This window comes from Homo sapiens, chromosome 2 (genome assembly GCF_000001405.40).
Source record: "Homo sapiens chromosome 2, GRCh38.p14 Primary Assembly".
NCBI classification, from domain to species: domain Eukaryota; kingdom Metazoa; phylum Chordata; class Mammalia; order Primates; family Hominidae; genus Homo; species Homo sapiens.
In genome coordinates this window covers 189,031,387-189,608,102 of record NC_000002.12, presented here as the reverse complement: position 1 = coordinate 189,608,102, position 576,716 = coordinate 189,031,387, and the positions used below count along the sequence as shown (strand labels likewise).

The 576,716-nt window shown below is 36.3% G+C and overlaps 3 protein-coding genes, 1 non-coding gene and 2 pseudogenes across 9 annotated transcripts, besides 11 other annotated features; 5 read left to right on the top strand and 1 right to left on the bottom strand.

Annotated features, from left to right (window-relative positions):
• Nucleotides 27,064-27,233: a silencer, noted in NCBI's record as "silent region_12171". NCBI's record gives its function as "represses an Ori minimal core promoter by ATAC-STARR-seq in GM12878 lymphoblastoid cells {active_cell/tissue: GM12878}" and the evidence as "EXISTENCE:reporter gene assay evidence [ECO:0000049][PMID:35858748]".
• Nucleotides 27,304-27,363: a silencer, noted in NCBI's record as "silent region_12170". NCBI's record gives its function as "represses an Ori minimal core promoter by ATAC-STARR-seq in GM12878 lymphoblastoid cells {active_cell/tissue: GM12878}" and the evidence as "EXISTENCE:reporter gene assay evidence [ECO:0000049][PMID:35858748]".
• SLC40A1 (solute carrier family 40 member 1) lies at nt 27,317-47,513 on the top strand. Of its 2 annotated transcripts, none has more exons than NM_014585.6 (8): nt 27,317-27,685; nt 28,223-28,290; nt 32,783-32,942; nt 35,142-35,257; nt 36,262-36,388; nt 42,504-42,749; nt 43,878-44,519; nt 45,912-47,513. In NM_014585.6, exons 1-8 carry the CDS (start codon nt 27,643-27,645, stop codon nt 46,223-46,225), a joined length of 1,716 nt encoding a protein of 571 aa, NP_055400.1. In that variant the 5' UTR covers nt 27,317-27,642; the 3' UTR covers nt 46,226-47,513. The 2 variants fall into 2 exon arrangements, with proteins under 2 accessions (NP_055400.1, XP_047300022.1); XM_047444066.1 differs by lacking the exon at nt 27,317-27,685 and adding an exon at nt 29,750-29,884 and having other exon boundaries at nt 28,242-28,290.
• Nucleotides 120,112-120,886, top strand: KDM3AP1 (KDM3A pseudogene 1; annotated as a pseudogene).
• Nucleotides 132,551-166,629, bottom strand: WDR75 (WD repeat domain 75). 2 transcript variants are annotated; one of them, NM_001303096.2, is made up of 22 exons: nt 166,525-166,629; nt 159,595-159,724; nt 159,269-159,302; nt 157,135-157,200; nt 156,208-156,298; nt 152,659-152,783; nt 150,722-150,792; nt 149,231-149,350; nt 148,679-148,767; nt 145,461-145,619; nt 144,350-144,409; nt 144,142-144,257; nt 142,849-143,024; nt 141,521-141,678; nt 140,455-140,635; nt 139,534-139,628; nt 138,664-138,759; nt 137,858-138,027; nt 137,225-137,284; nt 133,771-133,917; nt 133,295-133,386; nt 132,551-132,890 (listed from the first exon to the last, which is right to left on the bottom strand). In NM_001303096.2, exons 3-22 carry the CDS (start codon nt 159,290-159,292, stop codon nt 132,686-132,688), a joined length of 2,301 nt encoding a protein of 766 aa, NP_001290025.1. In that variant the 5' UTR covers nt 159,293-159,302; nt 159,595-159,724; nt 166,525-166,629; the 3' UTR covers nt 132,551-132,685. The 2 variants fall into 2 exon arrangements, with proteins under 2 accessions (NP_001290025.1, NP_115544.1); NM_032168.3 differs by lacking the exon at nt 159,269-159,302.
• Nucleotides 166,184-166,233: an enhancer, noted in NCBI's record as "active region_16850". NCBI's record gives its function as "activates an Ori minimal core promoter by ATAC-STARR-seq in GM12878 lymphoblastoid cells {active_cell/tissue: GM12878}" and the evidence as "EXISTENCE:reporter gene assay evidence [ECO:0000049][PMID:35858748]".
• Nucleotides 166,254-166,483: an enhancer, noted in NCBI's record as "active region_16849". NCBI's record gives its function as "activates an Ori minimal core promoter by ATAC-STARR-seq in GM12878 lymphoblastoid cells {active_cell/tissue: GM12878}" and the evidence as "EXISTENCE:reporter gene assay evidence [ECO:0000049][PMID:35858748]".
• Nucleotides 166,504-166,633: an enhancer, noted in NCBI's record as "active region_16848". NCBI's record gives its function as "activates an Ori minimal core promoter by ATAC-STARR-seq in GM12878 lymphoblastoid cells {active_cell/tissue: GM12878}" and the evidence as "EXISTENCE:reporter gene assay evidence [ECO:0000049][PMID:35858748]".
• Nucleotides 166,894-167,113: an enhancer, noted in NCBI's record as "active region_16847". NCBI's record gives its function as "activates an Ori minimal core promoter by ATAC-STARR-seq in GM12878 lymphoblastoid cells {active_cell/tissue: GM12878}" and the evidence as "EXISTENCE:reporter gene assay evidence [ECO:0000049][PMID:35858748]".
• On the top strand, nt 166,992-576,205 carry COL5A2 (collagen type V alpha 2 chain). 4 transcript variants are annotated; one of them, XM_047443251.1, is made up of 59 exons: nt 166,992-167,080; nt 178,641-178,811; nt 218,462-218,612; nt 259,907-259,961; nt 261,809-261,878; nt 382,771-382,955; nt 497,654-497,878; nt 503,826-503,839; nt 507,964-507,996; nt 509,344-509,376; nt 510,773-510,826; nt 515,683-515,793; nt 519,331-519,408; nt 521,333-521,377; nt 522,331-522,384; nt 522,890-522,943; nt 524,066-524,119; nt 527,060-527,113; nt 528,072-528,125; nt 528,996-529,040; nt 529,534-529,587; nt 532,666-532,710; nt 536,010-536,063; nt 539,219-539,317; nt 539,833-539,877; nt 539,990-540,088; nt 541,321-541,374; nt 541,606-541,713; nt 543,046-543,099; nt 543,448-543,546; nt 544,070-544,123; nt 544,833-544,931; nt 545,040-545,093; nt 545,185-545,238; nt 546,488-546,541; nt 547,320-547,373; nt 549,210-549,254; nt 549,576-549,674; nt 550,676-550,783; nt 551,077-551,130; nt 553,891-553,944; nt 554,155-554,208; nt 554,626-554,679; nt 555,085-555,192; nt 555,301-555,354; nt 555,878-555,931; nt 556,622-556,783; nt 557,427-557,534; nt 558,649-558,756; nt 559,841-559,894; nt 562,196-562,303; nt 562,871-562,924; nt 564,845-564,952; nt 565,330-565,383; nt 566,410-566,517; nt 568,540-568,831; nt 571,300-571,487; nt 572,948-573,187; nt 573,887-576,205. In XM_047443251.1, exons 7-59 carry the CDS (start codon nt 497,695-497,697, stop codon nt 574,031-574,033), a joined length of 4,362 nt encoding a protein of 1,453 aa, XP_047299207.1. In that variant the 5' UTR covers nt 166,992-167,080; nt 178,641-178,811; nt 218,462-218,612; nt 259,907-259,961; nt 261,809-261,878; nt 382,771-382,955; nt 497,654-497,694; the 3' UTR covers nt 574,034-576,205. The 4 variants fall into 4 exon arrangements, with proteins under 4 accessions (XP_047299207.1, XP_047299208.1, XP_011508875.1 ...); XM_047443252.1 differs by lacking the exons at nt 178,641-178,811; nt 218,462-218,612 and adding an exon at nt 270,125-270,228; XM_011510573.4 differs by lacking the exons at nt 218,462-218,612; nt 259,907-259,961; nt 261,809-261,878 and adding an exon at nt 270,125-270,228.
• Nucleotides 167,065-167,763: an enhancer, noted in NCBI's record as "H3K27ac hESC enhancer chr2:190305066-190305764 (GRCh37/hg19 assembly coordinates)". NCBI's record gives its function as "activates a minimal SCP1, AML or CMV promoter by ChIP-STARR-seq in primed H9 embryonic stem cells {active_cell/tissue: H9 hESC(primed)}" and the evidence as "EXISTENCE:reporter gene assay evidence [ECO:0000049][PMID:30033119]".
• Nucleotides 167,134-167,293: an enhancer, noted in NCBI's record as "active region_16846". NCBI's record gives its function as "activates an Ori minimal core promoter by ATAC-STARR-seq in GM12878 lymphoblastoid cells {active_cell/tissue: GM12878}" and the evidence as "EXISTENCE:reporter gene assay evidence [ECO:0000049][PMID:35858748]".
• Nucleotides 180,805-181,407: an enhancer, noted in NCBI's record as "OCT4-NANOG hESC enhancer chr2:190291422-190292024 (GRCh37/hg19 assembly coordinates)". NCBI's record gives its function as "activates a minimal SCP1, AML or CMV promoter by ChIP-STARR-seq in naive and primed H9 embryonic stem cells {active_cell/tissue: H9 hESC(naive and primed)}" and the evidence as "EXISTENCE:reporter gene assay evidence [ECO:0000049][PMID:30033119]".
• Nucleotides 228,404-228,963: an enhancer, noted in NCBI's record as "OCT4-NANOG hESC enhancer chr2:190243866-190244425 (GRCh37/hg19 assembly coordinates)". NCBI's record gives its function as "activates a minimal SCP1, AML or CMV promoter by ChIP-STARR-seq in naive H9 embryonic stem cells {active_cell/tissue: H9 hESC(naive)}" and the evidence as "EXISTENCE:reporter gene assay evidence [ECO:0000049][PMID:30033119]".
• On the top strand, nt 295,518-296,898 carry KRT18P19 (keratin 18 pseudogene 19; annotated as a pseudogene).
• Nucleotides 390,285-391,157: an enhancer, noted in NCBI's record as "OCT4-NANOG-H3K27ac hESC enhancer chr2:190081672-190082544 (GRCh37/hg19 assembly coordinates)". NCBI's record gives its function as "activates a minimal SCP1, AML or CMV promoter by ChIP-STARR-seq in primed H9 embryonic stem cells {active_cell/tissue: H9 hESC(primed)}" and the evidence as "EXISTENCE:reporter gene assay evidence [ECO:0000049][PMID:30033119]".
• MIR3129 (microRNA 3129) lies at nt 474,992-475,067 on the top strand. Its single transcript, NR_036076.1, has one exon. It is a non-coding gene; the product is annotated as a microRNA 3129 (primary transcript).

The following is a 576,716-nucleotide window of genomic DNA, read 5'->3' as shown; positions in this document are numbered from 1 at the left end:
GATGATCATCTATTTTTATAGATGAATAAAATGAGGCCCAGGGCAAATAAATGTTGATTTAAATTACTTTATTTGCAGCAGGTCTAGAATTCAGATCTCCTGATTCCTGGACCAATGTTCTTTTCAGCATATCATGCTGCTTCCCTTGCATGTCAACTGCTCACTAAAGATTCGATCTGTCTGAGTTCTCCACCTGAGACCTGCAGTAGCTTCCATTGTGAAAATGAACTGGTATGAGGTTAGGAAGAACACTTCAGAATCCCCAATCATAGCTCATTTAAAAATTTCCTGCCTGGGCTGGGTGCGATGGCTCACACCTGTAATCCCAGCACTTTGAGAGGCTGAGGTGGGTGGATTGCGCTAGCTCAGTAGTTTGAGACCAGCCTGGGCAACACAGCGAGACCCAGTCTCTATAAAAAATCCAAAAATAGCCAGGCATGGTGGAGTGTGCCTGTAGTCTCAGCTACTCAGGGACCTGAAGTGGGAGGATCGCTTCAGTCTGGGAGGTTGATACTACAGTGAGCTGTGATGGAGCCACTGCACTGCAGTCTGGGTGACAGAGTGAGACTCCATCTCAAAACAAAACAAAACAAAAACAACAACAACAAAAAAACATCCTGCCTAGTCAAAGCAATTCTCCCGTTTCCCTTTACATTCTGAGAAAAGACTTTGGAAACCCTTGTACCTGTTTTTGTTGGATCTCCTGGGAAATACAACCACAGTAGGGATCACTGAAAGGCCACTGGATGGAGGTGATAAGAAGCAAAGAAAATAGAAAAAGAAAGAAAAAGAGGGAGAGAGAAAGTCATATTACAAGAGTGCAGCCTAAAACGCCAACAACCCTCAGTGCTCATGTTAAAAACATGGAGCTTGAGCAGCCCTGGGGTATGAACATCTCTCATTAGCTACACAAACTGCTGCAGAACTGGGCAGACACATCTCGCACTGCGATGTCCATTGTCAGAGACAAGAGAGACAGGGATTGGGATATCGGCTAATGCTGCTTTGGATGTTACTCTTTATGTGGCTCATGAAATATTAGAAAGATTTAACATACAGCCTCAACATATTGGGAAACTTTAATACTTAATTGCCTGGCAATCATCCTCCTAATTCTAACATGTTTTCCTGCCCTTTGTCTCACATGATGTTTCTTGCTTAACCTAGTACAAAGTTACTATTTTCATTATCTTAATACTAAAATAAGAAAATTGGACTGTTCTCTTTTGTCTATGAGCCAAATTATAATGTGTTAAAATAGGCAACAGGAACAGAGTGAAAAATGACAGATCAATATCTCTGGGCAGTGGACAACCAAATATTTTTCTACAGATTACAGTAATTTGGAGACAACTCAGGGTAAAATGACTCTTGAAAATAATTATGGTTTAATTTATCAAGCTACAAGTTACCAATTACTTGGCATAAGCAAATACCAGCATTCACATTTTCCATGGAAATATTTCACCTGATCTAAGTTTAGATGAGTATCTATAGCAAATTCTGAAAATAATTTGAGCTTACTATACTTCCCCTAGCCCTTTCGCTGGGAAGAGTGTCACCTCCTACTACAAAAGTACTGTCTTCACTTACCAGGATCGTGAAATTAGAAAATTAAATATTTTATTCTTTGTTTATTTGTTGTGTAACTAAAATTTAAATAATTCAGGGGTGATATCAGATGAAGCTTCATTAGCTATTTACGCATGAAAGGAAATGTATTCCATCATTTTCTGGAGCATGTTTTGCTGAGGGGTAGAAGACTGGTTTGGTAGTGGAGGAAGTGTATGGGGGCGTACTTGGAGGGCAAATGAGGGAGACACAACCAAGGAAGGCCCAGCAAAGGGAAGGGAGGCTCTGAAGACAAACTCAGACCACTTGACAATCTACCCACCCAGGCTGCAGCCTGCCATGCTCTCAGCCTAGCTTCTCTCCTGGTACTTATAAGTGATGGTTGAACAAGCTCAAAAGTCTAAATAATAATTATGATGTGGCACTCAAGAGCCACACCTTGTTACACACTGTTTAGTAGCATAAATATTGTTCTGTACAGTTCCATGTATTCAAAGCTCTTCAAAGTACACTGTATTTTCAGGTTACCTAAACATGCCCAATGGTAGTACCTTCTTGTCTGATGAGAGTACATTACCATGATATGTATATATATTTATATATATGAATATATATATATGAGAGTACATTACCATGATTTGCATATATATATAGTGTGTGTGTGTGTATATATATATATATATAAATGTAGTTACATATTCTGAATTTCTATATTTCTGAACGAATTTAAATTTCAGTCTTGGTATTTTGCACTGTATTTGATTACACTCATGACTGAATTGGTCAGTTAGTTCAATCAAATGATGGATTTTGTAATACATTATTTCAATTTGGTTATTTTTATTGAATTGCTTAAAAATAAATATAAACACAGATAATCAAAACAAAAACAAACTCCCAACCAAATCCTGAGAGTGCCAGTTAATTCTGTCAAAAAAGTTGAGGCATTGAAAAACAAGTTATTGGTAACACCAATATGAGCTCTGGTGAAGCTAGCAAGAGTTGAAAGAGTTTGATCGTGATTCAACTTGATTTTAAGAATGAGTTTTAAATATATATATTTATAAAAAATTTTCCTCTGTAATAGAAAATAACTTTAGGGGTTAAAAAGTGATGGTGCATGAAAGATCAGCCTCTGAATGAGTTGAAAGAAGTTAAACGGAAACCTAATGATTGCATGACTAGGAAAATCTTAGAAAGGTTTGGTTAAACTCTTTAGGTATCAAAGTTGAATTCAGTAACTTAGTAGGGTCTCCATATACCAAAATCAGTTTTACTTCATGGAGCTAATTACTAAGGCCAGATGGCCAGCTGGAAATGTGTAAGAGAGACAGAGAGAGAAAAAGAGAGAGATATGTATGTGTATGCACAGATATGCAGATATGCACACGCATTTGGGACCCCATTCTTGAGTGGTTCTGCCTGGCTTCCCCAATACCTGTCAGCCAGGAGTGGACAGAAGATTCACTGCTTCTATTTTGGGAGCAGAAAGTTCTCTTTGCTACCGACTGCCTTTGTTGAGAAATTGGCCACTTTCACTCCAAAACACGAGCCATTAGTTTTTGTTTGCAAAGAAATTTTAAAAGAAACAAGCTATGACTCCTTGGTTTTGTTAAAAAATGGTGTGTGTATGGTGGTAGTTAGTTTGGGAGTGGAGGAGGCTGAGAATGATGTGTATGTAAGAAGGGACAGTCCCTTGCTCTCAGGTTGTACAATATTTGCTAAATAGAAATCCATCTGTGACAGACACAAGCAAAGACAGACAATCTTTAGAAGCTTAAATATATTTTAAGAGTAAAATAAATTAGCTTTTGATTTTAGGATACTTGAGAGTCACGAATACTTGCATATTCCAAGACTAATGTATTTTAGCCATAAATAGATCAGCTTTCTGAAGCTATGAAGGGATAACAGAACCAATACACGCAGACACACACACACACACACACACACACACACACACAAGTTCTATGGGTGAAGTATTTAAATACTAATTAAATAAAATCAAATACAAATTAGTAAATGCAAATAAAGTATATACAAATTAAGCAAGAAGAAAAAATTTATTTTCTTAATTTGTTTAGATTCCCATTAACTAACATAGTAAAGTTAGACATTTTTTCAGCACGTACCCTTTTAGAGGCATAATTTATTTATTAAAAATAATTTCATGTATTTTGTAGCTCTACTAAACACAGGGAATGTATGTTAACAGATTTAATCTGTCATCTCTGTTTTGCGCTATTCTGAATATTAAAAATACATAGCAATATTAGAGGCTATAATACATCAGTTTATTTTCTTATGTAACTTAGTATTTAACTCTATACTAAAATCACTTCTCAAGACTAATTTGCTTGGGAAAACTGAGACACAAAACAGAATTTTTAGTCTTGATACCTTGGCACAAAATATCCTTAATTATTACTGTTTCAGAATTAAGCATACTTACAGAAATCTGACAATGTACAGATCTGGAAAATTCCAAAATTATCTATGTAGAGATTGTTTCAGAGAATAGAAATCAGTCCTTCCCACTAATGCCAATTATTCAGTTGATGTGTTCTTACACTCTAAACGCTCTAAATAAATAACTAAATTGATCATCCTCACCATTGGATTAAATTTGGAGAATTCTCATTTTTTAAAAGAAAATTTGGCTTTTCATTCGCCTCTTTAATGGACTCGCCCATGAGGAGCAAAGATATTTGAATCTAATGAACAAGTAGTCACAGTGCGTTTCCCTGCACTGGGATAGGATTTTTGTTGTTGTTATTTAAAATAAGTTTTGTTTTTTATCAACAGCTTTGCCTGGGGCTGGTTAGGATCAGAGTTCTGACTTACTGCTCTGATCTTAAGCCTGCACATCCTATAATTTTGATGTCGTATCTATGCAGAAGCAAGGAGCTCATTATTGTATTTATTTTTAGAATATATACATATAATAATCATGTGAAGGGCACAATGAATCATTGGCTACTGATAGTTTAATTTTTTTAATAAATAGTAATTTGTCATGATTAAATGGGATTAAGATGTTTTTGTTTTCATGGTTAAGAAACACTGGAAAGAAAGATAAATAAAATAAACATAAAATGGACTTTAATAAATATAAGCTACTCAAACTCAAACAGCTTTTTTTTTGAGACAGGGTCTCACTCCATCACCCAGGCTGGGGTACAGTGGTGCCTACTTCATGTAATTTTCTTCTTTGAACTTGGTTATGTGTGTACCTAAAAAATACTTTTATTACTCTTTATCAGTTACAAATGCTTTTCCGTTTTAAGCAACAAAGATTGACATTGGCTTAAAAAGATAGGGCTTTATTTTTTCTCACATGACAGAAAAGCTGGGAAGAGGTGGCAGATGACATTGCTTCAGCAGCTCAGTGTTGTCAGGACCAGCATCATGGTGACGCTCCTGTTTTTTCCCATTTGACTGCAAGATGCCTGCCACAGCCTCAGGCAGCAAGTCAGCATTCAGGGCCATAACACAAAAGAAAAAAATCTCTGAACATCTCCAGCAGACTTCTTACTGGCCAAAACTGTCACACAGCAGTTGAGGGACTCACACCTCTAACAATTAAGAGACTTTGGGAAAGTGAGTCTTTTGCTTTCCCTGCCTCTATTTGAAAGGAGAAGGAGGTTGGGAGTCCCAATCCGCTTCTTACCTTTAAAGAAGGATTGGATTCCCAACTCCTTCTTCTTTAAAGGTAAGAATAACTGTCATGGACTAGAATCTACATTTTAGTCACCCTTGTAATCTCTGTAGTGCTGATATATATCCTACCTATAAAAGTCACTTCATTATTATTTATTGAAATAAATTACATTTCCATAAGAACTGTGTACTTTTCAAAAAAAGATTTTAAACAAACATAACCATTTTTTGAATCTGTTATTGGCTCATGGCTTCTTTCGTTTTCTCTTAGCATTTTCCCTCTTTTCAGCAGTGAAGACAGGGAGCTCTGCACCAGTTATAAATTGGGCCTTTGAGTGTTGCAATAACAAGTGACTCTCAGAGCATTGCCTAGAAATGGCTAAGTACCGGTACTCAAGACTGGCCTGGATTTAAGCAGCAGAAGTACAGGGAGCCCTTGAATGTGTCCTGTTGGAACCTCTCAACCCTCAAACACACCTGACTTCTCAAGTGCTAGGAGAACAAGAGTTTACAGGATTCCTGAGGACTTGGCTTTATGTTGTTGATTATGGCTGTTCCCTGGTGGTTACAGGCCACCTAAGCCCTAGATCTGACCCATCCGTTCAGGGCTAGTGATAGTTCAGACATAACAAGTCGCTAGATAGTGGCAAATATTTCTTTTTTTTTTTTTTATACTTTAAGTTTTAGGGTACATGTGCACAACGTGCAGGTTTGTTACATATGTATACATGTGCCATGTCGGTGTGCTGCACCCATTAATTCGTCATTTAACATTAGGAGTATCTCCTAATGCTATCCCTCCCTCCTCCCCCCACCCCACAACAGGCCCCGGTGTGTGATGTTCCCCTTCCTGTGTCCAGGTGTTCTCATTGTTCAATTCCCACCTATGAGTGAGAACATGCAGTGTTTGGTTTTTTGTCCTTGCAATAGTTTGCTGAGAATGATGGTTTCCAGCTTCATCCATGTCCCTACAAAGGACATGAACTCATCCTTTTTTATGGCTGCATAGTATTCCATGGTGTATATATGCCACATTTTCTTGATCCAGTCTATCATTGTTGGACATTTGGGTTGGTTCCAAGTCTTTGCTACTGTGAATAGGATAGCGGCAAATATTTCTTCAGATTTATCTGAGTCTAGGTATGGGCAGAGTTAAAGTCATACTCCCCTTGAACTTAGTGATTCTAAGGGCCTACTATATTATTTCTTTGTACCTAATAACCTTTTCAATGTAAGTATTTCATTAATACTAAAAAAAGGTAAAAGACCAAGCAAAGGCTTTAAAAGTTGTAATTACAGTGAAGCCATCTAGGACTGGGTAAAGATAATAATTAAAAATGAGAGCTATAAACACATTTTTAATCCTTAAAATGTGTTAAGGTTTTAGAAAAGTGATAGGAATAATTTGCTATGACTTGAAGTGCTTTCAAGTATGTAGATGAAAGACACCTTTGTGAATATAAAGAACCAGTTCTTTAGTTAATAATAGTAATTTGGCACTTTTAAATGAGGACTTCAATGTACATCGGATACGTTACACATCCCAACAGACAGCCTCTTTCCTAGGTGACCAAACGGGCAGGAAGTGACTCATAGAAGTTCACAGAAGCTACTGACATAATTTGAATTTCAGTCTGTGATTTGCTCCCAGCTCAGATAGTGACCTATGGCTATACACCACTTATTCAGTAGTGACTATGAACCAAGCACTCTAATAGGTGCTGGGTTTCCAAAGATGAATAAAAAAAAGTTTCTGCCTTTCAAAAGCTCATTGACAGTCTATGTTCACTTAATCATCCTGCAGCTTCCCACATGGTTAATTCTAAAATGGGCAGCAGCCTCTTGAGTTTTTATCCGGGCTCCAGCGTGGGAATTTGCTATGAAATATTCCTGATAAATATGTTTTAGAACTAGAACTGCTTAGGCTATTTGTGTATCACGCACTGAAAATACAAATATGTGTGGATATTTGGGTAGGACTATGGCTATTTTGATATGAATAAGTAGAAATGCTCTTCGGAAGTTTTCCCAATTAAATTCTTAACGAATAATATGTGCTATCACCTCTCTTTTAAAATTTCTTTTCTTCTTTTAATTAAAATAATGTTTCTCTGCTCTTGAGCCAGCTGGTTCTAAGCCAGCTAGGTCTTGGCACCTGGTATGCCCCCCAGGTTAACTTCCTCTCCTACATTTACTTTACATTTATTTCTGACTTTGAAGATCAAAAGTTCTTATAAAACTCCTGTTCCTTTTTCTGTGAGATAGGTAATCCAGTGATAGCCTGTTAACTTCCTTGTCTCTCAGACACAGATTTCTAAATTTTAGATTGGAAGAGACCTCAGAAATGGATACCTCTCAATTTTCATATTCCATTAGACCTTAACTTATTCCTAGGGTTGCATTCTGCCTCGTCAGTTTCCAACAACACTGGACACAAACTTCTTGAAAGAATGAGTGTGACAGCTACCAAAAATACTGAGGTAGTACCTCTGATTGCTCATCAACTTTTTAATGTCATATGTTGATATGAGACTGTATCCATAGCCCAATTAAAATGATTTTTAAAAAGACATTTTGGGTTGTCTGTACCACTGTTCCCTATTAGCAGGGATTATTAGAGGTGATTGTATAGTTACACATGTCTCTGGAATGTATTTTGGATTGATATTTTCATGTGGTTGTGTCATGCTGAAATTTAAAATAATTCAGATAGGATAATGAAGCTTTCCTATGAAGCTCAGACTCATAACATACAGAAGCTTCCCATTTTCCAGGCTGTGGGCTGTTGCTGATCCCGTCCTTGTTCTCTTCCTCATGTTGGGAATGACCAGCATCTTCACTTGGTCTAAAGAATCATTGGCCTAAGTACAGAGGATTTTCTCTGCCCCCACCTAGTTGATGTGCTGTTAGTTTTATCCTTTCATGTTTGTTTGGAAGGTAATTAACATTTTTACTTTACATAGTAGTCATTAAAACCTTTTCTTTCAGTTTTCACAGGCTGTAAGAGACTATTAAGGAGGCAATTGAGCAGGAAGATAATATGAGGATGTGGCAAGAAAAAATGTGCACTGCTACCAATAACAGAACAGTTAACATTTATGCAAAGTCTTCTTTAACTAATAAAAAATTTACACCATACTTGAATATTCTTCATGTTTGACAATTAGAGGATTATGCAACTACATTTCTTTTCTTAAATATTGAATGTCTTCCAATGAAATGATCTAACCAACCAACAACAAACCTTTCTCTACATTGTGCCTATCTAGACATGGCTCATTTATTTCATTAGAAGGTAAATCCAGTGGACAATTTGTTTTGACAAGGCAAACTAAATTCTTCCCCTTTACTTTTCTCTTTACAGCATGTCTCCTTTGAATATTTATCTTGAGTTCTCAACATCGTTCATTTTGAAGATAAGGGTAAGCCAGCCAGCCCTGGAATCTGTGCTATGATAATCTGATGCAGATCAGGTGAAGGGCATCTTGTGATTTTTGTTTGTTTTTGTAAAGAATTCTCATGGATGTAAGAAACTGGAGAGCTTGCCTGAAATAGCTTGCATTCTATCTTAAATTCTTTAAGCCATTTTTTCATACAGGCAATATCCAGATGTTGTTCCTCTATTTAAGAGGGAAAATAAGACAAAAGCTTTTGTATAGTGTCAAATAACTTTGTGTCATACAACAAATATTAAATAATAGAGGTTGTTTTTTGAGAGCTTTAAAATTTATTGTTAATCATTCACTCATTCATTTAAAAATATTTAGTGAATATTTTCTATGTCAAAACTGTCCCATTTGAAGATTCTAAGTATTTTCCTATGACTTTTCACTTTACCTTGCTTCATTGTTCTCCATTCTGATTAATTTATCTCTATTTGTTTAACACTGATAATATGACAGAATGCTTGATTCTATAGTCTCAGCACTTTAAAAAATATTTTTCTGGCCAGAGTAATAATTTGTGTGTGTGTGTGTGTAGCCCGGGCTGGAGTGCAGTGGCGCAATCTCAGCTCACTGCAATCTCTGCCTCCTGGGTTCAAGTGATTCTCCTGCCTCAGCCTCCTGAGTAGCTGGGATTTCAGGTGCATGCCACCACACCCAGCTAATTTTTGTATTTTTAGTTGAGATGAGGTTTCACTATGTTGGCCAGGTTGGTCTCGAACTCCTGACCTCAAGTGATCTGCCCACCTCAGCCTCCGAAAGTGCTGGGATTACAGGCATGAGCCACTGCGCTGGGCCCAGAGTAATAAAATTTAAATGTCTTTTTTATCAAAGATAAAAGTTGCATATAGGGAACTGTTCTGTGCTTATATTTTGTTGGTGTTTATTTTCACTTCATCTATTAAAGATGTGGAGATTTATACATGAAAGGTGGGCACTTCAAATTTAACTTTTGCTGTACATTTTGAAGTGCTACAGTGGTTCCAAGGAATATGTGAAGGCCCTTTCTTATACTGTGGATAAGGTTTGATTACAGTCATGTACCACATAATGACCCTTCGGTCAAAGACAGACCACATATATGATGGTGGCTCTATAAGATTACTATGGAGCTGAGAAATTCCTATCATCTAGTGATGTCATTAGCTGTTGTAAAATCATAGTGCAATGCATTATCTTTTCTATGTTTAGATATGTTTAAATTCACAAATACTTACTGCTGTGTAAGTACTGCCTACAGTATCCAGTACAGTAACATGCTGTACAGGTTTGTAGCCTAGGAGCAACAGGCTATACTCTATAGCCTAGGTGTGTAGTAGGCTATACAATCCAGGTTTGTCTAAGTACACTCTATGATGTTTGCACAATGACAAAATTGCCTAATGATGAATTTCTCAGAATGTATCCCTGCTGTTAAGTGATGTATGACTATACTTGGATTCTGAATATCTAGTGCTTACTTGCAAAAGAACTTCACACTGATGAAACTGACATCTTAGGAACACTGCTTCTGAAACAGTAATGCAATAGTGTGGACACAAAATTGTACATAATCTATATGCCCTAAATTTTCAAGTTGCTTTGCTCTATCTGTAGTTTTTTTGGATGCTAGGGAGATGACATCTTGGAGACTTACCCATTCATAGTTGCTCTGAGAAGATATATTTTTAAAAGTTTTTTTAGAGACCAGGTCTCAGTACACTGCTTAGGCTAGCCTCGAACTTTTGGCTTCAAGCAATCCTCCTGTCTTAGTCTCCTGGGTAGCTGGGACTATAGGTTCATGCACTACACTTGGCTGAGAAGATGTAATTTTGTTTATTATAATAATAATAAATTTGTTTGCAAAAAATTCTATCCTAATTCTCAAGAGGGAATTGAGAATTGCTGAGATAGCACAGGTAGCATCTTCTATGGTAATGACTGCTGAGGATATTTCAAGCCAGATATAAGAAGGTAGAGCACATTACAGGATTATTTCTGGTCAACAGTTTAGTTTCTTAGCTTTTAGGTCTAAAAATTTAGTAAAAAAAATTTCCCCAGGGTTCTAAACTTCAATTTCCTTGCCTATAAAAGGGGCATAATAATTATGGCTACTTCACGGGGCTTACTGTGAGACTAAATGAATTAGTATATGTAAAATAAATACTTTTGCACCAACCAAATAGTTCTCTTTTCCTTGGTGGTGCTGGTGCTGAGAGTCAATCTCTCTCTATCTCTCTCTCTCTCTCTGTCTCTCTCTCTCCCCTTTCCTTTTCCCCTTTCTCTTCAGTGGGGACCACCCTTTTTCAAGGGAGAGTTTAACCTCCCTCAATAACTTCACCATGCCCTAACAAAGTCTTGTTTATTTCTTGGCTTTGGCCTTAGATTTTAGAATATTGAAGTGGGGCCTCTAGTCATCTGACAAGTGACCATACATTGTTCTATATTATATCTAAATCTTTAACCCATAGAACAGAAAGAAAATATTGTGAATTTTGCCCTTATTGACTTTATGAAGAAGGAAAGACATTCCTTAAATCATTAGTCTTCAACCACCCTAATTTTCTTATTATTGAAATAGTCTCCTGGAATATAGAGGCTTTAATGTTTTTTCATGTAAAAAATGTAGCACTTTAGTTGTAATGCTAGAATTTCTTGTAATTATTGAATGCTAATTTTTCCTTGATTACTTATGTATACTCAATATCAGTGTCACATTATGGTATTTCTGCAATATGAAACATTAATATTAAGCATATATAACTGATAACCAAAATTAACTAGTTTTCAAAGAATTATAATGTATTGATGGTAAGGAGAGTGGTAGAAATGAGATGAGTGGTTTGTTTCAGAAAGCACAATCACATTTACTTTGTGTTTGATGCTGAAAAACAATGCTTGGGAGAAGTCAAACGTTATTTCTTTCTGATGCAAGAAGCTTAATTATGATTAATTACTGTACTGGTTTTCTAGAGCTGCTATAACAAAGTACTACAAACCAGGTGGCTTAGAACAACAGAATTCATTGTCTTCCATTTCTCGAGACCAGAGGTCCAAGATCAAGCTGTTGACAGGGTTGACTCCTTCCTTCTGATGGATATAAGGGAGAATCTGTTCCATGCCTTTCTCTTAGCTTCTGATGATTTTTTGGCAATCTTTGGAGTTCCTTGGCTTGTAGATTTCTGCCTTCATCTTCATATGGCTTTCTTCGTGTGTGTATGTGTGTGTGTGTATCCAAATTTTCCCTTTTTATAAGATAGCGGTGACATTGGATTAGGGGCCCAGTCTATTCCAATATGGCCTGTTCTTAACTAATGACATCTGCATTAATCCTATTTCCAAATGGGGTCACATTCTGATGTACTGAAGGTTAAGACTTCAGCATATGAATTTGGTGGGGGACATGATTCAACCCATAACACTTATAATCCTCAGATCCTACTTTTAAATGCTCAATGATCAATGGTAACTGTTCTTGGAGTTTGTGTCTTAATTTTATAAATATAAAGAAAAAAATCACCAATCAAAAATAAACAAATGAACCTACTAACCAATTAAACAACCAGCCCACTGCCAGCCAGGGATTCTAATGCTCAGTGACAACTTGATGGAGATAGGTTTCATTTCATAAGCACAGATTTATAAATGATATTCTCCTACATAGATTCTAAACATGTAAAACTTAATCAATTGTAGTGTGGAATATAAGTTCTAAAAAAAAAGTCGGAGAACAGATAAAAGAGAAAAAAAACCCCAAATTTGAAACTATTCCGATTTTATATAATCTACTTACTAGGAAACTGTAAGGGCGACACCCATCCTGCATTCTGTGGAAGTGTCCCAATCTTACCAGGAAAATCTTACATCCTGTAAACTTCACTTTCATATCTAAATAAATGCTTAATATTTACTAGAGTGGTCAAGCAAGTTATTTGATGATGATGACTTGTTACATTAACTGGCAAAAGCTCTTAAAAATATGAAAGACCCACTCATAAATAAGATATTTTCAGTGGTTGTCCTTTACAACACATAACATTTAAAAATAAATAACCTTTAATTTTAATGTATTGACTTTTTTTAAAAAAGGAGAAATGAGTGTTTTGGTTTGGTAGCTATACTTTGATAGATATCTGTCTTTAATAAAATATAAATGTAGATACATTTGGAGACAGAGTTTGATAGGGAATGGAAAATTATGTTTTAAAAACTCTTTTATCTAAATTATAATCTTAAACACTCATACAAAAATTACTGGAAATAAATGCTTTCTTTTGGAGGAATTTTCACCTGACACCCCTTACATGATGCAGGCAATTTTTAGGGCTTTTGTTGTTGTTGTTGTTGTTGTTGTTAGGTTTTTTATTTGTTGGTTTGTTTGTTTTTTGAGACAGGGTCTGGCTCTGTCATCTAGGCTGGAGTGCAGTGACATGAACATAGTTCACTGCATCCTCGACTTCTTGGGCTCAAGTGATCCTCCTCCCTCAGCCTCCTGAATAGCTGAGACTACAGGCACATGCCACCACACTCGACTCATTTTGTTTATTTTTTTGTGGAGACGAGGTGTCACTATGTTGGACTCAAGTGATCCTCCCACCTTAGCCTCCCAAAATGCTGAGGTTACAGGCATGAGCCACTGCACCTGGCCCAATTTTTAGTATTTTGATATTTGATGCCCATCACTTAAATAACAACAATTTGGAGTACCTCACAAAGCAGCAAAACCTGTCATAGCTACCCTATGAATTACTATTTTCTAAAACCTTGTACTTTGCTGAAACTGAAAACAGCAACTTGAGACCAAGTTCGTGTTTTCACAAACAAGTAGTTTAACTAAATTAAATTTTAAAAGGCTGGATCCCATTTATTTTGAGGGCTTTTATGATACTAGATACTAGGTGAGGTATCTAGGGCTTCTATCATACTATGATACTAGAAAGCTGTTTGAATTTTTCACATCTTGTTTCGTTATTTTCTTGTGGACACTGATTAGTAGGGCAAACAGAAACTCTAGATATTCTTAGGCTCACAATAAAAGAAACACATTTTCAAAATAAATCCAGATGTTAATTTAATTCTATTTGTTGAAATAAATTTTTATTCTCTTAATAAGGCAAATAGCCATTTAAATAATAAGTAATACCAAAAAATGCTGGCAAAATCACAGATACTGATGAAAATTCAGAAGCGTTATTAGTCTTTTTCCTTGAATTATACATGGCATTTAATTAAACAGCACTTCTTTAGTTCAGCATTCCACTTTAGCAGTGATAACTAAAAGCATCAATTCTATGTCTAGTTATAGCCAAGGAATATCAACAGAACACTGGGGTTTGTTTGTTTGTTTGATACAGGGTCTCGCTCTGTCACCCAGGTTGGAGTGCAGTGGAGTGATCACCACTCTCTGCAGCCTCAACATCCTGGGCTCAAGCCATCCTCCTGCCTCAACCTCCTGAGTAGCTGGGACTACAGGCATGCACCACCATACCTGGGTAATTTTTAAAATTTATTTGTAGAGGCAGGGTCTTGCCATGTTGCCAAAAGCCATCCCCACTAATTCCTCCTTGCTAGCAGAACCTCTATTAGATGTTACTTGAAGAGCCTATAATCTCAAGGAAAGTGATCCTAGTTTCTGGCCTAAGAGCAGGTATATGACTAGTTCTGTTCAGTGAAGTGAAGGGAAAATCCCCTGTGGGTCTCCTCAGGAATATTTTCCTCTTTGATAAAAGAAGGGGCTACTAAGGGAGGCTCCCTGCCCTGTACTCATAGCTACTTCTGCCTTTGAATATGGTTAGAGAAGGACATGATGCATGGAAATCCTGCAACAATCTTGCAACTCTGTAAAGTCCAACAGACTCTAAACCTGACATCATAGAACCACTGGGTCAACACACCTACAACTGCCTTCTTGCAAACTGTGTGGGGAAATAAATCTCATTTGTTTACGCCACTATTAGGTGACTTGCAACTGAAAACATTCCTAACTGATATAACAAGGCACCTGTATCCTACAGCATATTATCAATAATTACACATGGGCTGATTTTCTGTGGCATCTATTTGCTCATTAATTCATTTAGTCAGTCATCAAACATTTCTTAAGCAACAACTATGTGACAGGCACCGTGCTATGCACCAGAAACATAATGCGAAGCAAGATAGACACATCTCCTGCAGTCTGAGTGAATAGGCCTCAGTTATTCAGTTTGTGGCTAACTTGTAACCCCTCTCCCCCTTATCCCCAAAGCTTTTAAGGCAGGTGATCTACATGCATTTGCCACCTCAATTTGTGAAATTAGCCAGGAGATTTGGCCAGTCAGTACTAGCCACCTCATTAACAAATCAAAAGGAAGATTGATCCTTAGTTTTTTAAAGATTGCTGACCCCTAATTAGTAAACATGAAGACTCTAAAAACGAATGATTGAAGTCAATGAAATTATAAAGAACGGAGATTCAGTAAGTATGAACTTAACTTCTAGGTACTCAAAATAAGATTGCTTTCTGAAAGTTTGAAAAACAAATTTTTGAGGCAAATAAAATAATGTAGACAAATAGAATTATTTTTTCAGATAGGAAGTGAAAACCACGTTATAAAAAGCAAAACACAGATTCAGGAAATACAGAGATCAGTGAAAAGATAGCTCTCCAGCAGTTTCCTAAGTTGTCTGTGAGAAGTAAATTAACATTTGAGAACTCCCCAAGTCCCAGGCACTCTCTTTGTGGCATCTCACATGAGCCTACATTAACTATGCAAGGAAACATTACTATTTCCATTTTACAGAAAAGGAAGCTGAGGTTCAGAAACTTAGGTAATCTTATCACATAATTAATAAGAAATAGAGTCTTGATTAAACTCAGGTTTGTCTAGAGTCAAACAGCACATCCCTCTACTATGCCATACCACTTCCTTAAAGACAGGAGGCAAACCACTATGATCTCTTAAAAATTACCCTTTTGCCCCAAAGTCAGAGTCTGAATCTTGGGTCAATGGAATGTAGGTTAATTCCTTCTGGCATTTATAGTCCTGTTCCTGGGAATGGTTTACAAAATAGTGTCTAATTTCTTAATAGCTGAGCCAGGAGATAAAATTTATGTTCAAAGAAAAAAAAAATAAAGGACATTCAAATTGGAAAGGAAGAAGTAAGAATTATCCCTATTTGCAGACAACATACTCTTACATTGAGAAAAACCTAAAGACTCCACCAAAAACCTGTTACAACCAATACATGAATTAAGTAAAGTTGCAGGATACAAAAATCAATGTTCAAAAATCAACAGTATTTCTACTGGCCGACAGTTAATAATTTGAAAAAGAAATAAAGAACGCAATCCCACTTACAATAGCTACCCAAACAAATAAAATACCCAGGAATAAATTGAGACAAAGAAGTGAAAGATCTATACAAGGAAAACTATAAAACATTGATGAGAAAAGTTGAAAAGGACACACACAAAATGAAAAGATGTCTCATGCTCATGGAAGATCACCCAAAGTGATCTACAGATTCAATGCAATGCCTGTTAAAATACCAATGACATTCTTCACAGAACTAGAAAAAGCAATCTCAAAATTCATATGGAACCACACAAGACTCCAGAAAGCCAAAGCAACCCTGAGCAAAAACAACAAAGCTAGAGATATCATACTACCTGACTTCAAAATATATTAAAAATCTGTAGTCACCCAAAAGGCATAGTACTGGCATAAAAACAGACACATGGACAGATGCAACAGAATAGAGACCCCAGAAACAAGTCCACACACCTACAGTGAACTCATTTTCGACAAAGGTTTCAAGAACATACACTGGGAAAAGACGTTTTCTTCAATAAATGGTTCTGGGAAAGCCGGATATCCATATGCAGAAAAATGAAACTAGATCCCTATCTCTTACCATATACAAAATCAAATCAAAATGGATTAAATGCTTAAGTGTAAGTCCTGAAACTATGAAACTACTAAAAGAAAACACTGGGGAAATGTTTCAGGATATTGGTCTGAGTAAAGATTTTTTTGGGGTAATACCTTAAAATCACAGGCAACAAAAGCAAAAATAGACAAATGGGATTACATCAAGCTAAAGAACTTCTGCTCAGCAAAGAAAACAACATACAGGATGGGACAAAATAGCTGTAAACTATTCATCCAACAAGGGATTAATAACTAGAATATACAAATAACTCAAAACAACTCAACAGCAAATAAGTAAATAAATAAATCCAATTTAAAAATAATCAGATGATCTGAACAGACATTTTTCTTCTTCTTCTTCTTTTTTTTTTAGATGGAGTTTCACTGTTGTTGCCCAGGCTGGAGTGCAATGGCGTGATCTCGGCTCACTGCAACCTCCGCCTCCCGGGTTCAGGCAATTCCCCTGCCTCAGCCTCTTGAGTAGCTGGGATTACAGGCACATGCCACCACACCTGGCTAATTTTGTAATTTTAGTAGAGATGGGTTTTGCCATTTTCGTCAGGCTGGCTTTGAACTCCTGACCTCAGGTGATCCACCCGCCTTGGCCTCCCAAAGTGCTGGGATTACAGGCGTGAGCCACCATGCCCGGCCATGAATAGACATTTTTCAAAAGAAGAGATACAAATGGCCAAAAGTACATGAAAAAATGCTCAACATTACTAATCATAAAGGAAATACAAATCAAAACCACAATGAGATATCATCTCATCCCAATTAGAATGGTTATTATCTTCCTGATCAAAAAGACAAACAATAACAAATGCTAGTGAGGATGTAGAGCAAAGGGAATCCTTATACACTGTTGGTGAGAATGTAAATTAGTACAGTCATTGATATGGTTTGACTCTGTGTTCCCACCCAAATCTCACGTGGAATTGTATCCCCAGTGTTGGAGGAGGGGCTGGCGGGAGATGATTCAATCATTGGGGTGGACTTCCCTTTGCTGTTCTTGTGATAATGAGTGAGTTCTCATGAGATCTGGTTGTTTAAAAGTGTGTAGCACTTCCCCCTTAGCTCTCTATCTCCTGCTCTACCATGTGACGATTGTGCCTGCTTCCTCTTCACCTTCCGCCATGATTTTAAGTTTCCTGAGGCCTCCTCAGACATACCTCCTGTACAGCTTGCAGAACTGAGAGTCAATTAAACCTCTTTTCTCCATAAATGACCCAGTCTCAGGTACGTCTTTATAGCAGTGGGAAAATTGACTAATACAGTCATGGAAAACCTTATGGAGGTTCTTCAAAAAACTGAAATTAGAACTGCCATATGATCAAGCAATCCCACTGCTAGGTAATCAGTACATTGATGAGATATCTGCATGTCCATGTTTATTGTAGCAATAGTCATAATAGCCAAGAAATGGAATCACACTAAGTGTCCATCAACAGATGAATAGATAAAGAAAATGTATATGTATATATAAAACCACATATTATTCAGCCATAAAGAAGAATGAAATCCTGTCATTTGAGCAATATGGATGGAACTGGAGGACATTATGTTAAGTGAAATAAGCCAGGCATAGAAAATTATTGCATGTTTTCACTGATGTGGGAGTTAAAAAATGTTGATCACATGGAGGTAGAGAGTAGAATGGTGATTACTAGCGGCTGGGAAGAGTAGTGGGGAGTAAGGATGAAGAGAAGTTGGTTAAAGGGAATGAAAATACAGTTTAATAGAAAAAAATAAGTTCTAGTGTTTCATAGCACAGTAGGGTGGCTATAGTTAATAGTAATTTATTGTATACTTCAAAAGAGCTAGAAGAGAAGATTTATAATTTTCCCAACCTAGAGAATTGATCAATATTTAGGTGATAGATATCCCAATTATCCTGATTTGATCATTACACAATGTGTGCATGTATCAAAATATCACATGTAGCCCAGAAATATGTACATTCATTATGTATCAATCAAAAAAGGTCTAGATTAAATACCTGAAGGTTCTTCTTCCCTCTTTTAATTTCTAAACCAATTGATTACAGTAGAGAAGTTTTCTTTCTCTTGAGAGTGTGACAGAGTTATATAGGGACAATGTGAACAATATTTACACTCAGGGCTAACCTGGACATACATATATAGCTAAATTAATTAGAGAAAGATTTTGACCAGTAATCTTTGTAAGTATTCCTCAGAAATGCTTACCCACGCTTTTGTGTGTTGAACCATCAGTTTATATCTGTGGTGGAACTTTTAGGTTTAGTTGTGTAGCCAAACTGCCTTTGTTTGAATGTGTTTGGCAGAGAACTGGAAGTGTTAGTTATTTTGATCTTCTATATGAAGGCAATAGCTAGTTAATTTGACCAAAAGGCACAGTTAGGGCACTTCTGGGACATTTTTACAGTGGTGATTTTATATACTGCTATGGTTTGCAAAGCAATTTGAGACAAATGGCACTGATGAGAAGTCTCTGAAATATGTGAACACAAGAAGTCAGAAGAGTTGTCATATACTTGTGCTTTGAAAAATGTGAACAGCTTGAAAAGAGAAAAAGAACCAGATTTTCCCTAGGGCCAGATAGCACAATCAAGTAAAGGAAGATACCAATTTAATGCAGTTTGTGAGACTTTGGTGAGGAATTATTTCCTAAATATCCAATCATCAGCTCATTATCACCTCACAATAGGCAGATTAATACATTTAATTTGCTAGGATTACAGTCTTGTTTGAGTTGGTCAACTGCTTGTAAAGTGAGACATTTTTTAAAAAGTAGTACATGGCTCACACCTATAATCCCAGCACTTTGGGAGGCCGAGGTGGCGGATCACTTGAGGTCAGGAGTTTGAGACCAGCCTAGCCAACATAGTTAAACCCCATCTCTACTAAAAATACAAAAATTAGCTGAGCATGGTGGTGGGCACCTGTAATCCCAGCTACACAGGAGGCTGAGGCAGGAGAATCGGTTGAAACTGGGGGCGGAGGTTGCAATGAGCTGAGATTGTGCCACTACACTCCAGCCTGGGCGACAGAGTGAGACTCCATTTGAAAAAAAAAAAAGTAGTACAGAGGTACTTCTGTGACACAAATACAAACCTTTAACCATTTTACCATTGGTGTTCAACTTTACCTCAGATGGTCCACCTTATGAAAGACTGAACCACAACCATCATTCTATATCAGTACACATTAACCTTAAAGGCAGTAGGCTCCACATCATAAGGACAAACAAATTAGAAATCTCTAGAGTAATTGGTACTAAGAAGAAACTAAACTCATTTAATGATACACTACCTCCTTATAAACTGAAAATTATAGTCTAGGTGTTTTTTGTTTGCATTTTTAAATTAGTCAAAACATTAATGCTTTCTAATGTGATTTCCTAAGGTTGCTTTACTGTTTTTAATCAAAGGCTGGATCCATCTTAATGCTGAGGCAAATACAAAGTAGATTATACAAAAAACATATACCTCATGACCACAAGAAATTACATGTTGATCTTGCCACAGAATAATAAGAAGCCATGCCTGTGTATCAGAAAAAAAGGGCGGGGACAGACAAGGGGAAGCTCGCAGCCAGTGCTGGTGGAGACTCAGGTAAGCCTAAGAAAACAATCCGTGAAGAAGTTAAAACGAGCCTCAGCTGGACTTCCACAGTCAAATGAAACCTACATGTTCACAGACACATTCTTTGGGATTTATAACCTCAAAGATATTTTTGCCAATCAATTCTAGCAACCTATTTTGTATGTTTTTGGCAACTCTATAGGTGTATATTGAAAATCAGTCTTCATACGTAAATGTGATGTTCTTCAGGAAGCAAAACTTCAAATATGCATTGCTACATTTCAGGTAACAGATGAACTAAACAACTCAAAAAGCAGTTAATTTAAATGCAGAAACACCAAAGCAGTTATCAAACCAAGGTCCTTGCTTGGTGATATTACTTTCCAGGTTATGACTATTTGGATCCAGGAGACAGATAAAGTAACCTGAAAATAAACAAGGATCATATGTTGCCTTAATGAGTACCTCAAAATTCCCCAGAGGTATAATAATGATATCAAGTGCAAAATCAAGAATAGAAAATCATCGGGCACGGTGGCTCACGCCTGTAATCCCAGCACTTTGGGAGGCCGAGGAGGGCAGATTACGAGGTCAGGAGATGGAGACCATCCTGGCTAATACAGTGAAACCTCGTCTCTACTAAAAATCCAAAAAAAAAAAAAAAAAATTGGCCGTGTTTGGTGGCGGGTGCCTGTAGGCCCAGCTACTTGGGAGGCTGAGGCAGGAGAATGGCGTGAACCCCGGAGGCGGAGCTTGCAGTGAGCCGAGATCGTGCCACTGCACTCCAGCCTGGGCAACAGAGCGAGACTCCATCTCAAAAAAAAAAAAAAAAAAAGAATAGAAAATCATCACCCATTTTCATCTTAAATAAAATAATACCTATATATGTTAGGAAGATATTGAAATTTCTTTAAAAACTATTATTGCAATTCACATTTTTAAAACTTTAATTAGCATTTTATAAATCAGCATCCTTGAAGAAAATTTACAGTTAGCCCTGTTCAAAGGTTGAGGCGGCATAAAGCCTTCTTGTGTTTGAAGAATTAAAGCCTCAGAAAGGTTAAATTAATCTTTTTGTTTCTGTATATATAATATATGCTCATTATACAAGTAATACATGCTCATTATATAGAAAAACATTAAGAGGAAAATAATAACCATAGATACTGTTATTGAATCACAAATTTGATTAATCTGATCTTAGGGACCAACTATTGCCTTAATTTACAAATGAGGAAATAGAGCTTAGCTAGAGGTCAAATAAGTTGCCCAAAGACACAAAGCTGCTTATTAGCAAAGATGGAACTCTTTCTCCTGATTTCTAATCCGAAGCTTGTTTCTGATGTACCATGCTGCCCATTTTCTTTCCAAACCCTGATCTTTTGTGTTCAGCCCCTTAAGTTCTCCTTAACTCAATTCCTTTTCCAAACCCATAGTACACCAAATCACCAACCCCTATCACTAAAAACCTTCCCTACCTCCAGAGGGACACACACATACAGGCAATGGACCTTTGGGGTTGACGTGATGTACAATGTCCTTGATCAAAGACCTTGTACAATCACTAGAGGATTAAGTGAGAAAATATGAAAGCACATTGAAAACTGAAAAGACCTGTGCAAATATTCTTCTTCTTTATGGTAGAACATTTACTAAATATAAAAAAATGATTCTCAAAAATACATTTCTTCTGGTACCATAGAAAAACTCATCTTCTATACTGAATAATAAATCTGTATCTAATGCTGCTTTATAAATAGCTTAAAAATAACCTCCTTCATATTGTAAAATCTATACTTCTCATGTCCCCTTTAAAATTTTATCACTTATTTCCCTGTACAGTGCCAAGAAATTCCTTTTGACTATTTTTGAGATAATAAAATATTTTTATAAAATCCCAACTCCCGCATCTTTTAATACTGATTACAAAATTCAGTAGTAAGCAGTCTGAAAATAAACATGGACAAACTCCAAAATATTTCATTTTTACTTAGTTTCCCCTTGTCATATCTCAAAGTATAAAACTGAGCTTTGGGCAACATTAAATAGGTTGTTTGTTCATCTTATGAACATACAGTGCTCTGGAAGCGGAGCTAGACTATCACCTGGATTCGGGCAGCAGGCTTTACACTGACACCCTCCGACAGCCCCTGGTATTAAGTGGTTCCCACACAACCAAGGGGGTAGTGGTACCTCCCACCACTACGGCCCTGGTTTTATGCTGGCCTCCACCATCAGCGCTAAGTTACTTCTAACGTCTTTTTGGTACCTGAGTACCTGTCATCTTTAAGGGAGCCGGTAGGGAGGAAAAGCCATATTTATGCTTATTGGCATCACCTGTGTTGTTCCAAGCTTATTAGACAGGTAAGAGACAGAATAACAAAGCAAAAAGAACAAAGGCCTTGCAATCAGACAAGTCTAGGCTTGAATCCCAGCTCTGCTCCTCTCTAGCTGAGTGACCTCTAGTGAGTTATTTAACCTCTCTGAGTCTCAGTTCCTTATATGTACACTGGGGATAATATCAGTATTATTTCATAGGGCCGTTGTGAAAATAAAATAATATCTGATAAGCACCTTGTGTCATATCTTCCACTTGTATAGTGCTCCAAATATATGGTGTCTATTGTTATATATGTTGATTCAGTGTAGATAACACTGCAATGAAATATTTCTGACAGACATCCTTGGGAGGGGCCTTCATACTGTATTTTTAACTTTTCTTAAATGCTGATATAATTACTGTAGCCAGTATTTCCTAATTGCATCAGAGAAGAGGGCTTTGTCCAGGTCACATGATAAAAGTCTTTATAGTTCTAGGATTTTCCTTATTACACTATTGTGTGAGCACAAATTAAGGACCCAAGACTAAGGATATTGTCTAGGGATTTTATGACTGAGAGACATCATTATCTTTTACTATGTTGCACTCATAATTGACATGCTGTAATAATTGGGTATTTTGTGAGACTTGATAAGGGAAAAATCAGCAGTATGGAAGTAGTATTTACTGGAAAAAAAAAACAAAACAGAAGAACAAACACAAAGATCATACCACTAAGAGGTTGGGGTGGGGAGGGAGCTGGAAACAGGGACTCTTGCACTGGAAACATGAACTATGTCCTAAACAAAACATTAAGGAACTCTGAACTTTTTGACAGCAGTGCAAAATGCAATCTTCATGAATATGTTTATGGCCAGCTTAGTAGGGATCAGCTTCAAGGTGCTGCTTAGAAACAGTGTAGAGTGTCTGAAAAGGAAGATTGAAGATATGAGAATGTGTTAACAGGAACTCTGCTTAGATGGATGAGGTGTTCTGTGCTGTCTTCTGTGAGGGGCTTGCAATCAAATTGCTGTTGAAAAGGGCATCGAGAATACCAGCTAAAATAACTGAACACTTGGGAAATCCATCCCTGTTTATACAACCTGAGGAAGGCAAGGCTGAGCAGCATCTGGAGAACGTGAAGGGGATACTGTTGTGGTGATACCAAGCATTTGTTTTGCGCTTTAATGAATTCAGACAGAATACAGGAGAACAGACTTGACATTGTAACATGAGAGAGTTAGATTAGACAGCAAAAGTGACGATCCACGGCAAAAGTTAAGAGACTGAAATATTTATTAAATAGAATTTTATGTATTTTCTGGCTGTATATGGAGAAAACTAAACAGTTAACTTAGTTCCATGTTTTAGTTTCCAGTCAGCGTAATGGACAAGACTTCTCTTTTTTTCTTTCTACAGTCTCTTTCTATTTGATTAAGATCTCCTGAGACTACATTTGGCCTACATTTATCTCAATCAATACCATTATTGAAAAATGGCAAACTTTCCTTTTAAGAATATATATATATTTAATCAAGCTAAAATTTGCATAACATAAAATTCACCACTTGAGCCATTTTGGTGACTTTTATTATTTCACATTGTGGCAAAACCATTGCCACTATCTAGATTCAGACCATTTTCATCACCCCAAAGGGAAACTACACACCCATAAAGCAGTCACTACCTATTCTTCCCTCCTCCCAGGCTCTGAAAACAACCAATATGCTCTCTGTCTCTATGGATTTGCCTTAGGAGTATATTTCTTTTGGAATCTTCTGAATTCTGTATTTAATTTTTCCAACTAGAAACTGTAGACTACTGTGTATATGTGTGTGTGTGTGTGTGTGTGTGTGTGTGTGTGTATGAGAGAGAGGAAGCAAGAGAGCACCCCCAATGAGAGCCAGCATTCATAAGAAACTTCGCAAGGTCAAATCTATTTGAAATGTTCAAACAAAATGAAGACCTGGGAGGATATTTATCTTTCAATAGGATGTCTGTAATTTAAAGTAGATGTTGAACTTAAACTTCTCAAGAGCCATTCATTCATATTATAGAAATATAAAACCGTTCTTGAAATTTGCCTGTAACACTGAGAAAGATTTTTGAATGGAAACGTGGCTTTATAGCTCCTAAGTTAATGTAAAAAGGTTCACATCCAACAGAAGCACAGTCCTGGATTGGAGCCCTTCCTGTAATAGTTGGTGATAACCCTATTACTTTTTTTCTTCAGAGCAGTGGAATAGTGACCATTCTTTATTCTGCCTTTGTCCTGGTGAGCACATCTGATATGGCAGAGGAAACTGAGGATGCCTGGCCGGTAAGTGAAAAGACAACTTAAAAATGAAATGATAAAACCGTTTTTATTTCCCAACTATAAACACTTTAAATGAATTTTAAATAGCCATATACATTTTATTCTGGCTGGGATTTTTAAAAAGGTGGTTAACCTAGTTACAAACTTTAAAACATGTTGAAAATGAATTGGCACATGGTCTTTAGGGTATCTACTATTTTTTGTAAACTGACTTAAAACTTGCATGACTTTCTTAGTTAGATTAAATTGATGGGAATGTTGTATGTTCTGTGTTCTCAAAAACATATATATGACTTTTGGAAGAAATCTTAATTTTCAACTGGTCAAATGTTTTCTCAGAAGGAGGAAGAGCCCGAAGGGTCTTGTGATTAAAGCGGTGCTTTGTAACCTAGCATGTCAAAGCCAAAAGAATTCTGTCATTTTGCACTTTCTGAATAGTTTGAGGATTTTTATTCTATTTTCATTTTCAATTTCTTTCCATTTCATAAGCCCCAACTAACATATCTCAACTATTCTCATTAATTAGGATTTAAGATTCCCCTTCCACAGCTCACTCACTGGTTTTAATGTCATGAACCTTGCTTGTTTTCTTTCCAAAGTATCTTTCCTACTTGCTTCACTGCAGTATCCCATTTGTTCTTTATAACATTCTCTCGGTTTTGGCTTCTGGGGACTCCTTGGTGACAATGGAGAACAGAGACTCCATATCACATTTTGAGGTATATGCTGACTTAGCCACTCTTTCCACAAATACTTCTTAAACAGTGTCTACGGGAAGTAATTTTTTTTTTAACCAACCGAACTTTTAAAAAGCCACCTGGAAGTTGGGGACAGCATGACACCCCTTCTTATAATATGTAATAATTAATGTAAAGCACTTGGAGGTCCTTGTTGCTGAGACACACTCTGACAAATGTGCAAACTATCACTATCCTTTGTGCCTTGTTGAGGACCTGTCAAAAAATTCATCTCTAATAAGGGATCGCCATAAAGTGGAGGGGTTTATTTACCAGTTCACTCCTTCACTTTAGTTCACTCATCTGAGTATACTTTGGTTTATTCTCAAGGATGCATGTATAAATGACCCTATTCTCCACGGTTAGCAAACCAAAACCTCTCTAAATTGGGAGAAAGAACTTGAATGTCGTGTGAAAGAAAGGAAAAAAGAGGGCTTGAAAAGGCAAAAAGCAGTGAAAAGCAGTAGTTAAACTGTAACCCCTATCTCTACTCACCAGACCACATCCCAACCGAATCCAGCTGCACCCACCCCGTAGACCTTTGGGGCTCCTGATTGAGAGTGCAGATACAGGGCACATACTCATGCGTGGCTCCCTTCACTACTGGGTGTCAGTCTGGCCTGTGCTCAAGGTGTGGCATCTGGTTGGAGTTTCAATATGTAGGATCCACTACCAGGGTTTTCGTGAGATTAAGAAGGGTAAGGTAACCTACTGGCAAAAGGGGCTGGTATGCCCCAGGGGTTGGTTTGGCACAGCAGGATTAAAACGAAGTCAACCAAGGCTAGAGTCTGGTGTTCTTTAGTCATTCACCTCACCCTCCAGGAGGCCACCGAATGGCTTTATCTGGACAGGGACAGATCCAGGGACACAACTGGGATAACCGGTATTCCTGGTAAGCCTGTCACTGGGGCATTTGGAGGTTAGGTGGGGAAGGGACGCGCGCGTGGGGGCGGGGTGAGAGGGTACAGAGGGAGAAGGAATGATGGTGAAGGGTTTGCTGGGGCTGCAGCATCCTCATTCTGTCTCCAGGACGGATTTGGAGGCCCCAGTTTGGGGATACGGGTAGGTCTGTAACTCGCTGCGGGACTTCACCTTTGCAAGCCTCCGTTTGCTCCTCTCAAGAGGGATGGACTCTGATCTTTGCGCCCCCTTCCTGCCCTTTGATTCTGGTTCTTTGAGGGAAGCCCTGCTATGCAGTCCGGGGAAGGAAAGGCATTCTCTGCTGCAGGCGGGCCGGAATGGGACGGCCAGGAAAGCGGCCTCTGTGGCATGAATTATATTTATTTAGATACCTGTATTAAAAATTATTTTCGTTAAAAAAGGAATCCCCACCCACCAAGCTCGCGCTGGAGCTTTGCACTGCGACCGTCCGGCGGCCGCCCTTTCCCTGAACTGCGGGGTAGCCGGTGCGCAGCGCTTTCTTCCAGCACCTGACGCTTAGTTTCGCGCAGAATCTCCCTACGCCGCCCCGCCGGCTCCACGCGCCTTCCTCCTTTTCCCAGCCCCACGGCCGCCCCCCGAGGTTGCCCTCGCGGCTTCCCGGAGAGCAGGAAAACCCGGGGAGTGGAACGCGTCGAGGCGAAGGTCCCCGCAAGCCGCGCAGGGTGTCTGCGGCCGGTTGGACGCTTGCGCCCGGGGTGGGCGACTCCTCCGGGCAAGGGCGCGGGGACGGCCCGGCGCGCAAGGTTGACGGGAGCTCGTCTCGCGCCGCGGGGACGCCCGGGCGGCCCTGAAGGGGACGGGGCGGCCCCAGTCGGAGGTCGCAGGGAGCTCCGCCCCCGACTCGGTATAAGAGCTGGGCCCGGCCCACGGCGGCGGCGGCGGCGGCGGAGAGAGCTGGCTCAGGGCGTCCGCTAGGCTCGGACGACCTGCTGAGCCTCCCAAACCGCTTCCATAAGGCTTTGCCTTTCCAACTTCAGCTACAGTGTTAGCTAAGTTTGGAAAGAAGGAAAAAAGAAAATCCCTGGGCCCCTTTTCTTTTGTTCTTTGCCAAAGTCGTCGTTGTAGTCTTTTTGCCCAAGGCTGTTGTGTTTTTAGAGGTGCTATCTCCAGTTCCTTGCACTCCTGTTAACAAGCACCTCAGCGAGAGCAGCAGCAGCGATAGCAGCCGCAGAAGAGCCAGCGGGGTCGCCTAGTGTCATGACCAGGGCGGGAGATCACAACCGCCAGAGAGGATGCTGTGGTGAGTGTCGTTGACCGAAAGCATATGGTGGAAACCCAGGTGGGGCTTTGGAGACAAGCAACTCTACACGAGTTCTGGAGGAATGTGGCTCTGCTGTGAACCATAGCTTTGTAAAAAGATCCTTTGACTCATATTTGGTGGACGTTAAGGAAGAAAGGAAATTCAGGGTGTGGGAAAAGGGGTTTGCACACAGGCACGGATGGAGTAGATTGGGCAGTTTGGATTGCCTTGTGTAAAAAAGAAACAAAACAAACAAACCAACCAACCCAAAAAAGAATGCTGAAACAAGAGTTTCTTCACTGTATGTGAAATGTGAAGTTGGGCAGTTATTGACTAGGTCAATAACTGAATTTAGTGAATGGTATTAAGTGAACGAAATACATCGGTTCATAGGTAACTTGATAAAATGTACGTGGTTTGTCCTGCAAAGTAGTTTTTAATAATCATGTTCTAATGAGATCAAATGGATAAGCATTCTGCCCTCAGCTCATTAAGTGACTACCATCGCTTTTTGTCACCCCGCCTGTGTCTTTGCAGGATCCTTGGCCGACTACCTGACCTCTGCAAAATTCCTTCTCTACCTTGGTCATTCTCTCTCTACTTGGGTAAGTGAGAATGCATAGTCTTACAACACAGTTGCGCAATTTTTTATTTCCTTTCGTTCTAGCCAGTTGTATTAAGCCAACTTCCAGTTTTGTCAAGCAGTTAAAGAAATAAATCATCCAAGTACACATGCTTTAATGAAAACGTTATTTACATCGAAGATCTTTCCCCATGAGTGTTAGTTAATGCAACTTAATTATCAGATCATCGTAGTTTATGTAGATAGACAACTATCCAGACAAGATTATCAAGGAAAGGAATATTTGCCTTGTTTTTAAATTTTATGTTGCATTAGTAGCTTTGGTAAATAGACATATCTGCTACAAAAGATGGATGGATGTCTCATATACCTTCTCTTCTTCACATTTTAAAATATTTTGTTTTCTTTTTTTGTTAAAATTTAGTTCCAGCGTGCAGCACCATGAGAATACAATAGAATGGTAGAGTGACTGACTTAAGCTAATAATAACATTCTAAGATTAATTGAAACATAAATGACCCCCAGAACAAATATCTGAGTGACAAAAATTCTGGTCTTTAAAAATGTTATCTATAGTTAGATAAAGTTTGGGGCAGTGGAGGCTATCTTAAAATTAATCATCCAATGAATATCAGCAATGGATTTACAGTTTTCCCTCTGACTTTCTAGGTTGTCCTGGAAAAGACCTAGTGTTTCTGTAGATCTGGGCTCCTAAAACTCTCTCCGAAAAATAATAAACTAGAAGGGTGCTAGATATATGTTCAGTGATGATTAGAATCTTTAACATTAAACAATTATTGTTTAAAAGCAATAAATCTGGCTATATTCTGTCCATGGCTCATATGTATTTAAAAAGAATGGAAAGAATTTTGAGAGTAAATTTTTTGAATGTTATTTTCCTTTTAAATTGGAAACTTATATTGGATCATCCTTAAGACATGGATGGAAACCACTGGAAGAGGAAATCTATACCCAATACCTTTGAGAAATTGTTAAGCTACATTATTGGTTCTCTAAGAAATAGCAGTTTATAGATGACATTTTAGAAAAGCAAGCTCCTATCTTACCAGAGGCTTACACAGGGGTGACTCTGCAAATACATGTAAACAAAGTGGAATTGGTGTGAGTTTGTTTTAATTCCAACAGCTGATGATGCTAAGTAGAAACCTAGTGAAACAACCCTTAATAAATAAAAAGCAATAGTTTGTTCCCCCAGTTTAATTCAGTAAATATTAAGTATTAATAACATGTGATGGGAATAGTATCTGAAATTCTCAGCCTGTGGTCTGGCCTTGCTCTTAGAGGAAGAAGATGCCTCTCTTCCAAGTTCTGATTATGGTTTATGTGACCTTTGGTTAATAGGTTAGGAGGTCAGATTTGCCAGAAAACCAGTGGCACCGTGGTTGTTCCAGGAGGATATTTTGTCATGTTCATTAAAAGTCCCACAAGAAAGGTGACACATGCTTATCCCAACTTTACAGTAAGTCAAGCAAAGGAAGTTCTCATGAGAAAGTTGGATTAAACAAACAGCAGCAACTACAATCATATAAGGTTTAGTGGATTTTTACTCCTTTCCGCTGCAAAGGAGTGCAAAAGAGGAATGTCTCTAACACTAGGTAATTATGCTTTTTATGTTTTTTCTCTTGTGTGGCACTCTGCCTGATTTTGTTACAACAAAACATTTATGTTTCTGTATTATGTGTGTGTGTATATGTATTATATATATATGCATTTTCCGTCCCACCCTGCCAAGTCATGATTTCTTATGCACTGAACGTAGGGGCATTAGAGTAGAAGGTTGCCTCAGGTTAGTTTTGTGTGGGGTTGAATGCCTTTTATTTCTGACTTCATTTCTATCTGCCAATGGATCAATGCATTTTACTCTATATTATCAAAATACAATATAGTGTAAGAAGTGGATCCTGGCTAGGTGCAGTGGCTCATGCCTGTAATCCTAGCACTTTGGGAGGCAGGAGGATTCCTTGAGCCCAGGAGTCTGAGACCAGCCTGGGCAACATAGGGAGACTCTGTCTCTGCAAAAAAAAATTTAAAAATTAGCCAGGTGTCATGAGACACACCTGTAGTCCCAGCTACTGAGAGGCTGAGGTGGAAGAATTGCTTGAACCCAGGAGTTTGAAGCTGCAGTGAGCTGTGATCACACCACTACACTCCAGCCTGGACAACAGAATAAGACCCTGTCTCAAAAAAAAAAAAAAAAAGTGGATACTATTGTCAAGGAGCTTATAATACAATTTAGTATGGGCTTTAAAAAAGATATCTAATAACAAAAAGATGACAGTGTAAGACAGTGAAAAAGAGGGGCCAGTTGCTTATATCTGATAACATGATCTTACAAACTCTCTCCATTTAAACCCCAATATGTCTGCATTTCTCCAGCCCTCGTTTCCCAGAGGCTCACTTTGCTCATGGAGGCCTTTGTTGCCACCAGCTCCATCCTACTTTATATTTCCTCATAGCAGCACGTGCCCTGTGCTAGATTTGCTTTTGGTCTGTGCTCACTGGAATGTGAGCTGCATGAAAACCTTTTGTGCGCTGCTGAAGCTCTAGTGCTTGCAAATGTCGGGTACATAGTAGCCACTTAGTAAGTATTAAGTGGATTGAGGACCATGATCATTCATTGACAGTTATTAGGTTTGCCTTCAGCTCTCAGTCCCGTGGGGGTACATGGACACATAAATAGGTCATCCAAGTTTAGTGAGAATTGGTGGGAAGGCAAGAAATGGAAATAAGGAAGGATGGGCACTTGGTCAATATTTACATAGACTTTACCCAAATATTGGGCTTTTTGTAAACATAGAATCTGTTGCTTCTTAAAGCCTAAGCCCGTTGGAAATTGGGGTAATGTGAGCAATTTCTTTCTTTCCATCAAAGAGGTGGTATGGCATGCAAGAAAAAGCAAGATTCAAAACTTTAATAGCATTTGTCTTGATGTCTTGCTTTAGAGGACTCTAAGACAATTAAAAAATACAATAAGAGTAAGAAAAAAAGAAAGAAACAACAGTATTAGAAAAGTGTTTCTTAACCTGTATGTTAAGAAAGAGAAAACTCTCTGACAGAGGCAACCTATCATTTGGGACATGTGTGTGTTTTTGTCTTTTCCTTGGGAGCTATTCAGAGGAATGGAGATTAGAATAAAGTATCTCCCCTCTCCCTATCCCATTTTATCCTAATCAAATCTAAATTTGCTTTTCAGGTTAAAGATTAAGTAACAGCTCCACCCCCTTGCTGTTGTGACAACTCAAAATTACTCCAGGCATTGCCAAATGATCCCCGGGGAGGTGGGGTGGGGGTAGGAGAAGCAAAGTCATCTCTAGTTGAGAACTACTGGTCTACAGGAAGTTTTTTTGTAAATGATTGCTAACATGCATCAATTTAAGTTTTGAATGTATAAAATTATTATCTTGGCTTCATTAAATTTTTAAAATTATTTGACATACCAGGATAGTATTTGCTTCTAATACATGGATTTTTTCATGAAGATGTTAACAGACTTTGGGAAGAACTAGGAGTAGAAGTATTTCTGTAGGGTCAAATCTATGAGGCCTGGAATTTGGTTTCCTATAGGGATTCCCAGAGATAAGTTATGATGGAACATGGTTGTCCTCCTTAATGTTAATTTCAGAAGTCAGGGATGGAGCCTAAAATCTCATAATAAGGTCCACTGTAGATTTTTTAAGACATTAATTTGCCTAATTCACTTAAAAGTTTCTGTTAAATCACATTTCACGGTAATGAACTCCAAAATTCCCTATATTCTCCGGAGTTTGTGTGAAGAAATAAGTAGCTTTTTCCCCCTTTCAAAACTCATCTGTATTAAAATGTTAACGTAACTACTTACTTAGGCATTTAAGTTTATTTCTGACATCACTGTTTATGCAGTGCCAGAATTTGCTGTTACTACTCCTCTTTCCAATCGCTCTGCTGTTTTATGACTTTCGAATTATGACTTTATGAAATCTCATAGGTTTTAGGATATTAGACATGAAAGAAAACTTGGAGATCATATGGTCCATTCCCATCATTTTACAAATTGGAAAACTGGCTTTTTCTTGATGCTCAAGGTATACTAATGTTTGTGAACTGTACTGTAATTGATTTCTGGTTCAATAGCAAACTACTTTATGCCTCTGCAATCAAGATAGGCAAATTCCAGGCCCCAGGAGAAACCTGACACACAGGAGAACACGTTTTTGTCTCAAAAAGCCATCTTGGGTCTGGAAACTGCATTTTGTTTCTAGAATGAAAAAGAGAATGTGCGGTTCATTAATATCATGCCTTTTCAAGTTTACTTAATAATTGGGCAAGAATATTTTCCATTGTGCTGGGATGAACGTTTTAACATCTGAGCAGTATTCAATCTAAGAGTAATTACTGACTTTGAAAGTCTCATAATGTAGCCAGGAAGTGCCCTTTTGATAAGGAAGCAACTTCCTGAGTACAATAGACTAGAAACGAAAAATATTCCATCAAAACATTTTCTCTTTTCATTTAAGGGAGATCGGATGTGGCACTTTGCGGTGTCTGTGTTTCTGGTAGAGCTCTATGGAAACAGCCTCCTTTTGACAGCAGTCTACGGGCTGGTGGTGGCAGGGTCTGTTCTGGTCCTGGGAGCCATCATCGGTGACTGGGTGGACAAGAATGCTAGACTTAAAGGTGAGTGTTGTTATATAATTAAGCCCTTTTATTCATGGGACCAATGCCTGAGCTACCTCTGTAGCAAAGGAAACAACAAACTAGGAGAGAAACAACCAGGGAATGTCTGCATGCCACACTTGAGGGAGGAGGGCTTAGATGGCACCACCTCTGGATGGAGGGTCCCATGGCTCCCACACAAAGTTGGGATGCCTGGACATTGACCTAATAGATTTTTTTGTATCTTTGGCTGTTCATAAATTTCATATGTTAATGATTAACCTTGTAGCACTTCTCTGAGAACCATGTTAAACATTAAAAGTTTGCTTAACTCAGGCTTCCTAACTGTATCTTGTACTGGAGTCCCTTTAGTGTGATGTTCCTGAGACAGCTTTAACATCTGTTCTTTGGTTACTATGTTTCATGTAAGAGTATGTATAAGGGAATTGAAAACTAAGAATAGCTTCAAGGCAGAATAGTTGAGCCTGGATCACAAAGAGCTGAATTATAAATTTTGTAGGGAAAAAGAAGAAATAATAATATCTTGATATTTATTCTAAGCATTAGTACTGAAATCATGTCATTTTATACAGGAAAGAAAGTAATTGATCAATTAAATTTTCCAGTATATAAGGGAAATATGGATGATCATTCAGGGTAAATTTTCTTGAATTGCTCAGTTGATAATGCCAAGACCTGACCATGCCTGACTTAGATGTTGGCAAAAGACTGAGGTTTCATTCTTTCAGTGCGAGATGACTGCTTCTGGACACAGAGCAACAGGCTTATCAAATTCTAGGACTTGATGCTACTAGGAAAATGGTCAAGGTGAACATATTTCTGTTTTTAGAATGAGTAGACCAGAACACATATAGAGAAAAGTTCTGTAATCTAGAAAAAAATTTACTTCTTTGCATCATTATACATAGGAACATAGGAATATTATACATAGAAACTTTTAATCTAATGATTGTTGAGCACTGCAATCATAGATTAGGAAAGAATATTGAATTGGATGAAGAAAAGTGTGGTAGGATAACAATTTCCCACTTATCCTATATAATCAACTCATACATTACTCTTTATGAAAAATGTTTCCTGATACCTCTGGGCTGAATTTACCATTTCTTCCTCTGTGTTCCCATGAGGCTTTGTTACCACCTCTGCTCTTACACAGATATAATGATCTGTTCACATATCTTTTCTTCTTCTGGTCTGTAGGGTCCCAAAAGCTAAGAACCTTATTTAGTTGACATCTGATCCTTATCCAGTGAATGAATGCATGAGTGAATGAATGAATATGTTGGGATTTTATATCAGACTGCTTTCAGTAAGCAGCTTATTTTTTCTTGCAAGACCTTCCAAGCAAGGATGAACTATATTATCCTTGAAGACAAGAGCTGTAATTATCCCTTACATATAGAACTTCATGTTTTCCAAACTGCTTTCGTAAGTGTTTTATTTGAGCATCATTATGACCCTATAAAGTAAGGAAGACAGGTATTACCATTCTCACCTTCTAGACGCAGGCGTAAGAGATGTTAGGTATCCTGCCCTAGATCATCTGCCTACTGAGTGGCAGAGAAAAGGCTACCAGGTGTCTTTATCTGTCCTTACTCCAGTGCTTTATCTATATGGGCGCCTCATAAGAGAATTGCCATCTGTGATGGAAGGGGTAGCTTAGAATTTCGTAGCAATGGCAAATAGCATTAGTATGCAAAGAAATACACTGCTGCTTTATTCTTGGCAAATTTTTGTGTGTCTTTTCTATTTAGGTAAACCATATTATCAGATTCAGCCTGCCATGTAGGAGGTTGTAGATTTCATAACTTCCTCTTTAACCTCATACATGTTATTGTTTTACCTTAAGCAACAAAGAGCTGAAATGTGGATCATGTCTATATCATACTACAGCTCCATTTATGTTAAACTTTCAAGAAGATAAACTAAATGAAAATGTAGTCATTATGATAGACTTCAGTGAACAGAGAAACTTGTGGTACTTCATCATTTTGTTTGCATATTTACTGGTCTGGTGTGATCCTCTGGGTTGTATTGAGAGTAGTTGAGGCAGGACTGACTTCAGAAAGGTTTTCTTTTTATCTGGTAATAATTAGGTCTGTGTATTAATGTATTATAGTAGAACAATTATGTGTGGATAAGAACAGTCTCACTGAGACATTTTGATGTAATGTACACTTTCTCTCTTCCTCTGCACAGTGGCCCAGACCTCGCTGGTGGTACAGAATGTTTCAGTCATCCTGTGTGGAATCATCCTGATGATGGTTTTCTTACATAAACATGAGCTTCTGACCATGTACCATGGATGGGTTCTCGTAAGTTCTCAATGAGATTCTTGATGGCAGAAAATTGAATATCTGGTAGTGGTAAAGGATGAAAATGCTTTGAAGCTATTTTTTTTTTTGGCCAGTGTGACCTTTTAATATTGATTTCTGTGTCTACTGTAATATCCCCTATAGTTTGTTTTGTTGTTGTTTTGCCCACAACAGGCACTCATTAAGTATTGTTTGAATTTAAATTTTGTCCTATTGGTTTCTAATGGCATTTCTAAGAGTTTACTATAGAATTCAGTTGTTTGTTTTCAGCTTTTTAGTGACCTATACTTTGTTTGTGCTATTTAATAAATGTTATCCATATCTATATTAGTCAGTCATAATTGCGTTCCTCCAATAATAATTGTTACTTCTGTTTGGGAATGTCAACCAGATAACTTTTCATGTTGTGATTTCATAAGAGCTTGATGGAAAAGAGGAGAGGGATGGGGTGTGGTATAAACCATGCATCTGGTGTCATATTGAATCTTCTTGTGTATATGTGGATTGATATTATAGAGTTGCAAAGCCAGGTAGGACTTTAGAAATCTTTGAGCCTATTCCCTTCATTTTATTGAAAAAATTAAGACAAAGTGAACGTTAGTTGATTGCCCATTGTCATGCAACTAGAAGGTGTCAGAACTCTGACTTAAATACAGGTGTTTTCAATTCCCCTTCAACATTCTTTTCAAAGGCAATATTTGTGGGAGAAATGTTCAAAACCACCACTGTGTTAACATTTTATAACTGTATTCACCTGACTATTATAATTTTTGTATTATGTGTACTACAGATGATCTAGATGATACAGGTTAGGACATTATGCCCATTGACTACTGGTATTCATTCAGTTTCATATCTATAACGTAAAATGATTTCTTATAAATGAAATTAAAATACTTTTTTTATCATTCCACCAAAGACTATTTTAAACTGCCTTGTTTAGTGACATATGTACAGTGTGGTAAACTGACATTATAACTCATTTTTTTCTTGTCATTCTTTAGACTTCCTGCTATATCCTGATCATCACTATTGCAAATATTGCAAATTTGGCCAGTACTGCTACTGCAATCACAATCCAAAGGGATTGGATTGTTGTTGTTGCAGGAGAAGACAGAAGCAAACTAGCAAGTAATTTGGCTTTCTCTTTTAATGAAATGAGCATGTTAGGATTCACTTTAAATCGGTGGTGATAAATGAGGCTGTAAGCCTTGTATTTTTGTTCTGGGTATTTTTTAAGAATGATAAATTGAAAGCATACTTTTTTTCTTACCTTATTGTCAGTTTTAGTGCTGATTTATCTCACTGTTACGAAGTTAACTTATAGGATAGCTAACTTCTCTTTTATCCTACACAAACTTGGCAAATGGAATAACTTTTCTTTCCTCTTTTTTTTTTTTAAAAAAAAATTCAATCAACTTTCTAAATGTTTATACTTAGAACAGTGCAAATCTGACATGAGATTTTACTGGTCATACCTATGAATGTTATTACTGGTGCTTATCAATCATATGGATGTTATTTTTCTCTAAATCAAATGGAAACAATTGTAGGAGAGACTCTAGAAGTTAATTTCTTCCATCTTAAAGTTATAATCTATAATTTTATTACATTATGTACAATGTAATATAATTGCTGTTACAAATACCAAAGAAATAGAGGACAGAATATAGTTTTTAAGAAGCTTACCATCTTAGTTGTTCATTGGGAATATAAACAAGTGGTCAAAGAACATCTGAAGAATGCTTACAAGGCAACATGTCCTATTCTGTCAATATTACTTAGGCTCAGAATAACCTCCCTCACTCATTATTGCCTGCCGTCCCCTCATATGACACACAGACACAATTTGGATTGACACAAATTGGAATTACAATTCCCCTGTGTAAGGAGGAAGGGTACACCTCCCTACCTGTCAGATCAGCTGAGTCAACTCTGCTGATCACTGAGATAATGGGTATAACAAACACATTGCCCAACTGTCCTGACAGACAAGTAAACCATTCTTGATGACTTAAATGGCATATCCCAGGATACAGAAGGCAAGATTATGTGCTGGGGTTAGCAAGCAGCTTTGTTTGGACCATTTGGTTAAAAAAAAAGTTAGAAAGGAGGGGTGAGTGAAGGAGAACAAAGTCTGTGGAAGGTCTAGAAGAAGAATTTGCCTGAATCATCACTTTGTGGTTGCAGTATTATTATTGAGTTAGAAATTCCACAGTGATTGATTTAAAGGATGGTGTGTATGTAAGATGAATTTAGCATGTGTGAATCTGTATCACAGGAAATTCTCTCTGGAGCTAAAATCATGATTCTCATTTACTTTTCTTCCTGTGATCATTTATAATGAGGAATAATTTCATGTCTTTTTTGTCACATTGAACTAGATGATAAGGCTTTGTCTTTTTTTGTTTACTTTCTCTTTTTAACAAACTACTTAAAGCATGTAAAATATATCCATGTTTTAAAATTCAAAGGGTACAAAAGGATATATTTTGACAATAGATCACACATATATTTGTTGGAATATACTTAGAGAAGAAAGTTGACTTTTACAATGATTATTCTGTGATTTGTGCAGCAGCTATAGATAAAATGAAAATAAAATTATTTTCTTTCACTTAACTGATTTTAACTAACTCATTTGACTCTGCAAAGTCTGAAATATGAAAAAGAAAGTTAGCCAGAATCTTTAACTTGTCCTAAGATATATATATACACACACACATATATATACACATATATATATACACACATACATATATATAGATGTGTATATATATACATACATATATAGGTGTGTGTATATATATATACATACATATATAGGTGTGTATATATATATACATACATATATAGGTGTGTATATATATACATACATATATATACACACATCATATAAATATAACTGCAAACATGCCACATAACTCTGGGATTTTTCTATGAAGTGATGTCCAAGAATAACAACAAAAATATGACTGGTCGTTTCTCAGCTGTCTGTCTTTATATTATGAATTATTGCAGAGTGGAAGAATCTAGGCTATTCAGTCTTTTTCTAACTTTCTGATGTTTTTCAAGTAGGAAAGGAAGTGAGATGTTTGTTGAACTCTTGTCCACTCTACATTAGCTTTTAGTAAGTGGTGCTCTTTCACATCCAGCCAGCAGTGTGGGCTGGTGGACTAGTGAAGGAAAACTTTCTGCATGTTTCAAAACAGGAAACAGAAACTTCTTTAGTTCTGAAGGTCAGAAAGTATCTAATTGTGGATTTTTTGTGCCATTTCTGCTATTGCAGAGTTAAAGGAGAACAGAGAAAAAGGAGGAGGATAAAGGAAAAATGGGACAAAGAAGGGGGAAAGTACATCTAGAAGGGACTCCACCTGCTGCCTTGGGTTCCTATGAGGTTGTGTCTCTTATACACAGACCCACCTACTCCAGGCAGGAAGGATTTGTGTTTATGCAGGCTGATTTTTGAGGTTGTGGCAAAGAAACCCAGGTAGGGGCCTAGGCCAGGAAGGCTTCACCTGTTTGTGATATGTTTAGAGGGTGAAAGGGGAGGGGTATGCCCATGAAAAGTAAAAGTTTTGAGCTGGATGCTGATTGCTCCCATTTCCTCATCACAGTGTTTCTTAATTTTAGAGATTGTTTTAAAACTAGAAGCTGTATCACTGAGGGTAAAAGAAAAGGAGGAATTTTCCCTGCCAAGGTTAAAAAGTTTTAGAATTTCAGTGGCATCAGGCCAAAATACAGCAGTCATTATCCAGTTTGGAAAGTTCCAGAAAAGGTGTTTTATTTTTCTCATGAATACTGCTAACCAGTTAACTAATTTAGGTACTTTCTAGGTGCTTGATTTAGTACAGTGTTTTATGATAACATTCTCTTGTGCCACGTTTGAATCTTACTTCCTTTTCCCAGGCTTTTTAACTCCATCTATTGCTTTTTTTCCTCCTCCATTTCTTTTGAGGATCACTCTTTATTAGTATCTTCTGAGATTTTTCTTGCCCATCATGCTAAAAAATAATCTGCCAGTTAGCTTGATCAAGTATGGCAGATAAATTTTGTGTTCGTGTGGTATTGATTAAAAATCGATTTCATATATGAAGTAGACAAAACTGCTAGGAAATTTAAAAGAATTTTTCTTCTATGGATGTAATATACCCATTATAATAGAAGTAGTTATTTAATGTCATGTTCTGTGCCACAGCTGTAGCTGAGAACAGTTAAATTGGAATCAAATCAACACATATTTGTGTGCTTATGTAAGACTAAATATAAATTGGTAAAGAGCGTATATTTGCATATTCATAAGACTGATTCTTTTCTAGCCTGCTACCAGTAAGATGATTAAGTCTTTTTTTTTTTTGAGACGGAGTCTCGCTTTGTCACCCAGGCTGGAGTGCAGTGGCACAGTCTCAACTCACTGCAAGCTCCGCCTCCTGGGTTCACGCCATTCTCCTGCCTCAGCCTCCTGAGTAGCTGTGACTACAGGCGCCCGCCACCATGCCCGGCTAATTTTTTTGTATTTTTAGTAGAGACAGGGTTTCACTGTGTTAGCCAGGATTGTCTTGATCTCCTGACCTCGTGATCCACCCGCCTCGGCCTCCCAAAGTGCTGGGATTACAGGCGTGGGCCACTGCACCCGGCCTAAGTCTTTTTTTTTTTTTTTTAATTATCCATTCTGCATCAGAAAAATAAAAGCTGTTTTTTAATACAACATTTCTACTGACACCTACATATTATTAACTTTCTAAGTATAATATAAAAGATGGAAATTGGTGACATTGGGAAGCTCCGTGAGCTCTTAAAAACTGAAGTAGTGAAAGGGTAAGAAATAATTTTAACTAAAATAATTTGTTGTTGTCATTCTGGGACTTTAAGATTCAAATATATGTTTTCTTTAGTTACTTGCTTTTTGGATTCCAATTATTGAGTTATTTGGATAAATTCCACACTTCTCTGTTGGCATATGAGTTGGAAACTTATTAGTTAGTGGGAGGCAGATGGTAGTGAAACCTCTGCGGTGGCAGTCAAGTGTAAGATCAATGAAGGCTGCCTTTGCCTCTCAAGTGAAAGGTGAAATATGTCAAAGTTCTCCTGTTATCATATATGCAATATATACTCATAGGGCTAATTGGAAAGCAATTGAGGACCAGGAAGAATTACAGAAGGAATAAAGGCAATCTTCTGTTAATGTACTTCTTCGTCACGTATTGTTTTTCTGTTAAGGTGACCCAAATGATTGCTTAAGACTTGTCTCACTAATTTTCACTCTGTTCTGTGAGACAGGAAGTGAAAAAGTAGATCACTTTCTTCACTTTCTTTTTGTCCTAAAACTTTTGGTTTTATTTTATTTTAATTAATTTTTTATACTGACACATAATTGTGCTTATTATGGAGTACATAGTCATGTTGTGATGAGATGAGATGGAGATACATCTCCATCATCTCAAACATGTATCATTTCTTTGTGTTGGACATTTTTTTAACTTCCTCTTTATTGATTTTGTCCTGCACTCTGACTCAGGAATACATTCCCGTAGTCAAACTCTAGACTTTGTTATCACCACTAAATTCTCTCCTCCCATAATCTCAGTCTTAGGCATCCATATTTTGAGAAATCACCTTCTGTCTTTCCACCAACTTCTTCACTACCACAGCCTCAACAATCCATGTGGTTGGCACCTACAAACCATTCATTCCACGGCCTTTTCACTGTCCATGATCTCTCTCTTGTCTCTTTCTTACCCAGCTTAAAATTCAAGGCCAGTCATGATTATATGATCATCTCTTGGCATATACCCTCAGCTCAGTTGGCCCCCTCTCGTTTTGTCACTTTTGTTTGGTAAGACTTTGGTTAAATCCAACTTTCCACAGTAGAGCATGGCTGGAAAAAAATGCACGAACTTGCTCAGCATTCTCACTTGAGGTTCAGGGCCACAGAGTTGGTCCTTTCATGCTTCCAGATAATCACACTATTTTCTCTGATTCTTTCCTTCTCCACTTTCCTAGAGGACCATTCACAGTTGTTTCTCCTCTCTCATCACATGTTCAAGTCCTCCTCCCCCATCCTCACTTTCGTCAATGACCTGGCTTTGTATTTTGCTGAGAAAATGGAATAAATGAGAAGAAAGCTTCCATGTGATTCCACCATCATGTCTCTCTTCCTACCTGTACCTGAAGCCATATATGTGGTCTCTACTCTTGTTACTATTGATGAATTGTGTTCCTGTCTAAGAGCAACTCCTTCAGTTATGCGGTAGATTCAGATTACATCCCTTATCTACTGTATCATTCCAGGCAGCACATAATCCTGCTCTAATTTTGCTCCTCTTAAAAATCCCTATCTTTAGCACACTTCCTTCTCTGCTACTCTATTTCTTTGTTCTTCTTTTTGTCAAAACATATCCAAAAGACTTGTCTATTTCCAATTCCATTTTTTGGGCAGTACCTTGCTTTCCATAAGGCCATGGGAAGCATTCACATTGTGCTCCAGGGTATGACTCACTGAAAATACAAATGGTGTCCCCTGGGGTTGGCACCAGTCTCTTAAATCAGCTTTATTCAGGCATTGCCCTTATCGTTCTCCTTTTTTTGAGGTCTCCAGAATCTCTCTTGTGACCAAGCTAGTGTTTCTTTTCAGTGCTTCTCGTTGCTGTGATGCTCTTTTTTTCAGTGAGTCCTCTGACCTCGCCTTATTTAGAACATTCCCCTGGGCACTCTCTGCCCTTTTGCTTCATTACTTTTCACCATAGTATTTAATAAACATCTGACATATGCAGTGTTTGTGTGTGTATACACACACACACACACGCACACACACACACACATATGCTTGTTGATTTATTGTCTTTTCTTTCCTGTGAGAATATAAACTCTGTGAAGACAGGGAAGAATGTTACTTTTCTTCTTTATAGTGTTAAGAATTGTTGAGAATAATGACTAGCTTATAATAGGCATTTAAGATATATTTGTTGAAAAAAATGAATGTAGAGTCACTGCTGTATTCATTTTAAAAAGCTATTAGACTGATTTATGCAATTCCAAGGGGATTATCATTGTTGAGGCAAATTTAGTGGGACTTGACCCAAACAACAAATATTTTTCCAACAAAATGTCTTTCTTACAAATGTACTTTTAGAAAACCACATTTTAGGAATCTATACTCTTGGTTTACAGCTTTGTATTGTGTAAATGGGCAGTCTCTCTTTGATGGGTTTGCACACTTACCTGCCTCTTTCACCTGCCTCTCTAGATATGAATGCCACAATACGAAGGATTGACCAGTTAACCAACATCTTAGCCCCCATGGCTGTTGGCCAGATTATGACATTTGGCTCCCCAGTCATCGGCTGTGGCTTTATTTCGGGATGGAACTTGGTATCCATGTGCGTGGAGTACGTTCTGCTCTGGAAGGTTTACCAGAAAACCCCAGCTCTAGCTGTGAAAGCTGGTCTTAAAGAAGAGGAAACTGAATTGAAACAGCTGAATTTACACAAAGGTAAACTGAACACAATGATCTCTCCTTTTGTTCTCATGTTCAGACCTTAAATGTTGGTGAAGATCAAAACTATTTTGAATTTGTATCAGGTTTTATTACCAGTGGGGGCCAGATGAGGTTAAATATATCGCTTTGGTAGACGAGGCAAGAGCAGGCTTTTGAGGATCTAGGGAAAAACTCCGGGTTGAATCTGGTGGGGTTAGAATGGGTCCCCTAGCCCTCTTCCTTGATGTGAGCAGTAGTTATAGAGGTTCAATTTTACTTGAGAGATAGCTGGGCAAAGCTAAGTCATAGGACTGGGAAAAAATGTGGGGAAAAAAAGAGAATGAGAGAATCCCTTGGACTCTGTGAGGAGGGAGTTATGTAGTCATTTGTAGGACAGTGGAAGGGAGTGAGGACACAAAGATGGGTATTTCACTGGAGAAGAGGACGCTGGGCTTCTGGGTAAACAGAATCTTTTATCCAGCTCTGCAGGGACCCAGAAAATAATATGCTGGTTGTTTTTTGTTTTTTTGAGACAGAGTCTCGCTCTGTCGCCCAGGCTGGAGTGCAGTGGCGCGATCTTGGCTCACTGCAAGCTCTGCCTCCTGGGTTCACGCCATTCTCCTGCCTCAGCCTCCCAAGTAGCTGGGATTGCAGGCATCCACCACCACACCCGGCTAATTTTTTGTATTTTTAGTAGAGACGGGGTTTCACCATGTTAGCCAGGATGGTCTTGATCTCCTGACCTCGTGATCTGCCCGCCTCGGCCTCCCAAAGTGCTGGGATTACAGGTGTGAGCCACCGTGCCTGGCCAATACGCTGTGTTTTTTTAGACAATTTTAATATTTTATCTGGTGAGTTTTCCTGCTGTTTACTTTGGTGGGAGTATAATTTCTAAGAGCAAGAGAGAGAGAGAAAAAAAAGAGGGATAGATCAATAGTATTTTGTTTATTTAATAAAAATGACACTTGATGATTATTCCTTGGCTGGAATTCTTAGATTATTAGTAAAAGAAAATACATATTACAATGTCTAACCAAGGGTACCCATTGGGAAGGGGAATAGAAGGAAAAAAAGTACTACTAATAATTGGCTTTTATTTCTACATGTCCTCCCCAACAAAATAATGGTATCTTTTCTTAACAGATACTGAGCCAAAACCCCTGGAGGGAACTCATCTAATGGGTGTGAAAGACTCTAACATCCATGAGCTTGAACATGAGCAAGAGCCTACTTGTGCCTCCCAGATGGCTGAGCCCTTCCGTACCTTCCGAGATGGATGGGTCTCCTACTACAACCAGCCTGTGTTTCTGGCTGGCATGGGTCTTGCTTTCCTTTATATGACTGTCCTGGGCTTTGACTGCATCACCACAGGGTACGCCTACACTCAGGGACTGAGTGGTTCCATCCTCAGTATTTTGATGGGAGCATCAGCTATAACTGGAATAATGGGAACTGTAGCTTTTACTTGGCTACGTCGAAAATGTGGTTTGGTTCGGACAGGTCTGATCTCAGGATTGGCACAGCTTTCCTGTTTGATCTTGTGTGTGATCTCTGTATTCATGCCTGGAAGCCCCCTGGACTTGTCCGTTTCTCCTTTTGAAGATATCCGATCAAGGTTCATTCAAGGAGAGTCAATTACACCTACCAAGATACCTGAAATTACAACTGAAATATACATGTCTAATGGGTCTAATTCTGCTAATATTGTCCCGGAGACAAGTCCTGAATCTGTGCCCATAATCTCTGTCAGTCTGCTGTTTGCAGGCGTCATTGCTGCTAGAATCGGTAAGAAATCTCTTTTTATATATTAATGAACTAAAGTGTCTTTTTGTAATGTAGGTTCAGAGAATCCATTAATAAATGATCTGAAATGTTCCCTAAATGTTAATTTAAGCAAAATCCACTCTTACGAAATTTTTATTTTACATATTTATACTTTATATTTATTGTGTTTTTTATTTTATAGTTTGAAAACCTGTATTTGTTTACTTTATTATATACATATACTTAAAACATGGTTCAGGCTTGAAAATAATTTTTTCTAAATGAATATCTTAAATATTACTTGTTTTTTTTTTTGTTTTTTTTTTTTTGAGATCAGGGTCTTGCTCTGTTACCCAGGCTGGAGTGCAGTGGTGCAGTCACAGCTCACTGCAGCCTCGACCTCCTGGGATCAAGCAGTCCTCCTGCCTCAGTCCCCCAAGTAGCTGGGACTACAGCCATGTGCCACCATACCTTGCTAATTTTTGTATGTTTTGTAGAGATGGGGTTTTGCCATGTTGCCGAAGGTGGTCTTGAATTACTGAGCTCAAGTGATTACTTTTTAAATGTAATTTAATTTATAAAAGATATTAGCTATATTAATTATACTGCCATCTAGTAGAGTCTTGATATTGCAATAACCTTAACAAAAAAACTGTAGTTTAGAAAATATTCCCATAGGACAACACTAAAAAGGTAATGTTTTTGGCTTTAAAAGAAGATGTGAAAGTGATAAAAAAAATCCTTCAAAGGTCTTCTCTAGCAAATATGTATTTATTATATAGTTTGCCACACAAATGGATTTTATAGCCCTGGAAGGAAACATAAAGACTTCTTACAAAGCAAAATTTAAGTAATAATTAATAGAGTACTGATGAATTATCTCTGAATTCAGTCTTGAAATGAAACTGTTTTTATCTTGTGATACAAAACAGTTCATTAGTTTATTGAAGATATTAATTTCCAGGCAAGACAGCTTTATTGTTTGGGCTTTAGAACTCTAGCAGTAATATAACAATGGTTTAAAGTTTCCTTACACTTTAACCATAACCATTTATTAGGTCATTTGAAACTTAAAAAATACTAGTACTTATACTATAATAGGATTTATTATGTCTCTGATTTCAAAGTTTTGTTTTTGTAGTATGAATAATCACAGAAAAACAGAACTAAGAAGTTTGTAGATTAGACTTCTTTTTGTCTGATGACTGTAAAAATCATTTATTGAGGCCACTAATAACCCAATATTTATTTATGAAAAATAATTCTTAAGGCAAGGCTATGGTATATTTAAGGTGACTTAAAGACAGTCAGGCTAAAATGTATATTTTGCATATGTCAACAGATTTTTATCTGTGATTTGAAATGTATGCCTGTAAACTAAAATCTAATCTTTAAAAAAATATTTTATTATAGGTCTTTGGTCCTTTGATTTAACTGTGACACAGTTGCTGCAAGAAAATGTAATTGAATCTGAAAGAGGCATTATAAATGGTGTACAGAACTCCATGAACTATCTTCTTGATCTTCTGCATTTCATCATGGTCATCCTGGCTCCAAATCCTGAAGCTTTTGGCTTGCTCGTATTGATTTCAGTCTCCTTTGTGGCAATGGGCCACATTATGTATTTCCGATTTGCCCAAAATACTCTGGGAAACAAGCTCTTTGCTTGCGGTCCTGATGCAAAAGAAGTTAGGAAGGAAAATCAAGCAAATACATCTGTTGTTTGAGACAGTTTAACTGTTGCTATCCTGTTACTAGATTATATAGAGCACATGTGCTTATTTTGTACTGCAGAATTCCAATAAATGGCTGGGTGTTTTGCTCTGTTTTTACCACAGCTGTGCCTTGAGAACTAAAAGCTGTTTAGGAAACCTAAGTCAGCAGAAATTAACTGATTAATTTCCCTTATGTTGAGGCATGGAAAAAAAATTGGAAAAGAAAAACTCAGTTTAAATACGGAGACTATAATGATAACACTGAATTCCCCTATTTCTCATGAGTAGATACAATCTTACGTAAAAGAGTGGTTAGTCACGTGAATTCAGTTATCATTTGACAGATTCTTATCTGTACTAGAATTCAGATATGTCAGTTTTCTGCAAAACTCACTCTTGTTCAAGACTAGCTAATTTATTTTTTTGCATCTTAGTTATTTTTAAAAACAAATTCTTCAAGTATGAAGACTAAATTTTGATAACTAATATTATCCTTATTGATCCTATTGATCTTAAGGTATTTACATGTATGTGGAAAAACAAAACACTTAACTAGAATTCTCTAATAAGGTTTATGGTTTAGCTTAAAGAGCACCTTTGTATTTTTATTATCAGATGGGGCAACATATTGTATGAAGCATATGTAGCACTTCACAGCATGGTTATCATGTAAGCTGCAGGTAGAAGCAAAGCTGTAAAGTAGATTTATCACACAATGACTGCATACAGACTTCAAATATGTCAATAGTTTGGTCATAGAACCTAGAAGCCAAAAGCCACACAGAAGGGCAAGAATCCCAATTTAACTCATGTTATCATCATTAGTGATCTGTGTTGTAGAACATGAGGGTGTAAGCCTTCAGCCTGGCAAGTTACATGTAGAAAGCCCACACTTGTGAAGGTTTTGTTTTACAAATCACTTGATTTAACACACTCAGGTAGAATATTTTTATTTTTACTGTTTTATACCCAGAAGTTATTTCTACATTGTTCTACAGCAAGAATATTCATAAAAGTATCCCTTTCAAATGCCTTTGAGAAGAATAGAAGAAAAAAAGTTTGTATATATTTTAAAAAATTGTTTTAAAAGTCAGTTTGCAACATGTCTGTACCAAGATGGTACTTTGCCTTAACCGTTTATATGCACTTTCATGGAGACTGCAATACGTTGCTATGAGCACTTTCTTTATCCTTGGAGTTTAATCCTTTGCTTCATCTTTCTACAGTATGACATAATGATTTGCTATGTTGTAAAATCTTTGTAAAAAATTTCTATATAAAAATATTTTGAAAATCTTAATTTTTCCTGAATTCTGTTCCCCAATTATTTAACAAGGCTTTTGTTACAGAACATCTGTTTTGGGTAACTTGTTTTTCTCTATAAAGGGCTACAGTGTCATGATTTTTAGTGTTATCTCCCTGTTCATATTTCTAGTTTATGGTGGACTGGATAAAAGTGTAGTAGACATGAGGCCCAGCACTCTTTCTTTGACTTTGAATATGTCACACTAAGCACTTTTAAGTTCTCACTTCTATTTTCCCTTCTGTAAATTGGAAATGATAGTAAAAACAACCCTACCTACCTTTCAACTTTCCTGGTTGAATGAAATAAGAGAAGCCATGTGGAATTACTTAGTGAACTACAAGACAAGGCAGCATTTTTACTAGAGGTTGGACCTTAGTAATGACGGGGAGCTGAGGAGAGATGTCTGCTGCCTCTAGAGAGAGTAGAGCCACATTCTGCATAAAGGAAACATTTATTGGGGACTTGATCTAAACTGTTATCAGTCCTAGGGATTCAGACTGGACTCAGACATAGTTGATCAGAGCCTCCTTTCCTTTCTCCTAAAATTGAGAACTTGAGAGCATTTGGCATCGCCCTGCAGCTACTGATCTGTTCATGATGTTTGTGCAAACTAGATGCCTCTGTTAGGTTTGGCTGCTGTCTTGAACTGGCTCTCTGCTCCCTCCCACAGGGGTCAAGGCTGGGATTGAAGATCTGTCCTGAATGTTTGCAGCTGTAACTGAAGGCCTATGACCTTGAAAAATGAACAGAACCACATTAGCAAGGGGAGGCCTCAGCTCTTAATATGGGCATTTTGCCATTCTGTGCATCTAGTGAGAGAGGCCCTGTGTAGGAAGAAGAAGCATGGAGTTGAAGAGTTAATAGGAATTTTTACAGCTGTTGCTCTTACCTTTGCAGACTACTGCTCAGAGCAGGAAGAGGAAGGAAGTGGAAAAGAATCACTGCTGGTCTGGACAGCCTTTGTTGTTTACTTCCTCAGACCACAGAAGTAGGGCAGGGGTAGGTGACCTGTGTGGCTGTGTTATGGGGGTGCTTCTAAATATGGGGTCAAACTCAAATAACTGCAGAGCCAATTAGGTCATTAAAATGAATGAAGTAGATTTGAAATAGGAAAATACTCGTTTTATATGTAATTGCATTTTACCGAAGTATTTAATTTTGTTCCCACTTAAAAACAAATTCATTACATTTTTTTTCCTGCTTTTCTCTGTTGCAGGCTTCTTACAGTTATTAAGTTGGTTCTTTCAGCATACACACCCTTTGTTTGCATATTAAACATAGGTAAATCATCTTCATTTCTATAAAGAAATATCCCCCTTTTTTGGAAAATCTGGCTTGATTTTTTTTTTTTCCTTTTTCCCTACCCTTTAAGAAAATAAAAGTGTAAATAAGAAATTACTTTACTGTTTCCCATAAGACAAAAGACAGTACAAGAGGCATGCTAAATGACACATGGCCTTGGCAGTCCTACTGGAGTGGTAATAGGGTACACCCAGGTTAACGGGTCAGCTGTAAGCACTCCCCATTGCCATGCTGGAATGTGGGTCCTGTGTTGTCAGATCTTTTGATCTTCAAAGAGGAGCTGGGGATTCTGGAATCTCCAGATTCTTTTTTGTTTGTTTGTTTGTTTGTTTGTTGTTTTTGAGACAGAGTCTCACTCTGTCACCCAGGGTGGAGTGCAGTGGCATGATCTGGGCTCACTGCAACCTCCGCCTCCTGGGTTCAAGCAATTCTTGTGCCTCAGCCTCCCGAGTAGCTGGGGCTATAGGCCCCCACCACCACACCCAGCTAATTTTTGTATTTTTAGTAGAGAAGGGGTTTCACCATGTTGGCCTGGCTTGTCTCGAACTCCTGACGTCAGTTGATCTGACTGCCTTGGCCTCCCAAAGTGCTGGATTACTAGCGTGAGCCACTGCCTCTGGCCTGGGATCTCCAAATTCTTAAATATTGACAACTTATTTGAAAGTGCTAAAAATACTTTGCTAGCCAAACAAAATACATGCCATTTTAAAAGCTTTTCTCTCAGGGGATTGTTTGTGAGCAAGGAGATAGAATTTAATTAAAGCTACTAAGTGTAGGAAGAGAGCAGAATGAATGGACAAGAACTGCAAAGTAAGGAGAACAAGAAAGAACTGGGCAGACATTTGTGGTAAAGAGTATTAAGCTATTAGGCATCCTTTATTGGAGGTTCCTTTAGGTCAAATGATCTATGTATTTATTACTTGCCATACTGATGTAAGTACGAATTCTACCACATAGTTCCTTTAGTCCATGTGTTTGCACTATTGGGCTATAGGATAATGACGTTTAAAAAAAATTAAAAAGCTTTCAAGTTGCCAGAATCATAAAGATGGTGCACTCCTGTTTTGAAAAAGAAAAAAGCACCAAATTTTAAAGAATGAACGTCCACTTCTCCCATCCCACTCCCTGAATCCTCAGAAGTACCCACTGTGAACAGCTTAGGGTTTGTTCTTATAATTTGTTTTTACTGAAGTTTTGAAAACAAATCTTTTTATATCATCATTCGGTTTCCTTATCTCTGTCTGCTGACTATTATTATGTATTTTTTCCCCACATTCTAAGGAAGGTTAAAATAAAAGTCACGTTTGCATTAAGACTGTTGATATAGAAATTTAAAACTTTAATAGAACAGAGGAAAATAGATACACAACTTATCTAGTCTAATATTAATATTTATTGTGATTAAAAATAAATTTAGTCCACAATTCCTTTCAGCCAAGACAAAAGATCACTGAGTTTTACTTTTCTCTCTCAAATGATACTTCAAACTCTATGATGTCAGTTAAGTATTGCTCCTTCTTTTTATAATGTTGTCTTCCTCTTGATCCACCTTCCAGAAAAATCTTTGCTATCGGGAAATTTTTCTTTTATAGGACAGCAATTCAAGAATAGAGTTGAAAAGTTAGAAGAACCTTGTGACAACACATACAGAATTAGCACAAGTCTGAACTGGCTACACTTAGTCACACTTTAAAAGTTAAATGACTTTTTTTCCTTATAAGGAGGCTTGTTTTCAAGTCCAAAAGGGAGTAAGTATTTTATCTAAAGAATGGACAAATGGAAGATCAAAGTACAACACAAGTAAGTGCTTTATTTTTTTTTTCATGTTCTTTACCCTGGCCTCTATGTAGGTTAGTATATATTTTTCTATTTGAACATTTTCCTTATTGCATTTTGCTGGGAGAAAAGTGCACTGCAAAGTTTTTGAAGTAAATATGTTCAAAATCAACTTGGTGGTTGTCCTAAACTAATGTATACAATTGTAATGATGATAATACAGAAGTTAATCTAATTAAATAGATTGAAGATGTAAGAGAATAGATATATTTTATGGTAACTAAAACACTTCAAAAGAAATCCATGTTTTGAAGAACTATGTTATAAAGACCTTATAATAAGTGATCTCAAGCAGGACATGGGCACATATTAAGTCCTATCTAAAGTAATATTTGAGCTTAATGTGAAGATAATTAAAAGAATGCCAATGATAGATTTAATATTTTATTTAATACTATGTATTAACTAAATAGATACATATCTTCTTACCTATTAAATCCCAGGTATTTAAGTAAAGACACTCCAGTGGAAAGGAATTAACATTTGAACATCCATTATTTGTCAACACTTTATTCATTTAGTCCTCACCATAACTCAGTGAAAAAGATATTGTCTGTGCTTTATAGTTGTGGAAACAGTTTTAGAATAAATATCATGTACTTGTGCAGCTAGTAAGTAGCAGAACAGAATCTAAAATGATTTCTGTCTGTGTCCAAAGGCTTTCTCTCCTCCATATCCCATAACCCTGGCATGAGCTTTGTCTAATGAGAAGTGCCAGAAAATCCTTAATATCCTAAGGGGCCTATTTGTTTATGGCAAATGAGGATTTCTAGGGTGGAATCATCACCAGATCAAAGACACATTTCTGGCATAAAAAAGTATTAATAGGGCCGCGGTGGCTCACGCCAGTAGTCCCAGCACTTTGGGAGGCCGAGGGGGGCGGATCACGAGGTCAGGAGTTCGAGACAAGCCTGGTCAATATGGTGAAACCCCGTCTCTACTAAAAAATACAAAAATTAGCTGGGCGTGGTGGCATGTGCCTGTAGTCCCAGCTGCTCAGGAGGCTGAGGTAGGAGAATCTCTTGAACCTGGGAGTCGGAGGTTGCAGTGAGCCGAGATCATGCCACTGCACTCCAGCCTGGGTGACAGAGTGAGACTCTGTCTCAAAAAAAAAAAAAAAGTATTAATAGATGAGTGAGTACTGATACATAAGCCCTAGTACAAAAGGCTGTAACACAGGTACAAGCCATTCTTTCCGGAGTAGCTTAGATTGACAGATAAGGAGAACCAGTGAGGAAAGTTGGCAGAAGGATCTATAAAAAACAGCTGCTCCTGTCACCCATGCAGAATACATTTGCAGTGAAACTGACATGGTGACATTTGCAAGTGAATGGCTGAAGCAAGTTAACAGTTAGGATGGGGGTAGTACTCTTGGTGAAGGTATGCCCCACCACAACCCCTGCCCAGAGCACACCCTCCTGTTCTGATATTGGGAGTGGAACCCTGATTTACTTTTGCGCTCTCTGCCCATGTATCTTAAAGAAGTCTACCCAATGACATGACTTGCCCACTAGCACAGAAATCCTTCCAGTCGGTGTGATATCTGTTAAGAAAAACCCCACTTAACAACAGAGGAAATCCACACGAGCTACTTGAATTCATCAATCTAGTCTTTCTCTCATGAGTTTGTGCAGATAACCACTGATGGCCAGATATCTGGGGAAAACCAGCAGCATCAGATAGGGCTAAGATGAAAAAAGAAAGTCATAGACCAACAAAAACAGGTTATTTAGGGAAGAAAAATTTTAAAAAATTCTAGTTAATGTCCTCAGAGATTGATGAAAGAATGGTATCTATAAAGAAAGTACACGGTTTTATGCAAAAAGAGAACAAGAGGAAATTAAAAATATGATTGCCCCTCCCTCCCTCCATTCAATAAAAGGCTAGGTTTAAAAGTAGAGCAAACAGACAAAGTAACTATGAGAGAAAAAAAGTGAGAGATCATAAAGATTAATCTAGGATGTCAAATACCTTTCTATTGAGAAATCAAGTAAGAGAGAGCAGATAAACAGAGGAGCTGAACGGGGGGTGGGGAGCATAGGAGGAGAAGCTGGACTACCTTAATGCAATGATGAAGCGTTTATATGTTTCTTGTGTAATCTGGAAAAAAAGCAACAAGAAACTTTAGGAAAAACACAAAAACTTGTACAAGAAAGTCATGTTCCAGACATGAAACAAAGTAAACTGTTTCATATGGCATGATGCTGAGGAATTACTGGAGTAAAAGAAAAGAAAATTAAGTTTACTTTGATTTTTTTTTTTTTTTTTTTTTTTTTTTTAAGAAAAGGTCTCACTCTGGCTCAGGCTGGAGTGCAGTGGCACGATCTCGGCTCACTGCAGCCTCCAGATTCTCAGTTCAAGAGATTCTCCTCCCTCAGTCTCCCGAGTGGCTGGGATTACAGGCATGCACCACCATGTCTGGCTAGTTTTTTTGTATTTTTAATAGAGACAGGGTTTCACCATGCAGGCCAGGCTGGTCTTGAACTCCTGGCCTCAAGTGATCCACCCACCTCAGCCTCCCAAAGTGCTGGGATTACAGGCATGAGCTACTGTGCCTGGATACTTTGATTCTTAAATCATTTCCTTTGAGTGGCAAAGTTTTCCTTACATAGGATTACATTTCTTTCTCCTGAGGTTTAATCATAATACTTGATTTTGCAGTGAATAATATCAACATAATAATAATGTTCTATATGCTATTCCTTTCTAACTTTTAGAATCAACCAGTAAACAAAGCTTAGAAGACTTAACAAAATAAGGACAAGACTTTATAAAACAAAACTTTATTAAAAAAACAAGACTTTATTTTAAAAACCAAGACTTTATTTAAAAACAAGGCTTTATTTTAAAAGCCTTTATATAAACAAGACTTTGCCAGGTATGGTGGCTTATGCCTACTGTAATCCCAACTACATGGAAGGCTGAGGTGGGAGGATTGCTTGAGGCCAGGGGTTCATGACCAGTCTGGGAAACATAGGAGACTCAGTCTCTGAAGAAATAAAAAATTAAAAAAAAAATATGCTGTGCATGGTGATACGCACCTGTAGTCCCAACTACTCAGAAAGATCACTTGAGCCCGGAATTTGAGGCTATAGTGAGCTACGATGCACCACTTGCACCCTATCCTGGGCAACAGAGGGAGATATTGTCTCTAAAACAAACGAACAAACAACCCACAAGATTTTATATTAAAAAACCAAAAAAACCCAAGACTTCATAAAACAAAGATAGGGTATACTGTAAATGTTATAAATACCAGTAATTTAAAAGTCAGGTATAGTTAACAAAACCTGGGAGTTACAGGTGAGAAGAAGTGAAGGATAGTGGAGCATTCATACGTTCTCACTTTGTGGAGAGGAAATTGAGATACTTCCTAAAATTAATGAAAAAATAAAGAGAATTTAAGCCTATTATTTGAAATCATGAAAGATAACTAATAAAAAGTTATACAGTAACCAATAAAACCTGAGAGAATGGTCAGGGAGTAAGCAACAAGTGAGATGAATCACTTATCTTTCACAGTGGGTCATTGTTTTAGGTTGCTTAGAGCTACATTAGTAGTATTGAGAATTAGATGTAGCTGGTTTAACAGCAGTCACTTTAGTAGGTCCTAATCCTTACCTAAATCTTTTATCTATACGTTTACTAACAAGCTCATTCTTCTCAAATACATATCTTAATGAGCCCAGTGGTTGACTTAATGGGAGAACAACTTATACCATTCATTTGGAAACACAGGTTTAGGAAGATATAAGCAGACTTTTTCAAAAGTCTATTATTGTGATGTGTTAATAGTCATTAAATTGACTGTAAGACTGCCCTCTTTTAAAAGTGAAATATGTATTTGTGTAAAGAAGAAGGAAAAGACTGTATGATCTTAGAACTAAGTTAATTGAAGTATAATATAAATATATGTCAAAATGTGTTATAAATTATGTTATACTGTTTTCTTCATGTGCAAATGTGTTGACTGTGGCTTGTAGGTTATTTGCATCTGATACTTTTTTTTCACTCTTCTCAGTTCTAATCGTCCTTTGTTTTTCTCTCTTTCCTGGCAGCATATCATTCATATTCTCAGATGTTTTGCAGTTCTTAAAACTCTTAGATCTTTGATTTTAAGCAAACAAATGCTTAGCAATGCATACAGGTCTTATAAACAGTTTTATGCAATATGTTATGTTCAAAATGGTGACACATGTTTAACATAACACATTGTAGAAATTCCAAGTTTAACTTCCAAAGATCAAACAAATACTCAGACATGAATCAACCTGTCAGTGTCAACGTTTATAAAATAAGAGTCACAGTTTTCACGTGCTTATTAAAAACTGGTGTTTTCATTGGCTGGAGGAGTGTGTGAAAATCACACCCTTCTAAACACAGGGAAACAAACTAATGATGAGATAACTACTTGAAGACCTAAGGATGGAAATAATGCCAAGTGCTTATCTCTGGTTAGTCTAACAATGGGTAAAGCTGTAACTTCATTTAATACCAGTATGTCTTTGAATTGTTAAAAGCAGTAATAGAATCATCAACACCACAAAACCAACACCATCCCTTAAAATATGGTTATGAATATATTAACAGTTTGGATAGGGAGTTTAGGTCTTTCAGCTTTTAAATAATTTCAGTTAGGGGGTTCCTTTTAACCCTTTGGGTAGGTAACATACTGGGTACCCCAATATGTTACCTACTCCCCTCTTCCATGTATTTTGTATTTTACGTTACTAAATAATAATAGTTACAAGTTAGAGACCGTTTCTATCCACAGTTCATATCTGTAACTATGGTCCAAAAGTGCTAACCCCAGAATAAAATGAGTGATCTGGCTAAAGGAAAACATCACATGGTGAACTGATAAGAGGAGCTTATTGTGAAAGTCTCTGAATATAGCGTAGTGCCAAAACATTGTTTTTCAATGTCAAAATAGAGTTCACTGGAAAATTTGGAGCTGAATTGAGGCATACTTAAAATAGAGCCCTCGAGCAAACGCTCTTAGCTATTCCTCATCGCCAGTCATTCCTGTTGCTGGGTGAATTATTCTCATTTCTAATTTGCAGATACAGGAAGTGAGAGTTTCAGAAAAGTAGACATATTCCCAGTATCAAGTTAGTGTCAGTAGCAAGCAAGACTTAAACAGCAGTACTTCCAATAAGAATTCTGAAGGATGTTAATTTAGTGGGACCTTGAACCTTGCTTAAAGGTAGATCCATATAAATAGGTCATTACTTTGTATTTCCCCACAATTTATCTAGCTTATGAAAACTACTGGGGAAAAATACACATCTTAATCTCATAAAACTCACACCTACTCCCTCCTACAATATATAATTTTAGGGGAGGCTAGTTTGAATTCCCAAATAGGTTGAGTCATTGGTGCCTGCTATGTGTCAGTCACTGAGCTCAGCACAGGAAAAACAAAATAATAGGATATCAGATGTATTTACTGATGTTTTGTAAGGAAAGGCAAAGCATACAAATAAATATCTTTATATTGTGATGTGGAAGGGCTGTGGTGATGTGTATAGGCTGCTATGGGAGGTTAGAGGGCAATGTCCAGACCAACCTGGAGTAAGAGAAGGCTTCCTGAGAAGACATGCTTCAGTTGTGTCTGTTCTGTTTGGGTAGTGGTTTTTTTTGTTTTTTTTTTTTTTTTGCTCATTCAAGAATTCCAAATAATCATGAAAATATAAACAAGAGAGTAAAACTCACCCAAAATCTCTTCACGAAGATCATTGCCGTTGACATTTTAGTGAATAACCTTTCCAGGCATGCATGTACATGTGTTTGCATACCCATAATTTTATAAAAATGTTGCCATACTTCACATGTTATTCAGTATCTTGATAATTTTTCATTCAACAATATAACCTGGATATCATTGCAGAGCAATACGTTTAAAATCATGTTACAATTTTTCGTGGCCATATAGTATTTTATCATACTTTATGCCTTTGTTTAGCCAGAGGACAATTAGGTTGTTTTCTGTTTTTCTGCTGTTTTAGATAATGCTATAATTAACATCACTGTGTTTACAGCTTTGGGTACTTGAGCAATGATTTCCACAGACAGGTCCCTGGAAAACTTGCTAGATCATAAGTTATACACATTTGAAATTTTGATTCATAAATGCCAAAATTCTCTCCAGAAAAGTTGTGCCAATTCGAATCACCATTTTCCTACACCTTTGTCAACATCAGATTTTGTCAATCTATTATATGTTTGCCAATCTGATAAAGAATTTTTATTTGAATGTGCATTTCTTTAATCAACAGTAAGGTTAAACTTTTCAATTTCTTGCCTATTTTTCTGATTTTTATGAATTATACATGTTTTTCATAGGCATGTTTATCATCATCTGATTGGTAAAAGATCTTTGTATGCTGGGGATGTTAATGTTAGTCTGTCGTATGCACTATGGCTATTTCACCTCTTTGCTTATTTGACTTTAATTTTGGTTTAAAAATATTTATGAATTGGGTCTATCAGTCTTCTCTATTTTGATTTCGAGTTTTGGGTGGGCTGTAAAAAGGTCTTTCCACATAGAGTTTTTTTTTTAAAAAACTCATATTTTTCCCTGGTACTTTTACAGTTTTATTTAAATAAAATTAAGCCATCTAGAATTAGCTGTGATATAAGAAATAAAGTGGGGTTCATATTAGTTACCTATGTCGAATAATCTTTTCCCTTGCTGATATAAAATGCTGTATAGTAATTAATAGGTGCTGGAGTTAGGCTGCCTGGATCAAATACTGGCTCCATTACTTACTAACTGGATGAATCTGTTTTCTCATTTATAAAACAGGAATAAAAATTCTATGTATCTCTTGGAGTTGTTTCCAGGATTCATACATTAGTGTATGTAAAGGGCTTAGAAATAATATATGACATATAATAAGAGCCCACTAAATAGCTGTTATGGGATACCAAATTCACATGTATATGTGGTACTATTTCTAGACCTTATTGTTGCACTCACTGGAGTCTAGAAATTCATGGGTCAGTACCAGTTCTACCTTTATAACATGCATGGACAAGTTCTCATTCTTTTTCAAAATTTTCCTCATTCTTTTAGCATATTTATTTGTTTATTTATTTAGAGATGGAGTCCCACTCTGTAGCCCAGGCTGGAGGGCAGTGGTGCAATCTCGGCTCACCGCAAACTCTGCCTCCTGGGTTCAAGCGATTCTCCTGTCTCAGCCTCCCGAGTAGCTGGGATTACAGTCACCCATCACAAAACCTGGCTAATTTTTGTATTTTTAGTAGAGACGGGGTTTCACCATGTTGGCCAGTCTGGTCTCGAACTCCTGACCTCAGGTGATCCGCCTGCCTCGGCCTCCTAAAGTGCTGGGATTACAGGCTGGAGCCACCACGCCCGGCCAGCATTTTTATTTTTCTATATGAACATTAGAATCATTTTGTCAATTCTTAACGAGCTCATTGAGATTTTGATTGGCAATACAGAGAATGTTATTTGGAAAAGTTGACTTCAAACCTTTTAATTTTTCTTTCCATTAAATAGCGTGTCTTCCATTTATTCAAATCTTTGTGTTACTTTATGGTTTTATTTATATGGGTCTTCATTTCTTAATACTGAATATTCTGAGCTAAGTCTTGAAGGATGAACTGGAATCAGCAAAATAGAGGGAAAAAATCGTTTAGTGGCCTCTCTTTAGTTGCCAGAAGTCATAGTTATACTTGGAACACTCCTACTTTTAGAAATAACATTCTTTAGTCAGTCCACATGAGATACAACCAGTGAACTAAACTGGAAAAAAAAAAAAGATGTGGTCTTTCCTGCAAAAAAGGCGAGTGGGGCAGACAGCCAGTGTGAGAAATATTTATGCAGCTGTTGCCTGAACTAGTCCAAAGAAACTTCTGGTGACTGTTAACAATAAACATGTTTAGCTTGCTAAAAACCTATTGATTTATTTAAGAAAAATCCAAAGTCTAATATGTTTTCAATCAGTGTGTATGAACCAAGGAATGTGAATGTTGGTGAATGTGTGTTTGTGGGTGTTTTGAACAGAACTCAACCTAGGCAAGTTTGTGAAGTAGTTCCAGTTTTCCTTCATTTGCCATTTGATCTCATTTTTAGCCCATCTCACCTCAACCTCAGAACCACGGCCTTGGAATACCACTGCTAGGGTTTAAATTTCCTGCCCAGGTACTAACTTTCTGTGTCCTGTCCAAGCTAACACTAAATAGAACCCTCTCCCTCAAATGCTGAGTCATGGATAGCTGATCTTAGTCAATCTTTGCTTAGCTAGGGATGAAATAAACATCAATAGACTCCCCTGTCCTTAAAGTGAAGTAATGTACCTTAAGGTACTTTTTATCCAGAGTTCTTTTTCAGACCTCAGAATTTTAAAGACATTCACGATCTCCCACCCTGTGACTTTTTATTACTACTCTGTACACCACCTAGGAGTATAGGGTTGCCCTTGCTACTCCCCCAAGCCTTTAAAAAATATTATATATATTTGGATCAGGAGACTCATTCTATTCTCAGGGCAGACTATCCAACCTACAAGCCAGCTGTTGAAAAATAATACTTTTGTGGCTTTTTCTCTGCTCTACAAGCTGGATTGGTCTTAGACTTCCTGTGACACAGCCAGGAAGAAAAAACTCATCCAGAATTGTCCTCATGCTAATTACATTTTATTCATTTCTCCAACTTCAAAAATACTGGCAGTTCCAGTAATAAAGTGGTTTCTTCTTTCATTCAACATATACTTACAGAGAACCTAGCAATAATTGTAAGAGGCAGGAATAATATGACAAATTTTTTTAAAAGATTAATTAATTAAGCAAAAAATATTTTTAAATGATCTAAAATTAGATGTGATGATGGCTACTCAACTCTGAACATGCTAAAAGCCTTTCAGTTGTATACTTTAAATGGGTGAAATGTATAGTATGTGAATTATATCTCAATAAAGCTGTTTTTAAAAAGCCATAGAAATCCAAATACCTCAGTGCCAAAAAAAAAAAAAAAAAAAGAAAAGAAGCATAGTTATCAGCTTAATTTGATAGAGTAACCGACTGCTATGAATTAAAAATAGCTAAAGTAGCTTGAGTGGCTGCTTTGGAGTAGGCCGTTTATGTACAGTCTCTTTTAATGTTCATAGTAAGCTTTTGAGGAAGGCAACGCTTATCCTTATTTCATAGATGAGAACTTGATGCGTAATGAGGTTAGATACCTTTGTCAAAGCTAATGTAGTTACTAGGGGATACAGTTGGGATCTAAGCCTAGACACCTGCCTCCAGCGCTTAACCTCTGAAACACTGAGCTAATCTGAATACTCAGAACTGGTTTGGTTTTTGACTGCCCTTCACAGTAAACAACAATTATCCTGAATATTGGATCATTTCTGAAGACCCAGACAAGTTCTTTCACGTAGTTGTGGCTTGATTTTGAAATAGGATCTACAAAACAGTGACTTATATACAATTGATTTTCAATCTATAATTTGGTAGATATTTTCTGGAAATAATAATGTCTATCACATTTTACAACTTGAATTACATTTTAAAGTATCCTAGGCTAGAGCAACTTGCTGTGGGAAGTGATCCCTATGCCTCCTACATAGATACAAATGGTGAATATTTTTCATACTCATTTACCTACATTTTTAGATTTCATTTGTTTCAAGCAAGGTACTCGACAACTGTTACAGTATCAAGTTCTTCTACATTTTTAGAAATCCCAGCATCATTGTAATTGAATATGTATCCCACCAGCTGAGGGGAAACCAAAGATGTCCTTTTGAAGAAAGTAGTCTCCCATCCCTCTGTAGGTGAGTTCAGACTCCAAGATAAATTAGAAATATAGACCAGGATGATTCATTGTCAGCTTGTGGGGAAGCCCAAGAAGACCAACATTTATTACTGACTGTTCAATTTAAATAATTAGGCAAAGCTAAGCCTTGTCTCTTGCAAGAAATCTTGTACTAAAGAGCAATAGAAATAACTATGTTTGCAAATTTTGTCTATGGGGACGTTCTTAAGACTAAGATTTAAGATTACTTTTTCCACTTTCAATAGAGTTTATAAGCATATGAAGCTTCCTTCTTCTGTTTCCCACCCCTCTTTTCCAAGTCCCCAGCCATTAGCAGCCTATGGAACATTTGTAAGAGAGGTGTTATGACGTTTCAAAGATAAAGTTACATAATCTAGTGGTTAATGCAAATTTAACAAGATATTTAAGATCAAATAATAATTTCAACCTTCTGCTCATATATTGGCTGGGAACACAATTTCTTGGTGTGTTAAGTTGATTTTCCAATACAGTTTTTAGTTTAAATTAACAGTCTTTCTTGGTTGTCTATTCGAGGCCCAGAACAAACCATTGTGAGGGCTTATAGAGATGAATAAAATAGAATCCTCACTTTCTAGGAGCTTACAATCTAGCAGACAGAATAGATAAGCATGCTAATAACTCTAAAGCAAGGCCTATTGGTAAAGGCTGTCAGCTACTACATTTGTTGAGTGTATGCCATGAGCCCATCTCTTTATTAGGGCTCATGTTAAGTGGAATAAAAAAGGATCAAATAAAATGCTAGCCATCACAGATCCTGTTAGTCTGTCAGAAAACGACTTTATGTAGAATATGGAATAAGTAAGTCTTTGGCCATAAAGGATGCATAGTTGGGAATAATCCATTTCTATCAAATCCTTTAATTAAAAAAAAGAAAAGAAAGGAAAAGAAAAGAAAAGAAACAAAGAAAGTTGTCTAGTTTGGCCAAAGAAGAGTGATGTGGTTTGGCTGTATCCCCACCCAAATCTCATCGTGAATTGTATTTCTCATAATCCCCACATGTCATGAGTAGGACCCAGTGGGAGGTAATTGAATCATGGGGGCCGTTACCTCCATGCTGTTCTCATGATAGTGAGATCTGATGTTTTATAAGGGGCTTTCCCTCTCCTTTGCTCTGCTCTTGTTGCCGCCAAGTGAAGAAGGATGTGTTTCTTCTCCTTCTGCCATGATTGTAAGTTTCCTGAGGCCCCCCCAGCCATGCTGAAGTGTGAATCAATGAAACCTCTTTCTTTTATACATTACCCAGTCTCAAGTATGTCTTTATTAGCAGTGTGAGAATGGACTAATACAAAGTGGGTACCTGTGCAGCACTGGCAGGTGATGAGGAAAACGAGAAGAGTATATCCACAGTATAGCAGTTACAAATACTGGTTTAGAATTTATGTCTCAGTTTGAAATTTATAGAGAATGGGGGAACAAATGTTTTTCAGCTGAACTTTTGGAAGGTTAAAGCGGATGAACAGGGAATAGTTTAGAATGCAGCAAAGAGAGGCTGAGATAACAGGGAGCAATTTAAGCCACCCAGGTGAAAAGTAATGAGGATCTGGACTAGGACGACTCAGAGGCAGAAAATTTACATATCAGAAACAGAGACAACACGGTTCTAGAAAAACGGGATATAAGAGAACAAGAGAAAAAAAAAAGTATGATGACCACAAGGTACATTCTGGCTGAATGCAAGAGTAATAAATTAACAGAAACAATGTAGTAGGAAAAGACGGCTGAATACAAGAATAATAAATTAACAGAAACAATGTAGTAGGAGAAGATGGCTCAAGGAGAATGAGATGATGTTTTCAGTTTTAGTTTTACTGCCGTTCAGATACAAACAACTGGAAACATGAGTTTGTAGCTAGGTAGAGAAGTCAAGGCTAGAAATAGCAACTTATACAGAATCAGCTGCCTAAAGGTGATCTTGGAGCCAAGGAATAAATGCAGTCCCAAGGGATAGAGCAGGGAAAGAGGACAAGATCAGAGTATAATATGGAGGAAAGTTGACTCTCCTCACCCTGGAAAGAGACCAGGGTGATGCAGCCAAATTATTCCCATGGTTGCCAGTAAACCACTAGAATCTGGAACAGATTCTCTTTCAGAACCCTCAGAAGGGACCAACCCTGCCAACATCTTGATCTTGGATTTCTAGCCTCCAGAACTGAGAGACAGTACATTTATTTTGTAAGCCACCTAGTTTGTGAGACTTTGTTAAAACAGCCCTAGCACACTAATACAGGTCCCAAAACAAATAGGTTAACAATGTGTATCCCCACGTGGTGCACTTTGACATCACATGTACCACAGAGAAAAGAGTGACTTAGTTCCTGAAACAATGTATTCATGGCCAGTCGCGGTAGCTCACGGCTGTAATCCCAGCACTTTGGGAGGCCGAGGCGGGTGGATCACCTGAGGTCAGGAGTTCGAGACCAGCCTGGCCAACATGGTGAAACCCCATCTCTACTGAAAATACAAAAATTAGCTGGGCGTGGTGGTGGGCACCTGTAATCCCAGCTACTAGGGAGGCTGAGGCAAGAGAATTGCTTGAACCCAGGAGGCGGAGGTTGCAGTGAGCCGAAATCGCGCCATTGCTCTCCAACCTGGGCGACGAGAGCAAGACTCCATCTAAAACAAAAATAAAACAACAAAAAAAGAAAAAGAAAGAAAAGAAAAAATGTATTCACACAAGCAGTTTAAAACTACCTCATTTTCCAAATCCATTTCCCAGAGAGAATAGTTCTTTGACTAGAGTTTACACTGAGAGGGAACAGCCAATTTTGGAGAATAAATCTCTGCCACTATTCTGGACTGCTTACACTTCAAAACCAATCTAATAATAGAACTGGCCTGTCCACAATGATTGGCCAGTTGCAGAGCTGAGCCTTCAGAGGTGTTATAAAAATAAAGCCAGGTAAAGTTGCCTGTTAACAGGTGAAGGCTCTGAATAGGTGTTTTTTACTGAGGAAATGATTATGATTTCTGGAAATGTACTGTCGGTGCTACCTTTTGATATTCAGTGTTACTGGAAAAGAAAAATACCAACGCCATTTTATAAAGTGGCCTTTTGTATAACTGCAAGCATTTACAGCTCATCATTGGTGTTCCTGGCTTGGCCATAGATTCTCTCTATAGAGTGGAAACATTCTTTAGTGGTCAAGTTGCTGAGCGGGTGGTTTCCATGGCAGAAATACTTTACTTTGGGCACACTTTAAGTACATTCAGCATTATGCATTTCTATTTTCAAGACCATTAGAAGATTGTTTTGTGGCCAAAGCTTTTCTTTTCAGACAAAACAACCCAAATTCTGGCTAACATTCACTGGATTTAAAAGATAATTTTATAAAATGTAGTATACATTAATCACTGACCAGATATTGCTAAAATCTAATTTAGGCTCCCTCTTCCCTCAAATTGAAAAAAATAAAAAGCTAGGACTTCAAGTGATCATAATCTGCAGAATCCTCATTTGTGTAGGTGATAACTACAAATGACCTATGAAATAATACTGTCAAAGTAAACTGTCTGAACCCAGGATCATATGGAGCCACATTGGTGATACTTACCTGGGTGATTCTGTCCCTCCTTCTTGCTTGCCTGTGGACACACTTACCTCTCATCCCTGGTTCATTCCAATTTTCTGTCTAATGTCTTTCAGAGGCAAAGATAAAAGCAGAAGGCTTCCATTGGCAAGTTTTTAAACTTCAAATGACTGGCCATTTAGGCTGTTGTTCAAGTCAGTTAAAGGACAGAGGAAGAATGGTGTGACCGCTTGTGATGAAAGGGTACTGAGTGAAGAGGGCAGCCATGAATTGCAAGCTCCAAGTCCATAGTAATCCGTAGCTGGCTCTTCACCCTCAGCATTTGAGAACACAGCGAAAGTAGGAGTGGTACAGAACTGCAGACCCCATTCTACTTCTAACAGAGGCAGAGGCTACTATGCCAATTCTGTCCTGGAAAGTAGACCTTCTGTGGACAGATTTTTTTTTCTATTTTCTAAGAGAGGTCTGAAAGATTTTTTTTTAACCTCAAAACTTCTGCTTTTAAATGGTGGAAACTGTATCAGCCTCCTATTGATGTTGTAACAAGTTACCACAGACAGTGGCTTAAACAATACAAATTTACCATCTTATAGTTCTGGAGGTCAGATGTTTGTCATGGGTGGAAATCAGGGTGTTGGTGGGCTATGCTCCCTTCTGAAGCTCTGCAGATGAATCCATTTCCTTGCCTTCTCTGGTTTTTAGATGCCACCTGCATTTCTTGGCTTGTGGCCTCCACCACTACCTTCAAAGCCAGCAGCATAGCATCTTCGCATCTCTCTGTCTCTGACCCTCTGCTTCCTTGATCACCTCTATTTCTCTCACTCTGATTCTCCTTCATCCTTCTTTCCCTTATATGGACCCTTGCGATTCCATCGGGCCCACCTGATTAATCCAGCATAACCTCCTCACCTCAAGATCCTTAACTTATTCTCATCTGCAAAGTCCCTTCTGCCTTGGAAATAAGCATATTCCCAGGTTCTGGGTTAGGACATGGACTTCTGGAGGGGACTATTATTCTGTCTGCCTCAGAAACTGATTCCCTCTCTCTCTTTCTCTCTTCTTTTTAAATGCAGCCCCAAATAAAACATGTTTGTGGCTACCACTTTGTGATTTCTAGTTACACTCTGGCTATCCCATCCCTAAGAGTGAATGTCTGTCCTTTAGAGATATGTGTATATTGGCTGACAGTCATTCACAGGATAATAGCTGAAGAAAGAGGAATGTCTACAGCTTTCATTAATGGGAAATTCTCAGAGAGGACCCAGACATGACGTTTACCTGGGATGGCACCACTTTGGACTGCCCAGCTGGAGCACCTCTGGAATTTATTCTAGATGGAATGACTCAGGGTTACTAACCCATGAGGGAAGGATGACCACTGAGGTTAGGGGTGAGGGTTTACAAAGGTGGAGGTTTGCATCTAGAGATTACATAAGGAGCAGAGATTACACCAGAAAGGTGCAGACAGGGCAACAGGTTATGAGTTGGGGAGAGTTCACGCAGGAACCACTGCAAGGCCTTCAACTTGCTGGGTGCTTTGCCCCTAGACTATCTCTCTTAGACTAAACTACTGCTTTTTCTGCCCAGTTCCTTTGGTTATCTTGCCAATCAGTAACAACTGATATACCTGTACTGCTTTGTAGGATGACAATGTGGGAAACAAATAGGTTGGGCAGAAAAAAGAAAAAAAAAAAAACCAGCCTTTCCTGTTGCTGGCCCCATGTGAAGGAAAGGCGGCCTCCATCAATGAAGACAATGTTTGCACGTTCTAGATGGTTCCCGGCTGCAGAGTGAGTCATGACGATGCCAGAGTAACTCCCTGGGTTCAGGAAAGATATGAGGGACAAAGCTCATTCCTCAATATACAAGAGGGAGGTGTCTCAGTGCAGAGAGAGGCAGGTGGAAGGACAAGGCTAACCCAGGTTAAAGTCATTTGTGACATTTTACATGCTTGCTGGGATAACTCCACTAATCAGACCACTAACATTTGCTTTTGGCTAACAGTTTGAAAGATTCACATATTGGTTTTTGACAAGATTTCAGTAAAATTCATGGAATTTACTAGAATAAACACTAGTTCCTGTCATATTTTCCACTTCATAAATCAGCAGAATAATTTTTCATTCACACCTAGCTGACCCGTGGTCATAGGTGACCTCTTTTAGGTCATAGTTTCCTCTTAGTTCTCGGAACTTCAACTCTTGCTGCTTTTTCCTAGGGAGGATCTTGGGTACAGATACTACCTGGCACGATGAATGTGGCATTAGCCGTCCTCATAACAACAATCTGATAAATCAGTCCCTTGGCAACTTGTGTGGATCTGGCAAAGAGGTAATGGGAACAAGGACTGGGCAATGTTTTCATCATGATTTATGATCTTCCCAGGACAAAGCTGAAGCGGGTCAGGTCAAGCTGAACCAGAATCATGTCTGACTGGAGTTTTCTTGTCTGTTGGCAAAAAAACACTGCTTTCTATCTGATTCCAACAAGTATTAGACATTTTACTGACAATGCGTGTATGCACACTGCAAACACAATGTGAAGAAAGACATTGTCTTATTCATGGTTGTAACCCCAGCACCTCACTTAGCAGAGGTCAGGTTTGCTCTCAGTAAAGAAATTACATATAAGTGGAGTTGGCTGCGGTCATGCAGCACCTGTGTCACCTCAGGCAAGATACTCAACCTGTTAAAAAGAAAATAACATCTATCTCCCAACAATCTTCTAAGGATTCAGGGAAATCGTGGATGTGAAGGTATTCTGTAGCTCTGAAGTGTCATATAAATGTCTTCAGCAATTATTATATGCAATTTGAGTTAGATTTTACCTTTTCTGTGTACTATTTTCTTTAAGAGAAGACACTGATAATTTCATTGATTAACTAGCCTACGTGCCTTCTAAATGGTTACAATTCTTATCTAAGGGCATCTCAGCTAACTAAGCAGCACAGGGCCCACGTCATTTTTTTTAAAAGTTGTTTTGAAATTTTTTCTTGGAAAAAAGAACAGAACTGAAGTCCACATCCATATCAAACAGCATATGTGACACCCAGCAGGAAAAACTCATAAATATCTGCTGGAGTCAATCGAGGATGGAGATTTGGGGTTGTTTTATACATTAGTGATTTTATGGAAGGACTGATATTATTAATCTCATTAAAGAAGGTATGAGCAAACCTCCTCTTACTAAAACAGAGTTAATTGGTTTGAAGAAACCAAGCTGAGATATTTTGGAGGCAGGAACAGATTCAGTCATTGACCAAGTATCACCCATGCCCAAAGGCACTGATTTACTTGTTGCTGAAAACAACTGGAACACTTCACGCTCCACCTTATTATGAACTAGAACAATGAAGTTTTATGAAACTCCTCCAACTTACCAAGAAGCTGGTGAACCAGTCTGTCTGAGTCATAGACTATCTCTGAGTTTGGCAGAACTTAGGCCATTGCTTCTTAATTTTGGTTTCTTTGTCAATTTTTCATAATTAATTCATGTTCTCCTCAGGCCACAAATCTCTACCTGTTATTAAACTGGTTGTTTGACTGATTTAATTGAGTGATTTGCATTTGCTCTTCTTATCCTTTTGGTCGTTAGGAGGGAGTTAATTTTGTAACAAAGCTTCATTGTTGCCTGGTTGACTCTGGAGTTATCTTCGGCCTGCCTGAAGCACAGTGTGCTGCTGTGAGAGGTACCCCCTTCCTTATGGGACTGTAGATTTATGGGAAACAGTGATTATTGCTGCAGTTTTATCCCCAGCATTAAGGGAAGCTTAGTGGTTAGCAAAGGAAGAACGTGAATTTTGGAGGCCAGAAAAAAATGATCTTAAATACTAGTTTGACATTTTTCTTGAGTGAACATTGTCACATTATTTTACGTATGGATTATAATAGACCCTTGAAATATTTAAGGAACAATCTTGAGGCATGGGAATACTCAAATGCAAGAATACTACCCGAATATTTCTGGAGAGCTACAATAGAGAGGTGAGAATACAAACTCAAGCTGAAATAGGGGTGCTCAGAATAATTCCATCTTACTCCCTGATTAATGACTTGCTCAACTACTTCAGCTTTCAACTTGGCATCAGCAAGCATCAAATGAATGCTTTTTTTTTTTTTTTTGAGACGGAGTTTTGCACTGTTGTCCAGACTGGAGTGCAGTGGCACGATCTTGGCTCACTGCAAGCTCTGCCTCCCGGGTTCACACCATTCTCCTGCCTCAGCCTCCCAAGTAGCTTGAACTACAGGGGCCCACCACCACGCCCGGCTAATTTTTTGTACTTTTAGTAGAGACAGGGTTTCACCATGTTAGTCAGGATGGTCTTGATCTCCTGACCTCGTGATCTGCCCGCCTTGGCCTCCCAAAGTGCTGAGATTACAGGCGTGAGCCACCACTCCTGGCCAAATGAATGCTTTTGAAAAATTACACGTTATACACTTTTGGGGTTACTGAAAAATAGCTAAAATCCCCAAGGTTAAGTCTTCAAATGACAAGTCTACTATAATACCTACTTCTTAATTTTGTTGTAACAATCAGAAAATGTAACATAGGTAGAAGAGTTAGAACATAGTATAATCAATAAATATGACACTCCTTCCTTCCAAAATAATGTTTGTTGGATAAATCAAGGAATATTGGTAAGAGAATTGCTTCTGTTCATGTAGAAGTATGATAAGTGTAGGCGGTCGTTGGACATTTTTTCTAGAATTCTCTAGACTCATCACCTTGGAAACATTGGTTGTGCCCATACATTGGGTCTGTGGCCATATAAGGAAGAAGCCAGGTCACAATTGCCTGTTCACCCCTCCTCACTCCTCCCTCTTCTTGATTCTCTATGAGGGAGGATTTGAGCTTATCTGCAGTATGTATATAGAGAGGAGGGAGGTTTTATTTTTTAAATTCATTTTCTTATTAACTAGATTTTTGTCAAATTTAAAAAGTGTCTTAAAAGATGGATCACGTAATTAACATAAATCTCTGAAATAAATTAAAAATAAAAAAGGAACATTAAGAGAATCAACACTAACGTATTAAATACAGTTGACCCTTGAACAACATGGGGATTAGGGGCACCAAGACCCCCATGCAGTCAAAAATCTGCATATAACTTTTGACGCCCCCAAAACTTAACTACTAATTGCCTACTGTTGACTCAAAGCTTTATTGATAACAAATAGTCGATTAACACATATTTTGTACATGTATTATATACAGTATTCTTACAATATAGTAAGCCAGAGAAAAGAAACTGCTATTAAGAAAATTATAAGGAAGAAAAATGTATTTACCATTTATTAAGTGGATCATTATAAAGGTTTTCATCCTTGTCATTTTCACATTGACTAGGCTGAGGAGAAGGAGGAATAGAAGAGGTCGATCTTGCTGTCTTAGGGTGGCAGAGGCAGAAGAGGAGAAGAGGTGGAAGGGGAAGCAAGAGAGTAAGGCATACTTGGTGTAACTTTTACTGAAAAAATCCATGTGTAAGTGGACCTACACAGTTCAAAGCTTTGTTGTTCAAAGATCAACTGTATATTATAGTTCATGTGAGAAGTCAGGGTCAGAGCAAGAAAGGCAAGAAGTTGTCTGTAACAAATCATCTGTATCCCATAATTCTTTCACATACACACAAATTAAATAGAACACTTTAAAAATTACTTCTAATGCTTCTAGTTTAAGATGTCAGACAAGGTACAAGTCTTCATTTTAACATCTACTAAGAAAAAAGTAGAGATGCACAAAGAGAAGTAAACTAATTACATTGTAGACAATGAAATTGTGGATAAACCAACAGACAAATTATTTTAATAAAGTTTGGGAGATTGAAAATGAATGGGAATATTTTGGTGAATGAAATAGGCTGAGAAATTCATCGTTTTATAGATGATAAGCTACAAGGAGATATAAGTCAATCTCTTCTGCAAAATCCCAGAAAGTCTCTGGCCTGAGTCCATAGCAAGGGAATAAGAACTGAAGTTGAAATCAGGGGATTTGTTTGAAGTCTGTAATGAAGCTGCTGCAACCAGTAGGTACCTCAGTCCTTCTTCCCCAAACCAACATGCAGGCAAAACATCAGGTGGCTCTTCTCTAAAACTGAACAATATTTGGGAAAAGCAAAGACTTCTAGTCCTAGTCACCTATGGATAAAGCATAGAAGGCTTTTCTGTGCTTGCAGGACTGAATGCAAATTTTAATAAATTTACATGGTAAAAAAAACCCCAAAGGTATAATGGATAGGAGGAAAAATAGAACATGTAGAAGGAAGGGTAAGGATGCCAATACACTGATACCATTAATGCAGTCATTCATTCATTCACTTGACAAATATTTGCTGAGAATCTACTGGGTGCAGATGTTGTTTTAGGTACTTGAGATACAGAGAAAGGGGGAAAAGACAGACAAAACTTCTTACCCTTTTGAAGCTTACATTAAATTATGCCTTTAATAAGTGAGTTGCAAGAGATACTGCAAGAGCTGATGGGATAAGAAATAGAGGTTTAAATATATTATTTAAAGATATAAAGATAACTGATAGAATTATTAATACTAATAATATATATTGAAAAGAATAGAGATGAGTAAGTGACCTGAATTTCAAGCTCTCATGTATGGGATTAATTAGATACTATCTAAAGTGGATAAATCAAAACAGAGATAAAATCATAGTATCTGGAATTAGGGAGGTAACCACTAAAACTACAAGCAGAAACAATTGGAAGAGTTTGCTTCTAGGATGTGGTATTGGGGGTAAGAAGAGAAAGATGTGGGTGCTATTTTTGCTTTTTATCATATGTGCTATTTGCTTTGTTACCATGTGTATATGTTATATTGATTAATATATATTTTTAAATTAAGTGACTTCTAAGAACAGTTACAGTTGAAGAAGGAGACCAATTTTTCATCTACCAAGTATCACAGATTAGGCATAAAATCATTAGAAATGGATTTTCCTTTCTGCATCCTTTAGTAAGTGTTTAAAATTAGATACCATTTTGGTGTCTCGTCTTGGCTGTAGTGAATGGTAGAGTCAAAATAATAGGTTTGTGAAGACAAGAGCTGGAAGTGAAAGATAACGAGAAGTTTGTACAGTGTGTTATCAGAATAGCTTAAGTGCAGTTCATTTGAACAAAGTAATGTTTTCATTTCTCCATTGTTTACCTGTGCTTAACCCGCAGTGTTGAGGAAATTTGGAGCTAACATTTATTGAATGCTTTTTTTGTATAAAGTACTTTGCATATGGTAAGTCATTTAACCTACTCAACAACTTTATGAAATTGGCATTAATTTTCACATTGGATAGATGAGGAAATTGAAAATTAGACACATAACAAAGCTCGCTAAAGGCAACCTAATTTTTAAGTGGAGAGCTAGGTTTCCAGAATATATACAGTGTATATACAGTATATATATACACACTATTATATATATATTCTAGAGTATATACAGTATATGTAGTGTAATATGTTTATCTTTATAAGCTATTGGGAAACATCCCCCTGTGTGAACAAGAAATGGAAGAGTTGCTAAAGCAAAGCCCTTGAGTAGACACTTAAGTAACTTTAAGAGTACAAATAATTCATCAGTAGTGACAAAAATGGAGAGTACATGACTCAGATATAATTAGGCAGGTAGATGTGAAGAACTTATTTAAGTTCTCTTCGGATTTCTCCTGTTTTATCATTGAAAAGGGGAGTTGGGTCATTAGTTAGGAGTAGCAGGAGAGGGGTGGGGTAAAGGTGTTGGGAGAAGTTTAAGGAGGAGGAAAGGGCAGATGAGTAAATGACTCCTATAGGGAAGATAATGGATAGTGTTGTCTGATGACGTGAGATTCGAAGCTGTGTGTGTGTGTGTGTGTGTGTGTGTGTGTGTGTGTGTGTGTGTGTGTTTAGGGGTTAGGAGGAGAGATGGAAAACGATTTAGAGGAGGAGCAAGGAGGACACATTTCCCACCTCCAGGCCTAGAGACCTGTAACAGTCACAACCTGAGAGGGCTGGAGAGGAAGCAGGGAACTCAGGGAAGAGGCGGCTTTTAGTTGGAGCCCTAAGAGACAGGAACATTCATGGACATTTTGAGGATGTTGGGTAGTGATGATGCACTGAGCACTCTCCAGGGTACAGCAGAAGGGTTGGAGGAGTTGGAGATGGGGTGGGAGCTGAAGTCACAGCCTTACGGATATTGGGGTTTGGGTTTGTGGGATCTCCTGAGAGGCCTGAGTTTTTTGTGCTGACTGAAGTAAGTGAAGATAAAGCAGAGATAGTGGTAGAGACAGTGAGTCTCCCCTGGGAGGGAGCTCTAAAGCTCCTCTGTTTTCCTGCCAGTGGAGGGGTGGAGGACAATGGCAGACAGTCTCATGGTGAGCATGAGTGGTTCTGGGGCCATCTCCTCACTTGTGTGTAATGAATCAGCTTCCATGAGTGTGATACTTGTTCAATGTCTGTCTCCACCAGTAGATGCTAAACTCCATGAGGGCAGGGACAGTGTAGCTTACTTTTGCATCTTCAGTGCCTTGAACAGTGCCTAGCACATACAAGGAGCCCAATAAATATATGTTGAATGAATACATAAGTAATGAAAGAATTGAGGATTCTTGGCACAGAGGTCAGTATAAGCAGCAAACTGATGAGGCTGCCAATAAAAAGATAAAGGGGATAATGTCCACAGTGGAGAAGGTAATAATCTCTTTTTACTCCTCACTGGGTAGCATAAATCTGTAGGATTTTATCCATTTTTGGCTACTACACTGTAAGAAGGATGAAGTTCACTTCTTAGCATGTTAGGCAATTTTGGCTGCCAGAAAAAGGGACAACTTATGTCAGACTCTGTTAAGTACTGAGGGATTTAGTGTAAAGATATTTGTAGAAGAAAGGCAATAGAAATCTCGTGGAAGCACAGGAGTAGTTCTATATGTGGGCCTCATGGGGAATGAAACACACTTGGGGAACTGAGTTATTTAATGGCTCTCTCAGTGTCCAAAGCTTGAGAGTCAATTCTCTCTCTTAATAGTGACTCAGCTCTTTTCTGTCTCTTGGTACTGCTCTAGGAATTCCTGATCAATCATGTCACACTTTATTCTAAATATATTTTTTCCACTTCATATTTGCCTAGAGTCTCTGCTTATTCATTGTTTGTGCTTAGTTACCCAATATGCTCTAAGGCTTTGAGGCTGCTCTTCCTCATCTTCCCCCACCATATCAGTCCAGATACTCTGTAATCACTTTGTAGACTTCTCTCAATATTTAAGCTTACCCAATCAATTTTTCATTTCTATTTGTGGCTTTAAAAATGCTTCTCAATAGTTTTCTGTTCTCTCAGCTGTCTTCTCCTTTGTTACAAGAGGTCACAATTTCTTACTTGGTAGCAACTGACCCATCTTCCCCTTTTCTAAGCCCCTGAAGAGGGCAGGTGAAGGTGGGGGTGTCCTTTCCCTGTCATATCAATCTCTTCTGGTCTTCAAGATGGCATTTTAATCTTTCTACCTGTCTGTGAAGATCTCAATCTTTTGGCTTAGAAAATCTCTCTTATCCCCCAGGTTAATCAGTCTATCTTCTTCAAATTTTGTGGTCGGTCATCTTCTGTTCCTCCTTTGGTAAGATAGAAACATGCTTTCCAAACCACTACAGTTCCTACTTGAATTCCTAAGCAAATCTGACTTCTAGAGACAGAGAAGTTTACACACAATTTTTTGGTGCCTTCCTAGCATTGTATTGTAGGTTTGTATTGATCTTGTTCAGTTACTTCTCTATTTCGGCTGATGATCCATATGTATATCTAAGTACTTATGGACAGCACAAACTCAGTGTCCTATGGGGCATTCAAATGAATCTTCCCCGTTATGTCCTTCCATATTTCTACTTCTGCTAATTTCACCACCACCTACCCAGGAGCTAAAGCTCCCAATTGGTATTTATATTCCGCTACTTCTCTCTTGCCCTCACTCTAGACACTTAATTAGTTGTCTAATCTTAGGCAAAGAGAGGTATCAGGTGGTATGAATTTGATAAATCAAAACATTTGTAAGGCTAAAGATTAAAAGGATGTGGCGAGCTTGTCTGCCTTTGTTTTTTGCTTTGCTGTTCCAACAAGAGATGTGTTAGCAAATGCCCATGACAGAGAAGTTAGCGGACTTCAGCAAAGGAAAGAAGCAGCAATGAAACACGGTTCAAATCTTCATGTACACTCTGCTGAAAGTTTGTTCTGTCAAGATCCCTGCTTTCTTCGTCGGGGAGTTGGACTGTACCAAGTCATGTGAAGGTTAAGGAGATAGTTCCTATGGCTGCTTCAAGCAAATCGCTATGCTTTCTGGTTTCTTCCTTAAAGGTCATGCAGTTAAAGAAAAGTGCTTACTCGTCCTGTCTTACTTTTTATATTGGAGTAAGCTCAAAATAATTCTCAGGCAACAGCTGCTAATAATTACAGAGAAAGCATTTTATGTCTGCCCAGCCAAAGCACTTATTGTGTTTGACATGATGAGCATTGGTGGACTGCTTCCTTCTCTACTTTACCCAGTTTCAACTTTTCTTACCTTTGGTTGTATTTACTTCTATGATAGGTGCCACACCTGCCTCACTAACCCATCACATGTCCCTTTCTTGTTAGCTAAAGGTACCACCAAGGGCAGTACAGACTCTGATCTTTGGTCTCTGAGCATATGACTAGCATGACATCAGCTGTCCAGGAATTGCCATGTCAGTCTAGAATCTGGAAGATAGAAAATGGTCTATAAAATAGCCTACTGCCCACTTCCAGATTCTCTGTGGTGTCTTAAGAATAAATTGTCTGGGTATATATATTATTAAGTATACTCAATTTGTGTCTGTGGTGGTCTGCCTAGTATTCTTGTTAGAAAGAATTTTAAAAAATGTTTAGGTGTCTCCTGTGTATTGGGTAATGGTTAAGCATGTTCATACATGCTAACTTATTTGGGCTTCTTTAGAAATCAGTAAGGCATCAGTTTCAGATTTTACAGATACAGAAAATAGTTGATTCAAGTCACATAACTAGTAAATGGATGAACAGAAATATTATGAGCTTGGCCTGGCTTCTGTCAAAACCACGCTTCTTGCTATATATATATATAAAATATATATATATAAAATATATATATCTAATATATATATATAAAATATATATATATAAAATATATATATAATATATATATATAAAATATATATATATAAAATATATATATATAATATATATATATAAAATATATATATATAATATATATATATAAAATATATATATATATAAAATATATATATATAATATATATATATAAAATATATATATATATAATATATATATATATAAAATATCTGGATACCTGGATATAGATGTCCAGATATATTTTCCTTCCTAGTGTAATATATACATACACACACACACACAAACACACACACACACACATATATATGTAAGTTACACTAGGGTAGCTAGCTACCATGTCTCACCTCTTGTCCCTGTTTTTTTGTTTGTTTGTTTTTTGAGACAAGATCTCACTCTGTCACCCAGGCTGGGGTGCAATGGTGCGATCACAGCTCATTGCAGCCTTGACTTCCCAGGATCAAGCAATCCTGCCACCTCTGTCTCCCAAGTAGCTGGGACTACAGATGCAGACCACCACTCCTGGCTAATTTTTTTCTGTAGAGACAGGGTCTCACTATGTTGCCCAGGCTGGTCTTGAACTCCTGGGGTCAAGCAATTCTCCTGCCTCAGCCTCCCAGAGTGTTGGGATTAGAGATGTGAGCCTTTGCACCCGGCCTCTTGTCCCTGTCTTAATTTTCCCTTTCAGTTTGTGGCTCAACATCAGAAAATTGCATTTCTACTGGCTCTTTGACATTGGACAACCTGTCCTCTGCCTGCATTTTCACCTGTTGGTTGCTTTAGCTTTTAACTTCTGGAAGAAAGAAATATACAGTAGTGTCATAGCAACAGATAACAGAACTTAGATTTGCTCTAGATTCTACTGCTTCTTCAAGGCATTAACTTGGATAAGTTATCAATCTCCCTAGCACTCAATTTCCTTATATGCAGAATAAATAGATTGGATGAAATTGTCTAAGGCTACGTCCTTCTCTAATAACAATTTTTAACCTTAATTGAGAGTTAATGACATTTTTGCTAGGATGTAGGTATTATTTAAGTTTTCATTTAAAGAAATTGAAAATAAACACTCTCACTGAGGAAATTGAAGCTCAGGAAGTTTAAGTAACTCACCCAAAATGACAGCACTAACAGGTTGTTGATCTTGGATTTGAACCCAGTTACTTGAGTATAAAGTCAAATCCTCCTAACATGGCACACAAATGATCCATGAGCTTGCCTCTCCAGACTTAACTCTCATACTGCAACTATATATTCTAGTGACTGATGTGTTTGTAGATTCCCTGTACATGGGCAGGGTGTACGAAGAATTTTAATTGTGTTTTATGTCTCTGGGCCTTTACTTGTGTTCGTAATTTCCCTCCGGGGTGTATCTTTGCTTCCTCTCACCACCTGAGTAATTCCTATTTTTTTCTTTCATAACTTAGTTCATGTGTCTTTTTCTCTAGAAAGCTTCTCAAATTCCCTGGTTGAGAAATGTTCTCTTCCTTGTTCTCATAATACATTGTGTGTACTTTCATCTTCAAATGTACTTTCATCTTCACATTTTCTTAAATGCACATATTTTATTCTGTCTCCCTCATTAAATCATAAGCTCTTGGCAAGAATGTACCTCATCTTGGTTATCTTTTTATCCTGGAATCTAGCACATGCACAGTAAATCTTATTTGAACTTAATTGATCAGAATGATGCCAAGCACAGGGATTTACCCTTGTTTTTCTCAAGTTATTTTCTGAGTATGGTTATATTCACATCCTCATTTTACAAATGGAGAAATGCAGGCTACATAACCCAGGATAGAACCTCAAGATCTTACCCATGATCGGACTTCTAGAAAGAGTTGTCTGTGCACATTTCCCCAATGCCTTCACTTCCCTTTCATAGCTAAGTCTCCCCCAGTTCACCACACTACTCAAATTGTTCTGGCTAAGATCTCAATGGTATCCGTATTACAAAATCCAATATGTATTACCAATCTTCCCCATACTTGATTTTCCCTGAGTGATCATTCTCCCCATTTAATAGTCTTTCTTTCCATGGCATCTGTAACACACAACTTACTCTAACACAAAAATCGAGTGTTCCTGCTACCCCATCTGGCCAACCCTTCTCATTCTACTTTGGGAGTGCCACCTTCTCTATTTAGAAATTGGAGTTCTTCAAAGACCAGTCTTGGACCCTTGTTTCTTTCTAATCCTACATTCTTTTCCTATGATGTCTCCTCCACTCCCACAGCTTATAAAAAATGTTATGTATACACCAATGACTTGGAGATTGATATATACATAATATACACCAATATTAAACACAGACATTTCTGAGCTCCAAAGACATACCTACAATATTTGCTTAGTAAGTGTTACTAAGTAAATGTTACTTACTCTTGGACACCTTTCATACATCTCAATTTTAACATGTCTGGATTTGAACTCATTTTTTAATCCCTGAAATCTACTCTTCATTTGTATAGTCTCAGTTTCCCCATCCCCCATTCTCCCAATTGCTCATAACAGAAATGCTAATGTTGCCCTTGACTCTTGTCTCTTTTAAAATACCTGTCAAGGCATTACCTTGTAGATGAACCTTGCAACAGTCTACTTCTTCATATATTCATTGCTATGCTTCTGGCTCAGCTGCCACCATCTCCTTCATGAACTATAGCAATAGCCTCCCAACTGGACCTTTACTTTCACCCACACTCGTGCCTTCATCTTGCTTTGCTCATCCTCTCAATTTTTTTCTACGTGTAGACCACTAGTCTTTAAAAATGAAAAATTAGCCGGGCATGGTGGTGGGCGCCTGTAATCCCAGCTATTCTGGAGGCTGAGGCAGGAGAATCACTTGAACCTGGGAGGCAGAGGTTGCAGTGAGCTGAGATTGTGCCACTGCACTCCAGGTTGGGAGACAGAGCAAGGCTCCGTCTCAAAAAAAAAAAAAAAAATTATATACCTGATTTAAATCCTAAAATATTTTCCATTTCTCTTAGGATACAAAAGAAATTCTTGATATGGCTTACAAGGTCCTGCATGATTGAGTACTCACCTTTTTATTTCTCCAATGTTGTTTTCCATCTTAGCACTGATCACAGTTACAATTATGTCATTATTTATGTGCTCTTTTTTTAAAAAAAAAAACTATTTTCCCCACTAGAATGTAAATTCGGTGAGATCAGTGTCCACATTTGTCCTTGACTTAAACTGTTTTCTGCCACTATAACAGAATATCTGAGACTGGGTAACTTATAACAGAAATTTATTTATTTATTATTTATGCAGGCTGGGAAGACCAAGAGCATGGTGCTAGCATCTGGCCAGGGCCTTCGTATTATATCATCCCATGGTGGAAGGTAGAAGAGCAAGCAGGCTTGTGAGACAGAGAGGATGGGAGCCAAACTTCATTATTTTATAGGAACCCAATCCCACAATAAGTAACCCACTCTCATGATAATGGCATTAATCCATCCATTCATGAGGGCAGAGCACTCCTGATCTAATCACCTCTTAAAGGTCCTATCTTTTAATACCATCACAATGGCAATTAAATTTCAAAATGAATTTCGGAAGAGACATTCAAACCATAGCAGTCCCCTTGATCACTGAGTCATAGGAGCATAGCATAATGCCTTGTATACAAAAGATAGCCAATAAATATTTGTTGAATGAATTAATGAATCAATTAATTAATGATACCTTTTTGAATTGCACTAAAAATAGGTCATCTTTTAGAGTTCCCCTCTGGATAATTCTCCCAATTCAAATATCCTTAAAAATTCTAATTTTTAAGAATTAAACCTAGCTACATTGTATCCCAAATTATTCACTTTTCTTCCTAGCATGCTTACCATACATAAAACCCAACTATGTGCCAAGCACAGAAGTAAGAGAAGTAAAAGGGCAGCAAGGTACAGTGGGCAAAAAGGAGACACGAGAATATATCAAACTGTTTTCAACCCTTTGTAACAAATATTTACTAACCTGGTGAGTACTGGTGTACGGGTATATTTCTCTGAGATTCGAAAGATGATTGCTGTGGCTATTGCTATAAAGGAGGTGGGTCTGCCCAACTTTTTGTGCTGTGTGTTCCATGATGTTTGGGCCACAATGCCCTTTCAGTGTGTATATGCCTTAAGTGGCATTGATGGCTGATAAATGTGAGTTCATTTCCATTGTTATAAACTCTAAGGAACTAGTCCAATCCTTTTAGGAAAGTGTCGTCATGTTGGTTATTGTTTTCAGCTTGTATATCTTGGCTGTCTTTTACAGACATGCATATGCTATGCTGTAAGCCTTAGTATAATATAATTGGAAATATGACCTGTATTTTTGTGTGGCCAATTGTTTTCTCATGTTACAGGCAAGGTAGCCTTGTAGAACTCAGGTAAAGAATAGAGTGAAAATAGCCAATGTTAGTAATAGACTAAATTCTGAATTAGTCATTGAGCTTTCTTTGTTAGGTAATTCCAAGCAAGAGATTGCATGACTATCTCATATCATTGTGTTTCAGCATTTTCAGTGAATGTGCACCTTATTAATATTGAAAGTTAAGTGGCCAGGGTGATAATGATGAGTGAGCAAAAATCAAGATACATGCACTTAACAAAAATGATTCTATGTTAAGAATGTAAAAATTGTCAGGAATTTTCAGGCTTTGGTTACTATTTGTATGCTCTTTCTAAATCCCCCGCACAGCAGTACTCAAATTAGTACTGGAGAACTATCAAATGGCATGTGAAAAAATATCTAGGGTTATGCATTTTCTTGTAATTTAATTTATTTTAATTACTAAATCTCTTGCACCCAGGAAATCAGCAGTTTTTTCTTGAATAAGTGAAAACATATAACTTTAGCACAGCATTAATATTTTATTGTACTAAATATTTAGCAACAAAAACTTCACTCTCTTGGACTGTTATAAACATTGTGGATTTTTTTAGGTTGAACAAAATAAGCCATATTAAAGTACTGCAAATTCATAGACTGAAATCTAGGGCAAAGTTCAAACCCCTTCAACTGTTTTTTTTTCTCTTGGCAGACTGTGTGTTTCTGTTCCACCACAATGCTAATCCCACCCTGAACTCTTATTTAAATGTCTTTTTATTAAAATCTTTATTTAATCTGATTTAAACAGAAGTTTTTGCTGGGAAGAAAATTAAGAGATTATAGCATTATAACATATTTTAAACATTTTGCAGAACCACTAGTTAGTATTAAGTGTCAGTTAATGCAGAATAAACCATGATAACGAAAATATTCTGAGATAATCTACATAATACATCTTCTAGACAAACTTCTAAGTACTACAGCTCTTTGTGCTTAAGCCTGTGTTATGAAATCTTTGCTAAATAAAAATTACCCCTTTTCTGTGTTGGGTGGGTAGTGTGGTGTGAACACAGTCAAATCTTCATGGCTGAACTTTGGAATCAGTGCTAAGCAGTGATTCTGACCCGGTTCTATGGCACGCAGGGGTGTGTAAAGAAACCCTCCTCGGGGACGCGCATCCCCAGACTGCCCTTTCTATCTAACTCAGGCTGACTTTAGAACCAGGTGTGCCTAAACCACATTTTGTGCGGGGCGGGGGGGAGGACACAAAACTATCATGTTGTTGTTGTTCTCCTTTTTATGTTTCTCACTGTATATTTTGGCAACATCTACAGCGAGGGAAAGCACTAGATGCTCCCAGGCTTGGTCCAGGATCAGCTGCTACAAATCTTCTTCCCTCCCTTCCTTCTGGGACGTTTGTGCCAAAACAGCTCAGGATGAAAGGCATTTTCAGTTTTTGCTGTACTTTTCCTTTTGGTTAAAGACGTGGAAAATCAGAAGAGAGAAACTGCTCAATGAGACCATAAGAGCTGAAAACGCTGAGTGTACCCAAAGACAGCAGGAAAGCCCCCACTCCCTCCGTCATAGCAAGAGAAGGGAGGGTGACTGGACTGAGAGGGGAGAGCTGGTCCTTCAAGGAGGAGGTTGGAGTTCCGATGTGGAAGTCCAGTTCTTCAACTTCTGTAAGATGGAGGAAAAGGACGAGAAATGGTACAGGGAAAGACCACTTAGAGAGTAAAAGAATAATTGGAAAGCTTTACTTAATGCTTTGTGTCTTCTCTGGAAAGACATTCTCTGTGAGGAGGCCGTCATCAGAAATGAGGAAGATGGCTGATGAGAGAGCAAGGAATGGCTAAAATGCAAAGGCTGAGTGTTGATGGAGAAGGAGGAGGGGATATTAATGGTCTTTCAGTGGTTAGCAGGACACTATGATGTAGTAATAATGGATCATAAGCAGAAGTGAGTACATATTCCATCTTTAAGAAAAATAATACAAAATTACCAATACAGAGTATGTACAAAAGTAAATATTTAAGATAAAAAATTACAACAAATAACAATAATTTATGTTTGCCACTTCACAAAAACATATGACTATGGGAACCATTGCCAGGCTCTTGAGGGCTTTGGAAAGAACCTCTTGCAAAAAAGGAGGTTAAACCTTAAAGCTTCATTAGCTTCGTGGTAAATTCACCTCTGGTCACAAGAATAGAAATACCACCAGAGTAAAGGTCTGGCTGGCACAGTATGACTTTCAGACAGCATCTTAAAGGCACTTTTGTGGGAGCGGATGATGGATGCCTTCACAATACTGGCCTCAAATTATTCAGAACACCACTAACTTCTGATTTTTCTATAAGACTTGAAGAAGAACATGCATATGAAGATGCTTTAAAAACTCCTAAAGGTCTCCCTGGGGGAGGAGCCAAGATGGCCGAATAGGAACAGCTCGGGTCTACAGCTCCCAGTGTGAGCAACGCAGAAGACGGGTGATTTCTGCATTTCCAACTGAGGTACCGGGTTCATCTCACTGGGGTGTGCCAGACAGTGGGTGCAGGACAGTGGGTGCATGTTAGTATGTTTTTTCTTACATTCTGCAAACTCCGCTATGCCTCAATCAATAATCAAATTTGGCTGGGTGCAATGGCTCACGCCTGTAATCCCAGCACTTTGGGAGGCCAAGGCAGACGGATCACAAGATCAGGAGATCAAGGCCATCCTGGCCAACATGGTGAAATCCCGTCTCTACTAAAAATACAAAAATTAGCTGGGCGTGGTGGTGCGCAGCTGTGGTCCCAAGCTACTTGGGAGGCTGAGGCAGGAGAATAGCTTGAACCCAGGAGGTGGAGGCTGCAGTGAGCCAGGATCGTGCCACTGAACTCCAGCCTGGGCGACAGAGTGAGACTCCATCTCAAAAAAAAAAAAAAAAAAAATCAAAGTTACCTAAGCATTCAGCAAACCTATTTATTTTTTACCTTATACAAGCACTTTAGGGTTTTAAAAATAATTACTATGTGATATTACCTTTCATTTTTCCTAGAACATTCTTTTTTCACCTTTGTATTCCATAGTTGAAACAATATAATTTTAGTCCCCATTTACAAGTGATTCACCCTCAGCCTGCATTTTTCTATAATAAAGTTCTAACTTTTGCTTTCATCTTCTTTTGGTAACTTCTTAATTCCCTTGATAATATGCAGTTCTCATCTCTGTTCTTTTTCTGGGTTGATCCTTATATTTCTTAAAGCACATGGCCAAAACTACAACCAAGTTTCCATGGAAGAAAGTGTCATAGTTTTATAAATCATTCTAATGCATGTGTGTGAGTTTTTAATTCTCTTGCTATATTATGCCCAGCATTTGCTGGTTTGTTGGCCATAATGAGATTTTTTTCAGTTTGATGTGTCTTTTAGATTCTCTTTAATAGTAGTTGCTTGGAATCATAGGAGAAATTTGGTCAGGATAATCCGGAAGTTTGAAGTAATGGGCAAAAGCACTCAAACTACTGGAGAGAGTGATGAATGAAGCAGACAGGAGGTGATAGAAAGGAGCGGGGTTGCAATCTGAAAAGAAGCTTTTGAGAGATCAAAAAACAGGTCAAGTCACAGGATAGGGAGCGTTGGTTAATTGACAAGATGAAAGGCTTATGATTCTAGAGAAAAAGCAGGAAGTTGGCACGAGGTTGATATAATGAAGGTAGAGTTGTACCTTTTAATAAGGTCCAAGGTTCTTTCATTCAATGAGTGGCCACTGTGGGATGGAGTAGGAGGTCAGGATGATCAACTAGATAGAACTTGTGTGGTAGGGAATAGAAGAATGGTTCTCAACGCTGACTGCACATCAGAACCACCTGGAGAGTTTTAAAGCCTATCAAGGCCCAGGTCCCACAGGCCAATTCAATCAGAATCTGGAGGTGGGGCTAGGCATTGGCAGGTGTGAAAAATCACCGAGTGATTCTTGTATGCAGCCAGAATTGAGGACTCTGGATTTGAACAACTGTTTGCACCTGCAGAAGTTTTTATACTCTTGCTGCTCTATCAGGCCTTATTACCCTTTACCAATTAAATCAGACGATTTGGGGGTAAGATTTTGGCTCTCTGTCCCCATCCAAATCTCATCTCGAATTGTAATCTCCCTGTGTCAAGGGAGGAACCTGGTGGGAGGTGATTGGATCATGGGGGCGGTTTCCCTCATGCTGTTCTTGTGCAAGTTCTCATTAGATCTGAGGGTTTAAAGGTTGAGGCTTCCCCTACTTGCTTGGCGTTCTTTCTCCTGATGCCTAGAAGGTGTCTGCTTCCCTTTCATCTTCTGCCATGATTGTGAGTTTCCTGAGGCCTCCCCAGCCATGCAGATCTGTGAGTGAATTAAACCTCTTTTGTTTATAAATTACCCAATCTGAGGTAGTATCTTTATGGTAGTGTGAACATGGGCTAATATAGTAAGATCTAGGCAAAAGCCATTTAAAAAATTCCCCAGGTGTTTCCAACCTGCAACCAAGTTTAGGAACCACTGGGTTAGAGGGATTGTATCCTGTGATCTACTATGTACCATGAATAAAATGAAATTATATTGTATGATAGCCCTTGTATATTAAAATAATACTTTGTTTTGAAGTTTAATGCACAGAAAGGAATCCAGATGCTACTCTTTGTCTTAGTTTTGTTTTTTGTTTTTTTTTTTTGAGATGGAGTCTCACTCTGTCTCCCAGGATGGAGTGCAGGGGCACGATCTCGGCTCACTGCAACCTCGGCCTCCAGGGTTCAAGTGATTCTCCTGAGTAGGTGGGGTTACAGGCGCCCACCACCATGCTCGGTTAATTTTTGTATTTTTAGTAGAGACGGGGTTTCTCCATGTTGGCCAGGCTGGTCTCCAACTCCTGACCTCAAGTGATCCACCCACGTCGGCCTCCCAAAGTGCTAGGATTACAGGCGTGAGCCACTACACCTGGCCTGTTTGTCTTACTTCTGATGGTTTAGTGCACCCTTCTAATTTAAGAAAATGAGAATGACAGAATTTTGAAAAATGGAGGAGGCCTTAGAGAAGAAGTCACGACCTCTTTTTTTACATATGAGAAATAAGGGGCCCAGAAAGGATAATTTAATTGTCCACAATTTCTTGGGTGGTTAATAACAGAATAGGGTCCCCTGACAGATCATTTTCAATTTTCTTTCTACTCCTCAATGCTGGCTTCATTACAACTCTTAGTTTTGAAGTGATAAACTTTAAAAGGGATATGACTTCATTTATAAAATCTATGGAGTACATGGACAGGGTGAATGTGAACTTGTCCATAAAACTCTAGAACACTAGAAGTAAAAGTTGCCCTCAAAGCCATGAAAAAGTTTATTTTAAAACAAGTAAATTAAACTACTAAAGTATCCCTTAATACCAAACATGGCATTTAAATTAGTGACCATGAGAATCTTTCAAGCCAAAAGAATGGCCACTGGGTAGCCATTCTATGTACGTAGGAAGGCTAAAAGTTTTGGGGTCTTCAGACCTGGGAAAATATGTGAGTTTCATAAGGTCACATGCTAGACTATAAAAGGAAATTTTGCAATCAGTACTTAAGCTCTTAATCATGTGGCTCACATGTTTTCATACTCCCTGAGTTGGTTAGTCCAATTCCTGACCTAGCCAACCTAGAAGAAAACAGAACAAAAGCAGGTCTCTATTGGGAATAAAGTTAACTGCGTATGATTATATTCTGCTTGTTAAATATGCACACTTCCTTGTGTATTCATGGACTTTGGTCGCAGTAAATGATCTTTGCAAAAAATGTCCTGGACACATCCTACTTACACTGAATGACATTCTTTGAGAGGCAGGTTGCTAGTTGCCAACTACAGTGCTTTGTTTCCAGCTGTTTCCCAGCCCATATCTTTCCATTGGCTGTGTTGAAAAGACTAGAGCATGCTGATGAAGCCTAAAAGCAACTCCAAGGAGGGGAAGTGAATAGATTAGATCATAGAACTTGATTTAGAAAGGTTTCCGTGGGCTGAAATGGGCAGCAAAATCTAAGCAGATGCAATTCCGTGGAGAGAGAAGAGAGGTATAAGTACTTGAACACAGTACATCAGTAAAGGGGGGGAACACACTTGCCTTATGGTATTTGAAGGGCTGTTATTAAAAGAGAGTTTCTAAGTCCAAAGTCCATAGACCATTCATAGGCCTTCAGAACACTGCAATTCCGCAAAGATTGTACAAGTTTTTATTCATGTCTAAATTTTTTTTTCCTGGAGATAAGGTCTGTCATTTTTATTAAATGCTCAAAATAAGAAAAATCAGATTAAACCTAAAAGTTATTAACTAGGGAAAATAAAAGGCAGCTACAGATAGATTTAGTTTCAATGAGAGGAAGAAATTTCTGACATTTAAAGTTGTCCAAACATGGAATGAGCTACCATGGGAGGTTTCAAATTTCCAGGCCATTTGGCAAGAATATCATAGAAGGTATTTAAGCAACAGTGAGTGGTGAAATGTGTTTACATTTCTATAAAACAAACAACTGTGTACATGGAGAGAATGCCTCAGTAAAATTAATGTGAATGCTGGTAGAGTTAGGAATTCTCAGAGCACTGAGGCCCTGAACCAAAAGACCACAAGTGATGACAAGAATTGTGGCTAGTTGGGGGATTGGGGGTACATTTGCCTCCTTTGGGCTGATCCTGGTTATTGATAATTAGACAAAAAGACACCCTAGTGGTTTCATTTTGTCTTTGCACTGTTGGAGGACTTGCTCTACACCTGGGTCATTTATGGTTATCTAATAGATACAGCACCCACAAACAGTTACAATGGGGAAGTTGGTAGAAAAATCAAGGGTGAGAGTATAGTGGTTAAGACCATGGACTGGGGAGATAGGCTGGCTGAATTTCACTCCTGCCTCTTTTTACTAGCTGCGTGTGACCTCGAAGAGGCTGTATAGCCACTCTGTGCTTCATTTCCCCAGATGTGAAATGAGAATGACAGTAGTACCTACATTATAGATTGGAAAATAAATACAAAAAATCATGTAAAGAATTAAAAACCATGCTCAAGAATGGTTAGCTATATGACTGTTGTGGTTTCTAGTTATTGAATGGAGATATTTGAATTATATTACAAACTGTCATTTATTTGCTGTATGATGTAGGGAAAATGCCTTATCTCTCTGGCTTCATGCTTCCCATCTATAAAATGGTGAACACATTTACGCTGGATGGAGATAATATCCAATTTAGTACTGGCTTTAACAACTAAAAGAGTCAAAGTACCCCTAAAGGTCTTACTTAGAAAGCAGAGTTTAACAATGATTTTTATAAGTTTAGGCTTATAGCAGCACATTAATTCTTAGTTTGGGAGCAGTGCTTTAGCTTAGATTTTGAAATCATCAGCAAAGTGTACTATCTGCACTATCATCAAGTTTTGTCAGAGCCTCACCCATGTTTTAAATCTGCTGTCTCTAGAACTCTACCCAAAACTTTTTATTAGAACGTCTTGAGGTATATTTTGTATCTGAAGATTTCAAGGGCTTCACAGTAATTCCTGAGTTGGCCCCTATCTAGAGCTGCGATTCCCAGATCTAGAGAGTTCTGCCTCCCAAGCAGTGGGAGCCTTGGACACCTCCTATCTGATGACTGATCCTCCTCTGCTTGAATCTTTTGGAAAAGAGAGCACTTGCCAGTTGACTAGGGAGTTCATCACACTTTATAGTCTATTTAAAGTTTTCTTTTCTTTTCTTTTTCTTTTTTTTCTTTTTTTTTTTTTTTTTGAGACAATCTCGCTCTTGTCCCCCAGGCTGGAGTGCAATGGTGTGATCTCGGCTCACTGCAACCTCCGCCTCCTGGGTTCAAGCGTTCTCCTGCCTTGGCCTCCCGAGTAGCTGGGATTACAGGGGTCTGCTACCACACCCAGCTAATTTTTGTATTTTTAGTAGAGATGGGGTTTCACCATGTTGGCCAGGCTGGTCTTGAACTCCTGACCTCAGGTGATCTGCCCACCTCGGCCTCCCAAAGTGTTGGGATTAGGCCTGAGCCACTGCGCCCGGCCTATTTAAAGTTTTCTTTTCATCTTAAAATGCATTGTATATATGTACTTAATGTGTAAGAATGTATAAGTCATTAGTTAATAACTGATGCAGCTTCACATTAAGCGCTTTGCTTTTAAATTTAACTTCAAATGCTAAATTAGTAGCATGGGCAAACACACATCAATAAAGTCTATTGGTTTGGACTCTGCTATTTTGAAGTTCGTCATAATTGGCTAGACTGCTGTGTACATTTGCTAAATAAGTTGTCATCTTTATAACACAGATTAATAGCATGCCTAAACATTTAAGAGGCTTAGAAAGAACTGCTTTTAAGGACCTTGAAGTACTGTATAAACAACTACTGAAATGCTAATTATAATTTAGTCTTATCTATTTATCACATTTTTTTCTTGAGAGGAGCCAGAGACTGAAGAGGTTGACATGGTCAACCTTCAAATCTGGGTTCCTGGCATTCCTTGAAAAGAATGATTTTATCAGGTACTTATCTCCTGGCCAGGCTTTTGGGTTTTCGTTTTTTTGTTTTTCTCATCTGCCTGTCCTGCTTGAGCTGCCATTTTAATTTATTATTCATGCAAAGTATTTGAGAGCTAGTCCATGCTGATATGCAGATGTCAGATTTTCTTCAGGCCATTCAACTTCCTTGGTGTGTTTGGGAAATCTGCCTTCTATTTGTTGTGTTGGGTTAAAAGTAAAATAATCAGGAAGGAGACAGCCCTTCATGAGGCTTTCCTTCATTACTAGGAAACATCTCTGGGACAGCCCTGTCAAGCCACTGCAGCCTGATGCTCTTAAAGAACTCACTCACAGTCCTGAAGCTCCCCTGCTTCTTGCTCGGCCCGCATCGCGGACCCTCTGCTCCCTCTGCTGTATGTGACTTTCCTCCTCAGAAGGGCGCCACAGTTTAAAATTTTGTTCTTTGAACATTTCCTTTCCCTAAGTTAAAAAATGATTAAAAGACAAATTTTCATCTTGTTTTCAAAAACAGAGGAGCTGTGACTTCAAACTCTTAGATATAAATTTTCTTTTCAATGTGGAAGCAACTTGAATTTTAGGATTAAAATTCAGTCTTCAATTAACTCTCTCTATAAAGTCAGGGAGAATAAGCCCCTCCCCTTCTCCTTTGCACCCAAAAATCCAGCCATATTGACCTTTTCATGGATCCCCAGTTGCTGTCCAGAAATGCACTCTGCCTTGGAGGAGCTTGCATTTGGGTGAAGGATCCAATCAGAAAAGTAGATTATTATGCAGCAAGATGACTTTATAAGAGTAATTCAAAGTACATGCTGGTGAGGGGAGCACCTGTCACAGCTCAATGGGGGCAGTGCACGAGTCTCCTTTCTGGGAAGGGGATGTTTGAGCCGAGTTCTGAAGGAGAAGGCGTTGAGGATCCCTCACACAGAGGGTTAGGGTCTGTGAGAGGGGAAGAGAGGCTTTCCAGGGCAAAGGTAGGGTGCATTTCTGGATTATCATGTCTATCACAGTGTCCGGCTAGTCCTCAAATTACGTTTGTAGCATGAATAAGTTTGTAGCATTATCGAGAATTATAATCGGGCCATTCTAAAAGTATTAACAGAATTAGTGTAGATTCCAGAAATGGCAAATTTAGAGAGCTCATCATTAGGCAAGTACTCTGAAATAGAAGAGAAAGTTAAGGTTATTTAACTTACAGTAAAATTCCATTAAAATTATATCACAAGAAATAAAAAAATTAATAAAAATAATTTAACAGAATTAATGTAAAATGTAAATACTAAAATTATTATTGTCTTTTAATAACAGATGTGATTTATTTAAGTAGATAGACTATCTCATACATGGCTTGAAAAGTGCTGTCTGGTAAAGGTTTTTCTTTATTTTAACTTGGCTATGAGGCAGGAACTTTCATGGCTTTTGAAAATTACTTCTTTTAAAATGAAACCTCTGATCTAAAACAAAACAAAGCATTATAGATTGATACTTTTGAAATAAGTTTTTATTTTCAGGAATTTCTTAGGAATAAAGTGAATTTATACTTCAAAAGATAAAACTAAAATAAAGTTATAATAAAACACTAAGCGAGAAGTTGATAATTTTTAAAGGTGAATGTGTGTGTGTTGGGGTTGGGGGATACTTAAATATAATTTTTTACTACATAGATGCAAGTTAATTTAAAATGATTTTAAACTCATATTGTAGACATGGGAGTGCTATTAATACATGTGGAATTACAAGTCCAAAGAAAATCTTCAAAGTTGCAATGTTATGATTAGCAACCCAGTTAAACCACGAAGTGCTCCCACATCATCAACATTTCTGCAACAGGATTCTTTGCTTGGCAGGTCTTAGGAATGATTGCTCAGTCTTGTGACTGGCTTTCTATCCTCCACATTGACTTGAGACAACATAAAATAAAAATATTCACCAACCATGTGATAGATTTGTAAACAACACACATGCATTTCTCTGCTGTAATTTTTATGACTGGCACAACTTGGGTAGAGTTTGGGGAAAAATAGGTAAGAAGAAAGAAAGGAAAGTTAAGGATAACCATACTCTGGGAATGACTAAGAGACGGAGGTAGAGAAGGCAAAGATAAAGTTAGGCGTTTACTTTGTCGTACCACTTGAGCACTGCATCTGGCTTTTAAACCCTTACTGTGTCTTGAATGCGGCTGATTTCACAGAGTGGAACCTCCCGACCTGGCCAATCTGGCTTCCATCTTCAAATCCTCTTACTAGAAAGAATGATTTTAAGACAGGGAACTTGCCAACCTTGGGTTCTGTAGGGAAAATTGAGATATTTATGGTGATTCCCATTCTCCATCAGGGCTCTTGATTCTTCCAGGAAGTCCTTTATTTATTTTTGGTTTCTTTTCTTTTTCTATGCTAAGATAGTCCCAAATGTTTTCAATTTTCCTGTAACTCTTTATCCTATTCATTTTCTCATTTTAACTGTATGATGTTACCTCTGAAGTCATGGATAAAATAAAGCCCATTATTTCCCTTCTCTATCCTTCCAGTATTTATAATGTCACCCACCACTACCTCCTCCCACCTCATGTCCCCAAGCTAATCCTTCCCCTCCCGCTTTAGGCCTTTGTTCAGTCAATTATCTGTGGCTTCATATTCATATTTTATATGTTGTCTCCTCCCCCTTAAAAACAAGCCAAAAAAGACTAAAAGAATCTTCCCTTGATTCTGCCTTTACCTCAAATTACTGCTTTGTCTCTTCTTCCCTTTGAAACCAAAATTTGTATAACGTTTGTCTATATTTGCTCTCTTATCTTCATGATCTTTTTATTCAAATTGACTTCTATCTCCACAACTTCTTAGAAAATGACCTTGTTAGAATTACCAGTAACTTTATAATTGACAAATCCAGAATCTCTTTTTCAATCCTCACTTTTGCTGACCTCTTTGTAAAATCAGTGCTATTGCTCAATTTTTTTTCTTTGCAGTTGTGGATTGTGCTGCTGTAAACATTGGCATCCTTTATTCTTATTCAGTGCTGTCTCCCTAAATTAGTTATTTCATGCATTTCCATAGCTTCAACAATTACCAATGTGTTGTCACCTGCCAATGCCAAACTTACTACTCCCACATTAACCCCTCTTTTGAGTTCCATTTATATTTTAAGGACAGCAGCTCTGACATCCATGTGATCATAGACAATTTATGTAAGTTTTCTAAACTCTTAGCTTTATTATCTGTAAAATATTGTTTTAAGATTAGTTAATCTAATATGTCTGTCATGTTCCAGAGATAATAAAGCCAATGAATATTGTTCTTTTTGCTAATAAATGTTTTGTTGAACAGTGATGGTGAAAGGTGGCTTTAATGAGCATGATGGGGGTAGTTGTGGAGGAAGCTCGAACAGAAGATTGCCAAAGAGAGGAAGCACTACATTTTGCTTAACGGTGAACTAATGCTGTAGAATAAAAACAGGGTGTGACTGTGCTGGTGACAAGGATGAAGATAAGCAAACATGAGACAGCAGAAATAGCTCCAAACTGTGCGTTTTAAAATGCTGAGTATTGTTCCATTTAAATACCAGCATACTCCAAATAAGAAGACATGGTCTCACATTTTTCTGTTGGTGACTTACTGTTTTCCTTAAATTTGTGAATTCAAAGGCATTAATTAAGAAACAAATTGTATATTGTATATAATCTAAATATACAGTTTGAATGATGCCAAACGTATACTTTTCAGTGATTTGTTCCATTGAAGCTCAAGTATTGTAACTTGAGTGTTATAGACATTCATTTATTCATCCATTTAAAAAAATTTTGCATATTATTCTGTGCCAGGCATTGTTACATGGTAGTATAGATTATTATAAGGCACAGATGTTGGCCTCAAGATGCATAAAAAGACAGCTTTGTCACTAGATAGCACACATGATGGATGTGCAACAGGTAAAAAGAAGACCATTTTGCTCAGAGCAATAAGCAGAACGTTTCCTGCCTGTGGCTGGCCCTTTTTGGTCAAGTTGCTCTCAACTCAAGAATGCTAATGAGTTATCTGCCTCAGACATCTCTCCTTGGGTTAGTGTCCTAAGATAGTCTATGGCTCAACTCAAGTCTAGAATTGGCCATATTTTCTTCTTTCTCATCATTAACAGTTGTTTCTATATCTGATTCCCAGTGGGCTGGTCTCACTGTTCACTGAACCATCCCTTTGCTCCATTTCACTATACTGGCTCTTGAGTTAGACATGCTCCAGGACCTTAGAACGAATCTGAGAATTGTAGGATCTGTGGTTTGAATGTTCTGATCTCAGGTCTCAGGACAATATTTGGGGATTTGAAGATGTTGAATAAGATTAATGTATTTGCTTGGGCAGTTGCCTGCATTAATAATAAAACTATTTGAAAGTTCTAGATTTTTGAAGTTAGAGGTTAAAATGATTATTTTTTTCATTGCTAAAAGATTTAGGGGTAAAATAGTACATCTTCAAAAATTTGATTAACTGAACCTATTAATTAGATGTGATGAACTCAAGACTTAAATGTTTTTCTTCTCAACAGGTATTAAACCTTCTGAAGTAGCTGAATCCTGTTCTGATACAAATATCTGATTTTTTAAAAAAACCTCAGTGCTCCCTGTATTTTGGTCAGGACTCACTGCTGGTACTTGTTCCCATGGACCAACATCCTCTTTCTGAAGGAAGAGCCAATGTTTTCTTCATTTCCAAGGGAACTGACTACAGGGATTGTTTCTATTTTGGTTAGCTACATAAACACATTTCTGTGGGGGGGAAAATAGCAGAGCATACCACAGTTGGTGATTTTGCAAAAATGGGTTTGGCGTTGGCCAGAGGAAAACAAATTCAAATCTTTATTGTCATTTCCACTGACTCTCAAAAACATTGTTTTAAAGTTAAGAGGAAAAATTGGACTGTTTATTAAAATCCTCTCAATTTCAAATGTGTGGTAGAATCATAACAAAAGTGACTGATAGGATATTTTGTGGGAATGAGATGATAATTCATTCCTATCTAGAAGACATTGCCTTCTAGATAATATTCTCTGCCAACTTTGAGGTTTCTGTGTTTTGAACTACAAACTGTCAAAATCAATGTTTTCATACTTAAAGGATACAGAACCGAATGGCTTTTCAAGTATCTTTCAATCGAAGCCTACAGGCTCAGTCTGTGATCATGGTGGTGTAGCTGCTGTCTGAGCTTTTTTTCTTATTTCGGGATATTATTTTACTTCAAAACCAAGGCCACCCCATTTTACTTCTCACTGTCAAAACAAAGCCTAGCTATAACACTGATGTAGGGAGGTGAGGTCAAACAAGGTCAGCAGGGTAAGATTTTCATGTTCACAAAAGAACATAAATATTCCCATAGTGTAGCCAATCTAAGTAGAAGTAAGACACTTCATTAGAGGGATTTATTGGAAAATTATAGTTTGATTATTCATTCATTTAAAAGTACGTATTGACCATTTTCTATGTTGACACAGCCTGTGACCTCACAAAACTTGCAGTCTAATGACAGAGACTATCAAGTAACCAGGTGTAACAGATAACATTTTGAAAATGCTAAACAAATGTTATTTTAATTCTTGTTAAATAATGATACTCTACAGCCCCACACCATGTATACATACAGTTGGACTATACATTTCAAACTTGGGCTAAGGAGGTGTTGTTAAGGGAGGTAAGACCTAAGGATGAATAAGAACTGGGGCTATAAAAGGTCAGTTGAAAGCAAATGCAGCTATGAATTCCTAGATGCCAGTGAGAACATTTGAAAAACTAAAAGAACATCACTGTGGCTGGGGTGAGAAGGGAAATGGCAAAGGATGAGTATGGAGAAGTGAATAGAAGCCAGATTGTGTAATTCCTAGTAAGCGATTGTATCTGGCGTATATGAGGAATTGAATCTGGTGTATATGAGGAATTGAATCTGGTGTACATGGGGAATTGAAAGCAGGCCACTGTGGTAGGAACACCTAAGTAAAATATTTAAAATCAATCTTATAAGCGGTATCCTATTTGACCATTAGAGTTCAGTTAATTTATCCAGCTGGGGGAACCAAAAAATAGCTAAGGGTGCTCCTGTGATCCAATTCGGATGAGTGCCCTGTGTGAGCAAGAAAAATGAAAGAGAATTTGAGTGTTTGGTCAGGTTTCCTTTATATCTGAATTGGATTTCTGCTTTGTGTCTAAGCAGACGTCTGTGCGGCAGCTCTGAGTATCTCCTCTCTACCTTTACTAGGGCTAGCCTCCTTAAAGGACTGGACATTAGCATTCATAAGAGGCTTTGAATATGATCCTTGAAAGAACTGTAGCGCCTCATAATGGGGTTAAAGGGAGAGTGGGACAGGCTTATGGGGTACTACACAAGATCGTTACTATTTAGCTATAGGAATTGGAAGTACCCAGAGAGCTTAGTCTATAGTATATATCTAAGGAAATGTGCTGAGGTCAAAATCAGAAAAAACAAACAAAAAACACATCAGTTATGCATCCAAAAATCAAGCAGGAATCCGGGAATAAGATGAAGGGGATCAAAAAGCTTATGGGCAAAAAGGTAGAGGTCTGGAGTTTTTGCAATGAGCGGAGTAATAATGTTTGGGTTTTCCTGTATTGGTCTGTACTTGCACAAACAGACCTCAGTTAAGATGTAAGGTCATGGTAGATTTGTACAAAAGTGAGGAACACTGTTGAAAGATTGGTCATTATTAGAACTATCACCTGCAAGAGTCCTCATCAAAGAAAGCCATGGTAAACCAGAGAAGTTACCAAAATCTACCACCCAGAACTGTTGACATTGGGAACTTCTGTCAAGAGAAACCAGTGAAAATCACAGCTAAGAAGTTCAAGATGGAAGTGGCCTCTGAAAGGGGAGATAGAGGATCAGGTTGGAAGATCACATAGCCCAGTGGTCTATATCCAGTGTTTTCTAAAATTCTAATAAAAGTCATTCTTGATATAAGACCAGAAATAAAGATGGAGAGGAATTGGGAAACGATTCTTGGCAGGAGCTTAGACCAACTGTTACAGAATTAAAACCTGTCCTTGAACTCTTGGAAGAGGGTCAGAACAAAGATTGCTCCATAAAGCCAAGAAATATGTGATGTCCTTTATCACTGCTTTTTGGTTTGCAAACTGGTAGATTAGAAATGAGATGCATTCCAGGCAGATCAGCTGAGGTCAGGAGTTCAAGACTAGCCTGGCTAACATGGTGAAACCCCGTCTCTGCTAAAAATACAAAAATTAGCCAGGCGTGGTGGTGTGCATCTGTAATCCCAGCTACTTGGGAGTGTGAGGCAGGAGAATCACTTGAACCCAGAAGACGGAGGTTGCAGTGAGCTGAGATTATACCACTGCACTCTAGCCTGGGTAACAAAGCTAGACTCTGTCTCAAAAAAAAAAAAAAAGATGCTTTCAATGGTGACTTTTGCATCCTAGTCATTTTAAAAATTAATACACACCTTTTTAGTGATCATAAGTTTTCTTCCTATGTGATTTTGCTTATACCCAAGCAGAATATATATATATGCACGAGTCATTTATTTTATTTATCGTCAGAAACAAAACCATCTGGAGAATCTCTGACAGGGTGTTTTCTTCTTATTTTTTTTAAGGTCCACTACATGAATTAGGCTTAGTTATTTAGATTCACATCTGAGCAATCAATTTGTTTTAAATCAAGAAAAATACATGAAATTGTTAAAATGGGGAACTAAACATCGCTGAGTCTTAAGTTTTCGAGTGGAAACACAAGCACAAGAAGTAACCCTCACATATTCTTTTAATAGGCTTATTTCCTTCAAGTATATTGTTTATCTTTTTGTAAAAAAGAATTAAAGTTGTATTACAAAAATGATTTTATTTAATTGTCAGGATTCAAATAAAGTCAAGTTGGCTAAAATCTAAACAACATTTTAAAAAATTCAACTTTTAAGACAAATTATAATGATGTACTTAGAATAAGAGGAGAGAGCAGCTTTGGCTAGGCTAAAAGTTGTAAATGAGAACAAAACATCTGAGTTTCTTGGCAGTCAGGGCAAAAATAAATCATGTTGGATTATATGTTTCTCATTATCTAATCTAAGGAATTATACTTTTCTATCCAAATGGGTGTTTTGTTTTCCCCAACACTAAAGAAAAAGAAATTCCTGATTTAAAAAACTCATTATATATGAGACACTTAATAATATAGAAGATAACACATTGTATTCATACTTTAAAAAATGCAGAAAAAGTCTTCATATGGCTATTTCTTATGAACAACCCTTTCTAAAATAGAAGATAAAATGTTAAATTACATTTGTGAAAGTGTCTGTGTTAGAGTTAGTAATGGGATTTTAAAAATGTGATCTGATTGCTATGGTGGCAAACTGTTGAGAAGCTGGAGGAATGAGTGCCCTTCTCATGATTTGGATATCTTAGATGAGTTTATGAGCAGAGGAGCAGAGAAGGGAATTCATAACCAAACCTGCTCCTAAAATCATAGGATTATGGATTGTAGGTTAATAGGAGCCCCTCACATAACTACTCTTTGTGTAGAAAGCAAAGTCAGCATTCTGTTGGGCAAATTAAAGAGCCTTTTGCAAACTCCTGCCCAGATGGCAATTCCTACTACATTTTCATAGAAGTGGATTGCCAAAAAAAAAAAAAAAAAGCAGATTTGGAAAAAATTAATGATTGTGGTTTTCATATAGTGAATTGGCTACTGGCATGTTATTTGAAAAGAATATAAAGTATTCATTGACTATCTGAATAAAAAGACTGTTTAAACTATCACTTTCCAGTTCATGTGGTGGGGTAGCCTATTGACACAGCTGTCTTAACCTTTGCATGGCAAAATATTTGCTTAAAAATGAACATTCCTCATCACCATTTTGCTTAGAGGCATATCTAAGCAAAAAATGGTACAGACTGCGGTAAGAATTTGCTTTGTATTCGATTTTATTTGAAACTTTTTATTGAGATAGTCATAGATTCACATGCAATTTAAGAGATAATACAGAGAGACTCCTTTTATACTTTCCCCAGTTTCCCAAATGGTAGCATTTTGCAGAACTGTAGTATAATATCACAACCAGGACATTGACATTAATACAATCCCCTGAACTTATCTGAATGTTCTCAGTTTTAGTTTTACTCGTGTGTGTGTGCGTGTGCATGTAGTTCTATGCAATTTTATCACATGTAGGTACCCTGTATCTACTATTACTGTGTCAGTCTGTTTTCATGCTGCCGATAAAGATATACCTGAGACTGGGCAATTTACAAAAGAAAGACTCACAGTTCCACGTTGTTGGGGAGGCCTCACAATAATGGTGGAAGGCAAGGAGGACCAAGTTACATCTTACGTGGATGGTGGCAGGCAAACTCCCATTTTTTAAAGCCATCAGATGTCATGAGACTTATTCACTCTCATGAGAACAGCACAGGAAAGACCCACCCCATGATTCAGTGATCTCCCACTGGGTCCCTCCTGCAACATGTGGTAATTATGGGAGCTACAAGGTGAGATTTGGGTGGGGACACAAAGCCAAACTGTATTATTCTGCCTCTGGCCCCTCCCAAATCTCATGTCTTCACATTTCAAAACCAATCATGCCTTCCCGACAGTCCCCCAAAGTCTCAACTGATTTCAGCATTAACTCAAAAGTCCACAGTCCAAAGTCTCATCCAAGACACGGCAAGTCCCTTCTGCCTATGAGCCTGTAAAATCAAAAGCAAGTTAGTTACTTCCTAGATACAATGGAGGTACAGTCATTGGGTAAATACAGCCATTCCAAATGGGAGAAATTGGCCAAACAAAGAGACCACAGGCCCCATGCAAGTCCAAAATCCAGCAGGGCAGTCAAATCTTAAAGCTCCAAAATGATCTCCTTTGACTCCATGTCTCATACCCAGGTCACGCTGATGCAAGAGGTGGGTTCCCAGGGTCTTGGTCAGCTGCGCTCCTGTGGCTTTACAAGGTACAGCCTTTCTCCCAGCTGCTTTCACTGGCTGGCTTTGAGGGTCTGCAGCTTTTCCAGATGCATGGTGCAAGCTGTTGGTGGATCTACTATTCTGGGGTCTAGAGGACAGTGGCCCTCTTCTCACAGCTCAACTAGGTGGTGCCATGGTAGGGACTCTGTCTGGGGGCTCTGACCCCACATTTCCCTTCTGCACTGCCCTAGCAGAGGTTCTCCATGAGTGCCCCACCCCTGCAGCAAACTTCTGCCTGGGCATCCAGGCATTTCCATACATCTTCTGAAATCCAGGCGGAGGTTCCCAAACCCCACTTCTTGACTTCTGTGCACTCTCAGGCTCAACACCACGTGGAAGCTGCCAAGGCTTTGGGCTTGTACCCTCTGAAGGCATGGCCTGAGCTCTATGTTGCCCCTTTCAGCCATGGCTGGAGCAGCTGGGACACAGGACACCAAGTCCCTAGGCTGCAGACAGCATGGGGACCCCAGGCCCAGCCCATGAAACCATTTTCTCCTAGGCCTCTAGGACTGCAGTGGGAGGGGCTGCTGTGAAGACCTCTGACATGCCCTGGAGACATTTTCCTCATTGTCTTGGGGGTTAACATTCGACTCCTCTTATGCAAATTTATGCAGCCAGCTTGAATTTCTCCTCAGAAAATGAGTTTTTCTTTTCTATCATATTGTCAGGTGGCAAACTGTCCAAATTTATATGCTCTGCTTCCCTTATAAAACTGAATGCCTTTAACAGCACCCCACTCACCTCTTGAATGCTTTGCTGCTTAGAAATTTCTTCTGCCAGATACCCTAAATCATCTCTCTCAAGTTCAAAGTTCTACACATCTCTAAGGCAGGAGCAAAACGCTGCCAGTCTCCTTGCTAAAACATAACAAGAGTCACCTTTGCTCCAGTTCCCAACAAGTTCCTCATCTCCATCTGAGGCCACCTCAGCCTGGACCTTATCACTTATCAGCTTGATTGTCCATATCACTATCAGGCTTTTGGTCAAAGCCATTCAACAAGTCTCTTGGAAATTCCAAACTTTCCCACATTTTCCTATCTTCTTCCAAGCCCTCCAAACTGTTCCAACCTCTCCCTGTTACCCAGTTACAAAGTTGCTTCCACATTTTCAGGTATCTTTTCAGTAACATCCCCCATCTGGTACCGATCTACTGTATTAGTCCGTTTTCATGCTGCTGATAAAGACATACTCAAGACTGTGCAATTTACAAAAGAAAGAGGTTTAATTGGACTCACAGTTCCATGTGGCTGAGGAGGCCTCACAATCATGGTAGAAGGCAAAGAGGAGCAAGTCATGTCTTATGTGGTTGGTGGCAAGCAAAGGGAGAGCTTGTGTAGGCAAAGTCCCATTTTTTTAAAGCCATCAGATGTCATGAGACTTATTCACTATCATGAGAACAGCACAGGAAAGACCAACCCCATGATTCAATTATCTCCCACTGGATCCCTCCCCATAACATGTGGGAATTATGGAAGCTACAAGATGAGATTTGGGTGGGGACTCAGAGCCAAACCATATCAACTACTGTCAAGATACTGAACAATTCTGTCATCACAAGGATCCCCCTTGTTGCCTTTTTGTAACCACACTCACTTCGCTCTATATATAGACCTTTCATCTGTCCATTTATAAAATCGTCATTTCAAAAAATCACAGTAATTGAATCATATAGTATATAATCTTTCAGATTGGCTTTTTTCATTCAGCACAATTATCTGAATATCCAAGTTGTATCAATAGTTTGTTTCTTTTTATTGCTGGGTAGTATTCCATGGTATGGATGTACCACCATTTGTTTAATCAGTCATCCGTTGAAAGACATCTGGTCTGTTTCAGGTTTTTGGCTATTACAAATAAGGATTGCTATGAACATTCATGTACAGGTTTTGGTATGAACATATGTTTTAATTTCTCTAGGATAAATGCCCAAGAGTGCAATTGCAGGGTTGAATATTAATTGCACGTTAAAATGTATAAGAAACTGCCAAGCTGTTTTCTAGTAAAGTGACCTTCCCACCAGCAAAGTATATGTGATCTAGTTTTTGAACATCCTCATTAACACTTGGTGTTGTCATTATTTTAATTTTAGCCATTCTGTTAGGTATGTAGTGTTATTTCATTTTTAAAAATTTTTTTTGGAGACAGGGGTCTCACTGTCACTTAGGCTGGAATGCAGTGTCACAATCTCAGCTCACTGAAACCTCCGCCTCCAAGGCTCAAGCGATCCTCCTGCTTCAGCCTCCTAAGTAGCTGGATGACAGGCGTGCACTACCACACCTGGCTAATTTTTGTATTTTTTGTAGAGACAGAGTTTTGCCATGTTGCCCAGACTGGTCTCACATGCCTGGACTCAAGTGATCTGCCTGCCTCAGCCTCCCAAAGTTGGGATTACGGGCATGAGCCACTGCATATGATCTCCATTGTGGTTTTAATTTGCATTTCTCTAATGGTTGATGATGTTCAGTATCTTTTCTTCTGCTTACTTGCCATCCATTTATCCTCTTCAGAAAAATATCTGTTCACGTCTTTTGTCCTGGTTTGTATTGTATTTTATTGATTTATTTATACTAGACAGGGGTCTCACTCTGTTCCCAGGCTGGAGTGCAATGGTGCAATCATAGCTCACTGCAGCCTCGACCTCCTGGGCTCAAAGGATCCTCCTTCAGCCTCCCAAGTAGCTGGAATTACAGGGGCTGGATTATAGGCACACATTACCATGCCTGTTTTTGTTGTTGTTGTTGTTTGTTTTTTGTTTTTTGTTTTTTTTTTGGTAGAGACAGGGTTTTGCCATGTTGCCCAGGCTGGTCTCCAACTCCTGTGCTCAAGTGATCCTCCCACCTTGGCCTCCTAGAATGCTGGTATTATAGGCATGAGCCACCGTGCCCAGCCTTTATTTTACAATGTACAATTTTCTGACTTAAGTTATGGATTTTTTCCAAATTGGAAAATATATTAATACCATGTACAAGTTATTTGTCTTGTTTCCTTTCAAAGACAGAAGCCAACACATTCCCCACAGATATAGCCTTCATGTTTGTACTCTAGATTCACTTGAGAGCTCAGCAGCCCAGGAGTAGGGAAATGGCTTCCAGAATACTCTTTAATTTTTTTTTAATTTCATAAAGTATTTGGGATCCTTAGGGATTCTCATTATTTTCATTAACTAGCTAATAAATTAGGTCAGTAATGGAAAATAAATTTACGTTTAGAAAATACATCAGAGTTGCAGAATATACTATACTCCCTACAACAGGTCTGTTCAGCTAGAAGAAACCTCGCAGAAAAGGCCGCAGAGTCTAAGAAGGTGTTGAACCTATGTTTGTAAGCTGGGATCAGCAGGACCTGCAAGACAAGCTCCAATTGTTAACTTCTGACATGCGATTTCTTATCAGTGAGTCATAGTGGAAAGCTGTCAGAGTGACAAGAAGGTCTGCAATCTCATTTTGGTTAACACAGCACAGACTAGCATAACACCAAGGGCTAGAGGCTTGAGGAAGTCTCCCCTCAGTAAGAGAAAGACTGAATCATGGTGACTGAGACAGAGCAAGTAGTGGGGCCCCAAGGGCCCTTACCTGACTAGGTAAGGGGAAAGTTTCCAAGTCATTGAAGACAGAGATGGGTGAGATGGACCCACAAGAGGTGTTAGGAAGCAACAGGACATGGCTGTGCATAGTTGTGAGGAAAGAAGTCTTTGAATGAGAGGGAAGCTCCAGACTTATGTGAAGAAATGTTGCGTCTTTTTTTGTTCTTCCACAACCATACCATTGAAAGCAGCTTTTAGAAACCATAAGCCCTGGTGTGGGGCTTGTTGGTAGTGAGTGAATGAATAACTCACTCATCTTTTAAATTTAATAGTCTATATATATATTCATCTAATCTCCATCCTCCTCCTCAAATACTCTCTAAGGCTATAGTCTAAATAGGACCAACTTTACCCCAAGTAGAAGGGAGAAAGACATTCTAGACCAATAAACTAAGTGACCTGGCTCTTATAATTTGAGGGGTGAATAAAATGTCCCAAATAGTTCCCCACTAGTTTTCTTCTCAGCTGTTATGATCTTTTACTTCTAATTTTCACAACCAATTTTTAAAAACAAGTTGATCCCATTTCCTTAATCCCTGTCAGTCTTTATCTGGCTCTTGTCCCCATCTGTCCCCTGACATAGTTCTTGCTAATGACCTCCACTCACTAAATGCAATGAGCATTTTTCTTCAGTCATGGTCTTATTTGACCACTCAGTAGCATTTTTTTTTCCTGACTCCAAACAAACCCTCTAAAGGTCCCTCTTGCTTTCTTACCACTTCCTTTCAGTCTTATCTTTCTCTACTGAGACCTTAAATTTGAAGGCCCTGAAGACTTATCCCTAAACTCTTGTAATCTATGTCCATAGATACGGGATATCACTCCTACTTCTTTTGACACTATCACATTCTTCATCAAATTAAACTTATCATACTAATCAAACTTCCTGTTATTCACTCCTGCTCCCCATCCCCCAATCCATTGTCCACAGTGTTACTTAAATCAAGTAATCTTATCTTTTTTCTCCCTTAAATCCTATAATGAAGACCCATTTCTCTTAGATAAAGACGGCCCCTGCTGGCCTCTGCTGCAGCCACCAGGCTTGGGCTCCAACAACACATTCACCTTCCAGGTCCTTTTGTCTCAAGGCCTTTTAGAAGGCATTTCCCCCTGCCTGGAATATTTCTGCTCCTCTCCCCAAATCTAGTTGTTGTCTAATCATTCTTTATATTTTAGTTCAAATGTGACTTCCTCTGGAAACCACAGTGACAACATCAAAAAATAGATTAAGTCCAACTCTCACACTATTCAGAACTTCTGAACTCTGTCTTTAAAGGCTTTTTCCTGTTTTTAGGTATCTGAGTGGTTATTTGATAAATGTGTGTCTCCTGTACTAGACGCTAAGCTCCAGAAGGGCAGGTGCCTTGGCTTTTTGTGCTCACTATATCTCCAGAACCCAGCACAGAGAGTGAGTGAGGAAGCCAACTAATAACAAGAAGCCTGAACTTTGTCTCCTCAGCCTGCAGGTGTCCATGGAGTGCGTCTTCCACAGCCAGAGGGCACGGGGTCCTGGAGTGGGTCCACCAGCCTTGGGAGCAAGCATGGCTTGTGAGGGCTTCATACTTAATTGTGCCAAGTTCAGTTTCTGGTGCTCTTCTTTTCTGATTATTATTATTATTATATTATTATTTTTTGACACCAAGTCTCACTCTGTTGCTCAGGCTGGAGTGCAGTGGCACGATCTCGGCTCGCTTCAACGTCTGCCCCCCGGGTTCAAGAGATTCTCGTGCCTCAACCTCCCGATTAGCTGGGACTACAGGCGTCAGCCACCACGCCCAGCTAATTTTTGTATTTTTAGTAGAGACGGGGTCTTGCCATGTTGGCCAGGCTGGTCTTGAACTCCTGACCTGAGGCAATCCAACTGCCTCGGCCTCCCAAAGTGCTGGGATTACAGGCGTGAGCCAACACGCCCAGCCTTCTTTTCCGATTATTTAAATAATCCCTAAAACCTGTACAGCCAGATTTTAGTATTAAAATGTCGTTAAGTAACATTCATAGATAATTTTATAATTTACAAAGCATATACATTTCCATTATGTAATTTGAATCCCCAAACACTCTCTGAAGTAATCTATTTTTCTTTAATTGACAGCTGTGGAAAATGAGGCTTAGAAGGATTAAGTGACTAACCCGACGTCTCCTAGCTAATAAGGGACTGAGCAGGGCCTTCATCCCAGGTGTTGCAACACCAAGTTTTGTCTTTCCACGGCCAATAATTGCTCTTCACTTGGTTAAAAATACCCCTAGAAAAATACAGCTTCTCATCAAAGCTACTTATGCAGCGTGTGTCATGGCATTATATATAGGTCTTCTAATTTTAGGGGTGCCTCCATCTGCATTAGCTTTTTTTTTATATATATAATGGAGGTGAGATGGTTGATTTATACAGTTATCTTTGTGAAATGACCATATATCTTTTTTGTTTTAATTAAAGTTCAGGGGAATTGTTAACCAGGTTTAAAAAACAATAGGGAAATCCTCAAATTGATGGAAAGATGGCTAATACCTATTATTTCAATCATTACTTTTTAAGTATACCAAGTCATATATTATTTCAGGTAATAATCCAAAATATAAACCAATTATTTAGTTGAGAAGTCTTTATAACAGCTGATTAGGCATTCTGAACTGGGTAAAACTTTGTTTTCCAGTATAAAGAAAAGAAGAACATATGTCAATCATTCAGGTTTACAGTTGCAGCTTGGTCTTTTATGGCTGGTCATTTAGTTGCACAAAAACCATCTTGTTTGGTTGTCTATTTCAGAATTCAAGGTTTGAATTCAACTAATCTGAATAGCAGATTAGTTGCCTCAGAGGAACTAAGAAAAATAATTGCAGCACAGAAAATGAGTCTCTTTGATTTGTGCCTACTTTGATTTTTTTCAAGAATGTCTTCTCCTTAAGGCAAGCTTTATGGTGGCAGTAAAAGTCTAGTTCTAGGCTACAGAAATATTTATTTGAAGGTCACCTGTAAACTTAAGTCATGGTTTAGTGCCAATAATGTTAATGTAATTAACACATTCTCTGCAAGGTCTCAAGAAAGCAAGAGGTTAAAAGGAGTTTGTTTAATATACTTGGTAAGCGCAGCCAATTAGGCAAACATCATTGATTGTAAGATTTACCTCTAATATGAAAACAGTTTCTTTACTTTTTTTGGGCCATGGCACATTTAGAAAGCAGTAAGCAGGACCGGCGTGGTGGCTCACGCCTGTAATCCCGGCGCTTTGGGAGGCAGAGGCGGGCGGATTACGAGGTCAGGAGATGGAGACCATCCTGGCTAACACCGTGAAACCCCGTCTCTACTAAAAATACAAAAAAATTAGCCGAGTGTAGTGGCGCGTGCCTGCAATCCCAACTACTCGGGAGGCTGAGGCAGAATCTCTTGCACCCGGGAGGCGGAGGTTGCAGTGAGCCGAGACCACTGCACTCCAGCCTGGAAGACAGAGCGAGACTCCGTCTCAAAAAAAGAAAGCCGTAAGCAGATGATGGGCCTGAGGAGTCTGGTAGTGCCAGGCCCCACCAGGTCTCCCTGAAGGAAGAGGGAATTAATAAAAACAAATGAACAGACAAACAAAAACATGCCCCCGCCACCCCCTGCCAGCTTAAGGGGAAAGTGCATTTTAGGATAGAGGAAGTCTGGTAGCTAATTCTGTGTTACCAATTATTTTCTTGTTTACATTATTCAGACTGAATCACTGGAGGAAGGCACTTCAAAGAGACTTTGTTTACCAAATATGTCAATTCAGAGAGTTTCAGGCCTCTGAGCTTCAAAACTGCTTGCCAAACACCTCATGACAGTGCGCAGCTAAACATTTTAAAATGTAAAGTTTTAGATAATGGGTAATTACTAGCAACTAGACATTTTCTTTTAAAAAGTTTCCCAAACATTTTAGATTCTTTCTTAAATATGAATAGAGGAAGAATTAAGCAAAAACTTTTGTATCTGGCATATTTTTTAAAACAATAATATACTTCTTAAATATTCCTATTAAATACTGTAATTTCAGATGGTTGGCTTGAAAATAGACTCATAAAATGGAAAATATAAGTTAATTCATTTGTGCTATAATGGGATCATGAAATCTATAACATTTATAATCAGACTAAAATTTACTGTTAACAAATTATATGGGTTTAATTTGCTATGCTGAAAAAAAATTCATCTCGTGTTTTGTCACCTGACCAAATTGGAGTGCGTTATTAAAAAGCTAACCTGTTAAACTCATGCTGAAGGACTGACTCTCCCAGATGTTGGTGGAGAATAATGAAGACTGTATGACTGGCATTGGCTCATTCAAAAGTTTAAATGTTTTGAAACTGTTATGATGAAAGTTTTTTTCTAGTCTCAATGTGGGATAAAATGTTGTATTACTAAAAGTCAATTAGCTAAAACTTAGAAAGTTTTTGTGAATAGCTACAGTTGGGAAAATCATAAGAAAATAAATGTGATTTTAATTCATGTTTATCCTAGAAAAATCATTAGTCTGTTTTCTGTAAATTCCTTCTAAATTATCTCTTGCCTAAAATCATCTTATACTATAGCCAGTGGTTGAGAGAAATCATGCCCTTGAATGAAATTTCTAAACTATCTTTCATTGTTTGGATGGAAGAAAGTGTTAATAGAATTTATATTAAAACGAGTCACTATTTTAAAAAACCACAATGCACTTGGTGTATACCAACTGGTCAAAACATCAAGTTAGATCTCTTTTGATTATTGTTGAATTACTATAAAGTCAAACTTTTTCAAACAAATATTATTTTTGTCATTTTCCTCCTAATTGAAAAATGATCAAACATTAGACAAATATATATTAAAGTGAGTTAAGCAGAGCTGAACGAGGTTTTTTTCTTACTCTATAATTGATACAGCTTGTCATTGTTAGATCCATTTTTAGATCCCTAGAAATAGATTCTTACTATGATGGAAATCACATGGTTGGGGTGCAAGTTTCCTGTTACATCTTCAAGGATATGAAGATAGTGTGTGGTTTTACATAGGATACAAGGTAGGAAGAATACGACTGATTCTGTTTGATGGTAATACAAGGTCTTCCCTGGCAGAAAGATATACTGAAGTGTGCAGTAATTTTAAGAAGTGTATAGTACCTTTTGTCTCAGAATAAGCTTGTGGGATCTAAGCTTGGGCATTCTTAAATGCTTCCATGGTGGGGACAAAAAAAAACCATCCTCAAAGATCTTAGCCTCTTTTGCACCTGTTTTTCTAGCAAAGAACTTATACTTATTACTTCTGCTACTGCATATTTATTAGCTGTATTTCATTACACAATGTGTCCTGAATTCAGCTAAGAAAACTTCCTCTAATTGTATAATGTGAAAACTCTTTCCCTTTCTATAGCACGTACCTTCTATTTTCACCCCTCAGCCTAAACAGGTTTGACTTTTCTAGGGACATATTTTTTTCTCAGGTGACTATATTTGATGTGTGCTAAAGTTTTATGGGAATCGTGGGTAACTATTATGGCCGGTAAGTATTCAGAAAGACCCTTTGGCTTCCCTGAAATCCCAGGTGTAGACCTTGCCTCTTGGACTGAGAAACTTTGTAGTGAGTCAGAGGAACAGGTAATTGCATTTAATCTTATGTAAAGCAGCCACCAGGAAACATTTGCTATTTATTCCATAATCTATCCTCCCTATTTCCCCATCACTCCGTATTTTATTCATATGGCAAGGGTCATCTGAGAGTGAAAACACTGGCAGCAATATTTAACTTCTCAGCATGAGAATATTTGTCTTTGTGCATGAATACTCCCGCTTATTAGCAGTCGCGGTAATGCTTTGGGAAAAAAAATTGTTATTGAACCATTATTCACACAATAAATCTCTCAGTCTTGTCCTTAAAATAAGATGTGATTGATTCACTGACCAGACATTAGCATATGTTTTCCCATTCATAATGATGGATTTTCACAGATCCAGTCACACTTGTTTGCTTCATTGCTTTGATCTTACAAGCAATTTGAGAGAAAGGTGGTATGGGTTAGGAATGTAAGTTGCACCTGGAGTCTTTAATTTTGTCCAGGTATGTTCTTGTTTATGGGGTAATGAAACTGGTAAAACAGCAGATACATCCTTGTTGCTTTTATATATAATATAATCATTTGCAAATGAACTAGAACCAACCACACCTGACTGAGCTCGGGGAACTGACCACACTCCTCACCAAGGGCACCCAGATTACCTTTATTATCTTGTTCCTTCTTAAATTTCTCCTCATACTGTTTTACTTCCACCTTGAGAATACTGTGCAAGACTTACGGAAGTCTTCAAAGTTTCTTCTTTCTGTTGCCTGAATTCTTGCTACATATCTGCGGCTACCTTCCAGTAAAAGGAAACCGTTGGGATGGCTGTGCTTTGTAGGATGACTTACTTTGGCTCAGCTCATTTAATTACTAAAGTAAATATCTTCTGAACTGACTGATCCACTTTGATTTTGTCACATTTTCATTATTTAATTAGCTTGAAATGCACTACACACCATTTATCAAAATAATAGATAAACAAGGTAAAACAAGTTTTACCTTGTTTTGTGTGCAAGAGTTCACCTGAGGACCAGGAGTACTTCAGATATGGTGAGTGGACATTGAGATGGATGCCCAGCCATCATTTTTTACTCTACAGTCAACTGTCATGCGTTCTACTGAAGTAAGATAAATTTTTTTGCTGGTGTCTCACATCAGGAGCACATCAGAATATTCCAATGCATTTCTACTCAATGCCTATCCAAGATGTGGAGGTATAATTGGAAAGGGTCATCAGCATGATGGCTCAGGTAAATTACAGATTAAGTAGTTTTAGTTTTCACTGAAGCCCAACCACCATTTTCTAATCTGACACAGGAACACATTTTTCTCATTGAAACAATCAGCTTAACACTCAACCTAATACTTTTAAGTCAGGAAATAAACATAAGTGTATAACAGAGAGGCAAGGGAAGATCAAAACAAACCCAAGGCTGGGCCTAGTAGTGCATGCCTGGAATCCCAGCATTTGGGAGGCCAAGGCAGGAGGATTGCTTGAGGCCAGGAGTTTGAGACCAGCCTGGGCAACAGAACAAGACCTTATCTCTATAATAAACAAATGAAATAAACCAAATACATGAATATAATTTTTATTTTGTATACAAATAAAGTTATTTGGGAGATTGGGGTGAGGAAATGTGTTTATGGATTTGCAGAGTTGACCATGGTGAAGTGATTTCAGGTAAGCTTTGACGGGAAAACAATAAGGAGAATCTTTTGAGGGAAGGTGACTCAGCAGTAACTTGACAAGACTGGAAGACTAATAAATGAAGGATCACTTTCTAATTCTGCAGTGTCCAAGGCCTGGGTTCAAACTTGAAAAAAGAAAAATTATTTTCCTGCCCTTGGACTCATTTTCCTCATCTGTTAACTGATAGGATTCCATTAATCAGTGGTTTGGACAATTAAACAAAATGCCACAGGCAATGCTGATATGATTACCTACTGATACCCATGTACCTGGATGATCTCTAAGGTCTCTTCCAGTTCCATAATCTGAATTTTCTTTTAAAAGACATTATTCTACTTATTACTTTTGTGTAAGTAGTGTAAGAAACTAGGGAGAGGCAAACCAGGGAACTATGAAGATTTAGTCATTTACTCTGGTTTTTATATCAGAAAAGCTGCTTCAGGAAGTTGGGTAGCAATAGACAAACTATTCACTCACAGTCCTCTATTGGCACAAAAACCATTCTAGCCATTTTTTTGTTTGGTTGGTTTTTTGGTTTTTGTTTTTGTTTTTGTTTTAGACAACCTATTCACTCACAGTCCTCTGTTGGTGCAAAAACTATTCTAGCCGTTTGTTTGTTTTTGAGACGGAGTTTCGCTCTTGTTGCCCAGGCTGGAGTGCAGTGGCACCATCTGCGCTCACTGCAACCTCCGCTCCCAGGTTCAAGCCATTCTCCTGCCTCAGCCTCCTGAGTAGCTGGGATTACAGGCATGCACCACCACCCCCGGCTAATTTTGTATTTTTGGTAGAGATGGGGTTTCACCATGTTGGTCAGGCTGGTCTCAAACTCCCGACCTCAGGCGATCCGCCTGCCTCAGCCTCCCAAAGTGCTGGGATTATAGGCATGAGCCACTGCGCCCAGCCTCTAGCCCATTTTATTCTCAAATCTTGGCTACTGGAACAAATATATTAGGATTGAACCACAGCACCCTCTAGCCTGCATGTCTGCACAGCCAGAGGCTGGGCTCTAGGATTCTGTAACCGCTGGACTTTGTTAGTTGGAAATTTTTTTCATACAATATGTTTTCTTATCATTTGTTTATGTAATTTATAGACTTCAAAAGTGTTACTCCCTCTTCAAGTTAAAGGAAACTGTTACTTGTTTTAGGGAAATGAATAACACCACACCCCTCCTCTACTCCACTTATCTAACATTCCTTGACAGTTTTAATTTTTAAAAACTGCCTTTCAGATACTTTATCCCTACTAAGAAAAGAGATTTATGGCAAAATACCCTGGTATACATGGCAGAATCATGAGTATATTATGATCATATGTTTTAAAAAGTATATGCATCTAATATTGAATAGAACCACATTATATTTTCTTAAACTGTGTTTGATCTGTAAAATGGCTTTTCTGCATGGTTCACCCTAATAACTAAAAGGATAAATGAGAAACTAGGGAGAGGTGAACTGGGGAACTAGAAGACATATGACAGGCAGACAATTACTTCCACATATTCTTCAAAATCCAAGAACATTTTAACCATATGCATCTATTACCTATTCAAAAGTTAATATAAAACATTTTAAGAGGAGATAAAATAAAAATATATGGTCATAAATTTTACTAGATTGACTTTCTCCTCTTTCCACATTTTTCTCCATTCTTTTCTTCACTTTTCAGCGGAGTTATTCAGTAAACATACTGATAATCTATTATTTCCAACCTTCTGGTAAATGGTTTTTAGAAATGTAACCCAAAGAAACATATCATCCAAGTACAGAAATCTCTGTAAGAGTTTTTATTGTACCATTATTTTAGAGTAGTGAAGAATTTAAAACATAGATGGGAGATAGTATAAATAAAATATAATGCATTAGTTTATTAGAATACTATGTAGGCATTAAAATTATGATGTAATCGATTTTATTGGCATGGAAATATGTTTATAATCTCTTATATATCTAATTTTTTTTTTTTTGAGATGGAGTTTTGTTCTTGCTGCCCAGGCTGGAGTGCAATGGTGCAATCTCAGCTCACTGCAACCTCTGCCTTTTGGGTTCAAGTGATCCTCCTGCCTCAGCCTCCCAAGTAGCTGGGATTACAGGTGCCTGCCACACACCTGGCTAATTTTTGTATTTTGGTAGAGATGGGGTTTCACCATGTTGGTCAGGCTGGTCTCAAATTCCTAACCTCAGGTGATCCACCCACCTCAGCCTCCCAAAGTGCTGGGATTACAGGCGTGAGCCACCATGGCTGGCTGATATATCCAATTTTTATAATATATTAAATACTATTTTATAAATATACTTAAAAATAAATTCTCAGCTTACTTTGATTTTTTACTTTTGCTTTGAAAATTTTTTTCTTTTTTCAATGGAAGGACTCCTTTGGAGGAAGAGAGATCTCTGCAAGTGATTTGAGTTGAGTTTTTAATGAGACACTGAGGTTCTTGCTAATGAACATTAAAGGATATTACAAGAGAAACTGGAGAAGTGTATAGGGCAAAAAAGAGCAGACAAAGGAAGCCAGGGGCTAGGAAAGGAAGGCAAAATTTGCAGCCTGGACACCAGGAGTTTCCATATAGAAAATGTCACCCAGAAGAGGGCCCCTCTCCAGAAGGTGGAAGGCCAGTAGGTCTAAGAAAGGACTGCTGTGAGTACTCAGAGCCACATTGGACCAGAGACCTTGCCAGTCAGGCAACTATCCACACTTCCTAAGACAGAGTATTTCACATGGCTCACCTCCAGGGACTGTGCCTTCAATCTGCTCTCTAGAGGAACTGTCTTCTATCTGAACCACAGACTTGCCAGCTGATCATCCATCATGACAATGCCCAGCCCAATGCCACAAGCATTTTCTTTCTGCCACCACAGGGTTTCTCACCTTAGACATCTTCTTACGATGTCCTTAGAACATCTATTAGCCTTAAGGAACCTATTGGTGTGGCAGTGGCAAGAAAGAGATGGGACTGACAAACTACAAATGCTTGGGAATCCTAAACTGAAGAAATGGGGACCGGACTCCACTGTTCTGTCTGAAAACATAGGAAAAGGTCTGGGAAGAAATGCATCACATTAGTATAGGATATTTTGGCCTTTCTGTGGGACAATTTTTTCACAATATTTTTGTACAAGATTGTTTTGATTTTGTTTCTAAATATCGGCACTTTCATGTTTGTTTATAGCTTTGATGGATATTTGCAGTTAAAATATTACTTTCCATTTTTGTTTTTATTTTACTGAAAATATTTTCTCTGAGAGACAGCTTTTCTGTGTAAATTTTACAATTAAGATTTTTGTTGATGATGGCACCTCATATTTGACCTTTATTTGGGTGCATTATGTTAGTTCATTCTCACATTGCTATAAAGAACTGCTTGAGATTGGGTAATTTATAAAGGAAGGTGTTTTAATCAACTCACAGTTCCTCAGGGCTGCAGAGGCCTTAGAAAACTTACAACCATGGTGGAAGGGGAAGGAAAGGAAAAGTGCAGAGTGAAGCGGGGAAAAGCCCCTTATAAAACCATCAGATCTCTTGAGAACTCACTATCATAAGAACAGCATAGATGGACCACCCCCATAATCTAGTCACCTCCCATGGGGTCCCTCCTCCAACCTGTGGGCATTACAATTCGAATTATAATTAATGATGAGATTTGGGTGGGGACACAGAGCAAGACCCTATCATTCTGCCCTTGGCCCCTCTCAAATCTTATCTTGCTCGTATTTCAAAACACAATTATGCCTTCCCAACAGTTCCCCAAAGTCTTATTTCAGCATTAAACCAAAAGTCCAAGTCCAGTTCCCAACAAGTTTCCCATCTCCATCTGAGACCACCTCAGCCTGGACTTTGTTGTCCATATCACTATCAGCATTTTGGTCAAAGCCATTCAACAAATCTCTCGAAGTTTCATACTTTCCCACATCTTTCTGTCTTCTTCTGAGCCCTCCAAACCCTTCCAACCTCTGCCTGTTACTCAAGTCCAAAGTCGCTTACACATTTCCAGGTATCTTTATAGCAGTGTCCCACTCCCAGTACCAATTTACTGTATTAGTTTGTTCTCATGCTGCTATAAAGAACTGCCTGAGACTGGGTAATTTATAAAGGAAAGAGGTTTAACTGATTCACAATTCCACAGGGCTGAGGGGGCCTCAGGAAACTTACAATTATGGTGGAAAGGAAAGCAAATATGTCCTTCTTCACATGGCAGCAGGAAGGAGAAGTGCAGAGCGAAGCAGGGAAAAACCCCTTATAAAACCATCAGACAGCATGAGAACTCACTCACTCTCATGAGAACAGCATGGGGGCACCAACCCTATGATCTAGTCACCTCCCATGACTTCCCTCCCCCAACACATGGAGATTACAATTCGAATTACAATTAAAGATAAGATTTGGGTGGGGTCACAGAGCCAGACCATATAATGTTATTACTACCAAATTTAATTTTCTTATGTCAAATTTTGCAAATCTAATCTTTTCAAGGAGATTGAATTCATTCATTAATTTTATTCAAATTTTTATTGTATATGGGCTTAGTGATTTTCAGTTTTATTTTGTGTTTATTATTTCTTCTAAGCCTAACTTGTTCTGAGTTAATGTGTGCAGTTATCCTTCAGCCAGTTTCCTGTTATAAAGAAGTGGAGTCTGGAGCACTTGGAGAGACAAGAAAAAAGGCAGATACAGAAAGCAGGTGGATTTGGTGGGGGGACGATGAGACAATGTTTAATAGCTTCTATTTTCTCTGTGATGTATGAGACATAGTGAACAACTAAAAGTGAAGGAGGAGAAGGACATGAATAAGTTTTCAGAGACAGGAGAAACCATCGTAAGGAAATATGGTAGGATTGTTGGTTGGTGTTAAATGCCCATTTGAGATATGTGGTCACAGATTTTAAGTGAGATCAGCTGTGTATTTTTCTTCCTCTGTGTTCAGCCTAGCTGAGTTCAGGAGAGTGGCAGACAGTTGAGTTTCACCTGAGTTGGAAATTGGCAAGGTGTTTATGGCTGAAGGAGAAGGAGTGCTCCCAAAATTATCTCTCGTCTCTCCAGCACCATTTAACTTTTACTTACTGATTATTTCCTTTGGTATCAAATATGCTGCAGTATCTGTCATTCTTAAATAACAACAACAAATACAAACACAATCTTTCTTTTATCCCATTCCTTTTAAGAGTCAAGCTACCAACCCATTTACTGTTCTTCTTTAGGGTTTCACTTCAGTGAATTTTCTGTCATCTCAGCTCCATTTTCTCACTTTATATTTCTTTCAACCCATTCCTATTAGGCTTCTGTCTCATCACTCCACTGAGTTTATGCTTATCATAGAACCAGTGACCACCATAGTACAGAAGCAATAGGAATTATCAGTCCTCATCTTATTTGACGTCTGAGCATGTGGGCACTTGGTGTACTTTCTTCTCTCGGCTATCTTGAGACCACACATCCCTCTTTCCCAGCCCTGCCCATATTTCACTGGCTGCTCCTTTGAGGTCTCCTCTGCAAGATGTTTAAGTAAAGAGAAAACTAGAAAAATCACTTTAAGTTTTCTAGACTAGAAAACTAGAAAAATCACTTTTTGTAGTCTATTTTTTATTTCCTTGGGAATCTCTTTTATTACCAAGAATTTTAAGATTACTTATATGCCCAAGACCTCCATAAACAGGCAATGCTGGAAAATCCTTGAATTCCTAGATCCACAAATAATATAGTGCTATTTTTGTACATTAAATGAGTGCAAATTACTAATGGTTTATTTAGGAGTTTTGCATCTGTATTTATCAATGATATTACCTATGATTTTCTTTTCTTATACAATCCTTGTCCAGGTTTTGGTGTCAAAATTATCTCAGCTTTGTGAAATAAGTCAAGTCGCTTTGTATATGCTCATATTTGCTCTTCTTTTAAAAACTGTGTTTTAGGATAGGGGTTAACTTTTTTTGTAAGTCTGATAAAGCATGGTTATAAAACTGTCAACATATTAGCAACTTTTGAGGAAGAATTTGGATTATTTTGGCTTCTTTAATAGTTATGATTTATTCCAATTTTATACTTCTTCCTGAGCCAATTTTGGTAATAAGTGTCTTGGTTTTAAATTTTATCTTTTTTAAATCTAAGATTTTCAAAATGTTTGAAAAAATTAGCTCACAATAGCCCACTATAGTAGATATAGTGAAGCATCACTCAATATCCATTTAATTTCCTTCCACTGCGCATTTCCATAGAACACAGCCTGGAAAGCTAAAGCTTGTACCTCCAAGGCTTTCTTGCAGTTACTGATTTAGATGCAAATTAGGTTTTGCCAAATAGTTGTGTAAGATGTGAGATTTGGAAGAGAAAGTGAGGCCTAGGTCACAATCTTTTGCTTCAACTGTTGCTGCGTGCCAGTGTGGTCATTGACTAGGTATTGGCTTTTTATTACATGAGCCCTTCAGTGTTCAGACACTAGTTTTATGAATGTTGGGCAGCAGATTTGACAGTGGTAGTTTCCTTATCTGTGAGTGCCAAGTAAGTCTTTGTGTTCTTGAGTTAACATTTCCAATGGGGTCTTGGTGATTGCATATTTTTGTGATGGTATTAGTTGTCTATTGCTGTGTAATAAATTATGCCAACTGCTTAGCAGCTTCAAACAAACATATCTTAGGCATTTTCTGTGAGTCAGGAATCCAGAGTTGCTTAGTCTGGTGGTTTTCTCTTAGGGTTTCTCACAGAGTTGCCGGCAAGCTATCGACTAAGTCTGTAGTCATCTGAAGGCTTGACTGAGCTGGAGGATATGCTTCCAAGATGCCTTATCAGGTGGCCATTAGTGAGAGGACTCAATTCCTCACCATGTTGGACCTTCCACAGACCTGCCTACAACATGGCAATGGGTTTCCCTCAAAGCGAGTCATCTGAGAGAGAAATCGAGGGGAGAGAGTAAGAGAGTGCTCAAGACAGAAGCAGCAGTGCCTTTTATAACCTAATCTCAGAGGTGACCTACTGTTGTTTCTGCTGTATACTACTGTTCACGCAGACCAAGTCTGGCACAATGTGGAAGGAGACTATGCAAGGATCTGAATACTAGGAAGAGAGGATCATTGGGGACCATGTTGGAGGCTGGCTCCCACTATAACCAGCGCTGCTTCAGCACATTTAAAATATCTGCAAACTCTGGAAACTCTGGAGGGATTTGCATTTTTAACTTTTGATTTCTTTGTTTCTCTCTTAGGTGGATAAACTCCAAGGGTGCTGACTCAAAACAAATTACTTTTTTTTTTTTTTTTTTTTGAGACAGAGTCTCACTGTGTCACCCAGGTTGGAGTGCATTGGGGCCAGTGTCAGCTCACTGCAACCTCTACCTCCCAGGTTCAGGCAATTCTCCTGCCTCAGCCTCCCAAGTAGCTGGGATTACAGGCACACGCCACAACACCCAGCTAGTTTTTATAATTTTAGTAGAGAAGGGGTTTCACCATGTTGGCCAGCCTGGTCTAGAACTCTTGGCCTCAAGCCATCCACCCACCTCGACCTCCCAAATTGCTAGGATTACAGGCATAAGCAGCTGCACCCAACCAAATTACTTGAAAAAAAAAAGTGAGATGGGAGAATTAGAAAGTATGTGAAAGCCTGACTTTAAAAAAATCGTATGGCTGGGCGCGGTGGCTTACGCCTGTAATCCCAGCACTTTGGGAGGCCGAGGCAGGTGGATCACCAGGTCAAGAGATCAAGACCATCCTGGCTAACACGGTGAAACCTCGTCTCTACTAAAAATACAAAAAAAAAAAAAAAAAATCGTAGGAAATGTTATGTTTGAGGCTCATGTTCTTCATGCTCAAAAAATACTTTTAATTCAACATGAAGAGCATGCAGTTGAAGGTAGAAGGCTCTCAGAACTCACTCTCTGGGGTAGATGCACCCAGCTCTGCACTCCTGAAGTCAGCATTAATGTTATAGCTGAAAACCTCTGCCCGGGAAAGCAATTTGTCACTCAACCATTTCCTTACTTTCTCCTTTTTCTCCTGCCAATTAAGTTCGTAAGGGCTTTTACAACTACTCTAATGTGAAGATACAATTGCATGGCTAGCCAATAATCATTCCTTTCTTGCTTGCTGTCAGGGTACCAGTTTTGTTTGGAATGAGGTGATAGATTAGATCTGTGTTCCCAATCCATTCCCATTCTACAATTGAATTATGCATATACACCTCTTGACATGCGACTTTGTAGCACTTTCCAATGGAGTGTACAGAGTATGTCTCCTCACCCCATTTATGTTGGACTTAGCCAGGTGATTTGTCTGGCAAATGGAATGTTACTGGATATCACACGAACAGAGATTGTAAATGTATTTGTGTGCTTTTATCTGATTTCTTGCACTTCTCTCATTTTCCATGAGAAGAACATACTATGGGTGGCCAGTAGTGCCATAATGAACATATATGTGGAGTTGGCTGGGCATGGTGGCTCATGCCTGTAATCCCAGCACTTTGAGAAGCCAAGATGGGAGGATTTCTTGAGCCCAGGAGTTTGAGACCAGCCTGGGGAATGGAGTGAAACCCTGTCTTTACAAAAAGTACAAAAATTAGCCAGATATGATGGCTTGCACCTAAAGTCAAGTCCTAGCTACTTTGGAGGCTGAGATGAGAGGATTGCTTGAGCACAGGAGGTTGGGGCTGCAGTGAGCTGTGATCATGCCACTGCTCTCCAGCCTGGATGACAGAGCAAGACCATGTCTCAAAAAAGAAAAAGTTATATGCAGGGAAGACATAAAAACATACACGTACCATACATGTCCTGGATCCAAGCCCAGTCAGTCCTGACCAAAACTAGCAGAGTCATTAATGACCTACATGTCCATAAGCGGGGAACAAATGCTTGTTCTTATAAACCACAAAGGTTTGGGGAATTGCTTGTTATGAAGCACAGTATTACAGGCAGCAATCTGCCCAGCTCCAGAGGATGCACTATAACCAGTCTATAATCCTGTTGTTCTTTTTCTTTTCCAGACACTTGATTTCTAGATTATCTTGGCCAAATGACTCAATCTTAGCCAATGAATATATAAAGATTCTGCTGTGGAAGTGCTTTTGCTTCCCTGATAAAAATCTATCAGCACTATTTTCCAACAGAATGTGGCCACTGCATGTCTCTATGTCACATTTTGGTAATTCCCATAATATTTCAAATTTTTCATTATTATATGTATTATGATGATCTGTGATCAATGATCTTTGATGTTACTGTTGTAATTGTTTTTGGGTGCCATGTTTTGTAATTGTTTTTGGGTGCCATGAACCACACTTACAGAAAAAGGTGAACTTAATCGGTAAATGTGTTCTGACTAATCCACTGACCAGACATTCCCCTGTCTGTACACGTATGTACATTTTTATTAGGTGTAATATTATTGTACACTTAATAGGTGACAGTAGAGTTTAAACATAACTTTTATATGTACTGAGAAACCAAAAAATATGTGTGACACACTTTATTGCAATAATTGATTTTATTGTAGTTGTCTGGAACTAAACCCTCAGTATCTCTGAGGTATGCCTGTATAAGGTATAACCTATTGCTCCTAGGATACAAACCTGTACAGCATGTTGCTGTACTTAATACTATAAACAATTGTAACCCTATGCAAGGGTCTGTGATCTAAACATAGAAGAGGTACAGTTAAAATATGGTGTACAAGATTAAAAGTATACTTTTATTTATTTATTTATTTATTGTGATGGAGTTTTGCTCTTGTTGCCCAGGCAGGAGTGCAATGGCTTGATCTTGGCTCACGGCAACCTCCACCTCCCGGGTTCAAGTGATTCTCCTGCCTCAGCCTCCTGAGTAGCTGGGATTACAGGCATGTGCCACCTTGCCCGGGTAATTTTGTATTTTTAGTAGAATTGGAGTTTCTCCATGTTGGTCAGGCTGGTCTTGAACTCCTGACCTCAGGTGATGCACCTGCCTCGGCCTTCCAAAGCACTGGGATTACAGGTGTGAGCCACCGCACCTGGCTAAAAGTACATTTTGTGAGACCAAGGTGGGAGGCTCACTTGAGCCCAGGAGTTTGAGGCCAGCCTGGACAACTTTAGTGAGACCCTGTCTCTACAAACAATTTTTACAAAATTAACCAGGCATGGTGGTGCATGCCTGGTGGTGTGTCTGTAGTCCCAGCTACTTGGGAGGCTAAAGTAGGAGGATTGCTTGAGCCTGGGAGATCAAGGCTGCAATGAACTGTGATCACACCACTGCACTCCAGCCTGACAGAGTGAGACCCTGCCTCAAAATAAATAAATGATAGATAGATAGATAGATAGATAGATAGATAGATAGATAAAAAATACTACACCTGTGGATGGGGCACTTACCATGAGTGGAGCTTACCCATTGGAGGTGTTCTGGGTGCATCAGTGAGTGAGTGGTGATTGAATTTGAAGGCCTAGGACATTACTATACACTACTGTAGACTTTATAAACACTGTACACTTAGGCTACACTAAATTTAAAAATTTTATCTTTCTCAATAATAAATTAACCTTAGCTTACTGTAACTTTTTCACTTTATAAACTTTTTAATTTTTTAACTTTTTGATTTTTTGTAATAGCACAGCTTAAAATATAAACACATGCTACAAAAATATTTCATTTCTTTATATTCTATTTTATAAGCTGTTTTCTACTTTTAAACTTTTAAAAACTTTTTTTACTTTTTTGGTTAAAAACTAAGATATAAACATACAAATTAGCCTAGGCCCACATATTGATGATGGGATCATCAATATTACTGTCTTCCATCTCTACATCTAGTCCCCCTGGAAGGTCTTCAGGGGCAATAACATACATGAAGTTGTCATCTCCTGTGATAACAATGCTTTCTTTTTGAATACTTCCCAAAGGACCTTCCTGAGGCTTTTTTATAGGAATTTTTTTTAAGTAAGTAGAAAAGGTATATTCTAAAATAACAAAAAGTACACTATAGTAAATACATAAACCAGTAATGTAGTCATTTATTATTATCAAATATAATGGCTATATGTAATAATTGTATTGCTATACTTTTATATGACTGGTAGCACTGTCATATAAAAGTTTATATGATGATTCCTGGAAAATCTCTCCATGCTGTTGGAGACTGTTCATTTTGTAAGAGCAAAATGTGGAATAAAGGCAGATTGTTTCTGTTCAAATAGGCAATCCAAACTCTTAACAAAGCCAATCTCAAAGGAAGACATAAAGCAGACTTCCATAGTTGGAGAAAAACCTACTCTTGGTACAATGCTCCAGCAGAATTCCTCAGTGTTAGCACAGCAGCCACGGATGGAGATGTAGCCTCCAAGCCAGCCAGAGGCACAAAGTCTGCCTGTCCAGCCAGCACATCTGCTTTAAACTGACTGACTGACCTACCTAACTGGTGGGAATGTCAACAAGACAAAAAAAGACAGAAAATGGGCTCAAGAATACACCAAAAATCCTTGATGACATCTGTGCTTCTTTAGTGGAAAACAAAATGTCCTCTGATTTAGCTAAGCACCCTCAGGGACTGAGGACAAGCCAGCATGCTGACACTCCTCATACCTGGCTATGAGATAATTGCCTGCTCTGTTTGCAAGATCCCAACAGGAGCAACTGGAATGTGTTCAGGGAGTGATGGAAATAGGGCAGCTAGTGAGGGTTTGTGGGGTGCATCATAAATTAAATGGTGAACCTTGGAAGCCTGAATCTTTCACCAAAGGAGATATGGAAGTCAACATAGTTAATGGCAGGACCTAATGAAATGATCACAGAAGCCACAGTAGACTTCTAGAGCGGGTTTGAAGTTATTCCAAAAAGCTTTAAAATGAAAAATAATGATGTGGAAACTTAAGGACTAGCCACAAGGAGAAGATTTTAGAGATATGATCGCTTCCAGGTTTGATGATCTGATTGCCAACATTCCATTGCCTGAGCACACTTGAGTACACAAAATGAGATGGCAAACTAAATTTGTTCTCTAGACTGCCAAACTACTTTGTTTGGCCAGATCTGGTTCTGAAGATACATAATGCTTACAGGCTTATTAGAGATTGGAAATATGGAGCCTCAAGTCTTTATTTAGATATATCTGGTGTAGCCAGTGTTATGGTCTATGTGGAAATTTCCAAAGGATAGTGTGACCATGAAGAACTCCTTAAAACTATCCAAGATGGAATGCTGACGAACTCACAACAAACTCAAGAAAACCCAGCAGGCCGGGCGTGGTGGTTCACACCTGCAGTCCCAGAACTTTGGGAGGCCAAGATGGGTGGATCGCTGAGCCCAGGAATTCAAGACTAGTCTGGGCCACATGGCAAAACTCCATCTCTAACAAAAAATAACGAAATTAGCTGGGTGTGGTGGTGTGCATCTGTGGTCCCAGCTACTGGAGAGGCTGAAGCAGGAGGATGGCTTGAGCCAAGGAAGTCGAGGCTGCAGCGAGCTGTGTTTGTGTCACTGCACTCCAGCCTGAGCAACAGAGTGAGACCCTTTCTCAAAAAAAAGAAAAGAAAAGAAAAGAAAGAAGGAAGGAAGGAAGAAAAGAAAAGAAAGAAAAGAAGAGAAAAGAAAAGAAAATCCAGCAGACCATGATCCTATTTGTGATCAGAGCTGGTATTTAGACAGATCACTAAGAAAGCATCTTCATGAAGAGTATGGAGGTCAAGGCTGAGCTATTATACAATTTCTCAGAGAAGCAGTGTTTATCACAGCAGGAACTCCACATCAGACCCATAACTTACATAGTGGTATCAAAATGACTGAAAATTTTGTTTCTCTAGAGCATGTTAAACAATGCTCCTGGTTTAGACAGGAATTCCGTTATCTGTCACAGATTCATACCAATCACAAAGATGTATTACAGGTGAGGTACGTTATCTACCACGCATTGAAAGATGTTGCTGCTATACTAAAAACCAGTGGATCCAGTTTTGTTAAAGTCCGTCAGAGATGCCTCTACCCACGCACAAATGAAAATGAAATATTGGCAGCTGCTCAAAGTCTTCAGGCAAGATTCTGGTGGACTTTGAGAATGATGTTACCTCATCTTTTATTTTTAAACTATATTGACTGGCGAGAGTACTCTTTTTAATATATATTTATGGTGTTTACAGATAATAAGTATGTATGAGTAGTAACTACAGAATATGGAGCTTTAAATTGCAACTTCTCATCTACTGCAGAACTTTTACTAAGCTCTAAAAACAAAACTTCTTGGCAGCTCTGGAACAATACCTGCAGTTAACCCCCAGCTATTTGGTTGGACAACTGAGTCAAAATGTACTTGCAACTATTAGGAGTCACTCTGGGCAATTAATTTGAGCTGCATTTTGTTTCATGTTTGTCTAGTAGCCTTCTCCCACTCCTTTGGAACAGTTTCAGAAGAGCAATGGAGAAAATAAACAGCCATGATGCAGTTCTTATTGTATTGTGTAGGCTTGACATTGTATAGCAGAAGTCAACTACTATACAATTCTCAGAGTTAACCATTTTTCGTTAAATGGAGTTTTAATTTAAATGAAATTTTGCTAATTTTAAGGGTTAAACATTTTGCACTCAAGCATTCATATAATAAAGTGTTTATAAAATACCCTTGTTAAAACAAAATGATATTGTCTTAGATTACTACACAATTAGTCCACTTACTAACATCAGTTCCTAGTATTAGAGTTGTGACATATGGCAAAAAGTGGGGCTTCAATTTATATACATATTTTTTATGGCCAAAAATTCAATGCCATTCAATTCTTATACAATTTTTTAAGCTGGTCTGTTTTAAAAAGTTTTGACATCTTAATTTCCTAAGAAGTAGAATGAGAATAACAACTATTTCAATAATTAACCTTGTATTATTAACATTACTGAGGGTCTACATAGAACAAAGGAAGTGGAAAGAATTCCAGTTTTGTAGTCAAAAGGTCTGGATTAGGATTTGAATTCTATCAGTTATTCATCATTTGACTTTGGGGAAGTAACAGCTTCTGTGCTATGTAACTCTTCTGTCTATAGTTACTGAGATTGATGAGATATTCAGTGCGCATTGGCATTTTGTAAACTGCAGAGGAGTCTGGATAGACAAGTTTCTTTTAATAGTACATGCTCCCAGAACAGCTGGGTGCAGTGACAGTGAGGCAGCAATTTTCGTGGGGTTATTTGAAGGCAGGACATCTGGTTAGAATCTTCTCTTGCTATTTAACATTAAGCCTGCCTATCTGTGATGATGGTGGGCCTACTCTGAAACTGAGGAAGGCATAGTTTCAGGTATCAGGGGCTTATAACAAATTGACCATATAGACTGTTGCAACTTAAGGATAGAAGCTGGATCTTGTGCACTTTTATGCAAAGTATAAACTCAAAAACCTATTGAAAAAAATTGAAATTTGTATCCTAGAAATTTCTAGGCACTCCTTGGTATGATTAGGACATTGTGGTTATTTGAGGGGAAAAAAAAAGCTTCCCTGGATTTCTTAATTTCCTGTGACAAACCCTAGCCTCCTGACACTCTTCACATATCATGAGAATTAGATCTATGTCCACTTGTCTAATTAACTGCTCCAATCTGGGCTGGCCCAGTGGCTCATGCCTGTAATCCCAGCACTTTGGGAGGCTGAGGCGGGTGGATCACGAGGTCAGGGGTTTGAGACCAGCCTGGCCAACATGGTGAAACCCCGTCTCTACTAAAAATACAAAAATTAGCTGGGTGTGGTGGCACACACCTGTAGTCCCAGCTATTCGGGAGGCTGAGGCAGGAGTATCACTTGAACTCGGGAGGCGGAGGTTGCAGTGAGCCTAGACTGCACATTGCACTCCAGCCTGATGACAGAGCAAGACTCCGTCTCAAAAAACAAACAAACAAACAAACAAAACAACAACAACAACAACAACAACAAAACTGCTCCTATCTGAACTGATTGTGCAATTTCTCTTCTATCCTTGAGAGAGCCAAATGATTATAATACAGACAAGGTCCCTGAATCAGTCTACCTTTAGAGAACCCTGACAAATACAGTTCCTAAATTAAGCCCTGAGGGGCCAGGAAGATGATAGCGCTGTCGCAGGATGAAACACAGACCTGGGAGATATCTCTAGGCCATAAAAGCTGAGCTGTGTGAGGCTATCTGGCCCCTGGAAATATTTTGTTTACATAAGGAGCAAATAATCTGGGACTTCAAGCCCCAGATGACGATGAGGGCCATGCAGTAGGAAGGGATCAGAGTCAGTTCCAGGATGAGGAAGGTAATCCCGGAGATGAGCACCAGGTGAGTCCATGGACTCCTTGTCCTCCACACATGTATTGTGCCAGGCTGTGCTGAGGCAGCCCAGCTGGTCTAGCAGTGTCACAGGGAGGGTAGTGATACAGGGTATAGGCAGCCTGCAGCTTCTTGGGCAGCACCGGCAGCAAGGCCTGCACGCATTTGAATGGTGCTCTGTACCAGGCACACACCCACAGCCCTTCTCACACTAGCTGAGATGGCAGCAGTACTGTTGCCCAGGCAGGCATTCACCTTCCACAGGGAAAGAGTCCAGACTTTCATTCACCCACCTGAGCAGCTTCAGGATGATGCCTGGGATCTGCAGAGCAGCTGAGGCTATGGTAAGATTGAGAGGAGGTACAAAGGAGACCAAACGGCCTCCAGTGGGTGGGGACAGTGGTGCAGGCAGACATCACTCAACGATGGCCTGAGGCCAGGTGGGGCAGAGACCCCCCCTCCCCCCAGCCTCATCAGAATGGGAATGTTCCAGACCCGGGGTGCTGCACTTGTAGGAGGCCTGAGGGTGGTGGTGAAGAAGCCCTCTTGCTGATTTTGGGGACCACAGTGGCTAAGGAACGAGTGCTAGAGCCAAATTGAGCTGGAGCATTGGCTCATCCATTTACTAGTGCTGTGACCCTGGGCAATTCACCAAACCTTCCTGGTTCTCAGTGTCTTACTCTGCGAACTAGATATTACAAAACTGCATTTTCACATGTATCTTAAGGTGTGGATTAAATGGCACATGATGAGTTTTAGAAAGACGCTGGATATTCTCATAATTATTATGTTATTATTATACCTCTGGGGCCCTTAAGAAACTTGCAGTAATCGCTGCCATAAGTTATTCATGTCTAACCCACCCTCCGACCTCAACCCCAACAACATACATAAACCCGGGCTTGAGCACCACTAGAGCCGGTACTACGTGGGTGTCACTGCAGTTCTATGCTGGGAGAAGATGTCCATTCCTCCATTTTTAGTTGTATAAAAAATTCTGTCCAACATAGTAAGATTCTCTATTCTATTACCATATTCTACAATGAATTATCATTATCAATGCATTAATTACCCTCTTCATTACAAAAAGTATTACGTAGTACACTTGCAATCAAGGACTATCAGAGTTGGAAGGCCCCTGAGGTGCCTCAGCCTCTTCTCACTTCACTGATGAGGAAAGGGATGCCCATGGAAGTTTGAGTGTTTTTCCCAGTAAGTCAGCAGAGCCACTGTGGCTGAGGTGGGGTTGAGCTACATTTTATTTGCACTCCAAAAGCAACCTGGGGGTACATTCCACAACATCCTGAAGAGTAAATGTGGACCGAGTGACTGCTGTGCAAATTTCTTCTGCTGTAGATATTCTCCAAAAACAAGCAGACATTTTCAGAGTAGTCCAATTTCCCACTAAAAGAGGAAAGAAGTTAGATGAGTCAGGAAGAAGGCAAAGGCAAATATAACACAGGAATTTCTTGTCCTTGTCTCAAGATATTCCCAATTCTAGCACATACCAATACAGTTGTGTTCTCTGTGTTGTTCGGTTTTCAGTAGCCAGTGATGCTTCTCTCTGCCCCTTTAGCTAAAAGACCTGCACAGATGTGGTACATCTTGTGGTGTTCAGTGTTTCCTTTAGCTTGTTTTATATAGTCAAGAGGACATTTTCTGCCAAGGTCATGAATTAGGGGGATGAGAGGAGTGTTACACAGGTCGGACATAGCAGAGGGATGGAGTGTAATGAAGTCAGACATATTTAGTTGGCAGTTCCAAAAATCCCTTCACTGCCTAAAATTCATGAAATCCTTGCTCATGTTGCAGAATATATCACTCTTCAGTGGCTTAAGGGGGTACTTGGAGCCTGGGAAAAAGATTTGCTTATAAAGACAAGCGTTGGCCCTTCATTTCACCTTGACTGTTGAGTTTAACAAACCTACCTGCTCTTATCTTGTTCATTCTATGGCCATCTTCATTCAACAAATAGGAGAGCTCCTTGTGTGTCCTACAGCCTGCTCCCTTATTCCATGTTTTGAGCCCTGCGGGGTCAGCCTGCCCCTGGGAGCTGTATTAAATACTTAGCTCATAGTTTCTCTGGACATGTTGCTGATGGGAGTTCTGACTCCAAGCCTATTCTCTGGGGTAAAGTCTAAAGAGATTCAGGCAAAGGATACCTCAAGCCTTCTTTCATTAGTGCAGGATCTTCTCTCTTATTCAGAAATGTAGTCTTTGAAGCTGCTTTTCTCTTCTGTCCAGCACCAAGGTTGCAATTAAGTAGCAAGGCCACACATATATTTTTGGATAGGGCTAACAGAGTTCTGGGCATTTTGGAGAATCACAATTTGAGAGTCAACAAAGGGGCTCAGAAGACCATCTAATGGAACCCAGGCTTCGTAGAGATTCAAACCATAAGACCTCAAATAACTTGAGAGGTTCAAATCTAGGCAGAGGCAGAACTGGAGCTAGTAGTCTTCTGACTCCTAGACCAGTGCTCTTTCTGGCAGAAACGCCACATTGAGCTGGGCTAGTGGACTCAATTTCACAACTGCAGACAGGCATTTCCGAAAGAATATGAATTTAACTTACATTCCTATGTGAGCTAGAGCATAATATCCAAATATTTGCATTTAAAGTGCTTGTTTTCAGAGCACTTATATTCATCCTTCCGTTAAAGTAGACAACCACTGAGTAACAAGGATGATCAAAACTCAACAAAACAATGAAAGGAACTGGTGCACTTTCATGTCTGATTATTTCATTTTGTGAACCAAGTGCTCTGATCTCCCAGGGAGTTTCTAAGCCAGGGGTATGTATGTCATGCCTGAAGATGGAAAACTAAGATAGCCATCTCTCCACCTATTTATATACATGCACCGAAAATTTAATACTTGCAAGACCAGTTTCTTGGCATTCTGAGACATGGGATGGGATGTGGGACCTATGCTGCAATATTCTGGTATCTAAGTTTTGATGTCACAGAATATCAGAGCTGGAAGGGTCACTTTGTCTAATTCTGCAATTTAGATGAAGGAACTGAGACTCAGAGATTAAGTGGTTTGCTCATGGTTTTTGAAAAACAAAGCAATCTGAGCATCATAATTATTGACTGCATCTCTGTGGTTGAGTGGTTCATTTTCATTCCAGTCTACTCACCTCCTGTTGTCATAGTGTACTACTATCAAATCCCAGTTACTTTCATTTCTATTTTGTTTTAATCTCAAAGGTATTCATCAGGAATAAATAAGCTACCTGGGATCCAAAATCCTTCCCAGGTCTTTTCCCATTTCTATGAAGATTGTGTGGTGACAGAATTATGGCTTTGGTGTCTTAAGGTGATTTTGTCATTTTTGTTGCTATCGAGAAACACAACTAACAGAGGAAGCACAATTTCTAGAAGTAGTAGGTCAGACAGAGCAGCTTCAAAGAAAAATTGATGCCATTTATAAGATTTAGTTAGTTTTAACCAGATAGTTATGTTAATAGGTTTCTGTTAAAGGCTCCATTATAGTCATAGTACAAAGAACTGAAATTGTTTAAAACACATTATCCACAACATTTCAACATATTCTATCATTTCTATATTGGGTGCTAGGCTATGATAGGAGGAAAAAACCAAAGAGGAATGTTGTTTCAGCACATTAACAACGAAGCTATTTTAATCAATATGCATTCAATTAGTAGACTTTTCATTAAAATTTCGTATGTACTGAAGTGTATAATCTTGTACAATATTCCAATTTTACACACATTTCCTATGTGTGCAATATAATCGTATTAGTCAGGTAAACAAAACCATTTGCATGGGGCAAGAGCACATTTTACTGATGAGGGGATTTAAGCTCAGACAGTTTAAAGGATTATAGCCAGGTCACAGAGCTAGCTAGCTCATTTACAGCTGAGATTAGCTCTAGATCTGGGCTATTTTGTTTGATTCTTATTATAATTCCTCCCCAATTATAGATCCCTCTGTAATGCCAATTAGCTGCTTTAAGTGTCTGGTAGACAATATGTTATTCTAGAAGTGCATAAGATTTGGGATTTGATAGGCAGAGGTCCTCCTGTTATAGCCCCACCTCTGATAGCTCAGTGACCTAAATAGTATTTACTTAATCTCTCTGAAAGCAGTTTCCTCATATGTTAAATTGGGGTAACACCTGACACATGATATTATAGACAAAGTATGATGTGAGTGAAATGCATAGCACATAGTTGGTGATTAACATGCGGTCCATTCCCCAGTGAAGTTGAGATTATATATTTCCTGAATTATAGGCTATGCCTTTCATTATGGACATACCAGTGAGAGCACCAAATGTAGCACTTCATGTCTTGATAGATAAATGAAATGAACAATGAGGAAGGATAGAAGGTGAGTAGTCTTTATGGATTCATCTTCTATGACTGGACCAGTTTCCAGTAGGAAAGGAACTGAGGGACAGCATTATAGAATGGCTAGATGAAAGTCCAGGTTTTAAGAAATCAAGCAGCCATTTCCCTATTATTTGTATAGTATTCTTTGAAAATAGAATTGTTAATATTGAAGGAAGAATTAAAATAATCTTCCCTGGCAATGTTTTAGTGTAAGAGTGATCAAATTTTTAGAAAAAGTAATTAAGTCCACACTTACACAGTGATTTTTCAGGTTATATAGTAACCACTGTTTTAAAAAGACATGTATCGAATTTAAGTAATTTGATTTGAAAGTATAAAATCTTTCATGTACAACTGCAAAAAATAAACATTTCTTGCACTTGGAAGTACCACGTCAGTGTCTGCATAGGGCAAAATAATAAAATTTATTTGTAATTATGTTAATATGCCCCACTCTCCTAAAGGAAGAGGGAGGGAGAAGCTGAAAAGATCAAAATGAATGTTGACACAATCTTTCTTGTTTTACTTAAAATTTCCAAGTAAATCTGATCAAGCTTCCAGATTTGTGCTGTCCAAAACCATAGCCACTAGGTGCAGGTAGCTAATTGAGTACTGGAAATGTGGCTAGTTCAAATGGAAATGTGCTCTAAGTATAAAATATACACTGAGTTTTGAAGGTAGTATGGAAAAAAACATAAAATATCCCAATAAATCATTTAAAACTTGGTTATAGGTTGAAATATTTTAGATACGTGGAACTTAATAAAACATTTATTGCAGGGTTTTAGAAAATATATCATTAGCATTAATTTCATTTGGTTATTTTTACTTTTTTATTGTAACTATTAGAGAATTTAAAGTTATACATAGGACTTGCATTATAGTTCTATTGCATAGTGCTACTCTAGATACAACTACCAATATACAGAGGGTCATGTTAAAAGCCATGAAAGCAATCTGCAAAATCAGTGACGAACTCACAGGGCAAACTTGATTTTTTCAACAAATTGTGCACAGAAAGAAATAAGAAAAAAACGAAAAAAAAAAAAAGGCAAAGAAGAAAATGTAAACTGAGACTTGAGAGGTCTACTTCAATGGCAGTCTGAGATCCATGGACCTGCTCCTCAGAACAACTGTAATCAGTAAAAGTTACTTTAAAAAACCTAGCCATTTAAAGTCTCCAGAAATTGGCTGGGTGCAGTGGCTTGAGGCCTGTAATCCCAGCACTTTGGGAGGCCCAGGTGGGCGGATCACTTGAGGTCAAGAGTTTGACACTAGCCTTGCCAACATGGTGAAACCCCATCTCTACTAAAAATACATAATTAGCCAGGTGTGGTGGCTGGTGCCTGTAGTCCCAGATACTCAGGACGCTGAGGCAGAAGAATCGCTTGAACCTGGGAGGCGGAGGTGGCAGTGGGCCGAGATTGCACCACTGTATTCCAGCCTGGGCAACAGAGGGAGACTCTGTCTCAAAAATAAATTAAAAAAGTCTTCAGAAATTGTTTTAAGGGTATACAGCAAATGAAGAAACATTTATTCAAGAAATTCTAATAAATCTTGGTGGCAAGAACAGTGACACTCAAGTTACAAAGCTCTCCTTCCTCAACTCAGCCAGCATGATAGGAACTCCATTCTGGGCAGCCGTGGCCAAAAAGACAGAGCTTCCTCTCCCCTCAGCTGTGAGCATTTCTCATTGCCTCCAACTCTCTGTTGCAGAGGCTAAATTCCAGGCCAGAGGTTGGAATCTCTCTTCCTTCACCAAGACCCTACTCACAGAGTGGAGCCTCTACTCCAAGGATGGTAGGCTAAGAATACTGGAGCTCTGGTCGCCACTGCCCCAGCTTGCTTGTAGGCTACTGCCTCTGCTCAATTTGTAAAGCAGGGGTGTCACTCTTGAGAGAACTGGGCCTTTGTGCCTACTCATGGTTCTGGAGCAGTGGCTCAGAGATCTTGCCCAGGGGCAAGAGGCAGTCCATAAGAATACAGTTCTGACATAAGCCTCAAAAACAATGGGGATTTGGGTGGTAAGCAATTAAGAGGAGACTGGTAGCTCCATTAGAACAACAAGCTAAACCATAAACTAGCTAGTTTACCAGAAACAAAGAAAACAAGGAAAGAGACAGCTAAAATGGGTCCTCCTGGGATCAGAACAAACCTCAAAGGCTGGCCTCAAAAACTAACGCTGCATTTTGATGGCAGTGAAAATACTCGTGTAATACTATACTGATGGATACATATTATTATATGTTGCATAAACCCACAGAATTACACCAAGACTGAACACTAATTCAAATTAGACTTTGGGTGATTATGATGGGTTGAGGTAGGTTCTTCAAGTGTAACAAATGTACCACTCTGGTGCACCAGAGATGTTGATAATGGGGTAGGCTATTGCATGCGTTGGGGGAGAGGGTATATGGGAAATCTCCGTACTTTCAATTTTCTTGACCTAAAACTACCCTTAAAAAAATAGACTTAAAACAACAAAAGCACCCCTGAAAGGGATCTCAATTTTTTTTTAATTTCCACCTTCCATCCCACCACCAGTAGAAAGGGACTCAATTTAACGGATGACTGTGGAGCAATTTATGTGCCATAATGTAAATAATGTAAAATGCTGCAGCTGATATGTAAAATCTGGTGGTTCTTCAAAAGGTTAAACATAGTTACCAAATAACCCAGTAATTCCCCTCATAGGTATACTAACAAAAGTGAAAATAAAAAGGAATGAAGTACTGATATATCTACAACATGGATGCTGAATGAAAGCAGCCACTTACAAAAGATCACATATTGTATGAGTCCATTTACATGAAATGTCCAGAATAGGCAAATTTACAGAGATAGGATGAGTTGTTGCATTGTTGGTGAGGTGAAGGAGGCTGAGGGAAATGGCTAGTTTTGGGGTGATGAAAATGTTCTAAAATTGATTGTGGTGATGGTGTCCAAGACTGAACGTATTAAAACCCACTAAATTTTCCTCTTTAAATGCATGAATTGTATGGTTTGTGAGTTACATCTCAAATCTCAATGTAGCTTATTTTTAAAAAATGTAGCCAAGGTCGGAGGATCACTTGAGGCCAAAGAGTTTGAGACTAGCCTGGGTAACATAGCAAGACATCTCTACAAAAAATTTAAAAAATAGCCAGGTGTGGTGGTGAGTGCCTGTAGTCCCAGCCACTTACGAGTCCGAGGTGGGGGTTGGGGACTTGAAAAAAAAAAAGTTAAGATTTTACATAAATAGTGATTCAAAAACACTTTAAGTCTGTTTAGGATGCTACAGACCGGGTGGTTTATAAACAGAAACTTATGTCTCAGTTCCAGAAGTCGGAAAGTCTAACAAAAAGGCACCAGATTTGCTGTTTGGTGAGGCCCCACTTCATAGTTCACAGATGGTTTTCTTCTTGCTGTATCCCCACGTGTTAGAAGGGGCAAAGAAGCTCTCCAGTGTCTCTTTTGTAACAGCATTTATCCTATTCACAAAGGCTCCAGTCTCATGACCTAATCATCTCCCAAAGGCCCCATCTCCAAATACCACATTGAGGATTAGATTCCAACATTTGAATTTTAGGGGGGCACAACAAACATTTGGTCTACAGCACAAACTAAAAAGCCATTTGCAGCAATTTTTGTGAACATTCATTGAGATGTGCTCTTACAAACGCTTTGTTTTTGTGCTAACTTCTAAATATAAATTTTACAAAAGTGCATTAGGGAAGTGGAAAACTCAAAATGCTAGGTGGTTAAGATGTAGCAGCTTCACTGCTTTAACTAAAACAGGGGATCTGGATCGTTTTCTACTAGCAACTGGACTTTGGGTCAGATCATCTGAATTCAGAATTTTAGGCAGCCCATATTATTATATAATATCCTCAGTGAGGTTTGTGGAACACCACATAATCAACTCGTCTCTAAATTTCTCTGAGAGAAATAAATACACTAAGAGGAATAAATCAGGACTAAAGAAACCTCACTCCAGCTCAGGTCACATTTGGCCACCAAATGAATTTGTGTTAAAACAATTATGTCAACAAAGCCTTTTAACTTTCAAATCTTTTCGTATCTCCAAACTGCAGCTTAGGGGACATATGCTGTACAGTTCAAGTCTCAGTTCTGCTGTATCACCTGTGAAGAAAATACCTACTTGTTTTATAAGGCTGATGTGTGACTCAAAATAAAAAAATGAGATGATGTGGTATATCAATGATCCAGTAACTGTAAAGCATGATGCAAATACATGTTCATATTATCAGTTTTTTAAAAAAGCAAAGTTTGTTAATATTTATTATCTTATTTTTAGAACAGAAATAACATTAAAATAGATGTTTTTAGAATATCAACATACAATCAAAAACACAAAGTCCAAGGATCCTCCCCATCTCCAAGGCTTAAAGGGCAGCTATCCAGCTGTAGTCTATTTTCCTAAATTTTCTCAGTTCTTTTTCTTCAGATTTTGACAACTGATGTATAATGTCTTCTCCTAAACCTGTGTTACTTGTATCCTGGACTTTTTCGGTAAAATCATTTTCTTCATCTGAATCTTCACTTTCTTTTTCTTCTTCCATATCTACATCTTCAGGAATTTCCTTAGCACTTTAACAATAACAGAATAAAATATAAACACTATTAAATGTTTCTAAACAGTAACTTTCTAATTTGACACCTATGTAGAAATATAATCACACAAAGTAAATGAAGAATTTTGTTACTAAGTACACTTTAAAAATTATGGGTTATTTATAAAAGAGCAGGTGAATTTACAAACATGTAATTTTAAATTATGTACCAAGCCCTTAAAACACACACATACAAGATCTTTTTTGAAACTTATTTTCAATGTATGTTACTTGACTTAATAATCCTATAGCCTTTAAATCTATTTTAAAACTTATGAAATAAAAAGAAATACAGTGGAAGAATACTCTAAAAAAGGATAAACACAAACGATCCTGTTTCCCAAAAGAGAGTGTCCAAACCTGTCTTAAGAACTGCTTTACCTCTTAGTCTCTTTAGACAGCAGCAATGAATTTACAAACATGGAGCACAGGAAAGCAGCAGATGGCAGGACATGGGCTGGAGTGTGAAGAAGCTGGAGTCAAACAGAAAACACGGTTGCAATTAAAAAGCTTATCCTCCACCGCAGTCTGTTCCTACAGTGTCCTCACGGAGTCCCTTTTATTGTAAATGCCAAGAGTGAAACATGAAAAGGCTTTCCCTATACAAAAGCCAAACCAAAGAAAAATACATTTCTACCTTCCTACATTTATGCCAACAACCACCCCTATCCCTACACCAGGTCCAGGACAAAACAATCCCAGATCACAAGGTTAAGTTACTCGGTTTGTTGTTAGTTATTTAGTTTGGGTATTAAAGTTGTACAGCATACAAATTACAGATTGACTGTGTCAAAACTCCAACTTCAGGTGCTTTAAGTGCATTTAATCTGTTTCACATGGTTTTCATAATTACTTACCTCACTAATTGCGGGTATGTTTTCTGTTAAGGGTAGTTGTACCAGCTCATTCTCTAAAGTTTCGTTTAGTTTTTCATCCTGCTGTTGCCTGTGTTTTCCCAATATGAAATAAAATGGGGTTGTGGGAAGACTTTCTTCTGCTAGCAGCTTTAAGGATTTAAGACAAAGAGAAATTATTTCAGAAAAAAGGAAGAACTGTGTTTGACTTAACAGTAAGTACTACAGAATCATAAAAAGTCTGGGATGAAAGGAATTTTACAAATTATCCAGTTAGTATGATCCTCTCATTTCACAGAGAAAGCAACTGAGGCCTAGCATCCCACTTATGAGAAGAGCTAACAGTGAACACTTAGATGACAGAATAATACATGCATTTACCACTGCTTCTTCACCAAATCCCACAAAAATGACAGCAAAAGGGTTTTCAAAGGGCACATACTCACAATGATAGAAAATGAGGGAAAAGGCCTTAACAGTAACATGTTGGAAACTGGAGAGCAGGCTGAAGGATGGTATTGAACTTAGTAGACCTGAGAAAGCACAATTCTAAGCTGGCTGTAGGGAAAGCCAAGAAGCATCCCAATTCATACTACAGAATCCTGCAAATGCTCAGGAGTTGGTAATAATAGTAACTCTGGATGTGGGGTGAAAATGGGACTAGACAAACCAGACGGGCTGGTGGAAAGTCTACTTAGAAAGCACCCCACAGCTCCTCCTCAGCCCCAGCAGAGGGCTCTACATCTTTAGGCTAGGTATGGATAGCGGTGGTGGTGGTGGTGGTATCTTCATATCTAGGCAGTTGTACTTCATGTAGGGGGTTCTCAGAACACTGACAGGTAGGTCTAAATCCTTTAGGCAGGAACGCATAGAATTTTTTATGGTTAATTTGACCAGCCTAAGTAAGACCTAAAGATACAGCTAACCTTGGAATAACAAGGGTTCGAATAACACGTCTATGTGGAGTTTCTTCTATTTCTGCCAGACCTGAGATGGCAAGATCAACTCCTTCTCTTCCTTAGCCTACTCTATGTGAAGATGAGGATGAAGACCTTTGTGATGATCTATTTCCACTTAATGAATAAATATATTTTTCTCTTTCTTATAATTTTTTTTTTTGAGATGGAGTCTTGTTCTGTCACCCAGGCTGGAGTGCAGTGGTGTGACCTAGGCTCACTGCAACCGCCATCTCCCAGGTTCCAGTGATTCTCCTGCCTCAGCCCCCGAGTAGGTGGGATTACAGGCATGCACCACCATGCTTGGCTAATTTTTGTATTTTTAGTAGAGATGGGGTTTTGCCATGTTGGCCAGGCTGGTCTCGAACTCCTGACCTCAAGTGATCTACCTGCCTTGGCCTTCCAAAATGTGGGATTACAGGCAAGAACCACCGTGCCCGGCCTCCTTATGATATTTCTTAACTTTTTTTTTTCCTCTAGCATACTTTATTGTAAGAATACAGTATATAATACATATAATACAAATAACTGTTATCAGTAAGGCTTCAGGTTAAGTTTTGGGAAGTCAAAAGTTATACATAGGTTTTCAATCTCTACATTGTTCAAGGGTCAATTGTAATGACATTTGAGACTGTCTCAATAAATTAGCTCAGATAGTGGAAGCCAAGGGATAAGTTCTGCACAGGCAGAGAACTTCCAAGTGGCTTTTTAACCCACTTTTAAATCCAAAGACAGCCAAGAATCATCAGACTCTGATGAAAACCTCTAGATGAAAGGCAGCAACCAAGACAAACCAAAAACAAAAAAAAATGTAATGGAAACAGACCATGAAAAAGAAAAAAAGATTTGATGATAAAGATGAGGAAATCTTCCAGAAAACAAACAAAAAATAGGCAAAACAATAAGAATAATAGAGAACCATTCTAGAAAGTCCAGCACTAAATAATAGGAGTTCTAGAAAAAGAATAGAGAAAGAAGTAATTAGCTCCTCCTTAGTTCTCTACTCAAAACTCTCCAAGGGGCCCTATATGTAACTCAGAGAAAAAGTCAGAATCTTTTCAATAAGGCCTACGTAGACTTCCCTGTTTAAAATTACAAGCTGCATCCCATGCATGCCATCTTTTCGTCTATTCTCTACCCCACCACAATTCTTACCACCTTCTCTACTCCATATTTTACTTAATGCATGTTGTTTACTGTCTCTATCTTCTGGTGGACTGTGAATACCGCAAGTTTAGAGACTTGACTACTTTTCTCACTACTGTATCCCAACTGTCTACAATGGTCCCTGGCGTACAGTAAATAATTAACAAAAAATTATTGAATTAATCCAATGAGTTTTAAAGGAAAATAAACAAGCCAAGTTACAGACAAAGGAACAAGAACAAGAATGGTATTGGTCTTCTAGTAATAATGGAAATTATAAAATAATAGGACAATAATGTCAAAGTTCTGCGAGAATGATTTTCAACCTACAACTCTATAATAATCAAGTGAAAGAGAATAAAAACATTTCCAAACATGCAAGGTCTTAAATTGACCTCCAATGCACTAAAAGAATGCTTCACCAAAACAGGGGAGTGACCAAAGAAAGAGAAAAACCACACCACTAATAGAGTAGAGGTCAAACAAATCCCCAGAATGATGGTGAATATAGATCCTAGGATGACTACTGTGTAGCAGGTTTCCAGAGCAATCAGTCCAGACTGAAGACAGTCAGAAGGCTCTTGGAAATAATCCTTTATGACTTGAAAGAATACCTAATGTATCTGAAAACACTGAGAGAATACTTACACAACTTGAGCAGAATTTGGGGTTGAATTACATGAGAATAGAAAACTAAGCAAATGAAAAAACAAGGCAATCATTAACTCCACAGAAAATAAAAACTTGGTCACAAAAGGAAAAACAATCTGCCTATTACTACATGGCTTGGCTATGAATTGTGTTAACACAGCTATGACAATGACTACTGAACTAACCAATTTAACATTTACCCATATGGGGAAAATTGGGGGACAAGTAGGGAAAGTGTGTGTTGTGTATATGCAGGGAGTGCTGATGTGAAAAACAGCTAAAAATTCAGCGTCAATAGATCAGAGTTAACAGATAATACCTAAATCTGAAAAACCTATAATTAGAAATATAAACATTTCTTAGAGATTTCTTAGAGATTCAGAGTTAAATAAAAACTTCAGCTAAAAGATTTGAGAGTGATTGTCTTTGTGGGTAATGGTAGTGGTGTTGGAGAAGTTTTTTCTGAAGAGCCTTGTAAAAATATTTGACTCTTTAAATCAGAATTATATATTACTGATATTATAAATTAAAATAATTTTAAAAGAGCACTAAAACTTTCAAGAGACACATATCAGTTTATAAGTATATGGCTTTTAATTCTATTTTAGGGCCAAGTGAAATATTTTTTTCATAGTTGACTTCTAAAAGGTAATTGTATCCTTTTAGGGAGGCAATACATCCTGCTATGAATGGCTAAAACATACCTGTTTGCTTGTTGGTGTGAGTTTTTCTTCTGGAGACTTTGTACTGAATGTCAATAAACTCTGAAAAGAGAGAATTAATGATGCAAAAGACAAACTGTAGAGTGCAAATCTAAACAAGGTGTTACAGGGTGTTAAAAAATGAGAAGGTCAAATTTTTCACTTTGATATATATATTTGACAACAGAAAAGGAATAAAAGATTTAAACCTATTTAATAACCACGATGAGAGTTACAAGATTATGTCTGAGAGATACTTAAGAAATGGTAATGAATAAAAAATATAACTGACAGACAAAACTCAAGCCACCATTTTAAAAATTGCAAATCAAACACTGAAAAAAAAAAGAAAAAGAAAAAAGAATCATGCAATTTAAAGTATTTTAGTTGTCTTCTGCTTTTTTGCTGTCACAGAGTTAATACAAGCAATACCTAAGGAACCTCAAAAGTGTGGGGTAAAACGGTAATACATTTACATTAATAATGCTGCTGTACTGAGCATATTAGACAATTTTTTGGGAAATAATCCTTTAATGAAGCTGTTTCACCTAGAAACAAACTCACACCAATAGTCATGGGCTATTAGTCTAAAATTCCATGTACAAAGTGATCGCCTTTTTTGAGGGAGGCAGTTACCTGTGATTTTGTTAGGAAGTAAAACTGGGATCTATTTAGCCACTGGTAAGCTTCTGAGGTGAAGGATTCAGGGACATCTCGTGGAACAAACACTCCCCACTGGACTTTCTCTCTGGAGATACCCTTTTGAATATACAATGGCCTTGGCTCACTAGGTTTAAATACAAACACTAGAGGGAAAAAACAAAGAAACAATAACATTTTGCCTGAAAAGGTTAGTTCTAGCCTCAGACTGGCAGATCACACTAATCCTGGGACTCACCCCATTGAGTAACTGGCCCAAGTCATGACTGTTTTAGGCTTTGATTCAAGAGGTATCTACTGTGTTCCTACTATGGGCCAGGCAGGTTAGGAATGAGGGCTATGAGGATGAAAAACAGAAAGAAGAATTCGTGCTCCAGAGGCCAGGGCCCACTGCAGAAGACAGAAACCAAAATATTATTACAGTAGTATTTTGTCTGTAAGTACTAGAAATGAGATATGTAGAAACTGCTTCAAGAACATAGAGGATGACCAATTAAAGCTTCTCAGGGGCAGTTGGAAATATGTCAAACTGGTGAAATCTCTTGAATTTTAAAGATTGAGTACGAATTGGCTTGTGGAAAAATAAGAAACATATTGGAGCTCTCCTAGAACTAAGTATGGACGCACACAATGACAAAGTGTTGGGGCAAAGAAGGGCCGTGCCTCAAGCAAAATGGCTTCCAATTAACATCTGATGTGAAGGCAAGTTTGGCTCAAATTATATTAAGAAGAAAACTTAGGTCATAGATGTTCTCTTACTACAAAGTGTGGTTTGTACTTACAGTCTGAACCCACTGAAGACTGAGAGATTGCAGCAATATTCTCTGAATTAGGATCGGGTTCCATAACTCTAACATTTAATTTTGCATTCCACTCCACTGAGGGGAAAAACAAAGGTGATTCACTTCTAAGGAAAGATTTACCAAAAGCTTTAAAAAACTTCTCTTATTCTTAGGAAGAGGAATCTTATGCTTCCAACTAACACACATGGAGACACACTGAAATGATTTGTAGAATGCTGCACTAAAGTGAGAGGCCGAAAGAAAAACATACTGGAACTGTAGTGCTCCTTGTACAAACTATGAAAAGATTATTATTTCATTGAAATTTATGTCTAGTGCTTTTCTGATGCTGCTAAATGTGTACAGTATGTTAACCAGAGTTAACTGTAAAGAATACTGAAAAAAGTTACCATACACATTCATTTATAAGCAGCTACTATGCCTTCCAAACATACACTCAAATGGGTAAAATGCCACTAAGTTCACATTTGTTAGGACTGTGATAGACTACATTTGAATTTAAGCTGTCAGGGATAATGTAGATTAGTAAGTATTAAAAATGAGCAGAAAACATTATTCAAATTGTTACGAGGATGGGGAATATGGAGGGCATCAGAAAGTCACACACACTGAAAACAGTAGAAAAAGGTAAGGATAATGGAAGCTGACGTACCAACAATTAAGCAGTTAATAAATAATGTCTATTACAGGCCCAGTATTCCAAATTTTGGTGGCATCATATGTCACGTAAAAAACTGACTATTCCAAGTACAGACCTGATGATATGATCCCTAAGTCCTAAAATGCCAAAGTTTAATGTCAACTCCTTATGCGCTTTGCCAGATCACTTTAGAGTAAAAAATATCTTACATGCACAGCTCAGCAGATTCCAACAGCAAAGAATGCCATTTTCAGTAGCACCAAGTAGATACTTTGAACACGTCAATCTCCCAAAGCAAAGGTGCCTAGATTAAAACCACAAGGAAGTTAGCAACAGTCAGTTCTAGCAAATTCAGTTACAAAGAACTGCAGGCTTCCAGCGGCTGTTCTATGTAATGCAGATTTTTATATAGACATATATATTTTTGTTTATAATTATCCTGAAGAAAAAAGTGTCTAAGGAGTACAAAAGGAAGGGTCTAGTTAGCTATTTCTTTAGGAAAACAGAACGGATGACCAATTCTTTAACACACTGTGCGGTATACCAATTTACATCTAACAGAGAAAATGTACATGAAACGTACAGTCATCTGACAAAAATCCTATTTACCAAGAAGAAGAAAACTTGCGATTTCAATTGTGAAGAAAGTTTTACAAAGTAAATTCAGAATCAGACATGCTGGGAATTAGAGACGATCTCATTAGGCATCTGATTCTGTCCTCAGGCCCAACTACCTGAAGCAGGACCTGAAAATGCTGCTGCTACTTTCCCCTGCACCTCTCGGAAACAATGAGGTTGGCGCATAACACGGTTTTTATGGGAATACACAGAAAATAAGAAGGTTTGGATCCCCTGAGGCTTATGTATAGCTTCTGTTACCATTCAGCACATCCATGAAAGTATTCCAAAGAAAAAATATGTAGGCCAAGAGTTAAATGTTAACCTGAATTTCAGAAATGTTGGCACAGTTTGTGGACTCAGAATTTTTGGCTTTCCAGCATTTTGATTAGCTGCTTGCCCCACTGACCTTCAGGCTACTTTTGGAGAGGGCATAAATGACTACTAAAGTTTTAAGACTTGTTTAAATAAGTTAAAAAATAGTACTACATACTTCCCGAAGATTTACCTACCTTATTTTCCCAGCTCGTTGGCAAAATGTACATTTAAGTTCCCATGTTACAGAATCCCATATTGTGACTATTTCCTCAAAACTAACTGCTAGTAAAGAACCATCTTCGGAGAAACAACAGTTAGTTGCTTGATACTTGTGATAACTACCAACAAAGTCACAGGTCCAGCCAACAGCTTTTTCTGTGGAAATATAAGCCATAATGTTCAGAAATTGTGTAAATGCTAGAGAATGCTACAGTAGTTCCCCCTAGTTTCCCATTATCTGAGGGTTCACTTTCTGTGGTTTCAGTTCCTAGGGGTCAACTGAGGTCTGAAAATAGCTGTGTACAGTACAAAAAGATATTTTGAAAGAGAGAGAAAGGCAGACACAGAGCATGCACATATTCACTTTTTATTACAGTATATTATTGTAATCATTCTATTATTAGTTATTAACCTCTTACTGTGCCTAATTTATAAATTAAACTTTATCTCAGGTATGTATGTATAGGAAAAAAACAGTATATACAGGGTTCGGTACTATCTGCAGTTTCAGGCATCAACTGGGGCGGGGGGGTCTTGGATTGTATCCCCCACTGTTAAAGGGAGACTGCTAAATGAGGGACATTATAAGCAGTAGGGATTAAGAAACAAAGATGCACACACAAATAACAAATAAAATAAAAAAGAAACAAAGACACAAAACAAGAAAACCTGTTCCCCACAACTTCTTTAAGTCAGAACTGCTACAAAATACTGACTGTTCTGAAATTTATGCCCTCTCCTGGAGACCTTGACCTCCCTCTAGTGGAGGAGTGAAAGGACTCTTGGTAAAAGCCCCTTTTACTTTACCCTAAAAAAACAGAATAATCAGCACATGATTAATCAAGAATGCCATTTAAAAAGAACAGATTTGAGGAAAAAGGCATGTAAAATGTAATCTCTTAAATCTATTAAGATTAAGCAATATCCTGTAGAATTCAATAAAGTAGAAAATGTCCTCCCAGGATGGATACAAGTCATGAGAAAAAGAAATTAATTCCTAAAATTGTGCACACTTTAAACATAACATATTTAATAACTTACTGTATATGTCAGAGTCATCTGTTAATATCCATACTTTGAAGTAACCATCTTTGCTAGCTGTAACCAAGGTGGGCTGTTCAGATTTTTCTGCATTACAGAAACAGAGAGCTGTAATGCAGTCTTCGTGTGGCATGTTAATTTTAGTGTTAAGAATAAACCTAGCGGGAAGGAAACCACAAATTTATTCTTGCATGAGGACAAAGTGATGTATATAAGAATTTCTGACATGCTGTACATTTTACAATAGCATCTTGAACAACAGGCAACTGATAATCACGTAGAATGACAAACAATTGAGTGCTCTACCTCTAATGGCCACAGGACGCAAAGAGTTCTAATATATCACCTTTGCCCTTGTGTGACTTTAGAGAACATTCTGTGTAGTAGTCAACCCACTAGTACATTGGTACAAAATGAGGATAATACAGGTCACCAATCAATGATACTCAAAAGCCTACTGTATCAAACTCTGTAGGAAACTTGTATAGAACCCAGATTCCTGCCTACTTTTGAAAATAAAAAATGGAAAGGCCGTGAAACGCCCCACCTGGGGCAAGGAAAAATAGACAGGAAACTACTTAGTCAAACTGGCTGGTCATTATTTACTATTTTTAGTCACCTAAATGACTTCTTAAAGCTTATTTCGAGCTTAGAGGGCAACGCTGTGAATGAAAGACAACTAGGACTGTGTTCTTAAAAGAACATCAAGGCAGCATAGGATTGTGATTTTAAAAAAGCACAAGTTATAACAACAGTGACTAGGGACAACCACTTAATCTCTCTGGGCCTGTTTCTTCACCTATAAAATATAGACAACAGGCTTATCTTACAGTGTTCTTTTGAAGAGTAAGATAATGGGTACAAAGCTCTAAGCCAAGTTCTTGGCACACAGCAAAGATCTGTTAAGTGGTTATTATAGCCACAGTACGAGAGTGGATTCCTTATCTAATCACAACATCCATGCTACATTATACTATGCTACACTTCTACCTACACTCCCTCTTTTCAAAAGGCAGTATGCTGTTAACGGAAGAGCAAGGGAACATTTGGATTCTAACCCTGGATTTGCCTAGAATTCGGTATTATGCCCTTGAGGAGGTGTCACTTTTCCATGTTTCTTTATTCATTATGAGATGACATTATGACTTAGAGGACATCAATGTCTTCTCAGAGCAGAAAGCTTAAAGGTTTTATTAGAATAAAACCTCTCCCATATCTCTAAATCTAAACCTTGTCAAGATGAAACATCTTAAAGACAATTGAAACTGTAAAATGGGAAGTGAAATATTTTATACTTTGAAATTAAGTGGCTACACAGATAGTATTACCCTTGTGTTTTCTTATTATACATCCACAGTTTCATTTGCAATTCAAGCTCAGTTTCCTTTTCTTGCCGCTGTTCCACTGTTGCAAGCCAGTTACCAAAGCAGCCAAATGCAGCCTTTGTTAGTTCAATTTGGATCAGACCATAATCATTAATATATTCTTGCTGTATAATATCTAACTGATGAGTAAAAAAAACCAAAAAACCAAAATGTTTATTAACATAAATACACAAATGTTACAGCATTCAAGAAATGATAATTAACTACATCCAAGACAACTTCTGTACTGTATAGTAATAGATTTTTAAATAAAGGCAAAAATGAACTAATTGTTACTATGGACACCAAAATTGCCATTAAAAAAGGGAACACATTATAATAGTATCAATTTGGTGGTAATTATTCTTCAATGACCTTGAATATTAGCGATTACTAACACCCACTATATGATACAACAGAACCGTTAATTTATAGTAGTGCTTTTCTTTTGTTTCTAAGAACAAACAGCTTTACATCATCTCAAGGCTAGATTCTCTGTCAACAGAAACAAGCAGAACAGAAATAAACCTACAATCTTTAAGAAATGAAAAAAGATAGCCAATGTAAGTAGGCCAGCATTTATTTATGGTTGTTTTAAAAAAAATCCCATTTCCTTGCCTATACTAAGTAAATAAAATGCCTACTATTAAGTGTACTAAATGCCTACAATTTACAGGCATTATACTTGAGATAAGCATAAAATGATTAATATGCTTCCTTTTTTTTGAGGGGTCTAAAGGCCACGGTGAGAAAGAGCTAGTGTCACAGTTGCTATGACAGAGATCTGTAAAGAGTACTGTGGGGAACAAGAAAAGTGGGACATCTGGATTGGACTTATCAGGATTGGAAGAAGTGTTCCTCTTTAATCTACACTGAAAATTTTATCTTCAATATGTGAATATGATAGTGTTTCACCACGAAGCAGATACAAATTTGTACTGTCAATCTACCTATTTTTGTTTCTTTATCCTTGTGACTCAAAAGCACAGATGTATGGGATAGCTAATAGGAGGGCATTCTGAAACAAAAGACAGAGACAGCACGTACAGGAGTGCCAACTGGCTTACATGTAACCTGCAACTGTGGCCTCAATGGAATTATGCTCTGAACAACTGAACTAAGTAACCACGGATAATACTATGTTCAAGTAAACATATGCACAGGATCTTGTTTTAAAAGCTACTAAACAAATTGCTTGACTCCAGTGGTACTGTAAAGAGCTTTCATTAATTTCAAGGCTAATGATCAAAATCTTACATTGTATAACTGTTTATCACTCTGGAGAGAATAAAACTGCAGGTGGCCAGGTTTTCCATTCAAAACCAAAGCTTTAGTTCTTGGATCAATCATCAAACCAGTGAAGATACTCCTATCTGCAGAAGTGGTGACAAATAACAGGTGAAATAAGAGAAATATGCACTCTTTAAAATGTTCATGATTCCAAATCCACTGAGTTCTGCAATACCTTTCACTAGGCCTTGAATTACTGCGGATGCTTCAAGGTTTCGGTGAATAATTATTATCTCTGTGGGTAGAAAAAAATAGGTATTTAAATATCAATAGGTTAGAGAAAGCTTGTCCAACCTGTGGCTCAGGGTGGCTTTTTATGCAGCCTAACACAAATTCATAAACTTTCTGAAAACATTATTATTATTATTATTTTTAGCTCATCAGCTATCATTAGTGTTAGTATATTTTATGTCTGGCCCAAGACAATTCTTTTTCCAATGTGGCTCAGGGAAGCCAAAAGATTGGACACCCCTGGGTTAGAGCTTCAAGGTGAAGGAGTCACCTGAGTTTATATTCTGAAATATACCAGAATACAAAACAACCCAGTAAGTTCAATGAACTCAGAGTACTACTAGAAAATCAGGAATACATTTTGTGAGTTAGTGGAAAATCTAGGGGTGGGGATAGGGGCTTTTCTGTTGGAGTCTTTAAGTTTTTATCAGTTGTGCCTATGAACACATTTTAAGTGTTAATGCAAAATCTATAGAGTATATCTAATAAAAATAGTTTAACTTTTTCATGCCACTAAATGGACTGCTCACAGTTATGTTCTTTTTTGAAAGAAAAGGAAGTGGATTTACAAAGATATCCTAGTCTAGGCTGAGTAGTCACTGGATGAACAAAGTTTTGGAGAAATATAAGACTGCCTCTATTTCTATCAAATCTACAGGACTCTTGCCCCCAGGTAACAGCTGTATCAAAAGAGAATCTTGCAGTATTCTTTTGAAAACGGAAGGTTTATGAAAGCACCAATGTCCACTTCCAAACCTTCCCTTTATTTCCTCATGTCATCCCACACTAAAAGACTTTGAAAATGTAAGTGGCACATCAATAACCAAATACACTTAGCCTTCCATTTTATAAAAATAATTCTCAAAAATGTTGAATTCTGGTGGTGCCTAGGGGTAGAGAGGGGTGGAAAAGAGAGGAGTAATGCAAGGAAAAGAAGGCTCATTAAATCTCATACGCTACTCTTAGTTTTAGGTCTCTTTATTCTCTGTTCCCTACAGATGCTAGCTAATTTATGGTGTTTATATATTTCCTCATAATAAAAAATTTAGACTTACTATTATCAGAGTGAGAAGTGCAGAATAAATCTCCTGCAGGCGAGACTGAGATATGTTCAATAGTAGCTCCTAAACGCGGGAGAAACTCCTTATTCTTCTCTGTTGCATCGCGCCACTCTACAAGTACAGATTCACGACCGCCACTCAGCAGACTGGTGCCTTCATATCCATTCAAGGAAATTAAAAGGATGGTGTTTTGAGGAAAAAAGAGAAAGAAAAATATAATTAACACTTTTGTTTTTGCTACCGTACTAGAGAAATAAACTCATTTAAAGCTACAAAAAGTGTCTTCGTATCTTTTAATATACTCTGAAGACAAATGATCACTGGTTCAGGAATTTTTTTTCCAGTGATATCTGATTAGTTTGTTGCTGACCAACTCCTCTGTTGACAACTAGAAAAGCTGGACAAACAAATATCCTTTAGGCCAAGATAGCTTCACTGATAAATTTTTCTAAACATTTAAATACTATACCAAAAATATTATATATATATAAAAAAAAGCCGATTTCACGACAGATGAAAATTCTTAAGCAAAATACTATACCAATGATATATTAAAGGGTATCATGTCATCGCAGTTTACTGCAAGAATGAGATTACCTTAACAGCTGAAAAATAAATTAATGTAACCCCACTTACAGAACAAAAGGAAAACACCATGATTATTTGAATAGATGCAGAAAAAGCAAATGACAGAATTCTATACGTATTCATGATAATACCTCTCAGAAACTCAGGAATGGATGGGACCCTTTGAATCTCATCAAGAGTACCTGGATAACATCTATAGCAAACACCACACTAAAAGTTAAACTATTGAAAACTTTCCCTTTGTGATTAAGAATATTATTACCATTTTGATTCAACGTTAACTGGATGTCTAGTGCACTGAAATGAAACCAGAAAGGCTTAAGGATTGGAAAGAAGGAAATAATCACTTCCATGTTCACAGACAGCATGACTACACCAAGGCATAGCCAAAATAGTTTATAGATAAACTTATGGAATAAGTAAATTTAGCTGATTATAAGAGAAATATATAACAATCAATTTTATTTTTAAATACTAGCAAGTCAATTAGAATATAGAGTAAAACATACTATCAAAAGACCATCAAATGTCTAGTGAAAAATATATATGAGAACCACAGAAAAAAAATCCTAACTCATGGATATAAAGACCTAAAAAGTGGAAAAGTATTTATTATGATTACAAATTAAAATACTCAATACTATAAAAACATCAATTCTCCTCAAATATAGCAACAGCTGTATTGTCAACACGGTAGCCACCAGTCAAATGTGGCCAATTAAATCTAATGGTTTGAAAACTAACAAAAGCCTGCAAAAGACTACCTTAATGACTAAATGGATAAATAGGACACTGTTTCAGACTGTTTTCTCAAAAGTATTCCATCAAATAACCATTTTTCATTCTTTCATGAATCTAAAACAACTGGTTTTAAAGATCACTGGTTTATAATGGGGTTTTTATCAAATTTTCTAAAGCTGCAAGCTGATAAAATCTAGCTAAACAGAAGACTAAAGGTATGTAGTTGTGATGTACACAAACAAAATTAAGAAGTTTAATCTGATATATACACATATATGATACATTGTGCATATAGTTCATATATGCCTCAAGTTATGAAGTTCTCAAAAACAACTAAAATCTGTATTTCTTTTATATTTACGCAGCTATTTTTTCTTTTTCTAATAACTCATACCCACACAGTCAGTAAGGACATTTCACTGACAACTATGTACTGTAACCATTATTTCTCATTTAAAAATATTCATGCTACTTGAAATATAATATCAAGAATTCAAATAATGGCCGGGCACGGTAGCTCACGCCTGTAATCCCAGCACTTTGGGAGGTGGAGGCTGGGGGGATCGCCTGAGGTCAGGAGTTTGAGACCAGCCTGGCAACACGGTGAAACCCCATCTCTACAAAAAATACAAATAATTAGCTGGGCGTGGTGGTGCGTGCCTGTAGTCCCAGCTACTTAGGGGGCTGAGGTGGGAGGACCATTTGAGCCCAGGAAGTCGAGGTTGCAGTGAGCCAAGATGGTGCCACTGCACTCCAGCTTGGGTAACAAAGTGAGACCTTGTCTAAAAAAAAAAAAACCCCTGCCTGGAACATATACAGACACATACATATGGATACCAAGCACTCACTAGTATTTTGAGGGTGTGGAGTGGGAAGGAGGGTAGAGAATACAAATGAGCAGCCTACATTGTCTCCATACACTAGTCATTACTCCCCAAACCATAATCGGGTTGAAGGTGTCTCCTATTTCCTGGGGCTTCCGGGCATTACACCCAAGTAAGACTCTAAGGATACCACAGCATATGGTACCATCTAAGACTTGTCCTGTCAGTCTCCAGGAAGACCTGCAGAAAGAAAAATCACTTTTCCTGGCTTCTCATTTTTTAGGCACACAATCTTCTCTAGTATGTAGTAACTTTCTTAAAGAACCAGTCAAATAAACTGACATAACTCTCACCACATGGGTGTGAGGATGCTAAAAGTAAACAAAGACAAGATGTACTTCCCTGTATTTCTGTTGAAGACCACTTTACTTTAAAGGTATTTTTACTCGCTATAGCTACACTACACAAAGCTGTGACAGAAGTCATGCAGCTTAAATGAAACAATGATGGAGATTAATTTAAAATAGCTAATGTCAAATAAGGCCATGTAACAGTTAAAAACAAGAGCTCTAAAATCAGAACCAGGTCCAAACCCACCTACCCACCATGTCATGTTAGGCAAGTTAATTATCAACTCCAAATCCTACTTCCTTTATCTGTAAAATGAGTATAATGCCACTCATTTCCTACGGCCAATGATTAAATCAGATAATGGATGTAGTGTTAGAATAGTTACTTGCACCTGATAAGCTACAGTTATGGACCACACACACTTAGTTATGTAGACAGATATACCTTCAAAAAGTCATATAATTTAAATAGGTTATTTATGTAAACAACAGAGATTTTTATCACAAATGTACACTTTAGAACTTTGAAGGGCTTCAAAACCTAAAGCATATTGTGCTGAGCAAAGCCCAAAATACAGGGGTAACACACAAGTGTTTGGAATTCATTTGGCTCATGCAGTTTTAAATCTTCCAAACTAAAAATACAGTGAATTAAAACACTTGAATCATATCTTCAAAAGTTCATTTTAATAATTAAACCCGCACTTACCTGTCACTGAAAAAGCCAAATCCATAACCATATCATGGTGCCAATGTAAACATGTGTACGTATATTTCTTATCATCATAAAAATTCCTCCTATTGGAGAAAGATAAAACTCTTATTTTGACCATAGGTTTAAGTTAGGAAAACAATGGCATGCCAAATACAATAAACATAATATATACCAAACATACTAAATCATAATATAAAGGCTTCTGGTCTTAATGTGCACATTTTCTATTTCTAACCAGAGTGACTGACTTCTATAAATAATATGCCATCTGTGGTACCCTCCTAGATATTCACTATTGTCAGTCTTTCCTTTTTGGAGAAAGGCAAACAAAAAGTTTTCTTCAATAAAATGATTACAGGCAACAAAAAATGTTTCACTCACTTTATAAGTCCAAGGCTAGAAATTCTAAAACAGTAAGTATGAAATGAAAAGCACACAAAAAAGGAAAGGGAGGCTGTTTCTTGGGACCCAGAGATAGCCCTGTTCTACAGGACTAACGTAAAATAGTACATAAATGATCGCCATGCTCTTCATGAGCAAACTGACCAAAGACGAATTTTGCCATCCATGTGACCAGATGCGATGCAGTCTTCCGTTGGGTGACATGCTACACATGTAAAATTGTTTTTAGCATGCTTCTTATTTCTTGATGATGATAAAGTAAACCTAGGAGAAAAAAAAAACAAATTCCCTTAATTATTAAAGTCTCTTGATAAGTGGTGATGTAGTTAAGTAAAAGAGAGTTCCCAGCAATAGCAACCAAAATTGTAGAGCTCAGAATTCAATAAATATAACTGCAGGATTTTTTTTAAAAAGAAAATTTTGATCAAGAATCAAGCATTCTATTTTGTAAACATATATCAATATACAACATGAACTTCATGTAACTAATATTCTACCATAATAATTTATCTATGGAAGCCACTGACATTTAAGTAAAGATTTTAGTGATTTTTTTTTGGCCTGGTCAAAGCTTGTTCAAATTTCTCATTGAACCTACATCTTAGCATGAGGCATAATCAAACCTGAGACATTAGATCTGAGACAAATGGCTAATGCATCTGAAAGGACAAATCCAAAGGGATCAATCTACTTGTTATAATATCTAGCCTATTTCCTATTCTTTGGCTGAATACTTGTCAATCTTCAGGCTCTGAAGAAGTCAGGATCAATATTATACTAAAAAGAAAGCAATTGGCCGGGCACAGTGGCTCACGCCTGTAATCCCAGCACTTTCGGAGGCTGAGGCGGGTGGATCACCTGAGGTCAGGAATTCAAGACCAGCCTGACCAATATGGTGAAACCCCGTCTCTACTAAAAATACAAAAATTTGCCAGCCTGGTGGCAGACGCCTATAGTCCCAGCTACTCAGGAGGCTGAGACGGGACAATCACTTGAACCCGGGAGGCGGAGGTTACAGTGAGCCGAGAACACACCATTGCACCAGCCTGGGCGACAGAGCAAGACTCCATCTCAAAAAAAAAAAAAAAAAAAGCAATCTTGGCAGGGTAAAAGGGAAGAGGTAGTTATTATTTTCAAATAGTTAACTATTCAATACTTAGCACTAGCTGCTCTAAATACGTCACCTCATTCATCAGTACAACTCTGTTAGGTAGATATTATCTCTATTTTAAATATGTTTTAAATTGAGGTGCAGTGGGGATCAAATAGACTAAATCTGATCCAATTAAAACTTACATATGTCAAAGCCTACATTCATTCCTACATTCATAAAATGACAATGAGAATCATGTGGTGAAACCCTGTCAAACTACATCCAACTTTGACTCCAAGAATGCAGACTAGAATTCAGTGTATAGGGCTTTTGACTGGAAAAAGCTTCCTAGGTTTTGGTGACTAATAGTATGCTTAAAAACTATACGGTATGGTTAAAAACTGTACCTCCATACTTCACAGTCTTACACTCTCTTGCAACATAAAACTAGGAATAGCTTTGGACTATAGGTATTAGGAAGAAATAAAATTATAAAGAACTCTTGAGCAAATAAAATAAAGCTAATAAAAAATAATTCTTACCTTGATGTTGTTTTCTTTTTGAAAAAATAAACAGACAAGTAAAATTCCCGTACTGCAGCAACATATACTCCCTAGTATTTCAAAAAGAAGATAAACATTCACAAAAATAGTCAACACTCTTTTTTTTTTCTTTTTTTTTTGAGACAAAGTCTCGCTCTTGTCCCCCAGGCTGGAATGTGATGGTGCGATCTCGGCTCACTGCAAACTCTGCCTCCCGAGTTCAAGTGATTCTCCTGCTTCAGCCTCCCAAGTAGCTGGGATTACAGGCACCTACCACCACGCCTGGCTAATTTTTGTATTTCTAGTAGAGATGGGTTTCACCATGTTGGCCAGGCTGGTCTCGTACTCCTGACCTCAGGTGATCCGCCTGCCTCGGCCTCCCAAAGTGCTGGGATTACAGGAGTGAGCCACTGCGCCCGGCCCAACACTGTTTAAAAAGAAACACTCCCCCACAAAAGTTAACAGTAACTTTGTTCAGCTGATAAGAGTATATTAATATGATATATTCCACTTTGGCTATAGAAAGAATAATCATACTATTGAAACAATGACAGAAAATTAAAAGATGAACTTAGGTCCTAAATCCTAAAACTAGACTCTCAAGCTTAAAGTACAATGACTAGAATTAGGAATAACTTATATACACTAAAATGCAATGTTTGATATACATGTACATCTATATAACCACTGCCACAATCAGGATCTAGAACATTTCCTTCCTCAGAAATGCCCCCTCCTCCCTCTTTACAGTCATTCCTCAATGTTTCCATCCCACCTATCTGTTTCGATCACCATAGCTTATTTCTCTGCCGGTTGTAGAATTTCACATTCATGGAATGGTAAAATATACACTCTTTTCTGCTTGTCCTCTGTGGCTCAACATCATCCATCATCTTTTTGAATTTAATCTACGTTCTCATGTGTGTCATTAGCTCCTTTTTATTGCTGAGCGGCACTCCATTGTATGCATATCACATTTGTTTATTCTCTTGCTGATGAATATTTGGGTTAATTTACATTTTGGAGCTACTATGAATAATCACTCTTGTACACATCATTTTGTGGTTATGTTTTCATCTCTTTATGTAGGAATGGAATCGCTAGGTAAATGTATTTAACTTTGCTCTATATCCTGTCAACATTAGCTATTCTAGTGGACCTAAAGTGGTATGTTGCTACGGTTTTAATTAGTATTTATTTGATGACTAACAATGCTGAAGAATGCTGACATTAATGATGTTAAAGAAGTTTACTCTGAGAAATTAACTCTTTTCAGAATAATGCCAAAATAATGCTATAAAACTTAAGACTAAAGAAGCATGCCGCTACAGTGATGTCCGGAGGCTTTTCATAGCATTTGATTTTAAAATAGTAAAGTAACTGTTAACAGGGAATGGCTGAAGAAATCACAGTATAAAAACATCAGTTATAATTTATGAAAAACATGTTAGTATACACACATGCTGCAATGTTAAGTGAAAAAAAAGATGAAAAGACTTCTGATCTTAATTCTTTTCGGGAAAAGTTATTTTATGAATGTTAAGAAAAAAGCCTAGAAAGAGATTCTTCAATTATCACTGGTGAGATTATAGGTTTTATTTCCTCATTATATTTTTCTGTAGTTTCCAAATTTTCTATAATGGGCATATTAATTATAAACATTAATTAATTAACATATGGGAGGCCATAATTTCTAAAGACACATAGTCTAAGAGAGTTTACAAAGGCAATAGGACAGAACACACAAAAATAAGGATAGTCCTAAAAAAATCTATACCATAAATACATGCTAAAGCAATGAAGAGGCTTCTTAGTTACTAATACAAATATAGTAATTCAAGGGAATATAAAATCACTGTAACATAAAATGCTCAGAAGAGAGATTGCAGGAAAGAAATTTTAGGTACAAAACAGAAAACGAACAAAACAAAATTTACCTCGTTTCCAAAGGCAATGCACTTGGGTGACTGGTTTATGTAATCCAAAACAAAGGACAGCTCCTTGGCTTCTACTTCCTGGCTTGAGGATTTTGGCAGTTTCACTGAAACCAGCTGAAATATATCTAGCCAAAGAAAGCTATATTAATATAAAGCTTCTCTAGAGAGAGCAAACATGTGTAAGGAATTTATTCTTTTTTTTTTGAGGCAAAGTCTTGCTCTGTCGCCCAGGCTGGAGTGCAGTGGCGTGATCTCGGCTCACTGCAACCTCTGCCTCCCAGGTTCAAGCAATTCTCTTGCCTCAGCCTCCTGAGTAGCTGGGACTACAGGCATGTGACATCAAGCCTGGCTAATTTTTGTATTTTTAGTGGCGATGGGGTTCCACCATGTTGGCCAGGCTGGTCTCGAACTCCTGACCTCAAGTGATCCACCCATCTTGCCTCCCAAATTGCTATTATAGGTGTGAGGCACTGTGCCTGGCCCTATGAAACTGCTAATCAGTACTCTAGAATTTATTTGATGCAAGATAATAATTCTAGGCTAATCTTGAACAAAACATACCTTAAAGGTGGACTCTTTGTTTGAATGAGCAAGTTTTAAATGGAAGTCTAATTCCATAACTCATGTACATAAATGCCCCAAATATATAGAAATACAAATCTGGGAGGCCGAGGCGGGTGGATCACAAGGTCAGGAGATCGAGACCATCCTGGCTAACACGGTGAAACCCTGTCTCTACTAAAAAAATACAAAAAATTAGCCAGGCGTGGTGGTGGGCGCCTGTAGTCCCAGCTACTCGGGAGGCTGAGGCAGGAGAATGGCGTGAACCCGGGAGGTGGAGGTTGCAGTGAGCCGAGACTGTGCCACTGCACTCCAGCCTGGGCGACAGAGCAAGACTCTGTTTCAAAAAAAAAAACAAAAGAAATACAAATCAACTTGTATCTTACTGGTGCATTTTACATTCCAAAGTATTAAGCTGGGTTTTAAAATGGAAAAAGAATATGAATGTTGGTCAGCTGAGTAGCTAAAAGCAACAAATCATCTGAGAGTTTTCAGAAATGCTATGATGGGCCTGCCATAATATTAGGGTAAAATCTCCTTTTCTGTAATACTGACACATTCTTCTCTTTATATCCCTTTAAAAAATATCTCCTTAAGGGTATTCTTTTTACTCAGAGTAAAAGCAAAAGTCCTTCCAATAGCCTACGATGCTAAATATAATCTATTCTCCACTGGCTCACTTCCACCGGCCTCCCTTCTCCAACACAGCTGCACAGCCCTTCTTCCTCTCATTTAGTATTTACTCCTCCTATGTTGCTCATTTCCCTCCCCTGCTTTATTTTTCTCTAGACCACCTTTCATCTTACTGTATCATATTAACTAATCCAGTCAGTTTACTACTGGGACTTAGAAGTGTTTTGTTTTGTGCAATCATAACAGTATTTAGCACACGGTGGGTGCTCAATTAGGTGTTGAATGACTATATGACACATAGTCAAGAAATAATACCATCAAAAATAACACGTAAATGAAAGGCTAATTTGTTTTTAAACCAGAGAAGTAACTGCAACATGATTTATTCAATTTTCTATCAGAGAGTCTGGTTTTGGGCTGTGGAACATAGATAACACAAAAAGGGTACACATATATGTATAATATATGTTTTTGTATTTGAGTATGAGAGGCCAGTGGTGCAGTAAGCAAGCCAGCTAGCACAGGGGATCTTTTCAAGCCTGACTGACATTTTTATGTAGCAGCTATCCAGATTTTCTTATGCTGGGTGCCCATTATATGCCAAGTACTGAAGATTAATAATAGATCTCATTATGAGAAGAATTTAGATTACAACACAAGATCTTTACTTTAGATCAGTCGTTTTCCATCCTGTCTTGCATATTAGACACAACTGAGAAATTTTTCAGTAAACTAGGCCCCAGCACACAGAATCTTATTAAGTTCTTCATGTGATTCTTATGTGTAGTCAGTGTTTAGAATCATGGGTAAAAAGTTTTGCTAGCAGCTATTGGCAACTACTTTTCCAAGTGAGGAATCATGGAGTGAGTACAGGAAGTTGTTACCAAATACGAGTGATGAGCAGAATCACCTGGGACGATATTAAAAATGCAGATTCCTAAAGTACATCCCAAACCTAGTGATCAACCACCTGTCAGGAAGATTAGGAACCTGAATTTTTCGTAAACATGTGAACTGTTATCAGAAATCCACGTATTCAACATACGAAACCGAACTTAAATATCAAAAAGAGTGCTATGTTTGAAGCAGTCATCTGGCAAGATGACTTAATTATTTTTAAGAACGTTGCCATCTCCAGAACATTTTTTGAAATGTCCTTTGGAGGTGGTTTAGTGATCCTCCCACCTCAGCCTCCTGAGTAGCTAGGACTGTAGCCACCACATCTAACTTACTTTTCTTTCTTTTTGTCTTTTTAGAGACAGGGCCATGGTATATGTTGCCTAGGCTGGTCTCAAACTCCTGACCTCAAGCAATCCTCCTGCCCTGGCCTCCCAAAGCACTGGGATTACAGTTGTCAGCCATCATGCCCGGCCCCACTATCATCTTAAAGCTGCTTCATATTCTTCATTCTGAACACAACTGTATTTTATGGAGGACACCATAGCATACAGTGGCATTCCTGAATGTGGGGATCAGAAAATTTCTATAGATGTGTCCTCATGTCAGTGTTCTGTTTTATCAAACTCTATGGTAAGGGACAATTATTTCTAATCACTGACAATATTCTAGGAATTCCTAAAATGCTGATGCACAGCAGTTTCAATGGACCAATGTTCTAAAGACAGTGAAAATGTAATTAATAATAACTTAGTCACATTATTGGTTCTTAATATCAACCAATTTTTTTTTTTTTTTTGGAGACAGAGTCTCACCCAGGCTGGAGTGCAGTGGCGCCATCTCAGCTCACTGCAAGCTCCACCTTCTGGATTCACGCCATTCTCCTGCCTCAGCCTCCCAAGTAGCTGGGACTACAGGTGCCTGCCACCATACCCGGCTAATTTTTTGTATTTTGTTTAGTAGAGACGGGGTTTCACCGTGTTAGCCAGGATGGTCTAGATCTCCTGACCTTGTGATCTGCCCACCTCGGCCTCCCATAGTGCTGGGATTACAGGCGTGAGCCACTGCGCCTGGCCAATATCAACCAATTTTCTATGCCATTTCCACCCTGACTTAAGAAAGTGAGAAGTGTTCAATGATAGATAAATGATAGTGATGCTTAATAACAGATTTAAGTTCAGTAGAAAGACAAAATTCTATCCACCTTTGTAAAGCAGATTTAAAATTTGAGGTCTGCAATCTACTATTACAACCACATAAAAAATAATCCCTCCCTCACTGCATATTTCAGAATTCATACAAACCATCTCCAAATGAGCACAATAATGACAAAAGCAATTTAAATGCCCATTCTAAAAACTGTTGGCTTCAGATTAAAACCAAAATGTTAAATTTTGAGGAACTGTAAAATGTAAAGAGCCACTCAATGCCATATATAGTAAGTTAATTATACCATACCTGGTTTTTCTTTATTCACTATAACAAAGACAGAATCCTCAGCTTGGGCAAGAGTAAAGAGGGCATGAAGTTTACATCCAACTATGAAAGTCTGAAAGATAAAGAGCACCATAGTGTTTACTGTCTGTTCCCTCCAGTGGAACATAAGATCCATCAAGGCAGGGGTTTTTATGTATTTTGCTCATTGCTGTATTCCCAACATAAGGAGAGTACCTGGCCTACAGAAGACAACTAATACATATTTGTTAAATACTCTTTCGAGTTTCCTACATATAGATCTGAAATGGTATTGTACTGAATGTATCATAATTTTAACTGACATCAAGGTCATATTTAACTTTTTTCCTACCATAAACAATGCTATAAGGACTTTGTGTACAGGCCATTATTCCGAGGTGAGACTGCTGTAGCAAAACGTGTTTATTGATTTTCAGTTTTAACTCTCATTGGGTAAAAAAGTGCCTGTTTCTCCATACTTTACCTATCACTAGATTTTTTTTCAATCTACAATTTGGCTAAATTTATGAGGGGAAATATTGTGTCATTTGTTTTAATTTAGATTTCTTTATTAATGAGTTTAAGCATCTCTTCATATTTATTGACTATTTGTATTTCTTTTCTGTGAATTTACATATTCCTACTTTATGCCAATTTCTTCTACCAGGCTATTAGTTTTTCCTTATTGGTTTTTGGGAAGATTTTTGTATATTTGGAATAATATCTTTTGTAAATATCTTCTTCCAGCTTTACCTTGTCTTTTATAAGTGGAAAATTTTTATATAGTCAAATTAATTTTTTTGATGTTATTTTGTAACTTGTTTAGGAAGTCTATTTAAATATTTGGCCTTATAGAAACAGTACATCTACCATTAAATTACATTGCCTTTTTTTATTCACATAACGAAAAGTAAAGATCAATCCACATACCTTTATTAAGATGCCATCTATATAGTCCCACAGTTTAATTGTGCCATCAAGGGAACAAGAATACAGCTAAAAGGGTAAAACAATACAAAATTGATTTAAAAAAAAGAAATTCATCAAGATATCAAATGAATAATTAAATGTTGATCAGGGGCATTTTCTATTCATTAATTCACTGTTAACCTTAAAGAGGTAGAGTCATTTATTTATATTGCTTCTGCAAAACAATCTTTTCACAGCTTTCTGCAAGAAGCAGATCCATCCATTTCAAGTTTTAACTAAAAGAGAGAGGAAAAAAGCCAACTTTCTGTCTTGAAGAGGGAGATGGTAAGGTTTTGAATGAGATATGAAAAGCACCAAGGTGCAGTGGCTGCCACCTGTAATCTCAGCACTTTGGGAGGCCCAGGTGGGTGCATCACTTGAGGCCAGGAGTTCGAGACCAGCCTGGCCAACATGACGAAACCCCTACAAAAATTAGCCAGGCGTGGTGGCACATCCCTGTAATCCTAGCTACTTGGGAGGCTGAGGTTGCAGTGAGCTGAGATCAATCACATCGCTGTACTCCAGCCTGGGAGACAGAGTGAGACTCTCCAGAAAAAAAAACCAAAACCAAACAAAACAAAACAAAAACACCCACACAAGAGCTTGTTGCTCTTCCTGCCAGAACTCAGCTTACTCAGTTTTATTAGCCAAACTCCTTTTACCTTATATGAGCATTAAGGGAGTGCTTCTCAAGTGACTGAAGAATATTCTGCTTAAAAAAATTTCTTCCAATCCATCAAGGACCAATACTTTCATAAAATACAATAGAAATTATAATATGCTTGGATGCTGAGGCAATGTCAAAGTGTTTTGTGACACTCACATTCTGTACTCTTATACAGAATGGTAACTAATGGTTTAGGACACTGGTCTGTGGACCATACTTTGGTAGCACCAGAAGACCTTACTAACACATAGGCTTACTTTTGTCCCAGTGTACTTAGTTTTATTAATACTAAGTTTCTGCTAGATTTTGTTGTCGTTGTTATAGGAAAATACTTTGCTTATAATGTTTACAAAGAATTTTAATATTTTTAAAGAAAGTGGCAATTTTAGGATTTCTGCAAATAGAGACATGGACTCAGAGAAGAGGAATGTAAAAATGTTGGAGTAAAACCATATTATCTATCCAAGTCAAAAAATTATACAAACTAGGAAATTTATATCACAATTACTGCATATGAGAATCATAAATATGGACTAGTAAAATGTAACAAGTCAAACATATAATTACTGTCAAAACAATGGTTAATACACAAACACTGTGACTCCTAAGTCCAGAACTGCTGCCCCTGCACCTCAACCAAATCTGATAAAACTGCCCTTCTCTAATTTTACTCACTTTCAGTCATCCGAAACAAAGCTTTTATGAATTGTGTATACGTTTTTTTGGCTATAAAACTTAGTATATGGACTTCACAAATTTCAATTTTAACAAAATAATAGTTTTGCTATTAAAAACATTCAAACACTACACACAGCGATAAACTTTTGTCAAACCCTCAGAGGACGGCAAGCATAAAATATGTACTTGGATCCCGTAGAAAAGTTACTTAACTTTGATTTTTAGAAGTAGCTCATTTAATTTTGGAAAGAAAAGATCGGTGCTACTTTATTTCCTTTGGAATAAAAGTGAATGGCAATGCAAATCCATCCTTAATCAATAACTTCCAAGTTGGCTGTGACTAATCCAGGAAAATGGAATTGGATTAAAAATAAGAGCAAGAACAAAATATTGTTGAGATAAAATTTTAGTAGATTTGCCGAAACTTAAGAACAGAATTAACATGACCATTTCATTATTCTTAAATACTAAGAAAGAAGGGCTGCTTTGTGGGGGACGTGGGAAAATCTGGACTAAATTAAATTCCCAAATTTGTCTTGAAACTAACTAGTTGACCCACTCACCAAACAAATTTTCTTATCTAGACACTGGTCTTAAGACTAGGCAATATCTAGAGTAAGCCAGAGCCTTACTTCTAAAGGAACATATCTACCAAATCAATACCTCCTGGCCAACATTTTTCAAAATGTGTTCCAGACACCAAATGGTTCACAAGTCAAGTAAGTTTGAGAAACACCAAAAACTACATACCTCTTTTGGATATTCGCAATGCATGTAAGGGAACCTAAAAAGATTACAATCAACAAATACATTTAACTGTGCCTAGCCCTGAATTTCAGAAACTCATACAGCCAAGAATATCCTTCTCAGGTAATACCTCTTAGCATTCTGTGGAACAAATGGTTCACAGAATATGCTATAGGCAATGTAATTTAGCAAGTGGAAAATACCCTACAACTGAAAATAAGCAAATATTTTACTTATAACCTGGAAAGTTTCTCAGTCAAATTCAACTCAAATTTTTCTGTCAAGAACAAAGCCAGTCTTAAAGTATTCAGCTATAAACTGTTTGACACCTGTAGATGGTTGTTGGGGTTAAGCTGGATTCCAGTCACCAGATTTCTGTGTCCATGCAGTATGTGTACACACTCTTCTGTAACTGTGCTGTAAACTTTAACAAAGTCTCCAGAGACACAGAAGATATACCTGGAAAAAAAAGAAAGAAAAGTAAGTTTTACATACTGTATTAGCCTGTTTTCACACTGCTGAAAAAGACATTTTTCATCATTGTTTCAGTGGTCTTGAACTCCTGGCCTCAAGTGATACGCCTGCCTGGGCCTCCCAAAATGCTGAGATTACAGGTGGGAGCCTAGCACCTAGGTGCTTTACATATCTCATTCAAAACCTTACCATCTCCCTCTTCAAATTTATAAAGGAAAGAAATTTAATGGACTCACAGTTCCACGTGGCTGGGGAGGCTTCACAATCATGGTGGAAGGCAAAAGGCATGTCTTACATGGTGGCAGGCAAAAACAACTTGTGCAGGAGAGCTCCCCTTTATAAATCCATCAGCTCTCGTGAGACTTATTCACTACCACAAGAACAGTATAGGGGAAACTGCCCCCATGATTCAGTTATCTCCAATTGGGTCCCTCCCACATGTGGAAATTATGGGAGCTACAATTCAAAATGAGATTTGGGTGGGGACACAGCCAAACCATATCACATACTCAATAGGTAGTAGGATCTTTTTATTGTCCATGATAAAAATGCAACAGACATTTCTTTTGGTATAGTTTAAGAATTGTATACTCAAATTTGTGTGCCTTTTGTCTATGGGGACATCTATGACCAATCAGTTCATTAACTCAGAAGAGATTATTAACTCAGAAAAGATTAATGATGCCAATATCATATCTCTTGACTGTTTGTAGACAGAGGCTATAAATGGAATTATCCTGCAAAAACAGCCAGCTTAACCAAGTTGCCTGCTCATTAAATGGATGCAGACACTGTACTAGTCACTATCAACTATTACTCTTCAATAGTACTGCCAACAGCAGTGTTTTTCCATGTCCCCAACATCTCCATGGTTCACTGGCAACACCAGCTTACAAATGGTAAGTCAAAGGTTCTGCTCCAGTTGGTGAGGTCTGGGCCTTTTGTACAGAAAAATACAAAGACTTTATTCCATTTTTGTTTCTTGTTGCTGAAATGCTAGCTTTGCTTTGTCTTTCTGGATTTGTGGATTTCTTCCATGTAGCAGCAGCTACTAAATTACTAAAAGTGGTTAAGCTACTTGGGGCACTGTTTGACTACTTTCACGATATTATCACAGAACAAGGCGCAGAAATATAAATCTTCTTGTATCTTCCAAGTAAAAAGTATTTGCTCTGTGTCTATTATATTCATAGCAGTACTCTCTTATTTATGGTTTCACTTTCCCTGGTTTTAATTACCTACAGTCAAGATCAATCTGAAAATATTAAATGGAAAATTCCAGAAACAATTCATAAGTTTAAAATTGTATGCCATTCTCAGTAGTGAATTCCCTTGTCTCACCTGAGACATGAATCATTCCTTTTTCCAGCATTCTCTGCTGTAGACACACCTGCCCGTTAGTCACGTAGAAACTGTCTAGTTTATCCTATCCACTATTGCTGTACTGAAGTACTTATGTTCAAGTAACCCTTATTTTACTTAATAATGGCCCCAAAGTATAAGGGTAGTGATGCTGACATATTGTTATAATTGTTCTATTTTATTAGTTATTGATGTTAATCTCTGTGCCTGATTTATAACTTAAACTTTATCATAGGTATGTATGTATAGGAAAACATTTACTATATAGAGTGTCTGGTATTACCTGTGGTTCTAGGCATCCACTGAGGGTCCTGGAACATATCCTCTGTGGACAAGGGAGAGCTACTGTATTACAACACACTAAATTTGTTGCAAACTGGGACCACTACTATCCTATTTTATTAGTTCAAGACACTTGATTTTCACTTGTTCATCTCTTTGAAATTAGAATGCATCTTATAATCAATGGTCTCTTGTAAGTGCTGTCAGCCAGGAGGCATGGTTGTATGAAATGGTATAAGATCAAGAATGTATGAGCAACAAAGCATTTGCGATATATAACCTGCCCTTTGGCTGGAGCCTCTTCTCCATTCCCATGAGTACTTCAGTTCAGAAGCTTAACATCTCCAGCCTGGGCCACTCTTCAGGGCTTCCTACAGTCTCCAGGTACAGTCCTTCAATGCAGCTTTCACAGTCACACCAGACTAATTTTGCAAATTTGACCATATTACTTGCTCAGATAAAGCTAAAATCCTTCACTGTTTTCCCTCTGACTTTAGGAAATGATCTAAATTCTTAAGGCTTTGGTAGTCTGATCCCAGTCTAACTTGAACTACTTTTTCACTTAACACTGTGCTCTATTAAAATAGTTCATAACTCCAACAATTTCCCCCATCCCCCAGACACACCCTATCAATATGAAGAGGTCCTTTAGATATGGCTTCCTTGAGACAGTGGTGGGTAGGGGGCTACTGTTGGCCAAGAAAACTTTCCCTAATTGATTCTGATAAGCTTCCTCAGAAAAAAGGAATATCCTCTCTTCTTGTTTCTCAGCATAGAACAATGGCTTCAATTACTTAAACGCAACCCTTCAAAGTCAACTTTCTCTCCATGGTTTTGCACTCTCTGCTATCTACATAGAACACGTTTTCTAATTACTTCTTTTTTATTTCCTAAGAGTAAGCTTATTTTTTAACTTTTAATTTTGAAATAATTTTAGATTTACAGAAGAATTACAGAGTTCCTGCATACGCTTCACCTAGCTTCCACAAATGTTAGCACTTTACATAAGCACAGCATGTTAGTCAAAACTAAGATATTAACACTGGTACATGACTATTGACTACATAATTTATTTGGAGCTCTTCACTTTTTCCATTAATGTCTTTTTTATGTTCCTAGACCCCAGTCCAGCATACCACCTTAGTTGTCATATCTTCTCAGAACCTTCCAATCAGTGACAGTTTTTCAGTCTTTCCCATTTCTCAGAACTCTTGACTACTGCTTTAAGATTCAGCTCAGAATTTTCTCCCGGAAGCCCTTCCTCATCTTCTCATTCTAGATCAGCACCCGTCCTAATGTGCTTCTACACGACGGTGGGCTTAGCTCCATCACAGAACTTACCACAAGGCATTAAGACTGTCTGTGTACTATGTTTCTCCTCTACCAGACTGTGAGTCTTTGAGGTGAGACACTGTGTTTTCACTTATTAGAAACAATAATAAGTCAAACACAAATGGATTCGAATGTCAGCTTTATTATGTATTAGCTGAATGATGTTGGAGAATTTACTTAACCTCTTTAAACTTCACATCTCCACTTACAGTTAGCCACTGTAAAATGTAAATAACACGTTCTCATAGAGTTTAAGTGAAACATTGCATGCAAATACAAGCTTAGCATACACAGCAAGCACTCACTCAATAGGGATAATACCTTAACCTTGTAGACTGGAAGGTGTGTAATGCACCCACCACAACACCTGTCACATAGGATTCATCTTTGTTGAGAAAGTGAAGAAGTAAGAAATTAGGGATGTTTCAAGTCGGAACCAAGATTTAAACTAGACTCTGAAGGATGTATGATTTAAGGGGTGGGAAGAAAAAATAGCAACATAAGCAAGAGCAAGGAAATGGTATGATTATATACAAGACACAGATAATGTACTTATCTGACAAGCAAAGTGTCTATAATGGGTAGTATCAGGAAACAGTTGGGTAGGAAGAGTTGAGCTATATCAGAGAAGGGATTGAAAGCCATATAGAGGAGCTATAGTTAAGGAGGCAACAAAAAACTGTTAAAAAGTTCAGAGCAAGACTAGAAATAAGAGTTAGAGTAATAATGTTATAACAGTAACAACTTAGGAAAATTGTTACAGCAGCAATACTCAGAATGATCTGTAAGGGAAAAATACTGAGTTTGGGACATTAGCTTGTGGGCAATTTAGGAAAGTGAAAGGCAAGGATGACTCATTGTTTCAGTTTTCTCTACCCTAACAACCCCAGTGCAATAATTCACAGCACCATATAACTGTGGGATGCCGCAGAATGGGATGCAAACAGAACTGGACTGAGAGTCAGTAATATCTAATATGGGAACACCAGGAACTTACATGTATACCCACATGCCCCTCAGAACAACCTACTCAAGTACCTAGAACAGAGTTTTTGTTCTAGTTTCAAGAGGAAGCCGCCAAAATTCCACAAGTCTGTCTTTTTATGATTTTGGCTTTCTTGATAAGCACCTTGAGGTAAAATACAAAATTATTCCTCTTTGTATAAGGCAGCCAATCCCTTGTGGTACCTTGTAGATAATATTCAAATCTTTGCTGAGTTCATTAAAATCCTGTCATTTGTTAGATAAATGGTTTTAATTATTAGCTTATATATAGATGACAAAAAAAAAATCTCTAAATCTTGACCAAGTTCTCCAAACTTCAGTCCTGAATTTCTACCTACTACTAGCTATATCCACCTGGTTGTTTTACAGGTACCTTAGAGTTAATAACCCCGAACTGAACTCTATCTCCCCATTGACACTGACTGTGAAATCACTCTAAAACCCTGTCTCTTTTCTCCATGTTCAATATTACCTTAGTTTGGGCAAAAGTGATTTCTTGCTTGGATGCCTGCACTGGTCTTCTAACCCCTGGTCTCTATTCTTCCAGAGTCTTTTCCTGCCATCTCTTATACCCTATGCTGCAATTACACTGACTTTACATAGAAGGCTCAATCCCCCCAGTTTTCAAGGCCCCCAGATTTCAAGCTTGTTTGCCTGGCATTCCATCCCCCAGTATTACTGGTGAGGCAAACTCTTGCCATTGCTGCAAGAACCACTACTGAAGGTAAAACTGACTATGTAACTCCCTCTTCTATGCCATCACTGTACTTTATGTACATCAGCCTACCCAGCTCTCATTTCTCCACTCACCAACATGTATCATAGAGTTTTACAGTTTTCAGGTTAACATTATTGAAGAAACACAATCAAATTACAACTGATTACCGCCGTCCCCTTAAAGAATTAAAAAACCATTCTCTTTGGTCCAAACAACAACCAACAACTGGCTGCACGTGTCCTTTCCAACCTCATTTCCCACTACCTCCCTTAATATATACCATTCTTACTAGCTAACTGTACCAGCCTGTTCAACAGAAATCACTTCTGTCTTTCTTGCTTACACTGTCCTCCCCACCTGAAATGTCTTCTGTCCATATTCCCCACTTAAAATATCATCTAGGCCTAGCACAAATGTCATTTGCTCAGCAATCTTCTCCGTCCTTCTTAGTTTGGGAAGTAATCTCTTCTTATGAGCTCCTTCCTACAGGACCACAGTAAGAAAAATCTGTTACTGAGTATTCCTTTTCCTCACTAGACTGTAAGCTCCTCGAAGGCAGGATCAATATTAAAATTATCTTAGTTTTTGTCACTGCAGCATGTTATACATAATATATAGTTGACAAGTACTTAAAAAATGAATTGTTGGGCTTAGCAAATCAAACACACAATGGACCTCATTATAATGAATAAGGTATAAGAACAGTACTGGTTACATGGATATGAGTCCGAAGCGTCACAGTGTGACAGCCTCTTAAAGCCTGTTTCTTCCTTTGATTCATAAGATCAATGTCAACAAAGCCACAGGACTCATTTTTTTTTGGCTTCTAAGGCAATTTATAAAAGCTCTTTCAGTCATGCTTGCATTACCTTCAACAACTACCTGTCGTACACTCATATGCAGAATATTGTGGGGGTGGGCCGGGCACAGTTGCTCACTGTAATCGCTGCACTTTGGGAGGTTCAGGTGGGCAGATCACTTGAGGCCAGGAGTTCCAGGGCAGCCTGGCCAACATGGCGAAACCCTCTCTCTACTAAAAATACAAAAATTAGCGGGCGTGGTGGCCCGCGCTTATAATACTTGCTACTCAGGAGGCCGAGGCACCAGAATTGCTTGAACCAGGGAGGCGGAGGTTGCAATGAGCCTAGATTGAGCCACTGCACTCCAGCCTGGGTGACAGAGTGAGATTCTGCATCAAAAAAAAAAAAAAAAAAAAAAAAAAGAATATTGTGGAGGCTACAAACTTTCATAAAATACTATCTCTACTCTTCTAAGGCAGAAAGGGTTTTTTGATTTTATTAAGTGCCACCCTACCTAAAGTTATTTGAAAACCTGACAATACAGTAATAATGATTACAGCTACATACATTGAGCCATTATGTGCCGGGCATTGTTGTCTGTAGTTTTAACATATTGAGGCATTTAATCCTCCCAATAACCACGTGAGATGAACTAAATATTGTCCCCCTTTACAGATGATGGCAACTGAGGCAAAGATTAAGAAACTTACAAAGGTTTCATAATGTAAGAAGTGGATTTTGAAGCCAGGGAGTGGTTTGGTTTCCAGCTACACTGAGAAAAGAGACCAAGTCTTAGCGTATTTTTATCTCATAAAGAATCTAACATCTGTTTTCATGTAAAGTTCCGAAAAGACTGCACTATGCTTCATGCACTATGCTTCAGGAGTGAGGAGTGGGTAGAAAAAGCGGAATAGTTTTAGGTTTTAGTCACTCCAAAACATGATTCTGTACGAAAGAGTAGGTACTGCAAAGGTAGTGGCATACACATCCACCCCTGGACCATTTTCCAGCCGCCCGAACACCTTCCAGATCCTCGACACGGAGACCGGCTCCAGGGCCTTTATCTACCTGCAGGTAAACTGTCCAGGAATCGGGGGACGCAACCCAATCTGCAGTGGTAACGGGACCTCCCAGGTACCCTGGGGATCCCCCACAGGCGCGTGCTCTACCCAAAGCCGATATCCGCCAGGCGGGCGAGTCCGAACGCGACTGACAATTCCTTCTCCCCGACCCTCGAGAAACTCACGCCCCGCCCCTCAGCCGACAAAGCGCGGTGCCCCTCATACTTAGAATCTGCAGAGAACACAGCTCTCCTAAAGTTCAACTCGCTGCCGCCACAACGAACCACGCGGATGTTCTCCTCCTCCACCATCTTTGCGCAGTAGCGGAATGGCCAATCTCTGGTCCCGCCCTGAACTTCCTTCGTTGAGCCGGGTAATAAGGCTGTTCCCAGCCCACAGAACCCACCCCCGGGCCCTTCTAGGCCTGAGACTCGGTGGTAGGACTCCGCTTCCGTGCAGGCACCTTTTGTGTGGGCAATGTCAAACTAAGACACTTGTAAGAAAAGGTGAAAGCAAAACAGAGATTTAGAGACAATCAGTTTTTATTATATACCTATACACAATTATTTAATACAGACATATTTCTCTCAGGCCTTGTCAACCTGACTCTATGGCTTTTTCCGCCAGAAGGGAAAGGTGGCGTATAGTGTACCACGTGACCTCCAGTCGTCCCACCGGAGGCGTCGCTTTCTAGTGTCTGTGGTGTCGGCGCTGCAGGATGACGCGAGCCTCTCGCGTCCCTGGTTTTCTCGGTCGCAGCGTTGAGTTATTGGGTGGAAAGGTAGCTTTCTCTTCCTTGTACAGCTTTTTGTTCCTCTCATTAGCCGTTCTTCTGTTCTTGTGAACATCGCTTAGGTTACTACAGAATCTCCACAGTCCTAGGGCCTAGCTTTCTTCCTTTGGAAATCTGGCTCCTACTCCGGGATTCTGGTGCATCTTCCGCAGCGTTCAGTGTAGCTGCTCGGGCTAATCTGACATTCGGCCAGTCCCGCCAGGTTTCAGGGCGCTGGTCTCTGGTTTCCTGAGTTTTACCTTTTCCCATTAGTGAATAGAATCTGTGGGTTAGGAACCCCTAAAATCTCAACATGTTTATTTTTGCCAGTTTATCTCCAGTTTTCCTTTGTAAACTTACACGTATCATATTCTTGGACCCTGTATATTATGTTGCCTATTTTGATTTCGCTTCTTGATTTGTGGATTTACCACAAAATTACCAAGGTCTCAAATATAGTCACATGTCACATAAGGATCTTTCAATCAATGCATATAACATGGTGATTCCGTAAGATTATAATACTGTGTTTTTACTGTACCTTTTATGTGTTTAAATACACAAATACTATTCTGTTACAATTGCCTGCAATATTGAGTACAGTAACATGTTGTTCAGATTTGTAGCCTAGGAGCAATCAGCTATAACGTACAGCCTAGGTGTGTAGTAGGCTGTACCATCTAGGTTTGTGTAGGTACACTCTGTGATATTCACACAATGATGAAATCACCTAAAATGCATTTCTTAGAACATATCCCCATCATTAAGCCACACATGATTATACCTATAAGTTTATTTATGGTGGAGAAATACAATATTCACAAAGGTCAAGACATATCCTGGGACAGCACCACTGTAAAAATCAGGGATAAATTTACTTTTTACTGAGGAGTCTAGCTTATTAAAGTGCTCAAAACTTTATTATTTGGGGAGCCAGAACTAGAAAGGGAGATATTTAATAATTTTGGTTTATCTCAAGCTGTAACCAGCTTTCTCTTTCATGACTGTGATACCCTTTGTCACAGTGGATGGAGTGTAAAATATCACTTTTGATTCTGCAGCCTTAACCTCTTTTTGTTTAGTCTCTTGATGTATGCACAATAAATCTTTTAAAGACTTTGTTGGGTACTTTGTAACCTGATACAGGCTTTTCCTTAGGGCCTGAGCCAAGAAACAAAATAAATATTTTCACTCAAATTAGTGTGACTTTAGTTGTATGTTACTGTATGGTAACTTTAGATTTTTCAGAAAAGAATCAGAAATCCTGATATGGACAAAAACTAGCTGGATTGATAAATGTATAGGAGGATTATTTTACACAGAGTTTTAATTTACTGAAGTGCCCAGAAAGATAAGTCATTTGTATTTTGATTTCTTTTTACATAATTTTTAAGGAACCAATCCCACCTACAGCTGTTTAATTAATAGTGCGTTGTCTTTATCATGTAACAAGAAGGCTGAGGTAGGCAGAATAGGGCTAGTGCAGTGGATCATTCATGCCACCAGGGACCTGTGCTTTCTCTACTTTGTTCTTTGTGTTATTGTCCTTAACCATATTGGTTTTGTCCTTATGCTCACAGTTCATGTTCCTTTCAGTTAGAAGAAATAAGGGAATAGCAAGAAAGAGCATAGCCTATATACAGAAGGAAAAGGATTTTCCAGAAACACTTATTTGGCATCTTCCATCCAGGAAATATTTACTAAGTGCCTAGTATATGCCAGACATTCTTTCAGGCTCTGGGAATACTGGAGTGAGAAAAATAGTTAACAAAATCTGTATGTTACTGGACCTTACCTTATCATGGGAAGAAACAAAAACTTATTATACTTTTGATGTATTTATGTGCCAAGGGGAAACTCAAAGTAGAAAAGAAAGTGATTATAAGGGTTTGATCACCTTTATTATGGGTTTTCAGGGAAAGCCTTACTGAGAAGGTAACATTTGAAATAACCTGAAAAGGTTGAGAGTGTGAATAAGCATGGAGCTGTTTGGTGAAAGAGTCAGCCAGAGGAAAGAGTATTCCTTTCCATGTTCAAGATAAGTCAAGAGGCCAGTGTGGCTGGAGAATAATCATCAAGGGGGTATAGTAAAAGGTGAGGTCAGAGAGGTAATAAGAGGCCAGTTCATAGGGTCTCCTAGATCATTGTAACAGCTTTGGGTTTTACTCTGAAATTGAAGACAGTGTAGCCTTTGTGTTAAAAAGTGAAACGATTAGGCTAATTTTAAAAATTTACATACAATAAAATCTGCTTTCTTTGATATCTATGATGCACAAATTATCGTATCCACCATCACAAATAGGATACAGAAGAATTCCAGCACCTCAAAGAATTCCCCAGTATTTCTCCTTCCCCTCCCCAAGACCTATCCCCTGGCAACCACTAATGTTCTCCATCCCTAGTTTTGCCTTTTCCAGAAAGCCATGTATAAATGGTATCATATAGTATGTAACCTTTTCAGTCTAGCTTCTTTCAGTTAGCATATTGCATTTATGTTATGTGCATCAGTGCTTTATATTGCTGAGTGGTATTCCATTGTATGGCTATTTCACAGTTTATTTGTTGAATGTGTTTTACCCCCAGGTTTTAGAAATTATGCATAATACTTCTCTAAACATTCATATGTAGGTTTATGTGTGAACATAAGCTTTTATTTTTCTAGGATAAATACCAGCAAATGAGATTGCTCAAATCATAAGTGTATGTTTATTTAAGAAATTGCCAAACTCTTTTTTTCCCAGAGTTACTGTACTATTTTTGCATTTCCATAAGTAATGTATGAAAGTTTTAGTTACTTTACACCCTTGTCAGGACTTGGTATTGTCAAGGTTTTTTTTTTTTATTTTAGCCATCATAATAAGTTTGTAGTGGTATTTCATTGTGGTTTTAATTTTCACTTCCCTAATGACTAATGCTGAGCATCATTTTATATCCTCTTTGGTGAAGTGTCATCAAGTCCTTCACGCATTGCTTTATTGGTTATCTTCTTGTTGAGTTTTGAGCATTCTCTTTTAAAATTTTTATTTTTATTTATTTTTTATTTAATAAAATTTTTAAAAGCTTTCCCATTAGTGAGAAGGATTTAGTCACATTTTTACTGCTTAGTATCTTCATGTATGTTTCTGTTCCCTTCAACAGATATAAACACCATGTACAGTATTTCACACCACTACCCTGCATAATGTACATAGGAGACATCTTCAAGCAGATTACATCGATTTTGTATTAATGTCATGAATTACTTAGTGATAGGCCCTTGGGCTCTGCTATGTTTCCTCATTCCCTAATGATGGTGCAATTTTTATCTCTTCTTAGGTTTCCTATGATGCTGAAATCCTTATCTATCCCATATATTTTTCATTCTGCACTTTCTCTCTTGTATACCTCTGCCCTAGGAACCTCAGGCAGTTAAGTGATGATTATCACAAGCGGGTTATGTTCCATTTAAGGTTAACAGTTCTCATGGTTATAATTACACCTTTTCTGTTTTGGCTATGATTAAACCCATAGATTAAAATTGTATGATCTCTTGTACCCAGTGGCTAAAGCGAAATTTTAGAATGGTTTGAAATGTTGTTGCACAAAGTGTGGTCCGTGGACCAGCAACAGCAGTGTCACCTGGGAGCTTGTTAGAAATGCAGAAACTCATGCCCTACCCAGATATGTGGGATCAGAATCTGCATTCTAACAAGATCTGCAGGTGATTCCTATGCATATTTAAGTTTGAGAAGTACTACTTTAAAAAATAATCTAATGGCAGCTCTATATACAAATGGCTCTCAGTTGGTGCCTCCCACGGGCCAGCCACGTGCTTGATGCTTCATATATTTCTAATTATCTCAACAGCCCTGGAGGTGATATTTCTGTTCTATAGGTGAAAAACCTAAGACTTACTATGCTAACTTACCCTAGATCATTCTGCTTATAATCAGTAGCGCTGATCTTGGAACACAGTGGTGTCTGCTTCAAAGACTATCTCGTTCAGACTTTCTCTCTCTCTTTTTTTTTAAATCAACTTTTATTTTAAGTTCCAGGGTACATGCGCAGGATGTGCAGGTTTGTTATATAGGTAAATGTGTGCCATGGTGGTTTGCTGAACAGATCAACCCATGACCTAGGCACTAAGCCTAGCATCAAATTAGCTATTCTTCCTGATGCTCTCCCTCCACTCGGCCACCCCTGCGACAGGCCCCAGTGTGTGTTGTTCCCCTCTATGAGTTTATGTATTCTCATCACCACCTCCCACTTATAAGTGAGAACATGTGGTGTTTGTTTTTTTTGTTTCAGTGTTAGTTTGCTGAGGATAATGGCTTCCAGCTCCATACATGTCCCTGCAAAGGACATGATCTTGTTCCTTTTTGTGGCTGCATAGTATTCCATAGTGTATATGTACCATATTTTCTTCATCCAGTCTATCATTGATGGGCATTTAGGTTGATTCCACGTCTTCAGTATTTTAAATAGTGCTACAGTGAACATATACATGCATGTATCTTTTTTTATTATTATTGTACTTTAAGTTCTAGGGTACATGTGCACAATGTGCAAGTTTGTTACATATGTATACATGTGCCATGTTGGTGTGCTGCACCCATTAACTCGTCATTTACATTAGGTATATCTCCTAATGCTATACCTCCCCGCTCCCCCCACCCCACAACAGGCACCTCCCATTCTGTAGGTGGCCTGTTCACTCTGATGGTAGTTTCTTTTGCTGTGCAGAAGCTCTTTAGTTTAATTAGATCCCATTTGTCAATTTTGGTTTTTGTTGCCATTGCTTTTGGTGTTTTAATCATGAAATCCTTGCCCATGCCTATGTCTTGAATGGTATTGCCTAGGTTTTCTTCTAGGGTTTTTATGGTTTTAGGTGTGTGATGTTCCCCTTCCTGTGCCCAAGTGTTCTCATTGTTCAATTCCCACCTATGAGTGAGAACATGCGGTGTTTGGTTTTTTATCCTGGTGATAGTTTGCTGGGAATGATGGTTTCTAGCTTTATCCATGTGCCTACAAAGGACATGAATTCATCCTTTTTTATGGCTGCATAGTATTCCATGGTGTATATGTGCCACATTTTCTTATCCAGTCTATCACTGATGGACATTTGGGCTGGTTCCAAGTCTTTGCTATTGTGAATAGTGCCGCAATAAACATAACGTGTGCGTGTGTCTTTATAGCAGCATGATTTATAATGCTTTGGGTATATACCCAGTAATGGGATGGCTGGGTCAAATGGTATTTCTAGTTCTAGATCCCTGAGGAATCGCCACACTGTCTTCCACAATGGTTGAACTAGTTTACCGTCCCACCAACAGTGTAAAAGTGTTCCTACTTCTCCACATCCTCTCCAGCACCTGTTGTTTCCTGACTTTTTAATGATTGTCATTCTAACTGGTGTGAGATGGTATCTCATTGTGGTTTTGATTTGCATTTCTCTCATGGCCAGTGATGGTGATCATTTTTTCATGTGTGTGTTGGCTGCATAAATGTCTTCTTTTGAGAAGTGTCTGTTCATATCCTTTGCCCACTTTTTGATGGGGTTGTTTGTTTTTTTCTTGTAAATTTGTTTGAGTTCTTTGTAGATTCTGAATATTAGCCCTTTGTCAGATGGGTAGATTGCAAAAATTTTCTCCCATTCTGTAGGTTGCCTGTTCACTCTGATGGTCGTTTCTTTTGCTATGCAGAAGCTCTTTAGTTTAATTAGATCCCATTTGTCAATTTTGGTTTTTGTTGCCATTGCTTTTGGTGTTTTAATCATGAAGTCCTTGCCCATGCCTATGTCGTGAATGGTATTGCCTAGGTTTTCTTCTAGGGTTTTTATGGTTTTAGGTCTAACATTTAAGTCTTTAATCCATCTTGAATGAATTTTTGTATAAGGTGTAAGGAAGGGATCCAGTTTCAGCTTTCTACATATGGCTAGCCAGTTTTCCCAGCACCATTTATTAAATAGGGAATCCTTTCCCCATTTCTTGTTTCTGTCAGGTTTGTCAAAGATCAGATGGTTGTAGACATGTGGTGTTATTTCTGAGCCTCTGTTCTGTTCCGTTGGTCTATATCTCTGTTTTGGTAACAGTACCATGCTGTTTTAGTTACTGTAGCCTTGTAGTATAGTTTGAAGTCAGGTAGCGTGATGCCCCCAGCTTTGTTCTTTTGGCTTAGGATTGTCTTGGCAATGAGGGCTCTTTTTTGGTTCCATATGAACTTTAAAGTAGTTTTTTCTCATTCTGTGAAGAAAATCATTGGTAGCTTGATGGGGATGGCATTGAATCTATAAATTACCTTGGGCAGTATGGCCATTTTCACAATATTGATTCTTCCTCTCCATGAGCGTGGAAAGGTTTTCCATTTGTTTGTGTCCTCTTTTATTTCGTTTAGCAGTGATTTGTAGTTCTCCTTGAAGAGGTCCTTCACATCCCTTGTAAGTTGGATTCCTAGGTATTTTATTCTCTTTGAAGCAATTGTGAATGGGAGTGCACTCATGATTTGGCTCTCTGTCTGTTATTGGTGTATAAGAATGCTCATGATTTTTGCACATTGATTTTGTATCCTGAGACTTTGCTGAAGTTGCTTATCAGCTTAAGGAGATTTTGGGCTGAGACAATGGGGTTTTCTAAATATACAATCATGTCATCTGCAAACAGGGACAATTTGACTTCCTATTTTCCTAATTGAATACCCTTTATTTCTTTCTCTTGCCTGATTACCCTGGCCAGAACTTCCAACACTATGTTGAATAGGAGTGGTGAGAGAGGGCATCCCTGTCTTGTGCTAGTTTTCAAAGGGAATGCTTCCAGTTTTTGCCCATTCAGTATGATATTCGCTGTGGGTTTGTCATAAATAGCTGTTATTATTTTGAGATACATCCCATCAATACCTAATTTATTGAGAGTTTTTAGCATGAAGGGCTGTTGAATTTTTTCGAAGGCCTTTTCTGCGTCTATTGAGATCATGTGGTTTTTGTCATTGGTTCTATTTATGTGATGGATTAAGTTTATAGATTTGTGTATGTTGAACCAGCCTTGCATCCCAGGGATGAAGCCAACTTGATCATGGCAGATAAGCTTTTTGATGTGCTGCTGGATTTGGTTTGCCAGTATTTTATTGAGGATTTTTGCATCGATGTTCATCAGGGATATTAGTCTAAAATTCTCTTTTTTTGTTGTGTCTCTGCCAGGATTTGGTATCAGGATGATGCTGGCCTCATAAAATGAGTTAGGGAGGATTCTCTCTTTTTCTGTTGATGGGAATAGTTTCAGAAGGAATGGTACCAGTTCCTCCTTGTATCTCTGGTAGAATTCGACTGTGAATCCATCTGGTCCTGGACTTTTTTTGATTGGTAAGCTATTAATTATTGCCTCAATTTCAGAGCCTGTTATTGGTCTATTCAGAGATTCAACTTCTTCCTGGTTTAGTCTTGGGAGGGTGTATGTGTCCAGGAATTTATCCATTTCTTCTAGATTTTCTAGTTTATTTGCATAGAGTTGTTTATTGTATTCTCTGATGGTACTTTGTATTTCTGTGGGATTGGTGGTGACATCCCCTTTATCATTTTTTATTGCATCTATTTGATTCTTCTCTCTTTTCTTCTTTATTAGTCTTGTTAGTGGTCTATCAATTTTGTTGGTCTTTTCAAAAAACCAGCTCCTGGATTCATTGATTTTTTGAAGGGTCTTTTGTGTCTGTATCTCTTTCAGTTCTGCTCTGATCTTAGTTATTTCTTGCCTTCTGCTAGCTTTTGAATTTGTTTCTTCTTGCTTCTCTAGTTCTTTTAATTGTGATGTTAGGGTGTCGATTTTAGATCTTTCCTGCTTTCTCTTGTGGGCATTTAGTGCTATAAATTTCTCCCTACACATTGCTTTAAATGTGTCCCAGAGATTCTGGTACGTTTTATCTTTGTTCTCATTGGTTTCAAAGAACATCTTTATTTCTGCATTCATTTCGTTATTTACCTAGTAGTCATTCAGGATCAGGTTGTTCAATTTCCATGTAGTTGCACGGTTTCGAGTGAGTTTCTTAATCCTGAGTTCTAATTTGATTGCACTGTGGTCTGAGAGACCATTTGTTGTGATTTCTGTTCTTTTACATTTGGTGAGGAGTGTTTTACTTCCAATTATGTGGTCAATTTTAGAATGAGGGCGATGTGGCGCAGAGAATAATGTATATTCTTTTGATTTGGGGTGGAGAGTTCTGTAGATGCCTATTAGGTCCACTTGGTGCAGAGCTGAGTTCAATTCCTGAATATCCTAGTTAACTTTCTGTCTCATTGATCTGTCTAATATTGAGAGTGGGGTGTTAAAGTCTCCCATTATTATTGTGTGGGAGTCTAAGTCTCTTTGTAGGTCTCTAAGGACTTGCTTTATGAATCTGGGTGCTCCTGTATTGTGTGCAGATATATTTAGGATAGTTAGCTCTTCTTGTTGATTTGATCCCTTTACCTTTATGTAATGGCCATTTTTGTCTCTTTTAATATTTGTTGGTTTAAAGTCTGTTTTATCAGAGACTAGGATTGCAACCCCTGCTTTTTTTGCTTTCCATTTGCTTGGTAGGTCTTCCTCCATCCCTTTATTTTGAGCCTATGTGTGTCTCTGCATGTGAGATGGGTCTCCTGAATACAGCACACTGATGGGTCTTGACTCTTTATCCAATTTGCCAGTCCGTGTCTTTTAATTGGGGCATTTAGCCCATTTACATTTAACGTTAATATAATTATGTGTGAATTAGATCCTGTCATTATGATGTTAGCTGGTTATTTTGCCCGTTAATTGATGCAGTTTCTTCCTAGCATTGATGGTCTTTACAATTTGGCATGTTTTTGCAGTGGCTGGTACTGGTTTAGTTCTTCCTTCAGGAGCTTTGTAGGGCAGGCCTGGTGGTGACAGAATCTCTCAGCATTTGCTTGTCGGTAAAGGATTTCATTTCTCCTTCACTTATGAAGCTTAGTTTGGCTGGATATGAAATTCTAGGTTGAAAATTCTTCTCTTTAAGAATGTTGAATACTGTCGCCCACTCTTTTCTGGCTTGTAGGGTTTCTGCTGAGAGATCTGCTATTAGTCTGATGGGCTTCCTCTTGTGGGTAACCTGAACTTTCTCTCTGACTGCACTTAACATTTTTTCCTTCATTTCTACCTTGGTGAATCTGACAATTATGTGTCTTGGGGTTGCTCTTCTCGAGGAGTATCTTTGTGGTGTTCTCTATATTTCCTGAATTTGAATGTTGGCCTGCCTTGCTGGGTTGGGGAAGTTCTTCTGGATAATATCCTGAAGAGTGCTTTCGGACTTGGTTCCATTCTCCCCATCACTTTCAGGTACACCAATCAGACGTAGATTTGGTCTTTTCACAGAGTCCCATATTTCTTGGAGGCTTTGTTCGTTTCTTTTTATTCTTTTTTTCTCTAACCTTGTCTTCTCGCTTTATTTCATTAATTTGATCTTGAATCACTGATACCCTTTCTTCCACTTGATTGAATCAGCTATTGAAGCTTGTGCATGTGTCATGAAGTTCTTGTGGCATGGTTTTCAGCTCTATCAGGTCATTTAAGGTCTTCTCTACATTGTTTATTCTAGTTAGCCATTCAACTAACCTTTTTTCAAGGTTTTTAGCTTTTTTTGTGATGGGTTAAAACATGCTCTTTTAGATCGGAGAAGTGTGTTATTACTGACCTCCTGAAGCCTACTTTTGTCGACTCATCAAAGTCTTTCTCTGTCCAGCTTTGTTCTGTTGCTGGTGAGGAGCTGCGATCCTTTGGAGGAGAAGAGGCACTCTGGTTTTTAGAATTTTCAGTTTTTCAGCTCTTGTTTCTCCCCATCTTTTTGGTTTTATCTACCTTTGGTCTTTGATGTTGGTGACCTACAGATGGGGTTTTGGTGTAGATATCCTTTTTGTTGATGTTGATGCTATTCCTTTCTGTTTGTTAGTTTTCCTTCTAATAGGTACCTCAGCTGCAGGTCTGTTGGAGTTTGCTGGAGGTCCACTCCAGACCCTGTTTGCCTGGGTATCACCAGCAGAGGCTGCAGAACAGCAAATATTGCAGAATAGCAAATATTGCTGCCTGATCCTTCCTCTGGAATCTTTGTCCCATAGGGGCACCCACCTATATGAGGTGTCTGTAGGCCCCTACTGGGAGGTGTCTCCCAGTTAGTCTACACAGGGGTCAGGGACCCACTTGAGGAGGCAGTCTGTCTGTTCTCAGAGCTCAAACACCATGCTGGGAGAACCACTGCTCTCTTCAGAGCTGCCAGATTGCAGAAGTTGTCTGCTGCCTTTTGTTCAGCTATGCCCTGCCCACAGAAGTGGAGTCTATAGAGGCAGTAGGCCCTGCTGAGCTGCAGTGGGCCTCCACCCAGTTCAAGCTTTCTGGCTGCTTTGTTTACCTACTCAAGCCTCAGCAATGGAGGATGCCCCTCCTCCAGCCAGGCTGAGTTTGATCTCAGACTGCTGCACTAGCAGTGAGCAATGCTCCGTGGGTGTGGGTCCTGCGGAGCCAGGCACAGGAGAGAATCTCCTTGTCTGACAGTTGCTAAGACCTTGGGAAAAGCACAGTATTTGGCCAGGAGTGTCCTGTTTTTCCAGGTACAGTCTGTCATGGCTTCCCTTGGCTAGCAAAGGGAAATCCCCCAACCCCTTGTGTTTCCTGGGTGAGGTGACCTCAGGCCCTAACATCTTTGTTAGTCCTGGGTATCTTTTCCTCTCACTCATGTAGCTGTATCTCCTTTTAGTTTAGCTTCCTTTGTTTCACACATCTTCTTTAGAACCCCTCCATTAGATGAGTATCTATATCTCAACTCAACTGTGAATAGGGATAGTTTTCTTTCTGTAGGACTTCAGAGTCCTGTGCAAGTTGTGATATTTATGGATAATCAAGATATTCCCTAAACATTCTTGGGCAGGAGAATTGGGAGGTAGGTGCAGTGCAAGGGAGAGGAGTTGGCCTAACTCCACTAATATGCTGTGGCCCGTGTTTTACTTCTTTGAGAGCAACTTCAAAGCAAATCTGTCAATGCCAGTAAATACATTAAAGAACTAACTGTGGGGGAGAGTTAGTAAAAATTAATAAAGCCTTTTCCTTTTATACCATAAGAATGTGACCTTCACTTAATTTTCTCTCTGTTCCACTGGAAATCAGATGAAGATAGAATGTCAACGATGTTACAGTCAGTATTGCCTACAGTAATATTATCCCTGAATGATAAATTGCAACCAAACAAGAAGGAGTTATAAATGTCCCATAAATACCTGAAGATAGAATGTCAACTATGTTACAGTCAATATTGCCTATGGTAATATTATCCCTGATTGATAAATTGCAACTAAACAAGGAGGAATTATAAATGTCCCATAAATATCTGATGAGAGTGCTATAATTTGGGCTTCCCTGAGTGTGTTAACTCTTGTAATTGGGTATGTCTCTCATGTGAATCCTGGAAGCCTGTGGAGTTGCTACAAGAGATATAGTGTCTTGTGGGACATGAGACTCTTAAGTAGGGCAACCCCTGAACCTGCCAGATGAGAAGTAAATGAAATAAGCAATGAAGGTGAAACTGAAGTTATACTTTTAAAATCTCATACCCCCAGGCATCACCTTAGAGTCAACCTTCTTTGAAACCACTGTCTCAGAGAAATCCCTCCAAGACACAGGTAATTAGAGAGGGTATGTGAACCAAGGAGCCAATCAAATTCTCCCACATAAGAATTTGGGACACAGAAGATGAAGCTGAGGACCACAAGGATTTAGATACTGATGCTGTAAGTTATTCCTTTCTTTTTTTTAAATTTAACACTTTCTAAAAATTGACAGATAAAATTCTATGTATTTATTATGTACAACACGATGACTTGAAGCACATATACCTTGTGGAATGGTTAAACCTACCTAATTAATATATATGTATCAACTCACATGGTTATCATTTTTGTGTTGAGAACACTTAACATTGACTCTCTTAGCATTCCTCAAGAGTGCAACATATTGCCATTTATTATGGTCCCTATGCTGTACAATAGCCCTCTTGAATTTATTCTTCCGGCCTGATTGTAATTTTGTGTTCTTTGACCAAAATCTCCCTAACAACCACTCCCACAATCACTGCAGCCTCTGGTAACCACCATTCTACTTTCTATTTTTTGACATTGACTTTTTAAGTTGCCTCATTATGAGTGAGATCATGTGGTGTATTAGGCCATTCTTGTGCTGCTATAAAGAAATAGCTGGTACTGGATAATTTATAAAGAAAATAGGTTTAATTGGCTCATGGTTCTGCAGGCTGTACAGGAAGCATAATTCTGGCATATGCTCAGCTTCTGGGAGGCCTCAGAAACTTGCAATCATGGCAGAAGGCAAAGGGAGAGTGAGACATCTTACATGGCAAAAGCAGGACTGAGAGATGGGGAAGTGCTTCATACTTTTTTATTTTTTTTTTCAGACGGAGTCTCACTCTGTCACTGAGGCTGGAGTGCAGTGGCACAGTCTTGGCTCACTGCAACCTCCGCCTCCTGGGTTCAAGCAATTCTCCTGCCTCAGCCTTCCAAATAGCTGGGACTACAGGTGCGTGCCACCACACCCAGCTAATTTTTGTATTTTTAGTAGAGATGGGATTTCACTATGTTAGCCAGGCTAGTCTCAAACTCCTGACCTCATGATCCACCTGCCTTGGTCACCCAAAGTGCTGGGATTACAGGTGTGAGCCACCATGCCTGGCTCACAGTTTTAAACAACCAGATATCATGAGAACTCTATCATGTGAATAGCACTAGGGGTATAGGGCTAAATAATTCATGAGAAACCACCCCCATGATTCAGTCACCTTCTACCTCCAGCATTGGGGATTATATTTTAACATGAGATCTGGGCAGGTACACACACCAAACCATATCATTTCACCCTGCCGCTTCCCAAATCTCATGCCCCTCTCACATTTCAAAATACAATCATGCCTTCCCAACAATGGCCCAAAGTCTTAACTCAGTCTAGCATTAACTCGAAAGTCCACAGTCCAAAGTCTCCTTTGAGGCAAGACTAGTCCCTTCTGCCTATGAGCCTGTAGAATAAAAAACAAGCTAGTTTCTTTCAAGATACAATGGGGGTAAAGGCATTGGGTAAATGCTTTCATTCCAAATGTAAGAAATTGGCCAAAACCAAGGGGCTACAGGCCCCATGCAAGTCTGAAACTCAGCAGGGCAGGTATTGGGTAATTACTTCTATTCCGAGGGAGAAATCAGCCAAAGAAAGAGTCTATAGGCCTGTGCAAGTCTGAAAGTCAGCAGGGGGTTGAGAGCTTAAAGTAATTAAATCTTAAAGCTCCAAAATAATGTATTTCGACTCCTTGTCCCATATTCAGGGCATGCTGGTACAAAAGGTGGGCTCCCGAAGCCTTGGGAAGCTCTGTCCCTGTGGCTTTGCAGGGTTCACCCACTCTGGCTGCTCTCATGGGCTGGCATTGAATGTCTGTGGCTTTTCCAGATGCATGATCCAAGCTGTTGGTGGAGCTACAATTCTGGGGTCTGAAGGATGGTGGTCCTCTTCTCATAGCTCCACTAGGCAGTGCCCCATTGGGGATTCTGTGTGGGGGCTCCAACCCCACATTTTCCTTCTGCATTGTCCTAGTAAAGGGTCTCCGTGAGGGCTCTGCCCCTGCAGCTGGCTTCTGCCTGGACATTCAGGCTATTCCATACGTTTTCTAAAATCTAGGCAGAGGCTCCCAAGCCTCAACTCTTGGACTCTGTGCACCTACAGGTTTAACACCATGTGGAAGCTACCAAGGTTTACAGCTTGCGCTCTCTGAAGCAATAGCCTGAGGTGTACCTGAGCCCCTTTGAGCTACAGCTGGAGCTGGAGTGGCTACGATGTAGGGAACAGTTTCCTGAGGCTGCATGGGGCAGAGGGGCCCTGGGCCTGGCCCAATAAACCATTCTTCCCTCCTAGACATCTGGGCCTGTGATGGGAGGGGCTGTCATGAGGGTCTCTGAAATGCCTTTGAGGTCTTTCTCCCATTGTCTTGGCTATCAGCACTTGCCTTCCTTTTAGTTATGCAAATTTCTGCAGGCTGCTTCAATTCCTCCCCTGAAAATGGGCTTTTCTTTTGTACTACATGGCAAAGCTGCAAATTTTCCAAACTTTTACACTTTGCTTCCCTTTTAGATATAAGTTTCAGTTTTAGGTCATTTCTTTGCTCATGCATAGAAGCATAGGTTGTTAGAGGTAGCCAGGTCACATCTTGAATGTTTTGCTGCTTAGAAATTTCTTCTGCCAGATACACTAAATCATCCCTTTTAAGTTCTAAGTTCCACACATCGCTAGAGCAGGGCACAATACAGCCAGATTCTTTGCTAAAGCATAGCGGAAGTGACCTTTACTGAAGTTTGTGAACCCTGAAAATCTGAGACAGTTAATTTAGAAAGTTGATTTTGCCAAGGTTGAGGACACATGCTCATGACGCAGCCTCAGGAGGTCCTGATGACATGTGCCCAAGGTGGTTAGAGCACAGTTTGGCTTTACATTTATGGAGACATGAGACATCAATCAACATATGTAAGATGAACAGTGGTTCCGTCTGAAAAGATGGGAAAACTCGAAGCAAAGATGGTAAGACTTTAAGCAGGGAGGGGGCTTCCAGGTCATAGGCAGATAAGAGACAAGTGGTTGCATTCTTTTGAGTTTCTGATTAGCCTCCCCAAAGGATGCAATTAGAAATGTATTTATCTCAGTGAGCAGAGGGGTGACTTTGAATAGAATGGGAGGCAGTCCTAAGCAGTTCCCAGCTTGACTTTTCCCTTTAGCTTAGTAAGGTCCTAATTTCTATCTGAGACCTCCTCAGTCTGGAATTCCTTGTCCATATCACTATCAGCATTTGGGTCATAACAACTTATCAAGTCTCTAGGAAGTTCCAAACTTTCCCTTGTCTTCCTGTCTTCTTCTGAGCTCTCCAAACTCTTCCAACCTGCCCATTACCCAGTTTCAAAGTCATTTCCACATTATCAGGTATCTTTATAGCAATGCCTCACTCTTGAATACCAATTTTCTGTATTTACTGCTATAAGGAAATATCTGAGACTGGGTGATTTATAAAGAAAAGAAGTTTAATTGGCTCAGGATTCCACAGGCTATACAGGAAGCATAATTCTGGCATCTGCTCAGATTCTGGGGAGGCCTCAGGAAATGTGCAATTATAGCAGAAGGCAAAGGGGGAGTGAGGCATCTTACATGGCAGGAGCAGGACCAAGAATGGGAGGGAGGTGCTACACACTTTTAAACAACTGGATCTCATGAGAACTCTGTTACGAGAACAGCATCAGGGGGATGATGTAAACCATTCATGAGAAACTGCCCCCATGATTCAAGCACCTTCCACAAGGCCCCACAATCAGCACTGGGGATTACATTTCAACATAAGATTGGGGTGGGGACAGAAATTCAAATTGTATCATGTGGTATTTGTCTTTCTGCACCTGTTTTATTTCACTTTGCATAATGTCCTCTAGGTTTATCCGTGTTGTATTAAATGACAGAATTTTATTCTTATTTTATGGCTGCATAGTATTTCATTGTGTATATATACCACTTTAAAAAATTCTATTCATCTGTTTATGGATACTTAAATTGATTCCATATCTCAGCTATGTTGCTTGCAGTAAACACGAGAGTGCAGATAGCTCTTTGACATACTGATTTCATTTTCTTTGGCTATATACCCAGTAGTGGGATTGCTCGATCATATAATAGTTTCATTTTTTTATTTTTTGAGGAAACTCCATATTGTTTCCTATAATGGTTGTATTAATTTGCATTCCCACCAACAGTGTGCAAGAATTTCCTTTTCTTCACATCTTTGCCAACTTTTGTTATCTTTTGTCTTTTCGATAATAGTCATTCTAACAGAAGTGAGATGATACCTCCTTGTGGTTTTGCATGTGCTGTGAGATAAGAGTCTAATTTCCTTCTTTGCATGAGGATGTCCATTTTTCCCAATACAATTTATTGAAGAGACTGTCCTTTCCCCACTGTGTGTAGTTTGTCAAAAATAAGTTGGCTGCAAATGAGCAGATTTATTTCTGGGCTATTTTGTTCCATTGGCATATATATCTGTTTTTATGTTAGTACCACGGCTGTTGGGTTACTAGAGCTTTGTAATATATCTTGAAGTCAGGTACTGTGATGCCTCTAGCTTTGGTCTTTTTGCTTAAGATGATTTTGGCTAATCAGGTCTTTTTTTGTTCCACACAAATTTTAGAATGTTTTTTCTCTTTATGTAAAGAATGCCATTGCTATTTTGATAAGGATTGCATTGAATATATTTGGGTAGTGTGGACATTGTAACAATATTAGTTATTTCAGTCCATGAATACAAGTACCTTTCTGTTTATTTATGCCTTCTTCAATTTATCTCATAAATGTTTTATGATTTTCAGTGTAGATTTCTTTCATCTCCATGGTTAAATTTATTTCTAAGTATTTTATTTCTTTTGTAGCTACTATAAGTGGAATTGTTTTCTTGATTTCCCTTTCAAGTAGATTGCTGAAGTACCACTGACTTTTGTATGTTGATTTTGTATCCTGCATCTTTACTGAATTTGTTTATTAGTTATAACAATTATTTGGAAGATTTTTTAGTTTTTAAAAAAAGTACATAAAGTCATGTCATCTGCAAATAGAGACAACTTCTTCCTTACTAATTTGGATGGCTTTTATTTCTTTCCTTTGCCTAACGGCTCATTAGAACTTCCAGTACTATGTTGAATAAAAGTGGTGAAAATAAGCATGTTTGTCTTGTTCCAGGTATTAAAAGAAAAGGTTTAATTTTTCCCCATTGAATATTCTGTTAGCTATGGCCTTTATTGTGTTAAGGTACATTTCTTTTGTACCTAATTTATTCACAGTTTTTTAATCATTAAAATATGTTAAATTTTGTCAAGTGCTTTTTCTGAATATATTGAAATGATATAATTGTGTCTTTCATTCTGTTAATGTGGTGTATTACATTTATTGATTTGCATATGTTGAATCATCCTTGCATTTCTGGGATGAATCCCACTTGATCATGGTGAAGGATCTTTTTAAGATACTATTTAATTTGTTTTACTGGTAATTTGTTGAGCATTTTTGCATCTTTGTTCCTCAGGGATGTTGGCCTGTAGCTTTTTTTTTTCCCCCTCGTCTGATTTGGTATGCTAGTCTCATAAAATACATTTATTAGTATTCCCTCCTCTCCAATTTTTTGGAAGAGTTTGAGAAGGATTGGTATTAATTATCCTTTAAAGGTTTGGTAGAATTCAGCAATGAAGCCACCAGGTCCTGGGTTTTTCTTTGATAGGTGACATTTTATTACAAATTCAATCACTTTTCTTGTTATTGATCTGTTCAGAATTTCCTTTTCTTTATAGTTCAATCTTGTATGTGTCAAGGAATTTATCCATTTCCTCTGTGTTACACAATTTGTTGGCATATAATTGTTCATAATAGTCTCTTATTATCCTTTGTATTTATGTGTTATCCACTGTGATATTTTTTGTTTCATTTCTAATTTTATTTTTGTTTTCTTCTCTTTTTTCCTTAGTCTAGCTAAATGTTTTTTCTAATCTTTTCAAAATACTAACTCTTCATTAAAAAAATTTCCTATTATTTTCCTAGTTTCTATTTCATTTATTTCTTTTCTGATCTTTATTATTTCCTTCTTTCTACTAAATTTGGGCTTAATTTTTTCCTATTTTTTTAGTTCCTTAAGGTGCAATGTTAGGTTGTTTATTTGAAATTTTTATTTTTTGATGTAGGCACTTAGTGCTGAAAACTTCCCTCTTAAAACTGCTTTTGTTATATCCCATAGCTTTTGATATGATTTTCAGTGTAGATTTCTTTCATCTCCATGGCTTTTGATATTGTGTTTTCATTTCCATTTGTCTCAAGATATGTTTTAAAGTTCCTTTTAATTTTGTCATTGACCCATTTGTTGTTTAGCAGTATGTTTTTAAATATCCATTTTTTGGGGTGAATTTTCTTTTCTTTCTTTTTTTTTTTTTTTTTGAGACAGAGTTTCGCTCTTGTTGCCCAGGCTGGAGTGCAACGGCACAATCTCGGCTCACCACAACCTCCGCCTCCCAGGTTCAAGCAATTCTCCTGCCTCAGCCTCCTGAGTAGCTGGGATTATAGGCGTGTGCCATCATGCCTGGCTAATTTTTGTATTTTTAGTAGAGACGGGGTTTCACCATGTTGGTCAAGCTGGTCTCGAACTCCTGACCTCGTGATTTGCTCGCCTTGGCCTACCAAAATGCTGGAATTACAGGTGTGAGCCACCACGCCTGGCCTTGGGTGAATTTTCTGAAGTTCCTCCTGTTATTGACTTCTAATTTTATACCAGGTGGTCAGAAAAAATGCTTAATGTGATTTCAATCTTACTGAATTTAAAACTTGTTTTGTAGCCTAACACATGATTTATACTGGAGAGTGCTCCATGTGCCATTGAGAGAATGTGTGTTCTGCATATGTCCATTAGGTTCAGTTGACCTAAATAGTAGTTTAAATACTATGCTTTCTGACTGATTTCCTTTCTGGATTATCTGTTCATTGCTAAAAGCAGGGTATTGAAGTCTTTGAGTTTACAAATTCTTTCTTCTGCTTGATCAATTCTGCTGTTTGAGCTCTTTATTATATTTTACATTTTGTTCATTGCATTTTTTTAGTTCCAAAATTTCTGTTTCTTAAAATATTATTTCAATCTCTGTTAAATTTTTCATTCTGGTCACTTATTGTTTTGTTAATTTCTTTGAATTATCTCTCTCTATTTTCCTAAAGTTTGCCAAGTTTCCTGAAAACAGTTATTATAAATGTTTTGTCGGGCAGTTCATATGTCTCCAGCTCTTTAGGGCCAGTCACTGGCACTTTATTTTTTCTCTCTGGTGTTGTCATGTTTTCCTAAATGTTCTTGGTCATTGTGGCTATGTGATAATGCCTGCACATGTGAAGAAGTAGGTACTTATTCCAGTCTTCATAGACTGAATTTGTCTAAGAATGCCTTCCAATAGTAAGCCTGTCCAGAGATTCTGGGCAGATCATCTGGTATGGCTGCTATTCTTGGGACCACCGTGGCCATTGCAGTCCTAGGGAGCATCATAAGCTTGGACTGCTATGGCTGGCACAATGCCAGGCTGGAATCTTGTGGTTACTGAAGCTGGTGTGGAGCTGGGATGTGCTAGAAATCCTTAGTCATAGAGGCTGGTACATTGCTAAGACTGTGAAGCCCACAGCTGCTGAGGTCTGCCTCCTGTCTGCCACTGAGATTTGTCCAAGGCCCAAGGCCACTGTAGATGGTCAGTGGTGATGCAGACTGCAGATTGAGTCTGTCTTGCAGGAGCTGTGGTTCCCACTTGGTCCCTGGGCAGTCATTGAGGCTAGGTCTGTGGGCACTGGCCTGGAGTCAGGGGCTGTGGGGGTCTGTGTGGTAGTGATTTTTACTGTGGTGGTCCCTGTGTTAGTGTCCATGGCAAATTCCTTTGCTTACTTCTCTCTCTTTCCCCCAAGCAGATGGTGGCTTTCACTGCACTGTGCTACCTGGGGTTGGGGAAGGGGTGCTGCAGGTAACATAAAACTATCTTTCCTACTCTCCTCAGTGTGTCTTTTCTTATTATTATTATGCTATAACCATGTACTGTGATCTCTCACCACCTTTCCTTAGCACTTGAGAAGGTAATTTCGTGCGTGGATAGTTGTTCAAATTAATGTTTTTTGTGGGGTGATGATTGTGTGGAGAGTCCTATTCTGCCATCTTACTCTTCCCTTTCCCTGCAAGTTATGTTTCGTAAGGTGAGGTTATTTGAGAGCAGGAGAGAGATAAGAAAGAAATATCCTAATTTAGTAGGTGTGTGGTGGGCCATGTGTTTATCTTTAAGTAAAGAGTATTAGTACTTTAAAAAAAATTGCAAGAAATAGAATGCTTATTGCCAAATTTAGCTTTTAAAATTATTCCTGGATTAGTGAGCTCATACAACTCTCTTTTTAAAATAAATTAATTTATTAGTATACTGATTATTCTACTGTTTCCTTTAGTATTAAACAATAGCATTATTTTAATCAGAATATTTCAAATATATTTAAATTAAAGACAAGAACAATGCTTTATAAGTGAACAATGTTTACGTGTAAAATGTTATTTTAGGTATCATTTGGTTGTAAGAAACAGAAATGTCCTTAATTGATGTTCTTAGTTGAAAGGTGGCGAGGACAAGAGATTTGGGAAATCTTATGGAAACAGACTGTAAAAAGTATAGTTGGGGCTGATGGAGGATGGGAACAGGAAAGCTCTAAGGAATAGTCTTTCTGCCTTTGGAGTAGGGTGGTCAGTCACTGCCTCTACTGAGGGTCTGATTTCATTCATCTATCTTTGTGGCTTCTCTGATTTCATTCTTTTAAATTTATATTTTATTTTAATACTAAAATATTGTATATTTTAGTGCAGACCTATTTATCTAATTTATACATATATAAATATACATATATTTGGGGGACATATACTAAAATTATTTTTAAAACTATTGGGATGCACAATTAATCGAGATTGGAGACTAGTTGCTTAAAATGATTGTGAATATGGAGAAAACTCCTGGCATCTATAATACAGTATTATTTTCATGCCTGTATTTTACAGCAAATTGGCTCTCCAAAATACTGTGGGACTTCACCAGATTCTTGATTACATGTCACTGATGTCTACTCTGGTTTTTTTCCTCATTCTTAAAATTTAATTATGTTTACTAAGTAATTCATAATTCATAAAATCTGAATTAAATCAGTTCTCCATTATCCATTAATACTTGGAATCATGGAATCATGAACTCAACATGCAGAATGGATGCACTGTTTGAAAATGAATTGTGTGACAGCATTAGCCAAAGTGAGAATTTCTAATATCTGTTTTTAAAGGTACTGGTAATTTTTCCTCCCTCCCTTCCTTCCTTCCTTCCTTCCTTCTCCCTCCCTCCCTCCCTTCCTTCCTTCCTTCCCTCTCTTTCTTATTCTCTTTCTTTTCCTCCTCTCATCTCCTCCTCCTCCTCTCTCCTCTCCTCCTCCTCTTCCTCCTCTCCTCTCCTCTCCTCTCACCTCTTTTCCTTTCCTTTCCTCTCCTCCCCTCTCCTTCTTCTCCTCCTCCTCTTCTCCTCTCCTCTCCTCTCCTCCTCCTCCTCCTCTCCTCTCACCTCTTTTCCTTTCCTTTCCTTTCCTCTCCTCTCCTCTCTTTTCTTTTCTTTTCTGTTTTTCTTCTTTTCTTGGTCTTGCTCTGTTGCCCAGGCTGAAGTGCAGTGGTAGGATCATAGCTCACTGCAGCCTCAAAGTCCTGGGGTCAGGCGATCCTCCTGCCTCAGTCTTTCCAGTAGCTAGGACTATAGACGTGTGCCACCACTCTTGGTTAATTAAAAAAAAAATTATTTTGTGGACATGGGGTCTTTCTCTGTTACCCAGGCTGATCTTGAATGCCTGACCTCAAGTGATCCTCCTCTCTTGGCCTCCCAAAGTACTGGGATTACAGTTGTGAGCACCGTACTTGGCCTAATTTTTTATTTTTATTTGACTTTCAACCTTAAAAATAAAACCAAGACCAATTTCCAGGCAGTTGTTGTGGTTCTACTTGTTTTGTAATATTGTGATGAATTTTAACATCTTGTTCCTAGATTGCCTAAAAAAATTGAAAACTAATGATTGTATTCTTTCCTGCATTAGTGACTTTTGTGTACGTGTAGAGTACATTGTTAATTGTTAAAATACTGTAATTAGCAATTTACAGGGCCAGGGATAAGAACTTGTACATTGGTAGACTAGGAGATAAATTCTAGATAGCAGAAATGAGGGACTAGAGAGATTATGAGAGAAAGAAAAGTCAATATAAGGGACATTATTGAGGTCATCTCATGAGCAAGTGGACTCAGTCCTACCCAGAACATTTAAAGAGCATGAAGATGCTTCTCAGAATCATCTTCCTGAGGATCAACAAGAGGATTTTCCTGATGGGCTCTGTGTATTGATTGTGGGTTACCCTTGGGGGTTTGGGTTTTGGTGGTAACTATTTGGCCTTCAGGTTCCTGTAACTATTACATTTGGATCACCCACTAAGTCATACTTTATCTGTATAGCCAAGAAATCCCTTGGTCTTATGAACAGAGGCCTAAATTTACTCCCCCAATTCCCAGACTTGGGTTATGGTCCTCTCTCATTTTCCATACTCAGGTGTATTCATTCTTAGAATTAAAGAGGGACTGAGTCTTGCTGAGGAAAGACCTAACCATAACATCAGATTACATGCTAGAGATCTTTCCCCTAGTCTTACCTAAAAGGATCAAGTGGCCATTTATCAGGATAATTGTGCTCTGGGAAAAGGAAGTACAAAGACTTCTCTGAGAATATTAATACTGGCTCTGAACTATTGATAATCTCTAAAGGCCTGCATAGCTACTATTTTCCATAAATCAGAGGAAAATGGACTTCGTGTCCATGTCTATCTTACAAGGGCCTAGTGACTCCACAAACCTGTTCTGTGGTTATTTTCTCAGTTCCTGAACTTATAGTTGGAATAGTATACTCAGCAAAAGCAGATATCCTATTTTAGCTCTTTTTTCCATGTAGGTCATGGTCACTGAGTTAGAAAAGACTAAGTGATAACTTTTGGAGCTCCTTCTCCTTTCCAAAATAATAAACCAAAGCCAAACTTCATCCTCAGGGAGGAGTCATAGATACTGGTGCCACCATTCAAGATTTTCTTATCATATCCCCATTAACTCATTATGCAGATGATAGAAAAGTTTCAGGAAATGACAGTGAAGATTACAAATTATTTGAGAAAACAAATTTTTATTAAAATGAAAATTTAAACAAATGGAAAGACATGTCATTTTTTTTCTTCTTTTACAAATTGTTTATCCATGTGTTTTCGCTGTTCATTATTGGTGAGTTCATAAATCAGTCATATACTTCATAATCTTTTAAGATAACTCTTCCTTTTGTACATTTTGAATTCTGTCCCACATGAATATATTACAAATTAAAAAAATAAATGAACAAGATTTCAATACAAATAAATATAAATTAAATAGCAAAGTCAGTATGTTGAAGAGGTATCTGCATTCCCATGATGATTGCAGCATTAATGATAATAGCTGACATATGGAATCAAAGTGTCCAACAATGAATGAAGAAAGTATTGTGTGTGTGCATATATATATACACATATATGTATGTGTATATATATATACACACACACACAATGGAACAATACTCAGCCATAAAAAGAATGAAATCCTGTCACTTGCAGCAACATGGATGGAACTGGAGGACATCACGTTAAATGAAATAAGCCAGACAAAGAAAGACAAATATCTCATATTCTCATCCATATGTGGGAATGAAAAAAAGTTGATATAGAAATAGTGAATAGAACATTTTATATTCTTGAATGGGAAGGTTATATATCATAAAAATATTAATCCCTCATCAAATTAATGTATAACTAAAATGCAGTTCCAATTAGAATTCCAACAGGGATTTATTTGTGTTTAAACAAAATAATCTGGAAATTTATATAGAAACATGAAAGCCATGGAATAGTCAACCAAATGTGAAAAAAAAAGAATAGTAAGGAAGACTTAACTTACCAGAAATCAAAACATGTCACAGTCACTATTATCCTAGAAAGAGACAAATTATCATTAAAATGGAATAATTAATATAGAAATAGATTCCAGAAATTTTATATATGACAAAGTTGGTAGATCAATTCTGTAAGAAATCATATTTAGTGATGCCGTAATATGTTGTACTATCTTAACTGATTAACAATTGCAATAAAATAAAAATAGACTTCTGTTTTAGTCCATAAATTCCAGATGGAATAATTAAGTAATCGCAACATCAAAACAATTGGAAATTTTCAAGGAAATCTAGAAGAACGTTTAAAATTTAGGGGAAAGATGACCTTATTCACCAAGGCTGGTAATCCTTATGCCATAAAAAATAGCTATGTATTTTTAACTTTATACAAATAAAAATCCTTTATGTAGCAAAAACACCATAAACAAATTAATAAGTGAACATATGAAAGATTTAGAAAAAAAATGTTTAAGCAGATGACAAAGGGTTTGTCTAATAATTTAAAAAGCTCTTATCTTATGCATTGAACAAAAGTCCCCTAAACAACCCAATAAAAAAAGACAAAGAATATTAGGAGAGCAAATTCAGTGGGCTACAAATGTGTTTTCAAAAGACATAGTCTAGAACAAAATACAGAAGTTTTGAAATAAAGTCAGGAAAAAATATAACAGATACTATAAAAGGATTTTTTTAAAAAATTTTATTATTGTTATACTTTAAGTTTTAGGGTACATGTGCACAACGTGCAGGTTTGTTACATATGTATACATACGCCATGTTGGTGTGCTGCACCCATTAACTCGTCATTTAGCATTAGGTATATCTCCTAATGCTATCCCTCCCCCTTCCTCCTACCCCACAACAGTCCCCGGTGTGTGATGTTCCCCTTCCTGTGTCCATGTGTTCTCATTGTTCCATTCCCACCTATGAGTGAGAACATGCGGTGTTTGGTTTTTTGTCCTTGCGATAGTTTGCTGGCAATGATAGTTTCCAGCTTCATCCATGTCCCTACAAAGGACATGAACTCATCATTTTTTATGGCTGCATAGTATTCCATGGTGTATATGTGCCACATTTTCTTAATCCAGTCTATCATTGTTGGGCATTTGGGTTGGTTCCAAGTCTTTGCTATTGTGAATAGTGCCGCAATAAACATACATGTGCTTGTGTCTGTATAGCAGCATGACTTATAATCCTTTGGGTATATACCCAGTAATGGGATGGCTGGGTCAAATGGTATTTCTAGTTCTAGATCCCTGAGGAATCGCCACACTGACTTCCACAATGGTTGAACTAGTTTACAGTCCCACCAACAGTGTAAAAGTGTTCCTGTTTCTCCACATCCTCTCCAGCACCTGTTGTAGGAATGTAGTTTTAACAATAAATCAGTATTATTCAGGGAAAATTATTTTCAAAGGAACAAACAGTTACTTTTATGTTGCTTAAAAATATATTCCATTGGCCAGGTGCAGTGGCTCACGCCTGTAATCCCAGCACTTTGGGAGGCCAAAGTGGGAGGATCACGAGGTCAGGAGATCGAGACCATCCTGGCTAACACGATGAAACCCCGCCTCTACTAAAAATACAAAAAAATTAGCTGGGTGTGGTGGTAGGCGCCTGTAGCCCTAGCTACTTGGGAGGCTGAGGCAGGAGACTGGCGTGAACCTGGGAGGCGGAGCTTGCAGTGAGGCGAGGTCGTGCCACTGCACTCCAGCCTGGGCGACAGAGCAAGACTGTCTCCAAAAAAAAGAAAAATGTATATATATTCCATTCCATCAAGAAGATATTTTATGGACATGTTATGATTCAACAACATAGCTTCAAACTACTTAAAACAGGACCAATAGAAATTAAAGGTGAAGTTGACAATTACAAATCCACTGACCAAGTAGAAAAATGTAGAGAGGCAGAATTCTTCAATAACACAATTAACTAGATTGATCTAATTTACATACACATTCAATAGACAACATACTTTTTTCCCGAAATGCACATGGAATATTAAAAAAAAGACCATCGTTTAGACCATAAAGGATAATAGCATACATCCTGCAGGCCATATTTACTGACCACGGTTCAAGAAAATTCAAAATTATAAATAATTGTCTAAAGAATATTGAGGAAAGCAAAATTAAATTATCTATTTGAAAATTTAAAAAAATTTACCCTAAATAACTGAAGTTAAAATGTCATCATAATAGAACATATCACTATTAGAAATAAATGATGGGAGTGCTAACTTACCATAACTGCAAAGAAAGCAATATTCAGAGGAAAGTTTATATCTTTCAGTGGCATTTATTAGAGCACAAAGACGATGGAAAATAATTAAGTTTTTAACTTAAGAGACTAGAAAGAAAGTAATAAGATAAACCCAGTCCAGAGTTCTTTCCACTATAGTTCACTAATGCTTCTTATTAATAGAAGTTTGGAATATCATTCCTTTGTTTTTGTTCACACCTATTATTTAATTCTAATATTTGGATATTTGCTTTTCTGTCATATGGAGGAAGCGCTGCCTATGAATTTTATGTATCCACAAAATATAAGAATTAAAGAAAAGACGTTAATATCTAATGCTGTTGTGTCCTTTGCCTAAGGAAAAGTCATTGAGGAGTAGAAGACTCTAGAACGGAAACATTCTTTTTTTTTTTTTTTTTTTTTTTGAGACAGAGTCTTACTCTGTCACCCAGGCTGGAGTGGGGTGGTGCGATCTCGGCTCACTGCAATGCAACCTCTGTCTCCCGGGCTCAAGCCATTCTCAGGCCTCAGCCTTCGAGTAGTTGGGATTATAGGCGCATGCCACCGCACTTGGCTAATTTTTGTATTTTTAGTAGAGACGGGGGTTTTGCCGTGTTGGCCAGGCTGGTCTTGAACTCCTGACCTAAAGTGATCCTCGGCCTCCCAAAGTGCTAGGATTACCAGCGAGAACCACTGCGCCCAGCTTAGAAGGGAAACATTCTTAGGGTCTTTAGGGTCCCAGAAAGCAGTTTGAAAGCTGTCCAAGAATAAAGGAAAGAGTATTGCTATTTTGAATATTAATGTAGAGAGCTGTTTTTGTAATAATGAGCAGGAACCATCTGTGCATATTATGTTACAATTAGGAAAATGTTTATATTTACAATATGAATTTTTACAGTATTTCTTTGATAATTACTATTTTTCCTCAAGAGGGTTGTATGTAAATTTCCCCTTTGATTTTACACTTGCGAAGACTGAAGAGCTGTTATTTGAACTTTATTCCAGAGATTCCTTATTCCTCATGGTGCTCTGTAACTTCATTTTTGAAAATAAATCAATATAGCATCCAATAAAATATGACACACAAGGCCGGGCACAGTGGCTCACGCCCGTAGTCCCAGCAGTTTGGGTGGTGGAGGTGGCCGGATCACCTGAGGTTAGGAGTTCCAGACCAGCCTGGCCAACATGGTGAAACCCCGTCTCTACTAAAAATACACAAATTAGCCGGGCGCAGTGGCGGGCGCCTGTAATCCCAGCTGCTTGGGAGGCTGAGGCAGGAGAATCTCTTGAACCCGGGATGCGGAGGTTGCAGTGAGCTGAGATTGTGCCACTGCACTCCAGCCTGGGTGACAGAGCGAGACTGAGTCTCAAAAAAAAAAAAAAAAAAAAAAAAAATGACGCCAAGGAAGCTGTTTTTCTTTTGTGAATCTTTCATCAATCATTTTAAGTGAATGGATTCAATGCTGGGATTGTTACTTTTACCTGGACATCTGAGTCCTACTTCATGCCTGTCCCGGCCGCTAATTCCTTTTTACTGAACCCGGCCCCTCCCTAACACAAATTACATTGTACTTCGCTGTGAAAGGTTCTAATGAGCGTAAATTTCTTTTGTTTTCCTTGTTAAAATTCTTCTTCTTCCCTGCAATGCACACCTTATCTTCTCAGAACAGAAGACCTCAGTGGACTATTAGGAAGGTCTCACATCTCCTTGGGCCCAGTCGTCATCCTTTTTAATACTTATTTAATTTTTTTTCCCTGGAGATTTGGCAGTGATTTACTGGTTGACTTTGATTTCAGGGCTCTTGTAACCATAAATTACTTACTTGGGATGAGTGATTAGAGGATCCTAACTGCTGGAGTATTCTCTGTTTGGGAAATAAGTTATTTTTACATACATTCATAGATGTTCATGTGGCAGAGGAATTATATCTACAATGGGAAAAAATTTGTATGTTGAATCAATAGCTTCCCTGATCTATAGGCTAAAATCCAGGCTTCTTGGTCTGGCAATAAAGGCTTGTCATAAATTGACCCGACCTATCTTTCTAATCTATTTTCTTTGTTTTGACTTCATAAACTTCACTATAGAAATTATTCTGTGAATATTCATTAAAGATTCTACATCTGGACCTTTACTTAATGTTACCTCTACCTAAAATGCTCTCTTGCTTTCATACTATCTATCTAACTCTCTTCTAACAGCCATACAACTTTTCCATTCTCTTCCACGAACATTCTCAGGCACCTTTCTACTTTCCACTCAGAGAACTTGGAAGTTTTCTTTACGACTCACTGCCATCCAATTATATGATAATTCTTGAGTCGCTGCGTATTAGTCCTTGATTTTTCTATGTTTTGATGTTAAGAGATGTGTGCTCTTTGAACACAAGACAATGTATTGTTTTTCTAGGTAACATAATACAATGCTTCCTACATTGTTGGCTCCTGTTTACTATCAATTGATTGGCAATTCATTGGTATGTAAATGACATTGCAGAAGATCTTGTATTCTTCAAGTTTTTAATGGTATTTTCATACTAGAGATCTGAGCTGATGTTGATGGCTTCAGAACCAAGTGTGAAATTATTTAGAAACTGAAGCCACAACTGCAAAAATACAGACAGACCACATGGTGGCAGCAAAGGAGCATCATTATTTTTGCAGGTTTGCATTATGCTTGCCTAACCAGAGATTATAATTATTCTGTTAGTGAATCAAAAAATATTGTAAATGTCTAATAAATAAACTTAGTGGAATGTTATAGAATGAGTATTTCTTAATATAAATAAATGCAAAAAGATCTTTGGATTTTTAGTGGTCTTTATGTACAAAAGTATTTCTTGCATCTTAAATTCTAGAACTTCTCCATATTGTTTCTCAATTATATTCCTCTTTCTCACTGTCTTTTCCCTCTCTACTATAAACATTTCACGAACGTTAGGATGATGTTTTGTGACATTTGGATTTTGGGACTGCGGCTCACAGGATATTGTGCTTGTAGAATGTGGACCTATACAAATTCCAGCTGGTGATAGTACACGTTGTTCTTTTGCAGACAGGCCTCTTCTTAGGCATGATGCCTAAGTTTAATTTCCATGTGTAAAGTCATACTTAAAGTATGTAAACTGAAACAGATGTTAGTACTCTGAGAAGGCATTTGGTGCATGAAGAAACAGTTCCCTAGCTTCTTTTTCCACTCCCACTATTTTGGAAGCCCCTTTCCATAGAAAAGGGCCTCTGGAGAATCGTCTAGTGTCTTTGACCCCATTAGTATGTAGCAATTCATTCCTGGGAAACTGTTGCTTGAAGTAAATGTTAGCTAGTACTTGAAACTCTTTTCTTAAAAACAATATGATTTTCTTTCCTATAAATGCCAAGTTTTGTTTAACTGTTTTTTAATTAGAAAGCTGTTCACCCTAATCATGTGCTTTTTAAAAAAAATCAAACAAGATCTTATTGATATTATCATTTGAGTAATAACTCAGAACTTCTATTTTCCCAAAGACTTGCAGTAATAGTCAGATGTTGATTCAACACCTATATAACTTCTTACTGCTATAGTTCCAAATATTAAAATGCTATATTGATATGTGAAATACTTTGAAAGTCTACCGACATCTGAATTGTGCTGGTGATAGTTCATAGATTTCCAACCATGTGATAATTTGTGCTTCTGATAATTTTCCAAAAAAAAGTAGGTGGAGTTATTAGAATGAACACCTAACTACTTTCTTTTCCTTCTTGCTCTGCCCTTCCCTTTCTCTTTTAAAAGATATTTGTTGAGATTCTATCTCAGGTATTGTGCTAGAATAAAAAAAACGATTGAAGCAGGTCCTAGTCTTAAGGAACATTCGTTGTAACTTAGGTTTAAAGCACATAGACATCAAATCATAATTTATTATTATATTGGCAAAGAAAAAAATCTGTCAGCACAGAAGAGCCAATCTATATTTCTGAGAAAATAAAGAAGACTTTACAGAGAAGGTGATATTGGAGTTGGGCGTCAATATTATTAATATCATCATTTAAAGATGGAGGATAATTTATCTAGGCAGTAAAATGGAAGGTATTTTCCAGGTAGCAGAATGAAATGAGCACTAGTATGATGGGTTTGGGAAACATAAAAAAACACTGATACGGTTTTCTTAGAGACACATGGAGGGAGTAATTCGGTGCTGAGACTAGAAAGAAAGGATGAGGCCAGATTTAGTCATGCTTAAACAGTTGGAAATATAAATGCAAAATTTTCTTTAATTTAAAGTTAATAATTATAATTTTAAAGTACTTTGACATATTACTTCAAGAGGATAATATGTGACCATTTGTACTGTAAAAATTTAGTTATTCTTAATGTTACTGAGTTACCTTCTAATTGCATTCATAAAATACATCAATTCACTAAAAATTTAGGCAATTGCATATATATTCACATAATTTTTGTTTTGTTATGTAAACATAAACAAGCCTTGAGTTTGTCTTTATATCAAATCACTAAAGTCCATATATCTAACTTCTAGATTAAAAAAACAAAGCATTATTGAAAAATGTGGCAGATATATGATTATAATGCTCTATTAGTGTTTATTTGATAATTATTTGGTCTTTTTTTTTAAGAGACAGGGTGTCACTCTGTCGCTCAGGCTAGTGTGAATTGGTGTGATCATAGCTCATTGCAGCCTCGAACTCCTGGGCTCAAGCAATCCTCCTGCCTCCGACTTCCCAGCAGCTAGGACTGCAGGTATGCACCACCATGCCCGGCTAATTTTTTTTCATTTTCTTGTAGAGATGGGGGTCTTGGTCAGGCTGGTCTTGAACTCCTGGCCTTGAGCAATCCTCCCAACTTGGCCTCTGAAAGCTCTGGGATTACATGGCATAAGTTGTCTTTTGTTAATGGCCAAGTTTGATGACTAAATGATATCTCTAGTATACATTAAATATGATGGAAATAATTTAATTAGACAATATTTTCCTCTCAAAGTAAAACAGATTTCAAAGTGTATATGTAGAAAGTTATGTTAAAAAATAAATTCTATGTTATTTTATCTAGCTTTTAGTATCACTGGTGGAAATGATTCAGTAGCTCTCTCTTTTCATAACTTATCTTATAAAAATAAGTTAAATTCCTCTACTTCTGATTGAAAGTGTGACTCGAAGTATTTCATGTACAGAATACAACATACTTCTAAGAGAGAAGCTTTCATATTGCTCTCTTCCATTAATTGCATGACATTGAACTCTATTTTTTCAGCCTGAATTATAATTATAAAGCAAACAGATTCTAAGTGCTCTACTTTCCATTTTAAAGTTTCCATCAAACTGTGGTTTGGGTGTGGATGGAAAACTATTATGACATTCTTTAGGTTTTCAAGTCTGCTTGAGTGATTTCATACATAAACAGCAAAGCTTCAGTAATTTCATTAGGAAAGCCACTTAAAAAATAATTGGTTAATTTGTCACAAATAAATTCAGTATTATAAAAAGGTGTTATAAAGCTTGTATTTTTATTTTTCCATTAAAATAATTCCATTTTTAGAATTAAGTGAATAGTTTTTAAGAAATTAAGTAGTAGTTCTATTCTGAATTTATGCAATTATTGAAGTTTTTCCATCTTGTTTCCCAGTTAGAAGTAAAAATCTAAATCTCATTTCTAAGACTTCTCACAGAAAGTATTAATGACAAACTAACGATAATTTTCTTATTTCATTAATTCCTTACAGAATACTATAGAAAATGCTAATTGAACAATGAAACTTGCATTCCTGACTGACTAGGGCATGTGCTTTAGCATTAAGAGTGGATTTAAGCTGGGTGAGGTGTATGGTGCCTGTAGTCACAGTTACTCAGGAGGCTGAGTTGGAAAAATTGCTTGTACTCAAGAATTCGAGGCTGCAATGAGCTATGATCATGCGACTGTATTTCATCTCTGGGTAACAGATCCAGATCCTATCTCTAAAAAAAAAAAAAAAAAAAAAAAGAGTAAATTTATAAAAATCTATAAAATGTCAGGCTTTTTCTAGAATTCTGTGAGCAGAATCTATCTTGTGTCATTTTGTGAGTGTAATTTTCTGTTGAAACAAAAACCTACGGTGATTTTCAGACAAGAGAAGAAAGTATATCTCTAAAGAAGGATAAATGCCATGGAGTGAAAAATTTATAAATGAAACTTCAAATAAGGGAATGAATGGGTGCATTTTTCAGGTAAATGACTATAGTCACAAAAATTATACTTGTAATCAGACTGTGGACACACTACCTATTCCATTTTGCTTTGTTTTCAGGCTGGGTTTCTGCAACCAAAGTCAAGAGGACCAGTTGAATTAATAATTCAGTTCATTATATCAAAAAATTTGACAGACTCACAAATATATCTGGATAACTCAGTATAATGTGGTTAATTGATCGTGTTCATATTAAATGAAGTGCCTTTCATCACTATCAGCCGCTGTTCTACATGAGACCAACAGAATATTAGTGATGGTGATTGTATCCTGTATGACTTTTAGCCAGTGTTTAGAAAGATGGTGTAAAGTAAGGGTGATAGTAAAAAGATAAATTAGTACATATAATTTATGTTATTTTAATATTTATTAAATTCCAACCTAAAACATGACTATTAATGGTCACCATGGCCACTGAATTTTATTCTCTGAGTTGCTTTCCTTTTTATGATTCATATCCTGTGGTCTTCAGACCAGTATTAAGAATTAATAGTCACAGAATGTTTTGAGTCTGATTCTAATGTAGTATGGCAACTCTATTTACATATTAATGCCATGTATGTACTTTCTTCCCGCATCACACCATCTGAGAGGCAGAAATCAAAACTGGGTGTATGGCCAAGCACTATGGTTTATATTTAATGGGCAGTACAGTAATGTCTGTGAGACTGAATTAATTTGCTTTTAGCTTCAGTTCCAGCTAGAGCCTCTGATTTCAGATAACTTATTATTTTTACTGAAGTTTTGTATTCATATAGGATTATCCTTCACTTACTTGAAATGGGTCCTTTGCACTAAACAATTGGATAAATAATACAGCACAATTTCTTTGCAGCCCCAGATTAGAGAGGATTTCATTTTGATCTGTAAATCAAACACACAAATCTAGGTCAAGGATGGCCAGGTAAGCAGAGCCAGTCAACTCAATCTTGGTTTGAACAGCCTGAAGTAATGCAGTCTACTTTCACTATCAAAAATATTGCATCCTCAGTAAAAGGTCTTTCACTTGCCATAACGAGGTCTGGAATTTAAGCTGCTGTTACTGGAAAGGCAGCCTTAATATTTTTATTTTCCCAGAAAATGAAAAACAGAGAAATTCTCATTTCCTGACTACAGGTCAACTGTTAAAAATGTCTTAAAACAAAGGAAATGGAGCCTGGTTTTGTTCAGTACAACAGAGCTAGTAAAGAGGAGTTGTCTTGCTGCAGTATTCCTGCAAGTTAATTTATTTGTTGCTTTAGAAAGAAATTCTATTTCCATTAAAATTATGTCTCTGGGTAGGTGATTCATGAACAGAGGACCTGGAGATGGAATCAGCCTCTTGAGTCTATTTACATTCTTAATCATACACAGCTGCTGGGACGATGGAGCATTTTGGTTTTTTCAAAGGCAGAAAGAGTCTTATCTTTTGCCATTAAAACATTAAATTGGTCACATTAAAACAAAGCCAAATAATGTAGTAACTTAGAAAACTATGTTTTGAAGAAGGTAAATGTCCCTTTCAATGTGTAGGGAACCTCTCTTTAGGTATTCTGAGCTCAGTTTTAAGAACATTTTTAAAACCTCGCCTGTGATTCAAAACAGCTGTAGCTATGTTTTGAGTGATGTAAACACTTCCCTCCACCTCCCCCATATTCTTAAGCTTTCCAGGCTCAAGGCAAGGGATTTTAAAACGTTGCAGTTTCTTCTTATCATGTACTTCCTACATCATTTACCTTTTTAACTAAATAGCACTTTGTAAAAAAAACCTTTACAGGTATGGAGTTTGGATGCTTACTTGGAGCAAATTGCCTAAAAATAGTGAAAAACATTAACCATTTTATTGAAAATTTAGTATAAGCTTAAAACACCTTCTGAGATACAGCCACTAACAAATCTTCATATGCATGTCCTGTTTGGAATGAACTTGGCCAGTACAGACAGTATAAGTTAATACATGTTAAATAGATATTTGAATGAATATTCAACATATTCATTCATCAACTGTTTGAATATTCAAACAGGCAAGCCAATTAGGTTTCTTTTTCCTTTTAGTTTATAGGAAGTGATCCTTCCAGTTTCTTCAGCACCTATAAATTACATCTCCATCTCTCTCAGTGCTTTTGTGATGATTTCTCTGTGTGTACTTTGTCTCAACAGTGTTAAGACAAGAGTTTATCTTGCATCATCATTGCTGAATTTCCCACACCTTGGAAACTCTAGTAACAAATTAATAGCTGCTTTTTGGCATTTTGTATTTGAATAACATCATGTTCAAGAGGCTTTTAATGTATAAGTCGGTCAGTTTAAAACAATTTTCAAGTAATTTTCCTAGTTACATGGCTACAGGTCAGATCTGTGTCAATCATGTTTAGTTATAGAACTTTTTCCAGATAGAAATTTTCTCATAAGAGCCAAAGAAGTACATTTTCTGGTGAAGCTTAGCAGGGAGAAGAACTTGATTTTAGAATAAGGAGGGGTACAATGTTAAGAATATAATTTGTGGCAGGAAAAATACACTAAAACCAGTTAACAATTTTAGCAATATATGCTTTTTGATGATCTTAGACATTTCTAAACATAAGCCAACTTTTAGTAGTGTCTTATCCCAGTGATGGTATTATCCCAAAGATGGAGTCTACCACTTCTTCATGTATTTGTGAAATATGCTGTTACCAAAAATATAAAATAGTAGAAGAAATATATTTTAAAAGCATCAATTTCAAGTTTTCAGCAGTATAGTATAAAAACTAAAATGAGATTAAAATTAAAATTCTCAATTTCCAACACATGTTTGATAATGATATTTTTCTGTTACTTGGAACTTATTTTATTTCTGTTATTAAATTTTATTAGTCATTCACTTAGTAAAAATTTAATCTTAGCATTTGGAAATGAGAAAATTAATTACTGTTCGGGAATGTGCTTTGATAGCTGATAGGTGCTATCTATATATTTTCCTTTAATCACTCCATGAAGTGGTTGCAAAGACTCTAGAAAGAACTAACCTACTCATATTAATTGCTTTAAATAGAAAACGGGGATTTTAAATGATGCAACAGATTAATTTATTAGCCTAAAACAAAGTTCCTAAAGGATCACAAATGCTGACTAAGTCTTGACATGGGTTTTACACATTGTCAGAAGAACCCTGGGACAATAGAGATATTTGACTAAAATGTGCTATAATTCCATATTGGGTTCATGGTTATTCATTCTGGTCTCACATGCATTTTCCACTGTGAGCATGACATAAATCATGTGCAATAGTCGTATTTTTGATTTAGCACAGTTTTATGTTGTATACCTCTCCTTTGTATTTTTAACCTAGTTCTGTTTGGTCTGTATTTCCTGCATGCTTCCCCAGTGGCCAATACGCAAAATAGTCTACAGAATGCAATAATCTTAAACAAGTTCTGTGACACTAAACTTGTTAAAAGGTAATTTAATTAGGCCAGGCACGGTGGCTCACACCTATAATCCCAGCATTTTGTGAGGCGAGGTGAGCAGATCACTTGAGGTCAGGAGTTTGAGCCAGCCTGACCAACATGGTGAAACCCTGTGTCTACTGAAAATACAAAAATTAGCCGGGTGTCATAGCTGGCACCTGTAATCCCAGATGTTCAGGAGGTTGAGGCATGAGAATCACTTGAAGCCAGGAGGCGGAGGTTGCAGTGAGCCAAGATTGTGCCACTGCACTCCAGCCTGGGTGACAGAGCAACACCCTATCTAAAAAAAAAAGAAAAAAAAGGCATTTAATTAAAAATAAATATCTAATGTCACTATTTTTTTAATGTGTTTATTTATTTTCATTCAATTAATCCTAATATTTTTCCAGTTAGCAATAATATTGATAATAATGGTTAATGCCTATAAAGAACTTTCTGTGTACCAGGGAACTACTTTTATTGGATTATCTGATTTACTTCTTATAGATACCCCATAAAATAGGTACAATTATCATTTTGTAGGTGAGGAAATTGAGGCATATGGATATCAAATGATTCATCCAAAATCACATAGGTAGTAAATGGCAGAACCAATATTTGTACTGTGTCTCCAAATGTCCCTCAACAGGAGAGTGGATAAACACATCGTAGTATATTCATACAGTAGAATACTACTCAGCAATATAAATGCTGAACCACTCATACATGCAACAACATGGATTGTGGTAAGTAGGATACTAGCTAGCCTTTAAGATTTGTACCTCTGGATGTATGAGTCCTGTATAATTTTCTCGAGTAGGGATAGAACCTGTGAATATGAGACATTACTTTTATTAGTTAGGGTTCTCCAGAGAAACAGAACCAATAGGATATATGTGGATGAGGAGATTTATTATGGGAATTGGCTCGTGCAATTATGAAGGCTGAGAAGTCCCATGATCTGCCAACTGCAAGCTGGAGAACAGGAAAGCCAGTGGTGCAATTCAGTCTCAGTTTGCAGGTCTGTTATAACCAGGGGAGCGAATGGTGTAACTTCTGGTCTGAGACCAAAGGCCTGAGAATAAGGAAGTTGGGAGTGGAGTAGAGGTGGGCAGCTTCTGATGTAAGTCCTGGATCCAAAGGCTCAAAACACAGGAGCGCTAATGTATCAATACAGGAGAATATGGATGTCTAAGCTCAAGACAAAAGATGGAATTTGCTTTTCCTTTGCCTTTCTGTTCTATTCAGGCCCTCTTTGGATTAAATGATGGCTACCCACATTGGTGAGGGTAGATCTTCTTTACTTAATCTCTGATTCAAATGCTAATCTCTTCCAGAAATACCCTCACAGACATACTCAGAAATAATATTTTACCAGCTTTCTGGGCATTCCTTAGCTCAGTCAAGGTGACACACAAAATTAATCATATCACTCATGTGATCATGTTACATTTAAATGACAAAAGAGAGATTATTATGGGTAGCTCTGACTTAATCAAGTGAGTCCTTTAAAAGAAGAGCTGGGCCTGGCATGGTGGCTCATGCCTGTAATCCCAGCACTTTGGGAGACTGAGGTGGGTGGATCACGAGGTCAGGAGATTGAGACCATCCTGGCCAACATGGTGAAACCCTGTCTCTATTAAAAATACAAAAATTAACTGGGCATGGTGGCACGTGCCTGTAATCCCAGCTACTCGGGAGGCTGAGGCAGGATAATCGCTTGAACAAAATACTGGCAAACCAAATTCAGCAGCACATCAGAAAGCTTATCCACCACAATTAAGTAGGCTTCATCCCTGGGATGTAAGGTTGGTCCAACATACATAAATCAATAATTGTGATTTATCACGTAAATAGAACTAAAGGCAAAAGCTACATGATTATCTCAATAGATGCAGAAAGGCCTTCAATAAAATTCAACATCCCTTAATGTTAAAAATTCTCTATAAACTAGATATTGAAGGAACATACCTCAAAACGACAAGAGCCATATATGACAAACCCACAATCAATATCATACTGAATGGGCAAAAGCTTAAAGCATTCCCTTTGAAAATCAGCACAAGACAAGGATGCCTTCTCTCACCACTCCTATTCAACATAGTATTGGAAGTTGTGGCCAGGGCAATCAGGCAAGAAATAAAGAGAAAGAAATAAAGTGTATTCAGATAAGAAGAGAGGAAGTCAAAGTATCACCATTTGCAGATGACATAATCCTATACTTAGAAAAGCCCACGTCTCAACCCAAAAGCTTTTTAAGCTGATAAGCAATTTCGCCAAAGTCTCAGGATACAAAATCAATGTGCAAAAATCACTAGCATTCCTGTACACCAATAACAGGCAAGCCAAGAGCCAAATCACGAATGAGCTCCCATTCACAACTGCCACAAAATGAATACAATACATAGGAATGCAGCTCACCAGGGTGGTGAGAAATCTCTTCAAGGAGAGCTACAAACCACTGCTCAAAGAAATTAGAGATGACACAAGCAAATGGAAAAACATTCCATGCTCATGGATAGGAAGAATCAGTATCATGGAAACGGCCATACTGCCCAAAGCAGTTTATAGATTCAGTGCTATTCCCTTTAAACGACCATTGACATTCTTAACAGAATTAGAAAAAAATATTTTATAATTCATGTGGAACCAAAAAGGAGCCTGAATAGCCAAGAAAATCCTAAGCAAAAAGAAAGAAGTTGGAGGCATCATGCTGCCAGAATTCAAACTATACTATAAGGCTATACTATACTATACTATACTATAGCCAAAAGAGCATGGTACTGCTACAAGAACGGACACATAGACCAATGGAATAGAATACAGAATCCGTAAATAAGACTGCACACCTGCAACCATTTGATCCTCAACAAACCTGACAAAAGCAACAATGGGGAAAGATTCCCTATTTAATAAATGGTGCTGGGAGAACTGGCTAGCCATATGAAAAAATTGAAACTGGACCCCTTCCTTATACCATATACAAAAGTTAATGCAAGATGGATTAAAGATTGAAATGTAAAACACAAACCTATAGGCCGGGCACAGTGGCTCATGCCTGTGTCTTGGCCCCTTTGGGGGCTGAGGCGGATGGATCACAAGGTCAGGAGATCGAGACCATCCAGGCCAACATGATGAAACCCCATCTCTACTAAAAAAAATTCAAAAATTAACTGGGTGTGGTGGCACGTGCCAGTAATCCCAGCTACTCGGGAGGCTGAGGCAGGAGAATCACTTGAACCAGGGAGTCGGAGGTTGCAGTGAGCCAAGATCGCACCACTGCACTCCAGCCTGGTGATAGAGCGAGACTCCATCTCAAAAACAAACAAAAAACTGAAACGACAACAACAAAAACCTAAAACTATAAAAACCTTATAAGAAACCTAGGCAATACCATTCAGGACATAGACACGGGCAAAAATTTCATGACAAAGATGCCAAAAGCAATTGCAAGAAAAGCAAAAATTGACATGTGGGATCTAATTAAAATAAAGAGTTTCTGTGCAACAAAAGTAACCAGCAACAGAATGAATAGACAACCTACAGAATGGGAATTTTTTTTTTGCAATCTATTAATCTGACAAAGGTCTAATATCCAGCATCTATAAGGAATTTAAACAAATTTACAAGAAAAAAACAGCCCCATTAAAAAGTGGACAAAGGTCATGAACAGACGCTTCTCAAAAGAAGCCATACATGGGGCCAACAAACATGAAAAAAAGCTCAACATCACTGATCATTAGAGAAATGCAAATCAAAACCACAGTGAGATACCACCTAACCCCAGTTAGAATGGCTATTATTAATATTAAAAAGTCAAAAGACAACAGATGCTGGTGAGGTTGTAGAGAAAAAGGAATGCTTTTACATTGTTGGTGGGAGTGTAAATTAGTTAAACCATTGTGGAAGACAGTGTCATGATTCCTCAAAGACCTAGAGGCAGAAATATTATTTGACCCATCAACCCATTACTGGGTATATGCCCAATGAGATACAAATCATTCTATTATAAAGATACATGCACCCGTATGTTCACTGCAGCACTATTCACAATAGCAAAGACATGGAATCAACCTAAATGTCCATCAATAATTGACTGGATAAAGAAAATGTAGTACATATATGCCATGGAATACCATTCAGCCATAAAAAGGAATGAGATCATGTTATTTGCAGGGACGTGGATGGAGCTGGAAGCCATTATCCTCAGCAAACTAACATGGTAATAGAAAACCAAATACTTTCTGGTCTCACTTATAAGTGGCAGCTGAATGATGAGAACACCTGGACACATAAGGGGGACAACAACACACACTAATGCCTGTCAGAGAGTGGGAGGAGGGATAATGAAGGACAGCCTCAGGAAGAATAGTTCATGGATGCTGGGCTTAATATCTAGGTGATGGGATGATCTGTGTAGCAAACCACCATGGCACACGTTTATCTATGTAACAAACCTGCACATGTACCCTTGTACTTAAAAATAAAAGTTGGAAATAAGAAAAGAATGACTCGGACAAGGAAAGTGATGGCCAAATAACAGCAGACCAGAATTTACAAGTTACTCTGATACATAAAGCATCATAGGAAAAACAATCTGCAATCATTTTAGTTTTCCTAGAATGATACTTCATCCTCTGAGAGTTAGTGAATTATAAGGATACGATTTTTAAGAAAGCCAAAGGACTCTTGCCAGCTTTGATGTTTCCCCTTTACACGTGCAGTTTATGTTTGCTTTATTAAAATTATATTTTCAGTCCTTGTATAATTTTAATCATTGTTCCTCAGAACATTTGCAAAAGGAAATATTTCTGCTTGACCAGTGAGATATGCATTTTGTCAGTATCATATCGGTCATGTCTATTGGTGTGCTGTTTTGGGATCACCAAAGTTTCTAGAAATGCAGTACCAACTAATAATTAAAATAAACTCTTTGAAGTTAAAGAAAAAAGAATGATAGAAATACACTCTCAAGAGATCCAGATACTTCTGTTAACATGGACTTTATAATAACTCTAATTAGTCGTCAAGGAGGAACTAGCAATTGCAAAAAAATATCCTGTAAAAATTCTAGAAGTCAAAGTAAATAACTGAAAAAAGTTAATGGGTAGCTTAATGGAATATTTGGTATGGCTAAAGAGAAAGTAATTTGGCATGTAGAGAATAAGGAAGTGTTTATATAGAATAAAAGAAACATGTAGAAAAGAATATAAGAAATATGTGAGACAAAGGTCTGACATATGTGTAGTTGAAGTTCCAGAAGAAGAAAGAGAATAGCGCAGAAGCAATGTTTGAGAATATAATGGCTGAGCAATTTCTAAACTAATTAGAGAATTCAAGCCACATATTGGAGAAGTGCAAAGGACTCAGAGCAGGATAAGTATCAAGAAAAACATATGTAGGCAAATAATAATAAAACTGCTGAAACCCATAGCAAAAAACCAAACCAATCAACAAACAAAAAAGAAAAACATAAAATTAGATCAAATAAAGAGATGTATTACTGTCAAATAGGCCACAATAAATCTGATAGTTGACTTTTTAACTATGGAAGGGCAGGTGTGGTGGCTCACACCTGTAATTTCAGCACTTTCAGAGGCCAAGGCAGGAGTATTGCTTGAGCCCAGGAGTTTGGGAATAGCCTGGGCAACATAATGGGACCCTGTCTCTACAAAAAAATACAAAAATTAGCCAGACATGGTGGCATGTATCTCTAGTCTTAGCTATTCCAGAGGCTGAGGCAGGAAGCTCTCTTGAGCCAGGGAGATTGAGGCTACAGTGAGCCATGATCACACTGCTGCACTCCAGCCTGGGCAGCAGAGTGAGACCCTGTTTCAAACAGATAACCAACCAACCAAAACCAAACCAAAACAACAACAACAAAAACAATGGAAGGCAGAAGACATTGAAACTATAACTCAAAGTTCTAAAAAGTATTATATGTAATATATAAATCAGCCACAAAATTCTATTCTAAAAAATATATCCTTCAAAAACGAATGTAGGCAGGGTGCAGTGGCTCACGCCTGTAATTCCAGCACTTTGGGAGGCTGAGCTGGGTGGATCATCTGAGGTCAGAGTTTGAGACCAGCCTGGCCAACATGGTGAGCTCCTGTCTCTACTAAAAATACTAAAATTAGCTGGGTGTGGTGGCAGGCACCTGTAATCCCATCTACTTGGGAGGCTGAGGCAGAAGAATCATTTGAACCTGGGAGGTGGAGGTTGAAGTGAGCTGAGATCACACCACTGCATTCCAGCCTGGGTGACAGAGCAAGATTCCATCTCAAAAAAAAAAAAAAAATCGTAAAATAAATATTTTAAGATAAACAAAGACTGAAAGAATTTATCTTCAGGAGATCTGTACTACAAGAACCACTAATGAAGTACTTCACACAGAAGGAAAATAATCCCTATTGAAAGCATAAAAATGCAGAAAGAAATAAAAAGCTATAAGAGTAAACATATGGATGTATCCAAATGAATATTGATTGTATTAACCAATGCTAACTATATGCTGCTGGTTTAAAAGTATATAACAAAACAGCACAAAGTATGAGAGAGAATTTATGGAATTCAATTATTCTATGGTTCTATTGTCTAAGAAATGGTAAAAATACTATTAGACTTAAAAAAATTAAGATTGCTTATTGTAATCATAGAATAACCTCTAGTAGTAAAAAGAATGTGTAACTAACTAGTGAATAGAGAGGAATAAAGATAACAGCAACCACACAATCCAAAATAATGCAAGAAAAAGAAAACAATAGTATAGATGATTTAACTCAGATCAATCATTACATTAAATGTGAGCAGATGAATGACACCAATTAAATGACAAAGATAGTAAGACTGGATGCAAAGATAAATATTTTGCTCTGCTACTCAGAGGTTAAATATAAGCACAGTGAAAGGTCGAATGAAAAAGGATTGAAGAAGATATGTCATGCAAACAGCAACCAGAAGAAAGCTGATATAATGAAATTAACATCAGAAAAACTGGACTACAAGACAAAAAAGCATTATAGGTGATAAAGAGAGATAAGTAATAATGGTAAAAGTTTCAATCTTTAAGGAAGATATAATAATTTCCATATTATATGTATCAAATGGAATAGCTTCAGAATATATAAAGCAAGCATTGACAGTACTAAATGGACAAAACAACAATTAAAGTGGAAGACTTTAACATAACATTTCTAAGTAACAGATTGAGCAGAGAGAAGAATATGGAAGATTTGAGCAATAGCAAACATTATCTAACATATAAATATGTATTTACACATGGAAGACTGCACTCAGCAACTGAAGAAAACTTATATAAAACATTTTCCATAGCTTGGCCGGCTCAACACATTTTATCAGATAGAAAAGCAGATGAACATCAGATTGAATATCAGCATGTATTCAGTGAGCACAATTGGATTATTACTAGAAATTAATGAAAAAAATGTCAACTAGAAAATTTCTAAGTGATTGGAAATTGAGCAGTTCTATCATGAATAATCCATGGGTTAAAAGAAGCATTACCACAGACATTAGAAAACATTTTGAACTGAATGCTGATAAAAATATGACATATTAAAATTTGTGGAATGCATATAAAGCCCTGTTTAGAGATAAACTTTTGAATAAATTTATTATAGAAGAAAGCTAAAAATCAACAATTCATCTTTATAAGATAGGAAAAGAACAGAATATTAAACTAAAAAAGTGGAAAGAAGAAAATAATGAGGATAAGAATAGAAATTAATAAAATAGAAAACAAGTTTATAAGAAATTTTAAAAAGCCAAAATTTAATTTTATAGAAGAGTAATAAGTTTGATAAATCTTTGGTGTTATTAATAAAAGACAAGAGAAAGAAGACACAAATGTTTAATATTGAAATGAAAAAGGAGACATCATCACAGATTGTACAGACATTAAAACGATGAAATACATAAACAAATTTTTACTAATAAATTTGAAAATATAGATGAAAATTTTTCTTAAAACTCAACAAAACTGACATGATTAAAAGAGAAAACATTAATCCTCTTGGATTCATTAAAGAAATAGAATCAATAATTGGAGACCTTTCCTACTAGGATTCAGTCTTACCTTAAAAGTTGGCAATGTCTGGTTCACAGCAGTGCTCAGATAATACCAGTTGAAGGAATAGGTCTCTAGTATTAAAATATTCTTACTACATTGCTTATGTTTATTCGTCTGTCTCTTCATTAAACCACAAGCTCCTTTGTATTCCCAGCATCCAGCACCAGTTATTTACAATTAGTCAATAAAGGTTTGTTGAATAATTGAATTAAAAAAGAAGAGAACTGTTACTGTTTACTGAGTGCCTTCATCAGGCCTAAGTGTCTCCTCTTGGAAGGGTACTAATTTTACCCTTCATAAAGTCTCCACTCTCATTACCTAATTCCTTCCAAAGTTCCCCATATCCAAATACTGTTACTTTGGGGATTAGGGTTTTCAACCTATGAAACTATGAATCTGGGGCACACATCTGGCTCTATGCTAGAAACGTTTATATAATTATCTCATTTATCTTTTTTTTTTTTTTTTTTTGAGACGGAGTCTTGCTCTGTCGCCCAGGCTGTAGTGCAGTGGCATGATCTTGGCTCACTGCAACCTCCATCTCCTGGGTTCAAGCAATTCTCCTGTCTCAGCCTCTGAGTAGCTGGGACTACAGGTGCCCGCCACCATGGCCAGCTAATTTTTGTATGTTAGTAGAGACGGTGTTTCACCATATTGGTCAGATTGGTCTCAAACTCCTCCCCTCAGGTGATCTGGGTGATCTGCCCGCCTCGGCCTCCCAAAGTGCTGGGATTACAGGCATAAGCCACCGCGCCCGGCCTCATTTATTCTTTTTTTTTTTTTTTTTTTTAATGGAGTCTTGCTCTGTTACCCAGGCTGGAGTGCAGTGGCGCGAGCTCTGCTCACTGCAAGCTCCGCCTCCCGGGTTCACGCCATTCTCCTGCCTCAGGCTCCGGAGTAGCTCGGACTATAGGGGCCCACCACCACGCCCGGCTAATTTTTTTGTATTTTTAGTAGAGACGGGGTTTCACCATGTTAGCCAGGATGGTTTCAATCTCCTGACCTCGTGATTCACCCGCCTCAGCCTCCCAAAGTGCTGGGATTACAGGCGTGAGCCACCGCACCCGGCCCATTTATTCTTAACTATACTTCTATGAGGGTGGTATTTTTAGTCTCATGAAGGCATTACATTTTAAAGCCTATTTCTTTTCACTATACCAGTGATTTCCAAAATTGTCTGCATGTACCCTTTGGGGTACAGAATTGAGAAAAGAAAATTTTAGAAGCAAACTGTGAATGAGAGGTTAAGTAATTTGTCTGAGATCACACACTTTAGCTTTTACAGCTATCATATTTATCCTTGAGAAAAATATCTATAAATTTCTTAAGCCAACACTAGTGAGAAATTGGGACTAAATACTAATGAAGTTTCCTGTATTCTAAAAAAGGGTCTTGGTTTCTACTCTTACTCAAATATCCTGATTTCCATCCTGTAGATGCTATGTATATATTCTTTGTAAATAGTATTGACAATTACCCACAAAACTGTAGCTACATTTTTCTTGTAAAATTGCAAAATTAGTCAATAGCTTCTTTTTTTTTTTTTTTTTTTTTTTTTTTTTTGAGATGTGTCCTAGGCTGGAGTGCAGTGGCACCATCTTAGCTCACTGCAACCTCCACTTCCTGGGTTCAAGTGATTCACCTGCCTCACTCAGCCTCCCAAATAGCTGGGATTACAGGTACCTGCCATCACACCTGGCTAATTTTTTTTTGTATTTTTAATAGAGACGGGGTTTCACCATATTGGCCAGGATGATTTCGAACTCCTGACCTCAAGTGACCCACCCGCCTCAGCTTCCCAAAATAGTAGGATTACAGGTGTGAGCCACCATGCCCAGCCACCAGGAGCTTCTTAAGAATGGCTTTTATAATATATTTGCTCCAAATTGTACTTAGAAATGTAAACAGTGAGCTATATTTTCATTACTAACTAATATAAATTTAGTTGTTATACAAAATTTCAAGTTTCATCTGGTATCCCTAAGATAAAAACCAAAAGGGAGGCCTATGGAACTTATTGAAGCTTGTATTTTTTGTTATGAATTTCAAGTATATGCCTAAAAAGAGATACTAAAATTTGGCCAACAAATTGTGATATGCTTTGGTAAACTACTAATTGATGAACATTTTTTCCAGTTTCTGTTCATACTATGCATTTTCCTATAAATCTATTTCATTTTAATTCATAATGTAAACATTATCTTTGTCCAAAAGACCACGAAAGGGATGAAGAAATCTTTAAACAATGTTAAAAATGGTAAAATAAAGTGTGACACAGAAATTGTTAAAATCTTAGGTACATTTGGCAGTCTTTCATCCTTCATTTAAAATACATTATTCTAATAGCATCATCTAGAAGTAATTTTATTGACTGAAATGTTTTTAGGTGCTTATAGTGAGATACTTTTCTCTGATCTCTTTTTATCCAGGAGGTTTGTGGAAGCTTTAAAAATGAGCATTGTACTCTAAGGAAGTAACACAAATTCTGGCTGTAAACCATCTCATTGAAAAGACAAACCTAAAATGAATGATTAAAATAAAGTATGTAATTCAAAACTAGTTATTGTTCAATCTAATTTACATTATTTATAGTCTATGAGCAAAAAAGTGAGTCTCTGGGAAAGGACCACATTTCAATTAGATAGAATTATCTTTCAGCAAGGTTTACCTCATTTTATTGTATACCTTTTTTCTATTTCATTGTGCCTTTCATACTTTGTATCTTTATGAGCCTGTCATGGAGACAGAGGTTTTATGTCTCTGTTTTTATTATGTGATTACTTTGCTGAATTAAGCTGCCTTACCCACTTCAGGCTACTGTAACAGACTGGATAGCTAAACAAGAAACATTTATTTCTCATGGTTCTGGAAGATGGAAGTCTGAGATCAGGGTGCTAGTATGGACAAGTTCATGTTGAAAGTATTATTCTTGGTTTGCAGACAGAGAATATGTTAGAGAGCAGAGAGAGGAAGTGGGCTCACTCGTGTCTCCTCTTAGATGGGCGCTAATCCCTTTATAAGGTAACTCTCATGACCTAATCCCTTCCAAAGGTCCCCATATCCAAATACCATCACATTGGGTATTAGGGTTTTCAACCTATAAATTTCTGGGGGACACAAACATTCAGTCCATAGTAACTCTCCCAAGACTATTCATATTTAAATTTAAAAAAGGCTTTGTATGAAGAATCTAATGTTTTTTTTTCAAAATCTTTCTTATACTCTTCAATTCATATTATGTGGTTATTTCTCCTACTATATTACCTACTTTAGGTTAAAATCAACATTATCCAAGAACAACTTATCTTTTCTGCTAGAAGGATAGTCCCTTGGAAAGAATACACAATAATGACCTTAAAGGACTCAAGCAATTATACAGAATTGGTTGCCATAGGAATGTGTGATTAGGAGGTATGCTCAAGGTGAGGCCTCATTTAGCTTCTGATGAATAAAGTTGAATGGAAGAAAATGGCCTACAACAGATGGGGAGCATAAAAACTTTGGCTGAGAAGAAATGAAAGTTAAGTGGACAGAACGTCTTTTAAGGCTGTAAAGGCAGGCAGGCAGCTGGAAACTATTGTGGCGAAGGTCTTGCATGCTGTGAAAAGCCAGACATTACTATGTTTTGCTACTGTAACTAGGAAATATTGAGGGAAATTTGGCATAAAGTAAAGGCACTTGCAAGTTCATTTCTTCTGGCAATTTAGAAATGGGAGATCTAATAGAAGCTATAAGAATGAAGGAGTAAGACCTAATTATTGAAAGATCCAGTTATCACTTCATGACTAATGCTTCTTTGTAAATTGGGAAAGAGTTGAGTCACTGTTGTCCAGGGGAACTCAACTTTAAATCTCCCTGTTATAAACAGCATTCCTCAAACCACAAACCCATCTCATTAACCATCAGATGTTATACAGATACTACTTTGACAATGACTCACATTCTCTCTGGAAGTTTCATACAATTTAAATAGAGATATTAATTAAACTATAGAAAGATGGGTCTCTGTAGTACTAGTCCATATTTAAGCTGAAAAACATATTAAAAAAAGAATTAATGAGATTGTGTAAAAGCTATTTGCATATGAAGTTTTCCAGTGACTACAAAATGGGACATAGTGTAATCCAATTTAGTTATTAGTTTTCTTTCAATTTTACTTATTTTTTTAAAAGAATAAACAAGGATATTGCCAGACCCAAGATTGGAAAATCATAGTACTTTTAGACATACAGAATGAAGTCACAGCTGAAAGCAATTTTTTTGTGTGTTTTTCTGTAAAAAGGATTTGAAGATTAAAAAAAAAAGTTTGAAAAAGTGGGAGGTTGTGAGTTGCAGGGGCACACATATGATGCTAAAATGACATTGTTAATTAAATGCAAATTGGCAAATAAATTATTTTCACTACTTGTTCCTACAGTAAAGTTTTTTTTCTTTTATTTATGCGTAGAGTTCTATTCTGTAAACAGAAGCAATAAGATATGACTATATGGGGAACATAGATGTAACTGATACTACAGACTTTTTCTCTTACAGATAAATGTGGTATTTCCAAAAATTAATTCTTCTTACCTACTGGTAGTACCTTTAGGGTAGATACTTAGTCTGCCCAGGTGATTGGATAATTCATCACTAGACTAAATCCTTAACAAGGCTTCTAGGCAAGGTTAGAAAATAGATGGTCCTTCAAATGGTTACCTGCACCTTGGGCCATTTGATGAGTATGATTTACTGTGCCTATCACATCTGTTAACACTGCAATGAATTCTTGCCCTGTTTCTATTTTTTCCCATCTTCCCTACCTCCTCCCTGCTACAAGGCTGGGACTAAGCTTTTTACAGCCTGGGAGTAATGGGATGAAGGAAAGCATTTTTCTTGGTGATAAAGTAAGATGATTTGCTTCTTTAGATAGGTGCATGTGGAAGTATATTTGTCCTATAAAGTTAAAGGAAGAAGAAAGGAACGTTCTTTACTTCCAGGGGTAAGGACATGTAAACTCTGATTTTATTTTATGAGTTAAAGAAAAGGGACAGATAATCATTTGATATGATTGTGAAAGACTAGGATAATCAGGAGTGGAGGAGAGCATAACTATTTCTATAGAGGATAAGGTCAAAGTCAGTATGACATCTTTTAGGAAGTAGTTCCTGAGTGTTGTAGATATTTCCAGCTCTGGTTGAGTCCAAAATCTATTAACAACATTGTAAAGGTACTCATTCTAGGGATTGCATTGGCAGTTATTCACATCCCCAAATTTTACTTCCTAGGTTTATGTGGAATTTTGAGCAGTTGAGTTAAGCCCAATGTCTAAACTTCTCAGATATTTTATAACTTGATACATAAATGTAAAAATGCATTTGTATATGCCAATATTAACATTGCTCAAATTGTTTTATTTTTAAAAATAGTGAGAATAAAGGAATATTATCATGTATTACCATGGCAAAATGTTTTAATAAAGGACAAACTAATATCTCAACTGAACATTAATAACTTATATAGACTAGTTCCCTAATAGAAACACCATTTCAATATGATGTCAAACTTAATAATATTGAGATGCACAGTTAGTGTAAGGAAAACATATCCATTCCAAAGGAAAGAACTAAGGGCCAATAAGTAATCACATCAACCACAAAAAATCAAATAATTTTAGTATGTAGAGTGAGCTAAATTTGATGTAATCTTTTTTGAAGCAAGTTCTAACCTTTTTCTTTTTACATTTCAGAAATAAGTAAAAGACAGTATGTAAGTATACCTAAAAGGACTTTATAAATCCATCTTTTTAGAAGGAATGACTTCCTTCTAATAGAAGGAGAAATCTGGTGGATGCCCTCTGAGGACAGTATGTTGAATACATTAGATGGGATAGAAGGAAGCACTTTTATTAGTTTCTATTGGTAAAAGACAATCCAGAGTAATTACACTTTGCACATCGTCTCTTCTGATACACTAGATTGCTATTTTGTTCAACTGTTACTTTGTTTACCCTAGTTCTGCACTTTTGTGATCCAAAGCAATCAACATTTTATTTAATGAGAGCAGTGGTTTCTCATTTTAAGTTTGTCATCATCGGAGGAGACTTAGCCACGAGTCAGAGATGGTTTATGTAATTCCTACTACCATACAGCCTAAGAGCATGTGCAGCTCAAACATTAAACTGAATTCCCTATATAACATATCTGTCAGATGTTGTGTGTGGAATACAGGAGTAGAATGCAGCTTGCCATCCTACTTACATTTCAGATCTAAACCTCAAATGCCGTGTTACAAGACCCAGCCAAATTTGGGGTCTCAGAGCATTTGTTACTTTCATAGTAGTGTTATTGCTTTGGATACATTTCAAAAATAAGTAGTTTAAAAAAATCTTTCAAAATTAAAAATCACAAGTTTCCCTGACTAATGACTTACCTTTTAAGCCAACTTTAATAAACTCGCATTTGAACTAAACAAACCCGATGACCAAAAGGAAAACTTTATTATTTTAAGAAATTAGCTTCTATTAGTATTTTTAGCATCTCACTCCAATGTGACAGTCTCAGAACATGTAAATAATTCAAGTTTAGCAAATTCCAGAAATAAATTATGGATGCCTTATTAAGTGTTATAAATTGCTCAATTTGCTGAATAAATTGGGGAAATGGCTTTTAAGTACTTGCTACCTCTATCCTTACTTTTGATCTTTTATTTTCTTGTGTTTAGTGAGACTGTAAAGTGAAGATTGCAGTTGGGAGCTAATTACTAATATCTTTTAACAACTTTGGAACATAGGTGAGCATGGTCCATACCACATGTTCCTATGATCTTTGACAGCAGCCATTATATTTGGATATCTTCTTAATCCAAACTTTTTATGCCTAGCTTTTCTCTATTTGTTGCCTTTATCTCATAACCTAATTTCCTTCCTTACTCCATCTCAACCCTAATAAGCCTTGTTAGGCAGCAGCAACCATATTTCATATGATTCATATTGATATTCACTTGTCTTCTGTGCCATTCTTTTGGGGACTTTCTCTCTATTAGGGAGTATGCCTAGTCAAGTTTACCTTTACTCTTTTGATAAAGACATTTTGGTAAAGATTTCAATCATCTTGACAGATTTATTAGACCTCTTTTTGTATTTACAAACACTGTTCATGACTTTCAAGTCAGATCAACCATGTAGGTATGTTCTGCTGTGACTATGTATATCTTTGCTGGAAGGACCAAACCATCTGGGCATATGCTGTTGTGATTTGTGCGGGTGAGCTCCAGGGGATTGGGGTTGCTAAGATGGTGAGTCTACAGTTCAACACACAGGCAGCCTCAGGGGGCCTACTTCTGCTCTATTTTGATCATATTTTAGGTTGGACTTGCTAGATTTGGGGCAGTTCCTAGAGATCTAGGAGGCCAAAAAGAACTTGAATCTGTTCTAGGGCTCAGTCATTTTGTTCATTAGAATGATAGAAACCAATGTGTCCATTGACCAATATGTTTTCACAAAATGCTTCACAGTGTTTCCAGGTTTCATGAAATTTAGCAAAAGAGAAAATATGTTGGTGGAATGTAGCTTCTAGATGCAGTAGTATCTTCTGTCCAGTTTTTGGATATGTTTAGATTTACTACAGACTCCTTAATGCTAGAAGGTCAAAAGAAGTTAACATTGTCCATTGCAGTGATCTTCAGTTTATATTGGAATAGCATTTGTTTCCATTAATGATCCAATTAATGAGAGAAACCATGTTATGTGATGAGATGTGGGAATTAGGAACTGTAACTAATCTTATTTTTTGTCTCTTGTGAATACAATAGGAATAAATAATAATGTCACAACTCCTTTACAGATTTCCAGCAGATTATACATATGGTTGAAAGACCAAATTGCTTTATTCCAATCTAAAATTTATGGAGTGATTCTACACTAAAGATTGCACTGACAGCATGGATTCAGGCATTCTAAAGTCACTGGAGCAGATAAATTGTCTGAGAAAGAAGGTAAAAAAGATCTTAGAAAAAAACTCCTAAAATTTTTGCCATTTGTTTATGATGATTTCATTCAAAATTGTTTTTGGTAGGATGAATCAAATGTATCTTATAATTGTTCTTCTGTATTTTTGTCTGAACATTGCTTCCCAGTAATGTAACTTAAGCTTTGCTGCTAAAAGGGTCATAGGAATTTATAGAATTATGGCCATCAATCATATGCTGGATATTGCTGAAGTGCTGACTGATAGAGACTTATTGTCTACTGTCACATAACATAAAATTTTCTGTAAGAAAGTGTACTATTAGCTACAGCGAAGGGCTTACTTTATATAGAGTGTTAAACATAACTTGTATCTTCCCTTGATAGATGACTTGTTACTAATTTTGATTCCAAAAATAAAATTGGCTATCAAAAAAAACTCCTAAAAATTTACATAGAACTATAACAGACTAATAGAACATTAGAACCGGGTGATACCTGATTTACAATATTTGATCATAACTATTCAATATAGCTTGCTTGCGATAGAATGTTGGGAACCTTTCAGTGGCTCTTCCATTAGCATTTTCTGAGATCAGGAGAACTGCCTAAACCATCTTGTTCTCTTGATTAGTATCAGTGCCTAGAACATAAAATGTGCTTAGAAAATCTTTGCAGAATGAATAAATGAGAGTGAATGAATGGAAGAGAGGAAATATGCCAAGCAGAGGACTGAATCACTTGTCTCTGATCAGCATTACTATTACTTAATGTTAGAAAAACAAAGGGAGCATATTCCTTTATAGTTTGTGAATACATTAGGCTCCTAATTCTTGATTTTATTTTGCTCCCACTTAAACCCTATATGACTGCAATCTATTTTTTGTACAATGATGACCTTTTAAAATCAAATCACACAATGTCACACTTCTGCTTTGAAAGCCTGTAATGCCTGTTTACTGTAGTTAGTACAAAATCCCGCCATTTATCTTGGCTTGCAAGTACGTGCTCAGCCTGGTCCTTGCCCACTTATCCAACCTCATCCCTCAAGGCTCTTTGCCTATCACACTGCATGCCAGTCATGCAGAACTCTATCTGCTTCTAGTTTGTTTCCACCCCAGGACTATTATAGTGTCTGTTCCCTCTGCCTGGAAGGTGGATCTTTACCTTCCTGTCTCCTTTCCATCATTTAGTTTTCCGTTTAAAGTTCACCTCCTTAAAGAAGGCTTTCTTGATCACCCCTCCTAGTTGACAATGCTCCCTCTAGCACTCCCTGCCTTGTCACTCTTTATTTTCATATAGCAGTAATTACTTTATCTTATCGTCCTCCAGGAGAGCCATTTTTATTGCTGTGTTCTTATGCCTAGAACAGAAGTTGGCACAGGTTGAACGTGTACATATGGAATTTTTGGTTACACATTTAGATGCTCTAACAGGCTGGGCTTAGTGGCTTATGCCTGTAATTCTAGCATTTTGGGAGGCTGAGGTGGGCAGATTGCTTGAGCTCAGGAGCTTGAGACTAGCCTGGGCAACATAGTGAGACCCTGTCCCTACAAAAAATACAAAAATTAGGCAGATGTGATGGCATGTGCCTGTAGTCCCAACTACTTGGGAGGCTGAGTTGGGAGGCTGGCTTGAGCCTGGGAGGCAGAGATTGCAGTGGGCCAAGATTATACCATTGCACCCCATCTTTCTATAAGATTACTAGTATATAAAACTTTGAGAATACTGTCCCTCTAGTTTGAAGCTGCAGTTTAAAAATTGGCTTCTATAGAACAACAACTTTTTTTTGCCATTGTAAACTGCACTGCATTAATATCTTCGAGCATAAACATCTTAACCTGTTGCAACTTTGTTTATAGGCTAGAGTCCCAGAAGTGGAGTTGTTGAGTCAAAGTTTATATAAAATTTTAATCTTCTTGGATGCAAAAATTCTAAGTAAAATATTAGCAAACAGAATACAATAATGCCTCCAAAGAATAACACATCATGAATAAGTAGAACTTATTCCAGGAATGCGTGGCTATTTCTTTTTTTCCCTTTTTAAAGTTTTATTTTAGAATCAGGGGGTACATGTGCAGGATTGTTACAGAGGTATATTATATAATGCTGAGGTTTAGGGCATAACCGAACTTGTCATCCTGGTATTGAGCATAGTACCCAATAGGTAGTTTTCAGCCCTTGCTCCCATTCCTCTCTCTATCACTAGTAGGCTCCACTGTCTATTGTTCCCATCTTTTTGTCCATGTGTATCCAATATTTACCTTCCACTTGTAAATGAGAACATTTGGTATTTGGTTTTCTGATTCTGCATTAGTTTACTTAGGATAATGGCATGTAGCAGCATCAATGTTGCTGCAAAGGACATGATTTCATTCTTTTTTATGACTGTATAATATTCCATGATGTATATGTACCATATTTTCTTGATCCAGTCCACCATTGATGGGCACCTAGGTTGATTCCATGTTTTTGCTATTGTGAATAACGCTGCAATGAACATATGGGTGCATGTATCCTTTTGGTGGAATGATCTGTATTCCTTTGGGTATATACTCAGTAATGGAATTGCTGAGTCAAACAGTTTTTCTGCTGAGAAATCTCCAAACTCCTCGCCACAGTGGCTGAACTAATTTACATTCCCACCAGCAGTGTATTAATATCCCCTTTTCTCCACAGCCTCACCAACATTTGTTATTTTTTTGACTTTTTAACAAAAGCCATTCTGACTGGCGTGAAATGGTATCTCATTATGGTTTTGGTTTGCATTTCTCTGATAGTTCGTGATGATGAGCATTTTTTTCATATGTTTGTTGGCCACTTGTATGTCTTCTTTTGAGAAGTATGTGTTCATATCCTTTGCCTACTTTTTAATGGGGTTATTTGTTTTTTGCTTGTTAAGTTCCTTACAGATTCTGGAGTATTAGACCTTTGTCAGACTTACAGTTTGCAAATATTTTCTCCCATTCTGTAAGCTGTCTGTTTAATTTCTTGATAATTTCTTTTGCTGTGCACAAGCTCTTTAGTTTAATTAGGTCCCACTTACCAATTTTTGTTTTTGTTGCAGTTGCTTTTGGGGACTTAGTCATAAATTATTTGCCAATGCCAATATCAAGAAGGGTATTTCCTAGCTTTTCTTTCCCTAGGATTTTTATAGTTTTAGATCTTACATTTAAGTCTTTAATTCATCTTGAGTTAATTTTTGTATATGGTGATAGGCAGGGGTCCAGTTTCATTCTTCTGCATATGGGTAGCCAGTTATTCCTGCACCATTTATTGATTAGGGGGTCTTTTTCTTATTGATATTGCTTATTGATATAAGTTTGGCTGTGTCCCCACCCAAATCTCACCTTGAATTATGATAATCCCCACATGTCAAGGGCAGGGCCAGGTGGAGATAATTGAAACATAGGGACAGTTTCCTCCATACTGTTCTTATGGTAGTGAATAAATCTCATGGGATCTGATTATTTTATAAATGGGAGTTCCCCTGCACAAGCTCTCTTGCCTGCCACCATGTAAGACATGAGTTGCTCCTCATTCACCTTCTGCCATGATTGTGAGGCCTCCCCAGCCATGTGGAACTGTGAGTCAGTTAAATCTCTTCCTTTATAAATTACCCAGTCTCAGGTATGTCTTTATTAGCATCATGAGAACAGATGAATAAACTTATTTTTGTCTACCTGGTACTTATTGTGCAGCTTTATTTCTGAGTTTTCTATTCTGTTCCATTGGTCTCTGTGTCTGGTTTTGTACCTGTACCATGCTGTTTTGGTTACCACAACCTTTGGTTAGTTTGAAGTCAGGTAATGTGATGCCTCTGGCTTTGTTCTTTTGCTTAGGATTGATTTGGCTATTCAGGCTGGTTTTTTTTTCGATTCTGTATGAATTTTTGGATGTTTTTTTCTAATTCTGTGAAAAATGGCATTGGTAATTTGATAGGAATAGCATTGAATCTGTACATTGCTTTGTGGAGTATGGCAATTTTAATGATATTGATTCTTCTCAATCCATGAGCATGGAATATTTTCCCATTTATTTGTGCTGCCTCTGGTTTCTTTCAGCAGTGTTTTGTAGTTTTCTTTGTAGTGATCTTTCACCCCATTTGTTAGATGTGTTCCTAGGTTTTTTTGTACGTGTCTTTTATAAATAGGATTGTATTCTTGATTTGGCTCTCAGCTAGAATGTTATTGGTGTATAAAAATACTGTTGAGTTTTGTACATTGATTTGGCATTCTCAAACTTTGCTGAAGTCATTTATCAGTTCTAGGAATCTTGTGGCAGGGTCTGTAGAGTTTTCTGAGTATAGAATCATATCATCAGTCTAACTCCTTCTTTTCTTATTGGGATGCCTTTTCTTTCTTTCTCTTGCCTGATTGGTGAGGTTAGTTCAATATAAGAAATCTGTGAACTTAGTTCATTATATTTATCAATTAAAGGAGAAAACAATATATGAATAGACACTGAAAAGCCTTGAGTAAAAAATGCTATTAATAAAAAGTCTAAAGAAAATATGAATACTAGAATGCTGCTTAAAAAAGATTATCAGAAATAAATAGCAAATATTATCCTAAATGATGGATGTTTAATATGAATTTAGACATTTCCATTATAATGATAAAGAATAGGGAAATGATTAGTACTCAATATTATTCAACATGATTTTGAAAGTTCCTTAAAATACAGAACATTGGTTTATGCAACGATTTCTTGAGTAAGACCTCAAAAGCACAGGCAACAAAAGCAAAAATGGACAAATGGGATCACATCAAGCTACAAGGATACTCCACAGCAAAGGAAACAATCAACAAATTGAAGAGACAACTCTCAGAATGGGAGAAAATATTTGCAAACTATCCCTCTGAAAAGAGATTAATAACCAGAATATATAAGAAGCTCAAACAATTCAATAGCAAAAAAATACCTGATTATAAAATGAGGGAAAGATCTGCGTAGGCCTATCTCAAAAGAAGACATATGGCCAACAGGTATATTAAAAAGTGCTCATCATCACTAATCATCAGAGAAGTGCACATCAAAACTACATTCAGATATTATCTCATCCTAGTTAAAATGGCTTTTATCAAAAAGACGGAAGATGACAGATTCTGCTGAGGATGTGGAGAAATGGGAATCCTTATACACTATTAGTGAGAATATAAATTAGTATAGCCATTACAGAAAATAGTATGGAGGTTTCTAAAAAAATTAAAAATAGAACTACCCTATGATCCAGCAATCCTACTGCTGAGTATACATCCAAAAGAAAGGAAATAGGTATCAAAGAGGTATCTGAACTCTCATGTTTATTATAGCACTATTCACAGTAGCCGAGATATAAAATCAATCTAAGTGCCCGTCAGTGGATGAAGGGATAAAGAAAACATGGTAGATATATACAATGGAATATTATTCAGCCATATAAATAATAAAATCCTGTCATTTGCAAAAACATGAATGGAAATGGAGAGCATTATGTTAAAAAAAATAAGCCAGGTATGGCAAGAAAAATATTGCATGTTCTCACTCATACGTGGGAGCTAAAAAAATGATCTCATGGAAATAAAGAGTAGAATGATGGTTACCAGAGGATAGGAAAGGTGAATGGGGGGAGGGTTGGATAAAGAGTGTTTAGTTAATGAGTACAAAAATATAGTTAGAAGGAATAGGTTATAGTGTTTGGTAGTGCAATAGGGCAACGATAGTTACCAATAATTTATTATATGTTTCAAAATAACTAGGAAAGTGGAATTAGAACGTTCCTAACACAAAAAATAACAAATGTTTGAGGTGATATATATAATAAATATCCTGATTTGATCATTACACATTGTATGCTTATTATTAAAAACTCACATGTACCCCATAAATACTGTGCAACTATTATATATCCATAAAAATAAAAATAAAAAACACTAATACAAATGAAATAACACCTAAAATAATGGAAAAGGAAACATAAAATAATTTTCTTTTCTTGTCTATATTATCTTAGTATTTTTAGAACCTATTATGGACTGAATTATGTCCTACTTAATTCATACGTTGAAGCCTTGACACCCAAGTTTACTGTATTTAGAGATGGGGTCGTTAAAGTGGTAATTAAAATTAAATAGGGACATTAAAGGTGAAATCCTAATCTGGTGTGGCTGATGCCATTATAAAATGAGGAGGAAACACCAGTGAAGAGTGCACACAAAGGAAAGAACTTGTGAGAACACAGTGAGAAGGTGGCTATCCTGCAAGCCAAAGACAGAGGCCTCAGGAGAGACCAATGCATCTGGCACCGTCATCTTGGACTTACAGCCTTTAGAACTGTGAGAAAGAAAATTTCTGTTATTTAAGCCACCCATTCTGTGGTATTTCGTTATGTCAGCCTAAGCAAAAACTACTGTAATACAGAAACCTGTGACATACTTATGTTAGTAAAAATGTACAAATTGTTTGTAGCAAGAGAATTTGGTTAAATGGCTGATGTAAGGTCCTCTGAGCTGGCCTCACCATGGTCAAGCCATGGTGACATTCCCTACCCTTGTGATAATATACTTTGTGATATTCCTTGTGAATGTACTTTGTAACATTCCTCCCTGTCCTTGTGACAATACACCCTCCCTGCCCTTGTGAATGTACTATGTAACATCCTCCCTGCCCTGTGACAATACACTCTCCCCACCCTTGTGAATGTTCTTTGTAACATCCTCCCTGTCTTTGAGAATGTACTTTGTAACATCCATCCCCTACCTGCAAAAAATTGAAAAAATTGCTCCTGACTCCACCACCTATCCCAAACCTATAAGAACCAATGATAATCCCACCACCCTTTGCTGACTCTTTTCCCAGACTCAGCCCACTTGCACCCAGGTGAATAAATAGCCTTGTTGCTCACACTAAGCCTGCTCAGGTGGTCTCTTATATGGACGTGCGTAACAGCTGAATAGAAGATAATTATACAAGAACCAGAAACTTTTTTCTATATGACTTATAATCACCTATAAATAGAAATTAGAAAAACTTCCATAAATAGAATTAACTATATGACAAAGGTGGGATTTTAATATCTTGATCTTTAACTACTTGAATAAACACTTGCTATAATTTCATTTACTTTTGTCTTTAAAAAATCTTTATTTTAAAAATTAATTTTTATTTTATTTTATTTTTTGAGACAAGGTCTTACTCTGTCACCCAGGCTGGAGTGTAGCGGCATGATCATGGCTCATTGCAGCCTTGACCTCCCCGGGCTCGGGTGATCCTTCCACCTCAATATTTTTAATTGTCTTAAAGAGGAATTCTTTAGCTTCAACATAGAAACACTGAGCTGTATATCACCTTTTATTTATTGCTGCCCTGACAAAAGTTAGCATGTGAGTTGTTTAGCTTATTAAAATGAACAGTTTAAGTTGTTAGAAATATTAATTGTTGAGTAGTCATTTATTCAAGTTGTAAGTTTAATGGATATGGAAAAATATTCAACAACAGCAGGAAATTATTACATAATACCTTCTTTATTTTATTGAATTTCAACAAACATGCTTTCTAAGAAACAATCTGAAAGTAAATAATTTATATTGTCTAATTTAATTATCTAATGACACAATAATAAAGGGCTATTTTTCAAATAACTTTTACTAAAAATAAAGTTTATATTATAATACTATTTTCTATCTATAATCTGATTTTTGAATTCTGTTTAAAGGATGTTTGAGTTAGGAAAGTTAACTTGAGATGTCAGCTTACAGCTTTAAGTGATAGAAGAAATACAATTTTATTTCACTTTTTAAATTTAATTTTTCTTCTAAAATTACTGCACAATCTTTCCATATAAAAAAGAATGCATAACATACCGCAAGTATTTATTATTTTCAAGATTATCTACCTACTACCCTCTTTTGTGATACTTCCATGATTTTAAGTAGAATGTTGTAGAATTATTATTTTTCATAGAAATAATAACCCTCTTTATCAACATTTAAACAATTAAGAAATGTACAAGAGAACAAAGTATCTTCCTTCCATGCCCAATCACCCAGAAAAAAAATTAATATAATATAGAACATCTTTCCAGACATTGCTTAATGCATCTATAAAGATAGGAATACAGCTATGGATGATTGGAAACAGTGCATAAAAATTGCAATCTAAATATACATTTTACATTAAAAGTAATAAATTTAAATTTGCTGGAATTTAACAAAAGAAAAGGAAAATGAAAGATTTTTTTAAGCTTCTGATAGATGTTTCTTCATCAGAGATAGTCTTCCTAAAAGCTTTCTGCATTTAAAAAAGATGAGAAATGGTAAAAAGTTTTAAGTTTATGTTTCAATTTTATACCCTATTGACTGATTTCTGCTGTGAAAGGTGACGAAGTGAGTACTCTTCCTTCATCCACCCATTTCTTTGTTTCCGTTTTTTACTCAATGTAATATAATGTTTACTTTTCAGCTTTTATAACATTACCATTTAGTTCTATAGCTGTAATTCCCACGGTTTAGTTTTGGCTTTACATTTAAATGAATTTCATTTTCTCTACCAGTCTTTTTATCACAGCTTCTTCATTCTTCAGTTCCTTGTTTTCATTCACATATTTGATGGCTGAATTTCATTGTCAGTAAGTACTCAGAGATATTATATTCTCTGAGTTTTTGAATTTCTACAAATTCAAAATTTCTACAAATTACAAATTTTAAAATGTTGTAAAATACTTGGATTATATTCCAAGAAGAATTTTGTAGATACTGTTCTATTATTTTCTGGTACTAAAGATTGTTGGTGTGATGTCTGAGGCTAGCTTAATTTTTTTGCCCCTGTATATGACTTATTTTATTTTCTCCGTGAATGGGTGGATTCTTTGGTCTATCATTCTTTTAAAAAAATTTTTATATTTTTTACAGAAAAATAATTGAACAGCATAAATACATGTATAAATTATAACTATATCTATATTAATTACTTATTTGTACTAGAGGTTTTTAAATAATTAACTATGTTTTAAGATGGAACACATCATTTGCCTTTCATTAAAAATATTGGGACCCAACAGGCAAATCTGTTTTTATTATTTTTTCTCATTTTTTGATCATTTTACAGTGATATTTTAATTTTGATTTTAGCTTTACATTTTTATAACTTTTTCTATTATCTTTACTCTTAGCTTAAAATATTTTAGCTTAAAACATTTTACTGTTGTTATTCTTTTAGATATTTTAAAGGAAAAGAAAAACTTTATGTGTGACAATTTTGAACTTAAGTACATCCCAAATAAGGGAGATTAGATGCTTTATTTCATCCTAGTGGGTTCTGGAATATCTCATCTACCTTCCCTAGATAGAGCCTATTATTATCCCATTCCATTCATCTTTGACATTCCTAAAATATTTTATGTGTATATTTCTGACTTTTTGCCCACAAGCAAAATTCACTACAATAATGGTAATTACTTATACAAACAGCATTTTTAACTGCTGAGATATATATATATATATAAAATATTTCACTCCCTTTAAGAGGAGTTATATATTCTAAAACCCACAAACAACCAGTGCATATTGGACAAGTCTGGTTAAATAAATGACTACATAACTACTAGGGAAGTAGATGGGAGAGTCCATTCAGGGAATACCCTTAACCTAATGCCAATGTTTAAATCTTAACAAAAAACCCTCATCTTATTTACCTTCTTTCTGAGCAGAGTTATGAAAGGAGTCTCTTAGAATGTAGAGTTTCCCAAATCAAAACAGTGTGTGCTAGAAAGACCACGAGCTTGGAGTTATATATCTCAGATTGAAATTTAGCTTTGTTACTAACTATGAAAAGTTGAGCAAGTTATTTAATGTCTCTGAGCCTTGGTTGCTTCATATTTATAGTGTGATAATGACTAATTTATTGTAAATGAAATAATGTACACAAAGTGTAAAGGACATACAAAACACTCCACTAACATGTCTTGAGCTGAGTATCTCGAGTATCTCTTTGAAGAAAATTTTGTTTTGCCTTAGGTACCTCTGCACCCTGCCTCTCTGTGGCCTTTGATAATGAGATGTCAGTTTTATGACCTGTCAGTTTAGCAATCAGCACCTAAGGATACCCTTTCATCCAGCCGTAAAAAATGCCTATGGAAAGCAAAAGTGACATTGTCTCAGCAGTTAAGTATACTTTTAGCATGAGAAAAGGAATTTTGCCCTGTGGGTTCACAGAGTCATTCAGAAGAAATATTTTAGGAATTTCAGTAAAACTACAGCCTTGAATCATTTACTCCTCATTTTTTTTAAATCAAAAGTGTTAAGCCTGCAAATTTAAAGACTGTGTAATCCATCTATACTCTGGTCCTTTAGGACATATGGATGGGCTTCAAGGGATGAATGAGCTTCCTGAAATTGTATACAAAGCTAGTATGCCGGTGCATTTTTGTGCTGAGAGGTCTGTAGTATTCAAAAGATTCTTAGAAGGGTTCATAGCTCACATAGAATTTAGAACTACTTTCCCAGCTACTCTAACAGTGGTCTTTGGAAGAAATTAGACCAAAAAGACCGTAATAACTTGACCTGATGTATAATCATCTTCACTGAATTTTAATAATAAGCCTGTATCATATAATAAAATAAATAATAGTCATAAGATTTTCCAGCAAATATTATAAACATAATTGTTGAGGGTAAAATTTACTAATTACTTAGTATCTCATATTTCATATACAAAGTTACAATGAGAATTTTCTTTTAAAATCTGGAGTCAGAAAAATCTTAGCTTTTCTTAGTATCTGCAATGTCAGCATTTCTCCTTTTTTTTTTTTTTTTGTTGAGACGGAGTCTCGCACTGTCGCCCAGGCTAGAGTGCAGTGGCGTGATCTCTGCTCACTGCAAGCTCCGCCTCCTGGGTTCACGCCATTCTGCTGCCTCAGCCTCCCGAGTAGCTGGGACCACAGGCACCCACCACCATGCCCGGCTAATTTTTTGTATTTTTAGTAGAGACGGGGTTTCACCGTGTTAGCCATGATGGTCTCGATCTCTTGACCTCATGATCCTCCCGCCTCGGCCTCCCAAAGTGCTGGGATTACAGGCGTGAGCCACCGCGCCCGGCCGCTTTTCTCCTTTTTAAACAGTGAGAATTAGATGACTCATTTTAGCCTTCATTTTTACCTTGTTTTTCAGGGAACTTAAAGTCAGAATTTAAGCTAAATGATGGCATCTATGTTGCTCTTACAAATTATGTATTTACCTTATCTATTCTATGACAACTATTTTCTATTTCTAATTATATTTTATTATATGCGTTTTTGTTGTTGTCTAAACTGCCTCATATCCTTAATGTAAACAGTTAAGATATAATAGATATGCATTAAAAAAGAAATCACCGTTGGAATTGGCCATGGAGGAGTAAATGAAGGGAAGATTTCTCTTATTACAATGATTAAAGTGTATACATTCTTTAGGGAAGAGAGAGAATCCCAACAAAAGATGAGAACTTCTTTTATAATAAATTACAAGCAGCTCGTTGCTCTCCAAGTTTAAGTTAGGTAACTCTTATAAGGAATTTTCTCAGCTGTAGGGTGCTATTTATACCCTTAAAAACGGGTCAGCTGTGACCCAATAAGTGCACTTTGGGTCCCTCAGAACATTCCAGTTCATTTATTCAATACAAATTATTCAATAATTGGTTCGCAAGAAGAAACAAATAATTGGTTCGCAAGGAGAAACAAATAATCATGCTTGTAACGTGTCTATTCTGTGATGCATGATTCTTTTTACCCTAAATCTCTCAGTTTTATATTCATAACTTCCTCTAGGTGAAGGAGGAGAAAGTGGAGGGATTGGGATGGGTGAATACAGAAGTTGCAAGATTGTCACTTTTGGTGGATCTGCAAAAAAAGTAAAAACCATTTGATAATGGAGTAGGGAGATTAGTGTGGACTTAAGAAGAGGTCTTGGTTATAACTCAAATTTACTTTAGGTTAGTGTATGATTTATTCAAACATTTATTCATTCAAAATGTTTTTATTGAGCTTCTATTTTGTGTAAGTACTATTCAAGAAACTGGAAACACAAACATGAAAGCACCATGAATTCCTGTCTTTGAGGACCATGTATCTAGTTTATGGGAGATTAATAGTCATATGATTATCCAGTGATTATCATTACCCGGTATAATGTAGGTCTGTACAAAGTGCTCCAGTAATACAGGCGTGAAATGTTTGAGCTTGTCCAAGTTTAGAGAAGGCTTCAGAGAGCTGATTTTGACCTGGGTCTTAACAAATATGTAGGAATTGTAAAGCAGAGAAGGGAAGGGCACTGAAGGCAGTGGGGTGGGGAGTGACTTTCAAATGTCTGGGAATGTGACAAGCCATACCATGCCTGGGTACGGTTCTGCAGGAACTGCAGGCTATAATTTAACTTACATTTTGGTGGAAGCAAGGTAGAAAGTAAAGATGAAGCAGAAAAGTTGGGATCAGATTATAAAGGGCCTTGATTATTTTCAGGTATTTGGACTTTGTCCTGTAAGATCATATGAGCCTTAGTTACAGATCACTCATGCACGTAATTGGTAACAATATATTAAATATATTTTATAATTCTAACAAAATAATAGCAGCTGCTATTTATTTTAAAAATTCAGCATTTTTTTCCTGCCTAGTCTCTAGTTCCTGGGATTGGAACTTTACATAATTTGCAAAGTGGAACATAGTGCCTTTGTCTGGCCTTATGGAAAACTGCTTATTACTTCTAAATAATTCAGGTGGATATAAGTGCTTTGCCTGTGTCAATGATTACCAAGGGAAAGGTAAAATATTTATTTCAATATTTTGTCCACTTAAACTGAGAACTACTAATTATAGGATTCTTACAACTGCATAGATAATATAAATTCAAAATTGTACAAACCTTTCTATATTAGGGAATACAAATACATTTATATTCCTGTGCCAACAGTTAAAGAGCAGTAGTTGTTACCTTGAACATTACTTGAAAAAGACTCTGTACCTGGGTGCAGAGGGAAAGAATGCTACAATAATTAGCAATTGTAATTGAAGCCACATTTTTCTAATCTAGGTTATGTACTTTGGGAGAGAAGTCAAAATTCACTGTTTATCCTACAAGTATATTTTTATCTTTTTTTTTCAAACATATCAAGAATATGGTAGGAAATTAGTTAACTGAAGTAGTCTGGCCCCATCTACTTAAATCTCATGCAGAGTTAACTATGAAAGACATAAATGTACTTGGTGATGGAATAAATACATCAGTTTTTCATTATTGATAGTGAGGCAATAAAAGGATATGTAGATAAAGAGAGGCAGAACTTAAAATGCAAGATCTTAGAAAGTGTTCAAATACCAGTATTAACAAACAGTGCAATATGCAAAAATTTTAAGTATTTTTTAAAAGAATTTTTAAAATTTAATGCACAAGTATTCAATAACAGAGCCACATAATAAAACAAGGTGTCATATTTTCCTGAGGCCACAAAGACAGTGTTTGCTTACACACATTGTGGAAAAGCTACATTAACATTCTAAGTCACCATGCATGGCAGAAAGACAGAAAAGGGCAAAAAGATCTCATTTTCCCTGTAGAGGACAAGAAGAATGAGAGCCAAGTTGAAGTGTGGGCTGAGTCAAAAGCTTCCCCAGCAAGAGTTGGAGATTTCTTTCCACTATTCTGATCTCTGCTAATCTTGGAACTTTGTTAACATGCTAATATAAAGGGTTATACATAATAAAACTAATTTTTTCCTTTTTACTCACTTTCTTCTGAATTCCAGATGTCTAAATAATTATTTTCAAATATCATTATTTTTATTAAGTTGTATTTCTTATTAACCACTTTGGATCTATCTTGCAAAAATCTTGAATCAATTAAGCATGATATTCCTCCAGACCTATACGTGTACTCTAAAGATAGATAATACTGTACCTGGAAAACTCTTCTATTATCCTAATTTGACAAACTTGAGAAATAACATTATCTCTGAAAGAGTTTAAACATTGAGAAACTGTACAATTTATGACAAAACACTGTCATCATATTACCTGACAGAAGCAGCCATTGTCCCCATTGTGAAGATGAGAAAACAGAATCCATAAAATCAATAAACTATAGTCTGTACCTCATTCAACAAATCAAAGATAGGATCTCTAAGCTAGCTAGCAAAATATATTTATGAAGTAATGCTATTTGGTAAATTACATTGGTTTAGAAATAAAAATATAGGCTGGGTGTGGTGACTCATGCCTGTAATCCCAGCAGTTTGGGAGGCCGAGGTGGGCGGATCACGAGGTCAGGAGCTCGAGACCAGCCTGACCAACATGGTGAAACCCCATCTCTACTAAAAATACAAAAAAATTAGCCAGGCTTTGTGGCGCACACCTGTAATCCCAACTACTCAGGAGGCTGAGGCAGGAGAATCACTTGAACCTGGGAGCTGGAGGTTTCAGTGAGCTGAGATTGTGCCATGGCACTTCAGCCTGGGTGACAGAGCGAGACTCCATCTCAAAAAAAAAAAAAAGATATAAAAATATAAATATTCGATTTAACATTTTGTTCAGATTTACATTATGAGGGCATATTTTGACAACTAAATCTCCTATATGGTCATATTTCCTGTTAACTTTGTTGAAGATAAAGGTGCTTCATTCTTCTTTGTTTAGAAAGTATTTTTAAAGAGATCCATAGTGTGAAAGGAAAATATGTAAACAATTATAGAGTGATGATTTCTATCCATTTATATTTATTTGTTCATTCATAGAATCTTTAGCTCAGATTTCCTTTAACCTGAAGGCATACTTTCAAGTTAGAGAATACATGTTACAGTAAGATGCAACAGTATATTCACCTGAAAAGAATTTTAGATGGAGATGCTTTCACTTTTAAGTCATGACATAAAAAATTCTTTGTAGAAAATCTTTGAAGATTCCACCTGTGCTTTCATTTTGTGCCCCATATATAATACTGAGTAAAAAGTAGATCTTTGATAATTTTTTAAGCAATGCATTCATGCAACACACATTTTGTAAATGTGGCTTTTCAGTTTTTTTAATGAAATTAGTCCTCTAGCAGTCATCTCTTTAAGTATGATAAGTGAAAGTAATTAAAATTATTTTGAGGCCGTGGTTGATTTGTTGTTAATAGTGATCTCAAAACTAACAAAAGGGTAAAATTGGGTCACAGAGACTTTAGAAACTATAGGAATCTGAATATTTCTCCCTCAAAAAAAAAAAGGATATCTAACCTTTGAAATTGCTTTTAGTAAAGAAAAAGATATGCAAAAAACAATAATTAATTCAGTATTTAGAGAAACCTGTGCCTTACTCCATGCCTCATCACTCATGCACTATGTGTCATTTAATTTTTCCTACTATAATATTTTTATAGTAAAATATTTTTTCTAAGTCACAACTGTCCTTTGAACCAACACTGTGTTTTATGGCTGCTTTCCCAGGTAAGGTTCATGCAGACTGCTTTCTATTCCCCCATAAGACATTTTTTCCTTCAAAAATGGACTCAATTTCAAGGTTAAGTTCTTCTCATGTTGTGTGTTTTCACAGCAACAGTCAAGAGCACATTGTCCCACTGCTTTAGACAAATAGTTCAAAATAGGTACGTGAAAGCAAAGCTATGACCTTAGTTACATGGGAGATTAAAGGCATTTCCTGGATTGCAGATGTCTTTGCTTATAGGAGAGAAGAATTATAGAACCGACTCATTTTCTCTCCTTTTCCTCATTCTTTATCTCCACTCTTCTTTCTGTCAGCTGCATTCATTTTTGCTCTCTTAGGATCTAAGTTTCTCATACTGGATTTAGTTTCACATATTGTGAGACCCAAAGTATATGTCCTTGCCATATTTTTTTCCAGACACTAATTATTGTTATTCACAGAATATTATTCAGAGTCTGATTATTTACAGCTATATAGAAAGCCTGGTACAAAAAAGGTACAAAGTGACTTTACCTAGTAGGAACCTATAAGACAAAAATATAAATTTGAGTGGAAGAGTGCATGCTTATTTTGAAAAATAGAAACCAGAGAGGTTCCCCTCCGTTGTGGGTTCTTGACCCTCAGGGGTCATATTGAAATTCTCTTTAGATATCTTTTTCCCCTTTGGTTGATGAATATTTGAACAGCAGAACATTTAAACACTGAGCTAATTTTGTAACTCTAAAAATTACCCTAGTTTGTGGCATATAAGATGATCAATAAATATTTGTTGAACTGAACTAAACTTAAAGGAATCTTGTATAGTTATAGAGCAGTAACTGTAATACCACTCTAATATTTGGGACTGAAAAGGGTATTATAAAAATTACAAGAGTCATATTTTCCCTGCTGAGATATTAATGTCTACTTAACTTGAACAGAAAAAAGGCATCCTTTGGGGAAGAAAATGAGGTAATACAGAAATGAATTTTGCCATGAAATGATCCAGAACAATCTGGAGCATTTTGAAGTTAGTGCCAAGTGTAGCATATGGAAAAAAAGTTTTTAAAAATATGTCAACTTTCCCAAAATATGAAGTCATTGCATTTGCTACTAATTGACTGGCTTGCAAAATTCAACTTTTGGAACAGTCTTAGCTTCGGATGAGAGAGGTGTGAGTTCATGAAAGTATTCAAAATAAAGCTTGTTTGTGTGAGTATAATAAAAGCCTACAAACAGAAGATGATGTAATGACTTAACAAGTCAACTCTTGTCCTTCAAAATGTATTTTTTTAAATATACCTACTATTAAAAATGCTTCATCAGAAAAAGGATATATTCCACTTTATAATGACTGTATTTTTGGAAAAATACATGCTATTTTGATTAAGTATGTGAGTTATATATGCTGTTTGTAAAATCCTTAAACAATACATAAGGGCTTAAAATTAAAAGTAAAAAATCCTCCTGCTAGTCCACTTGCAGAAATGTTACCATTTATAGCTTTTTACATATTTTAAAATATGATTCCAGAACTTAAATATGTATTTAAACATAAACAATGAGAGATGAACTTCTTTATTTTTAATGTTTTATATGTATATAAAGTATGCCATTATAGAATATTAGACAGTTTAAAAAACTGAACATAATGAGCTTGATATATGTCTGTAAATGGATTTTAACTATTTATAATGATACAAATTTTACTTAATTATGGAACTAATACTAAATGTTCTACTGAATTGAAAGCAAGTACTTTGAGTGGCTAAAATTTGTACTATAATGATCATCCGGTACTACTGGTCTTAGAGAATTCTAAATGTAAGTAAGTCTCTATAAATATATATTGAGTACTTGTCTCTGTTCTAAGTGTTTTCCCATATTTTCTATCCATTAATTTAATTCTGATACCATTTCTGTGGAGCAGGATTAGGAATTTCTATTTTAGAGGCTTGCACCCTCTTGAGCAGTGGCTTGAGCTGTATGTGGGGCCCTTTGAGCTGCAGCTGGAGCTGGAGCAACTGGGATGTGGGGAGCAGTGTCTTCAGGCTGTGCAGGGCAATGGGGCCCTGGGCCTGGCCCCTGAAAACATTCTTTATTCCTTGGCCTCTTGACCTGTGATGGTAAGGGCTGTCTCTAAGATCTCTGAAATATCTTCAAGGCCTTTTCCCCATTATCTTGGCTATTAGCTCTTGGCTCCATTTTAGTCATGTTAATCTTTCTAGCAAGTGGTTGCTTTATAACATGCTTGTATTCCAATCCTGAAAATGGTTTTTATTTTTCTGCCACATAGCCAGGCTACAAATATTTCAAACTTTTACAATCTGCTTCCCTTTTAAATATAAGTTCTAACTATAAGTCACTTCTTTGCTCCTGTAACTGATTTTAGGCTATTAGAAGCAGCTAGGCCACACACTGAATGCTTTGTTACTTAGAAATTACTTCCGCCAGATACCCCAAGTCATCATTCTTAAGCTTAAACTTCCACAGATTCCCAGGACATAAACACAGTGTTGCCAAACTCTTTGCTAGGGCATAACATGGGTGACCTTGACTCCAGTTCCCAATAAATTTCTTACTTCCATCTGAGACCTTCTCAGCCTAGCCTCCACTGTCTATATTTCTATCAACACTTGGTCAGAATCACTTAACACTTCTCTAAGAAGTTCCAAACTTCCCTTATCTATCTTTTTCTGAGACCTCAAAACTCTTCCAACTTCTGCCTATTACCCAGTTCCAAAGCCAGTTCCACATTACCATCTTTATAGCAATGCCCCACTTCTTGGTAGAAATTTTCCATGTTAGTCAGTTTTTGCGTTGCTACAAAGGAATACCTGACGGGATAATTTATAAAGAAAAGAAGTTTATTTGGCTGACAGTTCTGTAGGCTTTACAGGAAGCATGGCACTAGCATCTGCTCCTGGTGAGGTCTCAGGAAGCTTACAATCATGGTGGAAGGCAAAGGGGGAGCAGGCACATCTCATAGCAAAAGCAAGAGATGTGGGGAAGGGGGAGGTGCCATGCTCTTTTAAACAAGCAGAACTCACAGGAACTATTCGAGGGAGAACTCACTTATCACCAAGGGGATGGTGTTAAACCATTCATGAGGAATCTGCACCCATGATCCAAACACTTCCCACCAGGCCCCACCTCCAACATTGAGGACTACATTTCAACACGAAATTTGGAGGAGACAAATTTCCATAATGTATCACATCCTGTCAGACTTAGCCTTTTTTTTAGCACATACTAGCTAGCTGTGTCACTTTCCCTTTCCATTAATGTTTCTGTTCCTGTGAGCATTGGTATTTAATAAGTCAGTCAGTCAATTGTATAATTTCAGATACTGAATAAATCCTATAAAGGAAATAAAATACGTTTTGGGCCTATGAAATTATGTATGTGAGTATATGTGTTTATAGAAGAAGATTGTTTATTATCTATGTATGTTGTATGTGTTGTATGTGCATGTTGTATGGGTGTTGAGTATGATTGTATGTGGTTATACATTTTCTGTGTCACGTGTTGTGTGTGGCTTTATGTGTTGAGTGTGATTGTGTGTGTGTGTTTTATTTTAGATAATGTGACAGCCAGAGATGACATCTCTGAAAATGACTTGTTGAAATTATATATCAAAAGTTTATGTTGCTGTTATGACAAGTTTATATAATTCTGTTGACTTTACACTATTAATGTGATGATGAGGAGAGAAATAAAACACATTGAACACCTCTTTTCACACATTATTTTATTCTTATAATGACTCTATGAAATAGATATTTTTATTGTTGTTCTGCAGATGAGGGGAATAGGAACTTGTTCAAGGTTGCCAAGCCATCAAGTGATACTAGAAATTGGATTTGAAATGCATTTCTTAGACTTCATAACTCATTGCTCTTTCAGCTTTACCACACCACCCATTCCTAAAGCCAGAAAAAAGACAATGGAGAGAGAAAAAAGTACAATTAGAGGTAGAGATGAGATGACGGAGAAAATTAAATGCAACAGGGAGTCATTTGGTGTCCATTGTGGCAGCATAACAGACTTGCTGGGAGTATTAATGAGTCAAAAAATGTAAAGCACATAGAACAATGCCTGGCATACAGTATGTGCTATATGCATTAACTTTTGTTATTATTACCTGCCCAATAAATTTATGGGTAAAGCTGATACAGTGTCTTGACACATGAGGTTTATGGTCTTTAATCAATACATGAGGAAGAATTGAGTGCATACTGAAGTTCAGTCGTGTGACCTGCTAGACCTCATCATGCAATCGGAAAACTAACACAAACCAACCAACCATTGTTGGAAAACATAGTCAAAGCAAAACTCATCTTTTGCCCATGAAGCTATTACAAATATATTTGGAATGTTTGTTTTGGAATTATGTAATTTTCTTAGAAATGACTCAAGAGTTTATTTAGTCACATTATCGTAGAATACTGGCTCTCAATTTTATCAGTACAAATGTCCTTCTACTATAATAATCAAAATTCATAGGTAATACACACAAAAGTTAACAATTAATATAAAATTCAGAATATATAGATATTCAAAAAACTTTCAGGAGTTTGAATAATCTCAATGAAAACGAATGTATCAAACTCCCTCAGTTAAAAGATAGAGATTAGCAGATTGAAAAATAAAGCAAAAATGAAATTATCTATATTCTACATACAAAATAGATATCTGAGGCATAGGGATACAGAAAGTTTAAGCATAAAAAGATAAAAAATAATAATCAAATGCAAACTAAAAGAAATTTGGCATAGCTGTATTAATGTCAGACAAAATATACTTTAAGATTGTTGGAGGGTAGTGATATTAATAAAAAAAACTTGACAGTCTTCAAAATTAGGTAAGACTAGTTCAAAACATACATTTATAATATGATTTTTCAGTATTAGTGATACATGCTCTAACTTAAATCTTTGGTAAGTCACAGTAACTTTCTTCTTCCAGTTAGTTACAAATGCTTATATATTTCATGTTTTATTTTATTTGAAGCCATGTTTTGAATTTAATGTGTTGTCTAGACAAAACAAACATTTAGTGTTATTATTTGCTTGTAAGCAGCTGAAGCAGGACACATTCTCATGGCACAAATGAAATCACTTCTGTTTACTGTATTGTAGTAGATAGGTGACCTCTGTTCATTAGTGAGGAAGTAAATTTAGAAGGATGGAACTTCTCAAGAAACAAGCTTTTCCTTTTTTCTTTATGATCACCTGAATAGGCCGAGTTAACTATATAGTACATGGTTCAACTGATTTACTGTGTACCTACAGAATGGGTAGGGTGTAGAAATCCGAATCATTCATTAGGAAAGGAGAAAGTCTTGGCTGTGGCAAAAGAATTAAGGACTTTCCTTTGGTATAAACTCATCCAGTTCCTTTCACCATTTATGTTGTACAAAGACTGCTATTTTGTATCAAGTTATGTTAATACTACAGTTAACTTTATCTAATGAATGCATTCTACTGGTGATTTAATATAGTAGACTTTTAAAAATTATCTTACATTAGAGATGTTGACTTCAGTGTTAGGTAATGCATGAAGGAAAGTATATTAACAGGAATTCAACTGCTGAATAATTTTGGTATTTGCTTAAATGTGAATCGATCTTCATTTGTGATGAATTCTAGTGTTTTTTTTTCCCCCTTGGAAAACCAGTGATTTTTCTTAACATTTACTATCCGATGTATGTTGTGCAGTGTGAGGTGTATCAGCACTTGAAGTTGGATCAGCCAGTGGCTGGTGATGTGGATGGTTTTTATTAATGATGTTATCATAGCAAATGAGATACTGAAATAACTCAGAGGGATTGAATGAAACACTATGAATTTAAGGTATGTTTCTAGACTGCAAATACAATAACACAGTTATACATTCTCAAAGGGAACTTATCTTTTTCTGTTTTGATGTCAAATAAGTTTGCTCGTCTATAAAAATTAAAATGAGAATAACAATAACTGAGCTAGCTAATTCACAGGATTGCTGAGAAACAAGAGAAAAGAAACACAATTATTTGTTATATGTTTATATAATAAAAATGGGGATAAGGGTGGGGCTATTGTAAGGCATTTGAAGGTAGAAGAGTTGGAAAATAAATCTGTTATAAATGAAGATGTTTGACTTAAAAGCTAAAATCCATTAAAATCTAGATTGCTTAAAAATGGGACCTATCCAAGTAAAGACTGCCATAAAAACAGATGGCTGCTTATTTTCAGTAATAATGTAATTACAATTATAATAGAAATATAATTTAAAATATTTGTAGTAATATTTTCAGTAATGAAGGCCCATGGCAGGCAATATGAATTCTTTCTGCTGTCACATGAAGATGAATTACACACATCTGAAGGACTTGATACTGGAAATATAAATTAGAGTGATGGGTTGGATTACTAGTAGTTGTGACAGTAGATAGAGTGTTTCAGTTGTTATTTATGTTGAATAAGATGCTTGTCTTGGAGCTAAGCTCTGGGGAAGAAGCTGTTTAGGTAAAGCTCTGGATTCTGTCCTATCCACTGTGTAAATAATGTGGAAAGTGGCTTCTTAGTGTGAGTGACCTCAGTGTTGTGCTTTGACAGCACTGGCCATATAAAGGCAATAGTAGTGTAGTCGATCTGGGAGAAAGAATGTCCTGGAGAACCACTCCAATGTAGTAATTACGTTCAATAAAACATGGAAGTCAATATGTGGAATTTTGCTTTATCACAACATTTATTAAAATGTAGCTGTTTTACATGCTAAGAAGCACTTGAGTAAGAGTTGAGGGACTGACTATCATAGTTTGTCTGGGGCAGAGGGGTTTCTGAGAACATGGGATTATCAATACTCAACCTGAGAAAGTCCTGGGCCAATTCGGGCAGTTGGTCACCTTAAAAGGAAAATATCAGATATACTCCTAGGGTATGGGTTGTGTAAAGTGTTATGAACATACTCTGGGAAAAAATAAAAATGACCTCCAGAATGTCATTGGAATATAGTCTTACGTAGTTTTCTGTGAGGAGCAAGAGTGAGGGAGAATTTCTGAGTATGTGGTTGCCACAGTTGTTTTCCTATGCGCTAGATTCACTTTGCAGGCATTGGATAGAAATAAAATGAGATCGTCTGCCAACACTTACAGCCTTCGGGAGAGTTTCTGGTGGAGGATGCACAATCTCATTCTAGGGATGAAAGAAAGACCAGAGAGTGGACAAGCATTTCTCGCCTGATTTGAGAAAGTCGTGACAATGATATAATTGGGAAGACGCACAAACCTCCAGAAGAGCTGATATTGTAGCACAAAGTTCTCATTCTTTGATTCCCTGCATGTAGCTAACACTTGTGGTAAGCAGCAACAGCAAAAGGAAGAGGCCCTTCTTCAGTCAGCTTGCCATAAAGAGAGGTAGTTCTTTGGCTAGGCAGGAGAAATTTTCAGGCCATCTTATAGGTTTGACTTTTACTGAATACAAGCACACCCACAAGCACACCCACATGCACACATGCACGCACCTGCGGGGATCTATGCCTGGTGCTTGAGGAATGTGATGGTAATTAAGATAAACAATAAGAGTGACTTGGACCAGTGTTCTCCACCTTGGCACTATTGACTTTTTGCGCTAAATAATTTTTTGTTGTGAGAGGCTGTCCTGGGGTGGTGTTTAGCAGCTTTCTTGGTCTGTAATTACCAGATGTCAATGGTACCTTTCTCCCAGTTGTGACAACCAAAAATGTCTTCAGACATTGCCAATTGTCCCCTGAGGGGCAAAATAGCTCTTTGTTGAGAACCACTGCTACAGATAATAATAGTTCATGGAAGCAATTAATTCCATCTCAATGTTGTCATTAATGGGGTGGGGGCTGGACCTTATTGGAAAGAGGGAAAATATGAATAATCATGGCTGTCATTTATGGAACGCTTATTACTGGTAAGGCAGTGTGCTAAGTGCTTTACATTTCTTAGCTCAATTAATCCTTACAAGGGCCTTTTGATGGTGCTATACAAGATCTCAAAATAAAAGAACTCTCAAGACTCCACAGGGTACACTCATGTAAGGCTGTAATGATTGCAAATAATATAGGACATGAGGAGAAGGAAAGTGTAGGCAATCATAGGATGTCTGAAAACACCCACTGCAGACCTGTCAAGGTCTTTTCTCAGTTGCACATGAGACATTTCATCTTTGGATTATGCACTTTTCAGATATGTGTGGGGTGTCTAAGTTCAGCATAGTTCAAATGCAGGTTTACTGAAGGGCCTTTTTCACCTTTACTGGTCACTTTGCTACAGCCAAGCTGTGTAACAAGTTAAACCAGATGCAAACCATCAATCCATATATCCTAAATAATGTAGACAAGATAATATGGAGTGCCTCCAGGGGAGTTTTGAACTTTAAATGACATGTTCTAAATCACTAGCTATTACTTCCCATTCTTGTTTTGACCAAGGGTCAGTAACAGACTTCCAGGCATCCATGGAGATAAGCACAGAGCTGCCCCAGTGCAGCCATAAGATAACCCTATCCTTGCCCAGTGTTATTGTCTCCATTTTACAGATGAGCAAATTAAGGCACTAATGTGTTAAACAGCTAGCCAAGGCCATAGAACTGACAAGTGGCAGAACTGAGATTCTTCATAGGAAGAAGTTAAGTGTCTCCGTAAAGTTGGTGCTAGTACTGAGCAAGGCTTGATTTAGGAAGACAATCCAGGTTTTACAATACTGAGTTCATTGTTTTTGGATAAATTGTCTCTGTCATTCAAGATGGACTTACCTTGAAAATTAGAGAAAATTTCAACATGCAAAAATATAGAGGCATGAGGAGTATTCAGTGAGTAGAAAGCAACTGCGAATAACTAACCATGACTTAAAGCTAGGGTGGTGTCTGAAGCTCATATAATTTTGGCAGCCCTTTTAAAACAAATGGAATATAAACTGCTTATATAGAATTAATGATGAAAGTGAATATTTAAACTGAGAAATAAAATTATAACAAATTACAGATTGGCTGAAAAATTCCAAAGACATCACATGATTTAGAAAAAAGTATTTGATACTATCTTATATCCCTCTATATTTTTTCTTATATTCTTTGGCTACATACTTTAAAAAATAGATTTCACTTTTTAAAAGTTTCAGATTTACGGAGAAGTTAAGACCCAGATTGCCCTATTATTAACATAGTACATTTGTCACTTTTTGTGTTAATGAATCAATATTGATACAATATTATTAACTAAGGTTCATAGTTTATTCAGATTTCCTTAGTTTTTACCTGAAGTCTTTTTCTGTTCTCAGACTCTATTTTTGATGACGTTGGCAGTTTTGAGGAATACTGGTCAAGTATTTTGCAGAATGCACTTCTATTAGAATTTTCAAGTTCTTTATGTGTCACAGCTGAGACTGGAAGTTGCTACATACTTTTTTTTTTTTTCTGAGACAGAGTCTTGCTCTGTCGCCCATGCTGGAGTGCAGTGGCACAATCTCTATTTACTGCAACCTCCACCTGGATTCTTGCGATTCTCCTGCCTCAGCCTTCCGAGTAGCTGGAATGACAGGTGCCCACCACCACGCCTGGCTAATTTTTATATTTTTAGTAGAGACGGGGTTTCACCATGTTGGCCAGGCTGGTTTTGAACTCCTGTCCTCAGGTAATTTACCCGACTGGGTCTCCCAAAGTGCTGGGATTAGAGGCGTGAGCCACCGGGCCCAACCTTGCTATATACTTCTTAATCACCTATTCAAGTGTAGAAATTTTTGTTATATTCTATATGTAGGGAGAGTCAGAAGGTAATTCAGTCTTTCTCTTGTATAGTTAATCAAAATAATTTCTTACTGATAATTGGAATGCAGAGAACACATAGTATCACAAGCAGATATACTCTTAGTAGTGCAGCTACAGATTTTTGTCCAAGAAACCTGGACATTCTGATAAATACTATTTCACAAAATTCAGAAAGAAGAACATGTGTGTTCATGTAATAACTGCATTAATTGCATTATTGCATGTGTTCCTGACAGATTACTTCTCTTTTGACTAGGCACAGGTGAGGCTGGATTCATTGCTTGCGTTTTTTAGATATGATGACTGGAAGAATTTTCCTTAGACTAATTTCTGGTTTTCTACATTTAAGACCTTGTTTCCCTTCCTGTATGAACATATTTCCCCAGTGTAAGACAGTCTGCCTATGCCTTTGTGTCTACATGACAGGTGGGTCAACACGGTGGGTTATAGCAGGATTCATGGAAGTCATTCCTATTATGAGAAGGCTAGCAATCACTTCAGTCTATGTGGGAGTGACTGTGAACTTTAGATCTACTCCATGAAACTCAAACTAAATGAATCATCAATTCCACTTCCTCTTGCCAGATTCCAATGCCACTCATGACTTGGGAGAGATGGTAATGAAGAGGAAGTTGATCTGTTATTTGATAATCTTTCTGAAATCTCTTATTAGTATTAAGAGGCTGTTAGTACCATACTTTTCTAGGTGGGTGAATTCATTGAATTTAAATTGAAATTATTATTTCCGTAAGTAATAATGTTGAAAAAATTGATAATAAATTGATAAATAATACAAATAAGAATAAGAATATATCATAATCAAATAGGGTTTATCCTAGGAATGTGAAGATGCTTTAGCATGCGAAAAAGCAATAATAGTAATTTGCCACATTAATTAAGGAGAAAAAACATATGATAATTTTAATTACAAATGGAAAAAAAGGATTTGATAAAGTTTAGAAGACATTTGTAAATTTATAAATTCAGAAACCTATAAGAAATATGCTTCCTGGACCTGATAAAGGTGATCTATTAAAAACATTTGGCAAGTATTATACTTAATGGAGAAACTTTAGATGCATTACCTTTCCAGATGGGCAAGAAGACAAGGATTTCACCATTACTAATTGTATTTGAGAGCATTGAAGTTCCTACACAATGCAGAAAGAAATTTTTTTAAAAAGTTAATGAAAGGTGTTAGTTTTGGAAAGGAAGAGGAAAAAAATTGTCATTTTATAGATTTTGAATATTTATTTATTTTGACTACTATTTACATTTTTTAGTATGTTTTCTTCTATTTAAATTCTGTATTTCTGTTTGTGTCAACTTGTAATTTTATAGTCTAGGAACTTATGCATATCTTCTATCTTAAAATTTACTAGCATATAGCTGATCCAAAAACTGGCTTATAATTAAAAAAACTTACATATCTAATTACTTCCCCTTTTTACTTAATTTTATTTGTATCATATGCCTTTTCATTCTCATCAGTATTAGACATTTTGGTATCTTAAAATATTTTTCAAAGGACTGTCTTCTCTATTTTATGTTGTTTGCTCTGTTCTACTCTTTCATTTGTTAAAATCTTTCTAGTGAATATTTCCTCTAAGCAGAAACTAGACTTGCTTAGAAGAATAGGAAGAATAGGAAAGCTGATAAGTTCAATAACTTATTGTTCACATTTGGTAGTTAACTACAGAGAGGTAAAGTTAACAATATGCTTGCCAGGAAAATTATAAATAAAAAATGAAAAAAAATTCTGGCAGTCAGGGTGCAATTGGAACATTTTGCACTAAGACAAGTTGTTAATCATCCAGCTGTGCTCTTGGTTAATAACTCATAGAATGTAAGAAGAAAACATGACTGACATTTTCCTACCAATGTGGTTTTAGTGTACTGGGCTGACAGAATGCTGCTGGTAAAATTAGAAGATAAATTATGGGTAAAGGGAAAATAATTTATCTGTTTTAGGTGTAAGTTGAATACTTTTCATTGGTTTGAAGCATCTACAATACTCTGCATTCTCCTTTAATAGCCTGGTGGCCTTATAAAGCCATTATATGATTGTCTAAAAATTATATAGGTAAAATTTTTGCTTTTCAAGCTTTGTAAGTGGAGATGATTGGTAGCTTTTTCAAAAGATTCAAGATGGTAAAATTTTGTAGTCTTAAAATTGTTGTCTTCTCATTTTCATATATTCTATGCATCCTGGCCTATGAAAGAAAGCAATTACCTTACAAAAGAAAGAAACGGACAAATTTATAATACTCTAATACTTTAGTTGGGGTAACTAAATCACCTATGTCTTAAGTATAAAGAATAAAAGGCAAAATTATTAAAATCAATAACTGTAACAATTGGCTAAGAGATAGGCAACATAAAATGATATAAACGGAAACATCAGTAAGTCAAAATGTGGGGGAGAATGGTATTAAAGTGCAGAGATTTTTTTTGGTTACTTTTCTTTGTGATCAAAGGTAAGTCATTATCAGTTTAAAATAACCTGTTATAATGTGCTTTTTGTAAGCCTCATGGTAACCACGAAGCAAATACCTATAATAGATATACCAAAATAAATAGTGTAGAATCAAAATGTATTACTGAAAATCACTTAAGCACAAAGGAATATGGCAAAAGAGGAAAAGAGAAAGAAAGAATCTATAAAACAACCAGAAAACATGTAATAAAATGGCAATAGTAAACCTTTACCTCTCAATAATAAATTTGAATGTAAATTGATTAAATTCTCTAATTAAAAGACATAGAGTGACTAAATAGATTAAAAAAAAACAAGACCCAACTACATGCTGTCTACAAGATCACTTCACCTATGAAGACACACACAGGTGGAAAGTGAAGGAATGGAAAAAGATATTCCATGCAAATGGAAACCAAGAAAGAGCAGCAGGAGTTATACTTAACATCAGATAAAATAGGCTTTTAGTCAAGAATGATAAAAAAGACAAAGAAGGCCATTATATAATAATGAAGGGGTCAGCACAGCAAGAGGATATAACAATCATAAATATATATGCACCCAACACTGGAGCACACAAATATATAAAACAAATATTAGTAGACCTAAAAGGAGAGATTGACTGCAACACAGTAATAGTAGGGGATTTTGACATCCTCTTTCAACAATGGACAGATTGTCCAGAGGGAAAATCAACACCAACAAAAAAATCAGAGTTAAATTGTGCTCTAGACCAAGTGGACCTAACAGCAGACATTTACAAAACATTCCATCCAACAGCTGCTGAGTACACATATTTCTCAACAGCACACAGAAAATCTTTTAGGATAGACAGACCACACGGCATGTCACAAAACAATTCTTAACAAATTAAAAAAAAAAAAAACAGAACAGCCATAAAAAAGAATGAGATCATGTCCTTTGCAGGGACTTGGATGGAGCTGGAAGCCATTATCCTCAGCAAACTAACAAAAGAACAGAAAACCAAACACTGCATGTTCTCACTTATAAGTATTAGCTGAACAATGAGAACACATGGACACAAGGAAGGGAACAACACAGACTGGGGCCTGTTGGAGGGGTGGGGGAAGGGAGAGCATCAGGATAAATAGCTAACGCATGTGGGTCTTGATATTTAGATGATGGATAGGTGTAGTAAACCACCATGGCACATGTTTACCTATGTAACAAACCTGCACATCTTGCACATGTATCCCAGAAGTTAAAATAAAATAAAACAAAAAACAACAAAATAACATCCAGTATTTTTTCTGACTACAGTGGAGTAAACTGGAAATCAATAATGGAAGTAATATTGGAAACTATAAATTCATAAAAATTAAATAACATACTTCTAATAATGAATGGGTCAATGAAGAAATAAAAAAAGAAATTAAAAATTTCCTAGAGAAAAATGAAAATGGAAACACAACATACCAAAACCTATGGGATACAGCAAAAGCAGTTCTAGGAGGGGAGTTTTGTTTTTGTTTTTGCTTGAAACTGCTATTTACTGGTTGAAATATAATGTTGTTAAGATAGGCAAAATCCTAATTAAAATTTTAACTAAACAAAATTTTAAAAATGTATCCTATTTGCCATAAATTTTTCTAGGTGCTGAGCATACAGTAGTGAATATTACTGACAAATATCCTTAAGACAGGAGTTCTTAGCAATAAACACCTATATCAAAAAGTAGAAAGGCTGAATAAACAACCTAATGATGCACCTCAAGCAAATAGAAAAGTAAGAACAAACCAAACATAAAAGTAGTAGAAGGAAATAAATAATAAAGATTAGAGCAAAAATAAATGAAATGGAGACTTAAAAAAGATCAATGAAACAAAAGTTGGTGTTTTGAAAAGATAAACAAAATTGACAAATCTTTAGCTAGACTAAGCAAAAAGAGAGAAGACTCACATAAAATCTGAGATCAAAAAGAAGACGTTACAACTGATAACACAGAAATACAAGGGATTATTAGAGACTACTATGGTAACTATATGCCAACAAATTGTAAAACCTACTAACAAATAGATAAATTCCTGGACATATAGAACCTACCAAGATTGAACCATGAAAAAAATAGAAATCCTGTTTAGACCAATAATGTATAACATGATTAAAACAGTAATAAAAAGTCTCCCATCAAAGAAAAGCCCAGGACCTGATGGCTTCACTACTGAATCTATAAAAGATTTAAATAAGAGCCAACACCAATTCTACTCAAACTATTCCAAAAAGTTGAAGAGGCGGGAATACTTCTATTCTCATTCTATGAAGCTAACATTACCCTGATATCAAAACCAGACAAGGACGCACCAAAAACGAAAGCTACAGGCCAGTATCCCTGAGAAGCAGAAATGCGAAAATCAACAAAATACTAACAAATTGAATTCAACAGCATTTAAAAGGATTATTCACTATGATCAAGGGAGATTTATCCTTGGGATGCAAGGGTGATTCAAATGTGCATATCAATAAATGTGATACACCATACTAACGGAATGAAGGACAAAAATCAAACAATCATCTCAGTAGATGCAGAAAAGGCATTTGACAAAATTCAACATCTGCTTATGATAAAAACTCTCAGCAAATTAGATATAGAAGAAGTATACCTCAACAAAATAAAGACCATATTTGTATGACAGATCCACAGCTAATATCATACTCAATGGTGAAAAATTGAAAGCTTTTTCTCCAAGATCAGGAACAAGACAAGGATGTCCACTCTTGTCACTTCTACTCATCATAATAATAGAATTTCTAGCAAAAGCAATCAGTAAAAAGAGAAAAAATGGTATTCAAATTGGGAAAGGAGAAGTTAAATAGTCCCTGTTTGCACACTACTTGATCTTATATATAGGAAATCCTAACCACTCCACCAAAAACACTGTTAGAATTGATAGACAAATTTAGCAAAATTGCAGGTTACAAAACCAACATAAAAATATTAGTAGTGCTTCTACACATCAATAGCAAACAATCTGAAAAAAAAAATCAAGAAGGCAATCACTTTTATAATAGCTACAAAAAGTACCTAGGAATAAATTTAATCAAAGAAGTGAAAGATCTTTATACAAAACTATAAAATACTGATGAAAGAAATTGAAGAGAAGACGCACACAATAAAATGGAAAGTATCACTTTCTTATGGCTTAGAAGACTTAATATTTTTAAAATGTTCACACTATCCAAAGCAATCTACAGATTCATTGTAATATTTGTCAAAACACCTAAGATGTTCTTCACAGAAGTAGAAAAAAATTCCTAAAATTTATATGGAACCACAGAAGACTCCAAATAGCCAAAGCAACTATGAGCAAAAAGAACAAAGCTGGGGGCATCACACTACTTAATTTCAAAATATCCTACAAGGCTATAGCAACCCAAACAGCATGAAAATGTCATAAATACAGCAGCTATAGCCTTATGAAATGTATTTCTTAAAATCAATACTTGAAAATCAGAATTATTCCTTGATCCATGGGCTGCAAAATAAATGTTTTGTTAGCAGGCATGAAAACAACAGTAATCTCTTTTTACATCTCCATCAGAGTTCTCAGTTGACTAGGAGCATTGTAAATGAGCACTAATATTTTGAAGTGATTTTTTTTTTTCTGAGCAGTAGGTATCAACAATGGGCTTAAAATATTCAGTAAATTGGATCTGCTGACCATATGGCCAAACAGGAACAGCTCCAGTCTGCAGCTCCCAGCGAGATCGACATAGAAGGTGGGTGATTTCTAAATTTCCAACTGAGGTACCCGGTTTATCTCATTGGGACTGGTTGGACAGTGGGTGCAGCCCACAGAGGGTGAGCTGAAGCAGGGTGGGGTGTCACCTCACCTGGGAGGTGCAAGGGGTCATGGGCTTTCCCTCCCCTAGCCAAGGGAAGCCGTGAGGGGCTGTGCCATGAGGAACAGTGCACTCTGGCCCAGATACTGCATTTTTCCCCACAGTCTTCACAACCCACAGACCAGGAGATTCCCTCTGGTGCCTATGCCACCAGGGTCCTGGGTTTCAAGCACAAAACTGGGGAGCCCTTTGGGCAGACACTGAGCAGCTGCAGGAGTTTTTTTTTTTTTTTTTCATACCCGAGTGGCACCTGGAATGCCAGTGAGACAGAACCGTTCACTCCCTGGGAAAGGGGGCTGAAGCCAGGGAGCAAAGTGGTCTGGCTCAGCAGTTCCCACCCCCATGAGCCCAGCAAGCTAAGATCCACTGGCTTGAAATTCTTGCTGCCAGCACAGCAGTCTGTGGTTGACCTGGAACACTTGAGCTTGGTAGGGGGAGGGGTGTCCACCATTGCTGAGGCTTGAGTAGGCGGTTTTACCCTCACAGTGTAAACAAAGCCACTGGGAAGTTTGAATTTGGTGGAGCCCACCACAGCTCAGCAAGGCCGCTGCAGCCAGACTGCCTCTCTAGATTCCTCCTGAAAAAAAGGCAGTAGCCCCAGTCAGGAACTTATAGATAAAACCCCCATCTCCCTGAGACAGAGCACCTGGGGGAAGGGGCATCTGTGGGTGTAGCTTCAGCAGACTTAAACGTCCCTGCCTGACGGCTCTGAAGAAAGCAGTGGATCTCCCAGCACAGCATTCGAGTTCTGATAAGGGTCAGAGTGGCTCCTCAAGTGGGCCCCTGACCTCTGTGTATCCTGACTGGGAAACACCTCCCAGTAGGGGCCGACAGACATCTCCTACAGGAGAGCTCTGGCTGGCATCTGGTCGATGGCCCTCTGGGACAAAGCTTCCAGAGGAAGGAACAGATAGCAATCTCTGCTGTTCTGCAGCCTCTGCTGGTGATACCCAGGCAAACAGGGTCTGGAGTGGACCTCCAGCACACTCCAGCAGACCTGCAGCAGAGGGGCATGTAAGAAGGAAAACTAACAAACAGAAAGGAATAGCATCAACATCAACAAAAAGGACATCCACTCAGAGGCCCCATCTGAAGGTCACCAACATCAAAGACCAAAGGTAGATAAATCCACGAAGATGGAGAGAAACCAGTGCAAAAAGGCTGAAAATTCCGAAAACCAGAATGCCTCTTCTCCTCCAAAGGATCACAACTCCTCGCCAGCAAGGGAACAAAACTGAATGGAGAATGAGTTTGATGAATTGACAGAAGTAGGCTTCAGAAGGTGGGTAATAACAAACTCCTCCGAGTTAAAGGAGCATGTTCTAACCCAATGCAAGGAAGCTAAGAACTTTGAAAAAAGGTTAGATGAATTGCTAACTAGAATAATCAGTTTAGAGAAGAGCATACATGACCTGATGGAGCTGAAAAACAGTATGAGAACTTCATGAAGCATGCACAAGTATCGATAGCCGAATCGATCAAGTGGAAGAAAGGATATCAGAGATTGAAGATCAACTCAATGAAATAAAGCGAGAAGACAAGATTAGAGAAAAAAGAATAAAGAGAAACAAACAAAGCCTCCAAGAAATATGGAACTATGTGAAAAGACCAAATCTACGTTTGATTGGTGTAACTGAAAGTGACGGGGAGAATGGAGACCTTCCCCAACCTAGCAAGACTGGCCAGCATTCAAATTCAGGAAATACAGAGAACACCACAAAGATACTCCTCAAGAAGAGCAACCCCAAGACACATAATTCTCAGATTCACCAAGGTGGAAATGAAGGAAAAAATGTTAAGGGCAGCCAGAAAGAAAGGCCAGGTTACCCAAAAAGGAAACCCCATCAGACTAACAGTGGATCTCTCTGCAGAAACCCTACAAGCCAGAAGAGAGTGGGGATCAGTATTCAACATTCTTAAAGAATTTTCAACCCAGGATTTCATATCCAGCCAAACTAAGCTTCACAAGTGAAGGAGAAATAAAATCCCTTACCCACAAGCAAATGCTGAGAGATTTTGTCACCACCAGGCCTGCCTTACAAGAGCTCCTGAAGGAAACACTAAACATGGAAAGGAACAACCGGTACCAGCCACTGCAAAAACATACCAAATTGTAAAGACCATCGACACTATGAAGAAACTGCATCAAGTAACGGGCAAAGTAACCAGCTAGCATCATAATGACAGGATCAGATTCACACATAACAATATTAACCTTAAATGTAAATAGGCTAAATGCCACATTTAAAAGACACAGACTGGCAAATTGGATAGAGTCAAGACCCATTAGTGTGCTATATTCAGGAGACCCATCTCATGTGCAAGACATACATAGGCTCAAAATAAAGGGAAGGAGGAATATTTAACAAGCAAATGGAAACCAAGAAAAGGCAGGAGTTGCAATCCTAGTCTCTGATAAAACAGACTTTAAACCAACGAAGATCAAAACAGACAAAGAAGGGCATTACATAATGGTAAAGGATCAATTCAACAAGAAGAGCTAACTATCCCAAGTATATGTGCACCCAATACAGGAGCACCCAGACTCATAAAGCAAGTTCTTAGGGACCTACAAAGAGACTTAGACTCCCACAAAATAATAGTGGGAGACTTTAACACCCCACTGTCAATATTAGACAGATCAACGAGGCAGAAAATTAACAAGGATATTCAGGACTTGAACTCAACTCTGGACCAAGCAGAACTAATAGACATCTACAGAACTCTCCATCCCAAACGAACAGAATATACATTCTTCTCAGCACCACATCACACTTATTCTAAAATTGACCACGTGATTGGAAGTAAAACACTCCTCAGCAAACGCAAAAGAATGGAAATCATAACAAACAGTCTCTCAGACCACAGTGCAATCAAATTAGAATTTAGGATTGAGAAACTCACTCAAAACTGTGCAACTACATGGAAATTGAACAACCTGCTCCTGAATGACTACTAGGTAAATAATGAAATGAAGGCAGAAATAGAGATGTTCTTTGAAACCAATGAGAACAAAGATACAACGTACCAGAATCTCTGGGACACATTTAAAGCAGTGTGTAGAGGGAAATTTATAGCACTAAATACCCACAAGAGAAAGCAGGAAAGATCTAAAATCGACACCCTAACATCACAATTAAAAGAAGCAGAGAAGCAAGAACAAACAAATTCAAAAGCTAGCAGAAGACAAGAAATAACTGAGATCAGAGCAGAACTGAAGGAGATAGAGACACAAAAAATCCTTCAAAAAATCAATGAATACAGGAGTTGGTTTTTTGAAAAGATCAACAAAATAGATAGAATGCCAGCAAGACTAATAAAGCAGAAAAGAGAGAAGAATCAAATAGATGCAATAAAAAAATGATAAAGGGGCTATCACCACCAATTTCACAGAAATACAAACTACCGTCAGAGAATATTATAAACACCTCTATGCAAATAAACTAGAAAATCTAGAAGAAATGGATAAATTCCTGGACACATACACCCTCCGAAGTCTAAACCAGGAAGAAGTTGAATCCTAAATAGACCAATAACAAGTTCTGAAATTGAGGCAGTAATTAATAGCCTACCAACAAAAAAAGTCCAGGACCTGATGGAGTCACAGCTGAATTCTACAAGAGGTAAAAAGAGGAGCTGGTACCACTCATTCAGAAACTATTCCAAACAATAGAAAAAGAGGGAATCCACCCTGACTGATTTTATGAGGCCAGCATTATCCTAATAGCAAAACCTGGCAGAGACACAACAGAAAAAGAACATTTCAGGCCAATATCCCTGATGAACATCGATGCGAAAATCCTCAATAAAATACTGGCAAACCAAATCAAGCAGCACATCAAAAAGCTTATCCACAATGAGGAAGTTGGTGTCATCCCTGGGATGCAAGGCTGGTTCAACATACACAAATCAATAAACTTAATCCATCACCTAAACAGAACCAATGACAAAAACATCTATCTCAATAGATGCAGAAAAGGCCTTTGACAATATTCAACATCGCTTCATTCTAAGAACTGTCAATAAACTAGGTATTGATGGAACGTATCTCAAAATAGAGCTATTTATGACAAACCCACAGCCAATATCATACTAAATGGGCAAAAACTGGAAGCATTCCCTTTGAAAACCGGCATAAGACAAGGTTGCCCTCTCTCACCACTCCTATTCAACATAGTATTGGAAGTTCTGGCTAGGGCAATCAGGCAATAGAAAGAAAAAAACGGTATTCAAATAGGAAAAGAGGAAGTCCAATTGTCCCTGTTTGCAGATGACATGATTGTATATTTAGAAAACCCCATCCTCTCAGCCCAAAATCTCCTTAAGCTGATAAGCACCTTCAGCGGTCTCAGTATACAAAATCAATGTGCAGAAATCACAAGCATTCCTATACACCAATAACAGACAAACAGAAAGCCAAATCATGAGTGAACTCTCATTCACAATTACTACAAAGATAATAAAATACCTAGGAATCCAACTTACAAGGGATGTGAAGGACCTTTTCAAGGAGAACTACAAACCACTGCTCAAGGAAATAAGAGAGGACACAAACAAATGGAAAAACATTCCATGCTCATGGATAGGAAGAATCAATATTGTGAAAATGGCCACGTTGCCCAAAGTAATTTATAGATTCTTTGCTATCTCCGTAAAGCTACCATTGACTTTCTTCACAGAATTGGAAAAAAATTACTTTAAATTTCATATGGAACCAAAAAAGAGCCCACATAGCTAAGACATTCCTAAGCAAAAAGAACAAAGCTGGAGGCATCACGCTACCTGACTTTGAACTACAATACAAGGCTACAGCAACCAAAACAGCTTGGTACTGGTACCAACACAGATATATACACCAATGGAACAGAACAGAGGCCTCAGAAATAGCACCACACATCTACAACCATCTGATCTTTGACAAACATGATAAAAACAAGCAATGGGGAAAGGATTCCCTATTTAATAAATGGCGTTGGGAAAACTGGCTAGCCATATGCCAGAAACTGAAACTGGACCCCTTCCTTACAACTTGTACAAAAATTAACTCAAGATGGATTAAAGACTTAAACGTAAGACCTAAAACTATAAAAACCCCAGAAGAAAACCTAGGCAGTGCCATTCAGAACATAGCCGTGGGCAAAGACTTCATGACTAAAACACCAAAAGCAATGGCAACAGAAGCCAACATTGACAAATGGGATCTAATTAAACTACAGAGCTTCTGCACAGCAAAAGAAACTATCATCAGAGTGAACAGGCAACCTACAGAATGAGAGAAAATTTTCTCAATCTATCCATCTGACAAAGGGCTAAGAATCTACAAAGAACTTAAACACATTTACAAGAAAAAAGCAACCCCGTCAAAAAGTGGGCAAAGGATATGAACAGACTCTTCTCAAAAGAAGACATTTATGCGGCCAACAAACATACGAAAAAAAGCTTACCATCACTGGTCATTAGAGAAATGCAAATCAAAATCACAATGAGATACCATCTCACACCAGTTAGAATGGCGATCATTAAAAAGGAAACAACAGATGCTGGAGAGGATGTGGAGAAATTGGTATGATTTTACACTGCTGGTGGGAGTGTAAATTAGTTCAACTATTTTGGAAGACAGTGTGGCAATTCCTCAAGGATCTAGAACTAGAAATACCATTTGACGCAGCAATCTCATTACTGGGTGTATACCCAAAGGATTATAAATCATTCTACTATAAAGACACATGCACAGGTATGTTCATTGCAGCACTGTTGACAATAGCAAAGACTTGGAACCAACCCAAAAGACCATCAGTTTTAGACTGGGTAAGGAAAATGTGGCACATATACACCATGGAATACTATGCAACCCTGAAAAAAGGATGACTTCATGTCCTTTGCAGGGAAATGGATGATGCTGGAAACCATCATTCTCAGCAAACTAACACAAGAACAGAAAACCAAACACTGCATGTTTTCACTCATAAGTGGGAGTTGAACAATGAGATCACAGGGGGCGGGGAGCATCACACACTGGGCCTGTCTGAGGGTGGGAGCTGGGGGAGGGATGGCATTAGGAGAGATACCTAATGTAGATGACAGGTTGATGGGTGCAGCAAACCACCATGGCACGTGTATACCTATGTAACAAACCTGCATATTCTGCACATGTAACTCCAGAACTTAAAGTATAATAACTATAATAAAAAGGAGACAGATCCATCCATGGTTTTGGAATCTAGGTTTCTGCTTCCTTTTTTCTTCCTTCCGTCCTGCCCCCTTTTCATTAATTTACTGTGTGTTTTCCTCAAAATCTCACTTTTTGTTTATTTTTATTTTACTTTATTTCTCCCAAATTTATTTATTTTTGAATAAACAATACTTGCACATAGCAGCAAATTAAAATTCAAAATGACACAAAATTTACAATATATATGTAAGTATTGACTGTTTATTTATATACACATACACACCCACACATATCAACCTAGTTCTTCATCTTGTTTTTTACCCAAGAATTATTATGGAGATTTTTGATGTTATTATATATTTAGAGAACTGTCTAATCATTTTAAGGTCTCAATATTATTCCTTATGTGGGCATAGAACAAAATATACTGGTTTCCTACTAATAAAGACTTAGGTTGTTTCCAAATTCCAGGTCTTGACAAAGTAGTAATGAATATCTTTGCAAAAACTTCATTGTGAATACGTGTACAATCTTTGGATGATGTTCTAGAAATGCAATGGTTGTTTTGAAAGGGTATGTGAGTTGATGATTTGTATAGATGTTAAGGCCTTAATTTGAAATAGCGTCTGTTTTAGGTAATACAGCAACAGAGGATGTGTAGTTAACTCCAGAATTTAGTGAAGTTTATCTACATGTTAGCCATATAGGAATCTCCAGAGAGTGAAGGAGACTCCTATTGGTAAAAACCCTATTGAGAAAATGTCATAGGCAGTGAGAAGCAAGAAATCCCATCCTGTGGCAGTGCAGGAGAGCCAGGACTCTTATTCTGATATTAGCCAGGGTTTTAATTTTGTGAGTTTTTCTGAGACATCACAGAAAGTCCTTTGTTTAAAATATTTCAAAGTCAGAAAAAAAATTCAACTTGTAGTTCAGAAGGTAGAGAAATTAGAAACATCTGGTAAATTTGGTTGCAGACATGGCTTGTGTTGACATGGAGATGTAATAACCAGGAGGTTGACTAGTCTGGTCTAATTCTGGTGAATAATATTTTCTCAGCAGTCTCCTGGCCACAAAGTATCAAAAGGCATTGGGAACATGCTGTAAAGTGCCTTGATGCCCAGAACAATTACACTCTGGAAACATTCTCTTGGCCCGGCTGAAAGTGACCCATGACCACAGCTCAGTTCATTCCACAAACATAATTAGTCACAAAGCCATGTGGAATAACACTCTGCAGGACTTTCCTGTGTTGACTTTCTTAGTGCATGTTATCATGACGGGCCTTCACACCTTGGAATGATATTGGCTTGGAATAGTAGGGATGAAAAATAGTGCAACACTTTGCTTTATGTAATTATATACATTTTATTTTTCGTGTGGTTATTGACTGTATTCTTTTTAGAGCTTTCTTATATATGAGTGGGGCCTGTCTAAAAGTCTATGTCTTAAAGTTTTAAATTTTTGACTATTTTAGTATTATGTAAACAACATGTCAATTAATAGTGTCTTAAGAAACAGATTGACCTTCATTTTGTTCCAGTACTTCTGTGTCTTTCTGATCGTTTCCTGATCACATGAGAGAAAATTAATTACTTCCCTTTCATGTAATACATATGTACGTCAAATATAATCCAGTTGATTTACTTGTCACTTTGTATTTTAATTTATTTATATGCCTGTTTCTAATTAGATGTCTACTCCTCAAAGTTAGGACTGTTTTATTTTATAAATATATTCTTGGTGACTGCTGGAGTACTGAGTACATGATAAGTGAAGAATAAATATTTATAATATGAATAAATTAGTCTGTTAATTACAGGAACACAAGGTGCTTTGATATGAGATCCAATCTAACCACTAACACTCATTTTTTTCTGCCATGGTTTAATTCTTGCATCTGGTTTTCTTAAAGCTTTTTTACTAATGCATATTGCTGAGTAATTTTCCAAAGGCAATTGTAAATTTCTAAGTGTTTACTTTGAAAGCATCAGTATGTAATTTTGTAACTAGTCAATATAGACCAATTTTGTGATGCTACTTTTAAAAACTTCTGAGGATTCTATTATCTGATGAGAAGAGTTAGTTTGTTCCAATAAAAAGTTAACGTGTTTGTTTTCTACTTTACCTGGACCTAAACAACATAAGCTAAACCTAAACCTAAACATAAACATAAACAACATAACCTAAAACATTTACAAGATATTGTATCTAATTAAAGAAGCTTCAAAAAATATTTTTCAACAGGAATCCATTGTCTGAATTACTTATAAACCATCACCATCAAATAGTGTTTATTGAACATCCATGTGTGTCTGCTACACCCCAGATTGCTATACCAATTAAGTCAGCTATGCTTTCCAGATTGAGTCAATACACAGTATCCTGTTTTTATGGTTCTTTTCAACTTGGATTTGGTATCCCTCTAATTTTATTTGTGTAGAATTCTATTTGCTTTAAAGTTAAACATGACTTTTAGTTATTGTTCCTTCCTTTGTCACTTTTAATTTTCAGCATACATTCAGTTTGTTTGTTGGAAAAAACCATTTTCTTAGCCATGTTTGCCCTGAGACTCCTCCCCTGCCCTTTATGTTTATGTAGGCCAGCCAAATTTCATGTCTGAACCTTTATCCTTTCTTTAGGTAGGTATACAGATGTATTAAGGAATCATCTGACAAGACACAATTATGTTATAATATAGCTTTTGTGTTTTGAGAGGGCTAGGGGATGTGATCCAAAATATGAGAAGTTTTTATTTATAATGGAGAATGTTGGGAGATTATGTTAGTAATTGGGTCCAGCTATGTTATACAGCTTTGAAAAAATTATTTAATTTTTCTGAGGCTTGGTTTTCTTGTCTTTAAAATGTTGTGAAGATTAGAAATAATGTTCTTAGAGCATCTTGCACAGCTAAAATACAGTAGGCACTAAAAATGATGGCTGGTAACAGAATCTACAGCTAAAGAAAAAGTAATAAATTGTCTTGTTTGTGAATTGATATCTGTGTGATGTGCATGCAGCTGCTCACATTTATGTTGTCCACAGCAGACCCTGCCAATTAGTCAGCACTCTTTTCCATGGAGTCTGGGTGCAGCTTATGAGTTACAGCAATTAACTCATAGGCAACTATTGCCAGTTAACCCAAGAAGGGAAATGAGTTGCATCCCATTTTTTCATCCCTCATATAGCCTCATCCTTTCATTTTACAGAAGAGAAAACTAAGGCTCAGAGAAGTTATGTAATTTCCTCAAGATGACACATTGAGGCATGGTCAGAACCTTGTACTAGAAGTCATAACTCTTACTTCAGTTCTCCATCAGCTGAAACATCTGTCTGTTTTGTTCATCTTATTTCATAACTAGAACGTGTACTAGCCAGAACTCTTAATTCAGTTCTCCATCAGCTGAAACATCTGTCTCTTTTGTTCATCTTCTTTCATAACTGGGGTAGAGATTCATATAATTTGCCATTTTTTTTCTAGAGCAAATAAATTAACTCATGATTTTCTTGAGGTAATATTTGTGGGTTCATATAAATGAGCCACACTGACCACTTTACACTGGTGATAATATGTTTTTTTAAATATCAAAAATATATTTTTGATTCAAACCTTATGTTCTCTTGCCTTTCAGAAAGGAAAAAGGAAGAAGCAGAGGGTCAGCAGATGTTGAAAGAGGTATAATCAAGGTAAACACTTAGCTAGGAAGTGGTTTCCTAAGCAAGGGTTGCTCTAAAAATTTCCCACATACCCTCCTTTGGTTGTTGGACTTTTATTTTTTTTTTCTGGTCTAAATATTATGCTGTAAATTTTGGGTTGGAATCTACTGAAGCTGGCAACAGTTAAATTAATCCTTCTTTTCACTGAAAACATGCTTATGCTTGCTAACAACTGCAAGATTAATTGGGACTTACTTAGCCAAAGGAAAAACAGGATGTGAAAAGACAATGTGAAGTTTCTGTCTCGTCACTTACTCCCTCTGTCCCTACTGTTTTTGTTTGTTTTAGTTACATTTTCAAACATTCTCTCATTTTCCCATGTTCTGTGTTCACCTTAGAAAATCTTCTAATAGCACAGATGACAAACAGGAGTTCCAGAAATGCTGACTCATCACAGCAGAAGGCCAGTGGTTTGGCAGGAATCTTAACTTGCAAATGTCAAGACTGGCCCTTTTAAAAATAAGTCCATGGCAGCAGATGTCACTATTGGTCTATCTTAACTCTGGGGCACTTGTTGACAAAGCAAATGCCATGAGCCTAGAAGCCCAGTAATCATAGATTTTAGACATTTCATGATGACTTGTGGCACCAATATAATGGTCAATTTCTCATACCTGAAACCTAATTTAATTATATAGAACTTTTAATATTATGATTATTGTATTTTAACATTAGTGTCATTTTTCCTTTTTTAACATAAATCTTTTCCATGAAGTCCATATTTTTTTCTTACCTCCCTCTTTCTGCTTTCTGTTCCTAATCATGGGACAACTTTCTCTTTTCTGCTTATATGTGCTTATTTGTTCATGTAAGCGTCCCCATAATTCTCATGTTTTGCAAGATACTTTCTTCAATGTTAATTTTTGTGCTATTAACTACAATGCAATTAACCTTTACTTTTCTTAAAAAGCAAAGTTGTGCAAGTAATTTGCCTGCTGTCTCTCAGCAACGTGTCCTCCTTTTTTGACACTAGTTTGTAATGCTAGGGCTGTGACTTTGCAGATTTCATACCTCTGATTCCCTTGGCAGCTTTTTGAAAGTATTGGAGTGAGACTTGAAGTTATTGAGGAATGGGGATTGGAAGAGGAGACAAGACTTCCTTCCTGTTTTAAAATTTGTTTTATTCTTGCTGGCTTCAACTCTAAAATGGCAGTTCTCCTAAGCGTTAGTTGGTGGCCTCCATTGTGGAAGTGGCTCCAGCCTCCAGTTCCTGTTGGCACTTCCAGAAATGCCTGAACATTTCCCTCAGAGAGCCAGCAGCAGCCAACCCAAGCCTCTTCCTTAGAGCACCAGGTCTGGTGGCTCCTCCTCCTGTTATCCCCATCTTTTCCCATTTATTTCCCTAACCTCAGGCATTGTAGCTACTTCCTGAGTTACCTTTATGTGACTTTACTTATTCAACCTTCTGACACCTGTGAAACCAGTTTCTTCCATTAAATCCTCTCTGTTGGAAACAATTTGGTTTCTGTTTTCTAAACTTGTCTAATATATCTGTACATAGTCATATATATTTTAAATTATATGTAATGTTAAAAATAGTAAAAGCAAATAAATTAATTCCATTGTGTTTCTGATTTATATTTTAAAAATGCTTTTTTGATTTGGGCTTTTAGCATGTCATATATATGTGACGATTTTGATGGCTTGATATGGAGTATATCTTATGAAATGTATACATAGCTCCAAATGTCACCAAAGCAAAAATTGGTATGAACATTGATAGTAATTTTTCCTTGCAAAAGGATCTTATCCTGGAGTTCCAGTTAGGTTTTACAATTACTGAAATGACTTGCTGTCTATTTTCTATCCTTGTTTAGCTCATACTCCATTAAACAGAAAGCAAACTAAGAGCTGGAGAGATGAAGAGACTTGGTCAACATCATACATGTGAGTGGTTGGAAACCTGAGGTGGACCCCAATCCAATTTTCTTTACTTTGCCTCAAGCGGCCTATAGTTGCTCATGATTTTAGATGTATCCATTGCAAGCATTTGCTAGCATTTGGCAAGAAATGAGCATAAATGAAATAACTAATCCAGGATTTTTTAAACTAATCATCATTATATTAATGTACTATGCTGATGAACTTAAGTTGGAAAAGAGTGTTGGAGAACTTGTTACCTTTCTATTAAAGTCAATTACTTCTTTATAATTAATATTTATTCATACATCCACACTCAGTCAACTAACACTTACTAGTATGGAGTAATGTAATGTAATATAATGACTTAGGTCAATGTATTAATGTCATTTTGACTGTCTTAGATCTGTCACTATTCTCTCCTTCTATTCATGGGAGTGCTTGCATAAATTGGGCTACATTAACTATCTTATTTTCTCAAGTCTTCCCTATTTAACCTCTACAATCTGGTTCTTGCCCCTTCTCTATTTGAACAACCAGTGGGTTCACCAGTAACCTCCATATTGCCAAATCCAATAAATATTTTTATGATTTTGACTTGACCCACTTCTATGGCAATTAATACTGTTTGATCAGTCCTTCCTTCCTGAAAATTCTCCCTTTTTTTCCTGAGATACTTATCTAATAAGTTATCCTCCTTTTCCTCCTACTGCTATTTCTCATATCCCTTAGGTAGAATCTTAAATATCAGTGGTCTTCAGAGCTCTGCTCCTGGTCTTGTGACCTTCTTGCTATATTTTCTCCCCCACATGATCCTATTTTAGCCCACCTTCAGGCCTTCTGCTACTATTTATGTTCTGAAGACTCCTAAATCCATATCTTCAGCCTAGACCACTTCCATGAACTCCAGATCTTTATGTCCAGCTGCCTGCTGGAAAGCTGCTGCATCCACATATATCTTGCTTGACTTATACCAAGGTGAAACTGGCCCAATTGTTCCATAGAACTGATGTTGGAAATTAACCCTCTCAGTCTTAAAACTTGAGGAGCTACATTTGTCTTATCTTATACATCTAAAATTGTAAGACCAATAATCAGGCCTCTCAAATAATATAGGGGAACTGAATCATAGCCTCTCACCTGTCGTGATTGACTAACTGACCTCCTGCTACCTGTTGACCAACTCCTCTTTCTTACCCCTCCCTAATTCCTTTTGCAGCACATGCATAAAGCCTTTTTCCAGGCAATACTCCTCTTAGAAAATTGGCTTTTTGTGTGATGAGTAGCGGGACCTAGTCTGAACCTCTGGTGTTTCAGTAACACATTTTGGTTCCTTGACCAGGCATACATTGCTTGTGGCTTGGCTGCTACAGGCCAAAAGGGTTTCAGAAGCCCTCCTAAGCAGCTACCTGCCCATTTTTGGCTGGAGGTGAGTCTTGGTCTCTCTTTCTTTGGTCCCACTAATGCCAGCCCCAACTACATTCCTGATTGCCTAGGAAGAGTAGCCTTTGATATTTGACATCTGCGTCTGGATAGGTTAGTGTCTTTTGTGGGTACCAGACAGGGGGATGTGCTCTTCTCAATTTGGGGAATTCCAAAAGAATTTCCATTTGCAGGATGAACAAGCCCAACCGATGGAGAGAGGAAGCATCCTGACTGTTTCAGTTTAGATATTCTTGGGACTTGCTTGTTGCTGCAGCAGGTGGATTGTGCTTTGGTGATTGTTTGTTTATGTGTGTGTGTCAGTATACTTCCCAATATTCTTTGGTGTCTGGAGCGGTTTGGCATCTCCATAAGCCTCATTGCTATTGAACAGGAAAGTGGGATGGAGTTCTGTGTATCCAGGCTTTTATGCTGCTATTCTAAGCAGGTTCAGGTCTGTAAGTACATGAGGTTCTTCTGTGATGCTGTTTGACCCGAGAGTTTTTTGAAGTCTGGGAAGGTTTGGCCTTTAAAACTCAAACTGCCATGGAAACTGTTTCGTCCAACATTCTGGTTCATATCCTTCATTGGATTACCTCTTGGGGCAAAGTTTAGCCATGTAAACATGTTCATAAAACAATGAGTTTTTATTGCTATCTCATGGCTGGAGTTCTGAGATAAAAGCTATTGGATCTTTGTTTATGTGTGTGTATACACATTTCAATGTGTTTATGTGTATGTACATTTATTATGTTATATGTTGTGTCTACTAAATTGGCTTATAAATAGTGGTCGTAAATTAAGTAAATAAGTCCAAGCAATTTTCAAGTTCACATGATTTAAGTAATTCTTTAATAAACAAGCTGGCTTTAAAATTATTAAGATAGAAATAGAAATGTCTTTGGAGTTGTCAGCATACATTTTTGTCTACGTTTTATATTTGTCTCTTCTATATATTTTGAGGTGTCAGGGTTTGGCACAGAAGGTTATAAAACTATAAACCCAGCCAAAACACAAGTAACCTTTGTGTGACTTTTTGGACAAATTTAATGTTGTTAGTTTAATAAAGACAGTTGAATCTTCTGAGTTATTAGCAAAAATACCCATGGATTTAAGGTTCTTACTTAGATGAACACCTGATATTCTCAGGTTATGAAATGGTTAACGAGGAGCTAACCACTAGCTTTGTCTAATGTCTCAGTTTTCAGAAGTAATCCAGATAAACTTTAAAAAATTAAAGAATTGAGTACATGTAAATAGGATAAATGCTTGTAGGTGAACTTTTTGTGTAATTTAAAATCTTAATTATTTTGATGATGAGTCATCCAAATTATTTTGGATGTCTGGTCATTTTCATTTAAAAAAGGTTTTGATATAGACAAAAGTATTTTTAAAAACTGTAGAATGTTCTCAAATATAAAATACTAATATCTGATAGTTCAGGATTTCTTACTTCCTAGTGATTTTCACTAAAATTTAAGGTTACTAAGAATAAGAACTGTAGTTAACATATAATTCTGTATATAAAATGTGCCAGAGAATTTCTGTCCTTATGAAAAAAGAATAATTTTGTCTAATTCAGAATTTATCTAAAGGTTGATTCAAATTATGGACTATGGTAAATTTTTGTCCTAAAATAAAATGACTGTTTTTTTTAACACGAGAGAATTTAAGACCAAGCAGAAAATTCAAGCATGTCATACATTGTCTGTGTAAGTCATATGTAGTTTTTCTCCTGTTTCTGTGTATGTCTGTCTTCAGGCACATACAGAGAAAATAGAAAGATGAAAAAGTAAAAACCTGATAGGAAATTGGAGAAATTAGGCTAATTAACATTGCTCATAGTTAAAGCTTCTTAGTCTTGATAAAGGTAAGATAAGAAATATTGTAAAGAAATACATTGGCATTTTGGCAAATCTTTTTTTAAATATAGTTAAGCATGAAGCTAGATTTAGCAGGGAGTCAATTTTCACATAAATGCTTCTGTTGGTTGATTTCACACTGTGTTTGCTATTCTGCATTGGTGGTACTAGCACTAAAGTCCTTACTTGCCAAGTGCCTAAAGTAAATTTCTCAAATACACAAAATGTATAGTGGTATTGGTGGACGTAAAGACATTAATTTGTGTATCAAAAACAACATATTTATTGTGTGTGTGTGTGTGTGTGTGTGTGTGTGTGTGTGTGTGTTTTAGCTCTCTGTAACACTGTAGCCTCTAAGGTAAACTGAATAGAAAAAAATTTGGGGTTGGTTTTTTGTTTGTTTTTGCTTTCATTTTTCATTTATTTGCTATTTGTACTTTTTTGGGTTTATATATATGTATATATACATATATATTATATGCATATATAAATAAATAGAAGCATAAATATATAAGCATATCTATACATATATATGTAAAACCCAAAGGAGAACAGATAGCAAATAAATATATAACAAATAGCAAATAAATAAATATATAAATTATATATATAAAATTATTGGTATTTTTAGTTTCTAACAGAAGGCTTGTATTTGGTTCTATATATATAGTAGTCATTTTGTTTCCTGTGCATTTCTAACAGTTCATCATTTGTTCTATTTATCTAAAATTCCTAAGCTACCTTTGTCAAGTCTCCAAAAAAAAAAAAAAGAGCACACTAGCCATTTAAAACTGAATTGGTTTTGCTTACCTATAATGATCTAGAGAGCTTTAAGAGTTTAAGTTTTCTGGCCAAAATTAAAAGACTTGACTTATTTTTATAAATTCTAAACAGAAATAGTACATTATTTTGTTATTTAAGAAAGTAGCTGAGAATAAAATTGTTTAAATGGTGCTTATTTCAGGTAGTTCAGTTCAATCAATAATTTGAGTTAGTTTCAGATCTTTTTCTTTAGATAATACGGAAAGACTGTGATACGGATACAAAGTTTTAATGTTTAGGAAAGATTGGCCTTGTTCTTAAGGAAATTATATTAACAAATTTCACTCAAATTATTTTAGTTGTGTTTAGTAACATTATTAAAATCAAGTGATACTCACTTTGATTAAGTAGTAATTAAAAATATGAGACTTTCTAGTGATTTTTAATCTCAAGGTTTTTATCACTGTTAGTGTGTGTAGTTGAAAACAAAAACAAAATATGTATAAGTGATGTCCTGGTTTGATGATTCTAGTGGTGAATGTCACCTAATCACTTGTTAGTGCTGCACTAGAAACCAGCCCTGGAAGTGATGATACTCTTTTAAATAGCTGAAAACAAATTATTGTGTGCTTGTTCTTAGTTTGTCCCTGTTTTGTTATATAGTATTTAAGTGGAAGGAGATTATTTATCTTCATACTGAATTTCCAAAACTGATATTTGCTTTTACCATTTTTTTAATGATGGAAAAAATGATAACTGTTGCACATTGATAAGTTTGTCACAGGACTTGTCATATTTTTGATGCTTTTGGTCACAATTGCGTCACTAGAATGCCAGCAATTAGACATATGGAAGTAGTAACCTAACCACTTTAATACAGTGGTTTGAAGTGCAGCAGGTGGCAACTACTAGACACCAAATGACAGTGTTTTAATTTGTGACATGTTAGAGTCATGTTAGTGACTCTACATGTTAGTCACTCTACATGACATCTAGAGTCATGTTAGAATTATGGGACTTTCTGCAGTATTAGTAAACTGAACCACAAATTTCTAGATGTTCTTATATATGTCTGTAAACATTTCATTAAGCTTTGGCTTCTGTTCTTATCTTAAATGCATATACTATACTTGATCATCTATATTGAAGATAGAAACTTATTTTACACCAAAGTAGTCTATCTGCATATTATAGGTAGAGTGCTCGTATATTGTAACTTTATTTTTATATTGTTTTGGAAGTCTTTTTAACTTTGGTTAAATGAATAATTATTATTTTACAATGACCTGTAATTCTGTTTTGATCAAATGTTTTGAGGCTTTAAACGTCTTTGGAAAACATCCTATTAATTAATCCTTGTGCTGCTAAGTTACCAGGTTTTGACTCCTGGGTCTGCAAATGGCACTGACACCTGCTAAACCTTGAACACTGACATCAGTCAAAACCTCAACTTCAGAAACCCAGGAGAGGTGACAATCAAAATGAGCTGCTTTTGTGAGACACAGGGCCAGAAATGAAAACTATTCAATCCCCTTAGGCCCAGGGACTATTGTGGAAAAGGTGGATGTGTGAGATTTTGAGTACTAAAATTAGTTATATATTTTATTTTGTGATGGGTTTATGTGCCCTTATGTAGACCTTAAAAAGAGCTCACCATTCTAGGCCAAGGTTGAAGACACAACGTGGTTTGGGAGCCTAGGGAGCTGGGCCTCCCAGGCCAGAGTGTGGCCTCTTAATGGCAAAGGAGATTCCTTGGAGTTGTAAACAATACTGTAACCTTACTTTTTGTCTTTTAGTTTTTAAGTCTTAAGTTGCTTAAATAGTTTTAAAGATTATGAGTATCTGCCCACCTCCAATCCCATCTTTCCTAGGACATTTAATTTGCTATAAGTCTTGACTCTAATTCCCTTGGCCATAGAGGTCCCACTGAGGAACAGGGTGAACCTGGGGCATGTAGCACACTACTCCAGCAATGGTATGGGACAAAAAGTCCTAAGCCCCCCACTGACTGAATGGAGCCACTTGTGGCCAAGGGGAACCCAGTTGTCAAGAGACCAGTCTTACCTGGGAAAAGGTCTTGCCCCTTACCCTGCTGATGGTCTACAGAGCCCCAGAAGTGGGTTGACTCTTAGCCTTATCCCATGACACCCCTTCTCAGCATGAAGCAGTCAGAAAGACTGATGGCCAGATTCCCCATGATTGGGGAATTCATAAATAGAAAGAAGGGGCTAAAACTGGCCCAGTTGTCCCATAGAACTGATGTTTATGGTTTCTTTTGAATAAACATGGACATTGATCCTCTCAGTCTTAAAACCTGAGAAACTTATATTTGTCTTATCTGAGTTCCTTTCTCAGAAAAATCAACCATCAGGCCTCCCAAATAGTTCCAAGGAACTGAAAGTTAGGAAATTACTGCATCTGGACAATGAGATGTCAGACCCCACACCTGTCGTGATTGCCTAACTGACCACCTGCTTCCTGCTGACCAACTCTTTTTCCTTACCCCTCTCTAATTCCTATTTTCCCACACATAGTTACATTTCTTTCCTGCTGTAAAACCCCCTAATTTTAGTTGGTTGAGGAGATGAATTTGAGACTGATCTTCCATCTCCTCAGCTGCAGCATCTGAATAAAGCCTTCTTCCTTGGCTCAGTGATTGGCTTTCTGTGTGGTGAGCAGCAGGACCTAGCCTGAATCCCTGGTATTTTGATAAGAGATGCTGCTATGCACAAATGTAAATCCAGAGTTGGATGATCTGAGCATCAAGTGAAGCTGGAAATCTCTATTTGTAGGCTCAGTTTTCCAATTTTTAAACAGTTAGCAAATTGAAACAAATCTTTTTTTTTTTTTTTTTTGAGACAGAGTCTTACTCTGTTGTATAGGCTGGAGTGCAGTGGCGCAGTCTCAGCTCACTGTAACCTCCGCTTCCAAGGTTCAAGCAATTGTCATGCCTCAGCCTCCTGAGTAGCTGGGATTACAGGCGCATGCCTCCACACCCAGCTAATTTTTTGTATTTTTGTAGAGACGAGATTTCGCCATGTTGGCCAGGCTGCTCTCAAATTCCTGGCTTCAGGTGGTCCACCCACCTTGGCCTCCCAAATTGCTGAGATTATAGGTGTGAGCCACTGTGCCCGCCTGAAAAAATCTAAAATGCTGTGTAAGTCACACTAAACATGTGTCTAGGCTAGATCTATTTTGCCACATCTATGCAGAGTCTGATTCACAACAGAATCAAAGGAGGTATGGGTGTGAACCTGGGAGAGCAAATTTTTTTTAAAGATAGCAAGTTTGAGGGAATAGCCAAGAGTCAACGAGAAATGGAAGATTGGGCTTGGTAGTAGAGCAGCAGCAGCAATGAGTCACTTAAGGAGTCAGGAGAGATCAGTCTTCCTTCTATTAACATGCAAATTAAATGAAAGAACGGCTTTTACTGGGATAATGTTAACATATTTTATTTTATAATATAAAATTTAAATTTTATATTATAAAATATATTTATAATATAAAATAATAATTTTTATTTTAAAATATAAAAACATTTTATAATATTATACCTTCTCTCATATCCATATCTTTATAGTTATTATCAGAAAAAGCCACACATGACCTTATGTAAATGATGGCAACTGTTAAGAACCAGGTATTTTATTATTTGGGGACTTGGGGAGAAAAGAACCTGAAGAATGGGGGAGCTGGCTAGGAACGGAGAAGAGGCCTTGGGGGAATGAAGACTACTAACCTGTAGGTGGAGTGGAGTGGAGCTGGTTGAGGGTGGGGAGAAATGTAGCTCATGAGTGGTATTTAATACTTAGAAGCAAACAAGAGAGCTGGGGTTAGACAAAAGTGGAGATTAGCCAGGAATCAAGTCCTGGTGGGATGGGAGGTGACTTGGCAGTGTTGGTCAAAGTAGAAGCCAAGGTGGGATATTGAACTGGGTGGCAAAGGTGAGAGCCAGAGCTATGGAATACAGAGCCAGGGATCTGGAGGCAGTTTGGAAGGATATGCAAGGGGGACTATGCCAAGAATAGGTACCCCCTGGTTTGGGAATTTTCGAATGAGAAAGTTGCTACGTTTGTAATATATATTATGTAACATAGTAATTTTTCTTAGGCTGTACTTTTAGTCAATGTTGAATTAAGAGTTAAACAAATTTAAAATCTGCAATTTTGTTTAAAAAAATTAAAACAACCAAACATATCATCTTTCCAACAAATGTTTTTTAAACAGATCTTTCAGCCAAGTTGCTTAAGAACAACAGTTGACTAGAACTGCACGTCTTCCTTCAAACACTGTCTACTGCAGAATGCAAACAGGAACCTCTGGGAATATCTGTGAGTCATAAAATGTTGCAGGGAACTTTCCAAAACCATTTTTTTTTTTTTTTTGCTAGGATGGAGAGTTCTAATCTCATATTGGCAGGATCTGTTGGCTGCAAGGTACACTGTTTACTTTGATTTCTTCTCAGCTGTTCTGCATGATCTTGGATCATCAAGTTTTTGATATATTAGAGCAGAAGAGTTGCATAATATTGCAAGATTGTAACCCCTTCTGTTCTTCTATTCTCTTAAAATAGATAAAAATCATGATTCTAATCTATGCTTCCTCCATGAGTATATTTAATTCACTTGTCTTTGAAGGAAGTGGTTTGGATTAATCCCACAATTCTAAAAGTTTATAGTACTGGTAATTGAAAACTTTTTTTTATTTAATTAAAAAATGATGTCGGCCGGGCGCGGTGGCTCACGCCTGTAATCCCAGCACTTTGGGAGGCCGAGGCGGGCGGATCACGAGGTCAGGAGATCGAGACCATCCGGGCTAAAACGGTGAAACCCCGTCTCTACTAAAAATACAAAAAATTAGCCGGGCGTAGTGGCGGGCGCCTGTAGTCCCAGCTACTTGGGAGGCTGAGGCAGGAGAATGGCGTGAACCCGGGAGGCGGAGCTTGCAGTGAGCCGAGATCCCGCCACTGCACTCCAGCCTGGGCGACAGAGCGAGACTCCGTCTCAAAAAAAAAAAAAGAAAAAAAAAAATGATGTCAAAAAACACTTCATAATGCTGCTAGAAAGGAGTATTAATGAATGTGTATGCTTGTGTGCACTGGGGTCATTTAATCCAGTTTAAATATTAGTGCTTGTATTGAGCAAAATATGTACACAAAGGCATATCTTACAAACATGGTATTAATGTAAAGAATGAATAAAAAAGTAGGCCAGAAAAAAATAGTTCCTAAGACTTTGGCCATAAACTCAACCTGAATCTAAACTCTTTGATATTTAGTGGAGTCTGGATAACTTCTGAATTGATTTATTGTTTAGGTTTTTACGTTTTTTTATGTTTATTTAATGTTTAAAGGAGTAGTGTACTTAGAATGTGAAAGGTCTTAAGTTTACAATTCCAAAGATTTTGACTATTGTGCAAACCTGTACAGTCACCACTCAAACCAATACATAACAGTTCCATCACCCAGAATGCTCCCTGTGTTCCTTCCTAGTTGCTTTACCATTACTCTCCTCCAAACACCAGAGACAACATGGATTAGTTTTGCATGTCTTGGACTTCATATACATTGATTCATACAGTATCTGTTCTTTTGGGTTTGGCTTCTTGAGTCAAAATATATGTAAGATTCATCCATATTTTTGCATGGATCAGTTTTTCATTTTTTAAATTGTAATTGAGCAATTTCCTGTTATATGAATGTATCACCATTTTCCTTTCTCTTGATGATGAACATTTCTGTTATTTCCAGTTTGGGCTATTGTAAATAAGAGCACTAAGATACTCTTGTAAAAGCCATTTTATGGACGTAATGTTTTTATATTCCTTGGGTAAATTCCTGGCAGTGGGATTGCTGCATCACAGAACCCTATGTTAAATTGCCAGTGTTTCACAGTGGTTGTACCATTTGACAATCTCAACAGCAATGTATGAAGGTTCCATTTGTTCCACATCCTTGCCATTACTTGGTATTATTTATCTTTTTTATTTCAACTACTCTAGTGAGATTAAAATTTTATCACATTGTGGCTTTATTTGCATTTCTCTGCTTAAGAATTATGTTGAGGAACTTTTTATGTGTTTATTGGCCTTTCCATGTCTTTCTTTATGAGGTGTCTCTTCAATTCTTCTACCCATTTTTAATTTTTTGTCTTTGTATTGTTTATTTTTAGGAATTCTTTCTATATTGTAAAAGATCTTTGTCAGATAAATGTTCTTAACATATTCTCCCAGTCTGTGTCTTGTCTATTCATTTTCTTAATGATTTCCTTTTTAGAAAAATTGAAATGTAATTCACATCCCATCAAATTCACTCTTTAAAGTGAGCAATTCAGTGTTTTTTAGTATATTCACAAAGTTGTGCAACCATCACCACTATGTAATTCTAAACATTTTCATCACATCTCAGATATACCCCATATCTATTAGCACTCACTCCTCATTCTCCTTTTCCCCCAGACCCTGGCAGCTGGTAATTTACTTAAAAAAATCATGCAGAATTGCCTATTCTGGACAGCTCATATAAATGGAATAATACAATCTGTGGCCTTTTGTAGGTGGCTTATTTCATTTAGCATGATTTATGGCTGGATAATATTTCACTGTATGGATATACTACATTTAAAATTCATTCATCAATTGATAGGCATTTGGGTTGTTTCCATTTTTGTCTACTACAACCAATACTGTTATAAATATCAATGTTCAGGTTTGGGGTAACCTTAAGTTTTCCATTCTCTCAAGTATATTTCTAAGAATGGAATTGCTGGGCTATATGACAGCTCTGTTTTTCACTTTTTTTGAGGAACTGCTTAAATGTTTTCCAACTGCACCATTTTACATTCCCACCAGCAATTGTGTGAGGTTTCCAATTTCTCAATATCTTTGCCAATATTTGTTGTTGTCTGCTTTAAAAAATCTGTTGATTGTGGTTTGTGATTTGCATTTCCCTGATGACAAATGATTTTTTGATTATTGTGATGATAGTGTTAACTTTTGTTCTTTAATGGCTTCTGTTTTATGTTTTGTTCAACAACTGTTTGACTACCCTCAAGGTCGTGAAGATGTTCTCTTACTTTTTTCTTCTAGAAGCTTTATGATTCTAGCTTTTACAATTAGATCAATGATCAGTAATGAGTTAATTTTTTTTACATGTAATGTGAAGTAACTGCCAAGGATTTTTTTAAATATGGATAGAGAGTACTAATATGATTTTTAGAGTAGGTTATAATTTCCCCTATTAAATTATCTTGACACCTTTTCAAAAAACCAGTTGATCATCTGTATGTTGTCTATTTCTGAAATCTCTATTCTGCTCTATTGGTAGGTATATATATTGTTATGTCAACATCACATGATAGTTGTAGCTTTATAGTAAGCCTTGAAATCAGGTAATGCAAGCCCTTAAACATTTTTTTTGTTCTCTTTTAACATTGCTTTGGCTTTTCTAATACTTTGTCGTTCAATACAAATTTTAGAAACTGCTTGTATTTTGTCCAAGACACCTGCTTACGTTTAACTGAGACTGCATTAAACCTATCTATCAATTTGGGGAGAAAGGAGATCTTACAAATTTTAGTCTTCCAATTTTATGAAATAGTATATCTTCACATTTACTTAGATCTTTAATTACTTTGAGCAATTATTTTTATTTTTTTAATAAAGATCTTGAAATTTGGTTAGATTTAGTCTTTCGCATGTAATTTTTAAAATGCCATTGTAAATGGTAGTATATTTAAACCACAATTTCTAATTGTTGGTAATATTTTAAAAGAGTTAATTTTTGGATACTGATTGTGTACTCTGAGACCTTGCTAATTCACTTTTTATTTTTTGTTGATTTCTGGAAACTCCCTAGAGTTTTATTCATATACCATAATGTTATCAGCAGATAATGATGGTTTCACTTTCTTTCCAATATTTTGGCTATTTTTCTTTTTCTTGATTTTTTGTACTGGCTAGGACATAGCATCATGAAGTAATGAGGGAAGACACCCTACCTTGTTCCCAGTTTTAGGGTGACAGCCTTCAGCGTTTTACTATTATATAGGATGTGAGTTCTTAAAAATAAATGCCTTTTATTATATTTAAACAATTCCTATCTATTCCTAATTTGCTAAGAATTTTGAATTATGACTGGGTGTTTAATATTGTTAAATATAGTTTAAAAAATCTATTGAGATTACTGTATTATATCTTAATTTTTATGCTGAGATACATTGTATCAGTATATCAATTAAATATATTGAGATGACTGCATTATATCTTTTTTTTTTTTGCAGTCTTCCTTTCATTACCAGTAGTATGCTGTATCAGTTTCTAGGAAAGCCATAACAAAGTCCTACAGACTGAGTGGCTTAAACAATGGAAATTTATATTCTTTTAATTCTGGAGTCTAGAAGTCTGACATCAGTGTGTCAGCATGATTAGTTTCTTTTGAGGCTTCTCTTCTTGACTGATAGATTGGTGAGTTCTCTTTCTTATTACATGTATTCCCTCTGTGTATATCTGTGATTTTATCTTTTTATAAGAACATCAGTCATATTAGGTTAGGGCCCAACTTAATGGCATCATACTAAATAAATTACCTCTTTAAAGACCCAAAGTCCAAATAAAGTTACATTTTGAGGTACTGGGGGTTAGGACTTCAACATAGAATTTTGGGGGTAGACAATTCAACTCATAACATATAGCTACTCACATTTTGTTTCTTTTCTTGTGCGAGTTTTAAGTTGTATTTTTCAAGGAATTTGCTCATACTATTTCAGATGTCAAATTCATTGGAATAAAATTGTTTATAATACTTTTAATATCTACAAGCTTTGAGGTGATGTCCCTCTTTCATCTGTTATATTAGTAATTTATACTTACTCTATTTCTCCTCTTGATCAGTCCTGCTAGAAGTTTAGCAATTTCATTAATCTTTTAAAAAGGATGGTCTTTTGACTTTGTTGATTTATCTATTGTTAGTGCGTTTTCTGTTTCATTGATTTCTATTTCTATCTTTAAATTTTCACCTTTCCTACTTTCTTTGGTTCTAATTTATTCTTCCTTTTTCAAATTTCGAAAGAGTAAGATTGGATAATTCAATTTAAACTCTTCTTTTTTCCCCAATATTCTCATTTAATTACTATGAATTTTGCTGTGAGATATGCTTTATGTAAAACACTGATGTGTTGTATTTTCATTATTATTCCACTTAAAATAATTCCAGTTTTCTCCGTGATTTCTCTTTTGATCCATGAGTTTTTGAGAAGTGTTGCTTAATTTCCAAATATTTGAGGATTTTTACATTAATTGTAGATTTAATAATGTTGTCTCCAAAACACAACTGTTCCAATCTCTGCCTGTTACCCCATCCCAAAGTCACTTCCACATTTTTGGGTATCTTTTCAGCAGGGCCCCACTCTACTGGTACGAATTTACTGTATTAGTTTGTTTTCACATTTCTTATAAAGACATACCAAGAGTGGGTAATTTATACAGGAAAAAGGGTTTAATGGACTTACAGTTTCATGTGGCTGGGGAGGCCTCATCATCATGGCAGAAGGCAAGGAGGAGCAAGTCACATCTTACATGGATGGCAGCAGGCAAAGAGGGAGCTTGTGTAGGGAAACTCCTCTCTATAAAAACCATCAGATCTCATGAGACTTATTCACTATTATGAGAACAGCATGAGAAAGACCTGCTCCCATAATTCAGTTACCTCCCACCAGGTCCCTCCCACAACACATGGGAATTCAAGATGCGATTTGGTTGGAGACACAGCCAAACTGTATGGTTTCAATTCTTTGAAATATACGGGGACTTGATTTATGGCCCAGTATATGTTCTATCATGGTGAATGTTCCATATATTCCTGAAAATAATGTGTATTCTGGAGAGGTTGGTTATAGTGCTCTATTAATGCCGAGTAGGTCAAGTTGGTTGATAGCACTCACATTATCTATACCCTTAATAATCTGTTTTTAACTGCTTCTATTATGAATCAATGTCAAGAGAATGTTATAATCCTCAGCTAATTTGTGATTTTATGTATTTCTTCTGTTAGGTCTCAGTCTTTTAATCATGTACTTTGGTGGCTTTATTATTGTAACATACACTATTATATTGCTGCATCTTCTTGATAAATCTACATTTTGTCATTTTTTCTGTTTACTTCTAGTCACAAAGTCTACAATGTCTAGTCACAATGTCTCGGTATATATTTATATAATCTCAGCAACTTCCTTATTGTCACCAGTTTTTTTTTTTTTTTTGAGACGGAGTCTTGCTCTGTCGCCCAGGCTGGAGTGCAGTGGCACAATCTCCGCTCACTGCAACCTCCTCCTCCTGGGTTCATGCCATTCTCCTGCCCCGGCCTCCCGAGTAGCTGGGACTACAGGTGCCCGTCACCACGCCCGGCTAATTTTTTGTATTTTTAGTAGAGATGGGGTTTCACCATGTTAGCCAGGATTTTTCACCATTTTTAAAATTAGTATATATATGTATTAGTTTGTTTTTATGCTGCTGATAAAGACATATACAGGAAAAAGAGCTTAATGGACTTATAGTTCCACATGGCTGGGGAGGCCTCACAATCATGGCAGAAAGCAAGGAGGAACAAGTCATGTATTACATGGATGGCAGTAGGCAAAGAAAGAGCTTGTGCAGGGAAACTCCCATTTTTAAAACCATCAGATCTCATGAGACTTATTCACTATCATGAGAACAGCAAGGGAAATATCTGCCCCCATTATTCAATTATCTCCCTCCAGGTCCCTCCCTCAACACATGTGAATGCAAGATGAGATTTGGGATTACAGGCACACACCACCATGCCTGGCTAATTTTTTATATTTTATTAGAGATGGGATTTCACCATGTTGACCAGGATGGTCTCAATCTCCTGACCTCGTGATCCATCTGCCTCTGCCTCCCAAAGTGCTGGGATTACAGGTGTGAGCCACTGCACCTGGCCTGTTTAATTTTTTTGTTTCAACTTCACTGATTCTTTTCCTTCCCACATTCAATCTGCTATTAGGTTATCAAATGACTTCTTCATATCTAATTTTGTAAATGTTGTATTTTTTAGTTCTATAATTTCCATTTGATTCTTTTTCTATTTTTAACATTTTTGTTCAAATTTTCTATATTATCATGTAAATTAAGTACACATTTTTCGCAATCTCATAAAATATTTATTATGTTGTTTTAAAACTCTTGTCTGTTAATTCTGACCTCTGTCTCCTCTGAGAGTCGGCTTGTATTAACTACTTTCCTTTTGATTCTGGATCACATATATACTCATGGTTTTATGCATGTCTCATAATTTTTGATTGTATAACAGAAATTGTGTCAAAGAAGAGTTTAAATTGAAGGTATTATTTTCTTCAAGAAAATGGCACACTACTTCTAACAAGTTGTAAGGATGAGGGGCTATGTCAATGTAGTCTGTAATTGCAATGAGCCTGTGCTCTGTTGCAGCTTTTGTACTTAATTTAATCACTAGCTTCACATGTTTTTGAGGGCAAGATCAGGAATTTCCCTAAATTATGGCTTGGGACCTGAGCATTGGTAAGACTCTGGACATCACTATGTTTTTCACTCATGTTGTCAGATTTCTCAACGGACAGAGATTTCTGTCTGCTTCACAGGCCTGCTGTCTATATTTTGAGATACTGAAGAATTTTCTTTGCTCTCCGCTCTGCCCCTAACTTTCCACATCTCAGAAGATAGATATATATTATTTCAGCTTTCTGGGTTTTGCAGCTTTGCTTTTGGTAAAAGCCCTGTGAACCTCCGGGCTTTCAGTTATCCTGCCCTGTCTCCATCCTTTGGTAGGCTGCTGCCATTGCTCTACCTACCCTATGTGAGTTGGGGCGACCTCTATCAATTTTCATTCCCTGTGTTTAGCCTTTGGTGTTCTTCTGCCTTGCAATCAGTGATGGCCCAGCGTGGCTCAGAGGATTTTTTACTCTGCTCTCTTCCTACATTTTGAAGTGTACTTGGTCAAATCTCAGTGCATTTCAGGAGGATTTCTTTCAGACCTCCTGCCCTGCCCCTGCCGTTTGCTACACTATTGACATGATTTAGCGAAGGTCAAATGGGGAATTGGTGTGTAGCTGACTTGTTCTTTTATAAGGCATACCAGAATTCTAGACTGTTAGACCAGCCCACACAGTACTGTTAAAAGTTTATTAACACTTCAGCAGTTTTTCCTTATTCCTATTAATTATGAGTTTGTTCTTCCTGCTATGTTTCCAGGTATCATTAAGATTTTTTTCCTCTCTCTTACCGCTCATAAATTAAAAAAAAAACAACCATTATTTGGTAGCTTTTCTGTTTTTGTATTGGTTAGAGTGAGAGTGACAATCTCTTCTGACTACAACCTAAGTGGACATCACATTATTTTTAGACTTTTGAAGTTTTTTGTTTGAAAGATATTTTATTTCTTTCTCTACCATATTTAAAGGCTGAAGCAAATAAATACAGCAATGATAAACACACTTTAAACTGAATTGAGGTTTTGAGAGCTTAAGAGGTTTTATTCTATTTTATCTTATTTTTTAATGTTTGAGATTCGCTTTATTTTTTTTCCTAGGTTTATTGAGATAAAATTGAGAAATAAAAATTATATATGTTTATGCTATACAACATGTTTTGATATATGTATGCATTATAAAATGATTACCAAAATCAAGCTAATTAGCAAATTCATTACTTGACATAGTTGTCTTTTTTTGGTGAGGAAATTTAAGATCTACTTTCTTATTAAATTTCAATTATACAGTACATTATTATTAACTATAGTCACCATGCTGTACAATAGATGTATAAAACATGTTCATCCTATCTAACTGAAACTTTGTGCCCTTTGTCCAATATATCTCTATCTCTCCCACCTCTTGGTAACTACTGTTTTACTCTCGGCTTCTATGAGTTCTATGAGTTAGACATTCTTAGATTCCATACTTAAGTGAGATCGTGCAGTATTTGTCTTTCTCTGCCTGGCTTATTTCACTTACCATAGGTTCTCCAGGTTCATGCATGTTGTTGTAAATGACAAGGTTTCCTTCTTTTTTAAGGCTGAATCATTTTTTATCATGTATATATCCCACATTTTCTTTACTCACTTCCCCATCGATGGAAACTTGGTTGATTCCATATCCTAGCTGTGGTGAGTAATGCTGCAGTGAACATGAGAGTGCATACTGATTTCATTTCCTTTAGATACATACCCAGAAGTGGGATTGCTGAATCATATAATAGTTCTATTTGTAATTTTTTTGACTTCCCAACATTAATTAATGAGATTCAACCATCACATTTCTGTAAGGCAAAAGTTTTATGAAGTTGTCAATCACTTCCAAAACTTAAGTACTTTATCACATACTATGTGACAGTCACCACTTACAGGCATAGGCTTTCAGTGCTAGCTGATAGTTCACCAGGCTTTTGTATTTCTGTCTTCCATGATGACCAACAATTTGGCATTGTTGACTGGCTGAGACCAAGTTGACTTTATTATAGCAGTGGGGCAAACAAAATCCTGTTCTTATGCATGTATTCCACATGTCTAAGATGTTTTGGCAGCTGCTACCTTTTGTGCTGGCCTCTATTAAAGGCTTGACACACTGGTAACAAGTTTGTGGGACTGGGAGGAACCTGTATCTATTTACACATGGAAGGGGAGAATTAACTGGTATGTCCAAAAAGTCAGACTATCTCCTGACCTTTGTTTTCTGGAGGCTCATCAGGGCCTCTCTTGCATGCTGGATTGCCTGGGCCTGAGGAAGGTGCTGCCTGCTGGGACTTCAATAAGAATTTTGTACAGTGATTTAGCTCTCTGGGAGTCAAAGCTGTATCTACTTGCTGCCAAAAAACATGTGTTTTTAACTTTGGACTTGTAACTTTTGAATACAGTTTTAAAGATACGTTGTGTAGAAAAGCAGAAGGTTTGGTTAAGTGGTTTGCTCATGGAAGTATTATTAGTTAAATATCAGTTAGTGAATGTGAATTTCTTGGCATGGGAAGTGAAACATGATAAGCACTCAAAATGGGTTCATTGTTATTTTTTGTTGGAATCGCATAACTACAGGATGCCAGCTTTGTTGGATAAGGCACAGGGGAACTTAGTTGAGAGCATTGCTATGAAATAGAGAAAGAATGAAGTTGGCTCTTCATATGGACTCTGTAGGAATTTCTGTGTTGCATATGCAAGCTGAGTATCTCAGAAGATAAACATGCCATTAAATTCCAAAATTTTAAATCACATTAGAAGTATTTAAGTGGCTTGAAAAGAGTATAATGGTTTGGAAAATTACAACATATTTCATGCTGTGATAATTCAGAGCCCTAAATTGATTCAGCATGAACTCCATCTTGCAAATAAGCACATGAACATTCCAATTATGTAGGATCAAGATTAACTATAAATTTCTAAGTCTATAACTCAGTATTGTTTTAAACTTCTACCTGAAAATAACTGATCATGTTTAGTTATATGGTTATTTGTATTTGAGTAATTTATTATGTATGGGTAGCCATCAGTAAATTTTCATCAAGTTATATGACAACCTAGTTCAAGTTATCTTTCAACTCTTTATTTGATTCATCATCAAATTTGATTATTTCATTTAATGCACCAAAAGGAAGCACCATAGACCATTGATTTCGCACATATCTCTTTAGTTGCACATCTCCCCCTCTTCTAATTCTTCTTCAGTTACCTAAGTTTTCCTCCTTTCTTCAATCTGTACTTTTTCTGTTCTTGTTCCCTTTCTCTCTAATTCTGTCTTCTTCTTCTTTCTCCCCCTTTTCCTCTTCCTCCTGTTTTCTCTCCTTCTTTCCTATTCCCATGCCCAACCCTCAACAATTTTTCTCCTTCTTGCTATTTGTGAACTAAAAACATTCATACAGACATTACAAAACATTTAAAAAGTAATGTTAGTGATTCCTAAGTATGGAGGAAGGAGAAAGCCTATGTTTTAAGTGAAAATCAGCATCATTTAAACCTCCTGTAGTCAGATATATAAGGACTAGAAGAAAATCTGAAAAAAGTGAATATAATTCAAATTGTGTTACTTATGCTTTCATTTTCACTTTTTTATTTTTTCATTATTTTTTATTTATTATTATTATTATTATTATTATTTCGAGACAGAATCTTGCTCTGTCACCCAGGCTGGAGTGCAGTGGCATGATCTGTGCTCACTGCAACCTTTGCCTCCTGAGTTCAAGCCATTCTCCTGCCTCAGCCTGCCGAGTATCTGGGATTACAGGTGTGTGCCATCACGTCCAGCTAATTTTTGTATTTTTAGTAGAGATGTGGTTTCACCATGCTGGACAGGCTGGTCTTGAACTCCTGACCTCAAGTGATCCGCCCACCTCAGCCTCCCAAAGTGCTTGGATTACAGGTGTGAACCACCGCGCCTGGCCTCATTTTGATTTTTATAGATGTTATTATTATACTTTTTCTAGTGGGGAGTGGGTGAACTCCCCCCACTCCCCACCAGAAAAGGTATAATAATTTTTTTGAGACAGGAGCTTCCTCTGTCACCCAGGATGGAGGGCAATGGTGTGATTGGCTTACTGTAACATTGAATGTCTGGGCTCAAGTGATCCTTCCACTTCAGCCTTCTGGGTAGCTGGGACTACAGGCGCGCACACCACCATGCACAGCTAATTTTCTTATTTCTTGTAGAGACAAGGTCTCACTATGTTGGTCTCACTATGTTGCCCAGGCTGGTCTCCAATTCCTGGCCTCGGCTTCCCAAAGTGCTGGGATTACAAGTGTGAACCATTACACCTGACCTAAATAACCTTCTTGTCTAAATATCTTAGAAGTCTGTTTTACAATCTCTTTAAAATTTTCTTTCTACATCTTTGCCTCTGAAGCTGCTTCCCTCCCCACCATCATCCTACAAATTAAACTTTTAAAATAAATTATTAATTGAATTGCTTGTTTTTGTCTTCTTCATAATCATCATCATTATAATAAACTGGTTTTATTCAACATTGCACTGAAAATATATTTTAACTGCACAATGGATTGAATATGCTGTTGTGATCTCACATACAATTCTCATCACCATTTCTAACCTTCTTCTTCTTTTTTTTTTTTTTTTTTTGAGACAGGGTCTTGCTCTGTCACTCAGGCTGGAGTGCAGTGGCGCCATCTTGGCTCACTGCAACCTCAGACTCCTTGATTCAAGCAATTCTCCTGCCTCAGCCTCCCAAGTAGCTGGGATTACAGGCGTGTGCCACTATGCCGGACTAATTTTTGTATTTTTAGTAGAGATGGGGTTTCACCATGTTGACCAGGCTGGTGTCGAATTCCTGACCTCAAGTGATCTGCCTGGCTCGGCCTCCCAAATTGCTAGGATTACAGGTGTGAGCCACTGCGCCTGGCCTTCTAACCTTTTTCTATGGTAAATGTTTTTTGACTTCAAACTTTTAGAGGAACACCCATATATAGTTCTGGAACTTTCTGAATTGAGTTCTTTGGAAACTTTAAAGTGTTAGAGTGAAAGTATAAGTACATTTTTCCTCCTTTGATGTTGCTATCAATGAGAGAAATACTCTCAAATATATACAAACAAATAAGAGTAAATGACAAGAAAAATCACTGCAGATTACACACACAAACATATGAATGATTAATTGCTAAGGTAGATCATGAGAATGTCTCTGTGTCTCTCCCTGAATGTGTGTGTGTATGTGTGTATGTGTGTGTGTGTGTGTGTCTGTTTGGGGAGGTATAGAATAGTTTATGGCTATGCTTTTCAAACATTTTTGTGGAAGGACCGCTAGGAACAGAGGAGAAGGAACATGGAGGATGGGGAAAAAGGATGAAGTGACCCAAGCAGTCTCCTTCTTTATTTTTTTATTTATATATATATATTTTTTTTTATTATACTTTAAGTTCTAGGGTACATGTGCACAATGTGCAGGTTTGTTACATATGTATACATGTGCCATGTTTGTGTGCTGCACCCATTAACTCGTCATTTACATTAGGTATATCTCCTAATGCTATCCCTCCCCCTTCCCCCACCCCACAACAGGCCCCAGTGTGTGATGTTCCCCTTCCCGTGTCCAAGTGTTCTCATTGTTCCATTCCCACCTATGAGTGAGCACACGCAGTGTTTGATTTTTTGTCCTTGCGATAGTTTGCTGAGAATGATGGTTTCCAACTTCATCCATGTCCCTACAAAGGACATGAACTCATCATTTTTTATGGCTGCATAGTATTCCATGGTGTATATGTGCCACATTTTCTTAATCCAGTCTATCATTGTTGGACATTTGGGTTGGTTCCAAGTCTTTGCTATTGTGAGTAGTGCCGCAATAGACATATGTGTGCTTGTGTCTTTATAGTAGCATGATTTATATTCCTTTGGGTATATACCCAGTAATGGGATGGCTGGGTCAAATGGTATTTCTAGTTCTAGATCCCTGAGGAATCACCACACTGTCTTCCACAATGGTTGAACTAGTTTACAGTCCCACTAACAGTGTAAAAGTGTTCCTATTTCTCCACATCCTCTCCAACACCTGTTGTTTCGTGACTTTTTAATGATCGCCATTCTAACTGGTGTGAGATGATATCTCATTTGTGGTTTAGATTTGCATTTCTCTCATGGCCAGTGATGATGAGCATTTTTTCATGTGTCTGTTGGCTGCATAAATGTCTTCTTTTGAGAAATGTCTGCTCATATCCTTCACCCACTTCTTGATGGGGTTGTTTGTTTTTTTCTTGTAAATTTGTTTGAGTTCTTTGTAGATTCTGGATATTAGCCCTTTGTCAGATGAGTAGATTGCAAAAATTTTCTCCCATTCTGTAGGTTGCCTGTTCACTCTGATGGTAGTTTCTTTTGCTATGCAGAAGCTATTTAGTTTAATTAGATCCCATTTGTCAATTTTGGCTTCTGTTGCCATTGCTTTTGGTGTTTTAGACATGAAATCCTTGCCCATGCTTATGTCTTGAGTGGTATTGCCTAGATTTTCTTCTAGGGTTTTTATGGTTTTAGGTCTAAGTCTTTAATCCATCTTGAATGAATTTTTGTATAAGGTGTAAGGAAGGGATCCAGTTTCAGCTTTCTACTTATGGCTAGCCAGTTTTCCCAGCACCATTTATTAAATAGGGAATCCTTTGCCCATTTCTTGTTTTTGTCAGGTTTGCCAAAGATCAGATAGTTGTAGATGTGTGGTATTATTTCTGAGGGCTCTGTTCTGTTCCACTGGTCTGTATCTCTGTTTTGGTACTAGTATCATGCTGTTTTAGTTACTGTAGCCTTGTAGTATAGTTTGAAGTCAGGTAGCGTGATGCCTCCAGCTTTGTTCTTTTGGCTTAGTATTGACTTGGCAATGCAGGCTCTTTTTTGGTTCCATATGAACTTTAAAGTAGTTTTTTCCAATTCTGTGAAGAAAGGCATTGGTAGCTTGATGGGGATGGCATTGAATCTATAAATTACCTTGGGCAGTATGGCCATTTTCACAATATTGATTCTTGCTATCCATGAGCATGGAATGTTCTTCCATTTGTTTGTGTCCTCTTTTATTTCATTGAGCAGTGGTTTGTAGTTCTCCTTGAAAAGGTCCTTCACATCCCTAGTAAGTTGGATTCCTAGGTATTTTATTCTCTTTGAAGCAAATGTGAATGGGAGTTCACTCATGATTTGGCTCTCTGTTTGTCTGTTATTGGTGTATAAGAATGCTTGTGATTTTTGCACATTGATTTTGTATCCTGAGACTTTGCTGAAGTTGCTTATCAGCTTAAGGAGATTTTGGGCTGAGACGATGGGGTTTTCTAGATGTACAATCATGTCATCTGCAAACAGTGACAATTTGACTTCCTCTTTTCCTAATTGAATACCCTTTATTTCCTTCTCCTGCCTCATTGCCTTGGCCAGAACTTCCAACACTATGTTGAATAGGAGTGGTGAGAGAGGGCATCCCTGTCTTGTGCCAGTTTTCAAAGGGAATGCTCCCAGTTTTTGCCCATTCAGTATGATATTGGCTGTGGGTTTGTCATAAATAGCTCTTATTATTTTGAGATACGTCCCATCAGTACCTAATTTATTGAGAGTTTTCAGCATGAAGCGCTTTTGAATTTTTTCGAAGGCCTTTTCTGCGTCTATTGAGATAATCATGTAGTTTTTGTCATTGGTTCTGTTTATATGCTGTATTACGTTTATTGATTTGTGTATGTTGAACCAGCTTGCATCCCAGGGATGAAGCCCACCTGATCATGGTGGATAAGCTTTTTGTGCTGCTGGATTCAGTTTGCCACTATTTTATTGAGGATTTTTGCATCGATGTTCATCAGGGATATTGGTCTAAAATTCTCTTTTTTTGTTGTGCCTCTGCCAGGCTTTGATATCATGATGTTGGCCTCATAAAATGATTCAGGGAGGATTCCCTCTTTTTCTATTGATTGGAGTAGTTTCGGAAGGAATGGTACTACCTCCTACTTGTACCTCTGGTAGAATTCGGCTGTGTATCCGTCTGGTCCTGGACGTTTTTTGGTTGCTAAGCTATTAATTGTTGCCTCAATTTCAGAGTGTGTTATTGGTCTATTCAGAGATTCAACTTCTTCCTGGTTTAGTCTTGGGAGGGTGTATGTGTCGAGGAATTTATCCATTTCTTCTAGATTTTCTAGTTTATTTGCGTAGAGGTGTTTATAGTATTCTGTGATGGCAGTTTGTATTTCTGTGGGATCGGTGGTGATATCCCCTTTATCATTTTTATTGCGTCTGTTTGATTCTTCTCTCTTTTCTTCTTTATTAGTCTTGCTAGCAGTGTATCAGTTTTGTTGATTTTTTCAAAAAGTCAGCTCCTGTATTCATTGATTTTTTGAAGGGTTTTTTGTGTCTCTATGTCCTTCAGTTCTGCTCTGATCTTTGTTATTTCTTGCCTTCTGTTAGCTTTTGAATGTGTTTGCTCTTGCTTCTCTAGTTCTTTTAATTGTGATGTTAGGGTGTCAATTTTAGATCTTTCCTGCTTTCTCTTGTGGGTATTTAGTGCTATAAATTTCCCTCTACACACTGCTTTAAATGTGTCCCAGAGATTCTGGTATGTTGTGTCTTTGTTCTTGTTGGTTTCAAAGAACATCTTTATTTCTGCCTTCATTTCGTTATGTACGCAGTAGTCATTCAGGAGCAGGTTGTTCAGTTTCCATGTAATTGAGTGGTTTTGAGTGAGTTTCTTAATGCTGAGTTCTAGTTTGATTGCACTGTGGTCTGAGAGACAGTTTGTTATAATTTCTGTTCTTTTACATTTGCTGAGGAGTGCTTTACTTCCAACTATGTGGTCAATTTTGGAATAGGTGCGATGTGGTGCTGAGAAGAATGTATATTCTGTTGATTTGTGGTGGAGAGTTCTGTAGATGTCTATTAGGTCTGCTTGGTGCAGAGCTGAATTCAATTCCTGGATATCCTTGTTAACTTTCTGTCTCATTGATCTGTCTAATGTTGACAATGGGGTGTTAAAGTCTGCCGTCATTATTGTGTGGGAGTCTAAGTCTCTTTGTAGGTCTAAGTAGCAAGTCTAAGGACTTGCTTTATGAAGCTGGGTGCTCCTGTATTGGGTGCATATATATTTAGGATAGTTAGCTCTTCTTGTTGAATTGATCCCTTTACCTTTATGTAATGGCCTTCTTTGTCTCTTTTGATCTTTGTTGGCTTAAAATTTGTTTTATCAGAGACTAGGATTGCAACCCCTGCCATTTTTTGTTTTCCATTTGCTTGTAGATCTTCCTCCATCCCTTTATTTTGAGCCTATGTGTGTCTCTGCACGTGAGATGGGTTTCCTGAATACAGCACACTGATGGGTCTTGACTCTTTATCCAATTTTCCAGTCTGTGTCTTTTAATTGGAACATTTAGCCCATTTACATTTACAGTTAATATTGTTATGTGTGAATTTGATCCTGTCATCATTATGTTAGCTGGTTATTTTACTCGTTAGTTGATGCAGTTTCCTCCTAGCATCGATGGTCTTTACAATTTGGCATGTTTTTGCAGTGGCTGGTACTGGTTGTTCCTCTCCATGTTTAGTGCTTCCTTCAGGAGCTGTTGTAGGGCAGGCCTGGTGGTGATAAAATCTCTCAGCATTTGCTTGTCTATAAAGGATTTTATTTCTCCTTCACTTATGAAGCTTAGTTTGGCTGGATATGAAATTCTGGGTTGAAAATTCTTTTCTTTAAGAATGTTGAATATTGGCCCCCACTCTCTTCTGGCTTGTAGAGTTTCTGCCCAGAGATCCACTGTTAGTCTGATAGGCTTCCCTGTGTGGGTAACCCGACCTTTCTCTCTGGCTGCCCTTAACATTTTTTCCTTCATTTCAACTTTGGTGAATCTGACAATTATGTGTCTTGGAGTTGCTCTTCTCGAGGAGTATCTTTGTGGCGTTCTCTGTATTTCTTGAATTTGAATGTTGGCCTTCCTTGCTAGGTTGGGGAAGTTCTCCTGGATAATAACCTGAAGAATGTTTTCCAACTTGGTTCCATTCTCCCCATCACTTTCAGGTACACCAATCAGACGTAGATTTGGTCTTTTCACATAGTCCCATATTTCTTGGAGGCTTTGTTGATTTCTTCTTATTCTTTTTTCTCTAAACTTCTTTTCTCACTTTATTTCATTCATTTGATCTTCAATCACTGATACTCTTTCTTCCAGTTGATCGAGTCGGCTACTGAAGCTTGTGCATTTGTCACGTAGTTCTCGTGCCATGGTTTTCAGCCCCATCAGGTCCTTTAAGGACTTCTCTGCATTGGTTATTCTAGTTAGCCATTCGTGTAATCTTTTTTCAAGGTTTTTAACTTCTTTGCAATGGGTTCAAACTTCCCCCTTTAGCTCGGAGACGTTTGATCGTCTGAAGCCTTCTTCTCTCAACTCATCAAAGTCATTCTCTGTCCAGCTTTGTTCTGTTGCTGGTGAGGAGCTGCATTCCTTTGGAGGAGGAGAGGCGCTCTGATTTTTAGAATTTTCAGTTTTTCTGCTCTGTTTTATCCCCATCTTTGTGTTTTTTATCTACCTTTGGTCTTTGATGATGGTGACGTACAGATGGGTTTTTGGTGTGGATGTCCTTTCTGTTTGTTAGTTTTCCTTTTAATAGTCGGAATCCTCAGCTGCAGGTCTGTTGGAATTTGCGGGAGTTCTACTCCAGACCCTGTTTGCCTGGATATCAGCAGTGGAGGCTGCAGAACAGTGAATATTGCTGAACAGCAAATGTTGCTGTCTGATCATTCCTCTGGAGGTTTTGTCTCAGAGGGGTACCCGGCCATGTGAGATGTCAGTCTGCCCCTACTGGGGGGGTGCCTCCCAGATAGGCTACCTGGGGGTCAGGGACCCACTTGAGGATGCAGTCTGTCCATTCTCAGATCTCAAACTCTGTGCTGGAAGAACCACTACTCTCTTCAAGGCTGTCAGACAGGGACATTTAAGTCTGCAGAGGTTTCTGCTGCCTTTTGTTCGGCTACGCCCTGCTCCCAGAGGTGGAGTCTACAGAGCAGGCCAGCCTCCTTGAGCTGCAGTGGGCTCCACCCAGTTCAAGCTTCCTGGTCGCTTTGTTTACCTACTCAAGCCTCAGCAATGGCGGGCGCCCCTCCCCGAGCCTGGCTGCTGCCTTGCAGTTTGATCTCAGACTGCTATGCTAGCAATGAGCAAGGCTCCGTGGGCGTGGGACCCTCCGAGCCAGGCACGGGATATAATCTCCTGGTGTGCTGTTTGCTAAGACCATTGGAAAAGCGCAGTATTAGTGTGGGAGTGACCTGATTTTCCAGGTGCAGTCTGTCACAGCTTTGCTTGGCTATGAAAGGGAATTATCTGACCCCTTGCACTTCCCGGATTAGGCGATGCCTCGCCCTGCTTCGGCTCACGCTTGGTGCGCTGCATCCAGTGTCCTGCACCTACTGTCTGACAAGCCCCAGTGAGATGAACCCAGTACCTAAGTTGGAAATGCAGAAATCACCCATCTTCTGCGCCGCTCACGCTGGGAGCTGTAGACTGGAGCTGTTCCTATTCGGCCATCTTGCAGTCTCTTTCTTTAACATGTCATGTTTTATTTTAACAATTTATTCAAAATTTCATTTAATTTCATGCCATATCCATGTTTGTTTTAATATAAAATCAGTAACAGGCAAGGTTATTTTTTTTTCTCAAATATGTCTAAAATAGACATCCCTGGCAGCTGTTATGTTGAGCCTTGCTTCTGAGTGTCTCTTGGCACAGTACCACATATCCTGGGGATATGAATACTTTGAGAAGTGCAGATGTATAATGATAATAAACTAAGCTTAATCAGATGCAGGGTGTCCATTTGGAGGCAGCTGTTTGACTCTGGCAGAGGTTTATTTGCAGGTGACTAAAGCAGCTGTGTCAAAATTCAAAACTATTCAAAACAGGTGTGGCAACTGACACCCCCAAGCCCCACGTTATCCTTGGCTCTTCTTCTATTTCCTCCCCCAGATCTGAGAGAGGAGATGAAGTGATGATATTTGCTTTACAAATTAACTAAAATAAAAGTTGTTAAGAAAAGTTTAATAATTTTATTTTTAAGTGCTTCAAAGTGTTCTCTTGTCAAAATGGCTTTGTCAAAATACCATTTACCTATCAGGTACTATTAATTGGAGGAGTTTGTGGAGAATGAGAAGCTTTAGAAAAAATCATGCTGTGGAGTCCAGTTGAAAGGGATTCTTGTTGAGGGGACTACTATCTTATAAGCTCATGGCAATGAATTAGCCCCCTTTTAAAATAAATTTTGAACCAAATAACTAGAAGAATAAGGCATGTAGAGGGAGTTGGCTAATTCAAGGCTGGCATAGAAATCAAAGGCTAAAGTGAGGCAAGAGAAGGAAATTTAGTAAAATGGGCGATGGAATCCTTGAGGATAAGTCAGCATTATATAGGTTGACACTACAGGTGAGAAAACTTAATTGGTATTTTTTATCCCCTTGTCATACTTTAACTTATTTCTTAAGTCAGTACATGCCAACTCTGTTCTCAGATATTGCAGTGAGTTGAAAGATCAATGCAGTTTGAAGTCAGCCCTGAGTGGGACCACTCATATCAGTGTTTGCAGACACAGGTGTTCTACAGGGTCAGATACAGAGTTTAGAAAAACAGCACGATAATATCTTGGTTCTGTATATTGTGCACTCTTCTAGAGAATTCCAGAGCTCTGAGAGTAAAAACAAACAAACAAACAAACAAAAAACTTTCCTAAAATTAGTGCTAAAGAGGAAAATTTTGTCAGGAACAAGTGAGTGCTTACATTTTTATTTCATTAAAATTATGATCACATTTAGTGCTCCTATATTTTGGTCAGTCAAATAATTTTGAATACCAGCTAGTCAATTTTACCTTTCAATTTGAATAGTTTTGATTGTTGGCATAGCTGCTTTCATCACCTGCAAATAAGTTTTACCTATAATGCAATCTGAGTGAATCTGTACTTCAAGCATAAAAAAAATTCTTAGTATATTAAAGCCACATACCTAACTTTTAGATTAACTACTCTTTGGAATTATATACATTTTTCCCTATTTCATCAATGTGGATGAAATAAATTCTTGGCTTTCTAAGTAATAAAACTGTCATATTGAGTGGTTTTGTAAATTTGGTAATATGTAGAAATAAACTATTTATTAATCTCATATATTCTTTTAAATCAAGAATGTTATTAAGAGTCCTTGTTAGTGATTAGAAGCATGGATTCTTAAACCAGACAGTCTCAGTTCAAATCTCAGAACCTAACAGTACATAGAAAGTATTTGGAACATTGTCTGCCATATAGGAAGAATTATAGAAGTGTTAGCAACTCTTGCTTTCAGAGAAGAAATTCTATTAAAAAATGGAAAACCTGAAAATATGAAATAACATTGAAATCAAATGAGTGTTTCTTATAATTTATATAGAGGAAATACTGCCAGGATAAGTCAAATTACTTGAAAATCTTATTTCTGACAAAATTCTAGGTAAGAAAATTGATATTTGAAGTATATAGGTATACATCTCCATAAAGTAATCTTAGGAACCTGAACTCTGTGACATTTTGATTAATAGAAAACAACATTATCTTATGCTATAGAAATGACTTCATAAGTTTTCTTAAAAATAATATACCTTTGGCTTTATATAAAGACTAAAATGAATAAAAATATGAATGTACGCTTTTATTTTCTTGTTAATTTTTGTGGGTACATAGTAGGTGTATATATTTATGAAATACTTGAGATGTTTTGATACAGGCATGCAATGTGAGATAAGCACATCATGGAGAATGGGGTCTTCATCTCCTCAATAATTTATCCTTTGGGTTACAAACAATCTGACTACACTTTTAAGTTATTTTAAAATGTATAATTAAGTTATTATTGACCATAATCACCCTGTTGTGGTATCAAATAGTAGGTCTTATTCAGTCTTTTTTTTTTTTTTTGCTTTTAAGTGACTAAAAATAAATAAATAAATTTTGACTTATACTTTAAGTTTAGGGGTACAAGTGCAGGTTTGTTATACAGGTGAACTTGTGTCATGGGGGTTTGTTTTACAGATTATTTCACCACCCAGGAATTAAGTCTAGTAACCATTCATTATTTTTCCTCATTCTCTCCCTCCTCCCACTCTTTACCCTCTGAAGGACCCCAGTTTGTGTTGTTCTCTCTGTGTGTCTATGTGTTCTCATCATTTAGTTCCCACTTATTTTTTTTTACATTTTAATTTTTTTCCTTCAGGACATGCAGATTTGTTACACAGGTAAACATGTGCCATGGTGGTTTGCTGCACCTATATACCCATCACTTAGGTATTAAACCCTGCATGAGCTCCCATTTATAGGTGAGAACATGTGGTGTTTGGTTTTCTATTCCTATATTAGTATGCTAAGGATAATGGCCTCCAGCTCCATCCATGTCCCTGCAAAGAACATGATCTCATTCCTTTTCATGGCTGCATAGTATTTCATGGTATATATGTACCACATTTTTTTATCCAGTCTATCATTGATGGACATTAAGGTTGATTCTATATCTTTGCTATTATGAATAGTGGTTCAAGGAACATACATGTGCATGTGTCTTTATAACAGAGTGATTTATCTTCCTTAGGTATATAGCAAGTAATGGAATTGCTGAGTTGAATGGTATTTCTGTCTTTAGGTCTTTGAGGAATTGCCACACTGTCTTCCACAATGGCTGAACTAATTTACACTCCCACCAACAGTGTATAAGCATTCCTTTTTCTCCACGACCTTGCCAGCATCTATTATTTTTGACTTTTTATTAAAAAGTCATTTATTAAATAGTCATTCTGACTGGTGTAAGATGGTATCTCAGTGCATTCGTTTAGTGATCAGTGATATTGAGCTTTTTTCCAATTATTCTTTTTGTGGCAACTGTGAATGGGAGTTCATTCCTGATTTGGCTCTTGGCTTGACTGTTGTTGGTATATAGAATTGATAGTAATTTTACACAATAATTTTGTATCTTGAGACCTTCCTGAAGTTGTTTATCAGCTTAAGAAGCTTTTGGGCCTAGACAAGGGGGTTTTCTAGATACAGGATTATGTCATCTGCAAACAGGGATAGTTTGACTTCCTCTCTTCCTATTCGAATACCCTTTCTTTCTTTCTCTTGCCCAATTGTCCTGGCCAGAACTTCCAATACTATGTGGAATAGGAGTGGTGAGAGGGCACCTTTGTCTTGTGCTGATTTTCAAGAGGAATGCTTCTAGCTTTTGCCCATTCAGTGTGATGTTGGCTGTGGGTTTGTCATATATGGTTCTTATTATTTTGAGGTATTTTCCTTCAATACCTAGTTATAGGGAATTTTTAACATGAACAGATGTTGAATTTTACCAAAAGCCTTTCTGCATCTATTGAGATAATCATGTGGTTTTTGCCTTCAGTTCTGTTTATGAGATGAATCACATGTATTGACTTGTGTATATTGAACCAATCTTGCATCCCAGGGATGAAGCTTACTTGATTGTGGTGGATCAGCTATTTTGATATATTTTGATATGCTGCTGGATTTGGCTTGCCAGTATTTTGTTGGGGATTTTTGCATCAGTGTTCATCAAGTTCATGAAGTTTTCTTTTTTTGTTGTATCTCTCCCAGGTTTGGGTATCAGGATGATGCTGGCCTCAGAATGAGTTTGGAAGGAGTCCTTCCTCCTCAACATTTTGGAATAGTTGCAAAGGGAATGGTACTAGCTCTTCTTTGTACATTTGGAAGAATTCATCTGTGAATCCATCTGGTCCTGGGCTTTTTTTGGTTGGTATGCTATTTATTACTGCCTCAATTTCAGAACTCGTTATTAGTCTGTTCAGGGATTCAGTTTCTTCCTGGTTCAGTCGTAGGAGGGTGTATGTGTCCAGAAATTTATCTATTTTTTCTAGATTTTCTAGTTTATGTGCATAGAGGTGTTCATAATATTCTCTGATGGTTGTTTGTATTTCTATGGGGTCAGTGGTAATATCCCCCTTGTCATTTATGATTGTGTTTATTTGAAACTACTTTTTCTTCTTTATTAGTCTAGCTAGTAGTGATCTGTTTTATTAATTTTTCAAAAAACTAGCTCCTGGATTTTTTGAAGTTTTGAATGGTTTCTTGCGTCTCAGTCTCCTTCAGTTCAGCTGTGTTTTTGGTTATTTCTTGTCTTCTGTTAGCTTTGGGATTTGTTTACTATTTGTTCTTTAGTTCTTTTAGTTGTGATGTTAGGTTAACTTGAGGTTTTTCTAACTTTTTGATGTGGGTATTTAGTGCTGTAAATTTCCCTCTTAAAACTGCTGTAACTGTCCCAGAGACTCTGGTGTGTTGTATCTTTGTTTTCATTAGTTTCAAAGGACTTGTTGATTTCTGCCTTAATTTTATTATTTAACCAAAAGTCATTTCAGAGCAGGTTATTCAATTTTCATGTAATTGTATGGTTTTGAATGAATTTCTTAGTCTTGATTTCAAATTTGTACTGTGGTCTGAGAGACTGTTTGTTATGATTTCAGGTCTTTTGAATTTGCTGAGGAGTGTTTTACTTCTGATTATGTGATTGATTTTACAGTAAGTGCCATGTAGTAATGAGAATAATGTATATTTTGTTGCTTTTGGGTGGAGAGTTCTATAGATATCTATTAGGTCCATTTGATCCACTGCTGAGTTCAGGTCCTGAATATCTTTGTTAATTTTCTGTCTTGATGATCTGTCTAATATTGTTGGTGGGGTGTTAAAGTTCCCCACTATTATTTTGTGGGAGTCTAAGTCTCTCTGAAGGTCTCTGAGAACTTGCTTTATGAATCTGGGTGTTCCTGTGTTGTGTGCATATATATTTAGGATAGTTAATTCTTCTTGCTGAATTGAACCCTTTACCATTATGTAATGCCCTTCTTCATCTTGTTTGATCTTTGTTGGTTTAAAGTCTGTTTTGTCAGAAAGGAGAATTGCAACCCCTGATTTTTTTCTGTTTTCCATTTTCTTGGTAGATTTTCCTCCATCCCTTTATTTTGAGCCCATGTGGGTCATTGCATGTGAGATGGGTCTTTCGAAGATAGCATACTGATGAGTCTTGGTTCTTTATCCAGCTTGTCACTCTGTGTCTTTTAATTGGTGTATTTATCCTATTTACATTTAAGGTTAGTATTGATATGTGTGGATTTGATCCTGTCATCATGATGTTAGCTAGTTATTTTGCAGACTTGTTTATGTAGTTGCTTTATTGTGTCACTGGTCTGTGTACTTCAGTGTGTTTTTGTAATGACTGGTAATGGTCTTTACTTTTCATATTTATTGCTTCCTTCAGGATCTCTTGTAAGGCAGTTTTGGAGGTAACAAGTTCTCTCAGCATTTGCTTGTCTGAAAAGGATCTTATTTCTCCTTCATTTATGAAATTTGAATGTTGGCCTGTCTAGCTAGGTTGGGAACGTTCTCATGGATGATATCCTAAAGTATGTTTTCCAAATTGATTCCATTCTTCCCATCTCTTGTAAGTAAACTTATCAGTCATAGATTCGGTCTGTTTACATAAGCCCACATTTCTTGGAGGTTTTGTTTATTCCTTTTCATTCTTTTTTCTCTATTTTTGTCTGCTCCCGTCTTGTCAGACAGGCAGTCTTCAAGCTCTGAGATTCTTTCTTCTGCTTGATCTATTACGCTATTAATACTTGTGATTGCAATATGAAATTCTTGTAGGGTATTTTTCAGCTCTGTCAGGTTGGCTACATTCTTCTTCATACCAGCTATTTTGTCTGTCAGCTCCTGCAATGTTTTATCAGCGTTCTTGTGCTGAATCTTTCTCATCTTTGTATGCTTATCTACCTTCTATCTTTGAGGTTGCTGACTTTTGGGTGATTTTTTTTTTTTTCCTTTAACAGTCTAGCTACTTTTCAGTAGGGCTTCTGTGGTATGCTGAGAGTCTTTTCTAGTCCCTAATCAACTCAGATTTTCCAGTACCTAGACGTATCACCAGTGAAGGCTGTGAATGAGCAAAGATGGCAGCCTGCCCCTTCCTTTGGGAGGTCCATCTCAGGGAGGTACAAACTTGTTGCCAGCCTGAACACACCTGTGGGAGGTGGCTGGCGACTCTAGATCGGAGGTCTGACCCAGTCAGGAGAAATGGGATCAAAGACCTGTTTAAAAAAGTTGTCTGGGTCATTGGCAAAGCCTGAGTCCTGTCCTCTTGCTCTCTTCCTGGGACGGCATGAGCTTCACCACTCGCTCCACCTTCACCAACTACTGGTCTCTGGGCTCTGTCCAGGTGCCCAGCTACGGCGCCCGGCCGGTCAGCAGTGCAGCCAGTGTCTGTGCAGGCACTGGGGGCTCTGGTTCCTGGATCTCCATGTCCCGCTCCACCAGCTTCTGGGGCGGCGTGGGATCCGGGGGCCTGGCCATGGGAATGGCCAGGGGTCTGGCAGGAATGGGAGACATCCAGAACGAGAAGGATACCATGCAAAGCCTGAACGACCACCTGGCCTCCTACCTGGACAGAGTGAGGAGCCTGGAGACCGAGAACAGGAAGCTGGAGAGCAAAATCCGGGAGCACCTGGAGAAGAAGGGACCCCAGGTCAGAGACTGGAGTCATTACTTCAAGACCATCGAGGACCTGAGGTCTCAGATCTTCGCAAATGCTGTGGACAATGCCAGCATCATTCTGCAGATCGACAATGCCCATCTTGCTGCTGATGACTTCAGAGTCAAGTATGAGACAGAGCTGGCCATGTGCCAGTCTGTGGAGAGTGACATCCATGGGCTCCACAAGGTCACTGATGACCAATGTCACTCGGCTGCAGCTGGAGACAGAGATCGAGGCTCTCAAGGCAGAGCTGCTCTTTATAAAGAAGAACCACAAAGAGGAAGTAAAAGGCCTACAAGCCCAGATTGCCAGCTCTGGCTTGACCGTGGAGGTAGATGCCCCCAAATCTCAGGATCATTTCAGACATCCAGGTCCAATGTGATGAGCTGGCTTGGAAGAACCGAGAGGAGCTTGACAAGTACTGGTCTCAGCAGATTGAGGAGAGACCACAGTGGTCACCATGCAGTCCACTGAGGTTGGAGCTGCTGAGATGATGCTCATGGAGCTGAGACATACAGTCCAGTCCTTGGAGATGGACCTGGACTCTATGAGAAATCTGAAGGCCAGCTTGGAGAACAGCCTGAGGGAGGTGGAGGCCCACTACGCCCAGCAGATGGAGCAGCTCAACAGGATCCTGCTGCACCTGGAGTCAGAGCTGGCACAGACTCGGGCAGAGGGACAGCACCAAGCCCAGGAATAGGAGGCCCTGCTGAACATCGAGGTCAAGCTGGAGGCTGAGATCACCACCTACCGCCGCCTGCTGGAAGATGGTGAGGACTTCAATCTTGGTGATGCCCTGGACAGCAGCAACTCCATGCAAACCATCCAAAACACCACCACCTGCCAGATAGTGGATGGCCAAGTGGTGTCTGAGACCAATGACACCAAAGTTCTGAAACATTAAGCCAGCAGAAGCAGGGTACCCTTTGGGGAGCAGGAGGCCAATAAAAAGTTCAGAGGTGAAAAAAAAATAGTCTGGCCACATTTTTGTAAAGTGGCTGTGCAGTGCTGGGGGTCCACTTCAGCCCCTGGTTGCCTTGGATACTTCAAAAACTGGTAAACAATTCCCTAGGAATGAGGCTGAATCCAGGGTGCTGAGTAGCAAGAGTCACCCCACTTGCATGGTGCTTTACAGGATAAGACCCACTGGCCTGGAACTCCAGCCAGCCACTCCTAACTAATTTTTTTTTGTACTCATTAAACATCCCCACCTCCCCCTGCTCCCCACTACCCTTCCCAGCCCCTGGTAACCATCCTTTTACTCCCTATCTGTATGAGTTTAATCGTTTTGATTTTTAGATCCTAGAAATAAGTGAGAACATGTGATGTTTGTCTTTCTGTGCCTGGTTTATTTTGCTTAACATAATGATCTCCAGTTCCATCCATGTTGTTGCAAGTGACTAGATCTCATTCTTTTTTTTTTTGGTTTGATAGTACTCCATTGTGTATGTGTACCACATTTTCTTTATCCATTCATCTATTGATAGTCACTTAGGTTGCTTCCAAATCTTGTTGTGAACAGTGCTGCCACAAACACAGGAGTGCAGTTATCTCTTCAAGGTCCTGATTTCCTTTCTTTTGGATGTGTGTACCCAACAGTGGGATTGCTGGATCATATGGTAGCTCAATTTTTAGTTTTTTGAGGAACTTCCAAACTGTTCCCCATAGTGGTTGTACTAATTTACATTCCCACCAATAGTGCACAAGGGTTTATTTTTCTACACATCTTCTTCAGCATTTGTTATTTCCTGTCTTTTGGATATAAGCCATTTTATATCCAAATGGTATAATGATATCTCCTTGTAGCTTTGATTTGCGTTTCTCTGATGATCAGTGGTGTTGAGCACCTTTTCATATGCCTGTTTGCCATTTGTATGTCTTATTTTGAGAAACATCTATTCAAATCTTTTGCCGGTTTTTTTATTGGATTGTTACCTTTATATTTTCTGGAAAACCACGTTGTGGCATTATCTATTATTAATGTTCCTTGTATTAGCACTCACTTGATACATATTTTAAAAAATCATTTATTAATAGAGAAATGTTTCTTTTCCTCACATACAACTTTGCTTCCACTGATAAGAAAATAAGAATGATTAAGCTCATTATTTATGTATATTCTGCCTTGTAAAGCAGAGGAATTGCTGTGTGTTTAACAAACTACTTTCTTTTTCTTTTAGTCATAGAGAAATACTATTCTTTCCAGTCACCTTGCATCAACATGGGGCCATGTAACTAAGCCTGGTCAACAGAATATGAATGGATGTATGCCAGTTTTAAGCGTGACCTCTAAATTATCTTGCAAACTTAAACATGCTTTCTCTGTGCTTATGAACTGACTGAATGTAGAGGATCTAGCAGAAGCACAGACAAAAGTCTGGCAGATGGTCACATCACAGTGTTTAACAGTGGCAAATCCATAAAGGTCTGCGGCAACCTTGATTCTTGCCTCCTCAGAAGACATAATTCAACTGAGGGGTATAAGACAGAGTGAGAGACTGAGGCAAGTTTTAAAACAGGAGTGAAAGTTTATTAAAAAGATTTAGAGCAGGAACAAAAGGAAGTAAAATACATTTAGAAGAGGGCCAAGCAGGTGACTTGAGAGATCAAGTGCATGGTTTGTTGGCATACTTCCAGGGTCATGTGTCACTTCTCCCCTGATTATTTCCTTGGGGTGGGGAGTCTGCATGCGCAGTGGCCTGCCAGCACTTGGGAGGTACCATACGTGCAGTGTGTTTACTGGAGTTGTACGCATGCTTACTTGGGGCATTCTTCTCTTACCAGTCAAATGCTCCTAGAAGGTCGTATATCAGTTAAACTCAGCCATTTTGCCTCTTAGTTCTCATGCTTGAGCCCATTTACCCAACTCCTGAGATCTTATCGGGATGCTACTGATCACGTTTCAGGTTTTTCTATTTATTGGGAGACTCCCTTTTCCTGGTGCTGGCTGTGACCAATTATTATTTTAGAGAAACAGTGTAACAATCACCTGACCATCACCTGATACTTGCCTGACATTCTCGATGAGGTTGTCGGGGAGAGACCCTCTCATGCCCTATTCATGCCTGACAAGCTACCTCCTGTAACAAAAGGAGCTGTGATCACTAAGTCACTACTTGAAGCAGAGCTGCCCAAGAGAGTCACCAAATCAGAAACATACTGTTGACAAAAAGAATCAAACTCTGTAAAATATCTGAAGCCTTTTATTCTGAGTCAAATATGAGTGAGCAGTGGCCCGTGACACAGTCCTAGGACATCCTGAAAACATGTGCCCAAGGTGGTCAGGCTATAGCTTGGTTTTATATGTTTTAGGGAGACTTAAGACATCAGTCAATGTGTGTAACATGAATTTGTTTCGGTCCAGAAAGGTAGGACAACTTGAAGCCCTCTCTCTGAAGGGAGGGCTTCCAGGTCACAGATGGAGTCAAAGGTTTTCTAATTGGCAATTGCTGAAAGAGTTATTATCTAAAGACCTGGAATCAATAGAAAGAAATGTCTAGGTTAAGATAAGGGGTTGTGGAGACCAAGGTTTTATCATGCAGATAAAGCCTCCTGGTAACAGCTTCAGAGGTCTTATCAGACCTAAAAAGGTGCCAGACTCTAAGTTAATTCTCTCCTGGATCAAGGAAAAGGCCTAGACAGGAATGGGGATTTTCTACAAAAAGTGTATTTTCCCTCCTAAGAGATAGCTTTGCAGGGCCATTTCAAAATATGTCGAAGAAATGTATTTTGGGGTAAAATACTTTGATTTCTTTCAGGGCCGGCTATCTGTTATGTGATGCTATATTAGAGAGTCAGGCTGGATTTTGGTGTCTTATTGCTTAATGTTAATGCTGGTCAGCTGTGCCTGAGTGCCAAAGGGAGGAGGGTATAATGAGGCATGTCTGACCCTCCTTCCTCCTTCCCATCATGGCCTGAACCGGTTTATTTTGGAATGCCCTTGGCTGAGAGGGAGGGGGGAGGGCTTAGAATTTTATTTTTGGCTTACAATACACATGAGATTTTCCATGAGAAAACACATCCCTACACCCACACCTACACACCCACACCCCAGTTTATTGCCCAAATCTGTTACAGGAAAGGGGTCCTGATCCAGACCCCAAGAGAGAGTTCTTGGATCTCACACAAGAAAGAATTCAGGGTGAGTCCACAGTGCAAAGCAAAAGCGAGTTTATTAAGAAAGTAAAGTAAAAGAACAGCTATTCCATAGAACAGAGTAGGCCATTCCCAAAAGTAAGAGGAGGAATATGTACACCCTAGGTACAATGCTTGTTTATGTACAGGATAAAAAAGATCATGGGCAGATGTGCCCTGCTACAAGGGTTTGTGATAAAGGATTTATTTTCTTAATTACTATATTTTGCAAGAATCAATATTTTCATCTTTAAAGCAAAATTAGGAATGCTTTTGTTCTCAAGATATCAAGATATTGACACTCCCAAATCTGGGTTCGTTTAGTAAACATTATCAATCTGTTCCCTTAACTGTAAGCATCTAGAGGCTAAGAATACCTGACTTTCTGAGAATGCAGTTCAGCAAGCCCCATCCTCATTTTCCTAGCCCTCACTCAAAATGGAGTCGCTCTGGTTCGATGGCCTCTGACAAATCCACTGAGATATTGTTTGTTATAGCACCTGGCATTATTAATCCTGATTGACACACATTTAAAAATGTGCAGTGGTAGGACTCTATTGTCTAATTTTTGTTTTGTATACTGAATTTCCTCTTTCTGCTTATTAATTTTTAATTTTTATTACCTCCTTATAATGTGCTATTCATGTATGCTTTTTCAAAATTTTCTAAGTATTATATGTATAATTTATATATAGGTAGAATATTAATTGATAGCAAGTAAGCTAAAAATCTCACCATATTTCGATTTTGTTTAAAGAAATGTAACCAGAGTACACAATTGCTTCATAATCATTACTGTCCCAACATTAAAATTTAAGTGTAAAGGGAAGAAAAATAAATACTAAATGAATTAAAATAATTTCTGTAAAAGGAATTCAGATGTGTTATATATGTGGAATCTCTTTTTCACCTTTGAAGACTGAATTCATATTAGCATGTTTTAATGTTTTAAGAAATATATCAATGAACTTTTTTCCAGTAATTTGTATTTTCTTTAAGGCAGACAAAGACATACAAAATAGGCATATTAGAAATTTACTTATTGGGTCACATTATATTTTGAGGAAATGGGTGGATAATGTTGGTTAATGAAGGAGGAGGGTTATGTATAATTACATTTTACACTTAGAATGTTTAACGCACTGTTCATTCAATCCCTCAAACACTCATCACACCAATAATACAAAGAAATAAACTTTAACCAAGAGCAAGTGATAAACTCTTGTACTTTGAACTCTTGTAACTTACAAAGAAAGAAAGCGGAATTATTCTAGAGATCTGTAAGGCTGTCAAATAGTCCCTGTGAAAAGCAATGTCAAGTAATGGCATTCTTATTTTAGAAAGAATGACAGCTGAATTAAGCATGGTGACTTGTTGGGTAATAAAAACAAGCTAACATTAATAGAATCTGTGTCACTTCCCATTGTCAAGACAGGTCCTCATTGAGGAAGCTATGCACCAGAATTCCCTCATTAATGAGCACACCAGTTTGTTTATTGTTAGAAATGTGAAAATGGTTCTGACAGCATTCCTAAAAATGCACATGATGAAGATGCATTTATTATAGGTCCTGTTATGTGGAATCAGATTCTGAGATGGAGTTTGGAGTACAGGTTAATGATTAGGGATCAACACCTGTGGAAAGAATTGGGAGAAAATAGGATTTAATAGACAGATAAGCTAATATGTGATGCAGACCCAACAAAGTTTCAATCAACTCCATGGGGAGTGCTCTGGAGCATGTTAGGTAGGAAAGATGTGCTCAAGTCCCTCAGTGGGTGATTAAGGACGATGGTATGGTGAGTGGGCCCACCCTTGCTTCCCTCCCTGATTCCTGGAACCCTTCAATCTTTCTATTGGAAACATACAAATGTACATAGCACATAGTGCATGGCACAATACTAGTACAAAGTTCTTTGATTTAATGTCTGTATTGTATGTTGGAGGATGGCACCCCATTCTCAGAGAACATTGCTTCTGAGCTAAGCTGGTGCTTCGATTCAATAGTCCTTCAAGAGAAAATTGAAATGGCCTCCAGCAGGCTATTGGACTCACTTCCACACTTTTCTCCTGTAAAGTGAATCCACTATTCTGAGAAATCCCATGCTGGTGGATCAAACATGTCCTAATAGAAAGAGGTGCTGACTGATGCCCTGAAGGGAGGTTGAACAAATCTAAATCCAGCATATATGTCTAGTTTTTTTTTTTTTTTTTTAGATTGAATATCTCTCTCTTCCAGGATGGAAGATATTCAGTGTAATCAACTTGTCGCCAATTAGCCTGTTGATCTCTTCAAGGAATAGTGCTGTATAAGAGTTTCAGTGTAGGTTTCTCCTACTGGCAGATTGGACATTTGGTGGCATAAGTAGGCAAAGCAGCTATCTGAGTTCATTTGTGCTGCTATAACAAAATACCAAAGACTGGGTATTTACAAACAATAGAAATTTATTTGTAACAGTTCTGGAGGCTAGGAAGTTCTAGATCAATGTGCTGTCAGGTTTGGTATCTGGTGAGGGTTTACTCAATGCTTCCAAGGTAATGACTCATTATTACATCCTCACATGGTGAAAGGCAGAAGGGCCAAAGGGCCGAATATATTGTGAAGTCTCTTTTATAAGGGCTTTAATCTTATCCATGAAGGAGAAGCCCTCATGAAATAATCATCTGCTAAAGGCCTCACCAGTTAATACTCCTGCATTGGCGATTAAGTTTCAACATAAATTTTGGAGGGAACACAAACATTCAAATCATAGCAGCAGGCTCGTAAATGCGAAGCTCTGCTGTTGGGCCCACGCATTTCCTACCAGAACTACTTTATTCACATGCCACTACTGGGATGGTAGATTTGTGAGGCTGCTGATACCAAGTGGATAGCAATTATTTTATTTCTGGCAGCAATGTGAAATATTCCATCTTTTAAATTTTGTTTTGGAGTCTAATGTTAAAAATTGCTGTTAGCTTTTGTTAGTATTTTCCTGATCTTTTTCTTTCCATTTTGTTTGTTTCAAACTTCAAATATATTTGTTTTCTTTTTTATGAGCCTCATAAGCAGTCATTTCTCAGTCCTTATTTGACTTGACTTACTCATATTATTTATAAAATTTGATTGCATTATTAATAGAATTTGATCACTTTCTCAGTGAAAAACTTTGTACTTAGCACATAGTGCATGGCATAATATACTTTTCACTGAGAAGAAAGTGATTAAATTTTATTTACTTCATTACTTAACCAGAAGCTTGGAGGCACCTCCTATTACATATAGAAAAATATAAGAATGACTGGTGATATAGTTTGGCTATTTGTCCCTGCCCAATTCTCATGTTGAAATGCAATCCTCAGTGTTGAAGTTAGGGCCTAGTGGAAGGTATTTGAGTCATGGGGGTGATCCCTCATGTGTTGGTGCTGTCCTTGTGACAGTGAGTGAGTTCTCATGAGATCTGATTGTTTTAAAGTGTGGCACCTTCCCCCACCTCTGGCTTCCGCTCCTGCCATGTGATGTGCCTGCTCTCTCTTCACCTTTGTAAGCTTCCTGACTCTCTGTCACCCAGGAGCAAATGCGGGCAATATGCTTCCTGTACAGGCTGAACAACCACAAGCCAATTAAACCTCTTTTCTTTATAAATTATCTGGACTCAGGTATTTCTTTATAGCAATGCAAGAACAGACTAATACAACTATTATCTGTATCACTATTACTAATGAATATTGTGCTGCTAATCTTAGCTAAAGTGACAAGGTAAAAAAATGAGAGTTATGAATATTGGAAAAATGGAAATAAAGCCCTTGTTATTTTTGGTAAAATGATTATTTACTTATGAAATCCAAGACAACTGATTGTATAATAATTAGAACTTGTAAAACAGTTGAACAATGTGACTATTTTATATAACAGCAAACTTAATTAGAAAGGCAATGGGAAAAAAACTCATAGTTATACATACATACAGGCCTTAAAATATAGCAAAATTTTGAGATACAGAAAAAGACCTTCACAGAACATAAAATGTAAGACCATATTGCTAGCATCTTTAGTTGCAGAGACCTAATCTACTCTAGCTTGTGATAAAAGAAAAACGTCAGCCAAATTAAATGTAAAGGAGTTTTATTGAGCAAAGAACGATTCATGACTCGGGCAGCCCCCAGAATCACAGCAGATTCACAGAGACTCTCGGGGTGCCTCGTGGTCAGAACAGATTTGTGGACAAAAAAGGTAAAGTGGCATACAAGAATTGGAAGTGAGGTACAGAAACAGTGACATTGGTTACAGCTCCGCGTTTGCCTTATTTGAACACAGTTTGAACATTCAGCAGTCTATGAGTGGTTGAAGTGTGCTGCTGGGATTGGCCAACACTCAGCTATTGTTACAAGTGCATACTATTAAGTTAGGCTTTGAATTTTGTCTGACTATTAAGCTAGGTTACAGTTCATCTACAAGGACTCAAATGTAGAAGTACAGAGTCCTTCTCAGGCCATATTTAGTTTGCTTTAACACTTATTTAAGCAGGAGAGGATTTAGTATGGAATATTAGTCATGTTCCCAGCTCTTTAGGTGGTTTGACAGGACCAACTCCAGGGTGAATACCCAGGAACAGTTTTGGGGGGCCTATAGAGGTGGCAGTGACTGGCAAATTTATTGAAAAGAGAATATGAATGGAAACATGCACCTGAAAGCAAGTCTTGAACAGTGTTATAGTTTACAAAGGGCTTTTATATAAAAGAAATGAATGTAAGAGAAATACAGTAGTTCTCCCTTATTTGGGAGGAATGTCTAGGATTTCCATGCATGCGTGAAACTGTGGATAGTACTGAACTGGAAACCAATTGTTGTCAGTTGGTTTCTGTTTATGTCTTCCACCCACAAATTTAATGTCCTTTCCATCTCAACTAAGCACTTATCATGCACTGTGGCTGTAACTTCTGCAGTTTGAGGGGCAACAGTGAAACTAGTGCAAATTTCTTTTTCCTTCTTCGGAATTTCATGGATAGAAAATTTCTTATTAATGTAGATCTTGGCAATCTCAGCACACCATTTTTTTGTTTTCATATTGAGTTGAGAACTTTCATCTCTTCACTTAAAGGAAGCACTTTATGGCTCCTTTTTGGCATATCCAAATTGAAAGCATCACTACTCTTGGGCTTTGGGGCCATTACGAAGTAAAGTAAGAGTTCCTTGAGCACAAACACTATGATACCACAGCAGCTGATCTGATAACCTAGCCAGCTACTAGGGGACTGACAGACCAGGAGTGTAGACAGTGTAGGTATGTCAGACAAAGGGATGAGTCAACGTTTGGGCTTGATGAAGCAGGACAGTTCAAGATTTCATCATGCTAGTCAGAACAGTGGGCAATTTAAAATGCATTTGTTCATTTCTGGAATTTTCCTTTCATTATTTTTGGACCTTGATTGATCACAGGTAACCGAAATTGTGAAAAGCAAAACCACACATAATGGGGATTTCTGTAATTCTAAGATATTATTTTTTGAAGTGCACTTTAGATCAGGGTTGTTGGGCAAGAATGACCTATAAGAAAATAGGAAGAGAGAGAGTGAGGTGGATGAGAGAGCCCTGCCACTTACCACCTGTTCAGGAAGTTATATATTCTGAGTATTTGTTGGAGTGAAATTGAGAGGGGTCTGTAGAGTACGGAGCTGGCTTCTTAAGCTCAGGCTTCTCATACTATAATGTTTTGCCATTATCCTAAAATGTTGCTAAGCAAACAGCCCCTTAACTTCAGAGAAGCTTTCGAGTTTTAAATGCTAGTGGACAATATTGGGAGATGTTTACATCTCAGAATTATGTGATTCATAGGAAAATCACTGGGAAATTTCAGTATTTACTACTTTGAACAGGCAAATTTGCCTAAAACACACTAATTTGGTTAATTGCAACTAGTGACAAAAATTAGAGTAGATTTTCAGTAAACTGTAAATTTAGGATATAGAGAAATGGGATCTTCATAATGAAATTATCAGATTAAGTGAGGAAATTCGTAGAAAAGTTTATTCAAATAAATAGTTATTCAATTTTTGGAGATATAGTATTATCCCCTTTAATTCTGGCTAAATCACTACGTATGTTCTGTGACGTCTGAAAAAAAATTTGTATTTGTGTTTTGATTTCTACTTTTCTATGATTTAGATACAGACTAGTGTTAGCACAAAATTCTTTCCTCAGGAAACTCTTTCTATATATATTTTTAGGTAATAATTAGTTTTCTAACAAAAGAAAGATACAACAATATGAATATTTTATGAATATGTCAAATAAATGTGGAGAATATTTTATTTTGTGGTTTCTTCTGCATTCAAGGCATTTTATCCTTTAGTTTGATAAATACATTGAATCTCTGGTGAAGTTCATCTTTTGAGTAACTCATGCCGTAAAACCAGATTGTGGAGCTGTTTACCATGTTATTACCTATTTTTCAGTGACAATCTTTAATAACATGATAGTCCATAAAATTTGGGCAAACAATCTCATATAGATTTGTAAATTTGGTGTAATTCACTGCACTGTGAGGAAAAAACAGCAAAAATGATAGATTTTTTAAAGAATACAAATAAACACATACAAATTTGGTAACTTCTAAGATAAAACTATAGAGATTCTTATTTCCCAAGTATTTAATGATTCTGATTTAGCAGATAATACATTATTTTACTTGGCTTTAAGTGGTTTAAGTGAATTGGGTAGGGTATCAGAAAGGTGTATTTGAAGCATATTGTTGTTCCAGTGTAATTAACAGTATTACATTTGTATTTACCTTTTATTTCCATGAACATTTAATGTGGCAGACATGGACTGAGGGAGATGCTGTCACAGATCATTTTTTTTTTGAGACAGGGTTTCACTCTGTCACCCAGGCTGGAGTGAAGTGGCATGATCATGGCTCACTGCAGCCTCTACTTCCTGGGTTCAAAGCAATCCCCCACCACAGCTTCCTGAGTAGCTGAAACTATAGATGTTTGCCACCATCACTGGCTAATTTTTGTATTTTTTGTAGAGACAGGGTTCCTCCATGTTGCCCAGTGTGGTCTTAAACTCCTGAATTCAAGGATTCCTCCTGCCCCAGCCTCCCAAAGGGCTGGAATTATAGGTGTGATCCACCATGCCCAGCCAGATCATCTTTCTTTAATTCTCACAAAAAATCCTTTGAGATGGTGAACACATGATCATTTTCCTTTAAGGAAAGTCTTTAGAGAGACTATCTGACTTCCACAAAGTCACATTTCTATTCTTTGGGGCAGCATTAGAATGAAAACTCCAACATGTCTGAACCATGGCCAATGCCTATTGCAGTATGGATGCCACTTTGCACATTTTGGGACCATCTAGGCCTACTGCTATTGCTACTTACTTCTCAGACACACCCAGTCTTCAGGGCTGTCCCGCCTCTGGCTGTAGCTCCTCAAGGACATGTCTATTTCTCCTCCCTCAGGAAGATTGTCATCTTATTCTTTGGGGTTTTTCCCCTTCCAAGACTTGACTGAAGAATGGGGATACAGTTTTAGCCTTCTTCCTTTCTTGCTGTCCTAAACACAAAGCTTCTTTGTTTCTCCACATTTGCTGCCATATACACACATTTTTTTATTTTTAAATACAGTGAAGAAAATATAGATGATAACAGAAAACGTGGATATAATAAAAACTTCCAATTTTACACAGTCTCTCTAGAAGAATAGTTTCTGGTGTAATTTCTGATTATCTTCTGAGAATGTGTAGAGTGGATTTAAAAAATACAGTCACAGAGAGAAAGATAGAAACATCCATAAAAATATGTCCACCCAACTTTTCTTGCAGGGAAAAAAGATAATTTGTAAAGAAAGTATAATATGCTGACTGGCAAGGAATTTGCATTTTCAGTCAGAAGACTGTAAGTGTTATTACTTGGTCATGAGAATCTTGACCCTGCTTGGCTCAGGTATCTGTGTATAACAGTCCCTAAAGGGGTTCTCTAACCTGGAGATTGATGCATACTATGGAATGATTTGCTGAACAGGCTATTCTTTCTTTTCTTTCATGAGAACTGCCGCCAGTATATGCTTACTTATGATGAATTTTAAAGGCCATAGAGGGCATCCTTACACAAGTCTCTAGTTCCACTTTGCACAATAGGTTAGTTCTTAATAATTCTGGGTGTTGCTATTTTTTTTAAGATGTCATGGGGTCTCATCTACATTAAGAAAGAACTTCTTGATTTAGGGTCATTTTTTATTAAGTTTTTGCTTAAATCCAGTACTTAAATGCAATATGCAAGCACCATGACTTGCTTTGGAATTGAAACAAAACAGATCGATTGTTCTCCTCCAACACTGAAATATGGATGCTGTGAACTTCATTAAACATCAGCCCAGGAACAGCATAAAAAGGGCAATGCAATTTAATCTTCATCTTTCCCATAACTTCTTGGTATCTTCAAGTAATATTTGACAGACACCCATCATATTTCATGTCCTAAAATGACTATATTGTACCATTAGGGAGTATACTCTTAAAATATTAAAATATGTTTGCCCCACGAATTATAGGCAGAATGTTGATATCAGATCTCAGCAGTTCTTCTTCTTTGCAGGTTAGTTAGCATTTGAGCCACGTATCGAGGTGGGCTCATGGGTCTGGGGTTCAGATATTTCCTAAACCTGATGATATGTCTATATGACAACAAAAAAGATGATCTTAATAAATGATAGCGTTAACGCAATCAGGACCTCTTTAAATTAATGCAGTTTTCAAATTACTTCTGTTTTTTTTAAAGTCAATGGAATTGTATATCTGAATATGCATATTGAAACCTAATGGTTTAAAAACTTTAGCTTAAAGCCAGCAAAATAGTAAATATACTTCTTGCATAGTAGTCTGGAAAATTCAATTATTAGTTGTATGCAAATAACTGTGGGTTTAATACAATATTTATTTTCCTGACTGCTTTTAGAAAAACAAAGCAAAATACAACTTTAGAAAATAGTAGACAAAAGCTGTGGGATAGCATTAAAAATGTTAAATTTTGCTTTTGTATCAGGATATTCAGTGGGACTCAATGTTCAATGTTTAGGGTCAAAGCTGAAAAGTCTGAGGTATTAAGTACCCATAATTTACACTTCCTTCAGAGTTAGTAGTAAGTGATGGAACTAACCCTTCTGTATTATGATCTTTCACTTATATGAAATGAATAGGTTAGAGAGATGGAAAGTGTCATACATGCAGTGATTGTGTTAGATATATCCCTTACTCCTCCTTAGGGGAGAAATGGAGATTCTTTTCTTTCTAAAGCCAAACTGGGAGAAGGAGGGGCTCTAAGAGAGTCACTCATAAAGAATGGAGGTTCCTACCAGAAGGAGAAACTGGCTGGGATTTTGTTTCCTGTTTGAATGTCTGCTTAGCCAGTGTGCTAATCTATCTCTTGGTCTATTTCAATGAATGAGAATACAATAAGAGATTGTTGGCAGAATGGAGACAGACTGCACTCCCACCATCTGGTGTAGCAAAGATGAAGTCAGGCATATATCATAGAAGGTAAGCAGACTTCGGCCACCCTACTTAGCTTCTTGCTGGTCAGGGGGACCCCAGCAGGAAGAGGCAGTAGATGTATAGCCATGGGAGGGAGATGGAATTGGAGAATGAGGTTGACCTGGAGCTTAAGGTACTTCAGCAGAGAATTATGTTATAAGGGAACTCTTCAAGGCTTTTCTATTAACTCATACAACCGTCACAAGAGAGTCAGGATTTGGATGGCTTCCATGCATAAGGCATCAATGTCCAGCCAGAGAAGCAGAGAAATCTGTCACAGAGAGGGTTATAATAGCAGCCAGTCAAACAAAAAGGCACTTGTTTCTCTCCCTCTCCATTTTCCCTACCCTCAACCCATTAAAGGAGCTAGGCTTTGAAGAGAAAGAGTGATGAAGGGAGATAATAATACATACATACAGGCTGTCTCTGTTTCCTGTCCCATCACTACCTCTAGCAGTCAAATTCTGTCCTCATATTTAGGGCCAAGAAAGTTTAGATTGAGTTTGAGATTGCAACTTTACATTGGACTGGATTTTAATAACCAAAAGTTACTAGAAAGTTATGGAATCTATCAAATATAACATTAAGGAATGAGAAAAATATTTGACAAAGTATTATTAAAAACAGTGGTTGAAAAAATAAATGATATTATGTTTGAATTCCAACTCTTTGAATTCACAGTGGTATTCATTTTTGAGAAAATGTCTTTCATTGGTTTGGCAGATAGAGTGGAGAAATAACATGGCATAAATGTGCATTGAGGGGCCACCTCTACTTCACTTCAGCTTCTGGAAAAAGTAAGAATTTCAAGACTGTAGGTATTTAGTTACAATCAAAGATGGGAAGGACATTTTTGTGGTTGTGGTTTTATGTGGGTTAGACTTCTATGTAAGAACATTTAAAAGAAAAGCTCACACAATATGAAAGCATCTGGATTTCTCTTCATCAAATAATAAGTAAGTTTCAGTTATATGAGTACAAAGGTGAATCACTATGTATCAATTTTTAAATTAAAAAAATTAATTTTTTGAGTACATAGTAGGTATATATATTTATGGGATACATGAGATATTTTGGTACTAGCATGTCATGCATAATAACATATGAAGTGCCTCACATTCAAAGAGACAAAACATACACAAAAATCATCCTCATTTTAGAGTTTTAAAAAATGCCCTAAAATAATGACAAATTTAATGTAGCCATAAGACTGCATTGACTATAATGTAATAAAATTAGAAATAAATAGTGAAAAGATATTTCAGAGGTGCAGTCTGGTTTCCAGTAGTGGTGCAGTAGCTTGTATTGAATTAATTATCCTATTGATAATAATTACAAACTGCATACTTTTAAAAATCTTTGAAGTTACTGGAAATCAATCAAAAGCAGATAAAACTGGAGGAGAATTGTTTCTTCAAAGATGAGCACCACCATGGTTGAGATCAACGTTTATATGGCTTTTCCACTGGGAGCATTTTCAAGACATGGCACAGAGTATATAGAATTTTATCAGAAAGTCAGTTTTACTAGTCTGAAGAGGCAGAGGATGGGGGCTCCCAGATTGGCTAGAAATTGGTGGCAGAATCCAATAACTGGAAGCCAAAGAGGGAAATCATTAAAATCTATACAAATTCCCTACTCTCGTCAACTATTTTGCTTACTTTTCAACTGCACATATGCAGAAGTCTTACTGTATAGTGCAACAAGAAAACAACAGCTGAAGGTTTGAAAAGGATGAGCTGATATTTTGAGAGGGACAGAGTTTGGAGTTCCAGTCTTATCAGATTATAGAATCTTGGTAAATACTTCAGGATTTTCACTGAAACCCAAGAAGGACTATACTTTAAAAAATAACTATATCCCAGGAATAAGGGATTTACATTTGGACTAAGGCAAAACCTTTCTACTCATAATTTAATTGCTTGCTGAAACAAAACTAACACTCTTCAGAGGAAGGTAATACAATGAAAGACCTCTACCATTTATAATCAGTAATAGCTGGTTACAATCTAGAATAACTGGACAAATGAAGAAACAGCAAATGTGATCTATTGTTAAGAGAAAAATTGGTCACTAGAAACAGACCTACAGACATAGATGTTAGTAGAATAAGCAGAGTGACTTTAAAATGACCAGCAGGATAACTACATAAAAGAATAAATTTAAAAGATGGGCATAATGTGTGAAGAGATACGGAATTTGAGAATTTGGAAACTGTAAAAAAACAAACAAAAAACCAACAGAAGTCCTAGAATAAAAAAAATATAGTATTAAAACTTAAAAATTTTTTTCAGATGGCCTTAACAGTAGATTGGAAGCAGCAGCAAAATTTTTGGCTAAACTTGAGAAACACCTACATTGAAGCATAAAGACAAAAAAAGAACTGAGCCTTAGTGCTTGTGGAGCATTTTCAAGCAGCCTAGAATAGATGTAATTAGAGGCTCAGAAGAGAAGAGAATGAGGCTGAAAATGTATGTTTTCTATTTTTTTAAGTTTGATTAAAAAACTTCAGAAACCTGTAAATCCTGGAAGCTCAAAAAATCCCAAGAAGAATAAATACAAAAAAACCACATCTGTGAGCATCAAACTGTTGAATAAAAAAGATGATGAAAATGTTCTGTCTTTGATTGATGTGGGATTTCACAGGAACATATGTTTGTCAAAATTTATAAAACAGTACATTTTCATCTATCAATTTTACTCTTTGTAGATCTCAATTTTAAAAAAGGAGGCTCACGGAATTTAAGTTTAACTCACCCAAGTTTATACTGCTAGAAACGGTGGAACCAGAATTTGTATCCATGTTGTCTATGTGCTGTATACATCCGCGTGGCTAAATCAATTTTGTCAAACTAAGTTAAATAATTTTTTTTCTTCAGGACCTCTGGGAATCTTTTTTTTGAGACTGAGTCTCATTCGGTCACCCAGGCTGGAGTGCAGTGGTGTGATCTCAGCTCACTGCAACTTCTGCCTCCCGGGTTCAAGTGATTCTCCTGCCTCAGCCTCCCAAGTAGCTGAGATTACAGGCACGTGCCACCACAGCTGGCTAATTTATGTATTTTTGGTATTATTTGTATTTTTAGTTTCGCCATGTTGGCCAGGCTGGTCTCGAACTCCTGACCTCAAGTGATCCACCCCCCAACCTTGGCCTCCCAAAGTGCTGGGATTACAGGCTTGAGCCACAGTCCCCAGCCAGGGAATCTTTAGTATGTTAATTTGGACTCAGAATCTTTAAAAGGATAAACAGAATCATTTCTCAAGCTTAATTTGCCACTATGTCCTTTGCATGGAACATTTTGAGGGAATAATATTTAATATTCAGAGGAACATGCTTTCAAACATGCCCTCTTGGTAATAAAACTTTCTAGGAATCTTTTCTATTCTAGAAAGAATAAAAGAAAGTGTGTAGCTGGGTGTGGTGGCTCACACCTGTAATTCCATGACTTTGGGAGGTGGAGGCAAGAGGATTGCTTGAGCCCAGGAGTTCAAAACCAGTCTGGGCAATAAAGCGAGACCCTGTCTCTACAGAAAAATTAAAAATAATTAGCTAGGCATGGTGGTATGTACCTGTAGCCCAGCTACTCAGGAGGCTGAGGTGGGAGGATCAGAGGATTACTTAAGCCCAGGAGATTGAGGCTGCAGTGAGCCATGACTGTGTCACTGCACTCCAGCCTCTGAGACAGAGCAAGACTCTGTGCCAAAAAACAAAACAAAAAAGAGTGTGTAATTTGTTAATTGAGGCCAAAAATGTGGAAGACATATTTTTATTCATAGATATTTAAGGGTATCTTTGTAGAAATGAAAACATAATTGCAATATAGCTTTAGCTCTTCTCTTGGCAAACATTTAAAGTGCCCAGTACATAATGAAAATATATTGGCTATTGCTTTGAAATTTTCAAATGAGTTTTTATGAGTATGTTCTACTTAAAAAATGAATTCCATTTTAGAAAGTGATTATGTTAAGAATATTTGATTGCACTGACAAATGTGATAAATTCCAAGAATAACAGGTTATTAGGAATATAATAAAGTCTCTGAAATAACTAAAAAGGGGTATCAGATTTTTCCTCCTCTAATCGACTCTAATCAAATGTTAGAGTTGATTAAGGTAAATGTGATGTGACTGTTTCTGCCTCATTATATAGTACATATATTTTCACAGGGCCAGCTGACACAGGCTATATAAATACAGTTTTCAAAACTGGAGGAAGAAAATATTAAATAGCTTTCATTTTATTTTATGTTCCCTTAACAGCAGACCTGGAAACAAGGTTGATAGTGCAAGTTTGAATGCCGATTCCAGGAAACACTTGTAAGGGAGTGAGACACTGAAGGGAAGGAAAGCAATAGTGTGCTATCAGCCCGTTCAGGCTGCTTTAATAGACTACCATAACCTGGGTTGCTTTTTTTTTTTTTTTTTTTTCTTGAGACGGAGTCTCGCTCTGTCGCCCAGGCTGGAGTGCAGTGTCATGATCTCAGCTCACTGCAAGCTCCGCTTCCCAGGTTCACGCCATTCTCCTGCTTCAGCCTCACCAGTAGCTGGGACTACAGGCGCCCGCCACCATGCCCGGCTAATTTTTTGTATTTTGTTTAGTAGAGATGGGGTTTCACCGTGTTAGCCAGGATGGTTTCGATCTCCTGACCTTGTGATGTGCCCGCCTTGGCCTCCCAAAGTGCTGGGATTACAGGCATGAGCCACCGCTCCTGGCCCTCTGGGTTGCTTTTAATCAATAGAAATTTAGTTTTCACGGTTCCAAAGGCTGGGAAGTCTAAGAAAAGGCACCAGTAAATTCAGTGTCTGGTGAGGACTGGCTTATGGGTTCATGGACAACTGTCTTTTTGCCTGTCCTCATGTGGCTGAAGAGGATAGCTAGCTCTCTGGGGTCTCTTTTATAAAAGTACTAATCCTTATCATGAGGGCTTCGCCTTCACGACTTAATTCCCTCTTAAAGGTTCCACCTCCTAATCCTAACCTTGTGGGTTAGGATTTCAACACAATTCTGGGGAGACGCAGACAGTCAGATAATAGTGTATTATTAAACCAGTTACCACTTGTTCTATCCTACTGGAAAATTCTGGGGGATACAGTAGAATACTTCAGACTTATCCTAGCTGAGGGAAAAGTTAACTGGGATGTTTATGTACCAACTCCCATTAGTCACCGGTTGAGAATTGCTCCCATGGGAGTATTAATTCTCAAGCATTTCTGGTCTGACTTCTGCACAGTGCACGCAGGCTCTTTTTTTTTCTTTTATTATTATTATACTTTAAGTTTTAGGGTACATGTGCACAATGTGCAGGTTAGTTACATATGTATACATGTGCCATGCTGGTGTGCTGCACCCATTAACTCGTCATTTAGTGTTAGGTATATCTCCTAATGCTATCCCTCCCCACTCCCCCCACCCCACAACAGTCCCCAGAGTGTGATGTTCCCCTTCCTGTGTCCATGTGTTCTCATTGTTCAATTCCCACCTTTGAGTGAGAATATGCGGTGTTTGGTTTTTTGTTCTTGCGGTAGTTTACTGAGAATGATGATTTCTAGTTTCATCCATGTCCCTACAAAGGACATGAACTCATCATTTTTTATGGCTGCATAGTATTCCATGGTGTATATGTGCCACATTTTCTTAATCCAGTCTATCATTGCTGGACATTTGGGTTGGTTCCAAGTCTTTGCTATTGTGAATAGTGCCACAATAAACATATGTGTGCATGTGTCTTTATAGCAGCATGATTTATATTCCTTTGGGTATATACCCAGTAATAGGATGGCTGGGTCAAATGGTATTTCTAGTTCTAGATCCCTGAGGAATCGCCACACTGACTTCCACAATGGTTCAGCTAGTTTACAGTCCCACCAACAGTGTCAAAGTGTTCCTATTTCTCCACATCCTCTCCAGCACCTGTTGTTTCCTGACTTTTTAATGATTGCCATTCTATCTGGTGTGAGATGGCATCTCATTGTGGTTTTGATTTGCATTTCTCTGATGGCCAGTGATGGTGAGCATTTTTTCATGTGTTTTTTGGCTGCATAAATGTCTTCTTTTGAGAAGTGTCTGTTCATGTCCTTTGCCCCCTTTTTGATGGGGTTGTTCTTTTTGCAGGCTCTAACCAGTAAAGCCCTCAACTTTTGGAAGCAGCAGAATGGCCAATGTCAAGGTGTAAGGGTGAGATATCTTCCTTATAGTTTCAGTTTAGCTCTTAGATAATTTCTTACCTAAAATAGATGTTAATCATGAGCCAATTTTCCTAAGTAGATTTTTTTCTCACTTCAAAAGTAAATTATCAATTAATAAGCTGCGGTCTTCCATACAATATATGTGGCTTCATCTACCCATGGTATATATTGACAATGATATCAAATTAGTTTACCCAGTTCCCAAGAATCAGATCACTTAGTGGAGTTTCTTGGGTTGGAGTAGACTACTGTTTTTCTCTCTAGGAAAATGCAAAATTCCATTTCATAAAGGTTGGAGCTATCCATTGCTTAAAGTGATTTCCTTCTGGGGTGTTAATTATGATCACATAATAAAATGAGTGCATGGATTCCTTGGAATTAGACTCTCTATTTTTATAACATAGAGAAAATCCAAAAATATCCATATAGGTTTCTATAGAAGATACATCAAAGATGCTAAATTAATACATTTTCAGTATAATCCTAGAAATGGAACAAACCAGTATAGAATAGAGCAAGTTTTTTTTTTAAACCAAAGAGCTTAATTTTCCACAGGAAAAAATAGCAGAAAAATTTTCAGTAGTATAAAATGAGAAAAAATTTTACCCAGATATAAAAATTCAAGCTGTGATGACGAGAAATGATCTTGCCTATATAGTGAGTCATAATTTCCAAATGTGGTTTATAACCACCATGTTGTATGGTATGTCTGAAGTACTTCTGCCATGAAAGTAACACCTACTCTGAAAGAATTTATCCATGATAAAATTTATGTAAAAAAATTTAACCTAATGTCCTAATAAAGTTGTGGGGAAAGATGCCAGGAATGAAATAATCAATTTCAACTATAAGGGAGTAAAACCAAAAAAATGAAAATGAGTCTCACAATTTTATGAATTTGTCATTTTATTCTTATGAAATTGTAGGAATTAGTGAATGGTGAAATAATGTGTAGCAAAATGGTTTTCTGTTTCTTGCCAGGATATAGTTAAGATTATAGAGCTAATAATGCTGATTCAGAAACCGGCAGCGAAACTTTAACCTTTCAGCCTTCTCTATTGAGTGGATATAAAGATATCTATTAGGATACTTGCATCTATTTAAATCTCTTAAGTGAGAAGACTAACTATACCCAAAGTGCATAAAATCAAAATGTTTATTGAGATTTATGGAATCAATCTATGGGAGTTAGATAAAAGTCACTATGACTTTCCTTAAAAGACAGTTCTTAAATGTATTAGTTAAATATTCTTAAATTTTAATTGGATGTGTCTTTGAGATAATGTTATAACTTCTTGACATAAAGAAGACCAGTATAGAAAACTCTGAAACATTTTAAATTTACTAATATATGCCTGTCTCCAAGAATGAGGCCCAGTATTTTAGAACCTACAATGAAGACATTCTTTCAGAATTTTTAAATTTCTGATAGCCTTCTTAATTCATCAAGGTCTCCTTTCTTACAAGCAGAGATATTTTCCCTTGTCTTGAGATATTGTACCATTCACATATTTGTTATGTCTAACATACCTCCTTCTAAAATGTATTTGAGGTTTCCTTTCCCTGTATATAATAATGTGTGTGTGTGTGTGTGTGTGTGTGTGTGTGTGTGTGTATTAACAAAAATCCTCCAATATTTCTATCTTACTTCTCCCTTCAGTAAATCCTCCATCAGGTAAACTTGAAAAAGTTGTGTACATGTGTTATCTCTCTTTTTCATGGCAAATTCACCCCTTGATTCACTCTAATCTGGTTATTTTGCTAACAATTCTACCTCAAATAACTCTTGCTCTATTTATCTCTAAGTCACAAAACCCAATGTATAATTTACGTCTTCAACGTATTTGACTACTCAGCAGCATTCTACATTACTGGGCATTCTCCATCTCAGCAAATGCTCCTTTGGCTGCCATGACACTACACTCTTGGTTTCCTTTCAGAAAATTCCTTTTCAGACTTCTTTGTCAAATTATTCATTGCTGGATTTTAAATGTTGTACAGTCATATGTTGCTTAAGGATGGAGACATTTTCTAAGAAATACATTTTTAGGTGATTTTGTCGTTGTTCAAACATCATAGCGTGTGCTTACACAAACCTAGATGTTCTCATTGTGTGTTCTTGGCACCTTTGTTGAAAATCAATTGACTATAAGTGCATGGATTTATTTCTGGAATCTCTATTCTGTTCCTTTGGTTTATGTGGCTGTGTTTATGCCAGTACCATGCTGTTTTGATTAGTATAGCTTTGTAGTATATTTTGAAGTCAGGTAGTGTGATGCCTCCAATTTCATTCTTTTTGCTCAAGATTGCTTTGGCTTTTCGAGGTCTTTTGTGCTTCCTTATGAATTTTAGGATTTCTAGAAATGTCTTTGAAAAATGTCATTGAACTTTTGATAGGGATTGCGTTGAATCTGTAGATCACTTTGGGTAGCATGGACATTGTAATTCTTACAATCCATGAACACAAAATATTTCTGTTCAGGTCTTTCACCTCCTTGGTTAAGTTTATTTCTAAGTATTTTATTACTTTGGTAGCTAATATAAATGAGGCTGGATTGATTGAATAAAATCAATCAGAAATACTAGGTTTACAAACCTAGGTGTTCGGAAATACTACTAATATGTTTATGTTTATTTTGTATTTTGCAACTTTACTGAATTTGTTTATTCTAGCAGCTTTCTCCGTGGAGTCTAGATTTTTAAAAAATATATAAGATCATGTTTTCTGCAAACAGGAATGATTTAACTTCTCTCTTTCCAATTTGAATGGCTTTATCATTTTTTTCTTGACTAATGCTCTTGCTAGAACTTTTAGTACTATGTTGAATAGAAATGGTAAGAGTGGGCATCCTTGTCGTGTTCCTGATCTTGGAGAAAAAGCTTTCATCTTTTCACAATTGAGTATGATGTTAGAAGTGAGCCTGTCATATATGATTTTTACTGTCCTGAGGTACATTTCTTTTCTTTTCTTTTTTTCTTTTTTCTTTTTTTTTAGATAGAGTCTTGATCGGGTGCCCAGGCTGGAGTGCAGTGGCACAATCTTTGCTCACTGCAACCTCCGCCTCCCAGGTTCAGGCGATTCTCTGCCTCAGCCTCCTGAGTAGCTGGGATTACAGGTGTACGCCACCACGCCCAGCTAATTTTTGTATTTTTAGTAGAGACAGGGTTTCACCATGTTGGCCAGGCTGGTTTCGAACTCCTGACCTCAGGTGATCTGCCCACCTCAGCCTCCCAAAGTGCTGGGATTACAGGTGTGAGCCACCGTGCCCAGCCATGTCGAGGTACATTTCTTTTATACCTAATTTGTTGAAACTTTCAGCGAAATGGATATTGAATTTTGTCAAATGCTTTTTCTGCAGCAATTGAGATGAACATATGATTTTAGTCATTCATTATGTTAATGTGGCGTATCACATTTATTGATCTTCATTTTTTGAACATCCTTGGATCCCATAGATAAATTCCTGTTGGTCACGGTGAATGATCCCTTTAACATGCTGTGGAATGTGTTTGTTAGCATTTTGTTGAGGATTTTGAATTTTTACAGGGATACTGGCCTGTAATTTTCTTTTCTTTTAGTGTCTTTGTCTGGCTTTGGTATCAGGATAACGCTGGCCTCATAAATTGCATTTTGAAGTATTCTTTTTTGTCCAGTTTTTTTTAGAGAAATTGAGAAGGATAGGTATTTGTTCTTAAACGTTTGGTAAAAGCAGTGAAGCCACGAGGCTCTAGGCTTTTCTTTCATGGAAAACTTTTCATTACTGGTTTAATCTCTTTACTCATTATTCATCTGTTTGGATTTTCTGCTTCTTTATTATTCAGTCTTGGTAGGTTGTATGTGTCTAGGAATTTATTTCTTCTAGGCTATACAGTTTGTTGATGTATGATTATTCATAGTCATCACATTACTGACTGCCTGATACTGCTTGTAGTGCTTTTTAAAGCTATACAATCATAGTTAAGAAAATACATCATTCTTTACTTTCAAGGACTTAACAAGTCAAATGAGGTCAACACAAGTAGATAGAAAAAACCCCTAATACCTTTATAATGTGCAGGAGAAAGACAAAGACTAGACTTGTTTGCAATAACTTTAGTTAACATATGCATGGTTATAAACTTGTTATAACATGCTGAAATCAGGATCTAGGAAAGCAGAGAGAAGCCCAAACGTCTTTTTTTTCTGGCTTTGACTCATGTATTCAGATACTTACTGTGGGACCTCTTTTCATTCCATAAACAGCAGGTGGCATACTTTCTTTTCTGATCTTTTTTTTAGTGTAGCTGTTCTTGTCATCTGTTGAATTCTCCAGTGCTGTTGCTCTTTGTTTTTTGCTTGTATGTAATACACAACTCTGGAAGTCCTTGAATAGTTTGGGCACATAAAGGGTGAAATATAACCATAAGTTTTTGAAATGTGTGAGACATTAAGAGATAAATATTACATTTAACATTCAGATAGATAAAACCAAAGTGGATTTTCTGCTTAATTTAAAAAACTAGATGTCTAAAATAAAGTAACAAAAAGAAGTCAGGATTTTATATCTTTTCTAGGCAGACTAGTAGAATATAACATTTTTAGATTATCTTAAGGAGAGTAATTGCAATGATTTTTGCAGCTGGTTTTATATGTGTATTGCTCTAAATCTTGTAATTTAACATGGTTTGTTAGTAAGTAGTCACTGCATAATCCTTTATACTACTACTAATTTTAGTACCTCATCATATATTTCCTTGTTCCATGGGTACAAGTCTTATCTCACCATCAGGAGTAGCCTCTTAAAGGAAGTGATAGACATCTTTTGAGATGACTGGGATTATAGTGGGAGCTCATCAAATATTTGTTGAACTGAATAGAGAAGGGGCTTTTTCACTCATACATCATTCATCTTTCCCCAACCTCCCCACCTTCCAAGTCGCTGATCCTGTGTCCATTGTGCTTGTGCCACTTCCATGCCCATATCTCAGTGGTCAGTAACAAAATTGGAAAGCAAATAACATTTTTTATTCTGTCATTCATTAGGCTTTTTGTAAAAAAATTTTTGTAAAAAAATTTTATACCTTTAATGATAACTACCATTGATTATGTGCCAAGTACTTCACAGATGCTATTTTACTTCAGTCAAAAATAACTCTCAATTTGGTACTATTTTTTTTTTAATTTTTATATGGAACTCTGAGATTTTAAGCTACTATGTGACAGAACCAATATTTGTTCTGTGTTCTTAACTACTGCATTCCATGGCTTCTCAGGGATGCAACTGATACTTCTTAAATTTGGGCAGGTTGTCTCAAAAGTATAAACCATATCTTTCCCAGGAGATAGGTAATAGATACTATGATATTACTCTAAATTAACATCCACAAAGTAGATGTTCATTCTTAAGTTTTTTTTGCTTCTGACATTTTGCTTCTGATTTTTGAAAGAATAATAGGTAAAAATTTCTTCCTACAAAGGAACTTATGAATCTAAAATTATTTCCTATGTTAGAATATTTTTCTCTGCTGTTAAAAATAGACATTCTAAGATTTTAAAATCACAGACAAAACTAATTCCATATTGTATTTATGAATTGGGAAGTAAATTAAAATAATTTAAAAACTACATTTTGCTCATTTAGAAGAATTCTTTTAAGGATTTAATTCACTTTTGAAATAGTGCCATAAAGTCTCTTAAAACCATTGAAGACTGTAAGTCTCTTCTGTGCTGTGGCATGTCTTCCACTTATGCCTGTATCTCACTACTCTTAAGATAGGCCTTTTCTGTCTGTACTCAAGTCTGACCACCTCCCGTTTTTCCCTCCGAGTACCTCCCATGGAAATTCTTGAAAAATAAAGCAATACTTCAACCCACACTTTAATGAGTGGACTGGAATCCCCATCCCTTTAGCTATCTTAGTAGTGACTCATAGAATTGTCTAGCCCTTGCTTTCCTAACATTTTCCATTCACTGTAAGTTATTTCTTCATCTTCTTTTGGTGCTCAAAAGTGCTTTTCATGTGTGCCAGCTGAAAAACTAGAAAAAAATATCTATAGTTTCAAATTTGAGTGTGCTATTTGAACTTTTTAATACAGCCCTAGTGATCTGGTGTTTGGCAAAAGTACCACCTGAAAATGGACAGTTAGGATGCAACTAAAAGCCACTTGACTATAATTTCTTAAATGTGATGCCAAACTGTGCAATCTGACCTGCCTATGTCAATTTAGTACTCTCTTGTCTTCAGTCTTTTTTTTTTTTCAACCACGTATGAGCTTTTCTAGAGGTACCCTTAGGCCACCCAGAGAATCCAGGCACTTAATTTCAAAGTATAATTAGATAATAGCTGCTTGGTGGAATAAGGTAGTGTCAGAGACATTTGTCAAATGTGATATTATGATATTGATCCAAAATGTGCTTATTGGGAAAACTTGAGGAGATAAGCATACTAAATGATTTGTGCAACCACAAGTACTCATGCCTCATCTGTCCACTCATTTGCTTCATGGTTATAATTAATAAGAGATAAAAATGCAAAAATGTCATAGAATACAGAGAAATTAATATCTAAAGCACATTTTAGTTTATCAAAGGCATCTCTTCAGGGATACATTATCTTTAAAAACTTGCCTTTTACTTTAAACGACCACTTTTATCAGTCAGAAATTATGCCTTTGATATTGTTCCTGATCAGAAGCAGAGCTGCTAGTGGGAAAATATCAAGTTAGATGACCTGGGATCTTGCTTGTTCTGCCGTGGTAGCTGTGGTATGTGACCTTCTGGAAATCAGCTATTTCATCTCAACTTCAGTTTTCTCTTTCTATAAAATAAACATTTCTTGCCTTGCTCATCTTATGAGATTTTTGTGAGCACCCAATGAAATAATACAGATGGGAAATTGCACTGTAGATGTAGGTTATTATTAGTCAGAATTCAGGGGGCCTTTTCAGATTGTCTTAACTTTCTCTGGAGGTGCAGGTCCTGGAATTAGGAGCAATGTTTAGGTATTGGTGGGTTCAGGGCTTTAACAGGTAAAATAGAGTTGTGATTTGTCGAGCCTTGGGGAAAGTTTTGAAATGTGGTCTGGCATTAGGGGAACAGTGCCAACTTTTGTCACAGTGGTCTGTCTCAGAAGAAGATGCTCACATTCAGGGGCAGGAACAAGCAGAGGGGTTCATACTGCCTTGCTCTGTGTTTTTATCTTTCTTCCTTCATAAAGAATATAGCCTCAAGAGAACTCTTTTCTAGACACACACACACACACACACACACACACACACACACCATGTGCATGCTCACAAAGTAGTACACTGAAGGCTGACTCAGGGGTGTCCATATGGATGTCATAGAGGAAGGGAATTCATAAAATAAACAATAACAACAAGAATTACCCCATATCAAGTAATAAAACACCCCAGCAAAGTACTTGTTATCCAAGCATACCTTATACAGTCATGTGCCACATAACAAGGCATGAACAGTAGTCAACAATGGACTGCATGAACAACAGTGGTCAGAGCAATGGGCTATACCCTACAGCCTGTGCGTGTAGTAGGCTATACTATCTACGTTTGTATAAGTACACTGTATGTTTTCACAGTATCAAAATCACCTACATGTGCATTTCTAAGAAAATATCCTTGTTGTTAAGCAACATATACTCTATATTAGTCAATTAGTCAATACTTGGTGATATGGTTTGTCTCTGTGTCCCCACCCATATCTCATGTTGAATTGTAATCCCCCCATGTATTGTAGGAGGGGCCTGGTGGGAAGTGATTGAATCATGGGGGCGGACTTCCCCCTTGCTGTTCTTGTGATGGAGTTCTCATGAGATCTGGTTGTTTAAAAGGGTGTAGCATTTCCCCCTTCTCTCTGTCTCTCTTGCTCTGCCGTAGTAAGATGTGTTTGCTTCCCCTTCACCTTCCACCATGATTGTAAGTTTCCTGAGGCCTCCCAGCCATGCTTCCTATATAGCCTGAGGAACTGTGAATCAATTATACCTCTTTTCTTCTTAAATTTCTCAGTCTTAGGTAGTTCTTGATCGCAGTTTGAGAATGGACTAATATACTTGAGTTTGCAAGAACTGGATATATTTGGATGCCATATTAAACATAAAAGTGGTCATTGATTAGGAATATTTGATAATTAAAATTAGAATTAAAACACTTTTGTTTTCCAACTAATTGTTACCTATTTTGCTTTGAAAAAACTATAAATATCAATATATGACATAAGCATATCATATATATGATATAAGCAATGTATGATATGAGCATATAAATATCAATAAATATCAGTATGCTTATTCATGACCTGAATTGTTTCTTGCCAACTATTCTAAGAAACTTGATTCTGATTCTGACTAGTTAGGCTAAGCAGCATTATTTTTTCTAACATGTAATTTTAGTACATATTTCCAGATTAATGGTGAATGTGGTTCAGATTAGAGACCAACTCTGGATTCATGTGGTATTTTTTGAAGTTGGTAGAGTGAATTTTAGGCTCATATTTTAAAAATAAACTTCTAATTTTAGAATTATTCAATTTAATTTATGGAAGATTTGTAAAGATAGTAGTTTCCATATATCCCACACCTAATTTCCTCTATATTTAATGTCTTTTATTGACATGGCACATTTGTCACAATTAATGAACCAGTATTGATGTTTTATTATTAAGTAAGTTCATACTTGATTCAAATTTCCTTAGTTTTTTCCTAAAATCCCCCTTTTTTTTTGTTTCAAGATCTCATCTGAGATACCACATTACATGTAGTCATCAGATTTTCTTAGGTTCCTTTTGACTGTGACATTCTCAGATTTTCCCTGTTTTTGATGATCTTTATAGTTTTGAGAAGTACTAGTCAGATGTCCTGTAGAATTGTTCAATTAGTATTTGTTTTATTTTTGTCTCATGATTAGACTGGGGTTATGAGTTCTTGGGAGGAAGACCACAGAGATTGAGTTAAGCTCACTTTTTGCTCTTTCAAAAAAATTGCATAGGGTAACGTTTTCTCTTTTCTTTAAATTTTATCTTTTCTCCTTTGCTGCCTTTGTTGTCCTTTCCTTCCCTGGTTCCTTTTCTCTTTATCTTCTCTCCTTCTTCCCTTTTTTCTCCCCCTCTTCTTTCCTTCTTTCCTTCTTTCCTCCCTTTCTTCCTCTTTCCTTCCTCTTTATTTTCAAACAAGTCAACAGCATTTACTAATTCAGTACTATATTTCCCCACATGAAGACTCCATAGCTCTTTATCCCTTCATATTTAACTAAAAATACTTACCTATTTTGTTGCCACAGGAGGAAATTTATTTATATATTTGTTAAATTGAGTAGACAGTGATTGAATGTTGCTTATATTCCTAACTCGGGGTATAATAGTAGTCTTTTATATTCTTGAAGTTGATTTTAACAGAAAATATGATACATGTTATTTTTAGCACCTATAGTAAATATTTTGAATTTATCCTAGAATTTAAGTATTTCTAGAGTGTTAAAGATCATGAGGCACAAAAGCTCTATTGAACCTAGCAATTTAGTTTGATCCCACCCACTTGTTCTAATCTCTTGTGCTCAATATTCTACTCACAGATCAAAATCAATGACCTAGAAAAGATGAACCCAGGCATCAATGTAGACAGACAGTATAAAACAAGAATGGAAGGCTAAAATGGTATGCTAAAATGAATACATTTCATTTACATATACTAAAGATGAACACAGACTAATTTTGTATGTTGTCATATGAAATTTCTTAGTGTTAGTGTGTCCTCTGTTAGCCTCTCTGCCTAATAAATTTCTTTACTCTGATCAGTTTTATTATTTCAGTATTACAAGTGCAACATTTGGGAGCAAGTGACTGCATCAGAGAAGCTGGAAGATACAGGAATGAAATTAATGGTGCTTATTTCCAACGTTTCTACTTGTTTTATACTATCATGCTTCTTTTGAAATGTTTAGCAGCATTTTACCTTTGCACTAACATTCCAGTCACTGGGAAACAATTTGAATATTTTAAATACATGATAATATGCTATATATTTCTAGAGCTGAATAAAATGCTAGCATAGAGGCATAGAAATTATGTAATCAAATTTTATTTAATCTTTCTTTGTTATATTTTTATGCTTTGATTATTAATAATGGATATATATATATATTTATTTATATACTTGAGATGGAGTCTTGCTCTTTTGCCCAGGCTGGAGTACAGTGGCGTGATCTTGGTTCACTGCCACCTCTGCCTCCAGGGTTCTAACAATTCTGCCTGCCTCAGCCTCCGGAGTGGCTGGGATTACAGGTGCCCACCACTACGCCTGGCTAATTTTTGTATTTTTTGGTAGAGACGGGGTTTTGCCATGTTAGCCAGGCTTGTCTTGAACTCCTGACCTCAGGTGATCCACCCTTCTCGGCCTCCCGAAGTGCTGGGATTACAGGCATGAGCCAGTGCGCCCAGCCTATAATGGGAATATTAATGTGTTTCGTAGTGTAGGGTTCCAGTGCCTGCCTCTGATGTGTAAAGAATTTACTCTTGTTAATGGCCCTTATGTACTTATTAGTTTCTTACTTATTGATGCTATCAGAGGAATATAAGTCTGAAAGATCAGGGACTTTGTTTTGTACATTGCTATATCTCCTTAGAGTAGTCCTGCTTGTAGTACACAGTAAATATTTGTTAAATGAATTAATTTTTAAAGACAGTTGAACTTACTGCTTTTAGAGATGTTATTACTGGCAATCATTCTGATCATAGAGAGTAGTTATTAATCAAAATATTTCTTTGCCTCATGAATCAAACATGAAGATGAGTTGGTGACAACTGCCATATTATTCTTCTTTTGTCACTATTTGGAGAGTCTGACTTTTTGAGATACTGTCTGTTAAATATCCAGTAAACTCAAAGTCTATTACTCATATAAGCAGCTCCATTCATTGCAATTTTACACTAGGCAGGCCACACAGCCATGGTTCTCTCCTAATTATTCATAACCATGTGGCATTTTTGGGTCAGTGGTTTGATGCATTAAGTCCAAGTTCTTTAAACTCTTACTGCTTATGATGAACTGTTTTGACATTCAATCTAATTTCTGTTTAGACATCTTGCCTAATTCCACCATTTACTAGTTATATTGCAGGGAGCATTGCACTTGATTTAGTTACATTTTAGGTTTTCATTTGTAAAATGGAAATAATAATAAAAAATCCATTCTGACAATCTCATAGAATTTTTTAAAGATTAAGAGATATAATGAATATTCAAATTTATGGTAAATAATGCAAATTAACCACACAACGTGCAAATATATTGTTAAAAATTCACTTTTATGCATTACATAAGAAAAATAATGTATTAGATTGGTGCAAAAGTTATTGTGGTTTTTGCTGTTACTTTCAGTGGCAAAAACTACAATAACTTTTGCACTGACCTAATATTTATTGAATAGTATTAGAATTACTGGTTAACCATAAACTATAATCCTGTGCTTTCTTAAGTGGAAGAGTTCAGGTGAGTCCAAAGTAAAATAGTTGCTTCTTCTCCATTGAGAATTGTATTCTTGCTGGGAAATTGTTTGCTTGGGTCTTATCCCTAAGATGTGTAGAAGTTATTAAGGCTATGAACCTCAGTTGATCTATTTGACTTATTCAATATAAGAAATATTTCACAGTATTTTCCCAAATGTAAAATGTATATACCTTGTCCTGGAAAATACAGAATTGATTGATACAACATTGGAGATACTCATTTTGGGGCTATAATGAATTAGAAAATTCTCTGAAACAAGCCATACTCTAGGTCTCCTGCTTTGTTCTTTTATGATTTATCACTAAAGACCTGTATAATACAAATTCTTATTGTATATTCCTTCATATTTTGCAAAATGTAAGAAATAAGACAAAAAATGGATTTAGAGAGTTTGCACAGTAATTTCAAGCATAGTAGGAAGTAGAAGCACCTATACCTACAAGAGTGAGCTTGACAGGGTATTTATAGTATAGCAAAATAAATGCTGCAAAATGTTTAAATGAAATTATTAAATTATTGTAGGAAAGCACACGGATCATGAAAGTTCAGGGAAAAGAAAATCTGTGCTGGAACGATAAGCTTAAATTAAAATAACTAATTTAAACTTTCTGTCTTAGTTCATTTAGGCTTCCATAATAAGATAATAAGATAAACAAAATAAGATAAACTGAGTGACTTATACGCACCAAAAATTCGTTTCTCACAATTCTGGAGGTTGGGAAGTACAAGAGCATGGAACCAAATTTGGTATCTGGTGAGGGTCTCCTTCTTGGTTCATAGACAGCTGTCTTCTCTCTGTAACTTTACATGCTTGAATGGATGAGAGAGCTCTCTTGGGTCTCTTCTATAAGGGCACTAATTTTATTCATGAGGGCTCCACCCTCATGACCTAATGACCTCCCAAAGGCCCCACCTCTAAATACCACCACACTGGGGATTAGATGTCAACATTTGAATTTTGAGGGGGCACAGATATTCAGTTTATAGTAGTTTTCATTTGAATAAACTTTTGCATCAAATCTATTTATAAATAATTTCAAGTTTTCTCTTGCCCAGTAGTATATCTTCCTAACTGTCTTGTTCTTGTAAATTATTTTAGACATTGCATCCTGTTACACTTGCAATGACAAAAGTTCAATTCAGCAATTTTTGTAGACTTTAAAAAATAAACTATCTTATAATACTCTAGCTATAAAAATAATACATCTTTAACTTTTAAATTTTGTTTTGATTTACTTTTTAAAAATTAGGTTTGATATCTGGTCTGAAAGTGTTTGTGGCTTGTCTGATTTTTTTTTTTTTTTTTACAAAAATGCTATCTTCCCTGTAAAGATTTTGGCCAACATTGTGTATATATCTATATCAATATCTATAACTATCTATGCAACTTTTGTATATACCACCCAATTGAAAATGATTGTTTTTCTATTAATATGACATAGGTTTCTTTTCTAAAATATCCGTCATTTAAATATCTGTCATTTAGATTTCTCTTTGCTATCATCTAGAAGTCTGTGTTTCTTTTTTTTACTCTCACTTTATAAGCTTAATTATTGCCATTCCTTTTATCTTGAATACTTATCTTTCTTCAGTATATATTCCTTCCCTTTTCTTTATCAAGTTCTTGCCATAGTAGGGTATGCTAGTTCGTCTTATTCTTTCTTTCTTTCCTTCTCATCTTTCTTCTGTTCTTTTAAACTAGAATTTTTAAAATATAAAATTAAAATAGAGTTGGAAAACAAAGGTAGTGCATTTAATTTAAGGATATTCGTATTTCTTGATGTTATTTTCTTGAATAACACATTATAGAGGAAGAGCAAATTAAACAGATAATAGTAATTTAAAACAAGTATAATAGGTATTTTCAGAGATCTAAAGAAATGTAACCAAAATGTAGGGCAAAAATAAACTCTTATGAAGAAGGACCAATTAGAGATGATAGTTATGAAAACATGACTGCTAAAATAATAAATCAAAAAATAGATACAACTAAAGAAGTAATGAGCTAAAATATTAGGTCAGTGAACTCTCCTAGAAGGCATTAGAATAAAGTAATAGAATGATGAGAAAATAGTTCAGTGATATGGAGAACAAAAGAAGTATCAGTATCTAAGAGCAGTCCTAGAGAGAGAAAAAAGAAAAGAAGAAATAAAAATATTTCAAGAAGTAATTACATGGGATTTTCAAAAACCAAAGAAAAATGAAAGAATTCAGGTTGAAAGCTCGGAGTGTGCCAAACAGGATATAAGAAAAATCTAATGTTAGACTCTTTATAATGGATTTTAAGAGTAAAGGCAAAGAAAAAATTCTAAAAACTATTTGAAAACATGGTTTATGACTTATGATGTTTAATTTTCTGTTTCTTCCAAGAAGTATGCTTTGCAGATTGCTGATATACAATACGTTTTCTTGACTGACTGACTGAATGTTCTCCTTAATTATTAACCAGGCAAGAAGGTAATGCCATTCACTATCCTCCATCAAAATTTCCTGTATAAAAACCAATAAGATGAAAATATCTACCGTAATTGAGAAATACTTAATTAATTTTCCAGAAATTAAGCAAGTTTTAATTCTCCAATGAGGGTGAAATATTTTTTCCTGAAACTAGCTACTGCCCAATGTCTGACCAGATGTAGAATATCTGGTTCAGCTTATCGAGAGAAGGAATATAAGAAAAACACTATCAGATTGTGATTTAGAAGAAATGTGGTAGAAAATATTCCCTAAAGTTGTTTTGTAGCGACTTAGCAGTGCATCTCCAAGGTTTCTGTGGTTTCTTGTTCTTGCCTGAACTTTCAGTGTCAGCTGCTGGCATTCTGGGAGTGGGACTATTTATTTTCCTAGAAAAAAACCTTTTATACTTAATAGTAAAGGTAACATTTCTGGGGGCACTATTGACCTCCTTGTTCCCACCCAGGAAAAATAGATTTCAATTTTTCCTGAAGGGAAAAGAAAGTCCCTGACTCCAAACCCAAATGCATATACTGCCAAAGGGGACTTGCAGATCATCACTGTTTTGCCCAGTGTATTTTGTCAAGTAATACATAGAGGCATTGACAATTGGCTATTCTTTTAGAATAGTTTTAGTGAGTCTGTGATGAAGACATTGGATCTATGAGTATCTGTATCTGATGACAATATGGAACAATATACTTTGATTTTATTTAAAAATATATTGTGTGTCCGTAGAATCCTGGTATACTTTGTGGCTAGCAGGGCTTTTCTTGTTTCTAAAACCTAGTGTCTTCCCAAACTATAACCTGAAAAGACTCCTGCATCCCCTGATTCTTAAGTCTAGGAAAAATGGCTAGATATGCCTTTGTAATGTCTGTGATGTTTGGCTCTTAAGGGGTATAGAGAGCGGCAACAATTTATGGTGATTGACCCGAACTCGCAGGTAATAATTAACCCAGCCTTTGCGTTTTCAACCTGTTATTTTATGAAACAAGCCATACTTGTTTTTGCTTACTTGATTTACCTTAATTTTCTGATGAGCTTCCATGAATCTTGGGGTCATGTTAAGAACATTTTGATTGGCTTACATTTGTATATAGTCCTTAGATAATTAAAAGACCTATGGTCAGAGGGCTTCTTGTTTTCGATTTTGGGTAAACAATATTAATGCTATTAATAATTAGTGATTTTATTCATCACTTAGTATAGTTTGGTCCCCAAATTATGTATTTTATATATTGCCTAGTTTCATTTCTACATATAGTTTTTATTATCTTCATCGCACAAATGAGAAAATAGAGTTGGAGTGGCAAAATAATGTCCCCAAAGTTTTATAGTTGATGCATGGCATAGCTGAGATTCAAATGCAGATGTGTTTTACTCCAAATATCAATTTAGGCTACAGTGATGAGCATTCATAAAATATACCTTTTCTAAATTAGCAAAATAAGAAAACTAAATGCTAATAAATTAAGATCTTATTTTTTAGACAGAATTTATGGCAATTGAGCAGGAAGTTTAAGTAATATATCCAAGAGAAATGAGATGAGAACTCAAAAATTTAGAAAACTACCAGAAGGTATGAAATAATACATCATTGCAAAAGAGAAAATAAATCTAAGGTTTTAAAAATATATTAAATCTAAGTTCTGATGCTATTTTCCAGAAACAATATAGAAATATTCCAACTTGTTTAAATATATTTTTTATAAGGTAGATTTCTAAAATGCTAGAGCCTTAAGTGAGTCAAACTTATGTAATGTGACTCATAACTGAGCAATTCCTATGGAAAATTTAAATGTGGCAATCGGACAATAATTTTATGCAATATGGTCAGCATGTACTTGAAAACTCCAGCACGTATTTAGCAGTCTTTTGGAAATCTGATGTCATTCATAAAACCAGAAAAAACTTCCCAGATTTTTCTATGCCCTTAACCTCACAGGACACAATTTACTGTAAGTGAGCAACAGGGTCTAAGACATCTCAGCAGACATGTAATCCAGTAAGTATTATGACATTAAATAGCATGTGGTGGTTATTACACATAGTGAATAAAAGCCCTAACACAATCATCTTCAACTCTGTTCTCAGAGTACACACCGCCTAATTTGGAGAAAACAAATGTAGAACTTGGTTGATGAGATAAAAATTTGAAATCATAAGCATTCTGTGTAGTGTGTGTGAGACAGATTACTGCAATTTCCTAGCAGCTTTGTTGTGTAACTGATAGGAAGAAATATGTATCAATATTTTGCTTCTGGGACAGAAAGATAGTTATTAGTCTAAACCATATTAAATTGCTGATATTCAGCTAATTTTGACCTAAAAAGTGAAAATTTCATAATGTTAAACCTCATGCAAACAATCAATTGCTACATGATGTTGGGTTGTTATAAACAATTGAAAAGAATAGTGTTATTTGGAAAAAGCTTTCTGTATTTTTTTGTATTTTCAGTTAACAAATTAGTTGGGGGGTATTTAGAAAGGAAGGTTTAAAAATCAAAACAGAGTAAACTAATAGTAATCTGTAAGATTTGCCTCCAAATTATGGATAATAGCATTAATTCCAGAAGATTGGAATTTTAGAAGAAAGCATTCTCTTTTATTTGAAAAATAATGTAATTAGGACGGGTGCAGTGGCTCATGCCTGTAATCCCAGCACTTTGGGAGGCTGAGGCGGGCAGATCACGAGGTCAGGAGTTCAAGACCAGCCTGGCCAATATGGTGAAAGCCCGTCTCTACTAAAAATACAAAAATTAGCCAGGGTGGTGGCGCGTGCCTGTAATCCCAGCTGCTGGAGAGGCTGAGGCAGAAGAATCACTTGAACCCAGAAGGTGGAGGTTGCAGTGAGCTGAAATTGTGCCATTGCACTCCAGCCTGTGCAACAGAGCAAGACTCCATCTTAAAAAAAAAAAAAAGGAAAGAAAGAAAACTAACGTAATTAAAAAGATACTCCATGTTTCAATTTTTATATATACATTTACTATATAAATTATGATATTTTGAAAAAAGATGCCCAAATGGAAAATGAGAAAACTATGCCACAGAAATTTAGAAGGTAGCATTTTCCTTTTATGAGAATCATTTAATGCTAATAAAAATACTTTGCTAACATTTAAAATTAGGTAGTCTAAGAATTAAATATCATACAATATAATTAATAACTTCTATGCAAAAGTAGGCAAGGCATGTGATAGAAAGATAAGTAAATCGAAAAACTGTGTTTCTGTTAATCATCTCAGAGCTTCAGTAAGCTTCACTGATATATGGCTCATGCTTGATTTAATATAGCCAAAGGAACTAAAATCCTCGAAGAGCTTTTCCAGTTAAGGATCCTTTTTTCTAGAAATAATTAAGTCACCAAGCAGAGCAAAAAGTGGAATTTCATAAGTAAAGAAAAAGATTAAAGATAAAAATAATTAAACACAAACTAAAACAATAAAAATTGTGCTCATTCAACTATTGCCCACAGGTCTTGCATTGAAGAGTATCAATGCATTATATTTTATTTTTTATTACTGAGTAGGTTAACCATGAACACTAGAAATATTTGAAACAATAAATTGTAAAGCTAGAAAACAAAAGTATAAAGATAAAAATATATCATTATTCAATATTTGTTTTTTTTTGTCTTTGGCATGAAATGGTAATTCTCTTTTTGATACAATTTCCCACAGGGATGAATGAAAAAAAGTAACTTTCCTTAAGCACTTTATCAAGAAAATTATTTGCTTATGTAGTAGAAAAAAAGCCAAGTTAGCTATAATTCTCCAGTGTGTTCTGTAATTTGCTGACCATTTTGCTAGAGAAAGGTCTGTGTTTTTAGTGCAGAAGCTGAGGCTGGGCTGAATTGTTCATGTAACCAAGGGTGGGACAATTCAGGCTGTGAGGAGGATGCCAGAGGAAGGAAAGGAGCATTTGTAAGGCTGAACCCAAGGTTAGGAGAAGACAGAACTTGTGGACAAAACATACAGAGAACTATAAGTGAAATGCTATGTGTTGTGTGATGTGACCCCCTCAGACTTCGTAAATCTTCAGTAAAAATACCCAAAGTACAATATACTTGCTATAAATGGATTTTCTGTGGATGCTTGTGAAGGAGTTTAATTTTCTATCAGTGTCGTACCAGAGTTAGGCTGAGTAGATAAAAGGATACTGTATATCTGGGTTATACCTTATTTATCTTATTAGAATTTTACAACAATCTTAGGAAGTATCTATCATTATTTTAAAAAATATTTTTATTGACAAAATTATATATATTTGTGGTATATAAAATGATGTTTTGAAATATGTATACATTGTAGAACAGCTAAATCAAGCTATTTAACATATGCATTACCTCACATTCTTATCATTTTTTTTTTGTGGTAAGAATACTTAAAATTGCTGTCCGTGATTTTCAGGTATACAATACGTAGCTAATAACTGTAGTCACCATGTTATGCAATAGATCTCCCAAACTTACTCCTTCTCCCTAAGTCAAATTTTGTGTCCTTTCACCAACATCTTCCCAATTCCCCTGGCTCCCAAAATTCTGGTAATCATCATTCTACCCTCTGCTTCCATGACTTCAACTTTTTCATATTTCATATATAAGTAAGATCCCATGATATTTGTCTTTCTGTGCCTGACTTACTTAGTAAAATGTCCTCCAGGTTCATCTGTATTGTTGCAAATGACAGGATTCTCTTCTCTTTTTAGGGCTGAATGGTATTCCATTGTGTATATATACCATATTTTCTTTATCCATTCTTTCCCTTACTTGATGGACACTTAGGCTGATTCCATGTCTTGTCTATTGTGAATAATCCTGGAATGAACATGAGAGTGTAGATAGCTCATCAACATACTGATTTTATTTCCTTTGGCTGTATATTCAGTAGTGAGACTACTGGATCATATGGTAGTTCTATTTTTAATTTTTTGATGAACCTTCTTTTTTTAATAATAGCTGTATTAATTTACATTTTTACCAACAGTGTACCAGGGCTCCCTTTTCTCCACATCCCTGTTAACACTTTTTTTTTGTATTTTTGATAATACCTATTCTAATAGGTGTGAAGTGATAGCTCATTCCTCTTAAGTGCATTTGAGGAAAGTAATGCCCAGAAAAATCAAGTGGTAAGCTATGGAAAGCACATAGGCTGTCACATGATAGTAAGTGATAAATTTTGAGTCAGATCTCACACATTCAAAACTTTCTATCCTTTCTGCCATCATAATTCTTTCCATCATATAAATATGATTTTATCTGAGACTTCACATACAAAAGCATCATATATTGTTAGGGATCAGAAAATAACCAGTGTTTTGATCTATCTAGTTTGAAATCTGTCTTTCCTTAGAATACTATAAAGAAGAGCTATTTGTACCTTCTTCTTAGTTTGTGGATGGTAGAGGAGAACCACCCGGTCATTTCCTAAGACATTGTTGGCAAAGAGAAAGTTATAATCATTTCACAAAATTGGTGGTCATGCTGTACAAGGAGTAAAGGTTTTCTTCGTTTCTGAAATATCTGTGTTACTTATCCATGTCCACAAACTGGTGGAGAATAACACTCACCTCTCCTCAGAGCTTTCATGAATTTCATTGTCTGGTTTTGAGATCCAGAGCTAAAATCTAAAAAACTTGAGTATAATCACAGGAAATCCACTGCATGAGTAGTTGGAAATTGTTTCTAAATAGTTGGAAATTGAGATTTTTTTTAAAAAAATTATACTTTAAGTTCTGGGATACATGTGCAGAACATGCAGGTTTGTTACATACGTATACATGTGCCATGGTGGTTTGCTGCACTCATCAATTCATCATCTACATTAAGTATTTCTCCTAATGCTATCCCTCCCCTAGCCCTCCACCCCTCGACAGGCCCTGGTGTGTGATGTTCCCCTCCCTGTGTCCATGTGTTCTCATTGTTCAACTCCTACCTATGAGTAAGAACATGTGGTGTTTGGTTTTCTGTTCCTCTGTTATCTTGATGAGAATGATGGTTTCCAGCTTCATTCATGGCCCTGCAAAGGACATGAACTCATCCTTTTTTATGGCTGCATAGTATTCTTTGGTGTATATGTGCCACATTTTCCTTATCCAGTCTATCATTGATGGGTATTTGGGTTGGTTCTAAGTCTTTGCTATTGTGAACAGTGCTGCAATAAACATACGTGTGCATGTGTCTTTATCGTAGAATGATTTATAATCCTTTGGGTATATGCCCAGTAATGGGATTGCTGGGTCAAATGGTATTTCTGGTTCTAGATCCTTGAGGAATCGCCACACTGTCTTCCACAATGGTTGAACTAATTTACACTCCCACCAACAGTGTAAAAGCGTTCCTATATCTCCACAATCCTCTCCAGCATCTGTTGTTTTCTGACTTTTTAATGATCGCCATTCTAACTAACGTAAGATGGTATCTCATTGTGGTTTTGATTTGCGTTTCTCTAACGACCAGTGATGATGAGCTTTTTAAAATATGTTTGTTGGCCACATAAATGTCTTCTTTTGAGAAGTGTCTGTTCATATCCTTGGCCCACTTTTTGATGAGGTTGTTTGTTTTTTTCTTGTAAATTTGTTTAAGTTCCTTGTAGATTCTGGATATTAACCCTTTGTCAGATGGATAGACTGCAAAAATTTTCTCCTATTCTGTAGGTTGCCTGTTCACTCTGTTGATAGTTTCTTTTGTTATGCAGAAGCTCTGTAGTTTAATTAGATCCCATTTATCAACTTTGGCTTTTGTCGCCATTGCTTTTGGTGTTTTAGTCATGAAGTCTTTGCCCATGCCTATGTCCTGAATGGTATTGTCTAGGTTTTCTTCTGGGGTTTTTATGGTTTTAGGTCTTAACGTTTAAGTCTTTAATCTATCTTGAGTTAATTTTTGTATATGGTGTAAGGAAGGGGTCCAGTTTCAGTTTTCTGCATATGGCTAGCCAGTTTTCCCAACATCATTTATTAAATAGGGAATCCTTTCCCCATTGCTTGTTTTTATCAGGTTTGTCAAAGGTCAGATGGTTGTAGATGTGTGGCGTTATTTCTGAGGTCTCTGTTCTGTTCCATTGGTCTATATATCTGTGTTGGTACTAGTACCATTCTGTTTTGGTTACTGTAATCTTGTAGTACAGTTTGAAGTCAGGTAGCGTGATGGCTCCAGCTTTGTTCTTTTTGCTTGGGATTGTCTTGACGATACGGGCTGTTTTTTGGTTCCATATGAAATTTAAAGTAGTTTTTTTGTAATTCTGTGAAGAAAGTCCATGGTAGCTTGATGGGGATAGCACTGAATATATAAATTATTTTGGGCAGTATGGCCATTTTCACAATATTGATTCTTCCTATCCATGAGCATGGAATGTTTTTCCATTTGTTTGTGTCCTCTCTTATTTCCTTGAGCAGTGATTTGTAGTTCTCCTGGAAGACGTCCTTCACATCCCTCATAAGTTGTATTCCTAGGTATTTTATTCTCTTTGTAGCAATTGTGAATGAGAGTTCACTCATGATTTGGCTCTCTGTTTGTCGATTATTGGTGTATAGGAATGCTTGTGATTTTTTCACATTGATTTTGTATCCTGAGACTACTGAAGTTGCTTATCAGCTTAAGGAGATTTTGGACTGAGACAGTGGGGTTTTCTAAATATACAATCATGTCATCTGCAAACAGAGACAATTTGACATCCTCTCTTCCTATTTGAATACCCTTTATTTCTTTCTCTTGTCTGATTGCCTTGACCACATAACTGGAAGTAAAACACTCTTCAGCAAACGCAAAAGAATGGAAGTCGTAACAAACAGTCTGTCAGACCACAGTACAATCAAATTAGAACTCAGGATTAAGAAACTCACTCCAAACTGCACAACTACATGAAAACTGAACAACATGCTCCTGAATGACTACTGGGTAAATAACGAAATTAAGGCAGAAACGAATACGTTCTTTGAAACCGGTGAGAACAAAGACACAACGTACCAGAATCTCTGGGAAACATTTAAAGCAGTGTGTAGAAGGTAATTTATAGCCCACAAGAGAAAGCAGGAAAGATCTAAAATCGACACCCTAACATTACAATTAAAAGAACTAGAGAAGCAGGAGCAAACAAATTCAAAAGCTAGCAGAAGACAAGAAATAACTATGTTCAGAGCAGAACTGAAAGAGATCGAGATGCGAAAAACGCTTCAAAAAAATCAATGAATCCAGGAGCTGGTTTTTTGAAAAGATCAACAAAATAGATAGAATGCCAGCCAGACTAATAAAGAAGAAAAGGGAGAAGAATCAAAAGACACAATAAAAAATGATAAAGGGAATATCACCACTGATCCCACAGAAATACAAACTACCATCAGAGAATACTATAAACACCTCTATGCAAATAAACTAGAAAATCTAGAAGAAATGGATAAATTCCTGGACACATACACCCTCCTAAGTCTAAACCAGGAAGAAGTTGAATCCCTGAATAGACCAATAACAAGTTCTGAAGTTGAAGCAGTAATTAATGGCCTACTACAAAAAAGCCCAGGACCAGATGGATTCACAGCTGAATTCTACCAGAGGTACAAAGAGGAGCTGGTACCATTCCTTCTGAAACCATTCCAAACAGTAGAAAAAGAGGGAATCCTCCCTAACTCATTTTATGAGGCCAGCATCATCCTTATATTAAAACCTGGCAGAGACACAACAAAAAAAGAACATTTCAGGCCAACAGCCCTGATGAACATTGATGCGAAAATCCTCAATAAAATATTGGCAAACCAAATCCATCAACACATCAAAAAGCTTATCCACCACGATCAAGTCACTTCATTCCTGGGATCCAAGGCTAGTTCACCATACACTAATCAATAAACATAATGCATCACATAAATAGAACCAATGACAAAAACCACATGATTATCTCAATAGATGCAGAAAAGGCCTTCGATAAAATTCAACGCGCTTTCATCCTAAAAACTCTCAATAAACTAGAGATTGTTGGAATGTATCTCAAAATAATAAGAGTTATTTATGCAGACCCACAGCCAACATCATACTGAATAGGCAAAAGCTGGAAGCATTTCCTTTGAAAACCGCCACAAGACAACGATGCCCAATATAGTATTGGAAGTTCTGGGAAATTGAGATTTTTGAAGGAAGGTTTGGGACTATTCAGTCTGGAGAAGAAAATGTGAGGAATAATTTCTTAGCTATATTCAAGAATAGAATTAATTTTTTTCCATACAAGGGAAAATAACCCTCTGTTTTCTAATCACATAATGGAAAGAATTACGAGAAAGGCTTAAGATTTAGATTGGCTAAGATGAATTTCCTGGCATTGAAAATGGTTAAGTACTGGAATTGGTAATGGTAATGGACCAATTCTATGGAATCTCTCATTGCATTTCCTTAAGATAAGGCTCAGTTTTGGTTTCAGAGTATTACAAAGTTTTAGAGACACACGTGATCTTCTTATTTATTATCCTTATTTTTCAAAGTCTTTGAAAGGTTAAGCAACTGCTGAATAGCAAAGCTGGATCTAACACTCAAATCTGATTTATGTAAAATTGTCTTCTTGACCAAAAGATACACAACTTCTCCCTCTTTTCTAATATGTAGCTTTATGTAAGAGATATATTATTTTAATAAAGAGTTTAATTGTTACAAAATAGACACTAATAGTGGCATATTTTCTAAATATTGTTTGTTAAAAAGAGGTGATTTTTACCTTTTGGCCAAAAGATGAAGTGCTTTTTTGTGTATTGTTTATAGTTCATTCCCAGAAAAAGCATGTTGTCTTGTATATGTCTACTTAACAGTTAAGAAACTTCATTTATTTTTAACTATTCATTAGCAGCAAATCTGCAGTTGTTAAACATGGATTTTCTCTGAATGCCAATTCCAGTTGCTTCTTACTTCTCAGATGTAGGGTGTTTGTCTGAAAAATTGTTTCTGAGGGAAGAGTATGCTGAATAGAATTTTTTCTGATGACTAATATAAAAATAGCATGAGGTCTGGAAACAATTTAAACTTCTGCCACATATTCAGTTAGCCAGAGAAATGGTGCTGGAACTACTGACAATTTTAGGCAACAAAATGTTTTATCCAAAGAGAAGAGAATGTTATATCTTAAAAATGAAGTGATACCATTTGTTTCTTGTGGAAACAATGCCAATTTTCTTAGAACTCTTAGTTTGATGGTTGTAATTCTGACTAAACAAAGAGTTCATACTAATGAAGAACTTCCTTTTAAAATTTATTTCAAAAGTACTGTGACTCAAAGAGTATGGGAACAAATAAAACCAGAACTCTATCTGAATACTATTTACTGAATGTAAAAAGACAGTGGATAACATAATTTTTAATGCCACTTTGGGATAGGGAAACATATAAAGCCCACATATCTGGAGATGCATCTTTGTATTAAATAGTCAATAAAGATAATACAGAAGGAATCATAATGTATAAAAATATTTAATGAAAGGATAAATGGATTGATAAAAAAGCACTGGGCTATGCAACCAACAAGAATATATAATATATGCCAAGAATCTTTTGGTGGTGGGTTTGGTTGGCCTACTTGATTTATTTTCATAGTTGGCCAAATGACTTTTAGTAAACCATTTATGTTTGACCCTAAAAGCTTTTCTGTAAATATAAATATAATGTGAGACACACATTGCCCGCATTTACTCTGGACTTGGTAGGAGTCACCCTGCCTTTGTGAATCATGTCTCCAGGAGCATGTAAAAGTCCAGTCTCAGGCATCAACCCCACTGTGCTCCACATTCAGTATCCTCATTCCCCAATTTCCTGGCCTTCTTATTCTATTGCTTTTTAAAAATGATGGGTACGTTACATGAAAATAATTAGTTCTCTTTTATTCCTATATTTATTGCTCCTATTTTCTTCTTCTTAGGCAATTATTTAAAAAATGCATTTAGCATGTTCCTTTTCATTTGTATGTGTTTTTGCAAGATGAATGTTTTGTGATTGTATTTTTAATAAGCAAATATGTAGCGATGAACACCCAGGTTGCCTCCAACTTGCCAGTACTACATATTACACTATAATAAATATTTTTAGAGATTTTATGTAACAGTCTAAGAATTTTTGGAAAAATATACCTTCTAGGCTGGTCATAGATTATCTGTATACTTCATCTGACTCCTACCAAGGCAAGAGTATGGATGCAGGCAATGTGTGTCTTACATTATATTTATATTTACAGAAATGCTTTTAGGGTCAAAAATAAGTGGTTTACTAAAAGTCATTTGGCCAACTATGAAAATAACTCTATCAAATCAAATAGGCCAACCAAACCCACCACCATAAGATTCTTGGCATTGTATTATATATTCTTGTTGGTTTCATAGCCCAATGCTTTTTATCAATTCATTTATCATTTTATTAATATTATATGTATATTTGTTTTAATATAATATTTATTTTCATTAATATAACAAATATTTTTAGAGATTTTATGTTAACTGTCCAAGAATTTTTGCATATATGTACCTAGGAGTAGAATGACTGGTCATAGATTATCTATATATTTCATTTGACTACCTAGTGACAGAAAGTGCTTTTGAGCAGTATTTTAACATATCTTTTATAACATCTTTTGAGGTATAACTCATATACCATAAATTCACCTCTTTAAAGTGTATAATTCAGTATTTTTTCATATATTCACAGAGTTCAAGCATCCTAATATGTAATTTTAGAATATTTTCATCACCCCATCCCCAAAACACACCCTATTCCCATGAGCAGTCATTCCTTATTTTCCCCTCATTCCTGCCTCTAACAACCACTAATCTACTTTCTGTATCTAGATATTTGCCTATTTTGGACACTTCATAGATTTAGGATCATAAAATACATGGCCTTTTATGTCTTCAGGGTTCTTGCACTTAGCAGAAAGTTTTTAAGGGTCATCCATGTGGTTGCATGTATCTATATTTCATATCTTTTTTTTTTTTTGAGATGAAGTCTTGCTCTGTCATCCAGACTGGAGTGCAGCAGCACAATCTCGGCTCACTGTAACCTCCGCCTCCCAGGTTCAGGCAATTCTCCTGCCTCAGCCTCTTCAGTAGCTGGGATTACAGGTGCGTGCCACCATGCCCCGCTAATTTTTGTATTTTTAGTAGAGACAGGGGTTCACCATGTTGGTCAGGCTGGTCTCTAATTCCTGACCTCATGATCAGCCCATCTCTGCCTACCAAAGTGCTGGGATTACAGACATCAGCCACCACACCCAGCCTATTTTACATCTTTTTTATGGCTGAATAATATTCCCTTGCATGGATATACCACATGAATATTTATCCACTCATCAGTTGATGGACATTTGGCTTGTTTTCACCTTTTAGCTATTATTAATAATTGTGATATAAACTTTGGTGTACAAGCTTTTGTGTAAACGTATGTTTTCATTTATTTAAGAGTGGAATATTTGGGTCATATGGTCACTCTATGATTAACTATTTGGGGAAATGCCAAACTGTTTTTCAAAGTGGCTACAACATTTTACATTCCTTCTAGCAGTGTATGAGAGAGTTTCAGTTTCTTCACTTCCTCACCAATACCTGTTTTTGTTTGTTTTATGAGTCTAGCCACTTCTCTGAGTGTTAAGTGGTATTACATTGTGATTTTGATTTCCTGGTGGCTAATGATAATGAGCACTTTTTATACATTTATTAGGTATTTGTGTATCTTCTTTGGTGAAATTATTTTATCAAAGTTGAGATTCCTGAAGGTTGTATTATGTCCCATAAAAGATTTGTTGAAGTCTTAACCCCAGGTACTTTTGAATGTAACCACATTTGGAAACAAGGTCTTTGAAGATGTAATTAAGTTGAGATGAGGTCTTACTGGATTAGGATGGGCCCTAATCCACTGACTGGTGTCTTTATAAGAAAAGAAAAATTTGAATACAGAACACACATGGAGAACGTCACTTGATGATGGAGATTGGAAGGCTGTGTCTACAAGTTAAGAACACAAAGGGTTGGTGGCAAGCTAAAGAGAGTCAAGGAAGGGGGCTCCTTTGACCCTTCAGAGAGAATATGGCTCCGCTGACACCTTGGTTTTGGACTTCTAGCTTTCCAAACTGTGAGAATAAATATCTGTTGTTGTAAGGCACCAAGTTTATGTTAATCTGGTAAATCTATTTTTTTCTTTTGCTGATTGTTCTTTTGATGTCACATAAGAAATTGCCCAATCTAAGGTCACAATGATTTACTCTTATGCTTCCTTCCAAGAGTTTTGTAGTTTTGTTCTTATAATACTTAGGTCTCTGGTTCATTTTGAATTAGTGTTTTTATATGATCTTGGTCCCCCAGGGATTTTTGTAACCTTTGGCCCCTTCCAACTTTTCTGAAGAGGCTCTCTGCCTGCTCCCTCACCATGCTCAAGCAACTAGTACCAATCTTACATATTCCTCGATACCACTGTGGTTGCTTAAGTAAAAGATCAATTTTCCAGTAGGTCTTTTTCTGAAATTTTTCTTTCACACTTCAGCTTGTGCAGTAATTTAGCTAAGTGGAGATTTCTCTTTAGGCAATATTTTTCCTCAGTACTCTGAATAGGTTATTTTGTGATAAATGTTCTTTGTATGTCATCTGTCTTTTCTTTTTGATTGCTTTTAAGATTTTTGTCTTTTCAGTTTTACTATGAAATAACTTAAAATTTAAATTTTATTGCTTTTTATGAGTCCAAGGATTCATATATCTTGCCTGTTTTTTTATTGGGCTGCATATATATTTATCTTATTGAAGCTATTCGTGATTATACACTGTCTGTTTCCCTCTAGAGTTAACCACCATTCTGATTTACTGTAACTGTCTCTTTGCTTTTCTTTATGGTTTTACCATCATGTATGCATCCCTAAACAATACAGTTTAGTTTTTCCTGTTTTTGAGTTTACTACAAATATAATCAAACAGTATACATGCTTTAGAATTTCCCTTCTTTCTATAAACACGTTTTTAAGATTTATCTATGTTGCTTCAAAAAGCTGTAGTTTATTCATTTTCATGACTGCATAGTATATCATTTGATGTTACACATTTATGTCACTTGAAAACAGACATGGTCAGAATACCGTTTTCCTTTCAATATCCATACTAAATGTTTTCCATTATTTAGATTTTCTTTAATGAATTTCAATAAAATTTTATAATATTATCTCTTGGACTTATTTTACACATTTTGTTATATTTTCTTTCATTCTTTGTATTTTTGCTATTATAAATTGTATCTTACACACGTATTTTCTAGCTGTTTGTAGCTAGTATGTAAGAATGCAATTGATTTTTTACATACTTAATTTAAAACATATTTGTTATTGACTTTCAATTTATTTTCTTTATAGTCAGAGAACATACTTAATTTAAAACTTATCTTTGTTATTGACTTTTGATTTATTTTCTTTATAGTCAGAGAGCATAGTTTGCATATTCCAATTCTTTGAACTTGAAAGTATAGTTATGTGTCACTTAATGATGGAGATATATTTTGAGAAATGCTTCATTAGGTGATTTCTTCTGTGCAAATATCAAAGAGTGTACTTAGACAAACCTAGATTACTTACTACACACGTAGGATACAAACCTTACAGCATGTTACTGTACTGAATACTCTAGGCAACTGTAACACAATGGTATGTATTTGTGTATCTAAATCTATCTAAACATAGAAAAGGTATAGTAACAAATATGATATAAAAGATTTAAAAAGGTACACCTGTATTGGGCATGTACCATAAATGGAGGTTGCAGCACTAGAAATTGCTCTGAGTGAGTGAGTAGTGAGTGAATGTGAAGACCTAGGGCATTACTCTACACTTTTATGTGACTGGCAGCATAGTAGATTTATTTCACCAGAATCACCACAAACATGTGAGTAATGAGTTGTACCACAATGTTAGGAAAGCTACGTCACTAGGTAATAGGAAATTTTCAGCTCCATTATAAACGTATGGGACTACCATTGTATATATTGTCTACTGTCGACTAAAGTATTATGCAGTACATGACTGTATTTGTAATGGCACACATATATTCTGTTATAATCTCCCCAAAGGAAACACTTCATGTCCCACCTTACATCCAATATGGGTTTAAAGTTGCCCAGCTATCTCCTTCTAGACCTGTGGTTCTCAAGGTTGGTGGTGGAGGATGGGATACTTCTCTCTAGGGGAATTTTGGATGTTTTTGAGAGCATTTTATTTGTTATAACAATTGAAACGACATCAAGTGGCTGGAAATTGGAGATGCTTTATTTCCTGGAATGCAGGGAAGAATTCTCCTATGTCCTGCTTGACTGAAGGTCTTGCCAGTCATTCAATTACAAAATCCATTTGTAATTATTTGAGCATAGGAACAACTTCATTATATATGCAAACACCAATTATTTTCTGAATAGTTTTAATATGTAATAAATTTCTCTGGAATGCAACTGTGACATACATTTAATCTGACCATAATAATTTAGTTTTTATATCTAGATGTTGAATATCAGAATGCATCTGCAATAACCAGATGAATATTGTCCTACTTATTATAAATCCATATTGGTTGATAATGAGAATCTTATTAGTCCCCATCATCTAGTGTCATCATGGTTGAGGATCTGAATATTGAAATACTTATTTTATTTTAAATTCCTTTTAAATTTCTTATTAGAACAATATAGGGATTAATTAGATTATATTGTTCTTATGTAATTAGAACAATATAGGGATTTAAAATTAGGTATGTGTGTAAGTTATATGTTCTGAAAATTTCATGATAGTACAAGAATGTTAAAAAAATATTTTTTATAAAGAAGACTGAGCCAGACAGGGCTTAGATTCACTGTTTTAGAGAACTAGTCGGTGAACCATAAATGCTGTTTCTCTTCGTGATCAGTTTTAAAGTTTCAGCCAACCCCACAAATACAGCAGGCAATCATCTTATACTTTTGTACAAGTGACTAAAAAAACTTTGTCCTGATAAAAAGTTGGTAAACTAGTGTGTATGTGTGTGTGTGTGTGCATGTATGTGTGTGTATCTGTCTGTGTGTGTGTTTGTTTATAATGGAAGGACCAAGAAAACTAAAAGCTTTCAGAGAAAAAAACTGAAGGTAGGGTTTGGACAGGTGGTGTCCTTTCTTCCTTTGTTGCTTACATTTGGTGCTGCTAATATTTTTCTTTTCAACTGGAAGGCTAGATGGGAACAACTCTAAAGGAATGAAATCATTTCAAATTATTTGTATGTAATCTTATTTAAGGAGTCAGCATTTGGAAACTGGACAAGCGTTATTATTTTGAAATTTTCTTTTGAATTTGTAGCTCATTAGAAGCTGAGATTAAGTCATTTAACAAATTCTTAGAAAGTAATATTGATAAAACAATAATAGAAAATAATTATTTATATTTTCATCAAGATTGCCATAACTATGATGTGTATGCTCTTGGTTTTCATATTTTAGGATTTGAGAAATTTAAACTTTCCTACCTCTCTGTATTTGAAATAGCTTACCTCTTCTTCCAGCTACCTTTTAGATGGTCTGTTTAGTCTGTTGCCATAGCAGTCACTACTGTGCTTCCTAATATTTGGCTGGAAGACCAAATTTCTGCTGTAGGTGATAGACATGGCAATTTTGCCCCAGCAACTGGCCAAAATAAAAGATGGTGTGAATGGATGGGAGGATCATTACACTCTACCCCAAATTCTGTGTGAGTGTGAGCTACACGTATTACAAGTTGAAAGAACAGGAAATCTAATCTGGGTCATGAAGCCAAATAAATAAAGCAGTTGCTGACTTTAGGTTTGAGACCAAGAACGAGCTAACAGACATCTGATTCATATGCATTGTATAATGGAAGAGATAGACTTTTATGATTCACATTTTTCCTGACCAACTGCCAACTCTCCTCTGACTGACTGACCAAATGTCAAATATTCTTTGGAGGTTTTCCTGGTGTTTTAGTCAATCTGTAAATCTCATTACTTTTCTAACAGTCTTTCCAGAACATCTTTTGTATTTACTTTTCCATTATTTTCTGCATAGTTTTCCAGAATGTACTTACTTAGGATGTTATTTTCAACATATGTATGTAGATATCAGAATCATTTTGCTTAAAAATATAATTTCAATTAGGGATACATAACTTGATGGCAACAGCTTGATGGTTTCAGTATTAATTGTTCTTAATACAAGTTAGTTAGAATTAGTAAGAACACTAAAGATGCTGAATGGAATCCGCATGATTATATTGATTGTGAGTTACATCAAGCAATTCTTATTCTCGGTAATTTTTTATGGAAAAGTTTGGGTGAAGTGTCAGATTAGAGGAATTCAATGGATTTAAAAATAATTATAAACATTTTTATAATGAAATAAATATCAAATAGATGGATATGTCAGTCTTTCAAGGAATTTGAATATCTCCATGAATGCCCATCCTGAACTTTTGTTTCTGGAAACTTTATATTCAAATCTCTAAAAACACACAAATATCTGTTCTATTTTTGAACAATTCATGGAAGGAGAATAATAGTGTCTGTCCATCAGTAACTAGGTCTCATGCTTTACAAAGTTCACTGGATGGAAGATTTTCCTTTTATATAACTTGAATTCCAACTACTGTAATGTAATTTCCCTTTTACATATTCTGAATAGAGAACATCTGGTCACCACCTTTCTTTCCTTCTTTTACCTTTTGCCAAATGCCATTAGCAGAACCCTCTTCTCTGACCTTTACTATTCATGCTTGACCCTTAGAAAAACCCGACTTTATTTTTGTCTGTGGTGTAGGTCATGGTGCACAGGCAGTAGGTTTTTTGTTTACATCAACCTCATCACCTCATTGAACACATCATTTCTCAGCCTTTGCCGGATTGAGCTTTCAAGAGCCAGGCCTACTGATTTTCATACCGCAAATCTAAGCCCTACATCACTTTCTAGACCAAACAGAACAACTTCTGCTCCCCATGAGACTGACTTTACTAATTATCCTCCCAGTTCTAGAATGAGTCTCCTGCAGTCACTGGGCTACCCAAATACTCTTAGTTGCCAACTAGCCTTGGCATTTGCAGGCACTGTACTCCTAGGTTATCTTAAAAAGACATTATCTCTGTTTGCTAAAGGTTTTGAATTGAAGTCTGTGGATGACTTTCTGGGAAGCTGTGATTCCCCTGAAATGAACTGTACAATATTGTGTGTTTGCATTTTTTTTCTGAAAGACTTCATAGCTTATAGCAGTTTTTTTGAAAGAGGAATATAATACAACAAAGTTTAAAAACTACTTTTATTTTGATCATGTATACTAAAGGATTTAGGAACACAGTGTCATGATGCCTATAGTCAATATATAAAAAAGTAATAAACATTTTCCTTTCTTCCATATATCGTTGTATCCAGCATTGGGCATTTCTGATAACCTTCTTTGCCCTCTTCTTTCTCTTTTCTATGTGGACTCCTGTGTAGTACCTGGGACCTCAGTCTGGTTACCAAGGTCTTGTGGCCCTTGTATATTTTTCCCAGAAGACAACTATCAGCCTTTCTGGCTTCTTAAACTTAGTTGGCTTCTCTCCCCTGATAGGGACCCTAGTATCTTCACTTGAAAATGCCACTAAAAATAAAACAATCCTGACTTTTCTTTCCAGGCCTTCTGAACTCTGCGTGGTCCGTTAACGTAGCCAAATATCTCCTAGTATCTGTGTCTACTTAATGGGTAGATTTTCTGTGAGCCTCCAACTCTTCTGTCACCATGTCAGCTTGTGAGACCATTTGCCAAGTACAAAGATGTGAAATATTAAAATCTGGGTCTCTCCTTACTCTTTTATTTTCATGTCGAATTTGTTATTGTAATCAAGAAAGAGAGACACTGACAGGGGATAATTAAATACATGGGTAATCATATTCCCTAAACTTACAAAAGGGATAAGTCTAAAATTTGGTCTAAATTAGGGACAAGTCAATTAAAATTGAGGCTGTCTTGGAAAATTGATGTTATATGGTTACCATAGTGAAGTAGAACAATCATACTGTTACTGAGGTTAAAAATAACCTTGGAAAATTAGGACTTGAATGAATATTACTATAAGACTCTATAAATGGAAAATCTTACAATAGCATACAGTACTCAGTCACATTTTTGTTTTTCACATTTGGAGAAGGAAAGAAATAAGCATTTTTTGCTTGCATAATTGTCTCCTAGTGCATTTTTTTCTTTCAGTAGCCACTGTTCTGCCACCAGAAGCATTTCTGGACTAGAGTGTCCAAAAGGTACTGAAAGTCACGATTGACTTCTTTCCTACTCAGATATGACATACTTCTCTGATCTTCCCGTCTGCTGTCTTGGGAAGAAGAAGTACAAGATTAAGGTTGGAAATGTCAGAATATAGACGAGAATATCAGAACTGGAAGTCTTAGAGAACATCTGGTGAAGCTTTACAGCTGAGAAAATGAGTGAAGATTTGGCAGGTAATTTGCCCTGGCTCATTGGCTGTCAGAGCCAAGGTTGACACCTGTTTCTCCTGGGTGCCTGGTAATTTGCCCTGGCTCATTGGCTGTCAGAGCTGAAGTTGGCACCCGGTTCTCCTGGCCCCATGTTCTTCTCATTCCACCATGTTGCTCTCTGGCGACGTGGCTTTTTCTGGGCTGCTGAGGTTCCCTGTCCTTCCTCTTTTAGGTGAAAGAGGAATTAAATCCCATATATGAATGGAAAAAAAGAACTCTTCTAACATTACAAGTCTCCCACACAGACTCAAACACATCATATTCCTTACAATCTTTCATTTTGAGGACAGGACTTAGTTATGAAACTGCATAGTGCATTTTTTCAGCAGTTCTGGGACCAGAGTTATCATGTTAAGCAAAAGTAGAACACTTTCACTTTTTACTGAATTAGTTATTATCTGCTCTTCCTAATAAAATGATCAGATGTTTTTAGCTAAGATGTCCATTCAGAAAAGACTGGTCATTTAAAATTATGGGGAAAAAGCAACAATGTAAATAAGTTATTTTGGATATAAAATTAGATATTGTAGGGTAATTGTCAGCTGCAATGTTTTAGTTTTTATGGACCAGTGGAAGAAAATATGAGATGACCACTCTGCCAAAATTTGTAGCATTATCAATGTAATTATCTGGACTCATACTTTTGCATGGACAGAAATTAACTTCACAACATAAATAATAGATATTAACCCAACAGAACTGATTTTCACGACAAACATAAATAAATTTATTTCACAACAAAAGGGATTAGGTGTATTTATTTTTTATTTTATTTTATTTTTTTTGAGACAGAATCTCACTCTGTCACCCAGGCTGGAGTGCAGTGGCACGATATCGGCTCACTGCAAGCTCTGCCTCCCAGGTTCATGCCATTCTCCTGCCTCAGCCTCCTGAGTAGCTGGGACTGCAGGTGCCTGCCACCACGCCTGGCTAATTTTTTGTATTTTTAGTAGAGACAGGGTTTCACTGTGTTAGCCAGGACAGTCTCGATCTCCTGACCTCGTGATCTGCCCGACTTGGCCTCCCAAAGTGCTGGGATTACAAGTGTGAACCACCGCGCCTGGCCTAGATGTATTTTAATAAGAGGTAGTATTGTATAGGTAAAAAGGCTTTTCATTGGTTGAAATAAAATACTTCTCCACTTGGAAGTTGTCTTTTACTATATTCTGTAGTAATTATTAATGCATGGTAATTACTCTGAGGGAAGGGGGTAACAGGTATCTTATTTTTCTTTCTATTTCCAAGATCTGGCCCATTTCCCTGCATATCACACATCTTAAAATTGTTTAACTGACAATAATTACATTTGTTGTTACACCTGTGGTAATAAACATTACATCTGAGTACAACTTAGATATTTTGGCATTTCAAATTCCAATTCAGAAAAGCAAAATCTGTTTTAAAGTCAAATTACATTTGACTATATTGAAGCTCAGAGTATGTTTTTCCATATATTGAGATATATCTTAAAATATTAAAATTAAATAAGTGAGGAGATCCATGCACCTTGATGTTCACATAATGTTTTTATATTTTAGAACCTCACAAATTGTTTAGGCAGAGAATTGTCATACATAATAAGAATTTTAACTTTCACAGTGTGCCAAGATTAGAAAATGTTCTATAAAATACATTTTCTATAAACTGAGGAACCTGAATAAAAATCTAAATATTGGAATGGCAAGTAATGTGGGGTAAATTGGCTCTCATATATTGCTGTACATAAATTAGTCCAACCATGTGGAGGACAACTGAGCAATGTCTACTAAAATTGTGAATGTATATAGACTTTCCTTCTAGGTACTTAGATCACAGATAAGTGGATAAATATATGAAATGAGGTCTGCACAAGTCATTAACTGCAGTATTGTTTATAATAGGAAACCTTGCAAATAACCTAAGTTTCCAACAGTAATGTTAAGATGCATCCAAAAAGGGAATACTATGCAGGTATAAAAGTATGAGGACAGTGGCTGGGCGCGGTGGCTTACGCCTGTAATCCCAACACTTTGGGAGGCCGAGGCAGGCAGGTCATGAGGTCAGGAGTTTGAGACCAGCGTGGCCAACATGGTGAAACCCTGTCTCTACTAAAAATACAAAAAAATTAGCTGGGCATGGTGGTGTGCTCCTGTAGTCCCAGAATCACTTGAACCTGGGAGGTGGAGGTTGCAGAGAGCTGAGATTGCACCACTGCACTCCAGTCTGGGCAACAGAGCGAGACTCTATCTCAAAAAAATAAAATAAAAAATATGAGGACAATCTTTTCTGATTTGCAAAGATCTCCAGATTTTCCTAAATATAAACTTTTGAATTAGCCAGCCTTACCCACCCAGTTATAGTCAGCTGTGGACAACTTGTAGCCTGGAGAAGATGAGGAGAACAGATCTCCAAGGTCAGGTGCTTTCCCAAGAGATCAGGAGGAGGGGTGAACAGAACTCTACATGCCTGGTTTCTCCTTTGAAATTCACCAATCTGGCAAATCATTTCTCCATGTCACAGTGAGAAGAGAAGCCTTGGGTAATACTGCTGGTGGCCTTAATTCTACCAGGAAGAAAATAGCACTGCAGAGTATAAGTGTCCTCCAAGATACTTGAAACTCTTCCTGTTTTCAGTCTTGTCCCTCCAATCTGTTTGATGTGTTTTCAAAGGATAGTGCTCTCAAAACACAGGCTCATTTATTCCATCTCTTTCCATGAGAACCTTCACAAACTTCTTTTTGCCTACGAAAATGAAATTTTACAAAATCCTCTCTATATAGGAAGGCAAGACTAAATCTCAACCCTTGTTGAATCCTCAGTGCCAGGTACTCTGCCTGGAATATAACAGGCACGAGATAGAGACATCTGAATGTGTAGTAAATAACTAACATATAAATGCTGAAGGTCATAATCATGCCACGTCCTCTGGCCGTTCCATGCTATTTGTGAGTTTCTGCACCCACTTTGTACTTTTAAGCTATGATGTTTTAGAGAGTAGAAGATTCTTCATCTCTTTTCTATCATAATCTTACTCATCTTTCAAGGTGCTCATGTGCTACTTCCTTTATGAAACATTATCTTAATCCCTTCATCAAGATGATTAGTTCTTTCCATTTTAATCTTATAACATGTTTATAATTCACTTTAGTTCTTACATTATTCCATTTTAGGTTATAGTTAGATATTTTAATATCTATTTTACCCATTAGATTATAAGCTCATTGAGGGGGCTTATATTTATTATATATAATGTCTAGCATTGGAACCAACCTATAGTAAAGTTAATTAATGTTTATCAAATTGAATCATGCTCACATTTTAAAAAGTAGTTATTTAGATAGCAGTCTATCTTTTGATGCACAAATAATTATTTTATCATGAGCAATATAAATGTAGTCTTTCTGTGAGAATATTGAATTTTTCAAACAGTTGTCCAAATTTTAGTAGGTTTCAGCAAAAGAATTCCAACATCAAAGAGATTTTGGATGTTGGGGTTGGGGAAAATAAGGTTGCCATTTGGATGGAGAAAAGCAGAAGTACAGATGGCATTAAAATCACCCTATAAATTTTATTGTACATTGGAAAAAATGTTGAATGACTACACAAATGTTACTGTTTTAATAATTAGAGAGTGCAAATTTTTGATATGCATGAAATTTATATTTGAATTGGACTTTTAATATGTTTGGATTTTAACTGTTTATTTTTAAATTAACTACACATTCTGTTAATTTATACTTGGAACTTATGTTTGCATTCTGAGAGTCCTATCAACCAAAAGTCTTTGGATCAGAGGCACATGTTTCTAATACATGGAAAAGAATGTGGATAGCCTGTTTTCTGATTGGTAGAAGTGGGAGTGATACATTGCTTTTGCCGTCTATGTGCCATAAGGCATACCCTTGGGAAGGGGTGTAGGATGCAGTGTGCAGATACTTATTTGTGTGTCTGATGAATAAATATAACAACCACTTGTGGGTAGCAGAATAGAGGTTATAAGATACAGAATGGCTATGATGTCTTTGGAATGAAGGAGGTGTATATTGATGCTTTCAAATGATAGGAGTTTTGTTCCTAGGTTGAGCAAGAAATCTGTGAGGTGGTTTGCTTCCCAAATTGGCCTCTGATTCACAGTTTTCCTGGCATGCCTCAACAACATTTGCTTCAGATGCAGTGGAATCCTGTCTTTTGGCCCCTGGTGACAGGCAGAGGCAGCCTGATTCTGGCGTAATGTCAGGGTGAATGTTGTATGCCACAGGGCCTGGAGTGGCTGCAGTCAGGACGGTTGTGCTGCCAGGGGCCCAGGCAGGGGCACAGCACTAGAGCATAGAAGAAGTGACTGTGGGGTTGCTCTCTGCTCTGCGCATGCTCAGGCAGGTTTCCCTCTTTCCCACTCCTAGACTTGGAAATCTGGATGGCACATGTGTTTGGCTGGCTGCCCTCCCAAAACATTTTAAAGCCCTACCCAAAATATTTTAGTGGAACAGTGGTGGTGGTTTAGATCACTGGCCGTAGCAGCCTTGTGTTTCTAAACTAAGTTAAGCCAACCAATATTTACACCCTTCATAACTGCTGTTTGTAAAACATTCAGATGCCTGCCCACACAGTGAAATGTGATGTGACTCAATCAGGATAAACAGCTATCATCTCTGTTAAATTATAGCATGACGTTTGCTTAAAAGTTAAAATTATCTTAAATTGAGAAAATTTGAGTTTTACTTTTTGGAAAGGTTTTGTAAGAATAATAAAGTGCCCAAGGGCAATCAACAGAGAACTAAATTGTATGAATTCAAGATTACTTAATGAGCATCTTTCAGACTGCTTTCCCACTACAGGTTCCAGGATGATGAAACATTAGAAGTAAGTATTGACTACAAGGAGAATCAGTTTAGGTCAATAGGTGCTTAAAATCTAGTTGATGGTTTTCCTTTGAATTATTTGTCACTGAGTGTGTGAGTGAGTGAATCATTAAACAGTTATGCTCAGACTTATCTTGTAAGAGACCAATCTAATTAGGTGCAAAGCACCAAAAGAATTGCAGTGGGGAAGGGTCTCACAGAGCAATGAAGGGAGATCAGTTACATACATTAAGTCCTCAAATGCAAGATTATCTGTGGTAAGGGTCAAGAATAATATGAAGTCCTGTGAAAGTTCAGAGGGTGAAAAAAACATGTTTGGTGAGGTTTTCAGAGAACTTCGACCAAATTTAATTGAAATCTAAAATGTGTTAAAGCACTGGGAATTAAAAGATGACTAAATCAAGGACTTGGGATTAGGTTGGATTTTAGCAGATGGAAATCAAACTGAAAGAGACGGCATGAAGAATGGTTCAATAAAGGTAAACATGCAATATATGTACAGCATAAGGAATGCTCAACAAATTCGAAGACACACAAAGCTGGGAGGAAATGATGCTTCTGACTCTCTACGTTTTACAGCTTATAGCTAACATTCATAAAGCACTTCCTTAGCCGGCTTGTTGCCAAGAACTCGGTATGGAGTATTGACTTTAATTCTTATAGCATCTCTGGAGGTAGATGGTATTTATCTCTACATTAAAAATGAGGAAAATGAATGTAAGAGAGATATGGTAACTTGACAAAAGTCATAAACTAGTAATTGGGCAAGACAGGTCTGAGACAAGGGCAGTCTGATTCCAGAACCACATAACTATTAAACCATTCTGCCAACCTGTCTCTGACCTTATTGGTAATAGCTCTGAAATGTTTCCTAGGAATAAGGTCCTTCGTGCCATGAGCTCCACTGCATTATTCATTTAGCTGTCACCATCTCTCATCATTATGGCAATATTCTCTTAGCTGTTTCTCATGCCACCAGACATCTCTTCAAATTCATCCTACAACTGTCCCCAGAATTACCTTTCAATAACACAGATCTGATCATAACACTTCTTGGTTATAACAATGTTCAGTTGTCTTTATGAACAAACTGAGACTTCTTAGTGTGGCATATAATGTCCTTTATAATCTGGCTGGAGTCCAATTTTCCTTCACAGTCCCATCATCTGCAATTCTTCCTTTCTCAAACTTCTCAAATGTCCCAGCTATACTAAAATATACTTTGATTCCAAAACTAGAGCAGTTCTAGAGTCTTTTTATTTTTTATGTTTAAAAGTAATATTTTAAAATTTTATTTATTTTTTATTATACTTTAATAGGGTACATGTGCACAATGTGCAGGTTTGTTACATATGTATACATGTGCCATGTTGGTGTGCTGCACCCCTTAACTCGTCATTTACTTTAGGTATATCTCCTAATGCTATCCCTCCCCACTCCCCCCACCCCACAACAGGCCCTGGTGTGTGATGTTCCCCTTCCTGTGTCCAAGTGTTCTCACTGTTCAATTCCCACCTGTGAGTGAGAACATGGGGTGTTTGGTTTTTTTGTCCTTGCGATAGTTTGCTGAGAATGATTGTTTCCAGCTTCATCCATGTCCCTACAAAGGACATGAACTCATCCTTTTTATGGCTGCATAGTATTCCATGGTGTATATGTGCCACATTTTCTTAATCCAGTCTATCATTGATGGACATTTGGATTGGTTCCAAGTCTTTGCTATTGTGAATAGTGCCGCAATAAACATACGTGTGCATGTGTCTTTATAGCAGCATGATTTATAATCCTTTGGGTATATACCCAGTAATGGGATGGCTGGGTCAAATGGTATTTCTAGTTCTAGATCCTTGAGGAATCACCACACTGTCTTCCACAATGGTTGAACTAGTTTACAGTCCCACCAACAGTGTAAAAGTGTTCCTATTTCTCCACATCCTCTCCAGCACCTGTTGTTTCCTGACTTTTTCATGATCACCATTCTAACTGATGTGAGATGGTATCTCATTGTGGTTTTGATTTGCATTTTTCTGATGGCCAGTGATGATGAGCATTTTTTCATGTGTCTTTTGGCTGCATAAATGTCTTCTTTTGAGAAATGTCTGTTCATATCCTTCGCCCACTTGTTGATGGGGTTGTTTGTTTTTTTTCTTGTAAATTTGTTTGAGCTCTTTGTAGATTCTGGATATTACTCCTTTGTCAGATGAGTAGATTGCAAAATTTTTCTCCCATTCTTTAGATTGGCTGTTCACTCTGATGGTAGTTTCTTTTGCTGTGCGAAGCTCTTTAGTTTAATTAGGTCCCATTTGTCAATTTTGGCTTTTGTTGACTTTGCTTTTGGTGTTTTAGACATGAAGTCCTTGCCCATGCCTATGTCCTGGTCTTTTTAAAATGTTTTTTTTTTTTTACTGTCTTTTGAGGGGAAAAGTTGAAATAGTAAGAAATTAAGCTGAAAAAAATGTTTTGAGCTCGAGAAAATATAAAAGACATTGGATGACAGGTTAGGAGGCTAGGAATTTATTAAGTAGACAATAAAGAACTATTTAAGACTTTCAAACTAGGAAATAACCCATCACGATGGTTCTTTAGAAGGGTTAATCTTTTGGAGTGGGCAGAGTCAGATGGCAGAAAGATTCTGTCTGTTTAGTTCACTATGAATCTCAAATGCCATGACCAGTTCTAGGAACACAGTAGGTGTTTTATTAATATTTGCTGAATGAATGAATTCTAGTGTACATTTTGAGTATTAGTGTCTACAGAATATCATTTCCTCCCCCATGATCTTGATCTGTCTCTCATTTACACACTGGCACTCTCTCCTTTTCATCAGTTTTGATCTTTTTATTGATTATTAGAGGATATTTTTCTAACTTTATTATTATAATCCTTCTAATTCATATTCAACAAATATTTAAAAATTTTTTATTGTGTAGAGCCATGCCCCCCATCAATTTGAGTGCTGTTTCTACACTTGCTCACATGTAATCCTCACAAGAACCCAGTGAAATAGTGTCATTATTCCCATTTTGCATGTGATTGATGCCCAGACTTCATACCGTTAAGCAGGGTAGACTTCTGGCTCCAGGTTCTGTTCTCTTTACATCACAGAAATTGAAAAATTCACATCATGATTCCTTTTTAGTCTCTGACTAAAGCATGGTGATTGATTTGGACCCATTTTAGCCGCTTTTCCTTAAAATGAAAATATCAAGGGTAAAGGAATGAAGATGGTATGGTAGCTCTATGGGGGAGTAGGGTTGTGGTATTATTTCTTTTCTCAAAGAAGTAGAGATGGAAATATATAGGCTTGGGTGAAGAGAGAGGTACTGTGTAGTAGGGTCAGGACAGTTAAGAATCAAGGTTATTTAAAGAGTATGATAGGGGATGGAATTAAGTGCTAAAGTGGAACGTTCAGTTAGCCTTGGAAAGGAAGAGGGATACTTATCCCCAATGAAGGAAGAAAGTAGAGAAATCAGTAGAGGTCTAAGATAAATTTTCAAGTAAGGGAGGGAAGGAGGTTGCAGAAAATAATATCAGTAATGTTAGCCACTCTATTGAAGATTCTAGCTAAAGTGACTCCAGATTGTTTGGTCTCAGATATTTGGGACAATTGGCCAAGTGTTACTCTCTAGCCTGGTTAAACTTTGTTACTTGGCTAAGAGCATGGGTTATGAAGTCAAATTGTCTGGGTTTTAATTTTGGCTCTTTGATTTACCAAGTTCATGACCTTGGCAAGTTACTAACCCTTTCGATGTTTTAGCCCTCATCTGTAAAATGGGGTGTTATAGTAGTAACCTCATGAATTTGCCGTGCAAATTAAATCAGTTCATATATCCAAAGCTCTAGGACCTGTACTCTGTACACAGTAAGCCCTATTTAAGTGGGAGCTGCTGCTGCTATGTGTTTCATTTCCCTAGCACCTTAAGCATCTTGAATATTGTTCATTCTTATCATATTGTAAATATTTTCATGGGAGACATGACTTGGCTGTAGACCAGAAGTGAAAAGTGCTATTCTTCCTTCTTCATTTACAACCATACTCATGTACATGGAATAATACACAGATAGGCTGGGCACAGTGGCTCACGCCTATGATCCCAGCACTTTGAGATGCCGAGGCCGGGGGATCACCTGAGGTCACGAGTTTGAGACCAGCCTGCCCAACATGGCGAAAACCCATCTCTACTAAAAATACAAAAAATTAGCTGGGTGTGGTGGCGGGCACCTATAATGCCAGCTACTTGGGAAGCTGAGGTAGGAGAATCAGTTGAATCCAGGAGGTGGAGGTTGCAATGAGCCGAGATCACACCACTGCACTCCAGCCTGAGTGACAAGAGTGAAACTCCGTCTCAAAACAAACAAACAAAACCAAAAACACAGATAACTACACTGGCCTTAATTCAGCTGACAGTTTGGGATTGAGTGGTGTCTGTGTTATTTGAATTGTTTTATGCTTTAATTAAATAATTAAGCAGGATTACTCAATCAAGATAATCATAGATAAAAGAACCACTTTTAACACCTAAATTTGGAACTCTGGAATAAAATTGCAATGACAATTTATTGTACTTCAATTATACTCAAATCCCTTAATGACTTCTAAATTATTTTTGAATAAAGAAACTTGAATCCTGAATTACCATAGGAAACTATAACCAATCTACTCCCTATTTATAAATTAGTCAGCTGCTGGAGTTTTGCCATAACATACACTGTAAACCTCATACTTCAAGACCAACTGGAGAAAGAATTTAAGCTTTTCATTAATGATAGGTTCATTGCTTAAAAACTGCTACCTTATTTCAATATGACATGTAAACTATCTCTATTTTGTCTATTTTGGTCTATGCTTGCAATTAATGATAATTGCTGGTATGAAATTTCAATAGCCATCTTAGAGGATTTTAGTGAGAAAATAATCCTGAGATAATATATGCCTACTGTATATATTGCTAACTTCATTTCCTGAAAGTTTATTTTAATAAAATCTTTTTTGGTCTGCCAAAGAGAACTGCAGAATTGGCTAATCTTGTTACAAATAATTTTAAAAAATTGTACAATTTTGGGTTAAGCCAACTATTAATTTATCCCAAATCATTTGAAATATAACCACCTCCTATTTATTGGAATTATCTCTTAAGATAGCCACAAAAATAGCCTTGTGGATACTTTAAAATTATATTAATGATGTAGAAACATACGTTGACCAAGAATGAAATGAACATATGCAAAATGGCCAGATAGTTCCAGAAACTTGAATTATTATTCAAACCACAAAATCTTTCAGAAATCATTGCAGAAGAATATTGGGTCATGAATTAGTCTATTTTCTGAAGTAGGGTTAATTTGAAAGCTGTAGTATAAATTCAAAGGTAGGGAAAAAAGGATAAAATCACCAGGCTTATTTTTAAAAGCCACATATTACAAAAAGCAGAAAGAATTTGTAGTTTTTTCTTCAATATATTGTATCTATGAATGGATGCACAGAGTTTTATGGACTCAAACTCATGATGATGAAATACAGTGTTTACTGAAAGTTGTTTTCCTTATTAATAAATGTTTCTATGATACACATTTGATAATACTTCTTTGTTTCATTTTAAATTATTTTTCTTCCAAGAAAGTACATGCAAAATAAACTTGCCATTTTTACAAGCACTGTTCTCTTACTAATACTCTAGTAGTTGCTGCCAAATACTTCTAAAATAGTTTAAAATAAATTTCATTATTCAACATCTGTTTCTTCTCCAATTTTTTAAAACATAGAAATAACTGTAGATAAGGGAAACTTCTCTGAAATGCCAGACTTTGTTGCACAAATATAAATTATGAAATATGCAGCTGTATCTAACAAATGAAAACTACTAATTTGTGACACTGAAAAAAGCACATTGCTATTATCAAAGAAACTATAACGTTTTGTGGCTTGAATACTTACCTTCCCTTTTTATGAATATTTTAGAGCTAGTAGTAAGAACTATGTTTTTAAAATGTGTAGCTTAAACTATTTTGGGTATAAAGTATTTCCATGTGAATTAGTAACAATTTTATTTCTAGAAAAATTAGAACATGTATTGACTTTAAAGCTTTTGAATATTCATGAAACATTTCTTAAGAACCTATCATTGTTTAATACATTGAGTTGCTTGCTATATTGTGGTAGTTTTAAAACTTGAAAAACTTTAGGCTGAGTGCAGTGGCCCATGCCTGTAATCCCAGCACTTTGGGATGCTGAGATGCGTGGATCACTTGAGGTCAGGAATTAGAGACCAGCCTGACCAACTTGGTGAAACCCTGTCTCTACTAAAAATACAAAAATTAGCAGGGTGTGGAAGCTTGGTCCTGTAATCCCAGCTACTGGGGAGGCTGAAGCATGAGAATCACTTGAGTCCAGGAGGTGGAGGTTGCAGTGAGCTGAGATCATGCCATTGCACTCCAGCTGGGCAACACAGCAAGACTCTGTCTCAAAAAAAAAAAAAAAGAAATTTTTTTTTTGAAAAAGACTTCCTAACCTGGTATGCCATGTAATCTGTTCCTCAGTGTGACAGTGAGCATGCTGCAAATAAGAGTGCCCCAGGGGAAAATAAATGTGGTCATGTTGGGTTTCTCTGTGTGGAACTTTTCGGACTCAAATATGTGTTGTGAATCTTGAAGGGGAGTTATGGGTGCATGTTTCACAATCCTGTTTAACCACAGGGCTTCTTTTGGGGAGAAAGGATGGGGTACACAGCACCTATTAACATAAGCATGTATTAATGTACATTTTAAAATCCACTCTGTATCCCTGCACCTTTACTTTTGTACCTGCCATCTACTTGTGCTGTTGGCATCCATCACTTTGCTCCTCACTTTTACACTTCTTGCACCATCTACAGTGTTCTCTTCTTAGGCCACAACTGGTCCATGGCCGTTTTTTCTCTATTACCTGTGCTTGGACCTCATCACCATTCTACCTGTCTCAGATCCAAGGTAATCTCTTTTATCTGACAGAAACGTTTCCTCCATCTCAATCTTGCTTTTTTTGTTCTGTGTGGAAGTAGAGGGACAGTTATTACTCCTCAGAAGAATTGGTTTGATGTAGCTCTTTAAATTTTAAAATTCATTAACTTTGGGTAGAAGCAATAGTGTTGTTTCAGGTTATTACACAGTCTTCTCTTTCTCAAAGACCATAGGCAGCTCTCCTCAGTCCAGAGGGCTGAGTCTTATGGCTTCAAACACTTCTTCAGGCTGTGTCTTCAACCACCAGTTTTCCCCACTAAGATGTTTTGCTGTATCTGGCTCATTGTGCCAAACGTATTCCCCATTTATGCTGATTTTTTTCTCAAGGGAACCCTGCTCTCTGTATGCCCATTATTTGGCTCCAATTACATTTTACCACGTTCTCACACTGCAGTCTGTCACATCTGTATATAACTAAAACCCAAATATGAACAGAGTTCAATTTCTTTTCTATGAGGTTTCTCAGCCTCTTATAGTCAAGGTATGTAGCTAAGTGCTACTGGGATATCACCTATTTCCATTTGCTAAAATTCTCAGCGTTACCTCTAGCATGGTTAATTTATTGGAATGTCACATGTGCCACTGGGATAGTTTTTATTCTCAGACATTCTTTAGGAAATTTCTCAAAGCTTAATTTTTATCAATTGATGTCTTTCAATATTGGCATTCTCCAGAAGTATAATGTCCCAAAGATCTATGCCTTTTCTTTATTTCTCTACAGATATAATCTTTCTCCCTTTGGCCACGCTTTGATCTATCACATTCTTTTTTTTTTTCCTAATAAATTGTTCTGTGAAACAAAGATATCCAACTAGAACTTATGAGTAATTTACTAATGTGTAACGTGTCATAATCTGGATTGTAATTCTGGGTGAGAACTGAATTTTTCATGTATTGGTGAATGATTGGAAAGTTCCACATTACATACTTTTTTCTAGGAAGGTTGAAATATATGTTTTTTTTCAGAGATAAAATAACGTATTTCTGTTTACAATAACCAAATATGAAATTGTGAGTATTTGCAATGGTGCCTAAGTAAAATTGACAATGTCAACAAACCTGTGCTTATGGAAGTCTAATTTGTTTTTATCATTAAACTGAGTGCTTTCGTGGCTTCCACAATATTAGCTGTGAAATAGTTCAACATCATATACCATGAATTTCTCCAGCCAGAAGAGTTGTACTAAACAAAAGTTGTAATGACATCAATAGAAGAAACACAGTTTCAACTCTTACTCTACCAAATGGTGAACAATCTTCTTAGCTAAATGGATTTTAAAAATCTCCCTTGACCATATTGCAGTTAAGAATGTGATAGATCCCCAGCACTTTGGGAGGCCGAGGTGGGCGGATCACGAGGTCAGGAGATCGAGACCACAGTGAAACCCTGTCTCTACTAAAAATACAAAAAAAATTAGCCAGGCACGGTGGCAGGTGCCTGTAGTCCCAGCTACTCGGGAGGCTGAGGCAGGAGAATGGCGTGAACCCGGGAGGCGGAGCTTGCAGTGAGCCGAGATCGCGCCACTGCACTCCAGCCTGGGCGACAGAGCAAGACTCCATCTCAAAAAAAAAAAAAAAAAAAATTTTGAGTATACCTTAATTAATCTTAAAATAAAACAGATATAGTAGGCATACCATAGTTTGAGCTTAATCATCTTAAATTAACTATCACTAAGTTTTGATTTAAAGCACCTTTTCCAGATATTAGATTTTATCTAACTGTTACAGTAAGTTTCTGTGCCTGGAGTGGGTAAAACCAAAGAAGTAACATCTTTTTTTGAAATACTGCTATATTATGGTTCTATTGTGACCTGTTGAATTATTCAAATAGAAAAAAAAGCGTGAACACTGCTCTCAAGAAACCTGGAATTGTTATAAATTATAAGAAACATTATTGTCATGAATCCTGATATGGTTTGGCTGTGTCCCCATCCAGATCTCATCTTGAATTCCCATGTGTTGTGGAAAGGACCCAGTGGGAGGTAACTGAATCATGGGGGTGGGTCTTCCTTTTAATGTTCTTGTAATAGTGAATAAGTCTCATGAGATCTTATGGTTTTAAAAATATGAGTTTCTCTGCACAAGCTCTCTCTTTGCCTGCTGCCATCCATCTAAGACATGACTTGCTCCTCCATGCCTTCCGCCATGATTGTGAGGCCTCTCCAGCCACATGGAACTGTAAGTCCATTAAACCCTTATAACTTGTATAAGTAACCCAGTCTCAGGTATGTCTTTATTGGCAGAGTGAAAATGGACTAATACAGCAAATTGGTACCAGTAGAGTGGTGCGCTGCTGAAAAGATACCCAAAAATGTGGAAGCAACTTTGGAACTGGGTAACAGGCAGATGTTGGAACAGTTTGGAGGACTCAGAAGAAGACAGGGAAATGTGGAAAAGTTTGGAACTCCCTAGAGACTTGTTGAATGACTTTGACCAAAATGCTGATAATAATGTGGACAATTAAATCCAGGCTGAGTTGGTCTCACATGGAGATGAGGAACTTGTTGTAAACTGGAGCAAAGGTTGGGATATGGACAAAGAAATCCAGGCTGAGGTGGTCTCAGATGGAGATGAGGAACTTGTTGGGACCTGGAGCAAAGGTGACTCTTGTTATGTTTTAGCAAAGAGACTGCCAGCATTTTGCCTCCGCCTTAGAGATTTGTGGAACTTTGAACTTGAGAGAGATGATTTAGGGTATCTGGCAGAAGAAATTTCTAAGCAGCAAAGCATTCAAGAGGTGACTGGGGTGCTGTTAAAGGCATTCAGTTTTAAAAGGGAAACAGAGCATAAAATTTTGCAAAATCTGCAGCCTGACAACGTGATAGAAAAGAAAATCCCATTTTCTGAAGAGAAATTCAAGCCAGCTGCAGAAATTTGCATAAGTAATGAGGAGCCAAATAATAATCCCCAAGACAATGGGGAAAATGTCTCCAGGGCATGACAGAGACTTTTGTGGCAGCCCCTCCCATCACAGGCCTGGAGGCCTAGGAGGAAAAAGTGGTTTCATGAGCCTGGCCCAGGGTCCCCATGCTGTGTGCAGCCTAGGGACTTGGTGCCCTGTGTCCCAGCTTCTCCAGCTGTGGCTGAAAGGGGCCAATGTAGAGCTCAGGCTGTGGCTTCAGAGGGTGCAAGCCACCCTTTGGATTTCAGACTTGTGTAGGGCCTGTAACCCCTTTGTTTTGGCCAATTTCTCCCATTTTGAATGGCCGTATTTATCCAATGCCTGTGCCTCCATTGTATCTAGGAAGTAACTATCTTGCTTTTGATTTTACAGGCTCGTAGGCAGAGGGGACTTGCCTTGTCTCAGATAAGACTTTCGACTGTGGACTTTTGAATTAATGCTGAAATGAGTTAAGACTTTGTGGTACTGTTGGGAAGGCATGATTGTTTTGAAATGTGAGGATATGAGATTTGAGAGGGGCCAGGGGCTGAATGATATGGTTTGGCTCTGTGTCCCCACCCAAATCTCATCTTGAATTCCCATGTGTTGTATGAGGGACCCAGTGGGAGGTAGTTGAATCATAGGGGTGGGTCTTTCCCATGTTGTTCTCATAATAGTGAATAAGTCTTACCAGCTCTGATGATTTTAAAAATGGGAGTTTCCCTGTGCAAGCTCTCTATCTTCTTCCTTGCCTTCTGCCATGATTGTGAGACCTCTTGAGCCATGTGGAACTGTAAGTCCATTAAACCCTTTTTCTTGTATAAATTACCCAGTTTTGGATATGTCTTTATTGGCAGCATGAAAATGAACTAATACAAATTCCATAGTTCAGTGTTAGATTTTTTCTAGATTGAACTTAAAAATGATAATCACCTTCTGTCTTCCTTCCTCTCTCCCTCCCTTTCTTCCCTTCTTCCTTCATTCTTTTTCTTCCTTTAAGCTTCCAGTGTTCTTCTACTCTCTTTTCTTCTTACCAAATAGAAAAGGATTGTTCATCACTCACTTGGCTTCAACATTCCTAAGCTGCTCTTTTCTTTGCCTTTCCCTTCCTAAGTGGTGATATTTTCTTGGTCCATTCAGAGGCTCACTGTTTTTTTATTATCTACTCCTCCATCCAACCCATCAAAATAGTGCAGACTTTGATGTCAGGAAATTTTTTTGATCATCTATTCTGGTATCCCCATTTGGTACCCTGACTCCATGAGTAACCAGCAAGGGATTGGACTGGCTAGGCTGCCCCTTCCTACTTACCCTCGAAGTTCCTGAGCACTGAGAGATCTGTAGTCAGCTTTCCCAAGATCATCTGACAGGTTCCTTTTCAAAGACTCTTTCCTTATCCCCTGTTTATTCCTCACACCATGAAGTTCAGCCTGCTCCATTAATTTATCAAACTTCCCACTTTATACTTTGTTTGAAAATATAGTTTATACTTAATATCATGTGGTAACTTAACATTTTTGGCATTACAGTATATCATGGTCTTTCTCACACACAAAACAGTATATCTTTGAATGGAAGGAAGCAAAACTTGAGTTAGACCATGAAGAATGGATAGGGTTTGGGCAGATGGGGTTTTAGGTTAGAGAGTCATGACTTGGGTGAGTACAGTGAAGCAGGAACCAGAAGGTCATGTGTGTGTGTGTAAGGCATATTATACAGTAAAAAGAAGAAGGGCTTCATGTTGGCTAGAACTGTATTTAAATCCTGCCAATTACTAGCTATTTAGCTGTGAGCAAGACAGCTTCCCTCTCTAAGCTTTGATATCCTTATCTATAAAATAACAGTACCTACCATACAGGGTTATTTACAAATATTAACGGCCATGTGTGTAAAACACCTAAAAAATGTTTTATGTATAGAAGCTACTTAATAAATAGTAAGTATCTAATGCTGTGTCAGTGACAGGAAAATTAAGACATGCCAGAAAGCACAAAGGTATCAAATGGTTTTCTGAAACCCCACTATAAACAAAATAAAAATGGAGATGAAAAATGTTCACACTATACATATGACAAGGCTAATAGGCTGTATATATTTTTAAATGTCTTTATAAGTCAATAAGAAAAAGAGGAACCCCAATAGACAACAGTGTGAAAGGGCTCAAGCATGCACTTTTCAGATAAAATACTAATAATCAATAAACATTTGAACAAATGTTCACCCTCACTGTGGTCAAAGAAAAGTACATAAAATGGGATACCATTTGGGGCCTGCCAAATTAGCAAAGGTTGGGTAGGGGAGAATACCTGGTACCAGCAAAGTACCAGTGCAAATGAGTATAGTTTGGTGGAATTAACTTGGCAATAATGGTCAATAATCTTTAAAATATCACTCAGCTTTGGACCCAACTACTTTATTTCTTAACCTTTAGTCATAGGACAATCAATGTAGTAGCTAAGAGAATAAAGGATATTGGGAAAAATATTTTTATTATTTTCTCGAACAACGTTTTGCTTTGTCACCCAGGCTGGAGTACAGGGGTGTGATCATGGTTCAGTGCAGCCTCAACCTCCTGGGCTCAAGTGATCCTCCCACTTCAGCCTCCCAAATAGCTGGGACTACAGGTGCATGCCCTTCTAATTTTTTTATTTATTTTGTAGAGATGGGGTCTCAATACGTTGCCCAGGCATAATTGTTGAACAATAGGATAATCGTGGAAAATCCATTCAAATGCTTGTGTGTAGAGAAAGTAAATCAAATAGGAATCTTCAGTAACACAGAGCAATGTTCATTCAATTTATTTTATTTTATTTTTATAGATCCTGGGGGTACAAGTGCAGTTTTGTTACATCAATATATTGTCTAGTGGCTTTTAGTGTGCCCATTGCCTAAATAGTGAATGTTGTACCCAATAGGTAGTTGTTCATTCAATTTAAATAGTTGAAAAATAAGTTTACAAAAAAAATAGTAATTAAGGGAAAAAAGGGAAGATGGTCTACAAGTGCTGTGTTGTTTGTCAGAGAATAATGAGGATATGTGGTGGGGTCTGTTGATTATATCTGATGTGAAATAAAACAGGGCACTATTGAACATTATAGAAGATTGAAGATGAAAATGAAAAGGATTTAACACATTAACTTTGCGTGGCAAGCTGTTTGGTTTTAATGATAAAATAATACGTGATTAGATTTGGAAGTTTGAAGTCCAATTTGTGGGAACAAATCCCAATGAGTAGCAAAGAAAAAATGTTATTAATATGGTTCTATTCTTGCAGTCTATTTTATGAACACATTTTTGTGTCTTAGATTTTCCTTTTATGTCTTAGATTTTATTGATTGCACTTGAGAGCCACCATGAAGCTTCCTCTGAGAACCTGGAGATAAAGTAAGATTTATTCCTCTGAAGATTATATTATGAAAATAACATGTAAAGGTTTGGAAAAGAGACCTGCAGAACTGTCTTAAAGACACTGGGGGACTACTGGGCCAATAGGACTGGTGAAAAACATGGATCAGGCAATCACAAGAGGAATTGATTGGGTAGAGAAACTCAGAAAGGAAAAAGCAGAGTCAAGACATAAAACACTGACAGCATCATCCCTGGACTTTACAGGCATGATCTCATTTTAAGTTATCCAATACTTTAAACATTACTGTCTGCTACAGAGTAAATGTTTGTGTAGCCCTAAAATTCACACGTTGAAGTCCTAATCCCCAGTGTGATAGTATTTGAAGGTGCAGCCTTTGGGAGGTAACTGGGGTTAGATTAGATCACAAGGATGAGGCCCTCATGATGGAATTCATGCCCTTATAAAAGACACAAGTGTTCTCTCTCTTTGCCATGTGAGAATACAGTGAGACAGTGGTCACCTACAAGCTATGAAGAGGGCCCTTGCTAAGAATCAAATCTTCTGACATCTTGATCTTCATCTTCCCAGCCACCAGAACTATAAGAAACAAATGTTTGCTGTTTAAGCCACCAACGGCTTTTGTTATAGCAGCCTGACCCAATTAAGGCATTTTTTGGTAAGGCTACCTTCAGTATTTTCTTCAAATATACTAAATTTAAGGCCTAAAGCTGAATTTGGCTCACGTATATCATTAACTTGACTTGTTTGGTTTTTGGTTTTTGTTGTTTTTTAAAATATTGTGTTAGTTTTCTAACACTGCTATAACAAATGACCACAAATCTAGTGGCTTAAAACAGTACAGAGTTATTATCTTCCATTTCTGGAGGAAGAAGTCTGAAATGTGTCTTATCTGGCTAAAATCAAAGTATGAGCAGGCTTTGTTCCTTCTGGAGATGCTAGGGGACAATCAGTTCCTTGTCTTCTCTAACTTCTAGGTCCTCCCGCATTCCTTATCTTGTGGCCCCCTCTTCTGTCTTTATTTTTTTATTTATTTTATTTTATTATTATTATACTTTAAGTTTTAGGGTACATGTGCACAATGTGTAGGTTAGTTACATATGTATACATGTGCCATGCTGGTGTGCTGCACCCATTAACTCGTCATTTAGCATTAGGTATATCTCCCAATGCTATCCCTCCCCCCTCCCCCCACCCCACAACAGTCCCCAGAGTGTGATGTTCCCCTTCCTGTGTCCATGTGTTCTCATTGTTCAATTCCCAACTATGAGTGAGAATATGCGGTGTTTGGTTTTTTAAGCCAGAAACGTTGCATTTTCAGATCGCACTCTCTGACTCTGACCCTTGTTTTTGTTACCATGTCCCCTTCCCTCACTGTGTTCCTCCTGCCTCCCTCTGCCCCTTGTAAGGACTTTTGGAATTACACTGGGCACACTTGGAGAATACAGGATAATCTTTCCATCTCAAGGTTCTTGATCATCTGCAAAGTCCCTTTTGGCATGCAAGGTAACAGGTTCCTGGGAATAGGTCAGGGGCATTTTGTGAGGCCATTATTCTATTATAATTATTAACATTAAAAAAATCTGAAGATAAACATTAAAAATGTAAAGTTCCAGAGTCTCTTTAAAAAATCAGAAGTTCTGTCAACACTTGGGTCTACACTCCCTGTGATGATGATCAGCTAGAATTGAATATCTGGTAGTTCCTTTTGTAAACACCTTGGTTGCACTTCAGTTGACCAAAGTTCATTTGGGATGACTTTGCTAACTCATATTACCTGCCTAGCCTCTAAAGCATTTGAATTTTTATTTTCTGTGTAAAAAGAATACCTAATTGTATTTTAAACAGAGTATAATAAATATTTTATTTTTCTAAGTAATTATTACCCTTTTTAAAACCTGACCTCTGATTATAACTTGGTTTCTTTGAGTCCCCACCCAAATCTTATCTCGAATTAGAATCCCCATAATCCCCACGTGTCAAGGGAGAAACCAGGTGGAGAGTAGTTGGATCATGTGGGCCATTTCCCCCATGCTGTTTTTGTGATAGTGAGTGAGTTCTCACAAGATCTGATGGTTTTGTAAGGGGCTCTTTCCCCTTTGCTCAGCTCTTCTCCTTCCTGCCACCTGGTGAAGAAGGTGGCTTGCTTCCCCTTTGCCTTCTGCCATGATTGTAAGTTTCCTGAGGCTTCCCCAGCCATGCTGAACTGTGAGTCAGTTAAACCTATTTCCTTTATAAATTACCCAGTCTCAGGCAGTTCTTTATAGCAGTATGAAAATGGACTAATACACTCTCAGGCAGTTCTTTATATAGCAGTATGAAAACAGACTAATATATTGTATTTTCTTAGGGATACATAACAAATATTCTAGTTCTGTTTAGAATCTTATTTCCTACTGGAAGTTTATCCTTTTGAATTTTGAATTAATGCTTCAGGTTCATGATCCATTTTCAATGTACAGGAAAGATCAGGTCTTTGAGGCTGCAAAATGGAGGTCTAGTTCCTGGTAAGTGATTAATTAACAAGATGGCGATGCTCAGTGGGATCTCTTTGGAGATGTCCTGCTGTCTGCCTCATTTGCATTTTAAAACATCAAGAGAGAAATAAACCAACATACTCATATTTATGACATATTTATCACATTTTTATTGGAGCAATGCAAAATTCTCAAACAGAAGAGGAGAAACATAGCTGAAGCTATTTCAGAAAATTAGAATAAATTTTGTTTTATACATATTTATTTTGATGTTGAATGCAAACTATAATAGCTCGCAAATATATTATATTCCCAAGACCCATGGACAATTTCAATTATGATGGAAATATTTTGTTCTGTGAAAATACTGATTAAGATTAGCTCTATTTTCCCATCCGATAAAAGCTATAAAATGGTTCTAAAATATAAATGGTGATTTTTAAGTTTATTGAACACAAAACTGAGCCTTGAGATAGTGTCAAGGAAATCCAAAGTTCATCAAATGTAGAGTTATAATTACTTCGCCACATTTAATTGTTGTTTTTTGAGTTTCATAAATTTCTATGAACAAATGGAAAATTTGTGCCAAATAAAAATTTATATTTGCATTTATTATTAAAAGTACACACTTACAGTCTGTCATTGCAAATTTGTTTGGTCTATAGTGGTTGGATATATTGCCAAAATCACTATAATATCAGCAATTATGCATATTTTAGCTTTTACCACAGTAATGTTCTACTTATATATCATCAAACTCATTAACTTCTCTGAGGTGCATTTCTTAATTACCCTAGACCAATGTCATTCCTCAGTCCTATGAATTCCTTTGCCACTTATTATGTGTATCATTTCATGTATAATTTAAGAAAATCTTTTTTTACCAGCAATATTGACTACTATATTCATTTGCTTGAGCCCAGCTGTCTTTTTTTTTGCTGTTATTGTCTTACAAAATTATCATTTCTAAGACCTTATTCTTATCCTCTTTTGTAAACTCTGTGAAATAAGAGATAAAATTGAAAGAACAATAAAAGAATAAAATGGGAAGGGTGGCATAACTTCTAAAAAAATACTAACAAATAAAGCATATATGGTGGAGGAAATAGTGTTCCTGAAGTAAAAAAACAATTGCAACTGGAATAGGAAATTATTAAGGTATACATTTAAAAAAATCTTTCTTGAACTGAGGTAAACAGTAAACCTCTAGATCAAAAGAGTAAACCAGATTCCAGATAAAAATAGTAATACTCAATTGTGAGCCAGATCCTGGCATTATCGGGCTTCAAGAAAAAAGAAAGACCTTACAACAGACAGAGAATCCTTTCTAATCTAAATGTAAAAGGTAATGAAGTATGGCATTTAGAAGAATAGGAGAATAAAATCTTTGTGATTCTGGAGTAATACATACTGTTTAAACAAGATACACAAATTGCTAACTATAAAGAAAAACATTGATAAATTAAACTACATTAAAGTTAAGAACTTATTATCATAAGTTATCATTAAAAGAGTGAGTGGGAGTTTATTTGTCATGTATTTGACACACATATGAATACTTATATATATAAAGGTCTTACATATCCATAATACTTAAAGAATGCTTGCACATCAGTAAGAAAATGTCAGATAGCCCAGTGGAAACATTGGCAAATGACTTGAATAGACACTTCACAATAGGGGATATCTTGGTAGCCCATAGACCTATAAAAAGGATCTCAACTTTATTTGGTCATCAAGTAAATTGCAAATTAAAACCAAAATGTGATGCCACTCTACACCCACCAGACTGGCTAAAATGACAATGTCAAGTGTTGGAGAGGATGTTTAGCAACTAGAACTCTCATCAATTATTGATAGGAGTTGTAAATCAATATAACCACTTTGGAAAACTATTTGTCAATATTTAGTAGTGATGAACATATTCATACCATATTGCCCAATTATTCTACTCTGCGATATATATTTCACATATATTGTCCAACAGGCATGTGCAAGAATATTCATAGCAACATTGTTTGTAATGGCCCTGTGTCAGATATTGCCAAGACAACTCAGTTTTGATGATTTATAGGACTCACAGGACTCAGCACAACTAGAGTCATGCTCATGGTTATGATTCATTACAGTGAAAGGATACAAAGTAAAATCAGGGCAAGGAAAAGACTCATGGGGCAAAATCCAGAGGAAACATGGTGCAAGTTCCCAGAGTCTTCTCCCAATTAATCGCACAGGACACACTTAATCCCTTGAACAGCAAGTTGTGACAACACATGTGAAATGCTGTCTACCAGAGAAACCCATTAGAGACTTGGTGTTCAGGTGTTTTTTTTTTTTTATTGGGGGATGGACAAATATGCAGCCTCTGCCTGGAACGTAGCAGAATTCCAGACTCCCAGAAGGAAAGCAGGTGTTCAGCATAAACCACATTGTTTCTACAAACCATTTGGGCACAATGAGACACTATTACTAGTTACTTACTCCAAAATCCAAGTTCTTACATGCTAGTCAAGGGCCAACAGTAGGTGCAGCCTTGTCTAGGGATAGCAGTATGGCCTGCTATGTTAACTCTTTTCTGCATGAGCTCCAAACTGGAATTAATTAGGAGCTAAAAAGTCTAAGAGCAGTCGAATGGAACAGTGAATAAATAAATTATGGTATGTTCATACAATGGATTACTTTACAAAAAATGGGAATTATATTCCAAAAAACATATGCAACAATATGGCTGAGATATAATGCTGACTAAAAGAAGCAAGATGTAAAAGGACACATATTGCATCTTTATGTTTGTGGGAAGTTCAAAACTAGGTGAAATTAAACATCATAATGTTTGAAGTCACCTAGGGAGACTAAGAATCTGAGTGTTGATTACATGTTCACTTTGTGACTATCCTTTGGGTGAAACATGATTTTTGCTCTCTTCAATATTATGTTCTATAGCAATAAAAAGTTTACTAATAAACATTTCTTAACATGAAAAAATAATGAAGACTCTTGCATATATTTATTTAGGCAGAAGGAACAGATGATTTAGTAAGAAAGTAAGAGAGATTTTTCTGATAGTTCTCCTCTATGCCATTAAAACAATTAAAAATATGTACTATTTAGAGAATGTGTGTGCCAGAAACTCTACTGAGTCATAGTATGTAGCCCTGCCCTCTCCAGTATAGCAGACACTGGACTCATGTGGCTACTGAGGACATAAAATGTGGCAGTCCAAATTGATATATGTGACATGCAAATGCTATAACTGAATGGTATAGCTATATGGTATAAGTATAAAATATACACTATATTTAGAATTCTCAGTATAATAAAGAATGTAATATCTCAATAATGTTTTACATGTTGAAATGATGTATATTATTGAACCTATTGGGTTAAGTATAATTATTATTTTTATTTAAATTATAAATATCCAAATTAGTTTTACCTTTTTAATGTGACTGCTAGAAAAATTAAAACTATAAATGTGGTTTACACTATATTTTTATTAGCACTAATATAGATCATGCCATTAATTCCTTACCTTAAACCTGGGAAGTAAGGAATAGTCTCATTTTACAGATAAGAACAATGAGATTTAGGAAACTAAGTAAAAGTATGCATTATGTAATTTGCAAAGGTCTAGCAAGTAATTAGCGGAGCTAAAATTAGATGTTTACATGATTCTAGGTCCTGTGCTCTTCACCTCCTGCTGTACTCTCAGAAGACCAGGAGGCATCCTCTACTGAATTTTCAGAGAAGAATGGTTTAATCCAAGTATTCTTTATGTAACCAGGCTGTCAACTCTATGTAAAGTCAACAAGAAAATATTTTTATGTATCCAACGACTCAGGAAAATATACTACTTATGTAACTACATTACCAAAATCTTCATTTAAATATGCGATTCAGCCAATATATGGAAAAACTAAAATAAAGTATTCTTGAATGGGAAATTCATGGTGTGAAAAAGCTGATGGTGGGCTTTGAGTTTATGTAAACATAGAAATGAATCTAATAAAAGGGAAATATAATTCCTTAAAATTCTTGAATAAAATAATACCATAATAATGATTTCAAAATTACAGAGTATAAAAACAAAAACTAGGGTGTGTGTAGTGGAATGGGACTAGGCTGAGGATGTATAGTTTGCAATTTACTTAGGAGGAAGTTAATAGATGTTATTTCATTCTTGAACTTGATAAACTGACAAGTATATGCTTAATCAATGTTATAAAAGATACAAAGGTAAACACTAGTGGAACTAAAAACAGAACACACGATTTATAATATGCTGAAAGTAGATATCACAGGTAATATAGACCATCAAATAGAAGAGAGAAAACAAAGAAAATAGATAAGAAGCAAAAATAAAACAATCATTAAAATAAGATGACTGAAAGAGCAAATGCATATGCTCCTTGACTTACAATGGGGGTATGTGGTGATAAACCCATTGCCACTGGAAAATATTGTAAGTCAAAAATTGACATTTTGTAGCCCTGATGGCATGAGAAACACAATATCCAAAAAATTCTGGTAACACAGCACACTGTATTGGTTGTTTACCTTCGTGATTGCATGGCTGACTGGGAGCTGTGACTCGCTTTAAAATTTGAGGTACAGTTTCTACTGATGGCATATCACTTTTGCATCATCATAAAGTTGAGAAATCTTAATTTGAACAATTGTGAGTCAGGACCATCTGTACACTTCTTCCAACAATAAAACAATGGAATAAACTCCATTAAAGAAAATATTGAGTTGAAAGAAAAATATTGTTTAACTTTTTTTTTTCAAATACCAAGGTAAAGCTGTAGTAACAAAGTTGTATTTAACGATCCTATAGTATCTAATTACATTTGCTTTTCTGGTGACTACTTTTTAGAGTTCTTTGGGTCTCAATTCTAGTTGACTATTTACAGCATTTACATTTATTGACAAGCAGCTACAGGAAGTAGAAATGTTAATGTCTTATTTTTAATTGTCATTGTTTACCTCAACTTGTGGCTACATGTAGCTTTGATTTAGGAAACAATAATAACTTTATTCTTTAATGGAAGCATTTAAAACCCTGTTTATCTTTCCTGGATCTCAGCCTTCAATTACCTAGAAACAAAATGAAAGCAGTGAGAGAAAAGACACAGATGCCAACAGGAAAACAATGATTTGTACCCTCTGTATAATGACCATATGTATTGATGGTGCTGAGACTATTATTACTACATGCTTGCTTTTGATGGAAGTTTTCTTGCTCTATTTTGATAAAACTCTGAAATAGAAAACTAAGTATACTAGAAATCCAGCTGCTTATTCTCTTAAATTTTATTCATGTATCAGTGATTCTGGGCCTTAGCAGCTTTGAAGGCTAAACTAGGTTTCAATATTAGTCACTCAGCAGAAAGCATTTTTCTCAGGGGTGATTCCACCCACCCTTTAATTTCTCATAAGCATAAGAAATTTATTTCTCATAGTTCTCAAGGCTGGGAAGTTTAAGATCAAGGAACTTGAAGATGTGCCATCTGGTGAGGCTCTGCTTCCTGGTTCATAGCTGGCCATCTTCTTCTGTGTCTTTACATGGGAGAAAGGGCAAGGGAAGTCTCTGGCTTCTCTTTTGTAGGGGGACTAATCCCATTCACAAGGCTTCCTCCTCATCACCCAGTCACTTCCCAAAGGAAACACCTCCAAATATAATTGCATTCAAAATTAGATTGCACTGTGAATTTGCGGGGGACATAAACATTCAGTCTATAGCAGCAATGAATAATATATTGTTCTGGAGAAACATATTCCAGAAAAACCTTTTCCCTGAAACTCACTCCTCTGTAATCTGCCTCAACCAGCTCATTGCCTGGCCTATTGTAGGAACTCAGTATATTATTTTATTTTACAAAAATTGACTTTTATATCATACAGTGTTTTATAACCTATCTTTCTCACTTATAAAATAATTATGTCATGAATAGCTTCCTGTGTGTTGTGATTATAGATGTTATTACCCGATGTGAGGTATGGAAGAAATGGCCTATTACGTTATTTTCACAATTAAAGAAAAAAAATATGAGTCTGAGTCCCTTACCCACCTGGGAAATTAGAACCTCATAATTTTAAATGCAGGTGCTTATCTATGTCTCTAGTTTGCACAAAAATTCAGAAGGTTTACGAAGTGCCCAGAAAATGGAAGGAGAGTGTCTGAGTCACCATGGTCACTGAGGACTTTCCACTTATTCAAACCCTTGGAGTTACTTAAAGGCAAGTGGCTCTTCTGTTTCTATGCTCAGGCCCAGAAGGGTCTCCTCTTCCACCAAGGAACCATTCTAAAAGTCCTGCCACTTTCCTGCCATGCCCAAATGGAGCAGGACAGAGACCTTTCTTCCTTTCTAGTCGTGTGGAATGTTTACTCTCTTGCTGTGTCACCCTCTGAATTCCTCCAACAAACTCCTCTCCACCTCAGCTTTCCCAGGAAGATCTGAGAAAGGCCTCCACTTCCTTCTCCTGAGACAGCAAAATCTCCTCAATGAAGAAAGACTGTCTTGTTGGAACAGAGAATGGAAAAATAGAACATAACACAAATGTATCTTTTTCTCTTTTTATTCTTCTTTAGTTATAAGAAACATACACACAAATGCTCTAATAGCTTCTACACATTCATTAAATATTTTATCTGTATCATCTCTGTCTATATATATCTACATATGTCCTTTTTTCTTAAGTTACCAGATGATCATAAGTTATCAGACAAAAAAGATACTCAAGCTGGGGGGTCAGGCTTGTTCTGTATGAACATAATATGTATCTACATGAATCAGTATGTAGTTGCCTTAAACGCAATGTTGTGGATTTTTTTCCCCAGTGTAAAACATTTTTAGAGAAAGGATCAAAGGCACCGGGTGTGAATGAGAGTCCCAGATTTTCCTGAGGCCACCTTTCAGAAGGGGCTTACCTTTCTCTTTCTTTATTCTCTTATTTTCCTACTATCCCTGGTAAAGTTAAAGTTCTTTTCTTCATGTATTTATTTTTTATTGTGGCAAAAAAAATATAACTTGAGATCTGCCCTCTTAAAATTTTAAGTGTGTTGTTTACTGTAAGCACATTGTTATACAATAGCTTTCTAAGAAGTTTTTCATCTTGCATGACTGAAACTTTATATGACTGAAAAGAAACTCCTCATTTTCCCATCCTCCTAGCTCCTGGCAACCACCATTGTACTTTCTGCTAAGATGAGTTTGACTATTTCAGATGCCTCATATAAGTAGAATCATGCAGTATTTTTCCTCTCTGACTGGCTTATTTCACTCAGCATAATGTCTCCAAGATTCATCCATGTTGTAGCATATGCCAGGATTTTCTTTTTTAAGTGGCTGAATAATATTCCATTGTATGTATACACCTACATTTTTTGATCCATTCATTAGGTTATTTTCACCTTTTGCTTATTGTGAAAAATGCTGCAATGAATATGGGAATACAAATATCTCTTCAGTATCCTGATTTCATTGTTTTGGATAAATATCCAGAAGTGAACTGACTGGATCATATGGTAGCTCTATTTCTAATTTTTAAGGAATCTTTATACTGGTTTTCATCCTGGCTGCACTATTTTACATTTCTACCAACAGTGCGTAAGTGTTCCAATTTGTCTACATCTTTGCTAACACTAGTTATTTTCTGTTATTTTTAAAAAACATAATGGTCATCTTAGCATCTTATGAGGTGGTATTTCATTTTTGCTTTGATTTGCATTTATCTGATAATTAGTGAGGAGTATTTTTTCATGTACCTGTTAGCTGTTTTGAAATTTTCTTAGAATATATATCTATTTAAGTCATTTGTCCATTTAAAATTGGGTCATTTATTTTCTTGCTGTTGAGCTATAGGAATCCTTTATATGTAATCCTTTATATATTTTGGGTATGAATACTTGATCAGATATATAATTTGCAAATATTGTCTTCCATTCTGTGGGCTGCCTTTTGACTCTCTTGTTTCCTTTGCTGGGCAGAAGTTTTTTAGTTTGATGTATTCCCATTTTTAATTTTTGCTTTCGTTGCCTGTGTTTTTAGGGTCATATCCATCAAATCATGGCAAAAACCAATGTCATGAAACCTTTTATCTATGTTTTTGTCTAGGAATTTTATAGTTTCAGGTATTGTGTTTAATCAATTTTTCATTGATTTTTGGGTATGGTATTAGATAAAGGTCCAATTTCATTCTTTTGCATGAAAATATCCAGTTTTTTCAACATAACTTGTTAAACACACTATCTTTATCCCCTTATGTATTCTTGGCACCCTTCTCAAAGATCACTTGACCATAAATGTCTAATGTTATTTTGGGGTTGTCTATTTTAGTCCATTGGCCTATATGTCTGTGTTTATGGCAGTACCATACTCTATTGATTATTGTAGCTTTGTAATACAGCCGATTTGTTTTAAAATCAGGAAGTATAATATCTTCAGCTTTGTTCTTTCCCAAAGTTATTTTGGCCAGTTGGGGTCTTTGTGGCTTTATGTGTATTTTAGAATTTTTTTCTATTTCTGTAAAAATTGTCATTAAGATTTTGATAGAGATTGTATTAAATCTGTAGATGGCTTTCAGTTGTATGGACATTTTAATAATCTTAACTCTTTCAATGCATGAACATAGAATATGTTTTCATTCATTTTTATCCTTTATAATTTCTTCTTTAATGTCTTATAGTTTTTAGTGTACAAGTCTTTTGGTCCCTCAGTTAAATTTTTTCCTAAGGATTTTATTGTTTTTGGTCCTTTTGTAAATGGGATTGTTTTCCTAATTTCCTTTTCAGATTGTCCACTGTTAGTGCATAGAAACACAATTAGTTTTGTATGTTGATTTTTGTATCCTGGAACTTTACTGAATTTGTCTATTAGATCTAATAGGTTTTTTTTTTGTGTGTGTGTATGTATGTGTGTGTGCAATCTTCAGGATTTTCTACATACAAGATCATGCATCCATGAACAGGGATAATTTTCCTTCTTCCTTTCCAATTTGGATGCCTTTTATTTCTTTTTCTTGCTTAATTTCTCTGGGTAGGACTTCTAGTACTGTGTTGAATAAAAGTGGCAGGAGTGGGTATCTGTGCTTTTTTTCCTGATTTTGGAGGAAAAACTATCAGTTTTTCATTGTTGAGTATGATGTTCACTGTGGACTTGTTGTATATAACCTTGTTATGTTATGATGATTTCCTTTTGTTCCTAGTTCGTGGAGTCTTTATCCTGAAAGGATATTGACTTTTGCCAAATACTTTTTGTACATGTCTTTCTATCATCCTGTGATTTCTATCCTTTATTCTGTTAATGTGGTGAATCACATTGATTGATATTTATATGATGAGCCATCCTTGCATCCCAGGGATAAATCTCGCTTGGTCATAGTGTGATCCTTTTAATACACTGTTGAATTTAGTTTGCTCATATATTTTTGAGGATTTTTGCATCTAAATCATCAGGGATATTAACTTACAGTTTTATTTTCTTGTGATGTCTTTCTCTAGGTTTGGTATCGGAATAATGCTGGCTTCATAAAACGGGTTTCAAAGTGTTCCTTTCTCTTCCATTTTTTGGAAGAGTTTGCAAAGAATTGCCACTAATTATTTAAATGTTTGGTAGGTTTTATCATTGAAGCCATTCTGGTGCTGGGTTTTTCTTTTTGGAGAGGTTTTTGATTACTGATTCAATCTCTTTACTGGTTTTTAGGTCTGTTTGGTTTTTCTGTTTCTTTATGATCCAGTTCTGATAGGCTATATGTTTCTAGGAATTTATCCATTTTTTCTAGGCTATCCAATTTGGATAATCTATAATTGGCTTATAATTGTTCATGGTAGTCTCTCATAATTCTTTTTGTCTGTGGCATCAATTGTAATGTCTCCTCTTTGATGTCCATTTTAGTTTTTTTGTCTTCACTCTTTTTTTCTTCAGTCAAGTGTAACGTGTGTTGGTTTTGTTGATTTTTTCAAAAGGCCAATTAATTTTGTTGATTTTTCTATGGTTTTTCTATTCTCAATTTCATTTATTTCCTCTCTAAGTTTTATTATTTATTTCTTTCCCTCTGCTAACTTTATGTTTAGCTTTTTTTTCTATTTCTACTTCCTAAGGTATAGAATTAGGTTGCTTTAGATCCTTCTTTTTTAACGTAGGCATTTATTGCTTTAAACTTCCTTCAGAATTGCTTTTGCTGCATCCCATAACTTTTAATATGTTGTGTTTTCATTTTTATATGTCTCAAAATGTTTTCTAATTTCACTTTTCATGTTCTTATTTTGCCCATTGGTTGTTCAAGAATGTGTTGTTTAGTGAATTTTTGTTTTCTTTCTGCAGTTGATTTCCAGTTGCATTCTATTGTGATCAGAAGAGATACCTATATGATTTCAATCTTATAAATTAGTTAAGTTTTGTTTTGTGACCTAGTATGTGATCTATACTGGAGAGAAGAATGCATATTCTGTGTCTGTTGCTTGAAATGTCCTGTATACGTCTCTTAGGTCTATAGTGTTCTTCAAGTCCTCTGTTTCTTTATTAATCTTCTGTCTGGATATTCCATCCATTATTAAAAGTGGTTTTTGAAGTTTCCTACTTTATATTGTTGGTGTCTATTTCTTCCTTCACTTCTGTCAATATTTGCTTTATGTATTTAGGTGCTCTATATTGGTTGCATATATATTTATAATTATATCTTCCTGGTAAATTGAACCTTTTATCATTATGTAATATTCTTTGCTTCTTGTTACAGTTTTTGACATAATGTCTATTTTGTCTGTATAAGTATGGCTACTTCTGTTTTGTTTTGATTACCGATTACGTCAAATATCTTTTTCCATTCTTTTGTTATTTGTGCCTTACATTTAAAGTGAGTCTCTTATAGATGGCACATAGTCGGATCTTCTTTTTAGTTTAATCTATTCAGCCACTTTGTATTTTGATTGGTGAATTTCATCCGTTTACATTTAAAGTAATTACTGATAGAGGAGAACTTATTGCTGTTTTGTTAATTTGTTCATACACTATTTTCATGAGCTTACTGAGCATCTTTATTTATGATGTTTATTTTTGAATTATATTTTAGGTAATTCATAACCTGTATCTTTAGGGTCAATTTCTGGAGATTTATTTTGTTCCTTTGATTGGGCCATTTTTCCCCCCATTTGTGTTGGTGTCTGGATATTTGAAAATACAAACCACCTCTCTCACTCTTTGTAAACTAGCTTTATAATAGAGAAAAACTTTCACCAATTGGCCCAAGTAGAGATTCTGAAGGCCTCTCAAAGTTTTTCTGTGGATGTGTCTTTTCTGGGCTTTGCATGTGTAGATTTCTGTTTAGAAGAATTTGCTAGTTTCCTTTTTTCAGAAGTTCATAATCTTTTGCTTTCTCTGATGTCTGCCATCCTATGGTGGGCCCTCTGACCTGCTGTCAGACCATCCTATCTGAGCAGCAACATGCCGCTCAAATCTTTTATATTCTTGTTGGCTCCTGGCATCTAGAGTATGCTAGGTCCCATCTGCATTACCAGAAATTCAAGAAAGAAACCAGCCCCTTGGGCAGCCCCTCAAAAAGCTGGACTGTTGGACATGTGTTCCACTTTTCTCTTTCCTCCTTGAGGGGGAGGCCTCTGTCTGCGATACTGTGGTTCCTCTGGAGTAGCAGCATACACCCAGTTCTTTTTCTGTTCTCAGTGGCCCCCAAGCATCTAGAGTATGTCTGATGTTATCAGTGCTCCAAGACAGGCAAGACAAAAACCTCCCTGAGAAGTCAGAACATTGGATGTATGGGCTAGTCTTCTCTTTCTCTCACCAGGGAGAATCGAATCCAAAACTGGTAGTTTCCCTCCAATCACATGGTGCTCTGTCAGGCAGAAGGACTATGGTGAGAGGGTGACAAAAATTCTTCTACTTGCTTCAATGTGGCTGGCTTTGTGTTCTCCTGGGATGCAGGTGCCTCTTAACTGGTTTTGGGATTTCTCATAAACAGAATTAGCCCATATATTGTTATTGATTTGATGTTTTGTGAGATGAAGGAGGTGCTTTTTATTACTACATCTTGCTGATGCCACTCCTCAATCATTCCTCTATTTACTATTAGGTTTTGCTATTTACATATGCTTTTGTTTGCTGAGTTTTGGGGAATGTCATTGCTAACAAATCATGCTCTATCATTTTTATCTGTAGTAGAGAAAATAGCTAGGAGATGTAGACATAATGACAGATACTATTTATTAAGCACTTTTATTGCATCCGGACATAACTGAAGTGTTTATGTGATGATATTTAATATTCATAAAAGCATTGTAGGCATATTGCCTTTGTTTTCCAATTTTGTAAAGGTGAAAACTAGTGCACAGAAATAATAATATGTAACTTTCTCAAAGTCATGCAGCTTAATAATAGAAGAACTGGGAATTAAACACAGGCAGTTCAACTTCAGAGTCTGTACCCAGGAGTCAGAGAAAGCACATATTGGTTCTGTACTCATGTAATTTAAATCACTGGTTGTTCTACAAGTGAAAAAGTATAAGAAACAAAACAAAACAAATCAGTATGGCAACCACACAAATAAGAAAATCAGAAAACCCTCCAAATTCTGTGTTCAACTTAGAACATATATATGAAATGGTGTTTTTTGTTTGCTTATTTTTTTTTGCTTTGGTTTTAAACAGTTTAATGTTCTTATTTTTCATAGCTGGAAAATATCTCTTTTTGCTGAAAAACTATTTTTCTCCAAAATACTGATTATATTCTCTGTGTTATAAATGGGAAAATGAAACAGGCCCTCACCAGATTTTTCATTTAGCAAAACTGTACAAAGAGAAGAAATCTGTTGTTTGGCCAAATTTGAATACAGATTTCCCTGAGAGTCTGACTGTGAAAAATAAGCTGTGGTAAGAGTTTTTTAGGTTAAGATAATACTAAACACTATATTGAAGATGGGAGAGGTGATTGCCATTTTTCAACTAGTCCATCTGGGTCAGTTTGATATGAATATTTTTCTTTATTTTTACCTCATTAGGAACTAACTCCTGTTGTATCAAAGGTCTTGAGAACTCTGGCCACCTGCCACTCATCTGTGCTATACCCAATAGCAGCCTTATTAGGCTTTTGGATCCTAGAGTTGCTGCTATCTCTCGTACCACAAAACCACCTGCTTCTGATTCTCTAGGAAGACTGCTGAGAGTCAACATCGAGCCACTGGTGGTATGTACAGTATAAAGAGTTTTGATTAAGCTTGGTTAATTGTCCCTCAGTATAGTTTTAGTATATATACCCCATAATATCTCTGTGTTAACTCCTTGCCAGTTTTATAATTGTAAAATGTCTCATTGTTTTGATATGCATTGCAGTTGATTTATTTTTTATTAACTTGTATTCTTTCGTGACATGCCTGCTGTGTCTCTTGTCTGTCTTTCTGTTAAAAGATTTTAATTGGTTTTTAAGAATTCTTAGCAAATCAAGTATATTGACTCTGCCTTTCATATAAGTTGCAAGTATTTCCTCCAGTTTTTTTTTATATGTTCTTACTTTCACTTAATGGTTTTTGGATGCATAGAAAGTTTTGACTTTTCAAGTTGAAAAACTTATGTCATGCTTAGAATTGCTATTCATGCTTCAAAATTGTATTTTCTAGTTTTTATTTTTTAATATTAATTTTTTTTTGAGACAGAGTCTCACTCTGTCACCCAGACTGGAGTGCAGTGGCATGTTCTCAGCTCACTTCAACCTCCGCCTTTTGTGTTTAAGTGATTCTCCTGCCTCAGCCTCCCGAGTAGCTGTGACTATAGGCGTGTGCCACCATGCCCAGCTAATTTTTGTATTTTTAGTAGAGACAGGGTTTTGCCATGTTGGTCAGGCTGGTCTGGAATTCCTGACCTCCAGAAATCCGCCCGCCTCAGCCTCCCAAGGTACTGGGATTACAGGCGTGAGTCACCGTGCCCAGCCATATTTTCTAGTTTTAAAAAATAGTTTCCTCTTTCATATTTTATTATATCCTGTTCTATATTTTACCTCTCTCTAAATTGGAATGGTAAGTTATTTCTGGAAAATTACCTGGGGTAAGACAGGGAACTAACTTTATTTTTTACATGATTAGTCAGGGACTTCAGTGTCATTTATTTTTTTGGTTGTGTTTAATTTTTGACATACATTTTGCTCATTGGAGAAGAAACTTTTTTTTTTAGATTTTATCCCCAGTTTACCTCTTCACAACAGGAAACAGGCAGTTATTTTTATGAAAGCATCCTTTCATCTTTTTCTTCTTCTCTCTCAGCTTCCTTTGGCACCACCCCTCCTTCCCTGTTGTTATCTCTCATTTTCATATTTAATATATTTTACGTAATTTTTCTTAGAGGTATCACAATGTGACAGAATTTTCTTAACTGAACTTTTTATTGAAGTATAGTGTACATACAGAAAAGTACGTGTATAATTTGTGTACAACCCACACAATACATTTGCTTAGAGTGAACAGACCCTTATAGCTAGGGCACAGGTAAGTAAACAGAATCTTATGAGCAACTTAGAATACTCCCCTAGTATCCAGCTCCAATCAGTACCATCTATCCCTTCCCCTCAAGTTAACCATTATTATGAATTGTAGCACCAAAGTTTACTTCATATAAATAGAAATATACAGGATGGAATAACAATGTAGCTCCTTTTGCTCATCATGTTTGAAAGATTTTTGCATAATTGTGTGTAATTATAGATCATTCATTTTTATTGCTGTATGACTATAACCACAAATTTATTTATCCACGATGTTGTTGATACACACGTGGGCGGTTGCTGGCTTTTGGCTATTAAGAATGGTTCTGCTATAAATATTCTTGTGCATGTCTTTTCATGAACACACATATTCCTCTACAAGTTCATTGGCTTTTTCTAGACTTCTTGGTTTATTTCTGAGCTTCCAACTGCCTAGCTTGGTCTAGTGTTCACAGAGACTCAGTGAATGAGGAGAATGATTTGAATTTGGAAAAAAAGGAAGTGGATATGGATTAGGCAGGTGTAGGCCAGGCTAGCTATTTGCATAGAATTCTGTTCAGTGTATGGCTTTGTTGCATTAACTCTTATAAGTGAGATAGTCTGGAGGAGGAAAAAAATGTTAAATTTGGATGAAAAGCTGGCTTTTCCATAATGGCTTCATTCAGTAATTATTTTGGTGGAGATTTTTTGTGTAAGTCATTTGAAGAAATTTATTGCCTAATGAACATAAGATAAGATATTTTGTTATAAAACTAATTTATATGGGAGCACATTTTTAGCTGGACTGACTTAGACAAAACCCAGATATTTAACCTTTTTAATTGAAATTTAGTATTTATTTATTTATAGCCTTGAATGTTATCCATGAATTATTCTAATATACTCCTGGGAACACTCACACTGGGTGAATGAGAATTTCTCACCGTAAGAGACTAGATTAGCCTCATATGAAGTAGCTTTCAGGACCAATGCTGGCTTACTCTAGTCTTGAGATCTATTTTTCATTGCTTGGTGATATACTGTATTCAGCCTGTAACAGAGTTATACTGTTGGGATTCTGGGAGGCTTTCTACTGGGCATTAGTGATTTCCTTTCCTAAACTACAAACACAACTGCCCCTTCTGAGGAGGAAAGCAGGCAGGTTTGCCTTGGCCAAAGTCCAATGGCCGGGAGTCAAGCCCTTAAGTGCTTTCTCAAGTGCCCAGCCTAGTTTCTCTGAAGATCAGTCTGCTTGGTAGCCTAAGAAGGAAATTACCCGGTCATTTCTGTTCTGGCATTTGCTAGTACACAGCTGTTTCTTTCAATTCTGTAGAACAAACCTGAACTGGCACCTTTCCTGGATAGGAGGATATCACTGGCAGGAGATAGAAAATACTTTTCATTGACGTACAAGGGTTGGAGAATATATTATGAAAATCATACTTGATAACATATTTATTCATTAAATATTTCTTATCTTTGCTACATAGTATTGTTTCTAAAATGATTTCTAACACCAACAAGAGCTTGAAATACATATATATGTGCTCTAATACTTCTTAATATGTGGACCACACCCTCAATCCTACTGAATCTGAATCTCTAAGGAAGGGGCCTAAGAATTTCCACTTTTATCAGTCATCTCAGATAATTCTGATGTACACTAACATTTGTGGACATCTGGCTTAAACTCAAAAGCACATTTAGACTAATTTACCCTACTAATTAGCATCTGTTTGAGAATAAGAGAAAAGTTAAACAGCAACAAAATGATAGTGACTTATCTGAATCAACTAAAATAATGTTATGCATTTTTAAGTGTTTAATTCTAGTAATGCCCTATAATTTTTTTTTTTGAGGCCTCAGGCCTGTGACTCAGAATGGACTCAGGGTGTGGTACAACTGTCTTATGTACACATTCATATTTCAGAAGACAAATATCCTTAGATTTAAATCTTGAATAGATCCACATTATAGAAAACTCCATTCTGTAGAAATGCAGTTATAGTGGGGTTCCAGCATTATTAGTTTGTCAAATTTTAGTCTAACTTTTATAACATTGCCATTGACTACCCTTGCTGCCTGTGAGGGGTAGATAACAGAAGTATATGAAAAATATGAATGAATTTTTCTTAGGGACATGATCTATTAGAATAAGAAATCTTTCTTTGCAAGGGTCAAGAACTACTCCTGTCTAAGTTCCATGTGCCTTCTTCAATCCTTTATCTAAATGTAAGCTTACCTCAGTCACATTTCTTATCTTATAATAAAGAGGTTGTAATGTCTGAATATAGACTTCACATCAAATATGTGCTTTCAGTGTTAATGTTAACATCATGGTTATTATTATTATTATTATTTTAGCCTTTCATTCTAACATCCCACCCCTCTTCCCCAAGGATTTATGTTCCTATGTATCAGTGAATGATAAGACCTTAATCATATCCTGAGCAGCAAGGTAGAAACCAAGCTTTATTACCAGCACAGGATACAATTATCTAGGTCTTTATCCATTTCCAAAAAGAATTAGAATAACTTTCCTATACCTTCCTCAGCTATTTAAGATAACCATTAGACTGCAACAAAAGCATGATTCTGAGTAGATGTAATCATCCATGAACAAAAGCTGAACTTCAAACTGGTTTATGCCGTAATTATTTTTTCTAACTCAGAGTGTTTAAGAGTATGAATATTGCCTTATCATTTTGATTTCGATTTCTGTTGAGATCCAGTATAACAGCTCTCCACCTCTGTGAATCGTGAAAATGTGAATTTACAGATAGTATTTTTAGTTGCAATTCTAGAAAGATTTTTAATAGCCTTCTATGGATTTACTTATTCATTCATTCATTAACTGATATTTGAACACCTATTATGGGCCAGCCACTCCTTTTTGCCCTGGAGATATGACAGTGAACAAAACTGATAAAAAACCCTGAGCTCAGAGAGCTTATATTTTAGAGGGAAGAGATAAGCACTGAAACTAAAAAATGAGAATAAGTTAGAAGGTAATTAGTGCTATAAAAAATGATCAGGGTACGAGTGATGGGGAGGCCTGGGTGATGGGCCTCATGCTCATGATCTTGCCACAGACCACAGTACATCAGAAATGATACTGAGATGCTAAAATATTGTTTTGGGCTTTTAATTTTAAGTATTGTAACTGCTGGTGATTTATTTTCTCATTTATAACCAAGATGACAGATGTTGATTTTTTCCAGATTCCTCTAAATTCAAGATCTTTCTAAAATACATATTTACCTGAAATAGTTTATTTGGAATGTATATCTAAGTGATATTTGATTTAAAAAAATCAGAGACTAAAAATTTTCTTTTTATATTGGCTAATGTGGAAGTGATTGGCATGTTCAAACCATGGAAGAACATTTGCACTTATCCTTTTTTTTTTTTGTTAATACACCGAGCTTATTAGAGCTGTAACTGTAAAATACAATTAAAATAATTCTGAAGAAACAGTTTTCTACTAATTTGAATTCTCTAAAGAATTTTCTCACTAAGACATTGACTTTGGAAAATGACAGACTTTCTGGTAAACTTTACACACATAATGAAGAAGGGGAAAATTGGGCAATGAAAATTATTTTTAGTTTTCTGATAAGATGTTAACACACATAGAGAAAATGGGTGTTATGACTGTGTTGGACACAGCAATATACTACCTGGATCTCCCTTTAAGAAAAGTCTTGTTGTCCAGGTGTCAGCCCCTTCAGGGTGGGCCTCAGCTGCAGAGTGTCTCTTCACCTGAGGTCATGTCCTTCTTGTGGCAGCTGCAGCTAGTGACAGCCAGGTGGGCATAAAGGCCTGCATTTCGACCCATCATGAGACATTATAATAGGCCATTTGTGCTCTACACAGAACTGCTACATAATTTTATGGCTTAGTGCACAATGAAAATGTGGACCCCTTTGTTCAAAAATTATTAAGAATTTCACGATGACAGTATGGTATTAAACTCAGCGAAGAACACTTCTAAGAGTGGGGGGGGGGCACTCTATCTGCACAGGTCATGTATCCGTGAAGCTGTCCCTGGTTCCATAGCTCCCAGATGCTAGGCCAGGGGTTATGTCAGGCTTACACGGTAGTTCAAACCTAGTACACAGCTTATTTCACTAACTCAAGCAAGTTGCTTACTTTTCTAAATCTCAAAGACTTTATAATAAAAAGTTTAAACTATATGCTTTTCCCATTCATTCAGAGTTCTAAATACCATGATAGGAGAAACTGTGGGATCTATAATTCTATCTTACCTAAGTTATTTCCAAGTGTTTTATAGTGTAATCTACACTTTCTTGCCTAAGTCATCATGAATGTGATGATTTTAATCCATTCAGTTTCCACCCTTACATAAAGGTAGTTCCAGATTTTTGTGAGGCCTGAAATGTATTCAATTTGAGAGACTCTCTATAAGGAAAGAACTACAAAATTACAAATATAAATTTGGTATGAGAGTGAATATTTATTTAGAATGAAAAAATAAATAATAAGTTTGAACGTAAAAACCTGACAAATACAAATATAGAAGAGTTTTTTGACTGGAGTGTTAACCAGTCTTTTTTATGTTAATGTTTTTGGCTCCTACTAGAACACTTCCTGTTACATATGGATTTTGGTATAATCAATAATTGTAAGAAATACAAAAGATTAACCTTAAAGTAAGGCATAACCAAGAGCAATTTAAATGCATTTTTAAATGGCTGCTATTTTGTATTGTATGTTGACTGATACATGTGTGTGCACTAGCTTTGTTATTGGAACACTAGCTTTTTCAAGCAATTTTTTTGCTGCATCAGTGGCAATTTTGTGGATTGTTTGCTCTGAAAGTACCAGACTATGCCAGGGTAAGGTAAATCAGATACAGTAAAATATGAACTAATATATCAAAATGCATAAAACAAGCATTTCTGCGCACTGAAGTAACTTCCGGTTTTTACTACTGTTTTCATCCTTCAAATAGAGGTGTCTGAGAAGTTCATTTTTTTTTTCTGCTTTCCACAAAAAGAGCAAAAAGAATATCTCGTGCATTTATCATTGTGTGCACTGAAATATCAAGCATACTGTTGACTGTAGAGAACTTCCATTTTGACTAGGCGTCAATGAGAACCTAATGTTCCAATTCAATTGTACACAGCTGATGACTGGAAGAATTTTCCACACACTCGTTGCTGGTTTTATACATTTTAAACCTTATCTTTCCCCTACTACCCACATATTTTCATTGCAAGATACCATAAGACATGTTCATATTAATATATAAATTCCAGCCCTGGGTGCTGGGTGTTTCTTCCTTTTTTATGGCTTAAAACAACAGAAATTTATTCCCTCACAGTTCTGGATTGTAGAAATTTGATATCAAGGTGTTGGCAGGGCCATGCTCCATCTGCAGGCTCTGGGGGAAAATCGTTCTTTGCCTCTTCCCAGCTCCTGTTGGCTCCTAGTAACCGTTTGTGTTTCCCAGTTTGTACACAATCCCTCTAATCTGTGCTGTGTTGTCATATGGTCTTCTCCTCTCTGTGTTCACTTCTCTTCCTATAAAGGAACCAGTCATTGGATTTAGTGTCTACTTTAGTCCAGTATGGCCTTAACTAGCTACATTTGCAAAGGCCTTATTTCTAAATAAGGTCACATTCTGAGGTTTCCAGGGAATGGGAATTTGAGGGAGAAAGTATTCAACCCATTATGAAAACCTATAACAGCAACTTATATCTGTTATTATTAGTTAGAAAGTCTCATCAAACACCTCAGTGTATCTGTTAGCATAACGTTCTTAGAATCCATGACTATCACAGAAAGGAACCACTGAGCAAACCTCAGAAGTGGTCACAGCAAAGGTGGAGTGAGCACAAGGAAAACCACTTCTGCACATGACCACATGGATGCTGTTTCGTGGATGAAAAGACCATGATTCCAAATTCCTGAGAATAGCAGCTCTTTGTTGAAGGAAATCTGCCAGAAAATCTGCCTGTGAAATACTAATGCTGAATGTGATTCCATGAACTCTGCGGGACACCTCGAATGTGCTCTGAGCGTCATCATCACAGTCCCTTCCTCACTGGGTGTGTGACAAGCTACTCAGGAAAAGGCTAGGGAGAGAACAGGATATGCAAGCTTCTAAACATACCAGGCCTGTCTGGACCACCCGTAGAGATGCCCCAGCTACACTAATGACATTGCAATTCCCTTTTGGAAGCTGCGCCTCTGCTAGACTTTCTTATCAAGCTTAGCCCTGAGTTTTTATGTTGCAATGCTGCTTCGGTCAGTAAAATGGGTAGGAGCATTTCTGGAAGCCATTCCCACACTAGGATTGTTAGCCATAATGTATGTGTGTAATGGACTGTGAACCACACACACACACACACAAATCTCACTAAATCAAAAGTAAGTGTTTCCCCAATTCAGCTTCTTAGTTGGATCCCCAAAATGCTTGTGGCTACTCCAACAGCACTGGACCACAAAGGAAAGAATGACAAAAAGGAAGCCAGAGTGGCCTTAATTTATTACAGTTAAAATATCTTTTTTTATACTTGTATTATAAATATGATTATGTGCACACATTGCTGCGGCATATCCCAGAGCTCAGAAGGGCAAATCCACTCTGCTTTTACACTGATTACGGTCCTTTTAAAGGAATTTATGACCTCTAGTCCTGGCATCTTTCTATGATAACAAGATGCTGATGCCTTTCTTACTTCAGAAAGTGAATAAATGCAAAAACTGTACGGAACTGTTTCATTATCTGTAACTAATGAATCTTCATTCTTAAATAATGAAACAGAGTGTTAATTTTTTTTTTGAGAATTATTTTATCAAATCAGGCAGACAGAATGCAACATGGTCATATCGATGCTTGTTGTCACTTTCCCCCTCTCTCTCTTTTTTATCCTCTTTTGAGAGTTACCTTCACCTAATTTTGCAATTTCTTCATGTTGTCCCTCACTGCTCAGTGAAGTATCCATGGATCTGCCCATGCCTTTCCCCTCCAGCAAATTTAGGTTTCATTAGACCCATTAATAATAAAAATCATACATTATTGAGTATACACAATGTGTCCAAAGACAATGTTGAGGGCTCAGGGTGTTATTAAACTTATTTAGTTACTACTTTTCCTTTTTGAAGAAATGGAGACTGAGAAAGCCTAGATAATTTACCCAAGTTCACACATCTCATAAGTAGCAATGTCCAGAATTAGAATTGTGATTTGCTTGACTCCTGAACTTGTGATCCTAACCTTAAGACTGTATTACTTTTTTTGAATCCTACTATCTGCCCTCCAATGTGACTGCTATTTAATTTGGTTAATTCACCCTAGTGACAGATATAACCTTGATTGTAATATCAATTAAATTATAATATTTTTAATTTACATACTAGATTTTGAAATCCCAAGGCAGCAGGCATCTCGATTTTTCATGCTTTGAATTCGCATCACCTAGCTCTTAGAGAAAAGAATATTGAATGAATGAGTTAGTGAGTTGTTGAATAAATCTAACAGCAGCCAGTAGAGATTAGTGGCTTGACTCAAAGGGATGAATCTTAATATGGAATTCCCAGGCTAAAGTGGGAGGTATTTGGAGGCAATAGAACCTTTGGGACATTACTGTTATCTCTCAAATCATTCCACATAGCTGTCATTGCATAGTACCAATCATGAGAAGAAAAATATTATTTTCATTTTGCAAATTATATTGATATTATTACAATTAATTTGACTTGCTTTCTTAACTTGCTAAAAATGTGACCAAAGAAGTGTTTGTTACAGGGCTCACACATAATTGAAACCACTATTTTATATTTTATAGGAGGAATGAGTTCTTCTCAAAGCCCAATAGCATGTTTAGTTTATTGATACTGAGGTGACTAGCTTAGTAATTGAGCCACACAAGGTAAGTGAGGAGAGGTGAAAAGAAGAAAAATCTGCACCTGTAACCATTTTTGCTGTGCTAGTTACAGGGAAGAAGCATTTGAATTTTGGGAGCTTTCCTACTTTGGAAGAGGTGGGAATTCCCTTACAGTTCTATGTCATTAGCTATTACTTTAGCTAGTTTTTTAATTTAGAATAGGCGAAAGAGGTAGAATTGAATTTTGATGAATTCTGGACAGGGAAACTACTTTTAGAAGACTAAAAGTTTGAAAACTGAATCTTAAGAGTCTTTCAAAAATGTTTTAAATAGATATGAATTTAACACTGTATATGTCTATATATATATTTTGTTTTTTCAGAATAGCACTGCCCAAAAGATATGTAATGTGAGATATCAAATGCAAGCCACACATATAATTTAAAGTTTTCTGGTGGCCACATTAAAAAAAGTAAAAAGAAACAGGTGTAAATAATTTTAATGTTTTATTTAATCCAATATATCAAAGTATTCTTATTTCAACATGTAATCAACATAAAAATTATTAATGAGTTATTTTATATTTTATTTTTTATGCTACATTTTGGAGAAATCTGATGCATATATTACTCTTACAGCATGCAGAATACAATCAGACTAGCCACTTTTCAAGTGCTTAATAGACACTTCTGCTTAGTGGCTACTGTTTCAGACAGCCATGTTCTTAGAGTGACCAACCATCCCAGTTTCCTTGGGACTGAGGGTGTACCTAGTATATGGGATTGTCAGTTTTTAAACTGGGACAGTCACAGGTAAACAGGGATGATTAGATCACCCTACGAGATCTAGCTCTTCTTTTATTATGTGTAACTATGTATAGATTTGTTTCCACTGTAGCTTGAAATACTCAACAGAGAATGAATCAGAAGACCTAGGTTCAGATGCTAGATCTGCTATTTATTACTATTGACCTGCGTGTCAATAAGAAATTCCATTAATTTTTCTGAGGCTGAGTTATCACAATTTTAAACTGAAGATAGTACCACTTAACTCACAGGAAGTTCCTGAGGATTATAATAAAATTACATAGGAAAATATATCTAGATCAGGTCCTGGCAAAAGCTGATAATAATAGGTGCAGTTGGATACAGATTTCAAGTACAAAATTTATCTAAAGGAATTCTTTATATTATCCATATGGAAGAAAACAAGTACCTTTTGCAGAATTTCAAATTACCACAAGAAACTACCCATTTACTACTGAGAATTAGTCACATTGGTTGGTTAGTCAAGCTACAAGGTTGCCATGAACTCTTTTGTCTTGCCTGCCCTGCCTTACCTGGCCTCCTACTGCTCTCCCTTTTTCATCAGAAAGGAAGAAATCACTTTTAACTGCCTTTCGCAAATTACACAGGTAATCCACACTTTTTAAAATAAATATTAAAAAATGAAGATAGAGAAATTTTAATAAATTACTCTGTAATTTCACTTCCCAGAAACAAACTCTATGAGGATTTTTCGTCATTTCTTCTTGGAATTTTCCCTATATGTATGTATGTATAAAGGGAAAATTATGCACACAAATATAAGGATATATGTATTGTTTTTATATAGTATTGTTGTGTCTAACATGACATGAATGCTTTCCATGTCATTAATTAGGCATCTCTATTAGTTTCATTATATTAATTTATTATCTATATAGGATTTATAATTTATTTAATCAAGCTGCTATTGTTGAACATTAAGGTATTTCTACTTTCCTGGACATAAAGAATAAGGCTGTGAATAATATGTCTTTGTTCAGGCTTCATATTTTTAGGCATAAATTCTTAGAAATGGAATTGCTGAATAGATGAATATAAGCTTATCTATATTTTTAAGGTTTTTTGATATGTTTAATATGCCATTTTACATATTTTTAAAAATCTATGTACACAAATAACTATAGAAGTGTAGAAGTAGGTGTGTCTTTTACCCCACATCTTAGTTTACACTAGGTACTACCATTAAAAACATTTTTCATTGTATAATATAATCCAGATACAAAAACACACATGCATATATATGTATATGTGTATATGAAATATAATAAGGCAAATAGCCTTGTCACTATACCCAGATCAAGACGTACACATCCAGCTACCCAGAAGCCTTTCTGTGTGTTCCATCCTGATCACAACTACTCTCTACTTTCCTGCAGAGGAACTGTGAAAATATCCAGGGACTCTCCTTACTTTTGTATCAATCCCTTTCTTGCATTTCTCTGTGGCTTCATCACCAACTATGTATTTATAGGCATTGGGGTTCACTCTCGCTCATGATTTTAGGATGGTATGTCTCTTAAGTCTTTTAATCTATAAATTCTCTCTCCAGTCCTCCTCCCTTTCGGTTAATTTGAGGAACCCAGGCCATAGCCTGTAGTTTCCTACAGTCTGGATTTTGCTGCTTGCATAGTGATGGTGCAGTTCCTCTTCCCTCTATATTTCCTGCATATTGACAGCTGGATCTAGAGACTTGATCAGAGTTAAATTCAATCATATGGCAAGATCACAGCTGATGTGTTCTTTCTTCAAGAAGCACATAATGTCTGGCTGTCTCTGTTTTTATGACGTGTTTTGGCACACTTTCAGTGTTTGTAGGAATATTATTCTTCTCTGTATTCTCCTTTTGTTATAGTAACTTTTTATAGCATTTAATCTTGATACTTTTCTCTTGGTCATTTTTTAAAGTTAATTTGTTTTTTCTGAAATTTTAGAAAGAGGCTTGGTTCAGATGATTTTTCTAACTTTTTATACAACTCCCCCCTTTAAGATTTTTAAAAATATAGTGTTAAGGCAGGGCGTGGTGACTCATGCCTGTAATCCCTGCACTTTGGGAGGCTGAGGTGGATGGATCACCTGAGGTCAGGAGTTCTAGACCAGCCTGACCAACATGGTGAAACCCCGTCTCTACTAAAAATCTAAAAAATTAGCTAGTCATGGTGACATGCGCCTGTAGTCCCAGTTACTTGAGAGACTGAGGCAGGAGAATTGCTTGAGCCCAGGAGGCAGAGGTTACATTGAGCTCAGATCGCGCTGTCACACTCCAGCCTGAGCAACAGCAGCGAAACTCCATCTCCAAAAATATATATATGTGTGTATATATATATATATATATATTTAACACTATATTTATAGTGTTAAAAATTATAGCAGCTTACTTTTTGAGAGTTCCTGATTCTCTTGTTTCCCCCTCCTCTTGCCACCCCAATTTATCTTGGTCTTGCCTTTCCTTTGTCTCTATTGCCCATCTACCATTCAATTTTTCTTTCGCTCCTATCAGTGTCATCTCAGTGTAGGGGCCTGTGCTGGAGGAGAGCCCTGGCAGATACTTTTTTTTTTTTTTGAGACTGAGTCTTGCTCTATTGCCCAGGCTGGAGTGAAGTGGCACGATCTCGGCTCACTGCAACCTCTGCCTCCTGGGTTCAAGCAATTCTCCTGCCTCAGCCTCCTGAGTAGCTGGGATTACAGGCGCCCACCACCACGCCCAGCTAATTTTTTGTATTTTTAATAGAGACTGGGTTTCACCATGTTGATCAGGCTGGTCTTGAACTCCTGACCTCAGTTGATCAGCCCACCTCTGCCTCCCAAAGTGCTGTGATTACAGGCATGAGCCACCGCGCCCAGCAAGTTTTAAGAATTCACAGGAGACAGATTGCCCCAGCCCATTTGATGGGCCTTTTTCATTCATTTGCTATTGTATTTGACAAAATGCCTCCTAGTTCCAGTAAGCTCGGTAGCATCTCAAGGTATAGAGGTGGCAGTGGAAGCAATTTGCCTTAGGTACAGGCAGGAAGGAGGCCACGTTGTCTATGTAGAGGTAAAATACAGATGAACTACTGAAGGTTGATCTGCTTTGTATTATCAGCCTGCAATGGTTATTCTAAACAACGTAAGTGATAAAATAATCCCCTCACTGTGCCACCTCCTCCTCTAAGCCTTTGATCTCAAAGTGGGCTATGGGATTTTTAAGTGAATACTTGCTGGCAGCTATTTTGGGGTTGTCCTGTCATTTCTCAAGTCCATCAAATGCACTTTCCTTGCTTTCTTTTGCACAGCTTCTCAAATCACAGAGGCTCGAGGCTATTGGTGGTTTGTACCCACACATTTATATATTGCCATCAAGTTTTGTTAAAAATGTTGTCCATGAGTTTTTGGTTTTACTTTCTTGCTGCTCTTTTAATGTAGGGTTTCTGCTAGAGCCAAAAACTATGCAGTCACTGTATCTGTCATCTTCACAGGCTCCCTCCCCCCTGAGTATTTTCATTTTTAATCTTTGTTAATTTGAAATGTAAGAAATATTACTTCATTGTTTTTTAGTTTTTGTTACTTGATTTTTAGTAAGCTGGTAATTATTTTCTTATCTATTTATTTGTGGCCATTTATATTTTTTAAATATATGGACTGTCTGTAGTTTTGCCTATTTTTCTACTGGAGTCTCTGCCTTATTCTCATTGATATATAAGAACTATTCTTAATATATAAACTTTAACTCTTGGTCTACACTTTCTATAATAATGATAATGATTTTTAACAGTGCAGTACTTATCATCTAATTTTTTGGCACAATATAGTTTTAAACTTAAGGTGAGAAAAGTTTTTAAGTTTTTAAAATATGTGTTTTGATTATATTTGGAGAGACCCACCTACTGGTTGTTGGAGAGTTTGGTAAGTTTTACTGATGAACAATATTTAGTGAACGTCATTATAGGATAAAGAACAATGAAATTTTGGAAAGCATCAGGATTTCTTAATTTGAAATGATACCGAACAGTGTTACTCCCATTTTAGATGATCTCTATATGCTCTGGCCTGTTAAACAAATCATAACTGAAGTTTATATAGGGCTTCACAATTTACCCACGTCTTTCGCTTATATGATTTGAGCCTCACAATAATTCACATACTTAGAAAAATAACTGCCTGAAGTCTGCAGTAATAGATTTCTTTTCCAAGTGAAGTCTGCTTAGTTATAAATCTCTAATTGCTAATGGCGATAAAGGGCAGTATTAGCAGCTACAGTTAAAAAAAAATCCTGGGGAAATCAGTTAGCAGTCATTGGCCAGGAAGTGGATTGTTTGCAGATTACTTGGCATAGATCCCCATAAAGAAGCAAACCTTCGGTCCCACCCCTTCACTCTGCTTTTCCTGCCTCCTCTGTTCCAGAGAAGCAAATATTTAGACACATTTGAACCATCAAAACCAGCAGTTTATACTAATCTGGACAAAATGAGTTATAAAGACCAGATGATGCTTAAATATAGCTGACAAGATTTTAACTTCATACTTTGAAAAACGTTATAGATGACCTTCTTTTAGTGTTTTCTCCATTGGTATTAAGTTAAACATTAAAGAAAACCCTAAAGCACTTTGATGGAATTTGGAGAATTATTTATTGAATAAAAGTTTTTGGTTTTTGTTTTGTGAATGTCTCTTTAAATCAAAGTTATTAGTTCCTATGATGCTGCAATTCTGGTGAGTCAGAAATTCACCATATTTGGATTTTCAGTTTTCCACTTTCAATGGCTTCCTCTGTCCTTTTTTTTTTTTTTCAAGCTCAACAAATGTAAAATATTTTAATCAAGTGAAAACAGACGAAAATATGACTCATTCTCCTCGGCTAGGGTTGGTTTGCTGATGTCATTCCAGTCTCTGCGGCCAAAGCGTTCTAAGGAGCATAATCAATCTTGGGGATCCTGCATTTCAGTTAGGAACTAAAGCATTTCATTTTAAACTCTCTTTATTTCCTTTTTTCCTCTTCTTTTTGTTTCCTCCAAAAAAGAAGAAGAAAAAAGAAACAGTTGAATAGTTTCATACTTTTCTTGTGTGTCATGCCACATACATTTTGTTTCATCCCTCATGTCTTCATTTTGTTGCTTAATATATATTTCTTCTGAAGACTGTTTGCTATTCTTTATGTAGAAAAAAGGACCAGGAGGATTTATATTTAACGGCCTGAAAACTCAGCTCACTCTTTTTCCCTAGCTTCCCTTTCAGGGCGGCATTACCATCTGCCTTCATGGCTTCATGTAACCTCTTTATTCTCAGGGCTCTGAAATCTTTATCTCCAGTGTCAACTTTTTTAAAGCACCTGACTCAAATTTAACTTTCAGCTGACATCACTCTTATAAGCATCTTTAATTCAAAATATTCAAAACTGAATTAATTAGTTATTCCTATCAGGAACCCCAAACTGATCTTTCTGTTTTGTTTTCCATTGCAGTTAAAAGCTTCATCATCTACTCAGCCAAAATTAAGAGTCTGTAAGATTTTCTGACTTCTCCCTCTCCATGATCCTTTCTGTTGAATTAGCATCCAAATATTGTTGCTTCTTTCTCAGAAGTACCTCAAGAATTCAACCCTTTTTTGTTGTTAAAAGGAAGTTCTTTAGAACCAAAAGACTGAGGTTTAAATTCTGTCTCCAGCACTACTATCTGTGTGACCTGGGGCTCATTACTTGAAAACTTCCTGGGTCTCAGATTTCTGGTCTATAAAATGGAAATAAGTATAGTACCTCTGTCATGGGGATTATGGAACTTAGAACAGTACCTGTATATGTTAAGTGCTACAGAAATATTAGATATTATTATTTTTATCATTTAATCAATCTTCACTCGGATAGCCACTGACTTACTTTATCTCTTGGCTAGAATATTGAAACAGCTTTTTAACTGGTCTCCTAATTCTAGTTCTTCCCATTCCATTTTCTAATCCACAGTAAAGAGGTTATGTCAGTCAGGGGCCAGTCAGAGCAACAGAAGCCAAACTGAGTTTTTCAATATAAAGAATTGATACTGTATTGATTATCAGTTGTTAGAGGACTTAAAAAATAAAAGGAATCACTGTAGAAGCTTCTACCACCTATATAGTGCAGGGAACAGAGGCAGAAGGCTGAAGTTTTCAGAAAGTAGAAGATTAAAATAAAGACCCCCATGAAGCAGGGCTCAGACTTGGAAGAAGGGGCACTGCCTGCATGCTACTAGTACCTCCGAGGGGGCCAGATGAGGCCAGTTGTGGGAAAGCCAAAAAAAGTTCTGGTGCCATGGTAAGAGGATGTTGACAAAAATACAAAGCAAACAGGAGAAAGGGAGTCTTTTTTCCTTTCTTCCATTCTTCCAGTTTCCCTTTATAATCCAAAGAACCAGCTGATAAAAGAAGATTTGCAGCATCCCTGTGTCAGCATACCAGAACAGGGTACAGAAGTATGGATTCAAAATGAGAATCAATAGCTCAATAACCAATGTAGTATACTTTCTAAAACACAGATCATCTCTCTTCCTTAACTTTCACATCCAGTGGCTTCTCATTGCCTGTAGGATAAAGTTCAGATTCCTCAAATTCTGGTCAAAATAGAATTTTTCAGCTCTTTTCCCAATCCTTCGTTTCTATTCTTATCACTGCCCTTATCCTGCCTCCTAACTTCCAGTCCCTTCTGCACCATGACCTTTGCTCTGCAGTTCTTGTTTCATTCTCCTGAAGTATTTCATCCCTCCATTGTTTTGCATCTGTTGCCTCTTCTGCCATCCTTTTTATTGACAAAATCCTATTCATTCTTTAAGAGTCAGCTCCTTCATTAAACTGAGAGTTCTGGACAAAATTAATGACCTGTTCCTCTGTACTTCTATAGATTGTTTGTTCATTCATTCAAATCAAGTGTGTATGGACTCCTTATTATGTAATGGACATTGTGCAAAGCACTGTACAACAATGAACAAAACATCCTTGGTTCCTGCTATGTGGAGTACCCTGAGGAAGTGACTTTTGAACTGGAATTGGAGGTAACAAGGGGGTAACTAGGCAAAGGAGGGTGGGTTGGAGGGGAGCAGTAATGAATTTGGATTTAGTCAAGTTGACTTTGATATCCCTTTGAACATTTAAGAGGGGAGTTGAGAGGATTGTTGCATAAATGACTTCGTAGCTCAAAAGTAATAGCTAACTGGAGAAATACATTTGGAATTTCTAGCATGCACACTCTAAGGTCTTAGTAGGAGAGGAGAGCAAGGCAAAACAGAGAATTATGGCTAAATTTTTAATAACTTTAACAATTAAAGTTGAGTCAAAGCGGATGACCCCAAATGGCAAGAGTAGCGATCAGAAACAAGAGGAACAGAAACAGTGAGAAAAAAATTCAAAAGGATGGATTAGCAACAGTTTTGAATGTTACTGAGGCTTAGTAAGATAATCATACAGATTTTTGCACTGGATTTAGTGACCTCATTAATGATCATAGGGGGATCCTTTATCCTTTTCAGTAGAGTGATTGCTCTGCTAAGTGGAGTAGAGTGAAGAATGAGGTAGTGAAAATGGAGACAGCTAACATGGAGAAGTTGTTTGAGAAATTTGGCTAGAAGAAGTGACCTAGAATACTTATTTCATTGTATTGTATTTATTTACTATCTTTTCTAACTAGCTAGCATGTACACTTCCTGTAGGCAGGTTATTGATCTTTGCAAACCTTAGCACTAAGACCAGAAACTGGCATTTAATGGATGCTTGATAACAGAATTGTATGACTGGTGAATGCTATTAAAGGGAATTAATTGAAATTGTAAAATAACAAAGCAAGTGCTTTGTAACTTACATTTAATAGAATGGAAGCTAAAATATTTGTTAATTTTTTTCTTGAGTTATTTTTGACATAATTTTGAAAATATGGGTCAGTGATACAAAAATATTTTGTTTAGTAAAAGTTAAAAAAAAGGATTAGAGGAGTCAATGAGAAAATGCAGCCAATTTTTGAAAATACCATAATATGAAACTCCAATTCACATTCCTCTAGTTTAAGTTTGAAAAGTCATACACATATCCTAATTTAATTCCAATTTAGCATACCCAAACAGAAAACTAAATTTTCTTTTGATCTGCATTGGTATTACTAGTTTACTTCAAAAAATATTTTCCAATCTTTTAAGTGCAAACATGGTTATTTTTCAGTCTTTTGCATAAAATCCAAGGTTATGTTTACAAAAGTACATTTGTTATTCTTAAAAGTGTACATTAGAATGATTTATAAAAATTGTTGGCAATGTTACAAGACAAATAAAACAATTTTAATTTAGGCTTCTGCATTTAATAGAATTTACAGGTTCTTATTTAATCACTGCTCAAAATTCAGTTGAAACAAATTATCAGAGTACCTTGGGCCAATTCTACACAACTTTCGAGTATGTGTCATTGTTATCCAAATCTTCCAAAGTCATCTTTCACAATCCTGCTGTCCTCTGTGGCTCTTCATGCCTTCCCCGTGTCCCCCATATTTTATTGATCTCAAGCAACTTCCTCAAAATTGCTCTCAGTGTGAATAGGTTGGGCAGATACTGTTTCAGGTAAGTCTTTGTAAATGACAAATAAGGAAAGATTTTCCTTTCCTCTGGTGGTTATTCAGACTTGGCCCTAGTCCTTCATGGTTTTAACAGGGGACCACTCCTTTGCTTGTAGAACTTCTATCCATCCCAGGGTGTATTTTGGAGAAGAAACTTCTTATATTCTCAAATTACAATATACAGGGATATATAGGCAACTACTATTTGTGCCTCAGCATGCAGTTGGTCTAAAGGGCACACACATGTAGCATGAAAGCATATGTGCCCTCTGTTCAAGCTGAGTGTAGGCCCTTAGGTTTCTGAGAGTGTCATAACAGATAAAGACAGCAGAATTTGGTCTGGGATGCTGTACATCTACTGCTTTGTTGAATTTACCCGCTTTAAGCTTCTTTCAGCATATGGTTGGTTCAGTCTTGGCTGTTCTTGCTCTTGCCATTTGTTTATGTGATTATGGTAACTCACTGCCCTTCCCGGTTCCCCACTTCCCAGCTTTGACATAGTCCTAACTACACATCCTTTCTATGGAGTCCACCAGTGAGCCTGAATTCACTTAAACTAGCTTTTTCCCTAGTTTCCTGTTCCCTACTTAGCTCCTTTACTCCTGGGCTGTTATGTGATATACACACCTAGTAATCATCGAAAAGTTTACCGCAGACTTAAGAAATGGTAACAGCAGTTTGTTAAATGGGGAGGAGCTTATCACTCTCCTACTTTAAACAGTTTATTTTAAGACACAGGATTTTGGTGGGGTAATAAGAAGTTGTTCTATAATTACTTAAAACTTCCACCAATTTTTCTAATAAATGTGATATCCTAATTCTATTATGTTATACAAACTTCTAATTCATAAAAAATCATTATTTTTGCTTCTCTAGTAAATTATGTTTTTTTAAACCTAAAGGTCTTATTACTATAGGAATCACAAGAAATTAAAATATGAATGTAGATAACCAATAATTACTGACATTTACTATGGGCCAGGTGTCCTATATGCAATTACTTTACTAATCTTCATATTAATTTCACCATTTAGGGAACATTGCTTCCATTTTCCATTCAAGGGAAGAGTGGTTCATAGTGACTCAGGTAACAAGTAGGTTATGAACATAAGAATCAAACCCAAGGCCAAATATAAACTGCTGTTTCTGAACATCAGCATTCAGTTCCATTATTTTGCTGAAAACTAGAAGTGGCCATTGCCTTGTTTAGAAAAGTAACCTCACATTGTAATTAAGAACATGAGATTTGGGATTTGATTTCCTGGGTTCATATTCCTTTTCTGCTACTCACCAGCACTGGGTCCCTGAACACATTACTGAACATCTCCAGGACTAAATGTCTGTGCTAATGAAATAATCCACATAAAGCACTTAGCACAGTGTCTGGTATAGAGTGAACACAAATGTTCTTTGGTTAATTCAGATATTTTGGCCTCTTTAAAGATTTCTTCTCTTTTGGCTAACAAAATGGGAAACAGAATAAGCTGTGTTTTTAAGGCAGGAGTCTCCATATTCTTGTGTGAAGAAATTATACTTCTTTGCTTCTTTATAAATGACTCAACATAAAGGTGGGAGGTAGAGGTGACTATCAATAAAATCCTTCAGTGAAACAGAGATCAAGTGTCACTGTTGTTAGGATAACGGTGTTAGGAGTCTCCTTCCCTATTTCCAGGTGTGAAAAACTACAGAGAATGCTGCAGAAAGATGTGTGGTAGTTTTAACTAGTTTAGAGTTTTATGAGATAAAACATTAATATCTACCAGGAGATCCCAAGACCTGGGGTCACAAATAAATCGCAGGTATTCTACCACTTCTCACTCCACCATTCCAAGCCCATAGAAGACATAATTAATTCAACACAACATAATTAATCCAAGACAAGATAGAGACTTGTACTCAGGCTCTTCCCACTACAATCCTCCAGGCAGTCACATGAATCAATCAGGAGTTAAGCCACAGGATGGAACCTGTTTGTGGTCTTTGATTAAGTCCCCATATTTTTATAGTATTAGGACAGAAATCTAAAGGAAAAATGAATTAAAGGAGAGAGATACCCTAGCATGCTGAAATTAAAGTTTAAAGATGAAATGGATTCATTAGTTCGAAAGTGTATGTAAGACAATTTAAGAATTACTGAAATATGAGTCATACAGATCTAAAGCTGAATCAGCAGGGAAGTAGACACACATGAACTCCTAGTTTAGAAACAACGGAGGTTGCAGTAGATTCTTTTAAGAAAGAAGTCCTTAAAATTTTGAAGAGTGGGAGAAGTAAGGTACTATGGGGATATTTAGTCATTATTCAATTAGCAAACATCTTTGGGCAAAGCCCTGCTTGATGAATGGAATGGTGCTTCTCTTTCATTTTCATTTTTGAAATGTTAAAGCGACCTAAACTTCTCTATAAAATAGCATAATTTACAACATTGGGGAATTCAAAGAGCTTTATGTGAAAATGCTTCATTCTGGCTGGGCGCGGTGGCTCACGCCTGTAATCCCAGCACTTTGGGAGGCCGAGGCGGGCGGATCACAAGGTCAGGAGATCGAGACCATCCTGGCTAACATTGTGAAACCCCGTCTCTGCTAAAAATACAAAAAATTAGCCGGGCGTGGTGGCGGGCGACTGTAGTCCCAGCTACTCGGGAAGCTGAGCCAGGAGAATGGCGTGAACCCGGGAGGCAGAGCTTGCAGTGAGCCGAGATGGCGCCACTGCACTCCAGCCTGGGCGACAGAGCGAGACTCCGTCTCAAAAGAAAAAAAAAAAAAGACAAAAAAGAAAATGGTTCATTCTTAGACAGGGAAAGTTACAGACTAAGTTCTCCAATTTTATTCTCAATAATTTTCTAGCATTGCTTTTCTGAACTTCAGTGTGAGATATTTCACTTTTATTGAAATTTTCACACATATGTAACTAATTATTCATTTAATTAAGTCTCTTTTAGGCTAAAGAGTCACCAGTTCCTCTGGAGTTCGGAATATACTTGTGGAAAATAATAAAGTCTCTAAAGTAAGAAAAGAACTGTAACCATGTAAGTAGGGCGTGGCCTCGACCATGAAACTGGAAGTATTGCATTACAGCTAACAAGGTGACAAAAGTGCTTAGTACAGATGACAGATTCTGTAAAAAAATTTTAAAATATCAAAATGGCACTTTGTTCTGTAAACTTGCCGATACATTGCAACTTTGGGTATTTCTTTATGTCTAATTCAGCAGTTTTAGAAACACTAAAGTATTCTGCATACAGCTGTGTTCCTATTTGCACAGACTCCACATCTGCCAAAGCAAATACTGGTCTGCTCCCTGTAATTCTACCACTCCACTAGAGTTTCTCCTGTATTTATGGGATGGGTGTGTTGATTATAAGTTAGAGTTCTGGTGTTTGGTTCTTGACTACATTGTATTTAAGTTCATTCTATGCTTTTTTGGCTAAAACTTGAAAGCAATGCCACTTTTAGATTTGGGAGGGTGCAAATAAATAAGGCAGGGCGATTATATTACGGTCATGATATATCCTCATTGTATTTCTTTGACCTGTACATATGTTTCAAGTACTCATCTTTTCTTTTCTTTCCAAAATATACATTAAAGGGCTGCATTACAGATTTACATTTTATCTGTGCCAATGGAAAGTTACTGAATTTGAACTTCATTTTTAGCATTTTAATGCATTTCCATTCTACCATAGGAAAAAATACTTAGAGGAGGGGTTTGAAATGTATCAGTAATTGTATCATTCTGGAAGAATGAGCTGTTAAGCAGAACTCTTTTGAAGAATAAATAAGTTCATTTTCAGATTAGAAAGTTTAATAGGTAGTGAAATCAAAATTGGTAACTAGAAAAGGTTAATAAATGAATTTTATGTCTCTGATTCCACTTTCCTGCCCTCTTATCCTCATCCTTACTGTCTTGCCAAATCTCCCAACAAAGATAATGATTTTAAAGATGATTCTCAAATTCATCATGCCCATAGTATTATCTTCCTCAGAGTGAGTTATGGAATCTCACACTCTAACCCATCAATGTCAATTTACCCTCCACACTTATGTACTACTATTATCATTCTTTCTTTTGCTCAGTAGCTCACAATTTTCTACCACATGAATTCTAAACCTGGAGAAATTAATTTCTACTGCTTCTAAATGTGAACACTCTGCCACATCTGACCAGTTTACTTACTGCTTCTTCACTAAGTCAAGGTTATTCTAGTCTCCACTTGTTCTTCTCACCTCTCTTTCATTCATTCCAACTCCTGTCTTTTCTCAACACATGAGAATTCTGAACAGTCTATTGCTGGTCTGATAATCTGTTGCTTTTAACTGCATAATTCTGTTTATTCACATTTTCTGTGAATTACATTTAACATTGCATTTTATTCTTTTGATTTATTCTACTTTTTCTCTTTTCCTATTTTCTACTCTCTTGCTTTTGCAGGGAGGAGTTTAGTGCATTTTGTTTATGGTTCACATTGTATTCTCCCCCCACTGCTAGATTGTGTTTTTTGCATTTAATTTTTACCCTTTTAATTATTATCCTAGGTATTTTAACACACATATTAAAATTAACAGCCTAAAAATAATATCTTTAATCTCTTACCAGCTAAAACAGGAGCTTAAAATGCTTTACTTCTCAAATTCTATGAATATATATTTATTATTATATGTGCATATATAATATATATAATTTTAGTTTTATTCTATTTTTATTAACAGACTAGATTTAAAAATGTTTTATATGATCAATGGATTATTTAGATTTACCTATTTGTATATCACTTTTCCTTGCTTGTGTTTTCCTTTTGTACCTCAGATGTCTTTTCCGAGATAACTTTTTTCTTCCTAAAGCATATCTCTTGAGAATTCCACTGCCTTCTGATTTTTATTGTTGTTGAGAAATTAGCTCTTAGCTTATATGTTGTTCCCTTCAAAGCAGTTTGTCTTTATTTTCCTCATGCTGTTTTTGTAATGCTTTGTCTTTGATGTGCTACAGTTTCAATGCAATGTGTTTATTGATTATTTTATTTGTATTTATCCTTCTTAGGTTTTTTTACATTTCTCTAACTTTAGAATCAAGGTAATTTCTAACTTTGGAAAATTATTAGCCATTATCTTTTTGAATATCTCTTTTCCATTTTCTTGTTTCCCTCCTTCTAGGATTCTAATTAGATATTTGTTAGTACCGTGTACTCTAATCTCTATTACTTCTTGTGCCTTTCATGTTTCTCATTTTATTGTTTTCCTGTGTTGCATTCTGTATATTTTCTTAACTTGTATCTTCCAATTTTTGAATTTTCCCTTTAAATATGTTAAGTCTGCCTCCTTTGGATTAACTAAGTATTTTGTATCATTTCATGGACTTATTATTAAAACCTCTTTTTAATATTTTGTTAGTGGTTGCTAGGCTTTAGGATATGCATTTTTAATGAAGGTTAATCATCATATGTATTGTTAAACTTTCCAACAGTATTTTTCCAATTCCTTTTCACATCTTTTGTTCTACCTTTATCATATAATTAACTTTTTATATAATTGCTAATATTGTTGCTTTAGAGATTCAATTATATTTTAGAGTAAAAATAATAGTCTTTTTTGTTTTTTAAATAAAATGTTTACCTTCACTTTAACTATTTCTAAAGATCTTATATTTGTGTGTGTGTAGATCCAGGTTTCCATGATATTTCTTTTGTCTGAAGAACTTTAACATTTCTTGTAGTACAGGACTGCCAGTAAGGACTTACATTAGTTATTGTTTGTGTGAAAGAAAGCCATTATTTCCTCTTAATTTTGAAAGATAGCTTGCTGGGGAAAGAATTTTTGATTGACATTTTTTTTTATTTCAGTACTTCAAAGGTGGTGTTCCATTGATCTTCTGTCTTGCAATGTTTCTGATAAGAAATTTCATGTAATTCTTTTTCCCTCATTATGTATTATATCTCTTTATTCTGGCTGCATTTTCTTTTTTAAGGCTTTCAGGAGCATAAATACAAAGTGTGTAGTTGTTTTGTCTTTGGTATTTATTCTGCTTGACATTTTCTGAGCTACTTGAATCAGTATATTTTATTATTTTGGGAAAACTCTTGGTCATTATCTCTTCAGTATTTTTTTCTGTTTTATTCTCTCTCTTTTCCCTCTATTTGTATTGCAATCCCATCTTCTTCCCATATTGTTAGAATCCAGCTTACTTAGCTACCCTATAACCTAAACTTTCTGCTGGGTTAAGGAAAAATTATAATTTTGAAGGTTATCTGGCATTTAATTACTATTAAGCTAGGAGTAATTCACTTAGCAGCTTCCTACTTTCTTGTCAGAAGTTAAAAGCCCTCTAATTCCATATTTATTTTGAGGTATTATCTAACAGCTTTGAGCAATTAAAGATGTGAAAATTAGTACATTTCTGCTTCTTTCTGCCTCCCTATTCTCCAACTCTTAATTTGGATTAGTTGTTTAGTTAATTTATTTTTTATACCATCAAGGTATTATTTATGCCATCAAAGTAAGACCAAAAAGATGGTACAGAACCCAGGGCCTGCCTTTATTACCCTTGAGCCTGAAGGTGCAAGGAAGAGAGAAGTTATTGAACCTGAGGAGATGTAACTGTAGGAAAAAGCTACTTCACTGGACTGTAGCCACTCTCTAACCACAGCTGGCAAGAGAGGATTGGGAGAATCAGTGCCCTGACCTCATTCTCTTTCTGCCTTTCAATCCCCTACTGTGCTTTCCATTGGCCTAACCCCAATAAAAAGCCAGAGGACAAGAGTGTCTGTTGATGCAACCTGTAATGGTCAACTTGTAGGATATAGTGATGTACAAAGAAGGATGGAGAATAAATCTGGTGGAGTAAAATGAGAAATCCAAGTACACTTATGTTGCTTCCTTTGGGCATTTATTGTATTTTATCTGTAGAAAATTTTGTTTCGCTGTATTTTTACAAAATTAGAACTTTGAATTGTACAGGCTTTTATAATTGGATTCTTAGGGTTCTGACTTTTATTTTACTTTTTGATTAGCCACAGTACAGCTTGATGACTTAAAGAAACAACTTTGTGGCTGTTCTAGATTCTAAAGAGAAGATAAACCTTTTGAAGAGAATACTCACCACCACCCCTCTATGTCCCTTTCTGCTTTGGTTATAAACATCTGTTTGCTTGTAGTGGGTGTGACCATGCCTTTTTTTGCCCTTGTGCCTAGTTAAGAGCTTTCAAAAGTATGATGGACATTTTTATATGTTATTGTACCTTTAATAAATGCTTTATTTCCCTCTAAACAAATTAAAGCTCTTGACTAAAAGGTATTATACCTTTGTGAATCTTACTCTTTAGATAATTATGGCCTTACTCCATGATCTATCTCCATTTTTGGCAATAGTCATGTGCTTTTATATTTAAGTTTTTAGTTATTACTTAGATAAAGGTTATACAAATCTTTGCTAAACATGAATAGAATTAATAAAGTGGCCAGTGTTGCTTTTTGATCATATACTGACCAATTAGTCAATTTATGGGAATCCAGCTCACAAAAAGTTTCAAAAAGATTTAGTCTTGATTTTTTCTCTTAAGGAGCCATAGTCTACTGAGGTGATAAACATAATCATATGAAAGGATAAATAATAGTATACACCAGCATATGATATGTAGGGAATTAAAAATTTAGGTTAGTAAGTGTTATAGAATTTTAGGGAAGGAAATGTTAGCATGGTCGAATGAGTGAATATATAAAGTGGTTGAAAAAAATTGTAAATTAAAGTAGAATTAGTCTGAAAATAAAAATTATCAACTTTCTCTTGCTTCCCAACTTGGAATGGAAACAAGTGACTGTTGCTGAGAAAAGTTTTTAGTTTACCTTTCAGGTTGAGAAATGGTGGCTTGATGTTGACCATCATTTCCAATAATTGCATATTATTATTACCTTACTATATCCCTCAAAATGAAAACATATATGTTTTACAGGGGCAGGTACAGAGTTGATTTTCACACTTTTAACTTCACATTTTCACTATTATGAAAACAATTTCTGCATCCAGAAATTGATTACATTGATTTCTCAGGTATATCAGTAATGAAGGTGTCTGATAAATGACTGTTCATTATGTCTCAAACCAACAAATACAACTTTTTCTTGTCCATCCCATCTCTGTAACAAACTTTCTACCCTGTCTTTTCTTCACCACTGGATTTCTTCAAAAAGTGGTACCTTCTACTAAATGTCTCCTCTTTTGCTATTCATATCCCATCCAGTTAAACGTAAATTATATATGGTTTTATATTTATAAGATCTTTTGCTTATAATCAAATTATCACTGAGTAGAGATAAGAGATCCCACTTTACTCCAACAGTACTGCAAAACATAAATGATTGCCAGATTAGGTTCTGTACTTGTCAGCGCATTACTTATCTTTATAATTGTCTTTATACATCTTTATATTTATTATATAAAGTTAACATATCCTATGCATTCATTCTCCCAGCATCCATGTGGAAAATGGCCAGGATAAAGACTAACATACTCTTCTTCAGGTAGGGGTAATGTACTCCTAGATCTAAATATGTATCATATTAAAGGTTAAGGTAAGCAGGCGGATCACGAGGTCAGGAGATTGAGACTATCCTGGCTAACATGGTGAAACCCCGTTTCTACTAGAAATACAAAAAATTAGCTGGGTGTGGTGGCGGGCACCTGTAGTCCCAGTTCCTCGGGAGGCTGAGGCACGAGAATGGCGTGAACCTGGGAGGCGGAGCTTGCAGTGAGCCTAGATCGTGCCGCTGCACTCCAGCCTGGGTGACAGAGCGAGACTCCATCTCAAAAAAAAAAAAACAAGAGCCTATGAGAAACTTTTGCCACGTAAGAGGAAAATATTAATTTGAAGCATCTGGCCATACTGGTAATTTCTGTTCCTTAGAGATATCAAACAGATCCTGCCTGAATGTATTTGTATGAAGTTTTGCTGGAGTGTTCTTCCCTGGAATTTCTCACAGTTGGCTACTTTTTTTTTTGTCATTTGAATCTTAGTTTAACGATCATTTGTAGAATAAATAAATTAACCTAAATGGACATTATTTAAAGCTAATTTAGTTGCATTAGCAAATCCTTCCTTGCCACAACAAAGCATACGAGTTCTTTTGTGTGCCTTCATCTACCACCCAGAAACAGGGAATAGCATTAGGAACTCTTTGCACCTTCCCTTATTGATAATTTTTTAATTAATTAATTAATTTTTTATTTTACCTTAAGTTCTGGGTTACAAGTACAGAATGTGTAGGTTTGTTACATAAGTATATGTGTGCCATGGTGGTTTGGCACACCTATCAACCCATCATCTAGGTTTTAAGCCCCACATGCATTAGCTATTTGTCCTAATGCTCTCTCTCCCATCGCACCCCAACCCCCTGGCTGGCCCCGGTGTGTGTTGTTCCCCTCCCTGTGTCCATGTGTTCTCATTGTTCAACTCCCACTTATGAGTGAGAACTTGTGTTTGGTTTTCTGTTCCTATGTTAGTTTGCTGAGGATAATGGCTTCCAGCTTCATCCATGCCCCTGCAAAGGACATGATCTCATTCCTTTTAATGGCTGCATAGTATTCTATGGTGTATATGTATCCAGTCTGTCAGTGATGGGCATTTGCGTTGGTTCCATGTCTTTGCTATTGTAAATAGTGCTGCAAAAAAAATATACGTGTGTATGTGTCTTTATAGTAGAATGATTTATATTCCTTTGGTTATATACCCAGTAACGGGATTGCTGGGTCAAATGGTATTTCTGGTTCTAGATCCTTGAGGAATCGCCACACTGTCTTTCACAATGGTTGAACTAATTTATATCCCCACCAAGAGTGTAAAAGTGTTCCTATTTATCCACAGTGTCACTAGCATCTATTGTTTCTTGACTTTTTAATAATTGCCATTCTGACTGTCATGAGATGGTATCTCATTGTGGTTTTGATTTGCATTTCTCTAATGATCAGTTCCATCAACAAAGATCATTTATAGTTTTCTGACAAGAAAGTAGGAAGCTGCTAAGTGAATTACTCCTAGCTTAATAGTAATTAAATGCCAGATAACCTTCAAAATTATAATTTTTCCTTAACCCAGCAGAAAGTTTAGGTTATAGGGTAGCTAAGTAAGCTGGATTCTAACAATATGGGAAGAAGATGGGATTGCAATACAAATAGAGGGAAAAGAGAGAGAATAAAACAGAAAAAAATACTGAAGAGATAATGACCAAGAGTTTTCCCAAAATAATAAAATATACTGATTCAAGTAGCTCAGAAAATGTCAAGCAGAATAAATACCAAAGACAAAACAACTACACACTTTGTATTTATGCTCCTGAAAGCCTTAAAAAAGAAAATGCAGCCAGAATAAAGAGATATAATACATAATGAGGGAAAAAGAATTACATGAAATTTCTTATCAGAAACATTGCAAGACAGAAGATCAATGGAACACCACCTTTGAAGTACTGAAATACTTTTTTCATATGTTTGTTGGTTGCATAAATGTCTTCTTTTGAGAAGTGTCTGTTCACATCCTTTGCCCATTTCTTGATGGGGTTGTTTTTTTCTTGTAAATTTGTTTAAGTTCCTTGTAGATTCTGTATATTAGACATTTGTCAGATGGGTAGATTGCAAAAATTTTCTCCCATTCTGTAGATTGCCTGTTCACTCTGATGATAGTTTCTTTTGCTGTGCAGAAGATCTTTAGTTTAATTAGATACCATTTGTCAATTTTTGCTTTTGTCGCAATTGTTTTTGGCATTTTCATCATAAAGTCTTTGCCCATGCCTATGTCCTGAATGGTATTTCCTAGGCTTTATTCTAGGATTTTATGGTTTTGGGTTTTACATTTAATCTATCGAGAGTTAATTTTTGTATAGGGCATAAGGAAGGGGTCCAGTTTCAGCTTTCTTTGTATGGCTAGCCAGTTTTCTCAGCACCATTTATTAAATAGGCAATCCTTCCCCCATTGCTTGTTTTTGTCAGGTTTGTGGAAGATCAGATGGCTGTAGATACGTGGTGTTATTTCTGAGGTCTCTGTTCTGATCCATTGGTCTATATGTCTGTTTTGGTACCAGTACCATGCTGTTTTGGTTACTGTAGACTTGTAGTATACTTTGAAGTCAGGTAGGGTGATGCCTCCAGGTTTGTTCTTTTTGCTTAGGATTGTCTTGGCTATACGAGCTCTTTTTTGGTTCCATATGAAGTTTAAAGTAATTTTTTTCTAATTCTGTGAAGAATGTCAATCGTAGTTTGATGGGAATAGCAGTGAATCTATGAATTACTTTGGGCAGCATGGCCATTTTCACGATATTAATTCTTCCTATCCATGAAGATGGAATGTTTTTCCTTTGTTTGTGTCCTCTCTTATTTTCTTGAGCAATGGTTTGTAGCTCTCCTTGAAGAAGCCCTTCTGATTATTTGTTAGCTGTATTCCTAGGTATTTTATTGTTTGTAGCAATTGTGAATGGGAGTTCATTCATGATTTGGCTGCTTGTCTATTGTTGGTGTATAGGAATGCTTGTGATTTTTGCACATTGATTTTGTATCCTGAGACTTTGTTGAAGTTACCTATCAGCTTAAGGAGTTTTGGGGCTGAGACAATGGGGTTTTCTAAATAGAGAATCATGTCATCTGCAAACAGAGACAATTTGACTTCCTGTCTTCCTGTTTGAATACCCTTTACTTCATTTTCTTGCCTGATTGCCCTTGCCAGAACTTCTAGCACTATGTTCATCCTTGGGATGCAAGGCTTGTTCAACATACACAAATCAGTAAAGGTAATCCATCATGTAAACAGAACCAATGACAAAAACCACATGATCATCTCAATAGATGCAGAAAAGGCCTTCGTCAGAATTCAACATCCCTTCATGTTAAAATCTTTCAATAAAGTAGGTATTGATGGAACTTATCTCAAAATAATAAGAGCTATTTATGACAGACCCACAGCCAATGTCATACTGAATGGGCAAAAACTGGCAGCATTCCCATTGAAATCCAGTGCAAGACAAGGATGCCCTCTTTCACCACTCTCATTTATAACATTTTAAATTAGGGCACAGCTTAAGAATTTAACAACTGGGAAGTGGCTAAATTAATTATACATATGAGTTAGAATATTATGCAGCCATTAAAAGACCTGTACATAGGATTAGTAGCATCACACATTAAGTAGTCCTTGCACAGTGTTAATTGGAAAAAAAGCATTATGTCAAGCAAGAGATCACATGTAAAATGTATTCCTAAGTGAGAAAGAAACCTCAGAGAGAAATAAATGTTGTAAATGTTAACAATGATTATATTAGGGTAGTGGGTTTGTTAGTCAAATGATTTTTTAAATATTTTCTGCATTAGCCCTTTTCTACGAGTGAGAGAAAAGCATGTGCTACTTTGGTAAACTTGAAAATTAAATGCTATATTAAAAATGTAGATGAGAAATGGACTCGCTTGGACCATAGTGTAGAGCAGTATTTGTCAGACTTTTGGTTTGGTATCAGGAGCCCTTTGTACTCTTAAAATTATTGAGGACCCCAAATAACTTTTTGTGGTGGATTATATCTATTGGCATTTACCGTTTTAGAAATTAAAAATGATGAAAGACTTCTAAACATTTATTAACTTATTTAAAATAACAACAATATACCCATTACATATTAATATAAATGATGCATTTTATGAAAATAACTGCGTTTACTGAATCAAAACAACTAATTAGAAGAGTGGCATTATTTTTCATTTTTGAGTCTCTTTAATATCTGGCTTTCTCGTGATTGCATGAGAATTCTCATGATTGCATCTGATTTTAATCTGTTGCCATAAATTGGTATGGTTAAAGTATATGAAAAGATCTGGCCTTATGCAGATTTGTAGCTGGAAAAGGAAGAATCTCATAAACTCATCCTCTCTCCCCCAGAAAATAATGTCTTGGGAGCATCTGAGAGTGCTTATGCCCTTCTCTGGAGTACAGGAAGAACTGTAAGTCAGATCTGGGTTTGTGTCTTGAGTGATTTACTCACTACTTGTGTAATTTTTGCATGTTATTTAATCCCTCTTAACTAAATGTTATCTATAAAATGAGGTTTGTGCTGCCCATTTCAGTTGAGAGAATTCAGTGGGGTATTGTTGTGAAAGTCCTTTGCAATTTCAGAACAAAGACTTAGGATCAACAAATGTCATTTTTGCATTATCACCGTTCCATCAACAAAGATCATTTATAGTTTATATATTTGAAACTCTTATGGTCATAAGTGGTAAATAAATAGTATTTTGATTTTGCATATTACTTTTAAGCAAATGAAATGTCTATTTTTTTCCCAGCAGGATATTAGATGTCTTCCTCATTATTCTTTATCTTTCTTTCCCTCCAAATTTGTTCTTCTTTTAGTTCATCCTATTAGATCAATGCTCAAGTTGGAAAATCTTTCTGAGTTTAGGCAGTTTGAAAACCAAGTCAAACCAAGCAACATTGCATTGCTTATTGATTTCTTAGTCTGCTTTGGGCTACTAAAACAAAATACCAGAGACTGGGTAATTTATAATGAACAGAAATTTATTGGCATGGTTCTTGAGGCTGAGAAATCCAAGATCAAGGGGCCAGCATCTGGCAGGGGCCTTCTTGCTGTGTCATCCCATGGCAGAAGGTAGAAGGGCAAGAGAGGGTGACAGAGACAAAACAGGACCAAATGCGTCCTCTTGTGATAAGTAGCACTCTTGTGATAAGTATCACACTCTTGTGATAGGAATCCTCTTGTGATAAGTAGCACTCTTGTGATAAGTAGCACACTCTTGTGATAGGAACCCATGCTTGAGATAAAGACATTAATTCATTCACAAGGGCAGAGCCTTCATGGCTTAATCACCTCTTAAATATCTTAATTCTTAATACTGTTACAATGGCAATTAAATTTCAAGATGAATTTTGGAGGAGACATTCAAACCGTAGCACTGGTTTTGTCCTTTTACCCATTGAAAATACACTTTTAATGTCCAAAAATAGCTTTGAGACTTCATATTGTTCATACTTAAGCAAAAAATTGAATAGGGCTCTTCTCTATTTGTATTGAATCACTCTTTATATGTAGGTAAAATAAGTAATGAGAATGACAACATATTTTATTAATTTATAGAATTTAGAAAACTTATTCATGAATGTTCCTGTAACAATACTTGGAAATATTAAGGGTCTTTTACCATTTCATTATGCAAATAAGGAATTGGGCTCGAAGGACCTATGGGGTCGTCCTCATGTAAAGTGGTTAGTGAGAGGCTTTTAGGACCAAAGCTCATGTTTCCCAAAGACCTACTTCCAGAGAGAATATTCTGTAGAATAGTCCTATGAGAAATGTCACACTTCAGGTTCTTAATGACACAAGGTAAGTTTTTGTTTCCTTTTTTTTAACTTAAAATTACTTTGATTATATTAGGTATTCATTTCCTTTTCTTCAGGATTTGGAATTTAGAACTATATGTTGTCTTTAAAGTAAAGCATTTTACTTTACAGATCTGGTTAACCCTCACAGATTTACATAAATGAGGAACCTACCTGTGTGTATCTTCCACTTCTCTGCTGTGTTGATGCAGGCTGCTGAAAAAGATGACTATTTTGAGATGAACTTGGAAGATAGGTTGAGGTTGTTATGTGAAAAGCAGAATTCAAATCTATGTATGGTTACTGATTCATCCACATTTCTTCTTGAGCTATGTCTTTTGGAAGCAAAGATATGGGTGTGGTTCTACAATAAACAAAACCATGCAGAGTAGTAGAAGTGCTTTTTTTTTTTTCTTACAAGAGTAAAGATGTGGGGATATTATTGATGTCTCTCTGTGCCTCCCTCAAGACACAGCATTCTGAAGAATCCAGTTCAGTAGTTTATTAGCTTAGTAAAATCATAAAAAAATAAAAGTACTCTGAAGTATAATGATAAATATATACATTATCTTGAAATACTGGATAGACCAATAAAAGATGAAAGTATTGTTAAGGTTGAGATTCATTGCAGTTAGCTTTATTTATTTATTTATTTTTTGAGATGGAGTCTTACTCCATCACCCAGGCTGGAGCGCAATCTTGGCTCACTGCAATCTCGGCTCCCTGCAATCTCTGCCTCCCAGGTTCAAGTGATTCTTGTGCCTCAGCCTCCCAAGTAGCTGGGACTACTGGTGCCCCCCACCATCCCTGGCTAATTTTTGTGTTTTTAGTAGAGATGGGGTTTCAACATGTTGGCCAGGCTGGTCGCGAACTCCTGACCTCAGGTGATCTACCCACCTCAGCCTCCCAAAGTGCTGGGATTACAGACTTGAGCCACTGTACCCGGCCTATTGCAGTTAGCTTTTAAAATATTTCCTGGCATTTTTCTTACCTCCTTTACTGTAAATTCAACATGCTTTCCTCTTAGAATTTGAAGATAGGTTTTTAGTCCCTGCTGTTGTAGCTGTCTTAACTCTGCTAGGCTACTAACCAATTTCTTTAAGCCACCTGAGTGGTTTTTTTTGTTGTTGTTTTTTGTTGTTTGTTTGTTTTTTGTTTTTTTTTTTATGGTTTCCCTAATCTCCCTTCAGGCAATCTTTGTTGGAGTGCTATTCATTTTCTGAAGCTCTGCTTAAATCCTATCACATCCAGAACCTCTTTCCAAGTTCCTTGTGACTTCAAGTCCTTTTATCATACGCTGTTCTCCTATTATTGTTCTGTGTGTTTGTATAATAGAACTCATTCCTTTATTATGTGTTAGATATCAGTGATTGCGTCTATTACCACCAAACCACGTAAGCCTTTGGTGGGCCAGGACAATATCCTGTACATATCTGCATTCTCAAAGTAATCTCTCTAACAAATGTGCATTACATTGATTTGCATATAAATCATGTAACTTTTGAAACCAAAACCCCATCTTAAGAAGGATGAGCATATTAGGATGAATAAGTCACATTTGAAACAAGGGTGTGATGACTGATGCTCATGCATTAGGAGCACAGTAACTTCTTAATTCTTCCTGCTATTGATAATTTCAGTGTCCCAAATTATTTGGAGAGTTTTTATCAGATTTATAAAAATGGAGTAGAATACTGAGAAAAATCTAGGAAATTAAGTACATTGTGGTTTCTGGAGTCAACTGCTGGGCTTTAGAAATTGATTACAAGTCATAAATTAATAAAATAACTCTTTTTACAAATAAATGTGTATAAATTATTTTTAAAGTAAATTAACAGGAAGATAAATTGCCGAATGCTCTAAGTATCCCTTGAGTGTGTTAGCTGTGTATTGTATTTATGGATTTTCAAGATTCCTTTCATTCCAAAATTATGGAAGTGAAGATGATGCTGAAAGGGAAGACAAGGCACATTTATAAAATCTCACTCCTCCAATAATATCTTCTGATTGCAGTTATTCCAGAGAAAACAAAAGTAAGTCTCTGTAAAACAACAAAATGAAATCCAGGTGTTCCTCCAAATCTCATGAGATGATATCACTCACATACTTTAAGAAAACATTAAAATAGTACACTCTCCAACTGGTGAATGAAACCTGCTTTAGTATTTACTGTGTATTAAAAATGACCCCCCCTTTTTTGTAGGAAGTGTTCACAGGGCCTTTGGTTTTCTTACCTTTGGGTGTCAAGAAGGACTCAGATTTATGTAGATGCAATAATTTAAGAACATACTCAAAATCAAGTTTATGAATTGCTCTTTCACCAACTTTTTTTTGCATGTATATTTAGTGTATGGATATGTACATGTTTTAATTAATTAGTGCCAAATATTTGGATTGCTGCTGATTTCTAAGCGGTATAATCAATGCATGGGTCCTTGTGATGTTTAGGACACTGAAAAACTTGGTTATATACTGACCATACTTTAATATATAATTAAGACTTCAATTGCTGTGGTCAGAGATTTTCTTAATGCGTATTTGTTATTTATACCAATGTGAACTCATTGATTACTTGAAGATATTTAAATAGAAATTCTAATTCAAATGAAATATATATATATACATGCACACATACATATTTTCCTTTTTACTTAAGAGACAGAGTCTTGTACTGTTACCCAGGCTGGAGTGCAGTGGCATGATCATAGCTCACTGCAACTTCAAACTCCAGGGCTCAAGTGGTCCTCACCATGCCTGGCTAATTTATTTTATTATTATTATTTGTTTTAGAGATGGGGTCTCATTATGTTGCTCAGGCTGGTCTTTAACTCCTGGCCTCAGGTGATTCTCCGGCCTTGGCCTCCCAAGTAACTGGAATTACAGGGGCATCATATATTTTTAAATCAATAATGCCATTTTAGCTTCATAATGTTTATTAAAGTACTTACATACTATAAAGAATTGTAATGGCAGGGATTGTGAGCACAAGCTTCTGTTTTTCAGTATTAATCAAGACTTGATCACTGCTGGCCGTCTCCCATTTGATACATCTCTATCAGGAGAAGAAGAGAGGGATGAATATTTTTATTACTCAGATTTTCTAAAAAAGTATTTTCAAATAATTTGGTATTGAATTCTTCTGGCATGTTGAGGGCTAGTGCAATTATTTCATTCAAATACAGGACACAAAAATACAACAGAAATGGCACTTAAAATGGCAGATTTATATAAAATTCTGTTTTTCTCTCAAGGGCCAATTTATAAAAAAACTCCTTTCTTCTCTCAAAGACAGAAAATTCTATAAATCTGCAAAACAGAATTAATTTCACTGAAGGTGTAGAAGAGATAGTTTTCTCCAATACACAGAAGTCTTTAAAGTATTAAACAAAATACTGATGGACTAAATATGAAAAAAATATATCACTTTGACTTCCCTGCCCTGTGCTGCCCTCTCTATAGCAAGAAAAGACACGTTTCCCAGACCTCTGGTCGCCACATAATTGTCAACTGAACAATGCTAGAACTCAGATCCTGTTGAGATGAATGACTCCTTATTTGTTGAGACACAACTTGAGACTTAGGCCTTTAACTTTTTAAAAGCAGGACGTGGAGCATAGCACACTCATTTCTTATAGGAGGTCTTTGGTGCCATTGCGTTTCTGGACAATTTCCCCTTTGTAGCCTGTGCCTAGTCCTGCCATTTAAAAAGCTTCTCTCAGGGGAAGCCTTGACTCATGGACTCTCAATTTAGCTACAGAGAATTGTCTATTCCAATACAAACAATCATCCATGTCTCAAGATTTATTAGGCTTAAAAAATAACTGATGGATGAATGATTAAGAATGAGGAAATAAATTTTAAAAATGTAAACATAAAAGCTTTAAAGAAAGGAATGAACTGCTTATACGTGCAACAGCATGGATGAATCTTGGAATCAGGCACAAAAAGCTACATATGGTGTGATTTCATTTTCATTTGCCTTTCTAACATTGTAGAAAGGCAAAACTAAAGAAATGGAAAACAGTTCAATGGTGCCAGGGATGGGAATGGAAGAAAGAGATTGACTCCAAATGGTGGAAATTTTTGCAGTGAAGAAAATGTCATATAATGGCAGTCACATTATTGTATACATTGTATACATTTGCTAAAACTTAAAGAACTGTACACCTAAAAAGATGAAATTATGTAAACCACATCTCAATAAACATAATATAAAAGAAGAAAAACACAGCAGAATGAGAGGGTGAGTGGAACATAGTGTGGTACAGGATTAAACTTCCCTCTAGTTAGCCTGGGGTTTTGGTCTTTAAGTAAATTTTAATAGTAACTTTTTTTTTTGAGACAGAGTCTCGCTCCGTTGCCCAGGCTGGAGTGCAGTGGCGCGATCTTGGTTCACTGCAAGCTCCGCCTCCCGGGTTCACACCATTCTCCTGCCTCGGCCTCCTGAGTAGCTGGGACTACAGGCGCCCACCACCACGCCTGGCTAATTTTTTGTTTTTTTAGTAGAGACGGAGTCTCACCATGTTCGCCAGGATGGTCTCGATCTCCTGACTCGTGATCTGCCCGCCTCGGCCTCCCAAAGTGCTGGGATTACAGGCGTGAGCCACCGCGCCCGGCCAATAGTAACATTTTAAACTAATGACACATTATATGTTTTTTAGAAGAAACGCTAACAGTTTCTTATTTTTATTTAACCAGCACTTATGTAATATTACCTCTATGCCAGAAATCGTTCCAAGAGTTTTATAAATTTCAACTCATTTAATACTTACAACAATTACCAATGAGGTAGGTAATATTATTATCCCCATTTTTCAGATGAGGAAATTGAAAAGCAGAAAAGACGTGATGTTTTCATCATGACCCAGGTAGTAAGTGGTGGGGCCAGCATTTAAACTCTGTCTGGCTCATAATCACCACATATCTGCAGACATTTTTGTTGCTATCTTCCTAGTTCATAAAATTTGAATTGCAGTTTAATTATCAAGGTACAGTGGATAGAGTGCTAGGTCTTGAAAACCAATATATGAGGCCATTCATTATATTGTGTGACTTCTGACAAGTCACTTAATATCTCTGAATCTCAATATAAAATGGGAGCAATCATCTGGTGCATATTATTTCACTGAGTTATTGTAAGTCTCAAAGAGTATGTGTGAGCTGGAATAGTGTGTAAAGAGAAGAGTGCTACACAAGCCAAGCTCTCATATTATTTATGATCTTGGCTCACAAGACTCTCCATAATCTCTAAATGTAACGATTGATGCCTTAGGAGACAGCACAATATTCTAAAATGTAAAATGCAAACTTTTCCCAAAATATGACTAAGCTAAAATATAAGTATTCAGATTAAAATGAAAATTCATATCATAAGAATGTTAGAATGAAGGTAAAAATTTCTAATACAAAAAAGGAAATATCTTTAATAATGTCTAAATGTTAAAGATATATTTTCAGCAGAGATTTTCAGATAGAGGTAACATATTTATAAAATTTGGATATAGATAGCATTGATAATTAAATTCATTGGTACATGCATTTGTTTTCCTTGAAATGATATTATTATAATGACATTTTGAGTGAGTCTCCCAATATTGTAATTTTTTTAAAAAGCAGTGATGGAGCTTAAGCTAAGAAAATAAACATCACATAATTTCTTTGAACCTCCTTGTTAAGAGAAAAAACTGTGCAGCCAGGATTTCAAAGCAGGATCTATTAATAGTCATTCCTTGACGTGCAATTTGATGCAAATTAGTTTTTTTATTAGCCTCAATTTCCTTCCTCATCCGTAGAATACGAAAAAAAGTAGCACTTACCCCACCGTGTTGATTTTAGGATTAAATTAGTTAATACATATAAAGTGCTAACACAGTATTTGACATAGTAAGTACTTAATACAGTCTAACCATTATTATTATTGTTCTGGTTATTATTTTCATAGTGGCTTTCAGTGAGAAAAAAGTATATTCACAATATGCAGTCTTTTTCTGTTCAAAAATTATGGTTTGTTGGCTTGATAAAGTGGCTCATGTCTGTAATCCCAGCACTTTGGGAGGCTGAGGCAGGAGGATTGTTTGAGCCCAGGAATTCGAAACCAGCCTGTGCAAGATGGAGAGACCCATCTCTACAAAAATGTTAAAAAAAAATAGCTGATTGTGATGGTGCGTGCCCAAGAGCCTGAGGTGAGAGGATCCCTTGAGCTCAGGAGTTCGAGGATGCAGTAAGCTGTGATCGTGCTACTGCACTCCAGCCTGGGTGAGAGAGCAAGACTACCACTCTTAAGAAAAAAAAAAAAATTATGGTTTGCTATTTCAAAGCATATATGTGCACAGATGCACCTAATCATTTCTATGCGCTCCTGCTCTATTACTAGTTTCTCCTCCTTGCTTAGATATTTCTTTCTCTAGGACAATCATTTTCCTGGTTCTCCGGGATTGACACCTTGGAATCATATTTATTTATGTTCACTGCCACTTGTCTCACGGTCATTCAATCATCATTTTCTATTGATTCCTTATCAAACAATGTATGTTCAGGAAATAGCTATCAAGCAAACAATGACCCAACAATGCCTTTAATCTCAGGAAGGTTTCAATATGATAAGGGAAACAGACAGGTAAATATAGTATGATGTTAATAGAGGTCTACACAGAACATGCTCGTGGGTTTTATGAAGAAGCAGACCCATTTGTCAGGGGAGGCAATGGTTGAGCTTTGCCAGCTGTATCATCCACTCAATCAGCAGAGTGTCTTCCTCAATTTCTCATTTTTTTTCTAGCTCTTTGTAATCCAGCAGAAATGTTATTTTCAAAATACATCCTGAATCTTTCTGCTTCTTTCTATTTCCACTGTCCTTTTTTAGGGCTCCATTATTTCTCATTTGTAGTAAGAGTACTTCTAACTGGTGTCCCTGCTTCTATCTTTGCCTTCGCATAATACGTTTCTTACATGCCATACAGATCTTTTAAAAAATAGCATATTAGGGTCGGGCACACTGGGCTCACGCCTGTAATCCCAGCACTTTGGGAGGCTGAGGCGGGCAGATCAAAAGGTCAGGAGTTTGAGACCAGCCTGGCCAACATGGTGAAACCCCATCTCTACTAAAGATACAATAAATTAGCCAGGCGTAGTGGTGCGTGCCTGTAATCCCAGCTACTTGGGAGGCTGAGGCAGGAGAATCGTTTGAACCCGGGAGGCGGAGGCTGCAGTGAGCCAAGATCATGCCATTGCACTCCAGCCTGGGCGACAGGGCAAGACTCTGTCTCAAAAAAAAAAAAAGTAGCATATTAGAGTATGCCATTTGTTTGTATAACAACGCTTTGTTGATTTCTCATTGCATTTAGGAAAAAAATTTAAATTCTTCCCCATGACCGACAAGGAATTAATGATAAACCTCGTGTCTAATCTTATATCATGCTAGCCATAATGGCTTCCTGCCTACTTTTACACAATCTAAGTTTATTTCTGTCTATGGTACAGAAAGAATAATAGCCCCCAAAGATGCACTCACGTCCTAATCCCTAGAACCTGTGAGTATGTTACCTTACACATCAGAAAGGACTTGGCTGATGTGATTAAAGACTTTGAGATGAGGGAAACTATCCTGGAATATCCAGATGGGACCAATGTAGTCACATGGGTCTGTAAAAGTCCTTTCCAGTTTGTAGTCATGGAAAAATGTGACAACGAAGACATGTCAGGAATATGCTATGTTGCTGGCTTTGCAGATGGAGGAAGGGGCCACAAAACAAGGAATGCAGGTAACTTCTAAAAGTTCAAAAAACAAGGAAATAGATTTTCCCCAAGCACCCCAAAAAGGAATGCAGCCCTGCTAACAGTTTGATTTTATCTCAACGAGATCCATGTCAGATTTCTGACCTTCTGAAATATAAGATATTAGCGTTTTATGCCATAGTCAGTAGTAATTTTTATGGCAGCAATAGAAAACACATACACCAGTCCAGGCCATTCCCACTTGCTGTTTCTTTAGCTTGAAATGTCTTCTTTTCTGTTTTCTGGTGATTTTTTTTTTTTCAAATTTTAGGTCTCAAGTTCACTGTTGCTTCCTTAAAATGCCATCTTTCCCAATGGCACTATTGAAGCATCCCTTCTGCCACCAACTCCTGAGCAACTCTTAAATAACTGACTGTTTATTTCTTTCATGGCATTTAATTGTCTAAGATCACCTTGTTTGTATATTTGCCTACTTGTTTATTGCTGTTTTTCCACTCAAGGTTGTAAGCTGTGTGGAATCAGGGACCTTGTCTGTGTTGTTCACAGCTATGTATCCTTAGTGCCTTCATTAGAACCTGACAAATAATAGACCCTCAATAAATATTTGTTAAATGAGGGAATAAATTAGACCAGGGAAGTGGTTATTTCAGGCAAAGGTCAGAGCCTGAGTAAAATTATGAGGTGTGAAACTGCTTTATGTGTCTGGGAAAATCTGTTTCCTCCGGATAAAACAACAAGAGGAAAGCAGAAGACTGGAACCAAGAAATAGGCATGCATTATTATTATTATCTTAAACTCATGTTATTATATTTTGTAGGTAACTGGGAGTCAGCTTTCTTAGAAAGAGGGGTAATTGAATGAAAGAATGCATAACAAAATCAAGAGGACTTTGGGAGTAATAGGATGCAGGTTGAGGGAAAATGAAGAGTATCCTTCCCTATTTCAGATCTTTGGGACTAAGATGGTGGTGGTAGTGTTAATTGGTATAAAGAACAATTGCAGATAATAGTTTCATTTTGGATTCTGAGTTTTATGCTTCTCCAGTGGGAGATGTTTAATTGAGGCACTTGAAAAATATAGGTCTGTAGCTCAGGAGGAAGGCCTTGACTAGGAGTAATTAACATGTAAACAGAAATAAAGTCAAGGGATTTAATTTAATAGTTAATATACCCCAAGTCAATGGGCAACAAGGGAAAAAAGCTGATAGTGCAAGATTGGAGAGCATAGATGACTTTCTGAGAGGAATTAGAAAAGGAAGTTTGACTAGCAAAGCAGGAGGCATAAAAGGAGTATGTGAGACCAGGGAAGCCATGAATGGAAAGAGTTTCAGTATTAAGGGAGTAATCAGAATGTCAACTGTTAGGAGGGGAAAGAAGAAAGATCTTTGGGTTTATCAACAAAGGGATGTTGGTGTCTCTGCCAGTGCAATCTAAACTAGAGTGCTAGAAATAAGATCCTGATATGGGGATGGAGGATTACTGAAAGAAGAAGGAATGGAAGGGAAAAAGAGACCACAGAAGATGTGGGGTTAAGGGAAACCTCCCCTTCTTTTTTTATTTTCAAGATTGACTATTAGTGAGGAGCAGCTTTACAGGCTGTAGGAAAGGTACTAGCAGAAGAAGAAAGGTGGAAGGTAGAGAAGAGAGAAGGAGACACTGACAGAGTAACATCTGCAAGGAGATTTGAAGAAATGGGATAAGGAGTGCAGAGGGAGGGATCATCCCTGAAAGGGCGCTGAGACAATTTTTCTTATAAGCCAGAGCATATAAATATGTGTGTCATGCATCAAGCTCAGCAGAAGTTCGGAGAAAGGGAAGATTATAAAATGAGATTAGGTAAGTAAGGCATTATCACTTTTCTTGGTGGAAGAAATACAAGAACCTTTGATTTTTATTATTTGTTTTTCTGTTATTCTTCCTGAATATTTAGCAAGGTGGTTTACAAGTCCTGATTTTCTCATATATTCCAGAAAGAAGTAGCTGAAGGGTGATTTTTGGTGCTTACTCAGCCCATTCATTAATTGGAAATAGGCTCCTCCTGGGGACAGTGTGGTGGTAATAGAAGTTTGAGTGTCAAGTAGGTCTAAAAAGAGCTAAAAAGGGGTGAGAACATTCACTCTGGAGTCAGACATCACTGAAGTGGAACCCTAGATTTATTGCTTATTAGGTGAGCAAACTTGAGCAAGTAAACATCTTTGAACCGTAATCGCCTATATATGATTTGAGAAAAATAATAAGTACCTTTCAGGGTTGCTGTGAGAATTGGAAAATATTCACCCACTAGCACATATTATTACAAAACATACACTGTTAGGATAGGCTTCACTGGAATTGGGACAGATTTCTGAGTACCCCACTGCAGCAGTGAGGTCTATAATCAGTTCTTTAAGGACTAAGAAATGGCATTGTCCTCTATTCTGAATTCAACCACATATATTAAACAGATATTCCTGGTCAATACCTGTGTATATTTTAGTCTTTTCCAAATTGTAATGTGGGACCCTAAAACCAGACATAGAGAAAAAGCCCAAGTTGCAAAATACTTTGCTATTTATGACTTGATTGCAATAAGATTTCAAGAGTTCACAAGGACAATATGGAATATTTACTTATCTCAGGTCTTCTGACAAATATTTGCTATGCTTCTGTCATACCATGAGCTTTCAGTAGGGTGGGAAGAGGAGATTGAAACTGGTGGCAACCATGAGAGACTGCATGGTGGTTTTAACCTTTCTTATATAAGCCATGTTTATAGTTAAATTTAAAACAACTTTATTAACAAACAGATAACAGATACTAAACTACTGATCTGAGCAGCCACTGAGTGTTCCATACACTGACTCTGCTACAAGTCCTGCAATCTTGCCTAATCATTGTTTTATCTCCAGCATAGGATCTGAGAGTTGTAGATTCTCCATAAATGTCTGCCGTCTTGCACTTCAGTAAAAATGCTGCACAAGGTGCCTGAAAATTGTGCCAGCCCTTCGGTATCAGGGTGGTATTGGTCTAAAATTGCCTCATGGTAGAATAGGACTGGCAAGCTCAGAGAAAGGTTAATTCCTCCCCCCCACATTTACTTATCTTCCTGTTATCTTTGAATATATAGTCAGATGGATTTCAAGTCCTAGCCTCTCTAAGATATTCTAGAAAGAATTAACTGAAAGGTGATTTTTGGTCCTTACTTAGCCCATTCATTAAGTGGAAGGGCACCCCTGAGAACAGTGTGGTGGTGACAGAAGTCATTGAAATGGGACATGTCTAAATGAAAAGATAAACTGAGAGGTACAGGGTTAGAAGCTGGAAACAACCGGGAAAATTGACCTCCACTGGAATATTTATCCAGAGTCTAGTTCCAAAGCTAAAATGCAAAGGTTCTTGGATTTCTTCTATTAAGAACAGTAATAATGTCTTGCTTGCCTAATCTCATTTGATAATTTCTCCTTTCTCCGGGCTTAATGCATCCCTCACATATTTATATGCTCTGGCTTATATATCTTTATTTCTTGTAAATTTAGTTTCTCAACACCTACATATGTTCCTTGAAGGTGATGGGTATGTCTTTTATTTCTTTTATGTCATCCTTTCTGCCCAGTGCTTAGCACAGTGCAAGGCACCTGTTGCCCAATAATTATAAACAATTGACTCACTTGTATTGTATAGAACATCCATCCTGATTCTAGGGAGACTCAAGGTGGCAAATACATTAGATTGTATAGAACTCTCTGAGGTCATTAAGATCTTGGCAAGTGTGAGGGTGGCACAAAAGTTCATCGATAATTTTCCTTAAAATGCATGTTCAACTGGGGCTATCATATTCCCTGCAAAGCTGGCTTAAAGCTAATAATACCACCATCTGCTTTTATGTAGCTCTTTGCAATTTGGAGCTTCATTAATAATACATTACTCATTTTAGTGTCACTAAACCCTGTACACTGGTCAGGGTAAAGCCCTTTTCTCAAATGAGAAAATTGGAGTGCACAGAGATAAAGGACTATATGCACATTTACAAAATTATTGAGTGGCAGAACCACTCACAAAAGGCAGAAGCAAGCCTTTTTTCATCCAAAGGTAGAGTACTTCCCATTCCTCTGCACTGCTTAGTAGACTATTTTTCAACATGGTAAAACTCTCTGGGACAAGAGGAACCTGAAGATGTGGCCCCTTAACAAGAGATGTGGAGAAATTAGGAAAGGACATGCTTTCTTAATTCAAATTACAATGTATCACAAATTCATTTATCCAAAATGGTTTTCTAACCTGGACTTTACCTGGGCAACATTCTAATAATCTCCTTCCAGAGTATGGGAAAAGAAACCGAATCTGAGAAGGGGATAAGAATACTCCCTATTCAGTCAAAAGAAAGGGTTAAAATGTGATTGTTTAAAGATTTAAGGTGGAGAAGAGAGTCTTGAATTATCTAAATGTAAAAAAACTAGGGTAAAAGGCTGGATTTCCTTCGGAATGTCTTTTTCAGCTTATAGGGGAAAAGTTAAAGGGTGTGTGTCTGGGGGGAAGGGTTAGGGAGGGGAAAATAGAACCCTTTTCTTCTAACAGCCTTTCTTAAAAAATAAAAGAAAAGAGAAACAAATGTTTGTTTCTGTTATTAAGCCCCATCTATGCTTAAAAGTTAAATGAAATAGGGAAAGTTCAGGCACAGAGACGCGTGTTCTGATTTGGTTGTTTACCATCAATCAGACCGTTGCTTGGCAGACACTGGATGGTTATGAGCCTGAACAAGCTGAAAAGGGGCAGGAAAAGAAGTGGAGGCAGCATTCTTCCTATTTAAAGCTGCATCGCTTGAAAAAAGTTTTCGCAGACTGTGCTGGAGCTGGTGCTGAAAAAGGGGGTTTGCAGAGGCTGCCCTGGGGCTGGTGCTGAAAGAAGAGCCCACAGCTGACTTCATGGTGCTACAATAACCTCAGAATCTACTTTTCACTCTCAGGAGAACCCACATGTCTAATATTTAGACATGATGGCAAACTGGGCGGAAGCAAGACCTCTCCTCATTCTTATTGTTTTATTAGGGCAATTTGTCTCAATAAAAGCCCAGGAAGAAGACGAGGATGGTGAGTTTGCCATTTGCTTTGCTTGTAGTGTTTATTGCACGGTTTGGGAAATAGGTGGAATGTTAAGCCTCAGGAAGAGCGTGAAGAGGAGGTTCTGGTTTGAAGTTTGAGAAGGGGGCTGACGGATTTGCACCTGGAAAACGACTTGAAAGACAATTGGGATGTTTGTAAATCCGGAGCTTCTAGATCCACCGTTGGAGAGAGTACACTACTAAATTTTTCTGGGAAAGCCTACAATAAGTCCTTTTGGCTGAGTGTGAGAGTGGGACGTTTAAAATAAGAAAAGAGTGAATGCTTAAAACGGAGCACTAAAGGCATTTTAGTTAGAGGAGCTCTGTTCTGTGGGCTGGAGTTTTCAGAGCAAGGAAAAGTCGCGGCAGAAGCTGGGTAGGGTGGAGTCTTTTTGTACTGAACTTCAGCTGCTTCATAAAATTCTTTGTTTAGTAAAACCTCTGCAGCAACTCTGATAGCTTTGATTTTTCTTTGTCTTTGGCTCCTCATTCTTTCCTCTTTAACAATTTAAACTTCTTTTTACCATTTTCATTTGTGAAAATGTGATCACTTTTGCTTACTGGGAGGCAGTCTCGTTTGTTTCTCCATGACAGAGGCTGATAGAAGCCAGATTTCTTAAACAGTGGTATTTTCCCACCCTACTGGCTTGATTAACAGGACAGTGGTGGTTCCCGGTTGGATGGCGGAAGGCAGGAAATCAGCATGTCTTGTATATATCTTATTTGGCATGGAATATTTGCATGGACATTACCCCTTAGACCCAAGCTTTTTTTTTTTTTTTTTTTTAAAGATAAATCTTGCCTGGTGACCACATTTTTTTCCTATGCAATTTTCATATGTTACAGTTGGGTTATATGGTATGGTTAAGCAAAAATGCATAGCTGTTGTAGTATATAAGAAAATATTTAAATTGATTCCTCTATTAAATCTTTAATCTTGAGGGTTGCAATTTCAAATACAGACATGTACTCCTTTAAAATAAGCCACTGTAGATTTTCATCAACTCAACCATGTAACATCAAACTCAAGCTTTTAAAACTTTGGACATTCATTAACCTTTTCTATTACTTTCATATATAGACACATACATACAGGTATATATGTATATATACTATGTATATATCTATATTTTTAGAACAAATATCTGCTTCTGTGTGTTTTTGGTTTCAAAAAGTTTATAAAATTAATCTAGAGATCAGAAGTTCTAAAAAGCTTAAAAAGTGAAAATACGAATTTGTAAATGAATATCCAACAATCTGTCAGGAGTCCCATAGAGGGGGCACTTTCTAAGACTTGGAGCTTTTTATGTTACGTTTTATGTTTTTAAAATATGAGGTAATTTATAAAAGGTGAAAACTTTTGAGTTTCTTTGTAATGGCATGAAAAGCATGTGTTGTTTGGAAGGGTGGCAAAAATAATTGAATAGAAAGTAGAAGAAAACAGGAGGAGAAAAACACAGAAAAATTACAATAGAAATTGAAAATTTGACTCTAGAAAGAACAGTTTACTCCCCTCCCCCACCAAAACAACCAACTTTAATTTAAAACCTTTAATACCACTTTCTTTGTTAATTTATGTTAAAATGAATAAAGTACTTTAATAAAGTATGGAAATAATTGAATATGTGAATAAATGAAAGGACTGTTTCACAAGGTACATGAAATAAGCCATATTTTAAAAGACATTCCCAAATAGTTATAATTACTCTGTAGGTGTTTTTGAAAAATGAGCAGATAATTTTTCTTAATAGTAATTGACATAAATGTAAGGAATGTGATGCTTGATGCAAAAAAGTCCCCAACTCCAATCCAACCCCAGTACCCCCCGCGAACAGTATAACCAAATAGCACAGAAAATGGAATTCCAAACATCAAATTTTACAGAATGTGTAATTGCTTGCATATGTGTTGTAAAAAATTCCAGTATTTTATTTCTCAACTTAAGAGAATATAAGTGATAAAAATTCAACAGCAAAAGAAAGTCGTCATTGCCCTAATCAAACATAATAGAGAAAATAATTCCAGAGTATAGTATATTCAGAGCTGCTTAACTTATATTGTACTTACTTACTATGCATATTTTGGTTTAAGTTGATATTGTATGGATACTTGGCAATACTTTCTTTTTCCTGTTCAGGCCTATCACAAGCTTAATAAAGGTGTCATAATTTAGAAACTCCATTTGATTTTGAGTTTGGGGAAGAGTAAGCTTAGATCGATGCTTTAAATTAAAGAAATATCTGAGGCACACATGAAAAGCAAGTACATTTTTCAAATTTTATCTATAACAGTCACATAATGTGATATTTACATTTTGTACAAATATGTCTTCTTGGAAATGTGGAGATCTGTTTTTGCATGTAAGTGCATATTAATAAGTTTTTATTTTTTTCTTTCTTTTTATGACTTCAGGGTATATTTCCCTTTACTTGACTGTGGTTATTTACCAGAAATGTAAAATGTAATCTGAGTATGCCTGCCTGATAGAAACATATGAATGAGAAGATAAAAGTAAATAAATAAAGTTTTAGGCATTTTAAGCCAAAATCAGTTCCATTCTCACTGAGTTTTAAGAACTGATTTGATTTTCTAAATTTATAAGAAACTGAAAGGAGAAAGTTTGGGAGTTGGGCTGACTTTAGTTAAAACTAACGTAACAAAAATTAGGGAGTTAAAATGAAAAAAATCAGCTTTTAAAGAGTTTGTGTGGGTGTATGTGTGTGTGTGAAAAATCAGGGAGTTAAAATGACAAAATCAGCTTTTAAAGAGTGTGTGTGCGTGTGTGTGTGCGTGTGGTGAGAGTGTGTGTGCATTGGGGTGGTGGTCTTCAAAAGATTCCACATTTGTGTTAAGGAAAATGCTAGAGCATTTACAGTGTATTTATATTCCTAAGTTAATGCCTAGCATCTAGTGAGCTATATATATTCTTGTTATTAGAAGTAGGCATGCTTAATTTTAGAAAATAATCTTTGTTATGAATCATTGTATTCAACATGGGATAAGCAATGGAGAAGGGAAGGTGCAGAAATGTATCATTTTGTTTCCAAATACTGTAAACCTCAATGCTTTCAGAGGCCAGGCAGGTAATATAAACAAGTGAAGCAAGCCAGTGTTTGTACATCAATAGGTGATGATGGGGCCTGTGGAGAACTGAAGGTGCATGTCCACTTTAAGGCATTCAGAATTAACATTTTCAGAAGATATTGCATATGACAAATAAAATATATCTGAGTATATATTTGGCTCCCGGCCCATGAATTTACAGCCATCATGTTGCAATCCTACACTGATATCCTCCTGGACCCAAGCTAACTTTTGATTACTGAGAGATGAGGGGCTCACAGTCTTATATGTCATGGTCTCTTGCATTTTTATGATATGTCTGCCATTTATCTCATTGTTACGATACAAAAATCAGGAAGCAGATATTTAACACTCAGTAGTATTTGGATGACATCATTTTAAAGGAGGTACAGAATATGTATAAATATGTATACATAGCTTAAGATGCATGTTAACTCATAAATTGTTTTAAACTCATTACTGTTGAAATACATGCTATGAAACATGTAGGACATTCAGACTTTTATAGTGGGTACATGTAGCAGAACACAGTAGTTTAAACAAACAAAAAAAGGTTTTCTGGCCAGGCGCAGTGGCTCATGCCTGTAATCCCAGCACTTTGGGAGGCCGAGGTGGGCGGATCACCTGAGGTCAGGAGTTCGAGACCAGCCCGGCCAATATGGCAAAACTCCGTCCCTACCCAAAATACAAAAATTAGGTAGGCGTGGTGGCACAAAAATTAGGTAGGCGTGGTCCCAGCTACTCAGGAGACTGAGGCACGAGAGTTGCTAGAACCCGGGAGGCGGAGGTTGCAGTGAGCTGAGACCGTGCCACTGCACTCCAGTCTGGGTGACAGAGTGAGACTCTGTCTAAAAAAAAAAAAAAAAAAGTTTTCTTTTTTAAATATAAAGAAATGCTTTTAAGCAGGTAGTGAAAGGCTGGCATATTGGCTCCACAAAGTCATCAGGGACTGAGGTTTTTTCTACCTCTCCTGGCTCCCATATCTCTAGGTATTTTTTTTTAAATTTATTTTTATGGTCCTAAATGGCTGCTGAAGCTCCAGCCATTGCGTGTACTTTCTAGGCATGTGGATAGAGGATGGAAAACAAAAACTGTGAGCCATTCCCCACCCTGCCCCCTTTTATGAAGACTTTAAAGTCTTCATAACATTTAAACTTACTTACAGTTGGCCGGAATTTAGTCATATGGTCACACAAAACTTCAAGAGGGGCTAGGAAATGTAGCCCTTACCTGGGTGGTGCTGGCAATATACTCTACTGAATTGAGTTCTGCTATGAAGGATAAAAGGAAGCACCACTATTAGGAGTTTTATGGTCCCTACCTCAGTGAGCAAAAAGGTCAGCTACTTTTAGTGGCCTAGATCTTACGGTTTCAATGGACAAAATATAGTTGTGTGACTAGATCCACTTTGGTTATTGTTCATTACTGAGTAGACTGTGAAGCCAAGAAGACTGAATGGCACATAAATATTAGGCTACATTTTCTTTGCTTCTTGTCTTTAGATAAATTTTGACACCTATAACTTCTATTCAAACTAAACTGAAGCTTTAGTTTGAAGAGTATATCTCTTTCTACATATGTACATTGGTAGATTCATAGATTTAGTGAATTTTTAATATTGACTAACACAATGTATACTTGGACCATGACTCGTAGGGTCATTGGTAAGCAAGCCACAGATCAGTGTTGATAAAAAATGGTATAAAGAATCACCTAAGATCTTGTGACTAATATAGATTCTAGACCCCTCTACTTTCCAAATATCTAGGAAGTTTGGATGGGGTCTGGGCATCTGTATGTTTTTAGAGCTCTCCAGTTGACTCTGATTTACATTGGTGAACCACTGTATTAAATCTTTGACTGACACTCTGAATCTTGTTGTGGACCTGTTGGCTTTTATGTTCCGAGGCTACACATTAAGATTTTGGTAATAACTTGCTATTCTAGTTATTCATTTTACTTATAAGGCTGCTTAGTTGAAGTTTGTAGGTAAACCATTGCAAAGTCACCATCACTTCTGGAAAAATAACTCAAGGCCCAAATACCCCTCATGGTGGATTAGGCGAATCATTCTACTATGCAGAAGACACATGCCATTTGCATGTGTTTCCAGGTGAATGCATGTTTTTCATTTTCAATATTTCCTCTCTCTTACTTTCTGCTCTTCACACTTTGAGCACTATCGCTACAGGCCTGAAATTCATTGTGTTCATCATTCTAGACAGGTACCTAATGCAGGATGTGAGGCAAAAGCAGAAAGAGGAAGCTTTGTTTTAAGAAGCTGGAAATTAGAAGATTGGAATCGTGTTAATCTATGGCCACAGAATGTAGTTTTTAAAAATCATACAGTTTTCTCTGGTTTGAAGAATGATTAATGCATCATCACCTGGCCTTACATGGCATTCTTAAAATGTATGGACATGGATCAACTGATCTTTAATCGGATTTTCTTCTCTGAGATCACAACATTGAAAAGCTTAGATTTATACATTAGAGATATAGTAAGGGTGGGGGAAAAGACTGGAAGTGTTGATTATTAATTGATCTATTGTATAAATTTGGGCAAGTTACACAAGTTTATATAAGACAAATCTTGGAATTATATAAAGATATTCCTTGATTTAATATTTTTTATTATTTATATCCATGAAACTATAATTTTCACTAAAAATGTAGCACGAGACAGTATCAACTTACTGATAAATATGAAGTCTTTGAACTTTTCTTATATCTAAAAGTCACAGCTTGAGTAGGCTTTTGGAGTCTGAATGAAATTATCAGGAAGATACTGATAATCTAGTTTTCTTAAATTTATCTCCATATAAAGTTCATATATATTTATCTAAATTTTACGTAAGATGAATGAGCTGTGATATTCAATATTTAAAAGACTATTTACTCTTGGCATTTGCATGGGAAGTACTCTATCCTATGGAAAATTTTGCTTTAAAGGTGTGACCATATTGGCAACCTTAAGGTTTTTATTTCATTTTATCAATGTTTTAAAAACTAAACCCTTCAAATAAATCAAGGTGGCTTCATCTTATACTAAAATATTCACTAAGAAACAATGTATAAGGGAAATTACAATAAAGCAAGATTATTCCTATCTAAATCTTGCCTTCTACAGAGAAGATAGAGGCTGGGTGTGTGGCTCACTCCTGTAATCTCAGCAGTTTGGGAGGCTGAGGTGGGCGGATCACCTGAGGTCAGGATTTTGAGACCAGCCTGGCCATCATGGTGAAACCCTGTCTCTACTAAAAATACAAAAAAATTTATCTGGGTATGGTGGTGGGCACTTGTAATTCAAGCTACTCGGGAGGCTGAGGCAGGAGAATCGCTTGAACCTGGGAGGGGGAGGCTGCAGTGAGCAGAGATCATGCCACTGCACTCCAGCCTAGGCAACAAAACGAGACTCCGTCTCAAAAAAAAAAAAAAAAAAAAGAAGAGGAAAAATGTTAACAATATTAATTAATATTAATTAATTAATCAAACTTTGTTCCTATAGCCTTCTGGTGTTATGTTCAAACTCAAAAATGTTTACATGCTTTTTTTTTTTAAGTTTAGGATTAAGAAGGAGGAAAGACAGTCTCACAGTTTTGTACCCCTTTTTACCTTTTATTTGAGATGCCCAATCAGAATTGTGAATTCAGCTTTAAGATGACAGCAAACTATATTATTGGTGGAAACACTACTTGCAACGTAAGCATCATAGCCTCGTTGTAGTCTATGTAGTATAACAAGTATAATAAAGCTTGGTCCAGCCATCATGTGAGAGAACAGCTGGGTTCTGGTCCTCGTTCTATTTAGCAGTTTTGCTACCTGCAGAGGGTCCTTAACCTCACTGGGAATTTGTGTCCTCATCTGAAATATTGAGGAAATAGTATGCACCTTTGTCATCTGATGGGATTCTTAGGAGGACCATTTAAGAAATTTACTTAAAAGTAATTTTAGAGTACTTAAATGAGACACGGAAAGTGACATTACAATCTACTTCACTGACCACAGATATAAACCCTAGTGGTGTATTTTTAAATTGCTTTCACCAAATCTTTGAATTGTTTTGAAGCACCTCCTGGACTTGTTCTTTTGTGTTTTATTTGTTCTCCATCTCCCTGAGGAACTTGTTCCATCAGTCATGCTCTCTTTTCTATAACTTCAGCCACTTCCTTTCTATCTGCTCTTTCCCTTTAGCTTGTAAACAAGTTCAGCTCTCTCCCACAGCCTGTGTCTAGCTCCCACCCAGTCTTTATTCTTAGCCCAGCTGCTTTAAAAGGAGCAGTGCAGTTTTCTGTCTCTGCCTCCTATGCCCTCACTTGGCCTCTCTTTCCACTTAAGCTGGTCTAGCATGGTGAGGATTAAAATGTGTGATATTCCAAGGGTCCCTTTTCATCTTATCTTATCAGGCCTTTCTCCTTTATTGGAGACCATTGACCACTCCAGCTTTCCTAAAATGCTACTCTCTGAAGGTTCTTCCTCCACCTCCCTGACCTTTCCCTCTCAGCTTCATCCATGGGCTCCTTCTTCTCTTTTCCTGTAGCATTTTGCTTTTCTTACAAGATTTAGTTCATTGGTTCTCTCTGGATATTCTCTTCCTAGGCCACCTAGAATTAAGGGTTTTGTTTAACAGCTGAATGCTGATAATTATAACATCTCTTCAACCCCAATCTTTCACATGAACTTTAGATAAATAAATATATTCAGCTGTCCCAAAGGCAGCCTAGAACCACATGAAATTCAGTGTATCCAAAACTTAATTTATTGGCTTCCCTTCAAGACTTGGTCATTTTGCTTATGTAGTCCCCCTTATGCCAGTTAATGGCAACATGATGCTACCCGGTCATTCAGTCAGTCATTCAATCAGCACAATTCCAATCGTTCACTAAGATCTACCATTTTACCTGCTAAATGTTTCTCAAGTGTACCTCTTCTCCATCCCTACTACAAATGCCTCAGTTTAGGCCCTCATCATCTATCCCTCAGTTACTGTGATAGCATCTAAATTCATCTCCTTGCCTCTCATGTATCTGCTTTCCAACAAACACATATATTGGTGCCTTCTGTTGCTAGTGTGATATAAAACTATCTAATTTTGTATTTACCTTCCTTAACAACTTTCATTGGGTCCTGTAACTTGTAGAAAGAATAAGGTTCAAGCTTCTTAGTGTGACATACAAGATCCTGCTGATCTAGCCCATTTCTGAGTTTTAGTCGCATCAACTGTCATTCTCAGCCTCAAAATAAGGAATTGCTTGAGGCTGCCACCCCCAACACACACAGACACACACAAACTCTCTCTCTCACTCTCTCTCTATCCCCTTTCATTCTCTACTGTCCAGATTCCACCCAGAACTGACATTCTCTCATTAGTTGAGCTAAGTGCTCCTCTGGCCATCTCACAACAGTCAGTACACCTCTGCCATGCAGGAACAATACCATACTGAGAATGCTTTCTTTCCATGAATCCGTTTTACACATTCCCACCAGATTAGGCTAAGTCCCACTTTTATAATGTCACTCTCCAGTGACATTATAATTTATTAACATTATTTATTAATTATTAATATAATTTATTAACATTAACAATTTATTCCAAGCTGCCATTGACTGTTGCATCACACTTAACACATTATACTGACCTTACTTCTGTGTGACTTTTTTTTTTACCTAAGAGTGCCAAGAGTATCCAGCTGCCTTGCAAGACTGCTCATGTTCTCCTCCACTGTATCTAAACAAATACTATGATTTCCATTATTGTCCTTAACACTACTGATTGCAGCACACCATGCAGCATCCTTTCTCACTTCAGATCTAACTTTTTACTGTTCCCACATCTAACTTTTGCGATTTAGGTACTTCAGTGCTTCTCTTTTTATCTTCCCTCTGCCTATTGATGTTTTCCTCCAAGTTCTGCTTCAAATCTTATATCCTCTAAGAAACTAAGAGATTCTTATCTGCAATAAATATCCCCTTTCCTTTCAAGGGATGGTCCTTATGTTGCAAGTGTGTTTGTGCTAACCAAGAATAAGTTTCCTGGGAGATAGGGACTATGTCATGAAGTCATTTTATATTTTAGATCCACCCATGCATAAATGCCAATTGAGTACTATTTGTGAAAATCTAGAAAAATTTTTTCCACAATTCGTTCACTCAAGTATGAGTGATCCGAATTCAAATTTAGGTTTTGGAAATTGTATTTCCATATTCTCGGGCAATTTTTTTTATTTCTCTGTGTTACAGTTTCTTCATCTATCAAATTGGAATGATACTTCAAATAATTATGATGAATACTATCTATCTATCTAACACCTACATGATAGCAGTGACTCCCAACTAATAATAGGAACTCATTAATATGGCAGATGATTATTATTAGATTACTATTTAATAATAACAGGCCAGGTGTGGTGGCTCACGCCTGTAATCCCAGCACTTTCAGAGGCCGAGCTGGGTAGATCACCTGAGGTCAGGAGTTTGAGAACAGCCTGACCAACATGGTGAAAACCCATCTCTGCTAAAAATACAAAATTAGCTGGGCATGGTGGCACATGCCTGTAATCCCAGCTCCCAGCTACTCGGGAAGCTGAGGCAGGAGAATTGCTTGAACCCGGGAGGCGAGGTTGCAGTGAGCTGAGATCGCGCCATTGCGCTCCAGCCTGGGCAACAAGAGCAAAAATCCGTCTCAAAAAAATTATTATTTAATAATAATAGAGATAATAAATGCTTATTGGGTGATTATGAGAACCAAGATGTTAGATATTACAGAGAAATAAAGAAACAACTTTTGCTCTCAGAGAGATTAAGCCTAGCATAAAAATTTTAAAATGCAATTTTTATATTTTATTCTACTATGATCATTTTGGTAATATATCAGTGATTTTATCTGTGTGTTAATAAGCTTTTAAAACCCATTTAAAATTTTTACTGTTCAAATAAAAAGGCCATATTGTATTATTTCCTTTTGTAGGTTTACTAATACAAAAAAAGAAAGAAAGAAAAACAAAAGGCATTTCCCAATGGAGAGTTTCTAATGGCCCCATGATCTGAAGCATCACTGCCCCTCCCCTGTTTCGCAGCCCCACATACATTTACTTTGTGCTGGTTCCCAGTGTGTGAGCAAGCCAAGCATGATCCACTCCATGCCCCAGTGCCACCTCATGCCTGTCTACCATCCCTGTCTGCTTCAGAGTTTAGTTTGTGAAACTATGATAATCATAGAAGTCTCTATTAAAAACTGGAAACCTGTTTTCCACTCTGCATTGCTCTGAGTTGCATTTGGAATGAGAGGCATTGCTTCACTGCACAGGGATTTACAAAGCAGCTCCCAGGACTATTCGGATACAGTAGTAGGGGTGACCATCTTTTCCCAGACTCTGTAGCAAGTCTCTTCACTTTCCAAAAGCTGTTAATTTACCTCACTCCCTTCACTCCCAGGAGATTTTTATGAAATTGACTCCAGAAAGCAGAAACTGGTGTGGGATATTGGCACATTTTTCATACTCACACTTTCCTTACTTTGCTGCACTGTTCTTTCTTTGTAGGTTTTCAAATTCATAATAAAAAATGATGGGTTTAACTTGGAAGGAGAGATGCAGGTGGAATTTTACCAGATAATTTGTAGCTATGAAATTCTTTAATTAAATTTTTGATATTCAATATGGTTGTTCTGTGGTCATCAACTTTAAATTTTTTTTATTATGGAATTCTGAAAATATGGATGGTTCCCATAGCAAATACAATTTATTTATAGAGATTTAATATTTTCATTTAGCTTTCATAGTAATAGGCTTATTTGCTCTTGAGGTAGAAGAACCTCTCAGATTCATTTATGCTAGTTTGGAAGTATTTTAAAGCTTTTTTTTTCTCATTCTTTCGTTCTCAGATTTTTATATTAAATAAATGGAAAGTTACAGTTTAATTCAGGGCACTATGGTTTTCATGTTGTGATGAAGTTTCAGCCAGAATTTTTGGTGAAGTGGATTGGACAGTGAGGTTAACTGACTACCATGGAAAGATTAACTGCAAAGTTCCTAGTTTTCTGATCTTTGGCTACAAACATAAAACTTCTGAGGTTTCAGCAAAAAGGGCTATATTTGCTTTGAGAGGACAGAGGGCACTGACCATTCCATGTTAAGCGAGAGATTCTGTTGTAAGAATTAAAAAAAAAAAAAAAAACCCGGGCACAGTGGCTCACGCCTATAATCCCAGCACTTTGGGAGGCCAAGACGGGCGGATCACGAAGTCAGAAGATCGACACCATCCTGGCTAACACAGTGAAACCCCCGTCTCTACTAAAAATACAAAAAATTTAGCCAGGCGTGGTGGTGGGCGCCTGTAGTCCCAGCTACTCGGGAGGCTGAGGCAGGAGAATGGTGTGAACCTGGGAGGCGGAGCTTGCGGTGAGCCGAGATGGCGCCACTGCACTCCAGCCTGGGTGACAGCGAGAGTCCGTCTCAAAAAAAAAAAAATAGGAGTTTGTACTGGGAAAAAAGAGACTTGAGGCTGATGAATGAAGAGCAACTGCAAATTCTATCAGGGAGCTGGTGTTCAAGCCTTTAAGGTGCTACAGTGTTATGCCCTTCTAGGTGTTATTTTGTGAAACTATGATAGTCATAGAAGTCTCTATTAAAAACTGGAAACCTGTTTTCCACTCTGCATTGCTCTGGGTTGCATTTGGAATGAGAGGCATTGCTTCACTGCACAGGGATTTACAAAGCAGCTCCCAGGACTAAAAAAAAAAAAAAAAAATCACTTCTTTCTTCAATCCTTCCCTATTTTTCCTTAAGTTTTGATAATTGTTGATGAGATTAGGCAAGTTTTTTATTTGTGGCTTTTGTTGTTCTCTCTTAAGCATAGTGTAGCTGAACTGAATTTTGCTTAGACACAACTCATAGGTTTATAAACCAATGGAGTTCTCATTAGCCTAGAAATATTTCCTTATACAGTACTTAGAATCATTTTTGTTTGTTTGTTTTAAAAAATGGAGTGGGGGAGTGTATTCTGTTATGTAAAGGATGACAACAAATTGAATTAGAATTAGTTCTATAAAGATAAATCAGTGAATAGGCTCTAAGTTTCACTGTGGGTGTTTGTGTTGGGGCATAGGAAGGATGACATAATAAAATAGAATTGGTAAGTTTTAGTATATTCAGCATATAAATACATCTTGTAAAGTTGCCAAGTGTCCCGCTCACCTGAGCTACCTTGTGCCTCTTGACTTTCCTTGGGTGCAACATTTGCTAAAGTCCTAGGAGTAAGAGCAGGTCCAGTTCTAAGAAAAAAATTTTGAATACCTGGCTTATTTTTAGTTTTTAAGGGAAATATGCTTTCATTCACCTTTCTGTCTGAAGGAAAGGCATTTTTCAGGATTGGGAGGCCATCCTTGCCTTTCCAGTGTTTTGCACTAAGCTCCATCTGGATGTCTTTTTCCCAGATTTTCTTTCAAATTTCAGACTTTTCCTTCCAGCCTGACCTCTTATCACAATTTACCTGTTTGGCATTCTTTTCTTTCCGAGCCTCATGGGGAGCTAATATAGTCCAGATGCCCTATAGTTAGCGTCCTAGGACACAGATTTAATGATATTATGCTCTTGTCATACAAGCTTGTTATATGGTAATTTGCCTTTTAAGATCTTTTTCTCAATATTTTCTCGCCACGAGAATCAACTGACATACTGGCTCTGGGTAAAAGCCCCAGTATCCCAGATGGACTCCGTGGCTCACACTACAGACGAATAAAATTCAGCTGTCATAGACACTCTACTTGCCCACGGAGGGTTCCACAATCCAAATGTTAAAATTACTTCAAGTCTTTTCTAATAGAAACTGAAAGCTGTCTGGTTATAATCAAAATGGAAATTTGCCAGCCAGATTCCTACTGTTTCTGAAGAGGGATTTTGAGTTTCTTCAGGATAGAACCCTAAAATTGCCCCATGGTATATGCCCAAAGTGACCTAACTTGGCCAGCTGAATTTCAGGGAGATGCTTTCCAAGATGACAATTTCACTGGAATAATTTCAGAATAGGTAGTTCTCTGCCCATAATGTCCCTTTCCTGTCTTAGGTGATTTAAAAAAAAAAAAATTCAACCTGTCTTTCTTCTCTTCAAAAGCAAGTTTCAAGTCACACCTGGGTAGAACCTTATGCCTCTATGGAGACTGCAGGATGTGGAAGACAGGAGAGAGGGTATGGAGAGCAGCAAGAGCCTGGGAAGAAGGGCTCTCCAAGAGTATATAAGTGATACCAATGGACAGGTGGCTCACATAGCATCATTGAAATGCCTAAAATGTAAGGCTCCATGCTAATTTAGTATGACCATATCTAAGTGATGTCTTGGGGGATTTATTTAGTGAATTTCAAAAAATTTGGAAAAGTAGATGACATCTCTCAACATATGTTCTTTGACTCTTCTATTTTTTACCCTATTTTTTAAACATAGTCATTTTAGAATAAATAAATAGATAAATAAATAAACTGTGTCACAATACTATATTCTTTCGGCTAAAAGCACATATTCCGTCAACTAGGCCTACAGGCAGTAGGAGTAGGACACTGACTCAGCAATGAGTTTTTGTTTTAAATTGTTATTTTGGGAGCTTCCCAAGAGTTCCTGTTACCATTTTTCTACATATAGAGCTTTTTACAGTTAGCACTTCTTTTCCATTTACTTTCAATACACAGTTAACAAAAGAAGGGTCTTTGGATTCACATCTTTGGGTCCAGACTTTGCCGTTTGCTAACCTTGTGACCTTGAACAAGTTCCTGATCTTCTTTAAGATTCAGTTTCCTCTCCTCGTCTGCATATTGAGGAGTTAAATTAAAATGCATGGCCTTAATGGGCACTGAAGAAATGTGGATGTTATTAGTACTTTTAGAATGGATTCCCTGATTGGCTCATTACAGACTTTTCCTCCAATAACTAAAACAATTTTTATCAGATTATTCCCAGTTACTAGGTTTGATAGGAGGAAGGATAAGGGAGCAGTGAATCCTAGGCACCTGGGACAAAATTGGGGAGGGAGTGGAAGAGGAAAAACTATAACTGGGAGATTTGAAATGACAATAGTAAATTTTCATTTACTATGTATTTATATTTATAATTATTTTTACTTATCTCATGTTTTTCCCTTTGGGCAGGTTTGTGCTTAGCTCTTGATTATTTACAAAGCATTTCAGGAAAAGCAAACCAGCAAAACCCCCAAAAATTATCCTTTGGTATTAGAATGCATTTGGCAAATTAAGTGGTACATATACACATTTAATTTAATTCTTTCTTTCTAATATAAAGTTTTTGGCAATTGTTTGCACATTTGCCTTTGGTAGAGTTGTTTGAGAAAAGTGGAAATATGCTTAAGATATGAAACATCTGTTTATTTTAATGATATTTTACTGATGTCAAGACAGACTTATTTGAGCCCTGGGGCAGTATTTTTGTGAGGGATGGCATGCACCTTGCCTGAGCAGTCAATGAAGAGAAAGCAGCTGTTTGAGCTTGCTCAACTTCTACTAACTCAACGTGGATAGAGTCCAGATAGCAACTGGCCCTGTGTCAGATGACTGCAATAAAGCTCTCTTTCCTTATAAATTCTTTATAAACATGATGTGTTGGGGTCTTAATTTTCTCATTTACAAAACAGAGATAATACTTTATATTTTTCTACCTTATTGGTTCAAAAGAAAGAGTTCATAATTTCTGTAGAAATTCTTAGTCAGCTGTAAAACCCTATTACATAAGCATATATTATATTACATAAAGGTGTTATTATTTAGCATGCTTTTACTGTAATGAACAGTTAGCTAAATGCAAAATAAAATTCTTCTCTGAAGTAAACAATAATAATAATAATCAAAAGGAATATAAGACTCTCCATAGAAATAAAAGAAGGTAAAGTTGTATTTTTTCAAAATCATATTTAAATCTTTTATTTAGCAAAATAAAATAGACTGCTTATATAACTATCTAGAACATCTCCCAAAGCCCCAGAATAGGAATTAAATAGTAAAAAAAAAAATAAGAATAGAGGCTTTGACTTGAGGAAAAACAGAACAGATAGAAAAACAAAATGTGATTTTTCTGCTATAACTGGACTGTAGTCTCTCTACAAGTGAAATGTAGCTTCCTGGCAGAAGCCTGAATCACTATTATTATTACTTTTTCTTTATTCATCTCGCATCAGGAAGCTTGTCTCAAATTCAAAGTTAAACGCTAAAAGCCTGTTTGTAGCATGGTATCCCTTTTCTCTGGGTCAGAAGGTGACTGAGAGCTAGAAGTTTAAACTGGTGACAAATATCCACAGGCATCTGAGCCAAACGTTTAGAAAAAAGTCCTATCATCCCTCAGGCCTGTCTACATTCTGGTATTTTAAGACTCTCTACTTGTGTAGAGAGAAACATGCAGTTAAAGATATGAGGGCCTTGACTAAACAGGCTGTTACTTTCATGAATGAATTGTTGAAATAATTTGAAAGAAAAGCTTCTAAATTAAAACTGGACCAGGACACAGGAAATCTGCATCATAATTGCAGCTCTGTCATGGACTAACTTGGTGATTTTGTGGAAGTGACTTAAATTCTCTGGACCTCAGTTACTTCTGTTGCAAAACCTGTGATACATTACCCAGAGCTACTGTCTGCTTTGAAAGCCTGTGACTATAGAATATTTAGATAAAGGTACTTCACTTAAGTCATATTTGTGCTGTAATACAGTGGAAAGTCTCACCTACACATTTTGGTAACTCGAAGCATCACACATAATCTCTATGGTAATACATTTCTGTACTTGTGAGTTTGCATTTGAAGTTTAGATCAATTCAGATTTGTAGTTATGTCCCTAAATATGGTTTATTTAAGGAGCACAGCTCCCAATTTATAACTTGTAAATTGATCTGCTTTTCAGTGAGTGACTCTACAATAAAGTTCCTAGATGCTGTTATAAAAGATGATTGTAAAAAAAATTCAAAATAATCTGATATCAAATTTTTCATATTAACTGAATTTTCCAATTAGAGAGAAAATATGTAAATGCATCATGTGTTGTGTTATGCTGTTTAGCCACAGACTCAGTGTTCTCTAAATGTTTTTGGTGAGAAGGGATGTCAGAGTTTAGCAGCGTGCCTTCTTGCCCTGATGCTGGCGGATTCATCTTTGCAATGCTTATTTTTTCCAACAATCCTTGAACATACCAAACTGCTATTTCATTCAGAATAAGAATAAGAATAATAATGAGGAAAAGAAGGAGAACAATGGGACAGGTGGAGAAGGAGCAGAATAATGGGGCGAGAGAGAAGGTGAATTATTATTATTATTATTAAATGGTTGTGGGCTTTTACCTGAGGAGTAGATCATATTTGTTCTTGATTCCTTATTTTTTGCCTCTTCTTGACTTCTTATTTTTCTTGGCAATCATGTTTGATGGGAGATACATAAGTGTTTACTATGAATATTTAGAAAATTTGATTTATTCCATTGATATTCCTTGAGCACAGAATTTTTTTGGAATATGCTGCTTGCCCTCCTTTATCTTCTGGGAAAATGGGACTCCATTTTTGTGTTTGTTCCCCCATTTCCCTCCTTCACTAGTACTGACTGAGTCCTGCAAACATTTATCTTCTCAAGTCCTGCTAGAATTCCTCTCCCAGGGATTCTGGGCAGAAAACAAGCCTCTTTTTTACATCTTTACAAGTAGTGTGTGTGTGGAATTCAAGTGCATGAAACATTCAGATTAAAAATCTGATAATATTTTAGAAATTCCAGTATACCCACAAATACTCACATGTATGTTTAAATCAGGGATTCCAGTAGGAGAAAACTGTTAGATTCTAGCTTAATGTACTCCTCAATAAATGAGGTATACTTTGGTCATCGTAAAGCACTTGCTAATAATTTACTACTTTGGGGGATTTAAATCCCATTCTATCTTCAGAAGTCATTATTAAAGTGTTATCAGTAACATTAGAATTTGCTTTGGATGATTCTGACAAATTCAACGTTTTATTAAACAAAATGATGCTCTGGTCTCAAATGATGGAGATTTCAACTTGCTTTTCTCTACAGAGGAGTATATCCCCCACCATGCAAGTTATGAGGCATTTACCTTCATTTATTCATTAATTTGGTAAACATGTGCTGAGTACCTGCTCTTTATCAGGTTCTTTATTGATTGATACAGAAACAAATATTTAATTCTTACTCCCAAGAAGTTAATCGTCTAGTGGGAATGAGACAAATAAAACAAGGATAATACTTTGTGGTCTGTGCTGTGGCAGAGGCAGACAAAGAATCAGGGGAATAACAGAAGACTTCCCTCCCACATACTGCCTGAGAGGTGGAGGACTGGGATGGGAGCTCAGGGAAGGCCTCCCCTGGAGGGCACACCTGAGAAGTCATTCCGCTACATGAACTCTGTTATTTTCCTTATCCCTTATTTTTTCCTCCCCTTCACATCCAAATCTTTCAAGTCCGCCATCAAGTCTGATGTGCATCCTCTTTGAAACCTTTTTGAACATCATAGACATATTTTTTCTCTTTTCTCTAAAAGGTAGCACTTCCTCTTTCTTTAACACATTTAGCACACAATAAATCCTTTTATTTATTGCCCACTGTTTTCTAAATAACATTTATTGTAAATGTCATTGATTTTTTAGTTATATCATATGCTCCTTGAGGGTAAAGACCATCTCTCAAACCCAGAAAGTCAGATCCAGCTCCAGTGCTATGCATATAGTAGAAACTCAATAAAAGTTTGTGACTGATATTTCAAGCAAAATATATTTTCTTCATGTTTCAAAATTAAGTGCTTTTTCTCTGTTGTTAGATTGCTGTCTAATTACATTGCACAACCTTGCCTAAGTTTTTATATACATAGCATTGAGCTTAAAAACATGGAACCAGCTCTTATGCATAATTTAGCTATATTTAGCATCTTTGGTCCAAAGCCTTATAAAAATATGTACATCAAAGCACTGTAATTAAATGGAAACAAAGTTAAATTTATATTTTACTTGTTTTATTTATAGTGACTTGAGTCAGAGTATAGGGACACAAAGATGATTGACATATTATCTTGTATTTAAGGAATACATAATGAGAGGAATAGATACATTAACAAATAACTATAATGCTGTCTAATAAATACAGTGAGAAAGAATGGCATAAGAGGAGTATCCAGCCCACCCTTGAGAGCATGGGTTGGTTTCTTGCAGATGTATCCAAAACATAAAGGATAGATGTATAGTAACTAGCAGAAATGACACAAGAGGAAGGACAAGAGGATGGCATCTAGATAAAAAAAAAGTACAGCCGGGCGCGGTGGCCCACACCTGTAAGCCCAGCACTTTGGGAGATCGAGGTGGGCAGATCACCTGAGGTTGGGAGTTCGAGACCAGCCTGACCAACCCCATCTCTACTAAAAATACAAAATTAGCCGAGTATGGTGGCACATGCCTATAATCCCAGCTACTCGGGTGGCTGAGGCAGGAGAATCACTTGAATCTGGGAGGCAGAGGTTGCAGCAAGCTGAGATCGCGCCATTGCACTCCAGTCTGGGCAACAAGAGTGAAACTCCGTCTCAAAAAAAAAAAAAAAAAAAGGAAAAAGAAAAGAAAAGAAAAGAAAAAGTACATGAAGAAATTCTCAGGAATATTAATTAGCATTGTTTTGCAGAAAACTACAACTACTTTAATGTCTTAGAGCATAGAATGGAAGGTAGGAAGACATTATTATTAGAGTTTTGATTTTTTTGGCAATTTATTGATTGATTAATTATAAACTCAGTCTTCAGTAGTAGGAAAGACAGCAGGTGTAGACCTTTATTTTTCCTTCTCTGTGCATTAAAAAGCTGAATTGTAAAGGGAAGAAGAGCTATAGGACCCTAGTCAGAACAGGATGTAGAGTCCAGTGAGGATTTTTGTTTTATTTTATTTTCAGATGGCAGAGTAGGCTGTTTATAGGCTTCAGAAAAAAGCTCCATAAAGAGGAAGATGTTGAAGATAGAAAAAAAGGGGGGATAAAGATTGCCCAAGATATAGAAAGGCTTTCTTAGAGACAAAGTCAGGGTTTTCTGAGTTGGCTAGTGGTCTATACTCTGTTGACATTTATTTTTGGTGTCTTCTGCCTCTACAAATAATAATATCACACTACATATAAGTAGTATTATACAATTCATGAAGCATTCCCACTTCTTTTATGCATACATTCTCAGAACCTCAGATTAAAGATGAGGACACTGAATCTACAAGGAATGAATGATGCAGAGGATGTTGGACAGAAGTATAGAGCTTCAGTTTTCTGGCTTCTATTTCAGGGCTCTCTCAATTGTATCTTACAGAGAGGAGAAAAAAGGGAGGATGGCAATTTTAGTCACCAAGAACAACACTCTATGTTACCTGAAAATTATTTGTGTTCAGTGCTGAGTTCTTAGAGACTTCAGTGAGACCAAACCTGTGGCAGGCAATAATGAGGAAAAAATACAATTTACTGTTTTATTTAAAACAATTATTTATTTATTTTTAATTTAATTATTATTATTATTATTTTTTGAGACAGGGTCCCGCTCTGCCACCCAGGCTGGAGTGCAGTGGTTCAATCTCAGCAACCTCTGCCTCTTGGGTTAAAGTGATTCTCGTACCTCAGCCTCGGCCTTCCAAAGTGCTGAGATTACAGGCATGAGCCACCGTGCCTGGCCAATTTAATGTTTTAGAAGTTTAGATTTTTTTAAATAATTTTTTCAGTGAATATGCATAAAGAGGAAGATAGAACCACACAACTTTTAATTTACTCAACTAATACATTTACTTGTAATAAAAGCAGCAACATTGTAGCTGGAATCTGGAGTTGAAAACAAATGTAATCACAGGCTGTGTGACAGTGCAAGAGCCAAAAATGACTTTTGAGAAAAATATAATGCTTGTTCAGCATTCAGTGAGACAATCCTAATTGTTAGATTTTCTGCCTTAGCTTTAGATACACTGCTGATTTTAAAATCGATGAAACAGTCATCGGCCAAATATTTATTGAGTGCTTTCTGGGTCTCTGGATTCTAAGCACCATGTTAGACATTACAAGTAGAAAGAAGAATTAGAAGTGGGCTTACTTAGATACCTAATATGAGAGATACAATTAGCTATAGATTCCTGTGAAGAGAACCAATGGGTATATAACTAACAACATGCATGTAGACCAGCTTAAGCAGAGACCACATCTGAACCAAATATTTTCAGTAGGAGGTTCTCTAATGAAAATGTTTGTTTGCTAAGAAAATATTTTTCTTCCTGATGTAGTGACATAGATGATCAATACCTTTGTTCAGGTTTCTTTGAGGGTGGTTAAAATTGAGTTAAAAATGTAATCATCTGCAGAAATGTTTTACCAATTTGTATGAATGCTGCCTATTTATAATAAATCAATCCGTAGAGTATAAATATTTGTGTGACTTCGGTGCACCAAATAATCAATCTATATATTTAGTAAGAAATTCAGAAGCAGAATCCTTGGTTCCTGACCTTGGGAAGTTTCAAATTTAGTTGCAAAATAAACACTTGAAATAATTAGGCTAAGAAATAGGATATATAAGCACCAAACAAAAAGACATTAAAGTTTTGGTAATAAGTCTAGAGTCAGTTCAGGGAAGGGGAAAAGTTGGAGTTGTTGGGAAATGAGTGAAAGATTTCAGAGAGGAAGCAGATAGGAGAATATAGTGTTATGGAAGGTATCAGAGATACTCTTAGAAGAGATTGACAGTTCCTGTATCACAGAGATCCAAGGAAGGATGAAGAAAAGATACTGAATCTGGTACTGTGGTGTTTTCTAACTAATTTTGAGAGAGTAGTTGTTTTTACAGTTAAGAACCAAAGTAAAATTTCCAGAGGTTAAATCTCTTGTATATTCTAACATATTGATTTCTGAACTAATTTCACAGTAGCCATTTGGTTCATATATTTGACTTAAATTGTACTCAGCTAATTTCTTTTAGTTTTATATTGTTTCTTAATGTTAGGGACCTCTTGAATACTAATAAAATGATGGCTATGGTCTATTGGTATTTGCACTGTGTTAATACTTTTAGTGCTAATAAATGTTCATAGAGCTAGTAAGCACTACAAAAATAGAGGACTGTGATCAGTGGCTTTAGTAAAGAATTGCAAAAATGTTTTGGCTTAATATTTAATCCTTTATGTAATAATAATATTGGTTTTTAACCTAAATAACCCCAAATTTCCATAAATTACTCATAAAAGTCATTACTATGGAGTCGGTCATTGCACATATCTGTAGCTATTACTGTAATGATTCTTAGTAACTCATCTACTGATTACTGTATGATTACCTAACACTATGACTTAATAATTAAAATGCAGAAAATATTTATTGGACCTGTACTATGTTTCAGGTATTGTGCTAGGCTGTAGGGATACCACAGTATATAAGACACAGTCTCTACCTTCATTGAAGTCTATCTAGAGAGAGAAAAACACAGATGTGTAGAATGGGAATGTTTTGAAAATTTAGTTGCCACAAAAATATTGTTTCCTGTTTAGATCAAGAACAAATAATATATGTATGACTAATATCAGATTAAAAATACTGTAGTTTATTATTGCAGTGATTTCATTGATAGTAAAAATATTAAGTTGTTTCTTCAAACCAAGACATACCAGAGGAAATAGAACATTTTGACCAAAGCCTTTAAGTTTTATTTCAAACAAGAATACCACAAAACATTTAATTCCACTGAAGAATTAGCCCACATTTTATTTTTGTCATCCAAAAACATTACATTCCAATCTTCCTTTTACTGGTATGTGGGAAAAACACTTTGAAGTAGATAATAGTCTGGATTGGGATTCCATGTAGTCTACTCTGTCCAGTCAGGTTTGCAGAGTAGTGAAATATCACCTTCTCTAGAAGATAACAGAACTATGTGTTTGTAATTATTGTTGAAGATATATGATGAAATCATATTCTTGCTTTTTTTAGACTTCTTTATTTAAATGTCCTTAGCATGCTCTGTCAATTTAATGAATATTTTAAATTCTTCTGTACCACTCTTTTCTTTTTTGCCTTTAACTTTGTTTTGGGTTAAACTTCCAGACGTGTGATTATTTGTATATGCTTTAACACACTTGGAAGAAATATATTTAAAAAATAAAGCAAATTTATACAACTTTCATTTTTAATGTGAAATATGATCTATAAGTCTTAGCACTATTTGTATTTGGGGCTTCATGTGCTAAGCTATATATATAGATATATATATGCTTAGCACATGAAGATATATAGATATATATATAGATAGATATATCGATATATCTATCTCACAGCTGGAAGTTTCATTAAATTTTGCAGAATATTTAACTACTTGCTTCAGTATAGCCTCAGTGCTATCCCTTGTGGAGATGAGTAAAAAACACAGACAGGTAGTTAGAACTATTACATAGTCATATTAACAGTTGCCTAGAGTGAATTTACCATTTTGTCAATAGATATTATTTTTCAGCTACTGTGGCAACTAATCTTCAGCCATATTTCCACTATTTTATTGCAAATTCTTAAAGTGAATAGACTATATATGCTTATTATATTCGCTAGTGTGAATTAATAGTGGATTTTATGCTAGCTATTTTGGAAGTTTCAGAAGATAATGTGATTTTACACTGTGAGTTTGGTGGAACTTATTATCAGATAACAGACTCAAATATTCAGCACAAAAACATAGTTGAGAAATGTCAATACATATTTTTGGCTATAGAGAAATAATATTAATTTTTCATACTAAAGCATCAATGTGTGATAATATTCTGCTTATAAAAGCCTATGTCTTATTGGTGCAGTCTCTCCAACAAAGCTGGATAGCCAGACTCTTTTAAAATTAATTTATGAGGACAAGACTATCAACATACAGCAGTAAACTGAGCATAATTGAAACTTTCAAGTCTTGACAAAGCCTTGTGAAAAAGTAATATATTAAAAAGAATGATTTTATATATGAGTTTGTCTTCAAATGTAATTTTTATATTTTTAAAATTCTGCAGTTGTCAGTATATATCAAAACTTGTTCCCCAAAGAAGAAATTTTGAAATTTATTTACTTAATAAATATTTATTTTTAAGGGCAATGTTGTCATTCTGAGGATACAGTAATGAACAAGTCTCTGAGCTTCATGGAACTTGAATTCTACTGCAGGGTGTGAATGGCAAAATAATGGCCATCCCCAAAGATGTCCATGCTCTAATCTCTGTAACCTGTGAATATATTACCTTATGTGGAAAAGGGGAATTAAATTTTTAGATGACATTATGATTGCCAATCAGCTAATTTTAAAATACAGATATTATCTTGGATTAACTAGCTGGGCCCCATGTAATCTCCAGCATCCTTCTAAAAAAAGAAAGAGGCGGAAGATGTGATGACAAAAGCAGGAATCATAGCCAGAGAGAGAGAGAGATTTGAAGATACCACTCTTCTGGTTCTGAAAATGAAGAGAAAGCCATGAGTAAAGGAATGTAGTTGGCCTCTAGAAGCTGGAAAAGACAAAGAAATGGATTTCCTTCTGGGGCTTCCAGAAGGGGTGCAGCCCTGTCAATATCTTGATGTTAGCCCAGTGAAACCCATTTCAGACTTCTGACATCCAGAACTAGAAGATAATGAATTTTTGGTGTTTTAAATCACGAGGTTTGTGCTAGTTTATTATGACAGAAACTAATACAGAGAAATAAAAGATAATAAATAAACAAAAATATATATTTTAAAAAGATAATTTCCAGTAATAAGTGCCATAAAGGAATTAAAAACAGGATAGGATTCTGAAACAGTGCTGTCCAATATAATATACACTAACACATGTAGCTGTTTAAATTTAAATTAATTAAAATCTAAGTGCTACTAGTGTGGCCAGTGACTACTATCTTGGACAATGCAGATAATAGAACATTGCTATCATCATAGAAACTTGTCTTGGACAGTGCTGTTCTGGAGAATGGTACTACTTCACACAGAGTGGATTCAGTTTGTATGAGGATCTGAGAAGGAATCAGGCAGGTGAAAGGCCTCCCAAAGGAGCAAAATGTAGAGCAGTATGTGCTATAAAATAAATGAAACAGATGTGATGTAAAGCATTTTAAAATCTCCCAAAGGCCTAGTGCAATGGCTCATGCCTGTTATCCTAGCACTTTGGGAGGCCAAAGTTGAAGGATAGCTTGAGTCCAGGAGTTCGAGACCAGCCTGGGCAACATAGTGAGATACTGTCTCTACAAAAAAAAATTATTTAAAAAAGTTAACTAGGTTTGGTGGCATGCACGTCTAGTCCCAGTTACTTAGGAGGCTGAGGTGGGAGGGTCCCTTGAGCCCAGGAGCTCAAGGGTGCAGTGAGCTCTGATTGTGCCACTGCACTCCAGCTTGCACATTAGAGTGAGACCCTCTCTCTAAAATAAATAAATAAATAATCTGTCAGGATACTTTAGGGACCTTATTATTATTTTATTTCAAGGTACTCATAACCACTAATTTATTCATTCATTCGTCAAGCATTTAGTTACAACCTAATTTTATTTCGAGTTTTATGCCAGGTAAAATATATACAAAAGTGAATATAATGGAGGTGCTAAACTCATAGAACCAAAGTCTAGTAGAATTCTCCTTTTAAAAATTGTGGTTCATTTTGGACAGCACGGTGGCTCACTCCTGAAATCCCAGTGCTTTGGGTGGCCGAGGTGGGAAGATTGCTTGAGTCAAGAACAGCCTGGGCAACCTAGCGAGATTTCATCTAAAAAACTAAATAAATAAAAATTATGGTTCATTTTGACGGCCACAGAGGCCATTGATTCTGCAGGTGGAGAATTAAACTGCAATTTCTCATCATGCTAGGGAGGGTGAGGGAAGAGGGAAACCAGCAAGATTCTGCTATGCTGGGGACTGCCCACTTGTCCAGTATCAGAGCCATTCGCCAGGTCATTTTGTGGACCTGATTCCACTCTGGTATCAACCCACATCATATTTGTGGAAGAAGAAGAAGCAGGAGTCATGAATTATGATTCTCCTAGCGAATGAGCGCATCCTTATTAAACCTTGTTAAGTCCTGTGAATAAATTTTGAGCTAGAACTTTAACTTCATACTATAGTTTTGTTGGTGTTACTGCTATGCATTCATTTCATTACTGCTGTGTAGTTTATATTAATGACATTGACTTTCAAATATCATGTCTTAGAGAATAAAAAATAGAGTTTCTGATATAGTAATCTCCTTTAAGGTATCCAAAGAGCTGTGAGTTGTCTGCATATGTGCATGCATATGTGTGTATGTGTGTGTGCCTTTTTTGTTTGCTTGTCTTAATTTTTTAAAAAATGTATTACTTCAAGACACTATAACATTGACTCATAAAATGTGTAGTTATTAATATGACTGAAAGTGCCAGAGTTTGCAGTCAGTAGGTTGCAATTTTCCATAGCCAGGGAATATTGGAAAGCTGTTATTCAAAGGCAATGCAGAATCTTAGGGGGTCTATACAGGAACTACCTTTTAAGGAAAATGCGTCTTACCAGTGAAAGTGATGGAGGATGATTTCCAGATGTTCAAATGCTTGTTTTGGCAACTGCTACAGAAAACTGAAACGTGTTGCCAGAACAACCAAAAGGGATGTGAAGCACTGATGTAAGAGGGATCAGGCCATGGAAAGCAAGGCAAGCAGAAACCAGAGAGTATATAGAGAGATACCAGAGAGGGGAGATAGTTGAGCCAAGAGAACAAACTTTAGAGCCCCAGTAATTACATGTAGTAAAAGCATATCTGCCTCTGTATGAGGATGCACACCCAAGCTTATCACCCCTGTGCACCCCACTTACACTTTCCTGTGCTTTCTTCATTATCTTTCCTGTAACTATTGATGTCATTATGTTAATTGGGAAAACTCTTCCTGGCTAATATGCTTGTTAGATATTATGGGTTAGTGAAGCATGCATGACTGGGGTTAAGCAGATTTGTCTTCAAATCTTGAGTTCATTCTTGACTACCAGGATGGTCTTGACTGAATCATGTAAGCTCTAGAATGTTCAGTTTCTTCATCTGTAGAATGGAGGTTATAATATTATTACCAAATAGCTGTTGTGAGAACCAAATGAAATAATGTATGTGAAGAGCATGCAAGAATAGGTTTCTTCTCCATCTGACTCCTTCCAACCAATTTCCAGAAGTAACATTACGTTTTTTGCCCAGTTAGGAAAAATACATTTTCAGAAGACATCTGAGAATTGCATGTAATGTTGGCAGACTCACAGATTGAAAATGTTTAGCTAGGTTGACTTTTTGTGGGCTCTTGGTTTAGAATCATATAGGCAACCAGATACTGTGTCTACAAATCAGGCAGCCACTTGGGATTGTTTTCTAAAAGATGAGAAAATACAAAAAATAAAAATCCAACCTTGATTGAATATGTCCTTTTACACTCTGAATATCTGCAGTGTTTCTTTTCCCCCAACTTTTTTTTAAACACGTGTTGATTTTACAGTGCAGACTATTAACTGCCATCCCAAACCAACCAGTTCCAAGCAGTTCAAGATAAATAAAATTCCCCATCTGCCTTCACATCTTGGTGAGATCTTTGACCTTCATTTCTAAATCATTTTGATTCCTCGCCACCCTCCCCCAACTTACTTCTACAATGCTCTCCACCCTAGCTCATTTCTGAAAAAGAGATTTTTCCAATCTCTGTGCTAGGCCTGGTCCTGGGCCAGAAAAAGCCAGGCTCTTCCAAAAAGCCAGCCTCTGCGGGAGTTGGAACCTAAAAATCTAATTCATACTGCAACTATTTTCCCAGGGGGTGGAGCAACAGGAGCCAGGATAACAGAAAGGGATCGCTGTAGGGAACTAGCTCATTCCACACCTGGACACCTGACTGTGTTCCACTGTGAATTCTCTGGGAAAGGTTTTGAAGTCTGTATTTTGAGTTGAGCTACATTGTGTGTTGGCTTTCACATACATTGTGTGTATGGCCATTTCAACTTACCATATTATCTGTCCATGCCCTTTGACATCTTAATTTCTCTGAGGAAACATCACAGAGATACAATTTAGAACTCTTTGGTATCATAACTTGTAGCCCGGAAGGCATGGAGTGCTGACCTTACCTATTATTGTACTTGAAGTTAGAAACTCTCACCTTAAATCCTAGATTTTTCATCTATGAGCTGCATCATCTTGTATTTTAAATTATACATGTAAGTGTCAGGTTCCATATCTAAAAAATGTAAAGGATGAGAATACTTGCTCTGATTACTTTGCAGTGTGTAAGGATTGAATGAAATCATGTGTGTTGAAGTACTTAAAGCAGAGTAGATGGCTCCCTTCCTAGTTCTCCTCTGAGATTTTGAAGAATTCTGTTCATATTGCATTGTAATTATTTGACTCTTTCCCTCTACTGACTCAAAAACAGAGATTAATTTTTTAAGCTATGAAGTAAGCAAAATAGCATAATAGTTATCTTTCTAATATAACTACTGGGGTCTTAGACCCAACAGTACACTTTGAAGTGAACTCTATAGTTATGTGATTTTTAAAGTAAAGTGGCTTTTAAATAAATATAGCTTGTATATAATTTCTTACTAGGATAGAGTTTAACCAAAGTTATTGAGAAGTATATAAGGTGTGTGCAGTCAGTTGAAGAGGCTCCATTACAGCAGAGTTTTAAGAATAATTATAGAGAGTAAAATTAGAGAAGGTACACTAGTGGGTTTTACAGTGAAGAAGGTAAGAAAAAGAGTTACAGATGAATATGTGTTTTTATGGCCTTGCTTATATTTTAAACACACCTTGGCAACTTATCATGGAAGAGGGGTAAACTAACTGAAATGAATTGTATAGAAGCAAAAACTAAATGTCAGGTGTTTATTTGATTTGCCAGTTATCTAGATCATCCTTACTGTTTAAACATTTACCGTCATGTATGTTTTCAGTCATGGATTCAACAGAAAAGACAGTCAAAACCCAATTATTATCACTATTGCTTTTCTTGTGAAGATCTGTTATCTAGATTGTCTTTGCTCTGAAGATTGCTTCATTTGTCATTATGCCTTTATTAAATATAAAACATAAACAATTTAAAGACCTACTATAACACCATTTGCCATAGAAATTAGTTTGCTTTAAAGAAGGTACATTTTGGATGTATATCCAGGTAAGAATGTGTTTATTCTATTTTAATGGAAGGGGTGAAGGGCATGAGTTCATTTCAAAGAATGTAAGAGTAAGATGCTGGGGGTTAGTGTGTCTTAAAATGTTTGCAGTGATTATCTGTGTGGAAATGGGTTACATTTATTTCTTATTATAGGCCATGGTAGCTCCTTATGGTAGAAAGAATAATAAGCCAATTTTGGCTGCCAGGTAATCCATGATTTTTTCATCAAATTACGTTACAGACTACTGTCCTCCATATTTATGCATGGAAACACTTTCTAAAATGTTATGTGGGATTCCCTGTGGAAAATCTTTTTTAACCTTTGACCTAACTGAGAATACAATGGGTTCCCTTTGAGGTAATGAATTCTCTGTCTCTGGAAGTAACCAAGCAGGAGCTTTACAGCCACTTATGGATGCTATAGAAGAAATTCCTAAGAAATTGGACTAAATAGCTTCTTGTTCTCTTCTGATGCTCTGTATAAATTAATTTAGTGTTTGAGGAACCAAAGATAAGCTTCCTAAGTTCATTCTAGAACAAAGATCTGAAAATAGTAGAGGTTCCAATAAACATCAAGAAACATTTATTGTCTACAGAAAACTTTTTATCTTTCACGGTTTTTTAAATGGGAGTAGGAGGTTATATCAAGAAATCCAAGCTTGATTTAGGTCGATTTTATTATAAGATGGAAAATAATAGCAGTCCATGGAGACACTGGCATTTCACACTAAACATTTTAATTTTTGAGAATTTTTTTAAAAACTAAAATTTACATAAAAAATTAGCATGTCCAAGAGAACTCCAGTTGATTAAATTCCAAACAGCAATCACCTCAGCACTGTGTCCTAAGGACTTTTATATTGATATGACAGAATGAGAGTTGCATTTGTGTCCTGATATTTGGCAATTAGCAGGAGCTCTGTTTGCCTTGTGTGCTCAGTTGATTGTCATCTGAGAGCATTCTGGATATAATTTAATGCCTGTTAAGTCATCTCTAAAGTACGATTGTAATACAGTAAACAATCACAACTGTTTAGTGTTTGCACAATTGCTTGCTTTCATTTGACCTTATTATAGACTGTGAGCCTGTTAGTTTGATTCGTGAAGGCACACACATTGTTCAGGAATGTTTGCCAGTAATGAGTGAGGGCTAGTTTTCCATATTGACCTCATACATAATTACATAAATTAAAGCAAACCATAACAACTGAGGGTCACATAAAATACACTTCACAGAGAGATTTTAAAGCCCTTGCATTGTACCAAGCTTGAAATTATATTGCCATAAGACACATATATCATTTTTGAAAAGTGTATGTTTAAGTTTCTACTAAGACTTTACAAAGAACACTAAATAAAAGGTTCTATTTTAATAAGCATTACCATGGAGATTTTCTCTAGAAAAACTTGGCTAAGAAAGAGGATTGCCAGTGTTTTTATTCTGGAGGTTAATGACTTGATGATAGAAATTTCTAATGCTAGGCTTCCAAACAGTCTTGAAACCACTAAACACTTAGGAAAATGCAAATGTGGAATTTAGATCTTAACCCCCTGAAAACATTAGTGATTTTTAAAATTCACTTATAGTTTCTTCATTCTTGAAATTTCAGAATAATGTTGATGTTTAGCCAAGTTCAATTTAATTTTATAATTAACCTTTTTCATATGTGACTTTTTTGGTTAATAGTGTAGTCGATTTTTAAAAATGTAAAATATACACAAGACCTCTGCAAATGAAATTGCATTCCATGTGACTATTTAAGAAATCATAGACTTTCAGAGTTTAATGGAATATAGAGCCAATATTAAATATATTTACCAATAATTTCTTTTAGATGGTGGAGGCCAAAGTTTTAGTTATCAATCAGATATTAAGGTTCCAATATTATTAATCAGCAAGTATTACTTCATTTATTTCACTTTCTAAAACAATTTTGTTTGAAGTTTATAGAACCTTATTTCTATTGTTTTCACTAGTTTTTGAAGCAACATATAAGATGTTATCATGGGAAAATCTTCACCTAACATTAGCACATCAAGTTTTCTTTTTGATAAGAAGGAAGTTGAAATGTCTTTGGCTGGAGTATTTTTCATTTTTCAAAACTTTTATTGGAGTACAATGAGTCTTATTCTGTCGCCCAAGTGGGAGTGCAGTGGTGCGATCTCGGCTCACTGCAACCTCTGACTTCCGGGTTCAAGTCATTCTCCTGCCTCAGCCTCCCCAGTGGGTGGGATTACAGTGCATGCCACCACGCCCAATTAATTTTTTGTATATTTGGTAGAGATGGGTTTTTGCCATGTTGGTCAAGCTGGTCTCCAACTCCTGACCTCAAGTGATCCACCTGCCTCGGCCTCCCAAAGTGCTGGGATTACAGGCGTGAGCCACTGCACCAGGCCATAATCAGTATTTCATGTTGAAGACCATGTCAACATTAAAATGAGCTTAATGACCACTAATATATTTTGGGAATTTCCATTTTTGGTTAAGGCTATGGTCTGTAACTCCATATATGAGATTAAATTTGTGCTTTATGGAAAAATGAAGATTCACCTAAATCTATGATTCTAGAATATGCATTCCTAGGTTTAGCTAAGTCTTTTTGATTGTTATAGCATTTCATAATTTTCTGACACCCTATTGGAGGGCAATATGGACTCATGTTTATTACTAACTTTATAATGTTTTTCTCTTCTTAATCCTCTTTTTACATCTTTTAAGTCTCAATTCACACCCTTCACAGTTTAGTAGACTTCCCTGGCCTATCGCACTCTTTCTTGGTTTCATCTTCCCAGCTTAGAAGACCTGTGTCTTCTGCATGGATTCATCCAGAGTTCTTACCTCCCTTGGGTCTGTGGTTGCCCTTTGCTTGATTCTTTCCACCTCTATGTGTCTTTTCTTACATGTGTCAACTTATGCCACATGATGTTTTTCTAACCTGCCCATATTATGACTTTAAGTGTCAGATACTACTATATATATGCATATTTTTTTCTTGACAAATAATTGTTGGCCTATAAAACTAGCATCTTGCTTGGCTATCTCAAAGTATGACTGTGCAAAAACTCTGAGATCATTTTCTGGGTCTTTCACATCATAATATAGCTTGTCATCTAAGTGAAATTTGGGTTTCCCTCCCCCCAGTGAATAGTAACATAATTTTTTGTGAATGCAAGTGCATTTTCCACAAAGAAGTTCATTTGTCCTCTTTCTATTAATACTAAGAGCATCATGGCGCTTTTTAATGATAATCATTGACATTTTTTAAATGTCTGAAGTTTAGGATAATCCAGAAATGGTTCTAAGGATCTGTGATAGACTCCTCAAGAAATTCTCCACCAACTCATTTGGTAGAGTCCCGGGACCATCAGAGAGGAGATAAAGCTTCTCTTCCTCCTTCTCCACCTACTTCCTTACCCTTGGGACTTTGCTGGGGCCCTGGGGTATTAGTTAAGGCATGTAGATGGCCTGCAAGGTAAAGAAGCACTCTGATATTATCTGTAAGCCCAGAACATTCTCTGGGTAATGTTTTTTCTAGAGACGTTATAGCACTGTAGTCCTAGGAAGCCCTCAGTATTTGAATTTTTCCACCTGAAGAAATATTTTTTTGGTCTTTACTTGTTTCTTGACTCTAAGACAGCTCCTTATGCATGTTAGAACATCTTTCCAAATCCCATGGTGATTCAATCTTCAAGCAGTTTTTGTATGAACCTAGTCATACAAGTATTCAAGCATCATTTTCCCTCCCAGTACCATGATTCCTCTGTGAGTTGTATTGTGTTAAGAAGATAGTTATTCTCTCCTTTGTAACAGATTCCACCAGATCACCTGGTTGAAAGTAAACCTTAGATTTCCAGGGTCTTCGCTGAATTCTGTCTTTATGAATGGGGATCATATTGACAACTTGTCTTTTCTGGTTTGCTTAATTTGTTACTGGTAGGTCATATGTCTTGGCTTACTGTTCAACATTTAACCCTTACGTTTTTTCATAATTTTCGTATAGATGTTATAGCATCTTAGGTATTTATCTGTGTCAAATATAACAATGCATTTTTGGCAATTTGATCCAGTATTTTGGACACACATAATTTAATATGTAGTTTAGGTGTTGAAATCGTCAAAAGAATACATTAAAAGAGAAAAGAACTAACTATTCTTTTAGTATTACCCCAATAATACAATTTTATATTTAGGATTTCTTTGGATTCCGGAATTGGTTTCCTTCCTCTGTTTGACATTTTTAAGGGTCTTCTTATTGTTGGCTTTGAAGTTACTTGTTTCACAATCTTTTTCACAAATATAGTTTCACAAAGATAGTTTCACAAATCTTTTTCTGGTCTAATTTCCAGTTATGTCTGATGTGTCAAATTTTAGAGGCTTCCCTTTCTTCCTTGACTTGGGAAAATTTGATTTAGATGCTTGTTTCTTCCTATGAAGGCAGCTTTTACTGTAATAGTTTGCTGTGAAAGCATTTTTTAATGCATCTGGCTTGTTTTTATGATTCATGACAAAAAATTCATCTTGGGCTTCTAATGATGTATTTTAAAATAGTCTCCAGACGTCCCGTGGTTCATTTTATTTTAAACTATTTCTTTTTACTTCTTTTTTAATAATGGCCAGATTTTCCTAAGTTCCCTTTACTAAAATTAAATTATTTTATATGGCATTCCTTTTTTCTTGCCAAATGCTAGGCTTAATCATTTTGAATACTGTGTAGACAGAAGTGGGCACCCATGATACAACCTTCATCAATTCCTGCTCAAGTCTGCCTAGACTCGGAAAATCCAATTTTGGCAAACTGATGTCTGTAATCATCTGTATTCTTGTACTCCAATGTGCATTCTGTATGTCTATGATGGGATTACAATATAAATTCACCTTATTTATACTTTATCCAATGTTTTCACTTTCTTTCTTGTTATACACTATTTAGATAATTTTGCTTAAATAGTGTCCCTGTAGCCCATAGAATAAGTAAGGTTCATATTTTTTAGTTTAACAACCAATGCCTTTCATAATTTGATCCCTAATTATTCTATCTTCATTCACTTCCCACTGAACTTTTTCTTTTCTTTTGCAGTACAATTCTTACTAAATGGTAAAATTTCACAACTGTACCTTCTCCCAGATCTTTCTGGAATACCTTTCCCATTTCCTTCATTGTTCATCCGATCAATGTATGAAGATATCATCATTCTAATCAAGATGTTAGTTGTAGGTGCCTTTTCAGTTAAATTGCATGTAACCTTCCTAAATCCTTGGTCCTTGCCTTCAATGTAATTCTACTGTCTTGCTCTTTATGAGTCCAGATGTGAGAGTCATTACCTCACTCATGTACATGGCAAACTCCACTCATGTCAAGTTTTTGGAAATTTAATAATTTAACTGAAGATTTTTGGTTCTAAAGAAGGATCACAGTATTAAGGACTATCTATCTATTTTCTCCTTTTTTTCCTTTTCAGAAAATAATAATTATGCCTTATCTCATATACTTTTGTAGCCTGGTTTCACCTATTATATGGGTCTTCCCCTATACTCTAAGTAGCTTAGAAAAGTATGTATTTTTCTTTAAAATATGGTACTTGCCCAATAAAAATCCTTCTGAATAAGATCTTCTTCAGCTCATTAATTGGCCATAGTTTTTAAAGAGCCCAGAATGATCTAGGCAATATAATAGACACTGATTATATAGCAAGAAAATTGCAGGTCAGGTTTTTGTGTTCATAAAGTTTTAGTGTGTGATCCAAATAGCAATACATAATTGTAAATTAGATATTCAATAGATATTTGGGGTTATGCAAGTGAATATTTTATATTTTAAGCTTAGTTGTATTATTTTAGGGAATTATAGTATATTTGCATTACTGTATTTTACTATTTAAATAGGAAATTCAGTGAACGCTGCCTTGAATCCATGTAAAAAATAAACAAGAAGAAAGAGATGGTCAAGAAATGTATCATTCTTAATTCCTGACGTGTGCAATTTTTCACATTACTTTACTCATTTAAGTAAAATTTCTATTGGAGTATAGTTCCCATGTCATGTTTCTAACCCTTTCTAAGTGCAAGAATCCTTCTGTGTTCTCACATCCCGCTTACTCAGAGTCTGAAGTAAGAAAGTTTTTATACAAACATGGAAACACTCATGGCTTCTACTGTTTCATACATATAGGAATTAAGAAAGTATTTTGCAATGCTCTGAAGGCAATTCTGGTTGTAGACTAGGTCAGCTCGGGCTTCCATGAGGTTCTAAACTCTAAGAAGGGCTAGTTCAGAAAGGATCATTGGAACAAGAGGAAAATTGCATGCTAATGTATTCCAGGAGATGATGAAATCTCTCATCTTATTAATTTGGCAGTGTTGAGTTCCTCTTCTGTAGAATGTAATTTCCTTTCTAAAAGATATGAAGCATCTGTTCCCACTCAGAACCAAATGGAGAATTCTTCATCTACATTAGCAAGTCAGGCCTGCTTAGTGCCCCAACTGTGCTTACTGCTCAGGATGTTCTACTCACGCTGACTGGTTAGTGCATCTGGTGTTTCACATTATTTGTTGGAATTATAAGCACTTATCATCTTCCCAGTTCATTAGGATTAAAAAACTCTGATAAAAGTATATATATAAAATATATGTATTTTTTAATTCAAGAAGATGGCAAATGGATTTTTTCAGTCTTGAAAAATATATAAATATAATATATACATATAACATATATATGTATGTATGCACATATATTTTTGTTTGTTCTCACTCATTCAGCATTGTATGGGTACAACAAGGATACTGCAACCTACAGTGTCCTTATGAAGCTAACATACATGACTATACAAACACAGACCAGTTCTCTAATTCAAAATTTACAGTAAATAAGCACTGATTGTTTTTCTCCCCTCTCCTTTGAGAAGATTCTTGCTCAGAAACAAAACTTGTACTCTCCTAACTAGGTAAAACTAAGCAAATACCCAACTATGTACTTGTTTACTGAAACTGTGTGTCAAACTGTACCTTTTTTTTCTCTTTCATCTGTCTGTCTTTTGAGTTTTTGAATTGTTCAGAAAATTCTTAAGTACTTTTATGTTCACTGTTTTCAGAGGCCCAAGAGTCTTGCATCACAGCAACATGGTTTCTTGCAGGGAAGAATGTGTTTGAATGTCCACACCCCTTGCCATAACCATCTGGTTTGCAGATGATAAATACAAACACTACGTTGTTTCTTTTTTTTCCTCCTCTAAAGATCTGGGAAACAGATTGAACTTAAAATTCTACCCTGGCGATCTCAATATATTAATCTTCATTACCATGTCTAGTTCTTTAAGAATTCCAGTTCTGCAGCTATATATTTTTTAAAGACTGAACACATAATACGTATGATATACCACTTGTAGGATTTTTTTATGTTATTATAATGTCTTCATTTCTTCCTACAGTCTAGTAATATCTTACTCCTTTTTCAAAGTCCAGTTTAAGACCTGTTTCCCCTGTGAAGTCTTTTCTAGTTATTCTAACCTCCACACGTCTCTCTTTCATTGTTTGGAAGACTTCACACCAAAGCAAGGTATATATTTGTTTAAAAGTTTCATGCATGGGCTTAGCTCCCTAATCAGAGTATGAGTTGTTTAATAACAGATTGTTCATATGTTTTGTAATCATAGTATAATGGACACAATGGATATTTAGAACCTAGTTGTCGAATTAATACTTCATTAATGCCATCAAAGAAGCCTCATTCTAATAGAGGATATGAGAGAGACTTTATTAGGATGGGATTAAGTTAGGCAGAAAATTTTACAGTGGGAAATATTGACCTCAGTTACAGGGTTAGAGTAGGCCTTTATACACCTTTTGTCTGAAATAACATTAGAAACAGAAATGGAAAACAGTGCCACCTCTGGGTGACTTCTGTCTGAAATAGAAAACAGTGCCACCTCCAGGTGACCCTAGGCAAGTGGACAGGAGCAAAATAAAAGGCATTCCTTCTTCCAGTAGATACAGCCCCAAGCTAGGGTTCATAGTATGACAAGGAGAGCTTGGATTGAATGTCATTTCCCACTGGCCCCCTCAGTTGGAGTCTTTGTGAAGTGTACAAACTGCAAACAATATACAACAGCCCTCCAAACAGTGATATAGATAATGCAGGCAAGTCAAGGCGGCTTGGTGGCTTATGAAGTAGCTGACACTGCATACTCTGTGTGGCATGAAGCTAGAGGCTAAGCACCTAGAAATTTATTTGTTACACATTAGGAGAGAGATCGAACAATCATGGCTGATGTGGAAAATATTTACTTAAGAATGTAGATTTTTCATTGGTATATAAAAATAATATTTAAGAGAATGAATAGCCCAGAGAATAGTCAAGTAGGTCAAAAAGCAGTTGATGAGATTTGTAAGGTGTGAACAATAACCAGAGTGAAAAAAAAAATGACACAATTCTGAAGGTGAGGACAAAGTTGTTATTGGGCCAGAGTGCGACTGAGGGCAATTGCTGAGGTTTGAGAAAGGTGACACAATTGAAGGGCCATTTAAGAAGAAGTTTCGATAGCTATGTTTAAGATAGATTGCAGGGTAATCATAGTATAAAGAAATCTGAAGGATGTCTGTCCTATTGAAAGCAGAATGAACAGGAATTAATTAAGGTAAAATATGGAGAGAATTTTTTGGTTGACCTTATATAAGAGTGGGCATAAGATAATAAGCATTTAAATTATATTCTTTAGTGGACATTCATTAATATAATGATAATCATTACTTTGAGGCTACCATTTATTGAGTGCTTAATAAGTGCATTCAATTATTAAGTCTATGTATAGTACATTTGTATAAATAATGTTAGATTTTAGTCTAACAAAACACATAAATATTGGTAAATGATATGCACAGATATAAAAAATTTATAATTATGGTGAGCTAGTTGGCTGCAGTATGGAAAATATAATCTATGGTATACATATATCATAAATGTTAAGCATTTATTTTAGAAATAAAAAAACAAGGATTTTCAAGGGAAGTATAGATGTTTAAATATACCTAGTTCGAAGAGTAATCTTGTTTTGCACTAAAATGTATTTTATTATTAAAAACATTTTGTTTAAAATTATTGTCAATCATAACATGAAAACATATAGATTAAACTTTAAATATTTTGGAATAATCTGTATCCATTCCAATGATAACTTATCAAGTCTATACAATGTTAACATTTACATATAATAGGGAAAAATCTAGTTCTTGATTATATCAGATTTATATTATCTCTCACCATAGGCATAGGAAATTCCAGAAAAGAATTTGACATTATTTATAAAATTACTATCCATAAAACATCTTAAATATTTTTCCTTAGTTTGATGAAGCTCAACCTTTAGTCTTTCATCCTTGACATACATTTCGTTATCAAATCATGCAAGCAAAATATGCAGAATTGGATTTCTTCAAGTGAAAAAGAGATGGCTTCACTATTAAACTCTATAAACTCCTTGATCCTATTAAAAGGACGGTTTGCTTAATTTTTTAGGTCAGAATACACCTTAAGAATCTAGAAGAAATTTAACAGTGCATTTCGCTATTTTGAAATAGCATTAGTAAATTTCAAGAATTCGGGGGAAGTTGGGAAATGAGCGTGCTAACTTTAAAACTTGCATTAACTACGTGACCCATGTGACTATATGAACTTATTTTACATTTTTTGGTAAGAGGAAATCTTTAACCGGAGCCATAAATAAATTATCCCAGTCAGATAATTGTATATATTAATATATACTCAGCATAGTCTTTGGTTACAGTAATAGAAAGAATGCATCTGCAAAGATAAGGCTCTGAAAACTGACTTTTCACTGCCTGTGAAATCATTTCGCCCCTGTGAACCCCAATCCCTTTATATGTAATAAGGCAAAATAGGCAAATAATTTCTACCTTGAATAGTCGTGAGCATTTATCAGATAACATCTGAAAACTGCCTTGTATAAAGTAAACACTAGATGGTATTTATTATTATTATTAATGGTAACCTTACGCATATTAATTCACCAATGTTTTTAACTGGTCTACTGCACACTATATTTCCAGCTAACTTCCAAGTCGGCTTCCTTACCAGACCATGGGGAATCCTCAGCTCATATTGCCCAGCCCCATCTCTGCCTGTCAAAGTCCTGCTTCATTTCCCAGAATACCTCACTGAAAGCACATCTCTATTAAAAGGAATACATCTGGCTATTTTATAGTTCCTTTTAATAAAAGAATGCTGATTTTATCATTGAAGTATTTTTAAATCTTAAGTGGGCAAGGTGAAAATTTTAGTATATTTTAGAATAAAATATTTGAATCTAGGTTAATTAACAAGTAATATCTGTGTGGTGCTTAATAGTTTAAAATGCTTTTTTCATGTAATTTATCCATTTCACTTGCAATAAGAATTATTAAAACTAATTTTTAATTTGGAAGAACTGAGCCTTAGAAAAATATATTACTTACTCAAGTTCTCTCTATGGTAATTACTAGAGCTATGTCTTCTGATACTAGAAACTATTTTTCTTAGTATACATTAAGCCTCTACAATGAGAAATAAGATTTAATAAAAAGAAGGGGAGGGGATACAGATAATAACCTAAAAGGGAAATAGTAAGGAAATGTAAAGCTGTAACTATAGCTTTGTACATTTTGAATAAAGATCAACTTCCCTATTCTCTTTCTTCCTTTCTATATATATATGTGCATATACATACATAGATTTTTCTGTATTTTTATTATAAGCTTTGTTGAAGCACAGTGGTGTCTCTTTGTTTAAATTTCTGGTCTATAAACATATCTTTGTTTTATAATATAATGCCAAATGTGCCTCCAGGTTTAAAATGTATTAATATTCAGAAGAGTCCTCTAATCTGCTTAAGACAAGATAAAGGGAAAAAGGCAATGTAGAATCAGAGGGCTGTGTTCTTCATTGAGGCCCTGGGCATGTTTTTTCTGTTTACAATTGCTGGAAAATATTAGTTTTATTTTCTGCCCTATATGGTATCGTATCATGTATGTACATATGTTAAAGTGTGATTATTTTGGTATAAATACATATTTTACACTTTGATTCTTATTTTTATTCTTGATGTTTATAACTGGAGAATTATAGAAATGCTAACCAATTGTATTTTGGACATGATTTAACATCTGGTCACTTTTTTATTTTTTTATTTTTTTGAGATAGAGTCTCTCTGTGTCGCCCAGACTGGAGTGCAGCGGCGCCATCTTGGCTCACTGCAACCTCTGTCTCCTGGATTCAAGTGATTCTTCTGCCTCAGCCTCCTGAGCAGCTGGGACTACAGGTGCGCGCCACCATGCCCAGCTAATTTTTGTATTTTTAGTAGAGACGGGGTGCCACCATATTGGCCAGGCTAGTCTCGAATTCCTGACCTCGTGATCTGCCTGCCTTGGCTTCCCAAAGTGTTGGGGTTACAGGCGTGAGCCACTGCACCCAGCCAACATCTGGTCACTTTTAAAATATACTTTCTAATTTTAGAAGTTTTAAATTTACAAAATAATTGTACCGATAGTACAAAGGGTTCTCAAATAATCTAGACCCAATTTTCCCTCTTCTTAACATCTTACATTCACAACGAATAAGCCAATATTGATATTTTACTATTAACTAGAGTCATACTTTAGTTAGATTTTCTTAGTTTTTGTCTAATGACCTCTTTCTGTTCCAGGATCCCTCACAGGATCCCATATTACATTTAGTTGCATGTCTCCTTAGGCTCCTTTTGGCTATGACAGTTTCCAGACATTCCTTGTTTTTTAGGATTTTGACGATTTTTCAGGAGTACTGGCCTGATATTTTGTACCATGTCCCTCAATTAGGATGTGTATGATTTTTGTTTTCATGATTAGACTGGAGTTCTGGGTGTTGGGAGGAGGTAAAGTGCCATTCTCAACTATCAACATGAATTATTATTACTGATATTAAACTTTAATAATTAATTAATTTATTTATTTTTGAGAGGGAGTTTCACTCTTGTTGCCCAGGCTGGAGTGCAATGGCGTGATCTCAGCTCCCTGCAAACTCTGCCTCCTGGGTTCAAGTGATTCTCCTGCCTCGGCCTCCCAAAGTGCTGGGATTACAGACGTGAGCCACCGCGCCAAGCCTGGTGTTAAATTTGATCACCTGTCTGGGGTGGTATTTGTCCTGTGTCTTCACTGTAAATTTGCTGTTTCCTCCCTTTTCCATTCTGTACCCTTTGGAAGGAAGCCACTATGTACATACAGTTCTTACTTAAGGAGTGGAGACTTACTCTTCAACTTTTAAAGGGTGGGGTAGCTACATAAATCATTTGCAATTCTGCATAGGAGATTTGTCCTATTCTATTTTATATTTTGTATGTATTTACATCGGTATGGACTCATAGATATTTATTTTACATTTTTGGTGATATTTGAATGCTACTTTGCTTATTTTATTTGTCAAACTGTTTCAGTTTTGGCCACTGGAAAGTCTTTCAGTTGTATTCTGTGTCCCTTTGATATATCCCCATCATGTGGGCTTTTTTGTGTGTATGTACTTTTTTACTTTCGGTTACTATAAGATGTTCTAGGTTCGTTTTGTATATTTATTGGCCCAGTCCTAGAATCAGCTGTTTATTCAAAGAGCTCTTGTTCCTTATATTGGAGAATGCTATCAGAAACCACAATCTGGGACCTAGGTGTGTTCATTGCTACTTGGGAGTTGTTGCTTCTGTGTTCTGTCAGCTGACAGAGCAAGGAAATATATATGTGTGTACTAATAGTTGTATATACAAATATCTATATATATTTCAATTAAGCATGTATGAGTTAATATTTGGAAGCAGAGACAGTAGAATCGCCTGAGAAGAAATCTGAGCATTTCTTCTCAGATTTTTCCTATATGTGATATATAAACAGAAGCAAATCAAGACATATTAATAAGTAAGATAAGGGTAGAGCTAGACAGAGGCTGGAAATAATACCTTAAAAATATACCGGGCCGGGTGCATTGGCTCACACCTGTAATCCCAGCACTTTGGGAGGCCGAGGAGGGTGGATCACAAGGTCAGGAGTTCGAGATCAGCCTGGCCAACATGGTGCAACCCTGTCTCTACTAAAAAATACAAAAATTAGCTGGGCATTGTGGCATGCACCTGTAATCCCAGCTACTCAGGAGGCTGAGGCAGGAGAATTGCTTGAACCTGGGAGGCAGAGGTTGCAGTGAGCCGACATCATGCCACTGCACTCCAGCCTGGGTGACTGAGCAAGACTCCATTTTATATATGTATATCCTAAACCTGGAGTCCTCAACTGGATTAGGCCCACACAGATATTTTCCTGGGCTCAAACAGTGCTTTGAAAAACTATTAGAATTACATCATTAACATCAAACAATTGAGAGATGTCAAACACAAATATTGATTTCTATCTTCTCTTTAAAATTTGCCAGGTCTGAGAAATCCTAGGCACACATCATTTATGCACCCATCACCTTGTGCTGAATGGTGGTTCAAGCCTTCATGAGTATTGCACAAGCCCCAGTTCAACAGCCCATCTACCCATCCCCCGCCCCCAACTCACTGTCTTCTGCACAGTTAGAAGCTAGCTCAGGTTCTAGTCCATGTGCTGCTGTTTTTTCTATTGTAGAGGAGAAAGGAAAATATTTCCTGGATCCATGGCTAACAAATTAATAAGATAAGAAAAAGCATTTTCCTCTAAGTGAAAAGTATCATTTTTTGTTTAATACACAATGTGTGACTACATCAAAAGAATATTACTTAAAATTTCAGTACAAAATCAACCCAGCTCACCAAATTTGGATTTCTCTAATCCTGTGTTCTTCAATAGTGATCAGAACATAAGTCTTCCTTCTTGCTACTTGTACAAAATGACTTCATCAAGTAACATGAGCCAATACAGAATTTGGATTTAGGCGTGGCCTTGATATATATGTTATTATTAGATTTCAAAACTTCAGAAGACATCTCTCATGTAAGAGTAGGACTTCATTTTCTGTGATAATTTTATACCTCTTGTCATTTCCTATAAAAGACCAATGATAATTCACTCAAGATCCATAAATCACATTCTATTGCTATATTTAATGTATTATGTTTGTGTTTTTGCTTGAAGAGATTGGTCCAGTTAGTTTTATTCAGAATAAACACGAACGAAGAAAACATTTGTTAACTGTAGATTAATAATTGTAATTATAGAACCTATAATATAGATTTCTACTACACTAAAGAGATGGAATTTAGATTCAGCATTTTATTTGACATTTGGCTTCTATTTTTCAAAATGATGAATATTATCAGACAATAAAAAGTTTGGGCCATCAGCAGTTAAAATGAAAATAAAGTTCAGATTGTAAGTAGCTGAAAGTGAAGCAAGTTTATAGCTTGCCATGTTTTACTAACTGAACCAAACTAAATATATTTGGCAAGACAATGTACTTGTGGCAAGAAAATGGAAAAAAGCAGTGTGATTACTTGAATAAGGTTGAATTTAGGTCTAATTCCAAGTATTAAAAATAAATGTAAGATAAAATATAATAACTATTATAAAATATAACATTAAAAAGTATAGAAAGATCAGGTTTGGAAATTTGACTATCTCTTTTCCCCACTCTCCATATCATTGTATTATTGTTAGCATCATAAAATTTCATAGTGTTTATGTCTGTCTGTGTAAACATACAAACACAAGATTTCTCCATTGTTATACATGTATGATATTTTTATATACATATATATTTATAAAAAAGAAAAAATATACAGATGCCAAATGTGAGTGTATATATAACTACCTCCTAGTTAACCTGTGTAACCACACCTGTGTAAAAGAAAATATCTATATCCTCAATACACACATATGAAGCTTTTACATATATATAAGTATATACATATATAAGCATATATATAAATATGTATTTATATACATGTAAATTTGTACTCAGGTATTTTTGTGTACATAGCAGTAAGGTTTTCATTAGAAGATGCTGATTAGCTCACTGGAAACTTTCTGGTTTGCAGAATAATATGTTGTCTTTTTATACACAAATTAATTTCCTATGAACATGTGTAGCATAGATTAGCATTAAAAATTAATCTGATAAATACAAGGTGACTTAACTATTAAGTTTCTGCACTTTCAGTGCTGAGAAAACAGAGCTTTAGTCAGGCCTAGCTCAGTAAGTCCCATCCCACTCGCAATCATTTTATTCTAACACCTCCCTGAACATAGCCCATCCAGGGAATAAATGTGACTGGTGGACCTCTTTCTCTGCTGATCCTCCTTACTGATGAAAGGTTTACACCTGCAATAACACTCTCTTGTTTCAAATCCAGGGCCTATCACTTATGAGGGATGGGAGTTGCTGTGAGCTACTGTTGGTTGCCTCATGGGAATGATACTGTTTATTGAGGATTAAGTGAGATCAAGAATATAAAACAGTTAGGACAATATATAGCACATATTAAGTATTCAATGAATGTAAGCTTCTATTGCTGCCTCTCCTATTACCACTATTATAGCTACTACCAATTTAAACAAAATCCTTTTAAACTGAATGATCTTTTAATATCTCTTATAAAATATGTGTTCTTTTTCATTAATCTGGAGATTTCCTAAATGTGTAGATATAAGCATAGTGTTTGCAACTACTTGAAGCCAAAACAATTGAAAGACATTAGCCTACGGATTATGAATGATAAACTGCCATGTGGAGTATTATCTTTTGTTCTTCAGTTCACTGTTTGTAACCAATATTTATGACACAGAGAAGTAGGATTTGTCAGAAATCATTGCAGTACTTCATTTTCAAGCTTAGGCAGTATTTCTTTTACCAGATATGTACTCTGCAGATTCATAGAGCGTTCAAAGCCCATGTGTTACTCTTAATAACTCACAACTGACTGTGTGGCAATATTTTCTCATAAAATATCTCCATTATAAATTATGTATTACTTAAATATCCAGGTTAGGAAGAAAAAAGTTGCTAATAGGGTTGAGGTAATAGTCCAGTAATCCATGAGCATCTGTGGTAGGTTCTGTTTTTATAATTTGGTTGTTTTGAATTAGAATGTATATGGTTTTAAATTAAGCCAGTCATTTTTTATTATTTGACTACAGCCATGATGTAAGCTGAAATGGAAAATAGGAATAGAAAGATAACAAGAAGAAAAGTTGTGACTTGAATTGAAGATTTATTACATATGTTATATGTAGTCCAGCCAACCCAACGTTATGAGCTGGAGATATGAATACTATCCTTAAAGGCAAGATAACTTTTCAAAACTTTAAAATTAATGCCTTGTATAACTTCTCAGTCTGTACTAATTTCATGTGGTTAATAAGGCATGCAGAAGCTAATGTTGTTACTAATGAAAAATTAATTGGGATTAGAAGAAATTTCATTTTCTAAATAATAAAAACTGATTGTCCACCCTATTTTCCTGATTTTAGCCAAGCTTAAGAGATGTATGTGCAACTCTTTTGAATGGCATTTATGACATAACTTGTTTCATTTTCCTGAAATTTGCCCTTGGTTTGTTGTTTGCTGACCCTCAAATTCCAGGAAGGCATTTTCATGTAGGATTTTTTTATTCTATGAGTTCATCAATTTTGAATTTGCTTTATGCAAAACTGTTGACAATGATGTACTTTCTAAAATTTATTTCTGAGATGGAGTCTCACTCTATTTCCCAGGCTGGAGTGCAGTGGCGCAATCTTGACTCACTGCAACCTCCGCCATCCGAGTTCAAGCGATTCTCCTACCTCAGCCTCCCGAGTAGCTGGGATTACAGGCACGTGCCACCACACCTGGCTAATTTTTGTATTTTTAGTGGAGACGGGGTTTCGCCATTTGGCTAGGCTGGTCTGGAACTCCTGACCTCAGGTGATCCACCTGCCTTGGCCTCCCAAAGTGCTGGGATTACAGGTGTGAGCCACCACATCCAGCTGATAATGATGTACTTTAAAAATAGAGTCTAGCAAATTGCCAAAAGGTTATATTTATATTGCCAACTACCTTAGAGGAATTTTCAGGCTTAGATTATAACTAACTCTGTAAAGGCCAGCTGGCTGGTGAGAATGCATAAGGTTCTGCATGACTGGCTTTAATACAGAATGGAGGGCAAGTATACCAATAACTCTCAGAGTGGGATGAAGAGGATGACAGATCTAACAACCTGTATTGATTCCAAAGAAATCAATCAGCATATCATTTTTAGTATTTTTTTCTTTTTTGTTGGTGAAAGAAGAGCTTTCATAAAGGGTCAAGCAATTCTGTATGGCTGTGTCCTCCCTGGACTGCATGGTCATTTTCAAGCAGAGGGTGTGGCAGCGATTTCATGTATGTCTTCCCAATCCTTCACTCAGAAATAAACACCTGAAGGAAAACTAAAATAGTCATTCAGAGCAGGATATGGTGCTTTAAAAATCTTTTTCTTGTGTGAAACATAACTTCTGAACTCCTCTGATTCTGTCATTAACACTTGGTTGGTGAAGTGGTCTCTCTAGCTTCTTTTTCTAGCTTCCCCTCTGTCGTAAGGATGGACCCTTCTCAATTTACATTAGGCCCAGAGTAATGAACACCTAACTGGCTTGCTGCATGGAATCTTTCCCTGCTGCCTGACGCTCTTAGTTCATTCCGTTGTCTCAGAAGATTCAGTCTTCCTTTTTCCATTTCGCAGCTCAACAAAGGAAAAGACTTCATGCCATCCCTATCACTATCAACCAAGTAAATGCAATGCTGTTAGTTGATGTTCAAGATGTCTGATTAAAGGCAGCCAACACCCTCTGGCATGTATTCCACAAGAAGTTCTTTCTTTCATAAAGAAGTTGAATAGGCTGGGTGTGGTGGCTCACGCTTGTAATCCCAGCACTTGTTGGGGGGCCGCGGTGGGTGGATTACGCAGTCAAGAGATCGAGATCATCCTGGCCAACATGGTGAAACCCCGTCTCTACTAAAAATACAAAAAATTAGCCAGGCGTGGTGGCAGGTGGTGTAGTCCCAGCTACTCGAGAGGCTGAGGCAGGAGAATCACTTGAACCCGGGAGGTGGAGGTTGCAGCGAGCCGAGATTGCGCCACTGCATTCCAGCCTGCCGACAGAGCAAGACTCGGTCTCAAAAAAAAAAAAAAAAAAAAAAAAAGTCGTACTTGGGCAGTAGTGTAGAGATTGGTTTGCCTGTTAATGAATTCAAACTAATCTCTACACTGCTGCCCAAGAGCATTCTATATTCAACTTCTTTATCTCTGAGAAATTGCTTATATCTCCCCAACTGTTATTTCCAGAACACTCAGCCAGGGAACACTCAATTAATATTGTTTTATTAATTTTTTTTTTGAGATGGAGTCTTGCTCTGTTATCCAGGCTGGAGTGCAGTGGTGCGATCTCAGCTCGCTGCAATCTCTGCCTCCTGGATTCAAGCGATTCTCCTGCCTCAGCCTCCCGAGTAGCTGGGACAACAGGTGTGCACTACCACACCCAGATAATTTTTGTATTTTTAGTAGAGACGGGGTTTCACCATGTTGGCCAGGCTGGTCTCAAACTCCTGACCTTGAGTGATCCACCCACCTCGGCTTTCCAAAGTGCTGGGATTACAGGCGTAAGCTACTGAACCCAGCCTGTTTTATTAATTTTGACAATAAATGAGATGAATTGTTAAAAACTACATTGAATGCATCTTTTTTTCTTATACATTGTGATTTGGTTATTTGAATTTCACTCATTGTTTTTCAATACTATTCTTCTTTTCCAAAGATATTAAAGATACTTGACTTAAATAAAAGTACATTCAAATTATTATAAAGTTAAGATAGTTTTTACTTAATATCTGCAGCCAGGACTAATAAGTCTATGCAGCTCCCTTAAATACACAAAGTTCATTTCCTCTGTTTTAACAGAAATTAAAAGAAAAACGTAAAATCAGGTTTGTAACCTTTCCAAAAACAAGTTCCCTTTTTTCTTCTCTGATTTTCTGAAGTTGTCTGTACCAAAATGATACTGTTATTTAGGAATGTTGATGTGGTAGGAAACTTCTACTTATGTCTCTAAAAACCAGACCATGATTACGTATCATAAAAATAGATGCAAAACGTGGCTATTCTGGCCACTTGAGGTCAGAGAACTTTGCCATGACTATGTTTAATTACATGTCCATACAACTCAATGACTTATTTTTTCAAAGAACAGACATTTTAATACAAGACAATCAAAATATGAACCTCAGTGGATGAATTAATAGATACCTTATAATCAAAATCTGTCAGCCTCTGAATTAACCCAAAGTTCAGTATTCACATTTTATCAATTATATTACATAGAATTGCCTTGTTTGAAATATTTAGGTATTCTTATGAGAAATACATAATTACTAATTTACACGTATAATTTCTTTTTCTCCTCTAATTTGTTTTAACAAGTATGAGAGGTAAATTTAGCTAAAAATTATGTATATGGATGAAGAAATTCTCTTAGAGGAACTCTAAAACTAATTGAATCATACTTGATATATTTGTTCTTTTCAACAATTCAGTTTTTTAATGCATATTTCATTAGGGTACCATCAATGTGTTTTCCTGAAGCCTAATTACACAAAAAATTATCACATATTTTCCCTCCTTCGGGTCCAGACAGAGCTGTTATTGAGCTCCAGGCCTAGTTGCTGTTTTTGCTCAAAGAGATTTTCAATGTCCAATGGCATCTCAAAGTAAACCTTGGACCCTAAATTTTTTGTCCAATAACATATCCTGATTGTCTGTGGTCTCTTAAGACTATCTAATTCATTAAGACATTTTTTTCACCCAAGAAATTAAACAAATGTTAAATTTTCTCAGCGAATTTCATATTTTCGTGAAATTTTTACAATGGCTTGAGCAGTTTAAGAAGAAAAAAACCTTTTTGATGCTTTGCATTTTATTTGCTGGGAAATTACCTAGGCAAAGAAACTTATTGTTCCATTTTATGAACTTTACAATTCACTTAGCTGTCAAAGTTATTTCCGGTAACCCAAGAAAGAACTTGATACCACTTTTTATGATGACAGGACTTAAAGATGACATTTATTCCAATAAGAATCGTCATTTGAAAATACTATGTTATTTCCCTCAGGTCTCTGCTCAAATTCTACTTTATTTGTGAGCTTGTCCCTGATTATTCAAAATTAAGCTCAGTCCCCGCTCTCCTCTCAATTCACTTTTCTCCTGGAGCTCTTTGTCTTTACCTTGCTGAATTTTTGGTAACACTTCTTGCTACTAGACATATTGTATGGTTAGTAAGTATAATATTTGCTTATTTCCTGTTTCTTTCCACTAGAGTATAAGCTCTTTAAGGACTAAATCTTTTCTGTCTGTTAACACTTATATTTCTAACATTGATATGGTGCCTAAGATATAGAAGGTAGTCAATAATGTGTTGAATAAATAAAAATAAATATATTAAGCATTTGTGATGTGACTTGGGCTTTATAAACTAAATTTTTCACAGGCACTTGTGTAAAAGGTAGGTTTGTAGACTGGTTTATACTCTAATATTTCATTTGTAAAATGGAATGGAAACTTATCTGTGTAGAAGAGATACTAGATGCTAGCTAGATCTGTTTGAAATCTTTTCAGAGCCAAGGTGGCTATTTAAATATGGTGGCAATACTCTGATTTTATTTCCTCATTTCCCTTTTAGTTCATGTGGCTACAGTGAAGACCCACTATGTCCTAGATCCCTTGCTAGGTGTAAGGGGTACAGCTATGAACAACACATAGATACCCTGCTTCAGTGGAGAGTAGCCTAGCTATTAAAGCAAAAATTAGGAATAAATATGATGAGTGTCTTTACAAGTAAATGCCCTTTTAAATTGAGCACATATTAGGTGCTCAAAAATCATTGTTAAATAAATCAGTAAATAAATTTGTAAAGAGGCTGTATATCAAAACTCAAATCCTGACACTTACTTCTAGAAGTCTATTTCATAGACTCACCTCTTAAAATATCTCAGTGACTAAAAGGATTTGGAGTAAATAGTCTAAAAGCATACTCATAGGTTCTAACCACAAAATACTTCCATCTTCCCACAAATTACTAAAGGAAGGAAAATTCTCATGTGAAATTAGACAAGACTGTTTCTTTCAGAAATAAAAGTATTCAGGAATGTGTTTGTCCGTTGCCCTATCACCACAATCCAGGGCAGTGTCTGGCATGGAGAAGACAGAAAACGCATTTTTGTTGAATCAAACTGAAGGAATATAAGGAGGGAAAAAGATTTTAGTTCTATGGCCAAAAAGATTTCTAGAATATCACAATACAGACATTTTTAGCTAACTATTAATTTATTTCATCTTCCTTTGCTTCAAGGTCACATATGCTCATATAATTTATAACTGCTGCAGGCAGAACCATTAAGAGAGCACAATTTCAAACAAGTGTAAGCCACATGAGGGCATAAACTTTATATTACGGTAAACCTCCCACCACACAGTCTTTAATGTAGCTGCATAATATGTGTATTTGGTAAATGGCTGAATTATAATCCAACCTCTTCCCCTAAATCTTAACATGGATGAAGTTTAAATGGATGTATGATACAGATAAGTTGCTCTTCAATTCCTAATTTGAAAATGATTTCCTAAATCATACACTATAACTTGTCCCTTTTGAAATCAAATAGGTGATTTACAAAAGTAAATGTCACCTAGTACCTAGTAGCTTTTGCACGTAAAAGAGAGATTTTAAAAGATGAGAAAAAAGGAAATTTGACATAAAATTATTATTTTATTTACACCATTTTCTCTTCATTTCTGAATAATTCAAGGAATGTCCCAGAATCATCTCTCAAAATAGAAGCTTGAAAAATCCTCATTGAAAAATCAGTTTTCAAACATTTTACATATTTCATATTGAAAAACATGGATTTTCAGATTTCTTTAGCAAATCATTTATGGGCTGGGCCCCTTTTAGTGAAATGTAAGGAGTTTTTCCTGCCAATTTATAAAAGCATAGAAAAACAGGCTGAAGACACAGCTGACAGCCTTTCGGCTTTAGTATCGCTAGCCATCTGTTTTCTATAAGGTAGTTGTTTTTTCTTGTTAAGTTCCCCGTGTGAAATGTTTTTCTTTTTTTTTTTATTTTTGGTTTGTGAATTCTACCCAGTGATAAAACTCACCAGGGGACCATAAAGGCACAAATGGAATCTGGGAGAACTTTGAGACTTCTTATATTCACACCAGAATCTCACTTTACTAATCTAAATCAGAGACTTTTTTCCATGGAGATTTGTTACCGAAATACCAGAGTCCTAATTGATTAAAGCAATTTTAATTCAAGAGGGTTTTTGCCTTACAACAGATGATTATTGAGAGAGATTTCAGGTTTATGATAGTTTTCGGTGATAAACTTTCCTAAGGACGCAAGTGCCCCATTTAGCTTTTCTCTGTTATTATAAGGAAGAAGCAGAAGATATAGTCTTCTCTAACAGCTGGACGTAAGGAAGGAAAGGTGCCTAATTGGGAATGATCATTCTAAAGAACAACAGTTTTCTTGTTGCACATCATTGGAATGCTTATTGTGAGGACGATAGTAATTATTTCTGAATCTGGCATCAAAATACTAGAGATGCTTCTAAAAAATACAAGTTTCCAGTTTCAAAACAAAATCAGAGTCACTAGAAGTAGGGCCTAGGAATCAGTATTTTAAAAAATTCTCTGAGCGATTCTGATGCAAAGCCAGGTTTGAGGAGCACCAACTTAAAAGAAAATCAAGGCTGAAATTAAAAAGAAAAAAACAAAAAACAACAAACTCTTCAATATGAGGGATACACAGCATTTAAAATCACAAACTACATATAATTTTTATGAAACTGATTTTGGATAAAATATTTGAATTACAGAAGAGCTGAAAGATCATAAATATATGGTTACAAAAATAACCTGAAGCTTTGGATGGCTTGGAAAGATAATTACTGGGATTTGCCTCCCAATTCTGCAAGCAAAATACCACCTACTTTTTACAAACATAACTAGCAAGGTATGTATGGGTTATATTGGCAGAAGTCACAAAACATACTTCAATGGCTTAAAATGCCTCTTGTCAAGGTGCCTTATAATTAGCTTCAAAAGCCTTCCAGCTGTGATTCCATTAAATACAGGTGTATTGCTGTGGGCAGCTACATCAGGTACTGTGGCATTAATAGGCTCAACTAATTGCTGCAGTGGATTTGTGCAGTATTATATGCTTACTCAGAAAAATTTATCTTGCCCTCTTTCCTACACTTACCATTTCTGTTCTTGAAATCTGAGTGCACTTCTGTTTTATGACCTTATTTATATAGACAGACTTGACCTCAGGGCGTTTTGTGGAAGAAGCAGCACTCCTTCACTGTGATCATAGCCTTATATAAATGGATTTTTGTCAATATAATGTAGATTTTTCTCTCCTGCTGCATCCTACTCCAGATTCTGATAGGCCCTATAAGGAGGAGACAGGTGAGCATGACTCTACATTTGATACACATGTAAATGGATTTGAATCAGGCAAGAGAAATCTGGGAACCTCTGTGCTAAATAATAATGGTTTGTGTCTAAATAACACATACTTATTTTTCAAAGCACTCTCACATCTATTTGATTCTCAGAACAACCTTGGGAAGGGGGTATATTATCCCTATTTTTTAGGTGAAAATACATGACAATCAAAGAAATTGTAATTTGTCAAGTGTTACATAGCAAGTAGTTTTCAGTGTTGGTGTGAAAAAGTAAAATAAATAAAAAAGCCTAGGTTTTCTGAACTACTCAATTTCCATTCCTCCTGCATCGTTTTGCCTCTTAAGGGTTTCCAGTGAGTAGATTAAGAGCCAAAATACATCTGAAAGGCTATTAGTTAGAGCTGCAAATTTGCTTTCTCTTCCTCCATTTCTTCTCATTCTTTTGATTTGGGTTGGCAAAATCCTACTCACTCTGAAGATGAAGCCAAAGAAAGAAGACTGAAGGCCATCAGAAATCTGTGGTCCAGACACCTGATGCTGCCATTTTTTCCAACCCTGTCCCTTTTTAACCACTCAATTTTGCTTTCCTTTTTTTTGTCTCTTCTCTTTCCCTGCCTTTTAACTGTATTGAATTACAAATCGTTTCTGGATAAATTCTACTTCTTTCTCAATTCTCAGTTCATACATCACTTCCACAAGAAAAGGTATCCCAATCCCCCTACAATGGCTAAGCAATGCTTGTACACACTCCCTAAGCACTCTGAATTTATTTCTGTAAGTTGCTTATCGTTTTGCACTTTAGTTCCTTGGTTATCTGATTGTCTTCCTAATTAGGATATAGCTACTTGGAGTTAGAGGGATTTCTTTTGTTTTGTTCAGTTTTGGCACCTAAAGAAGAAATGGCACATAATAGGTACTCAGTATTTGTTGGGTGGAAAACTATTGTCTCTGCTCATGGCCTTAGCATTCCATGCAGTGCAGTATTTCTGTGGATATTTCTTTGGAGACCCAAGTCTGTTTCCTCACCCTGCCAAGACTACTTCAAATCCCCTACATGGCACACTGGACTGCATATATTTCATTTACTAAATGTGGCCATTTTTGTTATGCTGTTATTAGTCCCTTGGTTTGGAATGCATTTTATTATTATAATGCTACCTCTGTAGGGGAAATTAAATTTGACTTACATGCTTTACTAAAAAGCCTAATTTATTCTTCCTGAGTTTTAGAAGCCAAAGAGCTGATTTCCTCTTTCCTCTTAAGAAATTCTGCAGAATGTTCCACTTGATGTGCTCTAAGTGCCTTGTCACTTTTCTTGAAATTCATTCTTGTTTAGCACTATGAAAAGAAATAAAAAAACTTATTTTTAATAACTTTAAGAAAAAGAAATAATTTCTTTTGGTAATAAACACTAGATATTAACATTTTAAAATAAAAATATTACTTTGGGTTTAATCACAACTTAAAGAAATTTTCCATAAACTCTTCTCATTACACAAAATATTACCATTGGAAAGAATCCACATATACTGACTTTTAGGTAATATGCATTTTGCTACTTTATCATATTGGTTTTTTTCTTTACTAACATTTCTAATATTTAAATCTTAAGATGAACAAGCTGAATGATTGTTAAGTGAAATTAATCTCTAATAAATTTAAGTATAACATAGTTCCTGTGTAAAAATCAATTTTTAAATTTCTGAAAACTTTAGAACACATATAGTGGAGTTTGTAATTTATCATATGTAGGCTGGTATAAAGTAGTATAAAGTCATGGCTGGGAGAGGGTTATTGTTGCAGATTTCATATTCCTGTAAGTTTTGACTAAACTCTTCACCTATCCGTCTATAGTTAAAGGAATCCAAAGCCTGGATCCCATAAGAAATAAGCAACTTTCTCTTAATTTTATGAGATGAGGAAGAATCATGTTGAATACAGTTGTCTCTCAAACAATATGGGGGTTATGGGCGCCAATAACCTGTGCAGTTGAAAATCCACATACAACTTTCAACTTCCCCCAAAATTAACTACTAATAGCCTACTGTTGACTGGAAACCTTACCTGTAACATAAACAGATGATTAACATGTATTTTATATGTTGTTTGTGTTATATACTGTATTCTTACAATAAATGAAGCTAGAAAAAGGAAGATGTTCTTAAGAAAATCATATGGAAGGGAAAATATATTTATGATTTATTAAGTGGATGTGGATCATCATAAATGTAGTCATTCTTATTATCTTCATTTTGAGTAGGCTGAAAAGGAGGAGAAAGAGAAGGGGTTTGTCTAGGGGTGGCAGAGGTGGGAGGAAATCCCCTTATAAGTGGACCCATGCAGTTCAAACCTGTGTTGCTCAAGATTCAACTGTATGTGAATACTGCTGTATGTGCAATTTGGTGTGGATATGCAGAATAATTTTGTCTATGCCTTAGAATTCCTAATTCCCAGGGAAGTCATTGGTAAATGCAGCTGGACATAAAATAATGCCTCTAAATCTACTTAACTGTTTTATTTACCAATTCAGATACTGTGAATGGCCTTATTCCCTTATGGTTGAACCTCTACAACATCAGAGAAGTTTCTATTGGTGGATACATACCTTGAGTTTCTTTTTGTATCTAGCACATCTTGTCATCTCATTTGATAATATGGTCCAGTCATGAAAAGTTTGGTTGAGTTCATAATAAATCCCATAGTTCTTTATACTTGATATTTAGCCCGTAAAATTCCATTAAATAATTTTTAGTCATTGCTATTCCATTAACACTATAAGAATATCCAGATTCACTCAGTTATCTGCCATTAAATCAGTATGCAAATGGATCATACTTAGAATTTTTTATTAGATCATATGCTTTTATTGCTATAAAACAAAGTGAGCAATTACATTTATTTCATTATTTGCTTTTATTTCTAATCCTTATTGCCAGTTGAATCTATTGTGACTAACCTGACCGTTACTAAACAGGAAAAAAATTGAAGTTATAAGTTGGTCCTGGTAGGAAGATTCCATTTTCAAATCTATAGCAAAGATTAAATTAAAAAAAAAAAAAAGAAAACACAGTTAAGAACTTTTTAAAATACTAGTTCAGACTTCAGAAAAATGAAAGAAAATGAAAACATGAATGTAATGTAATTTAAAAAGCAGAAGTTGATAGTTTTCTTTAAATTGCATTTTATAATGTTGAATTTTATTGAATTTTTCCTCAGTGACTTTTTTATCATCCCCTGTTTAGTTTAAGTGAAATAGCAAGCATGGTGCATTCTGTTTGCTGAACGGAGTCATGTTTATATAATGCAAGCTGAATATTCTGGGGAAAAATTTCATTTCCTGCGCCCTATAAACTAATCTAAACAGAACTAAATAATAGTTGGTATGCAATCATTTACTATCCCTACTCATTAAAATACCTGAAAGACTTATTCATGTCATGGAGATAGTCTTTCCCCCATCAATATCCTGTGAGGCCTCAGAAAAGCTAGGGGGAATTTCACCGGATATTAGCATGGTAACATTTGGTGGCTACACAGGCGGAACACCAGGAAATGAAATTTCCTCCATTTAGAGTTGGGAAATGAATAGAAAGAATGGGGTTCGCAATCTTAGTATATTTTAATTGCTTCTTGTTCTCACACATTTTCTTTTAAAACACCCTTCTTAATCGCTTCCTTTTCTCATCTCTAAGGTAAACCATGCTTTACCTGTTTTTTCTTTAACCCAGGCTTCTATTGCTCTTCATTCTTCACAGGAGCTCTATTTGTCACTTTTCCACTCTCTTAGTCAAAATCCACATTTAGAGTGTGACTTAAGACTTTTGTACATGTAAATGTGCCATCCCCTTATCTTTTCTCTAACATAGCAATCTGGTTGTCTAACACAATGTATAATAGTTATGGGCGTATATTTTTTTTAAATATTGGCTCTGCCACTCACTAGCTTTGTGATCATGATTGACCCCAAGCCTCTACCAGGATGGTTGTTAGGACTATGTGGAAAATTTTTATCACTCACTTAACATAACTTTTAGAACACAATTAATAGCTGCCATTAATATTTCTACTGGGTTATTCTTCCTTAAGATTCACTCCAACATGCCTTAAATAGAGTTTAGGATTTTTAAAATAAAATTTGTTTATCTCTCCAAAACTTTTATTTCATTCGATGTCTAGACCATACACCTGTGTTACTTTCCTAGGGGTGCTTGATAACAAAGTACCACAAACTGGGTGGCTTATGACAACAGAAATGAGTGTCTGAGTCTCTGTATCTATTCCCCTCTTCCCTCCTTATAAGGACACCAGTCATATTGGATTAAGGGCCCATCATATTCCAGTATGACCTCATCTTAACTAATTAGGTCATCTTCAATGACCTTATTTACAAATAATGTCACATTCTGAAGTACAGAGGATTAGGAATTCAGTATATCTTTTAGCAGGGCACAATTTAACCCAAAGTACCCAGTAGATATTTCTTCCTCCATTCATTTCTGAGACTCTGAAATTATCTTTAAAAATTTTTAGGCCTGGCGCAGTGGCTCATGCCTGTAATCCCAGCACTTTGGGAGGCCGAGGTGGGTGGATCACTTGAGGTCAGCAGTTTGAGACCAGCCTGACCAACGTGGTGAAACCTTGTCTCTACTAAAAATACAAAATTAGCTTGGCGTGATGGCACATGCCTGTAATCCCAGCTACTCGGGAGGTTGAGGTGGGAGAATCACTTGAACCCAGGAGGCGAAGGTTGCGGTGAGCCAAGATTGTGCCATTGCACTCCAGCCTGGGCAACAAGAGCAAAACTCCATCTCAAAAAAAAAAAATTAAATACTTTATCCCACCCAAACTTCATCAAACCCTTCGTATTTTCTACCTAGTGTCTCGTGGCTTTACCTCTGTTCTCATAACTACTGTTTCTCCTAACTCCAGTATAACATTTTCCACTAGTGGCCTTTGGTCTCATTTATTTCTGATTTATCTTTAATTAGGTAGTTACGTTAATATTCCTGAAAGCTTCTTATACATTCTTTTATTTATTACCTTTTTTCATTTATTCAGCAAGCATTTCATGTATCAGGCACTTTAATACACTCATGATATAGAGAGAAATTAAATATTTTTCATTCTCAAGAAATGTACAGCCCAGTAGAGTTTACATGCAAACAAACCAATAAGTGTAATAGAATGTTGCAGGTATTTGCCAGGTGTACGGATAAGGTGAGATGAGAGCAAGAGAAGAGAATGACCAAATTCCATGTGGGCATGTCGTTAAAACTTTCCTAGTGGAAGAGGTATCACATGTACCAAGTATTCTCATCACCTCCTTTTTTTGATAAATTAAACCATCCCCTCCTGAAGCTATGTATATGACATGTTTTCCTCCCTCTCTATTCCTGTTTTAGGTGGTTCCCTGCCTCTTTCCCAGGCAGAGTTTTCCTTACCCCCACCACCTCAAATACCTTCTATTTTTTCAAGGCCTGCTTAAGAACCCACTTCTACTCACCCTTTCTCAGATAATTTCAGCTTATAGTGATACCATCTTTTCAGATTTCTTATTTGTAATTCTCAAACCTCGTATCTTATATAAACTATTTGCTACCTCAACTAATTGTGGTCATTGAAGAAACAACTGGATAGAAGATACTTTACATTTTGAATGTTCTTAGTAAATATTTGTTAAAAGAGTGACTTTATAAACTTTCCTCTAAGCTCCTCTGGAGTAGCTTGTGTATCTTTAACTTTTGTATCTTTCTTCCATGGTATATAGTCAGGCATACAGTAAGTAGACTCAATAAATACTTAAGTAATCTATGAAAATGAGTATAAGTGGATGTGCTAAGTATAAGTAAAATAAACTTTTAGTATGGGTATTTAATATCTTACTTCACAGTGTTTTCTAAATTACAAAAGTCAGCTTCTTTCAAACTAGACATTATACTATTTTTTTGACTTCCTAAAATGTCAAAACACAATAATCCAGAATTCTGTATCTACAATTGAAGAAAGACTGTGGAATTGGACCTAGAAAAATGCTTTTTTTTTTTTTTTTTTTTTTTGAGACGGAGTCTCACTCTGTCACCCAGGCTGGAGTGCAGTGGTGCAATTTCGGCTCACTGCAAGCTCTGCCTCCCAGGTTCATGCCATTCTCCTGAAAAATGCTTTTATAGTTTGTCCCAGTGTGGCTAGAGTGAGTTAGTCATCGGCAACAAATGGTTCCTGCCATGTTGCTGTGCACCACTGTCTTGGCTTCTGGACTGCTGGCCCGCACCACCGCAAGAGCCCCACCCCTCCTCCAAGGCACCTTCCCATGGACATACCAGTTGGTTTAGAAACAAGAGTGCTGTTGTTTTACCCTCAGTCAAAGGAAGAGATGGTAAAGAAATTAAAATCAGAGTCATGGTTGAGAGGGAGTACCTGGTCTCCTTCAGATCCATCCTGGCCAGTTGGTAGAGAGAAGGAATCTGTTGCCAATTACCAGGAAGGAGCCAGGAGTAACAATATTATACACCTTGGAAATGAATTTTTGGAAAAAACTGCTTTGGATTTTAATTTTCTCACTTGAAAAAAAAGCAACCCCCAAAACAATAAATTAAAGAAAGGAAATAAGGAAGTTAAAGAACTCAAATCCCAGATTTCTTTTGACTTCTCTGACCTCCAGCCTAGATGATATGCCCTTCCTACATGTTCCCACAACAACCAAGATTTGCCTATAATTTTGTATTTAAAGAATTATGTTCTAATAATCTGTTACTGCACTGGTTCTCTCAGTAGTCTGTAAACTCCGTAAAGGTAGAGAGGAATTCATTACTTTAACTGTATTCCCAGTGCTTGGCAAAATAACAGATAAATATTTGTTGAATAAATAAACAATATTATCAAAATGCATACATTATGTTATTTTGATGTTTGCTTCAAGAATAAGTGTATTTATTTTATGATTTAAACACATTCTTAATGCCAAAGGTGTTGGAAGACTAAAACATACAGGGAGGACTGAAACTCACACAGAGGATCTCTAAACTGTGGCCTTAGCCATTATTATGGCTGGTATATTCTGAGGGATCATTGAATGATTTGCATTTATGGGTTTCCACTTTCTCTCTGCTATGTATCCAGACTGTCTTGGTGTCTAAGGGTTTAAAATATGTTTCATTATCAAATAGGACACCAAAGGAGAATCAATAGATGATATACTCATAAGTGAATGTAATGTTATTCTGTATTCTGTTCACCCTTACTAATTTGAAGTTTGCTTTTATAAACAGAATTTTATATTTCCATAATGATTGAAGATTGTTTTTGTTTTGGATTCTAGGAAATCCTCAGGTTGATGTTCCCCAGACTTAGTTGTAGTTAATGAAAATAAACAGCATTAGACAAAACCTCTCAAAACACAGAGGAAGATTTCCAAGATAAGGACCAATAATTCAAAAGGCCCCAGGATACATATAGGTTAGAGAAATGAAAAAATAGAATGAGTTTATGAAGTTTCAGTGTGTATGTAATTTTTCCAGAATGCACTAGTGAAATACACATATGAGCAAAATCATTCTACAAAAAATTCATTATCTTTTGCAGCTTCTGTATATTTTGGTTGTTTTTGGCAAGGAAGTTGAACTCCAAATGTCTCATTCTCTGATCCAAAGTTTTCTTTTGTACTAAACAAGTATTTAATAAAATTGTTATTATATTTGCTAGATAAATAACTATCGATTAAATGGATTAACTAATGCCTCTATTCCTTTTTCCAGATTGACAAATTTAGGATGAGCTTTCAAACACACTTTAAAGCAAACTTCTTTATGACATCTTTAAATATTTCTTATCTGCAAAAGTAAAGGCTCATGTTTTATCTTTTTCTATATGTTAACAAGTAGAAAAACTGAGGCACACTTTTCATTTATTAATTTAGTAATAACCAGTTGACTAGTAAACAACTTAGTTAATCTTTTGTCCAAACTAAATTTTATACTCCTTAGTTTAGGAAATGTTATATATTTTTCTCCTCTGATCTCAGCATGTGCTAATGACTGTATTAGCAAGAAATAAGTATTCTGTAGTTACTTGGAATTAAGCAAATTTTTGAAAGATTTTAGAAACTTTAAATCTTTCCACAGGTATTTAAAGAAAATGACAAGAGTATTGTTTTCCTTTATAGATATTTTATTCGTAGTCACCATGTTTAAATAAATTAAAATGTGAATTATACAATAATGATAAAATTCAGAATTTAAAAAACTGAATGAATAACATTAAGTAATAATCTAAAACTTTTGAAATTCTAATAAAGTTTGCCCATGTTTACTTGTTAAGGAAAATAGCAACTTCTCCTTAGAAGCACATGGATTTGTAGGTGAAAAATCTCCGATTCATTCTTTGTATTTTCCCTAATAGGATAAAGAAGTATCTTCAGGTTAATTCTGTTGTTTTCTAAAGAAACTTGTAAAACCTCCTTCTTGATGTAGTAAAGTTACATGGAAAGAAGATGATTGTCTCATCCTCCTTCCTCTACCCCTCTCCCTCCTTCCTCTCTTCATCCTCCTTGTCTGTTTGCTTTTCTTGTCTTTTGTTCTCCCTACAAGTAGAGAAATTACCCAATGAAGAGCTTTGCTGTGCATCTAAAAAGTTATTGATATAACTTTCCAATAAAGGCAACAACTCTTTTTCTCATACCAAGTATGACTATGGCATTTGGCTGGTTTTGAGATTCAGAGCATATTGAGTTTTGATCTTAAACATGCAATAAATAAATTGGCTTCCATGCAATTATGCACATTATAAGGGATAAACTAAATATGAAGATTAAGAGATGAATTTAGGTTCTGAAATAACAATTACAGTTTTTTTTTTAAAGATTCTATTACCTGTTCTGGAAGTGACTTGGAAAGGAATGCCAGAAAGAAGAGTAAAATCTAGTTTTAGTTTTGTTCTTCAGCAAAATCACTTACTTTTTTAATAGCTAGAAAATAGATGTAAATTAAATCTGTGTAAAGCAGAACAAAACTGAATACTAATTCAAGTCACTAGATATTTCCAAGAGGATAAAATTAGAAATTGGCCTTTGGGATGACAGCACTAGTCTCCTTTCACCCATGCCTCCAGAACTGAGCTCCAGAGGGAATAATGCAGAAAGAGGCATCCCTTTAAATTCCTATTAGAAATTTTCTTCAAAATATTTTAGAATCCTTGGTACTGAAATGAATGGGATCAAAGAGCCATTGAGAACTGTGGAATGTTTGGTGGATTGTAAAAGAAATTTCAACTTGCTCAAGGCAAGGGCAGAGAATAAAGAATGAATTGGAAGAAATAAGCTGACTACAATGTCTGGATTTTCTCTAGAGGCCCTAAATATTCTTCTGTATCAGGGAAAATTGAAAAAGGAGGCAAAATGCAGCTGCAAAGACATAATAAAATACAGAGTTAAATTGATTCTAAAATGTTTTATGTAAAATATTTAATTTTATACTCATTGAGTATACAATAATGAATATTCTCTTAAAATACAATAATAATTATTTTCAATTACAAAAATGAGTAAAAATATATGTTCTTTTTAGGATATAATGTCAGGAATAAATGATAATACATCATATTCCTATAATTCATGGTATTTTAAAGCTTTGTAGGTTTGGCCCACATTTAAATAAGCAGCTAAAATGGCGCTTCTCTAAAAATCAGGTAATAGCCCAGGGTTGAAGCATATCATTTTGTATTCAATATGGCCTAGATCTCTTACTTGGTATTCTTAACAATTGACTTTAGATATAAAAATCCCTTTTTATATACAAAAGAATATTATGAAATGACTTTACCATATAAAGCTTCTTAAGCAAACAACTAATATTCAATAAATTAATTCAACAAATACTTCTTGAGCATTTACTATGATCCTGACACTATTCTAGGATATCAGAATATATCAACAAAGGAAGCAAAATAAATTATATGTGTTCTCACAGAGCTATAATTCTATCATGGGGTGACAAACAATAAACATAATAAATTCAATATATAGTAGGCTTGAAAGTGGTAACTACTACATTAAAAGAAAAAAAAAAAAGAGTAAGAATTAGTGAATTGAGAGTGTTATGGTTGTATGTGTGTGTAGTCATGTGCAATTTTTTTGGTAAGGTGACCAGAGTAGGTAACATTTGAGCTAAGACCAGAAGGAGATGAAGGAAATCTGGAATGTGGATACTATATATTACTGAATATTTACTTCTCCTTTGAAAGAGAAACAGTTAAGCAGATTTTTGTCTCTCCTGTTGATCTCAAGCAATATTAGGCTAGGAGAGATTAAGTAGACATCATTCAGAACACTTACAAATGTTTCATGTATTTAGGTAGGCAGACACATTTGGCATAGCTCTGTACCAAACTTATTCACTGAGGATTAATATTTAAGATTAGAACTAAGGTTGGCTATAAAAATTACTGCTGAAATTTCTAGTGTATAGATTATAGAGTTGGCTCAATTCTCTTTGTGCTGTTTTGCAGCTATTTAGTAGTTTGAGGTATGTGGGAAAAAAAATCTATGTCAAATGCATTAGCAGACTGAAATCTGCTCTTCCAGACAGAACTGTAGATGAGCATTGCATGTGCAGTATGTGTAGTTTTAGTTTCACGTTTTGGCCACAGTCATTTAGATTTCCCAATGATACATGGAAAAAAACTTAAGTATACCTAATATGAGAGTTTTTCCTTTCTATTTTTTCCATTTTAAGTAAAGTAAAAACAGCAGTTTTACTAGTTAACTGAAAAACTTTGCTTATGAGATTGGAAAACATTTAATGGTTGCACTGAAGAAACCAACCACCTTCACAGACAGTTTATCAAATTTTTTAAATTCATATGCTCACTGAAATGCATTGAAATGAAGCTTTCTATGAGTCATCTCCTTTTCAATTTTTCAGATTTCAAGGAAAATTTTCAAAATTGTCATTATATTGCTTTAGAATATAAAACATGATTGTCCTTAGTGGAACAAAAATTTAACTCAGCTCAAATAATTATTGAATGCCTACTCTTGTTCAGTTGGTACAAGGAAAAAAGGAGCAGGGCACAGAAAAAGTAATAATTTGGATAACTATCCTAAAACCAGATTTAAGCTTGCGGGGCTCACTAGAAAGTAAAAGTCTTTGCAGTGGATTGAAGAACAGAAGATGTAAAACCCCATAGGCCTACCCCATACATACTTATCCTCCCACCATCCCATAGATCTTGAGGCTGAGATAGAAAAAAATTGTCAAAGTATGTAATAGATCCCCCTCAGGTATCCCTGGTGGCTTCATATGTATCTAACTTTTCAAATTTGGGAGTTGTTTAAGGAAAGCAAAATGAGGAATGTGGAATTTTTGGCATCTCCTCTGCATGGTCTAAAGAAGGAATTGAATGCTGTCCCTCTTCGTCTTTCCCTTCTAATGATAAACAGTGCCCTAGAGCAGAAGGAAGGGAAGGATTTCCTTGGTAGGTTCTCTGGAACCCCATCCAGGAGCCCACGCTCTGCTGTGCATTACTAAAGGCAGCATCTGTGGCATCCAGACTGACACGTGGGCGGCTTTATTACCTCCTCCTTTGTCCCACAAGGCATTCTCTCTCCACTTCATGAGGCCACCAGCTGACAGTGTCATGATTATAGTCCCTCAAGGACCTTTACAGTCAGAGAAACTTTAAGTAATGGTAGCCCAGATCTTCACAATCCCAAAAGGGACCTAAATCTGCTGGGTCAGGAAGGCTGAAGGGTTGCTGTAGCTTTCTGAAGGTTGTTCTAAAATATGAACTGTTGTGACTGACACAGTCTTCTTCCTTTCTGGTCACACAGAGGCCTGAATGTCAGGGACACACCTGGTAAGAACCACCAAGTGACCATTCCCTTTCATTCAAAAAAGGGTTCCTAAGAGCACATCCTCTCTGGAAAGATTAGGGAAGGAGGAAAGAGAGCTAAAAGTGCTTATCTTTTTAATAGGCATATCAATGAACTAGTTCCTTACTTTCCTCATTCACATCTGCATTCATCAATGCTACACATACGTTTATCAAAGACGGATTATATAACATTAAATGTGAAGGTTGCTGAGGTAAACACAGTTCTGGCTGTCGAGGAGCTCACAGTCTCACAGCTCACAGGGGAAAATGATCAGCACAAACCTGTGTCTGAATAAGAGATTTAAAATTTTTATAACACGTGTGTGCTGTGTATTATTTCTGCTTGAAAGAACTTTAGTTAATGGCTAGAGAATATCTAACATAATTTTAGGGACTTTTATTTCATATATTTTTCAAAGCCTGTAAGTAGACTCCAATAATTTAATATGCAAATACAGTCGTCTCTCTTGGCCAGTCCAAGGTTTCAATATGGCCGTTTCTATGCAGGCTTTTTTTTTTTCCCCCACAGGTGTAATTGTGTGAAAAAATGTGGATGCAGGGCATACCATATAGTTGGCAAGCTGCAATTGTGATAATTTAGTTTCTAATTGTTATAATAAGATGGTGGATTTGGTCTGCCATCTAGTGATTAAGAACTGAATTCTTACAACTAAATTTAAAAGCACTTAAGATTTATGAGAAGAGAAATCTATGAGGATATATGAGAAACAGAAAAATTGAGTTGATTTCAAATAAAATGTGATCAGATAAAATATATCTCTTTTCTGTAATATATCAGTGCCACAATTGTTGTGGGAATGACTTCACAATGGATTCAATTTATTGGAACATTTGGTGAGGGTAAAAGAATCTTGTAGGTTGGGAGATAAACATGAAAATTACAAAATAGTGATGGTATTATCAGATTTCTACCAGTCCTAATCAATTTTAGGAAAGTTAAACATAAACAGCAAAAAATACAAGTAATGCAAAATTATAGTTTTGGCGTTCTTTTTTAGATTATATAAAAATATTTATCTAATTTTTAAATTTAAATTTTATTTTTATTTTAAGTTCCAGGGTTTATGTGGAGGATGTGCAGGTTTGTTACATAGGTAAACGTGTGCCATTGTGGTTTGCTGCACCCATCAGCCCATCACCTAGGTATTAAGCCCAGCATGCATTAACTATTTTTTTCTAATTTTTACTAATGCTCTCCCTCCCGCAACCCCACCCTACTCCCTGACCGGCCCCAATATCCAGGTATTTTAAGAAACATTTTTTTTTTTTTTTTTTAAGTCCTGGGCCTTGAATCTAAGCTTTGGACGTCAGCTTGGGTTAATTTTATGATTTGGATAGAGAAATCAGGAGGACAGAATTGAATTTCTCAGAATGTCATTTGAAAATTTTTGTTATTTTATACTGTGTTGTCATTTATAAAATAATTCTATTATGACAACTTTACTGCAATATTTTTCAACAAATTGGCTGCAATTTTGCTTTCTATTTTACTTTTCTTTTCGTTTAAGTAAATGTCTGTGTAGAAAACAGAAGGGACAACTTAATCATATGGTGTACAACTACCATGTAGATCCGTGAAAACTGCAAGACACCCTGTATTTTCTACCCACTGTTTCTTTGTACATGTCTTTCATTCAGACATGGACAATGAGAGTTCACTGAGTTTTTGAGCCCTCTGTGATGTGTATGGATTCTTGTCTGAGTGAAGAGAAGACAAGGTTTAACAGTGAATGTGGTTTTTCGTCTCCTTGCTATTTAAAAGCATTCCAACTAACTTTCCACATCATCTTAAATTTAATTATAAATTCTCAGGAGAAGGGAAGCCATGATGACTCAGAGTATAAAACTAACCTTTAACATTATCATTTAAAGAAAGTAATCCAGTGGCCCACTTCTTTGCCCCTTGAGTTGAAGTTATGTTGTCTTAAACTTTCAGAAAGAAACTGCTCTTCTAGGTGTTAACACAAGACTGAGACAATGTGTCTTTTTATTCCAACCCTAAAGGAGCCACAAGGAAGAAGATAAGCTACTCCTTGAAGAGTTCCTCACATATTTTAATATTTAATTGACATCATTACGTGTCATCTTGTTTTTGTTTTTCATATTCTCTGCTTCCAAATATCTAATTATCCCATCAGCATATATATCCTTATATATAATATATATCCAATAATAACATATTTTGTTATAATAATTCATTTTATAAATCTTCAGGGGATAACTTATCCTGTTCTCTATGGCTCCTTCAAGATTTATACAATAAACAAACATATATTATATAATTAAAATTATATAATAAGTTAATTATATTCATCTATTATATAACAAATATAGCACTCCACAATGTTATATATATAAAACATACATATATTGTTATATGTGTAACATATATAATATATATAATACTCCACAATAATATATATTTTGAGGACAGAAAGGAACACATATGCTTCCTTCTTGTCTTTTCTTTTTGTGAGTCCAGGTCTCACTCTGTTGCTCAAGATGGAGTGCAGTAGCATAGCGTTCCCATAGCTCACTGCAGCCTAGAACTCCTGAGCTAAAATCATCCTCCTACCTCACCTTCGGAGTAGCTGGAGCTACAGGCACAAGCCACTGTGCCTGGCTAACTTTAAAATTTTTGCAGAGATAGTATCTCACTATATTGCCCAGGCTGGTCTTGAACTCTTGGCCTCAAGCAATCCTCCCACCTTGGCCTCCCAACATGCTGGGATTGTAGGTGTGAGCCACTACACCCAGCCACATATGCTTTCAATATTTTGCACAATTAGTACTAGGCACATATGCACTTAACTCCCAGCACCCCCACCCAAGAGTGTGTAATGAGAGAAACAAGCTAATTGAAGTAGTATCTCATTTTCAGGTAATAGCATTTAACATTTGTAAGTGGATATTTCCTTCTCAATCATAAAACTTAATGAGCAAAATTACCCTTAAGTTATCTACTTAATGGAATTGTTCAGTGAACTATAGACATAAGCCCATTTTTATACAGGTTGTGTCTTTGGAAATGTTATTCATGGAATTACACTGTGTTAAAGTGATATTTCATCTAAAAGTCACACTGTTTATTTGATGAATACATTTCTCATTTTTTCAAAATAATCTTCCAGAAAAGCATATTAAAACATAATTTCTATTTTCCCCTTGGTTTTAAATGACTATAATAGCACTATGGACATAGAGCTAATACTGTTTTGTTGATTAGATATGTATTATGTGATACAAGTCTTTTAATGAAGATAAAACAGATTAGAAACTTGTGTCCTCATCTTATAAAACAGCACACAAACCATTAGGATATAGTAGTGTTACTCTCTGAAAGCAATTTTCCGTTTGCCAAATATCTGTGATGAAAGACTAAATACATAAAGCAAAATATTCCACAGGACAGTGAGAAAAATGTTTTTATTCCAGCTTTATTAAGGTATAATTGACAAATAATAATTATATAAAGCAGATTTTTGTATTAATATCTGTATTGTAAACTAAAATAATTTTCATATGTAGCTTTGCATTATCATTTGAATATATTTATATGCCAAATGATAATATCTTTCATAAACTGATTACAACTACATTAAAACATCTTTTTATGAAGTACAAAGTTCATGCTGTGCAATTAAACTAGTTTACCGTAGTTTAGATTCATTCATTATATCCATCCAGTAGACAAATATTTATTAAATGGCTGTTCTATGAAAGGTATAGCATCAAGCTATACAATGAGGAGGCCGGGCACAGTGGTTCACGGCTGTAATCCCAGCACTTTGGGAGGCTGAGGTGGGTGGATCACTTGAGGTCAGGAGACCAGCCTGGCAAACACGGCGAAACCCCGTCTCCACTAAAACAAAAATTCGCTGGGCATGGTGGCAGGTGCCAGTAATCCCAGCTACTTGGGAGGCTGAGGCAGGAGAATTGCTTGAACCCAGGAAGCGGAGGTTGCAATGAGCTGAGATCGCACCATTGGACTCCTGCCTGGGCGACAAGAACAAAACTCCATTTTAAAAAAGAAAAAAAAAAAAGAAAAGAAATACAGTGATGAACAAGACGCCTAGTCCTTACTTTCATCTAGTTTTTCTCTAGTGAGGGAGATAAACTAAACAAAAATAAAAAATTAATACTCATTCTAATAAACTTCCTGAGGGCAGTGATTTTTGCCTATTTGTTCACATTTTAGTATCTCTTCAATTACCTAGCATATAATACACAATGAATGAATGAATAAATGAATGAATGGCTGAGTGAATGAGTTCTTTGAAAAGGTCTCTGAAAAATATCAGTTGGGTAAAGGAAGTCTAATTTTTGCAGGGTAGTCAGAAAAGAATTTCGCGGGGAGATGACATTGAAGTAAGTAATGATAGATAGCCATGTGGGCCTGGGATGAAGGAAGGAGAGGTAGTGCTGGGCAAAAGTGGTCAAGTTGTGCAAGAAATGGGAAAGAAGGTCTTTAGCCTTTATAAGGAAGTTTTGAATTTAAGTAGTTGGGAAGTTCTTGATGTATTTAAGCAAGGATGATTTGATCCACATTATGTTTTAAAATTCTGTAGTATTTCTTATAAAATCACAAAGTTAATGATGTAATATATGTGTTTACTTGTTAGTAAATGTATAATAGAACTGCTCTTGAGCAATATGTGTACACACACACACACATATATATGTGTGTGTATTTTCCCAAACTTTCTTAAATTGTAATGTAAATGTAGAAAAGCACTAGACAAATATATATTAACTCACTGTATTATTTTGGCTATGGTTTTCCTTAATTAATTTTGATGCAAACATAATTCACTCATTATCTGCATAAGTTTTGCATTTCTGCCACAGTTGAGTAAACACCATCAATTTAGTATATCAAATAGAATTCTACTCCATGAAATGGGACATGGTTATACTTTTTTACTGTACATTTAAAAATAATTTTAATAAAAACATACACCTTTTTCTTTTTTGAAGTTTTTTTCTATGGTACATGAAAACATACTGTCTCCTGTTGTGGAATTTACTAAAGTTTCCAGTGAGTTGCAAGTCATAATAGGGTTCACCAAACATTCAAATTTTATATTCTCCTTTGAGCTATTCATTTTCTCCCCATTTTCAGATGGTTCTCTTTTATCCCTCTTTATTGATATTCTCATGTTTCATCATTCATACCTTCAAGAATAAAATCTTGAAGGAAGCATTATCTGGTTAAAAAATATACCTCCATTGTATCACTTTTATTTCTTCCCCTATCATGCAAGGATACATTATCATTATTTCATGGTGAATTACATATTATTTTGTTATGAAATGAAATCAGTTCATCTGTGTTTGGCTCCTTGGAAGGTTACTTCTTAGTCCAGAATTTTTTAGAATCCACAAGATGGCTCACCTTTTATTTTCTCAATTCTATAATTTCAGATTACTAACCTCTTCTTTCTTTTCTTATTTTAGAAGGATATGGTGAAGAAATAGCCTGCACTCAGAATGGCCAGATGTACTTAAACAGGGACATTTGGAAACCTGCCCCTTGTCAGATCTGTGTCTGTGACAATGGAGCCATTCTCTGTGACAAGATAGAATGCCAGGATGTGCTGGACTGTGCCGACCCTGTAACGCCCCCTGGGGAATGCTGTCCTGTCTGTTCACAAACACCTGGAGGTGGCAATACCAATTTTGGTAAGAATGTTTAGGGCCAACTCATAATTGATCCAGTTACTCACCTTTATAGTTGCAGTGTTTTTCACTTTCAGCATTCAGCAACTCAAGAGAATAATTAAGCAGCTTTTTTGGTGGCTTTTGGGGTTAATGATTAATGATTTTGCTCACTCACTTCATCTAAAGTTAGATAGAAGCAGACAGTAATTTCCTGTCTTCTTAAATATCTGAAGCATTTGGGGCTGAATTTTGGTGGTTATGTCTAATCTGAGAATTTCTTGAATCACTTAAGATGATCATTTGTTACCATATGCATGATGAGTGCCTCCAAGTTATTTTTCAGTTTCCCTTTAAGTCCATTAATGCCTGAGAGAAGATCTAGAAAACACATTTATCTACAATGATGCCAACTTTGTCCTAGTGAATGGAATACTTATTCCTAATGTAATTCAGTGCCACAGCACCCTGTATTACATTGGCTCTTAAATGCAGAATGCTTTTCATGTTGGCTAGGTAAAGAATGAAATAGATTTCCAGGAGAAAAAATAATATAAAGTAAAACTTTTAAAACTTCTTTGAAGAAAAAGTTTCTGTGTTTAACAGATATTATGTATTTCAGTATGAGTACATATTTTAAAGATACATGTTAGGGAAACAAGTTTATATTTATAGGTTTCAATAAACAAGGTAAGAGCAATATTAAACCTTCAGGTTATTTGTGTTAGCAGTCATGAGACTTCTAATTCATCATTGTCAAGACAATATCAAGGCTTTATTTTTTTTTCAAAATTTCATTGCAAATAACAGCAAATACAATAAAGGTTTCAACAGTATGTATATGGAAATAGATAGCAACTTACCTTTTCTCTGCTTCTTGAACAGAAACAATGTGCCTTGGGTAAATACCTACACTCACTTTTCAGTAATGTAATAAGAAATATATAAAAGAAAGAATTAAAACCAAGACATATAAGAGCTACCCAAAGCAAATACAATCATCAAAACAGCCCAGGAATAAAGTAAAATTAAATCCGTGGGGATAAGTGAATAGCAAATGGGAACAATGGTGGCAAATATCAGAAAACACACCAAAATATACAGTCTCCTTCAAATAGTTGGTCTAGGAGCTGGCAATTGCATTATGCACAGATGCCATAAGATAAAAAGTGGTTGAGTTCAGCTAAATTTACGAGATAACACACCAGAAAATATATTGCTATAGACCATGTGAAAATTCTGACCTATCATTTTACCGTGAACCAAAAAAAAAAAAAAACTTAATAAAGTAATTCTCTTTAAGAAAGAAGGCTATAAAGCAGAAATAAGTAATGGTCAGAAAAGAAATAGAAGGAAAATCAAATCATCACAAAGAAATGAAGATGAAATATGAGGGATCATAAGGAGAGTTGATATCACACAAAATAAAGCAAGGGCCATGAGAATAGGAAAATAATGAATTACAATTTTTAAAGAGTTAAAAAATAATAGATGTAGAAGGCAAGCAAGGGATAACCCTGAAGATGGGCACCCAAAGAAAAAATTAATACAATTGAGTAGAACAAATAACAATATAATACAAGAAAAATTTTATGAAGTAAAACTTTAATGTCAATATTGAAATGGCAACCACATGTCTGAAAAATTGACCTAAAAGAGTTAACAGAGACATATGTAACTTAATGAAGTCATTAAACTTTAAAGATAAATAAATACTTCTTTAGAATGTCAAAGAATAAGAACAGATTATTTCTCAAGGGAAAAGTTGTTAAGACTGGTCACAAATTTCTCCACAGTATCCAGTGTCAGAAGACAGTGGAGCAATATATACATATTTCTTAAGGAGATAATATGGTTAATTAAAGTTAAATATAAATCCATTCTCTCCTTCAAATATAAAAGCTACAGTAAAAGCATTTCTGTGGGGTTATTGTTTCTATAAATTTCTCAGGGAAACTACCATCGGCTAAATGCAAGGCAACCAAGAGTTAATTGAAGAAACTGTCAAAGAACTTATGTGAGCATTTATTATATTTAAATCTAGAAAAAGACTAAAACAAAAGTGTAACTTAGGGTGACAGATGGGATTGTAAATATTATAGCTTCTGACAATGCAGAAATAATTATAAAACATATATAATGAAAGGGGGAGGCAAAAGAAAGTATGAACTAGAGTGAGTTTGGTAATTCCTCATCTTTAAAGGTGAAAGTCAGATAATATCATTCAAACCTGACAAATCACATGAACAAAGTAGTGGCACATTTAACACTACAAAAATAAATGCTAAAAAGAACATTTCCTTGTTAAAATGGAATGCTAGAAGAAAACCTGAGCGGCATGTAAGAAAAAAGAAACACTGTCAATTTTATCATTGCTCATTTTAGTGGAACTAATAGAAACTGTCTAAACAAATACAGATCTATGAGTAATGTAAAAGAATGTTAACATAATTTAGCAGAATATGGAATATAATTGATAGAACTAATATATAAATCTTTTTAAACATAAGAAGTTCTAACACACCAAACAAAGATACTTGAAAACACAGTGAAACATTTTATTTTTAAAATTTTAACAAAAAATCATAGTTCTATGCTTATATAAATAAAAAGAAAGAATAAAAGTATGTGCATTTAGCATCTTTCTCAAAAAGTTAAAAAGAATCAACAAAATAAACTGAAAGTAAGTGGAAGAAAAAAATTGTAAAGATAAAAACAGAAGTTGAAAAGTGAGAAAACTGAAATATAGTAGAAATAATATGTAAATCCAAAACATGGTCCCATAAAAACCCAACCAAAAGATCTAACCTAAAGCAAAAAATGATAAAGAAAAAATTACCTAATGAAAGTAAAACAACATGAAAGAATCATTAAGAGGTCCCTTTATTCAACTGTATCTTCATAAATTTGAAAACTAATATGAATAATTTTCTAAGACAATGTAATTTACTAAGACTAGCTCTGGTAGAAACAGAAAATCTTAGAACATGGATTTTCTTAGAAGAAACAGAGAAATTTGCAAAGCAGCTAGATTCCCAAAGCAGCAAGTCCAGGTGTTTTCACAGTTGTGTCAAACAACTAAAAGGTCTTAAAAAGAAATCAGATGGTTTTAATGCTTTTAAATCCTCTTCTTGAACATTGAAAGAGACAGCAAACTTTCAAAGTTTTACTATGAAGGAAGTATATTATTTACAGCAAAAGTAATAACAATGACACACACAAAAAACTATGAACTGATCTCATAAATTTTTTTTACAATTCTAAATAAAATATTAAGTCTATTAGCATATTAAGAGAGTAATTATTCATGAAAAAGTGGCGATTATTCCACAAGTGCAAAATAATTGACTATTAAGGAAGCTATTAATAAAAATAATTATCTTAACAGATCTATGAAGAGAAAGTATATGAATTCTTTCATAATTAAAGTAAAAGTATTTGACAATGATCAGTAAATACTTTTGATAAAGACAGTTACTAACTTGGTAATAAATGATACTAACATAATACAATATTTACATCTCAACTTAAAAGTTTCATTATGCTTAATACTAAAAGCATCCCTACTAAACACAAAGATAGACTGAGTATCCATTATCACCATTACCATTTAACAGTACTGAATGTGCCTGAATAAATAATTTGACATTAAAAAAAGAAATCAGAGGTTTCAAAACTCTAAAAAGAGGAGCAAAAACTATCCATTTGCAGAAAATACAATTGTATGCTTACAAACCTATTAAATTGAGTAAAAATAAAACTACAAAAAATAAAAGAATTTAGTAAGACATGAGAGTGCAAAATTAACAAGCAGAAATTAATAGGTTTACTATGTATAAACAATTACATCATAGAAGAAATAATAGGAATAAAAATTCCTCATTTGTAATAGCAACAGACACTTAAGGATAACTTAACACAAAATGTATGAGATCTGATGAAAATTTTTTAATACTGCTAATTCAAACTAAGTATTTAAAAGACTGAATGTCCTATTATGTTCTTGGTTAGAAAGACTAAACATTACACTCACATAAATTCTCCATAAGTTAATTAGTGATTTTAACATGATCTCAATATAAACATAGCACACTTTCTTTGAGAATTCAACATATTGCAAGTTAAAATTTTCATAGACTACACAAGAAAGAATAATCAGGCAAATCCTTAAGAATAAGAGCAATTAAGGATGACTAGCCCTACAAGATTTTAAAAAGGATTCATTAGTTTAAAAAATGTGATGTAGATACATGAATAAAATAAAATCTTGAAGTAGATCCAAATATACATGGTCAGATTGAATACAATAAAGATGGCATCGTAGCAGTGGAGAAAAGAAGAATTATTTCATAAACCTTGTTGGAATGGCTAGGCAATCATCTGGAAAAAAATGAAGTTGAATAATAAAAATATATTCTACACTAGCACAAATTATAAATAAAGCAGTGATTTAAATGAGAAAAATTAAATCATAATGATTTCAAAGATAACATAGGATAATTTCTTTATAGTCTTCTAAAATATATGACTTTATGAATTCTGACTCAAAGCCCAGAAGGCATAAAAATGTACAAAAATAATAAACATTTGTGTGACACAAAAAATGAGCAAAGTAGAAATGTTTGCAACTCAATTCACAAAGAATTAATATTCTTTACATATAAAGAAATACTAGATATAAATAATTAAAATATCAATAACCTAATAAAAATATAGGCAAGGGAAATTAGCTAATCATTCGAACAAGGAAATACAAATGATTTTTCAATATATGACAAAACTGTCAAATTTTCTCATAATAAAATATGTGAATGAAAACTATACTGAGCTATCATGTTTTACCTATCAGATTGGCCAAAATTAAAATGTTTGATAGCATACTGGGTATCACTGCATATTGCCTGTGGGGAAATGTGTCCATTATTTGTGGAGTGTAAAGTGGTATAATTTCTATGAAAGGATATTGGTAGTATCTATCAAGTTACCAATGCCTATACCTTTAACTCAAAAAGGATATTGGGGAATTTATCTTACAAATATACTTGCATGTAGCGTATACGTAACAATTACTCATTACAATATTATTTTTAATAGCCAGCATGACCTTCATTCTAGCTTGCCTAGGAAAACCCCAAATTACATCAATTTTCTTGGCATAATAAACAATAACTTTCACTTTCATTCTTAAAAGTGTCCTGGTTAGATGATAAAGTACATCCTAGTGATAACAAAAGATTAGAAACAATCCAAATGTCCCTAATGGGTAAAGGTCAAAATTAGTTAAATAGATTGTGTTAGATTAATACAGTGGAATCTTATAAAAAAATTAAGAAAAACAATAAAGAAACTATATACTGATGAGCAAAGATCTGTAAGATTTAATGAACTATGTGATATACAGACAAGTGAAGAACAGTATGGAAAAAGTAGAAAAATGAGTCTGTAATAATTTTCTTAAATATTCCAAACTAAACTTGAGAACAACATACGAGAAACCAATAATAGTGGCCTCCTGTGGGGGTGGGGGTAAAGTGGAAATAGGGAACACAGGACCAGATGGAATGACATTTTTTAGTGTATAATTGTATACTTTTAATACATTTTTGCTTTTGAACCATATGAATAAACAGCCTTGCTCATAAAATTATAAAAAGCAAAAATGGAGAATATTGATGAAAGATAATTCATTATAGCTTTAATAGCTAATTTAATAATTTAATGAACTTTAAATGTCATATAAATGTTGTGAAGAATATTAATATCATGTTAGAATTTTCCAAAAAGATGCATTTTTTGCCTTTTATGGAAGTATTGATCCAAAACCTTTTGAATTCTGCTTACTGCTGATAGTGTAATCACTATCACTGTAATTCTGACTCCAGAAGAAATCTATTATTGAAAGTAAATATTTAGCAGATTCTCAATAATTGTTTCCTCATAAAATAACACATTTACTCTTTTCTTTTTACAGGTAGAGGAAGAAAGGTAAGTGTTACTTTGCATATTTTCTTTTTCATAAGCAGACTTATATCCAATACTATCCACACAGAACTGTGCTCTGAAACGTTTGAAAGCTTTTGAAAAGTACAAAGTACCATACAAATACATTGTGACAAGTATATAAGCACAGTTCAGCTACTGTGTTTCCAAAGGACAGATGCCTCTTAACCATTCACTTTATGGTTAATTTCTGTTTGTATATCTGTTTCTGCCAGAAAGTTGTGACATCTTTAGGGATTGAAAATGTCTGATTAACCTTTTATTCTTTGCATTTGTCATTGCATAGTACATACTTTGCACATATTAGAAGTACAATACACATTTGATGGAAGAAAGAAAAGATAGGAGGAAGGGAAGGAGGAAGGAAGAAAGTGAGGGAGGAAGGAAGGAAGGAACGAAGAATGTCAATTTGACTTCAATGGGCCTGTAGCCCCTCTCTCATTGGTTGGGAAGTAAAGATCCAGAATTAATTGAACATTTTACCAAACAGACATTTCTTCCCCTCCTCTCCCCTCCTTCACCTTCAGAGAGCTTAAAATCTAATTCTGGACACAAGCTTTACACTTGAAAACAGGGTAGGCTGCATCCATGACCCGAGTATAGCTGGTCAGCTTGGTCACTTGCCATCAATAAGGTAATCCTACGAAGCGAAGATAGTTCTTTTTGCCCAAGAGTGCTCTCTGTTTTTTGGTTATCTTGAAAATTATGGCATTTACTTCAGTTGTATCCAAATGAGATGGGCACAGGGATCAAGGCAGTAGAAACTGTTGCTGGTCCCAATTTCCATAAATTTTCTTTACTTTTGCACACAGTGGAACTTTAATAAAATGATTTATCAGATAACAGATAAAGCAATGCTACACATTCATGATAAGTAAGAGTGATGCTATCAAGGGGAGATCCTGGCCAGTTTTACACATTTTGATTCAGAGGGCAATATCATAAATTTGTCTCATTTGGAATAAATTAGATATGAATATATGTCAAAGGAGAAGGGCTGCAAATGCTATTTCACATTTAATTTATTGTGAAAACGAAAATAAATTGAAACTTAGCAGATTGGTATAGGCCTTGAACAAACTTGACAGATAGGTGAAAGATAGATGGATGGATGCATGGATGCATGGATAGACAGATAGAGAGACAGACCAATCTATGAAACAACAAAAAATCCTAACAATGAGTACTGCCATGAAATAATCATTTTAATTCAGTTAGCAGTTACCCGACTTAGAGAGATAACTGGTAGGCTGTGTCATTTGCTGCCTTTCTCCAAAAGTAGTGTGGGAGAGCTGGGTGAAGAATATACTCAAAGCAGCTGCCAATGTAGCAGACTGTGGTTATGTGCCACTATCTTCATGACTTGTTTTCATTTGTCATCAGGTATCATCAGAAACACAAGAGCAAAGCAATGTTATAAAAATGCAATTTGTTCTTCGTTTATATCCACTTTGATATTTACTTACAACTCATTGACCGATTGATTCATTCATTAATTCATGTTAACTCCAACATAATTACTGAACCTTTTTTATATGGCTATGAGGCAAATGGTATAGATGATGCAAATGTGAGAAAAACACTATAACTGCTTCCATGGTAATGACATTCTACAAAGCATGTCCACATGGTATTAAATGATAAGTAATTGTAATGCACATCTGGATCTGAGTACATGAACTTTATGTTTCTCAGTGGATATGAAAATTAAATTTAGTAAAACTTTAGACAGACCATTATTCCATACAAATTAACTTATTCAAAGCCTATATTAATACAAACAATAGAAACAAATATTTACATTTGTGGCTTATATCCAAAATAAGAAATCTATAGAATCATTAGGGAATTTATTATTAGAAACTTATAATTGAACACTTAACCCCTTTTAAATATTGTGCAGCAACAGAACAGTCATATATCAAAAAGCCTACAATTTAGGTAAGACAGGTATCAGAGAGTTCTATTCCCCTACATATAAAGCAAGTATAAAGTGCATTTTGCTTGTAGGTCTCTTAGGATGGAAATTTCACAACTATTCTTAGCAGGCTGTTCCATTTTTCTCATTCTGACTGAAACAATTTGTCCTCTCTTTTTATTTGTTCTTCTAGTCTTCCTCTAGAAGGAGCATTGTTTCAGCATCATAAAGTCCTTTGTTTATTGCACAAAAATTTATGTACCCTTTCTAAACAATTCAAATTCTTTCAGCATTTTGAAAAATATCTTTTATTATAGCTCTTACATGGTTAAATTTTATTATTTTTGTATTTTTTAAAATAGAAAGACTCTAGAAGTTAGTGGATGTGAACATGCAGAAATAAGCCTATTTTACTTTGAAGCCCATATATGTTGATTCTTTCTTGTCCTAGGCTTTGTGTAGGTTGGCTATTAGTCCCTAGTGTTTCAATCTTGAACTTACCCTATAGAACTGCCTCCTGCTTCTGGAGAGCCCTTTCCTTCTTTTGGATTCTCAATTTATTCCTTACTTCCAGAGTATTCGCTGCTTCAACATTAGAATCAGCAACTGTGACTGAGTTATTATTAGTTCCGCCCTTAAGTCCATCATTTCACTTCATGAAGTTTTGTCAGGATAGTATTGGAAGGATATAAGTAGATTGTATCTTTAGTAGTACAATTTGGTGATATGGGTTAAAAACTTAAAATGTCTTTAGTCCACAAATTTAACTTCTAAAAACATATCATAAGGTATTAATCAGAGATACCATGGACACATTTATAAACAAAGATATTCATTTTAATGTCATTCTTAAACTTAAAAATGAAAACAAAATTTAAGAGTAAGATAATGAGGCATTGATTAGATACTCAAAGTGCATGTAGATGGTGGAAAACTAAGAATGCCAGCATATTAACAGTGGTTATCTCCGGGGTGTTGAGTAGGATATTTAGGGTTTTTTAAAAAATATTTCTTCTATTTTCAAAATTTCCTGCTATGAACACATAGTATTTTTATAATCAGATTAAAGGATAATATATATGAAAGGAGAAATAAAATAAACTAGAACTCATTCTTCTTGTGTTTTTCTACATTTTAGAGATGTTAAATTCATATTCATCCTACACAATTGCCCAGTAAAAAGCATTATTTCTTAATATATTAATGGAAAGTAATACATTTTAAAAATTCATTGAATGCTTCCATTTGCTATGCTGAGCATGTGAAGTAGACTAAGACACAACCATGACTTTGAGGAGACCAAAATCTGTTCGAAGACAAATTTTGAAATGAAGAATACAAATTAGTAAATGATTAAGTAGAAATAGATAAAGCTACAATTCATCCAATATTATTTAATCTATGTACCTGATATCATGCAATGAGGATTCCATTTCTGAGAAAAGTTCTAAGAAACAAAATAAATTCTATCTACATCTATTACATTTGCTATATCTATTATAAAAGCAATTATATTGACCTGACCCTATTTACTTACATGATAGTTTCTTATGTTGTTTTTGATTTTCTTAGTCAATTGATTTTTTTTCCTAGATTTTCTTCAGGTATTGAGAATCATCTGAGTGGAATTATTATTTTTTTCTTTCTTTTTATTAAAGATGAGCACATGTACTCATTTTTAATGCCCTTCCATGAGTACTAAAAAAGGGTGCTAGTAGTTCAGGAATGGCATCTGATTAGATCCTGAAAACTATGTGTCATATGATAAAAGTGTGAAAATTTGTATATATTAATTTATATTAATTTTTATGTATTACAATTTCTGGCTCTTTTTGTGTTTTCAGTCTTTCAGTAGTTTTTCCTCTGGTGCTTTGTCTTTACATCTTTTTGTTGCAACTATTTTGTGCTCTAGTCAACTCTTTGGATTTGATCTATGTGGAAACTGAAGCAAAATAGCTTTACATATTTCACACGCTGGATTTTTTTATGTCTTTCAGGTGAGCAGTAATATTTTAATGAGTAATATCTGACTAAATATCCTAAAAATTGTTAACTTTCTTTTTGTAGTTTTTTGCATTTCTTACATAGAAATTCCCTGTGTTTACATGGCATATTCTAGGGTGACATGTTTTTGCCCAGCAAGCCATTATATTGTGCTAATTGAATTTTTGAATTGTTTTTAATGTCACAGGGACAAAAGGGAGAACCAGGATTAGTGCCTGTTGTAAGTATATGTATAATCATTGTTTCCTTGTACCTTAAATAAACTTAGCTTATAGTATAATTGTATATTATTGCTTATGTACATACTTTCAAAAATAAATTAGTTATTTTAAAAACAAGTTTTTAGTATAACACAAGCAAACCAGAACAGATTAGTTATTTAATACAATATTTGATATTCTGTGTTCCTGACTTTTATAGTCCCATGACTAAAGGTAGAAAGTCATTGTTTTAAAAAGTTAAATATATTACATGTGGATATACACTGATAGTTAATATTAGTACTAGTTAGTATAGTAGTTTATTATTCCACACTTCTGGAAATACATCATGCCCTGATCCTGAGCAAAATTCCCTGTTGCATAAGAATTCCTAAGACTTCTTTAAACTTGTAAATGGATCAAGAAGTATGTTACTAAACAGGATTAAAGCTCTTCAACTGTCGTTCTGTCAGGTTTCATTATTTTTTATTTTTATTTTTTTGAAACAGAGTCTCGCTCTGTTACCCAGGCTGGAGTGCAGTGGCACAATCTCAGTTCACTGCAACCTCCACCTCCCAGATTCAAGTGATTCTTGTGCCTCAGCCTCCCGAGCAGCTGGGACTACAGGCAAGAGCCACCATGCCTGGCTAAATTTTGTATTTTTAGTAAAGACGGGGTTTCACCAGTTTGGCCGGGCTGGTCTTCAACTCCTGACCTCAAGTGATCCACCCACCTTGGCCTCATTCTCCTAAGTTTTAAAGGTGTTATCATCAGTCTGTCAAGACAAAAAGAATATGCATGTTGATTTATTTAGCAGTGTTTACATTCTCTATTTGCCTTTAATTGGCTTGTTTTTTTAACGAAGATTACCTAAAACTTAAATAATTCATATTGTTTTATTTAATTTTAAAAAGCATTTATGTGTGCTTACTATGTCTTAGGTGTTAAGTGCTTTACAAATACAAATATTTATTTATTTGTCTTCATAACTCTATGAGGGAGGTAATTACCTAATCATCACTACCATTTTACATTTAAGTTTCCACTTAAGATCCTTAAGAACAGAGAGGATAAGTAATTAGTCCAAAGTCACACATCTGGTAAAGGGTAGTGTCGGGATTTGAACCCAGGCCCCTTGGCTCCAGTGTTGGTGCTCTTTATCATTACGCCAGCACTGCCTCCCTATATTAGTTAAAACTAGATAATATCTTAAATCTTAAGGAGAGGAGGAAATGGTCATCAATTGACAACATCCATTTGTTAAAAAAATTACTGTGGTTTTTGTTGTTATTCTTATTTGTTACTATTGACCTCTCTGAATATCTGCAGAAACTTTACCTTTACAAATTTTCTTGTTTATTGTTTAGGTAACAGGCATACGTGGTCGTCCAGGACCGGCAGTAAGTAGTTTCTCCCAATATTCTTGGTACTCTTGTATTCCTTGAGATACTGAAAATCTTTACAGATATTATATCCATGAGAAGATAAAAGAATTAAACAATGATACTTGGTCTCTTAAAACATTTTGTCTTAAACCATCTTCAAGTTAGACATTGCTTTGCAGCAATGAATGGTAGATAAGGGATCATTTTATTCTGAAACTGAAGAAACATTATGTTAGTCTTGCTATTGGTTATGTAAAAGACAAAACACTTTATTGTTACATTTGTTAATTTTAGTGTGACTTTGTTCACTGAAATTAGGGCATACTTGTGTGTTGTTTGACTATGATTAATGGTAGGCTAGTTTTATCTGCTTAATAAAATTATATATTGCAGTAGAATTTGAGAAATCATACAGCAGGAGAGCATATTTATGGCTTAGTATAAAAGATTAATTTTTTCAAGTTTGGATTATCAGCAGTATTCATAACATATACACACACTTCATGTAAATGTTAAACACATCAAATCAGCTTAAAATACTAAGTTAGCTTTAATGGACTCACTCTGGTTCTTCTGAAGCCCTCACTTTTAAACGATGCTATATGTTGGGTTGAGTAAATACACAATATAATCTTCATAACTCAGTTTAAATCCTCTTTTAAAGAGAAACAAAGTCCCCCTGGCAACAGCCATTTCCCAGGGGGGGAAAAACATTTTAAGATATCAGCACAATAACACCACTTTTGAAATATAATAGTCATTTGTTATTTAAGGGAAAAGTAACTGTAATTAAGATTTGGAAATTTCTAAGTGGGTTTTAAACATACAAGGGAAGTAATGCAATATTCTAAGTAAAGTAAAAAGAAAAGATGCTTGAGTGTACATAAAGCAGTACTGTAGTAGGCTAAGAGGCTTTCCTTTCCATTGCTTTTATCAGCAACTTGAACAGTGATGAACATTTTGGGGTATCATGTACCAATTTGATTTCATACAGTCCCTGGAATAATTGATAATTTGTATTTTGCACATTTATGTAATTTTCAAAATCAGAATTGTAAGTTTTTGTGCTCAGAGTTTAGTGGCAAAGGCTTTACCTGGGAGAAGACAGCAAATATGATCCTTAAAAATTTGCAATTACTAGTCAAGCTAATCTATTTAGCTCACTATGCTCCATGATGCCATAATGTGCACCTAGTTCTTCATAGGTCTTTAAATGTCACTGATAACATAAACAACGCTTCTAAGCGTACAGAACTTTTATATGCACATGGCTTTATTCTCTATAGTCTTCAACTGAACTGAATTAAGTGTGGTATTTCTGTTTTCCAATTTTCTTTTATCAAGTAGACTTTTAAAAATTCAATAAGAAAGTATACATTTTTGCATGCATAATCATCATTTTCTGTTTTAGGGACCTCCAGGATCACAGGGACCAAGAGGAGAGCGAGGGCCAAAAGGAAGACCTGTAAGTTGACAGGAGGGCTCCTTGTGGGGAACGTACAGCCAGTCAGTTTACACTGTGTTCTCTGAATGCAGCAAGAAGCTGGGAGCACTATTCCTCTTTCACCTCCATTAAATTTTACAAAAATACAATAATAATTGTATATTATCTTATTAGATAACACAAATGATATTTCCTTGTCCCTTATGAGGTCAAATCAAAATAAAGTAGAACTTAAGGAAGCATAGTTAACATGTCATGAGTTTCACTCATGAGTAAGCAATGCCAAGAATGCACTGTTGAGATAAAACATCCAAGTTATATGATCTGTGGTTGCCACAGGAATAACCAAGCTGGATACGGGAAAAAATTGTTAGAGGATAAAATTTTCTTTCAAGTGGTTGCACAACAAGTTTATTTCCCAGGTAGCACTCCGCCTTTTTCACTCAGCAGCCACTGCAGAGATAGCAAAGGAGTAGTTTTAAAAATCAGCAATCCCATTACTAGACAAGTGAAATACCTTTACAATAAAATAGTGACCTCAATATCTTTGAGATAAAACATGAGGATATTATATAATATATACCAAAGGTTTTCTTTTATTACCTATCTGCACAGAATACATATTGTTCTCAAGTGTTAGAGTTACAACTTTTTTTTTCTTTTTTTTTTTTTTTTTGAGACGGAGTCTCGCTCTGTCACCCAGGCTGGAGTGCAGTGGTGTGATCTCGGCTCACTGCAAGCTCCGCCTCCCTGGTTCACGCCATTCTCCTGCCTCAGCCTCCCGAGTAGCTGGGACTACAGTTGCCCGCCACCATGCCCAGCTAATTTTTTGTATTTTTTAGTAGAGACGAGTTTTCACCGTGTTAGCCAGGATGTGATCCGCCCGCCTCGGCCTCCCTACAACGTTTTTTCTTATGTATCACTTCTAAAATCTAATGTCTTTCATATACTAAATAACTGTATTCATTTGTATATTGCTCCCATTATCCCATGTTTCAATTAGAAAATTTTGTTTGTACTGTTTAATTTTTTCTCTAATGTATCTATTAAAACTCTCAGTAGATTTTTATCCTTTTAAATATATATTTATCCATATTTAAATGGGAGGATTAGAAGATAAGCAAACAGCAGACAAGTTTGAATATATAAATGAGGATAAAATATATTTTAGATCATATGCCTAGGAACTCTTGCCACTAGTTTCATTCTTGTTACTACATTATCCTTCTACTCATTTCACCTCATATATAGTGTGATGTCAGTACTTTTTCTTAAACGGGGCTGCACTATGGATGTTACTTGCAGGCATGTAGGTGCAAAGCAGTGCCCCAAGAGATTGGCCATATCTTGGGGTGTGTCCAGATTATTATATGCCCCATTCTTCACTGTGGTTGTATTGAGTTTTCTCACTAGTGTTGGTAGCTTAAACACTGCTGTAGGTCTCCAGATGTCTCTCCTAGATCTAGAAAGACAGAAATAGGTAGAAAATAACATCAGTTGGGTGGAGGATGGGTGGTCGTGACAGAAAAAAAAAAAAAGATTTTGCATTGGTGTATTTGTACACTGTAAGTAATTGATAACATTGGGTCCTAAGTCTAGGTAGAAGTTGTTGTAGGACCAGACTTCCAGAGTTCCTGGTTAAGATCCAAAGAATCTACTCCCCAACCCTTCTCACTTATTTTCCCTATTTGACTTTGTGATGTGGTCAATTTCCTGTCTTGGTTAGGCCTGAGACAATCAATGTGAATTGGGTATAAGTGTGTGCGTGTTGTGTGTGTGTGTTTGTGTGTGTGTGTATGAAAGAGCGAGAGAGAGAGAGGGAGAAAGGGGGGTAGATTTTTAGGAGGAATCAAGTGAGACAACCCTGGCAGATATCCAAGTAGGAAATCTGTTCCTCTCTTAATCCTAGCAAAGAACTGGTGTGATGGTAAGTGTTTAACAAATCTTTTAATGCCTGCCTACACCGATTTCAAGATATGAAATGATGTATAGCTTTGCATGAAATGATGTATATGAAATGATGGGCATGATGTAACAGAATGCCCATAGGTAGAATGTTTTGCCTCATGTCTCAAGCCTTCTGGGAGCTGCTTAGCTGGACTAAAATTATGGCTGTCACAATATCATAAATAGCATTCCCCCACCCCCACCATTATATTACCATCAAACAGTACGGAAGGCTCACAATGTACAGCATGGTTTCTCACTGTTAACACTATTGATATGTTAGGCCAAATAATTCCATATGCATTGTAGGAAGTTTTGCGGCATTCCTGGTATCTACCCACTAGATGCCAGTTGAAACTGCCATCCCCCATACAATTGTGACAGTTAAAAATGTTTCTTGACATTGCCAAATCCAGGCAAAATAGCTCTGGACTGAGAACTAGTATGTCAGTAGTTCAGTATGAGATACTCCTACAAGACCTTCAGGATTAGCCAATGATTTTCATGACTGTCTCTCATCACACGTCCTCAGTTTTAAGTGTATTGTTCAGATAACTTCATAGTGACAAGCTAGCAAACTGTCAGGAGATGGACCGTCAATGATGTGCTAAGTTCTAGTTGCACATGACACTTAACCACTATTGGTATGTTTCTTGATCTGTAAAATGGGAAATATACTAGATCTTAACATCTATAACATTTATGTGTGTGTGTGTGTGTGTGTGTGTGTGTGTGTGTGTGTGTGTGTGTGTGTGTGTGTGTCAGAGAGAAAGAGAGAGAGAGAGAAACGAGAGAAATGAAGTTCTTTAACAGTTCCCGGTCATTCGTCTTTTCTACTTGTGGATGTTTAAACATCGCCACCTAGTGGCAACCTCAAAGTACTTTTTTATTGTAGATTACTGCGGAGGTATTTGAGTATCTTGGAAATGGAAGGGAATGATAATAAATGTAACATTTACCTTAATATAAGAATTATGTAATTCAGCTCACTTGGAGATATAAAAATAGATACTTTTAATGAGCTCCCAAATTCTAATTTGCTTTTGATATTTACCGGTAAACATTCTTGTGTTCACTTAATTTTAGATAATTTTTATAGACGTTTTTATTAATTTTAATCTTAATCTGTGCAACAGTAAATTTCATAAGCTATTTAGAGGGCATTCCGTGGAGACATATAATGAATCTGAAGTCAATGAAAACAATCTTAGGATCAGACTTTGAAATACGAAGTGTTAATTACAGAAGAATGGAGAAAGTCACAATCTCTTTGGAGGACTAATGAATATTTCTCAAACTTATCTCCACTCCTGTTGACAATAAATATAGTTTTGTGTATGTCTCTTTGGAACTCTCATTGGGAGCAGAGATTATGCATTAGTTCACTTTTTGTATGTAATAATATCTGGTTATTAATTAGCAACTGAGCATTGCAAGAACAGAATCAGAGTTTTCTACACAAGGCTGTATGAATAAACCAGACTATTATTTTGTCTGTGCTGTCATATACATATCCAGTTCATGTTACTCTCATTCATATGATCCAGGAGTCCTAGAGAACAATTGAAATCAGCCTCTGTTGTGTATAATGAAGTGTGAAGTAAATTGTTAGTAGTTTAGGAGTCAGAAAAGTTTTGATTTTTAAAAACTGAGAATAATTTTCTAAGATATCATTTTTAAATATAAGTTTTTCAGGCTAAGTATTCTACTTCTATTTAATAGATAAATTTGCTTGTTTGTCCCACTACTGCAAGAAGTAAATATGTCTATATAAATGTTTAAATATATTAAAATAATTAAATTTCTGAATAGCTATGATGCCACCCTCCCCAAAACCATCATATACAAACTGCCACCTCCACCACCTGAGCTTGTCCTGTGTTTGCTCCCTCTGCACTATCAGCTCCTATTTGAATTGCTTACTGTGGTCCCATAGGTATTCTCATGTTTAAGCATGGGAGTTCTTTTTTTAACTATTAAACTTCATTTACCATATTTCCCTTGATCCCTGCTTATAATTATAAAAAGCATATTGCCTGATGACTTTTTGGTCCTTTCTTTTTGAAGCCTTTCAAGATTCTTTAGGGTTAAGGAGCCAGAAAATACTTAACTAGCCTTGTGGGAATGATGAGGTTAGAGGACGGAGCATTTCCAGAACTGAGGACGTGGCTGTTCCCCAAGCTGCCTTCAGAATGTGGGTTAGGAGAAGGGTGGAATTTGGCAGCTAGAAATCATTGCTCACTTCTCTGAGAACTTAGACTTGGCTGGGTCACAGTGCCTTTGCCTCTAATTTCTCAATGGTCTAGTCTTCCTCTGGGGGTGGGAAGTAAAATAAAGTGTGCCAGGCTTTAAAGTATTAAAGAGGACTGAAAGGTAACAATATAATATGCATGTATTGAGTGTCTAGTATGTACCAGGAACTATGCAAAGCATTAAACAATTAGACAGAAAATCTCTACAAACTCCAATCAAGGGATTCTTGAATTTTGGGGGGAAGGGAGAAGTTAAGCAGACGTATACATAGTTAACTGTAATCCAATGACAATCCACTGTAATTTCAGTGACAGACAAGTGAATTTATAATTGTTGATCAAATACCCTTGCACGGCAAAAACTCAATCAAATAAGGAAGTTCACTTTAGAATACTGTTGAACTGAAAATTTTAAAAATAATTATTCTAAGAATGCTGATTTCTGGGTATTTAACACACCACATAAAATTCTTACCCAGACCACATCCGAATGGTAGAAGTTCAGACCTATGCTGAAATCAGTAGTGACATGGCTGATGAAATTACTCTAAGTGGCTAGATTGCCATGTATTTTTAAAATAATAAACACTCCCTTGCCATTAAGAAGTCTGTGCCTTTAGCTTTCTACTAAGTGTATATTTGGCAGTGGGTTCTAATTTTAACTGGCTTGTTTTCCAGGGCCCTCGTGGACCTCAGGGAATTGATGGAGAACCAGGTGTTCCTGGTCAACCTGGTGCTCCAGGACCTCCTGGACATCCGTCCCACCCAGGACCCGATGGCTTGAGCAGGGTGAGTTGTGTGCATTGTTTGATGTCACGTACAGGTCATGTTTTAAATTATTGATATATTGTTAGGATTTTAAATTGTGTCTGTTCAGATATTGACACTTGACTGTAAGAGCAGTTAAATAAGGTCAACACTGCTATGGACAGTAGAACTAATAAACCCACAGGGAATTGTTGGAAAAATTGGAAGAAGTATTTTCTAAAGTACTGCTTCAAATTGTTTGTATTTCTCAATGTCAGCTCTAGACTCTATGTGCTTTGTTTTTTCTATTGATTCTAAAGAACCACTGCTTTCCCCCTCTTTAAATGAAATGAGAGATTTATCTGTCCTATTCTCTAGGCTCAGAATGCCAAAAAAATCTGCTCCGTATCCTCCACAAGAGAGGATGACACATCCATGATGAGGGATATGAGAAGGCCATTGAGTTGACACTAAAAATGACACCTAATTATTTCTTCAATTTTAGTTTTTTTACTTGAAGTAAAGTCAAACAAAAAGCCTTTCAATACCGACTTCTTTGAATTGTTAATGTCAGACATAGGGGATTTATAAGTACAGGCAAACCATGGAGATATTGTGGGTTCAGTTCCAAACCACCTCAATAAAGTGAAATACTGCAGTAAAGTGAGTTATGTGAATTTTTTTTTGTTTCCCAGTGCATATAAACTTATGTTTTTCCACAATATAGTCTGTTATAAAGTGTGTAATAGCATTATGTCTAAAAAACAAGGTATATTTCTTTATTAAAAATACCTTATTGTTAAAAATTGCTAATAATCATCTGACCTTTCAGCAAGCCATAATCTTTTTGCTGATAGGGTGTTTTGCTTTGATGCTGATAGTTGCTGACTAATAAGGGTGGTATTGCTGAAGCCTGGAATTGCTATGGTAATTTAAAAAATAAGACAACAATGAAGTTTGCCATATCAAAATCCTTTGTTGTCATTTCAACAATCTTCACAGTATCTTCACCAGGAATAGACTGCATCTTGAGAAACGACTTTCTTTGCTCATTCATAAGAAGCAAGTCCTCATCTGTTAAAGTTTTATTATGAGATTACAGTAATTAAGCAACATCTTCAGGCTCTACTTATAATTCTAGTTCTGTTGCTATTGCCATCATATCTGCAATTACTTCCCCCAATGCAGTCTTCAGCCACTAAAATTCATTCATGAAGGTTGGAATCAACTTCTTCCAAACTTCTCTTGAGGCTTATATTTTCACCAATCAATTAAGAATGTTCTTAATGGCACCTAGAATGATAAATCCTTTCCAGAAGATTCTCAATTTACTTTGAACATTATATTCTTAAGTAATAAGATTTAAAAGTTGAAATTTATTTATATCCATGGGCTGCAAAATGGTTTTTGTATTAGCAGGCATGAAAACAACATTAATATCCTTGTATATCTCCATCAGAACTCTTATGTGACCTAGTGCATTGTCACTGAGCAGTAATATTTTGAAAGGAATCCTTTGTTTCTGAGCAATAGGTCTCAATAGTGGGCTTGAAATATTCAGTAAACAATGCTGTAAAGGCTGTAAACAGATGTGCTGTTATCCAGGCCTTGTTGTTCCATTTATAGGGTACAGGCAGAGTTGTTTTATCATAATTCCTAAGGATGCTAGGATTTCCATAATAAGAAATAAACACTGGTCTTAGCTTAAAGTCTCCAGCTGCATTAACCCCTAACAAGAGAATAAGCCTGTTCTTGGAAGCTTTGAAGCCAGGCATGGACTTTTTCTCTCTAAACATGAAAGTCCTAGATGGCATCTTCTTCCAACAGAAGGCTGTTTTGTGTACATTGAAAGTCTATTGTTGAGTGTAGCCACGTTCATCAATGATGCTAACTTGATCTTCTGGATAACTTGCTGCAGTGTCTACATCAGCATTTGCTGCTTCACTTTGCATTTTTATATTATGGAGATGGCTTCTTTCCTTTAACCTCATAAACCAACATTTTCTAGCTTCCAACTTTTCTTCTGCCACTTCCTTGCTTCTTTCAGCCTTCACAGAATTGAAGAGGGTTAGGGCCTTGCTCTAGATTCGATTTTGGGTAAGATAATGTTGTGGTTGGTTTGATCTTCTATCCAGACTACTAAACCTTTCTCCATATTAGCATTAAGGCTGTTTTACTTTCTTATTATTTGTGTGTTTACTGAAGTAGTGCTTCTAATTTTTTAAGAACTTTTCCTTTGCATTCATAAGTTGGATGACTGTTTGCTGCAAGAGGTCTAGCTTTGGCCTATCTTGGGTTTCAATATGCCTTCCTTACTAGACCATTTCTAGCTTACAATGTAAAGTGAGAGATGTGAGACTCTTTCTTTCACTTGAACATTTAGAGGCCATTGTTGGGTTATTAATTGACCTAATTTTAATGTTGTTGTGTCTCAGGGAATAAGGAGGCCCATGGAGAGGAAGAGAGATGGGGAACACCCGGTTGGTAGAACAACACACACAATATTTATTGATCAAGTTTATTGTCTTGTATGGGCATCATTCAAGGCACCTAAAACAACTACTTTAGTAACATCAAGATCACTGAACACAGATCATCATAACAGATATAATAAGAACAATAATAATATTAAAGTATTATGAGAACTACCAAAGTGTGACACAGAGACACAGAGTGAACACATGCTATTGCAAACATGGCACCGGTTGTCTTGCTTGGTGCAGGGTTGCCATAAGACTTGAATTTGTAATAAACATAATATTGGTAAAGCACAGTAAAATGAGGCATGCCTGTAGATTGAGACCTTAACAAGGAAACATATGAAGCCTGAATATGATTTTTGCTTTACAAAAGTTCATACACATTTTTCTCAACAGATTGTAGAATAAATTGCCAATTTATTTATAAACAGTACACACATTCTTTCCTAACAAAATTTGGAAACTAATGTGACTACTAAAATGTATATGAACAATTTTGGTCAGTTTGATTACTAGGGTTTTTTAATTGTGAAAGAGAGTAGGTCAAACTGTTTCCAAACTTGGAACATTCAGGGATTCATTAAAAGGACTATAAAAGTGTTATCAACTTACATAAATGTAATTTAAAGTTTACTGGGCATTGAACAAAGAAAGAATATCATCCAAAAACAGTCCAAAATGGAATCTGGAATCTTTAGGACAAATGTTTTAAAGGCATCTTTTAGGCTTTGTTTAGATGTTTGGCATCTCTAACTGTGGGAAGAAATCAGTTAAAGAGACTTAAACCTGCAATCAATTAGACTGGCTAGTGCTTATCAGAACAATCCATGCTTTTATCAAGTATCAGACATTTGCCCTGTTTCAGAAACTGCTCTGGAGCAACATACTTATACAATACTCTGGGAAAGAATGGTCAATAAAAAGCACAAACAATCAAAGCAACTTAAGTCTTTTTCCAGGCTTTAAAGTCAAGCACTTAGAATGATTCTCAGAAGAGTCATTCTATAAGAATTCTAGAGAGTGTACATTTATCCATATGAAAAGGACGTTGATGTATGTCTTTTACTGTAGAAATAATGTCAACATATCGCTTTTACAGCCGTTTTCAGCTCAAATGGCTGGGTTGGATGAAAAATCTGGACTTGGGAGTCAAGTAGGACTAATGCCTGGCTCTGTGGTAAGCATAAATTTTACTGATCATTGAAGTACTTCAGTGAAAAAAATTATTTTAAAAAGAGAATCTTGAGTTAACTAGTCAAAGAATAACATGCATCTTCTTAAACACAGTCGTACATTCATTCATTCATTCATTTAATTAACTTATTTACTCTACTGTATGCCAGTTAAAAGCCCAGTGTGTTTCATTCATAATTATGCAAAGTGCTGACATTAATAAAGGTCTATCTGTACATTTTATTTAATATTGGAAGAAAATAAAGGAGTTTAAGACATATAACCACAGCCACAATAGTAAAACCTAAACCTTTATAAATAAAAAGCAGAACTATTTTATGGTGCTCTTAGAAACAGTGGTTTGGTAAAATTTTGAAATGAGATGTTTTGCTATTTTCATTTTTATTATTTTCTACTTAATATCCTCTGGCTGCCTTATTCCAACAGCTCTATGGTTTCCTGGCTGAGTCTTCTCAATATTCTTACCCTCTTTTGAATTTCTTCAACATCAGAAAGACTCCCATTTTTTTCCTGGATATTTGGAGCAATCCAATTTTATTGAATAAATTAACACTTTTAAAACCAACTCTCCCATGTTTTATTGCTCATAGCATAGTTCAAAATAATTCCAGGTTAATAGCATTTCAGGCAATAAGAAGTGCAAAATCAGACCTCATAGATAACCACCCCTTCTATCCATCCTTAAGGCCAGCGTTGTGAGCATTTTAAATATTATTTGTATATTTTTAAAGTTACTAGTAATATGGCATCATTTAGTGATTCTTTTGGGAACTTTTTTTTGAGTTGCATGTTTTTATCCATTTGGAGTTTAAATTACATATGTGTGGTTTTTTTTAAATGGAGCTTTTCTTACTATATGTTCCATTCAAAATAAAAAATTAAAATCTTGCCATAAGAATAAATTTGATTTTGGCCAGGCACGGTGGCTCACGCCTGTTCTCCCAGCACTTTGGGAGGCCATGGCAGACGGATCACAAGGTCAGGAGATTGAGACCATTCTGGCTAACACGATGAAACCCTGTCCCTACTAAAAAAAAAAAAAAAAAAATACAAAACAATTAGCCGGGCATGGTGGCAGGTGCCTGTAGTCCCAGCTACTTGGGAGGCTGAGGCGTGAACCCGGGAGGTGGAGCTTGCAGTGAGCCCAGGTCGCGCCACTGCACTCCAGCCTGGGTGACAGAGGGAGACTCCGTCTAAAAAAAAATCCAAAAAGAATAAATTTGATTTTAATTTATTTTACTTTTTAAAGTATGATATTTAAAAAATAGTAATATACATATAATAATAAATGTTCTAAAATCGCATTTTTGTTTTCTTCCTTTTGTTATGCCTCAGTGGAACGATTTCATGTTTAAATGAGGAAAGCCTGTGTGGATAGTTTCAATCTATGTTGTGAAAGAAAGAAATCACCCAGGAAACTCAGTGCCCCAAATCGTTTTCAACTCACATTTAATATAATCTAGTCATTATTGTTGATGTTTCATAAACCTTTAATTCAACTTATTTAAGTTATAAGAATTATCTGCTGTGAATCTGAAGAATTAAATAGGAAGTTTGAGAACTAACTTATGTCAGCCAAGATTTTTCTTTATTCGGATGTTCTTACTTAACAGAACCATCCATTAAACATGCAAGTGTTCTTGTTCTAAAGACATTGGGTGTGTACAGACATATGGCTCATTTCTCTTTATAACACTGAAGTTATGTATAAAATCATCCCAAATGTTGTCCAAGCTTTAATCTCCTTGAATTTAGCTGCCTTCCAAATGAGTACAGATGGAGAATGTCATCATCCCCCTTTGTCAAAACTTCACTTTTCCAGATTCTAGAGATGATTCAACATTTTTGAAATATTTGACCTAATTGTCATGAGTACTTTGCAACGTTTCTCCTCATTTGTTTTTAAGGGTCCTGTTGGCCCAAGGGGACCACAGGGTTTACAAGGACAGCAAGTAAGTCTCTTTATAATTAATTACATGCTGTAAGAAAAACATACACACACACATATATTACATAAGGTCTCTGTGACATGACTGCTTTTGGCTGGTTTTAAAATTTTATATTGTAATGCTCACTTCAAACAGGATATATTAAATAGTTTTTATTTAGAAATATATGCCACATGTCTTTGCAAAGTTTATTGGGATAAATTTTTATCATCTGATTTCTTTATGTGACTGACCTTCGATAACAAAATTACATGACTTTGCATCTGAAGTAAGAAATTCATTATGTTATGTCATGAAAATGTTCACAATTGGTTATATGCCAACTCTGAAGCTATGAAATCAGATCATAGGAGGCAATCCCCGTGTAGTATTATTAGAAATAAGAATCAAGATGTTTGTTCCATGGGATCTTTAGGAAGAATATAATACAATATGCTTTTAAAATGCCTATCAGATGCCAGTAAAATAGTGATGTAGAACTATTTTTATTTATTATAGCAATTTAACAGGCATCAGGAAATAATATTTTAAAAGAAAGAATGAAAATAACCTTTAGTTCAGTCAAGGTTACCACATTGTCATTGTCATGTGTGTGGAGTTTTACTTCAAGCTATCAGTGACTAGAAAATGTGGTTGATGATGGTGATGATGATGATGTTGATGAGGAGAACTACCATTGATGGAGCACTCACACACTGTGCCAGCACTATTCTAGGTTCTTAACATACATTAATTACTTCAGCAGCCATAACAGCCTAATAAAGTAAGTACCAATATTATTCTGATTTTACACATTAGGAAACAGTTACAGACAGATTAAGTAACTTGCCCAAAGTCACACAGCTGGAAGATGGCAGAGCCAACTGTCTAAACAATTACACTGTATATTGACAGAGTACAGGGTTTAATATTCTATTTTTCCTTGGTTTGTATATATACTTTGTTTTCAACTGTAGGGTGGTGCAGGACCTACAGGACCTCCTGGTGAACCTGGTGATCCTGGACCAATGGTAAATGTCAAGTAAGCATGTAGACCCAGTTACATTTGGGTCCACCATTATAATGATGTCAAATATTGAGTTATTTATCTTCCCAGGTCCTCCCTAATGTAGGAAGAAATAACAATCCAGTTTGGGAGTCCTGTTCTATGAACTGTTCTTAAGCTATATGTTTCTCATAGCAGAATATTTAAATTCAAAGACTATTTAAATTTATTTATTTAAATTTAAATTTAAAAATTCAAAGAATATTTACATTCAAAGATTATGATCATTAGACAGTGCTGAGCGATTTGCTTTTGTGCAATTATACTTCTTGTTGAGCACATGATCTGGGGATGCAACATAAAATTCAAAACTTTAATAAAACTATTTTCTCTGTCTCAACAATATTTATCATTTTCATTTGTTTCAATAATAGTTTGACATTTCATTTGTCTCAATAATGTTTTGAATTGTATTACTGGCAAGTAAAGGTAAATATTCTTTTTTTCCTTTTGTTTTGTTCTGTTATTAGGGTCCGATTGGTTCACGTGGACCAGAGGGCCCTCCTGGTAAACCTGGGGAAGATGTAAGCTACCTTTCCTCATTTTCCATTCAGGTTTTGAAGAGGCGAAGGGGTTAAAATGTTAACAAGAATGTTCTGTATTAATTTCCATTACATTTCCCCACCCTTTTAGCTTGCATTAAATTCAATGTAAACAGGAGCACTCAGAATGGAATTTTACAAATATCTAAAAGGGCTCTTAATTTGCGTAGTATTATGTTATTAGGTACTACTGTCTCTTCCTGAATTCCCTGGGTTTTTGTTAAGATTTCTCCATTAGATGCTAGGCTTGTTGTCACAGTAGCAACAACTTTTCCTAGTGGAACCACTGAAATTACCTGAAAGAAAAAATATGTTGCTCTGATGGCAATACATCATTATGAGGTCTTATTTAAAAGGAATTTTTAAAACGTGTTAGTAGTATAGTGCCAATATGGCTCCCCAATGATGAAAAAATGATTTCTTCAATTGGATTTTTAATTAAAGTTAAGACCCAACTCCAGATTTTAACATTAAGAACATGTAATCAGAGAACAGTGTGCAATAGCAGACTTACATTTCTAGATTCTTAGTTGTACCAAAGTTGAGGATCAAATTATGGGTAGGCCATTAATTTCTATATGATACTAAACCAAGTATTAATAAATATTTTCTCTTTATGAGTCATAAGATTTATTTAAACAGGTTACATTGAATTTGGACATAGAGCACATATTTCTGATAGTCTTTTCTTTTTAACCACAGGAAAGAAATGGAAAGTAGTATTTTAAGAAGCAATACTTTAATTCAGTGTCATGTGATCATATAGAATTCTATAGTATATATCCTATAGCATACATGTATGTTTATGTGTATAAATTTTGATGTTCATAAAATAGTGAGCTACATCAGACCAAGAAAATTTTCAACAATTTATTCTTCTGGGTAAATTAATGAAAGCCACAGACTAACTTGATAGAATGGAGTACTATCAGGAATATAAGGAATAGAGCCTATTTTTACTTTATTTTTTGCACTGTTTAGAGAATTGTACATTAGCTTTCTAAAGAAGACTGTTTTATTAGTAATTTATTTATCATTTAGTTTCAGAGAAGAACCTTTTAATCACTTTTGCCTTCCCAATCTCCTACATTTTTTTCCATAAAGGGTGAACCTGGCAGAAATGGAAATCCTGGTGAAGTGGGATTTGCAGGATCTCCGGTAAGTTTATACTCAACATAAAGGCAAACTTTGAAAAATAAAGAACATTGAATTAAATCACAATTCTCTGTATGCACATGTATCAGGCACTAAGTAAATGGAGACAAACAGCATTGTTTGTTTCCGTAAAAATGTAAAATGTCACAGGACGTTTTGCCAGAGTGATTGTTAACTCCAGTTGTCTGCTTTGCATTGGCACCATAAATAAGCCTTCTGGAGCTAGAGAAGTATATTGAACATAACATGAATGCTCTCCAAACTGAGTTTCAAATCCTCAGAAAATTCAGAAAAAAATAGTTTTTTTTTTTTCATAAAATGAGTTACCAGCTTGACCTGTTTACAATTCACACTTCAATCCTATTTTAGCTCTTTAAAATCTTTTTAATATTTTTACTTTATATTGTCACATATGTCTAAATAATAGCTTGAAGAAAAGCTTGTTGCCTTGTTTTTTATCAACTAGAGACAGTAAATTATGGATGGGATGCTTCTTTGGCTGCTCCCCAAACCCTAATTTTGGCTGAAATTCTTGATTAATGTTCTGGGTCCTAAAATCATGACAATTTACACTGATTTCCAGCTCTCCTAACATAGCTGTTTTCTTCCCCTTTGGCTCCCTAAAAGAATAGACTCCTGGCAACTACTCCACCAGAATCCAAGACCTGGCCCCTTTGCCGTTCTCTGAACCCACCTGTCTCTTGTCACTCAAATTGCTTTGCTAGGCCCTCTTCTAGAATGTGTTACGCTGGCCATGGGGAAAATTAGAGTATGATAAGCAAGCAAAAGTCCTCTTCAAACATTCCTACTTCTTGGGTTTCTCCTGCTCAACAGCCCCTAAACATTCACTCTCCCATTTATTATATTTCCTATAATTTCCTTATGTTTCTGCCACTCAGTACAATCAACAGTACCACATTACTTTCTGTTTACTTTCTGAAAATTGATGAGGTTCAATGCTAGGAAATGTTTTAAACAAATGAATGCTCCCTTATCTTTTAAGGGAAATTTGCAAGGCTCAAAGGATTATTTGGTTGCAAATATAAACCAATTTCCCAACTCCCTGCTTTCTTTCCTCCTCGATCAGCCTGGGAAATAAATGCAGACAGAGACATGAGGTTTAGTCATTAGCACAGATGTCCTTTTCAACCCATCCAGGTTTGAACTTCCCATGTCCTGCTGCACTCTTGCTCATGCTCACAGTGTGGGCCCTCCATGGGGAGGAAGGGTGCCCTGCCAGCACACCACAGATGCACTGTGCAAGCTCAGTGCAATGTGTGATTGCACTGTAATGACAGTCCTGGGTCAGCAGAATGAGAATTTTTATGAGCATTAGGACATCTGGTTCATTTTCTTGTTACATTAGGGATATGTAATCACATGAGAATTTCTCTTGCAGACCATAAAAACTGAAGTTAACTAATTATTTGAAATAACATAGCTCAGCAATTCCCCTATAGGCTTAGACGGGTCTGCACTAAGTTGCCTGCTAAGGATGGAGAGGAGACAAATCTCTGTAAAATGAGGCATTAAGTTGAACACTTAAAGGGAGTTCTTGATGTGAAAGAATTCTTGAGCGGGGTTGTGTAAACAGAAGAATTAATGGGACTTCATTTGTTCAGAGAGCATGATTTGTTTTACCCCTACTGTGATAACCCTCTAAAACACTAAAGAAATAATTTTCTTTCAAGAGGTCACAGACGAATTATTGCTTTGATTTTGTTATATGAATTTCATCCATTGAGTTGCTTATTCAACCATTTAGAAATAGTGAATGAAACCTATGATTTGCAGAGCAGAAGGATTTTTTATCTGTATAAGATCATGCTAGGCCAAGAGAAATTCCTTAGGAAAGGTTAAAGTGCTATGAGAGTAAGAAATATCAAACCATTTCTTTATTTAGTTGTTTATCCAGTGATTATTCATTGAATGTCCATTAACCAAACATAAGGCTAAGTGCCAGCTATACATAAATTAAGAATAATAATCAATAAGTGATCACATCAATCAATGCTATCAAGGTGCTCAATATACTGGCGGCAGTGGTAATGGCAATTCAATGCAAAATCAAATTAATATAGGCCATAATAATAAGTAAATAATTAAGTCATTAGCTTAGTATCTTTTAAGACAGTATAAGGAAAAAGTTTCAAGCATCATTTCAAAATAGTTGTGCCACTGGATTTGATTTTCTATGGTATTTCTATTGTTTTTTATTTAATGTGTTTAGGTGAAAGCTACATAGAATTTGCAGAAATTAAGTAATTATTTAGTCAAGAAACCAAGCATTCTCATATTTCTTGACTTTCTTTTCTGTTGGATATTTTGTTTATTCATTTAGTTTTTTAAATAATCATAAATCCACAAAGTTTTTTTCTAAACAATTTATTTTAAAAATTCCTGACCACATTATAATACTGTTCTTCCCATCATATTCTGCTGCCAATATTCAGAAATTCATAGAAAATAAAGACATTGGTTTGCTACAAAGACATTTAATCGTGTACCATAAATAAAGCACAATAAAGAAGGAAAAGGATATTTTATCTTGAATTTCTCTCCTGAATATTTTTTTTCTACCTTGGTATAGTCAATTCTCATGTTGGACATATTGATTCATGCTTATGTTCTTGTTTTGTTTTCACTACTAATTATAACACAGTGATATCATGTGAAAAATTCAAAATGTCATGAACTCAATACCTGGCATTACTTTGTATCCTTGTATAAGTCATGTTTCCATTTCTAATAGCATATTTACTTTGCTAATTTTGATCACCCAGATATATTTTGACAGATAAAAGTATACTGCTTTTTTTTGTTCTTCTTAATATGTTGCTGGAAAACTGTGTACTAGCTATTTTTTGGGAAAAAATGATATATTAAGGAATTTTGCATCCTTATTAATGACTGTAAAATGCCCTATCTATGTTTTCCTCCCAGGGAGCTCGTGGATTTCCTGGGGCTCCTGGTCTTCCAGGTCTGAAGGGTCACCGAGTAAGTTCAATCTATTGTAATCCTCTCAGATACTGTGGTTTAGTGAACAGGCTCTGGGGAGATTTACCTTCAAAATCTTTACAAGTCAATTTGTCAATTGTCCTTAACTGTCTATGGTTGCAGTATTCATCTGTGGTTACTGAAATCACAATTTTTTAATACATTTCCTTTGAGTTTAATTTGATTTGATAAAGAAATATATTTTGAATTCTTACTATGTACTGGACACTATGCTACAAAAGAGGGTACAGTGATGAATGAGAAAAATCTCTAGCCTGAAGCTTCAGGCTAATGGGGGATACGGATGAAAAGGTAGGCAATTCCTGTATAGTGTAATAGGTGACATGGTAGAGATAGAGAGTACTAGGTCACAGAAGGGACCCAGTCTACCTAGACTTGGAAAGCAATAGAATGCCTTCCTTATTACTGAAGATAATTACGATGTAACTATTATATATTGTTTACATATGTAGAATCTATCATCTATCTAACTATCATAATATCAAATAGTGATATTCAATCAATATACACTGGCCTCTGTTTTGAGTAGTTGAGATTTTGATTAAGATGTCTGCTGCTATACTCATTATTAAGTATTTTGAACATTCACCTTGAATACAAATGATATTTTATAACAATATGAACTCTGTAGTTATGTGTTTCCTCTAAAGCCACTGTAAGGTTTTTATTTGTAGCTACAGATTAAATTTCTATGAAGTCACAAGTGTTTGAAGGGTGAGAACACTGCAAGCTGAAAATGTTATTTAAAGGTGAAAACTCTAATTTTCCTTGAATAAGCTTTCAGAAAAGTTTGAGAATTTGAAAGTATTTTGAGCAACAACTTTAAATTTGATATTCATTTTTATAAGGCAATTTCTGCAAGCTTATTTTTGGTTCTTATGCCTTTGAGGATTGAAAAAAACAGGATACAAATACAAATTTACATTTTTATTCTCAGGGACACAAAGGTCTTGAAGGCCCTAAAGGTGAAGTTGGAGCACCTGGTTCCAAGGTAATCTTATAATTATCTCACTGTAACCTCACTTTGGCATCTTAGTTTTGCTTCAAATGTTTACACATTTTTCAGAACCACCTTAATTCAGCAGGAGAGAGGGCTACAAACAAATGGTTAGGTAAATAAACATAATTTTTCAAAGATGAGTGGCAATGGCTTTACCATGACATGACTTGATATGCCTCCAAGAATAGCCTCCATAGCACTGGGTGTCTGCCAGTGTAGGATGAGTGTTGTCTTCATATGAAGATGGCACTATGAATCTATCTTTTAAAATACAATCATTCATTTTTCTTTTTAAAAAATATCTGAAAGGTTTAGATAGTTCATTAGTCCCATTATTGAGTACCCCTTTAATACCAAGACCTTCTCCTCATTGTTTCTTCTCAAAATTTATTTGTATTTCTACAGGGAGAAAAAACATCAAGGAAGTATAAAGGAATTTCTAGTGGAAAGCATCATGACCTAATGTGGAAAATCATTTGGCTTTAAAATTTTTTTTATTTCTAAGTCTCCTAGAATAGATCTTAAGATAGTGTTACAATCAATTTTAGCTTTGTAAAGTTTTACTTGAGACGTATCAGACATAGCCAGATAAGTCCTTTCCTGAGACTAGTTACTGTGGCTAGGTATGATAGTTTCCGTCAATCTTAAGTCCCCAATATTATTTTAGATGTATTTCTTTAAAACTACACTACTATTGCATTTTGAGAAGAGGTAATAAAACAACATTCTGAGATCCTATATCAAAAGTACATCTTTCATATGTCCTCTTTGAAAATATGCTTTTAAAATTACACACACAGAACAAAGTGATGTATCGGTTGTAGGCTTCTCATACTGTAATGTATTCTCATTTTTTTTTAGGGTGAAGCTGGCCCCACTGGTCCAATGGGTGCCATGGGTCCTCTGGTATGTGCTCGTTTTCTTGTTTCTTAAATTTCTAAGGTTATATTTCCTTGCCTTTTAGATTACAACAAGAGAATTTTTAAATGAAAAATAAAAATAAATGGACAACATATGTTGGCTAGTAAAATAATCTTGATTACCAGCTGATAGACAAGCACAGGAGAGTTGAGCCCTTCTAACAGAAAAGGTTTCCCACATTTCACTGTTTCTCTTAACGGTTGAATGCCCTTATTCTTTTTCTATACTCAGTGATCAAATCAAGATTATCGCAGATTTAGCCCATTAAAGCCAGGTTAAGTGAAATCTATTTATGTAAGAGGTGATAGGTTATTTATCTCCACATGGGGATAGTTTTTCAAACCCAACATTGCCCCTGGAAATACTACTGCTTGGTGGCCAATTATCTTGAATCTCAATTGGATTGAGTGGGGTAGTCAGACTACTCTACATTTCAAATTAGGTGCTTCAAGAGACATTTCTTCTCTATCGTCTATAGGGTCCGAGGGGAATGCCAGGAGAGAGAGGGAGACTTGGGCCACAGGGTGCTCCTGTAAGTATATCTGCTTTTACTTATACTGCTGAGATGTGTATTTCAATTCATTTTCAGATTTGGTTTACTGAACTTGCCTTTTAAATGAAAGTAATAGTACTGGTCACCTTTTTTTTTTTTCTTTTTCTTTTGGAATAAAGTCAGGTTTACAGAAAAGTTGAAAAGAAAGTACAGAGAATTCTTGAACAACCTTCCCTTTGCTTTAATGTTAACATATAGCCACAGTACATTTGTCATCTACTTTAATACAAAAATTAAGAAAATAATGAATACATATAACAGCATGGAATATAGTCCATAGAAAAACACAAACTTGGATATACTAATGAAATTACAATAATAGGAAACATTTATCAAGAGCTTATTATATGCCAAGAATTCTTCCAAGCATTTTATGTTCCTCATACTCCTAAAAGGTGGTTACTCTGAGTGCACTCTTTGAAAGATGTGAGCCTCCTGATCACCTGTCCTTGATTCATTTTAATTATACAGATTGAGAAATACTCTTGCAGACTATTTATGTAACTTGAACCTGTATAGGAGGCATATTCTAATTATTCTTTTCGCAATTCTCTGAAGATCAGGCTATGCTGACTAATATTTCAGACTTATAGTTCATTACTTTGGACCTACCTTGCTTTAGATAGTTAAGGACTGCCACCTTTCCTCTATTATTTCAAGATCCGATCATCCCCATTACTATTAGCAATAGCGGGTTTACACTGTCTCTGCTATTACCTCCAGCCCATAGAGGACAACCACCTCAGAGCTACTCAACAATACCAAATTCAGGGCCCTGATTTGGAAAGTGTAAGACCCTCTCACCAGGCCATTCTTTATCACTTTAGTAAGCAGAGTGTCCTAAGGGGATATAGAGAATATTATAGAATATAGTCAGCTATTGGCTTATCTAGGCTAACATCGTCTATCAATATAGTATGCTTACTTCTCTGTGCTTTCTTCTACTGTCTGCCAAGGGAGGTCTGACATTTCTGCCCCAGCATTGGCTATTGCTCTTCCCACATTTCTAAGAACTGTCTCCCATGTCAGCACTATTTCTCAGGGTTCTTACCAGGGTATTAAATTGCAATATCACGAGACAGTGTATCCACATCATTAAAATTTTCCAACTTTGTATTCTGTTTTTTTGATACAGTATCTTCAGGACCAAGACCCATACATTCTTTCTCAGATCCCGCCTCTACCCGATGTTTAGGTCTTATAGGTGCTTTGGTGTATGATATCTTTTTAAAAAATCAGGAGTAGTGTTAGTTATTGGTGTGGTGTCCAGAAGTGAGGCTTAAGTTGTCTTCCAAATTAGAGGCTTAGGTATCATCTTCAACAAGAGAGAACTACCAACTATTAATGGGGGGAATGGGCCACTTCTCTAGGCCAAGTGACTTTAGATGGACCTGAGATTTTAAATTTCTTTTTTTTCCTTTAAATTTTGAGGACAGGGTCTTACTCTGTTGCCCAGGCTACAGGGCAGTGGCACAATCATAGCTCACTGTAGCCTTGAACTCCTGGGCTCAAGCGATACTCTCACCCAAATAGCTGGGACTACAGGTGCATGCCACCGTTCCTGGCTAATTTTTTTTGTAGAGACAGGGTCTCACATTGTTGCCCAAGCTTGTCTAAAACTCCTGGCTTCAAGCAATCCTCCTGTCTCAGCCTCCCAAAGTGCTGGAATTACAGGCATGAGTCACCGGGCCCAGCTGAAGTTCTTCAGTGTGTTGACCCACATATCCTATTGCCAAATCTCAGAATCCGACTCCTCCCAATCCAGGACCCTGACTGTGACATAACAGACTTTCTAGGTTTGAGAATTCAGCCATCCCAAGAGCTCTCATAGTCTTGCATTAAGCCCTGTGCTTGGCCTGATATTCAGCTTTTTCTTCTCTCTGGTTGCAGATGAGAATTAAAATAAAATGCTGCCAAGGAGTCTTACTTTGGTGATTTATCACCATCAGCCTTTTAGTGTCTTTCTCCAATAGATGCACTATACAAGACCCATGCAATTCCATCAGCTTTATAATTGTTATTTTCTTAATTCTTCTCAAATGCCCGAGATATTGCATTACTAGCCCATTCCCTTAAAATATCTCTGTTCACCATTGGTGACAATATTTTCCATTGTGCCATCGCGGCATGCCAAGGGTGATTCATACTCCAACTGTCACCAGCTGACCAGTGGGAAATCCAGCTTACAAATCCCACTTTAGAGTTTGCTTTCTTGTAACCACTCTGACATTAATGGTCTTAGGGTCTTAGGTCAGGTTTCCTAGGAAACAGCCTCAAAAAAGTGACTTGTATACAGTACAGGAAATTTATTGGTGAGTGCTCTTAGAAACTGTATTTTTGAAGGAAGGAATGAATAAAAGCAGGGTTTTTCAGAGGGAGAAATTGAATTGTGTTGCAATTGCAACAGAGATCTCAGTCAATTTCAGGGGAACTATGGAGCTGAGATGGCTCTTGCAGACTTGTGTCAAATAAGGGCCAATGCTTTGTATCCCTGCATTGACCAAGGAAAGAGCACAGTCTTGAGAGAGCTAATTCCCTTTAGCTGAGGGCAATTCCTAGGGAATGTATCAATAGTGAGCCATCAGCAGGTTATATTTCCAGCTGGCAGGATGAATACTTCAGTACTTAAGGGAGCTCTGGGTGAAACCTACAGAATTCACTATAACTTAATTTATCTCTCTTGTGTATTTTATTTTCTGGACATTGCTTCTCTGAGTTAATCTGGCTATTAAGAATACTGAGGTGTTCAAATTTTCATTGTCTCTGAGTTCATATGTTAGAAGATGATACATTAAAGTAAAAGAATCATTTTAATCAGTTTCATTTTCTCAATCTTGATTTTATTGCTTATTGCTATAAGGATAGATGCATTTATGACTACCATATCAGCTTGTGTAAATGTATTTATATTGCTATTAACTGAGTGAGGGTTATTGTCAGTTAACTTTAATATTTATTCTTCAATTTGCAATATGGAAATTTTTTATAAGGCAAATAAGAGAAAATATAGTCTAAAATGTAATCTTATCCTGTCTTGTCTCTTTTTCTCTTAATTAGGGACAACGAGGTGCACATGGTATGCCTGGAAAACCTGGACCAATGGTGAGTTATATTATTTTCATATTAATTCATTAATTTATTCATGCATTCTTCCATTTGTACATTCAAAAACATTTACAGAGCACTCACCACATGCCAGACACTTGGAATAAAAAGTTGATGGACACATAGTACTTCTTCAAAACTGTTCTATTAAGGAAGAGAGAGATATTAATATTGTTGTATAACATAATTGTTAACTCCATAATACAGTATACAACTTCAGTTATGGGAACAACTTTCAAGCCAAGTCCTGAAAGATAAGTATTTAATATATAAAATGGGCAAGAATATAGCATTGTCCATAGGATAGATAGATGACAAAACACAGTGGGCTCAGAAAATTCTAGGAAGGTAAAATTGGATTGAGAGGCGAGAGCTATATCATGAAGGGTTATACTTACCATGTTAAATGGTTTTTGAGCTCTTTTCTATAGTAGTTAATGTGCGATCATTCAGGGATTTTAAACATAAGAACATTATGACCAGAGGATAATCTGCTGGTAATGTTGAACATGAAATGAAGATGGCTAAGAATAAAGAATGAGTTTGAATACCACTGGCATAATTCCAGAAAGAAATTACAAAGATGTGAACTAAAGTTATTATGGTAGTAACAGAGGCCGACTGCATGTCAATGAGCTAAGAACTCTCATGGGCATGGCCCAGTAGATTTCTGGTTTAAAGTGTTTGATGGATGATGTAATTTATCTGAAATTGGAAATAAAGAAAGAGGAACAGCATACCGTTTGTGGGTTTGAGTTTAGAATGGGAATAAATGAATTCAATTTCGTGATTAGATATGCAAGAGTGGAGCTCAGGATAGAAATTTGAATTTCAAATGTAGTTTTGGAAATTTTTAACATACAGGCAATAAATACAGCTGTGGGAGTAAAAATGTAACATGGAATGAGAAATGATGAGGTCTCAGTGTGTACCAATATTTTGTACATTGTGCTTTTTTGTGCTTGGTATGGACAAGGCTATTGTATTTTGCTTCAGACCATCTTGCACTATTTCATAGGTAATCCTCTGTAACTATGAACCTTTAATTCACGCTTGAAGATGAAAATCTGAATACTTATAACTAGATCTAGATCATAAAGGGCTATACTTACTTACCCATTTAAAGGGTTTTTGAGCTCTTTTCTGTAATAATTAGTGTGAGATCATTCAGAGATTTTAAACATAGGAACTTTATGACCAGAAAGATCATCTCCAGGTAATGTGGATGATGAAATGAAGATGGCTAAGACTAAAGAATCATCTGTAAATTATAAACATAGAATCAAATGTAAATTATAAACAAAGGCAAATATTTTAAATTTGACACATTTCAAGCATATTACCTTTTTAAAATTCCATTACTTGCAATAGTTCTCCCTTGTGAATAGCCTCAATTGCTGCCCATTAACTGCTGTGTTACCCAGAGGTACAAAGGATCCTAAGAGATGTGTGGAACTGAAGTAGATTTTAATTGTAACAGTGCTATGGATCAAGGTCTCTACTATTATTCAGTCAAGGACACTTAAATTATATCTCTACAAGCAAAACAAAACTAATTTAATTTTTAAAAAGAGCTTCAAGACATAAAGTTATTTTCTGAACTTTAGAGCAACTTATTATACATGTGCTTTTCCCATCAAATTATGTGACTTTAATAGTGGTGCCCTGACTTTTAAAAGGAAGATGTAATGATATCTAGAATAAATTATTTCATATATTATTAACACTGGTTGCTAGTAAAATGTACATACTTATATTGTAGGCATCATGTAGTAAACTTTATCTGTTCATCATGAAATTAGTGGTTCTCAACTTTGGCTATACACTAGAATTACCTGGAAACTTAAAAATATTGATGTCCAATCCAATTTAAATGTAATCTCTAGAGGTAGACTCAGAAATCAGTATTTTTTAAAGCTCTACAGATGATTTCACAGGGTCATCAATGTGGATAGCTGTTGCAGGAAACCAAGAAGTGGTGTTTTGTAATAGCACAAATATATTTATAAAATGTTTTCTATAGCCATTTTTTAATGTAGTAATTGAGCACAAAGTTGTTACTGAAAATGCTCCTAAATAAATAGTCCATGGAACAATTTTATTTTGCTGCAACAGGAAAAACTGAGTCAAGCTCTACAAGGTAAATTATGCTAACAAAACACCAAGAAAAGAAAATATTATGAGGGAAAGAGAGAAAGTATTGTAGGAAATATTCATGATCAACGTGGGCCAAGACTGAACGATCATAAAATAAAATAAATTTAAAGCTATTAGCCAAAAGTAAAGTATAATTATAGAAATTGAAATCATTTGCCCCAAGGATCTTTTCTCCCTTGTTTCTCATAAGTAGGAAACAAAACATAGGATGAAAAAATATGTACATTTTGAAAGGGCTTCTATTAATTGAAAACTGATGAGACTAAAGTACAATCCTTAGAGTTAGAGTAATCTGTACTAGAATTCCTTTTATACTCACTTCTTTTAAATTTAGTCTTTTAATCAATGGTTTAAATTCTATGCATGCCTTCCCAAATGTAGGGTAATATAAATATCCATAAATATCCACTTATTGCCTGAAAAACCTCTCTAAAATATCCAGATGGTTTTTTTTTTTTTTTTTTTTTGGAGATGGAGTCTGACTGCAGGTTGGAGTGCAATGGCGTGATCTCAGCTCACTACAACCTCCACCTCCCAGGTTCCAGCAATTCTCCTGCCTCAGCCTCCCAAGTAGCTGGGATTATAGGCGCCAGCCACTACACCCAGCTAATTTTTGTATTTTTAGTAGAGACTGGGTTTCACCACGTTGGCCAGGCTGGTCTCGAACTCCTGACCTCAGGTGATCTGCCTGCCTTGGCCTCCCAAAGTGCTGGGATTACAGGCATGAGCCACCGTGCCTGGCCTCCAGATGGTTCTTAAGCATCATTTTTATAGAATGAAGTACTAGATTTTGATATAAAATATAACTTTCTAAAAACTATATTATTTGATTAACACAAAGAAAGTACATCTCTCAAGAGGCAATTGTTTGAAACACTTTATGTTTGTGATTGACTTAATCCTATATGCTATTTGAGTAATCCAATTATGTTTAATACCTTGGATATGTCTTTTAGTATTACTTTAGATTGATGTTGAAGGTACTTATAATGAAATTAGCCTATTATCTTTGTAATTTTAAAGTGAAAGGCAGGTTATTCTTATGTGTCTAATACAAAATGACGCCAAACTCTAAAAAATGACCTAATTAGATACTAATTGAATACATGTCTGATTACTTTTCTGGTTTCTTTTAATAGGGTCCTCTTGGGATACCAGGCTCTTCTGGTTTTCCAGGAAATCCTGGAATGAAGGTAAGATGTTAATGTTAATATACAGTATTTAACGCTACATGATTACATGAGTCCCAAAGTGAAGAATGACATTTAATTAATTGAAAAGTGTGAAAGTTACTTTTAACTAAGGAAAGAGCCTAGAGTATGCTCATTTTTCATTATTACATGGAAAAAGATACATTAAAAAATAAAATTAACTGTATAAATATAATTAAAGGAGAATTACTTATAATTGTACCCTTATAATATCAAAGAACCTGATGTGTTAGGACTCTAATGCCAGCCAGTCAAAACAACTATAAGGAATAGGAGCTTTAAACTGAATAGGAACTCTATTCTCTATTCTTGAATAGAGTACCTGGAAGTAATAAACAGCAGAATGTTCCAAACAATAGGAGGTTAGGAGGTTAAAATAAATTAGATGCTGTCAAAAGGCATCTAACATTTTCACCTAACATTTGTTATCACTCTGCACTCCCCCAGCTCCACAATCCAATTCTATGAAGCCATTAAAGGAGTGGGCACGGAGAATATTTGGCTCTTCATGTGGGAATGGATTAAAGTATTCTGTGGGATGACTTAATATTTGTAGTGAATCACAATTGGTTCTTTCTCTCAGTACTTTGGGATAAATTCAAGGATGACAGTAGAAGGACATTAGGATTACATTAGATAAACTGGTGAATTAATTCAGAACACCTCTTTCAAATTGTAAGCAATATAACACATCTGATTTCCCCTGATGCCATGTTTCCCTTTGCAAAGACATTCTTAATCCTGAAGAGATTATGCACAAGATTATGCTGTACAAAAATGACTGCGGTCACGGACAGTCACCTGGCCCCTCTAAACTTTGTTTTCTCATGGAATTTTGTTGAGGATTATGTGACACCATCTATGTAAACTCATCACATAGGGCCTTATGCAGAGGACACCCTCAATGTAAGTTCGTGCTTCTTATTAGTTGTGCTACTCAAATTGGATTTAAACTTAGAAACAAACCAGAAGAAAAATGTCTGTAGCTGACATTTCAGATATTCCTTGAAAATGTGAGAATCACCAAGTCAAATTATTCTGTAGGCTCTCTCTAATGACATATTCAAACACTGTGCTATGGGGATGCCGCTGCTTTAAAATAGTGCCTTAATTCCTTTCCCTGCATTCACTGAGAACTCAATGTGAACTCAAGTGGGTGGGATCTTGTTGGGTTCTCCTCTGAATCTGATCTGCTCCCTGAAGTCCTAATAATGTCACTACCACAGACTCTGGCCCAGACTCTCTATATACCCCTATCAAAACATGCAAAATCCCTTCCCTCTTTTTGTGAGACCCTCCGTCCCCAAATTGAGTTCTGGTTAAGGAAATACTCACAAATCTATGAATTAGCAGAAAGAGGTTTATACTACAACTTTCATGGGGTTTACTTTAACTTCACTAGCAATCATAGTTTACACAACCATTCACTCTGGTTACTTCTCTCTCCTCCTGGGTGTTTGTGGTACTGGTTGTTGGCTACTGAAAACTGCTCAATAAAACTCAAATATCTAGCAAAACTGTTTCTGTTAGAAATTTTCTGTGTTTTCCTTCTTGCTTCTCTCCACCATAAAATTCCTGGATCTTTGTTTTTGGACAGGATCCTGCTTTTCCTACAAAGTTCTGCCATGGTCTCTGCTCTCTGACTAAAGAATAAATTTCCAAATCCAGTTCTTTGCATTTCAATGAAGTGAAACAGAGATTCAATATGCTTTACTGATACTGATGAGATTCCTAAGGCTTAGAATTTTAGTTTTCCAGGCCTCTTTAGGATTAGATCCACATAGGTACATAATAAGCCAGATAAAATACAGAAACCAAGTTAAGTTTGAATTTCAGATGAGCAAAGAATACATGTTTAGTATAAGTATGCCTCAAATATTGCATGGGAAAAACTTATGCTAAAAGTTATTGTTGTTTATATGAATGAAAACTCAACTAGGCATTTTTATTTGCCAGCTGGACTCACTATCTTGGCTTGAAATAAAGGGAGCTATTAAGTTACCTTAACCACTTCACTCTGCTCTTAATGTTGCACTTTAAAAAGTATCTTTTAATTCTTATCAAAGAAGTATTGTTTCTTTGGTTTAAAAATAGATGGTATTTTGCTTATAATGCTGCCAAAAATTAAGTTGATTAGACTTAAATAAAGTTGTAGCCCAGATGTTTTTCACTTTACTGATAAATGCTTTCTTGAAGGTCGGTGGAACTGAGTTTTTACAACTCAAATCTTATATTCTGAAATATGATTTGTTATATTGCTTATATAGCAAGGAAACAATTTATTGTTCTGTAATGATGGTATGAAATTTTATATAGACTTTTTACAGTGAGTTTCACAGATTTGGAAAACTATTGTCTAATCTTGCAGCACATTTTAGCTGATATTAGGTTGTTTTATAAATATTGGAAAATAATATGATTTATCCTCTGATGATTGCATGAAGCTTTAATTTTGTAGTAAATTTTTAGACTTGAAATATCTAGCTTTACATTGAACAGAAACAACCTCTTTAAGCACAGTGGGTTGGTCAGTTTTTCTCCTTCATTTGATTTGTGTTAAAGAGTCCGAATGTATACACTGTTTATACAGAAATGGGCTTGAATAACCTGAGTATTTATGTAAGAACATACTAAAAGTAAACCATGTGGATTTAAGAATATCTATTCTTTGATAAATATCTTAAATAAAAGATATTTAAGACTATCTTATTCTTTGAGTAGACTCAGTGTGCCTGAGGTGTAGGGCTGTTTCTAGTTTTTCTTTATGAACTTAGATTATCTAAACTGTTTAATATGTAATAAGTGTAAATTCTGATAGGTGTGGGAAGAAAAATCTCAGATTTTGTGGAGGTTCAGAGGAGAGGGAACTTAAGCTAACCCTGGTGTAGGGCTTCTTCAACTGGAGATTGGATATGGAGAATATTCCTAGTGAAGAGGCCACCAGCGTCATCCCTTAAGAAGGAAGTGGGAAAGTGAGTGCGCTCCTTAAGCTTGGTTGGGCACGCATCTCTTGTAATCCTCTTTGGCCTCTTTCAGTATTTGGGTTTCAAATGTAAAATTCCAAATAAGCGGTCAACTTTGTACAATGCCACTCTCGTATTTTTCTTAAATTAACATTTCCCTTTGCACCCTTTTAGGGAGAAGCAGGTCCTACAGGGGCGCGAGGCCCTGAAGGTCCTCAGGGGCAGAGAGGTGAAACTGGGCCCCCAGGTCCAGTTGGCTCTCCAGGTCTTCCTGTAAGTTTCTAGCATATTTAAGAACCAGCCCAGAAAGCTGGACATTTCTTGTAACATCAGAACAAATTCAACCTATTTTTTTAATTGATACATAATATTTGTACATATTTAGGGGGTACCTGTAATGTTCTGTTATATGCCTAAGATGTGTAATAATCAAGTCAGGGTATTTAAGATATCCATCCCATTGAGCATATATCACTTCTATGTGTTGGGAACATTTTAAGTCCTCTTTTTCTAGCTATTTTGAAATATAAAATTTAATATATTCTCTGAATTCTGAATGAGTGCTTACAACTGTGAAAAAATATATTTCCCTTGTCAACTCTGTAAGTTTTACCTATTTTATGTAAAGGAGAAGTAGTCAAAAAAGTAATTTTTATGATATAATGGTGGTTGATTTTTAAAAAATGCTTCTACTTCCTTTTTGAAGATGGCTGGACATCTGTATACTAGCACATTTGTATCTATATATTGCTTAATATTTCATTACATACTTTTAATGTACCTTTTAGGGTGCAATAGGAACTGATGGTACTCCTGGTGCCAAAGGCCCAACGGTGAGTACTGCATTTATGGCATGTGAAGCTCAAATGGGCATGATTCTTTAGACATTGGCCCCAGACTGCTACCTGTGTCTCTACTTACCACATCACTCTTGCTGTTTAATAGGGCTCTCCAGGTACCTCTGGTCCTCCTGGCTCAGCAGGGCCTCCTGGATCTCCAGGACCTCAGGGTAGCACTGGTCCTCAGGGAATTCGAGGCCAACCGGTAATGACCTTTGAAAGAACTATCATCCTTTAGTGTAATCTAACTACGAGGGCCAAGAGTAATAACATGTCATGTGATGCAATGAAACATAGATAACGTGACTTATCCAAATGTGGGAAGATGGGAGTCTTTGTGAAGTGAAAGCTAAATGTTGAGGTACAACTTAGATGTTTAAATTCTAAGTGGAACATTATTGCAGTATGTTAAATTTTAGTGTTCTTTTATTTAAAATAATAAGGTTATAACTTTATGGTTCACCTCATAGAATTTTATGAATAATTGAATAATAAATATTATGAAAATATTATGCAAGCCAGTGTGAGGAATATGGAGCTTCAATAGGAATTTATAATGACAATTAGGCTAGGGTTCAACAACTATTTCTTCAGAGTTATTGTTAAAGAGTGATTCAAATATATTAATCAGATTGAATGTCAGATTGAATGTTTTCATATTTTACAGAAATTATTTATTAGAAAAAATATTTTGATGAACCCATAACAAATAAACACATTGAGAAGTTGTGCTTAATAGCTTTTAGCTTGATGTATAAAAATAAATATTTAAATAAATATTTACAATTCTGTTCCAAGTAATGTGGTCATGCTGATAAATTCTCTTAAAGTGCTGGTGACAGATTTATTAAATCATTAGTGTTGCTAGTGTCACATTTGATTTTACCAAGTTCTGAATTTTGCAATCCAGTTCTTACAACTTAAATTTCAGTTGGTATTTAAAGACACACCTACAGAAAACCCTCTAACATTCCAAGAGTGAAATGCCCTATTTGAAGTTGCTAAATTCTCAATAAATACGGCATAAATATAAAATTATTTTGATTCTGGGTAAACAAGTTCACATCCTAAAATACAGCCTAAATGTATTTATCTATAGAAATTGTCATTGATAGTTCCAATTTTAATTTTCAAATTTGAATAATAACTCAATAATTCTATTTATTCTACTACACATGATAAAAAACATGATTTTAAAAATAAATCTCTTAAAGACCACTATAAATTAAATGGCTTCCAAATTATACTGAATTTTATAAAAATTTACACATATTAACATATTCACATGCATTCATTTAAAAATGATTATATTATACTACTGATGCAAAACCGACTCAGCTGGAGAGAATTTTTAAAGCCTATTTATTGTAACTAATTTGAGCAGATTGGACTAGCTAAATGTCCTGGTTCTTACAAATATCAATATATTTTTTTCAGGGTGATCCAGGAGTTCCAGGTTTCAAAGGAGAAGCTGGCCCAAAAGGGGAACCAGTAAGGTTTCATTGTTTTAATGATAAGTAGAACATAGTATTGTCTGGAAGTGTACAGCTCAAAATGCTCAAGGGTTTAAAATAATAATGAGAATTATAATAGCTTGAGATGAAAATATCTCATTGTTCCATATACTTTAAAATTTGTGACTGACTTCGTTAAATTAGGCTTCCAACTATAATTCACTGGTTGGATGGGTCTTTCTGGTAACTGTCCTTCTGTTTTTAACAGGGGCCACATGGTATTCAGGGTCCGATAGGCCCACCCGGTGAAGAAGGCAAAAGAGGTCCCAGAGGTGACCCAGGAACAGTTGGTCCTCCAGGGCCAGTGGGAGAAAGGGTAAATTTAAATAATACAACACATTCTTACAGTTGTGAGGGAATTATGTGTGTAAGTCTGAGAACAGTAAGGAAAACTAGAACAGTTAAGAGAAATGCTTGCAGGTTCCCTGCACAGTTCAGTACAGTTATGTGCAAATAGAAAGAGCCAACTGACTAATCATTATTCATACATTCAACTAATATTGGTTAAATCACTAGTCTATGCCAATTTGAGCCATCTGTGCTTGGAATTATATCAGTGAACAAGAAGGCTATGGTCCTAGTCCTCATGTGGAGACTAGTAAATAGTTGTTTATTTTAGTGGAGAGGTAAACAATAAACAAGTCAATGGGTAAATAAAAATATATGTACACACTTTAAAAAATGCCATACACACACTAAGTAAAGACATGACACATTGGAGAGTAACTACACATATATGTCAGTGTTGTAATGTTAGATTAGGTGGTTAGGAAAGAGGATCCTCTGAGAAGATAGCATTTTAGCTGAGACCTGAAGATGATGATAAGCCAGTAGAAAACTTGGAAGGAAGAACATTCTTAGCAGAGGAAAAAGCAAATGCAAAGCTGGGAGGGCAGAAAGGACCTGGTGATTTTAAAGACCAGAAGAGGTAGCTGTGACTGGAGCACAGTGAGACAGGTCTGAAAAGAAGAACAGTAATCTCACATTTATCTAGAGCTTTGGAGAATGCAAAGCGTTTCACAAAAATGTCACTAATGCATGTCATTGTTGACATTTTAATTGCTATAGATGGTACCTATGCCTCTCATCTCTAGATATCAGTTTTCTCTGTTTAATTTTACTATGAATCGTTAGAATATTTCCTTGCTTCCTTCCTTCCTTTCTTCCTTTTTTTTTTCTGACATAGTCTTGCTGTGTTGTCCAGGCTGGAGTGCAGTGGCACCATCTTGGCTCACTGCAACCTCTGCGTCCAAGGTTCAAGAAATTCTTGTGCCTCAGCCTTTTGAGTAGCTGGGATACAGGCACTTGCCACTATACCCAGCTAATTTTTGTATTTTTAGTAGAGACAGGTTTTCACCACGTTGGCCAGGCTGGTCTTGAACTCCTGACCTCAGGTGATCTGCCTGCCTTGGCCTCCCAAAGTGCAGAATATTTCTTGATTTGAGGAATTATTTGGCTCAGTACTTATATATTCTTCAAAATTTTAAAGTTTTTCCATCGAGTCAGATTTTTCTCATGCATATCTATAGCCATGTTGGCTTGATGATGGCTCCTAAAACTTTATAGTGCTAAAAATAAAAATCACCTATTCATTACATATTGCAAAAATATCAACAACAATTAAGAATCACATTTTGGTCATTTGTAGGGTGCTCCTGGCAATCGTGGTTTTCCAGGCTCTGATGGTTTACCTGGGCCAAAGGTGAGGTTGCCCTGTCAATGTTGATACTTACGTGGGGGGTGCTCCAGAAGATGCCATTTTTCAGCACGGTGATCTAGCTATGGCCTGCATGGGCTCAGATCCAGAAAGGAGATGGATACAAATACCAGGCCTAACCCCAATCCTCTCTTGTGTAATTCCTGTATTAAGAGGCATAGGGGGGAAGGATGCTAGTTGGCGGAATGTGGTGACAAAATTTTATACGTTATATCAGTGCCTTGATTTGTATGTTATATTAGTGCCTTGATTTGTAAAACGATAATTTTACTTCTGCTTGCTTTTGTTTTTCTATACTCTTTTTCTTCATGCATCTGCTTTGCCTCGGTACAGGGTGCTCAAGGAGAACGGGGTCCTGTAGGTTCTTCAGGACCCAAAGGAAGCCAGGGGGATCCAGGACGTCCAGGGGAACCTGGGCTTCCAGGTGCTCGGGTAAGAATATAGCAAGTGTTTGCTACATCAAAGGGGAGAAGTGCTCCTGAGCATGCATTGGTCGGGTTTTTGTTTGTTTTTAAATTTAGTTTGTTTTTACAGTTTAGAACATTTCTTTGTTTTTATGGTTTTGATCCAATTCATTATTTTAAAAAATACTGGTTTGTTATTTTTATCATATATAGAAAACACGGTAACTTCTAGTCTCTCTCAAAGCAGTATGTATTAATAGCTTTATCACTTGGCATGAGAAAAAAATCCTGTTTGTCAAATTTTATAACTTGTTAGCAAGTAAAGAATTTATAAATATTTGTAAATATACTTTTATAGCAATATAGCAAATAAAGTAATTTTGGCAGAGAAATTCTGAAAAATTTTAACAATACATCACTTAAAAATTTATTTGATTTACAGAAATGTCATTCTATTCAGTTGACAAAAATGCAACACTATTTTTACTCTTAAGAATCTTTACTTCAACTGCATATCAGCAACAAACTGACAGTTGGTTTTTTATTTTCAGGGTTTGACAGGAAATCCTGGTGTTCAAGGTCCTGAAGGAAAACTTGGACCTTTGGTAAGTAATTTAAACAGAAGTCCACAACCACTAATATTTTTCAACAGACATGCAACTTAAATGATATTTATTTAGGTTAATGTTTTTGATTATATGGATGCTGGTCATATTGACATATTTGTACCAACTTCTGGAAGCATATTCTTAGGATCTATTTTCAAGTTGACAAAAATGTAGATCAAATTTTTACTAAGATAAATATTTGAGATTGAATTGCTTCCCTGCCTGACATCAGTGAAAATGTTAAAATGATATAGTTTTTAATGTTGGTGAAATTTGTCTATTAGCAATGTTCTCATTTTTATATCCTTCTAATTTTATATGTTTAAGAGATAAGTAGGTATGAATTTTGACAACTTATATATTCTAAGATCTTCCCTTGTTCTGCAATGTGAAATAGAAGTCCTGAATTTTCATTACCACAAACCAGAGTAAATGAAAGAAGAAAGATTTCCCCTATTAATATGACTGTCAGGAGACATCATGAGGAAGCTCATATCTAGAATAAGAATAAAATCTCTCTTCTAGTTACTTAAAATACTTCAGTGTTTTTTAAAAAACCCATTCAACTGTCCTGATTCTTTAACATGAAAATGCAAGATAATTTAAAATTTATGTAACATGATAGTAAGCAAAGGTGACACTTTGGGTGATGCTATGTTTAGAAACAACTTACATGAAACTTACATGGCTCCTGTCAATTCTATAGGGTGCGCCAGGGGAAGATGGCCGTCCAGGTCCTCCAGGCTCCATAGGAATCAGAGGGCAGCCCGGGAGCATGGGCCTTCCAGGCCCCAAAGGTAGCAGTGTGAGTACAGTGTATAATATGTTGGCCACCTCATCATGATCCTCATTTGGAGGAGGTATGTTTTTGACAAATTGAAGGAATTATACAAAAGTTTCATTTATTCTTTAGGGTGACCCTGGGAAACCTGGAGAAGCAGGAAATGCTGGAGTTCCTGGGCAGAGGGTAAATATACATTTTCTGCTAAAGAAAAATAATGTAGGTACTATTTAAATTATCATAGACTCACCTCACAAATATCTGTGTGTGATACTAGGGAGCTCCTGGAAAAGATGGTGAAGTTGGTCCTTCTGGTCCTGTGGGCCCGCCGGTATGTGATTTTTGTGTGTGTGTGTGTGAGAATATATATATACACACATTGCATTTTTTCGATGATGTTTGTTCAAGACTTATGGGTAAGTTTCAGGGAAAGTGAATAAGAATGTATGGGAATGAAGAATTTCTGTTATACCTTCTCTTTTGATTTCTGTGAGATAATGTCTTCTGCCTTTTTAAATATAATGATTGATCTTTTTACTTTAAACTTCTGTAAAACTCTGACTGCAAAGGTTTTTATATGTCACAGTTAAGGACTATATCAACTGAAGAAAACAGTGTGTAACAAATATTTTATAAAATATTTTATTTAAAATATTTAGATACTCAATTATTTACCTTCTCTCAATAATGCATCTTATAAAAATTTATGTAAGGCCGGGCATGGTGGCTCACGCCTGTAATCCCAGCACTTAGGGAGGCCAGGGTAGGTGGATTACCTGAGGTCAGGAGTTCAAGACCAGCCTGGCCAACATGGTGAAACCCTGTCTCTATTAAAAATACAAAAATTAGCCTGGCATGGTGGCATGTGCCTGTAATCCTAGCTATTCAGGAGGCTGAGGTAGGAGAATCACTTGAACCCGGGAGGCGGAGGTTGTAGTGAACCAAAATTACACCGTTGCACTCCAGCCTGGGTGGCAGAGCAAGACTCCATCTCCAAAAAAAAAAAAAAAATTATTTAAGGTATTTTTTAGGACATAAAAGGAATAATACTTATTCTTTGAGGTCTATTTTCATTTTAGGACTTTCAAATGAAGTGTTTATCCGAAATATTTTGGCATATTTTTTTGGGGGGGTGGGGCAGTTTAAATCTTTCTAAAATGTTAGCTTTGCTTTCTTTAGTCATTCTGTTTTTGAAGTCTTGATAAATAATTCTTAAGACATTCAGAAATAAACTATAATAAAAATATTATGTTTTTAGATTACATATACAAAAGTAATGGGTTTTCCTATATTCAATCCAATTTCCCCATAAGTTTACAATTGGCTCCAGACATTTAAGTTTGGATCAAAAAATAAATACATGTTATCAGTTACTGGCTTTAGAAGATATTTTCTCACCTCCAGAGACTTCAAACAATACCATTTGGTTACTATTAATACTAGTTTATTACCTGGCTAAAGAGAAAAACATGTGATTGGAAGAAATACAAATAAATATCAGTACTTCTAGTGGTTCACGTAGAGAGGAAGCAGACAAAGATCTGGTTATATTCACAATTATTTTCTCCTTCACAACTTAGGGTCTAGCTGGTGAAAGAGGAGAACAAGGACCTCCAGGCCCCACAGGTTTTCAGGTATGCACTAATTCGGTTTTCCATTTCATCTTCCATTAACTAAAATGCTTTTTTTTTTTAAAAAAAAAGATATGGTCAGAAGATTTGAAATTCTACAATTTTCAAAAAGTCATCCCTCTTTTAGTAGATAGTATAGACATTTGGATAAAATCGAACATTTTTGTTCAAAGTAAAGGAATGGGCTTCTAAAAAAACTGATCAAACCTGCAAATTATGAACAAAACAAATAAAAAATAACAAAAAAGTAATAAAAAGATATCAGGAATAAAATGTTTCTGATAGCTCAACAAAGTTTATGAAACCATTTTAAGGCTGATTTTGTTTTATCGGCACAGTGACTAGAATTTTTTATTGAACAAAGTTTCATAATTTATCTACATATATCAGTATGTACATTATTTAATAGGAGGAAGATCATAATTTGTAAAAAAAACTTTCTGGACTGACTTTAAATAATATTCTAGCAGTCTAAAATATTGTTCACAGAGCCATAAAAACTCTATAAATATGAAGAAGCTCCTGTTACATTATCTCTTTTTTTGCTAAGTGGTGTGCAGATGAAAATACAATCCTATAAATTGACTAGCTGTTGTGTTTTATTGGTAGTCTTTTTTTAATGCTTCTGAACAATATTTTTTACTTAAAATGTCTGAACAATATATTTTCATTGAAAATATAGTCTTGGAGACCCCATGAATTGTAAAAGGTAAACTGTTAACACTGGTAGCCTGTTAAACTTACACAGATTCACAATTTTATTTTCTTACTTTTGTTTTAGGGGCTTCCTGGTCCTCCAGGGCCTCCTGGAGAAGGTGGAAAACCAGGTGATCAAGTAAGTGTTTAAATAATAATAATGGCAACACTATACATTGCTGGCTCAATTATCACTTTTTATGTGTGAGGCTCTGTTGTGCTTTCCTTTACATACATTATCTCTTTGAGTTCTCAAAGCAGCCCTATGTACTAGGTACTATCATTATCTCCATTTTGTAGATGAGGAAAATGGGGCATACAGATGTTAGATAACTTTCCCAAAGTCACACAGTTAATAGATTTGAACCCAGGTCATCTGCTTCCCAAGATGTGTTCTTAACCACTTTATATAAACAGTTATGGACAAATACTAACAATTTTATTCTGTCGTTTTCCTGGCTCATAGATTTATTTATTTTTCTTTGAATGATTCATTTGTTCATTTAATCATTTAATAAATATTTGCTGAACACTCTGTGTGCTTGCCTCTACAAAGCACTGGCCTGAACCAGCTGAACAAAATGGATTTGGACCTTGCTGTCCTTACAGTATAGTAGGATTCAGAGAGTATAGGACAATTACAATAATAGCATGCTCTAAATGCTATAATAAGGGAGGTACTATGTTTATGGAAACAAAAAAGATGCACCTAAATAAGACTTGGGGGTTTTAGGAAAGGTTTTCCAGACAAAGTAATATCTTTTATGAGATCTGAGAGATGAATGATGATAATGATGAAGGAGGGAAGATAGGAAAAACCTCCAGGAAATGAGACAAGCTTACAAATCAGAGTGGGTAATGTAATTTGGGGAAAATAGAAAGGGGGCTGCAGGGTGACTCAGGGGCCTGATTATGGAGGGCTTTAATTTGATTCTAATTTGTTCTTCATCATTAGAGTAATGGGAAGCTAAGGAAGAGTTTTTAGGCTGGGCACAGTGGCTCACACCTGTAATCCCAGCACTTTGGGAGACTGAGGCAGGTGAATCACTTGGCATCAGGAGTTCGAGACCAGCCTGGCCAACCGTCTGTACTAAAAATACAAAAATTACCTGGGCATGGTGGCACATGCCTGTATTCCCAGCTACTTGGGAGGCTGAGGCAGGAGAATCACTTTAATCCAGGAGGTGGAGGTTGCAGTGAGCCAAGATCATGCCACCATTGTACTCCAGCCTGGGTGATAGAGCGAGACAACGTCTCAAAAAAAAAAAAAAAAAAAAAAAAAACCAGAAAAGAAAAAAGAAGGGTTTTTAAGGAAGGAGTAATATGATAAGATTAGGGAGATCAGGCCACAGTGAGGACAGTCCATTTCGGAGAATAAGATTGGAGGCCTATTTGATAAAGTTATCTTTATCAAAGAAAGAAATTTCAAATTGACAAACTTTCTTTTATGTAAGAACAAACAAACTTTTAATTTAGACATGACTGCACTGGTTTGAATGCACAATACCTAGTAGAGTGCTTTGTCCATATTATAGGCTCAAGAAAGATTTACTTAATTGAGTAGAATTGGATTGGTTCTATTTAAAAGACCAACTCTTTAGCCCTTTTTATATAACTTTTCTTTATTTAAACTTTTTCATCTTCCATTAGTTTAAAAAAAGACATTTAGCATGTATTTTGTTGCCTCTAAAAAACTAATGCTCTATCTTTGTGAAATAGTACTTTGCATGTTCTCATTGCCAAAAATCAAACATTCAGGTATAATACAAAGTTTTTTGGAAAAATGTTTTCATCTAAAACATGTAATATTCCCTCATTTATAAAAATATACGTACTTTTCTTTCTTTAAATTGTTGGCTTATGCAGCCTTCTAATGGCACATTAATAGAAACTAGGTGTATGAACTGGAAAGTTTTCTGATAAATGCCTAAACTCAAAGCTCTTGTTCCATTAAAAAAAAAAAATGTGTTTATAGGGTGTTCCTGGAGATCCCGGAGCAGTTGGCCCGTTAGGACCTAGAGTAAGTATTTTAATCTTCATGATTAATGTTGTTTCCCACTGGCTTCAGTTTTAAAAGGTGTCTTTTAAAATCTTAAACTGGGATTTATTTTAACCTATAAATTCTTTGACTGGATAAAAATTAATTTTATGAGAAATATTTTGTGCTATGAAACTAGCATATCCTTACTTCAAATTTATTTCTTATCACTAAATTAGAAAATTGAGATTTAGTAATGTCTCATTTCTGAATTTTTCCGCAGTAGAAGCCATTTCTCAGAAACATTTTGACCTATTTTTAGATCAAGTATTGAGATTATTTGACATCCCAATTTTGTGCTAGGGAGAACGAGGAAATCCTGGGGAAAGAGGAGAACCTGGGATAACTGGACTCCCTGGTGAGAAGGGAATGGCTGGAGGACATGGTCCTGATGGCCCAAAAGTAAGTGTCATAGTGATCTCAGTGTTTTAAAATGCTTTAAAATTACTGCTTAATAAACGCATGATGGTGTGAGAATGCATTTGTCTTGTTTTTGAAAGATAATTTGATTATATCATTTTCTTCTTCCACAAATATTTAATGAGCGCTTACTAGGCTTTTTCCTTGCAACTAAAGTGTCAGCTAAAAAGAAGACTCTCTTCTTTGATGGGGATTGTAGTTTAGTGCACATGGTGATAGACTTCCATATACAAACACATTTCTAATGTTTATGTACATTTTATTAGTGGCTTCTATGAATAAACAGAGGAAAGAAATAGAAAATTACATAATTTATTAGGAGGCTTTTCTAATAATATGCTCCATTTTCCTTGTCTCAGGTTTCACAATTCTGCTTACTACATATGTGAAAATATGGAACTTTTAAAATCTGAAAATATAATGCATCATAAGGCAGAAATGTGTGCCATTTAGTGATTGGTAGAAAATAATGTGGCCAACTTCAGTATAAACAATTGAAGTAGAATTTTTCATGGTCATGTGACATGAGACCCCTTATTATTTTCAGGGTTTAGAGTGATTGATGCAGTCTACTACAATTTAGACACTATATTAGCCTGAAAACCAGGTTAATATCAAATATCAGTTTCATTAAAGAGAGAATGAAATATTTCTCTAAATGTAATGTCTTTCTTTCTTAATATATTCCATTATGTTGCCAACAGAGGGAAAAAAAGGCAACTCTATCCTTTTTATTTGAAATAGCGTTCAATTGCCTCTTAAGAGAAAAGTTAAAAATATAAAGCAGCAATCAAAAACAAAATCTGGTTTTTTTAATTTCAAAATATCAACTCACTCAGAGACAACTTTCTCAGATGAAAAATATAAGCACTAAGTTGAACTACATGAAATTGCTGACAACTACTTTTGACCCACTAAAAAGCAATTTCATTAGTTTAATCTTAATATTATTGGTATGGTCACTTAATGTTGGTTCATTTTAGGGCAGTCCAGGTCCATCTGGGACCCCTGGAGATACAGGCCCACCAGGTCTTCAAGGTATGCCGGGAGAAAGAGGAATTGCAGGAACTCCTGGCCCCAAGGGTGACAGAGTAAGTCCTTTTTTTTTTTTTTTTTTTTTCAGTTCATTTATTCAGACTTTCTGCTGAAAATGAAATGATTTCTTGAGCAGGCTTTTATTTCTACCATCCTGAGTCACTAGTCATTCATTTTTCATTCTTCTAATAAACATTTACTGAGAAAATGCACAGTGTGAGGCACCATCCCAGGCTCACCTGGATACGACTAGGAAAATGACAATTAGCCTTCACTCTCATGAAACTTACACACAAGTGTGGGAAAGAGACAATTAAATGAATCAATTGTATTTTGTGTGTTTTCCCAGGGTGGCATAGGAGAAAAAGGTGCTGAAGGCACAGCTGGAAATGATGGTGCAAGAGTAAGTGAAAGTATTCCTTTTCTAGCTGGGCTAGGAACCAACATTACAGTATCATATGAGTTTCCCTGAACCTTCCAAAATAAAGTCAGTCATGTTTCCTTGGTAGTCAGGAGTTGGAGAATAATGGCATGTGAGATCTGCTGTGATTCAACCACGGTTTATTCATTTTGCTTACCCTGAATTAAATGAAACTTAAATAAAAACATATTTATTGTGCCTATGAGATAAGTGCCTTAAGGGGATGGGGGCCCTCTTTATCTTTCTCTATCATCTTTTTATTTCATACACAAGGTTTATTTCTGTTAAAATGCTAATCTAGTGAGCTGGCCAATACTTCATTCCAGCATAGACAAGTAGAGCTTTGTGGAGTCACCAAAGTTGTGATAAATGTTTCTCAGTATATTGGATGTTGGGGTGAGAAATTTACTGCACAGTGAATCGTCATTAATGTTATCATTAATAAACAGTTTGAACAAGCAGAATGTCCAGAAGGATGGTCAACTGCAAAGCATTGTTTAATGTCATGTCAGAAATTGACATTTAACAAGCGTTAGGTCTTTGAAATTAGAATGCATTTACAATTCCAAGGACAATCAGACTCGAAGGACAATATATTTTCAGACATAAATGATTTCCTCATGTAAGAGTGGCTAGTCACAATGGCTTAAACATCCATCATTTTCTGGAATAGTACCTGATATTTGACTAATGATTTCTGTTTCAGTATGACATGGTTTGCTGTTAGTTGTCATGTGTGCCCTGGCAATTACAGTTGTAACATAATAAAAGAGAACTGCTATTTGGTTCTGCACATTGAGTCATTGTTAATACATTGGTTATAATAGCTTTAGATTAAGGAAATATAGTGAAATGTAGTAGAAAATTTTCATCTTAAGGGTAATTAGTCCTTTTTATGCAAATTTAATTAAGGATGCACCACTTCTTTTAACAAATTATGCACAAAAGATACACCTTGCCTTTTAGTTAAATCTAATATTTAATTTAATATTTCAAAAATAGTCAAGTAAATCTGGCATATTTTTAATATTTTACATCATGGATGTCCTGGAATGCATAAGTAGTGCAGTACTATTTATAGGAACGATGCATTGGCAGTTTGTTTTAAGGGAAAATCTAAAATACATATCAATTGTGCCTATGAACTAACTTTGAAATTGCAATGTGATAGGACCAGGATGTAAGCAATGACTGCTTTATTTTTAATGAGGACACTACATTGTTGCAGGAAAGAAGCAGAGCAAAGCACTTACTGCAATCTCATAGTAGGGAAAAAATGAATAACATGTTTTCTCTGTATAAAAAATCTATAAACATAAGTAATGAAGTGATATTTATATTTCATCAAATCCTTTAAAGAAGTATATTACATAAATTATTGGAATGATATCATTCCATTGTAGATCCAGAGACTATAAGAACACAGATTTCTTATGTTCTTGTCAAATCTATAAAATTAAAGTCATTTTTGTTCCTTAAGTTTCTTTAGTTGTACATACAGAAATTAAACGATGAAAGAATATTTGGGCTGCATATGAAGAGGCAAGACACAGTTATAAGATAGAGAACTTGTTTTAAAGAGGACTTCAATATTCCCACAGTTTCAAGTTTGTGATTACCTGTCAAGAAGACTCAGGTTGTGTCCCCATGTGTTAGCTGTACTGTCCTCTAAGTGTTAGCTCTCCTATGCCCATAAATCTCAAAGTAGCTGGGGTTTTAGGCTGTAAACTTTAGCTACTTTTCCTTTTCATCTCAAAAGAATGAAGAAAACTGGCTGGGCGCGATGGCTCACGCCTGTAATCCCAGCACTTTGGGAGGCTGAGGTGGGCGGATCATGAGGGCAGGAGATCAAGACCACCCTGGCTATGGTGAAACCCCGTCTCTACTAAAAATACAAAAAATTAGCCGGGTGTGGTGGTGACAGACGCTTGCAATCCCAGCTACTTGGGAGGCTGAGGTAGGAGAATGGCGCAAACCCGGGAGGCGGAGCTTGCAGTGAGCCGAGATGGTGCCACTGCACTCCAGCCTAGGCGACAGAGCGAGACTCCGTCTCAAAAAAAAAAAAAATGAAGAAAACTAAGTCAGGCATAGTGGCTTGTGCCTGTAGTCTCAGTTACTCTGGAGTCTGAGATGGGAGGATCACGTGATCCAGGGCAAGCGTTCAAAGATGCATGTGCTGTGATCACATCTGTGAATGGCTACTGCACTCCATTCTGGGCAATGTAGAGTGGAGACCCTGTGCCAAAAAAAAAAAAAAAAAAAAAGGAAAAAACACCTAAAATGCCTTAACACAATTTCAATTTTTAAAAGTAAAAAAGTGATATTTTGCTATTATAATTTAAGAATATAATATTATATGCAAAAGAAGGAAAGCCTCTTTTCAATTTGTGGTCAAATGTCCGAATAAATATTAGCAAAGCTAATTATGCTAAGAAATAGAAACATTTTTGTAGCTTAGCATTAATGTAGTGCTAATGCCTGAAAACAGTTTTATGTATGCATGAATTAGGTTGCATGAAAGAGATTAAAACACTGTGTGGAGAAAATATGGTGGAAATGGTATTAAACTAGACAGAAAACTCTTGAAAATATATAGATTATATCATTTATTATAGATAATGATTTGCAAAGGCAGCCAAATTATAACAAAATAGTCGTTTCTTTTTTGTTTGTTGATTTGCTAAGCATGAAGATTTCTGTGCATTTTTTACCTCAATATGCCTATGTTCTGTTAATTGACAGGGTCTTCCAGGTCCTTTGGGCCCTCCAGGTCCGGCAGGTCCTACTGGAGAAAAGGTAAGTCACAAGTTGTTAATTTGTACACTCAAAATTATGAGTCCTGAATAGCAGGCTCTTTCATAAATCTTTTCATTTTATAACATATGGTATCTGAGCAAGATCATTTCAGAGTTCTTTTCCACTATCTCCTCCTACACAGTGACCAATGTCCTAAAATTATGTTTAGCTACTGTTTTGGACAGTAACCATCTAAAATCTGCTTTCTAGGGTGAACCTGGTCCTCGAGGTTTAGTTGGCCCTCCTGGCTCCCGGGGCAATCCTGTAAGTGACAGTATTTTGGTGTTCTTTAGTGTGAGATTGAGCAATAAAACAATTAATCATTTTGTTTTTATATTTATATAAAACAATGCTTATTGGTTTTAGGTTATGTATAACTTCCTGGTTTTTAGCTTTTGCTTTTCTAATTAAACTTAAAAATTATCTGCTATACAATCTATTAAGTGTAGTTAGGCAGCTTGTTTACTAACTAATTTGGAGGCTCCTTTGAGACTTCTGACCTTGGGAATTTTGTTCTATGACCTATATCTTTATATAATCCTTAAGGACCTTCCTTAAGCAATATGTGTAATTTTTCTATATTTACATGTCTAACTATCAGATTTATATGATCATATTTTAAAATACTGTTCCTGTTTAGGATAATGTGTGAAAGCTACAGTAATCTTTGTCTCCTCCTAGGGTTCTCGAGGTGAAAATGGGCCAACTGGAGCTGTTGGTTTTGCCGGACCCCAGGTATAATTTTCAAATATCCCTAATTTACAAATAAACACTTATCTTGTTATAATAAGTTTAATGATCATTGTCATATGTTTTGAAGTCGTATTCTGGAAAATTTACAGTTTTCTAGACAATATTCTCATTTTCAATACATTTTTTTATAGACTGGCACAAAACTTGTTTGTGCTAGTTGAGCTTCTATAATTATTTGTTAAAATAAAAATGCAGTGGGATAGCTTATTTTTTAGGCTGTTTTGAAAGATCTCATCAGAGTACTTTTTTTCCTTTAGTATGCTTTAATACTGATTATAAAGCACTGTTTCACAATATATGATTAATTGATACATTAGTAATAATTACTCTAAAGTAATTTGTCTATAAGTCTTATAATCAATTGCTTGTTTGTATAATTTTTTATAGGGTCCTGACGGACAGCCTGGAGTAAAAGGTGAACCTGGAGAGCCAGGACAGAAGGGAGATGCTGGTTCTCCTGGACCACAAGGTTTAGCAGGATCCCCTGGCCCTCATGTAAGTTAACAAGAAAAAGGCATAACTTGAGTCAAGTGCCCCATGTTTGGAGTGTACATTCAGCCTCTTTTGCTTCACTATAGTGCTCTTTTGTTTGTTTCTATTCAGGGTCCTAATGGTGTTCCTGGACTAAAAGGTGGTCGAGGAACCCAAGGTCCGCCTGTAAGTTTATTTGATGCTCTGCAAAGTATGCACAGCTAATTCTAGTTACCTAGTGCTTCCTGGTCATGTAAAAGATAATTTTCATCTGAGACTGAAATAACAAATTATTACCTGTATCAACTGTACTATAGTGCAAAGGGCACTTAACTCAGATGGAGATTTGGGTTAAAATCAAGTTTGTAATCTTGGAGACCCAGGTGCCTCACCTGTAATGTAAGTAACATACTACCTATATAAAAGAGTAAATAAACAATGTGAAAGCACTTTATTTAATTTGATTGTATAAAATATCAATGTGATTCTAGTACTACCTGCATGGAAAAAGGAAAATAGTGCCCTTCCTACCAGTTAATCTAGATTAATTCCCCAAAATATGGGATTCGTACGAAGAAAAAAAAATATTGCTTACAACATGAAAGGAAATCTAAAGGCTTCAGTCTTCCTGTGAAAAAAAATCCCAGGAAAATACATGTAACTAATTTATATTACCTTAAAAATTGCTTATATGATATTCTGGTTCTAGGGTGCTACAGGATTTCCTGGTTCTGCGGGCAGAGTTGGACCTCCAGGCCCTGCTGTAAGTCAACTTAGTGAGACAAGTCACTGATAATGAAATAATTACACACACACGTATACATTTGAGTTAAATTTATTATTTTATTTAATTTCTTAATGGTATGTTTTCTTATTTAACAACTCTTATTCCAATAATGCATGCTGGTATTTCAGCAAAGCAAATCATCCTTAATAATCTAGTATTTCTTGGAGGAGCTAATTTGCAAGTTCTTTTTAGCCCCAATGTTTTATTATTATTCCGTTTAAATACTGAATACTTACAGTATTATGTGCTAATAATCATTCTCTTCAGTTAAGATGCAACTATGAAACTTTCTTTAATAAATGTCATTCATTATAAGATCAAATCATAAGAATAAATAATTATCTCAGAATAAAGTATTATATATTCATCATTGGAGTGGAGCTTTAAATAAGTTTGAAAATTCAAGTTAGTTGCACCACTCTTTAAAAATTATTCAAAGGGAATTGACTGCAAATGATATTTAGTTTTCCCCCTGGGGAATGAATCTACAGCTGTGTTTTCTTTTGTTTTGTTTTGTTTAAATCCTATAGAATGACTGATTATCTAACAGGTAAAATGAACCTGCGAGGCTTGGACATCTGCATCTGAGGCAGACAGCGTTATGTCAATCACTCTTACTTGCCTTCCATTTTGCCCTCCTTGGTGTTTCTTTCTTTGTTATACTAGGGAGCTCCAGGACCTGCGGGACCCCTAGGGGAACCCGGGAAGGAGGGACCTCCAGGTCTTCGTGGGGACCCTGGCTCTCATGGGCGTGTGGGAGATCGAGGACCAGCTGGCCCCCCTGGTGGCCCAGGAGACAAAGGGGACCCAGGAGAAGATGGGCAACCTGTAAGTTTGGCGTATCCGTTCCAGACCACCTTCAACTGAGATATTTACAAATAGAAACCCATAATGATCAGTGTCACAAAAATGCTTAAATATTATGCTGGGCACATTCCTAAAATTTTTAAAGTGCATTAAATCTATAAGGCTTTAGGAAAAACGTGTATATATATAGATTTTAAAAATAGCAGTAATAGATATGGTATCTAAAAACTAAACCCAAAAAAATTATTTGTTAAATGTTCATTGTGTATGAATAACTTTAAAAATATATGTATATTATATTTTATATGCAAATGCCTTTAAATATTGTGTTTAGATAACTCTTTTTTCCTTATTGTTAAACTTTCTTTTTGTCTTTTTATAAAGAAGAAAAAATATTTCTCTGAAGTTACCTCTTTTATTGAGTCAGTATTCACATTAATCTTCAGTTTCTTTCCAACGGATGAGCTGTTTTCACCTTTAAATAATGTTAGAGGTTCTGTGCGGATTACAATTTATGACTACTCATATGCAGTATGATTTTGAGAAACAGAGAACTTCTTTTTCATACTGAAAAACCTGTAAAGCTGTACCCAACTTATTGTAAATTCCTTGGGTACAGTTTTACCCTGGATAGTTTCTGATTTTAGTTTGTCCTCAACATTAGGGTCCAGATGGCCCCCCTGGTCCAGCTGGAACGACCGGGCAGAGAGGAATTGTTGGCATGCCTGGGCAACGTGGAGAGAGAGGCATGCCCGGCCTACCAGGCCCAGCGGTGAGTAGCTGCATCGGTCAATATTTTATCTCATATGTGCAATACAAATTGTTTAGAGAATTGATTTTATTTTTTTTGCTTGATGAATAGATTTAAACAGTATTGTAGGGACATTAATTTTTGAGTCTCTTAAAAATCTTTTGATCTTAAATGTCAAATTCTTAACTACCTTACAAAGTCTTTGAAAATATATATTTGTTTAACCCTGAGACTAGAAAAGTAGGCAAATAAGGATATGGATTTTTGGTGACCTTTAAATCCTTCTTCAAAGATTAAAAAGATCCCGGAGCTAGAGGAGGGGGATAATCTTCTGGTGAATAGGTAGTGTCTTTTTAAGTAAACATGCTTAACAAAAATACCATATTTTACAGTAAACCATCAAAGGGAAGACATAGTTGAGCTAAAGTAATATTTGAGGTGAATGTAGGGGGAATGCTGAAGAAGGATCTGAAGGTAATCTCCTGTTCCCTGGAGGGTGCTTTAGGATTTTATATTCCCTGGAGTATGGATAAAAGTTTGATTCAAAGTTAGCTTTGAAGAGACTAAATTTTATTGCTAAAAGATTACAGTGCTTGAAAAAAATTAATGATGTTTTCATATGGAATGTAGACAGAGAGATGTATGGGATCTTAGAACTGGGAGACATGTGGGTTGAAATATGAAACCAACAAAGTAGGAGCTAAGGGATGTCTTATTGTTATCAGAAGTGAGCCAAGAATGTGAAAGTAAAATCTCTCAAGAGTGAGATCAAAGTATCAGAATATAGAAATAAAATGAACAGACAAAGCAGAGCGGGGAAAAAGGATGAAAGTGATGCAAATTCCAGAAGGGCAGCTAGAATCACCTATGGTACACATGATTAGAACCCAAAATGCACACCTGTGCTGGTGGCAACAGATGGTTGGTTTTTGGTCCCTTAGATACGTCAAGAGGAGTCTGATAGGAGGTGGGCAGGCCTCTAAGAAAGCATTATGATTACATGAGTGTTGTAAGATAATGCAAAATTATTATTATAGAAGGAGCCCAGAGGCACCATTTTGAAAACTTAGCCTTTATGGGAACTAGCGTTCTTCAATTTCTTCACAAGTGTTTGACATTTATACTTCTATTTCAGGGAACACCAGGAAAAGTAGGACCAACTGGTGCAACAGGAGATAAAGGTCCACCTGGACCTGTGGGGCCCCCAGGCTCCAATGGTCCTGTAGGGGAACCTGGACCAGAAGTGAGTACTACAGTGAAAATAACTCTTCTCTTGTTATCTGGTGTCATGGAAACAATTTTTTTCATTTAGCAATTGATTTAGAATTTTATTGCATATTTGACCTTAAGAAAGTTTCTTAGTAATGTTATTTGATGTACTCTACTTCCCTAGAGAGTTGGCTAAGTGATGACATAAAGAAAAGGTAATAGGATCGGTGTCTTTGCACTGACCTTCATCTAGTCTGGAGCTAAGTATTTTAGTTCATTTAAGCTGTTGCCAAACTGTTTTGAGGGTGAAAGGACACATCCATTCATCTTTCCCTTGTTATTATTTCATTTTGTAATGACATATTTATCAAAATTGCCAAGTTTTTTGGTGATAGGATTAATATAGCTATTCCAGCTTGTGAAAAGGGCAAAGTTAGTAGAGATCATTTTACTTAAATATCACTATAAAGTAACATAATGGATATCATGTTCCTTTAGGCACTTTTGGGAGGAAATCAGTTTTTGATAGGCAATTTGAGAAGTTAAAGGCTGGAATATCCTCTGTTCAGGATTTTAAGGAGTGAATCATCAAACAGTTAATGTAACATTTTATTGAAAGAAAGAATCAATAGCCTTTGGAACAATTTTTGATCAAATAGCAAAGACATATTTATGAAAAAAATCACAATAAAATAGAAAAGGAAGACTATTTCTTAAAGTAGTTTAATATTGAAACAGTTATTTTATTTCAAAACTTTAAGGATATTTGAATAATCTTAAGAAGTAAATGTAAGAAAAGCCTTTCATTGTTAATACAAGCAAAACATAAAGTGGCAAGAATGTAATTGTTATCTATTTCAAAATATTTGTGGGTTTTTTGTTTTTCAAAATAAGAAATATAAATGAAGAATATGGATTAAGTAAGAATATGTTAATTTTACAGTAATTCAAAATAATGAAAAAGAGGTAGAAACCGTTCTTCTGCTGACATTTGCATAAATGCTAACTGACAGTTTATAAAACACAGGTGTAAAACATGCTGTCATTTTTTGACAATTGGAATGAGGATTTTTTTCATTACTCAGTTAAGTAGTTTTTCAAACCATTATTCTTTATAGGGTCCAGCTGGCAATGATGGTACCCCAGGACGGGATGGTGCTGTTGGAGAACGTGTAAGAGCCATTTCACTTATTATAAAATCTAAAGTCATGCAAATCTGAAATCTTTTTAATTTACACTAAAAACTGTCATTTTTCCTGATAGTTCCAATACACTTCTGATTTTTCTGAATAACAACTGTTTCTGTAAAGCCATAATTTTTATATCTTGTAAATGAAATGATATTTGAATATGCAACAAATTAAGATGGTATTTTTTCAGAGCAGGAAGATAAAATTGAAGCCATCTTTGGTTTAACATAAAGGCTTTGGATGAGGATATATATGAAGTGTTCTAAATTTTAAACTCATTAACAAAAGCATGAAAGCCAAAATAGTGCTGTGTAATGTCTAAATTTTTCCATTCACCATCTAAAGTGAATGCCGTATGAGAATATAAGCCATGTGGCTTTTTAAACACTGTATATTCCATGATGTGTTTTAAATTAGAATGTGCTGAACTGAACATGTCCCCAACTTTCTCTGAAGCCCCAGTCCCTTCTGGCAGTTGCACAGTCATCTCATGCTGCTGAGATGGGCCACTGAAGGCAAAATCACTCCCCACTCCAAAGTCTGTTATGATGTAATTAAAGCTCATCATGTAGCAGAATGGGCTTTGGAGCCAGTCAGACTTGATTTGGAATATTGTTTCCCTAAGTAATTAGCTGTGTAATCTTAAGCAGATTTTCTGAACCTCCATTTTCAAATGCTTTAAATATAATTAATACATATGCCATTGGGCATTTGTATATTAAATGACATGTTTAAACACTCCACTACAGGATAGACACTCAACCTCATATTGAAAAAAAAGGGGAAGAAAGGATTTGGAGGAAGCTTGGGCTAAGTCCCGCTCATCTACTATAATCCACAGACTGCAAATTCTCTTGGCAACTTGGGCTTTTTCCTTTGTCAATATATACTATATAGTGCAACCATCTTCAAAGGTTTTGCTGAAGTAATTATGAAAATCGGTAAATCTCTCTACTTATTTTAAGTTGCCATCGCCCTTTTAAAATCACAAGTTTAAATAGTTGCAAAGGAGGTGATTCCTGGTAAATTCTAAATGTACAAGTGCTTTAAGTATTTTTTTTTTTTTTTTTGAGACAGAGTCTTGCTCTGTTGCCAGGCTGGAGTGCAGTGACACGATCTCGTCTCGCTGCAACCTCTACCTCCTGGGTTCAAGTGATTCTCCTGCCTCAGCCTCCCCAGTAGCTGGGACTGCAGGCATGTGCCACCACACCCAGCTAATTTTTGTATTTTTAATAGAGACTGGGTTTCACCACGTTGGCCAGGATGGTCTCGATCTCTTGACCTCATGATCCGGCCGCCTTGGCCTCCCAAAGTGCTGGGATTACAGCCCACTTTGTGAGCCACTGTGCCCGGGCAAGTATTTTTTTTTTTTTTTCAAAACCTTGAAGTTGCCAATTCAGCTTATTCAATGTATTATGTGTCTGTTCTATAACCTAATTGCCAAAGTTTATCTAGGTTGATAAATTTATCAGTCAAATAAGACAATTTTTTGTCAGAAAATACAGTCTGACTCAATTTTTCAAGTCAAATATTTATGTTTAGACATGTTCATATAACGCTTATCTCACCTCTGACTTCTTAAGGAGACAAGTAATATTTGGAGCCTTGTCATAATTGTGTCATCTGGATAAAATAAAAAGGAGCCTCTTTATTTTCCAAATCCTTCGTAGCTTTATACTCAAGTAAACTATGCATTCTGGAAAAGTCCCTTAGTTCAGTGCCTAGAGGTATTTATTCCTTGGGACATTGCATCATAATAAGATTGCAGATGGTATGATTTCTGCTTTTCTTTTACAAAATGAGAGAAGGTGGATTATTTAGGGGAAGTAAGGAAGGATAATCAAAATATAGTTTTCTGAAAGAATACATAAGGAGAGGAAAATCTAGAAGGTGGTTTCCTTAAAATTTTCTTTGTTTTCACAGTCTTTGGAAAGTCTTTGTGTATTCCAAGTATACCAATATTCCAGCTTAAAGATTGGTGCTCTAGAAAACATGTTAAATTCTGGAGGTGATCACTCCTATACTCCAATGATCTTGACGTGCGAGCAATAGGGAGTAGGTGAGGGAAAGGATGAGACTTGAAATTAGGAAGAAATAACTTTATTCTTTTCAATTTGATTTATTAATTAATAAATATAAGTAAAATAGTTAAAATAATAAGTAAAAATAAGTTTTAAAGGGTATTTTTTCCCATTATTAATACTATAAGAATAACATGAACATATGGAATATTGTTGTTTTAGAATAAATGTTAAAAAATAATATCATGGTTATTCTTGTTAGGGTGATCGTGGAGACCCTGGGCCTGCAGGTCTGCCAGGCTCTCAGGGTGCCCCTGGAACTCCTGGCCCTGTGGGTGCTCCAGGAGATGCAGGACAAAGAGGAGATCCGGTAAGGAGGGAGTCAATTTCACACTGACAGTTTTGCACACCCATATGCTATGTTATAAGCTGCATATAGGCACACACACATAGTCATACATGTGCACTTCGTTAAGGACTCTAAATAATGAATGGTAAACAGCTAATTATGAACTACTATATGTTTCTTAGTCTGAAAGGCAAAATTTCATTTCTAAGAGGGAATAGAAGATACTGATGCTTTGACTTCCATCATCTGAAAATGCTGTAGTTTGAAAATGTAATAAGTATGCATCATGTTAAATGTCAATGAATAATGTCTTACTGTATTCAACTAAGGTGATACTTATTCAATGAAGTCAATGAATAAAATTGACCGTAAAAGTGTCATTGAAGTTATAGTGACCACAGTCTTATCTACACATGGACATTTGCCTGATTTCAATTAATTAATCATAAGAGTATGCACACACACACACACACACACACATATATATATATGCATCCAACTATAAACGTATTGTTGACATCCTGTATCTATGTAATATGTGAATATCTTTTTTACATGCCAATTTTTTTTGTTGTAAATTTCTTTTAGGGTTCTCGGGGTCCTATAGGACCACCTGGTCGAGCTGGGAAACGTGGATTACCTGTAAGTTCTCTTTTTTTGTTTTTTAAAAAATGTTTTCTTATATAAAATATACTCCCAAAGAAGTATAATTTAAGATTCATAACTGAAAAATATGAAATTCCTCAAGCTTGAACAAAAATATTAATTAAAAATTATAAGTTTACTCTTATTTTTTAAAGTAATACGAGTTTATTTTTATAATTTTAACACAATTCTTCTGAATTTAACCATGAATTATATCAATAATCATGGAGGTTTTTAAAGTCACAGGTTTCTCCTAAAATAATAGGAATTATAGTGCATTTCTCTCTGAGCTATTCTAAAAACTACATAGGAAAATGGATTTGAAAGCTCTCTGTAAACTTGAAAAGCACTATTCAAATATTATGTTTCATTTTCAACTAGATTTTTCTTTCTATGTTCTGATCTTTGTGCTATTTGCAATCAGTGACTTTCAGGTTAACATTATTATATAGATGTCTTACCATGAATGAATCATCTCATGTGTAATCTAATAGGTCATATGCTTTTCATGCCCATCAGGTAAATCAATGTCTGTTCTCAAAAAGAACAATTATACTTTGAAAATCATGGCCATATTATTAAATAATTCTCCTCTTTAATTTGAGCTTGACTGGCAAATATTTTATAGTTGCATAGCATGTCAAGTGAACAGTGTTTTGAGCAGTTATAGAAACATTGTAATTTTGTTTTCTATGAATAAATACATTGTAGTTAATAATTCAAATAGGTGCCTTCTGATTTAGTTTAGTTTTAATTATGAAACTTTGGGTCATCCCCCAAATAAAAGAACCTTTCGAACATTATGAAAAACTTCAGGCTGATTTTGATAGTATTTAAATTTATATTGTTATATAAAATATGCAAAAGCTACTGAAATCATCTTCTTTTTATTATAAATGGGTTCCTATACTGTATGATAATTAGGAAATATAAATTCAAAATCAAAACAATAAGGGAAAAATTAACCTGAGAGCCAATTGATTTGATGACTGCAGTCATCTTCCAAAGTCAGATAAATAGGGATTCAGTTATCTTTTGGGAAAACACTAAAAGCAACAGAATCCGGTTCTATAGTAGATGACTCTATGCCACTTGTCAGTTTACTGTGAACCACTCGTTCCCTGGAGCTGTTTTTAATTTCCCAGGACTTAAAACAAAACAAAACCAACACCACCACCAACAATAACAAAACATCTGAGATTGATCAGATAATTTTCACCTCTTCTCTGGGTATAGCTTCTATCTCAAAATAAGATCCCTAACTACGGCTTTCTTTGTAGCCGTAGATCAAGCTTAGCATCAAGATCACTGGATTTGGTTACAGATATTGCAGATATGGGATAACTTAGAGTTGCTTTGTTCTTTAGAGGAAAGTGGCTTAAAGATGATATTTCTGTTTAATTTGTTCAAGCAAGTTTTTGCCAATTTCTTAATATAGTTGCAGCTGTCATAGCCAGCTAGTTTATTTGCATATGTAAATTTAAAATCATTTCATTGTTACACACGGCAAGTATGAAATGTTTTAATTTAAAAGAATCTATATATGGTAGCAATATTTTTATATAATAATATCAACTAAATATGTGAAGCATAATCTTTAAAAAACATTTCAGATAGGCTAGATCAAACAAAAATATCTAATTTTAGTATGAATGTAAGATAAACATTTAAAAAATAAATCTTCAGAAAAGTATTCTTATTATATCTTTTTTCAGTGATCACCTACCATTCTTTGGGAAAAATAAACAGAAATTTCTAGGTCTAATACTATTTTTAGATAAGTAAATATATTAATCCATATAAAATACCAAGTTCAAAATTGTAGTAAATACAATTATAAAAAGTAAAATTTTAGTAAATTTTAGTCTCAACAATAATATGTAGCAAGTAATTTTCATGCCATATCTCTATTTCTAGGGACCCCAAGGACCTCGTGGTGACAAAGGTGATCATGGAGACCGAGGTGACAGAGGTCAGAAGGGCCACAGAGGCTTTACTGGTCTTCAGGGTCTTCCTGGCCCTCCTGTAAGTTATTCCTTTAAGTATTATTCTGCCCTGTAGTTGAAAATACACGGGTATCTTGACACGAACATTTATCTGTCTGTAAAATAGGTGGATATGTTTGTATCTTATTTTCAGTTCAAAGAATATCTTGATGAATAACAAGTGATAATTGCCAATAATAAGCTATAATTTTGTAGGGAAGAAATAAAGCAAAAGCTATATGCACTGTTACTCCTACAGGTGTCTTTAACATTGGTCAACTCATGTAGACATTGCAGAGATTGGTGACTTTATCAAAGTAGTTCATGCTGCTAAAGTCAATGATAGCACATTTTTGAGAATGGCACAATGCAGGATCCAAATATTTTGGCAACATTTTTTATTGTATTCCTACTTAGGGTCCAAATGGTGAACAAGGAAGTGCTGGAATCCCTGGACCATTTGGCCCAAGAGTAAGTAACAAAAAGTAGTAAGTTGCAGGTGTAAATAATAATGCCTTTGTTGATGTACTGCTAATGCTTGAGTATCGTTTTCCTGGTATTGAAGCTGGAGTTGGCTCATCTTCTCTGAGGTTGGCAACACACATATGAGACAAGCTATTTAGCAATTAATTTTAAGTAGAAATATCTTGAAATATGATATATTACCTCATGGGCCCGCAATAAAATTTATTACCTAGGGTTTGGATATATTCCTCTGTTAGTTCATTTTGTTACATTGTGTTAATTTAAATTTCTATTCAACTTTCACTTTTTGAGATGATGTAATAGCATTTACTATGAAGTGGAGACAGATTTTGAAGCTAAATATATTTTGTCTTTTAAGTAATAGTGATAGTTCCTCAGAAGTAGTTTACATAAAGCTAATTTGGAAGTAAATAATAAAATGAAGCCAATATTTGAAGCTTTTAGAAATTCTCCATTAGTATTAATGTTGCTTGTAATAAGTCATTGATGGCATAAGACAATTGGTGGACATAATTATTTAGGAAAATAGAAAATATTTTGTAGAAAAAATTAGAAAAAATAATTTAAAGAATCTTGGTATATCTGAATACAGTGTAAACAAAGCATACATAAAATTCAGAATAATAGTACATGATGGCATTCTGAGGCATAAGCACAGAAATTTCACTTAAACACTCCAACTTCTGTCATTTTCTTATTTCAAGTTAATTGAATTTCTAAGTTTACAATATGTGAGGTTTAATGAAAGTTACTACCAATAAAAGTAGGTGATTAGTCCATTAAAGATGTAAACTCATATTTGTCTTTTACCATGCATGGATGATGGAAAATTCTTATGTGATGAAATCATAAATGTTACAAAGTACCAGAAGTTCATTTATTAATCAGTAAGAAAATGAATCTTAGAAATCACTGTTACAGCTCCATATGTAAAATAGTTCTTTGATTAGAGAAAGGCATTGTAAAATTTTTCCTTCATAGAATCTAAACTACAGTCTTTGTTTCTTGCAGGGTCCTCCAGGCCCAGTTGGTCCTTCAGGTAAAGAAGGAAACCCTGGGCCACTTGGGCCAATTGGACCTCCAGGTGTACGAGGCAGTGTAGGAGAAGCAGGACCTGAGGTAAAGTCACAAAGGTTTACATGCAAGAAATGCTATTTATTCAATAGCTCAGATTCCGTCCAAGAAATGTCTGTGCAGCCCGATTGACAAGAGACTTAAGGGACCCCGAAAACAAACGTAGAAGTCACACAAGAGTATAAGTAACTATTTCAAGTATTTTAATACAGATAAGTTAGAGCACATAAAATCAGAGTCCAACCTACCCAGACATTAACATAATGTGATACTAACAAGAGCAAAGAACAAGTTATAATTGTATTTATAATTAAAGTTATGAAAATGTTGATTTGCTCTCAAGGGCAATATTTTAAATGTCTGTGAGGTATAGTTATTACTTCATGAAAACTCCATAGAAATGCTGGACAATGAAGAGTATGAAATTGAAGTTTTTCTCCATTGAAAACATTCAGGGAGGACTTTGATTAAAACTTTTTGTAAAAAGTTTCAGTAGTGTTGACTTGAGGATGATACAAAGCTGTATACTATGTTAGTTAGATCCTTGCTTCTCAGGTCTGGGAAACATCTTCATACATCTTCCATGCACAGGTGTACTCATGTGCGTGTTTGTATATGAGCTTATGCTTCTCTCTCTGGTGTTTCTTCCTCATTGGTCTTTACCTTCTCTTCCTTACTTTTCCTTTGCCCTTCATAGCAATACTGTTAAGCCAGATATTTACTTCTTATGTGGATCAAATAGTCTTATATTTCCTATGGACAAGAGATATGTTTTCTACTCATTTATTTCTCTAATTGTGAATAGGAAACAGCTAGAAAATTGGAATACCTTCAGCTTATGTGGCTGTTGATTGACTTTGTGATTCAGTGGGCCTTGATATATTAGAAAAAAGTCTTTTCTTTTCTCTTAAAATTAGTATAAAGGAACGCATGAACTCAGTATATGACCTTAGAGACAGGAAGAAAAAAAAATTATGTAACAGCCCTTTGAGAGTGAGGAAACATTGGCACTGAAGGTAAAAGCAACTTGTCTGGAGCCATATAACAAGTGGCAGAGCCAATAGTAGAACTCCAGCCTTCTGGAGAGTTCTTGCTCCCAGATCTTGCTCTCTACATGAGATGTGGACTATGTGTCTCTTCAGGTTGTCACCTGGTTCTTTCAAGTTGCTGAGTTCTTCCTTGGGGAAGTGCAGAAGGGAATTAATAGAGAGGATCCATTTCGTAGTCTCTGCCACTTTTTGTGCTTATCTCCCTCTCATTTCAGTGTGTCTTATTTGGCAAAAAAAAAAAAAAAAGGCAGGAGGGCTCTTTATTTATGTCAATTCAAAGGCTAAGGCTAGGAATACTGGGCACCTTGGCACACACCTGTAATTCTAGCTATTCAGGAGGTGAAGGTGGGAGGATTGCTTGAGCCCAGCAGTTTGAATCCAACTTGGGCAACATAGTAGCAAGACCCTGTCTCTAAAAACCAATACTATTTCTTCAGTTTTTCTTAGGACAGAGAATTTTTATCTGTACAGGAATTAATGCACATAAAAGGACTTCCTGTGTTTCTCTCCCTCTCTTTTAGAAGTAGGAGTATAATTCTCTTGTGGGTGTTTCCTGTGGGTATTTTCTTGTTATTGACATGTAATCTTATAGAACCAGCAGCCACTATTCCCCTGCATGCTTTGTTCAGCTTCATCCAAAAATAATTTTAAAACATTTTGGTTGTACCTTGACGAAAATAGTTTGCAAATGAACATACATATCTGCATGCTATTAACATAAAATATGTTGTATCTTCAAGGTAAACACCTGAGCAAATATTTTGTGCTTTGATCTTTATTTATCTTGGATGCTGACTTGAAGATATGTTTCCTGAAAAATGATTGAGCATCATTTCTCATCCTTGAATGTTACAGCCTGTTAGACCACCCCCATCTAGTTACAAAAGGGCGCGAGTCATAGATCTCCCTTTACTGTCAAATTGGAGTGTCTCATTGGAACTCCCTATGAACCAAGTTCTACCAGTTAAGTAAAACAAAAACAATGTGTTAAATGTCTTTCCAATCTCTTTTTAATTAGGGCCCTCCTGGTGAGCCTGGCCCACCTGGCCCTCCGGGTCCCCCTGGCCACCTTACAGCTGCTCTTGGGGATATCATGGGGCACTATGATGAAAGCATGCCAGATCCACTTCCTGAGTTTACTGAAGATCAGGCGGCTCCTGATGACAAAAACAAAACGGACCCAGGGGTTCATGCTACCCTGAAGTCACTCAGTAGTCAGATTGAAACCATGCGCAGCCCCGATGGCTCGAAAAAGCACCCAGCCCGCACGTGTGATGACCTAAAGCTTTGCCATTCCGCAAAGCAGAGTGGTGAGTAGACAGCAGCCCATTTGAGCAAAACCCGTTGTTTCTGATTGTTTATTCTCAACTGCATTCCAAAATATGTTACTGACTTTCTACTTAGTGATAGATTTGAGATAAAAATAGTAAACATATCATGGAGCTTATAATTTAATGGTGGAAACAGTCAATTTTGTGAAAACATGAAAAAAATGCTCAGCATCACTAATTATTAGAGAAATGAAAATCAAAGCCATAGTGAGATACCATCTCACACGAGTCAGTATGGCTGTCATTAAAAAGTCACAAAACAGGCCAGGTGCGGTGTCTCACGCCTGTAATCCCAGCACTTTGGGAGGCCGAGGTGGGCTAATCATGAGGTCAGGAGATCAAGACCATCCTGGCTAACATGGTGAAACCCCGTCTCTACTAAAAATACAGAAAATTAGTCAGGCGTGGTGGCGGGTGCCTGTAGTTCCAGCTACTCGGGAGGCTGAGGCAGGAGAGTGGCATGAACCCAGGAGCCGGAGCTTGCAGTGAGTTGAGATCGCGCCACTGCCTGGGCGACAGAGCGAGACTGTGTCTCAAAAAAATAAAAAAGTCACAAAACAGATACTGACAAGGCTTTGGAGAAAAGGGAATGCTTATACACTTATTGGTGGGAATGTAAATTAGTTCAGCCACTGTGGAAAGCAGCTGGAGATTTCTCAAAGAACTTAAAGCAGAGCTACCATTTGACCCAGCAATCCTGTGATTTGGTATATCCCAAAGGAAAATAAATCGTTCTACCAAAAAGACCCATGAATTCATGTATTCATCACTGTGCTATTCACAGTAGCAAAGACATGAAATTGACCCAGATGCCCATCAATGGTAGATTGGATAAAGAAAATGTGGTACATATATATGATGGAACATTATGTGGCCATAAAAAAGAATGAAATCATGTCCTTTGCAGCAACATGGATGCAGCGGGAAACCATAATCCTAAGCAAATTAATACAGGAACAGAAAACCAAATATCATATGTTCTCATTTATAAGTAAGAGCTAATGAGCACACATGGACATAAATATGAAACCATAAACACTGCAGGCTACTACAGGGGGGAGGGTGTGGATGGGAGCAAGGGTTGAGAAATTACCTATTGGATACTATGCTCACTACCTGGGTGACAGGATCTGTACCCCAAACCTCAGCATCATACAATATCCCCATGTAACAAATCTGCACAGGTACCCCTTGTATTTAAAATAAATGTTAACTTTAAAAAAAATGTACTATAATAGATGATATATCCTATTAATAATCCAGTTTCATGATGGTAGTTCCATTTTCATCCAGAAATCTTAAAATATTGATATTTTTGTGGAATAAAAGCATTTCGTGGAAATGTGGAAAATGCTTGCTTAAGTATTGTTCAAAATATTTATTTACTTGCATGACCTATAAGTGTCTTAATGTTAACATATTGCTGGATCATCAAGCATATATTTCCCACATTTAAATATGTAATTCCTTTCATGTAGTTTAATGTTCTATGAGTCATACTTTTGGAATCTCTGCTGGCAGGATTATATTATTATGAGGTTCCAAGACATTTTGGAATCAAATAGTTGTTCTGCCCTAGTTGCATGTACCAGGCTTAAAGTTTACCTTATTCTGTCATTTTAATTAATCCAATATGACCTAGAGAAGAGGGATCCTAAGTCACAGGAGACAAATGAGCTACAAAGAGCCTAAGAATTTAAGTTAACTTTGAAATGACATTGACAGGAATAGCTAAAATTATTATCATTGAAGAAAGGGCAATTTTATTAACTCTATACATTACATTCCGACACTTTCATTTAAAATGCAATTCTCACATACTATTTATATAATATACACACAAATATATGTATACACACACCCATGTATGCAAATGCATATTAAATTGTGTATTTGACTGTATGCCTACCACCAGGCACTGCCTTGGTATTTCCTATTTTAAGAGTCTCTTATATATGAGAAGAGTAATTTTAAAAAGATCTAATGAAATGATTCATAGCATTCTAATTGTAATTCAACTTATTTATTCACTTTACTCATAGTTTTGATGTTACATTATTTTATTACATTATTTACATTATTTTGTTACACTCATTCTAATTTGCTTTAAAATATTGGAAACACATCTATTTTGGTAAAGCCGCTTACTATAGATTTTCTCTTTTCGGTATGGTTTTCTCATCTATAAAATGGGGGTAATGATATTTCCTTCATATGGATGTTTTGAGCCTTAAGTACATGGTTTGGCAAAGTGCCTTACAATAGCGACTAGAATGTAGAAAGGCCCCCAATGCATACCGGTTACTTTTTTCGTAAGGGGCACTCTCACTTAAAAGAATCCTTAATCAGTGAGTGTATATTTTCAAACCCTCTGTTAATTCTTTTGGAGACTTATAGTCATGATTGAGATTGTCTTTATTTAGTAAAATTTCTATTTTGAAAAATAGGTGAATACTGGATTGATCCTAACCAAGGATCTGTTGAAGATGCAATCAAAGTTTACTGCAACATGGAAACAGGAGAAACATGTATTTCAGCAAACCCATCCAGTGTACCACGTAAAACCTGGTGGGCCAGTAAATCTCCTGACAATAAACCTGTTTGGTATGGTCTTGATATGAACAGAGGGTCTCAGGTAATTTAATATGTTTACTTAAAATTGTATTCTTTACTTTTTACTACTTATTACATATTTTTGATTTATTTAGGACTTTGCTATTTTTTTAAACCAGGCTTATTTTACCATGTTTATTTTGAAGTGATATAGTCTCATTAGTTACAATTGTAATACCATTGCATAAACAAGGTTTTGCTATGAGTGAAGTTAACATAAATTTTGAATTAAAAATTTTCTCATGGATGAAATATAGAAAAGTAATTATTTTTACTGTAAGTTCCTCTAATGTATGTGACATGGACTATGGAGTGTACCAGAAGTGATAAACTATAGTGCCATAGTTGATAAACAGTTATTTCTGTATATTCAGCTTCAGCAGACCTGGTTACCTCACGGGGATCTTGTACTGACTTTGGGGCCTTATAAAGTCTCTGAACTTTTTGGAGACTCAGTTTTGCCAGTTTAAAGTAAGGGTGATAATATTTATTCCATAGTTTCCATGTGGATATAAAATTCTTAGTTTAGGGTCTCTTGTACTATGGGATAGATGGTAAATTAATATTAGATAACTACTATAATAATGTCTAAATAATTGAATCATTTTGTAAAATTTTTAATATTATTTAAACTTAAGGCATTTTTGTAATGTTATGAAGTCAATTGATATTTTTCTGAGTCCCAGTCTACCCTGTTTCTATCATGGTCTGGTGTTCAGACAACTGTCTGGCCTTTCCACTGCCTGTTGCAATGTGAATATTTCATTCTGCATCTCTTTATGGCAGCCTAATTGAAATTTTCTTCTCACTTCTGCTTCTGACCTTTTCCTAGAAATCACGTTCAGAATAAACATTATGAGAACATTATGGGTGTATACAAGATAAGCTAGTATCTGTCATTATTTAATGAGCACAAAATTTTAAATTTTAAATATAAATAGTTGAAATATAATTTAGCTAATATAATATGTAAAATAAAACCCCCAAATGGGAGTGCTGAAACCAAAGCTAAAGTAGAAGGTGAGTAGGAAAGAGTCTCTAGAAAAATTTTTTTGATTATTTTTGTTAGCACATGGAAAACTTTTAATATGTATTTCCTACAATTGTGTAATAGTTGGGGTCAAAAGATTTTATACTACTAGTTAATTCTAATTTTTATTATAATTAGCAATAAAAATGAGTTATTTTTGATACATGAGTGAAGCAGATTTAAAAATACTTATGCTTGTTCTCGTGAATTATTGTTATTATTGGTTTCATTACCCTTTGGGTTAATAAGGACAGAGGTTCTTTTGAGTATTCATAGACATTTTAAGATATGTTTAGATGTACAGCTAGAATAGCTTACTTTATGACAAGAATTAAAGTAATACTCTTCAAAATTGATTTATCTGAAATCAATTTATATATTTATCTATACATGTGTAAGGCATTATGAAACCCTTCAGTCTTGTGTATGACAAAGACTCTTTGTTTTTCTAGTTCGCTTATGGAGACCACCAATCACCTAATACAGCCATTACTCAGATGACTTTTTTGCGCCTTTTATCAAAAGAAGCCTCCCAGAACATCACTTACATCTGTAAAAACAGTGTAGGATACATGGACGATCAAGCTAAGAACCTCAAAAAAGCTGTGGTTCTCAAAGGGGCAAATGACTTAGATATCAAAGCAGAGGGAAATATTAGATTCCGGTATATCGTTCTTCAAGACACTTGCTCTGTAAGTACTTTTTGATCTACATTGATCTGGTTGAGGAAAAAAAATTATTTTTGTTAAAAATACTATTACAGCACTAGAACTGGGGGCAATTTTACCTTGTATATGAGCATAATAGCAGTTTGTTTATAGTCATTCCTTAGGGTAAATGTGTGTGTGTTAGCACATGAAGCATGATAGAGGTTTGAATCCATATAGTAAAGAAAGAACTGGATCCCTAAGATCTGATCCAGTTCTTCTGCAGACTTTCTTTGGTTCTTTTCCAAGTTATTTAACTTACTGAATCTCAGTCCCATGCTTAAAATTCCTTATTTCTAAAATGCGTAATTAATCCAAGATACTTTATTTTTTCCACCAATTTGTAAGTAAGTCTCCCCGCTTGCATATTGAGATATAAAACGAAAATAATACTAAATGGTGAATTATAGTTTCATTTGTGAAAAACAAAAAAGCTTTCATAATTTATGTTGCTAGTGACCATTTGGGAAGCTGCAGAAGAACAAAGGAAATTTACTTAAAGCATGAAAGAAATTCTGTTACATAAGTACACTAATATTTCACTTTATGTTTTCATTCCTTTTTTTTAAGTAGTACTCTAAAAATCATTGCCTTTACATTATAAAAGTGTCTGGGAAGGTTGCTGTCTAACATACTTGGAAAAAATTGTATGTACATTTAACCCATTGCATCATTTAATTTCAGAAGCGGAATGGAAATGTGGGCAAGACTGTCTTTGAATATAGAACACAGAATGTGGCACGCTTGCCCATCATAGATCTTGCTCCTGTGGATGTTGGCGGCACAGACCAGGAATTCGGCGTTGAAATTGGGCCAGTTTGTTTTGTGTAAAGTAAGCCAAGACACATCGACAATGAGCACCACCATCAATGACCACCGCCATTCACAAGAACTTTGACTGTTTGAAGTTGATCCTGAGACTCTTGAAGTAATGGCTGATCCTGCATCAGCATTGTATATATGGTCTTAAGTGCCTGGCCTCCTTATCCTTCAGAATATTTATTTTACTTACAATCCTCAAGTTTTAATTGATTTTAAATATTTTTCAATACAACAGTTTAGGTTTAAGATGACCAATGACAATGACCACCTTTGCAGAAAGTAAACTGATTGAATAAATAAATCTCCGTTTTCTTCAATTTATTTCAGTGTAATGAAAAAGTTGCTTAGTATTTATGAGGAAATTCTTCTTCCTGGCAGGTAGCTTAAAGAGTGGGGTATATAGAGCCACAACACATGTTTATTTTGCTTGGCTGCAGTTGAAAAATAGAAATTAGTGCCCTTTTGTGACCTCTCATTCCAAGATTGTCAATTAAAAATGAGTTTAAAATGTTTAACTTGTGATCGAGACCTACATGCATGTCTTGATATTGTGTAACTATAATAGAGACTCTTTAAGGAGAATCTTAAAAAAAAAAAAACGTTTCTCACTGTCTTAAATAGAATTTTTAAATAGTATATATTCAGTGGCATTTTGGAGAACAAAGTGAATTTACTTCGACTTCTTAAATTTTTGTAAAAGACTATAAGTTTAGACATCTTTCTCATTCAAATTTAAAGATATCTTTCTCCTCTTGATCAATCTATCAATATTGATAGAAGTCACACTAGTATATACCATTTAATACATTTACACTTTCTTATTTAAGAAGATATTGAATGCAAAATAATTGACATATAGAACTTTACAAACATATGTCCAAGGACTCTAAATTGAGACTCTTCCACATGTACAATCTCATCATCCTGAAGCCTATAATGAAGAAAAAGATCTAGAAACTGAGTTGTGGAGCTGACTCTAATCAAATGTGATGATTGGAATTAGACCATTTGGCCTTTGAACTTTCATAGGAAAAATGACCCAACATTTCTTAGCATGAGCTACCTCATCTCTAGAAGCTGGGATGGACTTACTATTCTTGTTTATATTTTAGATACTGAAAGGTGCTATGCTTCTGTTATTATTCCAAGACTGGAGATAGGCAGGGCTAAAAAGGTATTATTATTTTTCCTTTAATGATGGTGCTAAAATTCTTCCTATAAAATTCCTTAAAAATAAAGATGGTTTAATCACTACCATTGTGAAAACATAACTGTTAGACTTCCCGTTTCTGAAAGAAAGAGCATCGTTCCAATGCTTGTTCACTGTTCCTCTGTCATACTGTATCTGGAATGCTTTGTAATACTTGCATGCTTCTTAGACCAGAACATGTAGGTCCCCTTGTGTCTCAATACTTTTTTTTTCTTAATTGCATTTGTTGGCTCTATTTTAATTTTTTTCTTTTAAAATAAACAGCTGGGACCATCCCAAAAGACAAGCCATGCATACAACTTTGGTCATGTATCTCTGCAAAGCATCAAATTAAATGCACGCTTTTGTCATGTCAGTGGTTTTTGTTTTGTGAAATTCCTTTGACCATATTAGATCTATTTCATTTCCAATAGTGAAAAGGAGATGTGGTGGTATACTTTGTTTGCCATTTGTTTAAAAGATACAACGGATACCTTCTATCATGTATGTACTGGCTTATAAATGAAAATCTATCTACAACATTACCCACAAAGGCAACATGACACCAATTATCACTGCCTCTGCCCTTAAAAATGTCAGAGTAGTATTATTGATAAAAAGGGCAAGCAATAGATTTTTCATGACTGAATAAACTGTAATAATAAAACATATGTCTCAAAGTGTATCACATATGAATTTAGCCTAATTGTTTTCAGTTTCATTCTCAATATTTAGTTTACAACATCATTTTCCCCTAAACTGGTTATATTTTGACCTGTATATCTTAAATTTGAGTATTTATATGCCTAAATACATGTGTGAGTTTTGTTTGACTTCCAAGTCCAAACTATAAGATTATATAAGTTCATATAGATGAATCAGAAATATGTGGTAATACTATTAAGTCACAAACACTAACAATTTCCAACTATAGAAATAACAGTTCTTATTTGGATTTTGGGAATGCTACCAATAAAAGCCTGCCCAGACCATTCCAAAGCTCTCAAATTTCTTGCCTATATATTAGACCTGTCAGTGGATTTCTTTACTTTCATGTCCCATAGACACCTCAAATTCTACACTATAAAAAGTGAAATAATCTACATTTGGGGAGGATGGTGGCATACATTTATTGTTGATTTATTTAAAAAATACAAATGAAAATTCTCAAAATTAACAGAAATTTAAAAAAAGACAGCAGCGTCATTATCCATCCATTTAGGCAGGCCAGAAACCCGAGAGTCATTTTTGTCACCTCTCTCTCTCTCTCTCAGACCATGCCAGAGTACTGTCCTTCTTAAATATTTCTAATTCTGCCCCCTAAATATTCCCTAAGGTCATATCCTTCTCTTGATCTCCACTGCCGTTATCCTTGTCCACATGAATATTATGTCTCGCCTGAGCTTTTTCAATAGCCTCTGACAGGTTTTCAGGCATGCACTCTTTCCCTCTTCTGATCCATTCTTCTCACTACAGCCAGAGAAATCAATTTGAAATAAAAAT

Bases quoted from the DNA above. Each gene is read 5' to 3' on its own strand.
- COL5A2 (NM_000393.5), top strand. From the start codon at position 428,499: ATGATGGCAAACTGGGCGGAAGCAAGACCTCTCCTCATTCTTATTGTT. The intron at 528,126-528,995 runs GTAATCTTATAA...ATTTTTTTTTAG, and splicing joins TTGGAGCACCTGGTTCCAAG to GGTGAAGCTGGCCCCACTGG. The intron at 549,675-550,675 runs GTAAGTGTCATA...GGTTCATTTTAG, and splicing joins ATGGTCCTGATGGCCCAAAA to GGCAGTCCAGGTCCATCTGG.
- WDR75 (NM_032168.3), bottom strand. From the start codon at position 166,610: ATGGTGGAGGAGGAGAACATCCGCGTGGTTCGTTGTGGCGGCAGCGAG. The intron at 157,201-159,594 runs GTGTCAAACAGT...TTACCCTTTTAG, and splicing joins ACCCCAACAACCATCTACAG to CTGTATTCTTGTTCCCTTGA. The intron at 144,410-145,460 runs GTAAGTCTAAAT...TTCTACCCACAG, and splicing joins CACTTCTCACTCTGATAATA to AGATAATAATTATTCACCGA.
- SLC40A1 (NM_014585.6), top strand. From the start codon at position 27,643: ATGACCAGGGCGGGAGATCACAACCGCCAGAGAGGATGCTGTG. The intron at 28,291-32,782 runs GTAAGTGAGAAT...TTTTCATTTAAG, and splicing joins GTCATTCTCTCTCTACTTGG to GGAGATCGGATGTGGCACTT. The intron at 44,520-45,911 runs GTAAGAAATCTC...ATTTTATTATAG, and splicing joins CGTCATTGCTGCTAGAATCG to GTCTTTGGTCCTTTGATTTA.